The sequence below is a fragment of the Eschrichtius robustus genome, chromosome 8 (genome assembly GCF_028021215.1).
Source record: "Eschrichtius robustus isolate mEscRob2 chromosome 8, mEscRob2.pri, whole genome shotgun sequence".
Classification (NCBI taxonomy): domain Eukaryota; kingdom Metazoa; phylum Chordata; class Mammalia; order Artiodactyla; family Eschrichtiidae; genus Eschrichtius; species Eschrichtius robustus.
Genome location: NC_090831.1, coordinates 70,293,517 through 70,829,108, shown reverse-complemented (window position 1 = coordinate 70,829,108; position 535,592 = coordinate 70,293,517). Strand labels below are relative to the sequence as shown.

Below are 535,592 nucleotides of genomic sequence, written 5' to 3'. Positions count from 1 at the left end.
GTGGTAGATGTATGTTTAACATTTTCCTAAATGCTTATGCATTTCCACCAGAGTTCCAGTTGTTTTCCATTCTTGCCAACAAGTAGTATAGTTAGACTCTGCAATTTTAGTCATTCTGATATGTATATAGCTGTGTCTTATGCTGTTAATTTGTGCTTCCTAATGACTAATGATGTTGAGCATCTTTTCCTGAGAATATTTGCCACCACAAATGTTCTTTGATGAAGTGTCTGATCAAAATCGCCCCCTTTTTTTACTGGATTATATATTTTGTTATTGTTGAGCTTTGAAAGCTTTTAATACATTTTGAATATAAGTCCTTCATCAGATATATAATATACAAATATTTTCTTCCAGTTTGTGGCTTATCTCTTTATTCTTTTAATAGTGTCTTTCAAAGAGCAGAAGTTTGTCACTTTGATCATGTCCAATCTTTCATTTTTAAAACGGGTCATGCTTCTGTGGCATCTCTAAGGAATCTGTTCTAACCTAAAGACACAAGGATTTTTCTCCTAGATATTTTATAGTTTTAGGTTTACATTTAAGTCAGTATCTCTCTGGAGTTAACTTTGGATGTTGTGATTGAAATTTAACTTTTTGCATATGGATATTCAGTCGCACCAGCTCATTTGTTAAAAGACTATCCTCCCTCCATTAAATTGCCTTTGCGCTTTTGTCAAAAATCAGTTGTCTAGATATGTGTGGGTTTATTTCTAAACTCCCTGTCTCATCAGCTGAATTGTCTATTTTTATGCCAAAACCGCACGATCTTGATTACTATAGCTTTATAATAAGTCTTAAAGTCAGATACTGGTTAGTCCTTCAACTGTGTTCTCCTTTTTCAAATTTGTTTTGGCTATGCTAGGACCCTTGCATTTCTGTATGAATTATACTTGTCAATTTTCATTGAAAAGCCTACTGGGATTTTGGTTATGATTGCATTGAATCTACATATATATATCAATTTGGGGAGAATTAAATTTTTTAAAATACTGAATCTTTTGATCTATAAACATGATATATATTTCCATTTATTTGGGTCATCTTTATTTTATCTCAGCAATGTTTTGTAGTTTTTCAGTGTGCAGATCCTGTACATCTTTTATCAAATTTATTCTGAAGTAGTTTGTGCTTTCTTGATGCTGTTGAAATGGTATTTTTAAAAATTTTAATTTCTGATTGTTCATTTCTGGAATATAGAAATACTACTGATTTTTATATGTTGATTTTATACCCTGCAACATTGTTAAATTCACTTATTAGTTCTAGTAGAATTTTTTTTTTGCAGATTCCAGAGGGTTTTCTATGTTGATGATTGTATCATCTGTGAATAAAGACAGTTTGATTTCCTCCTTTCCAATTTGTATGTCCTTTTAATCTTTTTGTGATTCGTTGCACTGACTAGGAACTTATAGCACAATATTAAGTAGTAGTTGTAAATAAGAGTAGAAATCCTAGCCTTCCTCCTGACCTAAGTCCTTTTAATTTTAACTCCTCAATAGCCATTAAATCTTTCATTTTCCTCCATATTTGTGACTACTACCCTATTTCGAGTCACTATATTCCATCATCAGGAACAGTATAAACTAACCTCTTAATGCTTATTCTGCCTCAACTCTGGCCCAGCTCCGATTCCTTCTTTGTGGTGCAGCCAGAGAGCTATCTTCAAAGCTTAAATTTGATCATGTCCTTCTCCCTCCTAAAAACCCATCGGTAGAGTCCTGCTGCATCTCTGATAAAGACCATTGCTGTTAATTTGGTCAACAGGGCCACATGTGATGGGCCTATGCTTAAAATTTCTCAGGCTTCCATCTTGTCCCACTCTGCATTTTGGCCACACTGGTCATCGTTGACGGACCATGAGTCGTCTTAATTCTACCTCAGGTGTATGTTGTTCTTTAATCAGGAACACTTTCCCCAGTCGCTACTTTACTTAGTTAACTTCTATTCATCCTTTCTTAGGGAAGGCTTTCCTAGCTGACAATGACCAGATTAGGTACTCTTTTATGTAAGATTAAAGTGTACTTTTTGTTTTATAGCCTTTTTTGCAGGAAAAAATACTGAAATAGTAATTTTTGTGTGCTCTTATGTCTATAGGGAATTCTCACCCTGTCCCAACCAAACATATGGTCAAGCTTTAGGATTTTTTTTGCTCAAGGACTTTTATGTTGCTGAATTAAAAGAAGTGCTACTAGGCTAGAGAACTTAAGCTTCTTCTTGTCTTATTTTATTTTTTAAAATAGGCTTTATTTTTAAAATTTTTTAGATTCCACATATAAGCTATATCATCTGATATTTCACTTTCTCTGACTTACTTCACTCAGTATGAGGAATCTAAAAAAGAATGATATAAAAATGATACAAATGAACTTATTTACAAAACAGAAATGGACGCACAGACTTAGAGAAGGAATTTATGGTTACTGGTGGGGAAGGGTGGCGGGAAGGGATAGTTAGGGAGTTTGGGATTACATGTACACACTGCTATATTTAAAATGGATAACCAGCAAGGACCTACTGCATAGCACAGGGAACTCTGCTCAGTATTATGAACAACCTAAATAGGAAAAGAGTTTTAAAAAGGATAGATACATGTGTATATATATATATATATATAACTGAATCTCTTTGCTGTACACCTGAAACTAACACAACATTGTTAATCAACTATACTCCAATATAAAATAAAAAGTTAAAAAAATAGGCTTTATTTTTTTTAGAGCAGTTTTATGTTTACAGCAAAATCAAGAGGAAAGTACAGAGATTTCCCATATTTTATTTTTTAAATAACCATTTTATTTTAGAATGTTTTAAGTCTATAGAAGAGTTTTGAAGGCAGTACATAGTCTCCATATACCCCACACTCAGTTTCCCAGTTATTAATATGCTACATTTTTATGGCACATTTGTCACCACTGAACCAATATTGATACATTATTGTTATATTGGTACATTATTATTAACTGAAGTCCAATTAGAAACTAAGATCTGGGCACTAGGTGTGTTCATTGCTATTGGGGTGTCATTACTTCTAGGCTCTCATAGCAGACAGAGAAAAGAAATATATGTGTGTATACTCACATGTATATCTACATATATATATGAATATTTCCAATATGTATCCCTCTGTATCTGTATTACACTAATCATGAGTTTATGTTTATATCTCTAACTCTAATCCTAATTTTCTTCCCTTGCTTATCTGTAACTTCTCACTCCAACAGTGAGAAATCTGCCTCCCACCATCTGTCATCCATTTACTCAGTTGTTTATACGTGTACAGTGGTTTCAGAATTTAAACCTTTATCAACTAGAGTGGAGTTCTTAGGTACTATTCCTTTTGCCTTTAGTCTTACAGACTCTATTTCCAAAGTCACTTAGAGCAGACCTTAGCCTCTACCCTCTTCAGTGAGGTTGTTTCATTACTAATATTAGTAATACAGTTAGATTTCTACATGATATTCTGCACTCCATCCTGGGATTCCTCTGACCTTCTAAATGTTTTTTTAAAATTTGCATACATTAAGATTCATCCTGTGTGCTGTAAAGTTCTGTGGTCTTTGACAAAAGCATTCTGTCATGTATGTACCATTACATACAAAGTAGTTTCATACAAAGAAGTTTCACTGCTCTAAAAAATCCTGTGCTTTACTTTTTCAAGTCTCCCAGCCCCAACCCCCAAATCCCTGGCAATCACTGATCTGTTTACTGTTTCCAAGGTTTTGCCTTTTCCAGATGTCATATAAATAGAATCAGATAGTACGCTGACTTTTCAAACTGACTTCTTTCACTTAGCGATACGCATTTGAGTCATCCATGTGTTTTCATTCATGTCTTAAGAGCTCATTCCTTTTTATTGCTGAATAGTATTTCATCTTATGAATGCACCAGAGTTTGTTTATCTATTCACCTGTTGAAGGACATTTTGTCTGCTTCCAGTTTTTGGCAGTCATCAGTAACGCTGCTATAAACATTTGCAAGCAGGTTTGTGTGTAAACATAGCTTTCAAATCAATTGGTTTATTACCTAGGAGCACGACTGCTGGACACGTGGTAAGTCTATGTTTATCATTGTAAGAAATTGCCATCTGTCTTCCAAATTCCATAAGTGTTCCTATTACTGTACATCTTTGCCAGCATACAGTATTGTCAGTATTCTGGATTTTAGCCATTCTAATAGGTGTACGGTGGTATCTTGTTTTAAATTGCATTCTCCTAAAGACAAATAATGTTGAGTGTCTTTTCATATGCTTGTTTGCCATTTGTCTTTGGTGACGTGTCTATTCAGATTTTTTCCCCATTTTAAAATGTGTTTATTTTCTAATTATTGAGTTTTAAGGGTTTCTTGTATATTTTGAATAAAAGTCCTTTATCAAATATGTGTTTTGCAAACATATTCTCCCAGTCTGTGGCTTGTCTTTTTATTCTTTTAACAATATCTTGTACAGAGCTGAGGTTTTAATTTTAAGAGTTCCATTTTTCAATTTTTTTTTCCTTCATGGATTATGCTTTGGTATATTTTAAAACTCTACCAAACCCAAGACCACCTAGATTTTCTTTTTGTTTTCTTTTAGAAGGTTTACAGTTTTGTGTTTTACATTTAGTTCTGTGATCCACTTTGAATTAATTTTTGTACAAGATGTAAGATATGTCTTAATTTTTTTTTTTCATTAGAATGAATTCTAATCGTTCCAGCATTAATTGTTGAAAAGACTATCCTTTCTCCATGGAATTGCTTTTGCACCTTTGCAAAAATCAGTTAACTGTATTTGTTTGGGACTATTTTGGGGGCTCTCTTGTCTGATCCATTGATATATGTGTCTGTGCTTTCGCCAGTACCACACTATATTGTTTATATTGTAGGTTTAGAGTCCTTAAAGTCTTGAAATCCAGTAATATAAGTCCTTCAACTTTGTTCTTCTTTAATCAATTAATATGATGATATGATTTTTCTTCTTTAGCCTGTTGGTATGGTAGATTATATTGATTGATTTTTCAAATGTTATGCCAGCTTTGCATAACCTGGAGTGTGTCTCACTTGGCTGTGGTGTATAATTCTTTTTATTTGTGATAGAATTCATTTGGTAATATTTTATGGATAAGTTTTGCACTTATGTTCATGAGAGATATTGATCTGTTTTCTTTTCTTACAATGTCTTTATCTGGTTTTGGTTATAGGGCAATATTGCTCTCATAGAATGAATTAGATCGTATTCCCTCTGCTACTATCTGCTGGAAGAGGTTGTTTGACAGTTGATGTTATTTCCTCCTTAAACATTTGGTGGAATGCACTAGTAAAATCATATACACTTGGTGCATTCTTTTTTTGGTAGGTTATTAATTAGCAATTCGATTTCTTTAATGGATATACGGATGGATATCTATTCCTCCTTGTCTGAGTTTTGGTAATTTCTGTCTTTCAAGGAATTGGTCAGTTTCATCTAAGTTAATAAAATTTGTGGGCATGTGTTGTCCCACCTCTTTTTTTTTTTATTTAAGAAATATTTGACTATTCATTGGACTTATGTGGCACTGTACCAGAGTTGGGGAGGCTGGAAACAAGAAACTGAATTTTGTGAGGTAGAAATAGCTGACTCCTTGGACAGATACAGTACAGGTGGCAATTGAGTGACCTAGGGGTTTGTACACAGGAAATTGCCGTGAGATCGCTAGTAAAGATCTCCAGGTTCAAGCTTTGCACTGCAGGCACAGATCTCTTCCATCTCCTCTCTTCCCTTTACAGTAATCAGTCAGGTTTGGAAAGCAGATAAAACAGCAGTTATCTGCATAATCCAAAGGCCAAAGGGCCATAGTTGACTGTTTTGGACTGTGAAAGACTCCTGAATCATTGTACAACCCTGAAGGGAGAGAAACTCATAATGATTTGGGATGGGGGTATGACATAGTATAGGGACTCAAAGCAAGTTAAATTTGACTTGGAAGAATAGAAGAATGTTATATTTCTTGAATTTTTTATGCTGCAAAATTTGTATATACTATACACTGATCCAGGTATAATTATACATTTTTATTTGTTATTTTAAAATTAATCTGTCTTTGCCCACTAGGCTCTAAACCCCATGAAGGTAGAGATCATGCCTGTTTTGATTACCATTGTATCCCCAGAACATAGCTTTGTGTCTGGCACACGACAAACACCTAAGCAATGTTAATTGAATTTATCTATAAATAATGAGTGATTGGTGACTTCAGTGTCTAGTGGACTCGGTTTCATTCACTTGTTCACAAATACTCTAAGCTTTATTGTCTCTTTATTTTCGTTTTACCTGTTGGACAAATTCACAACCATAGATGTATGTAACCCTCCATGTTTTCCCTGCCTGCATGGAAACCAGAAAGCTACAGCCCAGTCAAGGAGTTAAGAAAAGTTTTTTCATTTCTAAAGATTTGTTAAAAGGCCAAGAAAAATAAGTGAAAGAGACCATATGTGGTGCACAAAGCCTAAAATATTTGCTATCTGACCCTTGACAGGAAAAACAAACAAACAGTTTGCTGACCCCTAATCCAGACTCTTGAGTAGGTTACGGGAGAAATCACACAACTAAGCAGGTTAGTCAACGACCTCTCTCCTCTCCCCACTGTACCTAACTATATGTCTCTCATAACTTGTCGTCCTACTCTCTGCAATTATTTTAAAGCTATTTTCTGTCCTCAAACCTCTGATCACTTCATTTTTCCCTTCTCTACAGATAAGCTTTAACAACCAAAACGTGATCTAACTCACATGATTTCCTCTTATTATAATGGAGGACACGTTTTTCCCCCTACCTAGTAGAAATCTCCCCACCTGTGCTCTGACTCATACTTTCCTGCTGTAGTGGACATATGCTTTTGGTTTGCTACCATCCTTTCCTTCGGGGAAACATCTCTACTCATTTTGTGTTATCCTTCTCAGTCTATATGGTTTAAATTGGACCAATTATCACCACACCCCTGTTCCTCTAGCCCCGTGGGTAGGCACATGATTAAGCCTTGGACACTTAGACCATTTCACCCCCATGTTTACATGGGTTGATTCTGAAAAAGGCACCTGACCAAAGGTGGGCCTGGAGACATTCCAAATGTTGTCTTGGAATAAGACCCTTACGTGGAGTTCATTCCAGAGAAACTTCCCCAGTGACGGTCCTGCTGCCTGGTGTCATTCGAACCAATAGAACAAGACTGAATTCTGCTTGTAAGCAGAGGAAAGCTTTATTGTTTGATCAAAGAAAAGAGAGGTGCAAGCTCCCACTCTAGAGCACACACTTTCCGGGACAGGTTGTAGGAGGGGCTGCTTAATAGGGTTCTTCACAGCAGGGGGAGGGGTGGAGTTCTGGCAGGTTGGGCGTGGCTCCACATTGCAGTGCCGGGTGCAGTGTCTTTGCACACAGCCCTTGGCTGCCATCTTGAACTGCGGTGTCGTGTGCAACCTCAGGTGCAAGACCTCTGCACACGGCCCCATGTGAACAAGTGAAACTGGATGAAGCACAAAGGAAAAGAAAAAAAGGTCAGACTTTATTTTATTATCCAGATTCTATTTTTATTTCCCAGGAATTGTTAGTGGGCTTTGCCAGGACGAAACTTGTCATATGGCCCCCGGAAATATTTATTTACATTCCAGAGGGTAAGCGCACAGGATCCTTCCTTTTCTTTCCTGAAGGAGAGTTTGTGTACATTAGGGAACAAAGTTTTTTCTCACTGTCTCACAAAGGGAGGGAGTGGGAGACAGCTGTTCCTCTTCCAGATAAACTCTCAGATTTTGGGGGGGTTCTTCACCTATAGTACAGATCCCAGTAAGTGTAATGTGACGTCTGGCTCTCACTGAATCACCTTAGGAGGGGGAAAGATTGGGGCCAGGGGAGCTGATGCAGTTTTTACTGTAAGTAAGTATAAATAGTTTGTCCCTGCCCCAGAAATCTTGTATCTAACTCTCAGGATAATATGAATAAATAAAGATATTAAAACATATCAATATTTAGAAACCTAATTTCTGTGTTCACAAATAGAGTATAATGTCCTTGAGCACAGGAATCGTTGTGATTCATTATGGTATTCCTAGCGCCTGGCAGCATGTGGTGCTTAAGAAATCTTCGTTGATTACTTGTTGAATAAGTAAGTGAATTGCCTCAATGCCTGAAGAATGGTTAAGTGTCATTCAGTTGAAAGCATGAGCTGGTCTAACAACCCAAGCTTCTGATGGCTCTGCAAGTAGGTAGGGACTTCTGAAAATATTGTCTGAAGTAATACAGGGGCCTGCAGCTGGTGGGTTAGGCTCCTTGTGATGAGGTCAGTGACAGTGGCCCTCTGCCTTGTGGACTAGCTATGGGTTACACATTTGCATGACCTCAGGCATCCCTCTGACTTGTTGCTGTCCTCCCTGAATTTCTCAAAGAAGGACTGTTTCTTCAGAGCAAAGGCTCTGGAGTATAGAGTGCCTGGAATCAAATCCCAGCTCTGTCCCTTGATAGGGGCAACTTACTGGACTGCTTTGTGGCTCAGTTTTCTATCTGTAAAATGGGTAGGGTAATAACACTACAGATGCTGTGAGGATAAAAGAAGTCCATTTATGCAAAAGAGTTAATAATATAAGGGTTGTTGTGAGGGAAAAATGAATTAATTAATGTAAAATCCTTAGAAAAATATCTGTTACATAAAAAATTCTGTAGAATTTTCTTTTTTGCCTACTTAATGTTCAATTTAAAAGGGGTCAGAGAGAGAAGAAAAGTATAGTGAAACCAATTTCTATTCTAATACATGAAATAAATATTTTCTGCCAATGGAAATAATAGCTTAAAAAGATCAAGTCAATATTATAACCAACAGATTATCTGTGGTTAAAAAATTGTTTCTTCAAGCTCAGTGGCAAGTTTTATCCCTAAAATAATTTCCCCCAAATTAGTGCATGGTAAGTAAAATCCTGCCTGGAACTACCTGGACTAGGTAAAAATAAGAATCACATCTGACTCTGAACAGAATGCAGGATATATTTTCAGTTACAAACAAAGAACCATTGTCAGACATTCTAAGAAAAAAAAAAAAAAAAAACGTATTCTACTTTCCAGTATGCCAGGGAACTGTTTTCAAAGGCTTTTTAAAAATCGTGTTTTGTGCTTGCTTTTGTTATCATTTGGAGCTCTGCTTTCACAAGATGAAATATGATATTTAGAAGGGGAAAGAGGCTGCCTGGGGAACAACTGAAGCCTAATTGTTATTTTTATGGTTTAAGTCTCTTTTCATCCATTTGACAAACAATTATTGAGAGTGTGCTTTGGGCAAAGTGCTATGTGTTTGTTTATAATGTGCAGTGAGCTAGCTTCTTCTCCGTATTCTGGAGGTGCAGCCTCATGCAGTGCTCTCAAAGGGACCTAAAAGAGTTAATGGATCTCATTAGCTAACACATGGCGTCACCGTCCACCCAGTTTTTGATTGGACAGCATTACCAAAGAGGTCAAGGTCTGCGTTTGATCCCTTCCTGAACAGGTTTTAGCCTTACTCAGCAGTTTCAGGTCAACAGACCATACTTTGACCTAAAAATCTAATCCCAGCGTCATAATCGGGCAATAGGGCATATTGGAGCAAATTTGTTACTATCATTGATATTGCATGCTCACACTGTATGACTTCATGTCTGAAGAACAGTACTTTATTTTTATTGCTATCCACTTATTTGTATCGGAACTTAATAGAAGGAAGGATCCAGTGTCTAATACTTAAATAACATTATGGATAAAATAGCAAATATCTATATAAATTTTATTATGTGCCAAAGAATGTTATAAATGCTTTACATATATTAACTCACTTGAATTTTCACATTCCTATAAGGAAGGTGCTATAGTATTATCCCCATTTCACAGATCAGAAAACTTAAGCAGAGAAAAGTTATGTAACTTCCCATGGCTATTAAGTGGCAGAGCTGGCATGGAAATATAAGCAGCCTGGCTCCAGAGTTCTACATGTCTGACCAGCATGATACTTGTGTGAAAACCTGCTGTTTTCACTCATCAGTCAACATACCACAGATTCTCTCTTTAATTATTCAAATATTAAATTAATTTCTCATTTAAGAAGATTGTGCTGATTGCTGCACTGTACTTTGTAAATAAACTGACAGTGAGACATATGATCTTAAGATTTTAGTCCACGGAAGTGTTTTGATCCTTTTACTATCCTAGTAAATGGCTCTTTGATGCCCCAGATACCACATCTAGACATTCAGACTATATTCAGTTGAGCGCCAATATACCTTTCCCACCTTCTCCTTGGATAGTTTCTTCATGGTCTTTTCCCCACTTCCCCTAAATTGTCCTCTTTCCACCTAGTCACTTTAGCTTGAAATCACCTTTCCTTCTTTAAATTTCTATAGCAGTTAATGTTAGTGAATATGCCTGGCTATGTATATTAGGAATTATGGCATCTCCTCTACTGTTGACTTGGAACTGTTAGTAAAATCTTTGGTCATGATTTAACTTCTCACACATTTGTGTCTCTTTAACTCTTCAACAGGACTCTAAGCTCCTTGGGGACACAGACCTAGTTTTAAGCCTGAAATAAAAGGTTTAAGTTAGTTTGTATGTATATATTATAGGCATGATCCATCTGGAAATAAACATGGATCCTTCCCAGACTGAGAAGAAATGCTGAGGGCCCTTGATGTTATGATGGGTGGCTTTGGTTTTAGATCAGTAGAATAATCTTCTCAATCAGGAATTATTTCATTGCTTTTCTCTGTTTTCCCAACTCATCAAAAATATATTAATCAAGAAATATTTTTGATGTGTACTATACATGAGACAGGCTTAACATCATGGTTTTCATATAGGTATGTGTAATTCATGGTCCTGGATTGCAGGGAAAACACAATCTAATTGGGTTTCTGGATTTTATACCTCTCTATAACATTTAACTAGCAACCTTAGGAATTACATGCTAAATACTAAAATGGTCCTGACCACGTGAGAGCTTAGAGGAAGAAGTTGGGAGAGAAGGCACTTTGGACTGGGATGGTCAGTCCATGGAGGGGGAATTTGAGTTGGGTTTAGAAGGTTGAGCAGCTTTTAGGAAAAAGGCAGAGAAGAGAAGGGCATTTCAGGCAGGCATATTTACAATGATAAAAAGGAAAATGTTTGTTGCATATTTAGAAGACAATATACTAAACAGTTCAGTAACAGAAGGTATAGGTTGTAAGGTTGATCGTGTAGGTTGGATTGTAGAAAACTATAAATATCAGATTCTTAGGCACTGGGAAGGCAGCAAAAGATTCTGAGCTTGACAGTGATATTATGCAAAGCCTAGTTTGGACTGAAGAGAAATTGGAGGCAGGGTATTCAGTAAAGAATTATTAGAAAATATAGATTCAAAAACTTTATTCATTCATTCATTCATTCATAGATGGACCTAGAGATTATCATACTAAGTGAAGTAAATCAAAGACAAATATCATATGGTATCACTTATATGTGGAATTTAAAAAACGATACAAATGAACTTATTTACAAAACAGAAATAGACTCACAGACTTAGAAAACAAACTTATTGTTACCAAAGGGGAAGGGGGTAGGGATAAATTAGGAGGTTGGGATTAACATATACATACTACTATATATAAAATAGATAATCAACAAGGACTTACTGTATAGCACAGGGAACTCTACTTAATACTCTGTAATAACCTATATGGGAAAAGAACCTGAAAAAGAATAGATGTATGTATGTGTATAACTGAATCACTTTGCTGTACACCTGAAACTAACACAACATTGCAAATCAACTATACTCCAATGTAAAATTAAAATTTAAAAAATAAAGTTCATCACTGTTAATGTATTTTAAAAACTTTATTCATTCATTCATTCATTCAGTTATGTGAGAGTTCATTTTTTCCCTTACAGTTTTATTAAGATATAATTGACATACAGTACTGCATAAGTTTAAGGTGTACAACATAATGATTTGACCTATATACATCATGAAATAATTACCACAATAAGTTTAGTAAACATCCGTCATTTCATATAAATGTAAAATTAAAGAAATAATCTTTTTGCTTGTTATGAGAATAGATTCAAAGAATTTAGAGTTAAAAGTGTCTTCCTTAAGCAACTAGAATTCATTTAGTTATTTCATATAGGTAGAAGAGAAAACTGGGACTCAAATAGGTAAAGAGAATTGCCTAAGAATATGGTATAAGTTTTTCATTTTTGTTTTCAAATTTTTATTTCATTTTCAGGTCACAAAGCTATAATTTCAGACATATTTTGTTATTCTTAAAAGTGAATTTAAAAGAAAAAGACTGGGCTTCCCTGGTGGCGCAGTGGTTGGGGGGGTCTGCCTGCTAATGCGGGGGACGCGGGTTCGGGCCCTGGTCTGGGAGGATCCCGCATGCCGCGGAGCGACTGGGCCCGTGGGCCACAATTGCTGAGCGTGCGCGTCTGGAGCCTGTGCTCCGCAACGGGAGAGGCCGCGATGGTGGGAGGTCCGCGCACCGCGATGAGGAGTGGCCCCCGCTTGCCGCGGCTGGAGAGGGCCCTCGCGCAGAGGCGAGGACCCAACACAGCCATAAATAATAAATAAATAAATAAATAAAAATGTAAAAAAAAAGAAAAAGACTGAGTTAAGGGCAATCCTACCAAATACCGAAGTGTATTTTGGGGGCTAGAAACACATTAAAGGGCATAGTTTTAATGGAATTGATAAACTCAAGACTTTGCCATTTAATAGGCTATTTGTCTTATATGTTAAAGCATCCTTTTACATTTATGGAAAATAATATGCTCATAAATAATTCCTAGCTATATTGCATTATTTGACAACCAGTTCTGTTTTATTTTCATTACATTGAATAATAGCAGTAAATATGAGAATGATGTCATAATTTGCTGATAAACTTTATTATTTCATTGCTGGATTTATCACTAAGACAGTTCACATCATTTTCACATCATTTAATAGATTCAACATGTTTTCAAGGCTACTGACATTTCTGTTGATTTTGAGTGGCTTTTTATGTTTATTTGCACTTCAGTAGGAACTGAAAAATCTCATTAAAAGACAGTTGCTCATTTCCATTAAGATGCCATGAAATATGAATGGTGATATTTTTTCCATCTGAGTCCAAGGTGAACAAGAAGAATACTAATAAAATCTGAAATACCAACCCATTTGCTCAAGAAATTTCGTTAGTTATAACTTTTATCCATTATTTAATTTCTTTTGAAATATGTGATAATTTTTAATGGCCAAAGGCCACCAATGTAGAGCTACTTTAAACAAGATCAGTTGTGATTTTTCTGGCTTGGAAAAATATTCCAGAGTTTCTGCAATGTTGTAAAACTTTCTGAATACCATTTAAAGCATAAAATCTTATAAAATTCAATGTATGTTTAACACAGAGTTCCAATCTGCTTTTAAACGCTGCGATGCTGTTCTAAAGGCAGAGGTTTATTTATGTATTTATTCATGTATCCATCCAGGAAATGTTTATTGAGAGCCTAAGTAACTGTGATACAAGGTAAAAAGTAAAAAAAATCCCCTAAAAGATGTATGGATAGAATGTTAATGGAGATAGAAGCCTACTGCTCTAAGTGTTCATGGTGGAGGGTTGGGGACCTCTTACATAAGCTCCTGTGAAATTATGAAAATTCCTCAATAGTTTCATCAAGACAGACCGAAGTGACCTGGAGATTTCATGCATATTTGCAGTGTTGTTACACATCTAAGTGTAAGTACGGTACCTGAAAGCATAGTAGGAGAATAAAGAAATTATAAGGCCAATGCTTAAGCTACTAGGTCACAATAATCTCTCTTTGCACATGTTATTGTAGTTAAGATCAAATGCTCTTACCATTTCGAGCCAAATTTGAAATTTGGGAGAAATGGTGTAAAGATAGTTTTAATGAAAATTCAGCCCACTTTGTTGAACTTGAAAATCAGTATCCTTTGGGGGTAGACACATTGAGTCGAAAAGATGTACATGTCCATAAATGGAGAATTGTGGGACTTGAAGTCTTGCAGTTTTTGTGGAAATGAGGATGAAGGTTCTGAGCCCAGGGCACATGCTAACCCCCTACCTCCCAAGTTGCTTAATTCAAGGGAACTGTACAGCTAATCCCGTGTGTGTAGGTATGTACGAGTGTGTCCTCGTGGGCTTCCTTTAGACACAGTGCAGTACTTCCCTGACAGAAGAAGAAATGAAGGTAGTCAAAGTGAAGAAGCATGTCATTGCTGAAGGGCTTCAGTATAGGTTCTTCAGGGTCTAATGCCGTAGTTGATGGCATTTTTTTATTTACATATGATTATTCTGACAAGATTTTAGAATTTAGTTATGACAAACTTATTCCACTAATTTTATTTTATTCTAATTGCTTTTCTTTCTTCCCTCCTTCCCTTCTTTTCTTCCTTCCTCCATTCCTTTTTTATTTATTTTTTTGCAAAACTTTGCAATAAGGGCATTACGGAGGTAGGCAGAGAATGTTGTCTAACGATAAAGTAGGATTAAATTAGTAAAGAAAGACTGTGAAGATAGCAAAGATAAAACATGTCACCACTTAATTTAGTACTTCCTATCCTATTTCTACCCTACTATTTATTCAGATATTTAACCTAGAAATTGTTTGGGAACCTAAATTATCTAGGTAATTATTTTGATACTCCAATGTATTTGCTGTGTAAATACAGTCACTAAGTGAGACTCTTAAGTAAATTTACAAAAAAAAAAATGTAGAGAGTACATGCATTGGAAAAACAATTATTGAATTTATTCATGTAGATAAACACACATTGTACTATGTGTTATTGGAGCATAACCAAGAAAGCAAAGGAGAACCAGAAATTTCTGGAATGCTATAAAGTATCTTTTGTTTAAAAATTAAGATTTTAAGGTTTTTTTTTTTTTTAAAGGCTATACCCCATATGTAGCTAAATTAGACTTGGTGTAAAGTGAGGAAAAACTTTACCTCAAATTCTTCTTAGTACTTTCCATTAATTTGAGAAAAGAACTTTAAAAGATTACATCTACCATTATAATAAAAAATATTTATTATAAAAATTGTCACATTTCTCTGTACATAACCTTGACACAAAAACACAGTTTATACATTAATAATTTAAGTGGGCCTGAACATTCAGTTTCCATCCACTAGAATCCTAAAGTTCTTCCACAGATTTCACAAATACCAATGTGGACTATTTCTATTTTATAGAACTCCATTTACACAGTTGATGTTATTGAGATACCAACATTTCTTTTTCTCTTGTGTTTTAAAGATAGTTCACGTGTTTGAGTTAACTATTAATCAACTGCTTTAAATCTTTGGTAAATACAAGAATTTACATGCAAAAATGTTTAAATTTTTGAAAAGTCAAATAACCTATTGCAAATAGTTCTGTGTAATCAATAAATGCATGAGCCAGAGTCTCACCAGCAAGAAAAGTCACTTCCAGGACATCTGATGATAAAATCTGAAATCCACAACAAATAGTTTGAGGCTTCTATGGCCACTACCAGAAGCACCACAACACTAGGCCATAAGAAAATTAAACACAAATGTTAAATTCAACATATAGACAGTGCTGATTATTTTACAAAACTGGAAATGCTAGTTTTTTTCGATATCCCGGTTTAAAACAGCAATTTGACACAGAAGAGTTTATTATCTCATAAAAGCCTGTTATCTTGCAAGAGTGAGAGAACCATTTAAAGAAGCCATACCATTTTGAAAGACACCAGTTCATTCTCTTGCAAATAATTTATCCATGATAATATGGGTCATTTCTTGAAATAATTTGTGGGGAATAAAGCAAGATGCTTGCCTTCAACTTCCCTCTCTCCTTCCTTCCCATCTTTCTTCCCTCCCTTCCTTCCTTCCTACTTTCCTTTGTTTTTTCGTTTCTTCTCTAAAAGGAATGTGCTAGACTGCCCTGTCAACCTGCATATTATACTTGAACTCCCCCAAAGTTCCATATGCATTACAGCTTTCAGGCATTAGCTCTCATTCACAATGATTCACAAATGAAAGCATCAGCATCGATAGCATGATAACCTCTTACTTGCAGGCTATTTGTTAAAAATACTCTAAGAAGTATTTAAATTCTAATGTTCTTGAGCTATTTGTTAATTACAAATTTTTTATCAGACATGTTAATGGTGAAGTGTAGAGAATATAATTCAATATATAAAAAATACATCTCTTTAAACCTAGAAAATAGATGCCTTTGGATTACCACCACTGCAGTGTAGAGAACAGCCCTTCCTACTGAGTTAGGTCCTGAACGCATGATTTCTTTCCCTAACACTGGTTTTTCCAATCTACTTCTGTTTCATTTATAAACAAAGCAAGGTGAGATTTTGCTATCACTTTGGTAATTCTTCTCTCCCTCCAACCGCCAACCTCCTGAATTCAGTGCATATTTTAAAATTCAACCAAGACAAGACACCTGGCAATAAGTGTTCACTTCTTATTTGAGGTGTGAACAGGAAAAGCAGCATAATAAAGGCACTGTATTTATCAGAAGGGGCTTTCTTCTGAGTTTTTACATAGGCCCATGCCTTGGCTGCAACTTTGAATAAAATGTGTTGGCTCATTCCTCCTCATTCAAAGTAAATGTTATTTCAGTCACTGGCTTTTCATCTCTAGAGTGCATAGATATATATGAAATGTATGTTTACATACATTTCTAATCATATAGTATAAAATAAGCCCTAGTCCTTTGAATGACAGGAAAGTACTGGTACGTTGACACTTGATAATCCATAAATACCAATATCTTATAACATCAACCAGTGGCCTAAAATATCAGTCGTTGAAACTGCTAGCCTACATCTTCACTTCTCACTCTTTCCCATTCTTGTTGATAAAGAGATGTAAAACTGAGGCTTATTTCTTCTTCAGGATTTGATATAAACTCATACGTTATTCTAAGTTCAGAGAATAAAGAGCTGGCCAGCCATGAACTCCTGTAGTCCCGCATTGTGCTCACCTGGGTCACAGAAAGGAGCTTTCTTCCTCTTCACATCAGAGCTCTGATCAAGGAGTTTTTGTTGCTGTTGTTTGTTTTTGAGAAAACAAGAGTTCACACGCAAACATTCAGGAAGCAGCACTGGCATAGACCCACTTTGATCCCTTAAAGCGTCCTGAGGGTCCCTTCTCACACAGCCACTTTTTCCTTTGCCAGGTTCTTTGGTTCCTTGCTTGGGATACACCAGTCACCAGCCTCGCTGCTCGTCTGATAATGTTTGAAGGCTGATTTGTTAAAGACTGGGAGTGTTTCTACAGACTCAGAAGATAAAGCCTCAAAGAAGGGGGAGAAAAAATCAAAGAAATTATTCATCTCATAATTTGTACCTGAAGTGATTATTCAAAATAAATTCAGAGGTAAGTATTCAAACATTCAAATACATTCTTTTAATTGATTTAGTAATAAGAGCACACCAGAGTCCATGGTGTGCTAGGCACTGTATAAAATAAAACTGAAAAATAAATATTATCTGCACCCCATAGGGGCTGAAATAATATATAAACAGTTATAAATTAGGTAACAGTATTTGTGTTCAATAGTTACACATGTCCCTTGTTTGGATATTGCTGATGCCATAGAGTTGAATAGCAGTAGGCAAATAGGTTTTCCAGGCAAAACCTTTGTATGTGTGACAAAGTGAGAGTCCTAACCTGATACTATTGATCTATTAAAATCTGATACTATAAATCTATAATATGTTAACCTTTTCCAATACTTTGAAGACATTTTTACTATTTAAGAAATGAATAACTATTTCAGGTGTTCTAAGACCATGCGGCAAATGGTCCCATTTTCCCTTGCACAAAATGGGAGCCTAGAAGCTTAATGTTTTAGTTGTTAATAACTGTGAATATATTTTCATTTGAAATAGTTGGCAAATGATTAACAGCATCAGGACAGTGACCTTAACAAATAAATTGAGGCTTTATCAGAAATGGAAAAAACATGTACCAAATTTTAAAGTTTAAACAGGAAATGCCAGGCACCCCACTGACAGCTTCTGAGCAGTCAGCTTTCCTCTCCCTGGATTTCTAACAAGGTCAGCTTAAGGTCTTGAGTATCTTGATATCAGTTGTTTTCTAGGCTGAAATATTATTAGCATATATGTATTTCCCACAAGTCTAAGTAAAACAAAAGTATAGCTATTCTTACAGATGCCGATAGGATTTGCCTTAAAAAATTCAAATGAGCATCTCCTCACTCAGAAACTAATGCACTTCTTGGGAAACAATTTTGCTTCATTGAGGCAAGTAGCCTGGCCCACTTCCTTTTTGATACGTTACCACATTAAATATTATATAATATATCTACACATACCAAATAGAAAATATAATGACTTGTGGTCATTATTTGCACTAACTCAGTTTGGGTATTCACTGTGGAGCGTAGAACTCAGGGCTGTAAAAGAAGAGTCTTTTCAGAAATATGATTTTTTTTATTGGATTTAAAGGATACCTTTAAGTAGATGACAGCATCCGTTCCATATCCTGGCAAAGAGTAGAGATTTAGATCTCCTTGAAAGTACTTGGCATAGAGACGAGAAATTGGCAAGCCATAACCAAAACCAGCCTAGAAGGGAAAGATCAGTTATTGACAAAGTGGTGAACATGATCATAGGAATACAAAATGCTTTCTCATAACCCCCATGCCCAATTTAACTAAATTGATTAACTTGCCTAAATACTTCCTTGTAATCCTTGCTCTACATTTAGAAGTAGGCGGCTGGGATGAACTTAGCCATATAATTGGTCTTACCAAAGGAGCATTCCGGGAATTATCCATCACAGGCGTAGGTGCAGTAGAGTACGTGTAACTAAAGAGCCGGTCAATGATCCTCAGGGGAACACCACCTCCTCTATCTGAAATCTTAAACAAACAAACCAGTCATCAGAGCTACACATTAAAAACAATACGCATTTGTTTACATTAAAATGTCTTTCCTTCATTTAAAAGTCACCTGGTGTACATGACTTTGATCTATTGTTCAAAGCAGAGAGCTTTATTATTATTGACTCTTTTAAAAATTCTCTTAAGAAAGACTCAAAAGAAAAACAGAGAATGGTTACCTTAATTGTAAGATCTTCTTTTCCCAAGACAACAATCACCTCAATTGGTGTCAGGGAAGGCCAATTTTCCTGGTGTTCAACTGTGGCCCTCATTGCATTCTAAAGAAAACAAAACCGTAAGGAATTCAATGGCAGGAGGATGAGGGACAATAAATAACTGTTTTTTATGTTTAAAATAAAAGCAGCACAGAGGGTAATTCAAAGTTCTTATTTTATTTTTTTATTAGTAAAATAGCTCTGTAAATAGCCATTTATGATTGTGTCATGCAGGACGTATAATGAAAAATATTCATTTACCATGTAATATAGCTACTGGGAGTAATGTCTAATGGAAAAACAATTCTGCTACCTGTCAAGTTCTTATTTGTAAGCTTAATTTAAATGTAGAAATTGGTTTTTATAGTCCATTTCCTGGCTTTCTCTTTTCTGACTTTCCATTACATTTTACATCTAAGCACCAAAGACTATTACATAACAAATAAACAGTGAATCATTGAACCAATTTATTGGCTTTTATAAAATTTGCTGGGAAAAGGTTGTTACTATTTAAAAGGATAGTAAATAATTCTAAATTAAATTTCAATTTGCATTTGATTATCATCTTAACTTTTACCAATGATGGCAAAATAACTGTATGAGTTGGACCATTCAATTTAAAAGTAAATCAAATCAACAAAAAAGCATCTTTTGTCCCTTAACAGAGAAGAAGCTCAAACAAGTTTTCAGATAAGTAGATGAATCTCATACAGATAAAGTTTTGGTTTATTTTACCCATTTTCCTCTCTACCCTTCTTCTGATAGGTTATCTGCTTTCTGGTTTCTATATAATAATGTTAAGCTCTAAGCATTAGCTGAAGAGAAATAAAATAGATCAGAGGTTTGTAGTACAATCAATACCTCATTGCATTAACATTAGAATAAGTTAGGAAACAGTAGGTTCCGGGAAGAGTTACATCAGAATTAGAAGCGGATTTCACTTTTCTTGAAGACTTCCTCCTCTCCAGTCCAGGGGACTCTTAGGAACCATCACAAAGCTTCAAGTGTTTTTCTATCTTTTGGTGCAAGTATAGAGTTTCAGTTTGGGCTTAGAACCCGGCACAGGATTTGATTCTTAGTACCTGGCTGTCCCAGACCAGTAACATCCACATCCTCTAAGAGCTTGTTAGAAATGCAGATTCTCAGGTCAAGAGTGTCAAAATCTCTGGGACAGGCTTAAGCATCTGTGTTTTAAAAGCTCTCTAGGCGATGCAAACGCACACTAACGTCCGAGAAGCCCTACCCTACTGTTTTGCTATGAAAGCGTGGACCATGGATCAGCGGCATCACCTGTTAGCTTATTAGAAGTTCGTAACCTCAGGCCCAATCCCAGACCTACTGAAGCAGAGTCTGACTTTTAACAAAACCCCCAGGTGATTCATATGCACATTAAAGTAGATCACTGAAGGAACTGACTGTCCTTTGAGTATATTCTAGTCATAGGTTGGGACCCTGCCACCTCCAGTAATTCTGGACCTGAACCTCTGGATTTAGAGTTGGACCGGCCTATGGGGATGGAGATAACAAGGCCTCAGTCACTGAAGCATTCACCCCACGACCTTCCTTCATGAATGCATGAATGACTAGTGCTTTGTTGGACACCTGAAAAAATAATGGGAACAGGGAGCATTGAGATATAGTGAATCATATTGTGCATTCTCACATACATGTTGACGCTACAAGGAACTGCATGTACCCTTTCAAACATTAACTGTAGCTTCTTTCTGTTAGGACACAGAAGCATGCCTGGGAGAAGACAGTGAGGCTCCTGTTTAGTAGGGAACGATAAAGGAAATAAAAATGTAACCAGTTAACATTTAAAAAAAACAAAATTGCAATTATTGTGAAGTGTCTTACCTTGAATAGTTCAAAGAGCATATGATGAAGGTGAGACGAAACATACACAATATGAATTGGTTGGCCTGGAAATTTTCCTAGAAAAAATTAAGCTAATTTAGAATCGCTAAACAAATATTTCATTAAAATAAACTTTCATATCTATTTGATTAATATTTTAGATTTAAACAGAATTGGAATACTCCCCATCCTCCTCACTCTAAAATCCTTAGAAGCCTCCCTTTAAACAGTAAACACAACTGGCTTATGTTCAAAATGCTATTACAGTTGCTACCTTGTGCTCTATGATTAATTTTTGCAGTTCTCTACAAATGCATAAAGTCAGATAAATGTAAAACAAGGGTGCTCTAAATTAGATGACATGGATTAGTTATTTCTACTTTCAAAACTTTTGTACTGGACAATTGCAGAGTTAAAATTATATGCATCTTAAAAAAGAAGAAAAATGTAAGTCTACAGTATAACATCAAAATTGATGCTAGCTAGCTATAATTTTCATAATTTTAATGCATGGGAAAACAACACATCTGATTATTCTTTTTTTAAAATTAATTTATTTAATTTTTTGTCTGCATTGGGTCTTTGTTGCTGTGCGCAGGCTTTTCTCTAGCTGTGGAGAGCGGGGGCTACTCTTCGTTGTGGTGCGCGGGCTTCTCATTGAGGTGGCTTCTCTTGTGGAGCACGGGCTCTAGGCACGTGGGCTTCAGTAGTTGTGGTTCACGGGCTCTAGAGCGCAGGCTCAGTAGTTGTGGCACACGGGCTTAGTTGCTCCACGGCATGTGGGATCTTCCTGGACCAGGGCTCGAACCCATGTCCCCTGCATTGGCAGGTGGATTCTTAACCACTGTGCCACCAGGGAAGCCCCATCTGATTATTCTTGATTTTTAGCAACTAAACATAAAATCCCATAGGCTAAATATGCTTAAATTTCACCAAGAGGCTAAAGAAAACAGAAACAAAAACCTCGTAATACTCTGAAAAGAAAAATAAAAGTATTATTCTTTGGTGTTCCAGGCCTTGGCAAAGTTTGAATCAGAAAAACAAGGTCTGGCACAATTCCCTCCTTATTTCATCAAACAGTTCAAGCAGTTTATCTACAAGTATTATGCAACAATGCTGTTAATTCTTAAAAATATTTTTCAATCTTTATTTGTACTCCTACTTTTAGTTTAGCAATCCATTACATTTCCCTATCCCCAATCCATGAGTTAAGCTACTCTTAATTTGAGCAACTTGATTTTAATTCTCACCACCAACAAACATTGTTCCTGTATAACTATTACTTGAAAAAGATGTTTACTTTGAGTTGAAAGGAGGTTATTCCAATTTAAGTGTACTGTCTTGCTTTGAGAAGCAACTATGGGATAAGATAAAAATAGTGCCTTGCATTCATCCTGTAATTACTTCATTCAGTATGGTTAGACCTTATCCTTTTAGGTACCCTAGAGTTGAAGCTATTGAAGTATGCTCTGCTTCCAAAACAGTGATATATACTTATAGTGAAAATTTTAAAAGAAAAATTGGTAAGAACATTTAACATCTACCTTCTTAAATATTTAAGTGTACAATATAGTATTGTTAACTGTAGGAATGGTGTTGTACAGCAGATCTCTAGAACTTATTCATCTTGCATAACTGAAATTTTATACCCACTGAATAGCAACTCCCCATCTCTCTGCTTCCTTCAGCCTCTGGCAACCACCATTCTACTCTCCTCTTCTATGAGCTTGACTATTTTTGATACCTCATATAAGTGCAATCACATAGTATATGTCCTTCTATGACTGGCTTCTTTCTTATAGTGCAATTTAAAGTGTTTTTGTTTTCAGATCTGATAAGTAACCTCTTTAGGAGCGTATCTCCACTACCAAGTGGTTCCTCCTAATCTGACCTCCTTATTCCTGTATTCTGTAGTAAGCAATCTTTCTTTGATCAAAGATATTGGAACTTAGCTGCTACTCTAAATCCTAAATTATCTGTTCAAACCATTCTTCTTATGAATTTTCATTAGCAACTGAATATACTCAATTGCAACTTTCCAGTTGAGATAAAGAGAACCTTGGCTTCAAAAAAAAATGTGTACAAATTCTAGGCAAGTTCAGAAGGCAAAAAATGAACATGGACATTGCTTTGTATTTACAAGAAGTAATCATACTGGGAGAACACTGAATTTTCCATAGATAAAAATATATTTAATTTATAGCTTACCATTCACTTGTGTGAGCTTTAATTCTGGAGATGTTAAATAATACTGATTACAAAGCATCTTGGAACACTCAAAGGCATCTGGAATGGAAGGGTTTTTTTCCATAATGATTAAGTGAATTTATGCCAAGTAAAATTTTCAAGTGATCTTCAGTGTATACACTACCCTTAATCCAAAATATTCATTAGAGTACAGGTTTATGTGTATGGAAAAATAAATTTTTAATATTTTATTGAAGAAAAAAATGAACACAGTGTTTAAGTTATAGCTGTTGCTATAGGAATATGTGCACTTCAGATATCAAATATATGAGAATATGGCACATTAGCTATTGATGTTTGGCTTTTTTATAATATTATAAGTGAATATTTAAACACTTGACTCTCAAAAACAAAGGACCTTCATTACAGTATTTATAAAAACATAAATGGAGCACTCTGAATAGTAATTCAGAGTCACTTCAACAGTAAATATGTCAATCAGATAATGTACATTTTCAATAAGGGAAATGCAGGAACCTAGAAATTACCTTGGACCACTGCTGCCACATCACAGTTTGGATCAATGCTTCCAATGTGGCTTGGGTTTCCTGTCTGTAAGTCACTAAATATAAGGACTGTTGAAAAACAAAAACAAAGAATACTGTTATAAAAATCAGGATAATAATGATTAGAACTACCTCTGAGAAAGAATGTGATCCACCAAGTAGTGAAATATCTACTTAGAGTATGGCTTATATTCTACACCCATCTATATATGTCATGACCATGATGAACGAACTTACTGTGCTGGTTCATCAGCATCCGGGTAGAAATACGGTTCATGTAAAATCGATCCAAGAAATACTGAAGATTTTGATTGGTGGTTGGGTCAACTGTACAGGCATCTTTATACTCTAGGATTCCTTGTGCCATTGTAGGAACTACATTATGGTGTCTATTTCGAACTTTGATGAGAGTATCTACAAAACTAAGCCAAAACACATTTATGGTTAGTAGAAGTTCAAATAAGTTTCATTAATTTATATTTCTTAGATTACTTCAAAGAAGGTAAAGCCTTTCTCAAGTACCCATCCAAACAAATCAAATCATACAATGTTTGGATGAAGCTTTATTAAGACTCTCACTACAGATTCTTTGACTACAGTAGAGGAGATAGCTTCATAAACAGATTTATTTTGCTTTTAGCTTACATGTAAAGTATCAGCTCTGTGACTGGTATGTTCATTCCAGTTGTTCACTAAGCTTTCTCTTTAAAAAAATAATTTAAAAAATAAGTAAATATTAAAGATGGCTCTAGAATGCCATTGTGAAAAAAACTTCAAATTTCTTGTAAGATTTAGAAAAGATTCTTATTTCTCATTCTTATAGCTAGAAACTGTCAATTACTCTGAAAAAAAATGTATACTCTACAATGACACCAACGTGCATTGATATTATGTAACAGTAAATCCTTCTATAAATCTAATCATCATACTAAATTTAGAGTAAAAATAGATTTCCTTTTTTTAAAAAGGCCTCTACACTTTTCATCCTCAGCATCATTTCCAATGCCATAATTCTCTATTGCTTTTAAAAAACCAACAAGCCAAAACTTGTCATTTGTAAGGGAGTAGTTATTTATTATTCAGGATACTATTATAAATTATCCTTTAAGTGAGGTCTTAAAAAAATCTAATGTTTAGAAATAGTCAAAGTTTTAGACATTTATTCTAATGCATAAAACTCACTCTGATAATGTTTTCTGGTCCTTTGGGCTTTTCTCGTGGAATTCCACCAACTCCATCAGGCTCTGGATATACCTGTAAAGCGACAGGTGTGCTTTAAGTTTTAAAATTGAATAGTCACTTACAAGTGGTTGAAAACAGATTGCTTTTTTCCAAATGATTTGAAGAGAGAACGTATTATGTTTAAAATTAAAACTTTCCTCCAAGACATTTGGAAAACATGTCTTAGAAAAAAGAAAGCTACAAATTTAACCCTCAACTTTCTAACTAAAAATTTATGTTTAACTATCCTAGATCACTATTCAGTTTTCTGTTTTGTTTGTCAAATGTCTTTATTTTTATAGCAAAAGCATTTAGAAATGACTTTTACAGAAAGGCTTCATATTTTTTTCCTCCTGTGTTCATTCACAGGTGAATAGAAGTCTTGAAAGCAGCAGTAAATACTATGGATTGAATATGTTTCAGATTGCAATTGTTTAATGGGTGCATAATACATATATTTCTTAAATCAACAAACAAAAAGTTGTACAGTCAGTGGGTTAGGGTGAAGGTCTGGTGCATATCTGCCTCAGTGCATAACCTGGCTCTGTTCTCTGAAAATCTGCTCCTTTGGTTTACCTACCCTCTCTAAGTCAGTATCCTTATATGCAAAAGGAGATAATTACACTGAGTGCTGGCTGTGTGCCTGGTACTGTTCTAAGTGCTTTTAAAATGGATTACCTCATTTAATTACACTCAAATATCCCTTTGAGACATATACTTTATTCTCCTCAATAATAGATGGGGGAATTGAGGCCTAGAGATAAGACACTAGGCAAGGATTCCACAACTAGGAAAAGAGGAAGGCATGATTTGATCCCGGGCCTGCTTTGTTAATTGGTTTGTAAGTAACAAAGATTAGGCCCTCTCTAAATAGTAGTCATTTGTATCTATTTCTAGGGCAGGATTCTTTTTGTAATATCAAACTGTCTTTTATTATTTTAAATACAAACTAATATTGTAACTGTCAATTATTTTTCATATTGTCTTCTAAAATAAAAATTATATTGTGACAGTATCTACTTTTTCAGGGTAAAAATGTCTGTTTATAGCTTTATAACTGCCCTTATGATAACTTACCCTAAATTAATAGAAAATTCTTTACATCTTTCAAAATATTTAAGCTTCAGACCACCTGTTTTCCAATTATGATGTCAATATATTGTAAGAATTCATACTCAGATAACTATCTTAAAACTAGAGATTGTTTCAGAATGTTTCACCACTTACCAGCTTTTAACTAATTGCACTGAAGAGGTATTTACTAATCCATCAGGGAGGATATAAATTTCCTTCAGGATATTGGCTAGCCTCACAGGCAACTCTTGTCTCAAAAACACAAAAGAGGTTCTTTCACATGCGTTTTCTGAACCTGTAATAAACAGCATTTGTTTAGTTTTTGGAAAAAAGTATATCTAAATTATATATTTGAGTAGCATTAACTATCTAATATTGAACACACATATATATATTACAAAATTATATTTCACTCTCAGTTGGGTAACTGCTTGTAGATACTTTAAGAGTAAGCATCTTCTTCTTTATTGTCTTTTGTCTTTCTTTCTTTTTTAAAAAGTGACCAAATATGAGAATTAGTGTTTTCTCTTTTGATGAGGATTCACTTCCAAGAAGTCATAATATCCCAAGGCTCTTAGTATTCATAAAAGAATGCAGGATTTAGTCAAATCACAATGTCAGGGAGACAACATCATTCACAGAGTTCTAGATATGAAACTGTGGTGAGGGGAAAAGGGGTGGGGTGGGAGTCCTGATGTTTCCAGACTAGTGATAAATAATACCACATTTAAATCCTTGAAATTTTCTTTATAAGATTTCTGCAGAAAGTTTGTAAATATTTTCAGCAGTAATGCAAATATATAGATAACGATAAAGCTAAAGAGACAAAGAAATTTGTTAGGAATACAGAGAGATGAACCCTGTGGAGGGGTGGAGGGTGGCTAAAGGATAAAATCTCAGTTAATTCAAAGCTACTTTATAATATTAGGAATGTTCTCCAAGAAGTACTATGCAGTGAAGGAGGGGATGAAGTTTCCACTTCATTGTTAAATGGTGACTGAAAGCAAAAAGTATTTTGACAGAAAACTTTGGACAGAAAAGAAGAGGAAAGATGAGCTCAAACCATCCAGCACCAGCGGGGCTGCAAGTGGCGCTGACCTGCAGGCACAAACTGTCAGGAAGAAGGCAGATCTAAGAAAGGCAAGGTGTGCTGGCTTCGAGGTTCCAGGGTTCAGCAGGAAAGCGGACCCCAGGTGTTTTAAGTAATGAGTCCAGCCCTCCCTACACCGGGTCTGAAAGTTAAGGCAGCTCCCCAGTCCCCGCCCGGGCCCTACGTCCCCGCTCACCGAAATCCAGCAGCTGCTTCATGGACAGCGGGAACGGGCTGTAGCGCGAGAAATGCTCGACCTCGCGGGGTACCACGGAGCCGGCGCTGCGCATCACGAAGCGTGTCGCCTTCATCTTGATGCCCACCGTTCCTGGCACGAGCTGGGGCTGGTGTGTGGGGTGAAGGCTGCGGGGAGCAGGACCTGGGGCCTTAGAAGGGGCGGGGCGCGTTCGGATGGGGAGAGCAGGTGGCTGGCGGGCTCGTGCTCCCCGGCCTGGGCTGAGGTTCGGGGGTGCTTCGCGGTGGAGGAATCGGGTAGTGACGCGATGGAGCAGTAGGTAGCTTGAGACTCAAGTTCGTGTCCAGTCACCACCCGCCGCCTCCCGAGGTTTTATTTGTTTCCCTGCCCCCCGCCCCCCGCATCCCCCGCCCGCGAAGCTCCAACCGGGAGGAGCCACTGGAACTGGGAGAGCTTCCTGAGCTTGGAGCCGCGCCCGTCAGCTCAGATAAAGAACTTTGGGCCCCGCTTCCAGGACGCGGAGGCCTGGCGCCCGAAGCTGTGAGGGGTAAGGGGACAGCAGGAAGCCAAAGCGGCAGTCAGGAGGTTCGTGGGCTCAAGATCAGCCACTTGGGACAGGACCCCCGATAGCGTGGGCTGGGGCCAGCCCAGACTCGACCTTGTTTACAAGTGAGAGGCTGTCTCAATGTCACGCATTCCAAGCCAGAAGCTATTTCCAAGAATCTGGGCTCGGAGATGTCATTGGTCCTTGCTCGGTGCGGGGCTTTTACAGTAGCTAATCAGCTGCGTCCAAAAGTATGGGCTTCTCTGCCATTGGACAGCGAAAAGAATAAACAGCCTAGCGTTCTTACAGCGTTTTCTCCATCGGTGAATAGCGCAAGTCGGGAACTGGAAGTTCCTTTTGCTGGGACTTGAGGAGCAGCCCAAAGTACGTTTACTTTTTCTTGTGGCGATAAAAAGCCATCAATTTGTTTCCTTCCAGTAATACATTCCCTCCATTAGGCTTAACTCTTTTAATTAAAAACAAGATTTAAAAGGGAGTAATTTCTCAGTTTGACTCTTTTTTTTTTTCTCCAGAGAATTTGCTCACTCTGTCCTCTTGTATGAAATGTCCTTTATCCAAATCTTTGCTTAAGACATTATTTTATACCAGTAAATGTCCAGCACAAACTATGTGCTGCAAGATATCTTTCCTGGTTGCCTCTCCCTGCTCTTTCTTCCAAATATGGCTTTTGTCACTTATGACATTATATTGTAGCTATTTATGTTCTTGTTTTGTCCCTTTCTGAACCCTCTCCCCTGAAAGAGATCAGGTTTGGGACCATGTCTGATGCATCTTTCTGATTTCTACTCTGCTTTGTTGCTACTCAAGCTTAGACAGTTGTGGAAACATGGGGAAAGTTCCAAATTGCATCTCCACTTGGAGATAGGTTTTGATACCACTATGATTTATATCTTTGTATTCTGAATCCTTTTTTACATATGTGCATAGCTCCATGAAACAACAACAACAACAAAAATGTTCAAGAAGTCAAAAGACTAAAACTCTCTCTGATGAAGCAATTTAAGGTAAAAACATCCCTTCCTTTTTCTTTAATACATCCTAAGAACAGAAGTAAAAGAAAAGCATTCATTTGCTTTTCTTACCCTGTGTGTGGGATCTGGAATAGGCAAAAATATAGATTACAGAGAATTCTACTCTTTAATCTGCAGAGGAAAGGCAATGGAAATGATGCATTATAAGCAGGTTTAATTTAGGAAAGTCCCATTGATCACTTGACCTGACTTCCCCTGCAGTACTCCCATATGTAGGGTGGGGTGATTAAAGATCAGGTGAAGTCATATGATGTTCACAGAGATGGCTAAGGGCTAAATGTGAACCAAGGTCACCAAACTTTTGTGTGCATGTCATCACATCCAGCAATATTTACCAGGTTATTCTCACAGTACATTACATTCCTCTCTGTCATTTGTCTATGACAGGAACTGTTGTTTTGAATGGCAACAGTTATGGTAACTGGGCTGGGATAGACAGGTCAAGTTCTGTACCCAGTTGGCTAAGGTGCTATGTATTACCGTGATTAGAATGTGACCTGGAAAGAGAGTTGCATTTCTATTCTCAGGCTGACCTCAGAACTTGGAGGTGATCCAGTTGCTATAAAAGTAAAGGAAAGGGAATTATTTAGGAGCAATGGGTATGGACAAATCTGCACATTCATTTGAGTAAAGGGTAGAGCTTCAAGAGTGCAAGTCACACTTTTGCCAAAGGACTGGACATGTCCAATGGAACAAAATGCATCAAGACCCTAAAGAGAAGCCCATTCAACTTTTCCACCTCTAGGAGCATATTCCAAGGAAGCAATTAAAAATATACATAACAGGAACTTCAGAAACCATGATGGAAAGATGAACAGATTTGACTACAGAATATTTAAAGTTAAAAAAATGAACAGCATACTTGGAGAAAATATTTTCAAAGTATATAACAGACAAATGATTTTTTAAGAAATGGCTATTTCAACACAGAACAAAATAGACATGATCTGTTCCCTCATGGAGATTTTAGACTTGTGGGGGAAACAGGCATTACAAAAGCAAATGGACAATGAGGGTTATGAAGAAAATTCATATGAAGAATATAATTGGCTGTAACTACCTTAGATTTGTGGGCAAGGAAGGTCTCTCTGAGAAAGTAACAATGATAAGAGATGGAGCAGCCTTCCATTGGGGCATGAGAAGGGACTACTGGTGAAAGCATGTTGGTGAAGAGATTGAGGAAAGCAAGGCCTAAATCAGTATTTGGTCTCTGATGTTTCTTATAACTGGTGCTTTTAGAGGAGGCTAGGTATCAGGAGTTGGACTGGATGCATTGGGGGCCGCAAAACCATTTTCTCTCAAGTATCTCAGACTAATAATAGTGGGTGATAGAAAACAATGGTCAATTTTTTTTTTTAATTTATGGGACTTTTATTTAATCCCCAGAGCAAAAAAATTACAATCAATGCACTAGAAAACAGTTCATAAAAGAGATTTGATCAGTGTGTCAAGTTGGTGGGGACGTTAGCAGTGCTCAGGCGTGTTTGGAGGAGGAGCTGTGTTGGAGGTCAGGGAATGCTTTCTCTCAGGGCTGGCTTTTGAGACAACCTTAGAAGGATGAGGAAGTTTTTGGCAAATTACTGGTAGACAGTGTGGAAGGATGTCTAAGCCAGAGAAAAAGCACAGATGTACACGCTAGGGATATAGTAGAGAAATAATGACTAGTTTACCAAAGTGGGGAGGAAATGCAAGATTGGGTTATATCATGAAAGCCTTAAATGCTGGTATGAGGACTTTGCTATTCCTGGAGTAGGCAACATGGAACTGTTGAAGTCTTTTAGGCAACAAGCAATGTGCTCCCTGCACAAATTTGTCAGCAGCTAAACAATTCAATGCAAGTAAACTTCACTGACCATCTATTATGTACCAGGCACTATGATAGGTGCTGGGGACGTAAAAATGAGAATGGCATAGTTCCTTTCTTCAAGGATTAGAGAAAGACATGTAAATACAGTAAGTCCCCTACATACGAACAAGTACCGTTCTAAGAGCACGTTCCTAAGTCCAATTTGTTGGTAAGTCCAAAAAAGTTAGCCTAGGTACCCAACTAACACAATCGTCTATATAGTATTGTACTGTAATAGGTTTATAATACTTTTCACACAAATAACATAAACAAACAAACACAAAAAATAAAACAGTTTCAATCTTACAGTACAGTACCTTGAAAAGTACAGTAGTACAGTACAGCAGCTGGCACACAGGGGCTGCCATCGCGTGAACAGGCAAGAAGAGTTACTGACTGGAGGAGGGAGAGGACGTGGGAGATGGTAGAGCTGAAGGATTGTCAGCAATAGGAGACGGAGGGCAAGCTGCGATTTCACTCATGCCTGGCGTGATTGGACATGCGAACGCACATTTGCATCTTTGAAAGTTTGCAACTTGAAGGTTCATATGTAGGGGACTTACTGAATCTAAAGAAAAAATAGCCTGTTGCATATAAAGTATGTGTTGGAGTTGGGGGAAGAGCAAGCAGTCAGCAAAGATTTTCCTAGAAGAGGTGACACATCTGAGTTATAAAGGTAAAATAGAAGTTCACAGGTAAAGAGGAAAGATATTGGGGCAATGGAGAAAGGAAATGAGAAGGGCCATTTTGTTGGTAAAATCTCTAGGCTCTGTCAAATCTGAGAAGGAAGAATGAAAAAAACGTTCTCTGATGTTCTAAGCCTGTGCTACTGGGAGGGGATGATTTCAACAATAGAAGCAAGAAGTCAGAAGGGTCAGGAGGAAAGGATAGGTTGACTGAGGAGAAGGGAACACAAATGATGAATTTGGGAACACTTTGAGTTAACGAGAAACCACTGGGGAAACAGCCGCGGCTGTAATTACTGGCGAAGGGAAGATGAGAACTCAAAGGCTATTAAGCCACTGCAGAGAAGTGAAGGTAGGTGAGTAAGAGCCTCTCCCCACTTTCTTTACACAAGGCTCCCCTCTACTATTAGCCTACAGCCATGTCTCACTTTTTTCTGTGCACAATATTTCCTTCTGGAGCAGTCCTTGGTTTCATTCTTGGCCTCCCTACACTTATCAAGGTCAAAATCCCTCCCTTCACTAAAGCAACACCGAAGCAAAAGCATTCTTCTTCTTCTTTTTTTTTTTTCATCTGTAGCTCCAATGTTATCAGAAAAAAAGCAAGTGAATCCTGAAGCTAACACATCTTGACTTTACACAGGAAAACACGAAGAATTTTGCCTCAGCTCCAAATACAGGCTTAGAGTTCATTTCCCCCCAGAAATTTCTCAGTTGTGTTTAATGTTTGCATTTACAAAAAAATAAGAGAAGGTGAGCAAAGGAAATAAAAATTTAACTAAAGAGAAAAACAAACATGTGGAAACATTCTGAGACTAATGAATGAGTAGGAAAATAAAAAGTAATAAGATGAGACATCATTGTTCTACCATCAGGCTGGCAAATAACAGAAAATGCTGATAACATCTGATGTTGGCAAGTCCTGGGGAACTGAACGCTCTCCTGTGCTATTTGTGGAAGTGTAAAATTGGCAATATTTTTTGGAAGGCAATTGGCAGAATCTATAAAAATTTTAAGGCGAGTTACCTCTGTTTCAGCCATTCCACTTCTAGAAACTTATCCTACAGTTTTACTAACAGAAAGCATAAAGATTAATGTATGAGATTGTTCATTGCAGTTTACCTGTAAGAACAAAAATTTGAAAACAAATCAACTTGTCTACTCATGGGGGAATGGATAAATAAATAACACCCATGAACTAAAATACTTGCTGTTAGTTGCAAGGTGTGCAGTTAGCTGACAGCATTCAGCTGCAGCACCTCTGGGATCCACATAGTATAGGAATCAATGCCACACTTTTCCCCTGTAAGCCCCTGTGATGGATAAGCACCTAGGGCTGGCCATTTCTCCTCAATATGGGACTTTGCTAATGGGAATCCTTTGCTCTGAGGACCTCTCAGGGTTGGCCGAGGTTTTGTCAGACTTGCATCATGGTCTGAGTCTGTCCCTGCTCAGTTCTGCTTCCCATGTCCCCTTTTCTTTCACAAGTGTCATATATGCACCACAATCTAAAAACTTTCCCTACCCAGTACTGCTTCCTCCCCCTTAGCCTTTCACAGGCTACCCATCAGCCAGCCCAGCTGGGGGTGCTGGAGCAAACATTTCCCATTAGAAGAGTCCTAGAGATAGAATAATTTCTCTGGTCCTTGAGTGTATAACTGGGATTTACATACTTGGCAGTTGGCATCTGGAATAATTCCACAGTAAGTCCTTGGCCTATGGGGTTAGAACTATGAAAGTGGGGGAAAGCCAAATATAAGCTTCTGAAACAAATACGAAACAACATGGTATCCTGGTGGGAGTGACAGAGATTACTTCCATTCTTACAAACATCTTAAAGGTGGTGGTTCCATCATATCTCCACTGAATTCATCTGTGGAAACTGGATGGTTCTTTGAGAATGGTTATGGACTACTGTAAACCAATGGAGTAGCATTCCTGATGGAAACTGCTGTGCTGGATGTGGTACTTTTTCTAGAGCAGATTAATATGGTCCCAGGTACACGTTATATAGTCACAGATTTGGTGAGTGTATGTTTTTGTTTCTACAAAAACAAACAGACAAAAAAACCCAAAACCTCTTGCACTCTTGTCCCAGAGGACCTACACTGACATTGTCTATATATTGGAAAATTGTCCTCTATATTGTGCTAATTGTAACAAGCATGTCTCAGGCTAATACGTATACAGTATGGTCCAATTTTTATTTAAGAAAGAAAGAAAAAATAATAAAAACTGAATATTTGAATATGGCTTCTTATATGCATGTAAAGGGTCTGGGAAGGAATAACACCAAACAGTCATGGTATTGGGGGTGTGTGGAAGGAGAAACTCTCACTTCTTCCTTTATACTCCATATTATGTTCTCCACGATGCATGGCTTTGTGCTTTATACACTAAAGTGATAGTTCTTGGCCAGATGAACAGTGTATAAAATGACACCACTCTGGGAAAGATTGTTCCCTGTCACTTGTTAGCCCTTATATTTTTCTTCTCCTACGGGATTTGGGGATGAAGCAAAAGTGGATTGAAGCAGCTAGGAACTAGACCACTGCTATTTCTAACTATGCTACTGCCAATTCCAGTGGTCCTGTGTGACTGTGTTTTGCCTGAGTGCAACAGGTTGGGAGGGTAAGGTGGAGAGGGCATTTATAGAAATAAATGCTGTGCAGTGGGTAGTGATGCTCGGCCCTGAGTATATTGGTCTACTACAACTGAACTGAAAGGTAGACCTGGGGCTCTGGAAAGCAGTATAATCCTAGGCAACTTCAAAAGTCACGTGGATGAATTATCTAACTCTCTGTCCTCATAGTTCCTTGAATTCTTTAATCCCGGTGACCTTGACACCTACTCTATTTCTGTTACTTATTCCCGAGGCCACTTCACATATCTGATTTTTGGTCAGGACTACCTTGCCTCTGAAAACAGGAATGCCCCTGATCCCAACCCACTGTCTCCTCTTTTTCCATTTGGCTTATTCCCTTGCTCTCTCTACTCCTGTCATGGCATTCATGAAGATCTTCAGGTTTTCACCTTCCCTTTTGCTAGCAGTATGTCATTCATCTTCTGTTTTCCATTTCTTCCCTATCCACCCTAGATGCCCTGCATCATTACTTGATTCATTCTCACCTTTATCCCTTCCTTGTTCTTCTGCTGCTTCTGTCTTACTATCTCTTAACTGAAGAAAAGGCATCTTTATTTTATCTGTGAGATTTTCCCCCCTGTCTACCACACCATAGCACTGTAGGAGTTAGTAAGCCCCCAGGCCTTCCCTAAGTCTTGTGTTCCAGGTTATATCCTACTCCCTGAGGCTGTCATAACACATCTCAGTGCAGGAGTGAACCATGACCATCTGGTTCCACGTGGTTAGGCTAAATGAGTCCCTGGACTCTGTGTTGTACTGTTGGACCTCAGAGTCTACCTGCACCAGTTCTGCCATGCCTCAAGTCGTGATTTAACTCAGGTACCACCTGACATCTCTTCCCCTCAGTTCATCCATCTTGGCCTAGTTTCTTCTCCAGATTGTTTTTTTTTGTACCTCCCCGTATGACCTAGTCTGTCACGCTCTTTGCCCTTCTTCCAAATACTTCCATTTTGCCTTCTAGAACTCAGCATTTGTCTACAAACTTCCTATGTCACCTATTTCTTCTCTAAATATTTTTATTTTCTTGCCACAACCTGAGGACATCATGTCTCGTGCAACCTCTTAAGTGTAGGTGGCTTTTTTCCTTAACTCAAAGTCTATTGAAGGTGAGATGAGTGTCCTCCTCTTTCCACACCTTGTTTGTCACCTCTCTGCATTCAAAACATTACTCCTCTACTCTCCTTTAAAATCACAGGACCTTTGAAGACAAGGCATAGGATAATACCACCTACTACTTTTTTATCACTGCCTTTTATGGAGTACATGGCTACTTCCTTGCCAGTGTGATTCCTGTTATTGTTCTTGTTGATTTCAACACTACTGTGAGTGATCCATTTATCCTTTTACCCCTGAATTCATCAGTCTCTTCGCCTTATCAGTATCTATCTATATCCCACCTCAGCTACCCATTCCCATGAATACACCCTAGAACTTATCCTCACAAGTCATACTACCACATGTAAAATATCAAAAACTCCCTGTATACCACTTCCCATACTCCTAGAGTATTTGACTCAGCCATCTTCTCATGTACATTCCCTCAGACTCACTGAGACTCCAGTTTTGCCTTCCTTCCTTCCTCTTACATCATCTCTCCTCCTCTTATCCAGTATGTAGTCCATGGTCCAACACCATAATTATACACTTGGGAAAGCTCTTCTCTCTCTCTCTCTCTGTCTCACTAGGTGAACCAACCCTAGTTAAGCCATTTTAAATATATAGAGTGGGTACAAATTTCAGTCCACAAATGCCAAACGTGCAAGTGTTGAAATTTTCTTTTCTCTAAGTCAGCTTAATGTCAATTACAAGGCTGTCTGGGTTTTTTTTTTTTTTTAATTTTTATTGGAGTATGGTTGCTTTACAATGTTATGTTAGCCTCAACTGCACAACAAAATGAATCAGCCATACACATACAGATATCCCCTCCCTTTTGGACTTCCCTCCCATTTAGGTTACCACAGTGCATTAGGTAGAGTTCCCTGTGCTATACAGTGTGTTCCCATCAGTTGTCTATTTTATACATAGTATCAGTAAGTCTGTTTGGTTAATGGGAGATTTTACCATTCTTTCCCCCAGGGCTGCATCTATGTTCTCAGGAGCTCATATAGGCTGAGGTCTCAGGGCAGGTGGAGATCTAGTGCCTGGTGTCATCTAACCATGCTAGCTTCCAGTGAGATGTTTCTCATTATATCTGGTTCTAGATTGTTGGTTCATGTAAACTGCTACAATATCATCCCTCATTCCCATCTAAAAGACCTATTTGGGTCTGTTTCTCTCTCTCTCTCTTTCTCTCTCTCTCTCTCTGGCCTGTCTTTGCTCTTGGCTACATGGGCAACATTTTATCCTGCTGTTCCTGAAACATACTGGACCCTAGTCTCATACCCCATCTACCTCAGTGCCCCTTTGCTGTGACTGTACAATTTGGGGCTACAGGAAACTCTAGAAGGCTGATTCTTGCCTGGCTGCCTAATATTCCATGCAGCCATTTCTACTCCTGCTATGTTCCTAGGGTCTTGGTGCAGAAAATGAGTTTCAAAGTCCCAGGCCTTGAAGGGATCTAGAGCATAGTGAATATGCAATAAATCACATCAAGGTTCCCACTATTACCTCTCCAACTAGAAGAGATTCTCTGGTTTGGGGAGTACCGAAGAAAATAAAAGTTGAAGGAAACTTGACAACAGCTCAAGTGAACCTTAAGAAGGAGTTAGTAGATGGATCATAGAAACCACACATAGGTTTTTAGGAAAAAAGAAAACATATATCTCAGTTTCTCGGATCTCCCAAACTTGTATTAAGTATTTTTGGCTTCTTCTTTGAGTCATGGTTGAGCTGTCCAAATGAGGGAGGGGGTCATGGGATAATAAGAAATGTAGGTGGAAAATGTAGATGGTTAATATTTTGAATATTATATGCACAAACATATACATAAACATATGTATAAAGAAAATAGTCCAGAAGGTCCATAATGGTTATTTTTGGGTGGTAAAATTATCAGTATTTATGTTTACTTTTTTTGTGCTTTTCCAAATGTTAAACAATGAAACATGTGTTACTTCTTAATTATAAATGTTATTTCAAAAGTTGAAATAAAAACATATGTAGCAAAAGAACAGGCAGAAGAATTTGGCAGAGATCTGTTAAAATAGGCTTTTGACGAAATTGGAAGGCAGGATCAGGACAGGGAATTGGGTTAATCGCTCTCCTGCCTTCTACTAACCCCTTGGGCATACCAAGAGCCTTGGAGACTCCACACCTGAGAAGCCCGAATTCAGCTCTTTCTCTCCCTTATCCTTCCTGCCCTTTGTCACCTGTAGACTGATATTGAGCTACTGTCAGCTGAAATTTTGCTTCTGGTTCTGTGACTTGTTTCTTTTCTCTGATTGCTGATCATTGCCTAAATTTCCTGAGATTATCACCAAACAGGATATTTCTTTTCCCCTCCCCCTCCCCCTAACAGAGTCCAAATAGAAAGAAATCTCTTACTTGGAAAACTACAAGTTTTGCCAAGGTCCAGCCTCGGTTTGTGTAGCACTGACTGGCTGCCTTAGACAACCTTTTAGTGGTGTTCCAGATAATAAAAGGACACAATCAGGCATCAGGTCATCTGGAAGACAAATTTTAGCGGTCACTTCCTTTTGTCATTTCTTTGCTTATCCCAGTGTAGAGGATGGTCAACACTGTATAAACACCCCACTGGATATCCATTTAAAAATGGGAAAATTTTGTCATTTACACAATAATTCCTTACTACCTGATTAATTCAATCAATTCATGTGTACTGGCCTATTAGTATACGCAATGCATTAGTACAGCATTGCAATGCTATGTGCTTAGCAGTAAAAAGACATACCCAGATGTTATACTAAAATTTCCTGTTTGTTTGAAAATACTAACTTAAGCAAGTACATATTGTGCAAGTAGTTAGTCCCTCCCTCTCCAACTGTAGCTGACACCACCAATTATAGATCATAACATTCTTTCCTATTTGGTCTGGTTTGGCCTCAGGATTCTTTCCAACACAGCACTCCGGAGATGAGAGGAGCAGTGAATCAGGTTTGAGAGATACAACCCCTTGTTATTCCTGGGCTAGGGATCCAAACGGCCTCCATGTTTCAGCCTCCCTGCCTCTACCCTTCCCTTCCATTTGGAAGAACTGTCCTTTAGTTAGACTGTCAAAGACAAATATGAAAAACATTCGTTTAATCCAGCACTTTCACTTGCAGAGGAAACACTGAGGCAGAGGGGACATTAAGTCACCTAAGTCACATAGATAGTAGGAAATATGAGTTTTCTAAATCTCAGTTTAAACGGAAATCTTTCCATGCTATTCTGGGGCTTGGCAATTTTAAGATTTTTTTCACATGAGCCTTTCTGACCTTTTAGAACTAAGAATGCCTGTTTGCCCTCTTGGTCCAAACCAGACAACTGTGTGAAACTGAATTTGAGGGAAAAAAAAACCCAAAACATGCTGGAAGCTCAACAGCTTGTTTCTTCAAGGACACTGATTTTTTTTCTGGTGTCCTCTTATATGTAGGGTATAGGTTAGACTTTGCCAGAGCGGAAATTAGACCACGTTTAGCTTTAACAGTAATCACACAGACACATACTCCTTTCCCCTTCAGTCCTTCCCTTTTGAAAATAAACTTGAGGATTTGACAATGCTGAGTTTGAGCAACCTAGTTATGTTTATGTTCTTGGTTGGTGAAGGGCCTCGCTGTGTTTCAGTAGTCAGTGCTGAATCCAAAAAGGACACTTTGCTCTTTCTTTCACCCCTTCCACAGTAGGGTTCTCCCACCTCTGCTTTCAACAGATGGGCACCTCAAAATGTACTGTGTATTGGAGCAAAGGGATCATTTTCCTTTGCTAGGGCATGAATTCATAAATTCATTTCTTGTTTAAAAATAAAGTTACTCTGCCATGCACAGTTTTCATCAACATCGTGTTTGGAGGAAAACACCTAGCCCATCCTACAGAAGCTAAGCCGATGCTGGGCCTCTTGCTGGCAGGCTAACTGGGTGAAAGGTCGGTCCCACACTCACAGCCTGAGCTGCCCTCGCCTGGCAGTGAAGTCAACAAAGGAAGTTTAGTAGGTGAAGGGTCACCGCTGTGGAGCTGCAGTCACTTTCCATGCGTCATCCTCAGGCATCTAGTTTCTGTTCAGGGAAATAAAGCTCAGTAGGGAAAAGGTCACACAGACCGAGGCGGCTCTATAATAACCCACTCCTGCTGTGATGCTGTGTCCAAGGCAAGAGGCCAAGTGGTCAGGCCTCCTGGCCTTTAGGAATTCTGCTGCTCAAGTGGAAAAAGAGAGATTGTAAAGTGCTTTAAAGACCATCCTGTACCAAATGTGGCAAACTGATACACAACCTATTGACTGGCTAATTCATATTATGTAAAATAACTTTATAAGAAGAGATTCTTTTAAAAAGTATACTGCAATAAAGGAACTTATAGGTTTTCTTATTAGCTGCTCTAGACCAGAGCAATGGGTCCTGAGCCTGGCCACACATTAAAATCACCCGGAGAGCTTTTACAAATGACTGATGCTTGGTACCAGTTGAATCAGAATCTCTAGCTGGGGTACCCAGCCATCTTAATTTTTATAGAGTATATCTAATGTGCAGCATTGCTTTAGAATCTTAAAAACATGGCCATTTGAAATGACTCCAGATAAGGAGAGAAGTTCTCCATGTTCTAGAACAGTGCTTTTTAGACTGTGGGTCATGACCAATCAGTGGGTCATGAAATCAGTTTAGTGGGTCATAACCAGCATTAAAATGAAATCGAATAAAGAAAAAAAGCATGCTTGTGATAAGAGAAATGGTGGGGGATGAAACTTTTGCTTCAGATCTATCTGGGTCGTGATATAAGAAGACCAGTATTCTAGAGTCTAGGAATAAAAGCTTTGCTGCCTTGAGCCTCCACAGAATTGTTCTGATTCGAAGAGGTTGTTGGCTTTTTAAATAGTTTTGTTGATTCCACAGGATATTGTGGCTGTGAGTTGGGAAGCCTGCCATGATATTATTTTGAAAAGTGCTGTGCAGTGTTCCTCCCACATGGTTCCCAGAGTTAGTTCAGTGTGAGCATTTCCTCTTGAAACATTGCAAATGTAAAGGGAGGTCATGACCAAGATCTCAAGGTGAATTAATGAGAAATTTGAGTGAGAAAGAAATCGGTTGCTTACAAGTCTGGATGGAACCTTGCCAGTGTGAGCTCCACTCTAAGAAAACTAATCTGGCTAAGACACAGCCATGATAGTCCTTCTGACCCGTGGTATTATGGGGTGGTCACAGGCTGTCACTGACCATGTCTAGAATCTGCCAAATGGTAGGATTCATACTCTGAGAGGAAGGAGTGTCTCCACTGGAGATGATGAGTAATGCAATAGAGGACTGTTAAGTTGCTATTAGAGAGCAAACCCAGAAATTGTATGGAGAAAATAGGAATAGTGATGAGGGGTTCGTTCCAGTTTTGGGGCCTCTTTTTCCCTGTTAATGTCCTTTTTTCTTCTTTCTGATTTTTCTTTTGAGTTTCTTTCAAATGAGTGCTTCTGGTTATGCTACTTCCTTGTCTGCTAGTGGACACTATGTTTCAGGATGGTAGCAGTTAGAGAATCTATACCCTACATCAATTTGAAAGGAAGTGGGAGGCCACAGTGTTACTAGATGTATACATGAAATCTCTGAATGTCTGAGGTGTCCACTTTTTATCTTGATATTTTGACACGATATTTAAGGAAACTCTTACTTTTCTTCTGCTTCTGTATTGAGGAGGAAGAATTAATATACTCTGTCCTTCAGAGAAACCTGTCTAAGTGTTTGATTCACTAGTTTCAATATTTTGATTTATGAAAGAATTGCTGAAAACCAATGACTAGTAGTGTTTGCCCTTCTTTCTTAAGAAAAGATTTGCTATGTTCCTGCAACCAAAGGAATAATTAAAGCTAATTTCTCCATGGACCTTGGAAAAATTGGCAACAAATAATGGATTTGTCCATCAAAAAATGTTTAAAGCAAACATCTTATCAGTCACTGATCAGCTACAAATCCATTTAAGGCAGAACCAGACCAGCCATGGGCGATTTTTCTTATTAAAGTAGTGTTTAAACTGTTGTTTCCAGATGACATAGGAGACGTAACAGACAAACAACACCTGCAAGAAGAACTGGTGAAGTACTGACTTTTCATCAGTCAAAAAGTTTATTAAGCAGATGAAAAGTAATTTGCCTTCACAGTGACATTTTCCTGAAGTCTTGTTTGTAGTCAAAGGCATTGTTCTTCCTTAAACAGTCAAACTTTAATTAATGGAAAAGGTTAGCATCAAAACCAAGAACATGTTGGTAAATTAGAGGTCGCATCAGAAAAATAAATTCAGTTAGGTTTGAATGAATTTTTCATCTGGTCCCCACCTCCCTCCTTAACCTCCTCTCCCTTCCCCACATGATTACACTTTCCTGTGTTCACATTAATTCTGTTAACAACAATGAGTGGATATTTCAACACAACGATATTCTGATCTCAGTAAATTTTACAGTTCTATCACTAACTGAGATGGTTTGGTTGAAAAAGGAGGCAGTATTTTATAACAAAGAAGGGTGGGTTGAAGTCATGGGGATCCTGTGTTCATTTCTTTTGATACTCACTGAGAGCCCCTCAGAAAAGTCATTTGATCTCTCTAGATGAGTTTCCATGTTGGCAAAGGTCAAGAGTTGTTGTAGATGACCTCTAATGTTCATTGCACTCTTGTTTGCCCATTATCACTTTTAAAATTCTTACTGAATGAGTCTGAGTAATTGCCGCCTTTCCCACATTGAGAAAGAATCTTTGGCAAGAGTTCAGTTAGTATAAACTCCTTTTCTAAGCAGAGGCATTCTGACATTGTCTGGGACCAACAACCATCTCATAGCTGCTAGTTCTGTTCTCTGGAATATCTCAAAATAAATCCAGCCAGGGCTAGGCACAGGATTCTGGTCCGGCTCATTGAATCTGTAATGGGGTTTTGAATCTTGAGTGAGGCTGCAGCTGCAAGAACACAGGGGCAGGTGCTGCTTATCCATCATTACTGCTAGGGGCACAGGTGTGAGGACCGGATTTCTTCTGGGTGTAACCCAGGCGGGGCTTCTGGCTGCCCCATCCCAGAGCGCCCTCCATCTTTTCTGAACCTGATCCTCCCATGTCCTGTGGATTTTGTGGACAAATTTCCATTCTGATTAAGATAGTCCTGGTTAGGTACAATCAGAGCTTTTAAAAATAGGTCTAGGGCTTCCCTGGTGGCGCAGTGGTTGAGAATCTCCCTGCAATCAGAGGACACGGGTTCGAGCCCTGGTCTGGGAAGATCCCACATGCTGCGGAGCGACTAGGCCCGTGAGCCACAATTACTGATCCTGCGCGTCTGGAGCCTGTGCTCCGCAACGAGAGGCCGCGATAATGAGAGGCCCACGCACCGCGATGAAGAGTGGCCCCCACTTGCCGCAACTAGAGGAAGCCCTCGCATGGAAACGAAGACCCAACACAGCCATAAATAAATAATAAATAAAAATTAAAAAAAAAAAAAAAGTAGGTCTAGAAGCTGGCAATCAAGATGCTTGAGTGACTTTCCATGAAATTTCTCCCCATATTTGGAGGCAATTACCATTCTGCCTGTGTATTCTTTTCCCCAGAATTTGGACACTCTTCCTTTGAAATTCCTGGTTCTTTCACCATCTTATAGATCTACAGTGGTACTCACCTACAATGGTTCTCTTATTCTTAACACCATTCTCTTAATTGTGTAGACTAAGGTTGAATTAGCATTTGATGACACAACATTATACTTTTGGTTGAGTTTATTGCCAACTAAAACTCCAAAGTCTGCTTCCCTCTGTCCCCCATAAAATATGTATACACTTAATTGATTTTTCAAACTCGACAGTTTTTTTTTTAAATTTCATCAATCTTGCCTATCCAGATCTCAGTGAATTCAAATTCTGTAGTATTGGCTATCTTTAAAAAGAAAACTGGTTTGTGTCATCTGAAAATTTGACAATCCTGTATTTGCCATTTGGCTAAGTTGCTTATAAGGAAGATAGAGGCAAGGACCAAGCTCTTTGGAAGAACCCTAGAAAACTGTTTTTGGAAGAAAATAGAATACCAGTTTTGCAAGATGCAGCTGAAAATAGAGTACCACGCTCAAATACATGTGGAAAATGCTACATACTAAAACACTCTTTTGAGATTTAAAATACATATTGATGATTAAAATCTCCAAGAAACTTCCCTCCAGATTGATATTGATCAATGAATTTAGCATTTCCCAAATTGTGTTCCAGTAGATATTCCTTGATAAAATAAGAAGGGCTGGCATAAATAAATACTTATTTACTCTAGGACTTTCAGAACCATATTTATGGTATTGGTATAATGTGAATCTATAGAATATTAGTCTTTCTACAATTTACTGGACTACAGAGACTTCTTCACAGAGCATCTTTCAAGACTGGTCAGGTAGGACTTCCCTGGTGGCACAGTGGTTAAGAATCCATCTGCCAATGCGGGGGACATGGGTTCGATCCCTGGTTGGGGAAGATCCCACATGCCGCGGAGCAACTAAGCCTGTGTGCCACAACTATTGAGCCTGCTCTCTGGAGCCCACGAGCCACAACTACTGAGGCCGTGTGCCACAGCTACTGAAACCCATGCGCCTAGAGTCCATGCTCCGCAACAAGAAAAGCCACCACAATGAGAAGCCCGTGCATTGCAATGAAGATCCAACGCAGCCATAAATAAATAAATAAATTTATTTTAAAGAAAGACTGGTACGGTAAATTTGGTAAAACCATGTCAGTGAATATTTTGGGGCTATGGTTGTTATGTTGGCTCCATATCTGCCTAGATTTCCAACCACAAACTTTGTGAATTGATCTAATGCATGACATGCCTCCACCAGTGCTATGATCAAACACTAAGATCACTTTTTGAAAGAACCCATTTTAAAAATCAACTTTATTGAGTCAAAGTCAACTTTATTGTTATTCACATACAATAAAATGTGATCCTTTTAAGGGTACATTCTTAGAGTTTTGACCACAACCACGATTAAGATACAGAACATTTCCATCACCCCCAAAATTTCCCTCATGCTCTTTTGCAGTCAGTCTGCTCTGACCCCTGGCCCCAGGCAACCACTAATCTGCTCTTTATTGCTATAGATTAAATTTCCTTTTTTCTAGAATCTCATATAAATGGTATCATACAGCGTGTACTTTTGTGCCTGACTTACTCAGCATGTTTTTCAGAGTCATCCATGTTATTGTATGTATTAGTAGTTCATTTTATTGCTGAGTAGTATTCCACAGTATGGATACAACACAGCTCATTTATCCATTCATCTGTGATGGGCAGTAAGACTGTTCCTAGTTATTAGCTATTTGAAATAAAGCTTTTATGAACATTGTATACAAGTTTGTGTGTACTCCAGCAGTGTATGAGTTCACTTTTCCACATCCTCACCAACAGTTGATATGGTTACTCTTTTTCATCTTAGCTATTCCAGTGGGTGACAAGGAGTATCACATTGTGGTTTTATTTTATTTATTTATTTTTGGCTGCATTGGGTCTTTGTTGCTGCCTGTGGGCTTTCTCTAGTTGCGGCAAGCGGTGGGCAGGCTTCTCATTTCAGTGGCTTCTCTTGTTGCGGAGCACGGGCTCTAGAGCACAGGCTCAGTAGTTGTGGTGCACAGGCTTAGTTGCTTCGTGGCATGTGGGATCTTCCTGGACCAGGGATCGAACCCATGTCCCCTGCATTGGCAGGCGGATTCTTAACCACTGCACCACCAGGGAAGTCCCTTTCATTGTGGTTTTAATTTGTACTTCTCTGATGACTAATGGTGTTGAACATCTTTTCGAGTGCTATTGGCCATTTGTGTATCCTCTTTTGCGAAGTTCCCGTTTAAATCTTTTGTGCATTTAAAATTTGGGTTGTTTGTCGTCTTATTATTGATATTTAAGAGTTCATTATATGCTCTATACGACATGTCCTTTTTCAGATATATATGACATATGATACACACATATGTTCTATATGTTACATTTATATATGCATGCATAACGTGTTTATACACATATATATTGGATATACACACACATAATATTTTTGATATATATTGGATATTTTCTCCCAGTTTGTGGCCTGCTTTTTAATTTCTTAAACGGTGTCTTTCTAAGAACAAAAGCTTCAAATTTTGAAAAAAATCCAACTTTTCAATTTTTTCTTTAATATTCTTGCTTTTTTAGCCATTCTAAGGAATTTCTTGCCTACCCCATGGTTGTAAAGGAAGAAGTGAGTTTTCCCCTTGTATTCTGGTATTGGCTAATTCCAGCCATCGTGTTAAGACATTCCCCCCGTTCCCTTCCTTCCACAGACTCATGATGAGTTGGCTGGAAGAGACAGTAAGCTTCCAGTTGTTGGGAGTCTACATCAGCTAATGTGACAGGAGCATGGTTAGGCCCTATTTAAAAAGAACCCAGAGAACATTTGTAATATGTAAAACTCTTAGACGAGTGCTCTGAAAGGCCTTTCTTAACCACCTTATTAAATAAGTCTTCTCAAGTTACTCTCTATCACATCACTTTGGAAGTATTCTTCAGGGCACAATTATGTTTGGCAATCTTGTTTGTTTGTGTACCTATTTCTCATCTGACTCCCACATTAGACTCTAAGCTTTTCTGTCTTGTTCACATGTGTTGAATGAATGGATGAACCAGTAGAGACTAGGCTGCAATGTGGCTGACAGTATTGACATCAGTTTGAGTTTTGTGGCTCCCACAACTTCAGCCTCCAGAGCCTTCCCTCTGTCACTTTCACCCATTACATTTGTAAATACTCTGTGGGGGTAAGGCCTTTGCATAGAATTGCTAAGCGCATTTCTTTAGGAGGGCAATCTCTCTAATCCTCACTTCAATGAGAATTGAGATTCTCTGAAAATACTTACTATATTCACCCTTTCATGGGTAAGAGATGATTCAGGATGGGGTAATGGGGGAATTATTATGAAGATTGCTTCTTTCTGTAATTTCCTCTCTAGCCTTTTAGATGGGTAATTAACAACAGAATATTGGTTTTCTTAGATTGTTGCCTGGTAGCATAAACTGGGTTAAAGCAGTCCTGCTGGCATTGTAGGGAAGGGTTTCTTTTACTGGTGTTTATCATTCAGCTCCTGAAATTCACACTGGGTGAAACTTGGCATGACAGCTCTCAGCTCAGTTGCAACTTAGAAGAAAACAGATTCTGCTTTGCTTAAATTGTTTTCGATTGACTGAGTAAGAATAAATTAAAGGTTCTCATAGGTAATAGCTTTTGAATTCAATTAAAAATATCATCAGGCAGCTGCTTTCTTTTTTTCTGAAAGTACAGAAATGATTTTGAGCTAGTTAATTGATTTTCTTATGAAGTTTTTTGACTGACAGATTTAGTTTAATTCTTCGTCAACATTTTTCACTTGTAGTAATATAGGAATAGAAAATCGGAATCAGAAAAAAATTCTAATTATCCTGTTATGGTAAGAATCTCAGAGTAATAACATCTTAAAGGTCAGTCAATTCATCTCTTCATTTGTTCATTCATTTGAACATTGATTCATTGATCAAATATTTATCTCTTAATTTGGGCCAGGTTCACTGCACAAGTGTTTAATACTTATCACACTTGGGATTTTTTTTGTTTACAAATGACCCTAGTTTGCTAGTCTGTAAATTTCAAGCAAGCTGGGACCATGTCTGTTTTATTTACTGCTGGATCATAAGTACCAAGAATAATGGGTGGTGTATAGTAGACTTTCAATAAGCATTTGGTGGAAGAAAGAAGAAAGAAAGGAGAGAGGGAGGGAAGGAAGGAAGGACAGGAAGTTAGCAAGGGTAGGAGATTGTGAGATGTTCTGTGTACTGCACTCCTTGGGCAGGAGGAGGCTAGGGACATACTCACCCAGATGCTAAGGTTAGCCAAACTCTTCTCTTCTTTGTTCAGTACAGATCAAGGAAGATTTCACAAGATGTTTTCCCCCTTAGCCATGTTGGAAAATCATGTTTTCTACATTAAAAGGGGAATTTGTTGGGTGTCACAGTATTCCTTAGAGAATCAGGCTGTATTCTTCTCTAGCTGTTGTAAGGGGTTTATACTCAGAGGTAGGAGCCTGGAATCCTATTCTATCTCCACCCACAATTTGCTGTGAGACTATAGGCAACTTACCTCATCTCTATTTTCTCACCTCAAAAAATGAGGATAATGATGACAGGAATACTTGTTTCAGGAATACTTGTTTAGATTCACTGAAATGTGTATCTGTGTGAATGCTTGACAAAAAGTAAAGTTATTTGAAAGTAATTTGTGCCAATATTATGGAAAAGAATTGGGACAATTCTGCTGGCTTCAACCCCCAAAAGACTAATTGACAAAAAGAGGCACTGGGAAAGAGGCTAAACCCTAGGCTGTACATATTATGTGACTCCATTTATCTACTATCAAAGCCAGTTAAAATTAAACTTTAATGCAGGAAGTCAAGGTATAAGGGATGGAATGAGGGGGCATAAGGGGTTTTTGGGGTGCTAGCAGGTTTTATTACTTTACCTGGTTGATGATTACAATGGTAGTTATATGTGATAATTAGTTGACCTATACATTTATGTTTTACACCTTTTCTTTATGCATGTTATGCTTCAATAAAAAGTTTAAAATGTGATACTGAAGATGATTTTTAAAAACCACCCAAAATTCAACCACTCAGGTATAACTGCTGTTAACATTTTGGTCTCTGCTCTTCTAAATTTTTTTCTTTTTATATACAAGTAAACCTACATAGACACCAACCTTCTCCCACCCCCCCAGAAAAAAACCTACAAAAAACATTTATAAATGTAGAAACACACAGTTACACACGTTCTATATTTTTATGTAAAGTGGGATTTTGCTACATATAGTATTGTTTTATAACTCATTTTTTAAATGAATATGAAAAAGGCTTTGATGTTTTTCCTGATTACTAAAAAAGTGCTCAATAAAAATGTAAATAATATAGAATATATGCAAAGAAGAAAGTACAATTCACTTTTGGCCTCATCACTCAGAAAAAAATGATGTCTTATAAATTTCCTAACAGATATGACATCACAAGTTTTTCCCAAAGTACCTTAACAAAATAGAGTATCTGATTCTGTCCTTCAGATCCAATCTTGCAACTTACTGTAATACAAATGTTGTTTTAAAATAATAGGAGGCTCTTTCTCTTAGGCCTAACGGGGTGTCTGCATCTGGGTCAAGTCACTGACAAATGCCTGAACGTGGGTCTTGGCTTTGTAAGCTCACAAAGTTAATATTATAAGTTAACTGTTATCTGAGAGTCAAATTCAAAAGACTAAAACTTAAAAGATGCAGACTCCTATCTAGAATGCCATACATGCTCTCGCCTTTACACCGCCTGGAACTCTCTCCAATTACTTATATGCCTCTCTCTTTATTCAGATCTCTACTTAAATGTCTCATATCCGAGGCCTTTCCTGACTATCCTTTTCAAAATAGTATACCTCACTCCCTGACACTGTGAATCCCCTCTTTTATGTTTCTTCTCGGCACTTACCATTATCTGATATTATATTAAGCATTTAGATTTTAGAATATTAGTCAGGGTTTCTTTGTTTTGTTCACTCATGTCTGGCACACAGTATATGCCACAGTATATGCTCAATCAATTTTTGTAGAATAAATGAAGTGTTCCCCAAACGTGACACAACAAGTTAATTGCACCTTTTGCTCCTTCTCTACCTCTAGAAAAATATCTTTGGGAAATGTGATCAAGAGCAGGAGGTATTATATCACCATGATGGTATCACCATGGAGCATGTATTTACCAGTAAAATACAGTTTTATTCTATTGGTGTGATTTTAGAGACACCTTCATCTATCAGTTACCAATTTGAGGCTCATGAGGTTAGAATGGTTCTTGGAGCTCTTTTTAATATTTCAGAAAGTTTAATAAAACCCATGCAGTTATCCTTAATAAGACTGGGGGGGGGAAATGAAAATAGATAATCCAGAGGTTGCAAAACTTTCTCAGGTCACAGTGATTTTGTAATTTTTGTGATTTTATAATACTATCATAAGCTTTACTGCTAATAAATCATTTGAAATCTGGATTAACATTGACCAAAAAATAGTGATAATATGGGCAGAACAAACTGTTTATTGTTTAATGTATATAAAGCTTATTTGGTAGACAAAATCTTTTAAAGACTCCACTGACACTGGGTAGGAGCAGATGAAATGAATTTAGCCTGATTAGTGAAGCATTTACAAACTTACTTTAGAGAGAGAGGAAGGGTGGAGGTCCTACCTCTGCAGAAGACTGCCTTATTGTATTATGTGATGATTTTGATGAGGAGCACTGTCAAAGGGTGACATTTTTTCTCTCTTCCTCCCAGCCTTTGGATTCCAGACTCCTATACACATAAACCAGCCTCTGCAGTGGGTGCTTGAAGGTCTAGGGATGGTTTGAAGCAATAATTAGTTTCCTATAGTACAAGATCGGGGCTTTGCTTATTTTCATTAATAAGACTGGATTACAAAAAAGATAGCTTGTCATGTCAATCCCAAACTCCCTAAAATGGATAACCAACAAGGACCTACTGTATAGCACAGGGAACTCTGTTCAATATTATGTAACAACCTAAATGGGAAAAGAATTTGAAAAAGAATAGATACATGTATATGTATAACTGAATCATTTTGCTGTATACCTGAAACTAACACAACATTGTTAATCACCTATGCTCCAATATAAAATAAAAAGTTAAAAAAGAAAGAAAGCTTATGCTTTCCTTCTCATTTGGTGATAAAGATTACAGCAGAAATTAATGAAATAGAGAATAGGAAAACAATAGAGAAAAATCAATGAAATAAAAAATTGGTTCTTTGATAAATGAACAAAATTGGCAAAAATTAGCCTCGATTGACCAAGGGAAGGAGAGAGGACTCAACTTATTAAAATCAGAAATGAAAGTTGGGACATCACTACCAACTTTACAGAAACAAAAAAGGATTAAAAGGAAATAATATGGACAATTATATGCCAGTAAATTAGATAAGTTAGATTAAATGGACCAATTCCTACAAAGGCACAAACTACCAAAACTGACTCAGTAAGAAATACAAAATCTTAATAAACCTGTAACAAAAAATAAATAAATAAATAAATTTAGTTGGTAACCAAAAAAACTATACACAAAGAAAAGTCCAGGCCTGGACAGTTTTACTGGTGAATTTAACCAAACATTTAAAGAATTAATGCCAATTCTTTATAAACTCTTCCAAAAATAGAAGAGGAGTGAACAAGTTCAGCTCATTTTATGAGACCACTTTTATGCTGATACCAAATCCAGAAAAAGACATCAGAAGAAAGGAAAACTATGGACTAATATCTCTTTTGAATATAGATGCAAGTCCTCAACAAGATACAGCAAACCAAATCTGACAACATATTAAAAGGATTATGTACCTTGACCAAGTGGGATTAATGCAAAGTTGGTTTTTACATCTGAAAATTAATTAATGTAATATGTAATATTAATAAAGAACAAAGTACCACATGATCATCTTAGTAGATACAGCAAACCCATTTCACATAATCCAATACCCTTTCATGATAAAGGCACTTTAAAAATTAGAAATAGAAGGGAACTTTCTCAATCCAACAAAGGGCATCAGAGAAAAGTCCACAGCTAATATCACACTTATTGATGAAAGACTGAAGACTTTTCCCCTAAAGTCAGGAACAAGACAAAGATGTCTGCTCTCATCACTTCTAGTATACATTGTGCTGGGGATTCTAGCCAGTGCATTTAACCAAGAAAATGAAATGAAAGGCTTCAAGATTGGAAAGGAAGAAGTAAAACTGTTTCTGTTCACAGATGACATGATCTTGTATTTAGAAAATCCTAAGCAATCCACTAAAAACTATTAGAAGTGATAAGTTCAGAAAGATTACAGGTTATAATATTAATATACAAAAGTCAATTGTAGATAGGGGTAGGGGATTAATAGGTACAAACTACTATGTATAAAATAAACTATAAGGATATATTGTACAGCAGAGGGAATATAGCCAATATTTTATAATAACTTTAAATGGAGTATAATCTATGAAAATTTTAAATCACCATGTTGTACACCTGAAACTAATATAACATTATAAATCAACTATACCTCATTTAAAAGGATTAATTGTAATTCTATACACTAGCAATGAATAATCTTAAAATGAAATTAAGAAATTTATTTACAATAGCTTAAAAAAGAATAAAATACAATAAATTTTACAAAAGAAGTGTAAAACTTATACTCTGCTATCTGTAAAGCATTGTTAAAAATAATTAATGAAGACGAAAATAAATGCAAAGACATTTTATGTGCATGTGTCAGAAGACAATGTTGGTAAAATGGCAATACTCCCCCAATTGATCTACAGATTCGATGTAATCCCTATCAACCTTACACTTGGTTTCTTTGCAAAAATTGACAAGCTGATCATAAAATTCATATGGAGATTTGAGAAAACTAGAAGAGTCAAAATAATCTTGGAAAAGAAGAACAAAGTTGTAAGTTGAAGGACTTACACTTCCCAATTTCAAAACTTACTGTAAAGCTACAATAATCAAGACAGTGTGGCAGTGGCATAAGGACAGACATATAGATCAATGGAGTAGAATTAAGAGTCCAGAAATAAACCCTCCATTTATAGTCAATTGACTTTTGACAAAGGTACCAAAAAAAATTAAATGGGGAAAAGAATAGTCTTTTCAATAAATGATACTGGGGCAACTGAATATCTGCATGCAAAAAAAAAAAAAAAATGAAGTTGGACTTATACTTCACATCATATACAAAAATTAAGTAAAAGTGCATCATAGACCTAAATATAAGAGCTAAAAATATAACACTCTTAGAAGAAAATGTGGGCATAGATCTGTAACCTTGGATTTGGCAATGGTTTTTGAAATATAAAAACAAAAGTACAAGGAACAAAAGAAAAAAATAGACTAATTGGACTTTATCAAAACTAAAACTTCTGTGTTGCAAGAAACATAATCAAAAAAGTGAAAAGACAGCCCACTGAATTGGAGAAAATATTTGCAAATCATAAATCTAATAAGGGACTTGCATTTAGAATACATAAAGGACTCTTACAACTCAAAAATAAAAATACAAATAATCTAATTTTAAAAATCACAAAGGGTCTAAATAGACATGTCTCTAAAAAGGATATACAAATGGTAAATCAAAACCATACATAATGGGATACCACTTCATATATATATATATATATATATATATATATATATATAATAAAAATATGAGTAAGTTCTTGCTTGGGAGGCACATATACTAAAGTTGGAATGATACAGAGAAGATTAGCATTGCCCCTGTGCAAGGATGACACAAATTCATGAAGAGTAAGTATTGGAGAGAATGTGGAGAAATTAGAACCCCCATACACTGCTGTTAGGAATGTAAAATTGTACGCTTTGGAAAACAACCTGGAAATTCCTCAAAAGGTAAACATCCAGTCACCCTATGACCCATCAACTCCATTCCTACACCCAAGAAAACATATGTCCACCAAAAAATGTTGTCCATGAAAGATCAGAGCAGCATTCTTCATAATATCCAAAGAATAGAAATAGCCCAAATGCCCATCAACTGATGAATGGATAAATAATAAGTGGTATAGCCACACAATGGAATATTATTTGGCAATAAAAAGGAATAAAGTACTGACACATGCTACAACAGAGATGAATCTTGAAAATATATTAAACGAAAGAAGCCATAAACAAAAGACCACGTATTGTTTGATTGATATGAAATGTCCAGAATAGGCAAATCCATACAGACAGAAGTAAATCAGTGGTTATCTAGGGCTGGGAGTGTTTGGGAAGTGATACCTAAAGAGAACATGGTTTCTTTTGGAGTGATGAAAATATTCTAAAATTTATTGTGCTGATGTTCACACAGCTCTGAGAATATACTAAAAACCATTGAATTGTACACTTTAAATGAGTGAATTGTGTGGTATGTGAATTATATTTTGATAAAACTGCTACAAAAAAAGTTAATAATGTATTAACTGTAGACTACACTCACTGAAGAAGAAATTAATGAATTGAAAGACAGACCTGAGAAAATCACTCTGAATGCAACACAGAAACATCAAAAAACAGAGAACACGAAAGAGATACATTGTTTGAGAATCTCTGTCATATGTCTTAGTGGAGTGCCAGAAAGAGAATATAAAGAATAAAGGAAAAGAAGATATTAAAAAAATTGATCATGGCTAAGTAGTTTCCATGATTTGAGATAGGTCAAAAGCCAGAGTCTGAAAGAGCTCATGGAGAAGGAGCTGTTGCAGAATAGGCAAAAAGAAAACCTTAAATGCTGATCAAGAGAAAAATCATATTGCTTATAAAGGAATGATATTTAGACGGACAAAACAATTCTGTTCAGTATCAGTGGATGCCACAAAACAAAGAAACATCTTTAAAGTGCTGAGAAAAAAATCAGCTTTTCCTAAAACTCTAACTACTTAGCCTACCATTGAAGAATTAAAATAGAAACATCCCAGACATCTAAAAAATAATTTTTACTACACATAGCTCTTTGTTTTTGAACTACTGATTGATCTAATTCAGCAAGAAGGAAATTAAACCTGGAAGAAATCTGTGGAGTCAAGAAGCAATAGTAAACAACAAAACTGTACATATGCTGAATAAAATAAGAATGTCACTGAGCCCCATCCAGCCATCTTATATTTCATATCAAGGTATCAGGCAATATGATCAAACTTGATATTGAACAGATTTGGGGTCTTAGACTATATTGAGAATCTTTTTTTCTGGCTTGAAAAGATTGAATTTTTTAAGATGGAACTGAGATATATTTAAAATGTTCCTCAGGGTTGTGTGTGTGTGTGTGTGTGTGTGTGTGTGTGTGTGTTTCAGGGAGACGCATGTCCAGTTTGCTAACAAGTCTTCCCTGTCTCCACTCAGAGAATTTGTGGTCAGCAGAAGGCCAAATTATTGAAATGCAGGGATCAGAGCTGCCCCCATGGTTCTTCACCCACTCTCTCCCTTCTCCAGGTCTTCTCACTCCCATTCCCTGTTCTCTATCCCTATTGGCGGTGACCCCTTCACTGATTGCTAGACACTGGGTGAGGAGCAAAAAAGCTGTTTAGTATATCCATGTGGTGAGGCCATTTTGGCAATTAGTTACATCTAATCTAGAGTCACTGACAACCATTCAACCTGAATTTTTGCCTCTTTATATACAGCTTGAATATGAGATGAACCGATCACTGTTGGCCAGACTTTGGAGAAGCAGGTCTCCTGTAAATTACACAATGTACCTAGCTCAAAGTCTCGGAGAATACTTGGGTCATTGCTCTTCTAAGATGAATGGGATGCTGCTAAGTGCTTCTTCAGACCATCCACCAATTCCCTTTTGGGAAAACCCACTCTATCAGAGTCCAAGCAGGGTCTCACTGGATGGTAACTGTTGGTACAGTGAAGTATTATTCCTGCCTCAGTGACCTGACGTATTGCCTCAAGCTTCGTTCTCTTATTCAGGTCATATTGTTGACTTTTCCCTTTTATGTTGTGAGGGACTACTGCTTTCACAGCACACCGCATTCTGAGCACTGACGTCAATGATCCAGTGGCTTCCATGCAGTGGCAGAGATCAGCTCACAGTTCTATCGCTCATCCACTTGCACAATCACAGACAGAAAGTCAAGCAGACCCGTTTCCGCACTTGTGCTGTATTTATTCTTAGCACTCCACTGAGACTTGGCAACAACCAGTGCAACTAGGAGATATTTTGTTTGTATTAGGTCAACAGTCATCCTCTGAGAGTTTCATCTATCTTGTTTGTTATGGAACAGTGGTCCCTGTTCCAACATTCCATCCAAATCACAAATGGCTTGGATAAATCCATCTTGATAAATGACACGGAGAGCTGAATCACTGGTATTTATTTACTTTTGAAATTCACATTTAAATCAATCTTTATTAATAAAATGACATTGATGTGTGCCTACCAACGCTATTTTCTTTGTTAAGGAAATATGAATGCAAACTCTCAAAGAATCCCAGTTTCCCTAAACTATCCAGAGATGTGTAAATATGTAGCTGCTTAGAAAGGCCATTCTCACTGCTCTTATAATTTTGATTATTCTGAAGAAGGTGTTATTATTTTTTCAAATATAAAGTTTAGTAGCTTTCTCTTTAAAGGAAGAGAATAGTTAGTGAAATGAGGTATACCCTGTAGAATGAAGTTAGGCTCTTCTTTTTTTTTTTTTTTTTTTTTTTTTCATTTTAACAGTTTTTAATGAAAGTTGTATACAAGATTACTTCATTCCTGCATCTTCTCAATTGTTTCTTCCTTATATTTGCCCTTTTCTTTTCCTACTTGGCGAGATTTGGCTTTACGTTCGAGGATCTTTTTGCGGTCTTTGTCCAGTTTTAGTCTGGTGATAACCACCTTGCTGGGGTGAATGCCCACATGGACAGTTGTGCCATTAGCCTTCTCCCGCTGCACTCGTTCAATGTAGATGACATACTTCTTCCTGTAAACCTGGACTACTTTGCCAATTTGCTGCCCTTTGTAGTGCCCTCGTACAACCTGAACTTCATCATCCTTCCGGATGGGCATGGATCGGACATTGTACTTCTGTCTCAGCTCTTTAGAAAGAGGGGAAGACATAATCTTCCTGCGAATGTGGGAAGGCGCGTTGAAATGCCTTTTCCGGTTCTTGCTTCGGTCAGAGGTCACAAAGGGATTGAACTTCATTTCGGCCGCTAGCGATCCAGCGATGGCCACAAAAAGGAAGAGATCTACACACAGCTTCCGGTTTTGTCTAGGCTCTTCTTATTAAAGTTCCTGTGTAGATCTCTAACCATGCTTCGTATTTTGACTTTCACAAGTGTCTTCTCTTTAAAAATATAGGTTTCCCATATCAGATATCCAGCCTCCTTCATAAGTTCTAGTGTCTTTGCAATATACCTCTCATTCTATCATCACACCACCCACCTCACTTTGTTGTGTAACAGTTAATAATTTTCAACCTCTGGTATCTACTTTAGTCTTCACAACAATCTTGTGAGGTAGGGCCACCAGATATCGTGTGCCTTTCCATTTTACCTCTGGTGTGAAATGTTTTTCTTCTTATAATTAGTGTAATTATAGTAAAATTAATTATGCTTTAAGAATTTTGCAGTGCCCAGTGAAAACCAGGAGAAATGTTAAGGTGTTGTAAAAACAGACTCAGGAATTTCTAACTTAAGAGTCAGAGCCATCCTACCTATACAGTGAAATAAACCTAATTGAAATAAACCAAGCTAATGGGAAAAAGGGTGTCATCTAGTAAATGCCAAAAAAGCCTGGAGCTACACTTAAAACAATGCCCTATTTAGCTTCTTGGCCTCTTCATGTTTTTCATGCATGCCTCTCAGGCCACATGTTGATCTTTAATTACATTTCCTTTCTTCTCCCCCCCACTCCACCCCCTCCCCAGGAATAGTGTGCCTTATTTTTAAAAAGTTTTACCTACATAACAATTTTAAGATATAGGATGTGGAGAACTTTGAGTACTATATAAGTCAGGGCAAGTACCTGCTAGCTGCTTTAACAGTCAAACTTTAAAATCTCATTTACTTAACACAACAAAGAATTATTTCTTACTCTTGTCACAGTCAAGTGCAGGCCAGGAAATTTTCTGTAGTGGTATCTCAGAGATCCAGCTGCTTCCATATTGCAACAACAGGAATGCAAGAATTCACACATGCTCATAACTGCCTTGGACCCAGAGAAGCCTTGGACATCATTTATGCTCATATTTCCATTGGCCAGAACTGGTTATGAGGTCTCAACTCAAGTACAATGCTGAGAAATGTAGAGGAACATATTGAGTATTTGGTGAGTGCTAACTATATTTCCCATGAATGTGCAGAATGATTTCGACTCATAGAAAATTAGAGTGGAAAAAGATTTTAGAGGACATCTAGTTTAATCTATTTCCTTATAGCATCAGAGGTTAGGGAGGTTGAATGACTTGGCCAAATTTGCACAAAGTGGCAGAGAGAGGAGTGATTATAATAAGTAGTGTTTACTAGGCTCTTATTATGTGCCAGGCACTATGTTAACACATCTATGTGCCTTATCTCCCTGAACCTTCACACTGACCCTGTGAGACAGACACTGTTCTTATCTTCATTTTAAAGATGAAAAAATTAAAGCTTAGAGAAGACAGGTAAAACATCTCAGGTCACGCAGTTAATAAACAGCAGAAGGCAGATTCAAACCCAGTCTGCCTATCATCAAAATGCCAACATACAGTCTATCACTTGATGGCCACTATTTTTGTTCTGATTTCCAAATCCTTCTTCTGATCGTACCAACAGAGACTACATGGTTTGGGGGTTAAATATAGAAGTCCTCATTAAAGAATTATGCTACAGGAACTTTAAGACTAAAACTGCTCCAGTATCTCTACTTGTCTAGAAGACAGGTTGAAGTTGTGAGAACAGGGAGAAAGCAATGCCATAAACATAGGCAAATTACACAAGAGTATCATGGTGAAACTTGCCCCTGGCTTTGAATGAGGTTTTTCCATAAAGTACATGAGTATTTTCTGTCATGTGAGAAATAGCCAATACGTAAGAAACATTAACTTACACCTGCAGGGTAGATGAATGGAGAAAACAGATGTTGCAACGTCTGTTTAAGAAGCAAATACTAAATCAGATATCATGGTCATTTCTTGTGGTTCTTGTTCTTCTATATGACAGCAATACTGGAAGTTTTAGTCATAATTGTTCACATCTACCTATTTGATCAGGGAGTACGCATCAGAACCTAGAGTTTTCTTGGAAATGTTAGCTATTGTATCATCAATGCAAAATTCTTCCTTTCTAGTGAATATACAGTAAGCGCTCAATAAATGGAATCTCTTGCTATTCTTCTTCTCACTATTATTATTACTATTATACATCTTAGCCTGTAAGTCACTACAGAACCAGTTTTTCCTCACTTTCAACCTTGACGTTATTGCAAATTTTTTTATACCAGTAGGGAATGAAAATTTCACTGGGGGGTTGGTTCTGACATAGAATCACCCATCCTATTTATTTAACTGAAATGACTGCTTGTTTCATTGACTTCACCATATTGCCAGATTGCTTTAGACCCAGCTTGCAATTGGATGCCACCAATAGGAAGGCATGGACCCACAAAGTTTCTAAAACATATGGACACAGGCCAGGTGAAACATGAGATAATTAACTGAGTATCGTTCCAAACGAGTGTTTTGGAGGAAAAATAATTTTCTGTTATCTAGTCTTGATGAAGTCTCCTGGGGAAGGAAGCATGCTGTCCAGGAAGAATTAGTCTAGTTGCCATCAGAAGAACTGGTAGGAGTCCCAACTCTTTTTTTAAAATTATTTTTTATTAATTAATTAATTTATTTATTTTTGGCTGTGTTGGGTCTTCGTTTCTGTGCGAGGGCTTTCTCTAGTTGCGGCGAGCGGGGGCCACTCTTCATCGCGGTGCGCGGGCCTCTCACTATCGTGGCCTCTCTTGTTGCGGAGCACAGGCTCCAGACGCGCAGGCTCAGTAATTGTGGCTCATGGGCCCAGCTACTCCGCGGCATGTGGGATCTTCCCAGACCAGGGCTCGAACCCGTGTCCCCTGCATTGGCAGGCAGATTCTCAACCACTGCGCCACCAGGGAAGCCCAGGAGTCCCAACTCTTGTTACCAATTTGTTAAGTCCCTTACTTTCTTCAGAAGTGTCTGGTTTTTTTTTTTTTCTTTTCTACTGTTAAATGCGGTAGTTATTTTGAGAGTTTAATAAGATATATAAGGCCTAAAAAAATTCCATATTCATATAAAACCCCACCATAATATGGTAAGTGAGGTCTAAAAATTCAGTTGTGTAAAATATAAAGTCATTTTATTGCATGATTAATGAAATGCAAGAAGTTCCAGGGTCCAAGTGTGCAATCCACACTACCCAGGGCCTGCTGAAGTTTGGGGTTTTAAAGTTTCCTATTTAACTGGCCAGTTTGGGCCAAGAGAATATTTGGGATTCAGAGGTCTATTTTCCTTTCCCAGCTTTTCCCAAATGGTTTGAGATTGTTTACTATTTCCTCTTCTGGTGTCACTCTTTTTTTTCTTCCCACCCAAATAAACTTTAGCTTTTCCTGATTAAGAAAGGGCTGATCAGAGGATGGAAGTCAGTGCCGGTCATGTGTCAAATTCACCTTATGGGGGGATTTTCACTGTATTCCGTTAGATTTAGAGAGGTTAAGTAAGTTACCCATGGTCAATGTGTAATGGAATAGAGAAAAGTTTGTTCTCCTGTTTGTTCTTAGGGAAAGCACTGTGTTTACTTGAGGTAATAATTTGATATGCTGTAATTCATGCTGTGCATAAACTGAGAGGAGGAATTGGCATTGTTACTGAAGGGATGCTGTGGCTTGGGGACAGTGGGGAGGGTGGAGAAAACATAAAAAGGAGAAAGCAAGAAAAGAGAGTAGGAGGAAAGGGCCTGGCAGAACGCTGTGCTCAGAGCTCCTGGTGATCCCTGGATCTTCAGTGTGTGTACAGTATCCAAATATATACTTGAAGTCATTGGTATTCCTGTGGAAACCTGGGAAGGGGCTGAATTCCAAATCTGGGTTTCCACTAGGTTGATATGGGAAGAGCATAGATGAACACAGGCATTTAGGCCCCCTTCTGACATCCGAGCTGTTTGTGAAAGGTCCCAATACTACTTAATAAGATAATTACTCATGTCCACATCATTAAAAATGTACATTAGAATCTCTGTGAAATGGTCTCAATTAACATCAACTTTTGAATCTGGCTCCACATAATCTATAGAAAATCTTAATTTATGTCTTCTGTTTGATCTAATTCTAGAATATGGTTAAGTTTTAAGCCTTAGAGCTGAAAACACCACTTTCCCTTAAATCCTTTTAGATTGGAAACTAAGCCAGAATTCACAACTGTTTCCTTCACTGCACATCAAATAAGCAGGGCTCTGTTGAGTAGCATTTTGAAACCCTTAGAATTCTTTGCATGAAATTGAAACTGCAGAGAATGCCATTTTATGGAAATAAATCCGTCCCATGGCCATTGCATGTAAATTTTCCACTTTGTTCTGAAGCCATAAAAGGAAGATTATTTTCAGCTTTTCATCTACATGTAGTTGATATACAGAAAAAAATCTTACTTTAATAGCATATGAAATATTTATTGTCTAGGTTATTAAAACATTCCCCAAGACCAGTGGTTCCTGCTTTGCCCAAATACCCCCTGAAAGATATCACACATTTTCACTGGTAACTGTGACTTCCCAAGCCAGGATACTCCCTTAGGGATTGGGGCAGGCAGGGGAAGAAATGTGTCCATTTTTAAGAAATATGTGAAGAGCAGATCAGAATTTTCAGGGCTCAGTGTACAATTAGGAAGAGCTCCTTCTACCCATCTTGAGAATCTGACTGTTATGGGTTGAACTGTGTCCTCCTAAATTCATCTGTGGAAGTCCTGACATCCCCATTACTTCAGAATGTGACCTTATTTGGAGATACGGCCTTTAAAGAGGTAATCAAGCTAAAGGGGGTCTTTAGGGTGAATCCTAATCCAATATGACTGGTATCCTTATAAAAAGGAAAAATTAGAAGACAAATAGAAAACAGTGTAAAGATATAGGGAGAAAAACATGTGAACATGAAGATGGCCACCTATAAGCCAAGGAGTGATGTCTGGAATTGAGTCTTCATTCACAGCCCTCAGAAGGAACCAACTCTGCCAATATCTTGATTTTGAACCTCCAGTCTCTCAAACTGTGAGACAATAAATTTCTGTTGTTTAAGTCCCCTAGTCTATGGTGCTTGTTAAGGCAGCCTCAGCAAACTACTACACTGACTTTCCATCACTGAGAAAAACAAGAGGTACAAAGCTTACTATGTTTCAGTAATCATAGCCCTGAGAGTAGGAAACTGCTAGAAGGTAAATCATGAATTTTGTCCTAGGTGACTATGGTCCAGTGGGTAGACTTTACTAGGACTAGAGGTAAGAAAACAATTGACTCTCTTATGCTTTTCTTTTACTCAAACCATTCATTTTTATTGCAAAATAATACAATTGCAATATTCTGTCACTCCAATTCTGGTATTTTTCCTTACAAATTTTTATTTATTGAGAATTTATAAGAGGAAAATCATTCCGAATCCCCCACCTTAATAAATCAGTGCTCCAATTTTTGTGTTTAATCTTTGTTTTGATCTAGATGTGTACTTAATTTCACAAAGATTTAATCATAGCATAGAAGCAATTTTGTAGTTTGATTTTCCCCTTTATCAATAGTTCTCAACCATGAGCACTTTTTCCATACCCTACCCACAGCCTGGGACTTTAGGCAATGTCTAGAGACGTTTTTGGTTGGCAGCTGGGGTGGTGGTGCTACTGACATCTAGTGAGTAGAGGCCAGTGATGCTGCTGAACATCCTACAGGGCACGAAGTAGCCCCCACCCGCAACAACAATGATCTGGCCCAAAATGCCAGTAGCACTGAGGTTGAGAAAACTTGCCTTCTAACAAAATATCATAAATGTTTTCCGTGTTGTTGCTACATGGTCTTCATAATCTTAACGTTTATGGTTGCAAAATATTTCATTGAACTGGTAGATTATAATATATTTAACCAATAAACATGTAATGTTTCTAACGTTTCACTATTATAAATAATGGTGCAAGTATCTTTTTATTTATATAGCTTTTTAGATGGTATTGAAGAAAAATTCCAGAAGTGGAATTTAGATTAAAGGCTATGAATACTCCAAATATCAATTATTTCACTTATTATTTTACTTATTACTGAGAAATGGCTATAAATTTCATATATATGTGTGTGTGTGTGTGTGTATATATATATATATATATATGTATATATAAGCTTTCCTTTCTAGGAAAACACTTTTGTTTTCCTCATTTCTGAGCTGCTTCAAGACTTCCACAGCTATGGTCCAGGATTGGTCTTAACTCTTTTTCACACCTAAAGAAGGAGTAATCTTATAAAAATTTGTGTTTCTTAAGACCATTAATTGCTCATTACTTCATTTTAGAGGTCAGCTTAGCCTACTTTCCATTGATTCAGTCTTGTAATCATCACTTCTTGTTGGCTCAGAGTAGCCTTTCTCAAAATGGAACCACATAACATCTACTGGTTTCCTTCGCTCTTCCTACCTCACTCATCCAAAGTCGAGTCAAATTATCAGAAGATATCACAGACTAATTTCTTAAAGGGGCTTCTCCCTTAGCCTTTGGAATAATGTAAAAGTCATTTTACATTACAAGAGAATAAGAAAACAAGTTATAAAGAGTTAAAACTCTTAAGTGAAATCATATGGTATGTGTCTTTGTCTGACTTATTTCACTTAGCATAATACCCCCTAGCTCAGTCCATGTTGTTACAAGTGACGGTATTTCATTTTTTATGGCTTTTGCATATATATATCTACATCTTCTTTATCCATTCGTCTGTCGATGGACACTTAGGTTGCTTCCATATCTTGGTTATTGTAAATAATGCTGCAATGAACATAGAGATGCATGTATCTTTTTAAATTAGTGTCTTCATTTTCTTTGGATAAATATCCAGGAGTGGAATTACTTGGTTGTATGGTAGATCTATTTTTAATTTTTTAAGAAACCTTCATACTATTTTCCATAGTGGCTACAATGCCCAGGTGATTGGAGAGGAGTCTTTAATAGCATGAGTAAAGGATGAAGGTCTTCATTTGTGGTGACCAGAGGCAGGGGATGGGGGGAGGGGGAACTGGACAAAAGTAGTCAAAAGGTACAAACTTCCAGTTGCAAGATAAATATATACTACCGATGTAATATATAACGTGATAGATATAATTAACACTGCTGTTTGTTACATATGAAAGTTAAGAGAGAAAATCCTGAGTGAGCATCACAAGGAAAAAAATTTTTTTCTTTTATTTTGTATCTATAAGAGATGATGAACCTTCACTAAACTTATTGTGGTCATCATTTCATGCTATAAAGTCAAATCATTATGCTGTACACAAACTTACACAGTGCTATATGTCAATCATATCTCAATAAAAATAAAAGGAAAAAAATTAAGAAAAAAGAGCGAAGATAAAACAAATGGTTAAAGATGATAAAGGGTGATTTTTTTTTTGTGGCCCTGAGAAACAAACCACCACTTCACTCCCTGTCCCCACTGGTGAAAGATTGTGATGGCCAGCTCTCCAAGCAGGTGGTATCAGAACCACATTGAAAAATGTATCCTTCTCAGTGCAGCAGTGGAACGGGAATGGAGACAGCTGCTGAATGATGAACATGAGAATGAACAAAGGTGGAGTGATAAAACAGGTACAAAGAAACTTGCCTTCACTGGCCAGAAAAGAAGGGGCAATATTCTAATATTAAGACTTGGAATGCTACAAATACTAGTTACCTATTTACGTTGCCCTCATCACAACTGACTACTGAGGTATATCATAATTACTTACTTTTGACTCTCCAACTCCCATTTCCATGAACTCCCAGATACCAGGCAGCAACAGCACAGAACAAATCCCAAGTCTTGATTGTCCTGAGGCATCTCAGGACAAGATTATAAGATCATCATAAGATCTTCCTTTCTGATTTAAAGCATGAGGACAGGACATGGATTAACAGCCAGAATTTCCAGGAGGGCAGGGACAGTTCTGGTAAACTTAACATCAGGTTCTATCAAAACAATCTTATATAATCCATAAAAACAAGTGCCAAGTATAAAAATATGTCAACATACTATATAGGAATAAATGTTAAGCCAGATCTAAAGTAAAATTAAAAGAGAAGTAGAAAGTTCTGTTACTTTAAATTGTCAGAGACAAAACCAAGTGCAAATATTTCAAACATCTATAAATTATTTTTAATGCAAATGAAACAAATTAATTTGTGTGTGATTATAAATTAATCCACATGACAATATTTTATGTCAGGCAATGAAGAGGTGTAAAGGACAATTTGTCATACCATATGTTTAAATCCTTTCTGGGTTTCTTGAGGGAGAAACTATAAAAGAAGAATAACAAAATAAATATCAAGTTATTTTATTTATAAAGCTCACTATTGTTTCACTAGTTAAGGTATAGTTTGCTTAGCCTGGTTTTCTCCTCAAAAAATGAGGGCATGTAAGTAGGTAGTTCATTTTGGAAAGTGGTCCCAAGAAATAGGAGCAGAGGGCAATGGAGAATAAAGGAGGAAAGGAGGGAGAGCTAGCATAAGTGTGTGTTCTTGAGTTGGTCACTGCTGTGGGCAAGGGAGACTGACAAGCAGTGTAGACTCTGCCTCAGAGTGGACCACCAAGAGGTTGGAAAAGGGGGGCACTTGGCACTCATCCACTGGCTTGCATTCCCCGCTGGTCAAGAGTTGCCCTATGAGTATTAACTCCCCCTGTGCTTCCAGGCTGCACATGTGAGGGAGTGTGACAGATTCCCAAAGGGTTGTTCAAGGTGGTGGCAGAAAAGCCACCATAGGTGAGAAAGTAAGAGGTAAGTGGTGAAGCTAATATGAGGTGCTATCAGGAAACACCTGTGCACAAAGGCACTGGCTGCAGCAATGTCTGTAGTAAAAGGTGAGCTGAGTGGAAGAAACAGGGCACAGGAGGAATCCATTACATCTCACATGCCAGTTCTGATTCACTCATAGTGGCTGCCGGGAGTCTGATATTGAGAAGAATCTGGAAACTGATTCTGGACTTTCCAGCAAAGAACTCAATGTCTGTGAGGTGGGAGTTAACGGCATTCCTTAAGTTCATCCTCATGTTACGTCACCTGGATGTGGAGAGTCATAACTGTCTCCTTGCTTCCATCTTTGAAAGGAATGAAGGGAAGGAGCGCTTTGGCTAATGGAGCAGCCAGAAACCGACACGATTCAGCTCTGAGTTCTCCCCTTCATAGGGATATCACCACAAGGTGTAAAACAGAACAAGGTTCTTTTGTCAGTGTCCAACAAAACAAGTCTTTCATGAGTTGGATTGGCAGAGGATAACCAATTCCTTTGGATTAGTTTGCTTTTGATTGAAGAATGTAAACCATAAGAAGCATGTCAATGAGTGTTTTCCACATAGGAAAATGAAACAATATTGACTTTTTAAAAGAGAAAAAAGAGATTTGTGTGTTATACATAATTCATAGATCTCTGAGTCTTCCAGTATTCTGGGTACATGTCATATTTCAGCTACATACCCTTGCCATGTAGCTTTGGGAAGTTCAGCTCCTTCTTTAATACTCGTGAGGCTCCTGCGGTGGGAGAAGTGTATATTCTTCTGGTTGCTGGTTGTCATCTGTCCCTCAGCATTCCTTCTTCTGGCCTTGCCTTAGCCACCCATGCATGTTTTGTCACCACTCTTGCTGCCTGATCTCTCCTTTCTTCATCTTTGCTCCAAGTGTGCATAAGCCACCTTCTCCTTCATTCCTCAAGGCAGCTCTACAACACAGCTGCTATTATCACAGGATTTTAATAAAGATTTGGGGATAATAGAAGGATCCCAGCACAGATGAAGAAGCTAACTGAATGGCTGACTTCACTATTCCTAAAGAATTCGGCCAATCCCCACACAGGGGAATATATCAGGGCCATTTTCTCTTTAGCCGCAAGTGCCTCAGGTTGCTGGGGTCTGCAATTTCTCATCTTCCCACTTCCTCATGTTTCCTGGGGTCCCTAATACTTCCTTCCCCTCTAGTTGCCAAGGGCAAGTCAAGAGTCCCTGTAATGTTATAATGCAACACAGTTTAGCTCCTGCATTTTCTCAGTTTCTTTCTTCCAGACTAGCCCACAAGCAGTTTTTTAACAGAATGACAATAAGACCCAGAAACAAGTCTTCCCAAATAAAAGTGGTAAATCCTGCTACTCATTCAGAACACAGCTCCAGTGTGTTTACTTTTTTTAAAAAAGGCAATTTTATTTTCCTCGTATATAAACAAAAGTCCAATTCTTTAAAATAGGCTTGGAGCTAGTTTAACTTTGAAACCCAAGAAGTGTTCCAGAGAAATGTCAGGACTTTGGATGGCCACAGAGGCTGAGCCTGGTGGAGATAGATTTTTTAATGGAAGAATATTTAAACTTATGTCCAAGCCAGACCAAAGGAAGGACATAAGGATTTTCCCCCCAAGGTACTAGAGAGAAAAAAACACCAGAATTTACAATTATGATAACTTTACTTACAAATCTTATGGCTTAGGGGCTTCCCTGGCACAGTGGTTAAGAATCCACCTGCCAATGCAGGGGACATGGGTTCGAGCCCTGGTCCGGGAAGATCCCACATGCTGCGGAGCAGCTAAGCCCGTGCGCCACAACTACTGAGCCTGCACTCTAAAGCCTGTGAGCCACAACTACTGAGCCCGCATGCCACAACTACTGAAGCCCGCACACCTAGAGCCCGTGCTCCACAACAAGAGAAGCCACCACAATGAGAAGCCTGTGCACCACAACCAAGAGTAGCCACTGCTCACCGCAACTAGAGAAAGCCTGTGCACAGCAATGAAGACCCAACGCAGCCATAAATGAATAAATAAATAGATTAATTAATTAATTTTTAAAAAGTCTTGCGGCTTAGAGATGTCATATTTGGTGAAATAAATAGACATTTTAGAATGAATTGAATATTTGGTCAGGTAAAAGAAAGGGTGAATAGAAGAACCACAAAACAGTATTATTAATTAAAAGTTTTGAGTTGTACACTAAGATATTAAACCTTTCACACTGGGATTAGAAAATCTAGTTATTTCCCCAAGAGTTTGCGCCCCACTCTAACTGGAGATGGAATAAACACCCTGGTGTGGGAGGTAGAATTTGAGGGGATTTATTTCAAGTTCGAAGGCATTTGGAAAAAGCAGACCTTTGTTATTAATGCTCAAAAGCATCCAGGTGATTTCTTTTGGGGGGTGGTGGGCAATGCTGATGATTAAGTAAAGCGATTACAAATGGTAGAGGAAAGAACTACCGGTCCTACCAAATGTAAAATCAAAGCACTCTTTGGTGCCCTGAGTAGGGAATCATGTTTAAGCCAAGAAGTAAACTGCTACTCAAACCACAATGAATGTGTTGAAATTAAAGCTCTAGAGTAAACCTAAGCAGCTGCAAGCAAATCATTACCATATTAGAACATTTCTAAGGTCCTCAGTGAGAGGAAACTAGGGAAGAAAAACGATCTTGAAAGTTATTCTGAAATTGGATTAGTTTCCCATTCAAGAGATACAATTGTATTCCCTTCAAAATGATTTTCCAAGTCAACAATACTTACAGAACTCTTCATAGTACCTTGAAATGACACACTCTTTTGTACAGAGTTCTTTCAGGAAACTGATCTTTATTCTTTAAAGACCAAACTTGCATCCAGCATAGCCAGGAACTCAGGGGTGGACATCTTTGTGAATAACATTTTGCTCTGTCTTTCCTAAGAACTAGCAGAGAACTGGCTCAAGCTAAAGAGTGTGGGTTTGGGATTGGGGCATGCCATGGGCCTCAACTCCACTGTGGGCCCTTATTGCCAATTCCTGCCATTCTGAAAATGGGGTGTGCTTGGCTCCTTGCAAATAAAACCCCTTCATCTTTATAACTAGGACTTGTAGACATTTGCACAGTGGTGTCAAACAAATTCTGTGACTTTGATTGTTCCCATCCACATGTTATTTCTCAAGCCCCCACATCCTATAAAATGTCATTTGTAGAAACCTTTACCAGCACAGTTTTTGAAACCAGCTTTCCATCCTAATGCCTAAGACTCTGCCTGGATGGTGTTCTGGTATTCTGGATGGTGTGGCTGGCCAGCATCTAGGTTTTGTCCAGTATGCTGCCACACAGAACTTTTCCCTTTGCTCTACGTACTGTAGCCCCAGGTTAAGCAATGCTCCATCCCCTTGCCAGCATGAATTCCCCAGACATTGTACCCCAGGTCAGCCCAGAGCTCCTGAGCATTCCTTTTGCAGAGGAGAAAATGATTACTTTAGCCTGGATGGAACATTTAAGAAGCCAAAGCCAGCTCTGCATCTGTCAGCTTTACACTGATCTTGTGGCCTCTTGCTTTGAATATGTGATTAATGCTTTGACTTATGCCACAGTTTTTTGACTTATGCTACCGTCTAAGTCCCCATATTATATGACTCTCAGCTACATCTGGATCAGAGTTTTTATTTTGATTACCCATCTGCTACTCAATTTTCTTTGGGACTGACTGGCAGTACTGCTTCTTCCCACCCTTCTTTCCAGTGAATCGACATGTGTCCTCGGGTAGAAGTCTCCATGTCTGAGTCACTAATGCCCACCTCCTCCTTACTCTACCATAGCCAGCCCCATGCAGCTATCTCAGCTCATGCCAATGGCCTGTCACTGTAGTGACTACACCTCCTCCTTGTGCCCAGAGTCTCTCTGGCTCTCTCTCTGTTCTAGCCATCTCTGATTTTGCTTTTTAAAATAACAAATCCACATCCAGTAATAATAATATTATGTAAGCTATGTTGAACACTTCTGAAGTGTCAATACTGGGCTTATTATCTCTAAGTCTCATGATATCCCCAAGGTAGGTCTCATTACCCTATTTTATCAATGAGAAAAATGAGTCTTGGAGAGCATACAACCAGAAGGTGGTGAAGCTGGAATCAGGCTGGGGTCTGGGATCAAAACCAGAGCACCTCCATTTTACCAAGCTGCCTTCCTTTGAGAAGAGCAGTATATTATCTTTAATCATCACCAATATTATTAACTCTGTTTACAGGTGAATATATAGAGACTTAGGCACACCATGAGTGAGGAATCCAATATGTGAGTCAAATTTGACTCTCAAAACTTTGCTCTTTCCACTACAAGATGCTGTCTTTCATAATGGCCCTTACTACCTTATGAGTTATATACTGGCTTTGTAAACACTCAAATTTCAGCCTGCAACCAGTTTAAGTGCCCCTATAATAAAGTTTCTTGTTATTGCATCTGAAACATGGCTTAGACGACCACCTTCTTCCCTTCTGTTTCTCTGCCTCCTTCTCAACTTCCCCCTCCACTTGTCCCTGGAATGATTCATTTTTCCATCTTTTCGACAGGCATAGATTGTCCCTGAGGATGCTTACAGAACTTGAAATATCAGCCAGAATGCCAGCTTTAAATTACAGTGAGGAATGGAGCTATCAAGCTCTCTGGTGACTCATGTTTGTTGATCAGTACCCTCTCTCCCTGTGGGCAAATCTATGTGGGATGTTAAATTTGTAATTGGGATATGGGTTAGCAAAATAAGAATTGGAACAAGAGAAATTAGCTGAGGTGACTGGGTGTGACAGGCTACAATGGTTCAATGCATCCATTTCTGCATTTGGAACTTTGCTGTCACTGGCCTGGGCTGGTTGAATCCTTGGACCAGGGCACTGACTCTCTTGGACGGTGCTACTGTAGAGTGTTGAAAAGTTGTTATTGTTTAAATTCTTAAATTCTTAATCTTAATTTAATTCTTTAAATTCTTAAACAATTTTTAAGAATTGTAAAACTGAGATGTTCCGTAAATACAAAAATATTTATGGAATCTGTGTAAAGTGTAAAGAACAAATACGGTGAAAATCCACTTATCCACTGTCCAGGCAAGAAATAGAACATGACCAAGAATGTTGAAGTTTCTTGTGTGTTCCTTTCTCTTCTGTGTCCCATTTCCTTTCTCAAGTAACGATGACCCAGCATTTTATGTTTATAATTTGATTTCTTTTCATAATAGCATTACCTTTTCCTTGAATTTCTAAACAACAGATTGGCTTTAAATGAATGGAATCATGCAATATGTATTTTTTATCAAATTTTTAAAAAATTCATGTTGTTTTATATAGCAGAAATCCATTAAATTTATAGTCTATAGTAATTCATTGCAATAACACACAACTTATTTATCTATTCTATTGTTGATAGGCATTTGGGTTGCTCAGAGTTTGTTGAAATCGTAAATAGTACTACCAGGTACATTTTAGGGTATTTCTCTTGGCACATATGTGCATGGATTTCCAGGAGTGGAATTCCTGGGTCATGGGGTATGCACATTTTCAATTTTATTAGAATATAAATTGTGTTCAAAAGTGGTTGTAGCAGCTATTGGCACTTCTATCAGCTGTATAAAATCCATCTTTTTCCCACATCCTCACAAGTGTGTAATGTTGCTAGACTTTAATTTCCATTGTGGGTGTGATATTTTATCTCCCTGTAGTTTGAATTTACACTTCGTCATTTCTAATAAAGTTGAGCATCTTTTCCCATGTTTATTTCCATTTATGATTATTAATCTGTGAGTTCTTGTTCAAAATGTTGCCCTTTTTTTTGAATTGTTCTCTTTCTTGTTAACTGATTTGTAAGAGAGGTTTTTTGGTTTACATTTTTAAAAAAATACATATTTTGGTGATTAATCTTTTGTAGGTTTTGTGTGTCAAAAAATCATTTTTCCCAGTTTGCATATTTTCTTTTAATTATTTTTATATCTTTTGAATGAAACAATAGAATTTAAGTTTTCCTTTATGGTTTGTGTGTTTTAAGAAATCCTTCCCCATTTGGAGGTCATAGAAACACTCTCCTCTGTTATTAGCTTTGCCTTTCTCATCTAAGACTAGTTTAATGGAACTGGTTTTTGAATACAGTGTGCGAGAGGGATAGAATTTTATTTTTCCACGTGTGGATACCCAAGTGTGCCAAGATAATTTATTGAAAAGTACATTCTTTCTCTAATGACCTGCTACAAACCTTCTGTCATATATTAAAGATTCATATACTAGTAGACCTGTTTTAAACTTTCTATTCTGTTTCATTTGACTGTTCCATAATAAGACCCTCTGTCTTAATTATCATGGCTTTATAATAATTCTAAGTACCTTTTCTTCTTCTTAGCCCTTTGCTCTTCCCTATAAATTTTAAAATCGACTTGTCAAGTACCACAAAATGCCTGTTGGGATTTTAATGGGAATATCATCAAAATCACCAACCAGTTTGAGAATAATTAGTGTTTCTATGGCATCAAGGCTTTTCATACATGTACATGATGTATATATCTATGTTTACTTAGGTTTTCTTTGTCTTTCAGTAGAGTTTTATAATTTTCTTCATAAAGTTCTTGAACAATTTTGTTATATTTATTACTAGATATTTTATAATTTTGATGTAGATATATTTTAAAATTTTCATTTACGCTTGTTGAAATTTATTTTTGCATATTGAGTTTTAAATTTTGTAACTGTGCTAAATTATCGTATTAATTTTAGTAATTTATCTGTAGTTTCTTTTGTATTTCTAACACACAGATTATATCCACAAATTAAAAATGACAGTTTCGTTTCTTTCTTTCCAATTCTCATACCTTTTATTACTCTTCTTGTCTGATTACTGCCTAAGCACTCCAGTACCATATCATACAAATAATGCTAGCAGATACCCTTGTCTTTTTCTTAAGCTCAAAGGGAATGCTTTAAATATTTCATAATTAAATACGATGCTAGCTGTAGGTTTTCTGTAGCTACCATTTGTCAGTTTAAGGATGTTCTCTTTTATTTCTAATTTATTTTCATTTAATTTGGAAAAGGATGTGGAATTGTATCCATTGCTTTTTCGATTTCTATTGAGATGATTATATTATTTCTCCTCTCATCAGTTAATATGGTGATATACATTAATTTATTTCTTATGTAAAATCAAACTGCGCTCCTGGGATCAACCAACTCATGCATTATCTTAATACCCACACACATACACACATACACACACACACTTCTGGATTGTGTTATTAATATTCTGATTTTTGTATCTGTGCTCATGAGCTGCAATTTTGTTCTCATGCTTCACTGGATTTTGTATCAAAGTTATACTAACCTAATAAAGTGAGCTAGGAATATCCCCAATTTTCTATACACTGAGATAGTTTGTGTGAGATTGAAATTTTTTTCCTTGAATGTTTGCAGACTTATTTCTTCTTTGACTATTTACTGGAAATTGCTGGCCCCACTGACTAGACAAGTTTTTATGTAGGAAGATTTTTAACTTCTGATTCAATTTCCTTTGTGGTTATATGACTGTTTACATTTCCTATTTCTTCCTAAGTAAATTTTGGTAAGTCATACTTTTTCTAGACGTCTATCCATTTTATCTGAGTTTTTAAATGCATCACATAGAATAGGCTCTTAGCCTCTTTAATTTTTTTTTTAATCTTTGAAGCATCATAGATTATTTTATTCCTAATATTGTTTATTAGTGTCTTTTCACCTTTTCAAAAATTTATCTTTAGATATCTTTGCCCATTTTATTTGTTATGTTAAAGAATATTGATATATTTTTTACCCTTGTATTTTTCCAGGCAATTTTTCTAGTCTCTTATAAAATTATTTCCTCTGTCAAGCAATGGCATTCAGGATTTGATATTATACTGGACACTTGAAAAATCACTTTTTCTCTCACAAGTACTTTAAATGCTTCTTAAGTATAAATTTGGATAGAACTCCACTTGGAAAAGTAATTATGAAACCAGTTTAATTGAGGATTTAGGATATTAAATGTTCCCTTGTACAGTCTTAAGTAGGAGACAAATTGGGTGCTCATACAAACCTTTTACTTCTTTACCTCCATAAGCTTTTGCAGACAGGTCTGAACAGGTTGGTTTTCAAATCCTCTAAGCAATCTACCAGTACAAAACACAGCAACCATCAGAAAAGGACAAACAGAACCCTGGCTCCTTCAAACAGGGGGCAAAGATGAGGAGTGGGATTAGGTCTGAAGGTCAGAGAATCTATGTTTCCAAACTTATTTTACACTGCATTCCCTCACTTTCTCCCTGCTGGCTAATCAGAGCCATGTATTGGTATCCAGACAGGACCTGCACTTGTTTGCTTTGCTTCAATCCTCTCCTCTACCTTTTCTCATATCTCTTTCGCCCAAAACATATCTATCCTAAAAATATTTGATGTTCGCCTGTTAGGGTTTCTGCCTAGCCTATGCCCCTCCTTCTTTGAGTTCCTTTCATCCTCTGACCACAGCAGTGGCTCCTGCCGCTTTGCTTGTTGTACACGATGCTTCTACTCTTACCATTGCTAATACGACCAGAACTGACACCTGACCAAAGTTGAGACACTCAGATACCCTCTTCTGGAGTTTGGAACTGGGATTCAGAAGTCTTAGTGAGTCTCCAATGGTCCACCTTGGACCTGGGTGGTGTAGGCTTCATGGTTGAGGATGTCTTTCTGTAGCAACAATGCTCAGAAGTAGAGAAGCCATTCCATAAATAGAAATGAAGATAGATGCACAGAGAAAAGCAAAGATTGTAGACCTTATTGACTGATAGGCTACTTATAGTAACCTCTGTTCTATTTGGCACCAGATTCTTGCTTCCAGTTTCTCATTAGGCTCAGCTGTACTTTCCACACTTAAGTTCTAAGAACTGCCCTTGTATCCTTGTACACTAAAAGCCCCACCCCCCCTTTTTTTTTTTTACTTTGTCAAGTCAGGCAAGATTCTGTTTCTTGCAACCAAAAGAAATTTAACAAAAACATCTCCTCCATGAAGCCATTCTTTATTCCTCTTATTGAAAGAAAAATCTTTCTATAAATGACTACTCAATTTTATTCCTCCACTCACTTACAAAATAGCCTATTTATAAAAAGCACTCCTATACTGCTACTTTCTATTTTTCAATTGTAGACTTACATACTGACTTCCTGATAAGGAAGATGAGGACTTGCTTCTGTTCTTGGCCTCACTTCTTTTTCTTTTCTTTTCTTTTTTTTTTAACATCTTTATTGGAGTATAATTGCTTTACAATGGTGTGTTAGTTTCTGCTTTATAACAAAGTGCATCAGTTATACATATGTTCCCATATCTCGTCCCTCTTGTGTCTCCCTCCCTCCCACCCTCCCTATCCCACCCCTCTAGGTGGTCACAAAGCACCGAGCTGATCTCCCTGTGCTATGCGGCTGCTTCCCACTAGCTATCTATTTTACATTTGGTAGTGTATATATGTCCATGCCACTCTCTCACTTTGTCACTGCTTACCCTTCCCCCTCCCCATATCCTCAAGTCCATTCTCTAGTAGGTCTGTGTCTTTATTCCCGTCTTGCCCCTAGGTTCTTCATGACCTTTTTTTTTTTTTTCTTAGATTCCATATACATGTCTTAGCATACGGTATTTGTTTTTCTCTTTCTGACTTACTTCACTCTGTATGACAGACTCTAGGTCCATCCACCTCACTACAAATAACTCAATTTCGTTTCTTTTTATGGCTGAGTAATATTCCATTGTATATATGTGGCACATCTTCTTTATCCATTCATCTTTTGATGGACACTTAGGTTGCTTCCATGTCCTGGCTATTGTAAATAGAGCTGCAGTGAACATTTTGGTACATGACTCTTTTTGAATTATGGTTTTCTCAGGGTATATGGCCAGTAGTGGGATTGCTGGGTCATATGGTAGTTCTATTTTTAGTTTTTAAAGGAACCTCCATACTGTTCTCCATAGTGGCTGTATCAATTTACATTCCCACCAACAGTGCAGGAGGGTTCCCTTCTCTCCACACCCTCTCCAGCATTTATTGTTTCTAGATTTTTTGATGATGGCCATTCTGACTGGTGTAAGATGATATCTCATTGTAGTTTTGATTTGCATTTCTCTAATGACTAATGACGTTGAGCATTCTTTCATATGTTTGTTGGCAATCTGTGTATCTTCTTTGGAGAAATGTCTATTTAGGTCTCCTGCCCATTTTTGGATTGGGTTCTTTGTTTTTTTGGTATTGAGCTGCATGAGCTGCTTGTAAATCTTGGAGATTAATCCTTTGTCAGTTGCTTCATTTGCAAATATTTTCTCCCATTCTGAGGGTTGTCTTTTGGTCTTGTTTATGGTTTACCTTGCTGTGCAAAAACTTTTATGTTTCATTAGGTCCCATTTGTTTATTTTTGTCTTTATTTCCATTTTTCTAGGAGGTGGGTCAAAAAGGATCTTGCTGTGATTTATGTCATAGAGTGTTCTGCCTATGTTTTCCTCTAAGAGTTTGATAGTGTCTGGCCTTACATTTAGATCTTTAATCCATTTTGAGTTTATTTTTGTGAATGGTGTTAGAAAGGGATCTAATTTCATTCTTTTACATGTAGCTGTCTAGTTTTCCCAGCACCACTTATTGAAGAGGCTGTCTTTTCTCCATTGTATATTCTTGCCTCCTTTATCAAAAATAAGGTGTCCATATATGCGTGGGTTTATCTTTGGGCTTTCTAACCTGTTCCATTGATCTGTATTTCTGTTTTTGTGCCAGTAGCATACTGTCTTGATTACTGTAGCATTGTAGTATAGTCTGAAGTCTGGGAGCCTGATTCCTCCAGCTCCGTTTTTCATTCTCAAGATTGCTTTGGCTATTCGGGGTCTTTTGTGTTTCCATGCGAATTGTGAAATTTTTTGTTCTAGTTCTGTGAAAAATGCCATTGGTAGTTTGATAGGGATTGCATTGAATATGTAGATTGCATTGGGTAGGATAGTCATTTTCACAATGTTGATTCTTCCAATCCAAGAACATGGTATATCTCTCCATCTGTTTGTATCATCTTTAATTTCTTTCATCAGTGTCTTATAATTTTCTGCCTACAGGTCTTTTGTCTCCTTAGGTAGGTTTATTCCTAGGTATTTTATTCTTTTTGTTGCAATGGTAAATGGGAGTCTTTCCTTAATTTCTCTTTCAGATTTTTCATCATTAGTGTGTAGGAATGCAAGAGAATTTCTGTGCATTAATTTTGTATCCTGCTACTTTACCAAATTCACTGATTAGCTTTAGTAGTCTTCTGGTAGCATCTTTAGGATTATCTATCTATAGTGTCATGTCATCTGCAAACAGTGACAGCTTTACTTCTTCTTTTCCAATTTGAATTCCTTTTATTTCTTTTTCTTCTCTGATTGCTGTGGCTAAAACTTCCAAAACTGTGTTGAATAATAGTGGTGAGAGTGGACAACCTTGTCTTGTTCCTGATCTTAGAGGAAATGGGTTCAGTGTTTCACCATTGAAAACGATGTTGGCTGTGGGTTTGTCATATATGGCTTTTATTATGTTGAGGTAAGTTCCCTCTATGCCTACTTTCTGGAGGGTTTTGATCACAAATGGGTGTTGAATTTTGTCAAAAGCTTTCTCTGCATCTATTGAGATGATCATATGGTTTTTATCCTTCAGTTAATATGGTTTATCACATTGATTGATTTGCATATAATGAAGAATCGTTGCATTCCTGGGATAAACCCCACTTGATCATGGTGTATGATCCTTTTAATGTGCTGTTGGATTCTGTTTGCTAGTATTTTGTTGAGGATTTTTGCATCTATGTTCATCAGTGATATAGGCCTGTAGCTTTCTTTTTTTTGTGACATCTTTGCCTGGTTTTGGTATCAGGGTGATGGTGGCCTCGTAGAATGAGTTTGGGAGTGTTCCTCCCTCTGCTATATTTTGGAAAAGTTTGGGAAGGGTGGATGTTAGCTCTTCTTTAAATGTTTGATAGAATTCTCCTGTGAAGCCATCTGGTTCTGGGCTTTTGTTTGCTGGAAGATTTTTAATGACAGTCTCAATTTCAGTGCTTGTGATTTGTCTGTTTATATTTTCTATTTCTTCCTGGTTCAGTCTTGGAAGGTTGTGCTTTTCTAAGAATTTGTCCATTTCTTCCAGGTTGTCCATTTTACTGGCATAAAGTTGCTCGTAGTAATCTCTCCTGATCCTTTGTATTTCTGCAGTGTCAGTTGTTACTTCTCCTGTTTCATTTCTAATTCTATAGATTTGAGTCTTCTCCCTTTTTTTCTTGAGTCTGGCTAATGGTTTATCAATTTTGTTTATCTTCTCAAAGAACCAGCTTTTAGTTTTATTGATCTTTGCTATTGTTTCCTCAATTTCTTTTTCATTTATTTCTGATCTGATCTTTATGATTTCTTTCCTTCTGCTAACTTTGGGGTTTTTTTGTTCTCTCTCAAATTGCTTTAGATGTAAGGTTACGTTGTTTATTTGAGATTTTTCGTGTTTCTTGAGGTAGGATTGTATTGCTGTAAACTTCCCTCTTAGAACTGCTTTTGCTGCAACCCATAGGTTTTGGGTCGTCGTGTTTTCATTGTCATTTGTCTCCAGGTATTTTTTGACTTCCTCTTCGATTTCTTCAGTGATCTCTTGGTTATTTAGTAGTGTATTGTTTAGCCTTCATGTGTTTGTATTTTTACAGCTTTTTTTCCTGTAATTGATATCTAGTCTCATAGAGTTGTGTTCAGAAAAGATATTTGATATGATTTCAGTTTTTTAAAATTTACCAAGCCTTGATTTGTGACCCAAGATATGATCTATCCTGAAGAATATTCCATGAGCACTTGACAAGAAAGTGTATTCTGTTGTTTTTGGATGGAATGTCCTAGAAATATCAATTAAGTCCATATTGTTTAATGTCTCATTTAAAGCTTGTGTTTCCTTATGTTTTTTCATTTTGGATGATCTGTCCATTGGTGAAAGTGGGGTGTTAAAGTCCCCTACTATGATTGTGTTACTGTCGATTTCCCCTTTATGGCTGTTAGCATTTGTCTTATTATTGAGGTGCTCTTATGTTGAGTGCATAAATATTTACAATTGTTATATCTTCTTCTTGGATTGATCCCTTGATCATTATGTAGTGTCCTTCTCTGCGTCTTGTAATAGTCTTTATTTTAAAGTCTATTTTGTGTGATATGAGAATTGCTACTCCAGCTTTCTTTTGATTTCCATTTGCACGGAATATCTTTTTCCATCCTCTCACTTTCAGTCTGTATGTGTCCCTAGGTCTGAAGAGGGTCTCTTGTAGACAGCATATATATGGGTCTTGTTTTTGTATCCATTCATCCAGTCTGTGTCTTTTGGTTGGAGCATTTAATCCATTTACATTTAAGGTGGTTATCGATATCTATGTTCCTATTACCATTTTCTTAATTGTTTTGGGTTTCTTATTGTATGTCTTTTCTTTCTCATGTGTTTCCTGCCTATTGAAGTTTCTTTAGGATTTGTTGTAAAGCTGGTTTGGTGGTGCTGAATTCTCTTAGCTTTGCTTGTCTGTAAAGGTTTTTAATTTCTCCATCGAATCTGAATGAGATCCTTGCTGGGTAGAGTAATCTTGGTTGTAGGTTTTTCCCTTTCATCACTTTAAATATGTCCTGCCACTCCCTTCTGGCTTCCAGGTTTTCTGCTGAAAGATCAGCTGTTAACCTTATGGGGATTCCCTTGTGTGTTATTTGTTGTTTTTCCCTTGCTGCTTTTAATATTTTTTCTTTGTATTTAATTTTTGCCAATTTGATTACTATGTGTCTTGGCGTTTTTCTCCTTGGATTAATCCTGTATGGGACTCTCTGTGCTTCCTGGACTTGATGGACTATTTGCTTTCCCTATATTAGGGAAGTTTTCAACTATAATCTCTTCAAATAGTTTCTCAGTCCCTTTCTTTTTCTCTTCTTCTGGGACCCCTATATTTCGAATGTTGCTGCATTTAATGTTGTCCCAGAGGTCTCTGAGACTGTCCTCAATTCTTTTCATTCTTTTTTCTTTATTCTGCTCTGCAGTAGTTATTTCCACTGTTTTATCTTCCCTGTCACTTATCCATTTTTCTGCCTCAGTTATTCTGCTATTATTTCCTTCTAGAGAATTTTTAATTTCATTTATTGTGTTGTTCATCATTGTTTGTTTGCTCTTTAGTTCTTCTACTCCTTGTTAAACGTTTCTTGTATTTTCTCCATTCCATTTCCAAGATTTTGGACCATCTTTTTTTTTTTTAATTTTTTAATTGTATTTTATTTACTTTTTTATACAGTAGGTTCTTATTAGTAATCAATTTTATACACATCAGTGTATACATGTCAATCCCAATCGCCCAATTCATCACACCACCATCCCCACCCTCCCGCGGCTTTCTGCCCTTTGTATCCATACGTTTGTTCTCTGCATCTGTGTCTCAACTTCTGCCCTGCAAACCGGTTCATCTGTACGATTTTTCTAGGTTCCACATACATGCGTTAATAGATGATATTTGTTTTTCTCTTTCTGACTTACTTCACTCTGTATGACAGGCTCTAGATCCATCCACTTCTCTACAAATGACCCAATTTCGTCCCTTGTTATGGCTGAGTAATATTTCATTGTATATATGTACCACATCTTCTTTATCCATTCGTCTGTCGATGGGCATTTAGGTTGCTTCCATGACCTGGCTATTGTAAATAGTGCTGCAATGAACACTGGACTGCATATGTCTTTTTGAATTATGGTTTTCTCTGGGTATATGCCCAGTACTGGGACTGCTGGGTCATATGGTAGTTCTATAAGGAACCTCCATACTGTTCTCCATAGTGGCTGTATCAATTTACATTCCCACCACCAACAGTGCAAGAGTGTTCCCTCTTCTCCACACCCTCTCCAGCATTTGTTGTGTGTAGGTTTTCTGATGATGACCATTCTAAACAGTGTGAGGTGATACCTCACTGTAGTTTTGATTTGCATTTCTCTAATAATTAGTGACGTTGAGCATCTTTTCATGTGTTTGTTGGCCATCTGTATGTCTTCTTTGGAGAAATGTCTACTTAGGTCTTCTGCCCATTTTTTTGATTGGGTTGTTTGTTTTTTTAATATTGAGCTGCGTGAGATGTTTATATATTTTGGATATTAGTCCTTTGTCCATTGATTCGTTTGCAAATAGTTTCTCCCATTCTGAGGGTTGTCTTTTCATCTTGTTTACAATTTCCTTTACAGCGCAAAAGCTTTTAAGTTTCATTAGGTCCCATTTGTTTGTTTTTGCTTCCATTTTCATTACTCTAGGAGGCGGGTCAAAAAAGATCTTGCTGTGATTTATGTCAAAGAGTGTTCTTCCTATGTTTTCCTCTAAGAGTTTTATAATGTCTGGTCTTACATTTAGGTATCTAATCCATTTTGAGTTTGTTTTTGTGTTTGGTGTTAGGAAGTGTTCTAATTTCATTCTTTTACATGTAGCTGTCCAGTTTTCCCAGCACCACTTATTGAAGAGACTGTTTTTTCTCCATTGTATATCCTTGCCTCCTTTGTTACAGATTAGTTGACCATAGGTGCGTGGGTTTATCTCTGGGCTTTCTATCTTGTTCCATTGATCTATATTTCTGTTTTTGTGCCAGTACCATATTGTCTTGATTACTGTAGCTTTGTAGTATAGTCTGAAGTCAGGGAGTCTGATTCCTCCAGCTCCGTTTTTTTCCCTCAAGACTGCTTTGGCTATTCGGGGTCTTTTGTGTCTCCATACAAATTTTAAGAATTTTTGTTCTAGTTCGTAAAAAATGCCATTGGTAATTTGATAGGGATTGCATTGAATCTGTAGATTGCTTTGGGTAGTATAGTCATTTTCACAGTATTGACTCTTCCAATCCAAGAACATGGTATGTCTCTCCATCTGTTGGTATCATCTTTAATTTCTTTCATCAGTGTCTTATAGTTTTCTGCATACAGTTCTTTTGTCTCCTTAGGTAAGTTTATTCCTAGGTATTTTATTCTTTTTGTTGCAATGGTAAATGGGAGTGTTTACTTAATTTCTCTTTCAGATTTTTGATCATTACTGTATACAAATGCAAGAGATTTCTGTGCATTAATTTTGTATCCTGCAACTTTACCAAATTCATTGATTAGCTCTAGTAGTTTTCCGGTGGCATTTTTAGGGTTCTCTATGTATAGTATCATGTCATCTGCAAACAGGGACAGTTTAACTTCTTCTTTTCCAATTTGTATTCCTTTTATTTCTTTTTCTTCTCTGATTGCCATGGCTAGGACTTCCAAATCTATGTTGAATAATAATGGTGAGAGTGGACATCCTTGTCTTGTTCCCGATCTTAGGGGAAATGCTTTCAGTTTTTCACGATTTAGAATGATGTTTGCTGTGGGTTTGTCGTATATGGCCTTTATTATGTTGAGGTAGGTTCCCTCTATGCCCACTTTCTGGAGAGTTTTTATCATAAGTGGGTGTTGAATTTTTTCAAAAGCTTTTTCTGCATCTATTGAGATGATCATATGGTTTTTATTCTTCAATTTGTTAATATGGTGTATCACATGGATTGATTTGCATATATTGAAGAATCCTTTCATCCCTGGGATAAATCCCACTTGATCGTGGTGTATGATCCTTTTAATGTGTTGTTGGATTCTCTTTGCTAGTATTTTGTTGAGAATTTTTGCATCTATATTCATCAGTGATATTGGTCTGTAATTTTCTTTTTTTGTAGTATCTTTGTCTGGCTTTGGTATCAGGGTGATGGTGGCCTCATAGAATGAGTTTGGGAGTGTTCCTTCCTCTGCAATGTTTTGGAAGAGTTTGAGAAGGATGGGTGTTAGCTCTTCTCTAAATGTTTGATAGAATTCATCTGTGAAGCCTTCTGGTTCTAGACTTTTGTTTGTTGGAAGATTTTTTTTTTTTAATAATGACTCTTAAGTGCTGCCTTTGGGTTAGGTTTTTTTTTTTTTTAAAGGAATCTTGCTTTGTGTGGTCAAAGCTGGCTAAGATTGGACAGATTTATTTATAAGGTTTATTTATTTATTTATTTATTTATTTTGGCTGTGTTGGGTCTTCGTTTCTGTGCGAGGGCTTTCTCTAGTTGTGGCAAGCGAGGGCCACTCTTCATTGCGGTGCGCGGGCCTCTCACTATCGCGGCCTCTCTTGTTGCGGAGCACAGGCTCCAGACACGCAGGCTCAGCAGTTGTGGCTCACGGGCCTAGTTGCTCCGCGGCATGTGGGATCTTCCCAGACCAGGTCTCGAACCCGTGTCCTCTGCATTAGCAGGCAGATTCTCAACCACTGCACCACCAGGGAAGCCCTGTTGGAAGATTTTTAATCACAGTTTCAATTTCATTAATTGTGATTGGTCTGTTCATGTTTTCTATTTCTTCCTTGCTCAGTCTTGGAAGGTTATACCTTTCTAAGAATTTGTCCATTTTATTGGCATAGAGTTGCTTATAATAATCTCTTACGATGCTTTGTACTTCTGTTGTGTCTGTTGTAACTTCTCCCTTTTCATTTCCAATTTTATTGATTTGAGTTCTCTCCCTCTTTTTCTTGATGAGTCTGGCTAAAGGTTTATCCATTTTGTTTATCTTCTCAAAGAACCAGCTTTTAGTTTTATTGATCTTTGATATTGTTTTCTTTGTTTCTATTTCATTTACTTCTGCTCTGATCTTTACGATTTTTTTCCTTCTGCTAACTTTAGGTTTTATTTGTTCTTCTTTCTCTAGTTCCTTTGGGTGCAGGGTTAGATTTTTTATTTGAGATTTTTCTTGTTTCTTGAGGTAGGATTGTATTGCTATAAACTTCCCTCTTAGAACTGCTTTTGCTGCATCCCATAGGTTTTGGATCATCGTGTTTTCATTGTCATTTGTCTCTAGGTATTTTTTGATTTCCTCTTTGATTTCTTCAGTGATCTCTTGGTTATTTAGTAACGTATTGTTTAGCCTCCATGTGGTTTTGTTTTTTACGTTTTTTTCCCCTGTGATTCATTTCTAATCTCATAGCATTGTGGTCAGAAAAGATGCTTGATATGATTTCAATTTTCTTAAATTTACGGAGGCTTGATTTGTGACCCAAGATGTGATCTATCCTGGAGAATGTTCCATGTGCACTTGAGAAGAAGTGTAATCTGCTGTTTTTGGATGGAATGTCCTGTAAATATCAATTAAATCTATCTGGTCTATTGTGTCATTTAAAGCTTCTGTTTCCTTATTTATTTTCATTTTGGATGATCTGTCCATTGGTGTAAGTGAGGTGTTAACGTCCCCCACTATTATTGTGTTACTGCTGATTTCCTCTTTTATAGCTGTTAGCACTTGCCTTATGTATTGAGGTGCTCCTATGTTGGGTGCATATATATTTATAATTGTTATATCTTCTTCTTGGATTGATCCCTTGATCATTATGTAGTGTCCTTCCTTGTTTCTTGTATCATTCTTTATTTTAAAGTCTATTTTATCTGATATGAGTATAGCTACTCCAGCTTTCTTTTGATTTCCATTTGCATGTAATATCTTTTTCCATCCCCTCACTTTCAGTCTGTGTGTGTCCCTAGGTCTGAAGTGGGTCTCTTGTAGACAGCACATATATGGGTCTTGTGTTTCTATCCATTCAGCGAGCCTCTGTCTTTTGGTTGGAACATTTTATCCATTCACGTTTAAGGTAATTATCGATATGTATGTTCCTATGACCATTTTCTTAATTGTTTTGGGTTTGTTTTTTTAGGTCCTTTTCTTCTCTTGTGTTTCCCACTTAGAGAAGTTCCTTTAGCATTTGTTGTAGAGCTGGTAAGGTGGTGTTGAATTCTCTTAGCTTTTGCTTGTCTGTAAAGCTTTTGATTTCTCCATCAAATCTGAATGAGATCCTTGCTGGGTAGAGTAATCTTGGTTGTAGTTTCTTCCCTTTTATCACTTTAAATATATTGTGCCATTCCCTTCTGGCTTGTAGAGTTTCTGCTGAGAAATCAGCTGTTAACCTTATGGGAGTTCCCTTGTATGTTGTCATTTTTCCCTTGTTGCTTTTAATAATTTTTCTTTGTCTTTAATTTTTGTCACTTTGATTACTACATGGCTCAGCATGTTTCTTCTTGGGTTTATTCTGCCTGGGACTCTCTACACTTCCTTGACTTTGTTGGCTATTTGCTTTCCCATGTTAGGGAAGTTTTCAACTAGCATCTCTTCAAATATTTTCTCGGGTCCTTTCTCTCTCTATTCTCCTTCTTGGACCCCTATAATGCAAATGTTGGTATATTTAATGTTGTCCCAGAAGTCTCTTAGGCTGTCTTCATTTCTTTTCATTCTTTTTTCTTTATTCTGTTCTGCGGCAGTGAATTCCACCATTCTGTCTTCTATGTCACTTATCCGTTCCTCTGCCTCATTTATTCTGCTATTGATTCCTTCTAGTATGTTTTTCATTTCAGTTATTGTATTGTTCATCACTGTTTGTTTGTTCTTTAATTCTTCTAGGTGTTTGTTCTTTAATTCTTCTAGGTCTTTGTTAAACATTTCTTGCATCTTCTTGATCTTTGCCTCCATTCTTTTTCCAAGGTCCTGGATCATCTTCGCTATCATTGTTCTGAATTCTTTTTCTGGAAAGTTGCCTATCTGCACTTCATTTAGTTGTTTTTCTGGGGTTTTATCTTGTTCCTTCATCTGGTACATAGCCCTCTGCCTTTTCATCTTGTGTATCTTTCTGTGAATGTGGTTTTCATTCCACAGGCTGCAGGACTGTAGTTCTTCTTGCTTCTACTGTCTGCCCTCTGGTGGATGAGGCTCTCTATGAGGCCTGTGCAAGCTTGCTGATGGGAAGGACTGGTGGTGGGTAGAGCTGGGTGTTGCTCTGGCGGACAGAGCTCAGTAAAACTTTAATCTGCTTGTCTGCTGTTGTGTGGGGCTGAGTTCCCTCCCTGTTGGTTGTTTGGCCTGAGGCAACCCAACACTGCAGCCTACAGGCTCTTTGGTGGGGCTAATGGTGGACTCTGGGAGAGCTCACGCCAAGGAGTACTTCCCAGAACTTCTGCTGCCAGTGTCCTTGTCCCTGTGGTGAGCCACAGCCACCCCTGCCTCTGCAGGAGACCCTCCAACACTAGCTGGTAGGTCTGGTTCAGTCTCTTATGGGGTCACTGCTCCTTCCCCGGGTCCTGATGCACACACTACTTTGTGTGTGCCCTCCAAGAGTAGAGTCTCTGTTTCTCCCAGTGCTGTTGAAGTCTTGCAATCAAATCCCACTAGCCTTCAAAGTCTGATTCTCTGGGAATTCCTCCTCCTGTTGCCAGACCCCCAGGTTGGGAAGCCTGACGTGGGCCTCAGAACCTTCACTCCAGTGGGTGGACTTCTGTGGTATAAGTGTTCTCCAGTTTGTGAGTCACCCACCCAGCAGTTACGGGATTCGATTTTATTGTGATTGCGCCCCTCCTACCATCTCACTGTGGCTTCTCCTTTGTGTTTGGATGTGGGGTATCGTTTTTGGTGAGTTCCAGTGTCTTCATGTCGATGGTTGTTCAGCAGTTAGTTGTGGTGCCGGTGCTCTCGCAGGAGGGAGTGAGCGCACGTCCTTCTACTCCACCACCTTGAACCAATATCCTCTTCTGCCTCTATTTTAAATTAATTTATTTCACCACCACAACAAAGAGGCCCTTTTGTGTCTACATTACTAAATTTCTGTAAATGTGTGTTATGGAGCTGTTATCTTCTGTCTGACCTATAATATTGCAGCATGTGGAACAAGAGTTATTAACCTACTTTGTACTATGGACCCTTTGGCAGTATGAGACAGGCTCCTAAATCAGGAACATATATTTAAAAACATAGAGTAAGATACCTAGGATTACAAAGAAAGCCAACTACATTAAAATACTGCTATTAAAATATTAAAAACCACATTTGTAGTGTAGTAATGTATGTATTTTTAAAATAAATATTTTAAATAGCAAGATCTTGTGACAGTTCTAATAACTTCTGTGGTTTTGAGGTAGAAAAGAATGCAAACAATATTTTAAGATACCTGCCAAAAGTTAATATAATATGAAAATAACTATGATTTCTACTGGTGAAAAAGAAATAGATTTGTTACCTACCTTCAAAATTGATGAAAATGCTAAATTTCAGTTAGAAGTTAATGAAAAGAATAATATAGCTTTTTTCCCATCCAAGTTCACAGACCCCTGAATTACATCCATAGACCCTTGAAGAAGAAAGAGAAATAGGAAGAGAAATTTATTTTGTTACAAATAAGATTCAAGAAAATCTTAACTCATCACTACATTGCTCTGTGTATGTGTGTGTGTGTTTTAGATTGAACTTTGATATTTAGTTCATACTCACAAAGTGGTTTGCACAGCCATAGGAAATACTCAGGCTGCTTTGCTTGATCTCTCTGAAACTGAGATTCTGGGAAAGACATAGTACATATTAATATCCACTAAGATGTTTGGTTTTCTCAACTAATTTGTTACGCCATTTTTGTCAACTAACTAGTTACATCACCCAGTTAAAAATTCAACATCAGCAGTTAAAAGAGATGACTGCAAACCCAGGAAATGATCTCTAAACGTATCTTATATTACTGGTTGAAACACACTTTTCAAATCTGCCAATTTCTTACCTCTTTCCTTTTTTAATGCAAACAACTTCTGCACTAAATAAATATTTATTCATTAACTAGTGCAACACCTAGTGCTGCCTGAGGATTTCATAGTCCAAATTCAAGTTTAAAGTCAAGGTGGCCTTGACTGAGGTAAAGAAAAATGTAATGACGAGGAGGAGCTAGTAGACAAGAAACAAAATAAACAAAAATAAGTTCAAACCTTTTCCCAGTGGCCTTTATGAGCAATACTCAAAAGACACAGAAAATGCTGAAATTTGGAATAGATCATGTTTTCCAGACAAAACCTTAGTTCAAATTGTAATATGCTTACAAACAAGCTGATTAACTGAAGAAATATAATTTTGTTGTATGAGGTCCCTCTGAATTACGTGTTTTATTGAGAATATTTTGAAGGATATCTCTGTAGGGTCAGGATTAGAAGCTGCAAGTGACATTAAGAGGTAAATAAAATTTTGCTTTGTTTTGCTTTTGTTGCCCTTCCTCCCTATGTGCATAAATACAAAATTAATCAATAAAGTACTTTTGAGAATGTGACTTAACAAGACCATTGGGTAGGATTTCATGGCTAAACATATCAACCTCTCCAGTTTGTCCTTTGACCTTTATAATTTCATTCCTTTGGATCCTGAAGTATTTTTAAAAACATTACCATTTTTCAGATTTTTAAGTGTCTCTGGGAAGCATAAGTCTGAACACCTATTGTTAGTTATCATATAACTAGTAGAGGGTTAATTGATAGATAACTGACAGATTCTAGGATCCTGAGATAGCAAAGAAGTATCTGATAGGAAAGATACAGGGTGTGTATTCAGATGACTTGGACCAAGTTCTTGGCTGCACTACTTTCTCTGAGCATTGGTTTACAAGTCTTTGAAAAGGTATTGATTATAAAGTCTGCCCTTCATATGTCATAAGGATATTATATAAAACTGCACTGAAATTAATAAATACTACTTGCTCTTTAGTGCTTTGTGTGGGTCAAAGAGACAGGAAGGCAAATAAACGGTGAGTGAAAAACAATATTAATTTTTGATGATTTTGCCCAAGAAGGTTCGACAGGGCCCATTTGGGGGCTCAAAAGTACAAGAGAAATTTAAAATACAGTTTCTATAGGAAGTTTACACCTGGAATGTATCATCTTTATTTTATCCATCCATCTAAGCAAACTTCAGCAAATATTACCAAGCACCTATCCCATGCCAGGTGTCTAAAGAGCAGAGACTCATAAAAAAAACTGTCATACACCTACCCCTCTAGTCTAGTTGTAGAAGTCCCAGAGTTATGGATTTTATTATCTTCATTCATCGACTTTTCCTCCATTCAACACTTTCAAACCACTGTTTCCCAAAGTGTTCAGGCCCTGAATGAAGAGATCCTTCTCTGTCAAAAAACCTAAGGTTCCCTCAAGCCATGGAAGAGGTAATTTTTGTGAAAGAACCTAGAAAATTATCTGACCAATTGTAAATTCTTAACACATGCATGCAAGTATTTATCATTTATTTATTTGGTGGGAGCGGCATGGAAAGTAGCATGAGTATCTGATATCTGGAGGGATATATGGCAAAGTGGTAGTAGGTATCCAGATTGAGAAATCATTAAAAACAAGCAATTGATCATTTTTTTAAAAAATTAATTAATTTATTTTTTATATTCATTTTTGGCTGTGTTGGGTCTTCGTTTCTGTGCGAGGGCTTTCTCTAGTTGTGGCAAGTGGGGGCCACTCTTCATTGCGGTGCGCGGGCCTCTCACCATCGCGGCCTCTCTTGTTGCGGAGCACAGGCTCCAGACGCGCAGGCTCAGTAGTTGTGGCTCACGGGCCCAGTTGCTCCGCGGCATGTGGAATCTTCCCAGACAGGGCTCGAACCCGTGTCCCCTGCACTGGCAGGTTCTCAACCACTGTGCCACCAGGGAAGCCCCGCAATTGATCATTTTTATTTCAATGTCTCTTAAGGTGCCTACACAAAGGTTACAATAAAATTATCAAAATTAAATTAATTTTAATTACAGGAAAAATATCCAGTCCATACCACACATTGATCTTAGATGACTCTTCAAAACCAAATGTGTGAGCACAATGCATTACAATGTTATGCAGTTTGAAGAACACTATTTTAGCATTTTCTTCTTTGTCTGTCCTTTCACTTCTCATTACCTTCACCTAGTCACAAACTCCATTTGAAAAGGGGACACAAAATGTTAATAAAGCAACATAATCAGTGGAATATTTTTTGTCTGCCTTTTGCATAATCAGAAATAATAGAAAGAGAACTATAGTAGGAATCAGGCAATTTCTGTGAGCTTGAGCAAGTCACTTAACCCCTCTAAATATCTGTAAAAATGACAGTACGTTTAACTTGCTTACCTACCCCATGAGGTTGTTGTAAAAATCAAATAAAATTATTCACAAGAAGGCTCTTTTTTTATCAAAAAGTGCCATACAATTGTTGGATATTATTTTATTGTTAGTTTGATTGGTATCGTCTGTGCTCAGTCTGATATTTTGTTCAATGTGTATCTTCGTCATTGTACCCCTTTTAACAGCTGCTCCATGGAATAGAAGTAGATCTCCTTTTATCGATCGTTATATCTAACTGTCTAGTGGGAATGTAGTGCCATGTATACTGGAGCCACCTCCGTCATGCCTGGGACAGAGTGGTGTAACCTTGTTATAAAGAGTGTCACTGTTCACAGATTACCTGAGGATCCAGCCCTGTCTTCTGTCTGCAGGATGATTTATAGCACCTGCTATAATGGGAGATTATAATGCTGCAATCAGAGAACAGAGCTCCCACTTGCATTACAGAATAGGCCATACATAATTCTGTTCACAGTATGTTCCATCTTCCCTTAATGGTCTGAATAATGTAGTAGCAGAACAACAGAAGAAAGTAATTTGGGAAATAAAACTAACCTGTTAGTAAGTGATGCATAACACTGATAATTTCCAAACTATTCTTTGTTCTCATTACATTTTTATCTTTCTAGGAGAGAAATTAACAGCAGTAATACCTTATGTATGCAAGCTATATTGCACCCTATAAAGAGTTTTTTATGAAATATACTTTAATCCCTAACACCTCTTAATAAAGTGGGAAGAGCATGGTCTCATTTTAATCTTATAGAAAGGGAGATAAGTTTAAAAAATAGGTTAAAAACCTTGCTCAAGATTATATACCTCATTAGTAGTAATGGTGAATCAAACTCAGGCCTTTGATTCTGTGTTTCTGTTTTTATATTTCCCCAGCCGACATGCTCTAAAAGTTTATACAACACTGTGAACATTCTGGATGCTCATTAACTATACATCAGAGAGTTCTGATTTGAAATAGCCTTTCTCCACCAATGGTACAATCCTGAGCAAAGTAAACACAATATCACACAAAAATAAAAACATCACCATAATTATTTTAAAAAATATTCTGTCAAAAGGTAAAATTCCTGATTTTCTAGTTGGATATATATCAGTTCATTGAGTAAAGTATCAAAGTTATCATCTGTTTCAGTTATTGTTTAATTACTACTGTTCTGCAGGTGGTACAAAATGTACTCATTTTATTTTAAGAGGGAGAGTTGCAGAAGATTAGCACTGAGCCCAAAGTACATTCTTCGTTTCCCCAGTGATAAAAAAGCCTCAGCCCTAAGGACAGGTCTGCCAGCTGAAGTAGCCAATTCAGCAAAAGGAGGAGGATTTTGCCTTCCAGTTTAGAGTCTTTATTATAGGTACTACTAAGGCAATCCCATTCATATTTATCTGTGAACTCTGTCCTTCCTTACGTGAGAGGGCAAAGCAGAGACACTGCTTTTATGACATCAGCGAAGTCTTCGCTAATGGCTATGCCCCATGCTTATGTAATATAAAGCAGTGCTAACGCTAGGGACATGGCAGAGAGGGTTGCTTTAAAAATTGTAAAAGAAGTTTATGTGGAAAGGGTATTTTACGCATCAAGATACATTGTCCTTACTTTCACATTATGCTGCATTTACACAGCGTAAGTAAGATGGAGATTTGGCAATTATCTAGCTAATGTGATCAATGTTAATGGATAATCTGGTCAATTTGGCTTTTAAAAGTAGATTCTTAGCAAAAAGAAGTGAAATGCCAAGAGAGCTCTTAAATGAATTTTCTTTAATTTTTAAGGTAAATTGCAGTTCCTGATTTTATTTTCCAGTTACCACATGATGATTTCAATAGTATAGTTGCAATAATAACAGTTTATTCTTAAGGAGTCCCTTGCATTCAATTAGTTCAAAGTAGATTTGGTTATACGTAGGTTATCAGTTTCCATGCAGCCTCATGAAATGAATATGAGCTGCAAACATTGGTAACTCTGATACTTTTATTATCCTTATTCTTCTCTGAATTCTAGTTGTAGTAATTTCTGATTTCTTTGAGAAATTTCATTTACTTGGTATGTATGTGTGTGTGTATGCATATACACTGACAATTCTTCATACATTTAAAAGCATAAAATTTTTAATTCTTCTTACTCTCAGCTAGACTTATCTTCTTTCACTGTTGACTATATTGCTTATTTTTGTCAAAATGTTCACTCACTCATTTAAGTGAATATTTATTAGACACATGCTAATTTTATGCAAAGCCCTGAACTAGGTTTTTGTTTGACTCACATGAAATTGCCAACGTACAACCACTTTGACCTATAAAAACTTCAATCTCATATGGTTCAGTCTGATATATAAGAGATTACATGAGTATTAGGGAAAAAAGGCTAGCGTGAAGAGAGGGAAGTTTTTTTGGACGTAGTGACATTTAGAATTTGGCTTGGCATTATTAGATTTCAAGAGAGGTACAGTAAGGGCTCTGTTCCAGAACATAAATGGGATGTACAAGAGTATAGAAGTAGAAAAGTATACAATGCGTCAGAGACTGGCAAGTTGTTGAGTTGGCCTGATGCCTGTGTAGAGTGAGATACAAGCCTGAAAAGAAAGCCTAGAGGAAGTTCATGTGGGGCTTACACAACAACTGGTTAAAGAGGCTGGGCTTTTTCTATTGAGAAATGTGAACTCATGGAAGGATTCTTATAAAGGGCATTAAATAATGGAGGCAATGCCCAGAATGGACCAGAGGTGGAAGATCACAGAGCGGGAGCCCAGGAGAAAGGTAGTAATGGCTCAGATGAGAGTCGACTAAGTTGGGAGAGGTCAATCCTGTGAAAGAACTGTCAGGCACTGATTACACAGGATGGACAAAAATCAACTGTGACTTTACATATTGAGAATGATGCATGGGAAAATAGTGGTGTTTCACAGATGACTATGGCAGAAGGAGGAACTGGTTCCTGAGAAAAGATTCTGACTTCTTTTCAGAAGAGAAAAGATAGAGGTGCAGGCAGATACATCCACATGGAAAGGGCTAACTCAGAGTGGAAGTCAGGAATGTAACATGGGAGAAGAAAATTCAACCCATACCAATGGATGTCACCAAACCAAGGGAGGAAACATACAAATAGAAAAGAATGCCAAAGACGGAAACCTGGATAATAACAACTTTGCAGGGTGAAAGGAGAGCTAGAGGATACAGAAGACATGAGGGAGACTTCCATTTCTGGGGCTAAGGCAGATCAATTTGTTGGGACTAATACCTCACTGAACTAGTGGTCTATATCAAATATAAAGAACTCCCACAACTGAAAATTCTGGATCCAATAATAATCTTTTAAAATCTTAAAGACATTAAAAGCTGATAATAAAATAAAGAATTATGAGGCTTATGAGGAAAATGGGGGCCCAGAGTTTCAGTGACATTGCCTTCAGGGCCTTTGCCAGTTTCTGCAAACTTGAACTTTGATTTTTGACATCAAGTCCCAGGGCTTGCTCAATGGGGAGAGTCAAATAGGATCCCTCCCCACATTAAGCTGAGATTCCAAAGGGCCAAATCATTGTAGAAACGGTGACAATAGGTAAACTCATATATCATGTCCACCCAAAATAACCCCAGGTGTCTGTGTTGGTGGTACCTACCTGCCAGAGGGGAATAAAATCTTTCCCTTAGAAGTTATGTTTACGAAGTGGTCTTTGTGCCGATTTGCAGTCTGCATTCACATCATTTAAGTAGTTCAAAAAATATCAAGCTGTGAATTTAATTTAATTTTAATCTAAATTGGTCTTAGGCTAGTAATGCCTCTAGGATCCTGACAGAAGTATAAATGAAAATGCTTTCTGAAAGAAGGTACCTTCATTGAAGGCCTCAAAGATTCTCCACAAATAATGTTTCAAAGATAATATGCAGCCCACAGTCTAAAATCACAAAACATATAAGAAAACAAGTTATTATCCATGAGAAAAAGTAAAAAAAATAGCAGAAACAGAAACTTAAGACAGCAAATGAGAATTATTAGCAAATAATTTACAATAATTAGGTTGTGGAAGTTTAAATAAATAAAGGAAAATTTGGCAAATACCTGCAGGGAATAGGAAACTAAAAAATTAGCATAGCAGATTTTTAAGAGAATCAAATATAACTTTTAGAAATAGAAATTGCAATAACAATTATTAACAACTAAATGGACAAACTCTTAAAACTCAACTACAAACAACACAAAAAGATCTGAATAGAAACCTCACCAAAGAAGATATACAAGTGCTAAATAAACATATGAAAAGATGCTCAACACCATATGTTATTAAGGAATTACAAATTAAAACAACAATGAGATACTACTATATACCTATTAGAATGGACAAAATCCCAATCTAACAATACTAAATGCTGGCTGGCTAGGATGTGGAGCAACAGGAACTCTCATATATTGCTGGTGGGAATGCAACATAATACAGCCACTCTGAAGACAGTTTGACAGTTTCTTACAAAGCTAAACATAGTCTTACCATACAGTCCAGCAACTGCACTCCTAGGTATTTCCCTAAATGGGTTGAAAACTTATGTCCACACAAAACCTGTATGCAAATGTTTATAGCAGCTTTATCTATAATTGCCAAAACTTGGAAGTGAACAAGATGTCCTTCAGTAGGTGAACAGATAAAATGTGTACTTCCATACAATGGAATATTATTCAAGGTTAAAAAGAAATGAGCTTTTATGTAGTGAAAAGACATGAAAGAATTTTAAATGCTTATTGCAAAGTGAAGGAAGTAAGTCTGAAATATGATATTTAGGAGAAGGCAAAGCTGTAGAGGCAGTAAAAAAATCAGTGATTGCCAGGGGCTCAAGGGTGGGGGGTGAGGAGGAGGGATAAATAGGTGGAGCATAGGGGATTTGGGGGCAGTGAAACTATTACTATACTACTGTAATGGAAGATACGTGACATTATGCACTTGTCAAAACTCATAGAACTGCAAGACACGAAGGGTGAGTCCTAACATGAACTATGGACATAATCACTCAAAGTTCATAGTTTACATTAGGGTCACTTTCGGTGTGAACCCTAATGTAAACTATGGATTTTTGACAAATGTATAATGACGTGTATTCGCCATTATAGAATCATACAGAGTAGTTTCATTGCCCTAAAATTCTTCTGTGCTATACCTATTCATTCCTCCCTCCCTGCTAACCCCTGGTAACCTCTGATCCTTTCACTGTCTCTATAGTTTTTTCTTTTCCAGAATGTCATATAGTTGGAATTATATAGTACAGAGCCTTTACAGATTGGCTTCTTTCACTTAGTAATATGCAGTTAAGTTTCTTCCATATCTTTTCACAGCATAAAACTCATTTATTTTTGATGCTGAATAATATTCCATTGTCTGAATGTATCAGCATGTATTGATCCATTCACCTACTGAAGGACATCTTAGTTGCTTCCACGTCTTGGCAATTACAAATAGATCTGCTATAAACATTCATGTGCAGGTTTTTGTGTGGACGTAAGTTTTCAATTCATTTAGGTAAATATTAAGAAGCATGATTGCTGGATCATATAGTAAGAGTATGTTTAGTTTTGTAAGAAACTGACAAACTGTCTTCCGAGTGCCTGTCAATTCCCACAAGCAATAAATGAGGTTTCTATTGCTCCACATCCTAGCCAGCATTTTGGGGTTTTTTTTGTGTGTGTTTTGGATTTTGGCCATTCTAATAGGTGTGCAGTAGTATCTCACTGTGGTTTTAATTTGCAATTCTCTCATGACGTAGGCTGTGGAGCATCTTTTTATATATGTATTTGCTATCTGAATATCTTCTTTGGTGAAGTTTCTGTTCAGGTTGTTTGCCCATTTTAAAATCAGGTTGTTTTCTTATTGTTGAATTTTAAGGGTTCTTTATATATTTTGGATAAGTCAGATATGTGTTTTGCAAATATTTTCTCCCAGACTATGGATTGCCTTTTCATTTTCTTGACATTGTCTTTTGCAGAAAAGTGTCTTTTTCATTCATTTTAATGAAGTCCAACTTATCAATTCTCTCTGTCATGGATTCTACCTTTGGCGTTGTATCTAAAAGAACATCACCATACCCAAGGTCATCTAGGTTCTCTCTTCTGTTATCTTCTGCGAGTTTCTAACATCCTTTTTATTGGAGTTTAATTGGGATAGGAAAGAGAGAACAGATTAGAGACAATTTGGGAGTGTGGGGGGGAATGGCTAAGAGTTTTTCAAAAACGAAGGTGGGGAAAAAAGGTACTGGAGGAATAGAACCATTGACTATGCACCCACTAAAAATTACATCTGTGCAGGAATTAGGGGTGGAAAATGAGGAGCTAAATTGTAGAGACTGTTTATCTCTTTTCCTATTGCTTACTGATAATGAAAGAGTTTTAAAGGCTGGTCAGAGATCCATTCACTTTCTTTGAGGGTGTTGAGAGAAACTCCAGGGGAAAGAAAAAGGCAGGTTAATCCAGTCTAATCTCTTTGTCAACTGGACCTCCAGATAAATAGACTAATAATATTTGCTAAAGGGAAAGGTTCTTATCATAGAAAGCCTTAGCACAATGTCCTTGCTAAGGATTACTTAGTAAATAAAACTAGAATCTATAGATCTACGATGCATGGTTGGTTCCCTGAAGAATCTCACATAACGTATACAACTCTCTGGAGTATAAAATGAAGATATTTCATAACTTAAGCACTCCTCATACTGTGTGAGGTAAACCTGCAAAACCTTATCTGAAACTTCATCTATTATTCTGGGTCAGAGAGAACATGTCTGACGTGGGGTAAAAGGACCCATTGATGTCCCAGCCTTCTGTCTGCTTTGTCCCTGCCTCTTGATTGCCCATATCCTGCAGTTATTAGTAAAGTTTGTTACTGCATGAGCATTCTTCAAGTGAGTCTGATTTGACAACGTGATCTTGTGTATTAGCCCACTCATATCAATAAAATCAATAAAAAATCAATAAAAAGAGTTTTAAAATTAAATGCATGGTGCCGTAGAATGCTTTATTCATTGAGCCATGTGAGTAGACTCAGGTGAAATGAAATAGGCAGCAAATTATTAGCCCTTAGAAATTATTTTGCAACGTTCTAGGATCTGTGAATATCTGTGTTAACTCTGTTATAAATCAATATATATGATATAACAACTTAAGAAAATACCCTAGAAAAAGATTGTAAGAACATATGCCAAAATATTATTAGTAGTTATCTATGGGTAGTGCCATATGCTGTAGTACTCACTTTTTTCTTTATTTTCCCAAAATATTTGATAATTGCAAACATATTTCCTGTTATAAATCATAAAAGGTAAACTTTAAAAACTATAATCAATCTTGTATGATGCACATTTATTGCAACTATATTACAAAGATACCCAGCAAAAAGACTGAACAGAAATACAGCATATGTTACCTAAGATTCTCTTGAAATTGTTGGGATTTGAATGATTTGTTCATATTTTTCAGTGTTTCTAAAATTTCTATAATGAGGATGAATTATCTTTGTAATCAAAAAAGCTAATTTTTGATGGGAGTGTGCATTATGAAATAGATTTGAACAGAGTATTTCTCCCTTCGTTCTGCCCCTTTTCAACCCAATTATACCTATAAAATAACAGTTAATGTTTAATAGGCATAGAAAAAGTTCAAAGCTTATAGATTTCAGCATTAATAATGAGTTACCCCAAAGCCACCAATTTCCTTTTGTTCCTATCAGATTCTCTAAAAATGCTGTTGATTCTATAATCCTATATATAGTTATTTAATCCTACATATACATATTTTATTTTGGCTATTTGCAATGATGAAGAAATTAGTCTCAGAATTTAAAAACATATCTTCTTCATCGCCATCTTAACAATTAGCTTTTTATATGTTTTCTTTAACCATTGTGGTCAGTATTGAAGAAATGTGACATTTCTGGTTTCCATCTCTAAAAATATAAGGCAGAGTCTCCTCTCTTTCCTCTTCCATCACGTTCATAGCACTACAGAAACTTCCTGAGAATATTTAGTCCTCTGCTTATTTTTGTTTTCTTGCATAGAAGTTTCAGAGAAATGGCCCAGGAATGAACTAAAATGTTCAGTCTAGTGCCAGAGCAAAAAGCGTAGACTCAAGCACATGGACTCATACAGCTTTGCTCAGTTCCACGGATACAGACTAACCTTAGCTTGTATCTGCTTAAAAAGACAATGGAAGTACATAAATCCATCACTAATCTTTCACTCATTATTAATTCATTTATTCAATCAATAATCAATAATTATTGATTATTCAATCAATAATCCCTAGCAACAAGTATGGGGGCAAGATTCAGGGGCTGGATAACTGTGAGCAAGACCAACACAGCCCCTGATATTACTGAATCTTACATTTTAGTGGGAGAGGGGGAAATTAGATGAAGGTAGTCAAAAGGTACAAACTTCCAGTTATAAGATAAGTAAGTACTAGGGATATAATGTACGACATGATAAACATCATTAGGACTGTTGTACGTTATGCGTGAAAGCTGTTAAGAGAGTAAATCCTAAGAGTTCTCATCACAAGGAAAAAATATTTTTTTCTATTTCTTTAATGTTGTATCTATATGAGATGATGGATGTTCATTAAACCTACTGTGGTCATCATTTCATGATGCACGTAAGACAAATCGTTATGTTGTACACCTTAAACTTATACAGTGATATGTGCCAATTATATCTCAATAAAACTAGAAAAAAAAAGAAAATAATGAAAAAGTAATAATCACAAAATTAAGGATACGTTTATAACCTGTGAGGATGACTACAAAGGGTCTTATGGGAAAACAGTACAGGAGAACCTGATGTAATCTGGAAAGTCCAGAAGGGCTTCTTTGGAAATGACATTTAACTGAGGCTGGCAGTATGAGTAGGAGCAGAGAGAATGTCTGAGTCAGAGGGAAGATGGGAGAAAGCCCTGAGAAAGGAAATGGTGTGGAGTGTTGGAGGGACTGTGGAAGGCCAGAATAGTTGAACCAAGTAAGTAAAGGAGCCTGGAATGGAGGAGAGTCCAAGTGTCCAGGAACTCATAGATGTTGGAATTTTTATCCAAGATCAGTGAAAATTCACTCAAGGATGTTGATCACGGGAATAACCCTCCTGGAGAAATAAATAAAAATGAATGCCATCTTCATGTCCAAAGTAGCCTTATGTCAGGGTTGGAAACACTAGGTTCCATCTCTTTGAGGACATAACTGTATGTGGTCTATACAAACATCAGACATAAAGTTTGAGTCTATGGAATCAAGTACTTTTTATAATATGGTGGTTAAGACTTCAGGCTTTGAAATCAGACTGTCCTGCATCTGCCACTTCCTAAATGCATGAGTCTAGGTGAGCTTCTGAACGTGTACAATGGGAATAATAATTTGTTGTTGTGAGAACTAAGTGAATAATGCATATAAAAGGTGAACACGGTGTCTGGTACATTATAAGTGATCAAAAAAAATAGCTATTATTTCCTGACTCACTGCCATAGGAAAAGAATAAAATCATCACACAGTGGACCTTAATGCTCCTTACATAAGCTAATGCTGGATGCGTTTTTAGGGAGCTAAATTGTACTCAGTGTTTTCAGAGTAATGAGCCAAATACGTTAACTGTTCTGAAAACAGATGAAGCCTGACTATTTTGACTAAATATAGAGATAGAGTCTAGACTCTATCTGTTGATAGGGCTTAGGGAAACATAATGAGAATCATCATGCCATAATAGAATAATACGCAAGGCTAAAACAAATCAAATTTCACAACACTGATGAAAAACAACTAATTCTATTGATGTCAGAAATACATTATTAGTTGAGTCTTCTTACGATCTTATGATGTTTGTTTCATGTTGTAACAGCTTCCTAATAGTGAAATCAATTATGTCTTTCTGTTTTGCTACTGAAGCCTTTTCTTTCCTCCACACATAGTTTAGTAAAATTATCAAGTGTCAGATAAAACTCTTTTTCTGTAGTTTTATAATATGCATTTGAAGCACTCATCCTTTGATGTTGTTGAGTATATAGATGAAAGGTCCTTACAGGTGCTCTTTATTCAAAGCCAGAGAACTATTTTCTGTAGGATAAGTATTGACTATTTTGCCTGGTATCAAGCCCTGACTACAAATTTGCATAGTGTTAATGAAGTAATTCATGTTACCAGGAAAGCGCCAATATTACTGGATAATACACATGTAAATAAATATACAATGCCAGTGTGTGGTATGGAAAGGAGAAAAGGACAAGCTATAAAATATTGGACTCCGTCCAGCCTCAGGACAGAGAACCAGATTAAATGTTAGAGTTGTAGGGCTCCTGTTCATCCCCAGTAGTGTGGGAAGAAGTGATAGGACTTAACCAATGCTAAGACTGTCTTCATTTATACTTCAGTTTTTAGAATCAGGGTGCAGTCCAGGGTCTGGAACACCAGACCAAACTGGAGCAAGTAAAACAAGTGAATCAGGTGAGCTGCATTAGGGCTAAGCTTGCAAACATTAGTATAGGGAGTACAGTGCAGGTTTGCAAATATCACTGATCACTACCCGTCCATGGATAATTTATCACTAGTCTTTGGTAAAATGAGAAAGAGAAAGACAATATAGTGAGTTTTTCATAGGATAAATTCTTTAGGGGAGTTTATTCTAAATTTGTGTCCTTCTGCTCTCTCTTGTATAACATAATGGTAGCAGATGACTTTTTAAAAATTAATGGTCTTTACTAGAGAATGGACTTGAGGATATGGGGAGGGGGAGGGGTAAGATGTGACAGGGTGGGAGAGTGGCATAGACATATATACACTACCAAATGTAAAATAGCTAGCTAGTGGGAAGCAGCTGCATAGCACAGGGAGATCAGCTCGGTGCTTTGTGACCACCTAGAGGGGTGGGATAGGGAGGGTGGGAGGGAGGGAGATGCAAGAGGGAAGAGGTATGGGAACATATGTATATGTATAGCTGAGTCACTTTGTTATAAAGCAGAAACTAACACAGCATTGTAAAGCAATTATACTCCAATAAAGATGTTTAAAAAAAAAAAATTAATGGTCTTTACTTGGCAAAATAAAGAGTGGATAAGATTATATCAGTTTGCAAAATATTTAAACATTGATATTTGTTTATTTAACCTGTCAAATCTAAAACTCTAGGATCCACTAGTATTGAGAACATGTAACAGTAATGGTCAGGAAGATAGGAAGTCAAACAGGCCTGTTAAGCCAAAAATCTGGAACGCCCATAAAGTCTGATTGTTAAGATACATACATTGGAAGCACTAAAGGTTGGAACCTGGAGGCTCTGGTGCAATTCAGGCCTGCAGGCTTAGGCTAGGACAACAAGCCAAACCTTTTATCAACAATACAGCACCATCTTATCAGAGCAGACCCTGGCTCTAGTGCTTGTGTAGGACTCTGGGGCTGCTGTGCCAGGAGCAAATCTATTGCAGAGAGAGATGTGGGTTGCAAGGTGTGGGGAAACTAAAATGGGCCTAAGTGACCAGGGAACTCTGGACACTCAGGACAGTTGCTTTTTACCAACTAGTGTAGAAGTCTCTATATTTTAGCAACTGATATGGCCTTCTAATTGACTGAATATCATCCCTAGGTATTTAGAATGGAGCATTCTCCCTTAAAAACCAGCAGGGAGAATGCCTGAGGGATTTCATGAGCTGGCACTACTATTTAGTATCAGCTCCTTTCCCAGACAGTTTTGTGAACCAGTCCTTAACGTTGAGCCTTACTTGTCTCCAAAGGAAGGTCTAGCTTGCGTTTGAACTAACTCCTGTTCTGGAGGATACCGTAGAAGCCAGTTTGATTCCATGATATCAGCCCTGTTCTTATTAACCTGACCATGGATCTAAACTCCCAGACGAACTCTGCCTTTGTAAATCATGAAGAAGGCCAGCTCAGTTTCCCCATTCTCCTTCCTCTCCAGGTACTAACCATGCTAGGTTTGACCTCATGGTTAATAAATAACAAATAATTTTTTCAATGAATCTTGTTTTTCTTTATTTCTAGAGGAAAAAATGAAGGCACAGGAGAATATGATCTGTCCCAGAGCCATTGGGATATAGCAAGACAATAGACTCCAAGGCCCCCGATTCCCAATGTTTATACTGCCTCCCACCAAGATCATTTTTATATTTAACTCCTCACTTTTCCCAGAACTGTTCCCCCTGTAGGAGTCCTCTTTGAAGTAAACCACTATAATTGTTCAACTCATGTCCTGAGAAAAATACCCTTCTCTGCAGCAATAGGATAACATTCTAGAAATTGTACCTATAATCTTTAAAAAGGGAGTCAATGATACTAAATTTACAATCAAATCTCAAATGGTCCTTTATTGTTCTGTGATTGCTGGGTTGGAAACATTCATGGTCTCTTCAAGGAATTATAATGTAGTTATAATATACTTTAATATCCTCAAATAAAAAGTTTAATATCAATGCATTATAATTAAAATGCATTAGTAGAGAATCTCTATTTGCTTTTGCTATATTTAACATTTTTAATTGGCAACATATTGCTATCTCTAATTGCTCTTTCTCAGAATTACTGTATGAGATGAATGAAAATTATACTTGTGTACATCATCCTTTTTCAATAGGAAAGGAATGGAAATTCAGATGACTTGTTTAGATCACATAAATGAAAGGAAAAAGCTGGGTGTGAGAGACTTCTGCTTCTGCCAATAAGACAACACTAGAAGACCTGAAAAATCCTAGACATGTTGGATAGTTGACTCAAAGAAAGAAATGAAGTCCCTAGGTTCCAGAAATGTAGTGGAAACAGAAGACTAGAGCACTAAGCTGCTGCTGTGAGCTGATGCTGCAGCAGGATGTGGGGTGAGTGAGGACCTTGCTCTTGGTAAACTAGAAGTCTGGCTTTAATATACACAAGAGGACAGTAGACAAAGGATTGGGCCTGTTTCAGGTTGAATGTTTGTGTCCCCCTGAAATTCATATGTTGAAGCCTTATCCCCCAATATGATGGTATTTGGAGATGCGGTATTTGGAGATGGGGTATTTGGAGGTATTTATGGTTAGATGAGGTCAGGAGGGTAGGGCCTTAGTTTGATCAGATTAGTGTCCTTTTAAGAACAGACACCAGAGAGCTAGCTCACTGCCTCTCTCTCTCTCTCTCTCTCTCTCTTTCTCGCTCTCTCTCTCTCTTTCTACTCTGCCATATGAGGACACAGCAAGAAGGTAGCCATCTGTAAGCCAGGAAGGGAACTCTCACCAGAACCTGATCATGCTGACACCCTGATCTTGTACTTCCAATCTCCCTAACTCTGAGAAAATAAACTTCTGCTGTTTAAGCCCCCCAGTCTATGGCAGCCTGAGTAGACTAATACAGGGATCAAATAAGGAAGAAAGTTGGAACTACTTCCCACATAAAGCTGATATACTGAAAAGACTGCATCATAAGTGAAAGGGTGGACTAAGAAATATACTTGTTCCCTAGCAAAGGGAGACAATAGATACATTCATATATGTTTCCACTTTGATTCTGGGTAGAGAAATCAAAACAGAAGCGTTATCTCTGATAATTTAATACCACAAACCTGTGCCTCAAATAGATTTAGGGTTTGAACTTAGCCTACGCAGGAAGGTTAAACTCTCACCCCAGGCTGAGGAATTAATATAAAACTGGCCCTAGGCCAAAAGTACTCCAAGTTCCTGCCCCAAACCAAACACTCTAAAGAAACACTCCCACAATACAGGTCATATGGAGTTCTCATAGGAAAAAATAGTCATGCTAAAGAAGAGAGCTCGTGATAAAAAAATTACAAGCCACACAAGGAAGACATTCACTATGAGTGAGAGTGAGCAAAAACAGCAGAATTATCACCCCAAAACTTGAGATAATAGAATGATAATCTGAAGCAGAATATAAATTATGTTTAAAACAATTAAGACATGAAAGAATTGAAACTCTAAGGAACAAGAAAATATGAAAAAATAGTAGATACATTAGATAAAAGAATAAGAAAGAAAAACATAGATAATTTTATTTAAAACTGATGAGTGAACAGTAGATTAGATGTTTGAAGACTGGTGAACCGGCAGCTCTAACTAGGATCTCAAATAGAATGTAGCACTGGGAAATTATGAGATGGAAAAGGAAACAGATTCAGATTTAAGAAACGTGGAAGGTAGAAATAGAAGGTCCCCATACACCTATTAGGAGTTCCAGAAGGATAGAATAGGAAAAAGGGGGAAGAAGCACTCTTGAAAGGCTGTGAGAATTTTCCAGAAATGAAGAAATACATGAATCCATAGAATCAAGAACCACATGATTTCCAAAAACCATAAAGAAAAAAGAAATCTACACCTAAATACATCACAGTGTAGCTGTAGAACCTAAAATCTTAAAAGCAACAACAAACAAGAGACACTTAACCAACAAAGGCACAAAAATTACACAAAAACAAAAATATGTCAATAGCAAAAATACAGATCAGAAAACAGTGGAATAATACATTCAAAGTGTTAAGGGAAAGTAACTATCAACCTATATTTGTATACTCAGCTAAATTGTTATTTGAGAATCTATTTCAAGCAACGAACTAGAAAATTTTATCACTTAAAGACCTTGCTAAAAAGAACTACTAAATTATATACTTTATAAAGAAATCAATTGAATTCATGCAGAAGGAGTGGGATAAAAGAAACAGTAATGAAAATTACATTCATAAACATGTGGATATATCTAAGCATCAGCAATGACAATAGTGACAAATTTAAGGATATAAAAACAAAGCAAAACAGAAATACTAGAAAACTATAGAATGCAAAAAAAAAAACCCAAGTTTGAAGTTAAAGCATTCTAAGACCCTTTTAATTTTCAGAAGAGAGTAAATATTGACTGAGTTTAGATATTGCTGTGTAAAGAATTCATGTTAATAGTTTAAAGATATCACTAAAGGAAGAGAAATAGAATGTATAATTTTTAAATCAGGGGCAGTGACAAAGAAAACTATCAGTTAAGTAGACTCCTGAAAAGGATAAGAAGAAACAAAAAAATACGCTAAATAGAATGCATATGGTGGAAGAAATCAATCCATGTATATCCATAATCATAATAAATGTAAATAAATTAAATTCACTAGTTAAAAGAAAGAGTGGGTTTTTTAAAAATCAGCTCCACTGCTTATAAGAGATGCACTTAAAATATGACATAAAAAAGCTGAAATTAAGAGGAGGGAAAAGTCATTCTAGGAGAATGCTAACCAAAAGAAAGCTGGTATCACTGTAACATATCTGACAAAATAGTTTTTAAGTAAAATTTAAAATGTACATATTAGGGGAAAAAGCACACTATATAGTGATAAGGAACAAAAACACCAAGAAGATTCAAAAATTCTAAACTTAAAAATAACCCTAAAATATTAAAAATAATTGACAAAATTACAACAAAAAATTGACAAATACATAATCATATTGTAAGACTTTAATACAATTATTTCTGTAATTCATAAATCAAGCAAATAAAAAATTGTAAAGAGTTAGAATGTGTTTCAAGAAATTTAACAAGTTCCATCTAATATACTTATATAGAATTCTATATCCAACAGTTAAAGAACACACATTCTTTTTTTTTAGAATTTTGGAATTTTATTTATTTTTTTATACAGCAGGTTCTTATTAGTCATCCATTTTATACACATCAGTGTGTACATGTCAATCCTAATCGCCCAATTTAGCACACCACCATCCCCACCCCACCGCGGTTTTCCCCCCTTGGTGTCCATACGTTTGTTCTCTACATCTGTGTCTCAATTTCTTCCCTGCAAACCAGTTCATCTGTACCATTTTTCTAGGTTCCACATATATGCGTTAATATACGATATTTGTTTTTCTCTTTCTGACTTACTTCACTCTGTATGACAGTCTCTAGATTCATCCACGTCTCTACAAATGACCCAATTTCGTTCCTTTTTATGGCTGAGTAATATTCCATTGTATATATGTACCACATCTTCTTTATCCATTCGTCTGTAAATGGGCATTTAGGTTGCTTCCGTGACCTGGCTGTTGTAAGTAGTGCCGCAATGAACATTGGGGTGCATGTGTCTTTTTGAATTATGGTTTTCTCTGGGTATATGCCCAGTAGAAGAACACACATTCTTTTTAAACACTTATACATCATTTACAAAAATTGACCACATAATGGTTTCAAAACAAGTCTTAACAAACACCAGTGGATCTAGATTTCTACATCATGCAGATATTATTCTTAAATCTCAGTGCAGTAAAATGAAAAACAAATAGCCAAAATACAGTCATCCTTCTCTGTTTAGAAATTTTAAAACGTACTTCTAAATAATTTATGAGTCAGTGAAGAGACTGTTATATCAAAACTTGTGGGTTGGGGCTAACACAGTCTTTTAACTCATTAATTACATATATTAGGGGGAAAAGACTGAAAATTAAGATTCGTCTGTGTAATTTTAGGAGGTAGGGAAAAAAACACAAGTCAGCAGGCAATACAGGAAAGATGAGCTTTCCATGCTTTGTAAATGTGTGGTAGTGACTTACCCCTAATTGACAACTAAAGGCACTTGACCCATACCTACACTACTCAATGGTTAAACACTCAAGTTAGACTGCCTTCAAATTCTGGTTCTATCATTTATGAGCTATGTGGCTATGGGCACATTGACTTCCATTGGCCTCAGTTTTCTCATTTGTAAAATAGGAATCATAAAACATGGGAAGCTCTCATCATCCTGGTATTTATTATCCAAGATTTTATAGGAAAATAAAATGTGTCGTAATATGAAAGTATTGACTAATGAGTTACCTCTTCAACTGACCTCCCACTCAAGCACTTTGGCCCTTCCCATCAATGTAGGTCAGACTCTCACCGAGTGTACAAAACTTCTGCACTTTCAGATAACGGTAATGACCATTAGGAATCATAATGCAAATGACTGTAAAATCAAAATGCAAATGGTGCAAATGATGCAAGATGTCATGATGTCAATAAAAGTGGGAAAATATTTGAATTACACACAAAGCCACAGACAAATAATTGGCAGAGTTAAAAACATGTTAACACTCCATGGGGGAAAAAAAAAAAAATTTAACCAGAACAATAATATGATAGGTATTTCAAAGAAGAATAATTTTGATATCAAAGTTCTGAGGAAATTCATGAAAAACTAAAATAATTTTGCAAAATCAACCCTCTTTACGATCATGCTGAAAATATAAAGTGAAGAATATTGTATTATGCAATCATGTAGTTTTCTTGGAAAAATATGCCTTTCCCCCAAAAAACCCATTTGAATTATTCTTTCTTTGTTTTAAGAATTAGTGCAAACTTACAGTTATAATATATATGTGTTGTTGACAAAAGATAAACTAAACGTTTGTCATAATGTTAATCATTTTTAAAGATAATATTCTAATCATTTCCCCCCCTGTAATTTACCATGAAATCATAAATTCCACTTCAACTGAGATCTTTTAACTGGTTTTTCCCAGCATCAATTATATTTTGATAAGAATGACCTCATGAACCTACATAGGAGGTTATTGTGAACCTTAATTAAGATAATTTATGTAATTACAATGTGCCTGGCCTATAGTAAGCATTCAATAAATATTAGCAATTAACTATCCTGTGCTAAGTCATCGAAAACTTTAAAAGACCTCTGTGCAGACTCTCAATGTACTTTTTCAACATTGTTGCCCAATATTGTCCTTCATAAACTTCAGATCTTGTCCAGACTAAACTCTTCTCCATCCTCCACACATCAACACAATCTATCTCATACTCTTTCTTTGCCCCGAATATCTTTTCCCAAAATCTGCACATCTAGATTTTTCAAGGTTCAGCTTAAACACAACTTCTTGCAAAAGTTCTTTTCTAGCACTCCACTTGGAAACAATCTCTTCTTCCTTTGTATTATGTATTCTCATAGTAAAATGTATACCTCTGGGATGGCACTTATCACATTTTCTCAAAAGGGGTTATTGATGTCTTGATTCCCTTACTAGATTGCAGTCTCTATTAAGAGCAGGTCCCATGTTTGAGTTATTTTATTATTCTCATAGCACCTTGAACTTTGATTGGCACATTATATCCATTCATCTACCCAGTCATCCACAAACATTTATGGAATGCCAAAAATAGTCAGTTTTTAATTACTGTATATTCATTGAGTGAATGAATTCAAGATAGAGCCGTTTATTAAGTGAGCATAATAGGAAATTTTCTTTTGGCACTTGCCTGCGAGATCTCTTCCCAATCTTTTCTAAACTATGAGAACATACAGTATCCTGGCTATGTATCGTTCCAGAGATGCACTTGAGGGAGTAGCATGTGTATTCATTACATCACATATAACCTTTTCAGGTTTCAAGTCAATCTTGCTTGGAAGCCTCGTGTCATTTAAAAAGTACAGCAGTGTGCTGGAAGGAGAGACGATCTGAGCTGGGTACAGTCTGTGAATCCAAATACCCTATTTAAAGGTCCAAACATGAAGAAAGAGGATGTACTAAACACATAATTTTCCTTCCAAGTGATTGAAAAGGGATGGTACATTGAAGCTTTGTTGGGTTTCGATGCATTGATTTTCTCACTACCTATTTTTCTCAGGTTTGTCAGGTATTTAAGAATCTATTTCACGTCGCTGGTAGACTCCTTTTCCCATGTTTCTTAAAACTATTTATGATTAAATCACCCACATTGCTTCCAAGCTCTAATGATTCTCCTCCTGCTAAACCTGGTTTTTTTCTTTACTTTATTCTGTTTCTCACATCTTTATTTTCCATTACACTGCTTGCTTTCGGTATCCCCATCAATTTTTCTGTTTTTTGAGTCTGTACATTTTCATATTTGTTCATCTATTTGTTTATTCATTTAACATACAGTTACTGGGCACCTTCCAGCATCAAAGAGTGCTCTGGTCAGAGGCAGGGTCCCTACGCTTAGGGAGATTGCAGTCTAAAGTGGTGATGGGAGACTGGGGAACGTAATTTCACATGACATAACGAGGAAGCACAGGGTACCACTGTGCATTTAATTGTGTAGGCATCTCTACCAAAATGCTGAAGAAGTACATTAATTATGGAGTAAATTTGATAGCTAAGAATTCTTAGAAAAATTAGTATTAAACTGGGATTTTAAGTCAACAATTGGTGAAAAGAAGAATTCCAGGTATATCAAGTAGAATAGCAAAGGCAGCAGGGATGTTAATTGCAAAGAGGCTTAGATGGAGAACATTATTTCTCAGTGTTGTCTATGGACCAACTGCATCAGAATCATCTAGAAAGTTTAAAAAATATGTGGACCTTGCCTTTAAATCTATTGACCTGGAGTCTCTGAAAGTAGGTAAAATCTGTCTGTAGCAAGCACCTTGGATTATGTATAGGCATGGCAAAGTTGGAAAGCATTATATAGAGTAAGGGAGCACTTATCTCTATACTACACAATTTAGCTTGGCACTTGACTGCCTAAAGACTATTTTCCCCAGCTTCTCTTGCAGTTCTGTGTGTCCATGACTTTAGGTTCTGAATGATGGATGCTAATGGAAGTGATATGTGTATCTTTGGAGAAATGTTCTAAAAAGGAGACAGTATGCCTTTCTTATTTATTTATTTTTTTTAGATTTTTTTTTAACATCTTTATTGAAGTATAATTGCTTTACAATAGTGTGTTAGTTTCTGCTTTACAACAAAGTGAATCAGCTATACATATACATGTATCCCCATATCTCCTCCCTCTTGCGTCTCCCTCCCACCCTCCCTATCCCACCCCTCTAGGTGGTCACAAAGCACCGAGCTGATCTCCCTGTGCTATGTGGCTGCTTCCCACTAGCTATCGATTTTACATTTGGTAGTGTATATATGTCCATGCCACTCTCTCACTTCGTCCTAGCTTATCCTTCCCCCTCCTCGTGTCCTCAAGTCCATTCTCTACGTCTACATCTTTATTCCTGTCCTGCCCCTCCTTCCTGCTGGTAGAATGTGGATGAAATGGCTGAGACACTGGCAGCTGACATGGACCATGAGATAAATTTGGGAATGGAAACATACATGACGTGAGAACAAGATAGAATGCTCTGGGGAATTGAAACAATGGAAGCCATTCTGGACTGAACTATCCCCAACTTCTTAGACTTGAATGAAAAATATACTTCTGTCTTATTTAAGCCAATGCTATTGGGCGGTTTTAGCATCATAGTCCTAACTAATATTCTACCGCAATCTGCAAATCCTCCTTCCTTCCTAATGGTGTTCAAGTGATTATTTTTTGCTATTCCTCGAGGCATATAACACTGTTGACCACTCCTCTTCTTTCAAATACTCTCTCCTTTGGACTTCCGTGACACCATATCACCTGGGTTTTTATCCAAACTCTCCTCTGCCTCTATTTATTCCTTAAATCATAGCTCTCAACCATGGCTGTATATTGCAATCACCTGGGAAGCTTTGAAAGAATGTTGGTGCCTAGGCCAGAGATTCTGATTTAATTGGTGTGGCGTGGGGTCCTGGCATCACGATTCTTTATAAGCTTCCTAGTGACTCGAGCATGCAGCCATGGTTCACAGACACTGCCTTAAGTACTGCTGGGCCTAAGGCCATTGTAGACTCTAAACTCTTATTTTCTGCTTTGCGCATTCACCCAGACCAATCTCATCTGCTCCTAGTTTCAGTAAGCATCTACATACTGATGACTTTCAAACTGAAATCTTCTAGACCTCTCTCTTGAACTTCAGACCCATATATGTTACAGCCAATTGGACAGCTCCAATAGATATGCCATTGACAACTCGTGATTGTTGTATGCAATTTTTTTTTTTTTGATCCTTATAAAAGACTTCTACAGACAAGTTTATTGACCTAGATGGAACATTTTAGAAAAACATTTTCTAAATGTTTACTGTAATGTATATTTAAATTTCCAAATGATAGTTAACCCAGGATTTTACAACTAAGCCTAGAATTTTGTTACCAAATGTAATAAAAAGCTTTTAAAACCCTTTAACAATCAACGGTATAAGTTTCACATTCTCCTGAATATACAAATTGGTATACTTCACTTCTACTGATAATGTTTGTATTGTTTCTAAGAGACCTTAACTTTTAATTTTCTGGAACATATTATCGTTAAGTCACAAATAGTCTTTTTTTTTTTTTTTGGTGATAAGAATGAATAGCAGGAGCAGCATTTGTTAAACCAAATCTAATATGAAACTGACTCTTTCTTGTGAGTAAATTTGAATTTTGAAACAGTAAAACAATAAGGTTTAATATAAAGCAAAATAAATTTTTTATGTTTATGATCTGCCAATTTCCCAGAAAAAGTTCTGTGGTGACTTTAGTTATATACCAGATATATTAAAATCACCAATGGACAACATATTTTATTCAGGTGCCATCTGAAAGTTTTAAAAATTTGTTGACATAATATCACTGAACTGTCCACTTTAAAATGGTTAAAATGATAAATTTTCTGTTTTGTGTATTTTACCACAATTTTTTAAAAATGTGTTGTTTCAAGATTTTTAGGTTTTATAAAGGTATTGTATTAGCATAACAATGAAAAATTTAAAAGACCATCTCTAATCTCATTATCCTATCAAGCATTGTTTACATTTTTTTTTCACACACACTGTATTTTATTTTTACAAGAGATAAATAGACTGACACCAAGCATGTATGCAATTTTTAATTATTTCTTCACCCTCCCCTAAATATTCTTGTTCCTCTTCCTGTGTTTACTATCTGTGTGAATAGTTATAAGAGTTAGAAATTTCAGCTTCCTCCCCTCTTCCCCTCATTCTCTCAGTGACTCTATATAATCAATTGTTAACACTTAATTTCTACATTTTAATGTCTCTCACCTTCATTCACTTCTCTCCATCTCCACTGCCATTTCCTGGTTAAAGCTACTATTATTTCTTGCCTATACTGGTTTCTCTACAGAGTCTTGCCCCCTTCCAATCCTTCTCTGCAAAGCAGCTGGAGTGAACATTTTAAAACACACACCCAATCATGACACTTCTTTGCTTAGAAGCCTTCAGGGGTTCTAAGGGTTCCATCCCTTTGCTTTGGGATGGAAGCCAAATGTCTTTGCCCGGACCTCCAGATCCTTCATGATATACCCCTGCCTTACCTCTCTGAACTCACGGCTCATTATTCCTTTCCACCCTTATGCTACCGTATAGGTATAGGGAATTGTTGGTAGTTTCCTAAATTCTGTACCCACCCCCCAGTTGTACTAAAACGTCCTGCTTTCTTAGCTGATTGACCAAATAGTTCCTAAACTTCCCTGGATGCAGGGAACTGTGTCTTTATTGCCACTTGTTTATGTAGGCTTTACACAATGTCTGGGGTGTAGTTGACTCTACAACAAATATTATTGCCTACCTTCTATGTTCCAAATGTCATGGAGCTTACATTGTGGTGGACTCAATTAATATTTATGGGATGAAAATAGATTATTATTTTATATATGGGCTCGGAGAGGTTTGATAATTTACCAAGCATCACAGAAAAAAAAAAAATGTGACCAAGGCTATGTTTGAGCCAGGTTTGCTGGCTCCAGATCTCATGCTCTTCCCACACTAACATGTACAACTTCTAAACAAAGATGATTTGTGAAGAGACTATAATAAATATGCCATTTAAAGCAAACCCCTCTAGTACTTTGAAGTATTTTCTAGCTTGTCATGGATTTCCTGTTTTTTCTGATTAGTCTGTGACCACTAACTTGCCTATAAAACAGCATTCTGAGGTTGTGTTCATGTAAAAGCAAAACAGTTGGTCAATTAAACCAATTTGGTAAAAGAGAAATAAATTTCTTGGAGGGATACCAGTTTTCTTTTTAAATAGTTAATTTGGCATCAATGTGGGCATAGCCTTACACTCCAGGAATGTTTTCTCCTCTTTCCATTTGGACTTGGAATTTGAAAGTGTGGCTTTTCTTGTGCTTTGCTTCCTCAAATTACACAAAAGATGAACTATAGGTCACAAGGACAGGCAGCTATAGGAACTAGATAAGTAAAGCAAACAAGTGGAGATGGTTCTGTGTAATAAATACAACAGCATATACATGATGATAAATGTATGTTGTGGTGATTTTGAAAAGAAATGCAAGACAATGTGGTTGGAGGGAAGAGATGAGTGCAGAAATGGTTGACCAAAAAGAAAGAAAGAAAGACCATATTCTGGGGAAGAGAACAGATAAAATAGAAAAATTTCAGTGGATTCTACTTATGCTCATTCAGGATAAAGAGAAAACCTTATCTTGGGGTGGCAAGGTGACTACAGCAACCATCTTGAACTGGAGCCTGGGACTGAGTATATTCACTCTGCACGGAGTTTCCTCTACAGGTTGAGGAGAAGCAAAGGAAAGGGTAGAAAAATCCACTCCTAAGTGGAATGAGTCATGTATGAAGCTCATTCTCAAACTTCCATGCAAGCTGTTTGCCCCAGAGTCACACCATTGATGGTGACCATCAACATCTGGGAAAACAACAACCCCAGATCAAGAAGGCATCATTGTCCCTTAGCACAGGGGCTGAGAGGTAGACCGAACCTAGATGCTTCCCAGAGGTCTCCTTTACCTAGAGGCAAGGCCTCAGAAATCTGAAAGGTAAAATGAAATATCTACATGGACTTATTTTAAAAAATCATTTTTTTCTTTTAGCCAAATGGGTTTGGTTTTCTGATACTTCTCAATCAAAAACGCTAGGGCTTTTTCAGTTGCCTCTAAAACTTATAAAAGATTGTTCAATCTTACTCAAAACAAGAGAAACAAATTGAAATGGAAGGACATGCCATTTTTCACCTATAAGATTAAAAAATCCAAACATTCAATAACATGCTATGTTGGACCTGCTGTGAGGAAGTAGGTACCCTTATACATTACTGATGAAGTATAAGGTGTTTGCAATGTTTACAAAGGGCAATGTGGGACTACTTGTTAAAATTAAAAATGTGTGAACTTTTGCCCCAGCAAATCCACTTCTAGAAATTTATTCTACAAATATATTTTCACATCTGAAAAACATCATATGATGAAGATATTCATTACAGTATTGTTTGTAACAATAAGAGATATGAATCAACCTCTTGAGAAATATGAATAAGCCCATCAAGAGGTTAAATAAAGTATGGTACATCCATATGGTGGAACACTATAAAGATGTTTTTAAAAATTCTAGAATTTTTATTTTGACATGTTATATTTCTAAGATATGTTGTTTTGCCAATCAATTAATTTTATGCTATCACTTCCATAAAAAAGGAAGAAATATATTCATATGTATGTAAATCTCTGGAAGGATATGCATGAAGCTAATGAGTCATTACATATTTGAGAAGCAGGCATGGGAATTTAGCAGATGGGGGACAAGGTTAGAAAGGAGAATTTTCTTTACTGAATATCCCTTTATTCTTTTTATTTTGGAGCCATATAAATATATTACTTATTCAAAACTTCAGTAACTTCCTTTTAAAGAAAATAATAGCATCCTAACTAATTCATCAGAAGAAGGATGTGTGTAGAGATTCTGACACTGAACTGCTGATGACATATATTGTCCTATCAGGCTTCTTCCACTTTCTAGAATTTCTGGTCTATTGCAGTTCTGAAAGATCAGGGCTGCAGTGCCCAAAAGAAATATTCCTTGATTAAGATGGCCCCTACAGGACAGAGAATTTTTTGTTACTTTGTTCCCCCTTTAAAGGGAGAAGAGTTTAGAACATATGCTTGGGGTTTCTCTTGGCTGTTGCCAGAAATAAAAGTTTTGATAATTACTGATGTAAGCATTGCAAACAAAGCCACTTTATAGAGAGCAGATGGAGATGGCAGTGTGCTGAAGAAGAAAATATACCTGGATTCTGATGCTCTCCTTGTCACTCATGCCAAAAGTCCCTAACCTCTTCAAGCCTTAGTTTCCTCACTTGTAGATAATATTACCATCTTTATAAATGTGTTGCTTTTTAAAGCTCGCAGCTACTACAGGTCAGTGATGTCCAACCCCTAAAACAATCTCAGGTCCCCCAAACTCACTCCAGCAGGAACTGAGCTCAACAAAGACCACGTCAAACAAAGAAAAACTTTCTAGAATAAAGAACCAGAATGGCCAGATTATCTCATTAAGGCACTCTAAGACATAATTTGGGTAATATTCTAGTTATCACTATTGTGTTTCCCATTTTCTGCATTTACAATGGAGTTTTTAATCATAATTATATTGTCCTTTCTCTGTCAGTGAATAGTCTGGGTATTTCTTGAGGGTGATTGATGTTAGGATTTACTATAAATTGCTATAATATTTTATGTACAGTAAATATAATTATTTACTATATATAACTATAACGCCTATTCTTGGGAGGAGCCAAGCCTAGATCCAACCAAGAATGCATATTACCTAGATATCCTAGAGTTGAATATTAGGTTGCCTTCCTCTAGAAAGGGGATGAGTGATTTTAGATTTTTCTGTAGATATGAGCATTTCTTAAGATGTATATATGGGAAGAAGGATAAGTAAGGACACGCTGCATACCCATTTCAGTACTCATTCATTTTCCTTTTTGTTGTACAACTCCGGTCTTCCTCAAGAAAGGCATAACCCTAATCTCTGAACCTTAACCCTAAACTTCAGTCCACATAGTGTGAGTAAAGTTGACACTATCTCTGGCTCAAAAAGAAAAATTGACTCAGACCTGGACCATCAGAGCACTGTAATCTTTACACCCAAGAATATGAACATATAATCTAATTCAACTTAATAATAAGAGGATCTGGTCCAGAACTTTTTGTTAAACTTGGAGCTGTGAGGTTATAAGTATGAAACTGCCAGGGGTCACCACATAAAGGAAGCCTGTCTAAGACAGAGAGGAGCTAGGGCGGGGTGGGGCTGGGGGAGAGGGGGAGAGAGAGAGAGAGATCTCGAAATCCTAGAACATCCATGTCCAGTTATGTGAATAACAAATTTCTTCCTTTTGCTTCAGTTTCCATGAGCTGGGATTTCTAACCTTGCAAGTGAAAAACTCCTGACTAAATACACCGGGTCTGCAGTAAATGAAAAGATGCTTAATCTCACTTAAAATGTGGGAAATACAACCACGCAGACATACAAGCTTTCACCTATCAGATTTGCAAATGTCCAATATCTTGATAATTCCCTGTAATTGACCAATTTATGGAGAAACAGGAATTATCATACTTTGTTGGTGGGAGTATTAAGATGATACAATCCATGTGGTAGGTAATTTGGAAATGTTTATCAAAATTACAAATGCATTTACCTTTTAGCTTAACAGTTTCACTTCTAGGATTTATTCTACAACTACACTTGTACATATACAATGAAGAAACATTTATTCACTACAACATGGTTTGTAATAGGAAAACATCAATGTAAATGTCCACCAATAGGGTCTGAATAAATGAAAAAATATGGTACAGCCATACAGGCAAATATATGAAGCTGTAAAAAAGAATGAGGAATTTCTTTTTGGGCTAATACAAACTTATCTTCAACATATGTTAAGAGAAAATTCTTAAGTGCAGATATTTGTGTAATATATATAAACAGGCGGGAGAAAGGAAATGTCTTTTCATATTTGCTTGTATGTGTATGGATGTCTCAGGAAAGATAGAAAAAATACTGAGAGGAGTAGTTATCCGTGGGGAAGGGGCAGTGGAACATGGGATTTAGGAGACAAGATTGGGAGGGAGATTTTATCACTGTATACCTTTTATTTTACCGTATTTAAAAAATTTTGGAACTACATAAACTCTTCACAAATGTTTTCAATGCATATTTTTTAGAAAGAAAGGTACAATAACAACATAGCAGAGTTCCGGAATTCTAAATTATATGTGAGGTGCCAGCGTGAAATGTCAGTCGCATAAATTGAAAGAGCAGGTTTTCTTCCATCTTCTAGAATTTCAGCTTTAAAGAGACCTGTGCTACACAGCTGAAAAGAGATATCCCATGGTAATGGTGGCACCTACAGGACACATCCAGAACCTTTCATTTGTTTTTTTCTTTCTTTTTTTTTATTCTGAGAGTTGGTGGTCGAGCATGAATGGAGGTGGTGATTGATTTTCCCTTGGAGTTCCTGAACAAAAGCAGTTTGCTAATCACTGTATATTTACTGTCAGATACACATGGATACAAATACTGTCCCTATCATTTACTGTCTGCATAGCTTTAGGCAAAGGCACTTACATCTTTTAAAAGCCATAGTTTCTTCACTTGTAAAATGTGGATGATTGTGACCTTATTATATTGTTGCTTACTAATATTTTAAGTAAATTGTGTCACCTAAGGAATATCAGTGCTGCCCTCCAAATGGCCTGTGGTTGCTCAATGCCTAAGGCAACCCCAGGCCTCTGAACCTGCATCAACAGGAGGTTAGATGCTAAATAAATACAGCCCACAGAAGAGGCTATGAGAATGCAGTCCTCGAGCCTCCCTGGCCAGCAAAGGAAGGGAGACTGGAGAGAGGGAGATTGAGAGAGGGGAAGAGTGAGGGAAAGAGAGAGAAAGCAAGTGAGGGCACCGTTTGAATCCTTGTGTCCAGGCATACTGGAAACTCTCAATTTATCCCTGATTTTTCAGTTGTAAAGACAATAAATCCCTTTCTCTAAAGCCAGGTTGAGGGGTTTTTGTTTTTGTTTTGCTTGCAATTGAAAGACCCCTAATCATTTCTAATGCTGCATATTAAAAGTTGCTCAACCTCACTCATAATAAAACTATGAATTTAAAGTGAGATAGCGTTTTCCATCAATTATATTGACAAAAATTAAATTAAAATTGATCACATACTATGTTGGCTGAACTGTGAGGAAATGTTTTATTTTACTAGTGAGAATGTGTTTAATCGTCCCTAAAGAAGGTAAAAATCTATTTGTTAAACTGCAAATACATGTATCTTTGACCCAGTAATTACACTATTGTGTACTCTGTCCCACAGATATATATCCTCGCCTGCAAAATGAGGCATAGACAAGGTTATTCAGTGCAGCATTGTTTGGAAATTCAAACAATAAGAATCAAACTAAATGTTTCTCAAGGGAGAATCAGTTTCATCCACACAGTGGAGGACTCTCTCTTAAAAGGAATAAATTTCTTTAGGAATTGATGATGGAAATCTCTCCATAATATATAGCTATGTAGAAGAAAAGAAAAAAAAAAGGAACAGAAGAATGTGAATAACTGGCATTAAAAAGGGAGGGGAAAGAAATCTATGTTCATAGTTGCATACATATTAACATCTCTAGAAGAATAGACAAAAAAAAAGAATACTATCATAAATGCTATGTAGAGGAAATTGGTGGATAAGAGACAAGGGATAGAGGGAGATTTTTTTCAAATAAGATTTTTATGTACATTTAAATTTTTGAAACCTATAAATGTATAAGCTATTCAAAAATGAACTAAATATAATTTCAGGAGAAGAGAACCCTAACTTATATGTTGGAGCTATAGAACTCTAAACTCGTGAGTGGGGGTCCTTAGACTGAATTGTATGTAGACTGGACTCCATCTTCTAGAATTTCTGATTCTTTCCAGCCTTAAGAGATCAGGCTGCAGGGCCGGAAAGAAATACCCTGTGGTTAGTAGCGGCACCTACAGGAAAAACAGAATATTTCAGTTTGTTTCTTTGTGCTTTCTGGGAGGAGGAGGGGATGGGTGGGAGGGGGCATCAGAATAGTTTAGCAGGGCACAGGGCAGGAATGGTGATTTTTCCCATCAGAGTTGCTAGTTATTGTGAGCATAATTTTTCATATAAGCATATTGAAAGCTTAGACTTAAGAGCTGGTTACAGATAGTGGGTTTGTCACTCACTCTTTGATCCTCCCCGGCTGTATGGCTGTTGGTAAAAGCACTTAACATCTCTGAGCCATAGTGTCTAGTCTTGTAAAACAAGAAATATGCTATATATATATCGCAGGTTAATGCCTCATGGTGTTTTTTAAATTTATTTTATTGAAGTACAGTTGCTTTACAATATTGTGTTAATTTTTTCTATACAGCAAAATGATTCCATTATACATATATATATATTCTTTTTCATATTCTTTTCCATTATGGTTTATTACAGAATATTGTGTATCATCCCCTGTGCTGTACAGTAGGACCTTGTTGTTTATCCATTCTATATGTAATAGTTTGCATCTGCTAATCCCAAACTCCCAATCCTTCCCTCCCCCCTCCCCCTTGGCAACCACAAGTCTGTTCTCTACATCTGTGACTCTATTTCTGTTTTGTAGATAAGTTCATTTGTACCATTATTTTAGATTCCACATATAAGTGATATCATATGGTATTTGTCTTTCTCTTTCTGATTTACTTTGCTTAGTAGGATAATCTCTAGGTCCATCCATGTTTCTACAAATGGCATTATTTCATTCTTTTTTATGGTTGGTAGTATTCCATTGTGTATCTATACCACATCTTCTTTATGCATTCTTCTGTCAATGGACATTTAGGTTGCTTCCATGTCTTGGCTATTGTAAATAGTGCTGCTGTGAACATACGAGTGCATGTATCTTTTCAAATTATAGTTTTTTCCCAATATGTGCCCAGGAGCCTCACAGTGTTTTAGGAGACATATCTTGCTAGAGGAACTCAAAATCTGGCAAACAACAGCCTGTGATTATTTAATCTTTAAGGCAAACCTAAACACCCCAAGCCCATTCCAACAGGAAGAGAGATGCTTATGAGATGTACCCCACAGAAGGGACCTCCTCCTCCATAGTCTCCAACTCACAGGGGCTGTGGAGATACAGGACAAAGGTGATGATTCCAGATAACAGGCCAGAGCAGTCAGGTTGGCTAAGGAGCTCACATTACCTCCAGGCCAGGGACACCTTGCTCTTCCTGTCCTGTGCATCCTGGACCAGAGACCACTTTATGCTGTTTCCCGTTCTCCTCCTTACTAAATGGGCATTTTGTCGTTATTACTCTGTTCTTTCTCTGTCCTTTCATGTGTGCCTTTTGGTTATACAGGAACCACAGGTTGCTGGGCCAGGAGGAGCCACATCAGGACCTGACCAAGAAGACTGCACATCACCCAGAAATCTTGAACTTGGAGCAATAACCACATGAGTTGCTGTGCGGTTTGCCTCTGGGAAGGGGGTGAGTACAGTTTCACAGCATGCAATTACGGCTTCATCACAGTTACAACATGGCTGTTTTTTAAGGGGGGTGTGTGTGTGTGTGTGTGTGAATAGAAGGGTATGTGGATGTTGAGCTGTCAAAGGAGTGGATTACAACACAGATCCGCAGTGTTCACCAGCCAGTGCCTATCCATTCTCCTCCACATAACACCACTTTGACCTTTCACTGGACAGCCAGAATCCCTACCTCTCACTCAGTCCATCTAGCTTGAGGGGATTTGGGCTCTATCACATGACTCAGGCCTGGCCAGTCAGAGCACTGCATCCCTTGTCCAATGCAGATCTGTGAGCATGGGGCAATCAGAGCCTGTTTGAGGAGAGGGTCAAGACAGAAGGAAACTGAAGCAGGAGAGGAAGAGGGAAAGGAAGCAAGTGAGTGAGAGAGAGAGAAAAGAGAGAGTGAGAGAGAGAAATCACAGGCCTCAGTAACATTTATGCCTTTGGATTAAGGCCCACTGGAAATTCTACATCTACTTCCAGACTTTTTAGTCATGAGAAAACAAACATCTTCTTGCCGAGGCCATGGAAGTTGGGCTTCCTATCACTTGCAATCAAAAGGATTCTAACTCATTTAAATTGCTCTTAAACCAAAAGAGGCTCAAACTCACTTATAATAAAAGAAACAAAAAGTAAAACTGAGATACCATTTTTTTCACTCTCAGATTGATTGGCAAAAATCCAAAACACACTGTGTTGGCCAAGCTGTGGGGAAATAGACAATTTCATACATCGCTGGCAGGTGCATAAGCTGGTACAAGCCCTGTGGAGGGCAATTTGGAAATGTCAATAAGCATTGCAAATGCATGTATCCTCAAATACTTTCAGATATATTCACACACATGCAAAATGAACTATATGCAAACCTACTTATTTTAGCATTATTTTTACTGGCAAAAGAATTGACTTACATACTCATCGCTAGAGACCTGAGTGGATAAATTTAGGTGCATCCATACGGTGAAAATACTCTGAAGCTATAAAAAAGAGAGAGAGAGAGAGAAATTTTTATGTGTTGATATAAAAGATTTCCAAGATATAGTGTTAATGGAATAATCAAGATGGAGAGAAAATGTTATAGTGTGCTATCATCCAAAATAAAACAAGGTAGTTTTTTAAAAATATGTTTTCTTGTTTATGAATAAAGCATACTCTGGAAGTACAAAATAAACTAATAACTGGTAACTTTTGGCGTGGACTTGATGAAACGGAAGTTTTTTCCACTATATTCTTTTTACACTTTTGTTTTTGAGCCATTTAAAATATATTACCTGTTCAAAAATTAAATGAATTAAAAATTGAAAAAGTCCTAACTAGAACCCAGGAGCTACATACAAAACAATAAAAACAGGTTATGGATGCTGGCACTGAACTGCATAAATTGGATGCAACTTCTTGAATCCTTCTAGAATGTCTGAGTCTATTGCAGCCCTGAGAGTTGTGCTGCAAAGCTGGAAACAGATGTTCTATGATGAGGGTGGCACCTACAGGACAAACTGAGAATTTTTCCATTTTTCTTCTGTTTTTCATTATTTTCTTCTGACTGACAGAAATTTAGTAGTGCATGGAGGAAGGGCAGTGAGAATGAATTTCCCACTAGAGTTTCTAGATATGAAGGTTTTGCTAATAATGATAGAGATATTGCAAACAAAACTATTTTAATATAAGGTACACAGGGAAGCAGTATGAAATAGAGGGATAAAGGTAGACTCTTCTGGTTACAAATATTGGCTTTGTCACTCCCCAGCTGTATGGCTTTGGGCAAAGCCACTTCACATTTCTGAGCAATAGAATTTACACTTATGAAATGAGAATAATAATACTTACCTTATGGGGTTATTGCCTCCTAACGTTTTAAGAGAGATTCACAGCCAGAAAAACCTTAAACCCAACAAAGAGTAGCCTGCCATTGTTCAGTCTCCGAGGTCATTCCAGGCCCTCGAACCTAATCCTTCAGGAAATGAGATGCTAAACTAATGCAACCCATAGAAGGGGCATCCTTGCCTAAGGTCACCACCTCAAATGGGGCCAAGGAAAATAAGGAGAAGAGAGGACCTTCCAGAGTGGCCATATTATGGCTGACGAGCTCACTTCACTCTAGGGTCAGGGGTCTTAGAAAGTGTTCCAGGTCAGAGACCACTGTGGGCAGTTTCCCACTCTCCTTTTTCAAATGGAAGGTTTTATTTCGATTGTCATTATCTCTCCCTATAAGTGTATAATGGTGAGTTATGGTTTTCATTTAATCACAGTTTGCTGGACTACAAGAAGCCGCATTAGGACCCGACCAAGAAGAATACTCATAACCTAGAGATTCTGGATTAGAGCAATAACTAGATTATTTATGAGTTTGAGGTTGTTTATCTCATCTCCTTCTGGGCTGAGGATGAGCACAGTTTTTACTGTGATTAGTATAGCTGCATTACTGTGATATGGATGTCTTTAAAGATACATGCATGGATAGAAGGGTGTATGGTTCTGTGACTCAGGCCTGGGCAAATGGAGCAGGACATCCCTCTGTCCACAGCGATAGCTCAAGGACAGGTACATAATACAACTGAATTCAGTGAAAGTCAGACATAGGTCTTTGTGCTGAGTTTGGAGCTTGAGGATGAAAGCCTGGTGCTGCCTGGGGCCACTACAAGAGGAGAGACTGGGGCTTCCCTGGTGGCGCAGTGGTCGAGAATCTGCCTGCTAATGCAGGGGACACGGGTTCGTGCCCTGGTCTGGGAAGATCCCACATGCCGCGGAGCAACTAGGCCCGTGAGCCACAACTACTGAGCCTGCGCGTCTGGAGCCTGTGCTCCGCAACAAGAGAGGCCGCGACGGTGAGAGGCCCGCGCACCGCGATGAAGAGTGGCCCCCGCTTGCCGCAACTAGAGAAAGCCCTAGCACAGAAACGAAGACCCAGCATAGCAATCAATCAATCAATAAATCTTTAAAAAAAAAAAAAAATTGCTATACAGAACATCTTTAAAAAAAAAGAGGAGAGACTGTCTGAGAATAGAGCCAAACAAAGGGAAAATGCAGAGAGAGAGAGAGACAGAGACAGAGACAAAGAGACAAAGAGACTGAGAGAGAAAGATACAGAGGGACAGAGACCGAGAGGGCTAGGTCAGGTTTGATGACATCCTTTGAGTCCTTGCATCAAGGCATGTCTCGATATACTCACTGACTTTCATGTGAATCTTATTTCTTCTCTGTTGCTTAAACCAGATTAAGCTGAGTTTTCTACCACTTGAAATTGAATGAGTTCTTATTAACTTATATGAGAAGATGATATATTCATTCATTAAAAAAAGAAATACATAATACAACTACACAGAGACAACACTTTTCGCCTACCGTTGTCAAAAATCCAAACTTTTGATAGCACATGGTTGGACAAGCTGTGTGATAAAAGTCATTCACATGCAGGACTAGAGGGAATGTAAATTGCTACAATCCCTAACTGGTGGGGAGATTAGAAAATCTATAAAAATTACAAATGCCTCTGCCCTTTGACTCAGTAAGTCCACGTCTATGAATTTATTGTAAACATACACTTGTACCAGAGAAAGACCAATGTTCTGGTTATTCTTTGTTTGCTTCTGCACCTCATTTCCATTTTCACTCTTTTTTTTTCAATAGAGGTTGACCTCTATTGAATGCTTCACACAGGTTCTTCTACCCTCTGACTTCTTTCTAGGTTGGATTAATGTATGGGTGGACCATCAGCAAGAGATTGGAAAGGAAAGAAGAGAGAGGTCAAGATATGCATTCCAGTGACTCCTGTTTTGACAAGAGTGATTCTGGAAGAGCTTTTGTTTCTCTGTCACCACAGCTAATATCAGATGGCCTCTTCCATGGCTATGGCCATCACCAGAGTGTGGTGACATCAATTCTTCCTCATTGTCCCTGCAGGCCAAATGCTGATAACAGATTTCTGCTGCAGGTAATGCCTGGGTATTCACCATCTCTTTTCAGTTCCCTTAACTCTACTCATCTGTGATGGTTAATGTTGTGTTTCAACTTGACTGGGCCACAGAATGGCTAGATATTTGGTTAAACATTACACCGGCTGTTTCTGTGAAGGTGTTTTGGAATGAAATTAATGTTTAATCAGTAGACTGAGTAAAGCAGATTCCCTCTATAATGTGGGTGAGCCTTATCCAACCAGCTGAAGGCCTGAATGGAATAAAAGGCTGACCCTGTACCCCAGGTAAGAGAGAATTCTCCTGCCAAAGGTCTTCGAACTAGAAGATCATCTCTTCCTCATTTTACAGAAGCTCCTGACCTTCAGACTCAAACTGGGATATTGGGTCTACAGATTTTGGATTTGCCAGGCTTCATAATCATGTGAGCCAATTCCTTGTAATAAATCTCTCTCTCTCTCTCTCTCATATTTTAAGAGGGATGATGTATTACTTAGGGTTATATATTTGCCCTCTCTCTCTCTCTCTCTCTCTCTCTATATATATATATATATACATTTCTCTTTCTCTGGAGAACCCTAACTAATACATCATCCCTCTTAAAATATTTCCATCATTAAATCCTCTTCAGTTAAACCCCTCAAGTATGCTATTTCTTTCCTGTGGGGGCCTTGACTAATACAGTAATTGGTATCAAAAATGGTTCAAGGATAATTAAAGAAAACTGGAGATACTATTTAGCTCTTTTAGACTAGCAAAGATGAAAAATACTAAATGGCTGTCAGTGATTATCAGCAGAGGTTTGGATTATGAGGGAACTTTCAAATTTCTAAGCTATTCATGTTTGTATTTTTTAATGCTTGAATTTTTTTTTCTTTTCTTTTTTTTAACATCTTTATTGGAGTATAATTGCTTTACACTGTTGTGTTAGTTGCTGCTGTATAACAAAGTGAATCAGCTACACGTATACTTTTATCCCCATATCTCCTCCCTCTTGCGTCTCCCTCCCACCCTCCTTATCCCACCCCTCTAGGTGGTCGCAAAGCACCGAGCTGATCTCCCTGTGCTATGTGGCTGCTTCCCACTAGCTATTTTACATTTGGTAGTGTATATATGTCCATGCCACTCTCTCACTTCGTCCCAGCTTACCCTTCCCCCTCCCGGTGTCCTCAAGTCCATTCTCTACATCTGTGTCTTTGTTCCTGTCCTCCCCCTAGGTTCTTCAGAAGCTTTTTTTTTTTTTTTTTTTAGATTCCATATATATGTGTTAGCATATGGTATTTGCTTTTCTCTTTCGTACTTACTTCACTCTGTATAACAGACTCTAGGTCCATCCACCTCACTACAAATAACTCAATTTCGTTTCTTTTCATGGCTGAGTAATATTCCACTGTATATATGTGCCACATCTTCGTTATCCATTCATCTGTCGATGGACACTTAGGTTGCTTCCACGTCCTGGCTATTGTAAATAGTGCTGCAATGAATAATGCTTGAATTTTAAAAAACAAGAAGGATATATTGTGCAACATAGGGAATATAGCTAATATTTTATAATAACTATAAACAAGTTATAACCTTTAAAAATTGTGAATCGCTTTTGTACACCTGTAACTTATATAATACTGTACGTCAACTATAGTTCAATAAAAAAAAGAATGCATTTTTAAAAAATGGCTCAAGGAAACAAACCCGCAAAATGGGATTCTGAGATTCCATTGCCCATATCTTTGATAAGCTCACAGATATCCTCTCCCAGGGGAAAGTAGGATAATAGTAATCCCTGATATGTAACAATATCATGATTACTCAAGATAGCACTGTTGTAGGATGCAGTACAAGTGGATGGCAAGGCAAGATCAAATGACTAAGGCTCTTAATTGCTCTGGCAATGATGGTGATTATAATTTGTGGCCTGGCTGCTCCTGACTGCCTTGGAGAGCTTACAAAAGGAGGAAAAATCTAAGTCTAAAGACTTTTTTTTTTAATATATAAATTTATTTATTTATTTGACTGAGTTGGGTCTTCGTTGCTCCACGTGGGCTTTCCCTAGTTGTGGCGAGCGGGGGGCTACTCTTTGTTGCAGTGTGTGGGCTTCTCATTGCCATGGCTTCTCTTGTGGAACACAAGCTCTAGGCACGCAGGCTTCAGTAGTTGTGGCATGCAGGCTCAGTAGTTGTGGCTCGTGGGCTCTAGAGCTCAGGCTCAGTAGTTGTGGCACACGGGCTTAGTTGCTCCGCAGCATGTGGGATCTTCCTGGACCAGGGCTCGAACCCATGTCCCCTGCTTTGGCAGGCGGATTCTTAACCACTGTGCCACAGGGAAGTCCCAAGCCTAAAGACTTGAACCTTCAAGTCAAAGAACAAGAAGAAAATCAAAAAGCCTCAATGGTGGCCTTAAAAAGATCATTTTCTACAGGGCACACATAACCAAAAATTAGGTCCAAAAACTAACCTTATGTGTAACACAGAAATAGCACTACTTAAATGTTCAGCCCTTCAGGTTATCCCAAGGCAGTAGTTAATGAGGGTGGGTGGGATTCTGAGACCTAGAATAGGAATATTTGGAAAACTAGACATGAGGCTGAAAATTTAGAACACTGAAATCTCCTTGAATCTTCCTTGTCTGAGTAAGCAGCCCAGCTCTTTCCCAAGGAAGCCTGGCTTTCCTTTCATAAATTTCCTTTGTTGACTTAACTTAGGACAGTCACCTCACAAGGGGAGCCAGCTCTTCCCCCACCCATCCTCACCATCCCTTATTTACTTCCAGATCCATAGTGAGAGTTAAATGCCGGCACAGCCCAAAGAGAGAAGAGTAAGGTCTTCTCCAGGAGGAGATAAAGTATACTTGCCCATTTGTATTAGCAGGAATCTGGGAAACAAACACAGATATTGCTTCTGAGTGTGTTAGATGAAACATAAGGTTGTTTCAGGCCAAATGTTTTGATATGAATCCTCACAAAGGATTTGTGGTTTAGTGTGTTGGCTCAAGCACCTGGCTGTGCTTCTCTGAAGCCTTGGCAATGGGCCTACCATGAGGCTGTGATGCTGGAATTTTTGAGCAAGATGTACAGGGCAGACTTCAAAGCTTAAGCTGATGAGAATGTTGAAGTGGATCTATTGTATTGATACACAGCTTGAAGAGCCACCTCCCGTTCTCAATCATAAGCAGCAAGAGAAGTAGAAGAAGACATTTATTTACTGAAGCATTAAGGAATGCCTTGTTGAAGGGAGCATCAGCATCTTAAAAAGCAATACTGATTTATTGTTTTTAATTGAAGTATAGTTGCTGTATAATATTATATGTTACAGGTGTACAATATAGTGATTCACAATTTTTAAAGGTATACTCCATTTATAGTTATTATAAAATATTGGCTCTATTCTCCATGTTGTACAGTATGTCCTTGTAGCTTATTTTATAGCTAATAGTTTGTACCTCTTAATCCCCTGTATTGCCCCTCCCCCTTCCCTCTCCCCACTAGTAACTACTAGTTTGTCCTCTATATCCAGGAGCCTGCTTCTTTTGTTATATCCACTATATATTCACTGTTGTATTTTCATATTCCACACATGATGTCATACAATATTTGTCTTTCTCAGTCTGACTTATTTCACTTAGCATAACGCCCTCCAAGTCCATCCATGTTGCTGCAAATGGCAAATTTTCATTCTTTTTATGCCGAGTAGTATTCCTTTGTGATATGTACATATACCACATCTTCTTTATCCTTTCACCTGTTGATGTACACTTAGGTTGCTTCCATATCTTGACAATTGTAAATAATGCTCCTATGAACATTGTGGTACATGTATCTTTTTTGAATTAGTGTTTTTGGTGCTTCTTTTGGATATATACCTAGTAAGGAAATTGCTGGGTCACATGGTAGTTCTATTTTTAGTTTTTTGAGAAACATCCATACTGTTTTCCACAGTGGCTGCACCAATTTACATTCTCACCAACAGTGTACAAGGGTTCCCTTTTCTCCACATCCTCGCCAACATTTGTTATTTGTGTTCTTTTTCATGATAACCATTCTGACAGGTGAAAGGTGATATCTCATTGTGGTTTTGATTTGCATTTCCCTGATGATTAGCAATGTTGAGCATCTTTTCATGTGCCTGTTGGCCATCTACATTTCCTCTTTGGAAAAATATCTATTTAGTTCTTCTGCCCATTTTTTAATCAGGTTGTTTATTTTTTTGATGTTGAGTTGTATGAGCTTTTTATATATGTTGGATATTAACCTCTTATTGTTCATATCATTTGCAAATATTTTCTTTCATTCAGTAGGTTGTCTTTTGTTTTGTCATTGGTTTCCTCTGCTGTGCAAAAGCAAAAAGCACTATTTAAAAAGCTAGATTTAGTAGGCATGTTATAATGATGAGATATGCGTCTATAGAATTGGGGCTGATTTCAATGGGAATAAGAAGATTCTGGGATGGTAGATGCCAAGTGGCTCTGCTTGACCATCAGAGATTAAATGGGAGTGATTACTTTAATAAGTCACAGGGTCTGGGTGGTAATCAGAATATTTTGACTCATAGATCCATTAAATTGATATCATGGCTAATTGGAGCTGGTAAACAGGAAGTAGCAAGCACTATAAGTGCCTTAGAAGACACCTGATGCCATACAGTAAAACATATAGTAGGAGATAAACCCCGTGAAAGCACAGAAGCCTGCTCTATGGATGAAGTTTCCAGCAATAACTGGTCTGGGCATCTGTGTGAGATACAAGTTGTTACACTTGGCAACATCACTGCAAATGAATAGGGACAATATATAGTAAGCTTCTTTGGAATTTAGTGCCAAGATACTCCATGTTTGGCTGCATTGCTCCAGACCCCTTTTGTGGGTAACCCATAGACAATCAGTTTTATTGGGGCCTAGAGCAAGAGATGCTCAAGGCCAGTGGCATACTGGTCAGTGTTTAACAACCAGCTCTCCAGAAAAACAAAAAAGCCTGATTTGTAGCATTTGCTACCTTTTCTGGTGTAAATACTCCCATCACGGCTAATTCTGAGCTACCAAAGTAACATCAACTAACTCACAAAATTCCAGAAAATTTACAAGTTGGTTCTCACCAGCCAGTATGAGCTAGATCCAGCACACCATACATCAAGGCTAAGGTGTAACTGCCTTGCTATTGGGACTTACAATCCAGCAGACCCACTAGTACATGACAGTGACAGATAGGGATGCTATATGAATGGTCTGCAAGACCTAACATCACAGGGCAGATCTGGAGGGTTTTGAATGAAAGCCTCTTTGGTCACAACCTATTATCCATTTAAAAAACACTCCTGGCTTGCTACTGGTCCCTGGTTGAAACTGAATTTCTGATCAAAGGACACCAAGACGCTATGTTATCCAATCCCCTGACTCATAACCATTCTCTACTCTTCTATACCCTATTCTCAGCCCAAGCACTTAAGCTTTAAGTGCATCACCAAGGCTTCCTTGCCCTCTGGCTTCCACTTGGAATTGACCAGTGCAAGGACACTGGAAGTCAGGAGGAGAGGGAGGCCAGGGGCTTATCCTTGCCTTCCCCTACTCCTTCCCTGCCTAGCTGTGATTTTGGAAATGCCTGTGTTCCTCTATGGTCACAGCTCCTGGCAAGGAGCCATCTTCCCCAGCTCCAGCTCTTGCCAGCCTCAAGTAACACAGTTTTCTTCCTTTCACTTCAAGTTTAGGGATGGTAAAACAACCTCCTGTGGATTTTAGCTTATATCTGATCTTCACCATCCCTTATAGATTCCCTTAATCTTTCCCATCCCTATGTAAATAATTGCTTCATTACACTCTCAGCAGTTCATTTTGAACATATCCTCTGTTTCCTGCAGGACTCTGGTTGATGCAAGGACTAACAAAGAATTATTCATTATGGCTCCATTTGCAACAGGCAGTAGGGCGAAGTGCTCAGAGGACAGGTTTGGGCACAGAGTGCCTGCATTTGGCTCCTGATTCCATCACTCACAGTTTTGTGACCGAAAACTGTGCAGTTTTGTACTTATCCACTCTGTCTCAGATTATTCATCTGTAAAATGGAAATAACAACTGAACTTAATGGATTGTGGTGAGGATTACGTGAGCTGATATAAATAAAGCACATAGAAAAATGTTGTAAGTGCAAGATGAGTGATAGTGTGGTAAGAAGAAATTCTAAAAGATAGAGAGATTATCTGAGTGGATCTGATCCAATCATATGACTCCTTAAAAGCAGAAAGATTTCTCCTGCTGATAGCAGAAAGGGAAGTCAAAGAGATTCCAAGAGTGAGAAGGACTTGATGCCATGCCCCTGCTGCTTGGAATATGAGGGGCCATGTGAAAGGAATTATGCTACATGTGGGATTGGAGAGTGGCTCCTGGCTGACAGCCCGCAAAGAAACCAGAACCTCAGTCCCACAACCCCTAGAAACTGAATTCTGTCAACAACCCATGTAAGACTAGAAGCGGAGCCTCCAGGTAAAAGCCCCACTGGGCCAACAATTCAGCTTTGTTCTTGTTGGTCCTTGAGCAGAGAACCCCGTCAAATTCACCTGGACTTCTGAGCTACAGAACTGTGGATAATAAATGGAGTTAAGTCACTAAGTTTATGGTAACTTGTTATGGCAGCCTCAAAAAACAAATACAGATTGCTATTTTTATTATTGTTAATAAACGATAATAAACAATAAAACTAGAATCAACCTAAATGCCCATCAATAAATAATTGTACATTTGTGCAGTGAAATACTATGCAGTTGTTTAAAAAGTGTAAAGAAGCTCTTTATGCACTGCTATAGAAAGTTCCTATATATGTGTTTATGTGGGAAAAAAAAACAAAGTACAGAATAGTCTCTATAATAGTCTGTATAATATGCTGCCCTTTGTGTAATAAAAAGAAGCAAGGTTATATATTTATTTATGTGTGTGTGTGTGTGTGTGTGTGTGTGTGTGTGTGTTAAAACTCTCTGGAATGATACAGGAGGCTAATAACTGTGGTTACCTGCTTTGAGGGGTCATGAATAAGAACTGGACAGATGGGGGTGGCAGTGGGAGGGAGATTATTATGTACCTTTTTATACTTTCTGATCTTGGTATCATGTATAATATTCTCTCTTCAAAAAATTAGAAAAGTCTTTTAAAACAAGGAAAAATGCATATTAGAGCTACAGAACTCTAAACACATGGGTGGGCTTACCAATATGAACTATCAGCCACGTAAATTGGCTTCTTCTATCTTCTAGAATTTCTGGTCTATCGCAGCTCTGAGAAATCAGAGCTGACGAGCAAGAAAGAGACATTCTGTGGTTATGGTGGCACCTACAGGACAAACTGAGAATTTTGGTTTGTCGATTTCAGTTTTTCTCTGAGAAAGCTTGGAAGGAATGAATGTTGAGTCCCCAGTGGAAGAGCTAAGCAGAAAAGTTTTAATAAGGACTGATGAAATTATCCCAAAGACATATTTACACAGGTCACACCAGGTAGGAAGTGCAGAGTAGTGAGATAAATACAGGTTGCAGAGCCTCATACACTTGGCTTAATATTTTCTCTGTGTCACCTTAGGTAAATGAACTGCAGCCTCTCTGAGCATTAGTTTCTTCACATATTTAGTTTCTTCATATGTGAAGAAACTGGCCCTTTCTCTAGTTTCTTCATATGTGCAAACCTGGCCCTTTTGCACCATGTAATATTAGAAAGAATACATGTAATGTGCTGAATATGGGGCCCGGCACATAGTTTTCATAGCCAGTAGCCAGTGTATTCTTGTACTTTATGTATCCTTCACTATCATTGCACTCACGAGGCTGACGTCCCTATAAGACTCACCCTGTTTCAACCCACTCCCCACTTTGATGCATATTCAGCTTTTCTCAACTTTCCATAAGCAAGCACATCACACCAAGCACAATTTAGCTTTCTTGAATCTCTTAATATCAAACCTGCATAGCCCCATCTCCCCATTTCTCACTGCACTCATGATTTGGGGTCATTTTTTAAACTCTTGGTGTGTCTGTTTCATTTTTCTGGAAAAATACTACGAATTATGTTTAAACATTTTTTAACCTAACTGACACTAACATGTGTTTATCCACATAATAAAATGACATTTTCTCCTTCGGGACCATAACTAAACTTGAGCCTGACCTTTCCTCACCTTCAGGACATAAAGGTTCTTCTGAATCTCTGTTGGCCTTATGTCTATATGCACAGCACCACATTTTTAGAGTGATATGCTCTCGTATGTGTGTAAGGCTAAAGCAAAATAGAATTTGAGATCAAGAGCTGAGAGAAATTCATTAGTAATTTTATACTATGAATATATTTTAAAGGTTTTGTAATTCAGTAAATAGAATATTTACTAGGGTAACAAACTAGGCAGGAATGATTATTTAAAGAAAATAAATATAGAGTTATGTTTAAGCCTAAAATAGAAGGAGGGTGATTCCATGCTCCCATGATGTTTAGACCAACTAGAGAAGAGAAAACTAGACACTAAAGGATGTGATGATTATGATTGAAGTAGTGCAGGATCCAGAAAGAATTAAGAAAAAACAAGAGTAGAAAAATCATGTTTCCAAACAGATGGTTCTGCATATCATAAATATTGTGATGAAGCTAATGACCCAGGGGTTTCTGGGCTGGTCAAATGATACTCTAATGGGGCATTTCAACAATCCAGATGACAGGAATTACAGAGAGTGACTAGTCATGATTACTGAAAAATCTATGCTGTAGTGGACATAAAATAGGCTCAACCACAGAAAAATGAAAACATAATACAGCAAATATAGTAGTAATATATTATATTGATATTAATGATACAAATTGCTAAAGAATTCAGGCATCAAGTTAGAGAATCATAAACCACGTGGCAATATGTGGATATATGGATATCGTGCACCTTGATATTACTGAAGTTAAAACAAAGTGAGGGTTGACATTCAGGCACCATAAAAGTCACTAGCCAGAGACAGTCATTACTGGAATCGATATTTACAGGATGGAAAATTAGATGACCAACCCCAAACAACAGTTTAAGAGCTAAACTGTGGAAAGATTATAGAAAAGCAAAACAATACTGATGAAACTAGGATAGCCTGGGCATAAAGAATACATGTAAAATAAATTGTTCAGACAAGCAGAGATGAAATGAAGATTAGAACATTTATAAGGCAGGATCTCCCCAGGAAATAATTACAATTATGGGAGCAACTAAAAGTACAGGTGGGGTGTAATGATATCCCAGTTGAGATAGGAAGAGTTAGGACACAGACTACTGAAAGATGTGGAGATTATTGCGTACCAGAGTAGACTTAGAGAAATAGAAGGAAAAAAGCATATAAGAAATCTATTAGAAAAGACAGGACAAGAAAAGAAAAAAAAACAAGAAAAGAAAAGAATAGAAAGACACCCCCCCACACACCCACCGCAGACTTTATTATGGACGTGAAAAGCATTATATCTATCTTACGGACAGGCAACCCCTGAGACAGAATAACAGACCACATAAGGACAAATGGCTGTCATGCAGCCCCAAAACAAAGAGCCTCTGCCATTCCAACAACCAGAGAGAAGGAATGAACTATCACAATCAAAGAGACCAAGGAAAAGCTTAGAACAAGGATAAAGAGCAAACCTAGAGCTCCAAACTAGAGACTTGGCATTGCTTTATCTTCCCATATTAGAAAATGTTTTTCTATTTAACCTATTAAAATGTAATTGAACTAAAAACGTTAAGATTACTAGATACGTGACCACAGGTATCAATAGTTTCAGGAAAAATGGCCAAGTATACATAAAGGAAAAAGAAAGATAAAATTTAAAATGTTTGGAAGAACCACATCAATAGGAGTTTTGGTAAAATGAGATCTAACACCAGCTAGTTGCCTTACTGGAATTTATGAAGTATCCCTTAATACCAAACTCTGAATGAGTCATTGGAACAGACATAATTAAGAAATTACAAGATATTGGAGAAAACAAAATCAATTTAGCAGTATATATAGTTCTATTGGAGAGGCAAAATTGGTACCAATGACATTACTCACATTGAGTTGTGAAATGTCACATTTTTATTCCCTTGAATAAAGTTTATTCTTGTAAGTTTTGTAGAATTTATTCAGTGCTTTTGTTGTGGGAAATTTTTCTAGAAATTTGCCCATTTCATCTAGGTTTTCAAATGCATTGGCATAAAATTTTGTTGTTGAGGTGGCAGTAGTCATGGCATCTCAGTGGTTCCTTTTTGATAAGTTTTTGAAAAAATTATAAACTCACAAAAAGTTGCAAAAATAGTACAAAAAGGTCCTGTATACCCATCACCCAACTTCCCCCAATAGTAACACTGTACAATGTGAAAACTAGGAAACTGATATTGGCACAATACTACTGACTAGATACAGAACTTACTTGGATTGCATCACTCTTTACATGCACTGATTTTTTTCTGTGTGGGTATAGTTCTATGAAGTTTTTTTTTTTTTTTTTTTTGCTTTACCAGACTTTTTTTTTTTAACATCTTTTTTGGAGTATAATTTCTTTACAATGTTATACAGCAGTTCTATGAAATTTTATCACTTGTATAGACTCAGGTAGCTGCCATCACAGTCAAGATATGGAACTGTTCCATCATACAAAGACCCTCCATTGTTCTACACTTTTATAATCATACCCCCTCCCTAACCTCTGACAGTCACTGATCTGTTCTCCATCTCTATAATTTTGTCATTTCAAAATTGTATAAATGGGATCGTGTGGTATGTAACCCTTGGATATTAGCTTTTCATCACTCAGCATGGTTAATGATATTGAACATCTCTTCATATGCTTATGTGCACCCATATTCCCTATTTGGTTAAGTGTCTGTTTCAAACTGGATTTGGTGGTTTTTGTTTTGTTTTTCTAGCTGCACTGTTTGTGTTTTTACTGGTAAACTCACAGAGTTCTTTATATCTTTTGGATCCAAGACCTTTGCCAGATATGTGATTTGCAAATATGTTTTCCCAATTTGTGGCTTATCTTTCTAACCTCTTAACAGGGTTTTTCACAGAACAAAAGTTTTTAATTTTGGTGAAGTCCACTTTATCAATTTTTCTTTTATGGATTGTGCTTTTGATGTTATATCTAAGAACTCTTTGCTTGCCTTAGGTCACAAAGATTTTTTTCTGAAAGTTTCCCTCTAAAAATATTATAGTTTTACTTTTTACACGTAGACTTATGTTCCATTTTGAGTTAATTTTTGCATAAGGTGACAGGTTTGCATCAAAGTTCATTTTTCTTTCTATGAGGGTTCAATTGTTCCAGCACAATGTGTTAAAAATGCTGTCCTTCCTTCATTGCATTGGTTTTGCACCTTCGTCAAAAATCTGTTGGCCATACTCATGTAGGTATATTTCTATGTTCTCTATTCTGGTCTACGATCTATGTGTTTATACTTCTATAAACTTGTCTTGATTACTGCAGCCATACAGTAAGTCTTAAATCAAGGTATTCTGATTTCTCTAACTTTATTCTTCTTTTTCAAAAATATTTTAGCCAACTCCAGTTTATTTGCCATTCCATATGAATTTTTTATTAAGATTGGACTATGTCTACAAAAAGATTGTAAGAATATTTATGTGAATTGCACCAAATCTATAGATAAATTTAGGAATAACTAACATTTTTACTACATTGAGGCTTCCAATTTATGAACATAGTGTTTCTCTTCATTTTATTGGTGCTTCTCTTATATTATCAACGTTTTGTACTTTGTAGCATATAGTCTTGTAACTCTTTTGTTAGACTTGTGCCTGGTATTTCATTTTTTGAGAGATTTTGATTGGTTTTGTTTTCTTAATTTTGGTCTCCAATTTATTCATTACCAATATATAGAAATATGATTGAGTTTTGGGTGTTGACCTTATATCCATTGATCCTGCTAAACTCACTTATTAGTTATAGGGTGTTGTTTTTTTTTTTAAGTGAATTTTTTTAAACATAATCTCCCAAATAGTTTTTTGTTTTTTTTTTTTTTATTTATTTATTTTTGGCTGTGTTGGGTCTTCATTTCTGTGCGAGGGCTTTCTCCAGTTGCGGCAAGTGGGGGCCACTTTTCATCGCGGTGCTCTGGCCTCTCACTATCGTGGCCTCTCTTGTTGCGGAGCACAGGCTCCAGACGCGCAGGCTCAGTAGTTGTGGCTCACGGGCCTAGTTGCTCCGCGGCATGTGGGATCTTCCCAGACCAGGGCTCGAACCCGTGTCCCCTGCATTAGCAGGCAGATTCTCAACCACTGCGCCACCAGGGAAACCCTATAGGGTGTTTTTTTAATGTAGACTAGGTCTCTAAAGACTATACCTGTGTGACAAATTCAGCCCATTGTCTGTTTTTGTAAATAAACTTTCATAAAAACATGCTAATTTATTTATGTTTTGCCTATGGTTGCTTTCATGCTACAATAGCAAAGTTGAAAAGTTGTGACAGAGACCATTATGCCTATTTACAGCTGAAAATATTTACTATCTAGTCCCTTTCAGAAAAAGGTTGCTGACAAGGTTATGACGTGATATAGACAATCGTGTAATATGTAAATAGAGACAATTTTATTTCCTCTTTTATTACCTGTATGCCTTTAATATCCTTTTCTTGCCTAGTTACACTGCTTAGGACTTCCAGCAATGTGTTGAATAAGAGCAGAAAGAGTGAGCATTCTTTCCTCATTCTCAGTTTTAGAGGGAAAGCATTTGGTTTTTCACTGTTAACTATGATGTTAGCTGTAGGGTTTTGTAGATGTTCTTCATGAGGTTGAGGAAATGCCTCTTTATTCCTAGTTTTCTGAGAATTTTGTTGTGAATGGGTGTTGAAAATTTTTTCAATGCTTTTCTGTGCCAGTTTATATAATTGTGTGGGTTTTCTTCTTTACCTATTAATATATTGAATTACTTTGACTTTCAACTATTGAACTAACCTTTTTTTTTTCTGGAATGAATCTTAGTTGTGATACACAATTCTTATACACATAAGCTATAAATAGCTTATATACATATCTTATGTACATAAGATACAAAATTCTTATATATTACTAGATATAATTTGCTAGTTTTTTTTAGGGTTTTTGTGTTTGTAGTTTTCATGTTTTGTACTGTCTGTCTAATTTTGGTATGAGGGTAATACTAGCTTCATAAAATGAGTTGGGAGATGATTTCTCTTTTTTTATTTTCTAGAAAAGATTGTATAGAATTGCTGTTAATTCTTGTTTAAATGTTTGGGAGCAGTGTCCACAGACAACATCTTGGCCTGCAGATTTTTTTTCTGGAGCTTTTTAATTACCAGATTAATTTATTTGATAATTATAGGACTCTTCAAATAGTCTGTTTCATCTTTGGTGAGTTTTTGTAGGTTGTGGTTTTCCAGGAATTGATTCCCTTCATTAAATGGTTGAATTTATGTATGTACAGCCAAAGGTAGGGTTTCCTTAATATCCTTTTAATATCTGCAAGGTTTGTAGTGATATTCCCTTTTTCATGCCTGATATTGGTAATTTGTGTCTTCTCTCTCTTTTTTCTCTGTCAGTCCTGTTAGAGCTTTATCAATTCCATTGATATTTTTAAGCAACCAGATTTTTATTTGATTGATTTTTCTCTACTGTTTTTCTATTTTCAATCCATTGATATCCATTGTCTTAATTATTTTCTTTCTTCTACTTGCTTTAAGTTAATTTTGCTCTTCTGTTCTAGCTTCCTGAAGTGGAAGCTAAAATTATTGATTTGAGACTTTGCTTTCTTTTTTAATATTAGCATTTAGTGCTAACAATTTCCTTCTCAGCACTGTTTAGCTGCATCCCACACATTCATTTGGATATTTTAATTTTTATTTAGTTCAATGTAATTTTTTATTTCCCTTTAGAGTTCTTCTTTAACCCAAGGATGATTTTGCAGCATGTGGTTAAATTTACAAGGGTTTGAAGATATTTCTCTTTTCCTTCTAATAGATTTCTAGTTTGATTTCATTATAGCCACAGAACATATTTTGTATGATTCCAGTTCTTTTAAGTTTGTTGAGACTTGTTTTAAGACCAAGGGTATGGTCTTGGTGACTATTCCATGTGCAATTGAAAAGAATTTGTATTCTGCTGTTGTTGGGTGGAGTATTCTATAAATATCAATTAGATCCCATTGATTGATGGCATTTTTCAGTTCTGCTATATCCTTGCTGATTTTCACTCTACTAGTTATATCAGTTACTGAGAGGAGTGTTGAAGTCTCTACTTGTAAGTTTATCTATTTCTCTTTTATAGTTCTGTCAGTTTTTGCTTCATGTATTTCGCAACTTGGTTGTTTGGTGAAAACACATTGAGAATTGTGATGTCTTTTTGGTGGATTGACCCTCCTTATTGTGTAATGTACCACTTCTTTCTTCTTTGCTCAGAAGTCTACCTTATCTAAAAAGTCTACTTTATCTAATATTAATATAGCCACTCCCATTTTTTTATTAGTATTTGAATGGTATACTTTTTCTATCATTTTACTTTTAACCTAACTATATCATTATATTTAAAATGAATTTCCTGTTAATAGCATATAGCTTAGTTATAGTTTTTATCCAATTTCTTACTGTGTTAAGTAGATATTTACATATTAGACAACATTATAATTTTTCTTTCAACTGTCTAATAATAATTTTAAAGACTCATAAGAAGAATGATATTGTGTTATATTTACCCATTTCATTGTTCTTGCTTTATTACTGATGTTCCAGGTTTTTTCTATTACTATTTTCTTTCTGTTGTAACAACTTCTTTCAGCAATTCTTTTAGATCAGGTCTGCTGACAACAAATTCTTTTATTTTTTTTCGTCTGAGAATGTCTTTATTTCACCTTTTTTTCTTGAAAGGTATTTTTGCTAGATATAAAATTCAGGGTTGATAGTTGTTTCCTTTTAGCAATTAAATATATTTTGCCACTTCCTGCTGACCCCTGTGGGTTTTATTTTTTTAATTGAAGTATAGTTGACTTACATATTTTTAAACTTTATTGAAGTATAATTGATTTATAATGTTATGTTAATTTCTTGTGTACAGCAAAGTGACTCAGTTATACATATAACTGTATATATATATTCTTTTCCATTATGGTTTGTCACAGAATATTGAATATCGTTCCCTGAGCTATACAGTATGACCTTGTTGTTTATCCAGCCTATATATAACAGTTTGCCTCTGCTATAATGGGAGTTTGGGATTAGCAGTGACCCCTATGGTTTCTAATGAGAATTTCTCTGTTACTTGAATTGTCATTTGAAATATGTAGTTTCTCTCTGGATCTTTTAAGATTTTTTTCTTCCTTGTTTTAGTTTTCAGAAGTTTGATCATGATGTGTCTTAAAATGAACTTCTTTGGGTTTATCTTGTTTGTGGTTTACTCAGTTTCTTGAATCCGCAGTTTATGTCTTTCACCAGATTTGGGAAGTTTTTCACTGTTATGGTTAAAAAATTTCTCATCCCCACATGCTTTCCTCCCTTTTACTAGGACTCTGATGATATAAATGTTATACATTACGTTATTGTCCTATAAGTCCCTAAGATTCTGTTCATTTCTTTCAATTGCCTTTTTGTCTCTTTTTCAGATTGTGTGATTCTTATTGATCTATCTTCAAGTTTACTGAAGATTTTTGCATCTGTTCATGAGAGGTATTGGTCTGTAGTTTCCCTTTCTTGTAATGTCTTTGTCTGGTTTTGGTATTAGGAAATATTGTCCTCATAAAATTAGTTAGGAAGTATTCCCTCTGCTGTTATCTTCCGAGAGATTGTATTGGTGTAATTTCTTCCTTAAATGTTTGAAAGAATTCACCAGTGAACCCATCTGTCCCTGGTGCTTTCTTTTTTGGAAGGTGATCACTTGTTGATTAAATAGAAATAGGCCTATTTGTATTGTCTATTCTTGTGTGAGTTTTAGCAGATTGAAGCTTCCAAAGAATTTATCCATTTCATCTAGGTTATCAAATTTGTGGGCATAAAGTAGTTTATAGTATTCCTTTATTATTCTTTTAATATCAATACACTGTGTAGTTATGTCTCCTCTTTCATTTCTGATATTAGTAATTTCTTTCCTTTCTCCTTTTTTCTTAGTAAGCCTGGCCAGAGGCCTATCAGTTTTATTGAACATTTGAAAGAGACAGATTCTGGTATAATTTATTTTCTCTATTAATTTTATGTTTTCAATTGTATTGATTTTTGCTCTAACTGTAATAACTTATTTTCTTCTACTTATTTTAGATTTAATTTTCTCTTCTTTTTCTTAAATATACAGCCATACTTAGAAAACTCTAATTCTGTAATATGGTGGTGTGTTAACCACTTAACTATAGTATAAAGGTTAAAGAAAAAGAGTATTAAGAACAACTATAGCTACTATAATTTGTGACAAATATACAATATAAAAAGAGGTAAGCTGTGATATCAAAAATATAAAAGGGGAGGGAATAAAAGGGTAGTTTTTAATATACAATTGAAGTTAAGTTGCTATCAGGATAAACTGGAATGTTAATCTATAAGGCGTTTTGGGTAAGCATCATGATACCCACAAAGCAAAAACCTGTAGTAGATTCACAAAAGATAAAGAGAAGAGAATTAGAGTGTACCATCATGGAAAATCACCAATTCACAAAGGTAGACAGCAAGAGAGGAAAAAAGGAACACTGAAACTACAAAATGGCCAGAAAGCAATTAATAACATGACATTAGTAAGTCATTACATATTAATAATTACTCTAAATGTAAATGATTGAATTATCTAATTAAAAGGCACAGAGTGGCTGGATGGATTAAAAAACAAGACCCAGCTATATGCTGCCTACAAGATACTCACTTCAGCTTTAAGGACACACATAGGCTCAAAGTGAAGGGATGGAAAAAGATACTCCATGCAACTGTGAACCAAAAGAAAGTGTGGGTAGCTATACTTATATAAGCTGTATAAGCTGTACTTAAAGTTACACTTGAAGCCAAAAATGATAAGAAGAGACAAAGAAGGTCATTATTTAATGATAAAGTGATCAACTCATCAAAAAGATAGAACAATTGTAAATATAGACACAATCAAGATTGGAGCACCAAAATATATTAAGCAAATACTAACAGATCTGAGGGGAGAAAGAGACAACAATACAATAATAGTAGGGATTCAGTGCCCCACTTTCAACATGGATAGATCATCCAGACGGAAAATCAACAGGAAAACACTGGACTTGAACTATACTTTAGACCAAGTTGACCAAATAGATATATAAAGAATATTCCAACCAATAGCAAAGAACACACATTCTTTTCAAGTGCACATGGAATCTTCTCCAGGATAGATCACATGCTAGGCCACAAAACAAGTCTCAGGAAATTTAAGGGGTTAGAAATTATATCAAGCATTTTTTCCAACCACAATGGTATGAAACCAGAAATCAATTACAGAAAGAAAAATGGGAAAAGTGCAAACATATGAGGACTAAACAACATGCTACTAAAAAACCAATGGGTCAATGAAGAAATCAAAGAGGAAATCAGAAAATACCTCAAGACAAATGTAAATGGAAACACAACTTTCCAAAATCTATGGGATGCAGCAAAAGTTCTCAGAGGGAAGCTTATAGTGATACAGGCCTTCCTCAAGAAATAAGAAAAACTCAAATAAACAACTTACCATCTAAAGGGATTAGAAAAAGAAGAACAAATGAAGCCCGAAGGCAGCAGAATTACAAAAATAGTAAAGATCAGAGCTAAGAAGAAGTAAAATAGATACAAAAAAAGGAAAGATCAACGAAAGCAAGAGCTGGTTTTTTGAAAAGATAAACAAAGGTGATAAATCTTTAGCCAGGCTCATCAAGTAGGGAAGAAAGAGAGGGACTTCCCTTGTGGTCCAGTGGTTAAGAATCCACCTTCCAATGCAGGGGACTCAGGTTTGATCCCTGGTCGGGGAACTAAGATCCCACATGCCACAGGGCAATTAAGCCCGCACGCCGCAACTGAGACCCAATGCAGCCAAATAAATTAATTAATTAATTTTTAAAAATGGTTTAAAAAAAGAATCATTTAAAAAAAAGAGAAGAGGACATACATAAACAAAATAAGAAATGAAAGAGGAAAATAACAGTTGATACCACAGAGATACAAAAAAATCATAAGAGACTACTACGACAGTCATATGCCAACAAATTGGATAAACTAGAAGAAGTGGACAAATTTTTAGAAACATACAGCATGCTAAGAATCAGGAAGAAACAGACAATTTGAACAAACTGATCACTAGTAGTGAAAATGAATTTGTAATAAAAATACTCCTAGCAAACAAAAGTCCAGGAACAGATGGCTTCACTGAGGAATTCTACCATACACACAAAAGAAGAACTTAAACCTGTTCTCAAACTATTCCAAAAAAATTAAAAGGAGGGAACACTCCCAAATTCATTCTATAAGGCCACCATTACCCTGGTACCAAAACCTGATAAAGGCAGTAAAAAAAAAGAAAGAAAATTATATGCCAATATCTTTGATGAAGATAGATGCAAAAATTCTCAATTTCAACAAAATATTAGCAAACCAAATCCAACAATTTATAAAAAGGTTCATACACCATAATCAAGTGGGATTACTCCAGGGATGCAAGGATGGTTCAATATTTGAAAATTAATCAGTGTGATACACCACATTAACAAAGAAGGATAAAAAAAAATCACATGATTATCTCAATCAATGCTGAAAAAGCATTTGACAAAATTCAACATCCATTCATGATTAAAAAAAAACTCTCATCAAAGTTGGTAGAGAGGGAATATATCTCAACATGAAAAAGGCCACTTATGACAAATACAAAGCTAACTTCATACTCAACAGTGAAAAGCTAAAAGCCTCTCCTCTAAAGGAACAAGACAGGGATGCCAAAGCAATCTTGAGAAAAAAGAACAAAGCTGGAGGTATCGTGCTCTTTGACTTTAGACTGTACTAAAAAGTTACAGTAATCAAAATAACATGGTACTGGCACCCAAACAGACACATAGATCAATTGAACAGAATAGGGAGTCCAGAAATAAACCCACACACCTATGGTTAATTAATCTATGACAAAGGAGGCAAGAATATGTAATTTTAAAAGGACAGTCTCTTCAATAAATTGTGCTAGGAAAACTGGACAGGTACATGTAAACGAATGAGATTACAACATTTCCTCATGCCATATACAAAAATAAATGAACAATAATTTAAAGACCTAAGTGTAAGACCTGAAACCAGAAAACTCCTAGAAGAGAACATAGGCAGAACACTGACAAATCGTAGCAATATTTTTTTTTGATCTGTCTCTTAAGGCAGAAGAAATAAAAGCAAAGTAAACAAATGGGACCTAATTAAACTTAAAGCTTTTGCGCAGTAAAGAAAACCATGACAAAATGCAAAGACAACCTACTGAATGGGAGGAAATATTTGCAAATGATATGACCTACCTGCGGTTAATATCCAAAATATATAAATAGCTCATATAACTCAATTTCAAAGAAAAACAAACAACCTGATTAAAAATAGGTAGAAGAGCTGAACAGACATTTTCCCAAAGACATACAGATGGCCAACAGTGAAAAGATGCTCAACATCACTAATCATCAGAGAAATGCAAATCAAAACCACAATGAGATATAACCTCACACCTGTCAGAATGACCATCATCAAAAAGAACACAAATAACAAATGTTGGCAAGGATGTAGAGAAAAGGGAACCCTTGTACACTGTTGGTGGGAATGTAAATTGGTGCATCCATATGGAAAACAGGATGGAGGCTCCTCATAAAACTAAAAATAGAAGTACCATTTGACCCAGCAATTCCACACCTGGTAAATATCTGGAAAAAAAAATGAAAATACTAATTTGAAAAGATCGTGCTCCCCAATGTTCATAGTAGCACAATTTACAATAGTCAAGATTTGGAAGCAACCCAAGTGTCCATCAACAGATTAATGAATAAAGAAGATGTAGTATATGCATTCAATGCAATATTACTCTGCCATAAAAAAGAATGAAATTGTGTCATTTGCAACAACATGGATTAACCTGAAGGGTATTTTTTATGCTTAGTGAAATAAGTAAGACAGAGAAGGACAGATACTATATGTTATCACTTATATGTATTGTTTAAAAAGTAAAACAAGTAAATTATATAGCAAAATAGAGACAGACTTACAGATATATAAAACAAACTAGTGGATACCAGTGGGGAGAGGGAAGTGGGAAGGGGCAAGAGAGGGGGTATGGGATTTGGAAATACAAACTACTATCTAAAAAATAGATAAGCAACAAGGATATATGGTACAGCACAGAGAATTACACCCATTATTTTGTAGTAACTTTAAATGGTGTATAATCTATAAAAATGCTGAATCACTATGCAGTGCACCTGAAACAAACATAACATTGTAAATCAACTATACTTTAATTTAAAAATAAAATAAATAAATAAATAGAAAATCTTGTCAGACAAGGATCAAGAAGACTTCAAACTGAATGCAAAGAAGACAATACATAGTTGTCAACATCAATATGACAGCAATGTTGAAACTGTCTGAAAAAAATTTTTTAAAGCCATGATAAAATGCTTCAACAAGCAATCATGAGACTGCTTAAAATAAATTTTAAAAACATATAAAGCTTCAGGAAGGAAATGGATAGTCTCAGCAAAGAAATACAAATTGATAAGAGTAATCAAATTATATTATTAGAACTGAAAAATACAATAACAAATAAAAATTTGGTGGATTTTTATTCATTCAGTGGATGAGCTCAACACCAGAGTGGAGAGGAGAGAGGAAAGATCTGTGAATTGAACAATTGAGATTACTCCAACTGAACAACAGAGAAAAATAGACTTAAAAAGTGAACAGAGTCAGAGGGACCTGTAGGACTATAAAAAAAGAGCTAACATTTGTGCCAGCAGAGTTCTATATAGAGAGAATAAGGAGGGCAGAGTTGAAAAAGTACTTTAAGAAACAATAGCTGAAAAAATCCCGAATTTGGCAATAAACGTAAATCTATAGATTCATGAAGTTCTGTGAACTCCAAACAAGATAAGCCTAAAGAAATTCACACCAATATACATCATAAATAAATTTCTAAAAACTAAAGACAAAGAAAAAATGTTGAAAGCAGTCAGAGAATAATGTCACCATACCTACAGGAGGAGAACATTCAAATGATAGTGGATTTTTCATCAGAAACCATGGAATCACAATGAGGTGGCACCATACATTTCAAGTGCTGAAAGAAAAGAATTGCCAACCCAGAATTTTATACCAAGTGAAAATATCCTTCAAGTGGTGTGGAAATCAAGACATTCTCAGGTGAAAGAACACCAAGAGAATTTGCCAGTAGCAAACCTACCCTAAAAGAATGGCTAAAGGAATCTCTCTAAATAGAAAGGAAATGATAAAAAAAGAACCTTCAAATATTAGGAAAGAGAGACAACAACAAAAAACCATGGTAAACAAATATATGGGTAAATACAATAGGTTTTTCTTCTCCACTGAGTTTTCTAAACTATGTTTGATGGTTGAAGCAAAAATTATAACGCTGTCTGATATGTCCTCTATGTTCAGAAAATATATTTTTAAAATTACATTATACATGGGAGAGGAAAAGGGAACACAAAAGGAGGTAAGGTTTCTATATTTCATTTGAACTGGTAAAATGATGACGCCAGTAGACCATGATGGGTTATATACATATAATGTAATATCTAGAATAACCACTTTAAAAAGTATACCAAAAGAGATGCACTCAAAGACATGATAAATAATTCAAAATAGAATTCTAAAATTTGTTCCATTTATTCACAGGAAGGCAGGAAAAAAAATAGAGAAACAAAACAGAAATAAGGGGAAAAAAAGAGTAAACTGATGATTTTAATCTTAACATACAAATACTTACATTGAAAGTAAATAGTTTAAATATATAATTAAAAGATAAAAATTTACAGAGTGAATTATAAAACATAATCCACTATCGTCTGTCTACAAAAAACTCACTTCAAATATAAAGATACAGACAGGTTGAAAGAATAAACATAAAAGATATATTATGCAAACATTAATCAAAGGAAAATAGGAATGACTCTATAATACCAGATAAGATAGACTTCCTCTGAAAGAACATAACCAGAGACAGAGAGGGGCAGTTATATGGCAATAGAAGGGTCAATCCACTGAAAAGAGATAGTAATCCTAAATGGGTAGGCACCAAACAACAGAGCTGAAAATTATGTGAAACAAAACCTGAAAGAACTCAGAGGAGAACTAGACAAACCCACAATTATAGCTGAAGACTGTTACACACTTCTCTCAACAATTGATAGAACAACTAGACAGAAAATCAGCAAGATATAGAACTCAACAACACCATCAACTAGCAAGATCTAGTGGACATTTAAGGAACAATCCAAGCAACAAAAGAAGAATACACATTCTTTTTAAATGCACATGGAAGACATACAAATGTCCTGGCTCATCAAACAAACCTCATTTATAGCACTAAACGCATACATTAGAAATCAGAAAAGAAAAAACTTAAATCAAATTTAAGCTCACCTCAATAACTCAGAAATAAAGAGAAAAATAAAGAAGCAGAAAAAGGTAAATAATAAAGATAAGAGCAGAAATCAGTAAAATTGGAAACAGAAAAACAATAGAGAAAATGAAACAAAAGTAACACTGCTAATACATAAAACAATTTGGATAAATCTCCAGGGAATTATGCTAAGTGAAAAAAACCTAATCCCAAAAGTTTACATAATGTGTAATTCCATTTATATAACATTCTTGAAATGACAAAATTTTAGAAAAGAAGAAGAGATTAGCTGTTAAAAGGGGCTAAGGAGGGGGTGCAGGCAGGAGGAAGTGAGTGTGGGTATAAAAGGGCAATATAAGGGGTCCTTTTGTTGATGGAAATGTTCTGTATTTTGAGTGTATCAGTGTCAATGTCTTGGTTACTATACTGTATTATACAGTAACATTTTGCAAGATGTTCTAATTGGGAGAAATTAAGTAAAGGACACATAGGAGCTCTATAATTTTTTACAGCTGCATGTGAATCTACAATTAGCTCAAAATAAAAGTTTAACTGCAAAGGAATATATAATTACAACTCTCAAAACTCAATGATAATTGAACCAACTCCCCAATCAAAAATGGTAAAAAGATTTGAACATACATATCCATAAAGATACACAGATGGGAAAAAGGTACATGAAAAGATGTTCAACATCATTAGTCATGAGGGAAGTACACATTAAAAGCACAATGAGATATCACTACATGCATATCAGAACGGCTAACATTTGAAAAATGACCGTGTCAAGTGTTGAGGAGGAGGCACAACAACTTGAACTCTCATCATTGGTGGTGAGAATGCAAAATGCCATAACCGCTCTGGAAAACATTTTAATGGTTTCTTATAAGGTTTAACATCCTTATCACATAACCCAACAGTCCTACCCCTATGTTACACAAAACTTAATCATGAATGTTTATAATATTTATTTATAATCACCCAAAACTGGAAGCAACCCAAATACACTTCAGTTGTGACTGCACAGTCAAACCATGTTACATCCATGCAGCAGGATGCCGTATAGCAATGAAAATGAACAAACTCCCGACAGAATGATGTGGAGGTACCTCTAAGGCGTTAGGCTAAGTGAAAGAAGCTAACTCAGAAACTACAATACTCCATGATTCCATTTATGTGACATTCATGAAAAGACAAAACTGTGGGACAGAAAAATCAGTGGTGGTGGAGGCTGGAGGTAGGGGAGGAGGTTGGACGAGAAAGTGACACAAGGGAATTTGGGGGGTGATGGAGGTGTTCTCCATCTTCATTAAGGTGGTGGTTACAAGAGTGTAGGCATTTATCAAAGTTTATAGAACTACATACTAAAAATAGTGAACTTTACTTCACAGAAATTAAGCCTCCATAAACCTGACTTTTAAAAAAAGTACACACACAAAATCCCCTTGAGAGGCGTTCCTCCCTTCCCCCAACCCAGCCCCAAGTTTGAAAAAGGCAAACTATTTCACTATTTCCATCTGTGGAGTGACTTTGATTTTTCAATTCACCCTTCCAACTGAGGATTTACCCACTGGGGTCCCAGCTTAATGCAGTGGGGGTCCTGTCTGAATTTCCATCTTCGGGAGTCCTGAAGGTTTGCTTCCTGCTCTGATGTCCTGTGAGACCACCAGCCAGAAAGCTGGAGGTCACCATAATTCTGAGATGCCCTTTAAGCGGCCTAGAACCTCTGAATTCCTCACCTCTTTGATTAATTACCCTCTCCACTACTTTTGGCCCTCTGAAATTTTCTGATACTTTTCTGCCTTCACTTAAAATTTTTCAGCTTTCAACTTCAGGAAATTAACTCTCCTGAACTAAATATTTATTTTTAAATATTTTATCTAAATTTTTTAGAGTTTTTTCCTAAGAAGTGATTTTTTTAAATAGAACCATAGTATCCTACAATTTTATTTCATAGCATTTACAAAAATTGCAATTAGTTAAATGCTATTTGAGCGCTTTTTAAAAAATGTCTCTCAAAGACTGTAAGTCCAGGGAGACAAAAATCACACCTCTCTCAGTTTCATTCCCAGTCATGTACATTGACTTTTGCCCATAGTATGTGTTCAAGCTGAATGGCAAATTTACATTGTAAAAAGCACTTGTATATTTTAACAAATAAATTACTGATCAGCAATGCACATCAATATCATCACTTTAATCACGTATTTTATTCTGTCATTTCAGTTTCTGAGATATATTTTCTTTTACATATGAATAAAATCATATTTATAGAAAATTAATTTCACTTGAGTGCATATGGATATATTTACCCTCTCTAAATAATTTCTAAGAAGTGATTTTTTTAAACCATTCTGCCATTTTGCTAGAAATGGGTCTTTCCACATTATTAAGTAGGATGTATTTTGTCCGTGTAGTATAACTGAAACAGCTGGAGATTGAAAACCAGGTTAGCATGCCTGTCTCCAGGTTTTCAGTCTCCAGCTGTTTCACTTATACTAACCTTGGCTCTGCTCTATACTAGCTATGTAACCCCAGACAATTTGCTCTTCTTTCTGTGTCTCTTTTATTCCATTTAGAAATGAAGAAAATGAACTAAATGCTAAGTCCTCTTCACTTAAGAAGTATATACTATTTTGATATTGTAGTATATTAGAAAAACTGCTGTCCTGAAAATCCAGAATCCTGAATCTTAGATTTGGCTCTGCCACTTTCTAGCTTTCTGCTTTTAGACATGTCACTTTACTTCCTGAGTCTTTTGTTTCTTCATTTATGAAATGAAAGTGCCACAACTTTGGCAACTATACTTCAGTACACTGTAAAAAAAAAAATCACAATGTACAATCTAAATATACACAATTTTTATTTGTCAATCATACCTCAATAAGAATAAAATAAAAATAAACTTAAAAATAAATTTAAAAAACCAAATTGAAAGTGGTAATATTTACCTCACAGAATTGTGAAAACCGAATTAGATGTTATTTATAAAAGTGCTTGGCATATAAAAGATAAGTAATAAGTCTTAGGAGTATCCAAGTATATGGAATTAAATGATCTCTAAATTCTTTTTGTGTTCCAAAAAATCTATGATATCAACCAAAGTCAGCTCTTAAAATAAAAAATAAATAATTTTTAAAAAAGGTTTTGCTGCAGTTCTAATATGAGCTCTCTAGAGGTCTCTGTTACCAAACAAATGAGCATATGTTTTACTGTTGGTTGCGGAAGTTCACAAACTGAAGGTTTTTTTACACTTTTGAGGCAACATCATTTGATTTTCTGATCATATCAGTCTTTTCTCATTCATGTTACTGAAGAGGAATCTTCTTCTAATGCTCTCTAGCAACTTTGTACTGGTAATAGGTAAGATGCTATTTATAACCATAGCATGATTTTTTTTTTAAGGTGAATTTAATTCTGTCTCACTCCCTCTATTTCAAAAACCCTTAGCCCTAGATATCACCCTATTTTTTCCAAACTAAGGTTATTAGTCAAAATAAATAATCAAACAAAAAAATGGAGAGGTGGTGGAAGAGGAAAAAAAGAAAGAAAAGCAAAATCCCGAGGCAATGTTTTTTTTAACCACTGTTACCCACAGAAGGCTATATATTTCAGGCTGTGCCCACAGCATACACATGTATTTAACTGAAACGAATGTTTCACAAAACAGTAGTTATCTTTACAGAGGGAGATGCACTTTTATATTTTCTATTCTATCCCATACTTTTTAATGGTGCTCTGACACACTAGTTAATTCCATGAACCACTAAGGGATGCCACCAGAGGTTTAAAAAAAAGCTGCCTCGGGCTTCCGTGGTGGCGCAGTGGTTGAGAATCTGCCTGCCAATGCAGGGGACACGGGTTCGAGCCCTGGTCTGGGAAGACCCCACATGCCGCGGAGCAACTAGGCCCGTGAGCCACAACTACTGAGCCTGCGCGTCTGGAGCCTGTGCTCCGCAACAAGAGAGGCCGCGACAGTGAGAGGCCCGTGCACCGCGATGAAAAGTGGCCCCCACTCGCCACAACTAGGGAAAGCCCTCGCACAGAAACGAAGACCCTAAACAGCTGAAAATAAATAAATTAAAAAAAAAAAATCCACCTTCCTGATGAGGTAGATTAAGCAATGTTTATAAAAAAAAAAAAAAAGCTGCCTCAAGGGGATGCAAAAACTAAAAAAGAAGTGGTTTGGTGTACTGTGCAATATGTACTGACAGACCTCGAAAGACCGAAGTGACAAGTGAAAGTGGCAAACAATATGTACCACGTGATTCCATTTCTACAAAGAATGAATATGCATATATACTTATTTAAAGAGGTTGGGTAGAATGCTGGTCTGGATTATGCCTTCTTTTCCAACCCAGGTTATAGTTGTCCACAAGGGAGCTTATATAAGATTTGGAAGGCAAAAGCAAAACAGCAGCCATTACTGTGAGAAGGTCACCGTGGTCAGATATGGTGATGAACCGTGTGTCAAAGCTCCTTGTTCATCTGGCCTTTCTGATCTCTGGCCCTGATGTCTAATAGCAACTCTGAGCTGTTCAGAAGATGCTTGGCTATGGATCCACAGGGAAGGAGTTACACAGAGGGAATAGCCTCCCATAGTCCCCTCCTGAGCCCACACTGCTGGTTGGACATGGCTGGCTGGCTTCAGAGCTTTCCCTACAAGCTCCAGGGCTTGGCTTCCCCATCCCTGCTCCAGGCACCTGACCTCTGACTCCCCTTCCAGACTTTCACTTCCTCACTTCCAACATTTTTGTAAGGTCTAATTCCTGCAATAAATGTCTTCTTTCCAAAATGTGCATCATGGTTCTGCTCCCATGACTGAACCCTGAATGATACAGATAAATATAAATCAGTTGATAGTAGCTACATCTGAGGAGGGGAATAAAACTGGTAGGAAATATAAAGGAGGATGTAGACTTTTCTTTGTAGATGTCTAAATCATGTAAAGTTTTACAATAAAATTCATTCATTTATTGCTTACATGATCCAAAGAAAGAAGGAGAGAAAAGGAGAAAGATGCTTTTAAGATACTAAAGCACACTCAGACACAGAAAAGTGCGAAGTAGAAAAAACAAAACCACCATTTTCCAAACCTTCTAGAATGGATGTAAGTGAATTTATATTCAGATAAGTGACTATAAAAGTGGTAGTGAAAAAAACAAACAACTGATCTAGACTTTTCAAACATTCACTATCATGGGGGGAAAGTGGGAACACTGTTGGAGAGCAATGCCTCTCAATTCTTAAGGCACGTTCGAATCACCTGGGCATCTGGTTCAAAAGCTGCTTCTGATTAGGTCTGGGCAGGGCCTGATAGTTTGCATTTCAAACTCCTTTCCAGGTGATGTTGATAATACTGACTCATGGATCACGCTTTGAGCAGCAAAGTTCAAGGAAACTAAAATGACATTAAATCCAATGTTATGGTGTGAACCTAGGTTGGATATTGTTTCAAGAGGTCTGGGTGGGGGAGTAATAAAAGTACTTGGAAGACAATTAGGAAAATGAGAATGTGGACTGGGTACTAGAAGATATTATAAAATTGATGTTAATTTTTAGGTGGGCTAGAGTTACTGTGGTTATATGGAAGAATGTTCTTCTTAGGAAAGACATCCTGAAGTATTGAGGGTAATGTGTATGATGTATGCGACTCTCTATGATTTATAGATAAATTTCTCTTGCTGTCAGAGAGAGAGAGGGAGGTACAGATATAGATATTTAATAATTTACTTTTTTCCTAGAAAATACAGATGGGTGAAGAAACAGAGACAGAGAACGGTGAGTAAAGGACCCCAAATTGCCAGCAGTGGAGGTGAGATGTGACTTGCTAGTTTGGAAATGATAACATTGCACTTTACCTGATTCTTGTGCTCCCGGAAAACTGCAGATTAAGAAATCCTCTCATCCTCTCGTGTTCTGGGAAAAGGCTTACTGCAAAGAACACCCTTCCCCATATGACCCCCCACCACCACCTTGTTTACTTAGGACAAAGCCAGACACAAACCCTCGAAATTCCCATTCTTTGTCATAAAAGATTTGCCGAACTGTTTGTCCCCACTGAACAATTTGAACAAAATGCCCACTAACTTACCTCAACCAAACTTTAGTTAGGCTTCTGTCCTTCCCCAGAGCCCTGAAATTTGGCCCCCCGGGGTTACACACTGGAATGTGGAATAATTCCTCCTTAACGACATCACCTGCTTAACTGTCTGACCATGCCACCTGCTCATCTATCTACCCCCTTAGTTCCTGTCCTTTCTGGCCTTGTTTATGCCTCCCCATAAAACAAACACATCTTTCTCCCTGACCACTGAGATGCTTATAGATCTTAGGGTCAGGAGCTCTGTTCTCCCTATTGCAAAGTCTCCCTCTCACTGTTGCACTAGTCTTTTTGAATAAAGTTTCTGTTTCCTGAAGTCCAAATTTGCTTTTTATTTGACAGGAGTGTAAAGTAGGAGAGATACATTGATCTGCACAGGTAAGAAGGGAGAGAAGGACGCAAAGACTGGGAGTTGCTGTGTCAGGGGAAATCTTGGAGCAAGGACACAGGAGTTCCAGAGGCCAAGTGCTACAAGGGAGAAAGGCCCTGGATGGGGTCCTTATCACTGCCCAGGTGATCTGGTTTGTGGCTCTGCAGTATAACCTCAAAACTCTTGTTGTATTTAGTGGGACTGGATTCATTTGGAAGGTAGCGAGGGGGCTGATTTGCAGCAAGCTGGGTATTTGGCTGAAGGAATCAGTCCAGTGGACAGTGGCTATTAACAATACCAGTAGATACTAGTTACTGAACACTTAGAATGTGCCAGGAGCTGAACAATGAACTTTACATACCTATTTCAAATCCATACAACTCTTAAAAATGGGCCTCATTCTCCATATTTTACACCTGAAGGAACCATGTCTCTGAGGCTGTTAAATGGCTTTGCTGAAAGACACAGCTAGTGAGTGGGAAGTGACTTTCCTAGATTCCCTATATAAAAATGCTTTTGTCTGCAGTATTTCCATTGGTACTTATGCAAACTTCTTTGTCTAGCAATTCCGATGAGAAATCCATGATCAGCCGCCTTAAGCCATGCCCCAGGTGTAATGTTCTGCTCAGCCAAGACAAATAATTCGACAAATTCTCAGTCTGTCCTGCAGGTGTCACTTTTGCCAGCAGATAGGTCTTTTGAGCTCTCAGAATTCATCTCTCAGTAGTGCAACTGATCAGAAATTCTTGAAGAAAAAAGACTGATCATGCCCTTTATGCAGCCTAGATTTCAGGGTCACGACTCTCACACATAGGTTAGAGTTCCCCAGCTCCAGTGAATTAGTTGAGTTCTCTCTTTTATATTTTCATTCTTAAGGCATTACCTGCATTTTTGACTAGATAATACATTTACATGGTTCTTAAATTGAACAGTATAAAAATGTATACTGAAAAATCTCTCTTCTACCACTGTCACGCATCTGCCAAGGTGTTATGACCCAAATAGAAAAACTACTATTATTAGCTTCTTGTGTATCTTCCCCAAGCAATTTTACACATATGCAAGCAAGTGTAAGTATATATTACTTTGCCATATTGTTTTACACAGTATTATACAAGCTGTTCTGTAACTTCTCCAGATTAATATATCTTATAAGTCTTGTTCATTTTTAAAAAACTACATGATATTCCATTTTATGGCTCTATTATAATTTATTTAATAAATTCTCTATATTTTAGGTTGAGTTGATCTTTTGCCATCTAATAATAGCAATATTGTTATTATTATTGTTGTTGTTTTTGTTGTCATTATAGCAGACACTTACTCTAGGTCTGGCACTGTTCTCAACACTTTACTTATATTAACCCATTTAAACCAAACCACAGCCCTATAAATTATGTTTTTATTATCATCATTTTATAAATGAAGAAACAGAAGCAAGGAAAGGTCAGATGATTGGCCCACGATTTCCCAGCCAGTAAATGATGGATCTAGGATAGTAAATAGAAGAAAAAGGAGGTTCATAATACTTGGGGGGTTGGAGCCCATTGAGTCTACAGATGAGGGTAAGGCTGGAAAGGGGAAGCAATGAAGTATCTCCCACCAGCTCACAGGAGAGGACAATCTACCTTCCAAAGATGATGTTCCTGTAGGCTGGGGATTTCCAGGACTCAGGACCTAGCCCATTGTATGGACATAGATGTGCACACTTGTATCAAAGAAGAGGTGCAAGTAAGAACTTTTTTTTTTGGGATTCAAAGTAGAAGAACAAGAAACAATATGTGTCAGAGGGCCCAGGGAAGTCTGCCTGACCTCACAGTGCTTCAAAAAGGATATGGATGCTGGTGTAAAATGCATGCCAGGTGCCAGCAGCCAGTCTCAATAAGGACACCACCTTCACAACATCCCTATCTTCTACTCCATGCTAGGGCCTAAATGGTGTCGCTATTTGCCTCAGGTTTCTCTTCATCCATGTCCCACTATCTACCTTAATTACTCTGGTATCTATTTTGATGACCGTCATAGTCTGTTCAGGCTACTAAAACAAAAATACCATAGACTGGTGGTTTAAACAGTAAAGATTTATTTCTCACAGTTCTAGAGGCTAAAAAGTCAAAAACACGGTGCTGACAAATTCGGTGTCTGGTGAGAGCTGGCTTCCTTGTTCACAGACAGCCTTCTTCTTGCCATGTCCTCTCGTGGTGGAAGGAGTGAGAGAGCTTCCTGAGGTCTCTTTTGAAGGGCACTACTTCCACTCATGAAGACTCCATCCTCATAACCTAATCACTTGCCAAAGGCCCCACCTCCTAATACCATCATGTTGAGGGTTAAGATTTCAACATATGAATTTTGGAGTGACACAAACATTCAGTCCGTAACAATGACCCTTCAAGCACCTTGAACCTTTGCCTTCTTGACCCCACCAACCTGCCTTATGCCACCTAAGAGGGACTGCTGCTAGCGTATATAGTGCTTTTGGGTAAATCAGAATCACAGCTGGATATATTATAAACTTGGGACCCAGAAAAAGAAAGCTGTTCCTCTTTCTTCCCTTTGGTCTTCATTTTTATGGAGTGAGCATGAGAACAACTTTGATACTGGCCACTTCTTACATGTGCAGCCTGGCAGCACCTTGCCTCAGGCCTGCCCCTCACACTTAACCATTTCCTGTTCAAGGGCTTTTTATTGATGCTGTGCTGCAGGAAGGTGGTGGGAAACTGCTGGACCTTCATGCATGTATAACTCAAAAGTGACCTTCACTATTTTGAGATGGGAGTCAGTGGATAAGTGTTTCTTTCTTTCCCTAGGCAGATAGTCCTGAGTTGCGTTTTAGGCAGCAAACTATATTCATTTTCTATTGCCGTTGAAACAAATTGCCACAAACTGAATGACTTAAAACAACACAGATTTTTTGTCTTGAGAGTTCTGTAGGTCACAAGTCCAGTTTGGCTTGGTGGGTTTCTCTTTTCTGGGCTCCACGAGACCAAAATCAAGGTATCGGCTAGTTTAGACTCCTCTCTGTATGCTCTGGAGAGAATCTGAATGTAAACTCATCCAAGTTGCTGGAAGAATCCAGTTCCTTGTGGTTGCAGGACTGAGGTTCCCATTTCCTTGCTGTCTGTCAGCTGAAGGATTCTCTTACCTCCTGTGGCCTCTCTCCAGTCTTTGCATAGGGGCCCCTACATCTCAGAAACAGTAACAGCATGTTGAACCCTTCTCACACTTGGAATCTCCCTGATTTGACCTTTCACCACCTCTTTAACCTCTTCCTGTCCATCTCTAGCCAGGGAAAGTTCTCTGCTCCTAAGGGCATGTGTGATTAGATTGGGCCCACCTGGATAATCCAAAATAATCTCCCTATTTTAAAACCAACTGATTGGTCTTAATTACATCTGCAAAGTCCTTTCACAGTGGTACCTAGATTAGTGTTTGGCTGAATAGTCAGAGGGTGGGTGTTTAGAGGAACATCTTTAGGATTCTGACTGCCATGTAACCAGTCACACATTGTGGTGGCCAACTTGATAATCCATCTTTGTGTTAGCTCTCTATCTTTACCTGCTTTGCTCTCGCTATCTCTTACCTTTGCTTCCTGGATCTCACTCCCCAATAAGTATTGGCATTTAAGCTTTGTCTCAGACTCTGTATATTGGGGAACCAGTATGCCACCATGTGGCATGGTGATAACCTCTGGCAGCCAGTGGCATTTTAATTACTAAGGTTCTCATCTGTGATTTAATGGAGTTAGTTACAGGTGGAAAGTAAGATTTGGGGGATTATACTTTGGTTTTAGCACTTGAATGGTAGTGGAATAATGATAATCATATGAATTGTGGAGAGGGCTTTTTTTTTCATGTCTTTAAATTGAGTTTTTTATTTTGAGATCAATGTAGGTTCATATGAAGTTGTAAGAAACACAGAGAAATCCAATGTACACTTTATCCCTCAATAGCAATATCTTATAAAAGAGCCAAAATATTGTCATTGTCACAGTCAAATCTCAGAACATTTCCATTACCACAAGGATACCTCATGTTGCTCTCTTACAGCCATACCCACTTCCCTCTCTCACCCACAGACTCCTTATCTCCTGGCAACCACTAATCTGTTCTCCATTTCTACAATTTTGTCATTTCAAGAATGTTATATCAATGGAATCATAAGTCTATAAAATTTGGAATTGTTTTTTCACTTAGCATAATTATCTAGTGATTTAACCAAGTCATTGTGTGTCAATGGTTTGTTTCTTTTTTTTTTTTTAATTTAATTAATTAATTTAATTTTGGCTGTGTGGGGCCTTCGTTGCTGCATGCGGGCTTTCTCTAGTTGCTGTGAGTGGGTGTTACTCTTCGTTGCAGTGCGTGGGCTTCTCATTGCGGTGGCTTTTCTTGTTGCAGAGCATGGGCTCTAGGCGTGCGGGCTTCAGTAGTTGTGTCACACAGGCTCAGTAGTTGTGGCTCGCAGACTCTAGAGCACGGGCTCAGTAGTTGTGGTGCACAGGCTTAGTTGCTCCGCGGCATGTGGGATCTTCCCGGACCAGGGATCAAACCTGTGTCCCCTGCATCGGCAGGCGGATTCTTTAACCACTGCGCCACCAGGGAAGTCCCTGGTTTGTTTCTTTTCATTGCTAAGTAGTAGTTCAATGCATGGGTGTACTATAGTTTGTTTACCATTCACCCATTGAAGGATATCTGAGTTGTTTCCAGTTTGTTTTTTTTTTTAAAGATGCTCCTAGCACTTTTTAAAAAAAATTATTTATTTATTTATTTTTGGCTGTGTTGGGTCTTCGTTTCTGTGCGAGGGCTTCCTCTAGTTGCGGCAAGCGGGGGCCACTTTTCATCGCGGTGCGCTGGCCTCTCACTATCGCGGCCTCTCTTGTTGCGGAGCACAGGCTCCAGACGCGCAGGCTCAGTAGTTGTGGCTCACGGGCCTAGTTGCTCCGCGGCATGTGGGATCTTCCCAGACCAGGGCTCGAACCCGTGTCCCCTGCATTGGCAGGCAGATTCTCAACTACTGCGCCACCAGGGAAGCCCTTGTTTCCAGTTTTTGTTTTGATTTTTAATTTAATATCATTGTGGCTAGAGGATAAATTCTCTAGTAATTTAACATTTAACTTTTAAATTGAATCAGATTAAAATAAATTTAACGTTTAATATTTTAGGTGATCCCACGGGATTGAGCAACCAGTCACACATAGGAGAGAGCCAACTCAATGATGCATCTCTTTTTCTGGTTCTTCCTGCTTTATTACCATTGTCTCTCATTCTTGCCCCCTGGGGCATACTCTCCAATAAGGTATCGGCACATAAGCCTTTTTCTCAGGATCTGCTTTCTAGTAAAGCCAGGCTGAGACACATGTTATTCAGTGTTAGCCTATTCTGGTTGTTAGCATAATCTCAGAACCTGTTCTGTGTACTAGTGCCCATAGTCAAATAGAAGGTACGTAGAGGCGGGGAACCTGTTAAGGACCTTCAGACATTAGTTTAGATGTTTTTGTCCTTGGTAATTCCTTGGGGCCCAAAGAATACAGAAAATTATTAAAGTTAAACCTGCACTCTAAGAGAAAATGTACAGTATAGGAATTTAAAACAGGGCAACACAATAGGAAATTCGTTTTAGAAAAATCATCCTGAAATAAATGATTTAAGAGATCGTATCTTTAAATTCTTAATTAAAGATAGAAAAATCATGTCTTGAAATCTTCAGATAGAGTTAATCATTGTGGTTTGCATGAACTCTGGAGAAATTAGGATTTGGTAGATATCGTGAACTGAACCAAAGCTTAACCAATAAACTGTACTTTATTTAACAGACTGGCTGGCTGGGATCTTTGGTTTTATACAAGTTTATTGTCAGATACTCATGAATTCAGAGAATAATGAGAAGAGAGAAATCATGTCTGGTAGAATTTTCCAGTCTTGAGAGTGACTCAGGTATTTCCAAGGCCCAGCAACCTTTCATCAGAAGAAGGGGATAGAAACTATGTGAAACTTCTGATGTCCTCAGAAGGACTTCGGAGGAGCAGGGTTGGAACTGATCTTGATAAGGGTTGGAACTGATCTTGATAAAGTTGCTGCTGCAACCTTGTGACGTATGAGGAACCCACTGTTTCTCAACTGGGGATGAGCCCAGAGCCAGGGAAGATTTCTGAGTTCAGAATATTGAGAGCCTCTGGATCCTTCAGCAAGAGAGGTGGGAAGAGGTCTGAGAGCAGCCATTCTGAGCATTTGTGTTACATATTGAATTTTCTCAACCCTAACAATATTTCACATCAATGCCAATTTAGAAGTCTTGAAGTGGTCTCATAATAGCAGTACCCTCAAATAGAGAAAACCAAAGAATTAGCTAGGTTGATCCAGCCAGACAATTATACCTGCTACCTCCTCATAAATTAAAATTCTTAGATGTGAAGAAGTATACGGTAGTCAACTTTTAAGGTTTATATGAATTGCGATACCTTTTATAGTATAGATGTATATCAAACCACTGCAAATGTCCTTACGAGTGCTAAATTGGGCATGAATAGACAGCAATGGATAGCAGCGCAAGAAACTGGACTTTTTGGTCTTATGATTGGTCAAAGGTGAAAAACAGAAATGTAGATGCTCCATTCCACTGCTGGGCTCAAATCCCTGATACTCTCTCTATTGCCATTTGGGATGGGAAAGACTTGCATCCTGAAGACTGTACTATCTATCAGCAGCCATGAATTCAGTAACCTAAAACGTTGACAGTCATCCCAAATGAGAGGGGAAGTCTGGCCAAGAGCCCAGCAAAAAGATTCAAGGTGACAGAAGGTAGTGGAGTCTTCAAGTGGGGAAACAGTAAATCTTCTCTAAAGGCCAGAACCTTACTTCTGGGAGTGGCAGAGATTAACACTAATGAGGATTTTTAGAAGGTATTGGAATGCCTTGTGAATGGGCTGTGGAAAGCACTGGTACTTTCTCAGTAGTATCACCTCAGGGTACTTAGGAAATGCATGGTGATTGTACCTCTGAACTCTGGCTAAACTGAAGAAAAAAGGAATATATACATTACAATTCTGTTATGTAGCTCACAGATTTGACAGGAAAGTTAAAGACCTTGGCTCAGATCATGAGCAGGATTCCAGCAAGACTGGGAAGCAGACAACATATCCAAGGTTGTACCCCAGGGTCGCACTGCAGTGACTGAGCCCATACTGACTCCACCACCGTGGATTATCTCTAACTTTCTATGTCTTCCTGTTTCTTCCTCCACATTCAAAATGCCAGGTAAGGAAGGAAACATCTGGTATTTTTTAGTTTTCATGGCGGGATAAAGTTTCTGTCTCTTACAAACACTCATGTGCTGCGAGTTCTTTTTGTTTTAAACGATATGAATGGGATTTATTTGCTGCACAAAGACCACTGGCAAATACCTATTCCCACCACACCACTGACTGCCCAATATCCCACATGCATTCTTCCTCTCATAATTGCACTTCACTGGAAAAGTTTGTGAAGTATTGGAGTTATTTACTACTTACTTTTCAAAAAATAGAACTTCTTTTCCTATCTGTCAGAGCCTGGAGTTTTCTTTTTGGGAAGGATTTTTATTAATAATTTAGTTTCTTTATCATCAGTCTATATCATAGAAATTATGAATATTTGACTATTATAGATCAATTTAGGTATCTATTTCTTCTGTAAGTTTTGATAAGTGGTATTTTCTAGAAATCTATAGCATCTATATTCTCATATTTATTTGCATAGAATTGTTTATAATATCTTGACATCTTCTTATTTACTGTTAATGCCTTAAAGATCTCTAGTGAGATTCATCCTTTTCAGTCCCGATATTCTTATATGTATGCATTCTCTCTTCTTGATTAGTATTGTTATGTGTTTATCAATTTTCAACAAACTTTTGGTGATTTTTGATATCAGAGGCTTGTTGCCTACTTCATTATTTTCTACCTTATTTTTATTATTTCTTTCCTTGTGCTCCTTTGGGTTTATCTTACAGGTTTTTAATCTTCACTTCTGGAGACTTCTGGTTTTAGCTGTGATGTGTCAAGAGCTTGGAAGTCATCACTCTTGCCCTTACATCAAGAAAAAATATTTAGAAGGCATGGACCATACTAGCAACCAACTTATCCTAATGGGCAATTTATACTACACACCAACCAACAATAGCAAAAGATGCAATATTTTCAAGCGCAGGTAGAATTTACAAAGAAAGTACATCTGCTGGGCCATAAAACAAATCTCAGTACATTTTAAAGGATTGAAATATTTTAGACTATCTTCCATTTTATGGATTATCAAAAAATCTCAGCTTAGCCTTCATCATCCAAAGAGTCTCAAAGTCCAAAACACTACAGTAACTCTTCATCCAGAAAAAAAAAAAGACAAACTCATAAATATATTTCCTAGTTCATGAAAACAATGCTACTAAGAAGCTATTTCTCTAGTTTCCTTTTCAATTTCTTAAAGTTGCACCAGCTTTCCTTTAAACTCTGTTTATGACAAGGGAACAAAATAATAATTTCACTCTCGTATATAACTAAATTAAGAGAAAACTCCAAGAGGTTAAGAGGTTGCCTTTTGCTATAGGACTATATAACACTGAAAATCAAATACCTGGTCATCCAGGAAAAGTGCCAAGATTTCAGGTAGGCATACCTGACTGCTAGGAGAGAGCCCTAATAGTAAACTAATTAGAATCCATGTTAACAAGTAAAGGTTGAAGTGCAGTTTGTTATGTAGAAGCTTCTTACCCCTGCGGGAGCTGCTAGAGAGGGAAAATACCTGGCTTCAGGACACTGACACCAACATCCATAACAGAATTAATACACTCTCAGTGAGGCCAAAGAGGAGCCCCTCTCACCTCTGTGAGGAGAAGTTAGAAGAGGAATGGTATCAAGGAGCAAGATGAGAGTGATGTGGGGACCATGAATGCTCAACCTTGGGTACGGATGGTATAACTATCACCCCAGCAAGAAGAGGAGGCCAGGCCTCTTCCATGGATCTAAATTTCAAGCTGCTAAAATTTAGACTTGTTGGACCTAATCAGTGTGATGCAGAAAAGCACAAAGAAAAAGGTGGCGGACTGTTGGAGATGGGTTGGTGGTTCAGATTCTGAAGCAGAGGACAAAGGACAGCTCCCTGTAAGGGGTAGAAAGAAATCTAGCGAGACCTAATCTGACCTAGGATAAGCTGGGTATGCCTCTGGAGGTCACTCTGCACCCTCTTCCCTAACCTATTCCTAAACCTTGAGTCGGACCTAACGCAGAGGAAGAGAAGGAAACTTTTTTAAAAGCAAAACCATGAACAAGAGTTATGCTAAAATAAAATAAAATAAATTAAATTTAAAAAAAAAAGAGTTACGCTAAGATGAGGTCAATATGGCAGTATAAACTGATTGATTTTTCACATGTACTCCATTTGCAGTACTTCACTCAGCCTCACCTCATCCAGAGTGGATCTGGATGAACCCAAGTGATTGACAGTCTGCTTTGCTAAAGGAACCAGATTCTGAGAAAAGGGGTCAAAAAGGTAAAAATTACAAATTACTGACTGAAGGAGGATAGAAAGAGAGATATTTTCCCCAAGGATTATTAAGGCTTGGGCATATGGGATAGCCCTGTCAGCCTAGATAAAAGATCATAAATATACTAAGTAGCTGTGAGGACAAATAGAAGAGAGTAAAGGAGCCACTTCCAAATTCCTGTACTCCTCTGGATTCATATGGTGTTGGAAGATACAGCTTTAATCTGAAATACAGAATATTTCTATGTGTGTGTTTGACAACCAAGCAGCAAAGCTGTTTAATAATTGACTGTATCACTTCTACTTCCACTATTAAGGAAGTTGTATTGGAATCCAACAGAAGATACAAAACATGCATACCCTTCAGAGTATATGAGATTGTTTATACAACTCCTGTCATCCTACATCTTACACTTGGTATTATTATTTTTTCCAAAACAGTTATTTGATTCTATTTTTGAATATTTAAAAATATGGTTCATAATATCTAGAAATTTACCAAAGTCTAGCTTTAGAAACTAAGGGGATGTGACATAGACAGCTGATTGTCCCCCAAACTCCAATCTCTCTTTTCTATACAATAGAGTTGTGACTGGGCTCCTGTGGGCCCTACTAGAGACAACTTTTTCTGGCTGCTCTTTTAGCTAGGTGAGGTCAGGTGACTGAATTCTTGCCAGTGAAGTGTGTATAGATGTGACCTGTGCTGTTTCAACATCTGAGCCTAAGACAGTGGGCTTGCACGTCACTTTTTCACTTCCTGCAAGCTATAGGTCCCTCACCTGTGACTCAGCTTCCACTCTGCTGATGAAGACCTGCTCTGACAAAGCAATACGGTGCAAGGAACTCGAGTCTCTGAGTAAGCACCTTGACCAGAGCTACCTAGAGCCTCCAGCCTGGAGTGCTCACTGAACAGATATAATGTGAGATTAATATACCTCCATTGTCTTTAAACCAGAGTATTTTGGAACCATTTGGTTCTACTGCCTCAGCCTTTGACCAAGCTTATGACACAGATTTTAGTAAAAAGTAGAGTGACTTGGCAGGTGGGAATTTTACTTTCCTCTGATTTTTTGTTTTGTAAATTAGTAACCTAAATGATTGACTGTATTTTTTTTTCAGTTTAACAAAGACATTGCAATTTTTTTATAGTCAGAAACTGAGAAGAGGTGCTTAGCACCTCTATGAATCTTGAGAACAGCTCTTATCAGATCATAGAACCATCAAATTATATAACCTGGGCAGGATTAAATTAGGAGTTTAGGATTAACAGATACACATTACTATATATAAAACAGAGAAACAACAAGGTCCTACTGTATAGTACAGGGGACTGTATTCAATATCTTGTAATAACCTGTGGTGGAAAAGAATCTGAAAAAGAATATATATATATATATAAAACTGAATCACTTTGCTATGCACCAGAAACTAACACAACATTGTAAATCAACTATACTTCATATTTTTAAAAATTATATAAACTGTCTCTGAAAGTGATAAAAGAAATACAGTGCCTTCAGTGAGGAAGTGACCTAACCAAGATCTCAAAAATTTGCTCAGAAATATGTATCAGAGTGTCATTATCTTTCTACCTGCCCTTACCAAGTGCATGTACATGTTGGGGAGGTGCACACAAACACACACTCTCATGTGGAAAGGAAAGGCCCCCATAGTTAGGAATTTAAAGAGAATGATCAAAACTTTCCATAAAAAGGTCAAAGCTCATCGCACAAATGAAAAAATAAAAACTGAAAAAATAAACGTAGAGTGAAGTTAAAAGTAGCCCTCTGCTAAGAGGCCATTTTTAATGGTTAATTACCACTGCCTCTAGAGAGTCTGAGCACATTCTCCATTGTCTCTGCAATGGTTAATCATTCATAACCAGTCTCGTGCAATTTGAAGATAGGATTGGTATGTTTTTCTTCCTTAACACTCAGTGCTACAAAAGAGTCCATAAACATTGTTTGCAAAGCTGACCATGTTTAGGATTCAGAGTACATCCCATGATTTTGATCACCACCATTGGTAAGAATAACAAACTTCAGCATCGGCGCCTGATTAAAACCTTCAAAGGGCCAGTGTGCAGCAAGGGGTGGATTTAGACGGGCGAGGGAGGGTGACTGCAGGAGGCATATAGATGTGGTAGCCGGAGGTCAGAGACCCAGCTAACCACCGCCCCTAACAGGCTGCCTCAGGGACAGGAGCAGGTGGCAGGGAGGAAATGGCTGGGAGTGAGTGCAGGGGAGGCCTCTGAGAATGCGAGTGTATTATCATATTCTGCTCATTTTACCCGACCCCTCATATTTATTGTCTTGGATTTAGTGTGCTGATTTGTACCACCAACTCCCCAAGTTTTGATTTCTATAGAGACAATTATCAGGACGTGCATGCATGTGTGTGTGTTACTCTAGGGTAGTTTTTAGGAACTCTCCTTCTGACATGGGATATTATTCTTTTTTTTCCCCTTCCTTTTGCTATCTCTTGAAGTAATTATGTTTTCCCATCACCTTTTTGTGCAGCTTTCTTCCTTTAACAGCTCAACAGCTGCTACCGTTTTGTCTTATTCACCATCTCCCAACATCAGAAATAGAGAATTAAAACCAAGCAAGACAAGACAAAAACCAAATATCCATGTAGACATGAAACTCTATAAGAACACAATTCTAAGAACATAATTCGTAATCATAAATAGTTCACAAGATTTAATAATAAAGCTCACTATGTATGCGACATTTTTCTAATGCTAACTCACTTAATTCTCAGGGCTGCCCAGTGAAGTAGGTACTGTTAATATCCTCATTTGACCAATGAAGAAACTGAGGCACAGAGAACGTAAGTAACTTGTCCAAGGTCAAGTGAATATTTATATGATTAGACACCCTGGCCCAAATTCTAATTTTAAGGAGTCTGCGTGCAAAATCCAGTCATAGCAGTCCTGATAAAACCCCAAAGTAAGATACACGGAGGCTATATTGCAAGTGAAGCACTTGGGTTCTTATATCAAACATCCTGATTTAGGGTCCTGCCTTTACTCTTTACATGCTGTGAGAGCTTGAACAAGTTACTTAACCTCACTGAGTCTGGGAATGATGATGATGAAATCTAACACATGGGAAAGAGCCTAGCGCATAGTAGGTGCTTGGAAAATGTTTGTTGAATGTCAGTTGTCATAATAGAACAGCACATAGTGACAAGAGGAGCAAAATTGTGATTTATTAAAGCCAAGCCTGACTGCCTTTTTAGTCTTTCAAAACCGCCTCATTTCTCCAACACTTGAGGTTTATGAATGTATCATATCCATAAAGCATAAAATACACTGATATTGTTTTGATGATTATGTTTCAACCAATAAAAATGGTCTCCCTTTCTCCCTTCTTCTGCCACAAGTAGCATGCTCATTTACAGGATATACAAATGTTTAAAGAATAGGTGGCAATTTATGAATAGTGGTTAAAATACTGATTTCCCCAATTTTTTTCCTGCCTTAAATAATGTTCATCCATAAATGATGCCTGATAGAATATTTGTAGAACAAAAATCTATATCTGATTTGGAGAAAATGGCTCAAAATGTTGGTTCTGATTCTGACCTTAGGCATTGTGGTATGAGATGTCTATGTAGGATTTCACACAGGAAAAAAAAAAAATAAGGAAACCTAAAGAACTGTGAAATTCAAAGGGCCACTGAGGCTATGTATCTAGTAAATTCATGAATAGGACACTTATTTTCGTGAATGTGTCAACTCCAAGTTATTTCTTCACACATGGGTAAAATTCCTGGAATTCCATTGGAAAATGTTTAATGATGAATCTTGATGTTTGAAAATAAAAGCAAACCATAAGCTTCCCAAAGGAGATGGGAATATTTAAAAACTGTTAGTAAGCCAATTAACATCTATCCAGCGTACAAAAGTGTTTGAAATAATAAGTGACCGTGTGCTTTATCTTACACAAGAGCTAATCTCAAAGTTTACTGACTCCCTGTCTCTATTTTTTTTCTTTTGTTTTCTTTACGATTCTTTGGAACTTCTGTCAAATTTCCAGCTTTTCTGGGAAATTTTCTGTCTCTCTTTTTCTCCACTCCACTATAGAAATGAAACATGAAATATATTACTTGTTGGCTTTGTTGAACATTACTTGGATGCCTATTAATTTGTTGACCTGAAATGTTTCAAAAGAGTTTTCTCAAAATACACATATTTATCTGTATTTGTAGTTCTTTGACTGTAAAGAAAAATAGAAAGATTTTCAGACTCTTATTAATGGTGGCTACTCATCCCATTTAGCATGCTCTTGTATGACCTTATTCCTATTTGACAAGTTAGAATGTTATGAAACTATTTGAACAGTTCAGCAATTTATCTCCATCAACCTGAGCCTTTGGTGAGGGGGAAAGTTTGACTTAAAAATGATGATATAATATTAAGAATGTCAAAGTAATGAAAGACATATTATAGCTTTAGGCAGCTTATGATATTTTATCTTCTATCACTTTTAGTCAATATGGTAAGAAAACCTTAACAAGAAAAGATATTTTAAAAGAGACCGTTAAATATAATTTCACTAACAAAAGATTAAAAGGTGAAGTCTAATTTTTAAAATACTCTGAAAAAATTTATTCATTACTGTTGTTAAATAGTTTCATGCAAAGTAAGAAAAGCAAAGCAAAAAGGTGACCCCAAGGCTCAATGACAAATGGACATACAGCTAACTTTTTAAAATATTTATGAATCATCCTTTATCAACCTCGGACTGTTATTCAATATTTGAATACACATACATGTGTGTTTGCAACAATAACGAGTTCGCTTCAAAATGTCAATTTGAAAATCTTTCAAAATATGGTAGATACAACCAAGAGGCAAAGAAATGCTCCAAGCGAACCTTAAGATCTTGTTCTTATAGGAGAATGTTAAAACATTGCAGGCTTTCTAATGTGTTAATTGGTTTTCATGCTAAAAACTTATTAAGTGGAAGATGATCTCTTTCACTATCTTCCCATGAACTAAACTTATATTTTACAGTTAGGCCATGTTTTTAGAAATAGTCTGGCCAATAATGTCAATTGTATTATCCTTTTGTTTCCAAACTGGTCCTCAAACACAGAGCACAAGGAGAGACTAAAGACAGAGGCCACCCCAGATTGGCAGGTGGCAGTTTTAATAAGCAAGGGAACTTACATATGGCATTTGTCTTGGCGGCCACAAGACGAGTAGATCTCCACATCTACCAGGCAGAATCTTAAAAGCTGATATAGAGCCCTTAACTGGATTCAGTCACATATTCAGTCCAGATGGCCTCAACAATACATTGCTCTCTCAAGGCTGTGTCCTTGAAATGGCTCGCACTGTGGGAACAGTGAGAAGAATATGCATTCCAAGGACAAGGGACGGGGTGAGGAACCTACCATTGCCCGATTCCCCGGCTTCAGCTCTTGTGTCAACAGGCAGTCATGTCCTCTCAGTGACCTCCTCCAACATACTCTCTACAAAGGATTTAATCTGAATACTTAGCAAATGTAGGAGAGCAAGGACCTGGAGGTCACAAGGGCACCACTGGCCACATGGCTCTATCCTGTCATCCCTACCACGTGGGACACCTCCCTGGAGGATAGACAAGGGCAGTGTACATTTTCAGTTCCAGAGAAGACTGTAGCATATCATTATAAGATCCCTTGGGAAGGATTCCTTCATGACTCATTGCCTCTCGATGGAACCAGAGCATCACAATAACCACCTAAGTGGTATGTGCCAGAAGTGGTGTGCAGGAAGAGAAGCGTGTGATAGTAGGTATTTATCCGGGAAGTAGGAGGGCACAATCATCTCTATCCATCCTCGCTCCATCCTTATCCTGACTCCTTTTTTAGCACTTCATGTATCCACAGCTTATTGTTTCTAATGTCTGAATTGTATATCATACTCACTGCCAGATGATAAGATTTCAAGTACCTGTAGGGAATTTCAGAAGGAAGAAGGTTATAATATAAACCTCTATTCTTTTAAGTGACTTAATGCTGTTACTGGCCTATCCCTGGTATCTAACAGGCTTGTTGGAACACATAATGCATATTCATCATAGAGTATTTAGAAAGTAAGGATAAATTCCAAAGGAAAAAAGTCCATAATCTTATCATCTAAAATAGCCACTGTTAACATTTTTTGTGTAACCATTCAGTCTTTTTTCTATGCGCATCCACATAATAATAACAATGTCTAACATTAATTTAGTGTTTACTTGGTGCTGATCACTATACCAAGTTCTTTATAAGCATCATCTCATTCAGTTCTTATTAAAATCATAAGAGATGGGCACTATTATGCCCATTTTACAGGTGAAGATGTTGAGGCTTAAAGGGCTTAAGCAATTTGCACAGAATCACACAGCTAGTGAATCATAGGCACTAGTTTTAATGCAGGTATGCCTGACTCCAGAGCCTGTGTTCTTGACTTCAATGTAATATTTCTGATTTATACATGCCTTTAATGCTAGAAAATTGTATTTTATAAGGTGTGTTTTATAATCCCTCTTAAAGTATAACTCTATAATGAAGTAAGCATACGAAGGAAGAGGAGTGAGAAACGTAATATACAAAATTTGTATTCTAAAATACATAAAATATTTAGATTTCCACTTCTCAAATGGTCATGATATTCAGAGTTAGCACATGAGAAATAACAAATAATGAAGCACCATAAAAAATGCTCAGACTTTCTGGTTAAAGGCACATAGTATCAATGTATATTGATACATTGTAATTATTATACATATGTAATTATTTTAAAAAACACAGATGACTTTTTTAAAGCGTTGGGAGAGCTATTAGGATCAATCTTTCCAAGGAGCAATTACAAGAACTATGAAAATATGTTTCTAGGAAATAATCTAGAGATGTAATTTACCAAAATTGTGGTTTAATTTCTTTTGGCAAGGTAGGTTATTTGATTCCTAGAAATAGAAATTTGAAATAACATGTAACGAGGTAGAACACAATGAAGAATGTAGATACTGATTTCACAGCTGGAAAAAATAAAGATTTATATTTAGACACTGATGGAATGTGAATTTAAAATGACATAAATAATTTATGTTTTATAATCATTGGATTTTCCTCCATACATGTAAGTGCTTAAAACGATTTTTTTAAGATCCAAAGACTTCTATTTTTTCTGTATAGATATTTTCATCATTGTATTTAATGATTGATTGTTAAAAACATGCATCATCCTCAAAAGAAAAGCTGATGGAAGGAAATGTAAGGAGGAAGGGGAGGGGCAAAGACACATGGTGGCAAAAGTGAAGGAGGTGGAAGTGTGGGTGATTATAATACAATTATATTACAAATATAGGTAATTATAGTAGAATTGGTGTTGTACTTGGAAGTTATTCAAAAAGCATTTAGAGAAATCTAAAGCTACACAGCAGACACCTCTGAATTCATTCTTCCAAAACTGAAGGCAAATTTTGTGTGTGTGTCTTTATTTATTGCAGGGTTTTTGCACCTACTATATAAAAACATAAGCAATGTCCCTTAATGAAAAGTGTCCAGAAGACAAAAAGCAGGAGTTGCTTTAGACATTGGAATCATTGACTTCCCCATAAGTCACTCTTTAATTTCTAATAAATCTTCAAACACTAATAATGCACCTGTTTCGGGACATCTATTATTGTTTTGATTTGGCACAAACAGACCAACTTCAGTCATATAATAGAAAAATACATAAAATATATCCTACCTGGTATATATCCCATACAAAACTGTGTATGACATTGGGCAGTGCTTTAGTTTCCTCACAGGTTTTTATTTTGAACATGATGTAGAGCACATGTCATCCTAACTAGAGAACATTTTCAAGCATTTTTTCTTCTTTGGGCCCCCTTCATTTTTAATAACTGATTCTGATGGCTCACATTTCTTTTCTGTGTTTTTAGAGCCTTTGGACCACTGAGGTGGATTTTCAGTTTATCTCTTGCAACCAAGATATAATTAACTGAGGAATAACTTCCAGAGGAGATTCTCTGGCAGATGTGAGGGCATCTGGTGTACAAAAGTTCTGTTGGAACCTGTGTGAAGTGGGGCCCTAGGTGAGTAAGTCAGACAAAGGAGCCAGCTGAGGGACCCTGCCTGTATTCAGCACTAATGAATGACAGGTGCACAAAGGCAAAGGCATCTCTGTCTTGAAGGCTAGTAGTGACTCTAAGGTCTGACCTCAAGTCTGGTTATGTCAAGATTGGACACTGAATTTAGAGGGTACAAAGCTCTACTTTTTGTACTTTTCATGCAGGCTGGATTAATTATAGCAAACTATAGCTAAGATTTATTGAGCATTTTTAATTACATGCTAGGGACTGTGTCAAGTGCTTCACATGGATTAACTCATTGAAATATCATAGATGACATGTAGTATTACTGCCCCTTTTTGCCTTCTAGGAGACTTGGGTCTTTGAGGAGTCTAGTAACATGTACCAATATACAAAAGCAGTTAAGTGGTAGACAAGTTCACACCCAGACAGTCTAATTCCAGAACTGGGGAGCTTAGCCACACCACTGTCTCTCTGGAGGCACTAAAGCAACCTCCTAATGGCTATAGCAAGTTAGGAATTTGCCCGTGATGTTCTTTGGTAGCCATTTAATCTGTTCTTGAAGACCTTCTTTCAGACTTTGAAGCAATAGCTACATTAAGAGGTGAAACAGGTTAGTTGCAATGACCAGTTTATAATTTGTCGGGGGTATGTGCGAACTCTCTGTACTTTCTGCACAATTTTTTTGTAAACCTAGAATGCTCTAAAAAATTAAGATCTATCAATAAGCAAGGTCTATACCTCTTTTTGTGCCTGTTTTCTAACCTCATTCTCAAGCGCATATCACCATGTGTCAAAATTTGCATCTAACTAAACACAAACACCCAGAACCTCTTCAACAAGACCTTCCAGATCACAAAAATTCCCAATTGGAATGCATTTTCTCCTTCTCGATCTCTCATGGCAAATGTTTTTAATTGTTCTGCTTTTCTTAGTCTGCTTGGTATTAAAGCCAGTGGTGTCTTTTCTTTAGATTTTGAGTCTCTGGAATATAGACACCATTTATTTCTTATTCATTTCCAGTCCCACACCCAATATCTGTACTATGCCTGAGTACATAATAAAAATAATTACAACTGCTTTTTATTGAGGGTTTAATTTGTGCCAGGCATGTATTTCAAGCTATTCGTGATGAATACGATTGACAAATTTAGACCTTCTTAATCCTGGCCTGGATTCTTACAATGAACTTCGAATTGGTCTCTTCAGCCTTTGCTTGTTCCAGTCCCCTATGCTTAGATACCCTCAGATGACTCTCCTCAAGTGTCATTTCCTGCTCAAATATCTGTCATGGTGGTACTCCATTGTCTGCTCTTCAGCATCCCTTAAGGCCCAAATCTGCTCCCCTATGAGTCTGTTATGCTCCAAAAAGCTAGCTCACTCAACACTTACTAAGTATACATAGTGCTTTCTCTTCTTTGGAGCTTTGTTTATGCCTGAAAATGTTCTCCCTTCTTCATTTCTACTGTTAAAAACCTTACCTACCCATTTCAAATATTATCCATATTCATAATTCTAATTTCCTCCTACAATCTCCTCCACTCATACCAGATGGGCTCTTACTTGAGTTCTCTTAACCCATTGTACGGCTTTGACCATTTCCTTATGGTTTGTCTTTAATTATATGTTGCCTTTATCTCTTTTTTTCCACCTTCAACTGGATTTTAACCTTACTTGTGAAAAGGGATTATATTCTCCTCAATTTTGGACCATCTGAAACTCCTAACATAACACAATGCTTTGCAGGTAGTGGACATTCATCAACCCTCATATTGGAGAGACAGTAATACCAAGTGGGAATGTATAAGCTGTGAAGTCAGGTGGACACGGATTCTGATGTCAGGTGAATCACTCAGGAGCTGTGGAATTCTGGCAAGGTAGTTAACTTCTTTGAGACACAGATTCATTTTCTATAGGCATGGCATTGTATCTGTTACATAGTGTTACTGAAAAATTTAAAAGGAAAATATATGTAGAGTTTGACATATATTAAGTATCTAATACATGGCAGTGGCAAGTATTTGTTTCATAGAATTTTTCTTCTGGAATAGTTTGAATTCCTTCTAACTAAAGACATTTTAACGCTCTCCTTTTTTAGCCATACTTATGCTCGCAATAATTTGTCAGCAAGGCAAAACTGGAACAAGGAAAGCCATTTTATAGATAGGTATGATATTGTATTCACAATCAGATCTATATTTATTTTGAAAATACTGTAGTACTTGTCAATTAAATGAATCCATGAATATTTATTGAGCACCCGTTTATGCATTAAACACTGTTGTAGATATTGGGGATACTGCAGTGAATGAGATATAGTCCTTGCTCTCTACTTTCATTCTAATATGTACAATGACCCCACAGATATCTAAGAAACATGATGAAAGGCTTACCTAAAAATGGTGCCAAACCTGCATCGATTAGAATCCCCCAATCCATTTCTGGGCCTTAAAACTCGGCTGTTACGGCAGCTTTGGGGGAGTCCAAGAATGGTTACCCAGATTTTTATTAAAATTTTTTTTCTTTTTCATATGTGCTGTTTTTTAAAAAAATTGAAGTATAGCTGATATACAATCGTTACTGAATCAAACTTGGGTCTGCTTGCCCGCGCAGAGTAAAGCCAACCTACTAACAGCGGGTTGTGGTGAAGGAAAGAAAGTGCAGCGTTTATTATAAGGCACAATGCGAGGAGTCCGGGAAAGCTAATGCTCAGAAAGCCTGAAATCCCCAATGTGTTTCAGCAAAGTATTTTTAAAGGCAAGGTGAGGGAGGGGAGCCCCAGGGTACCTGATCAGCTCTTGCAAAATTCTCTGATTGGTTAATGGTGAGGTAACAGGGCGGTGTCACAGGGGTTAACTTTAGGTTTAGAGGTTGTCCTTAGGCGCCAATAGGCCAGGGGGCTGCGTGCTCTTGGTCATTGAGTAGTTAACTAGTTAATGTCTTCCACCTGGGGGTTTTAGCGTCTGTAAAACAACTCAGGAAATGTGCATCAGATACTGTTACCTAGGCACTTCACAGAGGAGCTAAAACAGAGGATATGGGGGAGGGGTCTGTCCCTGGGAAGGCCCCATTCGTTTCTGCTTGGTTACACAACATTATATGTTACAGGTGTGCAATATAGTGATTCAATTTTTAAAGGTATACTTTAAAAGGTATATTGATTCAATATAGTGTTCAATATAGTGAACAATTTTTAAAGGTATACTCCATTTACAGTTATAAAATATTGGCTATATTCCCTGTGTTGTACAATATATCCTTGCAGCTTATTTTATACATGATAGTTTGTACCTCTTAATCCCCTACCCCGAAAACGCCCCTCCCCCTTCCCTCTCCCCACTGACCACTAATTTCTTCTCAATATCTGTGCGTCTGCTCCTTTGTTATATTTACTAGTTCCTCGTGTGTTTTAGATTCCATATACAAGTGATATCACACAGTCTTTGTCTTTCTCTGTCTGACTTATTTAACTTAGCATATGGAGGATATTTTGTTACCCAGATTTTTAAAAGCTAGGACTTTAAGAAGCAATGTTGTGGAGACAAGCTGAATATATATTTTTTCCTCTGGGAAAAATTAAGGCTAAATCTATAAGTCTTTGTGCGTGACAGATGGATCTGAGCTTTCTCTATTTCTGTTTAAATAACCTAAAGTAGTTGTCAGGGAGTGAAAGTTGTTCCATGTTGGCATGTCGGCAGGAGCTCTCACAACACTGAAGCTCTTCCGTTTGCAGCCACTTAGGCGAGTCCTACCGGTGGCACAGGGGTAGACGGATAGACCTCCCCAGGTACGCTGCTGCCACCAACCTCTGGGCCGGAGCCACCCGCTCGTCGCGATCCCGGGTGCGGAGGGCCCTCCCGCGGGAGGAGCGCGGGGCGTGGAGGGCGTGGGCCGGGGGCGGGGCGAGCCGCAGACTGGGTGCTCGCAGGGAGCTGTCAGTGTCAGGCTCCGGCGAGGGAGGAAGTGCTGTAGGTGCCGGAGGAGCGTGAGCCGAGCGGCCGGCGCAGCGTGAGACAGCACATCCTGCGCGCGCCGGGCCCGCCGCCCTCGGGAAGCGCACGAGCGCCGCCACCGCCGCCGCCGCCGGGGAGCCGTGGCCGCGCTCTCGAGCCCAGTTGCGCAGCCGCCGCCGACCGCGTCCAGGTAAACGGGAGGGGGGGTCGCGCTCCCCGGGCCGCCGCCTCCGCGCCCCTCCTCAACCCTCCCGCCCCCGGGTTGTCGGCTTTTGGAGCCGCCGGGCAGTAGTGCGGCCGCGGCAGCCGCAGCCGTACCTTGGCCTCGGCCCCCTCCCCGGGCTCCTGCGTGCTCCGCGGCGCCCGAAAGCGGCCAAAGCCCGCCCCCCCCCCGCCAGCTGCAGCCCCTTGCTGCGGCTCTCCCGGCTGAGCCAGGAGGCGAGGGCAGATGAGAACGAGTGAGTAGTGGTGTCATCACCTTGTGGGCTGGGAGGGGCATCCCAGTGCGCCCCGCCTCGGTTTTCTCCTGGGGAGCAGAAGGTTAGCGGCAGTGAAATCCGCACCCCTCAGGGCAACCAGCTGACGGCCCCCGAGGGAGGGGGGAGCTGCAGAGGGAGGGGAATGGGTGCTGTTTGAGTACATTTTCAGCTGTCTGCAAAGCTCTTAAATGCTGTTGCTACCCGCCAAGTCGAAGGAAGCGAAGGTACTTCCAGCAAGGCATTAATTAAACACTCACGCAAGAAGGTGCCCGTTTCTCTCACTGCTGCAAAAAAAAGTGTGGCTGGGGGATGTGTTTTAGTAAACACCTTCGCGGCCGCGTGCCTCTCCTTCCCCCACTCCCACTACCGCATCGCTCTGGCCTTATAAATCCGTGCGTCGTCATCATAAGGTCGGTGACCCTGGCGACACTGATGGGAACTGAGTGTCCGGGAGTCTCATGACTTGTAATAAGGATGAACAGAAACCCAGGATCAGGACAGGAAATTACTTAGGAAATTAGAGGCTCAGCAAAATGCAGCAGATGGAATATATTCGTTATCCTGGACTCTCCCACATCTAGGTAAGGGTCAGAACAAGTAGCCAGCCATTTTCTTGCCGGGAATGCCTTTCAAGTGGGCATTGTAGACTTATTGTAGTTCAGGGTTGTGCAAAATTGCTTGCAAATATTCCAGATTAGCAGAAAACATAACCAACAGTAAGGCATGGTAGCTGCAGAAGACATCATATGGGTAATATTAGCACAGATATGGGTGATTGCCTCTGTATACATTTTCACTGTGGAAATTATAGAGAAAGACGTTGATCAGTATTAGTAAATTTGAAATTTGCACTCAGTGCAAGTTTCGACATGGAAAAAAAGGACCCAAACTCTGCTCTTCTGACTATGTTTCTTAGTAAAATAAAATCATACATTGCTACCACTAAGTCATCAAATGTTCTCTTCATAGGAACCAACTCCCCAATCTTTCTTAAGGTTTGAGGATCCAGTGCTCCAAGAGCCATTTCTTTTAAAAATCTTCTAGCATCATCATTGGTATGTTTAATTAATATAGTTGGGGGCCCAATGCAGGCTTTTTTCAGCCTGCTCAGCTCTGGGCCCCATTCTTGGCCCATAACATCTTCCACATCTCTCTTTTTCTTCCCTGTCTCAGGCACTGATGCACCTGCTTCCTCTCTCTTGGACCTCAGGGTTGCTGAGCTTCTGCACAGTGCCCTGGAGGAGAGGGATGGTTCAGCCCCTCCCCACACCCAGCCTTTCCTCCTCTCCTGCTAGAAATAAGTCCTGAAGCATTTTTGGTGTTACAGGTCTATATCATTATGTATAATCACCACTAGGGATATGGGCAGAGAAGATAAACTCAACCCACAGAAGAGTGGAGCAGAGTTCTCACAAGTGGTGCTCCCTGGTCCCTAGTTTCTAGTGAACTGAGATGGTAAGAAGAAGTCATCAGACATTTCTCATCATGTTTCATGCCTAAGAGGGGGCTCTATGAACTTTGTTCCCACCCCTCCTACTTCCCCAAATATTCCTTCCAGAGTCTGCCTTTAATAAGTGAGCCTTTTCCTTGACTCCAGTGCTGAGTCAAGTAATTCTTGGAGATAAAGCCTGGGTGCTGCTCTGTTCATGCTCAAAACAACGATGCAGACGAGTCTTGTAAAATACATGCCAAGTTTTTAAACCCAGCCACGTCTCTTAGCACAGACAGATGTGTACAGGCTTCATCAACAGTTATATCAGTGGGCCACTCATCCTCCCTGGTCACCTTGTTTCCTTCTGTCACCTAATAGCATCAAATGTAGAGGTCACACACATGCATTGCAAACTTAAGTATATTCTTTCATCACCTTGTTCTCCCTATACTTTGCCCCATCAAATAAAACAAAGGTTGATAATAATATTCCGAGCACTTTAGCAGTGCTCAGTACATTTCCTAAATGTATTGCACTGCCTTTGCTGAATGTATTACATTACCAATACATTTACTAAAATGTACTGAGCACTTGGCCAGGCATTGCACTTTAAACTACTTCTCATGTATTAACTTATTTAATCCTCACAAAAATCTGATGAGGTAGATATTATTTGTAATCCTATTTGACAGGCAAGGAAACTAAGACACAAGGATGTCAAGTAACTTTCTGAAAATTGCTCGGCTAATAAGTTGTAGAGCCAGGATTTGAACCTGGGCAATCTGACTGTACTCTTCTATAGGACAGTTTATACTGGTTAATTTTCATATATTGAATACCAGGCTCTTATGTTATCTCATTTCAATCCCTATATTAATCTTATGAAGTAGACATTATTATCCATATTTTACAGATGATGAAAAACTGAGTTAAGTGATATACTTAATACATAGCAGAGGTAGGATTCAAATCAGGTCTGACTCTAAAACCAGTACTCATCCATTTTAGCTAGCGTCCCTTGTGAGAAGCAAAAAAGCTGAGCTTGTCTGTTTCTTTTGGGTTTGTTGCCCATTTTCCTTGTGAGCCATTGCTATTTCTTTTAAGCCTTAAGTGTAGCCATACTTTTTTGCCAGTTGATTGGTAGGTGTGGATGATATGGCAAAACCAACGTAGGACCATAGCTCTTTTGAAGTCAGATATTGCCTTCGTTCTGTCTCCTTAATGAAACTAGTAATTCTCCATAATACTTTGTGGATCTCAAATACCATGTAAATAGTTGTTCCATTGATTAGGGATCCCTTTTACTAGAAACTGTTGCATCTTCTACATTCCCTAGAAAATGTGAGAAAGTATGTTCTTTTTTTTTTTTTTTTTTTTAATTTTATTTATTTATTTATTTATGGCTGTGTTGGGTCTTCGTTTCTGTGCGAGGGCTTTCTCTAGTTGCGGCAAGCGGGGGCCACTCTTCATCGCGGTGTGCGGGCCTCTCACTATCGTGAAGTCTCCTGTTGCGGAGCACAGGCTCCAGACGCGCAGGCTCAGTAATTGTGGCTCACGGGCCCAGTTGCTCCGCGGCATGTGGGATCTTCCCAGACCAGGGCTTGAACCTGTGTCCCCTGCATTGGCAGGCATATTCTCAACCACTGTGCCACCAGGGAAGCCCAGAAAGTATGTTCTTTTGGGGACTTTGCTGGGACCGTGAACTTCTAGGGTTCACTTCTTTTGAGAATTAACTACAGTTAACTCCACTCTCATTACTCTGAAATTTATAAACCATTGCCCAGGTCCATGTAAAAAATGAGTCCTCTTGACTGGGAGCTCTTCGTTGGTACCCAGGACTTGTTTCCTTTGCTTCTCTGCAGGAAGCCTGGCACCAGACTGTCAGCGTGAAGCTTACATTGTAACATAGACGCCACTACCCAGGTGCCAGCCGAGGAGCCACATGTTTATAGAGCATCTCCTGAGTCTTTGTTTAGAGGAGTCTTCTTAAGCAGGAGTCATAGGCACCATGGAGGGCAGGCATATGAGAGTTTTCAGGTGGTCGTTGAACCCGATATAATTGATGCAAAATTTTATGCATGTGTGCTAAATGCAGTTTTCTAGGGAAAGACTGGGTATTTGTGACTAAAAAGAGATTAAGAACCACTGGTTCAAGTGCACTGTTTAGGAAGGGGGAGGAGCAGCGGCCATTCTGCTGAAATGTGTTGGAAACAAGGCAAACTCTCCTGTTAGAACCAGCCAAGAAAAAATGTTATTTGGACATTGCTGGCATTTCACTACAGAGGCATGCTAGAGTGCCCAGGTCCAAGTACAACATATACTAATGCATGCTGCAACCAAGTGAGGTCTCCAGGACCCCAGGCAGCCCTAGCACTGCTGGCCATTCACTAGGCACTTACCCTTTTCACACTTAGGGTTCATCGACTCTTCCCAACATCCCTGTAAGGCTGACATTTTTATCTGCATTTGACAAACAAGGAATCAGATGATTGGAAACATTAAGCCACTCGGTCAAGGCCACATGAGGCCAGTTAGTAGAAGGGCTGGATTTCAAATGTAGGTTGGCCAGAGTCCAAAGCCTGTTTATTCTCTTCCCAACATATTTCGTTGTTTCTCTATGTGGGACACCAAAAAGTGCTGTTTAGTGTAGCTTTTTATTGTGGCAGGACGGAGAGTTCCTCAGGAACACTCTCACATGCTGATAGGAAAAGCCTAAATGTGTTATCAAAGGGGAACAAGAAAATTAGACATTTCTCAGCGTGGCAGAGGATAAGCAAGCCCTGCTTTCCCTTGAGGTGTGTGCTCATGCCCCACACATTTGATTCTCAGGTGTGCCCAGGTATCTTGCTGAGCAGCAAATGCATAGCAGTCTACAGCCAAGCCCAGAGAGTTGATTGGTTGATTTTGCCGGGGTAGCTGCAAGACTATTCGTTGCAAAAATGAACTTACTTCAAAGCTGAGTTGTGCGGTGTTCTGGGGATTACTTGATATCGTGGCTTTTGGAACACTAACTTGGTACTTAATCCTGGGGGGACCTCTGTTTACCAGATGACCTACATGCCCTTTAGTTTTCAGTTTGTGTCAATCTGGCGATCCTTCCCCATTGTTTCATTTTTGGGTACAGACCTGCTAATGCCATCAGTGTGGCAAACACATAAAGCAGAAATTTATGTTAGAGTCAAGAGCATTCTTTATAATAAAAATGAGTCTCAGGCACTGTAGAGGATGACTGCCTTTGATCAGCAGGTTGGCCTGGGAACAGACACCAGTGTGCTTCATTATGCTTCAACCTTTTTTCTCTCCTATAACCTTTAAAGGTTTTTAAAAAGTTTACTGCTCCCTCACCCCCACACACTTTAGGTTGGCATCTAACATTTTTATTGTAAGTTTAAAGAATCACAATGAATGTAATTTCCAGAATATTGTAAACTTTGACATTTAAAAATAAAACGATGACATCATTCTTTGAATCCAAATTAAAATTTAAGTGCTATACCAACCTCTATTTAAAAAGTACCTGAAGAAGCTCTTCATCAAAAGGGTATTTTTATACCTTGTGGTCAAGCATCACAGTAAGATTTGTGTTTCCTTTTTTTCCCCTGGTAATGGAGGTGGGAAAGGAGGCCCTGAATGATTGTACAACCACAGGTGTGTTCTCTGGTTGGTCAGTTTTTGGAAAGCCTACAGACAGAAGTTCCGGATCTCGAAATTATGATGTTATTAGCTCATAATAACATTCCTGCATGCTCTTTAGAAAGCCTCATGGATGCCAGCGGCACACAATGCCAGTTTGAAGAGCACATATTTATCTAGCACAGGTGCTGTGTGTTACAGGTCACTGCGGGGCCAGTGCCGGGAGTCAGGTCCATGGCCTTCGTCTGTGTGGCTCAAACTCAAGGTGGCAGGGCCAGAAAGAACAGAGCCACTGGTCCCATCTCTTGCCCTCAGGCAGGTGACTGTATGGATAGTTGTCTTTCTGCTATTTAGTGATTTACAGGAAGAGATCTGCCCATTCCAGTGTTTTTAGATCACTGGTTCTCAGCCAGGAGTGATTGTCCTTCCCAGGGGACATTTGGCAATGTCTGGAGACATTTTTGGTTATCACATTTGGGGAGAGAGGGTGGCTGTAGGCATCTGTAGTGGGGAGGATCAGGGTGCCGCTGGACAGCTTACAATGCACAGAACAGCCAACGTTAAGAAGCCCTGCTTTAGATGTTCTGGTTTTCTATTGAAATCTTCTCTGCTGTAGTTTAAGTCCATTTCTTTGGTCTTCTACAAGATAAGAAGAGCATAACATTTAAAAGGCAGCATAAGGGAAAGGAAAGAAAAAGCTTGATATTCCACTGACTGCCTGTGTGAGCCTCAGTTTCTTCATCTGTGAAATGGGGCTAACAATACTTAGCTTGCAAAATTATTGTAAGGATTGAAAATAATGAGAGTACTGGGTCCAGTAAGTGGTACATGCTCAATGCGTGGAAGATACTTTTTATTATTCAACAGCCATGATACCACTCTCTAGCCTTATCTTCTCAGGGACTTGTGTGATCCTGCCCTGCTTTGAACCAAAGGTATGCTTTTAAAAAGTGAATTATGCTATGTACCTGCCTCCTTCCACTTCAAGACATTAGGCTCCCTGAGGCATCCTTTGTATCTTTCAGCAGAGGGTCTACACGTGGTAGATCTCAACGAGCTTTGTTGACCTGAAATATTAGCCAGAATAAATCCTACTTAATTTTCCTTTTATTATAAGATTTAATTCTTTCCCCCTTGGATTATTTTAATGTGTTTAGTAAAACATTCACTTCCTTAAATGTAGCTGCTATTGCACGTCTGGGCCCAATATGAACGTGGGCTTGGTAATGCCTAGAATTCTGGAAGCCTTGCCTTCCTGAATCAGGATCACATTGAACATTTCTGCTGGGGGAACGGCAGTCTTGAGGAAGATAATCTTTCATTCTAGAAGTGATGGGTAGGATGGTTTGAGTCTTGTGTTTTCCTTTATGAGTCCCTTGGTCTAATTCTTTTGATCTGGCTTTGATCTGACACTCTCTGAGCAGGGCAGTACTTGGGTTCCTTTCTGGGAGGGGGAGGGGAAATTTTGATTCATTTGTCAGATTTCTATTTTATGCTAATATCTAGAGTGAAACCAAGAGTAACACATGTATTTTAAATAGCTCTAATGAATAAATGATGACAATATTTTATATCCTTTGCCTACAGTTTCCCTTGTAGGATACGGATTTTCCCGCTCTAACTTGAAATAGTACCCATTTCTTTGTTTGACAAGCTGGAGGTTTTAGTAATTGGAATGAAGTCCTCTCCTTTTGAAAGTAGTTTAGATCCTGTTGTGCACATATGTAAGCCTTTAAAAGTTGATCAAGTTGTTGAATGTTATAGTGGGCCCATGTGGAGAGGATGATCATGGGATTCTGTCTCAGAATCAGCTTGTGGGATTTTAGTAGTTGCTGGGTTTGGGTGGCTGAAAGGGTAGAAGGCCCTGTGGGGAATGTGTGTTTTGACAGTGTCCCCTTTTAAAATGAAGCGTGGCTCTTGTTTCACCATCTCCCCCATTAGTATCAAAATAGCAAGGGGTTGTGGGAATTGGTGTGTATTTTGTGGGAGAAAGAATAACAGAAAACTTCTCTGCTTGTTTCCTTGAAAAGTGTGACTTTGTTCACTTTCAGAAGGTATAGGTTACCACTGGCTCCGAAAGAGGATCCTCTCTCTTTGAATGTTTTCAGGCTCAGAGGAAAGTGAGAGTCTATTTACCTAAGTTAAAATGCCAAACTAAATCTCCCAATGCAAATATGGACCACCCAGGGACTTTGTAAAGGCCAGGTTTGTGGTTTTGAATACAGATTTTCCTGCTTCCTCTTTTAAGCTTTTTAATATTTTTCGAATGCTGTTGAAAAGTAATTGGCATATCACGTAAGGATGAAATCTCATATCTTTTGCCATGAACTTTAAAGGGGGGAATTGTACTCATTTCCTTTGAGAGCCCTTTGTTTTTCAAAATAAAGAAATATGAATTACTAAAATTTGAAGGCCAAGTTGTAGATTTCAGTTTAAAGTAGATAGAAAAGTTGGGTTACAAAACAGTTATAGGAGAGGAGAAGGGTACTCTCTTCAAATGTTCCCTTTCCCAAGTACATTGTGCCTAGACAGAGCCATTTACCTCAGTAAACTGGGTAGAACTTTGCTTTGGGGGATGGGCGAGGGTATTGGAAACATCACCTCAGTTAAAAAACAAAATTCAACTGAGTAAATTTTAAAAATCTTATTGGGTTTTTTTTCAGCAAAATATGAATTGGGTAGCATCCCATCTAGCAGATAGAAAGGAGCTCTGAAGAGCTTTACAAAATGAAAGACCTTTGTAGGCAGAAGGGGGCAAGACAAGGAAGTTAATAGGGAAAGAGTGGATTGTTTGTGGCAAGGTCACCTTCCTTTAGGGGATGGCAGGGTCTACGAGGCAGATTACCTGCCTAGTGCTGATCAGTAATTCCGGATACACCAGTTTAAGTTTCTACTCCCAGGAGAGGTTGAAACTGTAATTAAGTTAGGTATTAAGACTCAGTTTGGTGATGTGGGTTAGCACAAGTGACTCTGTTTGGGGCCTGTTGTCTCTTTCTTTTTTTTTTTTTTTAATAACAATTCCTGCCTTTTGATCAGACTCTTAGCTTTACTGAGAGATGTGATCAAAATTTAAGGCATTAGCACCACTCCCAGCTACCGCTCTGAAGTTCTCATGTTTTTTTTTTTACTCATCCTCTCTGTGGTATTCACAGGTCACAACTTCAAGTTCACACTTTTTACATCGGTCATTTTCTTTGCTTCTTTTCTGAAATTCCAGTCTTAGAGAGATCATTTGCTTGGTGGTTGGCTGCTGTGAACATGCATTTAAAGCTTCTGTGAGAATACATCGTGCCAGGGAGATTACTATGATTGTTATAAACAGGACAATTCCCAATGTCTGGAGTGCACTTCAGAGCCATGGTCCTCAAGACCCAACTGATCAAAATCTATTAAGTCAAAGAAAGACCCCATTGAAGTAGTCACTTTCTTAAGCCAACTGACTTGCTCAGTGATCTTGTATAGCTGAGTTTCAACTTCCCCAGAAGTGTTAATACGGGTACAACAGGTGGTGTTGACCATAGCACGGACACCTAGTTCAGCTAAAAGACAATCAAGGGCTATCCTATTATCAGGAACAACCTTGGCCAGAGAGTCTAAGGATTTTTCTTGGGCAGCTCTTGCTTTAGAAGTGGATTCTGCAATGTTTTCAAGAGTTAAGGAGAGATTCTTGATCATAGCTTCATTTGTACTCACTCTGAACCAGGCAAGTAGGGACCTGCCAACAGAAGCAAATCTGGAATCATGAGCACCTTCTGGTAGGTCTTTTCTAACTCAATGATGTAAATTCAGGGGAGATGACCAATGAGCTGTGTCAGTCTGTGAACAGTTAGGGGCACAGTTAGGTTACCTAAGAGGCATTGCCCAGTTATACGCCAGCCATCCAGGCACTCGTAGGCCCAAGGAGAATAATAACCACTACAGACAAAGGTAAATTCTGAGGGGGCACAAACCGCTCCCGCTAATGTGGCACTCTTGATGAATTCATTCGAAGGGATTGTTGCACTTACCCATTCAAGACAAGGGTCAGTTAGGTTTCCAGTGCATTTGGGAGGTAAATCTCCTAACCTGAAATAAAAAGTTGCTCTAAATTCCTTGCAAAAATGGGTGCTGCTGGTGAGATCTTTTCATGATTGGGGGAAGATCTGATTTAGATAATCATAAGAATGTGAGTGTGCAAATGTACTATAGTTTGTGTAGGTGTTTGTGTCTAATTGGTCAAGTAGAGTTATCAGTGGAGAAAGTTAAAACAAGCACTGGCTATAAAAGTTGGACTCTGTAAGTGCCTTCTAAGGGGAGTCAATTATAGTTTGTGGTGACGTTGGGAATAGAAGAATAATTGGTCACAGGGAGGACTAGGGGGTCTCCAGCATCATGGACAGATCAGATATTTTGATGACAAATGCAACAGTCTGAAAGATTATCCCCCTTCACAATGGCCTGGAAGATAACAGATGATGGCATTATCTTTCCAGGCCAATGCCAGAGTGAAGGAAAGACAGGAAGAAAAAAAGCGTTTATGTTTACTTAAAGTATGAAGTCTTGATCCGGTGTTTGGTAGAAGCAGTGTATCTTGATGTTGGCTACTTCTCTTCCTAGTCAGTTTGATTTGCAGGTCTCCAGTGTTTGTACAGGACCAGATATCAGGTGGAGCCTTCTTAAGCTTTGAGATATGTACCCAGGGTTCAATGCCTTTTAGTTTTGCAGTGGTGTCAGCAGTCAGGAGCACTTGGTAAGGTCCCTTCCAACTGAGTTCAAGAGCTGTCTTCCTCTGATGATGTTTCCAGAATATCCAGTTACCAGGCTCCATACTGTGGCCAACAGGATCCTTTGAATTGGGATCTGGGAGAGCTTTTTTAAATCTGTTGGTGATAAGCTTCAACATAAGACATTAAAGACTTACAATAGCTGGTCATGTTAATGTGAAATAACAAGGGATCAACAGAAAATTTGTACACAGTAGACATTGGTCTGCTGGTGACTATCTCATGTGCAGTAAGTTTATGTTTCCCAAAAGGGCTACTGCGAACAGTCAGCAAAACCAGAGTCAATACCTTAGGCCAAGGGAGTCTAACAATTTGAGCAAGTTTGGAGATTTTGAATTTGAGGATCCATTACTTCTCTCAACCTTGCCTGATGATTGAGCGTTATAGGGACAGTGACGATTTCAAGAAGTTTACAAGGTTTTGTTAAAGCTTATATGATTTGCACAGTGAAGTGGTTACCTCAGTTGCTGACGATTGTGGACGGTACACCTCAAGTGGGAAACACGGTTTCTAACAGTTTCTTTGCCACTGTGAAGGCATCAGGCTTGCAGCAGGGGAAAGCTTCAACCCATGCAGAAAACATGCATACGATAAGAAGAACATATTGATAACTCATGCTAAGTGGCAGTTGAATGAAGTCCAGCTGCAGATGTTCAAAGGGTCCAGAGGGAAGAGGTTTGTGGCCTCTGGGAACAGACATAGTTTTTTCAGGATTATGGACCTGACAGGTCAGACATTGGTGGTAAACTGTTTTTATAATTTTATAGAAGGCCCTCCACCAGTGTTTATTCATGATTTCAGTCATCTTAATTGCACCATGGTGGGTGAAGGAATGCAAAAACCGAAAAATGGGGTTTGCCAGGGAGTCAGGAAGAGCCAGGCACCATCCTGGGTTTCCTGTAGCCCTGACCTGTCATTGAATTTACAACCATTGTTTGCTCATCATGATTTCTCTGACTCAGAAGCAGGCTGTTGCCTGTTGCAAGGACATCGGGGTGGCAAAAGTCTGGAACAAGGGCTCATTTTTTTTTTTTAATTAATTTATTTATTTATTTTGGCTGCATTGCATCTTCGTTGCTGTGCGCAGGCTGTCTCTAGTTGTGGTGAACTGGGGCTACTCTTTGTTGTGGCGTGCGGGCTTCTCATTGTGATGGCTTCTCGTTGACAGGACGTGGTGTCACGAAATGGGATGTTATTACCTCGAGGTCTTGGGGCTCACCTTCTTCAGTCAGGGGTAGTGACGTAGCAGGATTAAGGACCTTATAATGTTTCGATGCAATTTAGGTGGTGAAAGCAGAAGGATCTCATAGGAGTTTAGTCTGTTTGCAGAGCAATGTTGAGGCAATTCAGAATTAAGAAGACCTTGGACAATATGTGGAGTTTGTAAATAAATGTCATTTCCTAGGGTTAAATCTGCTGAGGCTTCTGCTAACTTTGCAGCTACAGCCTTAAGGCAGTTGGGATAGGTACGAGCAACTGCATCAAATTGTGTGCTGTAATAAGCACTAGGCCTATGCTTACCATGTTCTTGTGTGAGCTTGGTTTGGTTATCTCTTTCATGTACAAATAAGGGGAATGGTTTTGACGTTGGGCGGCCCTGGGGCAGGCGGTTCTTGCAGCACTTGTTTTAGTTTGATAAAGGCCTGCTCATGTTTATCTTCCCCAGGAACTGGTTCAGGGACTGAGTTTTTAGTGAGTTCATAGAGCAGGAAAGCCATGAGAGAAAAATTAGGAACCCATAGTCTGCAATAACCAGCCAGGCCTAGGAATCCACAAAGTTGTCGCTTAGGTGTTGGCCTAGGGAATTCTTGGATTAGCTTAATTCTTTTTGGAGACAGCTGGATTCCTTCAGCCCTTAGACTATGACCTAGGTAACGGGTAGTGTCTAGAGATAATTGTAATTTTTCCTTGGAGACTTTATGTCCTTTTTTAGCTAACTGTTGTAGCAAATAAGTGGAATTCTTTATGGATGCCTCTTTGGTAACTTAATATAGCAAAAGGTCATCTATATTCTTACTGTAGAAGGGTCGATTTCCTAGGAACCTGGAGGGTACATAAATCTTGGTGGAGCACTTGGGAAAAATCAGAAGGGGCCTCAGTGAACCCTTGAGGCATGCCTGTCCAGGTATATTGTTGATTGTTCCAAGTAAAGATGCATAGATAGTGGCTGTTGGGGTCCCCAGGGATGCTGAAGAAGACAAAGCTCCACAATGGTGAACCATCTTGAGTCTGATGGAACTTGTGACAAAGGATTTTGGGGAATGGAACAACTGGAAAATGGGGAATCTTGTTAATAGCTCTCAAGTCCTGGACAAATCGCCATCCCCACCCATTAGGTTTTGGGACTGATAAGACCAGGTGTTACAGGGGCTGGTACAGGGAATGGTTAGCCCTGCGTGAATTGGTCTTCTATTATTGGTATGAAGCTTTGTGTGGTCTTAGGTTTTAATGGATATTGAGGCAGTTTAGGAAGAGGTTTAGTTATGTCTCTCCGAATTTTTATAGGCTCTGCACTTCTTATTCTCCCAGTGTCAGTGTTAGAGGTAGCCCACAGATTTTCAGGCACCTCGATTAAATTAGAGGTCTTTTGCTGGAATTCTTCCTCTTCTGTATCAAGGACAGATTGTAAAGAACATAAAAGATCAGGTTCCGGTTGGTCAGGACATTCTAAGGTGAGGTCTCCATTAGAAGCAAAATTTATTAGCTCTTTTAATTTAGAAAGGAGATCGCTACCTAATAGATTGACTACAGCTGTATCACAGAGCAAAAAGGAATGTTTTTCAGTGAAAGGTCCCAGAGTCATTTGTACTGATTGAGATAGAATTTTATTAGATACCCACTGTGGAAACTTCTTTTTCACTCCAAGGCATTTGTTGTCCTCTGGGATTTAAAGTAGAGAGTGTAGCTCTGGTATCTATCACAATTTGGCAAGGTTTCCCATTAAATTTTAATTTCCCCTTGGCTATGTAAAGGAATTACTAGTGGCAATTTACCAGAGAATCTGTCGGAGTCCTGTCAACTCTTGGAGGGGCCCATACGAGGGCCCCCCTTTGGGGGAAGATATGAGAGAATTTAAGTTGATGTTGAAGAATTTTTACAGGATCAATGAGAGCATTCTTTTTTCCAGTACCCCAGTTGATTACAATTGAGACATGGATCCCTAGGCCAATGTTTTGATGATGGACCCTCTTGGAGGGTGCAGTGTGGGAGGCCCAGGTATTATTTTAGGTCTCTGGCCTTGGAACTGTTGTAGTTGTAAAGGCTAATAGTTTGGCAGACTTTTGTTTACGGTCTTATTCCAAAGTCCTTTCAAAGTGCTCAGCAGTGGTCATGGGTTCAGTCAAACCAGTGGCCTCCCGTCCTATTTTCTGCCTTTTTATCAATCTGCTAATCTCAGGAGATAATCCATTTACAAGTTGGGCAACTAGAGCAGGTTGGGTGACATCATTTATGGTATGGAACCCAGGATGCCTTAGGAAGAGAGCTTCCAGTTGGGTTTTAAAGTCGGCCACAGATTCACTTTTTGTTAGCATGTTTGAATAACAGACCAATCATCGCGGGCAAGGAAGACTCTAGGAATGGCTATTAGAAGATCAGCTGCATTGTGCAAGCTTTTTCTGCTCCATAAGGGGACCGTGATGAAGATTGAGGATCTCGAATATCATCAGTAGGGTTACGCCATCCTGCTTCTTGCATACAATTTTGGGCTTCACCAGGTCCTACCAGCATGTGCACGAGCTGATAAGGATCTGGCAGCCCCAGATCATAGGCTCCAATGAGGACTCTAAATACTTCAGAAAACTTTTGGGGATCCTCCGTGGGTTTAGGAAATTCTTTAATTATGGTCCTTGGCTTGGTCTTTGTCCGAGGAGTGCAAGATACCTGGGGAGGATCTCCTGCAGCCTTGGGTGGGTGGTTTATTTTAAAAGGTGACTGTCCAGGGTGGAAAGGCAGTTTAGACAGAGAATTAGAGAGCATGAGTACTCAGGTAAAGGTGGATAGAGGGGAGCAGGAGGAGTTACGTGTCTTACTGTCTTTTATTTTAGGTACCTCTTGCATCTTTGTTAATTTTTAATTAGCCTTTTGCAATGAATTTTTTAATGATGCTGTTTTGGAATCTTGAAGCTTTTTGGAAGCTTCTGCATACCAATTGAAATAGGTATCCCATTCTGTTTGTTGATTTGGGAACTCTTGCTTTCAAATGTACTTCTTAAATGAACAATCAATCTAATTGGAACATTCCCTGTCATGGCCATTGTAATTCTAGGTTGTTTTTAGTAAGATTTTGCAATTTTTGTAGATATATACAGTTTCCAGGACTATAGTTCTTAGAGAAAATGAGCAGGTGTGCCAGAAGGTGGCATGCTCAACTCTGGAACTTAAAGATCCCATTTTTTTTTTTTTTAAGCTAGCTGGGTCTTGGGTCTCTCCGAGCCAAATTAATACCTAAGAGGGATGTGCTGGTAGACCGGGGATTGTGTGGTGTTTTACAGTGTACCCTGTTGGATGAAAATTTTCTTGGGTTTAGTGGGTGACCTAGTGTCAGTCTAGCCATTCTGTGACCAACTTATCTAGCACAGGAGTCTTTTAGAGTTAGGTGGCACTCTAACAGCTTTTAAGTTCTCAATCCAGGCCCACCAGTTTTGCAGCCTTTGGCTTCTGAGATTCCATTAGCAATAGCCTCTATCTGTATAAATGAGACAAACAAACATGTGCACACTAGCACACCAGCAGCATCAAAGACATGTTCCCGTGGACTGACCTTGTGCGTACCACCAGCAATTCTCAGTGTGATACTGGGGACTGGGGAAAGGACTGAATCAGCAGACCCCAACAGATGGTGACTGCGGACTAGGATTCCGAACAAATGAGGAATTGCAGGCTGAATCACCAGCAGTTTCCAACATGGAACTAGGGATTTTAGTCAAATAGGAAAATGTGGATTGAAGCAAGGGTAGGGACTTGGGTTCCAGATGGAACTGTCTGCCAGCTCAAGATGACCCGCTAAGCCCTGGACTGGAAAGTCAGTTAGATTGGGACCTCTGCACAAAGACAGCAGAGCTGAGAACTGAGAGGAGCTTACCCACAGCCCTCAGAGATGATGAGAAACAAGAGAACTCAAAGGATTTGTGGGTACCATGCCTGTGTTTCTCATCATCCCTGAAGCTGTGAAAAGTTTCTTTTGAATCCCACTGCCGCCGCCAAGTCTGTTAAAAAACAAAATTCAACTGAGTAAATTTTAAAGATCTTATCAGCTTTATTCAAGGATTCATGCATCAGGCTGCATCCCATTTACCTCACTAGTGCCGATCAGGTGATTCCAGATTGACTAGTTTAAGATTCTGCTCCTGGGAGGGATTGAAACTTTAAGTTAGGTATCAAGTTTTGGTTTGGTGACATAGACTTAGCACAGGTGACTCAATTTTGGGCTTGTTGTCTCTTTTTTTTTTTTTTAACACCCCTTGACAATGTCAACCCCACCATTGCCTTCCTAAACACTGGGAAGGTAGATCTGGGCAGCACGTGGAAAAGAATATTTTGTAACTCTTTGGGGAAAATTCAGAATGAAAGTTACTTTAACCAGGACACGTGTTCTGACAACCATATGTTTAATAATGACACTTAGTGCTTTACACCTATTAAAGAAAAATTTATTCATAACACTTGTTAAAGAAATGGTAAGGCAGGCTTTATTCAGGGGGACTATGTATCGTGATAGATATCAGGACCACTGCAATGGGGTTTTGCAACGGGGAGAAAGATTGTGCTCAACTCTGAATGCAAGGACAGGTGGGAATTTATAGCCAAGTAGCCGGGTGGGGATCAGTGGATGGAAAATTATTAAGAGGAAACATCAGGGATAAGGGCAGGGATTCAGGCTAAATGAACCTAATAGGATTCTTGATAAAGGCAGGCCAAGGTGATCAGCTGTCACTTGGGAGGTGGTGGGGTGTGAGGAATCCAGTCAGATATCAATTAGGTGCTGGTGTTCAGATATCGCGGGTGGGGGATTCTGGCTAAACTGACTTCTCAGGACTCTTGCTAAAATTGGGCTCTTGAGAACCTGCCCACAGACTGGGCCTAGTTGAAAACCACTCGGAGGAACCTGTCTAGGGTTTGGTCAAGGAGAGAGTCTTTGTGACACCCTTTTCAGAGGGCAGTCCACAGCAGGCTTGGGTGGGGGGTGGTAAAGGAGGGTACTGGAAGCTGCCAACACCAAGTCAAGAAAGGTGAAAAGTAACCAGAATGCTGGATCATTGGAGTGTGTTGGGGCCATGGGAGTGTACTGATAGGGTTAGGCTGCATCATGATTCAATAAAAAACAACTCCCAAACCTGAGCGGAGGAGCACGATGAAAGATTTTTCTCGCTCGTGTTACATGTCTAGTGTGGGTCGGTAAGGGGCCCTGGCGACCATGTTCACTCAGAGACTTATGCTGAGAGAGGTTTCATCTTGATAAGTGTGCCCTAGTCCCTCACATTTCATTAGCCAAAGCAGATCAGATGGCTGTCCTTGACTGCAAAGGGGTTGTTAAGCATGGTCCTGGAGGAGGGGAATAGGAATGTTTGTTAATTAATCCAAATGACTGGAAGGGAGGGGCTTGCCTGAGTTCTGCCTACTCATGCTGCGGACCACATCCCTAGGAAGCTCACTGAGATACAACCACATGTGTAGTGGTTTCAACACCCAACTTCAGTAGCACCTGAAAGAATGCCCATTTAGAATATAAAGTGCATTTGAATGGTTTCAGCATCATGAGTGATAACAGGGTCCTGGAATCAGTGGGCTTACAAGTCTAGATTTTATGATAACGAATAAAATAAATATGTGTATGGGTGAAATTTATCTTCCTTCAGTAGTTTCTCAATTCTAGTCCGGAATATTCTTTAGTACTTAGGGAGTGGCAACCATGAGCCAGACTTGGTGCTTTGTAGGCACATGAAGATGAGCAAGGTATAGACCTAAGGGGCTGATGTCTAATCAGAGAAAAATAGGCAAGTTTAATATCCGTAACACAGGGTTTTATGTTATCACATATATCACATGGTTATTGTATAAGGTAAAATGTGATAAATACCTAATAGAAGTATAACAAAGTGTAATGGAGGTTCAAACAAGGGAAGTTGTTAATAATAAAGTGAATAATCACTTCTTTGAATGTGTAGGCTGACCAGACATCAGTGTTAACCAGGCAAAACCGTTAGTATTAATGTGTTATCTTCATTCTTCCTCTTTTGTTCTTGGGCCTGATTTGATCCCAAACTAATTGTAACAGTGATTAAGAAGTAGTAGGAGAGCGTGACCTCTGGGGCCAAGGTTCAAATCCCGGTGTCACTACTTACTAGCTGCGTGACCTTGACACGTTACTTTGCCTCCCTGTTCCTCATTTCCTTCATCTGTGCAGCAGGACTGATAATAGTGCCCACTTCCTAGTGTTATGGTGAGATTTGAAAGAATAAATCCTACTTAATTTTCCATTTCTTATAGGGTTTAAATATTTCCTCCTGGATCATTTTGGTGTGTTTAGTACAAACACTGACTTCCTGAAATGTGTCACTTGTTGAGTGTCTGGGTCCAGAATGAATGTGTGCTTGATAATTCCTAGGATTCTGGAAGTCTTACCTTCCTGAGTCCGGATCACGTTGAGCATTTCTTTCTGTGCTCAATAGATCAGGGTGAGTACGTTGTAAGGGCCAGATGGTCAGTTAGCATTTTCCTGGCCTGTGAGGCAACCTTAGTCCAGAGACCTGTAGAGTATCAAGTTGGCCTCTCTTCTTCTTTTTTTTTTTTAATCAGTACTTTGTTCTTTTTATTTCTGGATAGTATTCCATTGTATGAACATACCACATTTTGTTTATCCATTCTCCTATTGATGGATATTTGCATTGTTTTCTGTTTGGGGCTACTATGTTCATGTGATTTTTTAATTCATTAGTCTCATGTGCCTATTTTAATTGTCTATTCAAATGAACTTTAACGAAAGTCACTCTCCATGGGTCACAGCATGATGAGAGAGGAAGAGGTACCAGCTGACCTTGACGGTCCTTTCAGCCCTGAGGTCCTCTAACTCAGCCTCTTCTCTAAGAGCTGCTGTCGAGCACCTACTTGCACATGGGTTATGACAGTGTTTTCTCTGAATTGCAGAGCAGAGAGTGGTTATTTCCTCATAAACAGAGACGTGACTCCTGCACCTATGAGTTCACCAACAAAGACAACAGGTCTTATTCAAGTACAAGAAACACACCCATTTCTCTTCACCAGATGACATATATTCACGGAGGAAAGATGCTCTCCTCTTCTACCCACTGGAAGCAGCTTGAGAGAAGTTGACCTCTATTCTGATCCTGGAATTCAGGTCTGCCGAGGACACATTTCCAAACTCCCCCTACCCCATGATTACCTCCACCACTCCAAAGTCATGTTAAATTAAATGCGAATGTGATACAAATCCACTGTGGCTAAATCCTGGAGGCCTTCTGCTTGTTTGGGTCCAGAAAGTTAAAAGGTCCGTGTGCTTGGGGCCAGCACTGCAGGTAAAAGCTTGATGAGCTAGAGGCTGGGTGTGATGGGCGGGAGACCGTGTGGCTCATTTTGACGTGCACACCCTCTCTCTCCTCTGTTCTGGCTCTCCTCTTCCCCCACTACTCCTTGAATACAAAGTGGATGAATTTGAGGTGGTGCTGCTGAGAGCTTCTGGGCTGTAAGCAGGTGAAGGGATGGGCGTGGGGACCCTGTCTTTGGTAAGTAGGTATGAGGACACCTATCTGTTGCAGCCCCAAAGGAGAGTTCATATCAACATAATGGAGAGAACCTTTGATTGATTCAAGCTGTTCAAAAAAGAACTGGGCTGCCTATAAGGCAGTGAGTTCCCAGTGCCCAGGAGAATTCAAGCATGCCACCTCCAGTGCAGATTTTCTGTGAAGGGATAATTGCACCAATGAGAGGTCAGACCAGAGATTCCTCTGGTAAGCTCTACATTATTTTTTCTCCAAATTTAAGAAGCTCTGATTTTGTATACTAGATAGAGCCTTGCATCACTCTCATCTCTGGTCAGGTTCTGCCATTCCCTTGGGGCCTGCATAAATAAGAGGGCAGGTGCCAGACTGGAAAAATAAACATGACAGTCTCTGTCTACTTCCTTTCCCACATAACTGTTCAAATTGTAACATTCGTTCATTCATTCCTTCATTTAACAAATATTCCTTAAACTCCTGCCAGACATTGGGAATGCTATAGCAGTGTCAGGCCAGGTTGAAGAAAATTTAACAGCTTGTGACAACCATTAAAAACAAACAAACGAACAAACAAAAAATGCTTGCACAAACTGGCCACATCATCATGCATTTGAGGGCTCAATCTTTCCAAACTGGCCACATCATCATGCATTTGAGGGCTCAATCTTTCCAAACTGGCCACATCATCATGCATTTGAGGGCTCAGTCTTTCATCTGTTCATTTATTTGTTCTTTCAGAAATGTCTTAATGTACCCCGATGATGTTCCAAGTCTGAGCCATCCTGCCAGCAGAGGCTAGATAAATACATCCATTCAAAGGCATTTGCCAGAATACCCAACTACCATATTCCTTTTGTAGTGTGCAGAACAGACAACTACCAGTTTACTTGGGGAATAGAATTTCCACCCTGAATGCTTATCTTATGCAAAGAATGTATTACAAATGCTAAGGTACCTATTTTGAGTGCTTAATTTCTCACTTTTTCATTATATACAGCAAAGGTGTGATGCACAAGGAAAGTGTTAATTCTCGTTGTTTGCATTACTTAACACATTTGAATAGATTGGATTGGTTTAACATGGAAATGTTTGATTTTTTCGAGACCCTTACATATTTTAAAAATAAATAATTTTTTTCTAAAGTGAGGAAGGACCAAAGGGCAGAAACAGTTGACCTGGGTCAGTTAAGACCTGGGAGTTTTGCACCAAACACACACCTTTCCAGCTTGTTTCCCGTAGCACCCCTGCTGCCTCGGGCCCATTTGACCACACACCACGGTCCAGCTGAACGGTTTGCCGTTCCCCAAACACGGCTGCTGCTTCTTGCCCCTGTCATTTCACTCACGCTCGCTCTCCTTCCACAGGAAATGCTTTCCCGGTTCCCGTCTGACCCACATTTCCATATCCAGCTCTCGCGGCCCCTCCTTCTTGAAGGCCACTGTGTGCTTTGGTTCCTGCAAGCTGTCCTTTGTGCTTTAAACCTTTATCCTGTACTCGCTCCATTCTCCCTTGCGGTGGAGCTAGTGTTTTCAGACCCTACCATATTATAAGCTTTTTGAGACAGACTCTTTTTTCTTTTTTTCAGATAATTTATTCATTCAACAAATATTTATGGATAGGTTGATCATATAATTCATTGTACAAATCATGACCCTGCCCTTTTTTTCTGAAAAGAAATAAAATGGAAAATAGGAAGAAACAGAAGGATGGCTAATGTGTTTAATGGGCGCTTCCTAAGTCTGTTCCAGACACCAGAGATACAGCTGTGACCAAGACAGCCAAAGTCTTGGCTCTCAAGGGACTTTGATTTGGAGTAAAGAGGGACATGTCATAAACAAGCAGTCAAAAAGTTCACCTTTAAAAGCAGATTTTCCTTGCTTATAGAAATTAGACATATTTATTATAGAAAAAATTAAGCTCATAGGCTCTTTCTTTTTGTTGTTGTTTTCTTCTTTTATATGTTAGTATAATGGCAGTTAAGGAAAGTTGACTACTGGTGGTTAAGGAAGTCTAAAACCCAAACTTCCTGGGTTTGAGTCCTGCTTCTTCCAGCTGGAATATTAATAAAACGATTAAATGAGTTAACACATGGAAAAGACTTACAGCAGTGCCCAGCATATAGTAAGAGCTCAATTAGGAATATGTTACTTTTATTATTACCTGACAAGGGCACTACATTAATAAATCCTCTGAGAACCTGGAAATAAGACTGTTTTTACTGTTAACCTGTTGTCTCAAAAGCAAAGGGTAGTTTTCCAGGGCAAAAGGCTGTATTATAACTTTTTGCATAGATTAATATAGCTAAAAAATCAGACGTGCACTTTGTTAGCCCTGAAAGTGTAAAGAAGGGAGAGGTACGTGGTAAATGTTGGTATTACCTATCCAAACACTCCCAGCAGGGAGGGTGTCTTAGCCTGACAACTTAGCCCAGTGTTCCCCTCTGGGATTCTTTTTCCCCAGTTTTATTGAGAAATAATTGACATACATCACTGTATAAGTTTAAGGTGTACAGCGTGATGGTTCGATTTATATACATTGTAAAATGATTACAATAGGTTTAGTTAACATCCGTCATCTCACAGGTGCAATAAAAAGAAAAGAAAAAAAAATTTCTCCTTGTGAGGAGAGCTCTTAGGATCTACTCTCTTAACAACTTTCCTATATAGCAGTGTTAACTGTAGTCTAGTTCTTATTTATCTTATAACTGTGAGTCTGTACCTTTTGGTCACTTTCCTCTTAATCATTTGTGTAAGTCCCACAGCACGCAGAACAGCACTTTGCACTTTATAGGGGCTCAGTAAGTACCCATTAAGTTACATTAACATAAAGATACATTTCGTGGAGCCAACTACTTGGGTTTCCTGGCTCTTAGCAAATTAGAAAATTTGGTTGATTAGTGTGCTTCTCCCTCCTTTACAAATGTATGGGGATCTTGCTCAGATACCCAAGGTATTCTCACATCCCCTTCGATCGGGTGAATCATCCCCCTTCCTTCCCCTCCGCCCCCTACTTCTTTCCTGCAAATGGTCACTATGCAGCATGGACTGCAGCGGTGGGGAGAAGCACGCTCTGATCTGCTGAAGGAACTTGGGGTCAGATGACTGTATGTGCGTATGTGTGGGTGCATGCTCACATGCTGAGAACATGAGCAGGCAACACTCGTGGGCATCAACATTCTTATCTGTAGTCACCTGTCATGTTGCAGCTGTGGGGACAGAGGTGTGATCAGGGCCAGCCAGCAATCAGCTAGACAGACAGAAAGGCAGGATTAAGGTCTGAATGTTAGTTTTGAGGGTATAGATATTAGATTGTTCTTATGTAGCCAAAATTCTCCAGCAACTTAGTGAGGAATTCACACAACCCAATGCAAGTATAGGTTACATGTTAGGCTACAAACATAAATGCCAACCTACTGACTTGCCAGGAGAAGTCCTATAAGCACCGTGCCCTTGCTTATAGGTTGCTTATAGGTTAGTATTCTGCAATCTCCTGAGAACTTGGGTTCTTAGGCCCTTGGACTCAGAGGTCCGAGCTGGGTATGGTTGGGACAGTACTAGCCTGTGGGCATTAAGGGTTATGCTGAAGGCTAAGTCCAGAGGTAATATGGGCATTGAAAAATCAAGCAGATGGTATAATTATGTAATCCATTCAAAAGGACCAGGAAGGGAGGTAGAATCTAGGTGTGGCAATGATACAGCCATTGAGGACACCAGATCACAGCAAAAGGGTTGAGAGGGAGGGTCAGGGAGCAGACATAGGAGAACCTCAAAGCCAGTGGACCCTTGACCCTTTTTATGGAGAACAAGGCTGGGAGGCGAGGAAGGAGCTCACTCAGGCAATTTTTGAAGCCAAATTTGTTCATTCATCCAACAGATATTTGTTATCTACTCTGTACCGGTCACTATTCTAGTATTGGCAACACATTGGTGAGCAATACAGACAAAATCTCTGCCTTCATTGGATCTAGGAGAAGGGGAAAACAATGAAAAATATTTAAATATGTTATAGGATATGTTAGGTGGTAATACACATAAAAAAAATAAGGCAATGGGAAAGACTTGGGGATGTGTGTGCAGGGGGGGAGGGGTTTGCCCTTTTAAATAGAGTGACGAAGTAAGACTTCGATGAGATGAAATTTGAACTAAGTTTTGAAGAAGCAAATCTTTTGGATTTTTAGAGAAAAAAAGTGCATCAGGCAGAAGGAATAGGAGATGCAAAGTCCTTGAGGCAGGAGTGTACTTGATATGTTTGAAGAACAGCAGGGAAGCATGCCTGGATATGAGATCAGAAAACTGATGGGGCTGGATTGGGTAGGGCCACGGAGGCCATGGCAGGACTTGGGCTTCTACTCTGAGATGGGAGCCGTTGGAGAACTTTATGCAGAGAAGTGACATAATTTGACTTGCGTTTTAATGAATTACCATTGCAGCTGAGAATAGACTGTAAAGCAGGGGGGTGGGCCCAGGGGAGAAGCAAGGAGACCGTTTAGGAGGCTTTTGCAATAATATGATGGGAGATGATGGTGGCTGGGATAGGGTGATGGCAGAGGAGGTGGCGAAAAGTAGACAGATTCTGGAAATGCTTGGAAAGGAGAGCCCAGATAATTCGCTACTGAATCGGATGTGGGATTTGACAGAAAGGGAAAACAGGGATGTCTCCAAGATTTTTGGTCTGAGTTAATTGGAAGGCTGGAGTTGCCTTTAACTGGAGTGTGGAAGACCGAAGGTTGGATATACATGGAGCCAGAGCCCGGGGAGCAGTTGTCACAGCTGGTGCTGCAGTGTAGCGGCCTGGCGCCATCGTGGTGACTCTCCTAACAGATGCACGGGAACGATGACGTCAACTGGTCAGAGCATCTGTTTCCCTGGATGCACTAGAGAAAACCTGATAAATTCACACCCCCTTTTCCTGTCATTTAAGACTTCATTCTCCTTTAATTGTAACAGATTTACAGTTGTTCACTGCTAATTTACGTGGTGGTTTTGCATTACCTTTGGTCAGTCCTAGCTTTGATGTTCTGGCACGGTGTGACGTTTTGACTTGGGAGATGTCCTGTCTTTTAAGATAAGGACTAGTTTATTGACATGTACACACTGCTATATTTAAAATGAATAACCAACAAGGACCTCCTGTGTAGCACTGGGAACTCTGCTAAATATTATGTAACAACCTAAATGGGAAAATGTATAACTGAATCACTTTGCTGTACGCCTGAAACTATCACAACATTGTTAATCAACTATACTCCAATATAAAATAAAAAGTTAAAAAAAAAAAGATAAGGTGTAGTTTAACTTTCAGAAAGTGATCATGCTCTAGTCCCATTATTTCCAAATTCTTGGGGACTACCTACCATTATCGTCTCCCACACCCCTAAATGTTGTCACTCAAATCCAGGAAATCAGTTTTATGTTTCCGCTCTGCTACTTCTCAAGGCGATGACTGCGGGGCAGAGGTCTAGTTGCAGTGAAGTTCAGTCAAGGAAGGGTCAGGAATGGGGGCAGCCTAACAGGTAGAAAAGGAGATAGATGTGTTCATGTAAGATTCTCCTTACTTTGGATATTTTGTTACTCCTTAGCATGGTCTCGAAAATGGAGATATAATTCTTCTTCCACTTTAAATTTTTTTGCCAAAATTGGTTTTCTTCAAAAGCTCATATGTACAAGCCTGTCTCCTATTTTCACTCAAAGAGACAGATGGTTGAAACTGACTCTAGCTAAATTAAAAAAAAGAAGTCTTGAATTTAAAAAATGCACATGAGTATCAGAAGGGTTTAAGCCTTTAAGGACTAGTTGAGAAATCTGTTCTGAATACTGCCTCATTCCACTGAGTTATCCATTCATGTGCAGAATGCTATGTGCAGGCCAGGCTGGGGACTCTGCAGCCAAGCTTTTCAGATGGGTATTTGCCTTCTAAAAGGAATATAAAGGTTGTGCTGATGAGACAAATGGCAAACATCCAAATCCTAGGGTCAGTCAGCATTTGTGCTGACATGGCCTGCAGGAAATATGCCAAGGTCCTGCATTCCAGACAGTATTGATTTTCTGCACTCTTATGGGCATACTAGGGTAGCTGGAAAAGCGGGTTAATCTTTGTAAGTACATCCACCTTGATGCATTTGTGCCTTGAAGCACCCGGGAATTTATTTTGTATCTTTTTCACTTTCTTTCTCTGGTAGACTTAAATATTGCTGAGCTTGCTTTGGTCATTCTCTGGAAGTGCTTCCTCACCAGTGCCCTGCAAATGGATTGCAGGTTGCATGTGCACCCAGGTACTAATCTCTTGGCCCTCATGATAGTCAGAGCCCAGGTCAGGCTCCTGTGGTAGTGAACAGCTTTCTCTGTTCACCTCAGCGTACTGTGCAAATATCACCATGATCTGTGGGTGTCATGCCATTGCAAAATGTTGGCTGAGAAAAGACAAAGGTAGAGACAAGTTTATAATTGAAAGTTTATTGATTTTACAATTGATGTAGCCCAATATATTTCAATCTCTTTTAACCCCAATTGACAATAAAAAATACTATGTATATGTCACAGTGAATGTGTGTGTGTCCGAAACCAAGTTCCATGAAACAATAGTTGTCCTTACTATGTGCAGTATGCATTCTAGTAGTTCTAATATGTTAATCACAAACATTGCTCCCTATGACTACTAACGAATTTGATTTTGTAACATACCAGTGGGTTGCAACCCATGTTTAAAAAGGCTGTGTGTATTACATGCTAAGGATAAATGATCTGGTCTTGTACTTGGTTGAATCCTTGGTAATTCCTTGCTGCCTACAGAGAAGTTCAGGCCCCTTTAAAGTATGGCATAGCAGATCTTTGGCTGTAGGGTGATCAGCTTGTCCAGGTTTGCCTGGGGCTTTCCTGGTTGAAGCCCTGAAAGTCCTGCATCCAGGGAACTCCCTTATCTCTGTGCAAACTGGGACGGTTGGTCACTCAGCCTTTGGGATCTCATCTCTGAGAGATGAGATCCACATCCATCCTCATCTTCCTCCATCTTCTTTTGTGCTGAGTGTTCCATTTATATCCAGTTGCTTGTCCCACAGGCTGGCCATTCTCTTTCCTATCTCCCCGCTTTTGTCCATGCTTCCCTCTGCCTGGGATGTACCCCTCACCTTCTGCTGTCCGCAGGTCTGGTTTTCCTCTGGGATGGTTTGTTAAGTCACCAACTCTATGGAGCCTTCTTATTGACTTCTCGTGAGCACAGTAGTGCTACAGACTGTGTTGACTTACAAGATCTTTAGTAGTCCTGTGTTTTTCTCAGCTGTCTTATTCTTTATCACCTGTAGAACAAACATGAGAAGGAAAACTGCTGACATAAAGTGGGTGACAACGGCAGAGAAAGAATACAAGGGAATTAGAATAAACCAGTACAGATGTTAAAGCCAATAGCGTGGGGTGAGGGAAGATGAGAAAAACATAAAGACGTGGGCATAGGCAGTAGTTAAGAGCCACTGGAGACTTTGGTTTGAATCTTGGCTTTTCACATGTCAAGTTGTTTGCTTTGGTGGGAGGATAGAGTGTTACTTAGCAGGTCCTTCTCTATGTGAGTTTCTCCACTCATCATAACTTCAACCAAGATCAGTCGTCCTTAAAATTAGGTAGGCTTAATTACAAATTTGTATTTTGTAGTTAATTTGGGAGGGTATTGAATGAAGTGGTTTGAAGATGTAGAGATATCTTAATAACTTATATTTTTAGAAGATTAAAAACAAATTGACTGTCAATTTGTCAACATTTGTTGACATTTATATTGCGAAAAATCTATTTTGACTTTATTATTTAAGCATTAAAATTTTCCTTCCCTTATTTTTATTAATGTGTCTTTATTTTATTTCCTTTAGTATTATAGTTTAAATTCGTTCTCATTTGTGAGTTGCAAGAACCTCTGGGCAGCTTGAATTTGCCTCTATCCTCTATCAGGATAGAGTGCCCTCAATAGGCAGCCCTATTGGCCAGGGCTGTCTTTTTTTTTTTTTTTTTTTTTAAACAAATATGAATTTTATGAATTTACTACATCCATGAATATTTTAAAAATGATAATATATGTATCTGAAACAAATAGATGTCATTTCATTTTAACAGGTAAAGATATGACTGCACAACCTTTAGGGACAACAACATGCGTGGTGATGAAATTCACCGTGACCTTTTAGTATGTAGGACAAGTGATACCTAAAGTAGTGACCTTTACATGTAGACTAATTTTTTTTTTCTATTTATATAATATATTTTTTAACATCTTTATTGGAGTATAATTGCTTTACAATGGTGTGTTAGTTTCTGCTTTGTAACAAAGTGAATCAGCTACACATATACATATATCCCCATATCTCCTCCCTCTTGCGTCTCCCTCCCACCCTCCCTATCCCACCCCTCTAGGTGGTCACAAAGCACCGAGCTGATCTCCCTGTGCTATGTGGCTGCTTCCCACTAGCTATCTATTTTACATTTGGTAGTGTATATAAGTCCATGCCACTCTCTCACTTCGTCCCAGCTTACCCTTCCCCCTCCCGGTGTCCTCAAGTCCATTCTTTACGTCTGTGTCTTTATTCCTGTCCTGCCCCTAGGTTCATCAGAACCATTTTTTTTTTTAGATTCCATATATATGTGTTAGCATACGGTATTTGTTTTTCTCTTTCTGACTTACTTCACTCTGTATGACAGATTCTAGGTTCATCCACCTCACTACAAATAACTCAATTTTGTTTCTTTTTATGGCTGAGTAATATTCCATTGTATATATGTGCCACATCTTCTTTATCCATTCATCTGTCGATGGACACTTAGGTTGCTTCCATGTCCTGGCTATTGTAAATAGAGCTGCAGTGAACATTTTGGTACATGACTCTTTTTGAATTATGGTTTTCTCAGGGTATATGCCCAGTAGTGGGATTGCTGGGTCGTATGGTAGTTCTATTTTTAGTTTTTTAAGGAACCTCCATACTATTCTCCATAGTGGCTGTATCAATTTACATTCCCACCAACAGTGCAAGAAGGTTCCCTTTTCTCCACACCCTCTCCAGCATTTATTGTTTGTAGATTTTTTGATGATGGCCATTCTGACCGGTGTGAGATGATATCTCATTGTAGTTTTGATTTGCATTTCTCTAATGATTAGTGATGTTGAGCATTCTTTCATGTGTTTGTTGGCAATCTGTATATCTTCTTTGGAGAAATGTCTATTTAGGTCTTCTGCAGCCAGGGCTGTCTTGATTTAACTTTGCTGTGCAGAACATCTGGCCCCTTTATAGGGATGGGAGGCAAGGACTCGGAGTCAAAGCTAAAGTTAGTCATGTCTGAAGATTTGCTTGTTATCAGTTATTTTAAAGATCAGCCACACAGGTTACCCGAGAGTCGTTTATTTTTAGACACGTTCATTTATCATCTTGGCAACTCAGAGAAAACAGCTTCAAGTGCAATGGATGGCTCTGTTCTAAAGCACTGATATTTTGACATCACTTTTAAGGAGAAAGCCCAACTATCAGCATGATGATTTATCCTCAAGGCATTTTGGGCTTCCAGATTGCTGAGTTTTTGGCTGAGATAAACAATGGAGGGTGTCAATTATAAATTGAATGGATTTTGCTAAATAATCCTTTTAGAGTCAAAAAACAGATTAAAAATGTAAGCCAGGCAGGAGGACATTATATCAACGGGTATATGATGTAGTGATGTAGGAAAAGATAGTACAATGGATGAGGCAATGCTAGGATTGTGGGTTTGATGCGCATGTGTCCTAATGCATGAAAAAAATCAATTCCCACCCCCACGCCCTTGGAAATAAAGATTTGTTGCAGAATAAGGAAGAACTTTTCTGAGTTGGATCATTGAAAACCTTAGTGCACTCACCCAATGTACTGATGATTAGAAAAATCCCAATAGTGAAATTGTGGAAAATTTCACTCTTCTGTCTAATGGTAATTTAGCAGTTCAAGGGATATTCTTGAGCACTTGCTGCTGGGCGCTAGAAGTACAGAGATAAATTAGATGTGGCCCCTCCTTTAAAGGAGCTGTTGGTGTAACAGGAGGAGAGCATCGTATGAACAGAACAGAGGCACACATAGGTGGAGCCTGTGGTTCACGTCTCAGCAGGCCAGCTGCAGGTGCTCTAGGGCTGCCAGGGAGAGTGCTCGGCCCAGTCTTGAGACCGCAGGAGGCCTTTCTGGAGGGGATGTGATTGAGCCGAGAGAGAAAGATGAATAGGCATCATCAGGTAATGAATGGTGAGAAGAGTGTTTCTGGAATTTGCAAAGGTACAAAGGAAGGAAACAGCTTGGTACCTGCCAGTAAAATGTGAAATAGGGAGAGGAGGCCTCTGTGGATCGAGAGGTGGGCAATAAGAGCGTCTTATGGGCCGTGATCAGGAGCTGGGACACATTTTGCAATTAAAAGGGAGTCATCCATGTGTTTTAGGCAAGGGAGTGTACTCATCAGATTTGAATGACAGAGAGCTCATTCTGACTCCATGTGGAGGATGGGGAGGGTCATTGGGGAGCAAGGTTTGCACGGAGACAGGGTTGCAGTTGTCAGACGAGTGATGTGAAGCCTGGCATAGGGCAGTGTGGATTGGCATGGATAGGTGAGGGCAGGCTTGGAAATACTAGGTGTAAAATTGGGAGGACTGGTGAAAATTGGCTGGGGGTGTGTGTGGTGAGTTCAAGGATTTCAGGGCTGATCCAGGGAAAAGCAGGATCACGAGGTGGCAGTGTGGCACAACATGGGCAGCACTTGGATAGGACTGCATGAGAGGGGCTTGTCCCTGATAGAAGGAGACCCTCCAGGGACAGCAGCACGGGGCCACCACCCACAAAGGGAAGAGGGAATCAGGCGCTGCTGCTCGGCGCAAGGTGGGGGGCCTGCGGATCAGAGAGCGCCCAAGGGCAGCTAAAGGTGTCTCGTAGCCACAGCGTTGTCCTATCTATGACTGGCAGAGAGTGGGTGCAATTTTGCAGGGTACGCAAAGCAGATCTCTAAGTGGCTAAAAAGGTGCTTGTTTGAGCTATATTGAAAGCGATTGGATGTGTAAGAATTTGTGTTTGATGCTGGTGGGTGCTCAAATCTAGTGGTCCTAGCCTGATAAGAAGTAAACAACATAGGGACCAGTACACAGGGGCCATCTTTAACCCATTTATATAGCAGCAAGTGTTTATTGAAAGTCTACTCTGAGCTCAGTTGGAGGCTGAGGAGCCACTGTGCAAGTGCCGAAGGAAGCTCACATCAGGTCTGTGGAGAAGCTGCCACTTTGCACGTGCTCCCTGAGAGTGCTTGTTTTTATTTGCTTTGAAGTGCTTTCGAACCCCTAGGAGCACAGATACATAACCTCATACAAAGTGTAGTAGTGGTGGTAGCCTTCTTTGTTTGGCTTCTTTACTGGTACCTGGCCTAGGCAGGTGATAACATCTTTCCCATCTATTTCAACCTAAGGTTAGGTGTTTTACAGGATCCTTTGTGTAAGGCCTCACTTCTTTCTTCTCTCTAGTTTTCCTTGTGATATTGTCCAGAAGGCTCCCATCTCCTTTCTTCTGATTCTATTTTCCAGTCCCTTTTCTGCCCTGATTCTTTGGGACCCAATGCCAAAATATTGCTCTTCAAGTGTCCTAACTGTTCCATCTTTAGTTTTATATTCTTTCAAGGATGGTCCTTGAAATGCTCATTTCCTAAGGACTCTTGATATCATCTGAGTGTTTCCCAAGGGAAGATGCTCTAAGAAATGAATGAATGAATCTCTTAATTGAGGAACAATTCCTTTTCCAAAGAGAAGCACGTTGAGTCTTTAAATGGATGGAATGCACTGTAGGGGTCAGAAATACTCAAAATTTTCCAGAACTTTTGGCAAAGCTGACGATGGGTTTTGAGTCCCTTAAAATTTAAGAGCTCTCATCTCTATTCTGTTAACTAGATGAGAGGGCAGATACCCTATGGATTGATTTTTCTCTCTAGCATAATGGGCCTCTGTGCTGAGTGCTGGAGAGGCTCTCCTGTTTAATGCGCTGCAATTGCCAGTGCTCAAGTTACAGCTGAGGCAGTACAATTTGGGTAGCTCAGAATCTTGAAGTGATGAAAGTAGGGCTAGAGACACTATGCAGAGACAATCTTAAATATAGCTCACAAACCCAAGAAGAGACATACTAACAGCTTACTGTGGAAATATTGCCTGATTTCCTAGTCAAGAACCAACCCAATATGAATAAAATTAAGAGGAGCCTCGAAAACTCAACATAAATATTTAACTTTATGTATATACTAAGTTTTTTTCCCTCCAAACTTGTTCTCTTTTAACATAAATAGATCCTTCCTATGTAGATGAAACTCTTGGGGTGCTTGGGACTACCCAGTATTGGCTTGGAGGTGTGGCTGGGAATTTCAGAGGCAAAGTCTTTTCTCCTGTCAGCTCTCCCATGCAATTTACATTTGCTGCCACCAGGTGGTGATAGAGAGTGATTGCAAGTAGACTGATCTGGATCCACCGCAAGTGCCTTTTGTTTAAGAAGAGCTTTCTTGTGACTAAAGGGAGTGAAATCTTGAATAAGTAAACCCTGAAAGGGAAGCATTGTTTAATAAAAAATATTCAAGAAATAAAGAGATTTGGTGTTTCCAGTTCTGACTTGTCCACTTAATCGTTGTACACTTAGATAAATGCAGCTCAGTTTCCCTGTTTATGGGTAAAATACTGGTACTGGATTATGTAATCTTTAAAGTTTCTTATCTTGAAACAAACATGTGTAATTGTAATTGTGAAAGCAGCAAAATTAAAAGAATAAAAAATTTTCATGTAACAGAGAAGCCTTCACTTTATTAACAACCATCTTAGTTCACTCACTTCACAAGACGAAGAAGACCCAGTAATTTGTGTGTGTGTGTGTGTGTTATGGGGGGTGGAGAATGGGGAGTGAGAGAAGGCTTCTTAGTTTGTCTTCCTTACCTATTACTTGGTGTAGGCAAGTGAGGAGTAAGAAATCCTTCACACAAAGTTCTATGGAACCTTTTCTTCAAGGCCTCATCTCCCTAAATCCAGTCTTTCTAACGATGTATCCAGACGTCTTAGATCTTCCTGGTATTTTTAAATCATTATAAATATATTTCAAAATCATTGTAGTTTCTTGACTCTAATCTGAATTTTCTATGCTCAGTGATTTTATTCCTGTTATCTTTTACTTTTTCTTTTCTGCAAAAGAAAGAGCTCGAACCCCCTCTGTGTAGGTTGCCAATATAAACTTTTAGCAAAATTTTGTTAAGTAAATGTCTCTATAGACTTTAGAATCAACTCCATCTTATCAGGAGTAGATTAAGACAAAGTGTGGTTTGAGGATCCCTGTGAACCCCAAGATGTGTTCAGGGGTCTGTAAGGTCAAAACTCTTTTCATAATAATGCTACAATGTTTCTTGTCTTTTTCACTGTATTGACATTTGCAAGGATTGTGTGAAAGTGATGGTAGGTCAAACTGCTAGTACCTTAGCATGAATTGAGACAGGGCACCAAACTCCTAGCAGTGGTGTTGCACCTCACTGCCACACACTTGCAGCTAAAAAGACAAATAGTTTCACTTAAGAGTATCCTTCATGAAGCAGAAAAAAATACTAGTTACATTAAATCTCTAACCTTGAGCACACGTCTTTTCTGTGTGACAAATGGGGGCATATAAGGCACTTCTGCTGCTTACCAAAGTCCAGTGGTTGTCTAGAGAAAAGCATTTGTGCAGTGTTTGAGTTGTGAGCTAAATTAGCTGCCTTTTTTCAAGAAACACTGTTTTTTACTTGAAACTACAATTCATAGACAAGCCATGGTTATTTAGGCTTGGCTATTTGTCAGAAATTTTCTCAAAAATCAATGATGTGAGCTTGCCACTTCAAGAACACAATTGACAATATTTGTTGCTAATGATAAAATTTGAGCTTCAAGCAAAAATTAGAGTTTTGGGAAACTTATATCTGCCACCATGAGTTGTACAGCTTTACCATACCTAAAGACCCTTCTGAAGAGTTTGGTAATGATAGTACCACATGTGATTTTTGGATGTTGTACAATAGAATGTGTCAGTATTTGAGAAGTCTGCATAATTTTCTAAATAACCAATGCATAATGTTATAAAATCATACATGAATAAAAGATTCATTCAAAGTTTAAAACAGACCAGTGGATTTTAATGTAACAAAGTACAAAAAGTTCATTGGTGTGGTTTCATGTTCAGATTGCAACTTAACTTTCGGAAACTACCATTTGTTGATTTTTGGTGTAATATCAAAGAATATCCACAATTACTTCGAGAGGCTATTCAAGTACTCATTGTTTTTCAGAATACACATTCATGTGAGACCAGATTTTCTTTACAACTAAAATAGCACATCACAACAGATTGAATGCACAAACACCTGTAAGAATCCAGTTGACTTCTTTTAAGCTAGATATTAAAAAGAGAAGTGAAAATATAAAAGAAATACCCTCTTCTTATGATTTTTTTTTATCTTGGAAAGTGTGCCTATTTTTTCATAAAAGTTTTATGTTAAGTAAAAGGTTAGTGTTGTTATTATAGAATTAATTATTAGATATTTAAAGTTTTATCAGTTTTAATTTTTAACATGGTTAATGTTAGTAGATGTAACCCACATAAACAAAAGCTCTTTGAGGTCACTAATAATTTTTAAGAGTCTCAAGGGATGCTGAGACCAAACGTTTGAGAACTCATCTACAATATGAGTAGACGAGGCCTGGGCACCCCCCATGAGATGGATTTTATCAAAATGTTTGTTTTCCCAGTATACTGACAGTTGTACAAATTTAGCATATAACCCTCCCACATCTTTCACCAGCCAACTCCCTCTGAGATTTCTCTTACCCTCTTTTTATTGACAGTGTGATATAGCTGTAAAAATGGTGTGGTCCCATTCATCCCTTGGCCTCCCATCCAAGTGGAAGGAGGCAGCTATATTGTATAAGAAGCCAGGCAGGTGGAAGGAGGTTGTGAAAGATCAAATTTCTTACATGTACCTAGTGGCAGATGAGAAGTTCAATAGCTGATAGTGAAGAGCTGACAGGAACAATTGTTTTTAGGCAGGAAAAGATAACTTGTTTCTAGGTAGTTTTTTCAATGCGTCTGGAAACAGCTGGGCAATGACTTAAACCTCCTAGGATTCTGACTTTAGGCTTAAAAATACATTTGCATGTGCCAGCATTAGAAATGGAATCTCAAACTGCTGCCAACTTAGACAACTGAAAGGAAATAGAGATCTAGACGGTTGAAAAGCTAAGCCTCAGGAGGTTCTGTTGCTTGGCAGCTGTGTAAACAGAGCTAAACCCTTTGCTTCTCCTCTGTTAGACGCTTGGTTCTAAACAGGATCAAACCATCCCATGACCATATGTGCAGAAATGGAAATGAAGGTGATGGGTCTCATTGTTGGGTTCAAGAAAAGTCGAGCATTTTCCTTTCTTTACGGATGTGTGTGGAGTAAGAAATGTGAAGGAGATGCGGGGTGAACTGGAAAGAAAAGGGCAGGTGTGAGATGACTTTTGTTTTTACCTTCCTCAGTGTCCATGTTGTTCTCTCATGTTTTCCTCCTTCCTTCCTCTCTCGGTTCTTTCCTCTTTGAGACTTAGGACCGTGAGACATTTTTATGATGGAACAGCAGGAGTGACCCTCCCTATGACTAACTTCTTAACTAGAGAAGAAACCATTTCTCCATGTGCCTCTCCATCCTCTGGGGGAAGTGGGTAAGATAGGGGAGGATGCCTGCCTGGGACAGGTTGATATATAACCCCTATGTTCAACAGAAAAATGGAGAAGAATTTTACTACTATTAAATGACTACATTTAATTGTTTAAAAATATTTTTTTCTTTGAGTCACATCTCTTTAACCACATGCATTCCATTTTATAACCCATTTAGATTGAGAAGCATGCTATACCTTTAATGTATTTCTCACTGTAACTTTTTAATATTTAATTTATTTTTATTATGGTACGATTGACATAAAACATTATATTAGTTTCAGGTGTACAACATAATGATTTGATATTTGTACATATTGTGAAACGATCACAATAAGTCTAGTTTAACATATGTCACCATACATAGTTATATAATTTTTTTCCTTGGGTTGAGAACTTTTAAGATATACTCACTTAACAACTTTCAAATATGCAGTACAGTGTTATTAACTATAGTCACAATGCTGTACGTTACATCCCCATGATTTATTTGTTTTCTCACTGGAAGTTTGTACCTTCGCCCATTTCACTCATCCCCTCACCCCCAGCTCTGAGAACCATCAATATGTTCTCTGTGTCTATGAGCTTGATTTGTTTTGTCTGTTTTTTGTTAAAGTTTTTTTTAGGTTTAGATCCTTTGCAGTGAATTTCAAGTGATGGTTTTGGATATTGAATTAGTGTGGAGTTGGGGGAAAGAGTTCGCCGGGTAAAAAATAATAGTACTAATAATACTAGTAGAAAAAGAGGAGGAGGAGGAAGGGGAAGAGGGGCAGAAAGAGAAGGGGGAAGAGGGGCAGAAAGAGAATGAGGAAGAGGACAAACAACTTTTCTTAGGTGTTTAATATTTGCCAGGCACAGTACTAAGCTCTTGACTTATATTGATTCATTTACTTGGATGATAACGATGGCAGTTTACTGAGCTCAAAGATGGGCTTAAACAAAAGATGTGAGAACTGAAACACTTGGGAGGATGGATGGAGATGAGTCATAGTGAAACAAGGGGATATAAGGTGAACCAGGGGAAAAGAGGGAAATCAGAAGTAGGGAGTTTAAATTTGAAAAAAGTTACAGTTGGGAAGTAGGGTATGGAGTCCAGAGTAAATGGAGTAGTTGTTGAGATTTCTGTTGTCAGGTAGGGGTAATTTGGAGGATGAGAAAAGAAAAAAAGAGAGGTGACATGGGATTGTACTCAGTGATAGCTGGAGAACTTGCAGGAGAGCAAGAGCTGAGATGCAGACATGGGAGGGAATAGGAGCATGAATCGGGCAAGTGCAGGTAGGTTGTGAGAGAATGTGGGCAAAAGGAATGTCACCGCTGGAAAGCAAATTCAGAACATGGGACTCTGCTAGGAAGAGAGCTGGGCAGGCATCATAAACAGTGCATCAACTGACCCCGGCATGGATGGAGCTGGGGCGAGACAGCTGTAAGTGTAAGTGTTCCTAAGCCAGGGTAGAGTTGGGCTGTAGTTGGCTGGTGGGTGGGAGAGTAGGTGGATGATCAGACAGGGAGGCGATGTATACCTAGAGGTGGGTTTGATTCATCTACATGACCCCTTGCCATTTGTAAATGAAAGAGACCAGCTTTTTATGTGTGTGCAGCAAGTGAGCAATAATTAGCAGCAGGTAGCTTTGACTCTTATTTTCTTAAACTGGGAGCACCAAAATTGCCTTTGCAATGACCTACATTAGCCCCAGGAAGCTCTATAACTCATGTCCCCCATTCTTTGCTCCTCGATTTGCTTTGTTTAATGTGCAGGGAGATTTAGTGGGTCAGACTGGCAAGCCCCACCCTGGGAAAGCCTATGGAGTTCAGTGCTGACGCTGCGTTTAGTGCCACTATTTAAGCCATTTCACTGTGTGTAAAGGCCCATTCATTTACTCTAATGTGTACTTTCCAAACCCTTTACAAGGTGTTCTCTTGAGATTTCTTATTCTCCCAGGTGTTGATGCAAAGTGTCTAGTTTGGAATAGATCCAAAAATCAATAAGTGGAAGGTACTCTCTATAGCTGTCTTTTAACGTTGTGCTTCTACTGCCTTTAAAAAGTGAAGTGTTATTTGAAACGTCACTATGTAACATAATTTTTTTAAAGTTCCCTTGGTGTTATTGTTGTTTATTTTTGAAATATTGGCTCTATGGCTGGTAACACCAACTTAAATGACCAACATTGTCAGACACATTTATCAATTTTAAGAAGACCTTTGCCCTTTGCAGAAATGTACTGAGAATACACCTTACTTCCCACTGTTGAATGAAGTGCTTTGCAAGAAAATCACAACAAATACAGGATGTTCTATTACATGGTTTGCTCTTTAACAACCATAATATGTAACTGAAGTCATGCCAGGTACTTTTTTTTTTTTAACATAAGTTTATTTATTTGTTTATTTACTTATTTATGGCTGCACTGGGTCCTCATTGCTGCGCACGGGCTTTCTCTAGTTGTGGCGAGCGGGGGCTACTCTTCGTTGTGGTGCGTGGGTTTCTCATTGTGGTGGCTTCTCTTTGCAGAGCACGGGCTCTAGGCGCGCGGGCTTTAGTAGTTGTGGCACGTGGGCTCTAGGACGCAGGCTCAGTAGTTGTGGTGCATGGGTTTAGTTGCTCTGCAGCATGTGGGATCTTCCTGTACCAGAGCTCAAACCCGTGTCCCCTGCATTGGCAGGCGGCTTCCCAACCACTGCACCACCAGGGAAGCCCCCAAAATTTGTTTTAAAGTTCTCCTGTAGTCATGGAATCAGAAATCTGGATCAAGTAGATAACCAGAAATCCTCTGCTCTGGAGCTTTTCAAACTTCAGTGTGCATAGGAATCACCTGGGCAATCTTTTTTGAAATGCAGCTTCTGATCTGGTAGAACAAACGGTCTTAAATGGCATGGGCTGAGTCAGCATCTGCTGCACTTGTGTCCCTTGATGGTGAGCAAGTAGACGGCCGGAGGTGGCTCGGCGTGCATTGGCTTTACTGTTGACGCCGGTAGGTTGAGTTTTAAAGCAAGTTCTCTCTGGAGGTTTTTATCTGGAAACATGTTGCAGCTAAACAGAGCCTCCAACTCTTCATGCTGTGTGTGTGTGAATGAGGTGTGTTCGTGAGGGCTTCTTCCATTTTGCTGTCATGACTGCCCATTTTCAAGCCCTCTTGATGTGTCTCTCTGGAAATGCAGTTCCTTCAGTGTGTCCATGCCAGATACTTTTGATGGACTGGGAAAGGGAGATAAAAGTTAGGGAATGTGGAGGAGAGGGAAACTTCTTAGAGAATTCTAAAGTTTTTCTAAGAAGTTTCCACTGGCTGCTTTCAACATAGGATGACACAACTGTTGCTTTAACAGTAATTTTTCTGATCAGACATTTCGTTTTTGACAGCAGAAAAATATGGAAAACATAGATCAGATTGGCCCCCATTGGGGAAGAATATATGTAACTTCTCAGATGCCTTCTGGAATTAGGTTCTAGTTTTCTCCTGTCAGGATTTTTGCTGTTGAAAATTACTGGCTAACAGTGTTTTAGTGGTAAACGTTACTTTTATCAGTTCTATGGCTTCTCTTGGGGGAAAAAATCAGATCTAACTGCTTGGGTCCATGTTCTTCCATGTCAACCATCAAATTGGAACCGGATAGAGCTGCTTCCTGCAGGCAGAATGTTTCCTCTCTGGCTGGCCTCAGTCACTGCTTTGTTTCCTCAGTTATCTACCTGGCACCTACTGTAGGACAATGAATTTGTGACTGAGGTTTAAATAGGCCTTGGCAGGAGCCTTCACGCTGCATCCCACAGCCCCAGTCCCCATCCAGCTTCTCATCCCACCTGCGGTGTTGTATCTCTGCGTTCTTTCTGCTCGGAAGTCCTGTTGACACTTAAATTATGACACACTGAAAGTTTTTTATCACTTCCTTATTTGCCTTCTCTTCCCAGTTTCACTGACATCCTCTTGACAGTCTCAAAGTTGAATTGTTACTGAATCTTTCTCATTTGCTTCCACATCTAAAGGCTACCAAGAGTCACGTCTTCCTTCTTGGCTGGGCTCTCTTCAGTCCACATTTCCAGCACATTCTGTCTCTACATTCACCTACCATCCCGGTGCAGGTGCAATCGACCCAGATAGATGTTGGCACCAGCCTCCCTGCAGCTTTCGTATTTCTCGTTTCTGCTCTTATCTGTTTCCCAGGCAGGGACAAGAATAGACTTATGCAAATTTGTATTCTGTTTTTGTTTTCAAAGAGCTGCTGATTTCCCAACCCTCTTTACACCCAATGGAACTCACTTTTCTGTATTTTCAAGTCTTTGCCACTTGCCTCCACAGGTCCATTCTTACCAACTAAAGTTTGTATTTCTTGACTTGGATTCATCTGCGTCTCTTGTACACAGCCTGCTGGTTCTCTCTTCTGCAGGCCTTTGTGTGTCTCTGTCTCCCTTTCCTGTGCTAGTTCCTGAGCTCCTTCCATATCCAGTTCAAATTCCACTTCTTCCTTAAAGCTCACCCTCGCCCACTCCACCAGATCGTGATTATTCTCTTGTTCTGCATCCCCTCTGAACTTGTACATTGGCGATCAGTGGAGTGTAGTAGTGCAGAGCACGGACATGCTTGAATTGAAGTCCTTCCATGTATGGACTATGCAGTCTTAGGTCTTGCTGAGCCTCCTTTATCTGAATTGTGAAAAAAGGCATTCATAATAATAGTGGTCTCCTTGGATTGTTGTAATTAAATGTGATAATAAATGTAAAGTATCTGGCACTCAGTAATCAGTAAGCTGATCTCTCACGGAGCATTTCCAGCCACACCACATGCTCACAAAGTTGAGTTATGCACTCCTTGAAGGAAAGAATCTGGCTCTGCTCATCTTTGTACTCGATACCTTAGAGAATGCCTAGCACAGATTAAATATTCAACACATATTTGTTGAAAAATGAAGAGTGTGATCATGAATAGCAGAGATTGATTATCATGATGATTATTGCTGTTATTTCACAAATCTTTGCCATCACACTATGAGCAAGAATGTGTATGGTAGGACAGTAGGAACACAGTACACTTCCCAACTGTGTGTATTCACCTGAAAGTGTCTTAGGGTGACTGCAGGTTCTTTTTTTTTTTTTTTTTTTAAATTAATTAATTTATTTATTATATTTAGCTGTGTTGGGTCTTCGTTTCTGTGCGAGGGCCTTCTCTAGTTGCGGCAAGCGGGGGCCACTCTTCATCGCGGTGCGCGGGCCTCTCACTGTCGCGGCCTCTCTTATTGCGGAGCACAAGCTCCAGACGCGCAGGCTCAGTAGTTGTGGCTCACGGGCTTAGTTGCTCCGCGGCATGTGGGATCTTCCCAGACCAGGGCTCAAACCTGTGTCCCCTGCGTTGGCAGGCAGATTCTCAACCACTGCGCCACCAGGGAAGCCCAACTGCAGGTTCTTGATTACCTTGTAAAGACAGTGACAGGAAGTTTGAGGATTTTTCATTGCTTTGTATGCTTTTTTTTGCCTTCCCTCGTTTTGTCATCTACTCAGGGACACATTATATATTCATCATAGTTGCATACAAGTAATATGCAAATGAATACTCGTGACATTTATGGTTAGTTTTTGTTTTTTTTTTTTTTTTTTTTTTTTTTTTTTACTTTATTTTAGGAATTTGGGTCAGAGAGGAGTTCTTCATGTCTCAGTGTCTCCATTTTCTTAGTTTCCAGTTGGGAGCAGAAAAGAGACAAATATAATCATTGGTGATTGGTGAGAATCTTCTCCAAACTCATTTTATTTGAAATTTCTGGCACCATTACCACTAGGATCATCATCACCATTAACATTAAAAATCTTGTTCAGATAAATTGTCCCAAGAACTTGCCATGGTGTTGTCTCCTCATTCATGTGTTCACAAATATCTTTTGCTTTGAAAAGGGAAAGTGCCAGGATAAGCAACATTGCATTCAGTATGCAAATGAAAGTTTTATAGAAATAGGTTTGTACTGGAGATGAAATTAATTGTGACAGTTCAGGAGGAGTTTTACAGGAAAAGAAGATTAACATGTTAGGTCTTCAGTGGCTGTCTTCCCTGATGCATATAATATTAGGCAAAATGAAATCTCCATGTGCCCAGTCTCAGTGGAGGAATGTTTGTTGAGCCCATAGAAATTTGAGCAGGGCATGTGTCTAAGAGTTTATGACAGCCTGTTTTCTTTTCTCAGTGTGGGGATGAATTGGTCCATTGTCGTCTAAATTGGAAGTCATGGTGATGGTTCTTTTTTGATTCTCTTATTATTTACTTTTTGTTTACTTGTTAAGAAACTTGTACAGAAAATGTGTTACTTATTCTGAATTAAGTTGCTATTATTCTTCAGACCAGAATAGACTATAACATTGTATTTTTTCAAATATTTATGTGTACATGAAAAGGGAAGATTTTATATAGAGAGAGACCAGATCTAACTTATTTGATTCATCAACAGAGGCTAAGGTATACAATCTGTATTGCCAGAAAGTTCTATTTTCAAGCTTGATTTCCTTTTGAATGATTTTTGCGACGATAATAGAGAGAAGTTATTTGTGTATATTCACTTTTTTTCCTCTTTTGCTCCAAGGAAACCAACATGTCTGACAAAAGTGACTTAAAAGCTGAGCTAGAGCGCAAAAAACAGCGCTTAGCACAGATAAGAGAAGAGAAGAAACGGAAGGAAGAGGAGAGGAAAAAGAAAGAGGTAAGTACTGGGTGCTGGGGTGTTGGGGGGTAGGGGGAAAGGAGAATCACTTGATTCCGAGAGACTGGTCAAACGGATAAAGAGGACCCTGTAAAAGAATGCTTTTACAATACCTGAATAACATGAGCGATGTCTACATACTCAGAGTAGTAAAGTCATTGACATCTTCCATGTAGTGGCCAGGCACCGCATAAATGGTAGATAGCATTTGGTCCAGAGGTCCCAAACCCCTGGTTTACCCCAGACTTGAATAGAACCCTGAAAGTGGTCTGTGATATCGCTATTGTTAGAAATTCCTTAACCTTTCTGTGTCTCAGTTCTCTATGCTTAACATGGGAATAGCAGTGTGTTTATTTTGTCTGATCATGAGGATTAAAAAAGTTAATCTTATAAAGCACTTAGCAATACCTAGGATATAGTTACTACTTAATAAGTGTTAATGTCAAGGGAAGGTTTTAAAAAAACTACTGGCCAGAACATTTTAGGAGAAAAATAGACAATGACGCCAGTGGATTACCATGATTTCTTTTCTTTTTTTTTTTTAAAGTTAAAAGTATTTTCCATCAATTTATTTATTTATTTTTAATAAAAAAAATTTTTTTATTGGAGTATAGTTGTTTTACAATGTTGTGTTAGTTTCTGTTGTACAGCAAAGTGGAGTTCCCTGTGCTATACAGCAGGTTATTAGTTATCTATTTTATATATATTAGTGTATATATGTCAATCCCAATCTCCCAATTCATCCCACTACCATGATTTCTTAAGTGTATATTTTTTTCAGGGTAAATAAGAATCCTAGGTCTGGTAAAGGGAAAACTGCATTTTTCTCCCTTGGTAAGGGGGTGGATAGTATAGTAGACCCTGCTATATGAGATGTTAAATCTAGAAGAGATTTTAGAGCCCTTCCATTAAGGCCCTTCTTTATGCCAACAAAGCAGCAGAAACCCAGAGGTGAGATGTAGCTTCTCTGCCTGCTAGACCCGAATCCAGGACCCTTGATTGCCAATTCAATGCCTTGCTGCCATATCATGTTTTTTTCTACTATCAGAATCCAACAAGTAGTTTATTTTTAATTCTCCAGTTTGTTGTGGTGGTGTAGAAATAGCCCACATCTTGTACAAAAACCAGATGCCACAGATATTTTTGAGTAGTTTTCTAAGAAGGAAACTTCATATAGAGTGATATGCTTGTGTGTATACAAACCAGAGCTGCTTCCCTACTCAGAGTTTTTCTTTAAGCGAAAAGAAGAATGTGTTTTGATGCCTTACAAGCTAAGTGCTACTTCACACTGTAAGGCGGGGAGAACAAGGTAAAAAGGTTTCTTAACAATTATTTTCCAACAAAGTAAAACATAACTGCAGTTGTTCTCTAGCCTTCTGGTATCTTGCTTCTCTTGGTACCATTACACTTTGATGGATGTCATAGTTTATTTGTCCTTGACAGTGAGCGTAATGTTTTTCCTTCACAGATCTTTGCTGTTACATATGCAGTCTTGAGTGAAGTAGAGGTGAGAATTGACAAGGAGTGGCTATTCATTTCCATGCAAAGCCAAAAAAAGCATTAAGTTATTTTGCTCCCTTTCCTTCAAATGTCAACACGTACTGTAGTTTTAAAGCACCTGCTATCCTTTACTAATAACCGGTTTCCTTTTAAACTGACATTCTAATATCCAACTTGAATTCCATAGAATTACCACAAAATGCGAAGTGATATGGGAAATCTGGTTCCAAATTATGCTGTCTGCTTCATCCTTGTCATTTTACACATTTTGGGGGGAAATTACAGGCAAACAAGACTGGTAGAAACAGGCCGCCCTTTTTGTTCCTATACCACGCAGCTTTGATGGGGATTTAGCGTGTTACGCAACAGACAGAGCCCTGCCAGACTGGGGATGGCAGGTGGTGGAGAGTGTGGAACACCTGGACTCTGGGCCTTCCTGGGCCTCTACCTAGTTCTGGAATTAAAGTTTTACATAGTCTTAGTTTCCTCATTTCTAAATTGACAGGGTGGTTGAAGCCTGACTCTGCTCCTTGGAGTCCCATGGCAATATAGAATCCCAGCCTCCCCTCCCCAGAGTCTCTGATTTGAAATATCTAAATAGGACCAGATTTTGGGATCCACTGAACTGCATCATCCTGAAGGTGTGTCCTGGCTTTCAGTCCTGTCCCTCTACAGCCCATGTCCCCGACAAAAGATCTTTTCTTGGGTCAGACTATGATGACTTGGTTTGTTCTGAGAAGCCAGTGTTGTAAGACAGAGGCAGTAGAACTCAGTGGTTATACAGAGGCTTTCAAGTTGAATGTGGCTAGGAAACCTGGCTCTGCCCTTCGCAGAATGGCCTTGAGTGAGTCTGGGACCTCTCTGAACCTGGTTTCCCTTCTGTAAAATGGAGAGAAGAGTGGGTCCTTCCTCATGGAGCTCTGGGAGGATCCAAGGAGATGATGTAGATCAGTGAAAGACGCAGAGGATCTGGTTGGTAAGAAACAGCTGTTACTCTGCTCCTGAGATGGGCCCTAAATGGGGCCCGTAGAACGGCTGCATATATTCGTCAGGATCAATGCTAGGGAGGCCACGATTCAAAAATGCCCCATTATTAGAAGGGCCTTATAATTCAAGGCCCCTAGTTTCCTGGCATGATGGCATTTTGTAGCTGAAAGAAACCTGGAAATAATCTCTTCTGAGCCTTCTTTTTCAAATGCTCTTATGCCCCTGGGGGCTAAGCCTCAGAAGTGGTCCCCCTTTATCTCCAGTCTCAGGAAGGACCCCCTCTTCCAGCCAAGCCAGTTGTCCAAATCAGAAACCTGGGGTCATTCTTTCACCACCCCTTCTCCAGCTTACACTGATCATGGGTCCTAGACAGGCACAACAGCTCTCCCCTTTCTATTCCGTCTCCTTTCTCCCTAAATCCACATTACAGCCAGACTCAGATTCTTACGTTTCACCTTATGGGCCACGCTCTCTGTTGACGGGAAGTTTATGAATGTTCTCTTCCCTTGGCTTTTGCTGTTCTGTTAACCACATGTCTTTTCAGTTCTCATCTCAGATGTCTCTTCCTCTGGAAAGCCTTCTCTAATACCTTTCTCTGCTACCTGACTGAGTTAGTCCTGTACCCTATCCTTGACCATATCAAATTATTTAGCACCATTTGCTTGTTCATTTGTCTTTTTCTCCTAATAGAGCACAAGCTTCTGGGGACAGGGTTGTATTTTTTTCATCACTGAGTCAGTGTCCAGCACAGATCCTGCCACATAGTAGGACTTCAATAAAGGGTTAGAGGGTTAACGGGTGAGTGAATGAATGAGCGCCTAAACTAGTTCGGGCAGGTCTGAGATGCTGGTCACAGGCATTCTTTCCAAGGACCGGAATGTTTTTCTGCAAATTTCCTTGGAAGCTTCAGATCCTGAGTCTGTGGAATGCTCTAGTTAACTGGCCACGGTCATTGACTCCTAAGTTTAAGATTTTCCAGTTTTCGTGTTGTTTGTAGGGAGTCAGAAATAGCCTTAAGCTTATAAGTTTGATATTTTCAAACTTTATTTAGGCTTACATGTTAAATAAAACAAGTTTAGAATAAAAAGGAAGCGAAATGCTCTTTCATGCTCATCTGAGCGACATTTTTTTTGCCGTGACTGAAAACTAGTGTGAGACTTGGGACCACCCAGGTTGGTTGTCTCTACAGAATGCAGAAAACTGTGTTCATGTATAAAGTTACACTCTCTGCGTCTTTGGATGTCAACTGCTTTCTTGGTTGTGGTATTATGGATGAAATCTGATTTTAAAATAAATGTAGTGGTAACCATTTAAGACACAGAGCCAATGTCATGAAAAATTGGCTTTAAGGCAATGAGGTGTGCTTAATGAGGCCACCCTGAAATTTTGTCGTGTCCTTGGCCTTCTGCCAAATTGCTGCAAGGTAAGATGGACAGAGGCTTTCTGACCTTTCCTCACTTGTTCGTCTAACAGCTATGCAGCTGTCTTTGGAAAAATGACTGACAGTTCTCGGCTGACAAATTTTCTTTCTTCACATACCCTCTCTGGGTCTCAGCTGTGATGACTCTTCACAAACAGAAATACCACTTGCTGGGAGAGACACCGAGCATATTTTAAATTACTAGTACGCAAAAACTCCTTGTTGAGTCATTAAAATGTATTAGGACTCTGTAGTATTTACTTGGAAGAAAACAGAGGTTTCACGATTAGGGCTTGGTATAACTGTCTTGGATGAAGTAACACATTGTTTAGTTTAAGGTGCTAGTTGGTAACAGTTAGGAACTGCCTTTATTTCCAATAAGCCCCAGTTACCTAACTTTGCATTTTTCCTGGTCAGCTTTGAGTGTTGATAGCTTTCCTAAGCTTCTGTTACGTCTAGATGGACATTTATCCTTACTAATATTTGTCATTATATTGTCTGTTTCCTTAAGAATTAAAAAAGGCAAGAAGGCAGAGAATGAGTTGTAGAGACACCTTGTATCGTGGGAGTGACACATTGGAGGTGGAGTTCGGGTGTGCTATTTTTGCACAGTGTCTGACCATGCATGTTGACACGCGGTTTATGTCCTAATATGTTTTTTGAATGCTTAATGATTAAAGTTAGGACTTCCCTGGTGGTGCAGTGGTTAAAAATCTGCCTGCCAATGCAGGGGACACAGGTTCGATCCCTGGTCCGAGAAGATCCCACATGCCGCGGAGCAGCTAAGCCCGTGTGCCACAACTACTGAGCCTGCGCTCTAGAGCCCGTGAGCCACACCTACTGAAGCCCACACGCCTAGAGCCCTGCTCCGCAGCAAGAGAAGCCACCGCAATGAGAAGCCGACGCACCGCAACGAAGAGTAGCCACCTCTCGCCGCAACTAGAGAAAGCCTGCGCGCAGCAACGAAGACCCAATGCAGCCAAAAATAAATATAAACAAATAGATAAATTTATTTAAAAAAATGATTAAAGTTAGAATAAATTTTAAAAAAACCCAGATTCTGTGCCTTTCTGCATAGGACATACATGACAGAAGGTTATAGATATTATGCCCTAAGTTTATGCAAAAGGAAAAGATTAGATGGATCTTTTTCTGTTCACTCTATATAAGCTCCATTAGAACCTCTCGCATTCATTACCACCGGCACTCCGTTGTCCTTAAATAAGTTTTTGTTGAAAGGATGAGGAAAAGTGGCTCTGTTATGAGCACTGGGTCACTGGAAACTTAGATGACTCCTTCTCACAGTGGTGTTGTAAAGGGGCTTAGTGAATGGGATATAGCTGGTGGAAACTGCTCTGAATGGTGTGTAATTCTTAGATTCTATAGCTATAGAATAGCAATTACCAAAGGCAGAATATTCATTCATTCAACACGTTTTTTATTGATAATTGTGCATCGACTGTCAAGCCTTGATCTGGATGTGTGGATATAGTGGTGAACAAAATAAACACGTTGTCTGCTCTCAGTGAAGCTGACAGTCCAGTTATGGCTTAGCTCTTCACTGTAAAACCATGCTATTCTGTATTGGCTTCCTGAGATGAATTGTGCTTATCTTCGTTTTTTCATTTGTATTTTAGCAGTAGCAGTGGTAATTCCCTTTTCTTTCATTTCCCCCCTTTCCCTTCAGTCCTTTTTTTAACTTTATGGTATGTGAATACTGAAATAGATTGTCACTCTGCGAGGTCCTTTTTCTTATCTTAGTTCTGTCTTTGCCTCTGTTGTATGCATAAACTTTGGAACTTGCTAGTTTAAATGTTAAAATTGGGAAAGAACGTGAACTTTGATATCTTCCAAGATTAAACTGCCGCTTCAGAATTTTGGGTTACGTGAGAGTGCCTGAATCTTCTAATATCCTCATTAGCCCTTATCCATCCCCATAATGGCAGTTTTCCCTCTGATGACAGGTAGACTTCAAACATATGACTGCATTTTAAGCCTGAGGCGAATAATAACAGAAGCCTTGAGCCTAGCACTATGTGCAAAGATGCATTTTACTTATAATTGGGCTGTAGGTTACCATCTGGGAGTAAGTCAAGTTTGCATGAACTCTTTCTGCTTTAGATGCCACAACAGAAATTATGCTTCACTGCTTTGAAATGTACTTTGCACTCCTGAAAGAGGTAATGTGTCTGTTAGGGAGCCCAGCTTGCCCCTGGGGAGAAAGGTGTGTCTGATAACTGGATAATTGGCTTTTGACAAGCTCTAAGACAACTTCACGCCTGTAAACTCGCAAAGCCTTGTCGTGAGGTAGCTACACATCAAATAGGATGTCATCGTGTTTCAGATGTGGGGCAAATGCCTTGTCTTAAGTAGTTAATTGTGTTATGAAAAAGAAAAGAGACCTGAGAATTCCCCCCAGAATTCCACCACTAACCTTCTTTAACCTGTATTTTGACTTGTCGCTATCCTATAAAAAGGCAAACTGGGCATAGGATCTGACTATAAGAGGCTCAGACAAGATGCGTTTTTAAGATAGAACTTGGGGAAAGAACGTCTCTCTCCTAAATGATTTTTTGTTTTGTATTTTTCTACACGATAATTTTCTCCTTTGAGTTAATATGTATAATGGAAGCCTATGAAAATCAGAATTAAGCAACAATACTTACATCAGTATTATTCACATGCTTTAATAAACATTTTAGCCTGGTTTATTTAAACCATGGTAAACTTAGATTACTGATACAATAGTGTATTGTACAGTTACAGATTTTCATAACTAATTTTACTTTTTAGCCAGATCCCAATAATTCCTTGTTTGCATAATTCCAAACGTGAGCCATGAATATTACAAACACACACTCATCAAGAACTGATAATATGTCTTCCCAGAAGGGGCAAGAGGGTTTAAAAAACCAGACAGAATTTTTTTTTAAATCACATCCCAGTTAGAAATATTTTGCCGTGATGGTTTCTTCCGAAACTGAGTGAGAAAAACTCTCATACCCTGTGATAGAGACAGGAAAAAGCCTTCAACCAAAGGAGAAAGTGCTGGGTTAGTAATTATTAAATGGAGCAGTTACAATGTTTTTTCATCCTTTATACACATGATTATATCTATTTAGGGCTTTTGCCTGGTGTTTGCTGCCATGCATTTACCATTTTCAGTTTCAGCCAGGAAAAGCATGCCTTTAGCTCTGTTTATTCACTTTTCTTACTGGCATCTACTTTTTGTAGGCTGATATGCAGCAGAAGAAAGAACCAGTTCAGGATGACTCTGACCTGGATCGCAAACGCCGAGAGACAGAGGCTTTGCTGCAAAGCATCGGGATATCACCGGAGCCCCCTCTAGGTACTTAAAAGTGCTTTGTGTTACTATTTCCTCAGATTTGACTTGTGTGGGATATACCATGTCCAGCATTTACTATTCTTTTACGTCTGTTTTTGTTTTTATTTTGTAAGAAATGCTTTGGCTTATGGGTCAGATGTATTTATTTTTGGAATTGAGGGGGCTGGAAGGAAATAGGAGGACAGGTTGTAGAGTTGTTAGCAGTTTGCTGCTTATTGGCTGATTCTACGGTCAACCTTCTCCACTGTGTTATTTGTTAAATGAGTTGCCACATGGTAAATACAAGAAATCTCAAAATTAAGAAAAAAAAATTGTTCTTCATTTTCATTGCTGAATCCCTGCCTCTCTCTGCCAACCTGAATACTGTGAATCTGGTTATGAATTTCACAACCACCACAGACATAGTTATTCCATGATGAAAATAGAATGCTCAGTGGGAAATTTGAAGGAAAACTTAGAAGGGTGACAGATTAGCAGCTAGTTAACAAGTTTAAATTTCTTTGACTCTTGTATATCTTGGTTTCACTGCTCATCGGCATTTTTACTGCAGCACCCTTCCTCCAACTCATTCACTCCTAGTTAATTATCCATGACCTCATTTTATCCAGGGTTTGGATATTGAACTATTTGTTTTATTTGTGTTGAAGAAAACTTGTACATAATGTGTTTACTCTGTCACTTAACTATATATCACTCGTGATAAGTTATTTTATTTTTCTTTATCCATTTGCTTTCCATATGTTTTAGAGTAATCCTAGGGTGTCTGTAAAACTACGTGATATCCAATATAGTAAAACAAAAACTTTAAAAGTAATACATATAAATAAATACAGTATCAGGTCTCCTTTTATCAATGGTTTGTCTTCTTTTATTTCCATCATTGGCTTTTATATTAAAATAAATTTTCATGTATTTCCATAATTACTTAAATTAACAATAAAAATTATCCCATGTACAACAAAATGGCAAGTGTTTATATCACTATAAATAAGAAAAAGAGCAATATATCATAAGCATACAAATTATTAAGTATTACTGAATATAATTTAATACATACACACAAAGCTAAAACACCATGAAAAGGCATTTTATACTCAACCTCAGTTTGTAGTAGGTAAAATCATATGTCTAACAATGATATAATAAACCCAAATAAGACGTTGATTATTTTGTTAGCTTCTTTGTGGTATGAAAGAGGTAAACTATGGGATATTTGAGTGATGGACCTTCTTTGAGGAGCTGACAAATTTTTTTATTACTTAGTTGAGAAGTGATATATATTAGACACTTTGCAATTATATTTTTGCCTCAAAATAGACTTTGAAGTTCTGCTGCAATGTGAACAGTGGTTAAACACAATAGTAGAATATCTATTCTCCCCGAACCTGCATAAAGCCAGCAATTAAACCTTAAGAGCAAAACAGTTTAAACATCCCTAAACCATGACCAAATTCTGAACTATCCCTGCATCCCTGCCAAAGGGCCCTTGCAAGGGTGGACTCCATTTTCAATTTTCATCCATCTCTCCGACTGACCCTCTGACTTATTGCAGAGGGTAATCAGTGAATTAATTGTAGAACCACATGAAAATTCCTAGTTACTTGACAGATCTGCCATTGTGTTATAGGATTTGGACGAAATAGTTAAACCCTTTACCTTATTAAATAAATAAAAGGAAATTGCACATGATTGAAACCAAATGGGAATCTACACTATGTACTGAAGTTTCTTTCTGCCCATATGGCTTCTTTGGCATGTGTGATATTGAGAACCCGTTCTCATCTGGCCTGGAGCCACCTTGGCTATTTGGTGCAGCTTCTATCTGAAGGACATTTGGCTTGTACCTGAAGGATAGAGAAAAAAAATACATTTGCACTTCCTTTAGTTTTTTTCTTTTATTATCCCTGCTCTCAGACTTTCAGCCTGCACTGACCTTGATCTTTGAACTTGCTTCTCCTGTCTGCAGAATGGCAGTTTACTTATGTGCACATGGCAGTGCTTTCTAGAGCTGCCAGAAGCAAAGGAACACAATTCACAAACGCAGTAAACATTACAATGGGATGAAACTATTAATTAAGTGTAAAAATAAAGCAGCCTGGCATTTTGCTTTGTTTTGAAAGAGATTTTTAAATTACCAGGTTCAACATTTACCCTTTCTCTATCTGTCACTTAGTCTCTCACAGCAAATGCAGTTTATACTCCATGGACAATAGATTTCCCTCCAAATGCAGACATACAACAGCCTTTTCTGACTCCCCGTGACCATTTAAAATTATTCAGAATCACTTATTTTATAATCTTTTAAAGTTTTATAGACACCTCATTTTATTTTTTAATAGGTCACATCTATACTAACAAAATAAAGTGGAGAATTAGAATTATCTGGATAGTTCATGCCTGAGAGAGATTTGACTTGAATTATCTGGATAACTGTTTTGATTCTCCATTTTACTTTGTTAAGGTGGACATGGCCTTAGAATCCCTAAGTTAATTCTGTCTAAATTCATTTCAAATTTTAATTTCCAAAATATGAAAAATTCACTTGACTTTCTTCCTTTTCTTTTCTTTCCTTTTTTGTTTTTTTTTCCTTATCCCATCTCAATCTCTCCTGGCCATACAACCACTTTAATTTGGGCCCATTTGTTTTGATTTGTCTGACGCTGCTCTTCCCCAGTGCAGTCGCTGCATTTTTTAACATGGGATACCTGTTATTTTCATTATTTAGTCCCAACCCCTATGTCTCCCTCCTCGAAATCAGTGAGCACTCCCAGTGAAGCTGGAAGCCAAGACTCAGGCGACCTGGGACCATTGACAAGGTAAGAATTTTCCCTTTACAAAGGCCATGGTGGGGTGTCAATAATACAAGCCCCACCACCACCACCAAAAAAAAGGCCTGAAAACCACATCATTCTGTTGTACGTTGTTAAATGTGCATGCATCTTCAATGTATCAGTCATTTTATGTTTACATTTATGGTGGCTTGCTATTTTTGGTGGCATAGTGTTGAATTTGAACCCTAGAAATGATAAACATATATTATCCTTCCATGAATGGGCTAATTTAGCACCATGTATCTTGTTTGACAAACACAAACATATCCATTAGCTTAGGCCTAAAAGAAAGCAGGGAAGGACCAAAGACAAATGGAATATATATCCAGCTTCTTCTTATTCAACTTTGGTTTTGGTTTCCATGAGAATCTTTGCGACTAGAACGCTGAGATGTTCTAACCCTAAATTTAATTTTTCAAAAGTCTTGTTTATTTGCTTAATAGAGTTGATTAATTTGAGAACTGGGTCCCCAAAGTGTTTTTATTATCATTACTAATTATTGTAATCATCAGGATTGACTGCTCTGTTTTTGTCAATTGCCAAATTTTTATTACACTAGGTATATTCCAAGATTATGTAATTAGCTTCTCAAAGCGGATATAGACATTCTCTAATTTGACCACTGAGGGGACATCCAAAATGTAAAGATGAAACGAGAGAAAGCAGAAGGCTCATTAATATGCATGGAGTCATGGAAACTTTCTTAATCCAGATGCCTTCAGCAGGATTCCCACATGCGGTTGCCTATAGGCCAGTGATAGAAATGAGGGGGGAGTGGGGGCCCGTGGCAGCTGGTTAGCAAGCACTCCCTTTATAAAGGTCAGATGTCTCCTCACAGCTCAGGCTGGTTGAGCTCAGGTGGGAACATGGACCCAGTTTTTCCACAGCTTTCAATTTTTCATGAGAAGCTAAAAATTCAAGTATTTATGCAACAGTCTCCTAAATGTTAACTGCTAATGACTTTATGTTAAAAGTAGTTGTGGGCTAGATCTTGCTGACAATTTGTGATCTCTCTCTTTGACTCTTAATTTTTTAAAAATCATGAAATATTTTAATAAAATTTCAAATAAAGGAAACAATCATCCACAACACCACCATTCTGAGAAATCAGCCTTTGCCTTGTCAATGTACCTTTCAATCCTTGTCTACCTGTGTACATTTCTTGCTACCATATATGTTCCTGGAGTAGAGGTATACAATTTTGCATTTTTCTCTGTTAACTTAACACATTATCCCAAGCATTATGTTCTGAAAGTCCATTGTTTCCAGAAAAGCGTAGGCAATTTTGGTAGAGAAAACTATGGAAATGAGAATAGTATTAGCCTGTGCTGTAGGCCTGTTTTTTTTTGCTTTCTGAAACCAACGTGTAAGACTGAATTGATCTCACCAATATCTGCCTGTTGGTGTGTTTCAGACTTGAGTGTTTTGTTTTGATCGGGCCTTTTGAAACCAGTGGGCACTGCTTTCAATTTGAGAAAAGTGGAAGTAGAGGCTTTTGTGGGCACCAGGCTGGTTTATGTTAGTAAATCGCCTTTGTGATTTGGGGTAGCACACGTCTTCGCTCATCTTTTGCTTTGAACACTTCAAAAGGTCTTTGAGGGGGGACAAAAGTAGTAATAACACAGCATGTACCATCTAACATTTATACAAGAGCAGGCACAATATAATCACATTCCTTAGGGGGTCGTTGGCCTGTCATTAAGTTAATTTATTTGCCTGTTTCTGTACAACGATGGTGTTGTGTCAGTGATGCTTAGTGTCAAGGGGTGCAGTTGGCAGCATTAAATACTATTACTGACTTCATAGTTGATGAGCCCTTTTGAAAACTTCTAGAGAAAGCTGACCTGTGCTGTTAGCACTCTGGGGACAGCAGCAGTTATTCCTTCTGAGAGAACATCACTTCATTTCTTTCCCCTTCTTACATGATTTTTAAACTTAATCACTTTGGAAGAGGCACTGTCTACTACTCCTACCCCGCACAAACTCCAACTAGCTTCAGTTCTTTATAGGAACATTCTGGCAAGAGTAGGCAACTAGAAGTCAATGAGTATCTCCCTTGCTAAGTGCAGGTTTCATAGAAATGCAAGGAAACTGGCATTGAGGAAATGATGATTTTCAGAAAAACTAAGCATAAAATTGGCTTGAGGAGAAGGCATTAGGAATAGCTTAGTAAATCTTGCCCTTGTTTTTTTTTTTTAATGTCTATTTCTCTTTCCAGTTTTATTTATTTATTTATTTTTAATAGCTACTTTATTTATTTATTTATTTATTATTTTTGGCTGTGTTGGGTCTTCGGTTCGTGCGAGGGCTTTCTCTAGTTGCGGCAAGCGGGGGCCACTCTTCATCGCGGTGCGCGGGCCTTTCACTATCGGGGCCCCTCCCGTTGCGGGGCACACGCTCCAGACGCGCAGGCTCAGTAGTTGTGGCTCACGGGCCCAGCTGCTCCGCGGCATGTGGGATCTTCCCAGACCAGGGCTCGAACCCGTGTCCCCTGCATTAGCAGGCAGACTCTCAACCACTGCGCCACCAGGGAAGCCCTCTTGCCCTTGTTTTGAACTTAGGAACATTCCACTCAAATTTATGTTCTTGCTTCCATGAAATATATATGAGAGTTAAATTTCAGAAGAATTTTATATTTCAGTTTTTAAAATTCCACTTGGAATGTCTTTTTCTGTAGAAGAAACATCTTTTGAAAACAGTTACTATTAACTCTAACACTTCATAAAACATGAGGCTGAGAAAAAACTTGGTAATTCCTAAGAATGTAACTCTATAGTCATAGATTTACATATTTGTGTAGAATTTGGACCTTTTGAAAAATGGAAAATCTTTCAGAAGATAACTTAGGAGTCAGATCAACATATCTGGTCCTACCTAAAGGGGCACATAAATTCTGTCATTCATTTGCCAACATTTCAAACCAAAACTACAATTTTCTTTACAGAGCCAAAATTGGGAAACATTTCTTATATAAGCCGCCCTGTAAGTGGTTAATTTGGAAATGGGCATACTTAATGTACCCTATTATAAAGAAAAGGTTAAAATAGTACTTTAAAAAATCAAGTATAACAAAATTTTCTTTTATTGATTTTTAAGAGCAGTTAAGTAAATTTTCTAAATTGAGTGAATAGAGTAGATATATTTAATAATTTTTCAATTATACTAGTGTGATTTAATTTTTAAACTTACAGTGTCATTATTTGTGTTCCAATTTCTGCTTCTGTTGTTATGGCCTGCTTCTCATTTGCAACTTACATTTGTGGTACTTTTCTCTTTCTCTTAATTAGTTTTTGTAGAACCAATTAATCATTGCTCATTTAAATATACTGGACAAAAGAACAAGCTCTTGGGTTTCAAAAAAATCAATTTATTAATAAAAAATTTGAAAGACTAGTTTTACAAATAAATGTAGATGAAAAAAATCCTAAACATACTATTTGCAACTGGAATCCAACACAATATTAAAAGGATACAATGTTATGCTTGGGATATTGACTCAAAAATTGGGATTGATTAAATAATTCAAGGATATTTTAGTATAGGAAAATATGTTACCATACTTCAGCCTATGAAAAGATCAAAGAGGGAAAAGTAAATATTGCAGTGTATTCTGAAATGGTACTTGCAAAACTTAAACATCTAGTCCCATATTTTAAAACTTAGTAAACTAGGAATAGAAATGTTTTCCTCAATATGATAAAGAATATTAATTTCAAACCAACAGCTTACATCCTTTATACATGAGAGTGAAGCAGTAGCACTTTATAGCTCTCAAACAAGAATGACTTATGGTTAGTTGAATACATATCTCTCTTCCTCAGGGAATGACAGGTCCTTGAGAGCAGGGAGTAAGTGATATTTGCGGTTGTATCCATATAGTAGGTATTCATTAAATGTTTGTTGAATGAATCAAGTATCCTCCTGCTTTTTACAGATCAGGGCACTGAGACACAGAGAGAATAAGTAATTTTCTCAAGCTCATACAGGACATAGCTACAGTGCTAGGTTTGAACCTGGGCAGGTTGATACAAGTTTCCACAATCTATACCTCAACCCTACATCAGCTCTAACGACAGTCGATATAAGTGATACACAACCTACTCCGTAAGGTTACTGTGATTAAACAAATTAATATCTGTCAAGCACTTGGAAAGGAGTCTGGCGTATATTAAGTATATGTGAGTTTTAGCTATTACTGTTATTTTTTTCGTACTTTGATTTAACCCAGCCCTTAGTCCCTAACCTTCAGATATTCAACCAGAAATGAATCTAAGTGATAATCATTCAGCCCACATTTATTCTTATTCACATGGATGGCTCACAAGGGACTTTGCACTAGGGCTCTTCTCATGTTTGGCTGAGATTCCTTAGGTGTCTCAGTGACAAAACTAAATTAGAGGCTGCACTGGCCTGTGGAAACTGGGAGAGTATTGGCATCATAAAGTTTACTGTATACCAGAGTATAGGCTACACACTGTCCCAAAGCTGATTCAAGAGGAAGACTTTCACAATGATTTCAAGGATAAAATATGTCTCATTGTGATAACGTATTGTGCAATCTCTTGTTACAATAACACCCATCCCGTAACATCCTTAAAAAAATAGTCATAGGGAAGATTATTCATGCTTGTCTTTTGTGACAAGTGGCATGGGGTGGACGGATAGTAATACAGTTGATTTCTATCTTCCTTTTGGACCCTCTATAGCCTTGACACCATCACTAATTTCTACTTTCCAATCAATCAAGGACACTCAGGTACCCCCGTATTTTATTTTTAATAATCTCTTATTATTATAGAAACAATATCAGTTCATTTTATACAATTAGAACATATAGACAAGTAAAAATAGAAAAAAATCGTACAGAGAATATGCATTAGCACTCTTAATACCTTAGTGTATATTCTTTCATACAATATATATGTCATCATATATATGATAAATGATATCATACTGTACAAACTGTTGAACTTGCTTTTCTATTCAGGTATCTCTATTTTTCCATTTCAGTACATTTTCATCTTATCTAGTATCTATACCATCTTCAAATTTCCCCAGTTGCTCCCAACATAATCCCATTATATTTAAAATTGATGCCTGTCTTCCCAGCTATCAGCACCTATTAACCAAAACGCTTATATCCATAGATTTTCTCTAGAGAGGTGAAGCCCCTCCCAAGGGGACCTTAGATGCAGCAACAGAAGAAATGTCTTCTGAAACACTTAACAGGAGAACAAAGGTACAGAGTGGATTAGAGGTCTTTCAGGCTTCCAGCTTCATGTGTACTCCAGATCAGAACTGGGAGGGATGTCTGCAGATCCTCTCCTGTTCAGTTGGAACATTAGGTCTCCATATAGTTAATATTAAGTATCATGTTGACAAAATACTTTGGGTAAAATTCAGGTATTTGATAAACTCTGCCTTTCCCCGATCTACTTACTGCCTAGAGAACTCTGAACTCACAAATAAGGAAATTAGAATAATTTATTCATGGTCAACTTGTGCTGGCTGCACCTGGTCACCACTTTTTTCTTGTAATTTGAGGAGAGGAAAATGTGCTCAGGGACCACGTGGGCTTAATGCCCGACAGAAAATCCTCAGGACTTTTAAATTCATCCACAATTGGACTCCATAGGATTCTCTGGCACTACATGAACCTCAAAGGATTTTTAACTCTTTTTGGTGAAAACATCACTATCTTTTAAGGTGCTCTGATGAATCAGAAGCTGAAGGGAAGACTGTAAGGAGGTTTTAGTAAAGGTGAAAAAGTACAATTCAATAATGCAAAACCTTGGGGGATATTTAATGACTATTAAGATTTTGTGCATCCAGAATTCCTTAAATGATCATTATGTAAAGAGAAGTTGACAGGATGCTACCAGCTAATTGGACTTCAGGGAGACTGAAATCACTGATTCGAGGCTGATTAAAAGTCAGTCTCTTTGGAAATTAAAATAAAGTGTACACTATAGGGTTTTCTCTTTGTGTAGCACATAGACTGATTGGTTAAAAATTGTTGATATCCTGTCACTGTGTCTCAGGCAGAGAGTACTGTATATACCCATATGGTTATAGTTATAGGGTAAACATCTATTTTTAGCAAGGGGTTGCTGAGATTTCTTCTAGAGAGACTGCTTCCTTGACAGCAGGTCCTCTGTGTAAGATTTGGGGAAAACACATCCTTGCTCTGTGATGGGAAGTCTTGCATTTCTTTTTGAATCCAGCTCAGATGGACTCCCTGTATGGCTTAGTGTGGCCCGTATCAGAGCTCCATGTTAGGGCTTTAGCCAACAGAGGGAAGATTCTCACACGGTAAATGAAGAAAGAGGCTTTTTAAAAAGAGCCTGGTATAAGTGTGTATTGCACTGTTCCAATTTCACTCCTGACACTGGAAAAAATCTTTATCATTGTCATTGCCAGACCAAAGTAAGGAAATCATTGAGGCTGGGAAGTAAAACATTAACTCATTATTTAAATGTCATTCTTAATTAATTGACATCATGTTAATGATTCTGACAGATTGAGTGATGTGATGGATTTTAAAATGTCCTTATTATTCACTGTATTACTTTTGGAAATGGCTCTTAGAAAAAGAATTTGGGGATGACATTGACTGGAGATTTTCTGTTTGGCACTATGCTCACATCGGCCCAAACTGTTTTCTGTATCTGATTAGTGACTAGTGATTTGTTTGACAGAGAAGACATGTGAACAAGAGTCCAGAAAAACTGTGGGACTCAGAGGAGCTCGGTATTCTGCCCTCGAGAGGTCTCTCCACCTTAAAGAGAAAAGAAGAAGATGAAAATTTGAGCTCCAAGGTGGTTGCTTCAGGGACTAACAAAAGTTGCTAAGTTCAATTGGTAGGGAAGGTAGCTGGACTTCTTTTCATTCTCAGCACAAACTGGCATTATGATCAGCATTCTTTTCAGCTTTATGGAAAAATGATTGACATACATCACTGTTTAAGGTGCACAGCATGATGGTTTGATCTACATGTACTGTGTAATGATAAGCACGATAGGTTCAGCTAACACCCATCTTCTCATATGGATACAATAAAAAGAAAAGAAAGAAAAAAAGAAAAAAGAAAAAGCATTTTCACCTTGCAATGAGAACTCTTAGGATTTACTGTCTTAGCAACTTTCCTGTATATCATACAGCAGTGTTAGCTTTAATCATCACGTTGTATGTTACAGCCCTCGTACTTATTTATCTTATAACTGGAAGTTTGTACCTTTTGACCCCCTTCATCTAATTCCCGCTCCCCCACCCTTTGCCTCTAGTAACTACAAGTGTGATCTCTTTTGCTATGAGTTTGTTTGGTTTTTTTGGATTCCACATATCACTGAGATTATACAGTTTTGTCTTTTTCTGTCTGACTTATTTCAATTACCATAATGTCTTCAAGGTCCAACCATGTTGTCACAAACAGTAGGATTTCCTCATTTTTTATGGTTGAATAATATTTCATTATATATATGTGTGCATACCACAGCTTCTTTATCCATTCATGCATTGAGGTCAGCATTTTCAAGATAGGCTGTCCTTCTTCAGTGGGGAAGTGAGCCTGAAAATTCTCCTGGCACCATGTGGTGACATCATGCCATAGAAGACTGAGTTCTGTGTAAGTGGCTTGGTAGAGATGAAGGGAGTTAGGCAGACATGCCCTGATTTATTCTCTCATTTTTTAATAAAGAAAATAAAAACTATTTCTTTGGGAATCAGCTAGCCCTCACAATTCACACCCATCTGCAGAAAAGGCAGGTAAAGACCATTCATTTGTTCATTCATTCATCACATTCATTCAATAAATAGTTGAGAATTTATTGTACGACACACAATAAATGCTAGACCTACAAGGAATACAAAGATGGAGGAATTCTTCTTACTTCTAAAGATCCCACTTCCAGTAAATTGACATATTTAATTTGAAGCCATCTAAGGAAATGTTTCTATGTAGTTACAGCTCTTAAATATTTGTACTCATAGAGATGAGCAATAATGTCATAAAGCATTATTCCCAGATCATCTATAATTAACTTGTATATTCTTGTGAGACAAGTGCTTTTGATTCATTACTACCCTACCTAGAGTCTTGACACATATTAGGTACTTGGTAAATGTTTATTGATGTGTGTGTTTGTGTGCATGCATGTGCACGCTTGCACAGCTTGCAAAAAACTGAATAGGATGGGTGCAGGATGAGTGGAGAGATAAGGACCCAGGCAATAGCAAGGTAGTTCAAGGTTGCTGGGCTAGTTGCTGGAAGGTGGACTTTACTCAAGGGGAACCATTGGCAGTGGTTAGAGGACTGAGGTACAAGGCAAGGATTTCTCATAGAAACAAGGCAGAAGTCCAATTACTGGGATCAGGGCAAAAAGGTAGGGTAGGACTAACAGTGTGTTTGTCTTCATGCTGAGGCCCCTGGGCTTTGTAACAGTGCTTATTACATCCTTTAGACCATCTTCAGACTTGGCCTTAAAGTGTGATGCAGGGCTACTATTGAGGTCAAGTGGGTTGTAGGTTGGCAAAGAGAACTGAAATAAGAGGTGCAGGCATTTCTCTGTTCTTGTCCCATAGAGAGACAAGTTATTTGTGAATGAGGTTGTTGAGGACAAATATGTTTAGAGAGCAAGGCATTTGAGCTGGGCCTTAAATAGTGCCTATGCTTTGGACAAGTAGAGGTGGGAGAAAGGACATTCCAGATAATGGGAGAGGCAAAAACAAAGGAAAATGGTGGAGGAAGGAAGAGTATGGGGTGTAGAATGCATGTGAAGGAGGCAGTATGAAAAGAGATCAGAGTCTGGGGGGCAAGTATGGCCTTGGAGATAGTTCAGATTCCTGGCTTCCATATCTGGTGGCTATCTATTGAATTTACTTGGCAGCTTATTAAAAACACAGATACCTAGGGCACAGGTCTGAGTTGAGATTTGGGCCACTGCATTTTTATAATGCTTTCAAGATTTGCAGACGAGTTTGGGGGAACCATTGGTCTGATAAAAAGGACCGAAGGTCTGAATGAGGACTGTGGCGATAGAGAAGGAAAGGAAAGACAGATGAGACAAGGAAGGGTGAAATGGCTTTGGTGTTACAGATGGATATGTCCAAAAAGCACGTGAGAAGGTGGGACTTGGAGTTCAAGGGTGATGAGGACATTGGGGTTACTTTTTGCTGAAGATACATGGACATCTTTGGGATCACCTACAGTTAGAGTATAGAGGTGAGGGGAGAAGAAATAACCCTGGTTGGGGAATGTCTGTCTTTACGGGGATGGACAGAATAAGGACCCTTCCAAAGTTACAGTGAGAGAGGAGGAAAAGAAACAAGATTTTTAGGGTCAGGAAAACTAAAAGAAATAACATGCTATGAAGGAGCCAACAGTCACCAGAATCATAGAGGTCAAGGCTGAGAAAGAAGAATTAGCCTTGGGATTTGATAATTTGGAGGTCATTGTTATCATCATCATTTTTGTTATTATTGCTTGTGTTATTTTATTTCCGTAGGCTGAGTTCCTGGAAGTGAAACGAGTCCTGGAGTAATTCTGTGTTTATGATTCTTGCTCCATATTGGCATATTGCTTTCCCAAAGAACTGTACTAATTTAAAATGCCACCAGCAGTATATGAGAGTGCCTCAGCTGCGCTGAATACTAGCATTACAAATGACAATTCTTTACTACTGCCTTCCAAGTATTTATCAGACATCTCTTTCTTATAACCAAAACCAAAAAAAAAGGTAAGAGCAAAGATATTCTTTAAGGGAAGAATATTAAGGCTGTCTATTCTGGAGTCTAAAAAAGATGGGAAGAAGAATGGAAACCACTAACTTGCTGCCGAACAGGAAGAAAGTAACCACTCATCAGAGAACAAGGTTACACAAAACAGACATCATGTCTTTTACTCCTAAGTTATACTTTCAGCAGAGGGCCAGGGATTGTTTTGTTTTGTTTGTTTTGTTTGAATTTTCACTTCCCTCTATCTAATAAACTGAAACTGAGCAAATAAAATTGGGCCAATGTAGGGAGAATTTTATTAAGAAGCTGGATAGTGATGAATTGTTAAAAGGTTTAAAATATAAAGTTCTGTTAGTCTTTTAATAGGTCACTGCGAGTTTGAAGAATTTTGGCATTTTGCTTATTCTTTTTTTTTTTTTAAAGAAATATTGAAAAACAAATTTTCCCCAAATTATAAACTGTTACATGGTAGGCCTTTTTAGATGAGATGCCAGAGCCTACATTGTTTGGCATGTTTAGGATCAAATAGGTGAATGATTATTTTCCATGGTGTGGGAAGCTTCTGTACCTAGAATTTTGAAACAAAGTTAGGAAATGTGACCTTAAACGGTGTGTCCAGAACTGCCGATCCAACCATGGGACCATAGAGCCATGATGATGCCAGATTAGGTAAGGAATTATTGGGTTATTCAGGATCTGTGCAAATTGCAGGTTCCATATGAAAGACATCCTCCGTTGGGCCCTCAGAGAGCTAACCTAAGAAATCAACCTACAATTGATGAGAGCAGACAAGTACAACTCTTAAAAATAAGCAAGCAAAACCAAGATGGTTTCCCAGACAGGAACACTGAACAAAATCTAATTGACAGAATTAAAGAAAGATTACATTCATCAAAACAGGTTCTGTTGGTCATCCCAAGAAATTAGGGAAAATGGAGGCTCTGGCAGCAGTGAGGGAGGTATGTCTAGTCTTGCTGAAAAATGTGGACATGGGCGTAGGACAGGGAGAAGCCGTAATAGTTAAACGTTCGGCTTCACTTGTTCTAATTCTAAGGATGCTGCTAAAGTTGTCTGGCTTCCCAGGAAGCTGGTCTTCAAGGGGAGAAGACTTTGTCAGGCTTGTATAATTGCTCTGCCTGGCAGTTATTGTTCTCATGACAAATTGGTAAATTGGCATCTAAAATACAACTTACTAGATCTAGAAGTCTTATTAGAACTAGTAGACTAACTCAGCTGCCTAAAATAAACAAGGCACTGATGAAAAATGAGTTTATGTCCCAATCCTGCTCCATCTTTCAAAAACCAGGTCGAATGGAATCTCTGATCTTTTCAAGAGGGAAGGTGTCTCCCTGCTCTGGCTTCCAAAGGATAATGAAAGTATAGTCCAGTGCCTGGCTGGCTGGCACAGAATAAACACTCCCTGGAAGGAAATTATAGCTATCATTAGTATTAATCTTTCCTATGGCATTTACTTATTTTTTTCAGCTAACATTGATTGAAACTTTAAACTTTGCCAGGCCCTGGGCAAGTGATTAGAACTACTTTTTTCCTTATATGTATTATCAGTATGCATATCATTAGGTATAAAGATTCACAGGTCTCATTCCTTTACTAAAATGTAAGATTCTTAAGTGCAAGTCCCATGTCCCACAGCATACCTGTGGTGCTTACATGGCTTGTTTTACTTTCTGCCTTGTTCTGCTAAACTGTTTATATGTTTTATCTCCACATAAGAGTTGCAGTTTCCTTAGGGGTTCTTTTAATCCTCTAGCACAGTACTTTACATATTAGGCTCTTAATAGGAATTTATTGAACAGTTAAATGAATATTTTTATAAAAATATTCTGTCCCTGCATGCATTGATTGGTCCATTCCAGAGAGGACTGATAACTAGAACTAATTACTATAGTAAACAGGGTGATTTCTATATGAAAATATTTTGTGATAATATATTAAGTTCACATATATTTACTTACAATTTTACTACTTCTTTCATTTAAAAAATAAACTACCTGGCAAGATTTCAAACTGTCCAAGAAGCTGTGGGGAAACCATCATTGTACTTTCAATGATACACTAAGTTGATGATAAGATGGTTAAAAAGTTAGAACTATGTGAGTTGGTTAAAAGAAAAGTATTCCAGCTGGAGAAGAGAAAGCAGAAAGGCAGTTTAATAGTCATCTGACATTTTAACATATCAGGCAGAAAAGAACCCTAAAGGGCCTCTAGGCCTGCACCCTCCTTTTGCTAAGGACAGCAGACTTTCCTGATGACACACAGTGGAGCTGAGCCCAGAACACAAGCCAAGACCCCTAGGCTGAGGTGAGGCCCTCTCCAAGGTGCTGCTATCTACAGGGAACTTCTTCTGCAAGTTTGCACAGAAGGAATTCAGCAAACGTTTAATACACATTCCTAGGCTACCCTCGGAAACACATTGTTTATTCAGTGTACTGACTTTAAGTTCCTTTTCAAAGAAAAAGTGCGTTCTGTGTAAGTCTGACCACTCCACAGATAATAATGGGAAAAATGAGAAGAAAAAATTAGCACACTTGATAGCACCCTCGGCTTGACTCCTTACCACACCGCTCGTTAATGGCAATGACTATGATTTCTTTTACTGAGTAACACATGTGTGACTGGGGTGGAGGGCAGGACTGTTGTGGGTTAGTGCTATAGACCTCCTTTGTTGTTCTGGCTGAGTAAAATGCAAACTCCGCACTGCTAATCTGTGGACTTCTTAAGTGAGTGATTCTGAGAGAATCATCGTTTTTACTTCTTTAAGGATACAGTGAGTTCAGGTGAGCTGTCGGATAAATAACAGAATAGCTGTGACCACCTGGGAGCTGCCACATTCTTCACCTGCCTAGGAGGAACGAAAAAAGGCCAATAAAAGTTGTCCCATCAGAAGCCTGAGGGCAAAGGAGCTGAACGCATTCCTTATGAGGGAATGCTTCTCACAGTCATCCAGAGCCAGAGGCTGCTCTTCTGTCTATAGCCAAAGAAATATCCATAAAGATAAAAGGTTTGATCCCCAGCGATACGTGAACAGCAAGGATGAATCACTGTAATGGCTTCAGTTACTTCCCCGATTTGAAAGGAGGTGATGGAATCAGCGTGCAGAGCCAGGGAGAGTTGCTTTCCTTGGACAGAGAATGAGTGCAGAGCAGTAGTTTTCACCGCTGGCTGCACGTGAGAATCACCTGGAGAGTTTTAAAAAATCCAGATGCCTGGGTCCCACCTGAGACATTCTGATTTAATTGGTTTGAAAATAGCCTGGGCCTTAGGCCAGTCTTGAGTTAATCACTGGTTTAGGTACTGATGTGTTTGAGGATCAGAGATGCTTTCTGCCTGCTGACTAATGGAAGCAATAGTGTAGCCCCATCATTCTCTAGAGGTGGTTCCAGGGTCAGCTGTTAGCATTACCTGGGAACTTGTTAGAAAAACAAATTCTCAGGCCCCACCCCAGAGCTACTGAAATCAAAATTCCTGGGGTAGAGGATCAGCATCTGTATTTTAACAGTCCCTCCAGGGTATTCTGACCCATGTGAGAATTTGAAAACTACTGATCTAAGTCCAGACCTTGCTACTCGAAGTGTGGTCCACAGACCAGCAGCATCTGCACCCCTTGGAGCTGTTAGAAATGTAGAATCTCAGGCCACCCCAGACCTACTAAATCAGAATCTGCATTTTTAACAATGTTCCCAGATATCTGTGCATTAAAGTTTGAGAAGCACTGGTCTAAGAAACAATGGCCAATTTGTGTTCTCACTTTAGCTGTCATCTTTCAGTGCATTTAGGTAAGAGGACAAGGGCACGACCAGAACTAATAAGGGAAGCTATGAAACTGCATTCCGATACTTCTGCAGGAGGAGCTTAGGTGGGATCTTTACATACGCGGGGCACTGACTCAAAGAAACATTGGGAGTAGTTATAGTGGATGTGGTATAGTAAGAGCAGCTACTGTTTATCAGATAATTACTTTGTATTTTATAGGTATAATTGCATGTAGTCCCTATAGAAATCCAGAGAGAGACAGTCCATCCATCCGTCCATTCATTCAACTAATACTGTATTATATAAACATGCATGCCAGGCATGGGTCTAGGCCTGTATCCCTATAATGTAGAGATATAGCTGCTCCTGTCATTATGAGGCTTAAGTCCAGAGTTAAACAACAAACAGTCATAAATAAACTGATGTATAATAAAATCATAGGTAAAGATACTTTATGAAGAAAGTAAAGCAGGATAAGAGAACGGGATGAAGAGTGACAAGGTAGTGTTGCTTGGGGTAAGGGGGTGAGAGAAGGAAAGCCTCTTTGGGCAGGTGAGATTTGAGCCAAAAGACAGAAACAAGCAAAGGCGTGAGCCACACAGCTCTTTGGGGGAAGAACATCAGGGAAGACACAGGGAGGAGGGGGGCAGCACTTAGAGATAAATTGGGAAGATAGCTGCAAGCCAGGTCATGAATTGTCTCATAAGTCATGGTAAACCCTTACAGACAAGGAAACTCAGCAGGGCTTCTCAAACTTCAAGGTGCCCACAAATCACATCACCTGGGGCCTTATTAAACTGTAGTGTGGAGTCAGTGAGTCCGGGTGAGACCTGAGTCTTGGCATTTCCAACAAACTCCCTGAGGTGCTGATGCTCCTGGTCTGTGGGCCACACTCAGCAAGTAAAAGGGTGCAGGGGTTGCGAACTTAAGCAACATGCCCAGTGTCACACAGCTGGTAAGTCCCAGAGGCACGACTTGAGCCTCAGATGCCTGACCCCAAAGTCCCTACTGTCCATCGGTTGTCCACCAGGTACCTTTATGCCTGAGTCACCTGTAATTACTTAACGTGCAGGGAATTTAAAGGTCCTGCCTGAGAAAGGTCCTTGTGTGCCCTCTGTTCGTGGAAGAGCTACTTATCTCCTTTTATGTGATGGAGAAATAACAAGGGAAATTGATAACTGTTGGTAACCTTGGTAACTACTGATACCTTGTGCTATCTCTTGTGAAATATTTAGAAGGTGTAAGATATCCCTGGCATCTTTAGAGACAAATGATATTATTGCTGGTCACCATCTTGGTGTAATATATAAATAAAAACCAACAAAATACCCATGAGCCTCGAAATCCAATGCGTTGTATTTGCAGTAACTGACCCGAGGAAGCCAGTTATTCTCTTGGTGCTGCGGTCGTGTTCTACCTGGCCAGACTTCCCCAGATGCTCCTGCTGTGGCCCATTCGTACCCTTGCATTTGATTCTCATCATTGCATGGGAGATGCTTGTTGGTCCCAGGTGTGACTGGGCTCTGGGGTATACATGAAGCAGTTTACATGCTGAAATCAATCAGGCTCCAGTGTAGAATGAAACAAAAGCAAAAAGGGTGTGTGTGAGTGGATGAATATTTGAACATTTAGCTCTGGGCTTCCTTCCATGAAAACAGCCATAGCTTCCAGTATCAAACAGTTGTTCAAAGGAGAGGACAGTTCCTCACTTGCTCTTGTCACTTGATATTCACGGGGTCTTCCTGGCTCCTGGGGGTTGCCGGGGTGACAAAGTGGGGAGTTGTTCTGTGTATACATTGTATATGCCATTGCCTTGATGAATGACATGGTTTGGTTTGGTTTGTTTCCCTCCCCTTTTGTTAATTCTCTGTGTTCTTTTTTCCTTTGTGCTGCACGATTAGGACCCTGCAGTGGGACACAGACCCCTCAGTGCTCCAGCTGCAGTCAGACTCAGAACTTGGGTATATGTCTGCTCTTTTGTTACTCCTTTTATTATTTCATTGCTACAGTTGTGTTGAAATGCTGGAGCTGTTGTTGCTCTTGCTTTTTCCCTCTTTGTTGAATTTCCAGTTCGATAAGTTTATTTCCTTCTGCTAGTTTTCCTTATGAAGTTATGCTTTGAAGAAAGTTTCTCAAAGATGGCTTTTGATCTCCCCTTTTAATTCCTATTATTGCAAAATAGCCCTCCCCCAAAACAAAAATTACAAACATATCCCCGCGCCTCTGCTTCAAGGTGGGGCACGCAAGTTCTGTGAAGGCAGAGATTATTAACTTGATCCTAACCATCCTCCCCTTGACTAACACGTTACCTGAAGTTAATCCTTGTCTAAAATCGGTATGAAAATGTTGTATCTTGTTTGTTTCCTTTCCTTTTCACTTTTTCGGGGACTCACAGTTAGCATTTAATTTGAATCAAGTTTGAATGTATAAAGATTCCTGTTAAAGAAAAAGCAGATTTGTTGAATGCCTAAGTATTAAGAAATCTCAAATATTTGATGATGGGTAGTGTCTCCTGCATCCTAAAGATCATTTTTTTTCAAGTGGAAATGTATGTTAAAAGGTAGGTTCAGAATTGAAAAGTCATCCACAAAGAATAAAACACACAGGCATTTCCTAGAAACTTAGTTTATTTCTCTTATAGGGTTGGAGTTAGCTTATATTCACACTTGAGATGTTTCCAGTGGGGTGCTTGTCCTAGCTGTGCGCAAGCTCAGGAGCACCGACTGTGTGCTTCTCTTTCCAGCTTGCTTTGGTGAATTCAGATCCGCTCGAAACCAGCCACGGTGAGGGTATTTACACCACAAAAATTGGCAAATGCTGCAAACCAGGGCTTGCTCCCTTTTCCTCAAGCCAGTTATTGAACATTTACCAACACGCCACTGGGTACCTCAGTATGTGAAAAATTTTATTATGGTATTTTGTGAAGCTATTACTTTTTCTTTCTAAGTACAATCTAATGAATCCCAAAGTGGGTGTTTATTTATTTATTATTTATTTTGAATTTCCGAGATTCCTGGGCATGTATCTGTGGGTTTATATCAATGTCAGTGCCTACTGTAGGCGTTCAAGGTTGAAGGGCTCTCTGTATGTTAGGTGAAATGCCATCTGCCTGTGTCCTTTTGTGTATGCAGAAGTTCTCTGCGGACTCACAACACTGCTAAGCCAAGGAAATATCCTAACACTTCAGGTAACTGATACACTATTTTTTTTAACACTACTAAATTTTTGGCTATTTAGTTATATAGTTCATTGTATGTTTTATTTCCATTTGTATTATTTAAATAACCAAGAAATATGGCTTAAATCAAGCTGAAAAACCCTGAATACATAGTATGTTACTATTCAGGAGAATTTCAGAGTGTAGTTCTTCAATATTTCATTGTGTTTTTTTCTAAAAAAAGGAGGCTATAACTGGCAGAGACTTTACCTTATGCATTTAAATTAACAGATTTTTTAGACAGATTGTGACATTGGTAAATTACACTTGCTGGTGTGGAACAGTTAGGAATTTTCCTATTTATATCTGTTTTCCAGGCAAAAACTCAGTTTTTTTAAGAAGTTTTTTTCTGTGAAGTTTTTTTTTATGAAGTTTACCTCAGGCAACAAGAGTTTTCTAGTGACAGCTTTATTTCCTCTTCTTCCTCTTTGGTATGAGGTTAACTGGCTCTGTCACTTGATATTTTTAACAGCTTTATTGAAGTATGATTAACATTAAAGAAACGACACACATTTAACGTATTCAAATTGATAAATTTTGATGTATACACATTCATGAAATCATCACCACAATCAAGATAATAAGCATATTCATCATCCCCAAAAGTTTTCTCCTGCGCCTTTTTCGTCTTTGCTCCTGCTTCTCTCCACCCCCCAAACAACGGATCTGCCTTCTGTCACTGTCCATTAGTTTACATTTCCTAGAATGTTATATAAATGAAATCATGCAGTAGGTACTCTTTTGACTGACTTCTTTTACTCAGAATAATTATTTCAAGATTCATTCATGTAGGTGTGTATCAGCAGTTCATTCCTTATTTTTGCTGACTAGCTCATTGTATGGACATACCACAGTTTGTTTATCCAGTCCCTTTTTTTTTCTTTTTTTAACATCTTTATTGGAGTATAGCTGCTTTACATTGTTGTGTTAGTTTGCTGCTGTATAACAAAGTGAATCAGCTATATGTATACATATCTCCTCATATCCCCTCCCTCTTGCGTCTCCCTCCCACCCTCCCTATCCCACCCCTCTAGGTAGTCACAAAGCACGAGCTGATCTCCCTTTGCTATGCAGCTGCTTCCCACTAGCTATCTGTTTTACATTTGGTAGGGTATATATGTCCATGCCACTCTCTCACTTCGTCCCAGCTTACCCTTCCCCCCTCCCATGTCCTCAAGTCCATTCTCTATGTCTGCGTCTTTATTCCTGTCCTGCCCCTAGGTTCTTCAGGACCTTTTTTTTTTTTTTAGATTCCATATATATGTGTTACCATACGGTATTTGTTTTTCTCTTTCTGACTTACTTCACTCTGTATGACAGGCTCTAGGTCCATCCAACTCATTACAAATAACTCAATTTTGTTTCTTTTTATGGCTGAGTAATATTCCATTGTATATATGTGCCACATCTTCTTTATCTATTCATCTGTTGATGGACACTTAGGTTGCTTCCATGTCCTGGCTACTGTAAATAGTGCTGCAGTGAACATTGTGGTACATGACTCTTTTAGAATTATGGTTTTCTCAGGGTATATGCCCAGTAGTGGGATTGCTGGGTCATATGGTAGTTCTATTTTTCGTTTTTTAAGGAACCTCCATCCTGTTCTCCATAGTGGCTGTACCAATTTACATTCCCACCAACAGTGCAAGAGGGTTCCCTTTTTTTCACACCCTCTCCAGCATTTATTGTTTGTAGATTTTTTGGTGATGGCCATTCTGACCAGTGTGAGGTGATACCTCATTGTAGTTTTGATTTGCATTTCTCTAATGATTAGTGATGTTGAGTATTCTTTCATGTGTTTGTTGGAAATCTGCATATCTTCTTTGGGGAAATGTCTATTTAGGTCTTCTGCGCATTTTTGGATTGGGTTGTTTGTGTTTTTGATATTGAGCTGCATGAGCTGCTTGTATATTTTGGAGATTAATCCTTTGTCAGTTGCTTCATTTGCAAATATTTTCTCCCATTCTGAGGGTTGTCTTTTCATCTTGTTTATAGTTTCCTTTGCTATGCAAAAGCTTTTAAGTTTCATTAGGTCCCATTTGTTTATTTTTGTTTTTATTTCCGTTACTCTAGGAGGTGGGTGAAAAAGAATCTTGCTGTGATTTATGTCATAGGGTGTTCTGCCTGTGTTTTCCTCTAAGAGTTTTATAGTGTCTGGCCTTACATTTAGGTCCTTAATCCATTTTGAGTTTACTTTTGTGTATGGTGTTAGGGAGTGTTCTAATTTCATTCTTTTACATGTAGCTGTCCAGTTTTCTCAGCACCACTTATTGAAGAGGCTGTCTTTTCTGCATTGTATATTCTTGCCTCCTTTATCAAAGATAAGGTGACCATATGTGTGTGGCTTTATCTCTGGGCTGTCTATCCTGTTCCATTGATCTATATTTCTGTTTTTGTGTCAGTACCATAATGTCTTGATTACTGTAGCTTGGTAGTATAGTCTGAAGTCCGGGAGCCTGATTCTCCAGCTCCGTTTTTGTTTCTCAAGATTGCTTTGGCTATTCGGGGTCTTTTGTGTTTCCATACAAATTGTGAAATTTTTTGTTCTAGTTCTGTGAAAAATGCCAGTGGTAGTTTGATAGGGATTGCATTGAATCTGTAGATTGCTTTGGGTAGTATAGTCATTTTCACAATGTTGATTCTCCCAATCCAAGAACATGGTATATCTCTCCATCTGTTTGTATCATCTTTAATTTCTTTCCTCAGGGTCTTATAGTTTTCTGTGTACAGGTCTTTTGTCTCCTTAGGTAGGTTTATTCCTAGGTATTTTATTCTTTTTGTTGCAGTGGTGAATGGGAGTGTTTCCTTAATTTCTCTTTCAGATTTTTCATTATTAGTGTATAGGAATGCCAGAGATTTCTGTGAATTAATTTTGTATCCTGCTACTTTACCAAATTCATTGATTAGCTCCAGTAGTTTTCTGGTAGCATCTTTAGGATTCTCTATGTATAGTATCATGTCATCCGCAAACGGTGACAGTTTTACTTCTTCTTTTCCAATTTGGATTCCTTTTATTTCTTTTTCATCTCTGACTGCTGTGGCTATAACTTCCAAAACTATGTTGAATAATAGTGGTGAGAGTGGGCAAACTTGTCTTGTTCCTGATCTTAGTGGAAATGGTTTCAGTGTTTCACCATTGAGAACGATGTTGGCTGTGGGTTTGTCGTATATGGCTTTTATTATGTTGAGGTAAGTTCTGTCTATGCCTACTTTCTGTAGAGTTCTTATCATAAATGGGTGTTGAATTTTGTCACAAGCTTTTTCTGCATCTATTGAGATGATCATATGGTTTTTATCCTTCAATTTGTTAATATGGTGTTATCACATTGATTGATTTGCGTATATTGAAGAATCCTTGCATTACTGGGATAAACTCCACTTGATCATGGTGTATGACCCTTTTAATGTGCTGCTGGATTCTGCTTGCTAGTATTTTGTTGAGGATTTTTGCACCTATGTTCATCAGTGATATTGGCCTATAGTTTTCTTTTTTTGTAACATCTTTGTCTGGTTTTGGTATCGGGGTGATGATGACCTTGTAGAATGAGTTTGGGAGTGTTCCTCCCTCTGCTACATTTTGGAAGAGTTTGAGAAGGATAGGTGTTAGCTCTTCTCTAAATGTTTGATAGAATTAACCTGTGAATCCATCTGGTCCTGGGCTTTTGTTTGTTGGAAGATCTGTAATCCTAGTTTCAATTTCAGTGCTTGTGATTGGTCTGTTTATATTTTCTGTTTGTTCCTGGTTCAGTCTTGGGAGGTTGTGTTTTTCTAAGAATTTGTCCATTTCTTCCAGGTTGTCCATTTTCTTGGCATACAGTTGCTTGTAGTAATCTCTCATGATCCTTTGTATTTCTGCAGTGTCAGTTGTTACTTCTCCTTTTTCATTTCTAATTCTGTTGATCTGAGTCTTCTCCCTTTTTTTCTTGATGAGTCTGGCTAATGGTTTATCAATTTTGTTTATCTTCTCAAAGAACCAGCTTTTAGTTTTATGTATCTTTGCTATCATTTCCTACATTTCTTTTTCGTTTATTTCTGATCTGATCTTTATGATTTCTTTCCTTCTGCTAACCTTGGGGTTTTTTTCTTCTTCTTTTTTTAAAATTAATTAATTAATTTATGGCTGTGTTGGGTCTTCGTTTCTGTGCGAGGGCTTTCTCCAGTTGCGGCGAGCGGGGGCCACTCTTCATCGCGGTGCGCGGGCCTCTCACTGTCGCGGCCTCTCCCGTTGCAGAACACAGGCTCCAGACGCGCAGGCTCAGTAGTTGTGGCTCATGGGCTTAGTTGCTCCACGGCATGTGGGATTTTCCCGGACCAGGGCTCGAACCCGTGTCCCCTGCATTGGCAGGCAGATTCTCAACCACTGCGCCACCAGGGAAGCCCTGTTCTTCTTTCTCTAATTGCTTTAGGTGTAAGGTTAGGTTGTTTATTTGAGATTTTTTTCATGCTTCTTGAGGTAGGATTGTATTGCTATAAACGTCCCTCTTAGAACTGCTTTTGCTGCATCCCATAGGTTTTGGGTCGTCGTGTTCTCATTGTCATTTGTTTCTAGGTATTTTTTGATTTCCTCTTTGATTTCTTCAGTGATGTCTTGGTTATTTAGTAGCATATTGTTTAGCCTCCATATGTTTGTATTTTTTACAGTTTTTTTTCCTGTAATTGATATCTATTCTCATAGTGTTGTGGTCGGAAAAGATACTTGATACGATTTCAATTTTCTTTTCTTTTTTTAAAAAATTAATTAATTAATTAATTTTGGCTGTGTTGGGTCTTTGTTGCTGCATGCGAGCTTTCTCTAGTTGTGGAGAGCAGGGGCTACTCTTTGTTGCAGTGTGTGGGCTTCTCACTGCAGTGGCTTCTCTTGTTGCAGGGCATGGGCTCTAGGCGTGCAGGCTTCAGTAGTTGTGGCATGCAGGCTCAGTAGTTGTAGCTCACGGGCTTTGTAGCAGAGGCTCAGTAGTTGTGGCGCACGGACTTAGTTGCTCTGCAGCATGTGGAATCTTCCTGGACCAGGGCTCGAACCCATGTCCCCTGCATTAGCAGGTGGATTCTTAACCATTGTGCCACAAGGGAAGTCTGATTTCAATTTTCTTAAATTTACCAAGGCTTGATTTGTGACCCAAGATATGACCTATCCTGGAGAATGTTCCATGAGCACTTGAGAAGAAAGTGTATTCTGTTGTTTTTGGATGGAATGTCCTATAAATATCAATTAAGTCCATCGTGTTTAATGTATCATTTAAAGTTTGTGTTTCCTTATTTATTTTCATTTTGGTTGATCTGTCCATTGGTGAAAGTGGGGTGTTCAAGTCCCCTACTAAGATTGTATTACTGTCGATTTCCCCTTTTATGGCTGTTAGCATTTGCCTTATGTATTGAGGTGCTCCTATGTTGGGTGCATAAATATTTGCAATTGTTATATCTTCTTCTTGGATTGATCCCTTGATTATTATGTAGTGTCCTTCTTTGTCTCTTGTAATAGTCTTTATTTTAAAGTCTATTTTATCTGATATGAGAATTGCTGCTCCAGCTTTCTTTTGATTTCCATTTGCATGGAATATCTTTTTCCATCCCCTCACTTTCAGTCTGTATGTGTCTCTAGGTCTGAAGTGGGTCTCTTGTAGACAGCATATATATGGGTCTTGTTTTTGTATCCATTCATCCAGTCTGTGTCTTTTGGTTGGAGCATCTAATCCATTTACATTTAAGGTAAGTATTGATATGTATGTTCCTATTACCATTTTCTTAATTGTTTTGGGTTCGTTTTTGTAGGTCTTTTCCTTCTCTTGTGTTTCCTGCCTAGAGAAGTTCCTTTAGCATGTGTTGTAAAGCTGGTTTGGTGGTGCTGAATTCTCTTAGCTTTTGTTTGTCTGTAAAGGTTTTAATTTCTCCATTGAATCTGAATGAGCTCCTTGCTGGGTAGAGTAATCTTGGTTGTAGCTTTTTCCTTTTCATCACTTTAAATATGTCCTGCCACTCCCTTCTGGCTTGCAGAGTTTCTGCTGAAAGATTAGCTGTTAACCTTGTGGGGATTCCCTTGTATGTTATTTGTTGCTTTGCCTTTGCTGCTTTTAATATTTTTCTTTGTATTTAATTTTTGATAGTTTGATTAATATGTGTCTTGGCATGTTTCTCCTTGGATTTATACTGTATGGGACTCTCTGTGCTTCCTGGACTTGACTGACTATTTCCTTTCCCATATTAGGGAAGTTTTCAACTATAATCTCTTCAAATATTTTCTCAGTCCCTTTCTTTTTCTCTTCTTCTTCCAGGACCCCTATAATTCGAATGTTGTTGCATTTAATGTTGCCCCAGAGGTCACTGAGACTGTCCTCAATTCTCTTCATTCTTTTTTCTTTATTCTGCTCGGTGGTAGTTATTTCCACTATTTTATCTTCCAAGTCACTTATCCATTCTTCTTCCTTAGTCATTCTGCTATTGATTCCTTCTAGAGAATTTTTAATTTCATTTATTGTGTTGTTCATCATTGTTTCTTTGCTCTTTAGTTTTTCTAGGTCCTTGTTAAGTGTTTCTTTTATATTCTCCATTCTATTTCCAAGATTTTGAATCATCTTTACTATCATTACTCTGAATTCTTTTTTCAGGTAGACTGCCTATTTCCTCTTCATTTGTTTGGTCTGGTGGGTGTTTACCTTGCTCCTTCATCTGCTGCGTATTTCTCTGTCTTCTCATTTTGCTCAGCTTATTGTGTTTTGGGTCTCCTTTTTGTGGGCTGCAGGTTCATAGTTCCTGTTGCTTTTGGCATCTGCCCCTAGCGGGTAGGGTTGGTTCAGTGGGTTGTGTAGGCTTCCTGGTAGAGAGGACTGGTGCCTGTGTTCTGGTGGATGAGGCTGGATCTTGTCTTTCTGGTGGGCAGGACCACATCTGGTAGTGTGTTTTGGGGTGTCTGTGAACTTAGTACGATTTTAGGCAGTCACTCTGCTAATGGGTGGGGTTGTATTCCTGTCTTGCTAGTTGTCTGGCATGGGGTGTCCAGTACTGGAGCTTGCTGGTCGTTGAGTGGAGCTGGGTGTTAGTGTTGAGACGGAGATCTCTGGGAGAGCTCTCACTGATTGATATTACATGGGGCCAGGAGGTCTCTGGTGGTCCAGTGTCCTGAACTTGGCTCTCCCACCTTAGAGGCTCAGGCCTGACACCCAGCCGGAGCACCAAGACCCTGTCAGCCACACGGCTCTCAACTTGCTACGAGGGATGCTTGCTAGTGAATTAAGGTGCAAAAAAGACACAAGGCATAAATACCTCAATCTTATATTTTAAGTTTTGAATAACTCTGGTGGGTAGAAATCCAGACTCGAATGAGAAACAGCACACACCTTATGTTCCAGGCACTTTGCTCTGCTTTGATTTCCTTGTCCTCAAGGAGCACGCAGTCCACAAAGGTAGTGTGTGTGGTGCCAACTCTCTGGTTCCACCTATCTGGTCACTTTTTGGTGTACTTTTGGGTTGTTTCCAGTTTTCCCCATTGCAAATAAAAATGCTATGAGCATTCATGTAGAAATATTTTTATGCAATATGCTTTCATTTCTTTTCGGTAAATATCACAAAGTATAATGGCTGAATTGTATAGAGAATGTATATTTAACTTAGAATGTCAAACTGTTTTCAAAGTGGTTTTACCATTATATACATTCTCACTAGTAGTGTATGAGAGCCTCAGTTCCTCCACATTCTTGACAACACTTGGTTTGTTGGCATATAACTGTTCATAGTATATCTTACGATTGTTTTGTATCTCTGTGGTTGGTTGTTATTTCACCTCTTTCATTTCTTATTTTGTTTATTTGGGTTCTCTCTCTTTTCTTCTTGATGAGTCTGGCTAAAAGTTTATCAATTTTGTTTATCTTTTCAGAAAACCATCTCTCAGTTTCATTGATTTGCTCTATTGTTTCTTCATCTCTGTTTTATTTATTTCCTGTCTGATCTTTATTGTTTCCTTCCCTCCACTGGCTTTGGGCTTTCTTTGTTCTTTTTCTAAGTCCTTTAGATGGTAAGTTATGTTGTTTATTTGAGATTTTTCTTGTTTCTTGAGGAGGGTCTGTATCACTATAAGCTTTCCTCATAAAAGTGACTTTGCTGCATCCCATAGATTCTGGAACATGTGTTTCCATTTCCATTTGTCTCAAGGTATTTTCTGATTTCCTCTTTGATTTCTTCATTGAGCCATTGTTTTTTTTTAGTAGCATGTTGTTTAGTCCGATGTGTTTGTGTTTTTCCCATTTTCTTTCTGTAATTGATTCCTAGTTTCATACCATTGTGGTCAGAAAAAAAAAATGCTTGAAAAAAAAAAAAGAAAAAAATGTTTGATATAATTATACTCTCTTAAATTTGCTGACACTAGTTTTGTGGCCTAGGATGTGATCTATCCTGGAAAACATTCCATGTGCACTTGAAAAGAATGTGTATTCTGCTGTTATTGGATGGAATGTCCTATAGATTCCATTAAGTTCAACTTGTCTAGTGTGTCATTTAAGACTATGTTTCCCTGTTGATTTTCTGTCTGGAAATCTGTCCGTTTATGTATGTGGGGTGTTAAAGTCTCCTACTATTATTGTATTCCTGGCAATTTCTCCCTTTATGACTGTTAGTATTTGTTTTGTATATTTAGGTGCTCCTATATTGAGGACATACATATATATTTTAAAATTTATTTATTATTTTTGGCTGTGTTGGGTCTTTGTTTCTGTGCACAGGCTTTCTCTAGTTGCAGCGAGTGGGGGGGCTACTCTTCGTCACAGTGCGCGGGCTTCTCATTGCAGTGGCTTCTCTTGTTGTGGAGCATGGGCTGTGGAGCACACGGGCTTCAGTAGATGCAGCACGTTGGCTCAGTAGTTGTGGCTCATGGGCTTAGATGCTCCGCAGCATGTGGGATCTTCCTGGACCAGGGCTTGAGCCCATGTCTCCTGCATTGGCAGGCGGATTCTTAACCACTGCGCCACCAGGGAAGCCCGAGGGCATATATGTTAACAGGTGTAATATCCTTTTTGTATTGATCCCTTTATCATTATATAATGTCCTTCTTTGTCTTTCTTTATGGACTTTGTTTAAAGTCTGTTTTGTCTGGTATGGGTATTGCTACTCCTGCTTTCTTGCCATTTTTCTTTGCATGAAATATCTTTTCAAAGATATTTGAAAAGATATTTGATGGTCCCTTTTCAAAGGGACCATCCTCTCCCTTTCAGTCTGTGTTTGTCTTTAGCTCTGAAGTGAGTCTTTTGTAAGCAGTATATAGATAGGTGTTTTTTTAAATTCAGTCAGCCACCTTTTGTCTTTTGATTAGAGCATTTAGTCCATTAACATTTAAAGTAATTATTAATAGGTATGTACTTATTTCCATTTTATTACTTGTTTTCTGGTTGGTTTTGTAGTTTTTCTGTGCTCTTCTTTTTGTTTCTTCCCTTGAGGTGTGATACTTTTCATTAGTTGTATGCTTGTGTTCCTTTCTCTCTGTTTTTGTGTATCGTAAGTTTTTGATTTGTGATTACTATGGAGTTCATATATGCTGACCTGTATATGTACTTGTTTTAATCTGGTAGTCATTTAAGTTGAAACACATTTTAAAGGGTCTACATTTTTTTTTTTACTCCTCTCTCCCACATTTTGTGTTTTTGATGTCATATTTTACATTTTCATGTTTATCCCTTAACTGTTTATTGTAGTTATACTTAACAATTTTAAAAAATCTTTATCCTAGCTTATTTAAGTGTTTGATCCTTAGCATTTACTATATATTTGCCTTTACTAGTGAGATTTTTTTCTTTCCTATAGATTCTTCTTGTTATAGCCTTTTCTTTACCACTTAGAGAATACCCTTTAACATTTCTTATAGGGTAGGTTTAGTACTGATGAATTCTTTTAGTTTTTACTTGTCTGAGAAGTTCTTTGTCTCTCCTTCAATTCTAAATGATAATTTTTCTGGGTTGAGTATTCTAGATTGCTGGTTTTTCCTTTTCAGGACTTTGAATATATCATGCCCCACTCCCTTTTGGCCTGCAAAATTTCTTCAGAAAAATCATCAGATAGTCTTATGGGGGTTCCCTTGTATATGACTCTTTGTTTTTCTCTTGCTACCTTTAGAATTCCCTTTTTTTTCTTTTACTGTTGCCGTTTTAAATTATGATATGTCTTGGTATGTGTCTGTTTGGGTTCACCTTGTTTGGGACCCTCTGTGCTTCCTGTACCTGGATATTCGTTTCCTTCTTCAGGTTTGAGAAATTTTCAGCCATAATTTCATCAAATACATTTTTGATCCCCTTCTCCCTCTCCTGTACTTCTGGGGCCCCTATAATGTGAATGTTGGTATGCTTCATTTTATCTCAGATCTCTTAAGCTCTTCTCATTTTTAAATTTTAACTTTCTTTTTGCTGTTCTAATTGGGTGATTTCCATTATTCTATCTTCCAGATCACTTGTGCATTCTTCTGTATTGCCTAATTTGCTATTCATTCCTTCTAGTGTGTTTTTCATTTCAGTTATTGTATTCGTCAGTTCTGATCCTTTTTTATACTTTCTAGTTCCTTGTTAAAATTCTCACTGTTTATTCCTTTCCCTAATTCAGTTAGCATTTTTATTACTACTGCTTTGAATTATTTACCTGGTATATTGTTTATTTCTATTTCATTATTTATTTTTTTCAGGGTTTTTCTCTTGCTCTTTCAATTGAGACCAGTTCCTCTGTCTTATCATTTTGCTAAACTTTCTCTGTCTCTATGAAATTAGGTGAAATAGTTACCTATTGTAGTCTTGAAGGGGTGTCCTCATGTGGGTGTGTCCCTATACTGTCTGTGTGTGCCTGGTAGCTTTGGTTGGGAGCTAGGTTTGACGTGAACACAAGTTATGTCTTTTCTCACGGTGTGCTGGCAGGTATCACCTTGGTTGGAGGTGGAGCTGGAGAAAGGGGCTTTGGCTGGGGTCAGGTGTGAGCCAGGGCTTACCATTTGCTCAGTGGTTGTCTCCACCCTATCGGGAGCAGGGTCAGGTCCCAACTTGCTGAAGCAGAAGCTCTGAGGGGTCGGGTCTGTGCTGGTTCTGTTCCCTTTAAGTATGAGCTCTTCCTGCTCCCAGCACCAGGACTTTTGCCCCAGAGGGGAGCAGTGCTGGAACAAGAGGCACCCGTGCAGGCTTTTGGTGTGATGGGGCACAGACTGCAGCTGTGTGGCTCCATGCAGAGGTTGGGGCTGCTTATGATGCTCTGCCTGTGCGGTTGCCAGTAATGGCTGCCTCCACCCTGCTCAGACCCTGCTTTGGGGTCTGAGTCTTCTTTATCCTTCATGTCCATTCTCTTCCCTCAGTCTGTACCACTGCCACCCTGGTGTGATGCTGTGCTGCAGGGCAGGCAGTGCCCGTGTGGGCCCTTCACATGTGTTGCGGCATGGGCTACAGTGGTCTGGCCATGACCAGAGGTCAGGACTGCTTCTGATGCGCTGCCTGTGCGAGTGCCAATAATGGATGCCCCTGCCCTTTTCAGATGCTGCCTCAGGTCTGAGCCACCACTGTGTCTGACGGCTAAACTCTCTCCTCAGCTGTGGCAGCCCTCGCTCCAGTGCGGAGCTGCAGTGTGAAGCAAGTGGGGCTGGAGCATTAGCTTGGCTCAGGCAGGGGCAGGCACCCAGGGTAGTTGCAGTAAACCAGTCAGCTGCCTGCGTGGTTCCAATACGCCTTCTCTACCTTGCTTTGGGAGTAAGCACTCGTGCATGTACTCCTCATGCTTCACTCATCTGTGCTTCCCACAGCCCTCCTGCCGGTCCCACTGGCCCTCCAACCAGCCAAGGGAGCTCATCTTCCCTGTGTTGGACCCCAGGGCTGGGGTGCCCAACATGTGGCTTGAAGAAGTCACTCCCAGGGAGGATCTCCACCCATGTACTCTCACTTGTCCTCTGAGCCCCCTCACAGGGGTACAGGTCCTGACCTGATGGCGTCTCTTCCTTTCCTACCCAATTCCGTCTTTCTTACAGCCTTTGTTGTACAGGAGTCTTTCTGCTAGTGTCCAGTGAGAATTGTTCCACATGTAGATGTGTTTTTGATGTGTATATGGTGTGGGGTGAGTTCCACATCCCTCTACTCCACCATCTTGATCAGCCAATTATCTTTGAAAGGGATTTAAATATTAAGGAAAATATCTTACATATTTACCCACGTAGTCAATACTTTTCTGATGTCCTTCCTTGGTGTAGATCCATATTTCCATCTGACATCATTTTACTTCTGTCTGGTAGATATCCTTTAACACTTCATATAGTTAGGATCTTCTGTTAAGGTGTTCTTTTAGCTTTTTATGTCTTAAACGTCTTTGTTATATCTTTATTTTTGACATATGTTTTAACTGAGTATAGAATTCTAGGTTGACAGTCTTTTTCTTCCAGTACTTCAGAAATGTTGCTTCATTGTCTTCTCACTTGCATTGTTTTTGACCAGAAATATGCTCTCATCCCTTTCTTTATTTCTCTGAGTATGATGTCTTTTTTTTCCTGGATGCTTTTGCAGTGTTCTCTTTTTCATTGATTTTGAGCAATTTGATTATGATATACCTAGATGTAGTTTTCTTCATGCTTCCTATGCTTGGGGTTCATTGAGATTCTTGGATCATTGGGCGTATAGTTTTCAACAAATATGGAAAAATGTGTCCATTATTTTTTCAAATTTTTTTTCTATTTTCTCTTCTTCTGGTAACTCAAATGACATATATATGAGGTAATGAGGTTTTCCCATAGTTAACTTGCTCCATCTACTTTTCCTTTACTACCTGTGTTTTATTTTGGATAGTTTCTCTTGATATATTTTGTGTTCACTAATCTTTTGTTTTGCAATTTCTAATATTCCATGAAGCCTACTCAGTAAATTTATAATTTCATACATTGTAATTTTCATCTCTAAAAGTTCAATTTGTGTCTTTTTAAAAAAAATCTTCCATTGTTTCTACTCAAATTTTTAACACATGAAATACAGTTTTATTAACTAATATCCTCACTTGCTATCCCATCATCTGTATTAGTTTTGGATCAGTTTCAATTGATTGACTTATCTCTTCATTGTAGTTTTCCTTCTTCTTTGCATGTCTGCTGATTTTTGATTGATGTCAGACATTGTGAATATTACTTGGTTAGGTGTTAGATATATTTGAATTCCTATAAATCTTGAGATTTGTTCTGAGATACAGTCAATTCACTTGGAAACACTTTCTTTCAAGTCTTGTTTTTATGATTTGTTAGTTGGGACTGGAGCAGTACTCAGTCTATGGCTAATTAATTCTGGTATTGAGGCAAGACCCTTATGTGTATTCTGTACAATGCCCCATACATCTTGAGGTTTTCCTGCCTGGGAACAGGTGGGTGGGAACAGGCACATTCCTGTTCCTGTGTGAGTGCCCAGAACTGTTACCTCTAATTCCTTCAGGTAGTTCTTCCCTTGGCCTCAGGTAGTTTCCTCACGTACATGTGCTGATCAGTACTAAGCTGAATCCTCAAGGGTATCCTCTGAAGGTGTAGGTTTTCTCTTTGTGATTTTTCTTCTCTCTGTTATTTTGTACTGTAAAGTCTAGCTGCCGTGGTCACCCTGGACTCTTAGCTCTGTCTTCTCAACTTAATGAGTCTGTTGGATTTCACTTGGGTTCTCTCCCTGCATCACACATGGCCTTAAAACTCTCAATGCAGTAAGTATGGGGAATTATAGGACTCATCTTACGTTTCCCTTCTCTCATGTATCCCTTTCCTTCATTGCTTGACCTTTAGTGTCTTGCAGACTGTTGTTTCATTCAAACTGCTGTCCTTTTTTTGGTTGCTTCAGGTGGAGGATAAATCTGGTCTGTGTTACTCCATCTTGGCCAGAAGCACAAATGTTGTGTCACTTTCGTATGCTTTGTATGTTAGCTACGTGATCAGCAAAACAAGTGGCAACATAGAGAAATCAGGGCAAAAAAAATAGCTTCAAGAAAATTGTAAATAAAATGAGAAAATAAGTGTAACTCATCTTATTTTTCACCAGGCAACTGCTTATGAAAGTACCCAAAATACTTTTATTTCTAAGGCTATTATAATAATTGAGTGAATTGAAGATGGTAGAAGTAAAAAATGAAATAATGAGATAAAAAGAGTAAGTTAAAAGATCATGGGATAGAAAGTCTGTATTGCCTGGGAAGTGAATAAATGTCATTGAAATTTGGAGTTGCAATGGGCAAGTTTGAGGGAAGGATTATATTTCAAATGTTTTTTGTTGTCTTATGAAGGGAACGTACGGGCGAATGCCACCATGAGATTGCCGGTCTTTAGGGAGATATGTTGAGTAAGCAAAAGGGGAGTCGGGCAGGGAGACAGAGATTCTCAATGGTGAGCAGACATCAGTGAGTAATGAGAGTGTTTTGTGGCCCTTCACATCAAATTGTTGAGCTCAATAACATATAGGAATATGTAGTGGCTTCCGATTTTATTGAAGCCTCACAACTATATTTCCTCTATGTCTTAGTATATTAAACCCTTAGTAGGGTTTTTGAAATACTTGGAAGCAAAGCGAGAATGAGGAAAAACTGAAGCTGTGAAGGACTTGGCTGTTCCTTCCCTCAAGGAGGAACTTAGAGATTCCTTCAGTCCTTGGGAGACTTTGTTAGAAGGTGGTGGTGACCTCTTCTTCTCTCAGCCTTCTCTTCTGCCTCTTGTTTTGGCTGAAAGAGAGGGTGCGTATTACTCCTGAATCCACCAGGCACCATCCCAAACTGCTGTGGCAGAGCAGAGTGATCACTCTGTTAAGAATAGAAGTTAAACCAACTCTCTAAAGGCACCAGAAAAAACACATATCCTTCAAGATGGTGGTAGGTGTTTGAGAAAATCTCACCTGCCAGTTCTAGAGGTCTTTTCATGTTTTCAAGTTATTTTCATTTGCCTAGCAGAACAGTAATAATCTCATTAGCCTTTGATAAAGTAGTCCTCTTTTGGCTTATTCTCCATGTTTTGTCAAATATTCTTATGCATTATGTTTAGATCTCTGGTTTCAATTAATTTTTAAGGTTTCCCACGTACACAGTGCCTGCAATTTTCTTGAGAATGATGTGGGCTGTATTTTTATCAAACTGACAATCTCTGCCTTTTCAATAACACCTAATCACGCTTTCTACAGAAATTAAAATATGAAACAGCAGTTTGGGGTGTGTGTGTGTGTGTGTGTGTATCAAAAGGTAATGGTAAAATGCATTTCGGAATCTTTAAACATAGAATGAATTCTGACCCATGAAAAAGTTCAATAAATTGGTTTTAACAGATCCAATAAAAATTTTGTCACAAGAGAGGGAGAAAACACTTGGCTTACCTCTTATAATATTCCTTTATCAAGTCCCCAAACATTTCTTGAGAGCTGTCACCTGCCCGACTTTGTTCTCTACCCTCAAGAACCTTGAGTAAGCAATTATGGATATTTTCTGTTCCACACTTGCAACTGGACTTTCATAAAACAGTATTCCTTTTTTTATTCTGTTTCAGAAAAATTAATATGGTCAGTTGGGAGGGATGTATGCTTATAGTTTGGTACCAAGTGACTTAAAGATTTCTGTAATTTTATAGCTTTATAAAGTTAGAAGTTACAACTTCTACAGAAGGTTTTTCATAAATATCAAGTCAATAAAAGGCCAATCTATAAAATTTTTATATCATTGTTGTCCTTTATATGCAACACTGGAGAAAACACACTTCCATACCTTCTGATCTTATAATTCTGAACTTTCAGTTTCCTTTGTAAAGTGGGCACTTGATAGCAGAACTCCCACCAATATTGCCAAGCTCTGTTATAACCATGACTATTTTGATTCTTCTCTCATCCCTGGAGTTTGCAAGATTTACCTGTGTGATGAAGTTTAAGGCAGACCCTTTAACTGTGCCTGTTGACTGAACCAGACTTGACATTTGCTTCTGTTCAGGAAAAATGGTTTAGCTGCCAAAGTAGTATCTCTGCACAGTAAGAAGCAAATATCATCGAAATGAGATAAATACTTCCTCAAATGATTTTTTAAATGTGAACATAGAAAATGGAAACGGATCCTCCTTGAGGTAATTGGAAAAGGTCAACCATCAAGCTGCTTCTTAGGCCTTGGAGAAAAACACCCACTCTGAACATAAGGGATAAATTGTGTGTGAAGGGGCTGCAATGCTAGGCTCACTTCCTCCGTGTGGTACCCCATCTCCACCTTTCCTCCGTGTGGTGTCCCATTCTCAACTCTAGGAGCCAGTCCTCAAGATGTCACACCTTCACACCTAATTACACCAGTTTACAGTGTTGGGAAAACAAGTTGACCTTTAGTCATTTTTAAAAACTTCTTTCATATTTCATGAGTTTCTATGTCCTTAGGTCTCTATATGCTCTTCTTCTGTGGATGCACTATTTTCTCATGTGACTCTAGGTGGGTGGTTGCCAGGACCACATTTTCTGCTTTGTCTTCTTTTCATAGCTTTGGTCTTAAACTTCATACAATTGGAAAACTCCTCACCATAAACTCATCCACTGAGGTACTCATTTTTATCCCAAAGCAGAACTTTCTCGGGATTCCCCAATGTCTTCCAGTTTACACTACTTATTTTCTTCCCATAAGGCATGAAGCCTTGATATGATCTCCAATTTATCCCTTTTCTTTCACCTTCCATACCAAATGAACTGCCTTAATTCTTTTCCAGCGTCACCAAACTACAGCATTTTCTTTCTGTTCCCAGTGGCATCACCACTGAGTGCCTTCTTATCACCCTGGACCACGTTTCCACATTTGCTAGACTGCTGGTTGCAAATCCAGTAGTCATTCCCGCTTTGATTTAGTGCTTTGCCTGGATTCTTTGTTTAGTTACTGAACCCAACCGGCCTCTGTTTGTAGGTCCTTTCTCAGTTCCCCTTTTTCTCCACCTCAGCTTCTAAGGCCCCACGCATAGGCTCTGGTTGCTCATTTGTCAAAGGGGGAGATTTAGACTCCATTCTTCACATAGTTGCTTCACTTTAAATGTCTCTTTGAAGCCGTCAGTTTGTTAGTAACTTTCCGTAATTCCTCATTGTCTACAGCATAAAGTGCATGATCTTTAGCCTGAGATTTAAAGCCCTCTAATCATCTGGCCTTAGTGTACCTCTCTAAATTTATCTTCCACTGCTACTCTGTAAAACTTCTATTCTGAAAACCTGGTCTTTCAGGCATAAAATGTGAATTCAGTCTTTAGATCTTTGCACATGTAGTGCCTTCTCCCTGAGACACCCTCCTCGTTCCTTTCTACGACTGAGTTCTGCCTGTCCTTCAGGACTTACACCAGGCCTTTGGTTCTCAGTGAAACTTGCTTCATTTACCCAAACACATAGTAATCTGCTTATTGTACCCTCCTGTCCCACTGATTATGTGAATTGCTCATGTTGGCTCTTATTACCTTTCATTCTTATTTGCTTTTTGTTGTATATGTTCAATCTCCTCATCCTCTCTTTATTGTAAGGATCTGGCATGGTTCTGTGCTTCAAAAATGGTTTGTGGTTGCTGATAAAGATGTTGGCTGAAGTAGTTCCCGTGCCAGTTGTCAAGGACTTTGTAGGTACCCACATAAAACTTTTGGACAACGAAGAAAGTGGCACCATTATCACTTTCACTGTCTTAAGGGGCTCTTCTTTGAGAAACCTCAAGGAATTTTATAAGCAACACTAGGAGGAAAAAATCACTGGCAGCACCATTAATGTGTGTTGGGGATGAAATACTCACATGCAAATAAGCAGGAATAAAACCCAGCAGGGTTGAGTCTGGAACCAGTGCAGACATTCTTTTATTCCTTGGCCTTGACCTACTTTGGCATCTGGCCAAATAACTCCTTGTCTCTGGGAACATCTGCTCCTGGTGTTATCTGCTTGACTTCCAGGTTCCTTCCCTGCTCCAGAGACTGCCCATTAGTACAATGACCCCTTTTGTTTCCTGGCTTCTGAGTGCCGCACACTGGCTTCTGATCCGAGCTCCTGACTCTGCCACCTTATGGCCCACACTTCTGCCACCAGGTTTAACCAGTGTATCCTCAACATTATAATTTCCAGTCACTGAACACTATGAGACTGCTATTTAGAGACCGTTATTGAGAGTCTTTGTGGTTCACAATTTGTAAAATTGGAAGAGTTTCTTAGATGCTTGGTATATTCTTATTGTGGCTTTTCTTTGTCTTCACATAGGCTCTTGTACTGTGACATTAAAACAAAAATTCTAACATGAGGGTAGTCAACGTCCCAATATTGGTGATATAGCTTTACCTCCCAATATTGGTGATGGGTTAGAAAATGAATCATCCACTCTGATATAAGTGCATCTTTGAGGATCAGCTGATGGCATCTGAAATTTCCACAGCAGCCTCTTGCTTAACACTTTAGTAGTCTGGAGCCAGATCTCCTATATTATTGGGTTCCTTTATGAGTCCAATAGAGATAGTACCGCAATATTAATGCAATTTCCTTCACTTATTTGAGTATGAAATGCAGGAACGTCAAGTTTGCTGTATGTAGTTCACTGTGGTCTGAAATTAGAGCATCAGAATATGAGTTGTATTGTGTCTAACTGATTCAGGAAGAGTTTGATGATGCTAATGCCAGTGATGGATGACATGCTCAGGCGCTCTGAAGGCTTTCATGACCCCTGGGAAGCTCTCAGGTGATGAGGTGCCTCCTCTTGAATCTATCCTCCCACCGTCAGATTTGGCTACTGCTTGGGGCCCATGGGCATCAATAAGGAGCGGTATTCATGACAAAGCCTTTCTCTGCTCCCCTGCTCAATCTTGCCACTGAACATTAAGAAAAATGAAGCATGGTCAACTGGATATCCATATGCAAAAGAATGAAGTTGAACCCCCCTACTTCACATATATGGAACATTAATTCAAAATAGGCCAGAGACCTAAATGTAAGAGCTAAAATTATAAAACTCTTAGGAGAAAACGTAGCTGTAAATCTTTGTGACCTTGGACTGGGCAGTGGTTTCTTAGATATATCACCAAAAGCACAAGCAGCTAATGAAAAAATAGATGAATCAGACTTCATTAAAATTTAAAACTTTTGTACTTCAAAAGGTACCATCAAGAAAGTGAAAAGGCAACCCACAGAATGGGATAAAATATTTGCAAATAATATATCTGATAAGGGTCTAGTATCCAGAATATATAAAAATCTTTTACAACTCAACAATAAAAAGGCAAATAACCAAATTTTAAAATGGGCAAAGAATTTAAATAGGCATTTCTTGAAAAAAGATATATAGATGGCCAATAAGCACATGAAAAGATGCTCAACATCATTAGGCATCAGGGAAGTTCAAATCAAAATCCCAATGAGATACTACTTCACACAAACTAGGATGGCTATAATGCAAAAGACAGATAATGGCTGACAAGGATGTAGAGAAATTGGAATCCTTGTATACTGCTAATGAGAATGTAAAATGGTACAGCCACTTTGGAAAACAGTGTGGCAGTTTCTCAACAAGTTAAACATAGAATTACCATATAACCCAGCAGTTCCACTCTTAGATATATACCAATTCAAAAAGAATTCAATTCCAAGAGAATTGAAACCATACACCCACACAAAAACTTGTACACAAATGTTCATAGCAGCATTGTTCTTAATAGACAGAAATGGAAACAACCCAAGTGTCCACCGACTGATGAGTGGATTAAAAAGAATGTGGTATATCCATACAATGGGATATTATTTATCAATAAAAAAAGGAATGACATTCTGATACATGGTATAAAGTGATGAACCTTAAAACAAACTAAGTGAAAGAAGTGAGACCCAAAAGGTCATATACTGTAATATTCCATTTATATGAAAGTAGACAGAAGTAGATTAGTGGTTTCCAGAGGCTGAAGGAGGGAGAATTGGGGGAGTGACTCCCAATGAGTACAGGATTTCTTTTGGCGGTAACGAAAAGGTTGTGCAATTACATATGTGAGGTTATATGAGTTTGTGTATGTACTAAAAACCACTCAATTGTATACTTTAAAGGGGAGATTTTATAGTATGTAAATTTTATTTCAATAAAAAAAAATTAAGACAGCCTTGATCTTAAGTCTCTGATCAAAGAGCTGTGCTTTTTGATGCTTGCCATCCCAAACCAACCCCCCACCCATATCTTTGTCATGTCAAAATCATTTTCCTATTTAATTCTTAAAGGCAGCTTAACAGTAGTTTCTTTGAAATCTAGTTTTTTTTTTTAAGCACTCCCCATGTAGGCATGAAACAGTGACTCTCTCCATATTTTCAGGTCACAGATGCAGTGACTTCAGAAGCTGAGGTTCTGTTGTTCATGGCTTTCAAAGGAATGTAGGTCTTTTCAAAAATAGGGACAAAACCAGGGTATCCCACTTTGGTAGATAAATCTATGCTTTGCAAGTATTTATTCTCTGTATTATTAAAAATAATGTTTAAATATTAACTGCCTTTTAAAATGTCAGTAAGCTTTCTCTTAAAATTTCCTTCATCTTTGAAATGGGAGAAGAGCCAAAGAGTTTATATTTATTAGAATTCCAACTGCTATGTATATGTTTCTCATCCTTTTATTTGGGAGTAAGTGTGTATAACCCGTAACTTTCTTCCACGTTGGTAGACATCATAGGCCGTGATGAAGTCACATTTTGAGCTTCATCTTCCTTGGATAATGAAACTTTGCAAGCAGTAGGAAAGCCGTATGCTAACCTTATGGTAGGTGGATAGGCAAAGACATTACAAGTAAACCAGAAAGGGGAATGGAGACAGTGATTCATGCAAGGGAGTTTTTTTCTTCTTGTGATGCATAATGTCTAACTGAGGGCAAGTGGACAAACCTGAGTGAATTAGACTATGCTAGTGGTGGGTCATAAATCTCAACACCCTGAGCCCCGGCAAATAACCTTCTCAAACTTCACATACCTTCCATTTTTATTCTTTATCAAGACCTGATTTTTCTTTTCTGAAGAAACAGTTCAGCTTTGGTGCAATATGGCTTTGCTCAGCCAGCTTGCTCAGCCAAGTTGACAGGACCAGTTGGAAGGAAGCCTCCCGGACTTTTAGTGGGGAGTCCAGCCCTAGCCCAGGGAGATGTGGGCCCCATGTCACTTTAGGACCAGGCCAAGTCAGCGAGTAAGGGATCCGTGGTTGCATTGCCCAGTGTCTCTGGGATCCCCTGCCTGACATTTTAGTTTTAGGTCTAGGATAGACCCATGTGCCAGGCCCTTAATATTTTGCACACTGCGGTCTCCTTTGTCTGAAACTCATCCTCTTACCCTCTCATCTTTGTTCACCTTTGCTCCCAGCCTGTCTCATAGAACTTTATAAGCTTGGTCAAGAGATATCATCTCCGCTTTGTGGGACTGAGACCTCATCCTCTAAGCTGCAGGGTGGAGAGGCCCAAGTGAATCTAGAAACAATGAAGCTTCTATGTCTACACTCTAATATTTCTAAATCAGTGGTACTCAGCCTTTAGTGAGCGTCAGAATCACTGGTGGGGGTGGGTAATTAAAGCAACCACAAGTTGCTGGACCCTATAATTTAATAATAATGCCATGGCCGCCATGATGTAGATAATTGAATTCTCAATTTACATTTCTGCATCATGCCTTCTTTCTCCTCCTTGTACTCTTCTCTTCTTCCTTCCCTTTCTTCCTCAAACATTTATTTAGTGCCAACTCTGTACCTGACACAGAACTAAGCCCCAGGGTACAGAGATAACTCAGGGAGAAGTGAGTAAGTTTCAGTCAAGTCAGACATGAGAAGAGGACAGTGACATGTAACAGGGGCTGTAGTGGAAGAGTGTGTGTGTGCGTGCGTGTGTGTGTGTGTGTGTATAGTAGCAAGGGCATGAGCTTTGCAGGAGGGATGGTGGGACAGCGGGAAAGTTATCCCAGAGTCAGAACAGAAGAGCCTGCGTGAAATTTAGAGCCTAATTAGAAGGAAAAGGAATTAGAGTAGCATTAATTCTACAATACAGTGTGGTTTTTTCCCCCCCTCCTTTGCTAAGTAGTTTAATTTGCACCCTTGAATAAAAGAACTATGAGCTGGTAAGACTGAGCAAAAATAAGAAACACAATGCTCAGTGTTTGTACTTTTAAAGAAAATAACTACTATATATTTCCTCTTGTAGACATAGTTATATGATAATTTTGTCAGATGATAAAATTGTAGAAGTATCTTAGGGACACTGAAAGTCTCTATCACAGGGTTGTGTGAACGGATAGATCCTGGATCAGCTGAGACGTGCAGACCCTAAGGCTGGCCTGGGAGAGACCCAGAAGTGGCGACACAGTTGGAGAACACACCTAAGAGGAAGGTCTTTGCCATGGAAGGGCGCCACCTTCTGCCAGACTTTCTGGAACAGCTAGGGCTGGGAACAGTTGTGTAGTACTCACACCACTTTAAGCAAAGTTTTGAAAACTGAGAAGTTAGAGGAAAACCAAATGGACTCTCTCAAGCAGCCAAAACCTACCCATGTGCCATACAAAGAAATTAGGAGTGTGATTCTTATGTTGTACTGTCAGAGATAACTTCAAATCTACTGTTTTAGAAAATCAATTTAGAGCATTCATATATCTGCCTTCTCTGATTTTTTGAAACAAATATAAGCATTATTATAATCAGTCAAAAAGATAAAAGTAGAGCCACCTACTATGTGCCAGACACTAAATTAAGTATTTTACAAGTATTAGCTTCATTTAATCTTCATAACAATTCAATGATATGTACCCATTTTATAGATGACATACATGAGGCTTAGAGGGGTTTGTCACTCGTCCAAAACTTTTACATACCATTCAGCTGGTAAGTGACAAAGAGGGGGTTTGAACCCAGTTTCTGTATGAGCACGTGACTTAACCATTATGCTGTGCTGCCTCACTAGTTGGTTTCAGTTTGCCTTGTGGATTATCAAATTACAGATCAGCTTCCCGTAGTCCAGTGCCTATGGCTGGTCACCCAACAAGCTAGGCCTACAGCTTATGCTTGCATCTTATTAGCAAGATGCGCTGGAATCCCTGGCTGCAGGTATAGGTATTTCTTAATTGGACTGTGGAGATCTTTGGGCCTCACACAGATGCCCATGGAAGTCTAAACTCCAGGGTGATCTCTCCATGCTGGGTGTGACCCCATTTTGAATTGGTGGTGGTACATTACCAGCCCATGTTTCCTTTCCATCTCTTTGCCTAAGATGAAGATGAACCTCTTGGGGCCTCAGAAAGATGCTCCAGGCTATTAAACAGCAGAGGGGGCTTTGTCTCAAGCAGTCCTGGGGTGTCTAGTCATGTTTTATTTTTCAGATGCTTCAAGAAAGACCCATTTCAGGAAGAACAACATACTTCTTTTACCCAAGAAGGACTTAAAATAATACCTGAATTTCTTGCTTTGAAACCTTGAGCCTTTTACCTTGTTTGGTAATTTTGTTTCTAGTATATTTTGTGTGTTTTCCCCTAATTCTGTGTGAGAAGGTTTGGAGGAAGTGCTGGGTCCCCAGCCTGGCCCTCCTGTACGCTCTGTGGTCCAGACATCTGAGTGAGTGAGGCCCACATGGCCCAGGCCTGTGTGGAGCTTGGGCTACAGTCGTGCTTAGTGGGGCTGCAGAGACAGCCAGCTGGGCTTGTTTCTAAACCAGCCTTTGTTTGTTTGTATCTACTCTGTGCTCATCTTAGGTTTTACCTCAATTTTAGTGATTCATAGAAAAGAAGAAATTTTTGTTTTCCTAGAATGCTTAGGAAATTGTACATGGAAATTCCCAGCTGTGGTATGCATTTTCTTTCATTTTATCATTACTACTACTGAAAAAAAATACAATGAGTCTGTGCCATTGCTAGTAATAATTTAAAAAGTAATACGAAAAGGGTATGCTTCTATTGATCCTAGCGAGCTAGGGAATGTGGAATTGTGGCTAAATGGTTATGTTGCCTTTCTCTCTCAGAGAGACACACACATACTCTATTTCCTGGAAATTTTAAAGAAATATAGTAAAATATGTCCGATACTGATACTAAATCTATATACTAAAATAATGTTTCAGAAACTATTTTAAAATATATATGTGTGTAAATTGTGTACATATGTATATATAACATGTACGTAGCATATGCATTATATGTATGTGGTACATAGACATTACCCATACTAATCCTAGTACTAAGAACTAGTAGTATCTCCATTTTACAGATGAGGAAACCGAGGCACAGAGAGATTAGGTAACTTACTCAAGATCACACACATAGCTGGTAAGTGTGGGCTAGTCTTATGTGATTAACGACCAGACTCTACTGCCTCCAGGAGTGGATGTTTCCTGGGTGACGCAGGAGGCACTTCAGATCTGGGGGGTAACTCAGAACTCACCATTAAGAACCTCAGGTAGGAGTTTGACTTGGTGGCAAAAGCACTGCACCAGGACTCAGGCCAACAGAATTTTCTCCCTGGTTCTACCATTTACGAGTTGCGTATACTTGGGAATGTCTCCTACTGAATCTCACTTTCCTCATCCATAAAATGGAGATGGTGATAATCTGCCCAGAAGCTTCATAGCGGTGTCATGAAGACAGTTGACATCATGGATGTGAAAGACATCTGAAAATTCTTGATGTGCTCCATAAATATTCAGAAAGGATTTTTTTTTTTACATGGTCACGGCTCATTTGGGAATTCTAAACTAAAACTTTATCACTCTTAGACCAGTACCCTTTTCACTCAGTTTGTGCTATATCAACGTATCTTTAAACAAATTCGCATGCTGATCTGTATTAGTTTCTTTTCTGGAGAAATGGGAGATGTTATACTCCCCCTTGGAATATCATCCTCTCATTACTATTATAGAGAACAAATTACTCCACTAATCATCTCTTTTTTCTTCAGATTTGAGAAGGTTACTTTTCTTTTGTCCCTCTTGCCTAAGGGACTAGAATCCTGTATTACAAATGAAAATTCCCTTTATAACCTTTAATCAAGAAAAATCAGGGTTGCTCAGAATGGAGGGGTCTCATTTGAAGTGGACAAGACCTGGTTTTGCAGGTAGAAAAGCTGAGGGTCAGCCTGAGGGACCTATCTGACACCACCAAGCAACACAGGGGCAAAGTGGGCCAAAACCCCAAGTGTCCAGACTTGCAGCCCAGGGCCAGTTCAACTTCATGACGCTGCCCCTTGTACTGAGAAGCTGTGGGTATTTGGGGTTTGTTTGTTTTATTCCTGATAGATCTTCTGCAAGGAATGCCTTCCCTCTCTAAGCGTTTGTCCTTTGTTACTTCTAGACGAAGACTGCATAAGCTGGGTGTGTCGAAGGTTACCCAAGTGGATTTCCTGCCCAGGGAGGTAGTGTCCTACTCCAAGGAGACCCAGACTCCTCTGGCTACACATCAGTCCGAAGGTAAACTATGTCTTTTGTTCACTTTCCATATGATCTCTGGAGAAATTGCCAGGGAGTTACATCCTTCTTGTTGATTTCATATCTTACCATAAGACATCTTCACAGGACACAAATATAATGACACACCAAAAGCTTAAGTCTCCTTTGACTCTGGTTTTGGAAACGCTGGAGAGGAAACCCAGTGGTATTCCTCCAAAGGACCCATGAACTTTAAAATGGATAACTTAATGAGGTCACAGTTTGTCAACACTGTGTGAGGAGGGGGAAAATCACCAAAGGATAATGTAATAGAAACTTCTCTGAATTTTATTGATAAGAAGAGTGTGTACATTAAGATTCAACATTTGCAAGAGTCAGCAAACTGTAGCCAACCACCTGTTCCTCAAATTAAAGTGTTTTGGAATACAGCCATATCCAGTCCTGCATGTCTATATGACTGCTTTCTTGCTACGTGGTAGGGTTGAGTACTTATGACTCACATGGCCTGAAATCTTTACTGTAATCTGGTGCTTTTCAGAAAAACTTTGCTGACCCCTGACTTGCTTTGCCAATTCAGATGACAACACGCTATAATTTCTTACCACGATTTAAAAAGACTTTCCATGCGATCTCTGTGTGGGTGAATGGGAATTAACTCCATGCCTCCTTCGTGCATACCCGAAAATATCAAGTGGAAAATGTATGTGCAAATCCCAATAAATCGTGAAAATACACTAATAAGAGAAGTTGAAGCTAATCAATCAAAATGCTTCCTAGAAGTCAAAAATTACACCAAAGCAAAATTACTCCAAAGCAGAAGCAGGAGATGTGTGCACTTAAAATAGGATAAGTGAAGGTTGCATTGTTAGAGAATATAGCACTGTTTTTATAGCTAAGCAAATTCTCTTTTTACTTTGTTATTTTATTGTCTGGTGTGGTGAAGAGGATGTTAGCATTCTGGGTTCATTGTTGTTGTGTAGTAAATACTGAACAAAAGCCATGAAAATGAAAAATGATTCGTGTTCCGTGCTTGGTTTACAGCATATATAAATCAGTGCACTTTGGTTTGTACAAGTTACAGAGCTTTTCAATTTTGGTTTTAAACACATAACATCAAAACACAAGTGAAATCGGATTCCTTGAAGTAGAGCGCTGCCTACAGGCCTTCTGAAAACATTTCTTGGTTAATGCTGTCTGGCGTGGTGATGATTCTTTGGTAGCAGGGCCTCTGTTTTTCACGTGATAAGAAATGAATTTTAGAAGCAAACAAGTAGCACCCTCTGGTGGTGAAATTTTAAACCAACTATTTCAGTGAACTTGAGAACTGTATATTAATGTGGCAGAAAATACAAAGTTAGAAAAGCCTTTGGGAGTTCACCTAGTCTATCCTTGGGCCTCTAGGCAGATCAGGAAGATCATTAAAAATAACCTCGTCACCCAACCAAAACATTTGTTTGAGTTAATTTGCTGCCAGAGGTATTTGCAGAGCTGTAGCCTGAGGTATGTTTATTTAGCCCCAAATTTGACACATAACATAAAGTTATACAACTGAAATAGGAGAAGGAGTGAATTATTTTTTGGAAATGTGTAGACTTTAGATATTGGAAATGGTACAGAAATATTTACAAGGGAAGATAAATTAAGGATGAAAAAGCATCAACTCTAAACTTTTAAACTGGAACACATCAAAAGGAGAAGCCTGGGCATTCCATTTTATTACTGCAGAGAGAGCTTGGGAGCCCTCATTATGCTGTGGTCCAAGCAGCATGAAAGAGGGAATTTATTTCTCAGCTCTTGGCAGAAGTTCTTTCTGTTTTGTTAACAGGACTCACAGAGCTTTTTTATGGTGGTGGGTGTTTTGATGGTTCAAATTCCACAATACAGATTTGAACTCAAAGTGAGCTACCGTATCTCTAGACAGTAAAGCAATCCCCGATGGGTTTAGACAGGAAGAACTTTGGATTTGAGTTCAGCAAATCGTCCTCTCACCACAGATGATTCCTTGACCTCTGGCTGCCCGGTGTCGTCCAGCCCCTGGCTGACGGGGGTGCCCCATGCTTGCCTTTCACCTGCTGAGTGAAGTGGGGAGGCTCTACCACGTGGCAGGTTTGGATTGGCTTCCAGTTTGGGAGCTTGGGCCATGGCAGTGTTTTCATGACGACTGCAGCTGTTCAGGGTCAGGAAACAATGAACTACTGAATTTCATGACACAGTGAGGCTCTTGGATGGATAATACGTAAAGCTGTGGTGCGTATAAGATCTGTTTTAGCTCATTATTGCCCATGGTGTATGAAGGAATGCTGATTATTTTTTTTTTTGTTTTTTTTTTTTTTTTTTAAACATCTTTATTGAAGTATAATTGCCTTACAATGGTGTGTTAGTTTCTGCTTTATAACAAAGTGAATCAGTTATTCATATACATATGTTCCCGTATCTCTTCCCTCTTGCAGCTCCCTCCCTCCCACCCTCCCTATCCCACCCCTCTAGGTGGTCACAAATCACCGAGCTGATCTCCCTGTGCTATGCGGCTGCGTCCCACTAGCTATCTATTTTACATTTGGTAGTGTATATATGTCCATGACACTCTCTCACCCTGTCACATCTCACCCCACCCCCTCCCCATATCCTCAAGTCCATTCTCTAGTAGGTCTGTGTCTTTATTCCCGTCTTGCCACTAGGTTCTTCATGACCTTTTTTTTTTTTTTTCCTTAGATTCCATATATATGTGTTAGCATACTGTATTTGTTTTTCTCTTTCTGACTTACTTCACTCTGTATGACAGACTCTAACTCCATCCACCTCATTACAAATACCTCCATTTCATTTCTTTTTATGGCTGAGTAATATTCCATTGTATATATGTGCCACATCTTCTTTATCCATTCATCCGATGATGGACACTTAGGTTGCTTCCATGTCCTGGCTATTGTAAATAGAGCTGCAATGAACATTTTGGTACATGACTCTTTTTGAATTATGGTTTTCTCAGGGTATATGCCCAGTAGTGGGATTGCTGGGTCATATGGTAGTTCTATTTTTAGTTCTATTTTTAAGGAACCTCCATCCTGTTCTCCATAGTGGCTGTATCAATTTACATTCCCACCAACAGTGCAGGAGGGTTCCCTTCTCTCCACACCCTCTCCAGCATTTATTGTTTCTAGATTTTTTGATGATGGCCATTCTGACCGGTGTGAGATGATACCTCATTATAGTTTTGATTTGCATTTCTCTAATGATTAATGATGTTGAGCATTCTTTCATGTGTCTGTTGGCCATCTGTATATCTTCTTTGGAGGAATGTCTATTTAGGTCTTCTGCCCATTTTTGTATTGGGTTGTTTGTTTTTTTATTATTGAGCTGCATGTAAATCTTGGAGATTAATCCTTTGTCAGTTGCTTCATTTGCAAATATTTTCTCCCATTCTGAGGGTTGTCTTTTGGTCTTGTTTATGGTTTCCTTTGCTGTGCAAAAGCTTTTAAGTTTCATTAGGTCCCATTTGTTTATTTGTGTTTTTATTTCCATTTCTCTAGGGGCTGGGTCAAAAAGGATCTTGCTGTGATTTATGTCATAGTGTTCTGCCTATGTTTTCCTCTAAGAGTTTGATAGTGTCTGGCCTTACACTTAGGTCTTTAATCCATTTTGAGTTTATTTTTGTGCATGGTGTCAGGCAGTGTTCTAATTTCATACTTTTACATGTACCTGTCCAACTTCCCCAGCACCACTTATTGAAGAGGCTGTCTTTTCTCCACTGTATATGCTTGCCTCCTTTATCAAAGATAAGGTGACCATATGTGCGTGGGTTTATCTCTGGGCTTTCTATCCTGTTCCATTGATCTATATTTCTGTTTTTGTGCCAGTACCAAACTGTCTTGATTACTGTAGCTTTGTAATATAGTCTGAAGTCAGGGAGCCTGATTCCTCCAGCTCCATTTTTCGTTCTCAAGATTGCTTTGGCTATTTGGGGTCTTTTGTGTCTCCATACAAATTGTGAAATTTTTTGTTCTAGTTCTGTGAAAAATGCCAGTGGTAGTTTGATAGGGATTGCATTGAATCTGTAGACTGCTTTGGGTAGTAGAGTCATTTTCACAATGTTGATTCTTCCAATCCAAGAACATGGTATATCTCTCCATCTATTTGTATCATCTTTAATTTCTTTCATCAGTGTCCTATAATTTTCTGCATACAGGTCTTTTGTCTCCTTAGGTAGGTTTATTCCTAGATATTTTTTTCTTTTTGTTGCAAGGGTAAACGGGAGTGTTTTCTTAATTTCACTTTCAGATTTTTCATCATTAGTGTATAGGAATGCAAGGGATTTCTGGGCATTAATTTTGTATCCTGCTACTTTACCAAATTCATTGATTAGCTCTAGTAGTTTTCTGGTAGCATCTTTAGGATTCTCTATGTATAGTATCATGTCATCTGCAAACAGTGACAGCTTTACTTCTTCTTTTCCGATTTGGATTCCTTTTATTTCTTTGTCGTCTCTGATTGCTGTGGCTAACACTTCCAAAACTATGTTGAATAATAGTGGTGAGAGTGGGCAACCTTGTCTTGTTCCTGATCTTAGTGGAAATGGTTTCAGTTTTTCACCATTGAGGACAATGTTGGCTGTGGGTTTGTCATATATGGCCTTTATTATGTTGAGGAAAGTTCCCTCTATGCCTACTTTCTGCAGGGCTTTTATCATAAATGGGTGTTGAATTTTGTCGAAAGCTTTCTCTGCATCTATTGAGATGATCATATGGTTTTTCTCCTTCAGTTTGTTAATATGATGTATCACGTTGATTGATTTGCGTATATTGAAGAATCCTTGCATTCCTGGAATAAACCCCACTTGATCATGGTGTATAATCCTTTTAATGTGCTGTTGGATTCTGTTTGCTAGTATTTTGTTGAGGATTTTTGCATCTATGTTCATCAGTGATATTGGCCTGTAGTTTTCTTTCTTTGTGACATCTTTGTCTGGTTTTGGTATCAGGGTGATGGTGGCCTCGTAGAATGAGTTGGGGAGTGTTCCTCCCTCTGCAATATTTTGGAAGAGTTTGAGAAGGATAGGTGTTAGCTCTTCTCTAAATGTTTGATAGAATTCTCCTGTGAAGCCATCTGGTCCTGGGCTTTTGTTTGTTGGAAGATTTTTAATCACAGTTTCGATTTCAGTGCTTGTGATTGGTCTGTTCATATTTTCTATTTCTTCCTGGTTCAGTCTCGGCAGGTTGTGCATTTCTAAGAATCTGTCCATTTCTTCCAGGTTGTCCATTTTATTGTCATAGAGTTGCTTGTAGTAATCTCTCATGATCGTTTGTATTTCTGCAGTGTCAGTGGTTACTTCTCCTTTTTCATTTCTAATTCTATTGATTTGAGTCTTCTCCCTTTTTCTCTTGATGAGTCTGGCTAATGGTTTATCAAATTTTGCTTATCTTCTCGAAGAACCTGCTTTTAGTTTCATTGATTTTTGCTATTGTTTCCTTCATTTCTTTTTCATTTATTTCTGATCTGATCTTTATGATTTCTTTCCTTCTGCTAGCTTTGGGGTTTTTTTGCTCTTCTTTCTCTAATTGCTTTAGGTGCAAGGTTAGGTTGTTTATTCGAGATGTTTCCTGTTTCTTGATGTAGGCTTGTATTGCTATAAACTTCCCTCTTAGAACTGCTTTTGCTGCATCCCATAGGTTTTGGGTCGTCGTGTCTCCATTGTCATTTGTTTCTAGGTATTTTTTGATTTCCCCTTTGATTTCTTCAGTGATCACTTCGTTATTAAGTAGTGTATTGTGTAGCCTCCATGTGTTTGTACTTTTTACAGATTTTTTCCTGTAATTGATATCTAGTCTCATAGCATTGTGGTTGGAAAAGATACTTGATACGATTTCAATTTTCTTAAATTTACCAAGGCTTGATTTGTGACCCAAGATATGATCTAGCCTGGAGAATGTTCCATGAGCACTTGAGAAAAATGTGTATTCTGCTGTTTTTGGGTGGAATGTCCTATAAATATCAATTAAGTCCATTTTGTTTAATGTATCATTTAAAGTTTGTGTTTCCTTATTTATTTTCATTTTGGATGATCTGTCCATTGGTGAAAGTGGGCTGTTAAAGTCCCCTACTATGATTGTGTTACTGTCGATTTCCCCTTTTATGGCTGTTAGTATTTGCCTTACGTATTGAGGTGCTCCTATGTTGGGTGCATAAATATTTACAATTGTTATATCTTCTTCTTGGATTGATCCCTTGATCATTATGTAGTATCCTTCTTTGTCTCTTGTAATAGTCTTTATTTTAAAGTCTATTTTGTCTGATATGAGAATTGCTACTCCAGCTTTCTTTTGATTTCCATTTGCATGGAATATCTTTTTCCATCCCCTCACTTTCAGTCTGTATGTGTCTCTAGGTCTGAAGTGGGTCTCTTGTAGACAGCATATATATGGATCTTGCTTTTGTATCCATTCAGCCAGTCTGTGTCTTTTGGTGGGAGCATTTAATCCATTTACATTTAAGGTAATTATCGATATGTATGTTCCTATTCCCATTTTCTTAAATGTTTTGGGTTTGTTATTGTAGGTGTTTTCCTTCTCTTGTGTTTCTTGCCTAGAGAAGTTCCTTTAGCATTTGTTGTAAAGCTGGTTTGGTGGTGCTGAACTCTCTCAGCTTTTGCTTGTCTGTAAAGGTTTTAATTTCTCCATCAAATCTGAATGAGATCCTTGCTGGGTAGAGTAACCTTGGTTGTAGGTTTTTCTCCTTCATCACTTTAAGTATATCCTGCCACTCCCTTCTGGCTTGCAGAGTTTCTGCTGAAAGATCAGCTGTTAACCTTATGGGGTTTCCCTTGTGTGTTATTTGTTGTTTTTCCCTTGCTGCTTTTAATATGTTTTCTTTATATTTAATTTTTGATAGTTTGATTAATATGTGTCTTGGCGTGTTTCTCCTTGGATTTATCCTGTATGGGACTCTCTGTGCTTCCAGGACTGGATTAACTATTTCCTTTCCCATATTAGGGAAGTTTTCAACTATAATCTCTTCAAATATTTTCTCAGTCCCTTTCTTTTTCTCTTCTTCTTCTGGGACCCCTATAATTCGAATGTTGGTGCGTTTAATGTTGTCCCAGAGGTCTCTGAGACTGTCCTCAGTTCTTTTGATTCTTTTTTCTTTATTCTGCTCTGCAGTAGTTATTTCCACCATTTTATCTTCCAGGTCACTTATCCGGTCTTCTGCCTCAGTTATTCTGCTATTGATCCCGTCTAGAGTATTTTTAATTTCATTTATTGTGTTTTTCATCGTTGCTTGGTTCCTCTTTAGTTCTTCTACGTCCTTGTTAAATGTTTCTTGCATTTTGTCTATTCTATTTCCAAGATTTTGGATCATCCTTACTATCATTATTCTGAATTCTTTTTCAGGTAGACTACCTATTTCCTCTTCATTTGTTAAGTCTGGTGTGTTTTGACCCTGCTCCTTCACCTGCTGTGTGTTTTTTTGTCTTCTCATTTTGCTTATCTTACTGTGTTAGGGGTCTCCTTTTCACAGGCTGCAGGTTCGTAGTTCCCGTTGTTTTTGGTATCTGTCCCCAGTGGCTAAGGTTCGTTCAGTGGGTTGTGTAGGCTTCCTGGTGGAGGGGACTAGTGCCTGTGTTCTGGTGGATGAGGTTGGATCTTGTCTTTGTGGTGGGCACGTTCACGTCTGGTGGTGTGTTTTGGGGTGTCTGTGGCCTTATTATGATTTTAGGCAGCCTCTCTGCTAATGGATGGGGCTGTGTTCCTGTCTTGCTAGTTGTTTGGCATAGGGTGTCCAGCACTGTAGCTTGCTGGTCGTTGAATGAAGCTGGGTCTTGATGTTGAGATGGAGATCTCTGAGAGATTTTCGCCGTTTGGTATTACGTGGAGCTGGAAGGTCTCTTGTGGACCAGTGTTCTGAAGTTGGCTCTCCCACTTCAGAGGTACAGCCCTGATGCCTGGCTGGAGCACCAAGAGCCCTTCATCCACACGGCTCAGAATGAAAGGGAGAAAAAAATAGAAAGAAAAAAAGAGAATAAAATAAAATAAAACTATTATAATAAAAAATAAGAAAAAAAAATTAAGAATAAATTTATTAAGAAAAAAATTTTTTTAATTTTTAAAAATAGATTTATTAATTTTTATAATAAAAAATAAGAAAAAAATTAAGAAAAAATTTATTAAGAAAAAATTTTTTTAATTTTTAAAAATAAAAAATATGAAAAAACTTATTAAAAAATTTTTTTAATTTCTAAAAATAGGAAATAAGGAAAAAATTATTAAGAAAACATTTATTAGGAAAAAAAATTTTTTTAAGTAAAAAAAAAAAGAAAAAAAGAAAAACAAAAAAAAAAACGGACAGACCTAACCCTAGTACTAATGGTGAAAGCAAAGCTATACAGACAAAATCTCACCCAGAAGCATACACATATACACTCACAAAAAAAGGAAAAGGGGAAAAATTAATATATCCTGCTCCCAAAGTCCACCTCCTGAATTTGGGATGATTCGTTGTCTATTCAGGTATTCAACAGATGCAGGCACATCAAGTTGTTTGTGGAGCTTTAATCCGCTGCTTCTGATGCTGCTGGGAGAGATTTCCCTTTCTCTTCTTTGTTCGCACAGCTCCCAGGGTTCAGCTTTGGATTTGGACCCGCCTCTGCATGTAGGTCGCCTGAGGGCGTCTGTTCCCCGCCCAGACAGAACGGGGTTAAAGGAGCAGCTGCTTCGGGGGCTCCGGCTTACTCAGGACGGTGGGAGGGAGGGGTACGGATGTGGGGCGAGCCTGCGGCGGCAGAGGCCGGCGTGACGTTGCAGCAGCCTGAGGCGCGCCGTGCGTACTTCCGGGGAAGTTGTCCCCGGATCACGGGAGCCCGGCAGTGGCGGGCTGCACCGGCTCCCGGGAGGGGCGGTGTGGAGAGTGACCTGTGCTTGCACACAGGCTTCTTGGTGGCGGCAGCAGCAGCCTTAGCGTCTCCTGCCCGTCTCTGGGGTCCGTGCTGATAGCCGCGGCTCGCGCCTGCCTCTGGAGTTCGTTTAGGCGGCGCTCTGAATCCCCTCTCCTTGCGCGCCGCGAAACAAAGAGGCAAGAAAAAGTCTCTTGCCTCTTCAGCAGCTGCATACCTTTTCCCGGACTTCTTCCCGGCTAGCACCGAAGCCGGAGCCTCAGCTCCCAGCCCCCGCCCGCCCTGGCGGGTGAGCAGACAAGCCTCTCGGGCTGGTGAGTGCTACTCGGCACCGATCCTCCGTGGGGGAATCTCTCCGCTTTGCCCTCCGCACCCCTGTGGCTGCGCTCTCCTCCGTGGCTCTGAAGCTCCCCCCTCTGCCACCCGCAGTCTCTGCCCACGAAGGGGCTTCCTAGCGTGTGGAAACCTTTCCTCCTTCACAGCTCCCTCCCACTGGTGCAGGTCCCGTCCCTATTCTTTTGTCTCTGTTATTTCTTTTTTCTTTTGCCCTACCCAAGTACGTCGGGATTTTCTTGCCTTTTGGGAGGTCTGACGTCTTCTGCCAACGTTCAGTGGGTGTTCTGTAGGAGCAGTTCCACGTGTAGATGTATTTCTACTGTATCTGTGGGAAGGAAGGTGATCTCCGCGTCTTACTCTTCCGCCATCTTGCCTCGTCCCCTATTTTTGAAGTCATTATGCGACTATGGAAAATTTAACAATATTCAAACTGTTGATCTCAGAGCATTGATCTGTTCTACATCTAATGGAGTTCTTATGTGTTCGGTTTTTGACATCTTCTCATTTTACTCTTGAAAATGGAAGGGAAGGTACTTTGGACTTGCCCAAGCTTAAGCTTCTCTTCTCCACTATGTACTATAATGAACATTCTCTTAATTTGTGATCGTAATGACCTGTTATGTATGGGAAACAGTCCAGAGAATGATTTAAGCCCTGGAGATTTAGGAATGAGGTCCGCACAAACACTGGTTTTTCAATACAAGTTTAGATCTTCCCTCTTCGCTTAGGTCATTAGTTGCAGAGAAAGAAGGCTGAGAATAGGTAACAGTGATTTGGGGAGCAGGATATCTCTATCTCCAAAACATTTTAAACACGTGCTTCTTATTCCCAGGTCATAAGAAAGGAAAAAAATAATGGTTCCCTTCCAAACTACGTCTGCTTTGTGTTATTAGTATCTCGCTGGACTGACCGTGAGGTCCTGAGGTTCATTAGGAAGCCAATCTTCTGCATCTTTATTATAGCGGGAAAGTGACGGGCCCATACTAGGCTCCCAACAGATGCTGTCGAATGACAAGGATGAGGCCAGACATCTTAGAAACGCCAGGTTCTGCAGTGACCCCTAGGAGAATGAGAACTTCTTAACTTGCTGGAAAAATGTAAGCCAATCTGGAGGGAGGAGGAGGAAACTTACATAACCTGTTGATCATTTGAAGAGTTCTCTGATCTTCCTCTTCTCTTCGTGATATCTTATAAATGCGAACTTAGTGGCCCCGTGTTGGCCACCCCCCTCCCTTGACCTCCCTCTCATGCCTTGTTTCTTATATCCAAGAGAGACCAACCCACTTGCATTTTCCAAGGCACCATGCAGCCTCATGCCTCCACACGCTTGTACTTACTGTCTCCCGCCTGGAATGCCATCTCTCCTGTTTGCCTTCCTTCCAGACCAAAACCAAGGGACAGCTCCTTGGTAATTCCACTATGGTTGACATCTCTCCTCGTACCATGGGCATAGTCCATCTTCCCCTTATGAAGCTATTATTTAATTTATTTAATATATTTAATGATTATTTAAATGTCTTCCTTTTAGATTGGATCTCCTTGAGGGCAAGGTGTGTGTGTGTGTTTTTTTTTTTTAACTTTTATTGGAGTGTAGCTGATTTACAATGTTGTGTTAGTTTCAGGTGTACAGCAAAGGTGAATCTGTTACACATATACATATATCCACTATTTTTTAGATTCTTTTCCCATGTATGCCATTCTCTACTCAATACAGAATATTGAGTAGAGTTCTCTGTGCTATACAGTAGGTCTTTATTAGTTATCTATTTTATATACAGTAGTGTGTATATGTCAATTCCAATCTTCCAATTTATCCCTCCCCCCGTTTTACTTTTATGTTTAAAATATTTTTAGCCATAAGTTTATTTTCTACATCTGTAACTCTATATCTGTTTTGTAGATAAGTTCATTTGTACCCTTTTTTTTCAGATTCCACATATAAGCGATATCATATGATATTTGTCTTTCTTTGTCTGACTTACTTCACTCAATATGACAATCTCTAGGTCCATCCATGTCTCTGCAAATGGCATTATTTTGTTCTTTTTTATGGCTGAGTAATATTCCATCGTATATATGTACCACATCTTCTTTATCCATTCCTCCATCAATGGACATTTAGAAGGTGTGTGTTCTTTACCTCCATGCCCAACACAGTGCCTGGCACAAAGAAAGGGCTCAATAGATATCAGTGGAAGAAATGAAGAATGAAATGATTCTAGACAAATAAGAAAGAAGAGAAAATGATCATTGTATTCTGGGGAGGATGGAATATGATCCATGCATTAAGGCTGCACTGGTTTTATGGGGTTTTTAAGGAAAAGTCACGAGAGTGTGTAAGGAGGGGAGTTCAATGTTTCTGTTTCCACCAGGCCTGTATTTCCGTGCCCAGGCTGGTGCAGGCGTTACTGCCGTGAACATGACACAGTTATGAGAACTGAAGGAGAAAGTCACCGAGGCCACCTGGCTTGGCCCAGGAAAGAGCAAAGCAGTCACCAAGTTTGTACTGTGCAGAGATACTGTTTATAAAGTACTTTGAGTTTGGAACAGGTGTGCAGGAAGGTTGAGGGGAATTCTTGGCTGCTTGAGGGGAATTTCTACCTTGGCTTCCCATCCTCTCTGGCATATATTCAGTATAGATGCTGCAAATATAGAGATAGTTTCCCAGGATAAACTAGTCCAGCACTGCCCAATAAAAACATAATGAGCCATTATTCATTTTAGTAATGTTTTATTTAACCCAGTATGTTTAACAATTATTATTCCAACATATAATCAATATAAAAATTATCAACAAGTTACAGTACATTCTTTTTTTTATATTAAATTTTCAAAATCTGGTTTGTATTTGACACTTACAGCATATCCCAATTCAAACACTAAATTTTCCTTGGAAATACTTGAACTGTAATAAGATTTCTTAAAATTTACGATTGAAAAAGTAAGTTCATATACCACTGTTGTTCCAAACATATTTGAAAGCTGTTCAATAATTGGATCAAATATTTGTTTTTAAGTTTAAACTTAAATTAATTAAAGTTAAATTTTAAAATGCAGTTTTTCGGTTGCATTAGCCACATCTCAAGTGCTCAATAGCCGCAGGGGGTTAGTGGCTCCTGAATTGGACACTCAGGTCTACCATGACCCATCATGATGCAGGTCAGATGCTGAGACCCACAAGCCAGGCTGATCTCCACTTTACCATGGCTGGGCAGAGGGGCTTGGGTGAGGAGACCTCCCTGATGTGTAGAGAACTCCTCTAGGTAAATGATGACTTCGTAGATGCTCCTCCTTTTTGTGAAGTCAGCCATATCCAAGCAAGTGTTAGATGATTGGACAGAATCCAAGTTGTACCCCCAGCAGGATAAGTCCTCCAATAAGCCTCACCCTGTCATATTAGAGGCAGTTGTGAGAACCCCTCTGGGTTCTCCCTTCATGGTCCGTAGTTTAGAGACTAGAATATTCACTCCTTCTGCCCTGTCTTCATGCTGCCCAAAGGACATCTAAAGACCGTGTATGACCTCTTTGTTAGTTATCTACACTTCTGCCGCTCCCCTGTCCTTCTGCATGAAGTGATGAGAGATCAGAATTAAGATTTGAGTTCTAAACTGCAAATAGTTGAATTCTAAGGCCTCCTACACCTTGGTAGTCCCAAGAACATAATTCTTTGATACAAAGTTGCCCAATAAAGACATCTACCATAGGATCTAAGTGGAAATATTTATTTGGAACCTAAAGTTTGAAATCAGACAGTTCTTAGAGATATAATTTCCCAGTGGAAGCCAATCCTGAAACACCTGGAGATGACTTGGGAGAAAACAGGGTATGGTGTCATAACCTTGACTCTCCAACTGGATCTCAGTTTCCTGGACCTTAACACACTTTCTCTGAACTTACTATTTAAAGAGCCACCATGTGTTTTGTGACAATCCATGGTGGCATCTGAATGCAAATTAAAACTCCCTAGTGAAGATGACACACCTAATCTTATTTTTAGCTTCTGTTTTTAAGATAAGAACTGACACTATTCCAGAGAGATAGTGACATCTGCCACATTTTGCTTCCTTAGAATATGCCTGCTATTTCCCTTTTGACACTTGGTTAAAGTGTTAATCCTCTCTCAGAACAAAGTGTAGAGCCTCCAGGCCCATTGTTAACAAGATCAGGGATTGAGAGATCCTCTCCTGGGATATTAGTTTTCTTTAACAATGTTAATCTCGTATCATCTTGGCAAGACTCTTGAAAGACAAAAAAAAAAAAAAAAGGGTGGGGGGCTATCTAAGGAACATAGACATTTCAGACATTACTTTTTAGGTATAATTTATATCAAATAGACAAAATTTTCTAGTTAAAAAAAAATTGTTTTCCCTATTTCTCAACCACCTTTCCAGCTATTGGTCAGGAGAGCTTTCATGGTTTAGTTCTTGATTTATATTAGACACTAAAATAGATATTGGATTAGACTGTAGCTGGTCTTGATATTCCAAAGGAGAAGCCTCATGCTAAAAGTTAATTTATTTTTAAAAAGTACTTAGTGAGAGTGCCAGAGATGGTACAATCAAATCTCAGTCAAATAAGCTCATTTTAGCCAAAATATTCCTTCCAATAAAAAAACAAAAGGGTGCTAAATGACAACTCAAAATGAAACCAGGAATGTAATAAAAAGGTAAAATGCAGAGCAAGACTTGGTGCCGGTGGGCACTGTCTTATTTACTATACCTCTGTAATCTACAGGTCTATAGAGAGGGGAGGGCCATTGAGTAGACTAGCCCTAGAGTATCCTGTGAACTTTAGGCTCAATATAGAGTTATATCTTGGCTACAGTACTGTACTAGAAAACAAACTTATATTTTAGGAATATGGTTTGAGAATTTTGTTTAAACATGAGTGAATCAATTAAACAACATATCACAATCTCTAGGCCATCAAGGGTTAATGCGCTTTGTAAACTCATGGCATTCAGAAGTAAAAGATTTTGCATAAAATAAAAACATTGTCCTTCTAATATTGTTTCGATGACTCCATCCCTTTAGTTTTTCATACAACTGGAAGGTATCTTTAAAAACCTCTTCAGAGCAGCAAGATGAATAAGAAGCTTAACTGAAGCTAAGGACCTGGAAGCTCTTATTAACACAAAAGGGGCTGTGAGATTTTTGTCTGACTTCAAGGCTCACACATTGCAGGTAGATGATCTAAGCACGTTTTACTAAAAAAAGAACTAATATCCAAGTTATAGACCTAATATCAAGTTAATATGTAATCATAGATCACTGATTGCTTCTCCCAAGTTCATTTACATATCCAGTTTCCTTGATCTCCAAGACATCCCTTCTCATAGGTCCTCATCCCTGGTAACAGACACATTGATTCTGTGTATCACTAGTGCCTGCATAGTGCCTAATATTTGTTGTGGGAATGAATGGATGACCTGGCTTAGGTCATAGAGTTGCCTCAACTGTTGGCCTTATGAGCCAGATGATGGAAGAAATGAAAGAGAAGTAGGTCAAAGAGTAAGACATGGGAGGAGGTGCGCCAGAATTTATAGTTTCAGACACTAAAAACTATGGTTAACTTAAGCAGGAAAGAGTTTGAGTAGAAGGATATTATGTAAATCACGGAATCAACCTGAAGATTGAAAAGGCAGGCTCAGAAGACAGGCAGAGAAGCTAATTTTCAAGAAGACAGACAAAACTTACAGTATGTAATATTTTCAGTAAGTCTGTGACCAGTGAACCTAGGAGAAGCATGCCAAGCAGGGGGAAAAAATCCAGAATAAGCAGTTATTCTAGTGAAGACAAGTTGATTCCCCACTACACAATAGAAAAATGTGATCAACCTGGCTGGTTCTTCTTTAGAGATATAGTTCAATATTGGGAGTTTCAGTTGATCTCTGGTTGGGCAAGTAGCCAAGGCATCGTGAGTTGGGGCAACTGTGTCCTTGTATGGCCTAGCTGTACATACTTGTAGCTATAGATAGTTTATGAGTCCACTGAGCAAGTACTTGTGCAGCTGGACACAGGAGAATGACTGGCATTGTAGAATAGAATGTATCAACTCTTCCCCCTGATTATTAGAAGCCTCCTTCACAGTGCATAAATTTAAAAAACAAAATTTTACTGGAGTATAGTTGATTTACAATGTTGTGTTAGTTGTAGGTGTACAGCAAAATGAATCAGTTATACATATACATATATCCACTCTTTTTAAAATTCTTTTCCCATTTAGGCCATTACAGAGTATTGAGTAGCATTCCCTGTGCTATACAGTCGGTCCCTATTAGTTACACAGTGCATAACTTTTGACTGTACATAAATATTCTGTCACTGTAGGTCTGTGTTGAAAGGTCCCACCATATACCTCTTTCCTAAACCTTTTGCCATTGGTAGCCTCTATGTGTGACCTTTCAGTCATTGCTCATGGCTTAGTTTTAGATAGAGTGTTTTCTCAGTCTACTCTTCCAGCTCAAGTGGGCAACGAGATATGCTGATCAAAACTCTTTTCATCCAAGTGGAATTGTAGTGGTTTTTCTTCTCCACTGACCTTTAGGCCTACACCTAAATGGAAGTGTCCTGACAGCCGTCCGCTTCTGGCTTTTGCCAGCCTATCACTTAGAAATTTCCAGAGTCCAGGCTCAAATGTTTTCGCACAGCTCGTCACCCAACACTTCTCTTCAGGCTGCAGGACGAGTGGCAGTGCCGCAGGAGTAAGAACATGAGAGTGAGAGCAGCGGGCTCAGGGAGATTGCTTGTCACAGCTCAGTATACAGCCCTCGCTGATGAGCCAGCTAGCGGTGGATCCACCTGACTTTCTGGCCAGATGGATCAGATAGCGCTCCAGTTCATGATGCATATTTTCCATAGTCACCTGGTATCTCTACTTGGGTCTGCTTGTTGGGCAAACCAACACCTATCCTTCAAAAGGATAGTAACATAGTAAAGAGGCTACACTGTTGCTCCAAAATCTAGGAACCTGTTTTGTGCTTCCCTTTTAGAGCTCTTTGATTTTCCACAGACCCTTTGGGCATCATTGGATCTGCTGGACCAAAATTTCTAGGTAATATAGCCATTTAAAAGTAGAAGCCTTTTGAGTCACTTGGTAAATGGGTTGAATAAGTACATGCAAATGTTGAACATGTTACCTGCAAAAGCCAGAATGGCCCACCAAGCATGACAACTCTTACTATTAGAGAAGCAAGATATTTGCCATGTACTTTGGAGTTTATGATCACTGGACCCATAGCAACTTTCCTGAAGTGGCAAATCTCTATATTTTCAAGTACTTTTCTCCCATCCTCTAGCCTACTTGTGTCTTAACAAGGTATTGAAGGTACCAATCCAGCTTACTCTTCAGGTCTTGCTAGCATGATGCCCTGTGCTGAAGGTGAGATGATCAAGGTCTGTAGGTAAAGCCAGCTCTCTGGCTCAACCCTGATGTAAGATGATGAAGATGCAGAGAGAAATGAGGTGGGTCTTCTTTGGCTGTCAAGCAAGGGTTGGTATAGAGTGTGGCTTGGTGTGTGTGTGTGGGGGTACTTCCAGGCCTCCGTATTCTCCTGTATATTCAATTTTTCATTATTTCCTGATCAGTACTATCACTTTCACATAAGTGACTTGGTAAGGCAGGAAATTCAATGGACTTTATCCAGGCACCCACAGAATTTTAAATTTGCATTTTTATTTTGCAGACATTTATGAAGACATTTATCACAACCAGAGAAATTCCCTGGGTCTATGCCTTGAGCTAAAATATAGAGATTAGAGCTTGTCATCTCTTCTTTAAGCTGTCCAGTCTCATTAGAAGCAGCCACCTCACCCTCGCATCTTTAAATTCTTCATGCCGTTCGCACTCTTCAATGGCAGTGATAATTTGATCCCTTAAATCCTTCTTTTCAGTGGACACTTCATTAAAGATCACCGCAGAAGAAAAACTATCCAGCGATTTGTTACAGCTGACAGCTTCCCATTCCTGAACTCTGAGTTTTCATTTTCTTTAGCCCTTATTAGGGCGAATAACCAACACCAGTTTCCTGAGTGACTGTCTTCTGATACTAATTTCTGATCAGTCTAGGTTCATGGTTGCCGACAATAGAAACTAACTCTGGTTAACTGAAACAGAAAAGGGATTTGTTGGAAAGATATTAGATACTTCATAGAATGGATTTTAAAAGTTAAAAGAATTAGGTCAGAAATAGAAGGCAATCCTAACCCCCAATGTGATTATATTTGGAAATAGGGCTTTTAGGCTAAAATGAGGTCATCATGAAGGCTAAATGAGATCATCAGAGCAGAATCCTAATTTGATAGGATTGGGGCCTTGTAAGAGGAGGAAGGGAGAGAGATCTGTTTCTCTCTCTCCATGTGCACGCACCAAGCAAAGGCCATGTGAGGACACAGTGAGGAGGCCTCTGCAAGCCAGGAAGAGGGCTCTCATGAGAAACTCAGTCGGCTGGTAACTTGATCTTGGACTTCCCAGCCTCCAGAACTGTGAGAAAATAAATTTCTGTTGTTTAAGCCTCTCAGTCTATGGCATTTTGCTGTGGCAGTCCAAACTGACAGAGACAGCAGCTAACACAGCCAGGTGATGCCTCTGAACTTGATCAGCTTGATAAGGCGGCCTGGACCTCCTGGACTTCCTGTCACTGGGCACTGCCATTAGGCTCAGGATTTAAATTCTGTTGTCACTGCTGCCTTGGAAACCCCTACTTCTCCCTACACCTTGACGGTGCTCCCTTGAGCTTTAAAAGGGTCCACTAGGCAGGCCTCGGTTACATGCGCTGAATTAGCTGTGAGGGTCAGGCAGAGGAATAACTGCCCAGCCTGGCTTCCATAGTATTAGGGGAGGCCATGACTTTACTTTGATCTATTTTGGTATACTCTCCTCTAAAAGAGGGTGTTTGGATGCTGGGCAGCCAAAAATATATATTTGAAAAGTGCCCACTCTGGTGAGAAGACAAAAGGGGAGGTAAAGAGAAAAATTTTCTGTATTATGTGCCCAGGACACTCATAAACGTTATTATTGTTCTTGCATTGTTGCTACAGAATTTACTCAAATTACAAATCAGAAGTGCAAAGACAATGCAGCTCCTTTATTTTGTCTTCAGCTGTCTATAATACTATTGGCTATTAGGGGAAAATAGAAAAAAGGTATGAAATAAACCGGAGTGCAGTCTCTTATTGTAAACAGTCTCAGTTGGTATGTTCAGTTAAAGTTGACTGGAAATGCTCCAGCCCTCATAGAACCTCACTCTCACCTGCTTTTCTCTCTGAGATCATGGCCAAACTGGGGGGGAGAGAGATGAGGTTACATGGTCTCATGGCCTTGGTGGAGTAGGGAGGGAGGAGAGGGACTCTGGCCTCGGTCAAGTCCTTGGCAGTATGCTGGCTGACATCTGCTCCTCTCTGCCCTGATCTTTGTCCAGCTGGGCACTGGCACCCAGTGCTAAAGCATGGAGCTGGTGAACTTGTGTCTGTTCTTTTGGCTTGGCAGTGTCTCCAGGAAGCATGGGCCATTTTGCTCTAGATGACTTGGTCTCTTCTCGGCTTTCATTGTTTCTAGAACTTGAGTCAATGCCCTGCCTTCTGTTCAACCCCTGGCCTAGAAGTCCATCTCCAGCCCAGGCCATGTAGTCCTTTTATCCACCACAGCAGACCCTGTGGCAGACTGGCTCTCAGTTGAGTTTCCATGCCTCAGATGATCTGATGGAGGCTTAGGAGCACTCACGGGTTCTCCTCTCTGTTTTAGGCCAACCACTCCCAACGAAGCTGGGTTGTTGCCTTGTGGTGAATGAGACCTGTTGCATAGTGGTCTCCGTAGATTCCCAAATAAGGAATGTGGTTCATTGGTTCCTGTGCTCATCTTTTTTCTTGGTTGATTAACACTCCTCCCTCCCGATGCTTCTCCTCAGAAAGTGGAAATCCAGATGTATCTGAAAACTTATCTCTTCTTCTCCCTAAATGCTCCTTTTCTTGCCACTTATCTAAAAATAAACTCCCATGTTTAACTTCCCCCATAGATTGGGGAAAGAAGTGGACAGAAGGAGTGATCTTTATGGATTTGTTTGTTTGTTTGTTTTTCTTTTTTGATATTCTAAATGGTAAGGAAAAGAAGTTTGGAATGCCTTTTCTCCCTCAATTAATCCTGACTCTCCATCGTACTGTGGGGTTCCAAAATCCAGTTTTTGGAGAAGGGAGCTGAATGTTACCTTAGCCATTTTATTTTCATTCTGCATCAAATTCTAAAGTCTCTACTAGCAAATGAATGCCCTAGGTAGACTAGGCTGGAGATTATTATGTTCAGAAAGAAAAATAGAAAAGCACATTAATACTTTTCAAACATAACTCTCACTGCTCATCAAAATGAACAGGATATTGTTTTTGTTCATCACTCTTGATCAATGATAGAGTCAAGAGATATCAGGATTAAAGAACATTACAGTGTATAACAAGCCTTTTATTCCTTGGAGAAATACAACTGATATGTTGACTAAGTCAAGAAGTATATAAAGTTTCCATTTCCAGCATGGCAACATGGAGAGCTCTGTGGATCTGCTTCCCAGTAAAATTAGTGAAAATCATTAAAAAACAAAAAACACAACACTAAAGTCTCTGGAAATGGTACCAACGGCATACAACAAATGAAAAAGCATTTATTTAAGAAAACTTAACTAAAACTTGGTAAGAACAGGAAGAGTCTGCGGTGTTTGAACCACAGCCTGCTCCTATGCTCCCTCTTCCCAGTTCAGCTTGGAGCAAACTCTTCTTCAGGTGGGTGCAGAAAAGAACACAGAGCTGCCTCTCCTCCCAGCTCCCAGTTGGAGGGCTACTGTATCTTCCTGGGAGGGGCAGGACTTTACAATCTCCATTTCTGCCCCCAGATACCAGTTACAGAGCCTAAGCTTCAAGCAAGTGCAACTGAGAGGTGGATATTCTCTTCTTTAGCCTAGCCCAGACTTGAGAAATAGGGACTTTACCTTGGGGGCAGCATGCTAAAAACACTGGGGCCCTAATCACCAGCTCATGTGTAAAGCAGAGGTTCCATTCAGGGAGAGGCAAGCCAAATAGACCAGAGGCTATGGCAGGACCCCACTCTACCAAGCACCCAGCTCCAAAAGCATAGGTGTCACTCAGAAGTATGCCACTGTCCCCTCCCCCAGCTCCAGAGCATTGGCCCAGAGGAAGAAGTAGGCCATACAACAGAGAGGTTAGAATCTCTTCCCAAAGAAGCTGACTTCATTTGCAATAGACTGTGGGGATATTCAAGCCTAACGACATCCTCAAAACAATGGAGGTTGCGCTATAAAGCAATTCAGAGTCAACTGGTAGATGCATACAAGATATAAGCTAAGTCATAGGCCAGCTAGTTTACTTGCCAGAGCCAGGGAAACAGACAACTAAGAAGAGCCTTCCTGGGATCAGACAAATCTCAAAAACTGAACTCAAAAACTATCTCTGTAAAGGAGCCTGAGTTTAATTGGATCAATCTGTGGAGAAATTTGTGTCCCAGGGCACTGTTGACAACAACAGAGCAACCAGCCAGCAATTAATGGAACTTAACTGCTGGGTGTGGTCAAGGACAGGGACAGTTAAAGGGACTGCAAAAGACTGTCCTCCCAAGATGACTGTGCAGATGCCCAAGGCTGCACCATCTGAGGAGCAATATCAGAGCTTTACACCCTGAGGTGAGAGGAGAGAACATACTTCACCAAAATAATCCAGTCACTAAACAAATAAACAAGCAAATAACAATAACCAACCCCTAGGGAAGGGAAAGGAGATCAACCAGTACCCAGACTCACTACAATGGATTACCTAAAATAGCCAGTTTCACAAGGCAAAAGAAACTGCCTGTGAAAACAGATTAAAAACTTCAGTATTTCATTAAATGGAGAATATCAATAAAGAGGTAGAAATTATTTAAAAAAAACCAAAAACAAATGTAAATTCTGGATTTGGAAAGTACAAAAACTGAAAAGAAAGATTCATTAGAGGGCACAACAGCCAAAAAAGAAAAATGAAGAGATGCTCAGAGAAATGTGGGATACCATTAGATGACTCAGCATACATAATGGGAGTGCTGGAAGGAGACGTGAGAGAGGAAGGAGTAGAAAAAATAGAAAAAATATTCTAAGAAATAATGTTTGAAAATTTCTCAAATTTGATGAAAACTTTAATTCATGAACCCAGGAGTCTCAACAAACTCCAAGTAGGATAAATGTAAAGAGTTCTAAGAAAGACAGATCATAGTATAAGTAGTGAAAGCAGAAAGTGAAAAATGAATTTTCACTTACAAGGAACCCAATAAGATTAACAACTGACTTCTCATCAGAAACCATGGCAGCCAGAAGACAGTGGGATAACATATTTAAAGTTCTCAAAGAAAAAACTGTCAACCAATAAATGTGAACCTAGCAAAGCTTTCTTTCAAAAAATGAAGGTGAAATAAAGACATTCCCAAATAAACAAGCACTGAGAGAATTTGCTGCTAGCAGACCCACCTTATAAGAAACACTAAAGGAAGTTCTTCAGGTTAGGGGCAACTGACCCCAGATAGTAATTCAAATTCACAGGAAAAAACCAAGAGCACAAGTGAAGATAATTATGTAACCATAAAAGACAGTGTAGGCGTATACTTCCTCTTTTTCTTCATTAACTGATGTAAATAGCATTATCTAAAGTACTATACATATAATTATATTGCTGAGCCTATAATATATGGAAATGTAATATATTTGCTAGTAATAACACAAAGGAAGTAGGTTGCAAAGCTGCATTTGGCCTAAGGAAATGACTCCAAATCAAATGGTGATTTGAATCCACAGGAAGAAATGAAGAGAACCAAATACGAAGGTTAAGTAACAAAAGCTCTAAGTATATCATTGCTCTCCCCTCAACTTCTTTAAAATACATAAAGTCATATGAGGTAATAATTATAACAATTCATTGTGGGCTTTATAACATATATAGATATATGTAACAATAAGAGCATTGAAAGGAGAAAGGGAATAGAGTTATATAGGTATAACATTTCTGTATTTCATCAAAATTGTTAGTATAAATCTGAAGCAGACTCTGATAAGGTACGATGTATATGGTAAGCCCTAGAGCAACCACTAAGGAAATAACTTAAAAAAAATTTAGTGGGAAAAATATTAAAAATTAAGGTGTTATATTTGAAAATATTCACTTAATGTAAAAGAAAACTTTAAGAGAATAATAGAACAAAAAACGACATAAGACATACAGAAGACAAAAATAAAATGTCAGCTATAAATCCCACTGTAGTATATTAGTGAGTGGTGGGATGGGGCTGGGCGTGGGCACCTTGATGAAACCAAATCTGCCAGATATGGACCCATAGGGGTCCTGGCTGAGAAGATACAGATACTGGACAAGTGCGGGTGACAGTGGAATGTAGTAGCAGTACAGGCAAGCAAATTATAACCAAAAGAGATAATGCAGTGGCCTGCAAAGAGATGTCCCAGGGTGGATTATAGCACCAGGAGGAAAATGTAGTTTGCAGTAGAAAAAGGTATTGGGAAAGTAGTAGGGGAAAAAAAATGGAGAAAATCCTAAGGTGGCAGAAAATATGGCATGTGAAAGTAGCATAGTGTCAGGAATGTCTGAAGGGAGGTGAAAAGTTCTTTCAAAATGACAGTATGAGGTTATCCAAAATAGAAATATGTTTTATCTTGAGAGTCATCTGAAATCTGTTGGTAGTGACTAAGTGGATTGCTGTGTTGAGAAGGATTCTGAGACTCCATTCTACCTCATCTCAATTAAAGATGTCCTCTGTGGGCGTGAGATGGGAAGTAAGCATGCCTTTTGTTGGCAAACACTGGTTAAAATTATCTTTAAAGAGTGTCAGGACTGGGGCAATGAGAATCTCAGAGTTGTTGTCTTTTACATTTTATTATATATATAGGCTATGGAATAACTCTTTTGAGTACCTTGTTATTTAAAGAAATTCTCCTATGTATTATTTTCCTTCGCTGATTTCCTGTGGTCTTACAGTAACTAGCATTAAAACTCTTGCTTGAAGAGGAGACTTATATTTGGGGGATAGTGAGGAAGGGAAAAACAATTTCAGGGAAGAGGATCTGCAAAAGTAGAGGAAGTGACCAAAAAGTAGAAAGAGAAGCATGGTCAGCTCTTGCGTCATAAAGCAAGAAAGAAAGTTGTAAACAAATAACTTGCCAAGGGCATGGAAATGGGGGCAAGAGAGCTCCATTTGGTCCCCATACATTTTAGACAGGCTGAGGGGTTGAAATCTGGGACATCCAGTTGAAGGCATTAGAAATTCAACCGTATGACCTGGGTTTCATGAGGGAGGAGGTACTGTATGAGAGAAATGCCCACCTTTCCCTTCTTCTGGTTTCCAGGAAGAAAGAGCTTCCCTCAAAACTCTTGATTCTTGTGCCTTTCTTTTCTTCTCCTAATAGAGGTAGAATTATAGGAAGGTTGGTGGACAGTAATTGGCTAACATTTCTTGATTGGATGGAACTAATTTATCAGTGGTCCTTAGGAGGGGAAATTTGACCTCTTCCTACTACTGTCATCCTCACACCAGTTAGAGGTAGTGACATATGTAAAAGTGCTGGCTCTGTCAGATGTGAACTCTCCCAGGGTCTAGAGTCTGGGGGAAAGGTGCAGCAAGTTACACCTAGGTTACAACTGCCAACATATCCTTTATCAGTATTAATGATGATAATTTGGGCTTTATTTGTTTTGTCTCTTGTTTTATCTCTCAATTAATTCAGAACTTGGACAGGAAAGAGTGGTGCTATTAATCTGACCCTTCAAGACCCCAACATCTTGGTACATAGCCTCAAAATCTAATCCAAGCCTCCCACATAAGAGAATTCCATCAACTGAATGCATTTCCTGCCCACATCTGATGTTTCCTTCAATATGAAGCTCAGTTAGTATAATACTCCTGGCCTCTTGCCACCCCTTTACTCACTTCACCCTGCCCGCCCCCCAGCCTCCATCCCCAGAGGAGGTACAGTGACTTGTTTCAAGCCAGCTCCTCTCCCTTTTGGGGGAAACAAGCATACCTGTAAGCATACAAGTTACCTTTTGCTCCTCTGTGCCTTTGGTCATACTCGGGTCACACTCAGCTGGGGAGGCCTGTCAAGTCTGGTCTTACCTGTAAGTGGGTGAATAAATCTGCCTAATTTAGGAAATCAATAAGCAGGTCCATTTGGCTTTCTCAGTAAGCTTTCTCACTCAGTCTTTATCAATGATGAAAGTGTTACTTCGAAATGTATATCTCAGAAATTTAAAAAAAAAAAAAAAAAAAAAAAGAAAGTGTTCCTTTGGCCTTGCTCCATTGTTATCTTTGCCTTATTTCTCATTTGGGTGCAATTTATTCAGTCCTCTCAGAAGCTCAACAAGTATTAGGAAAATCATGGCAAGATATCATTTCTGGAGTGATCAAAGTACTGAAAATAATATTAATGACAGTAGGTAGCGAGACAGAAAAAGAGTAACTGATGTTAAGGGGAGAGGTTTACATTCTAACTACAAGAAAAGAGCTCACTTATGGAAGTGGATCTCAAGGTCAGAGTGGAACCAGTAGTAAAGTCAACTTAATGTTGGCCCCTGAACTCCTTTTAATTCTCCATAAACGTGTGTCAGTGCTGGACCAGTGTGGTAGGACTAACCGTGCAAATTAGAAAGTGGTTTGTGAAGGCAGGAATCCAGGGAGGTTGTTATGCTTGATGACTTGTTAAAAAAAACAAACAACACAAAACCCTGATCATTATTATCACAGAGTCCTAATGTGAAATAAGATTTCCTATAAAATTGTCAGCACAGGATTCCAGTTTTGATAACAAGTCAGATGATTTTGTTGCAGGAAAACATGTATTTGATGGAGAACCTTTCCTCTTCATAAAATAAGGTCATTTTTGGACTGTGGGAGAATAGTTGATCTCATTTAACAGCCCGAAACCTGTGAAATTTGTTTCCTTGTGGTCAATAGCACAAGTGGCTGTTCTCACTGTGAGTTTAGCATACTGAAGGCTCAGGACATTTTTTTTTTTTTTTTTTTCTGGTACTGGGAAGAAGGCTTGAGCTGATGGCTCAAAGAAAGTGAGGGTAACTTTTAATCTGCTCTACTTGATTGTTCTCTAGTGTCATTTGGCAGGTGCTGGCACCCATTCATACTTCCTGATGAAGTAAGCATTTGGGGACAGGCATGTGGTCATGCGTGCATGGTACACTGGATAAAATCAGTTCAAGGCAAGACACAAAATATGATGAAATGTATATGAACATAATGAAAAGTGCACGAGTTTGTAATTAATTAACTGTTCACAGAGGGTAAAATCTGTTTTGTGAGTCACGGATCTTATACTTCCCATTGGTTCCATACATGCTCTGGCTGAGGACACCCACATTAGCACGTGTTTTCCTATCTTCAGGGATACCACTGAAATTTCCTTCTATTCCTGTTTTCTCTATGGTAGCCTCTACTGATAGAACCATCATCCTTCTCTTGAACCACCATTTTGATTTGTTTGGACATCACAAAAGTCATATCTCCTTTCAGCCCTTTCCGTAAAAGGATGTTATGAAGATGAAATGAGAAAATGATTGGACGATGCCTTTCCTTAAACTATTATTTCAGTGATAGAGATTGATTTTGCTGCTGGAGGCCTGAAGGAATATATATGTGATACCAATTTTCCCCTCCTAAAATGGACCAGGGCAGTGTTCTGGCCAATATTGGGGATTTCTGAATAATGATGAGTTTTGGGATGTGCCTGTTTTCCCAAGAAAAAGAGGACAGAGAGAGAGTTTCCCTATTTCTTAAAGCACCTGAGTAGAGAGTTTGAGCAGCTGTTTCCTTCTCTCCTCAGTTCATGCGCAGCGGTAACCTCAGCAGAGTCATCTAGCAGAACTACATAGTGTCCCAGTCATCTTCAGGTGCTCCAGACAAGCAGTGATTTTGGCTGCTGGAGGGCTTCTTGGGTGGGCTGGTGGTGATGCATCTTCCAGTAACCATTACTAGAAGTGTCAGCCTAGGTAAATTCATGTTCATCTGGGTCCATTTTATCTCATTTTGTTTTAATTTAACCCAGATCTTGAGATCCAAGTGTTATGTTGAGCATTAGTTTAGTGAGGTATGGTGAAACTTGAAAAGGAGGGAAAAAATGTTCCTTGCCACTCTTACAGAGACTGAGGAAATGGGACTTTTCCCCTCCCTCTCTATTTTGGTAATCTTTGGCTTGGCATATTTGGGTAAGAAAATGAAAGGTTTGCCTACATAGTTGAAATCTCTCGTCATATTATATCATCTGAAGCCTATTTGTATGTTGGGATCATTTTATTTGGTTTTGGTTAGACATAAAAGTGTTCTGTGGTCTCCTCTTTTTTCAAGGCCTTCTGGCTTTCAGTAAATTGAGTGATTTCATCCCTGTCCGGGTTTCCTAGTGAAATCTTGTATTTTTACTCAAATTACTTGATCAATTAGTTATGTCAGTTGCCCAAAATGTGCCTTTTTATTAATAGCACCTTTTATCAGCTCATTGGAATTAGACATTGCAACCATGGTCTGAAGCTGGCAACATCTTGCAATAATTTATAAATATTACTTTAAAAAATAACATCACAATTGCTCATTCGTGAACTTTCTGGATGTGTCCCTGTGTGAGAAATTGCATTTGTGTTATTATTAGTTCTGACAAACTGGATTAGGTCTTGGCTATTGTTAAGTGGTTCTATCTGCCCTCAAATCTACTGAGAGACATAGCATTTCTAATGAATTTAATTAAAACTGTATGCGGTTTATAGAGTTGCCTGTAGCCAGTATGCCATTCTTCTTGACTGAATGGAGTTTCTGCTAATGTGTAATGATGTTTTATATGAGAGATGTTTGAAACTGCTTCATAGTAGCCCCAAGGTAGTTTCCGTGGAATGACATGGTGATGAAATATTAAAATTTAAAAAAACCCTTTCTACTTAAGTGAGTCATGTTTACACTAACTAATGTATGCATAAGTGTGTTAAATATGTTTGTTGAAGCTGTGAGAGACATGGGTTTTATTTCAACACCAGCAGTATGTTCACAGTGAAAGATTTTTAAGAAATTCAAATCTGGCAACACTTTGGGAGATCTGCTATATGTATTATTCTTTGAAGTATATAAAAAAATATGGGTCATTATGGAATTTCCTCTTAAAATTCAGTTCATTTGGGCAAGTGGTTTCAGTGATTCTCCCCTAACAAACAAGAATTATATATAAAGAAGGTTCTCAGCATCAATTTTACACATAGTGTTGGAAGATTTTCGATGATAGAACTTAATGTCTTTTTTTTATGTATTTAATGTCTTTTTAAAATATAAAGACATCTGCATTTTCTTAATATTTTTAAAGAATGAATTGTTTAATAAAATTTTACGGAGGGCGTCAGTGAAGCCCTGAGATTGAATAGACTCAAATTCTGATTCTGGAAATTGATTTTTGATGGTAATGATAAGAGAAAGGCAGGGAAGAACACTCATCTTGACCCATTGTCCCCCCATGTTTAGTCCTTTAAAATGGTAAAATACTACTGAGGAATGCAGTCTTTTATATCATCTCTATTAAATACATAATAAGATGTCTTGATGATTTTGTAGAACCCAGTAGGGACCGCAGTTAGAAGACTTGGTAAGATTGCAGAGAGGAAGTGGTTCCATGACCATGGGAATCCGGGACTGTGGTTTCTTGAGAAGTCAATGAAATGGACAGTCGGCATGAACAGTGAAGAGAGGTTAAAAGGGTAATAAAGGCAAAAACAGCTTACAGGCTGCGTACACGGCACTGTCCTCTGTTACTTCTCTGAGCCTCAGTTTCTCCAAGTCAAGAAACCTCATAGGGTTGTAGTGAATATCAGATGTAATTCATGTAAAAATAAAATTCCATCCAAAATGCTTGATATACAATACTTATCAGTATTCATAAATCTTAGCTTAAAAATTACCATTTGCACACATCCTAACTAGATGTCTTAATGTTTCCGTGAAATATTTCACACATTTATTCAATATCACCAAATATTCTTTCACTTCTAGAACCCCTTTATTTTCTCCAGACCCGAATGGCATGTTATTTTAGAATTTTTGTTTTGAGACGTACACCTGGTCTTAGCTTCTCAAAACTAGAATCATTTTAGGTAGCCATATCTCTTTCCAAAATCTCGTTGGGTTATAGGAAGAAAGACATTAAAAAATAGTTATTCCTTGCACTTCATTTTTTGTCCCCTAATTTTTATGAAAATAATTTCTCTGTGAGCTTTCAAAAGTCATATTATGAATCCTACTTTTAAGATTTGGGTGGCATTAATTAATAATAGCAGCTACCATTTATTGAGCCCCTATTACTTGCTAAATAAGCATGACATGCTATCCACATCGTTTCTCTACAGTCCTTGCTCCTCTGCCAAACAGATTGCATTATTCTACATTTTATAAAGTAACTAAGATTCAGAGAGCTTAACTTGAGGACAGATAACCAAGCCAGGACTCATACTCTGCACTTCCTGACTTTAAGCTTCTTCCTGTGGTATCACGCTGCCTCAAACCAGATAGCCTCTTTCCTTTTGAAGAAAACACATTTTTTTCAAGGCATTTTCAGGGTTGTCTTATGTTGACTTTAGTGAATTGACCAAAAATGCTGCTTGACTGACTGCACAAACCCTCGCCAAGAAGGCAAAGTAGAAAAAAAGGTTGAGGAAACTCCAGACAATTGAGGCACGATAGGCAAAAAGATACCTCAGTCTCACTGAAGAACATATGGAAGAGAGCAGCAATAGTCACAAAGAACAAGTGGGAAACATGCCCTTTATGAGTGATGGTATTCTGTTTCCATGGAAACTAGACATGGAGGAGAGAGTGCCCATTTCTATTTACTCAGTCTGTATGTGTTGAATGTCTATGACAGGGCAGCTTTCAACAAAACATAATTCAAAAAGACAGCTCTGATCATGCCACCTCCATGCCTAAGAACTTTCCATGACTTCTGGCTATGTGCAGAATGCTATGTGAGCATAGGGGGCCCTCCAGAATATGACACTAACCTACTTAGTCAGTCTCATCTCCCACCCTCCACAACTCAGTCTCCTTGCTCTGGTCCAGTGGTTCCTAACCTTGGCTGCATGTTAGAATCATGTGGGGAGCTTTAAAAATATACACATGTCTGGGCTTCACCCCCAGGAATTCTGATTTAATTGGTCTGGGGTGGGATCTTAAAATCTCTCCAGGTAATTAGAATGCACAGTTGGGATTAAGGATCACTGCTGTAATCAAAGGAGATTCTGAAAACTATTTCAGCCTCCCGACTCTTTTTCCTGAGGTTTTTCCCTTCTCCTGAAATACCTTTTCTCTCTCCTTCCCTTCCACCTCCTCCTCTGACCAACTACATCTTTTAAATTCTTCCCATCCTGTAAGGCCCCTCTCGAATGCCTTGAAGCTTTTCTTACCCCCGTCCCCTTTAGTGGAATGCCATCTCTCATTTAAACTCTTTACAAAATGTGCTTGTGCCCCTATTATAGCATCTATATCTCCTATCAAAACCTCCTACCACCCTTCTTCATGAGCAGAAACTAGTTTTACTGATTTCTTTGCACTGAAGTCTTAATTAAAAATTAAATACATATATTTCAAATATTACAAAAAATCTTTACACAGATCCTTGGAGAAAAGAGTTAATATCATCCTCCCATTTCTGATGATGTCTGTATTGAGTCTGAGACTAGACTCAAGGTCTATCCCATAACAATGAAAGTTTTATTTTAGAGTCTGTGAGCCCCCTGATAGGGTACTTAGAATGGCGTATGGGCCTGGTGTGTTATTCTCAGGAAAGTTTCCGTGGTTTTAATCAGAGTATCAAAGGTACCCATCTATGATCCATTGACTTAAGATTTACTGTTCTAGAGAATAAATCTTCCTAACTCAGCATACAGTGATGACAGTAGCCCCGTTTGCTGTTCACTAATGTTTCATTTCTCTTTCTGCCATGCTAGCATAGCTTTGGAACACCCAACTCTGTTTAGGTTGAATGCCTTCATGAAACTATCATTAGTCTAAAGACTAATAAAGCACAGCATCTGTCATTTGGATGATTAAATACTTTTTAAATAAAAAATAAAATCACATTAAAGGTGCTTTTGTTATTAGTCAGAAAAGTATGAATTTCCAGCTTGACTAGATGATAAAAGAATAGTGGCCTGCCATTGTCCACCAGTAACTCACAGAAGAAAAGTGCTCACATGCATGTATGAGTGAGTGAGTGAGTGTGTGTGTGTGTGTGTGTGTGTGTGTTGTATGAGTGTTTTGCCAAAATACGGTTTTTCTTGGACAAAAATTGCCAAAGACCTGGTTGTCTGCAAAAGGGATAAAATTAATTTCAATGGGCCACCTCTGAGTTTCTTATGTTTCATTATTTGCTGCTGAAATATTTAGGACTAAAGCAACAGCAATCAAAACATGACTTAGTAGCTGTTAGAAGTAATTTTTCTATTCCTGGGCACAACATAGCTAGAAAAGCATCTGTCTTCTCAATTGAACTGATTTGTAATTCTAGAATGTAAGGGGAAAAAACTGGAAGGACCTCCACTTAAATCTGTAATTTTGGTAATTCTGAGGTAATATGATGTAAGGAATTTTGATCGGTGCTCAGTTCAGCATGGGAGATCTCCTTTCAAGGAATGAGAAATGCTTGGGAGCAGTAGTTGGAGGGAGCTACAATTGGAGGTTGACCTGAGTAAATAGGAACAGCACACGAGAGACAGTAACTAGTGAACCTAGTAGAAATTAATAAGCTAAAGATATGGGTTTAGCAATATATATATATTCACATACATGTTTACATATATATATACATACATTTAAAAATAATTGCCAGGAATGAACATTAGACTTAATGAAGTGAAATACTGATGTGCCTTCCTATGAAAAAAAGCTAGCATTAAAATTTCCAAAATCCAAAATTAGCAGGTGATGATTCACATTTTAAAAAAGGATCTTTGCTTTATATAAAAAAACCTACTGCAGTATTCCATTCAAAATACCTCTTATAGTATGTTTAAATTGTCATTTGGTTAATTCCGGTGGTTCTCAAACTTCAGCATGCATCAGAATCACCTGGAGGGTATGTTAAGACCCAGGTTGCTCAGCAACTCTGTTATTAGTCCCTTCAGAATTTCTGATTCAGAGATTTGAGGTGTGTTCCCCAAATTTGCATCTCTAACAAGTTCTCTGGTGAAGTTGATGCTGCTAGGTTGAGAACTTCTTGTTTATTAAAATGCCACCTGAACATAGCTTTAGGAAACAAATCTATAATGTAATAGAAGGTACACCTGCAAAAGATTTTTTTAATGGGTGTTATGGGCTAAATTGTGTCAGCCCCAAAATTCAGATGTTGAAATCACCTAACCTCCAGAACCTCAGAACGTGACTGTATTTGGAGATAGGGTCTTTAAAGAGGCAGTGAAATTAAAATGAGGTCATTGGGGTGACCCTAATTCAATATGACTTAATGTACTTATAAGAAGAAGAAATTTGGACATAGACACACACAGAAGGGAGACCAGGTGAAGATACTGGGAGAAGACAAGGCAAGGAGAGAGGCCTCAGAAAAAACTAACCCTGCTTACACCTTGATCTTGGACTTCTAGTCTCCAGAACTGTGAGGAAATAAATTTCTGTTGTTTAAGCCACTCAGTCTATGGTACTCTGATATGGCATCCCTAGCAAACTAATACAGATGGTGCACTTCAAAAAGGAATAGCTATTTAGAAAGCTTATTTTACCATTTTGTATTTGGTCTAAGGAAAAATCAGAACCAGCAGTAAAGTAAGAGAAGCAAACAGAGAGAAATGTAATCATGAAAGCGCTTGAATTTGTTTCACCCTTTCTTAGTTTCTTAATAATCTTTATATATTTTGGCACAGTGAGTTATGAAAAGGGAGGGTTAAAAAAATAACTTCCTGGTTTTGGCTACTAAACACTAGCATATTTTAGAACTCTCTCATAGCAAGCTAATTTCCAAAGTAACTTACCTTTATTCATCCTTAAGGACTACGATTTTCAGAGAAAAAATTCACCTATTATATGAAGAGAATTGGAGAACTATGTTTAAGGGAGTATATTAATTAGCACTTACAAATGGACTTGTGACACGAGAATGTCTTGTTCATTTCTTGATCTTTTTCCCTGGTTTTATAATAAGAAGGGAAGGATGGGCAGTACATGATGTCTGTTTAGGAGAAATATCAGTGATACTATATGAAAGGGTCCTTTGGGTATCAGACAATTGGGTTTGTAAATGTCTAGTCCTTGAAGAGTTTAAAAATGACACATAAGAAACATCACTCCCAATAACTCCCTTAAAGTTCAGTGTAATAAGAAAAGTTGCCTGGGCTTTAGAGTCTCATAAATTGGCTTAGCTAAGAATATGAGCCTTACTCCTATTTCTGTCCGGCGTCCATCACATCGCTGGCACTCCATGAATGTCAACTTCCAAGCGTACAGATTTAGGTATCAAAGACTGCTGATGGGGCAAAACCTAGAGATCTAGGAAATACCGAAGAATAGCACAGCCAGGCTCAAAAGATTTGTTTCTTTGACCTGCCAAAGCTAGTAATATCAATGGAGAGTATAGTTAATATAGACAGATGTCAAACAAAGCCAAGTGGCAAGAACAGGAAACAAAAATATTACATGAAACAGCAATGTGCTGACTGGGTTGGGACTTGGAGAATTGGGTTTGGAATCTCTTGAAGCAGTCTGCCCTATGAAGGGTTGAAATAAAGGTTTTTGAAGTGAAATGAAAATTTATTTGGTGCCTCTGTGGATAACCATTTGCCAAACAATGTAGAATGTCTGATGAAGCCTGGAGTTTTGTCTTCTGCTGTTGCACGTGAAGAAATTTGCTCACTATTTAACATGTTGTGATTACCTGCCTGTCCCTTATCCATCCAGACCCAGCATCCTTGGAGACCCCAAATTTTTAGCACTACAAGCATAGGGTGTACAAGTATGCCTCTTCTTCTAAGTCTCGTCAGTGACCATTTCTTCAGACATTCTTCTAGGTAATAATGATGTAAGAATCCTATCTTATTCTAGTTAGGACCTGAGGGCTTCATAATGAAATCAGGGCTGTCCGGTGCTGGAGAAGGACTCCAAGTTCAGAGTCAGCTGGAAAGGGAGGCCAGAGGAACCATCTTCTGCACTCTCCCCTTCGTAAGGCAGTGATTTTCAAGAAGAGCCAGCAGAAGGCACTAAGCCTCCACAGTCTATGAAGTCTTGGCTGCTGCGCTAATTATAGCAGAAGCTGGGCCACTGCAGGAAAACTAGGGCTGGCAATAGTTTGCTAACTGCAGAGGGCTGCTTTCTTCGGCAGTTCCAGACACAGCATGTAGGGGATTTAGATGAGACTAGAACAGGAAGACCATTGGCTAAGAATTGCCCGGTGAAGAGCTCTGAGCCCTAAACTAGTGTCATTTTAGCTAAAACGAAGGTCTTCATGGAGAAGTGTTCCAAGTTAGAGAACATCATAAACCTCACAGCAAAATATGAGGCAAAGAGGTAAACTGAACAGGATTGTTAATATCAACATTAATAACAATGTGTGGTAATATCATCGAATGTCATACTTGCTATATGTCAACTCTTATACTTAGTACTTTAAATTCAATGTTTCATTTAATCCTCCCAGCAACCTTATGAGTTAAATACCATTATTATTCCCACTTTCAAATCAGATAGCTGACAAAGAGAAAACAAGAAACTTGCCTGAAGTTACACAGCTGCTAAACACTTGGAACTGGGTTCGCACACAGCTCAGTCTGAATCAGTATCTCATACTTTTTCCACTAAATCATATGGCCTGTAAACAAACACAGGAAAGGCCAGTGAGAGATCAGAAAGCAAGTTGCTTATTATTTCATAATAGGTTGCTACAGGTTGTGGGTACTACCAACGGCCGTAAGTTATTATACCTACCCTCCAGGAACCTAGAACGTCAATCCACGATCTTTCCCATCAATTCTGTTTGTTGTATTAGCCTCGTACAAAAGCTTAAAAGTAAAATTTGCTTTGTTTGTATCCAACTGAAGGTCTTATTTTTAAATTTCTAAAACCTGACATACGTCAAATGTTAGTAAATATTGCTACGTGTACTGACTGTACTGGTATAACATACTGAGAATATTGAAAATTACTTAGCAGTTGGAATTTGAAACACGTGTTTGATGCCATTGCTTCTAACTTGTAAGACCAACATGGAGAATCTGTAACTTTTTCATGTTATTAATGGAGGTGGCTACACCAGGACTTGATCAGTTAAGAAGGGAAGAATATGCCAGAGTCCTTGAAATTTTAGGAAAAAGGGAAGCCTTTAATTGAGTGAAGAAAAGTAGAATTTGAGTTATAACCTCTTCCATGGGCCATTTATGAGTACACAGTCATTAACATCTATCCCCAGGTTCCTAAGCAGGAAGCAGGAAAGGCAACAAACCAGAGAAAGTTCTGAGCCCCCTTTGAACTTTGTAGAAAGGCGCTTTATAAATCCTAGGAAAATGAATTTATGTTATAACTTGTCTAGAGTGACTGAGTTAAAACTCTTTTGAAGATAGAGCCTGTTTGATATACTGTGTAGAAAATCACCTCTCCCCCGCCCCCCCACAAGCTGTATGGACCACTGTGGGTTGACTTGCTTCTTGCTCATGATTTCTTCTCTACATCCTTTCCCTATGACCTAGCTTAAAAGTATTAAGAAATACACTATAAAGAGAAAGGAGACCCAAAGGGCAGGAAAGAAGAATCTAGCCCTTTGTCATGAAATGAAATGAGTACTCATCCCTGAGTGTTGATTAAACAAGATTTTAATTAGCTGTGGACAGTTGTGACTTAATTGGCAGGCAGATCTGCTTTCTGTGCAGAGGAATATATTTGTACGTGTTCATTTTTTTTTTTTAATGCTTTCCAAACCCTTACAGTTATGTTGATTTTTTTCCCCCGTAATAATAATATGCTTTCAGTAGCGTGTCATTTTCTTTACCCTTACAGAGAGATAACGTGCAATTAGGCAGTGATGTCAGCCTCTAACATTTTGGTGTAAAATTTTGGTCACACCAAAATACCAGGCTCCTTAACAAAGCTGGCAGACACGTCTTTTGGCAGCAGCTGCTCGCCATGTGATTTAAAACTTCCTGTCACTATAATTGATGTGTTTTTATTCTTTCCATTTCCTGAAGCCTGATCAGAATTAAAATTGCTGTTGGAATTTCCTGTCAAAGCAACTCATTTATTCGCTGAGCTCTGTACTTTGATTGGACATTGCCTTCAGCAACAGTCAGGTGGAGATTGCTGAGAATTATGCTCTCCATGCAGGTTTGACGGCCATGCACACATCTGCAAATATACACAGATTGTCTATCATGTGGTAAACTTGTCCTAATAAAAACTCCACATACAAAATGTTAGTGATTTGAATGTCAAACATGGCCACCTGCTGGGGGCTCTGGGTTTTGTGTTAATTTAGGATGTCCCACAGAGTTTTCAACTGATGGTCTCACTGTTTAATTTGGATTCTTGTTCCAAGACTCCGTGGTATTTCTGATCTGTCCCTGGTGTAGATAACATGACTAAAATTCTTGAATTTTCCTAAACCCATTTCTCTATCTTTGCTATGCTTCATGATCATGAGCTATTTACATATAACATCTTGGGGTGATTGGGTATGAAGGATGAGTGGTTCTATACTATACCCTAGCAGGCACTTGCTCACAGATCTGTGGACCAAGACAGCTACAAAAATTCAGGGTGTGGGTAAAACAGTAGGCAGTGGGAGGATCTACATTGTGCTTTGTTGTTGTTTTGTTTTATATCTGAAAGAAAAATCCAAAAAAAATCTGCCTTTGCAAAGGAAAGAATCCCTGATTTGCCTCAGTCTGAGATTACACAGAATGAATTATTTATTTACTTCTAATTTGTGAATGTATCTTCTTTTCAAAATGACTACTTTCATATTGAGGCAGGTAAAAGAGAAGAAACTTTCATGGAATTGAAGAGGAGATTGATTAAATTCAATGCCTTGAACAATAAGGACTGTTTCTCTTATCCTGGTGATTAGGGCCTAAGATTTCATCCTGGGAATGGGAATCTCTTTTAAAAAATTATTCCTTATTGGAAACAATCTGGCTACAAATATGCATTTTTTTTTTTTGTCCCCAAGTAAAGGGAGGCTTTTATTTTATTTTATTTTTTTAAAAAATTATTTATTTATTTATTTATTTTTTGGGCTGTGTTGGGTCTTCATTTCTGTGCGAGGGCTTTCTCTAGTTGTGGCAAGCGGGGGCAACTCTTCATCGCGGTGAGCGGGCCTCTCACTATCGCGGCCTCTCGTTGCGGAGCACAGGCTCCAGTCGCGCAGGCTCAGTAGTTGTGGCTCACGGGCTTAGCTGCTCCGCAGCATGTGGGATCTTCCCAGACCAGGGCTCGAACCCCTGTCCCCTGCATTGGCAGGCAGACTCTCAACCACTGCACCACCAGGGAAGCCCATAAAGGGAGGCTTTTAAATTTGTGATTCTCCAAGCACTTTAAAAATATTTTACCTTCCAAGAATGTAAACTCCACAAGTCTGGGACTTCGTTTTGTTCATTGCTTATTTGTATCACTTAGGACAGTGCCTTACAAATTATAGACACTCAATTAACATTCATTAACTAAATGAATGAATTCCTTTCGACTTCTAAAGTGTCAAAGTGATGGAGAAGGTACCATGTTATATCTGGAGGCACAGAGTCCCCAAGCATAGCAACCATTCTCTGAAAAAGGGATCCCAACCCTGCTGGTGCATTAGAATAACCAAGGGAGCTTTAAAAATGAAAACCTGATGCCTGAATCCCTCCTTGGGCTATTAAATCAGAATCTTCTGTTGGTTATTCTTCAGCTAAAATGATATGAATGTCTGATGTAAGCCCCTCCACACACCAGGCACCCTTGAGATTGAATCCTAGGCTTATTACACTCCAGACTGCTGGGTCTGATCTGTTGGTCCCACCAAGCCAGAAATCATTCAGGATGTTTCTAATTTGTAAATTTGAGGCTCTCAAACAATACTTGAAAAATGAAGATGGGAACAGCAATTGGTGGGGAGAGCAAAACTGTTCTCTTAGGCACATTGTGAGATGAAATAACAAAACAATTGAAAAATCACAGGTAAAGTAATGATGGTTTAACATCCACAAATCAGTCAAAGTGATACACCACATTAACAAAATGAAGGATTAAAAATCATATGATCATCTCAATAGATGCAGAAAAAGCACTTGACAGAATTCAATATCCATTTGTGATAAATGCTCTCAACAAAGTGGATATAGGGGCAATGTACCTCAACATAATAAAAGTCATATATGACAAATCTACATTATATGACAAGTCAACATCATACTCACTGGTGAACAGCTGAAAGCTTTTCCTGTAAGATCGGAAGCAAGACAAAGATGTCCACTCTTGCCATTTTTATTCAGTGTAATATTGGAACTTCTAGCCAGAGCAGTTAGGCAAGAAAAAGAAATAAAAGGCATCCAACTGGAAAGGAAGGAGTAAAACTGTCACTGTGTTTCAGATGACACAATATATATAGAAAACCGTAAAGATTCCATTGAAAAAAGACTCCATTAGTTAGAACTAATAAATTAATTCAGTAAAGATGCAGGATACAAAGTCAATACACAAAAACCTGTTGCATTTCTATACACTAATAACAAATTATGAGAAAGAAGAGTTAAGAAAATATTCCCATTTACATTGCATCAAAAAGTATAAAATACCCAGGAATAAATTTACCCAAGGACATGAAAGACCTGTATATTGAACACTATAAGACATTAATGAATCCAAAAAGAAGATAAAACAATTATATATGCACCCAACATAGGAACACCACAATACATAAGGCAAATGCTAACAGCTATAAAAAGGGAAATCGACAGTAACGCAATAATAGTGGGGGACTTTAATACCTCACGCCAATGGACAGATCATCCAGACAGAAAATTAATAAGGAAACACAAGCTTTAAATGACACAATAGACCAGATAGATTTAATCGATATTTATAGGACATTCCATCCAAAAACAGCAGATTACACTTTCTTCTCAAGTGCACATGGAACATTCTCCAGGATAGATCACATCTTGGGTCACCAATCAAGCCTTAGTAAATTTAAGAAAATTGAAATTGTATCAAGCATCTTTTCCAACCACAATGCTATGAGTTTAGAAATCAATTACAGGAAAAAAATTGTAAAAAAACACAAACGCATGGAGGCTAAACAATACGCTACTAACTAACCAAAAGATCACTGAAGAAAACAAATAGGAAGTCAAAAAATACCTAGAGACAAATGACAATGAAAACATGACGACCCCAAACCTATGGGATGCAGCAAAAGCAGTTCTAAGAGGGAAGTTTATAGCAATACAATCCTACCTCAAGAAACAAGAAAAATCTCAAATAAACAATATAACCTTACATCTAAAGGAACTAGAGAAAGAAGAACAAAGAAAACCCAAAGTTAGAAGAAGGAAAGAAATCATAAAGATCAGAGCAGAAATAAATGAAGTAGAAACAAAGAAAACAATAGCAAAGATCAATAAAACTAAAAACTGGTTCTTTGAGAAGATAAACAAAATTGATAAACCTTTAGCCAGACTCATCAAGAAAAAGAGGGAGAGGACTCAAATCAATAAAATTAGAAATAAAAAAGGAGAAGTTACAACGGACACTGCAGAAATACAAAGCATCCCATGAGACTACTACAAGCAACTCTATGCCGATAGAATGGACAACCTGGAAGAGATGGACAAATCCTTAGAAAGGTATAACCTTCCAAGACTGAACCAGGAAGAAATGGAAAATATGAACAGACCAATCACAAGTAATGAAATTGAAACTGTGATTGAAAATCTTCCAACAAACAAAAGTCCAGGACCAGATGGCTTCACAGGTGAGTTCTATCAAACATTTAGAGAAGAGCTAACACCCATCCTTCTCAAAGTCTTCCAAAAAATTGCAGAGGAAGGAACACTCCCAAACTCATTCTATGAGGCCCCCATCTCCCTGATACTAAAACCAGACAAAGATACTGCAAAAAATAAAATCACAGACCAATATCACTGATGAATATAGATACAAAATCAGGGGACACGGGTTCGAGCCCTGGTCTGGGAAGATCCCACATGCCACGGAGCAACTGGGCCCGTGAGCCACAATTACTGAGCCTGCGCGTCTGGAGCCTGTGCTCCGCAACAAGAGAGGCCGCGATGGTGAGAGGCCCGCGCACCGCGATGAAGAGTGGTCCCCACTTGCCGCAACTAGAGAAAGCCCTCGCACAGAAACGAAGACTCAACACAGTCATAAATAAATAAATAAAAGAACGTGAATTTCTTTAAAAAAAAAAAAAAATAACATGTTGTTGCTTTCGATTTAAAAAAAAAAAAAAAAAGATCATACACCATGATCAAGTGGCATTTATCCCAGGCATGCAAGGATTCTTCAATGTACACAAATCAATCAATGTGATACACCATATTAACAAATTGAAGAATAAAAACCATCTGATGATCTCAATAGAAGCAAAAAAAGCTTTTGACAAAATTCAACACCCATTTATGATAAAAACTCTCCAGGAAGTGGGCATAGAGGGAACCTTCCTCAACATAATAAAGGCCATGTGTGACAAACCCACAGCAAACATCATTGTTAATGGTGAAAAACTGAAAGCATTTCCTCTAAGATCAGGAACAAGACAAAGATGTCCACTCTTGCCACTCTTATTCAACATAGTTTTGGAAGTCCTAGCCACAGCAATCAGAGAAGGAAAAGAAATAAAAGGAATACAAATTGGAAAAGAAGAAGTAAAATTGTCACTGTTTGTAGAAGACATAATACTATACATAGAAAATCCTAAAAATGCCACCAGAAAACTACTAGAGCTAATCAGTGAATTTGGAAAAGTTGCAGGATACAAAATTAATGCACAGAAATCTCTTGTATTTGTATACACTAATGATGAAAAATCTGAAAGAGAAATTAAGTAAACACTCCCATTTACCATTGCAACAAAAGGAATAAAATACCTAGGAATAAACTTACCTAGGGAGACAAAAGACCTGTATGCAGAAAACTATAAGACACTGATGAAAGAAATCAAAGAAGACACAAACAGATGGAAAGATATACCATGTTCTTGAATTGGAAGAATAAATATTGTGAAAATGACTGTACTACCCAAAGCAGTCTACAGATTCAATGCAATCCCTATCAAATTACTAATGGCATTTTTCATAGAACTAGAATAAAAACTCTTAAAATTTGTATGGAGACACAGAGGACCCCAAATAGCCAAAGCAATCTTGAGGGGGAAAAAAAAAAAAAAATGGAGCTGAAGATATCAGACTCCCTGACTTCAGACTATACTACAAAGCTACAGTAATCAAGACAATATGGTACTAGCACAAAAACAAATATAGATCAATGGAACATGATAGCCCAGAGATAAACCCACGCACCGATGGTCAACTAATCTATGACAAAAGAGGCAAGGATATACAATGGAGAAAAGACAGTCTCTTCAATAAGTGGTGCTGGGAAAACTGGACAGCTACATGTAAAAGAATGATATTAGAACACTCTCTAAAACCATACACAAAAATAAACTCCAAATGGATTAAAGACCTAAATGTAAGACTGGACACCATAAAACTCTTAGAGGAAAACATAAGAAGAACACTCTTGGACATAAATCACAGCAGGATCCTTTTTGACCCACCTCCTAGAGTAATGGAAATAGAAACAAAAATAAACAAATGGGACCTAATGAAACTTCAAAGCTTTTGCACAGCAAAGGAAAGCATAAACAAGACAAAAAGACAACCCTCAGAATGGGAGAAAATATTTGCAAACAAATCAATGGACAAAGGATTAATCTCCAATATATACAAACAGCTCATGGAGCTCACTATCAAAAAAACAACCCAATCAAAAAATGGGCAGTAACCTAAATAGACATATCTCCAAAGAAGACATACAGGTGGCCAAGAGGCACATGAAAAGATGCTCAACATCACTAATTATTAGAGAAATGCAAATCAAAACTACAATGAGATATCACCTCACACCAGTTAGAATGGGCATCATCAGAAAATCTACAAACAACAAATGCTTGAGAGGGTGTGGAGAAAAGGGAACTCTCTTGCACTGTTGGTGGGGATGTAAATTGATACAGCCACTATGGAGAACAGTATGGAGGTTCCTTAAAAAACTAAAAGTAGAATTACCATATGACCCAGCAATCCTACTACTGGGCATATACCCAGAGAAAACCATAATTCAAAAACACACATGCACCGCAATGTTCATTGCAGCACTATTTACAATAGCCAGGTCATGGAAGCAACCTAAATGTCCATCGACAGATGAATGGATAAAGAAGATGTGGTACATATATACAATGGAATATTACTGAGTCATAAAACAGAACAAAATTGTGTCATTCGCAGAGACATGGATGGACCTAGAGTCTGTCATACAGGGTGAAGTAAGTCAGAGAAAAACAAATATCATATATTAACACATATTTGTGGAATCTAGAAAAATGGTACAGATGAACCAGTTTGCAAGGCAGAAATAAAGACAGAGACATAGAGAACAAACATATGGACACCAAGGTGGGGAGAGGGGGGGAATAATTGGGAAATTGGGACTAACATATATACACTAATATGTGTAAAACTGATAAATAATGAGAACCTGCTGTATAGCACAGGGAACTCTGATTCACTTTGCTGTACAGTAGAAAGAACACAACATTGTAAAACAACTATAACCCAATTTAAAAAAAAAAGACATTAATGAAAGAAATTGAAGACACAAATAAATGGAAAGGTATTCTGTACACATGGATTGGAAGAATCAGTATTGTTATAATGTCCATACTACCCAAAGCAATCTATAGATTCAGTGCAACATTCTTACCAAAATTCCAATGGCATTTTTCACAGAATTAGAACAAATAATCTTAAAGTTTGTATGGAACCACAAAAGGCTCTGAATTGCCAAAGCAATACTGAGAAAGAAGAACAAAGCTGAAAGCATAACACTCCCTGATTTCAAACTATATTACAAATCTATAGTAATCAAAACAGTATGGTATTGGCATAAAAAACAGGCACATAGATCAATGGAACAGAATAGAGAGCTCAGAAATAAACTCACAAATATATGGTCAATTAGAAGAAAATATAGGCACATAGGCAGTAAAGCTCCTTGACATAGGTGTTGGTGATGATTTTTTGAATCTAATACTAAAAGCAAAAGCAACAAAAGCAAAACTAAACAAATGGGACTGCGTCATGCTAAAAATCTTCTGCACAGTAAAAGAAATCATCAACAAAGTGAAAAGGCAACCTACTGAATAGGATAAAATATTTGCAAATCATATATCTGATAAGGGGCTAATATTCAAAATATATAAATAACTCATACAACTCAATAGCAGAAAAGCAATCTGATTTTAAAAAATGGGCAGATCTGAATAGACATTTTTCCAAAGGAGACATACAGATGAGCAACATGTCATGAAAAGATGCTCAACATCACTAATCATCAGGGAAAGGCAAATCAAAACCACAATGAGATATCACCTCACACCTGTTAGGATGGCTATTATCAAAAAGACAAGAAATAACAAATGTTGGCAAGGATGTGAAGAAAAGGGAACCCTTGTGCACTGTTGGTGAGAATGTAAATTGGTGCAGCCACTATGGAGAATAGTACTGAGGTTCCTTGAAAAATTAAAAATAGAACTACCATATGATCCAGCAATTCCAGTGCTGGGTGTTTATCCAAAAAACAAAAACACTAACTTGAAAAGATATATGCCCCCACCCCCATGTTCATTGCAGCATTGTTTACAGTAGTCAAGATACGGAAGTAACCTATGTGTTCATTGATGAATTGATAAAGAAATTGTGATATATAATCACAATTATAAAAATATATATATGAATAATGGAATATTATTCAGCCATAAACAAAGGATGAAATCTTGCCATTCACAACAATATGGATGGACCTTGAGGGCATTATGCTAAATGAAATAAGTCAGACAGAGAAAGACAAATACCATATGACCTCTCTTATATGTGGAATCTATTTAAAAAAAAAAAAAAGGCAAAAAAACCAAGCTCATAGATACAGAGAACAGATTGGTGGTTGCCAAAGGTGGGGGACAGGGGTTTGAGATAAATGGGTGAAGGGGGTCAAAGGTAAGAAGAAAAAAGTATGACTTTCTTTTTTTTTTCTAAAAAATTGATCTCCACCATAAAAATCACTTGATAGTATGCTATCTGGCTAGTGTACAAGTTACATTAAATGTCAACAAGAAAAGCTTGTAACTACATTTTCTATTTTATCCTGCCGTTAAATATTAATCATCTTTAAAAACTGACATCTAATAATTTAAACAAAACTCACTTAAAATTTAAAATAACCTAGCAAAAGAAGAACAAATGGAATTACTTGCTGTAAGTTAGATGACAGTATTACCTGGGATGTGCTCATGGTATCTGTTTCCATTGCTATCGTACTTAAGGCATTTCTTCTCCCTTGATAGTTCACTTCTGTGAGACTAGAACAAAAGCTTATTTTGGCCTGCTTTTTTTCTATTTGTTTTTGTAAAAGTATATCATAAGAAACACACAGGTTATTGTTTAAAATCCAATGTAATATATTTTGATGTCCACTATTAATAAGTATGGAATATAAATTACGCACACGCAAAGGAAAATCACAGGTGAGATAACCTGACGTGCGGAGTGTGTTAGAAACTACCGCTTTCATCTGAGGTCTTCAATGTGTTAGAATATTCAGGGCAGAGGGAAGAAAAACTACATCACTAGTTGTTTTTTTTTTTCCTTAGAGCAAGTTTTGAATATTCTATTTTTTCTATGAATATCCCCCAGATACTTGTAACTCCTCATTATTATCTGACCTCTATTCTACCTCTGTATCTCACTCACTTTCTTATTCCCGAAAGTTCTTGATTTTAGAGCAGCTTGCAGAAATAGCAGGTAAATGATATACTTTTATCATGGTAAGGGCTCATCTGTATTATGTACACAGGATATATCTGTTCCACAGAGCACATGATTTTGCCCTGACAAAGATCTAGAAAGAATGTACGTATGTGTTTCCATTGCCTTCTCTGGACACAAGCTTGGGAAATTCATCTATAGAGCATGCCTGAGGCTACATGGATTGGGAGGGTCATCCTACTTTATTTCTAGTAGTACTCCATAGCCTGTGTTCAGCATACCCACTGGAAAGGAATCGAGTTTGTTTTTCTTCAAATTTCCCTTCCCTTTTAATTCTTGTTTCCTTCTTATGACATTCTGCTGTTCTGTGCCACAAACCATTGCAAAACAACCCATACAAGAATTTTGCCTCCTTTTTGGCTAGGGTAGAAGGCTCTTTGTAAACCACAAAGCCACATCTCCAGGGAACAGTAGCTTTATTAATATAATAATCACCATCATCATGGACCAGTTACAATACACACATTGCTTTAGAAAGCAAAATAAGGACAACCTGGGGTTTGCTGGAGAAGCTGCACTTGAGGTTAGATGTGTACAGTTAAGTTTGGAGTCAAGCTGAGGTCATTGCTAAGGAGATTTGGAATTGGAAATCTGTGTGGAAAATGGTTGCCTCGTGGAAGCTATCCACTCAGCAATAAAACTCATTTTGAATGATATCAGAGCAGGAAAAATACAAGGGTTTTTATCCCAAAACAGACATGGGCTTTTCTTAAAGTCTTGGTTTATTTGGAAAGCAGGTTCTATGGTATTTAATCTTTGCCATCCATCCTCCATTTCTAAAAGAAATCCTAGTAAAAACTGAATGAAAAGTTTTATTCATACCATGTATCTTCCATGGGAATTTCAATGTAAACATATAGGGAATGAGCTGTACATTGTTAAAAGAATATCAGCTTATACTTCACTCTGGGTCCCTCCAGAGAAACTGAGTGTATTATTTTCCCCATTTTAAATTGGTATAAAAACATTAAATATTAAAAGAGTCTTTAATTTCCTCTTTGGTTGTTTCTTGGATGCAGAGGAGGGAGCAAAAGAAATGAAGTGTGACAAACAAACTTGGCATCCTCTCTTTCTAAGCAACCACGTCAGCTTGGATGCAGATGACTGGTGACAAAAGAGCCAGGCTAAGTGTGTTGGAGCCTCCGGGAAAGGCAGACTGCTGACATGGCAGCAACTCCATTTCCAGCTGATTTTAGGCCTAGATAACTATCCCTTTCAACTTAAATGATGCTCTGCAGTAATTGACCAATGCCCAGTCGGGTTGGAGCAGAGTTCTTTTGGAACCTGTTCAGACCAACTTTGACTGCCAGTGGAGTGCTGGGCCAAAATCAGACTAGTTTCCTGGAGCCTGAGGTATTATACAGGCTGTAGTCAAAGGGACAGAGTTCTCTGAATGTTTAATAGAATGTACTGTTGCATCTGTTTGCTGTTTCATTTACCGTACAAAAGAATAATTAATAACAAACAAATGAGAGCTCTACTATATAGTCTTCAGGCTGAAGCAGGATATATACTCAACATCACTTCTAATAGCCTGTAAGTTCAACAGGTCATTTCATTTTACGAATAGTTTATACTTTTTTTCCAGGCAGCCCCCACCCCTCATCAAGCAGTTGCTCTTGAACTGTTTTCATTACATTGCCTTTATATGGACCCCATATCCTCCTTTTAATATGAAGCTGGCTTTAATTGACAAAAGATACCATTTTGAAGATATTTCATTCTCTGCAACAGAGTTGCTTACTGATAGTGCTTATTTTATTTTATTTTTTTAAGTAGGGGGAAGGATTTTTTATTTATTTATTTATTTATTTATTTATTTATGGCTGTGTTGGGTCTTCGTTTCGTGCGAGGGCTTTCTCTAGTTGCGGCAAGCGGGGGCCACTCTTCATCGCGGCGCGCGGGCCTTTCACTGTCGCGGCCTCTCTTGTTGCGGGGCACAGGCTCCAGACGCGCAGGCTCAGTAGCTGTGGCTCACGGGCCTAGTTGCTCTGCGGCACGTGGGATCTTCCCAGACCAGGGCTTGAACCCGTGTCCCCTGCATTGGCAGGCAGATTCTCAACCACTGCGCCACCAGGGAAGCCCTGCTAGTGCTTATTGAGGGAGGCTGTGGAACCTGGAGTACACGAGTGGACGAATGAAGCCTTGCATGGTTAGATGAGGGCCACCATTTGCTTCAGGGTTGGTTAAACACCTGGATGATTTGGGCTAAAAGACCAGTCATTTCTTCATTCTGAATTTATACTAGAAATTACTGCTATATAGATTTGGCCTCAGTGAACAAGGAGAACTGATATCCCTGGTGAGCATTTAGGAGAGTAAGCAGTGAGATTCTAGACTGATCCTCCAGCTCTGGTGGACCAGTGCATAAAATGGCCAACTTCTCTGAATCCACACAAGCTGCCAGGTGGTTTGTTTAGAATAAGCAGTGCAATCTTTGGTTTCTTTAGCTGCTGTCTGCAAATATTGGTATTTAAAAATGGCCCTAAAGTGACCAAAGAAAGTTGGTGAAGTTCAGGTGGCTGCCTTTTACCCTTCCCCCCAAATGATTGTGTTTAGAGCATGAGTCCAGGGGATAATTGCATGCTGGCTTCTTGTTCTCTCACAGAATATGTTTCTGCCATTGAGAAGAACTGACATGGTTAGCATGTAGAAAAATACATGGAATATTAAACTAAAATATGTCTGTCTAGGGATCCATTTAGTTCCCCCCAAATAGCTCCTTTCTTTGTGAAGGCCAGTGTGTTTATATATATTTTAAATGCCCCATTTGCTACACTGGTTTTAGCTCCTTGTTAGGATCACTTCTTGTTAACATGATGTTCTACAGCACAAGGCAGCTGGAGAAATGCAACATGTGTTGAAGAATTTATGCAGTGTCCTTAGTTCCTCTCATTAAGAGAACCAAGACTAATAGGTGCATATTATTATAAGTTTGGTGTGTTAAACAGTATGTTATAGCCATGCTTGACAGGCATCTTGTTTACATTCATATTATATATTGGGGAAACCACTGCATTTTAAGAAACATGGCATTTTTAAAGTAATATTTACACTGTGCCTCCATGCAGGGGAAACTTAGTCTTCTAAAAACATGATATGTTTTAAATCCACTTGTCTCCTCTTCCTGAGGAAATATTCCAGGGGCTTTCTCCCCAAAGTAGGTAGTTCAACATGTTCTTTATTTAGGCTATTAGAATTACTGCCAAGGAAAAACCCAGCTGCATGCCCTCAGTTTATTCAAACAATGGGCCATCTTATTTCAGTTTGGTTGAATTCACATGTGAAAATTTTACCGCACTGTTCCTTCATGGAGAACAGTATGAAAGCTATCTTTCTAGTTGGTTCAGTGTTTTTGTTTATAAAAAAAGCACTGACTATTTCCAGGCTGACTCAGGGACCTTCATTTATGTCGGGAGCATTCTGAAATTGTTAACGGACATGAGATATCCCAGTGGCGCGGTCCCACTTGTGGTGCACAAAATTAAAATATTCCACAGCCATATCTTGGTAACAAGTATTCTTTGCTACCTTTACCCTCACTGAGAAGAAACTTGAAGTGTGGGACAATTTAATTAATAGTGTTTTGGTAGTAAGGCTATTGAAGGTGGGAAAGAAGAACACATCTACCTTGTCCCATTTTCGCATTTTTTTGGGCTTTGTTCAAACTCTGTCTTTCCAAAGTGCTTTGCCCTATTTTACCTTGATGCTTTAAACCTGTATGGAAAAATGTTCATTTTGAAGAGTGAGGCACCTTGTATTTTCGGAAGCATTCTTATCTACCCCCAGCAGAGAGTGGCAAGGCTAGGCATACCTGGTTCTAGCTGAGGAGCAATCCATGCCAAGGGCTGGAACCCAGATGAAGAAAAATAGAGAGCTATGATAAAAGGTGGAACCACAGACAAAGAGGCAGACTAGAGGAGAGACTTAAAAGTTTAGAGTGTTGCAGCCCATGGAAAACTGGCCTTCATGTGAATGTTCTGTCAGAACAAGAAATATCATTTTATTCCCACCACAATTCACAGTTTATTGAGTGCGTCCCTTTTCCAGACCTCGCTAAGTGCTTCGTATCCCTTATTTGATTTTTATCTTTGCAACAACTCTGTGAGGTAAGTCTGATCACTCCTCTTTGACAGATAAGGAACCTGAGGCTTAGTGAGGTTGCCCAGCTTGTCCAAGAGCACAACCAGTAATAGTAGAGACAGAATTTGAATCCTTCTTTGTTTGACTCTGCAGAATGGGAATATGCATTCTCGGCAAGGGGCAGTTAGTTGAATGTCAGAATGCAAGGCAGTAGTGGCACTTCCTGTGGGAGAATTTGGCTTAGGGCAGAAAGCAACGCCCAGATTGCCTAGAGACAAAGGCAGTTGGAGAGTGGCAGCAGCGGCGGGCGTCCTGAGGATGTGTTGACAGATTGGCAACATTTTGTGGCTAGTATGAAAGATTTTGAATCCAGTTTTGCCTTGCTATGCTGGAGACATAGATACTATTTGGCTTATAACTGGGTTTGGTTAGCCCTTTATTTTAAAGTATGTGTAGGACTTAGGCTGCCCCACATCTGGCAACTACCTTATGGTACAGTGTCATAAACATCAGAATCCACACTATATCACTTCCAAAGTCCTGTTAACAAGGACCTGGACTGTAGCCAGACCTTAGGCTCTTGATCCCCAGGTCCTCTTTCCCTGGCCATCTATGGAGGATGGAGCCAGCAGGGTTTAACGGCAACTGCCCAATGGACTGCTGGAAAGAGGAGGAAGTAATGTTTCAAGAATGTACAACAATGAGTCATAAGCGATGTGCTTTGTCTTTGGAGAATTTTGCAAACAGTAGTGACAGATACCCAGCATTGAGAAATTGGTTGGATTATAATAAAAATGGCAGGAGACTGGAAGATGCAAAGATGCATTGTCAGTCAATGACAGGCACCAGACACAACAGAAGAGCATTCTTTTTGGATTTAAAAGTTGATTAAATCTAACTAGATTTAGATTCAGGAATGTACTTTTTGTACATAGAAGCATTCAATGTGATCTTTAATCTTTGGAAAATCATTTTCTTAAAATCCTAAATCCCTGAAAAGACTTTTTTTAGGAATATATGTATACATGTATATACAGTATGTGTGTGTGTGTGTGTGTGTGTGTGTGTGTGTGTGTGTGTATATACATATTCTGAAAAGTATTTCAGCCCAAAGAAGGAGTTATCTGCCTACCCCTTGAATCTTTCCTTTTTAATCCATTGGCATGATACTTCCACACTGATTTCCCCAACACTTCTTTGTCACATCAATGTCCTATTCAAAAACTTTCAGAACTTTGAAATTGCCTGTTGCGTTTGACAAGGCAAAATTTCTTATTGAAATCAACACTTTTCATAAGCTACTTTCAACCTACATTTCAAGGTTCATTTCTACAGTTTCCCTATAAAAGTAAATAGTTTTAAACAAATAGGTCAATTTATTGTTTCTGACCTTTGTTTAAAATGCTATTTTTGCTTATAATGCCTCCACTATTTTCTTTACCTAGTGGATTGACAATGGGAGTGTAAAGTTGATGGCCTCAAGTCATAAACCATGGCAGGCAACAGACAAGGTGTAAGTTGGCTTGGAAAGTGACTGAAGTTGCAAAGCGCAGTTAGCTGGAGAGTGGTTGAAGTAAAGAGGTTCATGTGTTACATGTGCAGAAACACTAGGACAGACCTTGGTCCACTGGGTCAGAAATTGGGATGGAATCAGTCAGTACCTTGGATAGCTCCCAGGACTAAAAATCTGAGTGCTGACAGGGTTCTATAATTTGAGTTGTAGACTTACTCAGCTACAGGCCCATACCCTCTGGGCCCTTTTTCTTAAAGAGGCCACTTTCTTTTTTCTCCCAGGCTTAGCAACCGTAGATCCAGAGATTCGTTCTAGTATTGGCCCTTCTTCTGGTCTGACTTGTGCCTCACTGTCTCACGGGGTTCCTGATCGTATGAAGGATTTATCTTCCACTTCAGTGCTTGAGTCACTCTCTGGGGGCTTTGTCTTTCTTGAGGGCAGATAATCTCACCTTTGCTTCAACCTCTCCACTGACCAGCCCGGTGTAAAAGGAACTCTCCTTTCTCTCAACTAGATCACTTTGTAGTCTCCACCACTCACTTCATCCAATGTTAAGCCCAATCTCACCTTTGCTTCAACCTCTCCACTGACCAGCCCGGTGTAAAAGGAACTCTCCTTTCTCTCAACTAGATCACTTTGTAGTCTCCACCACTCACTTCAGTTATTAATATATAGTCTCTTATAAGCTGTCTTTTAATCTTCCTATGTCTTAATCTGCTTGTTACTTAATCTTCCTCCTTGAGCTGTAGTTTCCACATTTGTAAGTGGGAAAACTGCATATGATAGCCATGAAAATTAAATGAGAGGTAGTTAAAAGGTCTTGATCACTTGCTACAGAGTGAGAAGCTCAATTCTTATGCCTTTTCCTGTTTTTTTTTTTTCACACAGATGTAGCTCTTCTATTTTACTGAAAAGTTTCTGATGATTTTAAAAACACTTCCTTTAGAGGGTTTCCAACATGTGCTCACAGTGGGTCTCTGATCATGGTGAAGGATTTATCTTCTACTTCTACTTATTCCTATGTAAGAAACAGACCTTTAAGCTTTATGCTTATATTTGGGGGGGTGGGGGGTGGGCAGGGTAACATTTATCTTTTTGGGGATTGGGCTGAAATGAATTCGTTCTTGTTTATTTATAGAAAGCCACCTTATTCAGCAACCTGAAAGATCACAGTCTACTAGATCTCCAAGAAAATAAGATGCATGTGCGAAACACAGAACCCTTAAGACACACAGTGGGCAATCCAGTCTTTCCGTAACTTGCAAGGGGCTAATTCTCAGAGACTACTAAGGGGGGTGGGAGGAAGTCTCAGTAGAATAAGGCTGAATATTTATGAAAGAAAACCGAAGCATTTTAGTTGGGCTTCCATCCTCTTAAACAATACCAGTCACAGAAATGTGGTTTCATAGTCATTTAAAATACAGTTTACAGAGGAATTAAGCTAAATCACTTAAGCTCTCCAAGCAGCTGTGCTTCCCAGCTTCCTTACTGAGATCTCCTTGCAGAGCATCTCCTTTGAAATCTGCAGCTCAGTCAGAGACAGGGCTGTTGATCTCTGAGTTACTTGCTTTATCTTGTCCCATTCTTCTCAGGTAATGCAAGAACAGTGGAAAATATTTGGATAAAAGCACATATTCTTGCCCCATGTCTTGGTGTTTTAAGGGACACTATTCTCATGAGGTTATGTAAGTGAGTATCTGATAATGAGTTAAGGTCATGTAATGAGTGCTTTTGTAAGCCATCATGTGATTCCCAGCATGACTCCCTGCATTTTGAGAAGAAATGTCAGGAATTCTGTCGTCCAGGAGAGTGAGCTGGCACTCAGAACCTTCTGCAGTTTTCCTGTCTAACCTCCCCTTAATTCCCACACGTGAGCCCTTGGCTCCAGCTAGTCTGGCCTCTTCACTCAAGTCGGCATACATTCTTTTTCCTGTGCCTGTGGTCTTGCTGTTCCCTACTCTTCAATTGCTTTTCCCTCTGTTGTTTAATTTTCCCCAACTCTAATCATTCCATTGCTCAAAGCCCAAGACCCATATCCTCGCATGGATTTCCTAGTCTTCCCTAGTCCAAGTTCATGTCCCTATTCTCTGGCTTTCACCATGACTGTGTCAGTTTGGTCCTTGTTCTGTGAATTCTTAATTAGAATGTAGTCTACTTGAGGAAAAATGTGTCTTATTTAACTTTTTTGTCCTAGGAAATGTTTTGTATACTCAACACTCAGTAAGTATGGTTTAACAGAATTATCGTGTAGAAAATTAGAAAAGCGTAGGCAAATTGAGTTCAGTTTTTTTAAACAAGATATGCTTAAGATGAAGAGTAAATAAAAAAGGAATGAAAACAGTCTTGAAAAATATGCAAGTAAAAAAATTCAAATAAATGTGATCTGGAGATTTTGGTAATGGTTGAATATTTTTTACTTTCTATAATTTGTATTTTAATAAATACAAAATGGTGTTGGGTCAAGTCAGTTAAACAGTCTGAGTATCGTATTTTATTTTTATTTTTTAACATCTTTATTGGAGTATAATTGCTTTACAATGGTGTGTTAGTTTCTGCTTTATAACAAAGTGAATCAGCTATACATATACATATATCCCCATATCTCTTCCCTCTTGTGTCTCCCTCCCTCCCACTCTCCCTATCCCACCCTGAGTATGTTATTTTTAAGGAAGAAAATAATGAAATGTTCTCCAGCCTTGTTAAAGCAACCACACGCAGGGAGAGCGAGTTTCTGATAACTCTTCTGAAGTTTTAACATGAATGTACACACTTTTGTGTATAGTTTCATAAAACAATAAAAGTATTTGTTTATTGGACTATATCATGGAGAACTCTAGTTCAGCAAGTAAGTTATTTTTCCACATTTCAGCCTAAAAGCAAGCATTTAGCAACCAAATAGTGATCTACAAATAGATTTGGCATCTATCCATATTATAGTATAACCTTAAATATCTAATATTTTAAAAGCATTGGTAGGCACTATCGATGAGAGATAATGAAAAGAGTTTTGGGGAAAATAATGCAGCCTTTTGTGTCAGAAAGCAATAAAAAAATAACTGACCCATGGTGTTTCCACAGAAGGAAGTAATGCACCAAATGGCTAAATATTACTGGTTAAACAACTCTTCAACTCTGATGTTTGTAGCAATTTTCTAACTGATCTGTAGGATTTAGGCCAGTGATCCGGCCTCTTTTAGGGGGTGAAAGGTTTTCTTCCACACCCAGATACAGGAGGGCATCCACAACCCTTGAGGGTTCTTAAGCAGCCCAGGAATCTAGGATTCCTGGATGTGATTCTCCCTGGTATCTGTCTCATAAAGAGTCTGCCAGGGTTAAATACATAGTGAGCAGAGCTTTCTGCAGGGGACTCCCAGTGGAGTAGTACTGGAAAACTAGCATTCTGCATTCTCAAGAGTCACTAGTAAAATGTACCTTGTTAAATGTGACCTTGACTTTTAATAAACCAAAAGACTTCTTTCAAGACAAGACATAAACTGCATTACAAGACAGGGAGTAGGGGTTGAGGGAAGGTCTACGGCACTTCAAGGGCAAAAAATTAAAGGGTAGGACATAGCTCTCCAGACAGTGGGCCGGGGCTGTTACTGGAACAGAAAGAAAAGGGATGATGCAAGGCATGATGAGATACCAAAGAGACTTGGAATAAAACCAATTCTAAGTGAAAGGGAAAGAATGGCAGGACAAAGGTTCATGGGGAGGAGGAGAGGAGTTCAGTAACAGAACAGCAAAGTGAGCACAGCTGAAAACTCTGGGGACATTTGGGGTGGGGGGAGTTGAGCTCTAAAAATATCCACTTTTTTTTTTTCTAGTAGGAATGAGGATGTTTTCTAACCACATCCTTGGCTGTAAGAACCCTCATCATTGCAGATTGCATGTGAGACAAAGATACGTGCAGATTCAGTTTGTCCCTTATTTATTTAATACGTGTTTATTGAGCCTCTTCTACGTGCCTCCCTGTGTGGGAGTTGGGGACACAGGGTGGGTAATACTGACACACTCACATTCTCTGCTGTCCTGGAATGTGAAAGAATTTGGATGCTGAACCACGAACAAGAGAGGAAGGAGAAGGACCAGGAACTGGTAGAAGGAGAGGTGCAGCTGGATTGCTTTGTATAAATATAAATAAATCACAGCACTCTCTTACTTACCACCCCCCCCTTGCCCCCAGCCCATGGCTTCAAGTTGCCCTTGAAATCAAATCTAAGCTCCTTACCATGTCCTTCAAGGCCTGCATTGCCTGATCAGAGCTTTGCTCTCCATCCTTATTTCATCTCTCTCTCTCCCTTGCTCACCATCACCCATCTTCACGGGTTGCTGTTCTGTTCCTCCTGAATGCACCAAGTCCTTTCCCAACTCACAGTCTTTGTCCTGATTCACCCCACCCGACATACCCTTTCTTTAGCTCTCAGAATGGCCCACTGATGTTCATCCTTAGGTCTCATCAGGACAGGTGATCTCACCCAAGTGTTGGGTACAGCTGGAACTCAGCCAACAGCTAGATTTATGGGGGCAGACACAGTATAAAAAGCAGGCACTTCCCTGGTGGCGCAGTGGTTGAGAATCCGCCTGCCAATGCAGGGGACACGGGTTCGAGCCCTGGTCTGGGAAGATCCCACATGCCGCGGAGCAACTAGGCCCGTGAGCCACAGTTACTGAGCCTGCGCGTCTGGAGCCTGTGCTCCGCAACAGGAGAGGCCACGATAGTGAGAGGCCCGCACACCGCGATGAAGAGTGGCCCCCGCTTGCCGCAACTGGAGTAAGCCCTCGCACGGAAACGAAGACCCAACACAGCCATAAATAAATAAATAAAGTCAGCTACTTAGAATTTAAAAAAAAAAGCAGGCAAACAAAACTGGGTAATCCCACAGTTGTCAAAAATTAGGACCGGGCGGGATCTTGAAGCTAGGGAAAGCTCACAGGTTTGGAGGTTTGAACTTGTCAGTGACCAAAGCAAAGTAATCTGAAGCCGTAAGTAAAACAGGAAAGAATACTCTGAAGCAAATTTGGGCGAGCATCAGAATCACCTGGAGGCCTTGTTAGAACCAGATTGCTGGTCCCATCCTTTGACCATCCCATAAGTTGCCAGGTGGAGGTGACGCTGCTGGTCTAGGGACCTCACTTTGAGAACCAATACTCTTAAGAGGGGGCTAAACTACCATTAAGAGAAATGAGAAAATATATATATGGCTAATGTTTCAAGGCCACTGAAACTAGTTATGAATCATCTGTAAGGAAACCTCAGGGGTTTTAAAGGATAGCCCTCATCTCTGGGACAAATTCCATGAACATGTAATCCAGGCTGTTTTTAAGGCTTCTCGTTTTGCACTCATCATTTGAAAATCCTGAGGCTGAGAAAGGAGCGGAGAAGCAGTTTTAGAACGAAGGTGTTACTTTGGTTTGTTCTGTACCCCATAGCATGAAGACGTTTGCCTACAGGTGACACGGAATCCCTCCTGTTCATGGTGTGCCATGCATGTGGCTCAGGTTGGAAAGTGCATCTTGCCTGCCTCTGATTTGCAGTGGTGTAAAGAGTGCATAATAATGAGACTAGTCTTGTTTTCATCTTGTGAAGATTGTTTCACCAGAACGATCTCCCTCAGGCAGCTCTCCAGCAGAAGGAACTGTCCTAACCAGGCACATGATCTTGCCCCTCTCTTTGGACCTGTGTGCAGTGAGGTGCCAGCCAGCTTTGGAGGCAGGAGCAGGAGATACAGCCTTTGTCTATGTCAAGACTCTCATTAGCACCAGCCCTCATCAGGGGCTAACATCCCACAGCTGTTGTCCTTCCTCTGCCTTCGGATCAGCTTCTAAAAAGTGGGAGGATCATCCTGAGGGCAGGAGATCTGTGGGGCACAGACTAAGCTGGATTTCCTGTGTGTTAGTATTGTGGCCATGGGTTGGTTTCATGGATCCTTGGAAATAGCTACTCCCCCATGTTCACGAAATGAGAACAACTTTTGCAAATAGATGGATAGATGGATATTATTTGTGAGTTCTTTTGAAGTTGAACCTTGACCTTTATTCCGTAAACTGACCCTTGCCTCCAAGTAAGGCAGTTATGATGTGAGAACTTGAAAGGGAGGGAATTCAAGTAATGAAAAAGAGCTTCATAAGGGATGCCAAGCATGGCCAAGACACAGAATTAAGGGAACAGTGTCCTAGCCGATCTTTGGGGCGATGAGTTTGACTTTCACTCTATTCACAAATAAAGCGATGGTTTATTAGCTCAGTTGTTTATAGAGCTGTGCTTCCCGCTATTTCTCACATCAAAATTACAATATTTGTGTGGCACACTGGGGTAGAGGGAGGAGGTACCCCCATCTTCATCCCAGGCTGAGGAGGTCAGTAGCTCACAACATGCTTGTGAGTCACACATCAGCCAAGAAGCTCTGATCTTGGGCAGAATCGGATCCACTTTCCAGCCTTTCAGCTTTGACTATGTCATGGCCAAACTATATACTATACACTAGCCCGGGCGGCACCGGGTTGATAGGTAAGAAGCCTGATAGAAGCAGCTGACCTGTCACTCCTGGAAAAAAACAAATCAAAGTACATTTCATCTTACGGCCACCGTGAATCATGTTTTATTTCCTTAACCCACCAGGAAGCTCTGAGCCACTTCTAGCAGTTGGATAGGATGTGGTCGCTGTCCTTGCCCATGGCTTTATTATTTCCTTTCATTAGAACTTCCCTGGTTTTGTAATTTGGTTCTTTTTATAAGCCACTTGAAATCCTTTGTGTGGGTTGTGGATAAAAGAGGGAGCAAATAATTAAAAAAGAAAACTCTAAACACACACCTTGCCAATATTGGGTCAGTCATGTCATTTTTGTATGCAGACAGAATATTTTCACCTATTAACATTGGCAGCCGAATATGATATTAGTCATAATATGAAATGATGTTCCTTTTTAAGTGTGATGATCAGTCTGCAAGATGAGAATGATAATTATCCCTTTGAAAACATCGTATGGTCAAATTAATGTTGGACTAGCATTTCAAAATGAAGATACCTAATAATTTATGAGTGTGTCCACTGGTGTGCAATTTGAGAATGAAGTCTGCCTGTCAGGAATTGGTGTTTGCATTAATTCCTCTTTTCCTTAGATTCCTTATGAGGTCTACTCTGTATTCTCTCCTCTGGGTGCTGGCTGTGCCTGCCTGCGGCATGTGGTTTTGTTCCCGATAGCAGTGTTGTTCAAGCAGCCAGAAGTCTGGTGATCACATCTTAAAAGGGAAACTGAGCAAATAAAATCACCCATGCACTTCTTTTAAAGTGACTCACTTGTTTTCTTTTTCATCAGAATGAGATTTTTGATTCAAGGGAAAATCTTGCAGCGTTTTATTTTCTACTCTTCACCCTCTGAGATACATTGACCCTGAAATGAATGATCTCAGTTATATCCTAAATGAGACAAGTGAATGCACTCTGTTCTGTGTGCTATCATTTCCTTCCGTGTTAGTTAGATGGTTAAGCTCTTCCTAATTCAGAGAGCATGAGATTTTGGTAGAGTCACAAAGAGAGCCAAGGAGAACACACGCATGATCATAATAGATATAGTAAGAGCTACCATTCATTGAGCACTTACGTGCCAGAAGCCTTATACGTGTTATCTCCAATACAAAGATTCTGACAAGTATTTACAGATCAGGCACTGGAGTATCAGAAAGGTTTAACTAACATGCACAGTCACATAGCTAGAAAGAGTTGTAATGCTGGGATTTGAAACTCCATGTATCTCCAAAGCTTTTAATTTTCGATTTAATTTGTATTTTGTTATTAATGAGTATTTATGTTTTATTTCTATACACTTCTGAAAAAGCTACTTTTGAAACAATATATTGGCAATTAAGTGGAGCCACATTCTGAAGGAGCTGGGTTAGACCAAATAATCCTTTTGTGTCCTTACGACTGTAAAATTATATAAACCGACCTGCCTGAGAAACTTTCAAAATATTCAGTGTATGTTCTTGAATGCCTGCTATCTACTGGCCTCTGGCAACTTGCAGTCAAGTAAGGTCAGTGCATTCATAGAATAGAATTCCTTTTTGTCAATGAAATGAAATCAGAAAGTTTCACTTTACAAGCCTATAAAATTATATAAGACAAATCCCCACATTAACGAAATCAGAATATTTTTACTTGTCTGCTTTTCAGTTAGGTTAGAATATTTCTTTGCTTTAAGTTGGCATGTGCCAATAGAAAGGTGACCCCCCCCCCCCATTCAAGCTCACAGGCAGAGAAAAAAACTGTGCTTGGTAGTCTGTTCATTAGTCTGTGTTCAACAACAGAGAACAGTGAACTCACCAAAATGAAAGGAGATTGATTTGCCTTAGAGTAAATAGCCAGTTATCCCCACTGTAAGAATCAGTGGGCTTGGAAGCTTTGGGAATTGATTTTTCTCTGGGACTATATGCTCAATACTATAACATTGTCTCTGAACTGCCTAACAAAGAACATTTAGAAGTCATACCGGTCCCCATATTTTAAATATTTATTTAAAAGAAACAAGCCGCAGATGGAAATGTTTCTAACTAAAAATTATCTTTCTCAAGTATAAAAACATTTCTCAAAATCAAATATTTCCCATATAAAGTCAGTTAGCTGTGGGCTTTGGGACTTTATTTCTATTGCCAATAAAAGCTTCTGATTGCCGAGCTTTTCTTTGCCTTAAATTTGAAACTGGAGTATGTAAGCAGAGCTTAAATATGAGTGGAAAAACTGGCTCAAATTATGTGAATTTCAGAAATATCGCTGTGTGTTTATTTGTACAGTTTCCTCTAAAGGAGAAAATTTTGTTTAATATTTGGATCTGTTTATTTATAAAAACGATAGAATAATCAGTAGACATTTGTATTCTATTAGAAATACGTTGTTATCCATTTTCTTTATGTATTTTCTTTTCTAAGGGTCTAGTTTTCCTGTATCTTATGGTATTTACTTGAACATTCAGAAACAGCTACAATTTCACAGTTAACCTTCAATGTGCAAGTATGGATCATTTTCCAAGACATGTCTGTACTCTTCCCTCGAACACTTTCCTGTGTCTCAGAAACCCACTTTTGCCGCGTTGCCCCGTGTTAGATCCTGCACACTGAAGAAAAACAGCCAGCAGAGGGCGTTGCTGGCTTACTTTTTAAAGAAAACGGCTCACTGCCTGTTTTCAGCACTTTAAAAAACATGTATGGAAATTATTTTTCTTGAGTCAAAGTAATCAAAATGAGAAAACTGTCTTAAATTTGTCAAAATTGTTTCTTCATGTCTTTTGCCATCTCATCTCCCCAAAGGCATCAATAAAAGTGGGCAATTCGTTTTCCTTCACACATCTACAGAGCCCTTAGCTGGCCCACCGTAAGGATGAGTTCAGGGCAACCGGGTGTGATTATCTAATTTTTCCATCAGCTTGAGGTTCTTATGTGAACGTTCTATTCATAGAGAGCCAAAAGAAGGGGAAAATAAGAACCTGTTTACACTTTCACTTGCCAACTAGCCTTGCCAGTTATCCCCTGACCTGGTACAATGATGAGGAAATATCTGTGCCACCTTGGCCATCCAGGGTGTGGACTGGGGAGGGGGTTGGAGGCCTTGGTAGGGAGAGTTCAGTGGGAGGAGGGCATGATCTTGTAGACTCAGAGGCATTCTGTCTTCTGGGGGCGTGCCCTTACGCACAGCGGCCATGCTCAGAAGTGATCTGGGACAGGACTTTTACCTCTCCACCAGCACCTTCATCCTTTGAGATGAACTACTGACAGTCCCTCAGTATTTTATAAACTGCTATGCAAACACAGGTTCAAGTCAAAATTTCTACCCAACTCTCTCCCTAGTCTCCTTCCAAAGAAAACGCTACACCTAAGCTTTTCCGACAAAGAAATCCTAGAACCTCCAACACTTACATAGGTATCTTCTGCAGAACCTCCCCTCACCCCATCCACCCAGGAACTTTCACAAGATGTTTAAGATGTTATGGCGAAATAGAAAATATCGAACTGCCACCGTAGTCGCATCTGCGATTCACCTTTATGGTGGTGTCAGCGAGTGTCAAAACATCCTGATAAAGTTCTTGGTGAACCTGAACTTTGCTTAATGTGGTTTTTCTTTGCCATATGGGCACTGGGACTCTCTGTCCCTCATAGCTGGTAGGTGCCACTTTTGGCTGGCCCTGTAGCTGGCTGCCGTCGACCATCCTTCCACAGGATGAAAAACGTCTTCCATTAGCTAATGGCTGTGTTCTCCGTGAAGCGACCTGCCCCTTGTCCTGGGGCTGCAGGAGAGCATCAATCAGGTCTCTTAGATGAGGCCTCAGACGACCAAGGGAAATTTGTATAATCCTGAACTGTAAACACGGGACCAGTGGTTGAGGTTTTAGATTTGCACAACATTTAAAAACGTCTATTTGAGTATCTAAAGTAAACCTTTATTTTAAAGAGAAGCTGAGGCCCAAGCTGAGGCTCTCTGGGTGGCCTTCAGAAGGTCAACTGACCTTTCTGCCTCTGTTTCCCTTTCTTCAAACCAAAAAAAAAAAAAAAAGGCAGAAAACCTGACTTTTCTGTTTCGTAGGAGAATCAATCTAAATTGATTCCCAGGGAGAGGTCTAAGGTGCTCCCACCCTTCCTGGTGGAGACAGAACAGCTCTGGGTTCATGAGGGAAATTATGAAGGTGTGGATGGAGAAAGGCAGGAGTAGGGGTGTGTGTGTGTGTGTGTGTGTGTGTGTGTGTGTGTGTGTGTGTGTGTGTGTGTGTGTGTGTGTGTGTGTGTGTCTTTTAGCAGTTGGCTTTTTTGTCATGGTTTGCTGCTGTTGGCACCATTAAAAGCAGTCAGGCTGAAAAAATTCCGTAGGAAAAAGAATGAACTAACTTTCTAGAGGTGAACAGAAGGTTTCTGAGGCCTTGGGGGACATTTACGTAGCGCTGATTTTTCTCTATGCTCCTTTGTATTGCTTATTTTAAATTCTTTATTGTTAGGACAAAGCTTTTGTTTGCCGTCTCCCCACTCTCACATTTTTTCCTTTAAACAAATATCATAAATGTTTTCATTTGGGGGACAGCCTAGAGTTCCTTGAGTTCATGCCTTTTCCATCTTAATAGGCAATGTACCAGAATTTAAATCTTGGGAGATCTTGTTAGAAAGGCTGCTCTTAAAACCTTTTTACTCTAGCCTTAAAAGACCAAATGGTGGGACACTGAGAAAGCTGTTACTTCTGCATAGTGCAGGCAACCCAGAAATATTCGTGAAATGAAAATTTAATTACTTCAGGCTGATTTTTTTTCTCAATCGTAAACTCAGAATTTTGATATATATTCTTATATATTTATATAAGGCCATACATTCTTGTTTAATTAGCAATTAATTCTACCAAAATATCTAAATAGTATTTTCTACAAGTTACACTATCCCGGAGAAGTAAAATAAAATCCAGACATGGAATTTGATTATTGACCCAATGTCAGCAACCTAGAGGTTTGTTTCCAAAGAAAGGGAAAAAAGCTAGTTCTGGATTGTCTAGTTAGAAATAGGCCATGTTAATTTCAGCTCTAAATGTCACGTGATTTCCATTCTGTTTTTTACAAATATAGGTTAATTCCACAAACATAGGGTTAATTAGGTTTCATATTTATATGTTTCATATTTGTAAACATTTAAAAATCAGCTTCTTTGCATAGCCAACACTCCACAGGAAAATATGTAAAACAAAATAAAAGAGAAAAAGTTATGACAGTTACAAGAAAAGCTGGAATGGTCCATTGTCTTCATTCTGAGGAATAGTTGGGCTCCAGGCAAGAATCTGATAGTCTACCAACTAAGGAACAAACTCGATGTCCTCTTTTTGTGAGCCATCGATACCAAAGTTAAGAATCTGTGTTTGACATTTAAAACAGTACAAAGGCAACATGAAAATTGGCATGTTCTTCCCATATATAATTTGGGGAAAAATATTAAGTGAGAACAGAGAAGATGTAGTTATATTTTTAAAAAGTAATATTTAGGAGCAACATTTAGGAATGGAAAGAGCTCCCAATGGCCAAAGCTGGAATAACTTGAGCAACAAAATAAATAGTAAATTGTTGGATTGGATTGGATTAGATTCATAACTCAAAGTTGAGTATTGGATTATAACTCAAAGTATAAAATATGTATTCACGAATCCATAACGATATAAATAAATGATGGAATAACTAAATAATTAGGGAGAATAGACAAATCTCCCATTCAAAAGAATCCCAAATAATTTATGTAGATACTACATCTTCAAGGAAGTAGAGAGTAACTCTTCACTCATCGCGGGTTATGCACAGTAACTTTCTTCCAGGGAGTATGGTGTGGAAGGGGAGCGGGTGGTAGTACCCCAGCCAGGTGATCAAGGTCAACACCAAGAGTGATAAATCATATTGACAGCATGTACCCTTACTATGATAACACGGGAATGGCAGTTTATTTCTGTAGGCTTCCTCCCCCAAACACATAATCCCAGTCTAATCATGAAAAAACATCAGACAAATTCCAGGGGCATCCTACAAAATACCAGACCCTACTCCTCGAAACTTTCAGTGTTACTAAAAACATGGAAAGTCTGTGAAACTGTCACAGTCTGGAGGAGCCTAAGGAGACATGATGACTAAATGTAATGCAGTCTCCTGGATGGGATCCTGGGGCAGAAAAAGTCATCGAGTAAAAACTAAGCAAATCTGAATAAAGGGTGGACTTTGGATAATAATAGTGTATCAAGATTAGTTCACTAGTTGTGACAAGTGACATATTGATGTAAGAGTTAACGATAGGGGAGACTAGTTGGGGGTATCCGAGAAGGCTCTCTACTATCTTTACAACTTTTCTGTAAAACTGAAACTATTCTGAAATGTAAAGTTTTCTAAAAAGTAATCCTTATTTTCATATATTAGCCCTACATCTCAACGTAATTATTTTCCTAACTCTTGGTTGATTTTTAAGAGATGACTTTAAATTGGATAAAACATGTTCTCCAAGCTTTACTACTTTATGTACTTATAATTGTTAAAGGTGCCATTTGTGGAGCTATGAATATCATGATTGCCTTTGCTTATAAAAGACTCAATATTCTACTTTATGAGAAGTGTTTATTAGGGACCCAAGGTATGAGAAAGTTTGCTCTCCATAGTTAGGACTACTGTGACCACCCACAGGGGAGGGAACTCTGAGTAACTTAGTGGTGAGGGGCCACTTTAGCATTCAGTCAAGAGTTAGATAATTTTCAGTGGATCGTTTAGAAATAATAATAATCAAACGGTCTCTCTCATTCTCTGTGCACAATCCCTGCTAATACGATAGCTACCTTCAAAAAATCGTTTATATTATAGTCATTATCAAAATTGCACTGTATTTTCTTGCATTAATAAGTACAGTGTTTTAAAAAGAGAGTCAAATATATTCTTTTTGAGATGAAGTAATGAATTTTTCATCCCCACATTGTAACTATTCATAAGAGATGTAAAATTTATCATGGATATTGATAAACCTATTAAAAATTTTGAGGCTTTATTATGTCATAACTATAAATAGCATGCTATCATGACTGCAAAAAGTTCAAATATATTACACATCTCTAAACATGCCATACATCTGTAGGACAAAGAGGCATTTTCTGGGAGAGCTCTTTTGTGTGGTCCAGTGGTCCCATTTCACATCCATTATTTCCTTTGTATTCAGAGTCTACTGCCTTTCACTGTTTCCGTTTTAGTGTTCAGCTGCAGACTGGGACAAGTGTTTCTGCCTACAGTAATAGACACATGGTCTGGGTTTCATCCTTAAAAACCTTTATGGGATCTGGGGGCCTTTGAGCAGCCAGTGGGCTCCCTGGTTGTTTTCTTGTCTTCAAGCACCTTGGTCATCTTCCATAATGAAATCTCGGGGGCAGAATGTGCACCGTGTTTATGAGCGTGTTAAGTGACCAGTGACTCGGGGTTGTCACGAAACAACTGATGACAAATATGTCATTTTCCATGTGTAAAGCAACCCTGTCACGATATGGTTATGAGCATTGTGATCCTACAGTTTCCTTTCCTTTAACCCAGTAAATCCTTGATTTAACTTCGTGTTTTAAACACACACAATAATTTAAATTCTTAACTAGAACACACTTGAATTTTCCCGTTTAATCATTAAAAAGGCAAAACTTAATTTCATCAAGTGCAATCAAAGAATTTTTCGTAGTAGCAATTAAAAAATATGAAATGGGAATTTCAATGACACAAAATGGAACAGCTGCTATGTTATATTTTTAATCTTCATTCAAATCAAATGACAAATCAAATTTTTCTTCAGGATTTTTTTTTCTTTTCTTTTTCAATATCAGTCGGTCAAAAGGTGGTTTCAGTGATTCCAAAAGCTCCTTAAACATGCTCCAGTCTATTTTGAAATGTATTTCAAATGTCCCTCCAAAGTGAGTAACCTTTATATCTCTATAAGACACAGAAGGCAAAACTCTTCGGAGAAGGACTGATCGGTTAGCTTGCTTTGGCGTGAGGGAACTTCCAAGTCTACTGAGCTGTTTAACTAAGGAAACCAAAACCTATCTTGCCTGGCCTGTTGTTCTTACTGCACTCCATGTGTGGCCTTTACAGCAAGAGAAAGTAGGAGCCACACATGAAGTTCAGGCCCTTCTCATTCCTTCCTATTTCCATGCTAGGGGAGAGGGGCTATTTTGGGGATACCCAGACTTCCCCCACATTTTTATGTGTAAGACAGCGAGCTGGGACATATGTAGCAGATAGATATATAATTAACAAGATGGTCTATTTTTCATTCCATGCACAAACACGCTCCCTCCAATTTTCTTCCTTGATTTCTAGGTGTAGAAAAGCAGCACCCAGGCAAGCCGGGGCTCCAGGTTCTGAAAAATGTTTAAATACCTAGAAAAGGTGAAGCTGTTTAATTAATTATTTTATCATTTTAAAAGCCTTCTTCGTTTCCCTGTATGTATTTTTTCCTGACGATAAGACTGCGTTATCGGGTCTTGAGCACTGTTGTGTCTAAAGACTCCCATTTGAGTTGTTTATTTCTTCTCATCAAACCTCTCTCTTGACTCTAATCTCATAGCAGATTTTTCTTAAAGTTTAAGTTAGTCTTTTGACTTCAGAGTTTTAATTTCTTCAGGGGCCTTTTATTTTCACACCTTTTTTCTTGGTTGGGTCGGGGGGAGGGGCGGCGGTTGTTTAGAGGTTTAGCTGTTCCTACACCAGGCAGGTCTATACATAGTGCGACGTAAAGGTAAATCTGTGTTTGGGTCCAGACTTCAGCCCACCATTTTTTTAAAACTTAGAGTCAACTGAATAGTAAGGGAATTGCTTTATTTGAGATTTGAGTAGAATTTATTTGACTAAGATTGAGTAGGACAAGAACTTTGACTTATTCAGCGTGAAAACCAACTGACTACTAGGACATAGCTTATCAAGCAATCTGAAAGATTCATTGATAGTATTTTTTTTTTTTTTGAAAGAGAGATTCCTTACATTGACCTTGTAAATAGTCAGTGTACCCAAAGGAAGTAAAATGTTGGAAGAAAGCCAGTGACAGAGAACTTGTATTGTGTTTATTTTGCCATCTATGCCTCACAAGGTTTCTTGTGACACTTAATGAGACAGTGTAAGCCATGCTTTGTAAACAGAAAAGGACTATCCACTTGTAAATGTTATTATTATTACTAAATTACAGGTTGTGTTATATGGAGGAAGACTGTGCTTGAAGAATCATTTTTGTGGGGTAACAACATTTTATAGCTTATTTGCAAAAGTTCTCTGCACAGTTAAAACAATGGTATGCCATTATGGGGAAGCAATTTAAACTCTCTCATATCTGTTCATCATTTTTTAAATTGCCTTGAACAAGATGCACACATTTGGAAATTGTGTAACTTCACTGTACAAATGACATTTGAGTGAAGGGGGAAATTATAATGAAGTATTACTAATATATTTTTAATTCAGGCTGTGCATGACAGTTACGTATAGGAACTTTTAATGTTGGCATGATGGCTATCAGGAATTGGCACCAGGATGGCATGGAAACAATTTTGTATGTTTCTCACCTTTACATTCTTCACATTGGGCACCACTTTACAGCTGTGTTTGCCAATGAAGAACAAGAGAGGCTCATTGCTTTGCATTTGGGGGCTACTATTGAGAAAAATTTTCCCCATTAGAATACGGTGTTATCAAGCTTGTTAGAAAGTACACATGGGCATTGAATGGATGATTTCCAGAGCATCTCCCGTTTCTTTGCATTGCTGTGTTTATGAAGTGAGCATAGTGGTCATGAGATCGGTCTTCTGTGTTTTGCATCTTGAATTGTCCTTATATTTCTTTGGTGGTCCTGATCCACATTTTAATCTCTAGATCTGTGTTCCTTCTGATACAGTAGCCACTTAGGCACATGGCGCTATTGAACACTTGAAAAGTGGCAAGACCAGATTGAGACGCACTCTAAGTATAAAATACCCACTGGATTTTGACGACTTGGAGTGAGAAGAATGGAAACTATCTCAATAATTTTTACATTGGTTACATACTGAAATTATAACATGGTGAATATATTAGGTTAAATAGATGATATTATTAAAATTGGTTTCATCTTTTGTTTTTAATTAAAATTTTTTTTGTTTTTAATTTTGTTTAAAGTTTTACAAAAAAATATTTAAAATTACATCTGTGGCTCACAGTATATTTCTGTTGGATAGCGCTGGGTCAGAGAGTAACATCATTTTTCTGCTTTTGATGAGAATGGGGAAAGAAGAAACGCGTTAGGTCAGACATTCGAAAAAAATGTTCAGCGTTAATTAAATTTCAGCTCATTTTGATGGAAGGCTTAGATTTAGATCAAGTTCTGTTTTTTCAAAGATAAAACTTAGAGCTAGCTGATGGGGAAAGCTAGTACGGCACAGTGGTTCAGCTTGTAGTGTCTGGAGCCAGGGTATCTGTCCTATCCTGAATTGTGGCAGAATCAGCCCAGATGGCGTGGGCAGGAAGAGGGCCTACATCTTTGACCTGTTCCAAAGCAGGGTCTTCTGAGTCCCTCAGTTGACTCTAATGCAGCCTTAGCCAAACCCGTGTGACCACTGCAGACTCTTATACATCACCAAAGAACAGCCCTTCGATCTCACCGCTAGAGTGCAATTCAGCTTAGACTTTGGCAAATGAAAATCTCAAACCTAATCCCTGATGACTTAAGGTTTCTGTTGGTATTCACAAAAATGCCCTTTGCTTGTCAAATATGGATTGCAATATTTGCTTTAGACTCTGCTCCCCATCCCCTCTTTCTGAACATGTTCATTACCATTAGGATATTCTGGGTGGCTGCTATGGTTCACATAAGTGGGGACAAGAACTTGCCAATTTGTTATCAATGTCTTGAGCTTAAAAATACATGTTTGGATTTTCACCAGAGTGAAAATTGGTGTCTAATCACCCCCTTTCCACCTCCCTTTTGATGAAAATCATCAAAATGTGAGATGAAAGGATCTAATGGGTTGTCTGAATGTTTTTTCCAGCCCCGTTGGAAATGATTGAGGCATTGGTTCTTCAACATTTCCTCTGAGAAAGCAATTCCAAAGGTTGGTGTCAACTTACAGCTTAGTAATGGACTAATACACATTATCCTGTATGCAACTCTAAATTATAGCCTGCCAGCTGTGATTCTGGAAGTTTGGAATAGGTTCCTTCCCAAGATTCTAAACAGAAATGCCTTTGAATGTTGTGGGCATGGGTCTGTCTAACCCTTCTAAAGGCAGCATGAATGCCATAACATTTCTATTGATTTTTAACATTCAGCTCTCTAGAAAATAGAAAATAGCCAAAATTTGACAGGCACTTTACAAGATGATCTATCTTTCGTAGATGCAGAGCAAGAGCTGTATTCACAAGTGACATTTGTGCTTAAACTTGGAACATACCTTCCTTGTTTCTTCTTACGCCTGTTTTATTACGTGGAGTGGAATTGCATTTTTCTAGATTTGAAATATACTTTGAATATTGTTTTATCTTCTTTAGTTTTTCTTTTTATCATTTAAATATTTATGACCCCAAACTCATAAAAGGGTAGTACAAATTTCCAATTAAGTTATTTAATATTTAACTTGATGTATAAATAAAAGAAATCCAAATTTAAACAAGGAGCCACACTGCACATATTTAATTATCAAAGATAATTCCCAAGGATATGGTTGAAGGGGCTCTCTCTGGCATTGCTTCAGAATTTAAAATTGTCACAGTATTGCTGAAAGGCAGCTTGGTAATACTTATCATTATGAGCTTTAAAACAATGTACAAACTGAGCAGTTTCCTTTCTAGGAATTATTCCTATGGGAAGTAATCAAGAATGAGAGAAAAGATTTAACTAAACTACAAGAATTCTCACTGCAGCATTGTTTAAAATATTAATAATAGAGGAATCTGGGGAAAGGGCATATGGGTGTTCTTTGTACTATTTTTATTTTTTAACTTATCTGCTCATTTGAAATCATTTCCCAATAAAAAGATTTTTAAAAAGCCAACTCTCAGATAAGAGGCAACAGAGGATAGCTGTCCTTATTTACTGCCTTCTGAAGACCAGAACTGATGCCAGCTGCTTTTTTTAATTTCCTGATCGCAAAATTAAAAACCTACAAATATCTATTACTTGGGAACTAGTTACATAAATTAAGATGCCTGCATACAATGAAACACTGTTTAGCTTAAAAATGACAGCTTATAATGTACTTCTAAGTGAAGAAAAAAAATAAAACAGGTTACAAAATAAACAGGTTACAAAAATGTATGTGAATGTGATTTGATACTGATAAAGTAATACCTATTTTACACATATGCAGAGGGAAGACTGAAATGATTATGCCAAAGTATTAATGGTAGTTATATCTGGACGTTAGAATTGTGAGGGTTAAAAAAAATCTATTTATTCCTTCTGTTTGAGAAGGTACAACAACTTTGGGTCATAGACAGTTTCCTGAAACTCTTTTTGAGTATATTCAAGTTTTCCTCCTCCCTCTATATGTGGTTAGATGAATAAAAGGTACATAAAATTGTAGTAAGGATAAAACACAGGCGAGGGATATAAGGAATTACCTTGTGATTCAAACCAACTTTTCTGTCTAGTAGTTGCCTTAATAGCTACCTTGTTGACCTTGGTCTTTTATGATCATAATGATCCACCCACCCGCTCCTGACATGCTTTCAGTGTAGATTCTACTTGACGTCATTCCCCTGACATACTATCTTTAATTGACTGCTCAGTGCATAGCCAGATATGGACCGTGCTGTTCAAACTACTTCTTTCATTTGTTATGGTGCTTTGGAATTGTAATCTGTCCTCTCATATGCTCAAAACATGTGACAATACTATGAAATTTTTGTAAAAATATTTCCACAAACCCACCTCACGAACAGACTGTTGTAGTTTAATGGTTCTGTTTAAAGGTTATTATTGTATGTGAATCTTTCTAGGCTAAGAAGCAAAAAGGTATTCATTTTTTTAAATGACGACATGGAAGTCTTAAAACATCTAATACAAATTAATTAACTCTACAGCCATTTATATTAGTATATACACACACATATATACACCTAGCAATTCATCCAATAGATATTTGCCCTGTCTTCAAGAAGCTTACAGTCTAATAGAAGAGGTTAATGGCCATACAGCGCAAGGCAGGACATAATAATAGTCTCTTGAAAAGGAAATCTAAGTGCTAAAGAAGTATCACAAAAGGAGAGAGAAATGTTAGGAATAGGATCATGGCAGAGGTAGCATTTGTGTTGGGCTGGAAGGACATTGCTGGGCTAACTGATAAAATTGCATACCAATACTAGATTAGTTTAAAATATTATATTAATATTAAATTTACTGAATTTGATAACTGTTCTGTGGTATGTGCAAGTATATCTATTTAATTAGGAAATACACAAGTATGTGGCGGGGGTGGAGGTGACAGAGACAGCACAAATGATTAAGTAAATGGGACAAAATATTAACAGTAGATGAATCTGGGTAAAGGGCATATGGATGTTCTTTGTACTATTTTTATTTTTGCAACGTATCTGCTCCTTTGAAATCATTTCCCAATAAAAAGTTTTTCAAAAGCCAGATTTCAGATAAGAGGCAACAGAGGATAGCTGTCCTTATTTACTGCCTTCTGAAGACCAGAACTGATGCCAGCTGCTTTTTTATTTCCCAAAATGTGGTTCATTCTAGTTATTTGTTGACTTCACCAAACCACCGCATAATTTCACACAACCCAGGATGGAGGGCAGCGGCGTCTGTTTTGCGGAACCCGAGGCCTGAAATAGCAGGAGGGCTGTGTCGTGGGGAGCGGTGGAAGCCGTGCCCGCCCAGCCACATTTGGCTGCTCTGAGCAGTTTGCTATCAGACCCTTCCTTGTGGAAAAAACAACCAGGACAAAGAAAATGGAGAGTCTGACTTAGAAAACAAAGCTTTCTGCCTTCTATTTGAGTGTTGCCTTGCGTCCTCCCTCAGGATAGCACACATTTCTTTAAAGACATTTCCCAGATGACACTCCAGACCCTTCCCTGTCATCATTATTAAATTGGAGCTTCAGCAAAAGCATGCCAAGTCCTCATCTCTGGTCTCCAGATAACCTCCTCCAGGTAATTGCTCAGTGTGGCTCAGACCCGAGCTGTTCACATACTTCACCTTTTCAAGCCACCTCTATTCAAGAAACACATTTTCCAGGGTGCTACAAATGTAAAGATCCCTCAGCAGGGTGTGAGGACAGTGAGAGTGAGAACGTTCCTGGGGAGGAAAGCAGTCCCGTCTTAGCTCGAGGAGGATTAAGAGCGGCAGCCGGAAAGAGGTGTGTCCAGTCCCCATCTTTCCCTGCTCCCAACTGGGAGCTCCAGGAAGCAGAAACACTGAAGTTGATTCTCTTGCTCAGGCTGGGAAGCATGGAAAGACAGGATGTGGAGGGAAGGAAATCATCCACAGCCTCTCCCAGTGTCTCCAGGGTGGTCACTTGGTCACTAGAGAAGCTGCAGTCCTGACTGAGGTGGGCTTGCAGCTGTCTTGAGCCTGCCCTGTGCCCCACTGCTGCACAGGCTGTAAGCAGAGAGTTGGTGCCTGACAACCGAGGCTGGTCCCCGTGCGAGGACCTTCACTGAGCAGAGAGACCTCAGGGTTAGACCTGCCAGGTTCCAGTAGTGGCTCTGCTGCTTACTGGCTATATAGCTGCAGGTGGTTAGCGAGCTCACTAAGCCTCAGTTTTGGCATCTACCAAATGGAGATAATGAGAGTCCCCAGCTCGTAGAATTGGTGTGAGAATTAAATGTATCAGACTCTGCATATCCAGCAGGAAGCGTACATGGTGGTTATCACCATTGTTGTTGTGCTTTTCATGAGTATTAATGTTTGCAGCCCGGCTTCTGTCCTTTCTCCTTCCCTTCCTTCCCCAGACTTACTGATGTTGCATAGTTGATTCAGCTGTCTTTAGAGATACTGCTCTTTTGAGGATGAGAGCCTTGCAATTGGACATGAGTAAAGTGCTCCTTGAAAAACTGTGAATTACTCAACGAATACATAAAGATGAGCACCCCGGGCGGCGGGATGATTGTCGTTTTTCTAACACGATGTGTATCCTGCTCTTCCATCATCCTCCCAGGCCCTGAGCTCCAGTGGTACCCACGCCTAGAATGCCCTTGCCCTTTACTCAGTGCTGACTGAGCTCGTCGCTCAAGGTTGGCCCAGTGTCACCTTCTGTGGATGCCCCTCACCTTAAGAGCAGAGGAAATCACTCCTGGAGTGCCGTTCACCTAGCTCTTTAATAGCCCGGGCCATACCAAATAATATGGTTTTGTTTTTTAAATTCATCTCCCCTACTTGACTCTACATTTCTGGAGGATAGAGATTATTATATTTATCCTGGTTGCAGCATATGCTGCTCAATGCCTGTTGTATTGGGATTGTTTGTTGTTCTTATAAATTCTTTGAAAGCAGAATAAGCGTACAGAATAGTGCTCACGTCAAGAGTATACAGCTTGATAGTTTTACAAAGTGAACATACCCAGGCAACCAGCCTCCAGAAGAAGTATTAGGAGTAATATCAGGAGACAATTAGGAGAAATGTAGAAGTTCACCTTTAGTCTCTGCTCTCCCAAGGGTTAACTACTGTCCCGCTTTCTAACATCATAGATTAGTTTTGCCTGAATGAACTTTCTACAAATGTAATCATACAGTATGTACTCTTTCATGGCTAGCTTTTTTGTTTAACACTACGTTTGAGATTCATTCATACTGTTGTGTTTGGTTGTGGTTCATTTTCTTTCATGACTATATAGTATCCCACTGTGTAAACCTGTTTATTTATTCATTCTACTGCTGAAGTTTCACTTGAAAGTTACTGTTTTGTGAATTAATTCGAATACTAATGTCTGCCTCTTAAGAAACATTTCCCAAGGAAGGGATGACAGGACAGAAGGTTAAATTTATGAATGCTAGAAAGGCAGCCCTGATTTCTCACCCTTTGAAAAGAGCAGTGACTAAAGGCTCCTGATTTCCAGAGCTGGCAAGGTCTTTCAGAATCAGGATACCTCGGTTTCCCGGCTCATGAATTCTTTTTTATGCTCTAACAGAGCTGGTTGCAAAATTGGTAAAAATCAGATAGGGTACTTTTGGGCAGGATGGCATTCCTAGGATTCTGTTTTGCTGTTAAATATTGGCATACAAGTATATAGCTAAATGTGTTTTACTAATGATTGTGGTGGCATTAATTGTAATTACTTGTCAATTTAACTTGCTGCTGGTGTCTTAATTTCCAACATGTCTGAAAAGGTTTTTGAAAGGATTTCACTAGCAGTCTTTTATAAGTCATTTGTCAATAAATGATGAAAAGGTTTGGCTGTTTATATTTCAATGTTATCGTTTTAATGGGCAACTGTCTACATGCCACCCACCACGGAAATGCTTTTCCCTCCTTTTTTTTTTTTTTTTCCTGAAGAAAGTGTCTAAGGCGGAGGGAGGTCTCGTTGCTATGGATATCTGAAATTTCATGTTTACATTTTAAGAGGTAAGCTGAAACCTTCACTATTTGGTCTCCACCTGAGTGGCATTCACATTTAGAAATTACAAGATTGTTATTGGCTATCTCGAGCTCAAGGATGTAGCTGAGTACTGGCAGTTAATTAAAATGTGGCTGGCTTTCAATATCAGAATTATGCAGCCTGTTTTTGTAGGATGCCCCTGAAGTCTTCACTCCCCTGCAATGTGTTTTTGATGTAAAAAGAAATATTTGAAAAGGAAACATAACACAGGGCAGCTTGTCCTCATTTACTGCAGAGGTTGGTTGCTCCGTGAGCTCTTTAGAGTGGGATTCTGCCCCAGTGTTCTTTGTCCTTTAGCTCTGCAGGCTCTGGGCTGCCATACTTTAATGTGCCCCAGAGAGATGATAAGAGAACAAAGCCTTGGCAGGAAGATTGCTTCATGGGATGTTTATTGGGAAGATCTTAGAAAAGTTTGTCAAATCAGAGGATTGCTGCTTTAAGTGGCAGGTGAAATAATTTTTATTCTTTTAATTAGTTTTCTTATTCTTTTAAAATGTTTTTAATTATGCAAGTAATTCATGAATACATTCTCAATGTCAAATCAAAATCTAACAATGCAGTTAAGAGAAAAATATCCCCTTGACTACTCCTCATCAGGTCTGGTTTCCTCCCAGTAGATAATCCTTTCATCAGTTAGTATGTATGATGCTAGATCAGGGGTCAGCAAACTATAGCCGAAGGGCCAATTCAGCTCCCTGCCTGTTTTTGTAAATAAAGTTTTATAGGAGCACAGGCACACCCGTTTGTTTACATATTGTCCCTGGTTGCTTTCACACTATAATAGCCGAGTCATGCATCTGCAGCAGAGACCATGTGACCCACAAAGCCTAAAATACTTACTAACTGCCCCTTACAGAAAAAGTTTGCTGACCCCTGTACTAGATATTTTTTCTTTAGCAGTTTTATATACTTAGAGTAATAGGAATTTTATATGCAGTGTTCATATATACGTATAATTTTGTTTATTTTTACATAGATGGTATCACATATCACATTTGTTCTATTCCTCACATTTTTTCATTTAACAATTTGCCTTCATGATCAGTCATCCATATCAAGACATGTTGCTCTATCTCATAATGTTTATTTACCTGTTGCATATTGTCCATAGTAGGACTGAGTTAAACTTATATTATCACCCTCTATTGGTGAACATGCAGCTTACTTTCAGTTTTTTTCTTTGTTTCCAGCTGAAATTAGTCCTTTTATTTATTTATTTATTTATTTAATGTCTTTATTGGAGTATAATTGCTTTACAATGGTGTGTTAGTTTCTGCTTTATAACAAAGTGAATCAGCTATACATATACATATATCCCCATATATTCCCTCTTGCGTCTCCCTCCCTCCCACCCTCCCTATCCCACCCCTCTAGGTGGTCACAAAGCTGATCTCGCTGTGCTATGCGGCTGCTTCCCACTAGCTATCGATTTTACATACATTTGGTAGTGTATATATGTCCATGCCACTCTCTCACTTTGTCCCAGCTTACCCTTCCCCCTCCCCGTGTCCTCAAGTCCACTCTCTAGTAGGTTTGCGTCTTTATTCCCATCCTGCCTCTAGGTTCTTTATAACCATTTATTTATTTTTTAGATTCCATATATATGTGTTAGCATACGGTATTTGTTTTTCTCTTTCTGACTTCCTTCACTCTGTATGACAGACTCTAGGTCCAAGAATGCAGCGATAAAACCTGGCAAAAAAAATCTTTATTTTTCCCAACCCATATTGGAAAATCATACACACAATATGGTAGCACATTTTCACAACAGAGAAGTTGCATGGTAATCATGGCTAATATAAAAGAAAGGGGGGGGGGTGAATTAACTTGATCAGGGACTTAAAACATGACAGTGGGCAGTACTCAGGACAGATGTTTTATGTTTCCCATTGCTAGGCAGTACCTACCCTGGGAAAAGGCTGAGTGGAACTGAACGACATAAGAGGGCATTAGAAGTGTCCTTAGGTAGGGTGTTTGTAAGCTTGCCCTCACTTGAACTGTAGCCTGAGAAAATGTCAAGATTACAGTGTATGTATTAGAAATATGAAACCATTGAACATCAAGCTTCTAGGAACCTCTACAATGATAAAATGAGCCCCTTCAGTTTTAGATGAGGGCACTGAGCCCCACAAAGGTTAAGTGATTTATTCAAGGTCATAGTAGTAGGTTTTGATCATGACTTAGCCTATCCACTGACTCCAACTCCAGTGGCCTAGAATTGAAATACCTGATTTTCAAAACTCAGGAAGAATAAGACTTACAGTAGCACATCATTGGTAAGTTTTATACTTTGTCAAGGTATTTGTATTTGTAGGCTTTTCAAATACATGATTTAAGACTGAAAATTCATGTGAGAGTAGTTTTGTTTCTGATAAAATGTTAGGTGTCATCCCTTCGGCCATCACAACAAAAAAAGAGTCCAAACTGATCCGTGACCTAAGCTGTTTGTAAGTTCTTGTTCCTGACAATGTCAAGCCCTTTGTTCGTGTACGTTAAAGTCTCATTGGAAAAGAAATAGATATCCTCAGCTGAAGTCATTTTAGCACATTGCTGTGACTCAAAGGGTTAATCCAATACAGAAACATAATATTTTCTAGACTTCTAAGGAAATCATTGCCTCTAGTAAAGCAAAAATAAGTTGATGCTCATGTGAATTAATGTTTTTGGCAGCTTAGAAATGACACCAACATTTGGCAAAACCTGCATTTGCACAAAGACATGTCTTTTAAACATGTCACAATTTGTGTTCATAATAGACACACCATTTGAATCTAAACTCTTACAGAGGTGACATGAAACTGCACTAAAGGTAGTGAAATGTTGGGTTTTTGTTTGTTTAATTTTATTTTTTCTTCCAGTTTTATTGAGATATAATTATACAGCATTGTATAAATTTAAGGTGTACAGCATAATGATTTGACTTACATATGTCATGAAATGATGACCACAGTAAGTTTATGAACATCCATCATCTATATAGTTGCAAAGTAAAAGAAAAATTAAAACAATTTTTTTCCTTGTGATGAGAACTGTTAAGATTTCTTCTCTTAACAACTTTACTGTATAACATACAGCAGTGTTAATTATATTTATCATGTTGCTCATTACATCCCTAGTACTTATTTATCTTATAAGTGGAAGTTTGTACCTTTTGACCACCTTCATCCAATTTCCTCCCCCCGCAATCCCCCATCTTTGGTAACCACAAATCTGATCTCCTTTTCTATGAGTTTGTTTGTTTGTTTTGAAGTATAATTGACCTACAACACTGTGTTAGTTCCTGTTACAGAACATAGTGTTTCAATATTTCTACACATTCTGCAATGATCACCACAATAAGTCTAGTTATCATCTGTCACCATACAAAGATGTTACATTATTACTGACTGTGTTTTCCACACTGTACATTTCATACCCATGACTCATATATTTTGTAATTGGAAGTTTGTACCTCTTAATTCCCTTGTCTGTTTCTCTCATCTCCCTCACCCTTCTCCCCTCTGGCAGCCGCCTGTTTGTTCTCTGTATCTATGACTCTGTTTCTGTTTTGTTATGTTTGTTCATTTTGTTTTTTAGATTCCATATATAAGTGAAATCATATAATGTTTGTCTTTCTCTGTCTAATTTTTTCACTTAGCAAACACTTTTTTTTAAAACCTCACATAATAAAATCAGGCAAATATTTAATGTGGATGAGACTCTCACCTTTAAGTTTCTCTTGCTATAGCCTCTCATGGCCTTTTCTCCTTCATTATTCTTAGATTTATTTTGAGCCTGGTGGTAGTAAAAGAAGTAATACGAAATACCCAATACTCAGAACCACCTATTTCTTAATTCATAAGTTAAGTCTAGGGTCGCCATTGGTGCCAATGAAAGATTTGCCTAGAAAACTGTCACAATCTGTATTCTTTACAGTAGAACACAAGAGATTTTTGCCACTGATAATTGTCTTTGTTTAAGTGCCAGTAGTAATTGCCTGGTTGTCTTGGAATAGAGAAAAAGAGGGAAATGACTAGAGCAAACTCTGCTATTCAGTTTCTTGGCCTAGAAACCGTGTGGCGACAGAGAAAACAGACTGAAAACAACCAACTATGTTTAGCCTCAGTGACTGGAAGACGTGAAACAACGTTGGACACTTTGTCAGATTAATAGATGGTCACTAAGTATTTCTAGAGTTCCTGTAAAGTACATTATTAGGTATTAGGGGGTACGTATTAAATTACAGACAAGAGCTTTGTTTCCTAAATTATAGCCCTTACGAGGAAAAGCAAGGCAAACAAACCATAATCAACATCCAAGTAGGAATTTCTTCTTAGTAGGGTGAGGAACAACACTCGTAAGGCTTCATTATTTAAAACTGGCTGAACATACAGAATAAGGAAACAGCTCATTGAAAACCGATCAGTTATAGATCCACAAATAAAATGGTCTGATAAATAGTTCTTTCTTATGAACACAATTATGTTGTTGTTTTGGCTACCTGTAGACAGAGAATGAAGGCAACCATTCATAGAATAAAACCAAAGTTATAGAATAAAATACTGAAGTCATAGAATGAAGAACCCCCAGAACTGGAAGGGACTTTAAGGTCACCGATGCCAATATCATCAAAAATATTGTCCACTTGGTGGATTTTACTTAGAAATTTTTAACATCCCAGCCTGACTTCCCCTTGCCTCTCCTTGAATTTTAAAGCCTTCACCACACACCATCACTTGAGAATACACACCCTTTTTAATATTAGCATAAGAAAAATATAAGAAGGTAAATACACATGAAACTACAATAAAAAAAAACTACACATAGCGTCTCAAAGTTTAAAAAAAACTGAAGTTTTTTTTGTTTGCTTTTTAAAAAAATCTCAGCTGAAGTATACAATATCACAGATAATCTATTCCTCCTCCCCATTAAAGGAGCTAATCAGATGTGACCACATATACTCCAAATTTGCCATGATGCTCTTCTCCAGTTACTAAATAGGCAAGCAAATATTAAAGTCAAGAATGGTGTATGTGCAATAAAAATAGTATAGGGAAGTAGTTATTGTGAAATTAGTGAAGTATATGTGTTTGCTGTATAAAATAAGGATGCTAAAATGATTCAAGTATATACATGGCTGATATGCCGAGAAGGAAAGGGAATTGGTTGGGGCACCAAAATGCCAAAATGGTAGCTAAGTTGTTAGCAAAATTATTTCCCTGGACTTGCCTCAATATTAGTCACAAACAGCTACAAGCTAAACAGTTCTTCTTAAAAATAAGGTACTGGAATGTTCATAGACTCTGGGAAGTTGGCATTAAGATAGTGTCCAGATTTATAGAGACAACCACAGAAGGATGGGTTTTCATCTGTAGCTGGTTTTTTAGGTGAAATGGGGTGTGTTTAAAAAACGTATACCCAAAGCAGAGGCAAAAACAAATAGGAAAAACTAATCTGGAGGAAAAAGATATGCAAGCAACAGAAGAAAATTACCAAAAAAGGGTGCTATAAGTAATAGATTTTGAGCACTAAGAGATAATTCTACCCTCAAAATAAGAACAAGATGATGTGAGAAAAAGCATGGAGAACAAGAAAGAATTTTAGAAATTAAAAATACAGTAGTTCCATGAAGAAAAAATTGGACATAGCCAGAATATGAAACATTCTACAAGAATGGGAGTGTCTACTAAAAGTGACTGTCATTTTAAAAAAGGTATGTGTGGGAGGGGTGGAACAAAGATTGGGGATAGGGTTTTATTAGGTTAAAAGATTCTAAAGAGGCATAACAACCAAATTCAGTGTGTGAACCCTTATTGGATCCTGGTTCCAAAAGAAAGCAGCTATGAAAGATATTTGAGGGACAGCTAAAGATATGTGCATATAGATTGGATATTAGACAATATTGGGATATTATTATTAAATTTTTTGGTGTGGTAATGGTATTATGGTTAATAGGAAAATGTGCTTGTTTTATGAGATGCTTGCTGAAGTAATTTGGAATTAAGAATTAGGAAAGTGTGATGATATCTGAAACATTCTAAAAGGTTCAGCAAAATATTAAAACAAAAATAGGCAAAATTTTCATTACATTTTACTTTTTCTTTGTGACAGCAATCCGTTTTCAATGTAGAACAAGTGGAAAATATGGAAAAACAAAAAAAGAATGTTTACAAACAACCATAAATACAACTCATCCCAGCATTGCTAACACTTTGGTGTTACGTGTATATATAGTTTTTATAGTATGTATTATGTACTAATATAGTTATAACATATATATGTATACATACGTAACACACATACGTATTCTTCTTTTAGTAATATAAATATATTGTCTTTTCACATTAAACATCTTGACCATATAATATCATTTTGATGGTTGAACAGAGCATTGCATTGTATGCATGAACTGTAATTTATTGTTCTCATCTCTAGTGAAAGGAGTTTTACTTGTTATTACTCAGGTACTCCTCTTCTTCCTTGTGCCTGAGGCTTTCCTTAAGTGTGCTTAACTTGGAGTACGTCTGAATTCCCTCTTGGTGAGACATTGGCAGTTTGTTATGTTTTCTTATCATATATACTGTCAATGACATTTTTCTCTCATTTACATTAGCCTAGAAGGGCAAAGAGCATTTTTATCTAGATTGGTAAATCTTACACGTAACAAATTGGCTGCATGTCTTTGCTCACCGATACTTTATTTAGCAGGCTAATCTGATAAATTACCTATTTCTCAAATTATAATAACATTCATGGTGGTGGTGAACTTGATAAAGTTTCTGAGTCTCCAAAGACAGAAGCTGATTGCTTGCGGCTACATTGCAGTTTAGCTAATGCAATAAAGGATTGCTTTTCATAGTGAAAAGATAAAGATTGGGGGTAAAGGGGGTGGTTAGCGTATTAGGGGAAATGTGGAATAATCACATATGGCAATTTATGGCTTTGGGATGTAGAATATTTTTATTGTAATATCCTCATTTTAAATAAGGCCACTTGGCATCAAATAGACTCTGCTTCAAATAATGGCTCTGCTGCTTTTTAACCTTGGCCAAGTTACGATTCTCTCTGCCCAGTTTTCTCATCTGTAATACGAATCTTGAGGTATGTATGGAAATCTCATAGATCTGTTATAAGGATTTAATGAGGTCTATATTAAAAGTTTTTTGTCAACTATAAAGTGCTAGTGATGGTGGGGGAGATGTGGGTTGTAGCAGTAGCAGTAGCAATAGTAGTAGTAGCAAGAATTAGTAGCAATAGCATAAATAGTAATAGTATCAATAGTAGGAGAAATATTAGTAGTGCGTAATCCTACTGAGACATTTATATTTTAAGACAAGTTCCTTGTGGATAAAAGTTGGATCTTAATCAGATGCATTTCTGATAGTGTCCTTTCACTGTAAATAATTTGTATATATTTGGAAGTAGAGGGGGAAAAAAGTATGCTCACAAAATTTTATAATGAAAATTAATGTTATTCTGTATTTTATTATCTGGAAGGGATTTTATTTTATTATAAAATGCAATAGCAGTTTAATAATAAAGTCTTCTAAATAAAGTATTTCTACCAAACTTAAAGCATTTTCAATCTCTACTCAAGATTCCTAATTTTGCAGTAACTATTTCTTCAATTTAAATTCATATTTGTTGTCATTCTTGAGTCTTGATTATAAAGGAGAAATTGTACTCCTTTTAAGTAAGTGTTCTGAAAGAGCCGTATGTAAGACTAGCTGTCTCATATGGTAAACTCACTTCAGAATATCCTTGTTTTTTCTTCATTTTAAAAGATACTTTTGGGAAATAGACACGTTTCCAGAGCATTAAATTGGCACTGTTCTTTTTCTTAACATTAAACGTCGGGTATTTTGTAACCCAAGAGACATATAATACATGAGAAATGAACACGTCTTTTTATAGTGGAGAATTAGTGGAGTAGATGTTTATTTTGTTCTTTTTAGTGAAGAATTAATGGGATGTATGACTCATTCATTCATTCAATAAATATCTAGTAAATGTCTACCCCGGGCCAGGCCCTATTCTAGGTGCTAAGGACACTATAGTGAACATGGCAGGCACAGTCCCTGCCTTCAAGGAACTTACATCTTGGTTGGAGGGAAGGGGAGAAATACAGTAAATAAGTTAAACAAGTAGAGTATGTCAGATGGTGATTGGGTGTTATAGAGTAGAAAAGAACAGAGTAAAAGAGATAGAGATAGAGAAAGCCAGATGGAAGGAGGGTGTTCTTTTGTATACGATAGATAGCAAAAACATCACTCATCTGCTGAAGTTAGAACAGAGGCATGGAGAAAGGAACAGAGACAGCCCTGGATTACTGGAGGGAATGATTCCAAGCAGTGGTGATGCAAAGGCTCTGGTGCAGGTAGCAATCTTAGTGTCTTTGAGGGACAGCCCAAGATAACTGACTTCTCTGAGTTGCAGTTTCCTCTGTGATCAAAATGGAAATAAGAGTACAGTAGTGAAGGATGGTTTATGAGGATTAAATGAAATAGTGTGCGCAAAAAGCCCAGCACACAGTGAGTGCTCTGTCAGTCTTCAGTGCCTTTCTTTTGTAAATGTCTGTTCATGTTGATGTATGTGCTTGTCTGCATTATTATAGTCTCTCTTCCTTGACAGTGATGTGTCTTTTAAACACTAAGGCCAAAGTCATTACCAAATTGGTGCTACAGAAAACACTAAGGCAACCAACTGTGTTATACAGTAAAGATATCCATGAACACCAACTGCATGAAGCATGTCTTCATGCTTCACTTGTCTTTCTCAGGTCCTGCCACTCTTAGTCCACCCCAGAGCCTCCTGCTGCTGAGATCTTCTCCTATAGATGGCAGGTTTGGGGGTGCGCTATGCTCAAGAGAGCTCCAGACCAGCTCCCTTCCATCCATCCCTAGGAAATTCATGCCTCCATAAAGGGGGGTGGGCCAAATTCTCCATTCTGTACTCCTTTAAACCCTGATCTCACTCTCCAGTTTCTTCTTTTCCAGCTTAGGCAGGCACAGGAACTAAGGCAGCTGAAATGCTGTGCATAAAAGAGTAGGAGAAATTTAGGAGCAGAATGGGGGTTTATTCCTGAGAGGGAGAGAAGAGAGAAAAGAATGTAGAAAAACACTTCTCCAAGTATTATGGCAGTGTGGCTTAGAAGTTTTTAAGAATAGAAAAGACCAAAGAGCATTTTCTAAGAACAGAAAAGACCAAAAGTTTACGTTGCTGCGTTATAAATTCTTTTCATCTCCTGAAACCTTCGATAAAGTCTTCTACAAAACAGGTCCTTGTATATGGCTTCGTTTGGGTAGTAGTTAAAGAAAAGGGGTGAGTTCCATTTGAGGGTCAACATCAGGGCAGAAATGAATGAAAAGCCCTGTGATTAATAGTAGGGGGAGAAAGAACTCTGCAGAGGCAGGCAGCAGGAGCCAGAGATGACCATCTCTTCATCCTGGAGAAATTCTCAAAAGTCTCTCAAGGGCATTGAGCGTTTCAAGCCAATAGTATACTGGTGTTCAGGAGGAGGATAACCTCAGTTGACAAGCACATGTGCATGACACCTGCATTGGGCAGCATTCCAACAAAGACTCTGAACTCTTGGGATGGTAACATGAAAGTCAGGCTGAAACTGAAATTCTGAGAGGGCCTTTGGGCGGGCCAGATGATGGATACAACAGACAGGAGACGCCCATATTTGTCAGTGTCCTTGGATGGACCAGTGCTCCTAACATTCAGCATATTCTCAAACTGCATTGCTGAGGTCCCAAGACCACACTCAGAAGTGGCTCAGTGGGAATGGCTTTGTTAACTTCAACAGTTCACTGGCTTGGTCTTGAGTCAACATCTTTGATTCATTACAACAGCAAGGAAGTGAGTTTAGGGTAGCTGCCTTGGACTGTTTGTGTCCAGGGTCATACATCATTTAGCTATAATATTAAAGCCAACATTTATTGAGTATATGGTGTGAGGAAAGGCTTGTGCCAGGCTTTTACCTGCATTAAGTCATCTAGTTCTCACAAGAACTCGTTGAGGTAAGTACTGTTATTGTTGTTCCTGATGAGGAGGCATAATTTGACCCAAGTATAGGTTTTAGGAAACTGGAACACATGGAATAAATAAGAGAACTAAGGCGGAATTTTGTGAGGAGAAGTGGGAGTTGAAGAAGCAGCCAATTCAGCAATTGTTTTCCATTTTTTTTATTGTTGATTTACAATAATAGTTTCAGGTGTATAGCATAGTGACTCAGTATTTTTGCAGACTATACTTAATTATAGGTTATTACAAGATAATGGCTATAATTCCCTGTGCTATACAGTAAATTCTTGTTGCTTATCTATTTTATATATAGTAGTTTGTATCTGTTAATCCCACACTCCTAATTTGTCCCTCCTGCCTCCCCTCTCCCCTTTGGTAACCACAAGTTTGTCTTCTATATCTGTGAATCTGTTTCTGTTTTACATATACATTCATTTGTATTATTTTTTAGATTCCACATATAAACGATAACACAGTTTTTGTCTTTCTCTGTCTGACTTATTTCGCTAAGCATAATATTCTCTAGGTCCATCCATGCTGCTGCAAATGGCAGTATTTCATTCTTTTTTATGGCTGAGTAATATTCCTTTGTAGCTATGTATACACCACATCTTCTTTTTTATTTTTAATTTTTAAAATTTTAAATTTTTTTTTAGTAGATCCTTGTTTGTTATCTATTTTAAATATAGCAGTGTGTACATGTCAACCCCAAACTCCCAATCTATCCTTCCCCCGCATCCTTTGCCCCTGGTAAACATAAGTTCATTCTCTTAAGTTTGTGAGTTTATTTCTCTTTTGTAAATAAGTTCATTTGTATCATTTTTTTTAGATTCCGCATATAAGCGGTATCATATGATACTTGTTTTTGTGACTTACTTCACGTAGTATGATAATCTCCAGGTCCATTCATGTTGCTGCAAATGGGATTATTTCCTTCTTTTTAATGGCTAATATTCCTTTGTATTTGTGTACCACATCTTCTTTATCCATTCCTCTGTCAATGGACATTTAGGTTGCTTCCACGTCTTGGCTATTGTAAACAGCACTGCATTGAACATTGGGGTGCATGTATCCTTTCTAACCATGTTTTTCTCCAGATACATGCCCAGGAGTGGGATTGCTGGGTCATATGGTAGCTCTATTTTTAGTTTCTTAAGGAACCTCCATACTGTTCTCCATAGTGGTTGTACCAATTTACATTCCCACCAACAGTGTAGGGGGATTCCCTTTTCTCCACACCCTTTCCAGCATTTATTGTTTGTAGACTTTTTGATGATGGCCATTCTGACTGGTGTGATGTGAGATCTCATTGTAGTTTTGATTTGTGTTTCTCTTATAATTAGCAATGTTGAGCATCTTTTCATGTGCCTCTTGGCCATCTGTATGTCTTCTTTGGAGAAATGTCTATTTAGGTCTTCTGCCCATTTTTTGATTAGGTTGTTTGTTTTTTTTTGATATTGAGCTGCATGAGCTGTTTGTAAATTTTGGAGATTAATCCCTTGTCGGTGGCATCATTTGCAGATATTCTCTCCCATTCTTTAATAGCAGATAGCTGTTAGCTTTATACAGATGCTAGTGTCTGCGTCAGGCTGATAGGATGATGATGTAATTTCATTTGCATCTGTCTAATGTTTCCTTTTGGACCATAAAGTCTCCCAATTCGTTTCTTCTCAGGTCCTAGGTCTTCCTCTGTCTTTGCAATTCTGCTCTGCATGGGAGGGTATGTAGCCCACTCCAGGCAAGAGTGAGATATGATGATGATGAAAGTTGGGAACAGCTTGGGCTTTGTGGAGAATAAATGAGGTTTGCGTTCGAGTAAAGATCAAATTGAGGTGAACCAAAAAGAGAATGTGGTCAAGGTAAAAGTATTTGTGTTTTAAGCAGGTGTTTGTATTGTACTTAGGCATAAAATGTGGCCCTGGAGATCCATTTCAGGATCTGGTCTTACAGTGTGCATATAACTCTTCTTTGGAGTTTATACGTTCACTTATGCAAGTGCACTAATCCTTAGAACAACTAGCTACCCATTACTGCCCTAGGTGGGGCCGCTGAAGGGTGGGGGAGTGGTGCATACACCTTCTGGAAGCACCATCTTTGGAGAAAGCTAATTTACTGCACAGTTGAATGTTTGGCTTTCAATGGCCATTAACTTAAGCCTGACCCCCAAGAGTGGCTGGCTTTTAATGAGCAACTGCTTTCCTGCAAGAAAAATTCTTAAGATTGTTGGAAAAGGGAAAAGCAAATTCCATGGAATTGTTAGAACTGGTAGATGAGGTCTGTTCACTAGCCTGACTGGATTTCCTTTAAATGCCAAGATGAAAGTCATTTAGCATGGAGCTCTCACCAGTGAGGATTTAAGAGGTTTTCGTTCTTGTTCTAACTACTGCCTGGAACTATAATTAGCAGGCAAGTGTAAGAGATGGAGATGTAGTTTTTTCAGTTGACATAAATACCCTCCTCTTTTAAAAACCCACATCCATCCTAACCAAAGTGGACCTGAATAGTGGAAGTCCAAATGGACAGATGTCTTCTATAAATCCACAAACAGTGCACCTGTTTGTTTTCTTTTGGCCTGAGGATTAATAAAGGGCCTTGGACTGGTTTGCCATTAATCTCTCATCTTTCTTTTCTTTTCTTTTCTTTTTTCACTAATCTTATCTACAAAATACTTTAACTGGCATGTTAGAAATCCTTGATTTTTAGATGTGCTCACTTTGAATTCTTTCCTTTTTCTCCCCCTTGGCAAATGTTTATCACGCTCCTAGGCAACTTGCTATTTCTTTCATAGAAAGAAGTGTCCCATAAAGGAAATGGGGAAAGTGGTTGCTTAGAAAATGTAAGCGTCCAGTGAGACTTTTATATTTCTAAAACGATGCTTATTAAAAGAGCATTAGGGACATATAATGGTAAACACTTGCCATCCTTAGAATATGAAGATGTTACTCCTCACCCTTTTCAGGCATATTTTGAAAGTTTTGTTTTGCTTTGGTTCACTTTGGGGTTTTTTTGGTGTTTGGTTTCATTTGCTTACTTGTTTTTTTCCCATGAACATGAATGGATTTGCATTAACTTATCCACGTCTAATTCTTTTGACCAAAAATATACTTTCATGTGGGAAAATCAATGAAAATGCTTCTTGATGTACCTGTTCAATATGTGCCATTGAGTCTTATATAAATAAGTAGCTTATGTTGCCAGTAAAGAATGATGAACCACGAGTTTCCTTTATTATTGTTCTGTTCTGACATCTGCAACTCTCATAGCAGAGTTTGGCAAAACTGAATTAAGAGTCATGACCAGAGAGTCAACAGGTCAGACTCAGACGAAGAGACAAGTGAAGGATAAAGAAGCAAGGCTTTGGTCAGTTGGGAAGGGTACAAATGCAGCTGTACTCATCAAACAGAAGTGAAAATCAGGACCAGTTCAGCCTAGAAACCAAAACAAAAGCAAACTAAAACAAGGGCCAGCAATAAAGACCATAACAATTAACCCAATATAGAATCATCGTGACACAATAAAGGTTCAAATCACCTCTACCTCAGGGTATGTGAAAAATTCATTACCTGTTGCAAAGCATCACTGTTTCTTCTAGTCTTTCTCTCCCTGAGCCTTGTCTCATAACTCTTCAAAATAAAATGGTCTATGGAGCTAAGAATGAATGGGTTTGAATAAAATAGACCAGTGTTTTTTGGTGACAATGATTATACCTTTTAAAGTTTTCATAACTAGCACTTTACTGTTATCATTATTTTCTGCTCAGTAGACAGCACCAGTTCCAGAAGTTTTGTGATATAATTGAAATCGATTTTTTTTTTGCTAAGCAGCATATTTGATATTTCTTCAGTGAGGCTCCAGCTTTCCCCCCAGAGCCCGCCCCCAAATCTGTGGTGAAGAGAACATGACTTCGCTCCATCTCATCCTTAACATAGCCTTGGCTTTCCTCTTCACAAAACTGTTAAGGCTTTAAAAGTCATGGACAGTATTTACAAAAGCTAAGATGTGCTATGGGAGAGGCAATGATGCTTATATTTTTACAGTTATGATAAAACATGGGGTGGTCCAACTGAGGATCGATATGGGATAGTTTTCTTTGAATTTGGCTTTTGAAAGTTTGCTTGGAACCTGCGAGGTTTTTTGTGGTTTTTTTTTTTTTTCTTTTTCCTTTTCCTCACTACCAGTACTTGGCTTTTACAGTTTTAAACAATGCATCCACTATAACCTTTTTATTAGAGGTTAGGTTTAACATGTCTTTTCTTATGGCACAGTCCTAAGCTCATGCTTTACCCACTTTTCAAATGCCTCCAGCTCACAGAATGAGAAGGAAAATCTTTCCGTGACATGGCAGTATCACCATCTCTTTTCAAGTAGGAGGACTGCACGCCTACACAGCAGATTTGCTCTGTGTTGTGGGTTCATGCAGCAAAGAGTTGCAGTTCTGAAGGGTTCCTTGTGTACGTGCTTTCATGCTTCTCGCCTTGGAGACTACACCAAGCGGAGGTCAGGAAGGACCCCACCCTGATGCTCTTTTTCTGTGTATGTTTCTCTGTGTTTCTCCACGGCCTCATGGATGGAACGTATTCCTTTCAGTTTCCCTCAGAATCATTTATGTTTCATTATTTGAAATTGGAAAAAAAAAAAAGCAAATTGACAAACAGGGAGTTGGAATTGGTCACCTATTTGATTCTGAAATGGTGCTCTGTGCTCCAACTGAGTCACTCTGATAATAGAGGGTAAGAATCTTTCTTACTGTTTCCTCCCTCCTTTTCATCTTTCCTTTCATCTCCCATTTCTCTCTTTCCTTGTCTCCTTTCCTCCTTCCCCATTCTAGCTGTTTTAAGGCCAGTTTGCCCCCAGATCGCCCACTTATGTTCTTTTCCTCATGATGGAATCTTTTCATCCTTCTGACTCTCAGATTTGTTCCCAATTGCTGTAAATGCATTTATCACTTCTGACATAAGGTGGTAGATTTTTTTAGCTTATATTTTCCTCCCCTTTGCAACTCCCTTCCTTCACTAATGGCGGAGAGTGACAACCAGTGATTAGAGGAATCTTGAAAATGCCACTGGGAACTCAGCAACGAGAGGTGCCTCATCAAGACGAAGACGTGCATTCAAGCCCGGATCCCTAGATGTCCCCTCCTCCACTCCTTTTATCCCCACTTTACTAGCAAAACCTGAGTAATCTCTTTCTACGTCCTGACCTGGAGGTTCTAGCTGAAAACCTTCCGCGAGCCCAGGGGTACGCACTACCCCACTGAGTGCTTTTATGCTCCTCTCCCCCAAGCAGCCTGTTTTGAAGCAAACACTATGTTATTTCTCTACCAGGGAAAAGACCTTTTTGTGTAAATGGAGATATAAAATTTGTAGGTGCTACATAATAAGCTTTAAAGAAAAAAACCAACATTTCAGTGTATTTCCACTTTGCAGCCCTATTTCGTCTTTCCCGTCCTTCCTCCTCGGTCCTTCTTTTAGTCATCATGTTGCCCTTTCTTCATTTTTGGCCTTGCTGAGGTGTGTGGCTGAGTTCAGAGCGCAAGCTTACGAAATGATTGATCACATCATACCTTCAGGGTCTGCTCGTCCAGCAGAGCTCAGTTTGAAGCCTGGCCGCAAAACTACTCTGGTCTCCACGGGGCAGAATTGTGCTGGTCAAAGCAGCCAATGGCCTTTGTTAAGCACTATCATGAATTATAGCAGTTGGTCCATGTCTTTACAAGTTCATGCGTTCATTCTGCAAATATTTGCCCTTACCATGTGCCTGGCTATTCTAGCTTTGAGAACACTACAGAGAACAAAGCAGACAAGTGTCCCTTCACACAGATCTTCACATGTTACAATACATTTTCATAATCTCTTGGGCAATGGCAGTTTTTACAAGTGACTCTAACATCTTTTAGAAATAAAATCCCATAAGTTTTAGTGTCTGTGAGCATTTTGTTCAATGTTTTATATCTTTTTTTTTTAAGCAATAAATGCTGCAAAACTAAAGTGAAATACTTCTGTCTCTTTTTATGTTAGTGGAACAGCTTCTTGCAGTATGTGTTTTACTTTCTCTTCTTCCCCCATTGCCTTGCCCCTATCCAAAAAAAAAAAAAAAAAAAAAAAAAGGCAAAAAAAAAAAAAAAGAAAGAAAAAGAAAAAAGAAACATGTTTGGATTTTCACCACCTGGTTATGGTTAGTTCTTTATTTTAAAATCGCTTTCAAAACAGATCAGACATTACACTGTTAAAAACAATTTTCACTGTCGGCATTGAATATCATACTGTGCTTGTAGTAATAACTGATAGATATCTAGAATAATCTTCAATAGGACTGAGACTATAAAGAACTGTCAATCACCGAGTTTAACTTTAAACACAGATGATTTGAATTCACGTTAGCAGCGTGAGGAAGCCAAGAAGATGGAATAGTGCTGGTTGGAGAAAAGATGATAGGATTACCTCTGCAGTTTGCCTTTCTTGCTGGTTGTTTGAGCCACTAAATCAAGGCAAAGTTTATGAAAAGCCTGCGGCTGGGGTCTCCAACTCTTTATTCCTGCTGAGATTTTCCTCTTATAAATCTGCCATCAGAAATAAGTGCTTTACTTGTGACTTAATTCTGTGCAAGCACAAACACCTTGGTTCAACACCTCGGCCAGGCGGCCTTGACTGTCTTGAGAGCAGCAGAGATCCCATTAATTTGAGCTGCTGCAAAGAAAAGGGGTTCACATGCTCTCTGGTCACCATTCACTTCTCTGGCAAGAGGGCAAGAGCGCTGCGGATGCGGAAGGAAAACATGAACTCCAAGGCAGTCATAGGGCCAGAACGTTGAGGGCTAGAAGGGAGCAGCTGATTAGGGAGGAAGGAGTGGTAGGGCTTGTGGTTTCAGTTATCCTTCTAGAAAGAAGCAGTTCCACTCTTTTCATATTTTTCATGCCACCTCTTTTTAAAAATTGGTCATTTAAAAGTCAGCTACACATACACGCTGCCCAGACTGGGAGTCACTAGCTACATGAGGCTGTTTAAACTTAAAATAATTAAATACAGTTTCAAATCCAGTTCCTCCATTTGCAGGAACCTCACTCCAAGTGCCCGATAGCCACATGGGGCTCAGGGCTACTGCATTGGACAGCACGGACAGGACATTTCCGTCACCACAGAAATCTCTCTTGGCCAGTGCTGGTGTAGATAGTGTTGGTAGAATGTCTCTTGGTCTCTAGCCATTCGACACCTTTACATTGATCAGATACTTAAAAGATATAGGCAGTAAGAGCCGGATGCTAAAATTTAAGCATGTTTCCATCTTGCATGTTCTGATTTTGTATCTTCCTGTTAAAGATTCATGGATAATTACTTTCTTTGCTGTCTTAAATGTCTTTGAATATCTATATATCAGTGCCTTGTAAAACGTGCTTCCCAGAGGGTCTAGTCCACAAACCGTTAGTTATCAATCTACAGTGAGGGAGGGAGAGAAACTGAGAATATGCATTTAGACATTTTTGTAAGGATTCAGCATTGCTGCGACATCCAGTCATTCATCTTGGTTGTATTTTGTGAAAAGATCGGTCTGCGACAGAATAGACATTTTTAAAAAAGAAACTGGCCCTTCACCACACAGAGTTAAGAAGCAAAGATGTATGAAAAGTTTCACCTTTGGAAACACAGTTCACCTAAGAATTTCAGACAGGACTAGCTTAAATGAAAGGAGCAAAAAAGCTCAATTCAGAGTAAAAAAATATATTAAATATGTAATTATTTGGCATGACTGTGAACATAGTCTATAGTAGTTTTCTCATTCACTCTTCAATGTGTATTAAGGATGTCAGTGCTGAGTGCTCTTTTCTATAAATCTAGCTCCATTTTTTGTATAACCTTCTCTGTCTCAGGGAGCTTAGACCAGAAGAAGGGGAACGGGTGCCTGTTATCGAGAGTAATGTGGTGCTTGTTTATTACACTTGGCCAAGTTGGGAAGATTTGTGCTTTAGCTGGTAACAGTCACTACTATTTGAAAAGTATTACAGCATTTGAATTGAAAAAGGAGATACATGACTGTATCTCAGCACAAAGCAGACATTTCTCTGTGATGTGAGCTGATACCTTATAACGAGAGGCTCCTCAGCCTTGTCCTAGTTCCATCCCTGAGTACCTGGTCACATTTCAGTGCACTCAGCAGAAAGACCAGAGTCTACATGGCACATGCATGTTGAGTTGCTAAGTAAATAATATGTAGCATTAAGTGCTTATTTGCTAGCTTCTCTGACTGAACCCTGAGTTCTCCAAGGAAAGGAGCTATATTCAGCCACCTTTGTTTTCCTCAACTTGCACAGTGGATGCTCAATAAGAGTACACATTTAATTGGCTGTTGGAACTACAAGATGCTATTATTACACACATATTAATGAGCAGCTCAGTCATTTAGTTCATTCAGTGTGCTACCAAATTACTACCTTGACATGTTCTTCATCTAGTTGTTCTGTAGTCCTGGATGTATTGAGTTTAAGTTCCAGCTAGGTCAATGACTTATTACATAACCAGAAAAACCCTTATTCTGGGTTATTGCTGTTCCTTACCTCTAAAATGATAATATTGGTTTGCATTAGAGATGATATAATGGACAAATGATTGTAAATACTATGAAACAAGGCTAAAAAACAATTACTGCATAAAATGTTACTACCAGCAGTTAGGCAGTATTCATTGGACCTTTTTGTAAAACTTTCTAGTGTCAGAGGAAGTTGGGAGTTGCTGCTTAGATTTTCAGAATTGGTGGCAACTTCCTAAAACCTGGTACTTGGAATGTGAATCTCAGAGCAATCTGTTTGCCTCACCCCCACTCCTTTATTTCTTTGATGCACAAAAGTCCCCCTAAAATCAGTACTCTTTCCCAAAAGAATTAATTGTTCAAGCTGTTTATTGTCTGCTGCTGCTTACTGATTGATTCAGGATTTCAGAGTTATTCATTATCCAGAAGCTCCCACTCTCGGGGGCTCGGGTCTTGTCTGGGAGTTCTTGACTGGGGGCCCTATCACCCCGAGGATGGAGGAAGCTGAAACCCTGCAAACATGTGGGTCTTCTCTCTGCCCACTACCTTGCATGAACCGGAGGTGTCAGGATGGGGAAATGACTCTTGCAGCCTGAAGCTTTCATCTGGTTGCAGCAGTCAGGAGCTGGAGGCTCATTTTGAGCAACAAAATGTTTTGCTAATCATGGAATTTACAGGAAAGGACACATATCGGAGTAGGTGCTGAAAGAAGTGAAGTTCTCCATCCTCAAGATCATAGAACTCATCCTTCTGGCCTTGGTCTCTAAGCCACATTCACACCCACATCAAATATCACCATTCATGAGAGCTTCTACTGGGAGAAAGAAGTATAGTCTGAGTGTTATCCAGTTCATCACAGTTGCAGATGGATATCTTCAAAGAGTGAGTGGATCTGGATACCATAAACCAGAGTTTTTCAGCCTTGACATTACTGGCATTTTGGATTGATTAAGCCTCTGCTGTGGGGGGCTGTCCTATGCATTGTAGGATGTTCAGCAGCATCCCTGGCCTCTGTCTACTAGGTTCCAGTAGCAACTGACCCCAGATGTGATAACAACCAAAAACATCTCCAGACATTGCCAAATGTCTCCTGGGCCGTGGGTGGGTGGGGGGGGGAGGCAGTGGGCAAAAACACCCTGAGTTGAGAACCACTACCATATGGAGACACTCATAGGATTCCAGATGTGCCGCCATTTCTCAGTAAGAATCAGTAACTTTCTTCTAGGAGTCTCTGGGAAAATGATTAAGGAATGTATACATTATGTCATAACCAAAAAGTTTATATTGTATAAGCACTCACTTGTATGAGACACAGTTGAGTTCTAAACAAAGCAATCGAACTCTTTTCTCTAGACATAAATTTTCTAAGCTGAGCAATGACAATTCTTGCCATATAGAGAACCTGAAGATAAATCGTATTAAAAACACATGAGTAGAAATTAATATGGACGCTGTCCTAAAATGTACCCTAAAAAACTTGTCTGTTAATTCAACATGCAGAAATCTTTATTGAGGATTTACTATGTGCCAGGCATTTGAACAAGCATTTGCAATCGGAGACAAATAAAACATGATTACTCTCCTTTAGGAGTTTAGAGCATAATTGAGGCAGACATAAAATCATCAATTACAAATAATACATGGCTAAGTTGCTCTACACAGGGGAGAAGCAGCTACATCAGATATCAGGGGAAGCATTCTAGAGGAGGTGAAGTTGAAGCTATGAAGCTATGTTTTGAAGGATGAATAGGAGTTAACTGGAAGAAGAAGTGAACAAGGACACCCCAGGCAGAAGGAGCGATGTGTATGAAGATTCAGACAGATGAAGCCACACAATATGGAGAACTATGAGAGGCTCTGAATACCTGGGCAAAGGGATCCTGTGGGGCAGGGATGTAAAGTGAAGTGAGAGAGTCCATACCACAACCTGCAGGGCTTTGGGTGCTGAACTGGAAGCCACGGTGGAGATGCGCTGGCAGAATTTTCTCAGGGGCAGGACAGGGCCTTTTGGCAGCTCCTTTCAGCAGCATTGAAGACCTCAGACCAGCAAGAGAGAGCCCAGTTAGGAGGCAGCAGCAGTAATTCAGGAGGAAATGAATAGGGACCAAAATCAAGACACGGTTAAGGGGGAGGAGGGGGGAGGAGATCTTCTAGAGATTAAGAAGATCAAATCTATCAGCTGATTGGAGATAGGAACTTGGCACAGAAGGGACATTTCTGATGGATCTCAGGCTTCTAGCTGAGGTGGGTGAGTGGCTGGTTCTCAATCCCAAAGATAAGAGAATCCAGGAAGAAGATAGGTTTGGGGGAGAGAACAATGAAACAGCATGATGGGGTGGTTCAAACCTTGAGTTCTGAAATTAAATTCGACCTGGTTTATATCCCATTTCTCTTGTTTACCAATTGCATGAACTTGCTTGGACTCAGCTTCTCTAAGCCTTGGCTTCCTCACATATTAAATGAGGGCTGATAACAGTACTTACTTGGTAGGTTATTATAAGGTTGAAATGAGCTGACCAACAGGAAGAACTATGCCTAGCACTTAGTGAGCGTCAATCAATGTTAGCGACAGTGTGAAGGGTGTCCTTCGGGAGTTATGCAACGCAGCAACCCTGAGTCCAGGCAGCCCAACCTCAATTCAGAGCTTGTGCTCCTAACCATTCTAATATACTGCCTCCTGGGGGCAAGTGCACTTAGATTAAACGGTTGGAATATAGCCTGCACGAGGGGAGTGGTGTGATATAAGGACAGCAAACTAGCAAGGGTTAAATCACAGAAGATTGTATATGCCAGGCTAGGGGGTTTGACCTTTATCCTGTGTGGGGAATGAGGAGATACTGGGATTTTAAGCAGGCAGATGATATGTCCCAGTATTCATGTCCCAATAATCACTTCAGCAACAGTCTGGAAGGGCTGAACTAACACGATAGGAAAGGGGTGGTAGAAAAGTTCCCACCGGCCTTCTTTATTCTAGTTTCCCTCTTAAGTGTATTGAAAACTCAGTTTGTCAACTTGATTGGCCTGCTTCGATGTAAACGGGAAGTAAAACAGTGATAGCAACTTGAGGTGTTCCAAGCATATCAGCATGAAATATCCTTTTTCTTAGTTGTTCCCTACAGCTGCAGATAATGTGGGTCCAGAAGGTTTCACTTTGCCTTAAAAAGGCACTGCAAAGGAGGGAAGGACGTGCCTTTGCAAATGGATAGGAGCGGCCAAGCCCGTGGGACCACAGTAGGCTCTGATCCAGCTACTAAACTCTGTTCGGCACCGTCTAGACCTGTTTGAGTGATTTGGTCTAATTAGCCTGCCCCAAAAAGAATCTTCGAATTTTAATGGTGCATAGTTGTGCTAGCAGACTGCCCTCTGCCAGGCATGGGCCCTAGGAGTGAGGGTTGGATGGCCCGCAGTGGCTTGGCCAGAAGTCACAGGGTGCTTTGATGACTTTGCATAATTTAATGACTTCATTCAGAAAGAGAAATTTGGATTAGAGAAATGGAATAAATAAATGAGGTAGTAACCATCTTGACAGGTGAAGCTTGCTGAGGGCATGTCAGATAATCCGCTGCTGAAACACATTTCTCCTTCAAATCTAATTGGAACTGGGGCTTTTCTTTGTCTCTGGGACAGTCTTGCTGCCACAACATGAGGTGTGGGGAGAGCAATGGGGAGAGAGCCAGCAGATCTGTATTCTAATCCAAGCTTGGCCATTAGCTGGCTGTGTGAACTTAGGGAGAATTCAACTATATGGATGGCAATAGCTCATCCATTAGGTGAAAAGACTACACTAGATCATTAGGAGGGAGGAGAAGGAGGAGAAGGAGAAGGAGGGGGAAAAGGAAGAGGAAGAAAAGAAGAAATTTCTACTTACCTGTTTTTTAATCTAATTCTCTGAGCATCGTGCTATGTGGTTTACACACACCGTCCTTAAATCTCACAATACTTCCATAGCTGTCTTTATGGATCTTTTCAGCTGTATGATTTTATGAGTCTGAGTTTTTGTGAAAGCTCTAGGAATAAAACGAAATGGCAGAAGATGGAGACAAACTTTTCCTGTGTAATAGGAGGTGGTATTTTAAAACCTTGAGGCTGCCTCAACAATGACCGAGGACAGGAGTAGGGATTGGCATGTGTGGTGGAAAAATCGATTCACTGGAATACTATGATCGAACTGTGGTGGTCATGGTTTTGGTTCTTTCTCCCTGGTTGGTCCACCTGATGACTGCATTACAGCTAGGGCTGAAGCGGTAGCATGTCCAGTACATGGCTACCATACATTAGTTATTTTAAATTTGTTTCCCTGTTCTCTCTGCTCCATCAAAACTCAAGGCCTTAGCCTAGCTTCCAAGCTATCTATCACATATCTTCCAGCCTTGCCACCATTCTTGTCCCTTGCTCCCTTCTCACATGGTTTTTCTTCCCTTACCCTTGAATGTGTGCTCATTATCTCCTGACTTTACACCCTCCTTCATCATGTACCTAGCCTGATTTAACACACAAGTAAGGAGTCCCTTTATGGGTGAAGCATTAGACAGAGAGCTGGGAGTACAGAGAGAACTTAATTTAATGCTCCCATGTTTATGTACCCTTAAAGATGGAAGTATAGGGTGCAGTGGGAGCCCAGAACACCTAACCTAAGTAATATAGATGCTAACACCCTTTCCCTTGCCCATCATACTCTTACCTGTCCTTTAAAGCCAAGATCATGCCTGCAGTAAGCACCGACTCCACCTAAATGCTTAATGATCCATAGCTTACATGTGCTGTCTGTCTAGTGTCAACAAGACTTAGAGCCTTGGTAACTTGAACCCTTATTTTGTTCTGTTATTTGAACTGTGCTCACTGCTTTACACTCCTCATCCCCCAGTTCCACCACAACCCAACAATAACTGTCTCTGTGGATCTTTCCAGCCCTTTGTTTCTATGATGAGCCCTAACTGGAATGTCTCCCTTCTTTTTTCTGTTTCATAACCTTCTTCCTACCTCGCATATTTTTGTGGCTGGGTGGGCCATTGGACATCGAGAAGCTGTAATTATTACTACAATTACCCTACCTTAATAACTAACACCTAATGGCCCTTTACCACTGACAAAACATCTCTATCTCCATTATATCATTGTTCCACATGACAACTTTGTTATATAAGTAGCACAGAAATGAGCATCCCTGCTTTACAGATGAGAAAATAAATCTTCAAGGAACTAACCTATCTTTCACATATCGTGTAACAAATGGTCATGAATAAGACCATGTTTTCCCTATGCTATCTCTGGGGACAATATGAAGGTAATTTACTTGCTGCAAAATTTCTGATGGGAAAATTGTTCTCTTGAGTCATGACACTGCTAAGTACCCAGGGATCCTTAAAAAGCCTCTTTTGACATGAGTTAAAGCAATGTGAATTCACAATGCTTCTTCTCAACAGAGCTGTGAGAATCAAATAGCAAATGTGTGTGACTCTACTTATCCTGGCATTTATCCTGGTATTTAAGGTTTTTCCATTACTTCCTCTACTGAACTTCCTGCCATTGCGCCCATCTTTCCATTGTTCTGTACTCATACATGCTCTTTCTTCTTCTTGGAATGATACTCTGCATTCCCATCTCTATATCCTTGTGAAGACCTCACCACTCCTCAAGACCCAGCTCAAATTAAACTCCTTTAAAAATCTGCCTCCCTTTCGTCTCTCCCTGCCCATACTCTCCTTTGAGAAGTTGACTTTTACCCCTGTGGAATTCCCAGAGCAGATCTCCAAGCATTCTCTCTTCTGATATAGATATTTACATACAGTGGCCATTTCCCTGCCAAAATGCCAGACCCTTGAGTTCAAGCATCTCTCTTGTTTCATTTCTGTGGCCCCATAAGATGGAGCTTGTGCCTTGCACATGGTAGCTTCTCAAGAACATGTGTCCAATTGTAATGAATAGAAGCATTATTATTAAAGGGGGCAATTTAGGTTGGATGAGGACACCCAGATGAAACTGAAATAGCTGAGAACAGGCAAAAAAATTCAGGACTGCATGTCCTAAACACTAGACTATTTTTCCATTCTGGATAGGACAATAATGGTCATTATTTTTGTTGTCACACTTTCAATCTCACACTCACATTGAGCCTTTGAAGTGAAATCTCTCCTAGTACCACTGAGGTGGTTCTTCTGTTTGAAGGGATATTCAGTAGAAAGTTATGAAGTCTCTGGTGAAGTGCTGCTCAGTTCATTCTCGAGAGATTCAGATTCTTTTGACCAACTTGATGTTTCAACAGCTTGAAAAATGAAGGAATGAACCATGTCTGTCTAGACTGACCAGAAAGTAAAAACAAGGGGCACTTTGAAATCTGTGAATCTGACCACAACTGAGAGTTGTACTTAGTCCAAGTAACTGGAAAAATCAGTTTCTTGGATTAGACAAATGCCTCCCTTAAGACTCTCAAACTGCTAGCTTTCTTCTTTCATAATTAATAGAAAATTATTACATTGACAGACAAGGGACTTCGTATTTGAGCCAATGGGAAAACTTGACGTTGAAACCAGGGGAAATAATTTAGCCTCAAATAGAGTTGTTAATGCCAGGATAAAAGCAAACAAATGTGCTAATGATCTTCCCTGAGAATTGGACTGTGATGAATTTTGATGTATTTCCAGATGGAAAATATATCAGTTCTCTCGGGGGTGGGGGTGGGACACCAGAATGAGAAAATGCTGAAATGGAAGTCAGCAAAGAGCACTCGGAAGATCCCGTTTTCATCTTCTAGAGAATGAAAGTGCTAAGGAGATAGAAAATTCTCATTTCAAGGAACCAGATCTGTGGGGTTGTAAGCATCCACGACAAGGTCAGGGAAGGGGGGGGTCCCTGATTTCCATAACAGGGACTGCCATCACTCTGCGGGCTTAAGGAATTATATGTGTGTTGGTTTCAAGATGCAGTGCTGCCTTGCTGTCCTTTTGTGCATTCAGTCATCTTAGGGTCCAACACATATTTATTGCCACCTACCACCTACCCAGCTATTTTCTAGGTGCTTTGGATAGAGCAAAGAAGAGACACAGTCACTGACATTGTAGAATTTCCATTCTAAGTAGCAGGAGACAGACAATAAATACATACATAAATAAATGTATTAAATCAGATAGTTATGAGCGCTATGAAGTTTTTTAAAACTTAGGATAAGGAGAAAACAAGTGCCGTGTGCCAGTACAGAATGGGCTGAGGCATGTTGCTATGTTATGTAGGTTGCCTAGGAAAGCCCTCACAGTCGATGTGACATTTGAACAGGGACTCTAAGAAAATCATGAGAAAGACATGTGAATATTTGGATAAAGAGTATTGCAGGTAGAGGGGACAGCAAATATAAAAGCTATGAGATACGAGAGTTCTTGGCAAGATCAAGAGAAGCTAGAAAGCTAGCTCAGTTGAAGCAGGGTTGGCAAAGGGCAGAGTAACCCATTTAGTAAGAGATGGAGTAGGGCACATCCTGTAGGCATAGTCTCGTACTGGAGGAAACAAGATTGTTCAAATAGACCTCCCTGCAGTAGGTGGGAACACTTCTGAATCTACACATGGATTGTGAAGCAATCCACTCACTGTGCTAAAACAATACTGAAACTGGGATAGGCAAGAGAAGCTGGGGTCTGTGTGAATGAATATGGGTGGCAACTTTTTTTTTCAACTGTGCTCCAAAACTGCTTTGCCACTTCCACGACCTTTCCTCTCCACTGGCTATGCTTATTCTTACCTCCAAACCCATTGAGACATCTCCATCCTTCACAGCTTAGTCCAAGCAACTGGGACAGTGTGGACACAGTTGAAACAGAATGGAATTTGGTACCTCAAAACCTTGGGTTAAAAAATCTGCCTTTATAATTTAGTAGCTCTCTGACTTTCCGAAACTTACTTAACCTCTTTGAGTCTCAGTTTCCTCATCAATCATAATAAAATGTTCTTTAAGTGTCTTAAGCCATTAAAGAATCACCATTAACCAAGGAGGGCAATTTGTAATCAGTAGATGAGAAAACTGAGGCACAAGGGGTTAAGTAAGTAGTCCAAGGTTACTACTAAATGGTAGGATCAGGATTTGAACTTGAGCAGCATGGCAGCAGGACTCATGCATTTAACCCTATGCTACCTTGCAGGCTAGTGTGCATGCTAAAAGAGATCATGAAGAGAAATAGAGAGTACCTACAAACTAGGTAGTCCGTAGTTACTAGTTCCTGACCATTCATACTTTTTTGGTTGCCAGTGATAGAGAAACCAACCCAAAATTACTTAAGCCGAAAGAATGTTTGTTGGCTCTTAATGAATATAAATCTAGGCCCTAGATTCTAGGGACATGCTGGCATCTATCTATCTATCTATCTATCTATCTATCTATCTATCTATCTATCTATCTGCGCTACATAGCTTGTGGGATCTTAGTTCCCCGACCAGGAATCGAACCCGTGTCGCCTGCAGTGGAAGCACAGAGTCTTAACCACTGGACCGCCAGGGAAGTCCCCATGCTTTATTTACTGATTCTTTTCAAGTTCCATATGGGGAGCCAGGACAGCTTTGGTTCCATTGTTAGGATGACACCCAATCCAACGGAGGAGAGGAATCCACTTCCCTGATGGTTAGAGTAACCACGTGTCCTGTTTTGGCGAGAACAGTCACACAGTGCAGTATAACAGAGGAGTCCACTTCCTTGTGGTAGGGGTGACCACACACCCTGGATTGCCCAGACTGTCCTCATTTATACCTGCCAGTCCTGCTTAAAGAGTAATTGTACCTCCATTCCCTCTGAGAAGTATCCCAATTTGGACAGTAGATGTTATGGTCACTCTACTGATAGTCCAAAGAGAAATACTGAGATTTAGTCTCATTGGTCACTGCCTCAGATACAAAGTGTTCCCCTAAATCTTAAGAAGGATTTGCTTAGCTGAGAGTGGGGAGGGATGGGTCCACCAAAGAAGAATAGAGAGACTGTTAGTCAAAGATGTGACTTGGTGGATTCTGGGTGGTCAAAGCCACAATACGCATTACAGTTCCCTTTTCTTCCTTTATACTGTTTGGTATGATTCAGCAGCAAGTTAAGGAAGTTTGGGAGTTGGAAAACATGAGTTTGAATCTTGACTCTATTCTTCCTCTAGCTCTAACCTTGTTGATCATCTTCTTTTCTAAGCCTCATATATAGAGAGAACTGATTATGTCTGCCTCAGTGAGTTGTTAGGAGTATTCAATAGGCTAATGGAATAAAACCTTTACCACAAAGCTTGGCATATATGATTCAGTGAATTGTTCACTGTTGTTTTTCCATGATGCCTAGAACAGATCTGAGCATACATTAGGTGGTGAGCAAATACCTAGGGACCGGTGATGAGGACACCAAACAAAGTACAGGACCACGAGCCTCACAGTGAGTGTAGGGAGTCTCAGGGTAAGTTTAGAGAAGAGTTGCTGGCAATGATGATGAGACCTAGTGATCAAGGAAAGGAGCCTTAGAATGTGAAATTGAGTGAAGAGATTTGTGATCCAGCTGAAACACTGGAGAAACCACTGAGAAAATGTGCTTTTTAGAACACTGGGGAAATGACGTTATTAACATTTAAGACAGCCAAGAATATTTACTTAACACCCATATTGGGGTAAATAAATATGAATAATTAATGCATCCTAATCCCAAGAAACTCAGAATTTTGGACGGAGAAGAAAGCTCAGAAATGTACAGGGATGTGCTTTGCTTAAAATAAATACATATACATAAAGTAGAGCATGATAAATGTCATACTGTTAAACATGATAGTTCTTTGATTGGATATAGAAAGTGGTTAAGACAGACTCAAGTGCTATGAAGGGTTAAATGAGGAAGAAATCCCTTCCAACAAGGGTGAACAGGAGAGATTTGGGGAGCTGGGGGTTGTTAGAATAAGATCTTGAAGTGTAGATGGATTTTACATGCGGGGAAGATACAAAGGTATTCAAGGCCTTGACTATTCCAGACAAAATCCTGCCCTTGTGCTTTTGTTTCCTCTACCTAGAATGCTTTCTCCAGCTATCCATATAGCTTGATCCCTGAGTTCCTTGAGTCTTTTTTTCAAATGCCACCTCTCAGTAAGGACTTCCCAGCTACCTATGTAAAATTGTGATACCCACCACCTCCCTGTGTTGCTTTTCTCTTTAGCGCTTGCAACTCTCTAACGTACTGTAGACTTTACTGGTTTATCTTGTCAATTTTCTGTCTCCACCACTAGAATGCAAGTGCCATGAAGACAGGAAGTTTTGTCTGTTTTGTTCACTGCTCTAATTCCAGCACCTGGAAGAGTGCTTGACACATATTAGGTGCTCATGTTTTGTAAAAGGAACGGAGGGAAAGAGTCTGCCTGAGGGAGCGACATGAACCAAAGGACAGATAGAATGTGGTAGTTTGAGCAGCAATCACAGTGTCAGTGTCAGTGTCAGCTGACTGGAGTGTGTGTACTGACAGGGGTGAGAGGGGATTAACATGGTAGAGGCAGTTCAGCAGGAAACACATGTTGGAGTCAGACCCTGGAAGACTTGAAGACTAGGCCAAGGAATCCAGCTTTTATTCTTCATGTCATGGGAACTATCAAGGGCTTTCACTGGGAAATTTATATGAGCAGAGTTCTGTTTTAAGAGCATTAATCTGACAGTGTAGATTGTCATACACTGTCAAGGGTAGGCATAGAGAGCAGCTGGAGGTAAGAATGCTAGCTAGGAGACCTGTCAGTAAGCCACATAAACGACCATGGTGCCTTTACCAAAGAGAAGGAGGGAGAAAAATGGAGAGGACAGACGCAGTTGTGCAAGTGAAGGGGATACAAAGAGGTAGAATTAACAAGATTTGATTCTCTTGTTCACAAAAAGAATGCAGAAACAGACTCACATAGAGAAGAGACTTGTGGTTGGGAGGGCGGGAGGGGGAGGGATGGACTGGGAGATTGGGGTTAGTAGATGCGAACTATTACGTATAGAATGATGGACAACGGGGTCCTATTGTGTAGCACAGGGAACCATATTCAATGTCCTGGGATAAACTATGATGGAAAAGAATATGAAAAAGAATGTGTGTGTGTGTGTGTATGTATGTATAACTGAGTCACTTAGAGAACATGTAATAGTGGGATGACCTCTGTGTGCGGTGGTGGATGTGATGACTGCTCTGGCATTAAATGTCAGAGTCGACAGGCTTAACGATGAGAGGTACCATGTTTTCCTTACGAACAATTTCTTTACAAGCAAAATAACGTTTCTAAATGGTTTCTACTTATTTTACTCTGTTTTTACTAGCTAGCATAACACAGTAACCATTTTAGTACCTGGAGTCCTTGAGATTTACTTTTTTCTGGGACATATCTATAGTTGCTGCTGAAAGTTAGGTATGATGACATCTCTGTCCCTGTGACCCCAGTTTTCTTTTTCACAAGCCATGCTCCCACTGAGAGGAAGTGCAAAATTGCACATTTGAAGAAGTGATAGAGGAAACAAAGAGAAGGGTATGGGATTGTCCAAAATCAAAAGTAGGCAGCAAAAGGGACTTAAGTCTGGAAAAGAAAGCTAGGAGTCCCTTGTCCCTTTCCAAGCAGACAAGAATTGCATTTTCTAGTGTTTTGAATTATTGCCCAGAATGTGTGTGTGTGTGTGTATGCAAATATACAAATATACAAATATACAAATAAAGCTAGATATAGAATAGATATAGAGCCTGTGCCCTGTACAAGTCAAGGAGGCCCTATTAACATAGAGTACAATGGGAGCGCTCTTTCTGGAGTTGTGCAATGATGGTTCTGCTTCCAAGGATGCAGAACAGAGGACTGATTTGAGGAGTGGCTTGGCTGTTTTGAAATCTCCCTCCCAGCTCCTGCACCATTAGAGATTAATTTATTGGGGTTACCATTCTCTAATCCATTAGTATGAATTAGTTCATTCAACTGATCACGGCTGAAGGCTCCATGACTTCCTGAGAAAGCTTAGGAGATGGGGAACTGAAAAATATAAAAGAATAAAGAGAGGAAAGATGCGGGGAGTGGTTTCTGGCAACAAACTTGGCCTATTTCATACACAGGTGAGCTAAGGACTGTTCTGCTCTGGGCAATGCTGGAGAATTAATTGAAGTCAGCTAGTGATTGGCCTTAAATGTTGAGATGCTCTAGGAAATAGGGAGCCATTGATGGTTTTTAAGGAGGAAAATTTATGGAAATAGAGATCAATCACATCTTCCCATCCCCAAACATCAAATGCTGAAGTTACCCATGGGCTCCTGCCTGAACATCTCTAGAAGGGCATTCCCTTCCTGGTCTCTGTCCTTCCACGCAAGCTGACTAATCCACATCAACTCAATTCAGCACATATTTACTGCACACACATTATATATCAGCACAGTTACAAGTTTCAGAAACAGCTGCTAAAAAGTACTATTCTCTGGCTTCCTCTCTTGTTTTGAATATTTTCTTTCATTTCCTCCCATTTGCAATGCCTTGTGTGACATTCCATCAGGAAGTAAACTTTCCAAGTACTGTCATGTTAGAGCCTTAGGAGGGAACTGATGTGGCCTAGAGTGTTAACAGGAGTGCTCTGTACGATGAGAAATGTATGTTTTCTTTACTCTGGCCAGATTTTTCTAGACCAGAAAGTGAAGGTTTTTTTAAATATTAGCATGTAGTATATTTAACAAAGTGCTTACTGAAAATCCCACAAAATATGTCTTTGCCGCATATTTTTAAAGTACAGAGGCGCTCACCTTGGTTTGTGTAAGCATTCAGTGGTGCATGCTATACTTTATTTTGGCCGCCGTGATACGTATCGGGAGGGTGCCTCTCTTTGGACTCCTGGTGAAATTGGCAAACTGTACATGAAGCTGGTCCAAGGATAAGGTGACTTGAGTGAGTTCTGAACGGGAGCCCTCACTGTCTGCTGTACAAACACATGTCTACATTCACAGTCCGATTCATCACGCCTACTGGCAACTGAACCATGCTAAGCCAAGTTCTCATCATCTGTTTCTTGGGTTATGGCTGTAGCTTACCTTCTAACTGTCCCCCTCATTCCAGGCTCTCCCACTCCCCTCCAGCCTCCATATTCTTAAACAAAATCAGACCTTGTCTCTTGAATTTTTAAAAGCCTCCAGTTTCTCTGCAGGGCTGGATGGCAGCAATAATTTTCATCAAAGGTCAGACCGCCCCTTAGCTATATTAGAATATACATAAAGAGCTGGCTGGGAAGGAGATAAGTGAGGTTTCAAAAGTCATATTTAGCATCTCCAGTGCCTTGAATTCCTTTTGAAAATTTAAATAATATTTATGGATTAAATGAGATGTATGTTTATTAAAAAGGGGGATACTGATCTCCAGAAAGACGTCCAAACTTGTTCTGTCATTCAAGGTCCTACATGGTGTGGTTCACACTACCTTTCCAGAGCAATCACCCATCTTGCTATTGCTAGTGTTCGTACTTGACGTTGATGATACTAACAATCGTAGGTCTTTGAGGGACTTTTTGTCTGGTTCTGGAGATAAATGCAAAACCTAATTTCAAGTGGTCTTGGCTGTGTTATCATAGAGATAAAACAGGGAACAGTGGAAGGGGTCAATGTGTGGAACAATGGAAGGGGTCAACAAATCTTCTTGGGAGGAAGTGTTAAAGCTCCAGAGATGCATCACAAAGAGTTAGTAATAATCACCTCCTGGACATTGGAGGGAAGACCAAGACAGGCAGAAAAAAATAATGCGCATTGCCTTTGAGGCATGTACCTACTGGGATTTTGGGTGACTGTGCATTGTCCAAAATGCAGACTGAGGTAGAAGAGACAAGAAGTTATGGGGTTTTATACTGAAATTTATAGGAAACTACAGAATTTTTTTTGGTGGAGAGAGGATAAACAGATGTATTTTTTAAATAAAAATGCAACTACTAGAAATACAGAGCAAGACTGGTAGTAGTAGAAAGAACAGTCAAAAGGCTATCGTAATACTCCAGGAGAGAGATGGCAATGGCCTGGGTGAGGGCAGTGCAGAAAAGACAGAGGTGGATTTAAGACAGATTTTGGAGGAGGAATTGAAAGGACTTAGAGACCCCGTACGCTCTGATGGAAAAGATGAATTAAAGGTGGTACTGTGATATCCAACTGTGAACCCGTGTGTAAGGTGGTACCGTTAGGTGGGATGGAGAATGTAGTCAAAGGAGCAGACCTCAGCGGAAGGTGGGAGTTCTGCTTTGAACATGTCGAGTGTGAGGTGCCTGGGGGACATTCATGTTGGAATGTACAATACAGAATCTGGAGCCTAGAAGGGATATCTTGGCAGGAGACATCCATTTGTGGGTGATGATGGAAGACAGATGTAAATGCTATCCAGAGTGGCATTTGATATGAGAAAGATGAAGCCGAAGACAGAACTGCAAAGAATGTCTTCATTAAGGTGAATTATTATTATTATTTTTTTTTTAGAAATAATTGCTACATGCATCTCATGGATTAGAATTGCAGTTTAAAGCTAATCAGAATTGCAGTTAAATATCATCAAAGGGTGACTTGGAGCTTAACTTTCTTTTTTTAAAAATTTATTTATTTTTGGCTGTGTTGGGTCTTCGTTTCTGTGCGAGGGCTTTCTCTAGTTGTGGCAAGCGGGGGCCACTCTTCATCGCGGTGCGCGGGCCTCTCACTATCGCGGCCTCTCTTGCTGCGGAGCACAGGCTCCAGACGCGCAGGCTCAGTAGTTGTGGCTCACGGGCCTAGTTGCTCTGCGGCATGTGGGATCTTCCCGGACCAGGGCTCAAACCTGTGTCCCCCTGCATTGGCAGGCGATTCTCAACCACTGCGCCACCAGGGAAGCCCACGTGAATTATTTTTTAAATCGAAAATAAATTTTAATTTGAGAGATTAACTCTGTTTTTCTATAGAAGAATTTTAAATATGTTATAAAAAGAATCCCTATCTGAAATAGCCATACATAGACTTATATAAAAGTGACTAGGGCATTTGCTCTTAAGTTAAGGGCAATACATCTAAAACACAAAAAACAAAAAAAGAGCTTTTGTTATCTCGCCAAGTCTGTTCACCAACAGTATCACAGTAGTAAGTTTGATTTAGAATTGACTCTGTGTTCTTGCCATCCCTTTTATCTTTTGGAAGCTAGTGTTCTATTCACTTCTAAGCCACTAATTATTTTATCAGTTTCAACATTCACAATTTTTCACATTAGAATTGATGTATGGTATAGTTTAATTAGCAGTAATCAGTTTTCTTAGTGGTACATAAAGTAATTGTGTATCTTACAGTCTTTGGCCTGTTCGATTCGAAGTCATATGGTAATTGCTTTCTTCTTGCCCCTTTCGAGAAGGATGGAGTGAAATGGCCCACTCTGCTCCCTGCTTTCCTTCTCCCCCTGACCTGACTTAGCGGTCCTCCGTGAGGCCACAGGCCCCTTGTGAAAAGCCAGGAGCAGGGTGTCAAGGGCTCAGCCCAGGCACTCAAACCCTCTTATCCCGGGGTTTTGCAGGCCCTGAGAGAGCCGGGGAAAGCAAGAACCCAATGACCTCATAAAGCCCAAGCCCTTCTCTTCACAGAGGGCCGCCCCATGTCACTCGGGATTCTGGTTGCAAGCAGCAGGCACCAAGTCCAATGGGATTTATTGGAAGGAAATCTGGTGCTGACACCACCTCTAGTGAGATTTATTGGAAGGAAATCTGGTACTCACAGAATCAACAGGAGGCAGAAGGAACACGTTTGGAAAAGGGCAAGACCAAGGGAACCCAGACCGTGGAGCTCTGGAGTAGTCTGGCCAGGATGTCAGACACCGCTGCATGTTGCCCCTCGTTAATCCTAGCTGTCCCCTCAGCTTTGCCTCCTGGCTCCAGAGACAAAGCCCCTATTACGAGCAAAGCCCCTGTTAGGACAGTGCCCAGATCCTGCCTGTGTCCTGGTCACCAGGAAATGGAGAGCAGGAAAATGTCTCCCCGGGGCATCAGGAGAATAAAGTAGGGTCCAGCAAGGTGCCAATACAACAGTAGTGCAAGGAGAATCCCGCCCCCCCAGACAGAAAGGGGTTTTGATGTTGTATTGCCAACAGTGACGAACGGTCCCCTGCACTTCCTTTCCAAAGACTCAAATTTGTGAGGCCATCAGAGCAGCCCAACACTCAGAGGACTGTGGCGTATTCAAATTGGTGACATTGACTTCATTCTCATCCACCAACTGCTGGAGGAAACTAACCTTTTGGGAGCTCATATAAGGGGTGAGGCCTTGTGCTAAGTGTGTTATGTGTAATTGCTGCCAAACATGCAATTACTTGTGTTTAGACCTTGAGAAAATCTTAAGGAAGGAAGACAGTGATGAGTAAACTTTTTTCTAACTAGAGAGAAAGAAGGCAACAACGGCAGACGGTAGAATTTGGGTGCTAAATAAAATAATTTCTAAAAGATGCTATTGTTTGAAATTAGCCCCTTGGGCTGACAGGCAATTAACTTCTGCCAGTAGTTTAGTTTCTCTTGTGTACCTGGTACAGGAAACTGTACATGGGTGGTAATTTTTTTCCCCGCCAATCTCAGAGGAAATGTAACCGGGTATAAACTAGTAGCACAACTCATATATCAGTAGTCTGTAGCGGTTCTACATAAATCCTTTTCTTTAAAGTTATTTAACTGTTCTGAAAATGGTTTCAACAGAAGTAATTCCAATTGCACCAGAAAGGAAACCAGAGTCTTAAAGAAAAATATACTCTCTTTGCTGAGCAAGGCAAACATATCAGTATGCAGAGAAACAAACCAGTCTCTTGTGTTTTATTTCCTTAACAAATCCACTGAAACACTCACTTTCTGTCTTTAAAAGGATGATAGACAAAGAATTCTGTGGCCACTAAAAATTAATGCCTACAACTGGTTTGTAACTACTTTAAAAAGGCAGGTACTGTTTTTTAAATTTATTTCTCTTTTATTCACAGTATCTCATTATGGGACTTTGCACATATTATAAGAACTCATTTAAGAACTCATTGAAAACATACTCTCTGGGGAAGTATTTTCTATTTAAAGAATTAGATAACCTGCTATTTCCCCACCTACTTCAAAAAATAAACTAACATACTTCTATCACAATCTAGCCCTTTTTATAGCCAGGCCCTTATAGAATAATATATTTCCTAAAAGCTCTAAGTGGCACTGTCTGTCATGACGTTGCTTTTGATTCTTCCAGGATTTTTTAAAACAAAAATCCTTATAGCTGCGGAAGGTGAGAACTTGATACTATTTAAAGCTGACTAGCCAAAGTCATTTGGTGAAACTGACTTGGTTTTAAGAACTAAAAAATGTGAATGTACAAACTAGGTGGTTCTAGTAAAAGCACAATTGTTTTCCATAGTCAAAGGAGCTGATAATAAAGTAATTTAGACCTTGACCTATTCCACCGTTTGGGTCTATGGAGTGAGATGGAAGAATCTATTTGTTGTTAGTTTTACTTCCCCAAGGTCTTCCCGTGGCTCACGCCTTAACTCCTTGAAGTTTTTGCTCAGTGTGGCCCTTCCTGACCACTCTATTTAAAATTTCACCTCTTCCTCCCCTTATCAGCATGCCAAATGTCCCTTTTCAGCTTTCTCTGTCCCCATCCCACTTACCTGACACAGTGTATGTTTTGTTTATTTATTTGTTTGCAGTTTCTCTCCCCTAACTCGTGGAAGCTCTGTGACATGAGCACAGAATTTATTTTTGGCTGTCTTGTTCCCTGTCCTGTGCCTGGCACCTGGCACATAGTAAGTGCTCAGTAAATATTTTCTGACATACAAGCTAAGGCAACATTTATTTGACGGTTTCTCTGGATGGATGTTTGCAACTCTCCTGGTGGTTTAAAAAGCCATTTCACATCAATACTTTTGTTTATTCTCACAATAAATTTGTGTTTTAAGACAGGGTTATTACCCCAATTCAGCAGATGAGGAAAAAGGCCTCAGAGAGTTTCTATGAACTATGTAAAGTCAGGGGCTGGCAAGTGGTAGACTCCAGCCTTGAACTCAGACCAATTACTTCCCTTGAAATGCTGCTCCCACCCAAGATGCAAATCTGTCTGGCTGAAGGAATACAGCAATGCTTTGTAGTAAATGTTGCGGGTCAGGTCTCAGGAGAGTGTATTCCACAAAGTAAATAAGAATAGAGTGTGGATGTAGCATATATAGTTTTGATAAATAAAGCAACCCATCTGTTTAGCTCTCAAGGGTGTGAAACCTAACTTCTCCTCAGCTGAGTGTTACATGCGCTGACCTCCAGGAATTGGGAGAGCGAACCATGTGATGTCCACCTCTGAGAGCCTCCACACACCCCCTCCTTACCCTGCACCTGAGCAGCGCACCTGCTGTGCTTCAGGCTTTTCTCCACAGCATTTCTATTTCATGACAGCTGCGGGTAGGGACGTAGTGTGCGTAATGGTTAAAGATCAGATCAGATCAAAACATGCAGAACCAGACAAAACTTGAAGCTCAGCATGGTTGGGAGTTTCTTTGTGGGAAATTACTCTGTCTCCTCATCTATAAAATTAGGTTGGTAGTACCAAGTTCGGATAAATAAATTAGATGATACAAGTAAAGCATTCATCACGGCTTTAGTTGTTATTATTGTATATCTCATTATCTCTTCTACTAGATTATAAGGTCATAGAAGGTAAGGCACGCTACTGGCTTTATTAGTTTGCTAGGGCTGCCATAACAATGTCCTATAAACTGGGCAGTTTAAACTGTAGAAATTGAACGTCTCACAGTTCTGGAAGCTAGAATTCCAAGATCAAGATGTTGGCAGGGTTGGTTCCTTCTGAGGGCTATGAGGAAGAATCTGTTCTGTGTCTCTGGTGGTTTACTGGCAAGCTTTGGTACTTCTCAGCTTGTAGAAGCATCCCCCAGTCTTCGCCTTCATCTTCAATGGCATTCTCCCTGCATGTGAATCTGTGTTTAAATCTCCCCTTTTTATAAAGACACTAGTCGTGCTGGACTTGGTGCCCGCACTACTCCAGCATGCCCTCATCTTAACTAACTGTATCTGCAATGACACTATTTCCAAATAAGGTCACATTCTGAGGTACTGGGGGTTAGGATTTCAACATAGAAATTTGGGGAGGGGGACACAGTTCAACCCATAACGTGGGCCTTGGCACCTTTGCATTTGTTGTATTTACTTGTATTTAGTAAGTGCCAAGGAACGGCTGCTGAATCCATTGGATTTAAATACTTGTCTCTAGAAGGTTCAGAGATGGAGCTACTTCCCAGCAGATTAGTGGCCTTTTGAAAATTGCCTCTCCATCCAAGGTTTACCAGAAGAGGAAACTTCCCTCCCGCTAGTGCGTCACTGGGCTTTGTGTTAGGTCTTTGGGTCAGGAAGATATATCATGTCGAGGTGAATATTTTGTTCAGGACCTTCCAAGCTGGTTTTTAATGGGCAGATAGCAGTAATATCTTTATATATAAAGATTTAGATGTGTTATTTATAATTTAACATGTTAAAGGTCTATTTGTCTAAAGATCTGGGTAACAGTGTACTTTTCAAAATTTTAAGTGCACATTTTTGTCTCACAGGTATGTGTTAGTAATAATGTGTTAGTAATAACTGTGTTAATGTGTTAATAATAAATGACAGTTTTCCTCAAAAGTGTTTTACATTCTTTCCAATATGTATTTAGTGTGATTATAAAGTAATGATGTTGGTTCCACAATCTACAAACATGCATATAGATTACTGTATTTCAGTATCTAAACTGCAGTACTATACTTTACATATCCATATTTTTTAAATGGATATTCCTTCTGCAAATCACTTGCTTAATATAATCAAGAACTTTTAGAGTTGCTTTTCAGGCTATACATATATGTTTGGGCATTTAAATGTGCATATATAATGCATTCTCTAAGTGGTTAGAGCTGAAATTTTGAGTTACTATAAATCTCAGGATTTATTGTGATGGAAATGGGACTCTCCATAGAGCTTTGGATCTTATAGAACGTCTGTAAATATCAATATTTGTTGAATGAATGAATATAGGAATGAATGATGGGGGTGGAGGAAGTGAAGTCATTTCTTTTAAACTCCATTTGAGCCAATGAAATCAATATAATACTTGAGTGAAGGTAATATATTTAAAAACCATGGAAGCAAGTTTTAATTTTTTATACTGTTTTATTCCCGTAAGTTGGATTTTCTTGTGACACTTTGTCTTGCCCCTCTATCCTCTACACCGTGACTGATGATTTCAAGCAGTCTGCACTGAAAGGGACCTCCAGGAAAGGCAGTTTGGGAAGAGAGAGAGAGAGTGGGAGCACATTTGTGTAGGGCAGGAAGGGCATTGTAACATCTGGCGGTGGTGGTCGACTGGTACCGTTTGTTAGTGCTCATTAAATTCACATTAATGCATGAACTGCTCTGAATGTGTAAATGCCATTTCAGGTTGGTCGCATTCTCCCAGGCCAATGGCAATGACTTTTGGGGCCCTACCCCAGGTTGTTTACTTGCCAATGGCATTTGACCTGGGGTCAGACCTGTATTTAACCCTTTCCTGTAGGTCAAAACCAAATTAATTTGGTGAGAATGAAATTGGAAATGAGTCATCTGTACAGCAGGTGTCCCCTGTGGAGAATGTGCTACAGGTGGAAACATTTTAAGATCTGTTCCTGGCCCATCTCCGAAGAAGCTTCAGAGGTCAGAGAGGCAATTCCAAGACATCCCATGTGGTGAGGGCCTGGAGATGGATGTAGCAGGTGCCGACTCGGGGCGGTTTTCTCAGAAGCGTTGGGGACTTTCAAAGAGGCCCTTTTTGGAGATAATGTATTCATATATTCATGAAAGTATATCTTGGGCATTCATCGTGGACTGATTTACTTAGAAGCCGCCCTAAATGATTGGAACTTTACCCTCTGCCCCTACCTCCCACCATCAGCCAGACACTTTGATTTGAAGGAAAGAATATAATGCATTTTTCTCTTTCTTTTTTCTAGAGGATGAGGATGATGAGGAAATGGTAGAACCTAAAGTTGGCCAGGATTCAGAACTGGAAAATCAAGACAAAAAACAGGAGGTGAAGGAAGGTATGGTGTGGGAGCTAAATTGAGTCATCATTTTATTGCTGTCTTTTTAACCAACATAAGGGACTATAGAGGTAAGTAAAAATTAAACGTATACCTCCTGCGTGGAAGGTTTTCTGTGACTGATCAGTACATTACATTTAGCAACATAAACTGTAATCCTTTATTTTTTTGACTGACAGAAGCAAATAAAATACGAACCATCCACAAGTCCAGCAACAAGTCCAGTCACATTTCCAGTAAAATTATTACTAAATAGCAGTAAAATAAGACACTTGTTATCAATTGACGTGTTATCTAGTTCACGCCATCATATATTCCCAATGATAACAGTAAAGGAAAGGAGCAGGTATAATTATTATGTCAATAAATTCTGAGGTTTATTCGTGTGATCTACAGAGAAACATTAACCGTGATCATCACTATTAACTATACTATGAAAAGTTTTCCTCCACACTCTGCCCATATCAGAAGGAGCAGCCTTTACATGCTCCAGTGAGAACAATGACTAGTATTTATTAGGGGCTTACTAGGTACTTGGCTCTCTCCTTAACACTCCAGAGATATTATGTACCCTTCGCAACATCCTTTTGAAGCAGATACTATTATTTTCCCTATTTTATAGATAGAGAAAAAGGAAAAGAGAGGTTTAAAAATGTACCCGTGGATACATAATGTGTAAGTACACGATCCAGGATTTGGAGTTGACTCCAAAGCCTATACACTTGCCCACAAAGCCATCCTCCTGTAATAGCACTGGATTTCAAAAAACAAGAAAGCAATAATGAAAAAAGAAAAGAAAGGGGAAGGCAAGAAATACTATAGCTGATGTTTCCCTAAAAATCTAAGTTTGTGTCCCTTTGAGATTTTCAGCCTATGGAGAAGAAGAGAATTTTGAGATTGTCATTCTTATTGAGAAATGGAGTGTCCATGAGAATGGAGTGTAGATTAAAAAGATTCTTTCATATTTCCTACTAAATGTCCCGAGTTTAGAGCAACATAAGTCTAATTAGAATTTCATTTGAGTTTTAAATTTTCAATTTGCCCGTGGCTCTGGCGAAGTGCATGGCACATGGTTGTCCCTGGGGACTTTGTAGGAGTGGGTATGTACTGGTCATAGGGACTCACTTCAACCTGCCCAGGCATTGAGTGAGGTGGGTTACTGTCAAGTTCTAGGGTACGGCTGTAGGCAGGCAGTAGATTCAGCATCTTTAACAGTGGCATCCACAGAAGGCACAAGTTACTCTTTCTGAGAGATTCTAAAAGGATTTGATTGAAGCAAGTTCACATTTAAACCTCCTACTAAGAACATGTATATATTTAAGCTGGTGAATAGAATATCATTAACACAGGTGTAGCAAGAGACAAAATAAGTCAAAGTTTACTAAAATACCCTCACCCTCTTTTTTTTTTTTTTTTGCAAAATATCCTTAAGATGTTTTGGGTGATAAGGAGCCAGGGTGTATTTTGTGTGTCTTGGCACGGATTCCCTCCTGCCCCCCAGCCCCAATCTCCAAATTCTCTTCTCTGGCAAAGCATTGCAACCTCCTTCTTAAGTTCTGAGCAAAAACACCCTCCAGTTTTAACTCTCACTCATGCTTCATGGAATTGATTAAAGTCCTGTTAAAAGTCCAAAAGAAGTTTGAAAGTGCATTTCCTGTTACTGCCGAGCCGTGCATCTTAAGTCTCTATTAATGGCTTTTCTGCAAATTAGCACATAATGGGTTAAAAGCATGTTTATGTTGGCATCAAACTCTCTCTGGCTATTTTTTTTAAAGCAAGACAGTATTTTGCAAACTTTTTAAAGAATCTCTAGCAGATACAATCGTGGCGCCATTCATACAGCTGCATGGTAATCAGGGCTGTGTCAGCACTTCCATAGGAACCCTGAGTTTCAGGGATTTATTACTTAGCCATAAACATTTGCTCTGGGCTGAAATTTGACATACACAGTTTCAAACCAGGGAACACATTTTTGAGAAATCTGGCCTTTTTTGGAGTTAAAAAAAAAAAAAAGTGCTGAGGGGGAGATGGGAAAAAAGTCAGTGCTCACTAGCTTTTGACATTTTTGCCCATGTGACATCAAAAATGCATTAAACAGTAAAGAAATATGGGTTTGATTTATTACTCTTCACACTCTTTTTTCCACAACAGAGTAGGGAAAACAGCAGGTAGCTTTTAGCTTTTAATCAAATTTTAGGAAATTTCTATATGTGAGTGTCCTAGTATTTTCATGTTTAGAGATTTAAAGCAACAGAATCGGAAACGTGACTCTTGTAAATGCACATTAACTCATAAACCTCACATTAACTTCAGAGAAGGACATCATTCTTTATTAGTTTGGTTTGGTTTTCTTGCTCTTGTTTTTGAACTGATTTCACTGTAAAATTCAGTAAGAGCTACTGTCCCTATTTAATCTGATTTAATATTTAAGTTTTGTGGGTTTACTTATTTATTTTTTAATCTTTTTGATATAATCTTGAAAAATATTTAAAAGATGTAATTTTTATATTGAAATTTAAAGCTACATCATTGAAACAAGGCAAGACATTTCTGAAATGGATATTTTAAAAATTACTTTTGACCTAAAAATGAGATTGTAAAATACTCAATATAAATTGTGGATTCCATTACGGATTTTACATTTTTACAGAGAAAAAAAATCCAGGAACTCTAGAAATCAAAAGATACAGTGTCTAGTAAATAGAGTAAATCAAAAAGAAACTGAAAAGGTATACATTCAGGTCAATAAGAAAACTTAAGAAAGCATAACAAATAGGATAGAATCAACATGAGAGACACATAAAAAAGTATTTTCATGTACAATACCAAGACAAATTAACATTTCTATAATAAAAAGAATTAAAAGTAGACCCTAAAATAAAATTCATACTAGATTTTAATTTTGCAGGCCATGAATTCATAGAATTAGGCAGTTCTCTAAACTTTGAGTTTCATGACTCTAGTACATTGTTTTCATACTTCTTATTCAAGCTAAATATAACTGTTCAGGTAAATTTTGGTAAGTTTGAAAATTGTGCTGTCATTGGCTCATATGTAAGTCATATCCATGTGTACTACTTTTCCTGAAGAATCTTTATTTCTTAAAAAGGTCACTTTACATGCATAAAATATTGTTAGCTCTTGGCAGAAATACTCCATGTTGCAAAAACAAACAACAAACCTGCTACAATAGCAATTTCTGCTTAACTCGTAAGAAAAATCAAACATTATCATTGCCCTTGTTTTGCTCTGTTTTGCCTGTTGCTGTTAAATTACTTCCTACCTTTTTATGCAGAGAAGATGTTGAAAATAATTCTTTAGGTTCCAGGGATAGGGAAAAGCTGAAGAAACAGAGATCTTAGGGAGAATTTGGGGTCTATCCTGGAGTAATACAATTCTGATTTTAATTGTTTATGCTTATATTTTAAATTTTGTGGACTCCATTAATCAACTAATTTTTTTTTTTCATGAAATATGATGTCTGGAGAGGTTTTACCTCCAAATACAGATTTTGGTTGTGGTTCCTGGATGCTCAATTATGTTTTCATTACATTGTAATAACACATCAATTTAAAGACTTTTAAATATGAGAGGTTTGGGGTTTTAGCGAAAATAACTATGGCTCTGTTTAACTCCTAAGTTGAATATTGTTTATGACTTTTAAAAAGTACTCATCTGCACATGCATCTTATTATTTTGTGCTAACAAATCATGTCATTTGATCCCTGTTAGACATCAAAGCTTAATATAAAATATGTTCTTTGTTTTGCTTCAGTAGCAATTTAATTTCAAGCCAAATATTGTATTGCCAAGCATAATATCTGGAGACGCTACTGCTTCACTTACCTGAACTTGGCCTCTGCAAATACACTTTGATCAGCCATTTATGTTTCTCTTAGAGAAGAAGTTGTATGTCTTGAAAGCTGAGATCAAAATGACAGTAAGCTACAGGGAAGAAAAAAATTACAGAAAATTACACAGGAACTGTTTTTTATTCAAGGTAATGGACCTGTAAGGAAATATACAGGTGGAATACAAGTAGCTCAAAAAGATAAACAGAGAATAGAATAGATATTTTTAAAATGTAAAAACAGGAATAAAGGGAAAAAATTCCTATTTCTCTGCTTAATTTCAAGTGTGTCTCAAGTCATCCATCAGCAGTGACAAAAGCTGAATGAAGCTTTTAAAATAAGACATTCTTCTTGGCCCTGTAGCATCCTTATTTAGTGAAGTTTATTTATTTATATAACAGTACTGACCAAAACAAAAGGACCCTAGCGTTTTCCCCTTTACCTAGTTACATTTAGTAGTTTTACTGTTTTCTTGAACTTATATCAGGGTGAAAAAATTCAAATGCCTCATTTATGGGTGTTTTAGAAAGTAGACAAATTATATATAACTGCTAATTATTGAATGCTGAACTATTTGCCAGTATATTTAAGTCTTAAACCAGACTTAAAGTTTAGGTGTCATTGCCTCATTTTATGGATAACACTGCGGCTTAGAGAGCTTTCATTGATTAAAAAATCCAGGCTAGCAAATGGCAGAGTAACTCTTGGATTCCAGGCTGGTTTTGTAGAGTTCTTCTTGTTTACAGTTTACACATTGCCCACTTCACCATTTCTCAAACTAGTGTCTGTGCAGCATTGCTCAGCAGATGTGGATGGAGGTTTTTGGAGAGTCCCAATACACATGGGCACATTTAGGGCTCTGGAGACTTCAGCAACAAAGAAATATTTCTGGCTGTATTTAGGGCTGCTAGAAACACCGGGGTGAGCTGTATTTGGAGATAATCTTCTGCTGTAGTGGATGAATCATGTTTTTCCATTTCTCAAGGTGTGAATCAACTACGTCATAATCATTCTAATTTCTTGTACAAATACAGACCCTGGAGTCTTTCCAGACCCCCCTGCCTTTCAGTCTGGGGCAGGGGAGGGGAGGCCAGAAGGGGGGAGACATTATGAACATTAAAAGCTTGAGATCTACTTCCATGGCTCTGCAGGAGGGCTTCTTGACAGTTCAGATTTCTCAGGACAGTGGCTTCAAGATACCATTAATCAAATCAAATAACACTTCCATAAAACATTATGCTATAGGTGGCTGTACCTAAATGAGTCCTCTGACCACGTGGCCAGGTAGAAATTGGTCCTGGTTATGAGGATGGTTGTGGAAGTGTTTGGGAAATCCTGTGGGTGAGTCATTCCACCAGGGACCCCTATGGTTTTAATGCACTGCCCTCCTCTTGTAGCTTAAACTCCAGGAGCTTCTGGTCCTACTGGAAGAGTAATTGATCAAACATTTATTGAAGTCTCTCTGCAGAAAAGTTGAACTGGGGTTCCTGAAGAACCACAAAGGTTCAGCTGACAGTTTCTGCCCTTAGGGATTTCTCATTCTGGGGGAGTTCCTAATCCTTCCTCTATAGTTTTATGTAAACCCTGCTACTGAAGGAACAGTTTATATAACCTAATCGTGACTCTGAGGTGAGCTGACTTTCAGACACTATGACATATTGCTAGTTATTTAATCTCTCTTTGCCTTATTTTGTATCTTCAAATTTAGTCTTATAAGATTAATCATGCTGGAAAAGTAAGGCATAATAACAATTATGAGGTGTCTTATAGCATTTATTTGTTCCATGTGTTTGTTTAAAAGCAGAAGATATCTTGGGTAAAGGTGGGTTTGGAAGGACACGTTTCAGTTTTTGAGGAGAATCTATATAACGATCAATCAGCCTTATCAAGTAACTATCTAAAATAAAATGAATTTATCAGTAGAAAGAGGAAAGGTGCTATCTGGATCATATTATAGATAGTTCTTAATTATTTAGTATGTGCAGCTTTACAATCTAATATACATGGTTTTATAGATTTCTCTATTATGTACTATTTGAGCTGTTTTTCAAGTTCAGTTCTAAAGAAAATAACGTTCAGAACTCATTGTTGAAACACACCAATCATTTTCATTTGTAATATTTTTCAACTCTTCAAAATAGTAATTAGTCCAGACATGAAATCTCTTTGTAAAATTGTCAGTGAAGACATCTGCAAAAACCTTTGGTGTGACTTTAAGAGTAATTTAGAATTAATATTAACAGTGGTTTATTTCACTGTGTCTTATCACTCTTTCGATAAGCAATGTCTTTCAAGAGTTGGATTCCTCTTGAAATGTTTTAATTATCCGTTTTTATTTTTCTTTTCCAACAATCTCTTTTACATAAATAGCTCCTCCAAGGGAGCTGACAGAGGAAGAAAAACAGCAGATCCTTCACTCAGAGGAATTTCTCATCTTTTTTGATCGGACAATACGGGTAATTGAAAGAGCGCTGGCAGAAGACTCCGATATCTTCTTTGACTATAGTGGTCGAGAGTTAGAGGAAAAAGATGGGTTAGTTTCTTGTGTGCATTTAAAAAAATACTGTGATAAGTTATCTGTTGATTCTAAATTCACTTATGTTTTGAGTAGGCAAGTTCCAAGCCTAACAAATCAGAGGAGTATGAAATTCCAGAGCTGATCTTGCTGAACAGCTTTGACTAAGGGCTTTGGTTATGACTTCTGGCTTAGAGTTTCCTTGTAATTATCATGTGCTTCCATGAAATGCTTTTGAACTTGATATCTGGGGAACAGTCCAGGTGATAGAGACTGGCAGAGTCATGTACATTGTCCTCTGAGAAAACATAAGCAGCAAAAGGAGATTTGTGTTATATCCAGTAGATCTATTTTTGATGTCTAAGCAAACAGGAAGCCGAAGAAAATAAACATGAGATATGGGAGACCTTAACTGATGTGGGAGACAGCAAACAGAGACTGGGAACTCTTTCCTCTTTTGATGCCATAAGATGATGTGTATATGCCTTTTAGGAAATACAAGTGCCATTTACTTTTAACTAACCATTAGAAGTAAATGGCCCCAAATGACTTTCCCTGTGACTGCAGCATATGTATTATATTCGGCAGGGGCTGTCAGCCATCTTCATGTGGATAATTGGAGGCACTTTATGAGCTTTGTGAGAGATATAGCTGGTTTTTAGCCACCAATTTCTTTTGGCCAAGAACAATATGAAAAGATGAGATTACCTGCCTTTTTCATTAGACCTGGCATTGTACTACTTCTAAAATTCAAATACATTGTCAAAGGCCAACCTATCATCATTGAAGATGCTCAAGGCAATGTAACAGTGGCTCTGAAAACAGTTTCAAAAGGGAGTTCTAAAAATGTTCTAAACAGTTGACAGCGTCGTTAGACTACATCAAAGAGAATAATATTTTGAATATATGTGTTATATTTGTTTTCTTTTAAAAAGCCATTACTCTATGGCTCAGTTAGTTTTCTGAGTCCTCTTTCCCTCTGGGTGCCTGGCACAGTGTTACACTGGGTTCCTGGCAGATATTTGGGTGCATGTACCTCTTGCCTGTGTTTGCAATGGTGGAGCTGAGGAAAGGTTAGCAGGGGGAAAAAAAAGTCATAATAAGTCAGCTGCTTGGAGCCCAAATACCTAATCTGAGGTCAAGTCACCCAGTCTGAACAAGAACTATATAGGACAAGTGATACAGGGTGCAAGGCAATGGAATGAAGCAAATGAACAGAAAAAAAAGGTGAGTGTGGAAGAATTCCTGAACTGAAGCCCAAGGAGTATAGGCAGCTTTTTATGCAGATCCCATAGCTGCTGACACAGAACAAGTATGACTCAATTTAAACACTCAGTCTTGTGGAGCAAATGCTTGACCAGTGCAGAGTTCTTGAGAGGAGGTTTTGCAGCCAGTTGAATATCAGCCAAGTAAACACTAGCTAAAGTGTAATCCTCCTCCACCCAGATGCTATTTTGGTCTATGTTAGGTATCTAAGGTGTTTGGTGAATCCCTCACTCCCCAGCAGGCCTGTCTCACGGTGGAACTTTTCACTTGCTATTGAGCAAGGAGGCAACTGCCACCTTCAATCAGAAATTACAGGTAAAGAGAAACATGCATATCATTTCTGATCTAAGGCCAGATAAGGTGTTATTGATACCAAAGAATCTCCAAATGTGCTGTGTTTCCTTGAGAGCTGGGAAATCTCTTGTAAACTCTGATTCAAGGCAGAGCTTATTAGGGGGAGGAGAATGCTTTAGAACTGCTCAAGATAGGAAGCTGAAACAAATTTGACATTTCACACCAGGCTTGGAACAACATGTGGAAACCTTTTCTGGGCCAGGTTAGAGAGAGCTTTGCAGAAAGGAGACCACCTTTAGTTCATTTATGATCAGAGTTTGCTGTCTAAATTGATGCTTTGGCTTTAGAGAGTATTGTGTGCCATGCTCTTGCCATTTCATTCTTTCAGTATGAGCACTAGAGATAAAGCCCCATTTTGAAGCATCATATTTGTCTTTGATGTTTAAACCCTCCTAGGGATGTCCAGGCTGGAGCCAACCTTTCTTTCAATCGTCAGTTCTATGATGAGCATTGGTCCAAGCACCGAGTAGTCACTTGTATGGACTGGTCTCTCCAGGTAAGAATTGTTGCTGGGATGGGACAAACTGGACTTGTGTTCTCATGGCATTCGTATTTAAAAAATAATAAGAGAGAATTGCTTCACAATTTTGGATGTGTTCACTAACCTGCAATTTTTTTTCTGTGCCTATTGGTTTTCTTTCTCATTTTACTGAAGTTTCAGTTTAAAATTTGCACTCTATTATTCATACACACTGAGTACTTAACTAGGTACCAGACAAGGAGGCAGGCCATTCTGTCCATGAAACTGCTCTCACTAAGGTCACCAATGATTTCCTACTTGTCAAATCCTGTGGATATTTTTAAGCCTTAATCTGCCCTGACCTCTCTTTGTCATCCAGCTTTGTTGACTTCCCCATACTTCTAAAAATATTATCCTTCCACTGAGTTCCACAACTCGACTCTCTTTCAGTTCTCGAACTCCTCCAAGACTTCTTTTTCCTCTCCTACCCTTGTGGTCCTCGTGGTCATGCCCTCAACCTTTACTCTTCTCAACATGCTCTCTGTGGGAGATCTCTTCCACTGCTATGGATCCAACCATCACGTGGGCAGCCTTTTTCTATCCCCCGCCCAATCTCCCTCCTGAATTCCACTTTACGCACCAGACAGATCCATTCAGGTGTCCCATAGAATCTCAAACTAATCACTAACTCATTATTTCCACACATCTGAAATCCTTTTTTGCCTCCTCTATTCTATGTTAAAGCCATCACAATATACCCAAAGACCTAAAGCAAAACTTTCATCATTAACATTAGAAACTTTCTCTCCCTTATCTCCCAGACCCAGTCTGTCACCAAGACTGTCCGTTTCGCCACTCATATATTCATCATCTTACACCTGTAGTATTGCTAACCTTATGTTCTTTCTACATCCAAACTTGTCCACCTATAGTTTTCCCTCTAGACATCTAGCCAAATAATCTTTCTAAAAATGCAAATCTGATCACTTCACTCCCTGGATTAAAACTCCCTATTGCCTGCAAGAAAAAAAAAAAAAAATCTAAACTCCCTAATGTAGCGTTCATAGTGAAAGCAGGCAGATTTACCAAAAGCCAATTTAATGGCCAACTCAATTAGTGTATAATTTACCCAGCACTGAGTAGTCAAATAATGCACTTAAAGGCACACAGCCTAATTGTGGTGAGGTCAGAATATGAACTCAGGTGGTCTGACTCCTGAGCTCACATTCTTGATGACCACGCTCCGTCCCCTCCTGTAATGACAATGACATAATAGCAATGAGGGAAATAGGAATGATAAGTACTGGGCATTTATACACAGCGCAGTTTCTGTTTTCTTATAGTCTATGCTTTTATTGGGAATAATTATCATGGCTAGCTTTTAATTTGTGTTTCTTACATGCTAAGCACTGTGCCAGCTGCTCTGGAGGCATTGTCTTATTTCACCCTCATAACATCAAGTGAGGCAGCCACTGTTTCTATTTTAATTTTATAGCTGAAGAAATGGAGGCTCAGAGCAACTAAGTATCTTACTAACAGTCACTCAGCTAGGATGTGGTACATCAGGGCTTTGAACTCAAGTCTTTCAGCACTTCCAAGCGTATGCCCTTTACCAGTGCCTCCCACAAAGGGCTTATGAATCTGGAACCAAAAGAGGTTCTAAGTGCTGGGTGACGTAGGGCCGAGAGCAAGTGCTTTCAGGATTCAGTGGAGGTTGCAGTCTGTCTCTGGTTGGACAGGGCATCTTAGAAGACTGGGATTAGACAAAGGGAGGGGAGAAGAGTGAGTTCTAGGCAGAGCAGTGAAGCAGATGATGTGAAGAGCCCCATTTAGTCGTGCTGGGAACAGGAACACTGAAGAGGAATGTAATCCCCTGCAACCAGACTGTCAACAGCCACAAAGTGGGCAAGTGTTCTGTCCCCTTGAATCTCATTTTACGTCCAAACGAGAGAGCACGCAGGGCATGGTGGTGCAGAGGCTGATACAGGCAGGGTGTGCCCAGCCACTTCCCTCCAGCGCGTGGGTGGTCTGTGAGCATGCTCGGGTGTGCGTGCAGAAAGCAGATCCAAGGCTGAGGGAGCGCTTAGCTCGGCTTGTTCACTTGTTCACAGTCTGGAAATCACACAGGAACCTTATCTGACACATTCCTCAAAGGCAGCTCTCACTGATAACTCTCCCTGAGGAGGCAGCGGGGAGGTCACCAGTGGGGCTGGTCCCTGCCTGGCCTCAGCGTGTGCTGGGCCCTATTGCCCGTGGATAGGTTTGTTTCCACACAGGATCTTTCTTGTGTGTCATTTTTGTTGCAGGAAGTGAAACTGGAAAAGGCAGAAACTCCACCGTAGAGAGACTGCATCTGTTTTTCCCCATTTTTGTGTAACCTGCCATCTACACTGTGGGGAAGGGGTTTGCATTTCTGAAAACTGTATTTTCTTTGGAGCATAAGAAACAGGAATTAGAACCCTTAGTTCCTACACCATAACAATTTTGGGGTTCAGAGGACCAGGTTTACATACGTATGGAATGAAGAGACTTTCTGAGTGAATCTACATGCAATCCAATGATATTAAGAAAGAAGAAAAGGGGGCTTCCCTGGTGGCGCAGTGGTTGAGAATCTGCCTGCTAATGCAGAGGACACGGGTTCGAGCCCTGGTCTGGGAGGATCCCACGTGCCGCGGAGCAACTGGGCCCGTGGGCCACAACTGCTGAGCCTGCGCGTCTGGAGCCTGTGCTCCGCAACAAGAGAGGCCACAATGGCGAGAGGTCCGCGCACCGCGATGAGGAGTGGCCCCCACTTGCCGCAACTGCAGAAAGCCCTAGCACAGAAACGAAGACCCAACATAGCAATCAATCAGTCAATCAATAAAGATATCTTTAAAAAAAAAAAAAAAAGAAAGAAGAAAAGGATAGAGGCATAGTCTTAGCGTCTAGTAGAGGCATGTATGCTTAGGATGATTATGAGTGGAACAGAATGGAACAGAGGGGAAAAAAGGAAGAAACTGTAAGATTCCTGCATAGCTTTGCTGTGACCTCTTGTACTTCTTAAACAAGAACACCTTAACTTTGCGATATTTGCAAAATATCCACCAAACATTATTCCCTGGAAGACATTTGGGCGCTTGGGGAATTATGTCAACTTTGCTATTCATTGAATATTGTTTAGCACAGGGGGTCAATAATACTATCCACATATCATATGACAGATTTGGCAGACATATACAAAACCAGACATATGATCTCACTCCCACCATGTATATTCCTCTCATATGTAAGTTGCATCCTCTAACCTTGGAGTCATCCAAGATACAAACCCAAGTAATTTTTTTTTTTTATTGAAGTAAAGTTGATTTACAGTGTTGTGTTAATTTCTGCTGTACAGCAAAGTGATTCAATTATACATATATATACATTCTTTTTATATTCTTTTTCATTATAGTTTATCATAGGATATCGAATATAGTTTCCTGTGCTATACAGTAGAACCTTGGTGTTTATCCATTCTCTATATAATAGCTTACATCTGCTAACCCCAACTTCCTACTCCATTCCTCCCCCACCCTTCTTCAAGTAATTTTTGGTAGCTCATTTAATTGCAAAACCCAATCAAATTTACAGTAGCAAAAAGACCCCCACTGTGACCAATTCAAATCCACTTACATGTGGAGTTGATACCTACTTTATGTCATGCCCTCCACTTTTTGCTTATTATTAGGAAATAGCTTCCTAACTGGTCTCCCTGCCTCAATTCTCTACACTGTTGAGTCATTGTAAGTACTTTTCCAGTTTACTATTTGTAAAGATTACTTATTTGCTCTCGGTGTCACCTTGAGCAAATTACCTGACTTTTCTTGGCTTAAATTTCCTCACTCATAAAGTGATAATCATACCTAGCTCACACGCTTATTGTATTAAATGAGTAAATGTATTTAAAACACTTAGAGTTTTAAAACTGTCTAGTATATAAAAAATACTCAATAAATGTCAAAGTAGTAGTAGAATTAGTAGTATTAGTAGTTGCGGTGTATGACTCCCAGAGTGAAGTCTAAAATCATTAGCCTGTACTCAGTGACTTCCGTGAGGATGCCCTGAGGCATCTGCAGCCCTTTTATCTTTTTCATCTCTTCGCATAACCTGCCTCCCAGCCAGGTGCTATAACCTACTGTCTCCTGAATATGTTTTCCACTTCATTAGTCAAGAAAACTTTACCGCTGGCTACCTTAAGCAAAAAGGGAAATTTATTCGAGAGCTACGAGGGTACTCAGGGAATCCGTGGAAGAGATGAAGAACGGGGACTCAGGAGTATAAATCTGGGCAGCTTGAGAGGCTTCACCAATAAGATGCTGTCATAAGCTGACTCATTTGCCAGCCCATGGTTTCTGTGTCTCAGCCCAAAAGTTACAGTAGCCAAGTTAGAGAATGTGATTGCCCCAGCTGGGTCAGGTAGGAACCCTGCAGTGAATTAATTGTCCCTGGGAAGTTAGACACCTGTGTATTGAGGTAATCTCCAAAGATTGGGAGAATCACTGTGAACCAGGGAGACACCCAAGAGAGATTTCCTGCATCAATATTTGTACCCTCGTCTATACTCTCCTCTCACTTCTCTCCTAATCACCTAGCCATTTAACAGGGCCCAATCAAGTCTCATTTCCTCTCAGAAGTCCTTTCCAGTATCTCTCCCTACCATACCCCATTCCAACTAAAGTAGTTATTTTCTCCTGTGTGCTTTGATAGAACTCCTTTTGTATCTCCATCTTAGCATGTTCTGCTTTTATATTTGTGTTGTAGTTATTCATACATGTGTCTCACCTCCCTCTGCTAAGTGATGAGCTCCTATAAAGCAAAGCATGTTACTGTTGAAATACGTGTGCCACATTTTACCTGGCACCAGTGCCTCTCATATGCATGGCGGGGGGCATGACGCATGCCACAGTGGGCTGGAAGGGACATGGTCTTTGAAACCAAATAGACTTCAAGCAGGGTCTCACTTTATCATTTATTAGCAACTTAACTTGGAACAAGTTCCTTACCCAGGGACCCTTGGCTTCTTTGTAGAAATGGGAAAACCATTGCTTACTTTAGAGAATTGTAAGGATCAAATGAGTGAACATGTTTCCCAGCCCAGTGTCTGGCACATAATGGCACTTAAAACATGTTGGTTCCTTCCTCGCCAATAAATGTCAGATTTTATTTCTTTATAAGAAAAAGCAGCTTGAGAGCAGATCTGGTAATTTCCGGGTAAAATTCTCCTAGGTTAAATATTAGATAATTCAGCCCCGTGAGTAATCACAAACTTCCTAGCAGTTAATATTCCCTTTAAGATCATAATTTTAACCTTTAAAGTTTAAATAATCGTGCAGAGATTTACTACTTTTTATTGGAAAATAAGAAAATATGATTAGTCATGTTCAAACAAACATACTAGAGGAGACTTTGAAATCACAAACACTTTCAAGAGATAAGAGTTAATCAGTATCTTTAGGCCTTTTGATCCTAGTTATAGATATTTCACCAAAAACATTTCACTGGTATTTTACAAAAATTCTCCCTGTTTTCTAAAGGAGTTTTAAACCCAATAATGTAAAATATTTTTTTAATGAAAAAAGAAGAACTGCAAGTGGGAGCCAGCGATGAGACCCAGATGTGAAGCTGTGGGATATTATTCCAGACACATCTGGCTGTCCATTGGCCACTGTGGTAGTGGTGTTGATGTTTATAGAGTTGCCTTTTCACATGTGACATAGTTAAACTTCAGATGGACAGTCTGGAGACTTCTGTGTTTATCTGGATGTTAGTTTCTTTGAATGGGCTTCGAATCAAAGGCCTTTTTCTTAACAGGCCTTTGATTCATCCGCTAAGGAGTGTTTTCTTATAAAGAATGATTACTTTCCCCTGGTGGCCACATACGTGTGTGTTGTTGTAGGCTTATACTTTCTCTGTACCAACTGGCAAGTTGTAACTCTCTGCAGCTTTCTTAAGTTGAGGGAGCTCAAAGAATGAATACAATCACATAGAAGACTTAGGTTTAATTATTTTTGATAGAAAAAAAGTTGATGTTCAAATTTATACAGGCAATCTTATGTTAAATATATGCAGTGTAGTGAAAAAGAAGGAAAAAATTACTTGTGAGCAAAGACTGATACGACCTGCTATAATCCTGATGCTATTTTTAACGGAGCTGCCTTATGGGAATCCCAGGTAAGAATGACATTTTCATGAAATGTACTCTAACTCATAAATACCTGCCATGAGATTCAGCCTCAGTTTATTTATAACACTCAGCATAGAGTTCATGTATGGTGAGTAGGTATTTCTACTCATTGTAGAGTCCTCTTTGTTATTTTACTGCTTGTGTTTCTTTTACTTGAGCTTTTAATTGTTGGTGTTATTTAACAACAAGATTAAAGATAAGGTCTTGCCACTGAGCACAGGGTTACTGACATTAAGAAAGAGCATTTGTAATTCAACAGATTTTGGCACAAGTTTATTGTGCTAGGACTTACTATACTCTGGATTCAGAGGTCAATAAAAACAAGTCCCTATACTCAAAGAGCTTACAATCTAGTAATAGACATAGACCAGGACACACACATAGGGGGACACACATAATGCTAAGGGAGCTGATGAGAGGCAAGGAGGGGTGGTGGATAGTTAGATAGGATTGTCTGGAGGACTTGATGCCTGCATCGAGTCTTAACGAATAAGTTAATGATGTAACCAACACAGAAGAGGCATTCCAATGAGAGTGAGTATCAGACTCATGGTACAGAGGCTGTACCTGTGAACCTCAGAACTAGCCCAATGAGGCTGGGTCATAGGGTGGGGTTGGGAGGAGGGAGGGAAGGTTGTAGGAGATTAAGCAGAGAAAGTAGAAAATAACAGATCATGAAGGATCCTATATGACCTGGATTTTATCTTGAAAGTAATGATGAGCCGTTAAAGTATTTTAAGCAGAGGAGTGACTTAGCCAAATGTATGTTTTGTAAAATCATATTGACAAAGGATGAAGAGTGGAGTAGGTGAGGGTAGAGCATGGCAAGCCTGGAAGCAGGAAGCCATTTAAAAAACTGTTGTCTTCATCCAGACAAGAAATTCATTTAGGAGTCCTCTGATCTTAAGGATAGAAAGAAAACATGCATTTGAATGGTATTGAGGAAGTAGTGAAACACAGTATATGAAGATGAGAAAGAGGGAGGAGTAAAAATGAACGTGGAGTGTCAGGCCTGGACAGCTAGCTAATGTCAGTGCAAAGCACTAAAGGGATGAATGTTGGAAGAGGGAATGTTGAAAGAGCAGTAGGTTTTTGTAGAAGGCAACAAGCTCGCTTTCCTATGCATTGCATCTGACGTGTCTATGGACAGCCTTGAGAAATCCCCAGTAGCTGTAAAATCTGCACCTCAGAGAGAAATCAAGCCTAGAGATAAAGATTTGAACATTGTCAATATATTAATGCTCATTAAAGCTATTGATGAGTTCACCCAGGGACAGTGTGTCGAGAGAGACAAAGAAGGGCAGAAAACAGCCCCCCTTGGAATATAGGTAATAGAAGAAACCGTAGGGACTGAAAAGAATGGTTTGGAAGAAGATCAGGAGAGAAAGATGTCATGGAAGCCAACATAGGAGAAAGGAGGGAGTAGCCCAAATGTCATATAACCCAGAGAGATCCAGCAGTGCATGCAGTTTAGTAGTCACTGGTGACCATGGCAGCGCACGTGGAACGTTTGTTGGGAGTAGAAACCAGATTGCAGTGGGTTGAGACGTGAAGTTGGTATTAAGTATGCCACAACTTACAAAGAAAGTGCCATTTAAAGTATGTAATAGAGCATGTGTCTGTTGGAATAAGAATGTTTTCCTTGTGTTGTCATCTTGGCATAAGCCATCCTTGTGACCTCTTCCATCCAGTACCCCGAGCTGATGGTCGCTTCCTACAACAACAACGAAGATGCTCCCCATGAACCAGATGGAGTGGCCTTGGTTTGGAACATGAAGTTTAAGAAAACCACACCAGAATACGTCTTCCACTGTCAGGTAAGAGTCAGCAGTGTAAAAAAAACTTAACATCTCCTACTAGACCAAATATAGTTCATGCTGCCTCGCATCTATTTTATGTGGAGAAGAAGAACTGAGTTTAAAAATGGAATTGTTGACAATTTTGGAAAATTCCCCCACAGTAACCTAATGTCTGGGGAAAGTGGCAACCCTCTCCAAACAGTTCGGAAGCCTGGTTGGGGACTGTGTGTCATTTTCTTTCCATTTAAAACAGCCCCCATGAGGATGAGTTTATAGAGACCTCGCACTTAGGAAGAAATCTGGGTGTACCACTTCCTCTGCTTAGCAGGAACATATGCTTGCCCACCCTTGTGGACACCCTCAGAGCAGTACCATTTCAAGTTCCCTCCTCTCTCTGAAATGCAGTTCAATGGGATTTCGCCGATTTTAAGTTGACGGGTGCCATCTTGCTTTACAGGTAATAATACTTTTGTAGCCAGTTTAGGGTAAGGTTTATCACTATCTTTCTTGACTTGTTGAGAAATATAGATACTGTTTCCAGTTTGCAACTAGTCTGGGATATTTTACTGCTTGTATCTGCTGACACATTGGTCTTCTCTTCCATTCAACACAATACAGGCTGAAATTATGTCACAGTTGCACACACTCGGCTTTGCCCTGTTGCCATGACTCTGCTGAAATAATAGGCCTTGGTAGTGGCCAGTACACCAACCCCTTTATTAATGCCCCTCTCCTGTGATTACGCACAGGAAAATGCAAACGAACAGTTTAGCTCAAAGTTTCAATTCCTCGAATATTACGATTCAGAGGTACTGAGTGGCAGATTACTCTGAAAACAAATACATTAGTTGAAGAAGGTGGGTAAACCTGTTGATATTTGGAAGCTTAGTGCCATTTTATATCTAAGAGCTGAGTATCTTTTTGAACTAAAATATGTTTAGACTTTAGAACATTATCAGATATAATTTGGGGAACAAGAGCTGCTGGAGTAGAAGTCCCAGCTTCAACCTGATTGAGTAACCTCTAACTCTTACCATGTTTTTCTAATTTGCTATCTTAAAAACAAGAAGTCCTGGTCTGCATAGTAAATAACCTTTATTTTTTGAACCTTTGAAATAAGAACAGTTTTTTCTTTCTTTTTTTTTTTTTAGATTATCAAATTTGTCAGTCTGATACGCTCTTTCTGTAAACATAGAAGCACAAAATCCTAATTTTATTCAGTTTAAAGAGTTTTGCTGAATTACCAAGAAAATACTAAAAGGATTATGGGATAAGCAGAAGCACATTTTTTGAAAAACAGTGCCATTTAAGCTATTTTGATATTGTATGAAGCATATATTGAATTTTTTTAAATTTAAGAAGTGACACTATATTGTTTTGGTCGAAGTACTTAATGTTTATCCTAATTTAAATATTTTATTATATTAACTGTCGAAAGGTAGCCTGTGGTAATAACAATTTGATAGTGTGCTTAATATTCACAACATTGTACAGTAACAGGTCAGTAGGAACTAATAATGCTGAGTGAAGAGGCAAATTGCAGAAGTCTTTGGAATTAACTGGAATTTTCAAGTTATGTTTTATCACTCAGTGGTTAATACCAGTATTGACTGAAAGGAGCATTCTTTCTTTCACCTCCTGGTACCTTTGGGATCATTTACTAAAAGCTTCACCAAAAGGCATTTAACCTTATTTTTAGTTGCCCCCTTAAATGCTCCAATATATGTGTTTTAGAAGATATACCCTTGATTTTTTTTTTTTTTTTAAGTCAGAAGTACTCTGACTATCCTACCAAAAGATGCTGACTAAACTCTCTCTGTATTCCCCAGATTCCTACTATTATCTTCACTTCATCTGGTGACCAGAAGCAGCTGGGGGTTCTAAACTCTACTAGCATTCTTACTGAGAAAGGGGAAAATTTTAATACTTTTAAACTTTGGGGTTAAGTGACATGTGCAAAAGAACAGTCTAGTGATTTAAATGTTAATCACATCTAAATACCTTCACACCAACATTTAGACTTGTATTTGACCAAAAAACTAGGTACTATAGCCTAGCCAAGTTGACACATAAAATTAACCATCATACCTGGATTTCACCTGAGAGCAATCCAGGAAACTAATACCTTTCACAACTCCTAAAGTCCTACTGATTTCAGATCACTTTGGGCTAATAAGCAAATATACCTAGAGTGATCAACTTTGAAATTATTAGACCTTGAGTGGGAGCTTTCCTAAGAGGTGAGAAAAAAACAATAATTTGAGGACATGGGGAATGTCTCTGTGACATTGATCTCTGAAAATAAAAAAGATATTAACATGTTTTAAGAATCTACATTCATCGTGGTAAGCTCCCATTACTCCCCAGATGAGAAACTGTGGCTCAGAGAGGCCATGAACCCAGGCAGGTGCCTGTAAATGGCAAAGCCAGGATTGAAGTCAGCTCATATTTACTCTGAAGCCTGTGTATTGCCTCCTGCTGCACTAGTCAGGAATTCAGCCAGTTAACACCACGCAGGTATGTGGCATGGGGGTCTGGGAAGAAGTGAATAGGGAGAAAAATGGAACAGAGATGTGTTTTCCATCTTACTTGATCATTGCAATCACCTGGGTGACTTTAAGACCTACTACTGATGCCTGCGTTTCATCCAGAGATTCTGATTTAATTAGTCTGGGCCACAGTCTGGTCATTTTTAAAAGCTCCCAAGTGAGTTGAAGATGCAGCAATAGTTGAAAACCACTGGAATGTAGAGGAGAGATGAAGAAAGGTGATAGATAGAGATGAAGATAGGTGATGAAACTATTTGGCTTCTTTATTTGGAAGTATGCCCATCATTCCTTTTTCCCCTTTGGCCCAAACTAGAGTGGCGTTTTTTGCCTTTGTTACTCTGATGCCCTCCCACCTGACCCTATTTGAGAAATTTCCTACCAACTCCCTGCCCCTTCCCACTTCACCTCACCTGGAGGAGGTGGAGACCTCCATGCCCCACCCCTCCTCCCACACACACGTATTTTCTTGAGCTCACTTATTGGTGGGATCTGCTTCTGTGGTGGTCAGAAGATCCGGAGTTGTTTTTCCAGGAGTGGACTCAAGACCATATTGAACACGACACAACGTGCATTGGACAGTGCCATTTCTTTTGGGATAATGACACACCTTGCTGTAGTTGATCTCCGTGAAGTTCGGATCACTGCCAGGTAAACATCAGTGGCTGCCAAAAGAAAACAAAAGTGCCGTGATAGTGAGTATGACTGAGCTGTTGGGAGACCAAAGCAGGGGTAACTTAGGCAGCCAGGGAAGGTGTAGGTGACTTAGTGGATGGAGGTGAGGTGGAGGGAAAAAGTAGTAAGGGCAGTTTGGTTACCATGCACTAACCATGGTAGTGCAGGGGGGAATTTGGAGAGCCCACAGAATTAAAATACACATGAGAAAAACCAAAACCGCCGCTCACTGACCTATCACTTTTCTTCTTATATCCTTTCTGTTCATTGGTAAAGCTTATTTACTACATTTGGTCCTTTCCAGACATTATCTCACTGAAATTGGGTAGAATGAATGTGCTTCCACATTCTCCTATGATGTTCCAATAATTTCAAAATTAGTTTGCTTAGTAAGAAAGAGGACTGGGGCTGAGGAGGAGCTACGGGTGCCTTATGATGATTGTACTTTTATCATTTTGGAATAATCACGTTAGCTAGCCATTTCTTGCTGACCTCTTGATTCTTCATATTTTCGCAAGTGTATAGTTGCAAACAAATCCTGTGGCTCAGAAAAGCATCGTTTCAGGCACTAGAAAACAAATGCACAAGACGCAGATATCAGTTCCGTGTTCCTTTGCAAAGACTGACAGGCTTTTAGCCTAATGGTAAAAAGATTGCAGGAGGAAGGCTCCTTTCTCTCTACTGAGAATAGCAAGGCCAAGTACCTTCCTCTTTCGTGGGCAGTTTTCTGTCTTTACTAAACTGAATGTTTAGTGTGGGCTCTGGTCCTGCATTTTCTATTTTCATTTCAATGAGAGCCATCCGTACTTGGACGACATCGGCAACTCTGCATAGAAATCAGCCACTCAGCCCCACCGCACCATCTGGCAGCGCTCCTGCTGTCTTCTGTAGTGGCTTCCACACACTGTCATTAGATTATGTGTCTGACCACCCTGCATTGCTTACCCTGGTGTGGTCTTTCTCTTTTAAATGCAATGAATAGAATCAGAAATATATATCTTAGAATTATCTGCATTGAGGTAAGTGGAAAAGCTATATTTAGAGGCTTGGCTTGGTCAGAGGTTTTTATTTTTACTTTTATTTTTTTTCCTGATTTGGTTTCTTTGTTCTTGGCATTCTCTTTTTGAGGATTATCTGACAATGACCTGAAACTGACACAGACCTGAAGCTCTCCTGATTTCAGGGGAAAGCAGAATGTGAAGTGGGGTTAATACCAACTAACCTCATTTGTGCCAGTGTTTAAAATCCTCAGCTGACTTTTCCCCCCCATGTGTGGCTGCGCTTCTCATTAAGATTCTATAGAGGTTACAGGTGAGACTGAAGCTACAGCTGTAGCCGTCCAGTGCTCGGTTTTGTGTGAGGTTCCTGCTGACCTCGTCATCCCCACCCTCGCTGTGAGGAGTGATGGGAACACAGGAGAGAATGTGGGCTGCTGCGAGGGGAGTGGACAGAAAGGCAGGACTGGCACCTCTGTTCCTAGCTGACCACACTGCTGAGTGACCCTGGGACAGTTGTTGAGGCATTGTTGTCATGGAGAGAAGACTTCCCCTGGTCTCTAGTGGAACTGTGAGGTTTATTGCAATAAACTTGATTTCTTCTCCCATCAATTTTTGTTCCTCCCCTGGCTCAGACTGTGGGCTGTAATCTAAATGAACAAAACAGCTATGGACACAAAGATATAAATTAAATGAATTTTCCAAGGTATATTATGACCAGAGAAGTGTTTAGAATTTGACTTGAGGATTCTTTTTTAATGAAAGGACAGGTAACTTCCTTATGGCCTGACTGACTTTGTTTTTTTTTTTTTTTTTAAAGTCATTTTCTAAGCTTTTCTCTTCAATGTGGCAAGGAGTGGTTACTCAGTAGAGGTCAGAAAAGAGAAGGGATGAATGAATGGAAAGTTCTTTGACAACTAGGGTTATGTATTCAATATGAGTTCCTGGGATGACAAAGTGAGGGAACAGAATAGGTGCTTAGTAACTGGAGAACAAACTCCACAGGCAAGGACGTGCGCAGTAATGTTAGGACCCAGTTTTCAAAGGCAATGCTGGGTGGACTGCAGGATGGAGAAACCCAAAAGAGGAAACCTCACTGTTGTATAGATTGTGATACACATTTCAAAGTACACAATTATGGATAATTAAGGAATACATGCAACATAAATGTAGAATTAAACTCTTACATAAAAGATGCAGATTATATGGATCAGACAAGAACAGCAGCACAGCAGGGCTATTTTGTGTCTTTAGGAAAAAAGAAAAGGGAGTTTACACGTACATGCTGAAATGAAATGCAGACACTCAGAAACACTTTTTTTTATGCCGATTTGAGTATGACTGGTCCGACGAGCGAGGCTTGAGCTAGACACTGATTCTTATTAAACCAAACAGCAGGAACTTCTTTTTCTGCTTTGGCCCAGGAAGCTGGAAGCAGAGAAACTGCCTTGCCAGCTCTCATTCTTTACCTGCCTGCTTTCTAGAATCTTCTCCAAAAATTAAGAAGAAGCAAAACTGATCATTGGGATACATCTAGGGAGATTAGAGTTAGCAGCAGGATTATAGCCAAGAGATTGTATCAGAGACGAGTCCTCATCTGGAAATAGCAGTGAGGGAGCTGTGTACTTGACACGTGACCAAGTGAGCTGTTAGATGCAGGGGATGCCATGAAGAGTCCACCTTTGAACACATTGTTTTTAAATTCAAGCTGAAGTTTAACATTATTACAAAGCTACCTAAGACTTAAGAGCGTTTGGTCTGCCCCATTAATGTGCAAAGAAGTTGGAGGCACAGAACCCAACACTGAAGATTTTATTCAGTTCCCTAAATGCCCTTCCCTCCTCTTGCCGTGCCCTGTGCTGAAACGGTCTGAACTGGGCTTTCTGTGGTTGTGCTTCATCAAGGAATTGCCCAGTAATTATTGGTGCTGTGCATTGAGCTCCAGACAACAGCAGGAGCGAGGTTTCCGGCCTGTCACTCCCCTTGTCCTCACCACCCTGCTACCTGGCCATTCACTGAGGTCACAAGAGCTTGGTCTAAGGGAAATGGGTGTTTTCAGGGGTCTGGGTTGAATACCAATGGGGTTCTCCTTACCTCTTAGGAGGATTATTGTGAGGATAAAAGAGATAATATAGGTGTATTAGTCTGCTCAGGCTGCCATAACAGAATATCATAGACTGGGTGGCCTAAACAACAGAATATAATTTTCTCACAGTTCTGGAGCTGGTAAGTTCAAGATCAAGGTGCCAGCCATTTTGGTTTCTGGTAAGGACTCTCTCCCTGGCTTACAGACTACTGCCTTTTAGGTATGTCCTCACATGAAGACAGAGAGTGAGCTCTTCTGATGTCTTAATACCATCACAGGGGCTTCACCCTCATGACCTCCTCTAAACCTAATTACCTCCCAAAGGCCCCATCTCCAAATACCATCACATTGGGGGTTGGGGAACATAATTCCGTGCGTAGCAATAGGTGAACATACTTTGAAAAGATAAAAGTATTCTCTTTACATTTGGTTGTTTCCCTAGTACTGCGTTTTAGTCCATCCCATGGAAGGAAGCTTAAACTTTGGTATTCTTATTTTCCTTGCTTGAGTATTTTGCAAAGAAATTTCACCTAACTTAGATTCATTCATTCAACAGACATTTATGGGGTATACCCACTATGGCCAGGTCTTCACAGCAACAGTAAGCTAGAGCTGAGAAGAGGCTGTCCCCTCTCCACAAGAACTCTTCAGTTTGCCCCCATCCCTGCCATGCCCTAGTTGCCATCACCTGGCCAGCTCCTCTCTCATTGGTTAGATCCCTATGTGTGCTTTTTAATACGTAAATGACAAGTGAAGAGGAAACCTGAGGCAATTCCAAAGTTCTATCTTCCCAATCAAACTTTTGTTTCATAACTAAATGATGATGAGATATTTACTGAGTCCTAGGAGGCAGTTAAGCACACAGTGGATAAGAGTGGGCTAGAGGGCCATACAGCCTGGGATTGTAATTTGGGTCCCACCACTTAGAAGCTGTGTAACTTTGGGCAAGTCATACACGAGTGTCAAATAAATGAATACGTATAAAGCATTCGGTGTCAGGCACAGAGTAAGTAACCAGTAATTGTCAGCTACGGTTATCTACTATGCAGACTGTAATTCAAAATATGGAACAATCTGTATGGCATTGTCCAGGCAGCATGGATTAGGGCCCCCTTTGTGTCAGGCATCCCATCTTTAGTGGCTGAATGGGGGAGGTCATGACCGAAGGGTGCAGGAGGGAGGGTGCAGGGTGACCAACAGCCAAGGAGCACTGGGAGGATATGTGGAAAAGCATTTTTCTAACAAGTACAAAATAATCTCAATAGTTTGATAACTGGTACTGTTGTATTGGTACACATGGCTGAAGTAGTATCCTTGCTTTTCTGCTTCCACCGTGTACTGGGTACAGATGCGTTTGCTTCCGTGGCTTAATTACTTACACTGATTGATTGCCTCAGGCACAGGCTTCATAACGGAACCCACTGGTCTCTAACATAGCTCATATGGCTGCACTGAATTCTGTATAGACTCGCTGGCCATTTGCCACGCTGGACTCACTCTGTAGACCCTGAAGCAAGAGTCAGGAAGATGGGGCTGACCAATGTTCTACTTTCAGCTAAGACTAGATTAGCATCTCTGTTAAGAGCTAATCTCTCCTAAAGACTTGGATCCGGGCCCCCCAGGTGGGGCTTCCATCTTCCATCCTCTGAAATCTCAGATTGTGCTTTTCCTTTATCCTACAACATTTTAGGCAGAAGCAGGTTTAAATTATACCAGGTGGTCTAAAAGGAAAGAGAAGTCTCAGAAAGGCAGCCCTGTCCCTCAGAGGTGTGGGTGTGGAGGATCCCATTCCAGGAAAGGAAACAGAAGCCAGGAGTGGACTGTCGTGGTACCCCAGATCATGTTAGCATCTGCCAGGAGTGTTCTAGGATGCGACCACCTCTGAGTGAGTGTCTGTGCATTGCTTTGGCGTCTTTACCTTCTAGGCACAGACTCACTCTGGACTTCAGGCCATCTATTTCTAAAGAATAGACATTTTTCCCCTTTATAAACTTGACCAAAACCTTCTACTTTGTGTCTGTGTCTAATTTATTTCAGACAGTGGCTCAGCAAAAAAGCTGATCTTTCCATTCTTTAACTTTTGAAATTATTTGAAAGCATTATTATCAAAGAGAATTTGTGGAAGGAGAATCATCATCCTTACTTCCGGGGAAAGGTTTTTTAACCTTTGTTGTGACAAGTGGTCCACCCTTTGCTTTTAGCATGCTTACATCTGATTTATAATTTTTTTTTTAAAATAAATTTATTTATTTTGCCTGCATTGGGTCTTCGTTGCTGCGTGCGGGCTTTCTCTAGTTGCAGCGAGCGGGGGCTACTCTTTATTGCGGTGAGTGGGCTTCTCATTGCGGTGGCTTCTCTTGCCGTGGAGCACGGGCTCTAGGCACACAGGCTTCAGTAATTGTGGCACATGAGCTCAGTAGTTGTGGCTCGCAGGCTCTAGAGCGCAGGCTCAGTAGTTGTGGCACATGGGCTTAGTTGCTCCGCGGCATGTGGGATCTTCCCGGACCAGGGCTCGAACCCGTGTCCCCTGCATTGGCAGGCGGATTGTTAACCACTGCACCACCAGGGAAGTCCCTGATTTATAATTTTTAAATGATATGTTCATTAGTAGCCAAAGAATTAAACAAGATGTTGCTTTTCTTAGGCGAAAGATTTAGCTTAGTCAGTTTTTAATTGTAATCTTCTCGTAAATGCATTGAGTTTGTTACATGCTACAAATCATTGTTGCCATAATCATTTTATATTTATACTTTTTGTAGTTGCTGTTCTCTAAAGTTGATAAGTTTTCTCCTTTTGACTTGTTTTAAAAAGTATTTCCAGCATCTATGTACAATAAGGTGTGTTCTTTGCTTCTTGATAACGTTGTCTAGCATTATGTTGAATAGTTGAAGTTAAATTTATTCCTTATACAACAAAAACCTTTATTTCTTTAAAATAAGTTTGTTTTAAATTTGGTCTTCTGAAAAGAGAAAGGGACAAGAGCAAAAAGTGTCTAAACGCACACACCCAAGACTCTAAAATCCTAGTCAAAAGCTATATTTTATAAAAGAGAATTATAGTAATGTTGATGGTTTGCCAAAACCTCAAGCAGTGACAAAATCCACAGAGTGTCCTGGAAGGGATGCCTTTGCAAAACCATGCCTCTCCAGATGGTTTGGATTAGAGATGTTTAAAAACACATGGCAGCATTAGTTTGGTTTAGAATTCATAGTTAATTCAGTAGATAAAATAATGCAAATTTGAAACCCTAGCCTGTGTATCAGAAAAATCATCAAATCTTATGATTGCTCTTAGGGGAGGTTGGTATGTGATGTGTTGATTTTTTAAATGATCTAATTGAAATAATAAAATTAAGAAGGAGTAAAAAAGATTGAAAATACGAGAGTCTAAGTAAAAACTTTTCTACTCTGCAGAATATTTATTCCTTTAAGCTGTCATATCCAATCAATTTGTATGGGATTCGACAGCCAATTGTCATTTCCTGAGATAAACTATGTAAAGAGGTTGTGTTACAGAGGCAGCATGAAAAAAAAAAAAAAATGGAAAAAATAATTCCAGAGCATGATGCAGAGAAAGACCAAAATGTCCTTAGAGTCCACAAAGTGTGGCCAGGATCCCCTCACCTTGCTAAGAATAACAGATAAGCAGCTTATGCAGAGGTTTTCCCTTGGGCTTACTCAGCTTTTCCTCCTGCACGTACTATTTCTAAAGGAAAGTACTCTTGGTCTACATTTTAGTAAAGTATTTTGCTGTGTATGTGGTTTTTAATCTTGGTAAGGGCTCTGTGTGAACAGTGATGTCGCACACTGTGTTCTCTGGCATGAGATGTGTAACAGTTACCCCAGGGCCCCCAAAGGCTCCATCACTAAAAGCCCGGCTCCTACTGTCCCCTTCCTTATGTCTAAAATCAGAAGTATCCCACCCTCTGATCCCACAGCTGGGCAGCCGGCAAACAACTTCTGGAAAAGAACTTCTGGGTGGGAACAAAATTCATTTAATGATGTCTGTTAGCATGTGTGCTACCTGCAGCACAAATAAAAGCATTCAGCTGTGTTAAAATTGGCACTAGAAGAATGTTCATCCAAGAGCCTTTCAGAAAATATAGGATGAAGATTCTACGAAAATAGAGCCAGAAGTTTTCAAACAACAATGGATGGGCTTCTAAGGGCTTGCCCTTAAAGGGGGCACAGTATTTCATTCCCCCAGAAAGGAACACATTTTGGCATTTTCTAGGTATAAAAACTAGAATTGTGGCTTTTAATGTCTGGGAAGAGCTCCACAATCAAAGCAAATGTGCTCCTTTAGCCGCAAAGTACACACACACACACACACACACACACACACACACACACACACACACACACACACACACTACACACACATACAAAGAAAAATGTCGGGGAGAGTGGGCAGGTCCTGTGAACAGAATCTGTGTGGGCTCATGGAGATTTTCACAATTAATTTAACTTTGTTTTAGCAACAGAGACATTGTATTAGCCAATCTTAACTACTGATCCAGAGTTCTGCATCCATACTCACTTAATATTTGGAACCAGAGATTGTATTTTTGTTTCATCTTCTAATAGTTTTTTAAATAGCTGGGGTTTGCCTTTCCATTTCAGTCCAGTTACCATTATAAGATAGGCTAACCGTGTTCTGCTGTATTGGGTGGGGAGGAGATTGGTTTTTGTTTTTCATTTTGTTTTTTGGGTGTTTGTTTCTCACATGAGTTAATAATTTTGTCCATGAGACCTATCAGTATGTAGAATTGTAGAATCTCAGGGTTTGGAGATACCTTCATGGTTTTCTGGACCAGCCACCTATTCATGCCTGAATTCTCTTGAATGATTCCTTCTTCCCCTGCCAAGTCATCATCTTGCCTTGCTTGAACATGGCTCATGCTCCTGACCCAGGGCAGACCACCCCATCCCTGGCCAGTGCTGCAGTTTCCCAGTGAGCTTGCGGCAGAATGACGTTCCTCCCTAAAGGACTGCTCATCACAGACAGGCAAAATCACCTTGGAATGTCAAGGGGAGCAAGTCCGGGAGCAGGGCAGCAGGCTTTGGGTTGCTTTGGGAGTGGAAAAGCACTGAAATATAATACTGCCTGTCCTCCCCCCCGCCCCAACCTTCCTCATGTGTCTCTCCATCTTTGTCCTCACCTGCTTCCTTTCACATCATGTCATCAAAGGCATTGACAACATGTGTCAATCTTATTGCCATTAAAATTCTTGAAAAGACTTCCCTTTGGAGGAAGGTGCTTAGGAAAAGCTCTGCCTGCTCCCCACCAACCTGGTTGTACCTGTGCTCTACCTCCTTCCACCTCCCCCACCTGCCAGGCCACACTTCTGATCATGCCCTATACCTGTTTCATGGCACTTTCTTTAATATGGTCGAATTGTGAGGACTTGCTAAATTTCAGAACTGGATTTCACCTGATTTTCCCCTTTAAATAGTGAAAGCTGCTGCGACAGGCTTAACGCAAACCTCCTGCCTTCAGAACATTACAATATGTTCTCCCCTTTGTAAGAGGGACATTTGAGCCAAGTTCTATAAAACATCGCCAATTCAGACAACTTGGAGAAAGGAGGCCAGTTCTTAAATCAGATATGGTTTGCTAGAGGAGACCTGGATAACTAAATGAATTTTTGAAAAGTCAATAATCATACCCTTCAAACTATCCTTTGTACAAATAGTAATTTTCATATATATTAGGTCCTCTGATATGATATCTGCTGATTTGGGGCATTGTTACTCTTGGTGTTAATATATTTTCATTTCTGTATGTAATAACCTGAACTAGTAAACAAACATTGGGGGCCTGATTGCTTTAATGAACCGTTTAAAAGGTTTTGTTGTTTGTATATGATGGTTTGTAATGGACATATATAAAATGCTTGAGGGACTTAGAAACTGTTTATTACCCCACACTATTCATTTCAGTAGCAAGTAGTATTTTTCATAGACAGTATAAAGGGAAACCAGTTAGCGTCTGTTATCCTGTAATAATTTCACAGCTAGTTAGGTAGTTCTTGTGTTCTAGAAACAATGTCTTCTCAGACCCATATTATTTCAAAACCCTTATGGATATGTTGTCCATATCATGGAAACTTATCCTTAGAGACCCAAGACTGTTGAATCTTGCCTATCAGTGGAATGAATTCAACCCATAAGTATCTTACATTGCTGCTCTCAACTTCAAAACTCCTCTATAGCAAGGAAGGATATAAATGAGCAAGTAAATCGTATATTGCTATTCTACATAGTTCCCACTGAAAACCTTTAATGAGTATAGGTGTGGCTGGTTGATATCAATAATGTTTGGGAGCATAATTCTGAGAAAGCAGAGAGCTGCGAAATATGGTACATTGGGGAGAATGAAAGTGCAGAAATAGGGCAAGTCTTTTTGTTTTTACCTGCAGAATACAATTTGCCACACCCCTCGGTTGATGGCAGGTCAGCCCAAAGAAAAGCACTCTAAGCGTCTGTACAGCATATTTTTTTAAAAGACCAGTGGATTTTTGCTGCCTAGTTCACATGCATCAAGGTAAGAAAGGTGATCCCTTGGAAAACAGGCAATCTCAGTTAAAACAAAGTTTGGTATAAATGCTAAGACCTATATTAGAATTTTTTCTGTCCAAAGCCTGATTACTTGGAGCCTGAATTCTATTCTCTCTCTCTCTGGCAGTGAGCCTGAGGGGCCATAATCCATTTCACTAGTTCAGCTGGTTCAGTTACCACCTGTGTTCCAACAGTGAAGTCAGACTGAGAGGAGAGGCAGCTCGCTGGGCTGCTCAGATCCATATCCACTCAAGCCGCTCTATTTATTATTCCACTAGGGAATGCTCTGCCCTTGAAGGCTGATCCGATGAGGGTGGGATCGCAGGCAGCAGGTATGCCATGAACAACAAACCCATATTTTTAACATATGTTTAATTTGAGTAACTCTCCTCCTTTAAAATACCTCTTGATTTTAAATCCACATCCTGATTTGCCCACTCTTGTTACCATTTTCTGCTGCCTGTTCTGAATTAATCCTTTGAGGTGGTCATTCCCCGGAAAGAAAAAAGGAAAATGAGAACAGAGATGCAAAGTTGGGAATGTGAATGAAAGAGAATGGCAGAGGGAAGGGGATCATTAAGTAGAGTCTGTTTTCATGAGCTAGGTTTTCTTTGAGCTGTGGAAGACAGGAGAGGTAGAGGAAGAAGAGAAATACAAGGAAAAGGCACTCAAAAGGTTATCCGTTAATATCCCTACTGAAGAATGGAAATCATTTTTTGCAATAGAGCTCAATTTACAAAGATTATTTTCATTCTCCGTCGTACTTCATCTCAAAGAATTGATATAATCTAAAAAGTGGTTAAAATTATTAAAATAGTTTCCATAGCAGAAAATTAAATGATTTTACTAACTGTCAAAGTCAGTGTTTAAACTGAGATAATTTGAATTATATTTTATATAGTGATCATGTCACTGGGATGTCTAAACATTCTTTGTAAAAGTAATAATCCCTGATTCTGATTTTTCATCAACAGAAAACTGACTAAAGGTTAGAAATATTAGCCACCAACTGCTGTTATTTGTAAAACCTGCAGAGAAGGCTGCTTTTCTTGAGGAATTCTGAGTTAAAATACATTCTTCACCTGGGAATTATTAACCCTTTAAGGAGCCTTTCTACTTTTTTCTCAGGTATATTTTCAGATCATGAAACTTCTTCAAATACTTGATTTAGATTATATTTTAAAGTGCAATAGCAATATCTTACGCTATTAAATATATTATAAAGTAGCAATATATTCTGTTGCTTGATGTCATCAAATTCATTGTCCCTATTTCTGTGTATTAATTCATCTATCTACCTATCAAATCCCAGGTTTTCCTAAGCCACACCAGACTGGTTAAATGAGGTCTTGTTTATAGTATAAACTGTATTTCTATAATTCTCATCCCATCTGCAATTTGAGATTTCCAGGTTCTTCAAATTCTCTCACTTTTTTTTCTGGAAGCTTCTAGAGGTTGCAAGTATGTGCATGAATAAGGTTCCACGGACTGCCTGTGACGCTGAAGGCAGCTGGCTGGAGCTCCAGCGCCCAGGCCCCACCCCCTTCCCCTGTGCTCTGACCCCATCAGACATCTCAGGGGCGGCCCTCACTCCCTCCAGCGCGAGCTTCACAACCATGTGCTGGTTTCTATTGCTGCAGCAGCATTGTTGCTCCATGCTCCAGGGCCCTGAACAGTCCAGTGACTTCTAGAACTGAAGCCCGTCAGCTCAGGGCATGTTCCATAAAGAAGGAGACAGAATGATTTTCTCCCCTAAGCATGTATTCTTTGTGTCAAGGAAGCCTAAATAAGGCAAGCTGGTACCCCACTCTCTCCAAAGTTCCTCATACATACAGTCTTTATATTTTACCAGTAGCACTCTAATGCCAATAGAGTTCTGGTGAACCTGTCCCCACTAATCTGCTCTTCACAACTGCCCAAATGGTGAACACTGCTTAGGCTGAAACCTGACTACCTGTTTAATTTTATTTCAAGTTTGAAATGCGGTCATCTTTACTTCAGTGATGGGACAGTCTGCTTTTTTATGCAGAAGAATTCAACAGACACTTATCATGCCTAGCACCATGTAATCTGCCTATGAGGAATTTATCCCTCCTCGCCTGGGTCACAAGCAAAAGTGAGTGATCTGAGGTCATTGCAATCTACAAAACTGAAATAATCGGTGCATATTTTACTCAGAACACTCCCACCGTGGTGTCACCCGACTTAAGACTTAGTGTGAAAGGTTGAAAGTGGAGTGGAGATAGGAATGGTTAGGTTAGTTTGTGGAAAAGGCCTTTGGAAATCTGAGCTAGCTCGCCTGAGGAGGGAGGCGACCTCACATGAAGAATACCTACCTCCTACCTCAAGATCCTGCAGATGGTTTGGGGATGGTTGGTGAACCACAGGTATTCCTAAGGCTGGTTCCTATTAGACAGGGAAAGCTAGAAGCCTCGCTTTTCCTCATCCTTGCTGAGGAATGAAACCAATAAAGTCAGTTACTATTTAGACAAGTGAGTGAGTGCTGTTCATTTGGGAGAGAATGTTCCTGGGGTGGGACTGACCAATAGAGGCCACTGAACGGCTTTTGGGGGCAGGGGGAGGGCACAGCTAGAGAGTAGTTCAAGTAATGCAAGAATCAATGGCAACTCTGTTAACATCATTTAAGTTAAATCTACCTAAATCAAAATCATAAGGAAAACCTTGCCTTTGCATATAAATATATATATATATAGCATATATACGTGTGTGTATATGTATATATACACAGTCGTTCCACAAATAAAACGTGTAGTTCAAAATCTGGCACAGTGACTGTCTACACAAGACTGAATTCTATAGAAGAAAAATTCCTAAGAGAAGTTTGTATTGCCAGATGCTTGGTATCATGTAGTCAAAACATTTTGAATGTGTTTTAAAATAGTCTTCCAGATGTGTGACAACTTGTTGCTAGCTATATAGCCCTTGTCTACATTTTGGAAGGGTGTGTGTGTGTGTAAAACTGAGGTAGTTTATTCAAATTATACAGGAAAATGAAACTCTTATTGCCTCTTTGGTCTGATTGCCTTGGAAGAAAGTAGTTTAATTTTTTTTTTTGGCATTTCAACCAATTTCTTCAACTCTGCATTTGACCTGGCAAATGTAGACACAGATAGAACTTTCCACAGTACCTTGTATTTGCCATATGAAAGGTATTATTGCTACCAAGTTGTGACATTTTCGGACTCTAAAGCAGCTATTTAGAAATTCAACTTTATTTTGTGTTTGTCTTGCTTCTTGAGAGTAAATGTGTATCAGTTTCCCCAGTTTCTTTGCATTTTAAAGCTCGTGTTAAAGAATATGGAATTAAATAAGGAAGAAAGAAAATGTATTACAGATTGGTTTACCTTTGAACAAGATTTTCCCATAGAAATTCACATTCTTCAGTGAGAGCTATGTGCTATGTTAAACCCACCTCCGGAGGTTTAAGTGTGCAAACAGTAGGTGCTAAATCTTTTTAAAAATTAATTAATTAATTAATTAATTTTTGGTTGCGTTGGGTCTTCGTTGCTGCGCCAGGGCTTTCTCTAGTTGTGGTGAGCGGTGAGCGGGCTTCTCATTGTGGTGGCTTCTCTGGTTGCGGAGCACGGGCTCTAGGCGCACAGGCTTCAGTAGTTGTGGCTCGCGGGCTCTAGAGTACAGGCTCAGTAGTTGTGGCGCAGGGGCTTAGTTGCTCCGTGGCATGTGGGATCTTCCAGACCAGGGCTCGAACCCGTGTCTCCTGCATTGGCAGGCGGATTGTTAACCACTGTGCCACCAAGGAAGCCCCTGTGCTAAATCTTTAATGACCTACTGGAACTGCAGGAAAAATTGCTCTGGAGAATTTGCATCTTGTGAGTCTTGTACAATTATTTCCTCTAAGCCACAGAGAGACATTCTGTTTGTACTTAAGGTAATCAGTAAGTAAATCTGTGGACTTTGTCTTTGATATAATTTGGTATCTTTGCCAGGTTTAAAAGAAGAGAATGCCTGGGGTATCAAATTCTGAAGTGTTGTTTCACATGTCAATCTAGTTCTCAATACTTATCTTTTTATCAACATGCTTAAGTACAGTGTTTGATTTCCAATTATTCCTGATTACTCTTTAACACCAGTTATATATGATACATTGATAGAACTGGGAATAGGGCAAATACTGAGTTGTCATCCCTTTCTAAATGCTACAATTAACTTAAAGATGACAGGGTTTCTGTAATTGTTTTGATTAAGAACTGGTAGAAGTTTGCCCAAGTGATACAGACTAACAAGCATAAAATGTCAGTTGCTTTAAAACAATTGAAAAACTTCAAAATGAAAATATGTAATTGTCCATCACTCAAGTTCCTTTAGATTACCTGCCAAAATCACCCTGAAACTTGACCTGCGTTGGGGGAGGAGGGTTGGGTGACAGTTGGAGGTAGATTATTGTCATAATTTTAATGCCGTGAGGACAAATCTGAAAAAGTTTTGACAGACGGTGTCTGAATCTTGATATGATGGCTGGTAGCACCTCTAGTGGGAGAGTAGTTCATTGATCGTGACTTAGATTTGAAGGATTCATTTTGGAGGAAGAAGATATGTGACTCAGGGTGTTAATAACGACAGAGCTTGGGTTTTTCCTGGTAGGATTGCAGTATGCTCTGTGCATCTTTACTCCTGCCTGAAGATTACCACCTCCTCTTTTTTGTTGGTTGATCGGTCTGAAATGGTAATTGGAGAAAGGAGTTCAGTGTGAAATGGGATGCAAGGGAAGTGGAAAGGCTATATCTTTGTGTGACAGTGAGCAATTCACGTAACTTGGTTGGGAAAAATCTGTCACAGCAGATTATGTTCTGTCTACCAGGTGAAAGAGAGTTGGATAGAACCACAGCACGTGTTTACAGCCAAAACAGGGTGAAGTGCACATGAACTTGAATGAGTATGAAGGTTGCGTGTCTGGGAGGGATCAGGAATGTCCAGTATACCTGTGACCGCGACTTTGGCTAGTGATGAGCCATGGAAATTAGCTAACCTTATAAATAATTCAAAGTGTTTAGCTTACCATTTTCTCAAAATATTTACAAGTTGATCAAATATTTATTGAACAATGTGGTAGGCAGAATAATGGCCACCTTCTTTTTTTTTTTTTTAATTATTAGCACCTTTAATTATTATTTATTTATTCATTTATTTTTTTGGCTGTGTTGGGTCCTCGTCTCCGTGCGAGGGCTTCCCCCAGTTGCGGCAAGCGGGGGCCACTCTTCACTGCGGTGCGCGGGCCTCTCGCCATCGCGGCCTCTCCCGCTGCGGAGCACAGGCTCCAGACGCGCAGGCCCAGCAGCTGTGGCTCACGGGCCCAGTTGCTCCGCGGCATGTGGGATCTTCCCAGACCAGGGATTGAACCCGTGTCCCCTGCATTAGCAGGCAGATTCTCAACCACTGCGCCACCAAGGGAGCCCTAATGGCCACCTTCTAATACCAGGAAACTGAGTGTGTTACCTCACATGGCAAAAGGGACTTTGCAGATGTGATAAATTAAGCCTTTTAAGAAGGGGAGATTGTCCTGGATTATCTGGATGTGCCCAGTGTAATCACAGGGGTTCTTATAAATGAAAGAGGGAGGCAGGAGAGTCAGACTTAGAAGGAAATGTGATGATGGAAGGAGAATCAAAGTGATGAGATGTGAGCAAGACTCAACCAGCCATTGCTGCTTTGAAGGTGGAAGGTGGCCATGAGCCAAAGAATGAGGCTGCCTCTGGAAGCTGGAAAGATGGCAAGGAGACTGATTCTCTTCTAGAGCCTCCAGAGAGGAGTGCAGCCCTGCCTCCCCCTCGATTTTAGTCCCAACCCCCAGAACTCTAAAATAGTAAATTGGTATTGTTTTAAGCCACTCAATGTGGGATAATTTGTTACAGCAGCAGTAGGAAACAAGTACAAATACCTCCTAGTCCTCAGGAAGTGCCTTGGGCACCAAGTACAACACAGAAAAGAGAAGCACATCCCCTGCCCTTGGGAGTGAAGCTTACAAGTTCAACATGCCCATTTTATTTTGCCCACGAAGAAATGAAGCCTGATAGAATTAACGTGATTTTCACAGAAAATCGTCTTGCTTAGCAGTCCATGGATCTTTACACAACAACATCTGTATCCTATGAATAGGAAAAAAAACAATCCCATCCTGCCCCTCCCACACAAGTTTTGTGTGTTACCCTAAAGCCTGCTGTCCTCTGACCAGCACAACAAACCATTTAACCCCAATCTAATCTCTTTTATTTGTGAAGGATCTTCTATAGAAGAACAGTCCTGCTTTTGCATCCTGAAGAGCTGGGACTCTCTAAAGTCAGGAAATATGGAGGTGGCCTTTTCTCTAGGGCAGTGTTTGCTCACCTAAATGAGGAAACTGCTTCTGAAAGGAGGTGGGTCACACAGCTATAGTCCCAGGCCCTGCTAGAACTTGAGTTTCCTGACCCCTTTTTCAGTCTCTGCCCATTTTCCTTACAGACTCTAGGGTGCCTAGATCCAGCTGCTTTTTCAGAATCTGAACTAGGAATCGAGTCTATTTCACTGACTGACTTCCCAGCACACTGTGTGGATTACAAAAGGAAATTAACACAGAAAAACCATTTGGAAAGGAAAGGAGCTCTTGCTGCAGTGTTTGGAGGGTATCACTGTGGGTGTCATGTTCAAGTGTAATAGACAGCCAACAACTGTGGATCTAATCAGATGGGGCCAGAAGCACATAACTTTTCAGCGTGGAGGAGCTATAAGAAGCATTCTCAAGTTTTGGAGTGGTGCATGTGAAAGGAATCAGGCGAAAAGCATTCAAAGGGAGCTGGAAAATCAGGCTTAGAGATCTTGTTTTTCAGGTCTGTTATAGTCACTTTGTGAAGTACTGCAGACAATTCATTATAATTTATCACACTGATACTCTTAGATTGGATGAAGCCCAAACACAACTGAGTTAGATGCATATTAAATTACCTCTTACTTAAAAGGAGGGTGGTCTCACCAGGGCAGGATGGAGTTCATTAGCAGCCTGAGAAGCTTTTCTTAACTCTTCATTATCTGGTTTCATATTATTCCTGGTTCTCCAGGACCATGGGACACCTTTCCTTTTTCAACTCTTGGAAAAGTACACTGGGTACTGTGTGAATCTTAGAGCCACCGGTTCCCAAGATAAAATACTCATCATCACAAGTCTGTAAACAAAACTCAGATTACTATGAAAACTGCTCCTATTCATTACATAAAATCATTTCTTTTTTTCCTTTTTAGGGAAAAGGAGAAAAAATATTGTCCTTGTGTATTTTTATTTACACACTCCATTGTGATAATTGACTGACACACACGTTGAGTGTACTCTGACATATGTGTTTGAGAAGTATGATCACATTTCTTCTAGCTGACCAGCGCTATCACCCATAGGATTCAGTGAAGGACAAGGTTCAGACAGAATTCTGTTGACAGAAGCCTTTCACTATGCCTCCAGATTCTTTTTCCAGAACTGAGAACTTCAAGCTCCATGTAAATGGCCTTTAATTTGTGCATTCGAAGTCTTGTGAGATAGGATTTTTCCCCTGGAGGACAAAAAGGACAGAAAAATCTCAAGTGCTGTAAATTTAATCATTTGATCCCAAAGGAATTTTTATTCATACATTTTTGTTTGTCTCTGGGTTCGTTTATTATTTGTCCTTCTTTGAAAATCTAGCTCAGGTTCAACAATTGGGAATTGATACCCATTTATCCATTGGTCTTCTAAGTATACATAAATGTTATGTTAAGAGAGGATTTATCTCAGCTTAGAAATGAACCACCAGGACAGATTTCTGTCCCTTTCCACACTCTGCTCACTCTCAGTTGTTGGGTTTCTTGTTAAACATCAAAGAATCTTTAGTGGAAAAAAGCATTGGTGTAGAAATTGGGGGATGGTTGAGCCTTGGGATTGGGTGACAGTCACAAAAATCAGTTTACCCTTGTCTCTTTCATTGATCTTTTAGCAAGCACTTAAACTCAGTTTTTTTCCAGTCCTTTTCAGTACTTCAAAGTAGCAGTTTATCAATAGAACCAGCAAGCTAGACACGGTCCTAAGAGGTCATCTGGTTCATCTCCCTGCCGTAGGCGTAAGCATATCTAAGTAATTCCAGGCAGATAAAAAGAGACAAAGACAGCTTCTGCCTTTGTACAACATTGCTTCTTGGCTGTAGGACCTCACTTTTCATTTGCTTCCCTGAGATCTGTATTCACCGTACAGTTTTAATGTGAGAAAGCACCTCTTCTTGACAAATTCTTTTACCTTCTTAAATTTAGAATAATCCAACTGATTTCATGAACCGTCACAGCTGGCAAAAAAAAACACCACAGTAACTCAAAAAAAAAAAAAAAAAAAAAAACCATGTCAAGAGCCTATACGTAGTGGAACACTTTAGTCTTTTTTTTTTTTTAATGGTCCCCCTGTAATTTTTAACCTAAGTGGCTTGGTAATGATCTAATGTGGGATGTTCCATGACTCCTTGGGTGGATCCTCCAAATGTAGATTTATTTTATCAGCAGGGGGTTGTCGAGTGACATATGAGACTGCATTTTCTTCCTCATTTTTGGACCTCCTCTAGCGCAAAACCTGAATCCTACAAATTCAGAAAGAAATTGCCCACAAAGCAAGAAACGTATCTGTCATGCAGTTGTTTTTAGGCCTTCTTGCCAGTACAGTAATTCTGAATCTGATTAGCCTATTGTTTGTTTGTTTGTAAAAAGAAAGAAAAACCTGGTAACTGAATTCTATTGAATTTTACAGATGAAAGCCATTGTTGACTTCTTTATATAGCCAAGGAAGAATTCATAGACTAAGAAGCTGGCTCTTTTTTTTTTTTTTTTTCATGACTTACTCTATTGAGGAGGGAGTAGGAGGCAGGAAGCAGGGGCGGGGCCGGGGGAGACCCATATTCCTGAATGCTGTGTTTGCCCCCTTCGAAAGGACTTAGTACTTTTTCAAGAGAAAATAAACTTAATTTGTGGCTACACTTTAAGTAAGATGGTTTGATGGTAAAAGTGGAGCAGTCCCAGCCCTGGATTTAGAGAAGTCGTGTGGCTGAATCCCTTAGCATCACTTTCATGTGGTTGGGTGAGCCATTCTCAGAAACCCCAAGCATTTTTGAAGATACTAAACTGGAAACAGTCACAATTCTTCCCTCCCTTTTTGCTATTAATCCTTCATGTTTTAACTAGCACTAAAGCTAATGCTGCCTACACTCTTTCCTGTCAAATTGGAACTCTTTCTTCTCTTTTGAATAATCTGTTCTCTGTAGTTCATACTCATATAAATCAAAGGGGTAGATGTCAACACATGCCATATCCAAATATCAATTTCCTTTTTTTAATTAGGCAGGATTTAGACATTTGATTTGAAGAAAGCTGGTGCTTTTTAACATATAAAACAACCATATATTCATCTCTTCCTATTCTTTTTTTGTCCCTTTTATAAAGCAAAATTTTGCTTTCAGCTTGCACCACACCCCTATTCCAGCTTAGGCATAGCAACCTGGGTTTCGTATTTCCCGAAAAGGAGACCCTAAATGGTTAGTAAATGTTTGGAAGTCTAGACTGAAAAAGCTTCTTTGACCTGAGCATGTTTCATTGAGCATTACTGTCAAAAAATGATGCATATCTCCACCTTGCTTTATTCACAGTAAAGTTTTGAAATAACCTAATTTATAAAAATTGAATGTGGGTGTGTTACAATCCCCTTTCACCAACTGATCTCAAACTCTTGGATTTGTTGTTGTTGTTCAAATGTTCTCTAAGACCTAGAATATCTATGTCTAGGCCTAATTACAAGGAAAAAAAAATCAAACCCAAATTGACGGACATGCTAGGAAATACCTGACTGCCAGTACTCCTCAAAGAGGGTAACATTATCAAAAATAAGAGAAGTCTGAGAAACTGTCCCAGCCTAGAGAAACCTAAGGAGACATGATGTCTAAATGTAATGTGGTGTCCTCGATGGGATTCTGGAAGAAAAGGACATTGGGTAAAAACTAAGAACCTATGGATAAAGTTTGGCTTTCAGTAATATTGTATCAATATTGGTTCATTAGTTGTGACAAATGTACTCATACTAATGTAGCAATAGGGAAGATGTTAACATTAGGGGAAACAGCCTGTGAGGTGCATAGGAACTGTACTATCTTTAGAACTTCTCTGCAAATCTAAAACTGTTATAAAAAGTTTATTAAAAAATTAAGAATGATAATTTTTGTGCTGATTTCTCTACAGAACTCTTACTAGCTGTGAGGATTGACACAGGAGTGAGAAACACTTTTCCTTTTACAAATAAAGTTTCTGTGGGAAACAAACTTCCCTTTAACAAACAAGGAAATAGAAATTTCCTAGTTGTTCGGCAATGTAACACATGGGTCATATCTAGTCTGGCACCTGGCACAAGGAAGGTTTCCAATACCACTGTGTTTGATAGTCTGAAGCAGTTACTTCCTAAGAGTGGCTTGGCATTTTAAAGAACTTGTTACCAAGACTCTCCATCTTGCTGTTGGGTAGTTTTTAGCTGGAATGTACACACACACAAAAATTGTGTGTATAGGTCTCATTTTCACCTTGAATTTTTGGTATGTGTCTTGCTTTTTTTTTTAAATTTTATTGAAGTATAGTTGATTTACAATGTTGAGTTTAATTTCTGCCATACAGCAAAATGACTCAGTTATACATATATATTCTTTGTCATATTCTTTTCCATTATGGTTTATCACAAGATATTCAATATAGTTCACTGTGCTCTGTAGTACGACCTTGTTGTTTATCCATCCCATATGTAATTGTTTGCATCTGTTAATCCCAAACTCCCAGTCTATCCCTCTCCCTCCCCCCTCCCCCTTGACAACCACAAGTCTGTTCTCTCTATCTGTAAGTCTGTTTTCGTTTCATAGATATGTTCGTTTGTGTCGTATTTTAGATTCCACATACAAGTGATATCATCTGGTATTTGTCTTTCTCTTTCTTAGTTCACTTAATATGGTAATCTCTAGGTCCATCCATACTGCTGCAAGTGTCATTACTTCATTCTTTTTAATGGGTGAGTAATACTCCATTGTATATATGTATCACATCTTCTTTATCCATTCCTCTGTCAGTGGACATTTAGGTTGCTTCCATGTCTTGGCTACTGTAAATAGTGCTGCTATGAACATAGGAGTGCATGTATCTTTTCAAATTATAGTTTTGTCAGGATATATGCCCAGGAGTGGGATTGCTGGATCATATGGCAACTCTATTATTTGGTTTTTTTGAAGAACATCCGACTGTTTTCCATAGTGGCTGCACCAATTTATATTCCCACCAACAGTGTAAGAGGGTTCCCTTTTCTCCACACCTTCTCCAGCATTTATTTGTAGACTTTTTAATGATGGCTGTTCTGTATGTGTCTTGCATTGCATGGATCTTTAAGAGACTCTCCAGGTACAGGTGAGGATGGAATACACCTCAAAATTTTCACTGATTGTTGTTTTTGAACTTTTCCCTTAACACAGGCCATCCTTTTCTTTCTCTCATTTTTAATTTTTAAATTTTTTCATTGAATGAAAGATTCTTTAAAATCTGTAGTGCTTTACAGTTTTTAGAAGTTTCACACAGATGATTTCCTATAATCCCATAATAACCCTCTTTTCCCCCTACCTATATATTGCCCTCTCCCCACTGATAACCACTAGTTTGTTCTCTGTATCTGTGAGACTGCTTCTTTTTTTGTTTTATTCACTAGTTTGTTGTATTTTTTAGATTCCACATATGAGTGATATAATACAGTATTTGTCTTTGTCTGTCTGACTTATTTCACTTAGCATAATCCTTATCTTTCATTTCCAAAATGTGACCACTTTATCCAGGAGAATCCCATCTCCTAATGAACCTCTTATTTTAAAAATGTATGTGTATTTCATATTTTTTGAGTTCAGAAGAATTTTCCCTGGGTTCCTGTGTCTGTGTCTCTAAGTAGGAAGTCTCTTTTGTTCGTTAAAGCACATGGGGGCACTCTCCCCTTTTCACAAGAGCTAATAACAGTTCACATAATTATTTAGGGGTATAAACACTCATTTTAAGAAGGTTGTATTGAAATGGCATTTTTGCTTTGGCTGCATAGTGACAAGATGAAAACAAAGCGTTTTCTCCCAAAGCAGTGACAGTAAACGCAGAGCTTATTAGTAGTGACCCAAGTGGTTTCCAGCTGCTAGCTGTTCAGTAGACTCCCATGAAATGATTATTTGGTCTCAATCAGTTCTCAGCAGGAACAACCCACCTCATGGTAGGTATCACCACATTTGGTGCTAATTAATTCTGTTGTCACCTTTCAAAACAGAGTAGGAGTTGTTGAGTCAGGTGATCGATCTCTATACTAACAACAGAAGTCTGGCTGGAAAGGGGTTGGAGACTCCACGCCAAAGCCGCTGTAGTAGACAGAGAGCCCAAAAGCCCTCTCTGCCCTGTAGGGATGCATGAGGTCGTCTGTGATCATGAGTCCCACGTCCCATGGCATGAAGTCAGAAGGGGGAGGATTGTATATCTCAAAGAGAAAGTACACCTGCATTCAGTTCATGCAAGGTTTCACAGTATATTGACTTCTAAATCAGCCAGGCCATAGTTCAGATTTGGGCTTTGCCACTCACTATTCATTTGATCTTACTTGCCTGAGTCTGGGTTTTCTAATCTGAAGAAAAAGAGGCAAAATTACCCACCTAATAGGACTGATAGATGTATACAACGTGCTTGGCACTTAGTAGGTGCTCAAAAATTTGGAATGCCCCCACAAGTAAATAACCATGTAATCTAGTGTGACAGTGATAATGTTCATTAGCCCTCCTGGTAATCAGAAAACTCTCAGGTGTTCAGTGTCAGCTTGGAGCATGATGCTGAAGGGAACTTGGGACCTAAACCTTTACTATCCCTCTCCATGATCTCTTTCTAAGAGCCTAATCATTTAGGAGGGAAGCGGAAGCCAGGAGAGATGTAAAAACTAGCAAGTCAAATGGAAGGAAATTAAGCAATGGCACTTTGGCAGAGGAACTTTTATTGTATCATATGTGTCTCAGTTGGCCAGGTTGTGCACATGGGTGCATGACCCCATGAAGGAAACATCCCAGGCATGGCCTACATTGATGCAAAAGGAGATTCATCTCACAGTGACTTTCAGCCATACTCAACTAATTCATTGTTTGCAGGTCCTCCAAATTTCTCAGTGACACAAAGCACAGACCTCCAAGCCTCTTCAAATTCTGATTCAGTAGATCCAGGCTGGGACCCAGGAATCTGTGTTTTTAATAAACTAAGTACTTATGTTCAGATAAGTTCAAGAACCATTGATTTAAAACAATACTGTTCAGTTGACTGCATGTGGGAGTTTCCTGTGCAATTTTTAAAAATGTTGATGCCTGGGTCCTGCCCCCAGAAATTCTTATTTAATTGGTATGGTTTGTGGCTTGAGTACTGGGGAATTTTAAATAGGTCCTCAGATGATGCTAAAGTACAGGCAGGTTTGGAGTAACAGTGATTTAGAAAATAACTTGAGAGGTCCATGCACCTGCAAATGATGAATAATAATAATCAGATGTAAAGTCACATCACAGATAAGTAAGTCCCAGCTCGACTCAAAGTGTGAAATATGTTAACATAAGAAAAATCCCATTTCAGAAAACTTCCTGGAATTAGCGTGTAGATTATCCCATTGCCCTAGAATTTTGTTGTACTCCAAAGTTCTTACACCGAAGGGACTAAGATTTAGAGCCTAAATTCTCCTAAATTGGCAGTGCTTGCAGTATGAGTATGTCTGAATAATAATGTGGCATGAATCTCATTTTGGCTTTCACTGTAGAGTTATCTCTGGTGCTAACATTTCACAGTTTCCTCTTCTTCCCCTTCCTCATTACCCAAAGTCAGTCAATTGTCAGGACTTAGAATTGCCATCAACAACAGGAGCTATAACCAAGCATGAAGATCTGTTAAACCAGAGAGACTCAGTATCCCAGGAAGGAGCAGAGGGTTATCAAAATAAGGACTCCAAAGAGTTAAAACATGTAACAAAAGGTGCAGTAAAACTTCACGGAGACAGTTTCTCAACCTAGATCATCAAGGCAGGACCTAGCATTACTATCAGAACTACTTAGAAAAGATTTGTTGAGCAAAATGAAAACGTCTCTGGACCTTTGTTTTCTCTGGAAATGTTTCTTCAAATCACAGAAGTCACTTCTAACTCTATATAGGGGCATGCAATGTTGTTTATCGTCTTTAAACTGCATTACTTAATTCAAATCTTGTAATGGCCCGAGGGAAGAGAGGCAAAGAAAATGCTCTGCTTCTAGGCAGGGCAAGAACTCTCATGCTCCTGCCATGAATTGAAAATTCAGGCTTAGAATGGGACCTCACTTCAGTTAGGATGGCTACTATAAAATAAAACAAAACAAACAAAAGCAGAGAATAAGAATCAGCAAGGGTGTGGAGAAATTGGAACCTTTGTGCATTACAGGTAAGAATGTAAAATGGTGCAGCCACTATAGAAAACAGTATGAGAGTCCCTCGAAAATTTAAAAATAGAATATGATCCAGCAATTCTACTCTCAGGTGTATACCCAAAGGAATTGAAAGCAGGGTCTTGAAGAGATAATCTGTATACAATTACAATATTTGTAAATATTGTATATTTACAATAACGTTATTCACAATAGCCAAAATGTGGAAGCAACCCAAGTGTCTATTGGCAGATGAATGGATAAACAAAATGTGGTATATGCATATGATGGAATATTATTCAGACTTAAAAAGGAAAGAAATTCTGATATATGCCACAGCATGCATGCACTAATACTTGTAGTGCTACCTGGGTATAATAACACCTTTATGACATAGGCTAAGTGACACATGACAGATGTCACAAAAGGCACTCTATGATTCCATTCATATGAGGTTCCTAGAGTAGTCAAATTCATAGAGACAGAAAGTAGACTGCTGGTTGCCAAGGGCTGAGAGGAGGGTGGGAATGGGGGATGCGTGTTTAATAGATACGGAGTTTGAGTTCGGGAAGATGAAAATGTTCTAGAGATGGATGGTGGTGATGACTACACAACAGTGTGAATGTACTTAATGCCCCTGAACAGTACACTTAATAATGGTTAATAGTTTTATGTTACATGTATTTCAGCACAATTTTTAAAATAAATAAATAAATAATTTGCAAATGTGCAAAAAAATTAAGGCTTAGAGGATGTATACAACTAGTAGGTATCAGAGCAGGAAGTCAGGTCTTGAGATTCCAAGTGTGTCAACCCTCCCTTTCCACCTCGAGAACCTCTCAAGGGGTAGAAACTGAAGAAGCTATTCGGGGGAAGTAAAGAGAATAATTATTTGAGGAAAGAGTGGTCAAAGTAGTCCAGACGGTTGTCCTGAAGATAAGAAATAAGTTTGTTAAGGTTCATGAGATTAGGACCATGTCAGCACACCGACTTTTTTGTTGTTGTTGGAAGAGTTTTAATTATGGATTGAATTTTTATTCTTTTTAATTTTATTTTTCTTTTTTTTAATTGAAGGATAGTTGATGGACAGTGTTGTGGCAATCTCTGCTGTACAGCAAAGTGACTCGGTTTAACACACATGTACATTCTTTTTTTAATGTTCTTTTCCATTATGGTTTATCCCAGGAGATTGGATATAGTTCCCTGTGCTATACAGCCGGACCTTGTTGTTTATCCATTCTAAATGTAATAGTTTGCATCTGCCAACCCCAAATTCCCAGTCCACCCCTCTCCCTGCCCCCTCCCCCTTGGCAACCACAAGTCTGATCTCTATGTCTGTGAGTCTGTTTCTGTTTTGTAGATAGGTTCATTTGTGCCGTATTTTATTTTATTTATTTTTTATAAATTTATTCATTTATTTATTTTTGGCTGTGTTGGGTCTTCATTGCTGCGCGCGGGCTTTCTCTAGTTGTGGCGAGCGGGGGCTACTCTCTTCATTGTGATGCATGGGCTTCTCATCACGGTGGCTTCTCTTGTTGTGGAGTACGGGCTCTAGGCGCGTAGGCTTCAGTAGTTGTGGCACGTGGGCTCAGTAGTTGTGGCTCGCAGGCTCTAGAGTGCAGGCTCAGTAGTTGTGGCGCACGGGCTTAGTTGCTCCGTGGCATGTGGGATCTTCCCGGACCAGGACTCGAACCCGTGTCCCCCTGCATTGGTAGGTGGATTCTTAACCACTGTGCCACCAAGGAAGTCCCATTTGTGCCATATTTTAGATTCCACATATAAGCAATGTATATATTTTTTTAAAATTTTAATTAAAAGTTTTTAAATTAAAAAAATTTTTTATTTAAAAAAAATCGAGATATAATTCACACATCATAAAATTCACTATTTTTAAGTGTACAGTTCAGTTTTTTGTGTGTATTCAGAGTTGTGTAACCATCACCACTATCTAACTTCAGAACATTTTTATCACCCCAAAAAATAGACCCAGACCCATTAGTCATTCCCCATTCTCCACCAGCCTGCATTCCTGAGCAACCACTAATCTTCCTTCTGCCTCTATGGATTTGTCTATTCTGGACATTTCATATAAATAGAATCATACAATATGTGACCTTCTGTGACTTCTTTCACTTAGCGTCCTTTCAAGGTTCATCCATGTTATACCATGCATCAGTAGTTCCTTCCTTTTTATTGAATAATATTGCATTGTATGGATTCGCCACATTTTGTTTATTCCTCAGTTGATGGACATTTGGGTTGTTTTCACTTTTTGGCTATTATCAACAATGCTGCTATGAACATTTATGTACAATTCGAGTAGTTACATGTTTTCAGTTATCTTGGGTACATACCTAGGAGTGGAATTGCCGGGTCAGATGTTAACTCTATGTTTAATGGTTTCAGGAACTGCCAGACTGTTTTCCAGAGTGGCTGCCTCATTTTACATTCCTACCAGCACCGTATGAGTGTTCCAATTTCTCCGTAGCCTCACCAACAATTATTATTTCCCTTTTCTGTTTGTTTTTTCCCTTAGCTTTACTGAGGTATAATTGACACGTAAACATTTAAAAATTATAGCTATCCTAGAGGGTGTGAAGTGGCACCTCATTGTGGTTTGCGCACTAACTTTTGTGTACTCAGCACACAGCCCAGGTCTAGGGACGCACAATACTGAGAGGCATGAAAATTCCAAGGGATTCGAAGAAAGGTCATTGGAATGAGTGGTTTCTAATCTCCCAGAAATCAGATTTTAGAATCAGCTGCTTTTCATTAATTTTTTTTTAATGCAAACTGAGTCCAGAAGTAGCAAGCAAGCTAATTCAGCTTTTGCTCCTGCACACCCCATTACTAATGGGGTGGTAACTTTCATGGATGGTTACTCTTAGAGTTTAGAAGAGTGACGTGTGTACCCTAGGATAGAGACTGAGGCATAGGAAAAGAGAGCTCTGAAGGAGGAAAGACCCTTTCCCTTCATCTCAATTAAAGTTAAATGCCCAACTCATGACTCATGTCTTGGTTTTTCCACCTTCACAACCTTCTACATTGTCAGATGCCTGGTGCTGCCTGATTGCCTGTAAGAGGTGTTTCGACAGCAGTGTTCTCCAATTACATTTGTTTCCATTAACGAAATATCTTTGAGGGTTTCTTAGGTACTTGCAGAAATATATACTAGCTCACTAGTAGCCAGAAGCATCTGATCTGCCTGCCTCACAACCCTCTGACAGCTAAGCATTAGCTTTTAGGCAAATAAAACGTCAGCCACCATTAAACAGCATATGGCAACAATATGGCCATTCCCTCTCAAGGATTAACTTCTCCCCAGAAGAGATGGCACTTGAAATAAGAGATGCCTTTGAATGCAGGGCCCCTATCCCTCCTGCCCAGGCATGATGGCTGGGGAGCGGGCAGAGTGCTACACACAAAAGGACCCGGGCGACCAGATCAAATGTGAACCTACGGCACCCAGCTGCCCAACCAGCAGTGACCCAAGGCTGTTTGCCCTGGGCATCTGGGTCTGTGGTTAAGGGAAAGTACCATCCTTAAGCTGGCCTGGATTAACTCTATAAAATAGAAAACAGCCCCACAGCCACTTAAAGAGGGCTCGGGGCCGACTGGAATTGAATGCAGTTGGTGTGCAGCGGGAGGAGGGAGACGTGGAGAGTGGAGCCTCCACCCGACTCGTCTCTGTGGAATTCCCTTAGTGAACGGGGTGAAACAAACTGCCTTGTCTCGAAATAGATGATGAGAGCGTGGAACCCTGTTCTAGTGGGTCAGCTCGTGTGCAAGTGGCCATGTGGCAATATGGATAAGGAGGAGGGCTGCCTTTGCACCAGACAGTCTGCACAAGATTAGAAAATAAACAGTTTCCTCAGGAGCCTCTGGGCGCCCACGTCTGCGGAGGACACCAGAAACTGTCAATAGAGAGAACCTGATCCTCCAGACATAGTCTCACCGCCTTGCTTGTCCTGGTTTGGGGGGACTATAGTATGTAAAATAATCAAAATGTCATGCTCGTCCTATTGGAAATAGTGGTTCCTCCTGTAATAATGTCTCTGGGCTACTTGTATTGGAATGTAGACGGTCAGGCTCACCAATTTTACACGAAGCTTTTAACATAGGAGCTTATCATATTTCTGGGGCCTGATTTGACCATCGACATGGCCACGTCAGTGAAATCACTAGCTTTGTTAAAACAGTTCAACTGTAGTCTCGGGAAAACTTACTTTGATTAGACAGTCGGCATTGTCGCAAAATTCTCATCATCTTTATCATCATTTTTCCACTCATGTAAACTACTTGATTTGAATGTTTAAAGGCCATACGTTATTTTCCAAAATAATTTCAAGGCTCTAATATTTTAAAGAATAAAATAAAATAGGTAAAAAGTTAAAACTACAAACTATATAGATATGTATTCTTACAGAGCCAAGAATAACAAGGGTGGGGAAGCTTCTTGTTTCCAATTTGTTTGTCTAAATTGTATTAATCATTTAATGCTTTATTACGACACTGAAAAGCTGAATGAATCCAAAATTTTAAATGCCTAGGAGAGTGATGACATTTTTAAGATAGCATTAGTATTATTAAATGTTTTTCATAGAATATGTCTTCAGAAAATGTACTGTTAAATATGAGGACAACAAAAAGCCACATGTTTTAGTAGTGTCAGTCAATTTTTCTGGAATGCTTTTTTACTCTTTACCTAATAGATACAACTGACAGGATGATATCATCCTTTGCTCTTTATGCAGACAGTCAATAAATTCCATGACAGTTGGCAACAACAACTAGATCAGTAGCTGTACGAACAGTGCAAGGTTGCAGGGATTTTTCTAAGACACTGTACTACTCGTGGTTTGATGCAGACTTTCCAAATTAGAAGAACAGCTGTCTCTGTCAGGACTGTAGTTGGGGGACTGCTCCCATGTGTCTAAAGGAACCTAAACATTTGGATGAAAAATTAAAAATTCAGTCAATCAACCAAGTGTTTGCTACCATTAAATCAAACATCAGGGTACTTTGAAACATCTCAAGAAATGACTAAATTCTAAACTTTACATCTAGATAATTGTGATCATACTGCCTTAGAGTTTCCATATGAATAGTACTATGTCAAATGTGGCATACCCTGGAGATCTATTTTTAACATTTATACATAGTCTATAATACATAGAATATTTACTATAATTAACATACTGAGCTTAAAAAAATAAGTGCAATTGATGAATCACAAGTTCTCCATCATTTCTAATCTTCCAAATATAAAATAAAAAGTATTTCTACTATTTTTTCCTCATGGAGGTATCGTAAAGATTGGTTTGAAGCAAAACAAAGTAGACTCTAATGGCAGAACTCTGATGCTCCAAAGTGGTGTTACTCTTTTTTTTTTTTTTTTAGCACTAATTTGACTTTTTAAAATTAAAGTGTAATTGATTTACAGTGTTGTGTTTGTTTCTGGTGTACAGCAAGTGATTCAGTTATACATGTATATATATTCTTTTTAATATTCTTTTCCATTATGTTTTATTACAGGATATTGAATATAGTTCCCTGTTCTATACAGTAGGACCTTGTTTCTTATCTATATTATATATAGTAGTTTGTATCTGCTAATCCCAAACTTCTAATTTATCCCTCCCGCAGCCTTTTCCCTTTGGTGACCATAAATTTGTTTTCTATGTCTATGAGTCTGTTTCTGTTTCACAATAATTTGACTTTTTATCAAATGTAAAGAGAATTCTGAATTCGAGATGGGGGTGCTTTTCTGACATTTAACGTTTTTTGAAATGATTTAGTTAGTACTTAGCACTGTGTGTTTAATGAATGAATGAAAAGTGGACACACTAATGAATGAAAAAGTAGGAATTAAGTTCTAACCTTGTGGTGTTGGATTCTGGTTGATCACCAACTATGTATTTCTGTTTTGTAGAAATACCTCCACTGTTTGTTTTTCTGTAGTTTAGTCTCTTAACAAACTGTGTAAGGTTTGGAGCAGTATTTGCTGAGATTTAAGTGAAACACAAAAGCAATTAAGTGGTTTAATTCTGGATTTTTCAAATTTAATGACATTCCTTCATATCCATTGGAGCTTTGGTAAATTCAATTGCTGATATCACCTGGATAATTTTAAGTCTTTCTGAAGTTTCAAAGAAAATGTCTCCAACATAGCTCAAGCAGAATAAGAATTTCATCAGTTGAAAGCTCAGAATCGTTTCTGTGAGATGTGTAAAACAAGAAGCTGACCAGCATTATTTTCTTTTTCTTTAATTCAGTACCATTATTGAGAGTTATTCTTGAACTTTATGAAAACCAGATTGGGGCACAAGCATGTTCCCCATTGAATCGTGTGCAAGGAATTGGAATTGAGAATCATTCAGACTAGGAAAACATGACATTGAAAAATAGTCTACATGCTTTATTGTACTTCAGAGAATCTGAGACTGACTAGGAACTAGCCTTAGGCTGATAGTAGATCTGATTTTTTTTTTTTTTTTAATGGACAGTTAGCTTCCCAGTCAGGAAGAGGTCATCATTTCTTTTTCAGTCACTTCTTTGCTTTACTGGCTTATCAGTTACAACCGTTGATCCTGTCTCTCTCTCTCTGTCTGCTCAGAAAGCAGTGATTTCTCGCTATTGCCCACAGAAAACAATCCACACAGTCCCTGCCATTCAAGGTCTTCTCTTGTCTGGCCCGGATGAGCCCTTCAGTCACATTTCCTACTCCCTGCTTCTTCCATGCAAGCTCCTTCTCAGCCAAACCAGACTGTGGCTGTTCACCAGCCTCTGCTCTGGAGCCTCCAGTCTTGTCTTCCCATCATCCCATCTCTCAGGGATCACTGTTTCTTCTCCTGTCCACTTGCTGAACATTCCACATTTACATCAAGGGTGATGCATTCCCTTTCATGAGGTCTTTCTAAGCATCCCACCCTTTCCGCTCCCCTCTTTTTTCCCCTCTCCTAGCTAAACCAAACCTTTCTCACCTCCCCACCACACACACACACACACACACACACACACACACACACACACACACACACACACACACACACACACACACGCTCCTATGATCTAGTCATGGCCCATATCACCTTCAGGGCTGCTGCTTGTGTGTGCAAGTTGTGACCTGCGTAAGCATCTCAAACCCAAGGGACAAGTGAGGACAAAAATCTACTTTCCACTTGCCAGGGCACACGCCCACGTGACTATGTTGTGCAGAGAGGCACCTTTTCTTATTCCATACAAAGGTATGGACTAGGCAGCATGTTCATCGAATGCATGCTTTTTAGTTCTCTTTCCTAGGGCACAGGTTTGTCGAGGGCAATGACTACCTTTGTATTCCCATCCTGCCTGGTACAATGCCTTCCTTACGCATAAGATCACTCGTTGAATTTAATTGAAAGGGTGAAGTGTGTTTATTAAAAACAGTTACTTTCGTGTGTAAATGCAACCATGTAAAGCACAACAGGAATCACAGTGGACTTCTTAGCAAATGTGGAACAGCCAGCTTGTCTGATTTTAAATGGATCATGGCTCTTGCTCAGCTAAGTAATTTCCTATAAAATGTAGTGCCCAGTCGTCTTCTGTGGAATTTTAGAAACCACATTCATGATGCTATGACAGGCCATGGCAGAGTTGGACTGAAATCCATTTCTGACTGTTTGTTAAAATAGGCAAAGAATAACATTGAGAATTGTCTGAAGTGGGCAGGATAAAGGTCAGGAGAATGCCCATGGGAGGCGAGGGAATCTGGGGAGGAACCAGTTGGATCAGTCTGAGATCAGTACACTTCCTAGAAGTCTGCATTAAGCCAAAAAGAAAAAAAAAGTACCCAGTCTCAAAGTCCTCAAAGCCTTGCCAACACTGTACACTGATGCGGACATGCCCTCAAATAAAGAATTGTTTTGTAAAGACTAATGGAGAATTAATATTAATTCTGATGTGATTTTATTGATAAATGGGAAATATCCACAAACCAAGCTTTACAGACCACAAAACAATGATGTACGTAAGACAGGGTTTATGCCTATTTGATGACGTGGCCGAGACTTCAGATTTCAAGTTTCAAGGAGTAAACATCGGCCAGCCTCTCCAGGGAAATTCTGTGTCTGTGTACAAAATGTCCTACACACTGTGCGCTTAACATTTGCTTTGTGTTTTCCAGGATGTGCTGAGTTTATGTGATGAGCAGTTGTTTCTTCAGGAAGAAACAAGCCTCCTCTAACCATTTCACAGGATGCCTTTCTCCTCTTCCCTCCCACAGTCCTCTGTGATGTCCGTCTGCTTTGCTCGTTTCCATCCCAACTTGGTAGTTGGTGGGACTTACTCGGGCCAGATTGTCCTGTGGGATAATCGCAGTCATCGGAGGACGCCAGTCCAGCGGACACCCTTGTCGGCTGCTGCACACACAGTAAGTCAAGGTTTTGTCACATCCCGGTCAGCCATCCAAGCCCTGAAAGAGGGGATAACTGACAGAAGTACGGCTGTTGTTAGTAACTCCAACTTCGAAGTATCTAACTTACAGTGATTGCATCCTGACTGACTAAAGGAAAGCCGAGTGGAAAGTAGATGAAGGAAGCACTGGGTTTAGAGGACTCTCTTAACGATCTACAAGTTTTAACACATAGAAAGGATCTCTTTGGATGTCCCAAAAGCTACCAGGGAGGATAGCTTAAAACTAAAAAATGCCACAGGGAGAAACCTTGGAAGAAGCATCTGTGAAATTGTTTTCCCAAAGAAACTCTTCACATTTACATCATAAGGTGGAAACTCATATTTTCAAATAGACCATAAAGAGTAGGCACTTTCTGTCTAGGGATGGCATATGGGACTTTTGCCAACAGGCCTTTTCCACTTGTGATTTGAGGGAGTGCTGTGACTTTAAATTCTGGAATGCATGGTGTAAGTCTCAACGATAAAGTCTACAGTGACAGTATAATCCCTAGGGTTAAAAGTCAACATCTCAAAACCATTACCCATAATTTAGCAGAAGAGGTTCAGTATAGTGTTCGTAAGACAACTAGTCTGTCATTTCCTTTAAGAGAATGACAGGTGCGTTTAGCAATTGTTAGGAGGAATAAGAAGACAGGCATGTCTCCATCAATCTCTGCTACCCTGACATTCAGGGGAATTGATGTCCTTTCTCTGAAATGCCCAAATTATGCCCAAGGATACAGCTCTGCTATTGTTTCAATTTCCTTAATGTGGTTGCCTCATTTGTTTCATCTGCTGGCCTCAAAACCCATCTAGCTTTGAAAAAGAACTGCTAGCTGCTTTAGCTGAGACCATGAAGGGGAAAATTCTTCCACCCTTGTAAGATCGACGATGGGAAATGACAAATACCAAGTCAGCCTTAATTCTGATTGACTTGGGCCTAACACACATGCAGGTGAAACTAGTTCTTGGGAATCTTGGAAAATTGCTCTTGCCTACCCCATTTCTCCAAACTAATAACAGAAAATTGTGACCCAGGAGGAGACGGGCTTGATGCAGGTGTTTGCTCAAGGAGCACGAAGCCATTTCTTGGCCCTATGTGCATATCTGGTGTGTTTGTGAGCATACCTCCTGAAATGTCAAAAAGTTATAAATCCAGATATTAGAACATTTAGCACAAAGCTTTTGGGGAGAATCCAAATGCAGGAGCTCTTCCAAAGTATTCATCTCTTTTCCAAGCAGCTTAGGATGTGATCTTCACAATGAAAATACTGTTATTGTCAAACAGAGTGACATTATTTCTGTTAGAAAATAAAATAACAGTTTTTTTCTCTTTTGCTGTGTTTTGTTGAATCCACAGCTCAAAGAGCACAGTTAATTTTGTGACTTGTCTTTCAACTTCCACTCATGCCTGGCTGATTGGTACCAGGATCCAAAGTGGTTAAGGAAAAAGAGTCCCACCACAGATTACTAACTAATTTCCTTTCACACCCACCACACATATGCATTTGGGACAACAGGAAATCCTAATTAAAGCAAAAACCTTCTGGCACACAGTAAGTTTATTCCTAAAATAAATAAAAACAATCTGGCTTCTATACTGGAAAAATGAGCGGTACCATTGCTTTTTTCTTTCCATTAAGCAGAGTGATGTGTGTTTGTGTGTGTGTATAAGTAGGCATGCCCACGTGTCTGCTTCTGTTCTGGTTTCTTTACATCTCTCTTTTCTTTTAAACTGAGTTTGATTACTCCTGAAAGCACAGGCCAGTAGTACTGATTAAAGCCAGGGAGGGGCTACCACACACATTCCTTCTCAGGGCATTTGCTCTCTACATCCTTCTAGATGCCTTCTTTCCCTACTACACCCACCCTTAGGAGTCCCGATCCATTAGGGTTTTGGAGATTTGTGTTGATGCTCTGTGGTTAACAAAAGAAACCCTATTGGACTCTTGCTAAAAAGCACTAGGCAGATTTGGGGCTCATAACAATGTTTGGACCTTGCTTTCTCATTCTTCAGTTTACTGAGTCTGCCATTTTCAGGCGAGAATGTGTCTCATCCATTCTTCCAGTTTATTTGCATGAAGAGCTTAGGACGCCACGTGACTCACCCTTGAGTTTGTACGCTGCTGTACGTGCCACATACACCAGAGACTTGGGGAAAAAGCATTGTCCACAGCCCCACGACCAGTCGGTCCTTTTGGTATTTAGAGACCTGATCAGAAGAATATTTTATTTCAGATCTCTGCTGTACTGTCCAGATCTACTAGAGCTGATCCATTTGAAGGTTTCTGCAGGAACGTGGTGTGAAAAAGACATAGGGGCTTTGTTGACTCTCCATCAGCATAGGTAAAAGAGGTGACACAGTTGCCAAAAAAGCAAGTGTAAATCTTAAGATGCATTAATACAGGCATTTTTTTTTTTTTAATCACATGAGAAGTGACAATTCAATGCTCCCTGTATTTCTATATTCAGTTAGTCAGAATGTAGGTAGATGGTTAGGTTTCATTCGCAGAACTTCACTGGAAGGGGAACCCGGACAAAAGATAGCATATTCAAAAGAGAGTGTCCAGGATGGGGAAGGTATTGAAAACCAGGTCCTCAACGCATTTGAAGGAATGGGTGATGATTGGTCAGAGCAAGACAAGACTGGGGGGAGGAGGGGTAATATAAGAACAATCCATATGTATTATTTGACCTGATGTATATGATGTCAGAGGGCACTTCACTAGAAGTATTTCCTTGAGCTTTCTTCATCCCCATGGGTAGAAGGAGGAACTGCCCAAGAATTAGTGCTAAAACTGGCTAAGAAAGGTGTTTGAGCAGAGTTTGGACCACCTCTTGGGAGAGGCAGATGAACAGCTATACTTATGATTATTACAGTTCCTTCTGACCAGGAGTTTATATGATAATAATAGTTTGGGAACCATCCTTTATATAATATCAACTTTCCAATATTAGAGATTGTTTCATTGTTGTTGTGGCTAGGTATTTTGGACAGTAACTCATCAAGAGAGAGACTCAGACTGTCAGCTGTTTGCACAGAGAAGCATCGACTGAGTTGTGGTTTGGCCACTGATGGCTAAGCTGCCTGAAATCTAACCCAAATTACTGCTAGGTTGTGCTTCTGCTAACCTTCCATTTAGTATTTAATGTGCAGCTGCAAATGATTTTAGCCTACCATTTAGGATTCTACAGAGTAGAATAACCTTCTTGCATTATGACAAAAGGTTAGAACATCTTGCTTATGATTCCTGGGATGTTTAAGTGACCTTTCTCAAGGCCCTGGCCAAATCTAAGCCTCCATACTACCCTAAACAATATTTTGAAAAATAAATCTATCATTAATCCTAGGTTTTACAGCAACATAAAAAAACCTAATTTAATCTTACTAGGTTCCTTGTGCCAATAATTTCCACCACCAGTATCTCTCCCTCAAATCAAAGAGGCTGATGAATATTAACCACTTTGTATAAAGCATGTTAACAAATGTTTGGCACGGTGGCTATAAGGCACTAAACTCCAGAGTTAGTAACACTCCTTCCAAAAGGCAATTGTTCTACCCTTTTGAAGACTGTCTTTTTCCGTCACTCGTGGTGAGCTTAGAAGCCAGACTATGTGGCGGAGCCTCATTCAAGTAATACACTTTCACCTCCCTGTGCACCTCTGTCCCATCAGTCCTCATTGGCTCCCGTTTGCTTCAGCTCCATTGTACTGCATCTGACCGAGCAAGGTGAAGCTTTCTGAGTATTTCCACTACGACATGTTGCTGCCAGAGCTTTTAAAAAGAAATCAGGTTCAAATCAAAAGTGGCAAATGACCTGAAGCTTGTATTATTGTGGGATTATGTCACTCCTTAATCCTTGTTTTAGAGTAATGTGTTTGACACTCAGATGTAAGCATTTCCTCTTGGACCGGGGTTTGATCCTCCATGTTTATGTTTCTGCAGCATCCCGTGTACTGTGTAAATGTTGTTGGGACCCAGAATGCTCATAACCTCATCACTGTCTCTACCGACGGTAAAATGTGTTCCTGGAGCCTGGACATGCTCTCCACTCCACAGGTGGGTTTGTTTTCCCCTACGCATAAGAGCATCTTGGTTAAAAGAGATACCTGCCTAATGGAACAGAGTTCCTAAAAGCCAAACCCTCACATCCTATAGGACCTAAAATCAATGTGTGCACTTGAAAGAGTGGGGCCTGTTTTCAGCAGCCTCCTCTTGAAGCCAAAACCCATTTCCTTTACCACAAATCATGTAATTATTGTAATACGTTAATCCTTAGGTCAGTTTCAAGTGAAAATGAAATAATCCATTTTAAAGCATAGTAATTATGGAAGTTGGCTGTGGTAGGAATTGTACTTACCCTGCAGCATTGTTAAACAAATATGAACGGGGTTGGAGCTCAGCAGAGAGATCCCTGATGGGTCCTTGCCTTGGAGAAAAGGTATCCCAGCAAAACAGAAATCCAAGCCCTTGCTTGTATCTGTAGCCTAGACAACCGCCTTGTGTGTTTGAAGAATTTGTCCAACCATCTGTTTTCTCCTCTGGAATGTTTGTTAGGGTGGCTCCTGCCATTCCTTGCTCAACAAACAAGAAGTTGAAAATGAAAAAGTTCCAAGGTTTCCAGACTGCTCCTGATTACAGTAATGGGAGCTAAACAAAGAAGCAGAAGTGGAAGAGACCATTGGGGGAGGCATCTAAATGCAACTTTCAGAATATATGTATGTACACACACACAGAAGGCAACACTTACATCCACAGATAAGTACACACATATCCATACTCTTTCCACATTTCTTGGGGATAAAAGTACTTCACTCTCCTCCAGCTAAAAACAGAGAAGAATTTCCTGTTACAGCCTTTGACAATGTGAGGAGACATCAAGAAAATTGTAAGAGATATCTAGGAGAGACTTCTCAATTTTAACATTCCTATTCCCTTTTCTGGAATAACAATCCTGGAATGTCTCTGTCACAATTTTAGAAGACATTAGAAGTTTCAGTATACGTAAGGAAATGTGGAAACCGAAAAGAACCTCCCATAAGTTTCCACAAAATACAGTTGAAGAGAATACTAAGACTAAAGAAGTTCTTTTTATAATTTTAGTGTGGGGGGAGATCTAATAAGTTCCTTACAATTTAAGTTCCTCTATTTTTGCTGATCTTTAACATTTATACAAGTTGGGAGATGTGTGTGGGTATTTTATAGCTTTGTCTTAAATTTCTCAGCAATATGTTGTTTTCTTTTAAAAGCAAACAGATATGAGTGAACCCTCTAATTAGGAATTTTTAATTGCCCATTTTGCTGATTAAATGTGTGTTTGTTTAGGTTAAAGCCAGTCATACGGGGGCTACATGACCATTTTTATTAGTTTTGGCATGCCCGCAGATGCCTGTCTCTGCACAGAGATGGAGCATTTCGTGGCATGGCTGTGGATGGCAGGCAGACATGGGAACAGACAACAGTTGCCCTATTCCCTCTCTGTCCCACGTGGGTGACCAAGAGACTGTACCTTCCCTCTGCTAATTTTAGCCATGGAGCAGACCACCGGATGGTCCAGTTTTCTGTATTACACTATCATAGCATCCCCTCACTAAAGCACTCGCTGCGTCTGGATCTCACACACTGCAAGCATGTCACATGACCATGTGGCCTGCACTTCCCAGACTGTTAGCATGTGCTTCCGATTTATGGACTCCTTAGCTGCGATGACTAGGTTTATTTGTTTGCATAAAAAAAGACTAAACTTCCAAACAGAATGACATGATCCCCTAGAATGTTTTTTTTAAAGTTACTTTAGGTGCACAAAGCAGGCTATTTGATGTAAATAGCCAGAAATAGTCAAGGATGTTAGTTATACTTAACTATTCTTCACTGTTGGTAAACTTAATTCAGCAGAATGTCTTTTAAAATACACTTGAATTCCCAAGTTTGAAAATCGTTTTAGATAAAATAAAGACTCTCATTTACCATTTTAAAGACTTATTTAAACATTGTTTTTTGCAGGCTTAGAGCCTACACACCCAGTGTCTGCCCTTCATGAAATCTAGTCCCTGTTGAAATCTGGTTTTTATGACCTGAGTGACAACTTTCTGGCTTCAGTCTGTGGAGGACACACACTCCTGCTTTGACAAACGTGCTTAGTACATCTGATATTAATACAAGTGTATTCTCACGAACAATTGATTTTGAAAATGTTTGTAAATATAAGGGTATTGTGTGTTGTATTAAAGCCTGGGGCTGACAAGTGTAACCATTACAGTATTATCTTTAGTTTCTGCACCATTAGTTTCAAAATTCTCACCTGTCATCTCTGCCTGACTTCAGAAGCAGCAGCACACACTGATGAAATACAGCCGGCCTGAAACCAGAGATACACAGAAGCATGAATGTCAGGGGCAGTAAAGCGTGGTTTCTGGCACAGCCGGGGTCTTTTGTAACGCTGTGTGAAAAGCAAACAGACGATTTAGTCAAATGATTTTTCCGTGCTATCTTTGGCATGGCAAGGAGTCGACAGAGGGAATGTAACCACGCCATGTTTTGGTAGGAGAGCATGGAGCTGGTGTACAATAAGTCCAAGCCTGTGGCTGTTACCGGAATGGCTTTCCCAACGGGAGACGTCAATAACTTCGTGGTTGGCAGCGAGGAGGGTACAGTCTACACGGCCTGTCGTCATGGAAGGTGAGTTTCTGTTTTCTTACCAATGACGTGTTCTGCGTTTCCAAAAGTCTGTTATCGCTTTCTGGATTATAACCACCTTGCATTATGAGAAAGGCATTTCTGAAGAAATGCAAATCACAGCCTCCTGTCTTCACTATTTTATAGCATCCTTCTGCTATAAGGATGCCATTTGTAAGCCTTTAGCCATTTGTAAGCCTTTGTAAGGCTTTAGCCATTTGTAAGCCTTTGATGGTTCACATTGCCTGAAGGAAAAAAGTCCAAGCTTCTTAGCATATCCTAGAAGATTCTTGATCACCCTTGACTACCTGCCCCTTCCCAGCCTCAGGCTTCAGGCTCCAGCCACGCACCCATCCCCCAATATGGCTGATCCCACCACACCTCTGTGAGTTTGTACATTCGGTTTCTCCTGCTGGGTCTGGTATTTCTCCCTTCTTGGCCTGGTTAATTCCTCCTCACCCTTCAAGAGCCAGAACAAAGGTCTTTCCACGTTGAAGCCTCTCCTGACTCTCTTGGACAAAGAAATCATTTCCCTCTTTATGTTTCTGTAGCATTTTCATTCCCTTTATTCATTCATTCTTTCAAGGAATGTTTCCTAAGAACCTACCATGTGCCAGGCACCATCATGTCATAAGGATGCAGTAAGGAACAAAACAGACCTGGAGTTCATATTCTGGTTGAGGGTGAATGATAGTAAACTAATAAACAAGTAAATATGTGGTTTAAGGTGATAAGTACTATGGAGAAAATTAAAGTAGAATAAATGGGATAGGACTACAAGCTGTCAGATAGGTTTGTTGTTTTATATATTTTCATATCACTTCTACATTAGCATTCATCACATTTTATTTCAACTATTCAGTCATCTGCCATTTTTCTCTTACTAAACTATTTCCATTTCATCATTGGTTTCCTGCCTGGTGCCCGGCACATAGTAAGTGAGGAGTTAAAAATTTATATGGGGAATAAAGAATGACAATAACCAAATAATATAGAGAAGTGCCTTAGGGCCCTTCCTCTCAATCAGAGGCTGAAATAGTATGAGATACATAAGGCAGAATCAAGATTCCAGGTGATGAGAATTCTGTCTTGATTGAGAGATTGGCAGATGCTCCTGGAAAAATCTCAGGAAAAAGTGGAATTCAATAATCTAGACTGGGTTATAAAATTACATGCAAGACTTAATGAATGGACTCACAGCTTTTGAAAGGTTCACTGTGTTCACCTTGGTGTGTTATTTCTCTTTCACTTTAGTAGTTCTAATTCAATTGATTTTTCATCTCTTGCACTCATCACAGGCTATTTAGATTGAATGAGGAACCAGAAATTGTTCCAAGTTCATACTCTGGTGTATTTGTGATTTGTAGAAATAACAGGCATCCGTGGCTCAGCTATATGATTCTTCCATTCACACAATACAGGCTGTGAAGTTCCTACTGTGCTCTCCACAGAAACAAGCAGTATTTTCCCTGCTCACATGAGTAAAAGATGACTAGGAAGATGTGCCTCATAATTCCATGCCCAGTAGTCCTACTTCATAAGTATTGGCTAAAACCACACATCAGTTTTATGAAAGCATAGGAAGATCTGATAGAGTTGTTCATTCATGGAAACATTCACCGCACAACTACTGTCAGCAAAGTGCATTGCTAGATATTGCCAGGCATGCAGACATCATTTAAACCTGTTCCTATCTTCAAGAAACTGATGATGGTGGGAAAGGTAAGCACACAAATCTGCAAGACAGGTAGAATGTCGTTAGTGGCATGAGAGAGGCACAGAGAGCAGCAGTGGGCCATAACAGAAACTCCCAGGTTTATCTATGTATTTTTTAGAATCGACAGGGCACAGGTTCAGTTGACTTAACCCAAGGCTTTAATTATCTGTGAGGGCTATAGCACATGTTCATTGATAACTTTCAGATTTTAAAAAATTTTCTTTCATGTGAATAACCATTTACATGGTAAATATTTTTGCTCTGTGGCTATTTTCCTTTTCGAGCACACACCACAGAAGATGCACTGTGGTTCAAAAGAAGGGTACCTAAGGTACAAACCACAAATCATTTTACAATGAGCTTGATTTTGCTGTTTACATTGGTCCATCTATCTGAAATATAAAATACAGATCTCAGTAGAGTTGTAAAGTCATAGGCATTGGGCTTCATAGTGATCTTAAGTGGGTCATATAGGGCTACAGGGGAGAGGTGCGAAATTTCTGTGTTTCACCTAACATGGAAAAGGTGCAAATCCACTTCCATAAATTAAATAAGTTCTTCATTTTGCACCCTATAAACCCTTTCAGGATGCTGTTAAGAGCAAATGGAGTCTCACCAGGGGCCACTTCAAAGATCAGTTCCTCATGTTCTCTAGAACAAATGTAAATGATCACGTGTGGAACTGCTGTTAGCAGTTTCACCAGGCATAATTTTTGAGTGCCTGTTACATGGAACATATGCTGCAGCACTTGGCTCGTGATTTCAAATTTTTGCTTAGCACACTGACATTTACTGCTGCTCCAGAAGCCCACATTCTTTAATAACTTAATACATTTTCACTCTTTGTGACATAATATATAGATTCCACAATCCCTCTGTATTTGTCATATGTATAACGTTGTGCACATGAATTTTTAAAATATACCATTTTGGTATATTTTCTAATTGGGTGTGATTGTGTGCAGACTATTGTGGGATAATAGGGGCTGGGAACAATCCCAGCTTAGTTAAATAAATGACATATGTCTGCGGATAACTTTCAAACTGTGTATCGCCATTTCTCAAATGTGCTCCTGTTGGGGAAAAAGGCATAAGCTTGCCTCTTTCTTTGCTGTTTTGTTCAACAAATGTTTATTGAGCACTTACTACATGCTAAACAAGGCACCAGCCCTTACGGAATTTACATTTAGTGGATTTGTAAATTACTCTTCCGCTTTCAGTGAAAACATCATTTTCTCCATATGACATTTAAGTTATTTTGCCTATTATTTTGTGGTGACAAGGGTTTCCGCAAAGTTTTACATTTTCAGGTATGTCAGCTTAGTTTAAGAACTTTTTCTCAAAGGGGTAAATGCAAATATTCAAGGATATATGGAGTTTTATAGCCAATAGGCTCCCCGAAAGGAGTTAAAATGGGAGTTGTGTCAAAGTCACCACAAGAGTAGAATCATCTTATTTTAAATATGAAAGCTCTGAGATTTGAGTGTACAGTCGTCCCCTGGTATCCGAATCCACAGGGAATTGGTTCCAGAAGCCCCTGCAGGTACCAAAATCTGAGGATGCTCAAGTCCCTTCTATAAAACGGCGCAGTACAGTCAGACCTCCATATCGCGGGCTCCATGTCTGTGGTTATAGAGGGCCGGCTGTATGTGTTTTGCATCAAAGCAGCTGCAACGACAGTGATGGGCTTTGAGGCACTCCTGAAAAAGGATTAAATGATAAAAATTTGATATTAAATTCTGAAAATTAAAAAGATGTTATCGCCCCATATTGTTTTTTTAATCACCAAGAGTAGTATAGCATTCATTTCTCTCAGGGTAACTGTGAAAGTGGTTTCATCTCTGATGGTTTATGGCTGTGCTAAATTACGGAGAAGTAATCACGCAGAAACAAGCCTAGTTTTTGTAAAGTAATCAGTGCTTTGCGAAGGTCACTGAAACTCTGCTCTTGTGTGGTCTTTGTGCAGCAAAGCAGGTATTGGGGAAGTCTTCGAAGGCCACCAAGGGCCAGTGACAGGAATTAACTGCCACATGGCAGTGGGCCCAATCGACTTTTCACACCTGTTTGTCACGTCGTCGTTTGACTGGACCGTCAAACTGTGGACCACAAAGGTAAGAAAACCTTGATTTACATTCCCAGGTAATACACAGGGGAAGAGGACAATTTTGTCCCCTGGGAGGAGTTGTAGGGAACCTGAAGTCTCTTCCAGGAGACCTGGCATTAGGAATTTGTACAACCTTCTGGTGAACCTGACCTGCCTCAGAGCTAGTTAAGCCTCACTTTCTCAGTCCATTTTATTTATTTTAACATATATAAGTAATACTGGAGAACACTCTTAATTGTAAAAATTCGAACAATGCAAATAATGATAAAACGGGTCCTCCTTCACCAATACTTAGCCTGCCCATGACATTGCCTTCATTGCCTTCCATCCCAGGTACCCTCTGCTATCAGTTTAGTGTTGAGTGTCCAGAGCATTGCAGTACTTACTCACATACATCTGTACCTATGGAAATACAGGACTTGAGACTTGGGTTTCTTGGTTTTGGGGGTTTGGGTTTTGGGGTTTTTTTGAGTTCTTGATGGTTTTTAAGCTAGTAAATGGCACCATCCTATTTGTGCTTTCACAAGTAATTCTGACCATGTTTGGGAGCAAGAAAAACTAGAAAAAGCCACCTAGAAGGAAGGTGCAGGAGTCCAGGGAAGAAATGACAGTGGCTTAGATCAGTAGTTTGGAATGGAGAGAAGTAGATGGATTTGAGAATCATTTATGAGGTAAAAGCCACAGAAACTGGTGATTGATTTGATACAAGGAAGGTGAGAGAGGGAGTCAGCAGGAAAAACCCAGGTTTAAGACTGGGGCAACTGGAGATCTGTGGTGGCACTCATTGCGGTGGAGAACACCCAAGGAGGCGCATGTTGGTGAGGAGTGATGTACAGGTTGTATTTAAGGTGGCTGGGAGGCACAATTCGCAGTTTGATAATTGGGACAGAAGCAGAGGGAGCGCTTTGGGCTGCTCATACGGACCTAGTTGCAATCAGAACAACGATTATTAAGTCCAAGGAGTGGACTTTAAAAGAAATGCTAAAACACAATGCAGAGAAAGAGAAATATTTAGGAAATAAACAGGAGAAATGGAAGTAGAAAAAAAAGATTAAAAAGTAACAACTCAAGAAATAGGAAAAAATTAGAATTGTTTGCGTATAGGGCTTCCGGGGTATTAATGGAGAGGACTGTGTCAAGATGACAGAATTGGCTCTTAACTGTATGAAAAACAACCACACTTAGAAATTCAAACTCAAACCAAGCTGAGAAACCTCAACTATGAGGTTGACACAAATCCAAAAGATAACATACTCTGTGAGGAGACCGAAAGAAAACAACCATTCTAATACATTGTCATTGGAAATGCAAGCGGTACAATGCTAATGGAGGGGAATTTGGCAATATCTAAAAATAATGAATGCATATTTGCTCACTGACAGAGCAATTCCCGCTTCTAGGATTCTATGCCAAAGATGTACTAGCAATAAATAAGAAAAAGACTTGTGCAGAGGGATATTTCTTCAAAGACTACCTTGAATAGCAAAACATTGGAAAAACCCCAAAAGTCCATCAATAGGACACTGGAAAAATCAAAAGTATGATACATCCACATGAAGGAGTACTATTCAGATGTAGAAAGAAATGAAGATGTCCATATGCTTATTATGAAGTGATCTCTAGAATATAGAGATCACTATATTTTTAAATGAGAAACGTAAATAGTATGTTGTCACCATTTAATATTTACTTATACATTTTTTAAATTTAATTTTTATTTTATAGTTGATTTACAATGTTTTGTTAGTTTCAGGTATACAGCAAAGTGCTTCAGTTCATTTTCAGATTCTTTTCCCATATGGGTTATTACAGAATATTGAGCTGGGCTATACAGTAGGTCCTTGTTGATTATTTTATATAAAGTAGTGTGTACACTTTAATCCCAATCTCCTAATGTATCCCTCCCCCAACCTTTCCCCTTTGGTAACCATAAATTTGTTTTTGAACTCTGTGAATCTGTTTCTGTTTTGTAAATAAGTTCATTTGTATCATTTTTTTAGATTCCACATATAAGTGATATCATATATTTGTATTTCTCTGACTTCACTTAGTATAATAATCTCTAGGTCCACCCATGCTGCTGCAAACGGCATTATTTCATTCTTTTTTGTGGCTAATATTCCATTGTATATATGTACCACATCTTCTTTATCCATTCCTCTGTTGATGGACATTTAGACTGCCTCCATGTCTTCGCTGCTGTAAATAGTGCTGCAGTGAACATTGGGGTGCATGTGTCTATTTGAATTATGGTTTTCTCCAGATATATGCCCATGAGTGGGATTGCTAGATCATATGGTAGTTCTAGTTTTAGATTTTTAAGGAGCCTCCATACTGTACTCCATAATGGTTGTACCAATTTATATTCCCACCAACAGTGTAGGAGGGTTCCCTTTTCTCCACATCCTCTCCAGCATTTATTGTTTGTAGACTTTGATGATGGCCATTCTGACTGGTGTGAGGTGATACCTCATTGTAGTTTTGATTTGCATTTCTCTGATAATTAGCAAAGTTGAGCATCTTTTCATGTGCTTTTTGGGCATCTGTATGTCTTCTTTGGAGAAATGTCTATTTCAACCTTCTGCCCACTTCTTGATTGCGTTGATTGGTTTTTTTTTGTTTGTTTTTGGGTTTTTTTTTTTTTTGATATTGAGCTGCATGAGCTATTTGTATATTTTGGAGATGAATCCCTTGTTGGTCACTTCGTTTACAAATATTTTCTCCCATTCTGTGGGTTGTCTTTTTGTTTTGTTTATGGTTTCCTTTGCTATGCAAAAGCTTTGAAGTTTCATTAGGTCCCATTTGTTTATTTTTGTTTTTATTTTCATTACTCTAGGAGGTGGATCCAGAAAGATATTGCTGAGATTTATGTCAAAGAGTGTTCTGCCTGTGTTTTCCTCTAAGAGTTTTATAGTATCCAGTCTTACATTTAGGTCTTGAATCCATTTTGAGTTTATTTTTGTGTACAGTATTAGGGAGTGTTCTAATTTCATTCTTTTGCATGTAGCTGTCCAGTTTTCCCAGCACCACTTATTGAAGAGACTGTCTTTTCTCCATTGTATATTCTTGCCTCCTTTGTCGTAGATTAATTGACTATAGGTGCATGGGTTTATTTCAGGGCTTTCTATCCTGTTCCACTTATCTGTATATCTGTTTTTGTGCCAGTACCATACTGTTTTGATGGCTGTAGCTTTGTAGTATAATCTGAAGTCAGGGAGCCTGATTCCTCCAGCTCCGTTTTTCTTTCTCAGGATTGCTTTGCCTATTCAGGGTCTTATGGGTTTCCATACAGATTTTAAAAGTTTTGTTCTAGTTTTATGAAAAATGCCATTGGTAATTTAATAGGGATTGCATTGAATCTGTAGATTGCCTTGGATGGTATAGTCATTTTGACAATATTGAGTCTTCCCATCCAAGAACTTGTTATAACTTTCCATCTGTTTGTATCGTCTTCAATTTCTTTCATCAGCCTCTTATAGTTTTCAAAGTACAGGTCTTTTGCCTCCTTAGGTAGGTTTATTCCTAGGTATTTTATTCTTTTTGATGCAGTGGTAAATGGGATTGTTTCCTTAATTTCTCTTTCTGATCTTTTGTTGTTAGTGTATAGAAATGCAAGAGATTTCCGTGTATTAATTTTGTATCCTGCAACTTTACCAAGTTTGTTTATGAGCTCTAGTAGTTCTCTGGTAGCATCTTCAGGATTTTCTGTATATAGTATCATGTCATCTGCAAATGGTGACAGTTTTACTTCTTTTCAAATTTGGATTCCTTTTATTACTTTTTCTTCTCTGATTGCTGTGATTAGAGGACTTCCAAAGCTATGTTGAGTAAAAGTGGTAAGAGTGAACATTCTTGTCTTGTTCCTGATCTTAGAGGAAATGCTTTCAGCTTTTCACCATTGAGTATGATGTTACCTGTGGGTTTGTCATATATGGCCTTTATCATGTTGAGGTAGGTTCCCTCTATGCCCACTTTCTGGAGACTTTTTTATCATAAATGGCTGCCGAATTTTGTCAAAACCATTTTCTGCTTCTATTGAGATGATCATATGGTTTTTATTCTTCAGTTTGTTAATGTGGTGCATCACACTGATTGATTTGCAGATATTGAAAAATCCTTGCACCCCTGGGATAAATCCCACTTGATTATGGTGTATGATCCTTTTAATGTATTGTTGGATTCAGTTTGCTAGTAATATTTTGTTGAGGATTTTTGCATCTATGTTCATTAGTGATATCTACCTATAATTCTCTTTTTTTGTGATATCTTTGTCTGGTTTTGGTATCAGGGTGATACCTCATAGAATGAGTTTGGGAGTGTTCCTTCCCCTGTAATTTTTTGGAATAGTTTCAGAAGTATAGGTGTTAACTCTTCTCTAAATGTTTGATAGAATTCGCCTGTGAAGCCATCTGGTCCTGGAGTTTTGGTTGTTGGGAGTTTTTTAATCACAGTTTCAATTTCAGTGCTTGTGATTGGTCTATTCATATTTTCTATTCCTGGTTCAGTTTGGGAGATTGTACCTTTCTAAGAATTTGCCCATTTCTTCTAGGTTGTACATTTTATTGGCATATAGTTGCTTGTAGTAGTCTTTTATGATCCTTTGTATTTCTGTGACGTCAGCTGTAACTTCTCCTTTTTCATTTCTAATGTTATTGATTTGAGCCCTCTTTTTTTCTTGATGATTCTGGCTAAAGGTTTGTCAATTTTGTTTATCTTTTCAAAGAACCAGCTTTTAGTTTCACTGATCTTTTCTGTTGTTTTCTTCGTCTCTATTTAATTTATTTCTGCTCTGATGTTTATGATTTCTTTCCTTCTACTAACTTTGGGTTTTGCTTATTCTTCTTTTTCTAGTTGCTTTAGGTGTAAGGTTAGATTGTTTATTTGGGATTTTTCTTGTTTCCTGAAGTAAGATTGTATTGCTGTAAACTTCCCTTTTGAGAACTGCTCTTGCCACATCCCATAAGTTTTGGATTGTTGTGTTTGCATTGTCTTTTGTCTCTAGGTATGTTTTTAAATTTCCTCTTTGATTTCTTCAGTGATCCATTGGTTGTTTAGTAGCATATTGTTTAGCCTCCACATGTTTGTGGTTTTTACAGTTTTTTTCTTGTAGTTGATTTCTAATCTCATAGCATTGCAGTCAGAAAAGATGCTTGATATGATTTCAGTTTTCTTAAATTTATTGAGGCTTGCTTTATGGCCCAGCATTTGATCTATCCTAGAGAATATTCCACGTGCACTTGGAAGAATGTGTATTCTGCTGCTTTTGGATGGAATGCTCTATAAATATCAAGTCCATCTGGTCTAATGTGGCATTTAAGGCCTGTGTTTCCTTATTGATTTTGTGTCTGGATGATCTGTCCATTGATGTAAGTGGGGAGTTAAAGTCCCCCAGTATTATTGTCTTACTCTCGATTTTCCCTTTTATGGCTGTTAGCATTTGGCTTATATATTGAGGTGGTCTTATGTTGGGTGCATATGTATTTACAATTTACAATTGTTACATCTTCTTCTTGGATTGACACTTGATCATTATGTAGTATCCTACTTTGTCTCTTGTAACAGTCTTTATTTTAAAGTCTATTTTGTCTAATATGAGTATTGCTACTCCAGCTTTCTTTTGATTTTCATTTGCATGGAATACCTTTTTCCATCCCCTCAATTTCACTCTGTATGTGTCCCTAGATCTGAAGTGGGTCTCTTATAGACAGCATATATATGGGTCTTGTTTTTGTATCCATTCAGCCAGTCTGTGTATTTTGGTTGGAGCACTTATTCGTTTATGTTTAAGGTAATTACCGATATGTATGTTCTTATTGCCATTTTGTTAATTGTTTTGGATTTGTTTTTGTAGGTCTTTTTTCTTCCCTTCCTCTTTTGTTCTCTTTTGTGATTTGATGACTATTGTTGTGTTTGGATTGCTTTTTCTTTTTTTGTGTGTGTGTATCTATTGTAGATTTTTGGTTTGTGGTTACCATGAGGTTTTGATATAGCAGTCTATGTATATACAAGGTTGTTTTAAGTAGCTGGTCTCTTAATTTCAAATGCATTTCCAATATCCCACATTTGTTTTCTCTTCTCATGATTGCTGGTTTTGATATCATATTTGTGTGTGGATTATTTCCTACTTTTACTGTATATTTGCCCTTACTGGTGAGCTTTCCCGTTCATAATTTTCTTGTTTCTAGTTATGGCCTTTTCTTTTCTGCCTAGAGAAGTTCTTTTAGCATTTGTTGCAAAGCTGGTCTGGTTGTGCTGAATTCTGTTAGCTTTTGCTTGTCTGTAAAGCTGTTGATTTCTCTGTTAAATCTGAGTGAGAGCTTTGATGGGTAGAATATTCTTGCTTGTAGGTTTTTCCCTTTCATCACTTTATTTTTTTAAATTTATTTATTTAATTTATTTATTTTTGGCTGCGTTGGGTCTTCGTTGCTGCACGTAGGCTTTCTCTAGTTGCAGCGAGCGGGGGCTACTCTTCATTGTGGTGTGCAGGTTTCTCATTGCAGTGGCTTCTCCTGTTGCAGAGCATGGGCTCTAGGCAAGCAGGCTTGAGTAGTTGTGGCATGCAGGCTCAGTAGTTGTGGCGCACGGGCTTAGTTGCTCCGCGGCATGTTGGGATCTTCCCGGACGAGGGCTCAAACCCATGTCCCCTGCATTAGCAGGCGAATTCTTAACCACTGCACCACCAGGGAAGTTCCCTTTCATCACTTTAAATATATTGTGCCACTCCCTTCTGGCCTGCAGAGTTTCTGCTGAGAAATCAGCTAATAACCTTATGGGAGTTCCCTTGTATGTTATTTGTCGCTTTTCCCTTGTTGCTTTTAATATTTTTTCTTTGTCTTTAATTTTTGTCAGTTTGATTACTATTTGTCTCAGTGTGTTCCTCCTTGTGTTTATCCTGTCTGGGACTCTCTGCACTTTCTGTACTTGGGTGACTGTTTCCTTTTCCATGTTAGGGAAGTTTTCAGCTATTATCTCTTCAAATATTTTCTGAGGTCTTTTCTCTCCTCTCCTTTCGGGCCCCCTATAATGCAAATATTGGTGCATCTAATGTTGCCCCAGAGGTCTCTTAGACTGTCCTCATTTCTTTTAAGTCTTTTTTCTTTATTCTGTTTTGCAGCAGTGATTTCCACCAATCTGTCTTCCAGCTCACTTATTCGTTCTTCTGCCTCATTTATTCTGCTATTGATTCCTTCTAGTGTATTTTTCATTTTGGTTATTGTATTTCTGTTTGTTCTTTAAAAGCTTCCAGCTCTTTATTAAACATTTCTTGTAGCCTCTCGGTCTGTGCCTCCATTCTTTTTTCCAAGATCTTGGATCATCTTTACTATCATTACTCTGAATTCTTTTTCAGGTAGTTGCCTATCTCCACTTCATTAAGTTGTTCTTCTTTATCTTGTTCTTTCATCTGGAACATATTTCTCTGCTGTCTCATTGTGCCTAACTTTTTGTGTTTGTGGTCTCCATTCCTCAGGCTGCAGGGTTGTAGTTCTTCTTGCTTCTGGTGTCTGCCCCCTGGTGGGTGAGATTGGTCTAGGGGCTTGTGCAGGCTTCCTGGTGGGAAGGACTGGTGCCTACTCACTGGTAGGTGGAGCTGGGTCTTGTCACTCTGGTGACAGGGGCAGGGCCATGTCAAGGGGTGTGTTTATAGGTGGCTTTTGGCTCAGGACAACTTTAGGCGGCCTGTCTGCTGATGGATGGAACTGTGTACTCACCCTGTTGGTTGTTTGGCCTGAGGCATCCCCGCACTGGAGCCTGCAGGCTGTTGGGTGGGGCCGGGTCTCGGTGCCAAAATGGTAACCTCCGGGAGAGCTCATGCAGATGAGTATTCCCTGGGGCCTCCACCACCAGTGTCATTGCCCCCCAGTGAGCCACAGCCAACCCCCGCCTCCCCAGTAGACCCTCTAAGACCCATAGGTAGGTCTGGCCCAGGCTCCTATGGAGGCACTGCTTTGTCCTGGGTCCCAGTGCACATGAAACCTAGTGTGTGCCCTCCAAGAGTGGAGTGTCTGTTTCCCCCAGTCCTGTGGAGCTCCTGCACTCAAGCCCTGCTGGCCTTCAAAGCCAAATGCTCTGGGGGCTCCTCCTACCGATGCCAGACCCTCAGGCTGGGGAGCCTGACGTGGAGCTCAGAACTCTCACTCCAGTGGGAGAACCTCTGCCATATAATTATTTTCCAGTTTGTGGATTGCCCACCTGGCAGGTATGGGATTTGATTATACTGTGAAAGCACCCCTCCTAGTGTTTCACTATGGCTTCTTCTTTGGCTTTATGTGTAGAATATCTTTTTGGTAGGTTCAAGTCTTTTTTGTTGATGGCTGTTCAGCAGTCAGCTGTGATTTTGGTGTTTTCGTGAGAGGAGTTGAGCTCAAGTCCTTCTACTCTGCCATCTTGTCTCCTCCCCTAAATTAAATATCTACTTATACATTTTTAAAAGTTGGAAAGATGAACCACACACACACAAAAATTATTACTTAGAGAGAGACTGGAGGCTGAAAGGAACAGCCATACTTCTTTGAATATACCTTGGCAGTTTGGTTTGGGAACTATGTAAATATTTTACATAGTTATAAAACAAAATAAAGTAAGTTTTACAATTGGTTCTTTTTCATTGAAGTAACATGAAATCAACTTTAGTATGGCTCAAATTGGACGCAGAAACTTACAGTGTGGGACAATTCTAAATGACTTCAAAACCCTAATTTTTTTAAAAAATTAATTAATTTATTTATTTATTTTTGGCTGTGTTGGATCTTCGTTTCTGTGCGAGGGCTTTCTACAGTTGCGGCGAGCGGGGGCCACCCTTCATCGCGGTGTGCGGGCCTTTCACTGTCGCGGCCTCTCCCGTTGCGGAGCACAGGCTCCAGACGCGCAGGCTCAGTAGTTGTGGCTCACGGGCCTAGTTGCTCCGCGGCATGTGGGATCTTCCCAGACCAGGGCTCGAACCCGTGTCTCCTGCATTGGCAGGCAGTTTCTTAACCACTGCGCCACCAGGGAAGCCCAAAACCCTGCATTTTTGACTATACATTCCAAAAGAGATATATTTTAAGGATAAAAAGGACTCCCCTCAAAAATCTTTAACTACTTCTAGTACTCATATTGCTGATGATCATATTGTTACTGTCTCTTATACTGTTGCCTTTGTATCGTGATGTTGATGTTTGTGAGAGTTGATGTCATTGAGAATTCATATTAACAGCAGGGTTGAAAGGAGATTCAAATACACAAAGTTAGGTAAAAACTCTGTCATAATCCTAAATTTGAGTTGGACATATCAGTAAGAACTCATGGTGTGTGTTACCTCTAAATCGAAAAGAATACATATTCACAGCTCTATCTACCAAAAAGGTTTAGAAACAAATGCCCAATCCAATAGCAATGACTCTTCTGGGGTCCAGATTGTGCTTTCTAAATACCAGTTCCACTAAAAGAAACCAGAGATCCTGGAAGAAATTACTGGTTCTAGATCTGGAGTAGGAAATGTAGAAAATGAGCTTGAAATATTTCATCATAATAGAAAGCAAGGAAGCTAACAAACGCTATGAATTTCTTGTCAAAGAGTTTGGAAGCCAAGCTGAATAAGCTTTTACTGTCTATAAGTAATAGATTGAGTTCATAATGATACTGAAAAAAGAAAAAAAAAAAACCTCATTGGTCATCTTTGGAGAATATTAGGGAGACCAACTGATTATTTTAAAAACTAATAACTAGGGACTTCCCTGGTGGCGCAGTGGTTGAGAATCCGCCTGCAAATGCAGGGGACACGGGTTCAAGCCCTGGTCCGGGAAGATCCCACATGCCGCGGAGCAACGAAGCCCATGCACCACAACTACTGAGGCTGCGCTCTAGAGCCCGCGAGCCACAACTACTGAGCCCGCGTGCCTAGAGCCCGAGCTCTGCAACAAAAGAAGCCACTGCAATGAGAAGCCCACGCACCACAACGAAGAGTAGCCCCTGCTCACTGCAACTAGAGAAAGCCTGCACGCAGCAACAAAGACCCAACAACGAAGACCCAATGCAGCCAAAAATAAATAAATAAATAATTAAAAAAAAACAAAACACTAATAACTAAAGGAAAGAATCAGTCATTTATTCTGAAAGAGTCAAAGATTTGTTCTGTCTTTTCTGTGATTTGTATTGCAGGGTTACTAAATAGTTGATGGGAGTAGTTTTTCTTTATAGACATATTCCAGCTATTATGGGAAGAAGAAATGATAGGATTTGAATATTATCATTTTGCAACCCCTAATGATCTAAGCAATGGTTATTGCTGATAACGTCTTAAAAATAGAAACCACCTTCATAATTATGGAAGTATACAATACCACCTTTGAAGTAGGCTTGTCCCCCAGATCAAATCTGAATCTTATCAATCTACCAGATCTCTGAATTTAGAGGCAGTAGGAGACACAGATGCGAAATGTTAAATAATACCACTGGGATGCAATCAGCCAAATCCAGACTGGGGAAACCTGTAGGACAACTGATCTCATTTCAGCAACAAAACCAAAAAATTTTTTTTCAAGGAAAAAGAAAGAAATAGAGGTGGAAGCTATATGCCAAAACAAAATAGAACAAAACAAAACTTGAGACATTTCAACCAGTCTCAAAATATGGATCCTGTATAGATCTTGATTCAAGCAAACAGCCCATTAAAAAATTAGAAGGCTATTAGGGAAATGTGAATATTGACTGAATATTTGTTGATAAATATGAATTATTATTTTAGGTGTCATAATGATATTGTGATCATTTTAAGTGGTTTGACCTTTAAGGAGATACACAGAAATATTTACAGAAGAAGTCATATGATGTCAGGGATTTGCTTCACAATAATCTTTTGGGAAGGGGAGAGCTTGTGGTTGTAGATGAATAGGATGGGCGATGTATTGATAAATATTGAAGTTGGATATTCTATTTCTAAATATGTTTGAAATTTTCTATAATAAAAAAACTAAGGAGGCAAAAGAGGAGGGAGTGATCAACAGTAACAAATACTTCAGAGAAGTAGCATCGAGACTGCCACATGTCCCTTGTATTTAGCAACTCCACTGGTGCCCATGGCAAGTACAGTCCCATTGGAGTGTGTTGAGAGTGGAACACAGATTAAGGAGGGTAAGGAGTGAGAGGAAAACAAGAAGTGCTGAAGAAAAATCCAGAAGCTTGGCTACAGGGAGAGGAAGATGGAAAATGGAGAGAGGGTTTTTCTTCTTCTTTCTATTCTTTCCTTTTTTTTAAGACTGTAGAGACTCTTGAGGATGTTGCTGTTGTGGAAGAGCCAGTAAAGAAGAAGAGTAGAAAAAAACCTATAAGCATAAGGCAGAGAGAGGATCCTGAAAATGCTGGAGTGAGTGGGATGCATAGCATAGGCCGGGGGTGAGTTTTACATTTGAGCAGTGACACCTTTTTCTGGTGTAACAGAGGAACAGGAAAGGATGGGGGCAAATATACATAGGTGTGTAGGTTTGGTGAATGAAAGCAGAGAGAACTCTCGATTGATTCTATTTTCTCAGTGAGGTAGGAGATGAAGTATTCTGCTGAGTGGGAAGTGCTGAAGGGAGCAGAAGGGAGGTGCTGAAGGGAGCAGGTTTCAGTTGGTCACAGAAGAGAACAGGAAGGGCTGATTAGGGAAACGAAGATGGACTCGGGCAGTGTGGAGGACCCAACTGGGTTGGAGACCAGGATGTTTTAGTGGCATCAATCTTCAGGGCTGACTTCCTCTGAGAGAACTTGGCAGCACAAATATGGACAGGGATGAGATGGACAGTTAGTTGGACCCTGGGCTGGAGCTTTGCCATAATATGACGGAAGGACAACAGAATATAGGATTTGGAGATGTGGACAAGACAGTGTTTGATGTTAGACTAAGGATTCTAAGCTGGAGCAGGAAGGAAATGAAAAGAGAAAGAGGGCTTCCCTGGTGGCGCAGTGGTTGAGAATCTGCCTGCCAATGCAGGGGACACAGGTTCGAGCCCTGGTCTGGGAGGATCCCACATGCTGCGGAGCAACTAAGCCCGTGAGCCACAACTACTGAGCCTGCGCGTCTGGAGCTTGTGCTCCGCAGCAAGAGAGGCCCGCGCACCACGATGAAGAGTGGCCCCCACTCGCCGCAACTAGAGAAAGCCCTCGCACAGAAACGAAGACCCAACACAGCCCAAAATAAATAAATAAATAATAAAAAAAAAAAGAAAGTAGGACTTCCCTGGTGGCACAGTGGTTAAGAATCCGTCTGCCAATGCAGGAGACATGGGTTCAAGCCCTGGTTCGGGAAGATCCCACATGCCGCGGAGCAACTAAGCCCGTGCGCCACAACTACTGAAGCCCACGTGCCTAGAGCCCGTGCTCCGCAACAAGAGAAGGCACCACAATGAGAAGCCCATGCACCGCAGCGAAGAGTAGCCCCTGCTCGCTGCAACTGAAGAAAGGCCACACACAGCAACAAAGACCCAACACAGCCAAAAATAAATAAATTAAAAAAAAAAAAAGAAAAGAAAGGGAGTAGGCGTTTGGAAGGCCCTATAAGATCAAAGAACATTATGAAGACAGTAATTGGGTAAGAGAATTAGTAAATTTTTAGAAATTGTTAGAATTAGTAAATTGTTAGAAAGTGGGATGTTTGGATTTAGCATTTCACAACTGAAATAATTGCAAGTGATTAAAAAAAAAAAAAAAAGAGTCCAGGATGTGGTCATGTCTGTAGCTGAAGTCCAGTGAAGTTGTAGTTCACTGGAGATGAGGTAGTCACGGAAATAAAAGGTCAGGGTTCTAGTATGCTGTGTGCTTTGAAGTGGGCCAGGATAATAATGGCAAAATAAGAATAGAGAAGAAGATGGTGATCCAGGTGCTAAAGTCTTCAGTGAATTAGGAAGAGAGATCAAAAGAGGTAAAAGGTGGTACAGACAAGTGGCCTGAGCTTAAAAGAAGCAGGACTTTTTCCTGGAGGGCTGAAGAGCCATGAAACAGCCCTGGAGAGCAAGTAAGAAGCTGACTGTCTCACTGTTGTGAAATGGAATACGCCGTGATGAACAGCTTCTACGTGAGGAGACGGCACGGGAGCTGATGGGTTTGAGACAGGCAGTCAAGGGAGTTTTCAATGAGAAGGCTGAGAATGGAGGCACGTGACTTTACTATGGAATGAGACATGGAGGGCCTGGTGGAAACATCTGGAAAAGAAGGGGAGCAGTGAGTGGTTGGTTCAGGTGAAATAAGTACTAATAGAGATTTCTAGAAAATGCTATGAGAGAGACCACCAGAATGAGGAGGAAAGATGAAAAAAAATGAGTTCCAAACAGGATGCTAATTTTGCAAATTCTAGTGAGGATAGCATGAAGGGAGAGAGAATTAAAACACATTACATTGCCCTCCCCCCACCAAGTTTCATCTTTAAACCACAGTCAGGGAAGGCTTCCCACTGAAGCAGAAACTTCATTGGAGTAGTTTACCTGGCAAACCATGGACCAGGTTGCATTCCTGGCAGCTGGATCAACAAATGAGCAGCCATTTTCCCCTAGATGGCTGAAAGCAGGTATCCAGTTAGGAAATGACATGCAGTGAGGCTGGAAAGATCAGCGTATAGTTGATTGTGTAGATTTATTTTTATTTTATAAACAGTGACACGTCATTTTATGAAAGAATCAAAATTTAATTTTAGGGAGTTTTCGACGGAAGATGATTTGGAGGGGTTGGGGAGGAGGGACCAACATTTACTGAGGTCATAGTGTGTGCTAGGCGTTGTGCTAAATGTTACATACAGTGTTACATACATTAGTCCACAAAGTCCTCACAGTAAAGTTATGAGTAGATAGTATTATTCCATTTTATAGAGGAAAAAGGCATAAGAGAGCTTAAATAACTTGCCTGCTGTGCTAAGTGAGAAAGTGGGGAAACTGGGATTCGAACCCAGGTTTGTGTGACCCCCTAACATGTCCTTTTCCACACCAGCATACTAAGCCTAGAGACAGGAAATCCAGTTACAAGGCTAGTTAGATCATCCCAGGGAGAGCCATGATGTTGGCAGCGGCAGAAACAGTGAGCTTGCGCGGGAGAACACAAGTCTGAGAGGAAAATCAAGCACACGTGATGACCAACTGACTGACTTGACAGGGGAGTCAGTGATGATCCTGATGTTTCTGCCCTTTGGCATCTGAGTGAAAGAACGGTGGCGCCAGTGACTGAGACAGGAAATAGAGGAGGGGCAGCAGGCTTCAGTTGGGGTAGAAAATTAGCATTCTGGGGCACACTCCAACTGAGGCGCCTGAAACTTGCTCAAAGGTAATTGCAAAAACAGCAGCTCAGGGGCAAGAGTGGAGTTAAAACTATAGCTATGATAGTGATCAGCATATAGTTAGTCATTTACTCCAAGGGAGAAAATTATGAATAGACTGTGGATGGACGATGACAAGGGTGTAACCTTGGAGCTGATGGCTGCCGCAGGATGAGGAGGAGTACCCAGATCAAAAAGGCAAGAGGAAGGTGGCGTGGAGTTCAGTGAGCAATTTCAGTGGAGCCTTGGGGACAGATTGTAGGTGGCAACAGAGTGAGGAGGGAAGACAGTAGACATGGAAAATATACAGACTGCTCTTCCAGCCATTAGGCTGTGAACTGAAGGAGATCCAGTGGTGGCCAGCAGGGAAGGCCGGGCCGAGGAAGGGTTTGGTTATTATTCTTTTTGAGAGACTTGAGCATGTTTGTGGCCTGAAGAGAAGGAGCCATTGAAATGTATAGATCAACAGTGGATGGTCTGAAAAATCAAGAACGGTGATATCAGGTGCCCATGCAGGGTTGGGGTGTGGAGAAGAGGCAGGGCACCGGCAAGACTGGAGAAAAAAGGTTTATGGATAGATTTAGGTAATGGCAGCAGAGGGGGAAGCAGAGAATGACAGAAGGGTCCCTATTTTCCGGTGAAGTCAGAGACACTTTTACCTCTGATGGGAACTGGGTTGTGGCAGGGAGAGCGGGGAGGTTTGGATCAGGTCCTGTGAGAGATGAGACAGGGCCCTGACTCAAGAGGATGTCTGAACTGCACCAATTTGAGGACCTGCTGGAGCTAAATATCAAAGATGCCTTTCACAGGCGATGTCTAATTTCAGTTTTACAAGAATGCTAGGAATTGTGGAAAATTGTCGTTGATGAATCTCTTAGGTCTTCAAAAACCTCCTGACTCTGACATTCAAACCTGTCCACAACCTGTCCCCAACTTAGCATAGCAGGTTGACAAATTCAGGAGTGGGAGATCTACCACTTGTCTACAGGTCTAAACAAAGGGTTCTCAAAGTGTGGCCCCTTGATCAGCATTACCTGGGACTTAATACAAATGCAAACTCTCTGGGCCTCACTCCAGAACTTTGCATCAAAAACTCTGGGAGTGAGGCCTGGTAATCTGTGTTGTAATTAACCGTCTACGAGATCCTGATGCTGCTAAAATTTGAAGAGCTGTGCTCTAAACCAGTGTGAAGTTCTGTTTCAAATTCTCTATCCTGCAGAGCCGGGGAGGGGGCGTGGTGGGCAGTTCAGTTATTTTCAGGGGTCTCCCCTTTCTCCTCAAGGTTGTGTTAGGGACTAGAGAGCTAGTTCAGGATTCAGGCAGGAGAGCAAAAACCAATGTCCCACTTCCCAGCCAGGTTTCATGATATAATTAGTACCCTACGTGTTCTGACCAGAGGTTTGTACTGTGAATATATTTGAAACCCCAAATTAATCATAACCTTTTGTGGTGATGTACTGGGAACAGTGGTTACACTTGATACTCTTGACAACATTAGGTAGGGTCTTTCTCCTCTTCGTAATCTGAACACACATAAAATTTAAAGGAAATGGAAGCAACACCTCCTAAAATTACTAGTCACTTTTGCAAGACTATGCCTGAGCATAACCTTCTTTATATTAATAAAAAGAGCAAAGTGAAAATATAAATATTGTTTTGAAAATACTGGAAATCAAGGCTTTTGGTTTTTGTTTTTTTAAAATTCTTGTTGACCATGAGAATTTTCAGATAGGTGTAGAGCAGAGAAAGAAATAAGATGGGTAATTATTTTTTAGTTCCTTCTGACAATAATGGTTACCTTGCTAATCTTTATTTTAAACTCATTGGATAACTTAGAGTTCTTTAATCATTTAAACAAAGGTGAAGAAGGTTATGGTGGAGGCTTTCTCGATAATCGAGTTAGTGGTACCCTCACACTTAAGATTGTGTCTTACTCTATTCAGGCCGCTATAACAAAATATCACAGACTGGGTGGCTTATAAACAACAAAAATTTACTTCTCACAGTTTTGGAAGCTTGAAAGCCCAAGATTAAGGGCCAGCACAGTCACATTCTGGTGAGGTCCCCTTCCTGGTTCATAGCAAGCACAGTGTCCTCACTGATGGAGGGGCCTGGGGAGCTCTGTGGAGGTCTCTTTTAGAAGGTCTCTAATCCCATTCACAAGGGCTCCACCCTCACAACATAATCACCTCCCAAAGGCCCCACCTCCTGATACCATCATGTGTGGGGATTAGGATTTCAACATATGAATTTTGGGGGGATACATTCAGACCATAGCAGATTGCAAATTAAATAACATAAGGAAGAATCCTTAAGGCAGATTTTTAAAGTGGCTTCGATATAATACTTTGTGCATAAAAATAAGTACTGTGTAGCTCATAAAGGATACCCCCCAAAAAAAAGGTTTAAAGGAAAACCAAACAACAGGGAAATTTGGCAACACGGACTTGCATTTTGTACATTCTACTGACCAAGAATTTACATTTCTAACACAAAGATAATATTAGCAAAGAAAATCTGTATTCCAGGGGAGAATGTGATGCTGGAATTAGCACCCTGAGTGAAATGAATCTAATCTTGATGCCTGTAGCAAAGTCCATATCAATTCACTTTGCATAAGTAATGTGATTGCCGAAGAGACAATAGCACTTCACACACTTTTAGAAGAAGCTATGATTCTGAAGATCAAGACTAAAAAATAAAATTCCTCTACACAGGATTGTAGAAATATTGTAGTTAAATTAAAAAGTATATTTGGAGGAAAATGCAGTCATTGTCAGCTCTCTTTGTGATTTGAAAAACTAATATTCCCGTTAACTTTATGTATGATTTTATTTAAATTTTGGGGAAAGGCTAAAGAAAGAACATAATATGGCATATTTTTGGAGGTTTGGGCTTCTAAACATTCCCCCAAAGAGTGATTTAGCTCATGAACACCAGATAGCCACATTGCTTATAGAATCTTGAAAAGTTTAAACGATTCTTTCTAGTTTCATTAGTTTAGTTGACTTACTAAGAGAAAATAAGTACAGTTGATCCTTGAACAACATGGGGGTGAGGGCCACCCACCCCTCTCGCAGTTGAAAATCTGAGGACTGCTATCTCTGCCTCAAAACAAAACAAAACAAAACAAAAAAAGGAATTTTTGATAAATGACTCACCCAAGGGCAGAAAGCTGAAAGTTTGGATAGAATCAGGACTCAAACCCTAGTTCTTTTGATTCTACATATTGTGATCTCTAATTGAACACATACTTTTCCCCACACTTAGTTAATTGAAAGATCTGTAAAATGAAAATACAGGTGTGACATGTGTAAATGTACGCACACAGTTCAAACCTGTGTTGTTCAAGGGTCAATTGTAATTGCATGTTAGTGACAGAGGCATTGGACGGTTTTTGGTTTTGGGGGGTTTTTTGGTTAGAAATTTAAGGCAATATAATTAAAGGCACATTTTTTAAAGCATAGGAATGCAACCATTTTTAATAGTGAGAGGAGCTTTGTTTATCATCTTAATTATCAACATATTTTAACCCCTTGTAAGAGAGGTAAAGGAAATAAACTCTATGACCCTTGCCTCAGTGGATAAAGCGTAGAAATATAACCGTGTGTAGTAAATAGTTTTGTTATGGTCGGCTACCATATAGGCAGTGTACGGAAGAGTCCAAATAAATAGTAGAACAAACAATCAGATGTGTCCCAGCCAGGATGTGGGACAGGGCTTGGAAGATACAGAGTGTAGGTCCTCTACCTCTCCATGTGGAGGCCTCCCATGGGAGATCTTCCCATGTGAATTCCCACAGTTAGCATCGTGTCCCTTTTCTCTATATGCCTGACGTCTCCTTCCCTCCAACTTATTGGGGGAAAAAAAGCAGAACACAGATACCCACCTTTGACCATGTTGCCCCTTTCCAATCCTGTTTATCGTCTGCCTTTTTTTTTTCCTACCAAACTGCAGTTTTACCTCCTACACTGTCTTTATGCCCATGGTCACCACCAAACCTGCTCCTTCAAATTGCCCTGACATCTTTGCCTGTTCCAAGGTCATTTTGCCATTTTCATTTCCTTTCATGACTTCACTGTTTCAATAATGTTGATTAGTACCTTGGAAAATTCTTCTTTAAATATATCAATGAAGCTGTTTTTAAGAGAACAGTAAAAAACTGTATACTTAAGTCTATCCTTGATGATCCTTTTAAACAATAAAAAAACAAAGCATTGCCTGAATAAATTCTGTTGACTATCAACTCTTCCCTTTTATTGTATCTTAGCGCATTAAATTTCCCATCCATCAAGAAATGCTGGAATTGATGCTTAGAAATAAAGTATGAACTCTTGGCTGGTTTAAAACATTCATTATTCCACTCAGCTTTTCTGTTTGCTGAGGTTTAGGATAATTTTTTTCCTGTACTGTAGTTTAGTGGCTGGACAAGTTATGAGTCTTTGGACTTTTTATCATTGCATCCAGTTTGGAAAGTTTCAGTGGATTCCAATTAAACATTGGGTTAATATTTATTTTGGTCCTGGCACAGCTTCACAAGGATTTGGGTTCTTGATACTATTCGTGTATTTGCCAGGTCATTCCCTTCCTTTAGACCTCAAAGGGCTCGTTTCTTCCACTTGCGTTGATAATATTCTCTAAATCCTTCCTGCACTAGAACTTTTGGTCTCTAAAATGCAATTCCTTTATGTTGACTGGTCAGGTGTACGGCCTGACTTAACCCATGTGTCAGTATGTCGGTATTTGATGTGGATCCTGGACATCACCCTGGGGTGCAATCATCCAAGAACCTTTCAGGACACACATTTGATTGATGGAAATCACTGACTTCCCCCGAGTGTATCTTGACATTGTATAATCTGTCCTAGCAGTTTACATACGTCTCAGTCCTCTAAGCTTTTAACAAAGCAGTGACTCTGAGAACAAAATTTTCTAAGTGACTGAAGGGTGATGAGTTTGCACAAATTTGAAAGATAATCTTCAATTTTCAAGCAATACTGTGAAATCAGTAAATATCACCTATTTCACGTTTACATCCTCTGCCAGGGTTAAAATATAAGATGACTATCTTAGCTGGGTTTTTTTCCCCCTCTGAACTAAGAGGAATGATCATTTCAATTTTTCATGAGTAAAAGAAATTGGAAAAATTTTGTTTCTAAGGAAAAACATTGGTTATTACCTTTAAAATGGATTCGTTAAAAATGATTAGGTGTTATAATGTTAAATGTGGCTATATTGTAGATAATGCAACAATAAAAACAGCTTTGTCTTGCTCACTGAGTCCCATTTAGTATGCATAGAATTTCTACCCTTTCTCTGTAAGACCGTGAGCTCCTCGAGAGTAGACCCATGTTATTCCATCTGTATCCCCATACTGCTTGGCACCTGCTAAGGCACTTAATAAAATATTGAATTAATACATGGATGAATAATCCCTGGATCTTTTAAAGATGTACATTAAAGACATACTGGGGCTTCCCTGGTGGCGCAGTGGTTGAGAATCTGCCTGCCAATGCAGGGGACACGGGTTCGAGCCCTGGTCTGGGAGGATCCCACATGCTGCGGAGCAACTGGGCCCGTGAGCCACAATTACTGAGCCTGTGCGTCTGGAGCCTGTGCTCCACAGCAAGAGAGGCCGCGATAGTGAGAGGCCTGCGCACCGTGATGAGGAGTGGCCCCCGCTTGCCACAGCTAGAGAAAGCCCTCGCACAGAAACGAAGACCCAACACAGCCATAAATAAAAATTAATTAATTAATTAATTAAAAAAAAAAGACATACTGGAGCAAATATTTAGTTAGCAGTGGGTTTTTTTTTTTAATATTTTAATTAATTAATTAATTTATTTATTTATTTTTGGCTGTGTTGGGTCTTCGTTTCTGTGCGAGGGCTTTTTCTAGTTGCAGCAAGCGGGGGCCACTCACTATCGCGGCCTCTCCTGTTGCGGAGCACAGGCTCCAGACGCGCAGGCTCAGTAGTTGTGGCTCACGGGCCTAGTTGCTCCGTGGCACGTGGGATCTTCCCAGACCAGGGCTTGAACCCGTGTCCCCTGCATTAGCAGGCAGATTCTCAACCACTGCGCCACCAGGGAAGCCCTAGCAGTGGTTTTGAGCAGTAAAATTCATAACCATAATTTATAAATATAATAATTAGAAAACTGAGGTTAAGCTCTAAAAATCCTATTAGGAAATATTTAAGAAACTATAATTTGGGGGAAAAAATCTAAGGCAACCATCTAGGGGTAGAGTGGCCTCCTAATATTTTTCTTACAGAGTAGGTGATTAGAATTCCAATTAGTTTGTAAGAATGATCCAAAGAGAGGGGCAACCAGAGTGTCTGTCCTTACCCACCCCTTTCACTCAAGGTGGTGAGTATTTCTTCAAGTGATCAAGGGAAGAGGTTCCCGAGCAAGCCTGACTGTCGTCCCTTGGTTCACTGTTACATGCAGGAACACTCTTTCTAAAGATACCTCTGGGAAAGTCCGTCTCTTGTGGGAAGTGATTCTTTCCAAATGAAGGGGGCTCAACTCTTCTCTAAATCATAGTTTACAAGAGAAATTCCTAACTCAAACTAAAGCAGTGGGGAGGGGATAGAGAAGGAAATGCACTAAAGAAGCTTCTCAAAGTAAGTGACATCCAAGGTGAGGTTTGAAGGACTTAGGTAAAGGGAGAAAGGGAAGGGAATTCAAGCAAAAGGAACAGAGTGTTCAAAATCAGAGGCATGGAATAGTTGACACTCTAGCTGTGTGACTTTAGGAAAGTTACTTAACCTCTCTGTGCTGCAGTTTATTCATCTATACAATGGGGATTAAAATACTACCTATCTCATAGGGTACTTGTGAAGATTAAATGAGTTAGTGTACATAAAGCTCTAAGAACAGTGCCAGGCACAGGGTAAACACTATGAAAGAAGTAGCAGTACTATCATTACTATTAAATAGTGTTATTGTTGCTATTGTTGTTATTTGGATATTAAAGTGCAGTTGAACTGGAGCAGTGGGTTCAAGGTGACTGGAAGGGAATAACGAAAGGGTAGCAATTGAGGCAAAAAGCCGGGGATGAAAGGCGGTCTGTGGTGCCATGCGATAGAGTGTAGACTTTCTTCTGGAAATGACAAGGGCAATGGCTTACGATAAAGTGGGGCCTCATTGCCTCTTGCTTGTTGTCATACTGAATGAGACTGGGCAGTAAAGACATCTCACCTTCCCCTCAGGATTTTGAACCACAGGGTCAACCTCATGTTCTACATCTGCTACTGCTTCATCAGATTACCAGCAATATTTGTGTTCTACATTAACCCCTGGATTCAGCCCATAGATCTCTCTTATCTCAACATTAGTTAGTTGAATTATTAATATACACTCTCACAATTCTACCACATTCAATAGTAGCATCTCGAGTGACCAGAATGTTTACTTTTACAACCCTTCATGGGACTCCCCTCCCAATTCACTACTAACCTGAAATATTCAGATGAAGACAAATCATGATGATAAAGACTATAATGGTAGTAATCATCGTAATAATAGAAGTTGCATTCAACTGCATACTTCCGTGTGACTGGCATTGTACCAGTGATATCAGGTAATGCTAAGTATATTTTTGTAAACATACTGCCACTTGACCCCTTAATTGTCTCATCTGACCTTTCTGCTAGCTTGATGTTTACTTGTTCCTCTGTGGTATCTTCAACTGGACTTTTCTTTTTATCAACTTATTATTGTTTTTAAATTTTTGAGCCAAGTATATATTCTCGTCCTTGTCCTTCTTAGCTGCAAACTGCCCTGTCACCACAGTCTTTTCACACCTGTCCCCTGCTTCCCACTGAGTCCTGACCTCTCAAAGGGGATTTAAATATGGCAAGCTAAAGAAAGCACATGTGAGGATTTTTCTTAGTATATTCTGATATCAGTTACTTTTACAATTTCTAGGTTATTTCTTTAACTCGTCTGTTTAGTATGTATTGATACACTCTTTCTCAGAGAAGGATATTTCTTTGGTCATCCTTATCCTGTGTCTCATATATGTTAGTTTGCCAGTATTACACACAATATAGGATGAGTAGAATTTGACCATTAGGACAAATTACTACTGTATCAACTTGGGACAATACAAATTGGGAGATTGTTCTCATTCTTCTAGTACTTTGTAAAGAATAAATTAAAGTTTTGTAGAGGAAAAATAAATATAATTAATCTTTGAAAACTCTCATTTTTCCTTCCAAAGCAGAGTAACAGGCCCTCTCATAAATTCTGGGGAAACAGACCTCAGTGTTTACTACTGGAAGCTCACCAGTGCTGTGGACGTTTCTGGAGAGGAATGTTGTGGAATTGGCGGTAGAGTGAAATAGTTTTCTCTCCTGTCCTCTGTTCATTGGCTTGAACTAAACCCAAGTCAAAAGTAAGAAGCCTCTTATAAGTTGTCATTTTCCTTCTCACTTAGGACCTTCCTTAATGATTAAAAACGTAACTTTTAAACCAGATTTCCCCTTTACCACTCTGCCAGGCCCAGCTGCTTAAGAGCTGTAATGGGTCCCCAATCAAGGAGTCTCATACCTGAGACTCTTGGCTTCCACCCACCTATGGAACCTAATTTATGCCTGATTGGCTTGGTTTTTCTCTCTCTCAGTTGCACTCCTTTAACAAAATTTAGTAAATGAACTGAGGTTTGCTAGTCTTTTGCTGTTAAGACCGTTTGTTCAGTATTGCAATCCATGGACTGCCAGCATGAAAGGTGTGTGTCTTTATATGTCTGTCAGTGTGTGTGTGTGACCTTGTTTCTTCTTTTTACAGTATTTTGTGTGTATCTAGATCTGTAATAAATTAGAACAGGCATGCTCTCCTTTAAGAATGCCCTCCCCAGTCCCCCAGAGGAGTCTATTTGAAAAAATAGTTCCTTGAGAGCAGAGAATGACCATGTCTTCTTTATCGAGTTTATGACAAAGTTTTTACCTATTTCTCTGAGGTTGGTCTCTCCCCATGCTCGTTCTTCCTACATAATCCTCTTTGATAATCTTCCTAAAATAAAACACACCTTTCATTATGCCATCTCCTACAATACATAACAGTGTTTGTATTCTGTGGAATCTTAACAGGCATTTTTTTTAAAGGCAGGAGAAGAGATTCCATGATTTAAAAGCAATACAGCAAGAGTTAAAGTGAACAAGTATCTTTATCAGAGAGGCCTTTTTAACTTATTCTTCAGGAATGGGCTGATTTTTGCCATGCAAAGGTCCCCAAACTCATCTGGGTATGGGACTCATTTTTACCCAGGCACAGTGGGAGAACAGTATTCCTTGGAACATACCTTTGGAAACTCTGACGGACACCGCTCTCCTTGCTCTCCTAATCATTTCAAACACCTCAACCTGCATTTCATGGTTTTCCACTTGCTCGGACAAGCATCTACCCATTAGTCCCACAAGTTCTAAATGCACTCTTTCCAATTTGCATTTTCCAGTAATAATGTCAAACAAGTAAACAAAAATATCAGTAAGTATAGAGATGATTAATGAACTTGAATTTCTAGAGAGGGAAGAGAGAAAGAGGCTGAAAAGAAGGAAGAATTAAATGTCCAGAAATAGTATTTAGAGATGGAGGCGTGACAGGCTCTGAAAGCTGTGCAAGGAGCTTTCCATGAAGACAGGTACGATGCCAGCACCTCTTGGAATAATGATTAAATAAATATACCACTTATTTTCTTATAAACAGTCTTTATGTTCTTTATAGAACCAAAGTCCATGGGCGGGAAACAAGAAAGGAGAGCAACAAGAAAATATGGCTTAAGTCATAGAAATCAGACCTGAGGAATACTTTACAGACCCCCTATTTAATTCCCTAATATTACAGAGAAGAAAACCAGTGTGTAGAGAGAAGTGATTTAGATATTCTTCTAGTTGCATACTTTTTCCACCTCACATTGATTGTAATTGAGTCAGAAATAAGTGCGTTTAAAAAAAAATGATTTTAACATTTTGAACTGTGCACCTATTTTTTTTTACACACACACTGTATTTTATTTTTACAAGAGATAAATAAACTGACACCAAGCATTGTACATGGATGACCACAACAAAAGCAACAATGATTGCAATTACCAAACACGAAACACACTCATACTGTGTCATAATATTGACATTCAGTCCAGTAATCCTCCACTGTAACAGCTCCTTTACTTTGCAGTGAAAATTCATTTGTATATTTTTTTGCCTCTGAGCCCGTGTGGGATTTTTTTTTTTTTAAATCAAACAAAGTCACAAAAATTATAATCATCCTCATCAGTTCACTCAGTCCCATGTAATTAACTTTTTTTTATCTTGATCTTTTGTTAGCACTTTTATGAATTCATCAGTTTTCCATTAGAGTTCTGAAAATGCTTATTCATTCAGTTCAGCAGTATAGTCAGTTACCAGAAACCTGTACTTGTCAGAGTCTTTTCCATGAATTCCTTGAAGATGAAACCCTTTTATAGGAACATTTTTGCAAAAGCATCAGAGTACACCCAGAACTGTCTGTAAATGACAAAAGACTTAAAAATGACCACGGTTAAAGATTTGATGAAAGTTCATAATAATGCAATTGACAAGGAAATTTAGTTATTTCTGAGAAATACATTTTAAAGTAATAACTAGAATTATGACTTATAACATTATACCAGAACATACAAGATTTTTAGAAATTTCATGTAATGTCTGAAACATTTATATTAACATATCTCCATACAAATAACCCAAAGAAAGTTTAGTATTAGTTTTTGTTTGTTTGTTTGTTTTTTTATACTGCAGGTTCTTATTAGTCATCAATTTTATACACATCAGTGTATACATGTCAATCCCAATCGCCCAATTCAGCACACCACCATCCCCATCCCACCGCAGTTTTCCCCTCTTGGTGTCCATACGTTTGTTCTCTACATCTGTGTCTCAACTTCTGCCCTGCAAACCGGTTCACCTGTACCATTTTTCTAGGTTCCACATACATGCGTTAACATACGATATTTGTTTTTCTCTTTCTGACTTACTTCACTCTGTATGACAGTCTCTAGATCCATCCACGTCTCAACAAATAACTCAATTTTGTTCCTTTTTTATGGCTGAGTAATATTCCATTGTATATATGTACCACATCTTCTTCATCCATTCGTCTGTCGATGGGAATTTAGGTTGCTTCCATGACCTGGCTATTGTAAATAGTGCTGCAATGAACATTGGGGTGCATGTGTCTTTTTGACTTATGATTTTCTCTGGGTATATGCCCAGTAATGGGATTGCTGGATCATATGGTAATTCTATTTTGAGGTTTATAAGGAATCTCCATACCATTTTCCATAGTGGCTGTATCAATTTACATTCCCACCAACAGTGCAAGAGGGTTCCCTTTTCTCCACACCCTCTCCAGCATTTGTTGTTTGTAGATTTTCTGATGATGCCCATTCTAACAGGTGTGAGGTGATACCTCATTGTAGTTTTGATTTGCATTTTTTTAATGATTAGTGATGTTGAGCAGCTTTTCATGTGCTTCTTGGCCATCTATCTGTATGTCTTCTTTGGAGAAATGTCTATTTAGGTTTTCTGCCCATTTTTGGATTGGGTTGTTTGTTTCTTTAATATTGAGCTGCATGAGCTGTTTATATATTTTGGAGATTAATCCTTTGTCCACTGATTCGTTTGCAAATATTTTCTCCCATTCTGAGTGTTGTCTTTTCGTCTTGTTTATGGTTTCCTTTGCTGTGCAAAAGCTTTGAAGTTTCATTAGGTCCCATTTGTTTACTTTTGTTTTTATTTCCATTACCCTAGGAGGTGGATCAAAAAAGATCTTGCTGTGATTTATGTCAAAGAGTGTTCTTCCTATGTTTTCCTCTAAGAGTTTTATAGTGTCCAGTCTTACATTTAGGTCTTGAATCCATTTTGAGTTTATTTTTGTGTATGGTGTTCGGGAGTGTTCTAACTTCATTCTTTTACATGTAGCTGTCCAATTTTCCCAGCACCACTTATTGAAGAGACTGTCTTTTCTCCATTGTATATCTTTGCCTCCTTTGTCATAGATTAGTTGACCATAGGTGTGTGGGTTTATCTCTGGGCTTTCTATCTTGTTCCATTGATCTATGTTTCTGTTTTTGTGCCAGTACCATATTGTCTTGATTACTGTAGCTTTGTAGTATAGTCTGAAGTCAGGGAGTCTGATTCCTCCAGCTCCGTTTTTTTCCCTCAAGATTGCTTGGGCTATTCGGGGTCTTTTGTGTCTCCATACAAATTTTAAGGTGATTTGTTCTAGTTCCGTAAAAAATGCCATTGGTAATTTGATAGGGATTACATTGAATCTGTAGATTGCTTTGGGTAGTATAGACATTTTCACAATATTGATTCTTCCAATCCAAGAACATGGTATATCTCTCCATCTGTTGGTATCATCTTTAATTTCTTTCATCAGTGTCTTATAGTTTTCTGTATACAGGTCTTTTGTCTCCCTAGGTAGGTTTATTCCTGGGTATTTTATTCTTGTTGCAGTGGAAAATGGGAGTGTTTCCTTAATTTCTCTTTCAGATTTTTCATCATTAGTGTGTAGGAATGCAAGAGATTTCTGTGCATTAATTTTGTATCCTGCAACTTTACCATATTCATTAATTAGTTCTAGCAGTTTTCTGGTGGCAGTTTTAGGATTCTCTATGTATAGTATCATGTCATCTGCAAACAGTGACAGTTTTACTTCTTCTTTTCTAATTTGCATTCCTTTTATTTCTTTTTCTTCTGTGATTGCCGTGGCTAGGACTTCCAAAACTATGTAGAATAATAGTGGTGAGAGTGGACATCCTTGTCTCCTTCCTGATCTTAGAGTGAATGCTTTCAGTTTTTCACCATTGAGAATGATGTTTGCTGTGGGTTTGTCATATATAGCCTTTATTATGTTGAGGTAGGTTCCCTCTACGCCCACTTTCTGGAGAGTTTTTATCATAAATGGATGTTGAATTTTGTCAAAAGCTTTTTCTGCATCTATTGAGATGATCATATGGTTTTTATTCTTCAGTTTGTTAATAGGGTGTATCACATTGACTGATTTGCGTATATTGAAGAATCCTTGCATCCCTGGGATAAATCCCACTTGATCATGGTATATGATCCTTTTAATGTGTGTTGGATTCTGTTTGCTAGTGTTTTATTGAGGATTTTAGCGTCTATATTCATCAGTGATATTGGTCTGTAATTTTCTTTTTTTGTAGTATCTTTGTCTGGTTTTGGTATCAGGGTGATGGTGGCCTCATAGAATGAGTTTGGGAGTGTTCCTTCCTCTGCAATATTTTGGAAGAGTTTGAGAAGGATGGGTGTTAGCTCTTCTCTAAATGTTTGATAGACTTCACCTGTGAAGCCATCTGGTCCTGGACTTTTGTTTGTTGGAGGATTTTTAATCACAGTTTCAATTTCATTACTTGTGATTGGTCTGTTCATATTTTCTGTTTCTTCCTGGTTTAGTCTTGGAAGGTTATACCTTTCTAAGAATTTGTCCATTTCCTCCAGGTTGTCCATTTTATTGGCATAGAGTTGCTTGTAGTAGTCTCTTAGGATGCTTTGTATTTCTGCGGTGTCTGTTGTAACTTCTCCTTTTTCATTTCTAATTTTATTGATTTGAGTCCTCTCCCTCTTTTTCTTGATGAGTCTGGCTAATGGTTTATCAATTTTGTTTTTCTTCTCAAAGAACCAGCTTTTAGTTTTATTGATCTTTGCTATTGTTTTCTTTGTTTCTATTTCATTTATTTCTGCTCTGATCTTTATGATTTCTTTCCTTCTGCTAACTTTGGGTTTTGTTTGTTCTTCTTTCTCTAGTTCCTTTAGGTGTAAGGTTAGATTGTTTACTTGAGATTTTTCTTGTTTCTTGAGGTAGGCTTGTATAGCTATAAACTTTCCTCTTAGAACTGCTTTTGCTGCATCCCATAGGTTTAGGATCGTCGTGTTTTCATTGTCATTTGTCTCTAGGTATTTTTTGATTTCCTCTTTGATTTCTTCAGTGATCTCTTGGTTATTTAGTAACGTATTGTTTAGCTTCCATGTGTTTGTGTTTTTTACGTTTTTTTCCCTGTAATTGATTTCTAATCTCATAGTGTTGTGGTCAGAAAAGATGCTTGATATGATTTCAATTTTCTTAAATTTACCGAGGCTTGATTTGTGACCCACGATGTGATCTATCCTGGAGAATGTTCCGTGCACACTTGAGAAGAAAGTGTAATCTGCTGTTTTTGGATGGAATGTCCTATAAATATCAATTAAATCTATCTGGTCTATTGTGTCATTTAAAGCTTCTGTTTCCTTATTTATTTTTATTTTGGATGATCTGTCCATTGGTGTAAGTGAGGTGTTAAAGTCCCCCACTATTATTGTGTTACTGTCGATCTCCTCTTTTATAGCTGTTAGCAGTTGCCTTATGTATTGAGGTGCTCCTATGTTGGGTGCATATATATTTATAATTGTTATATCTTCTTCTTGGATTGATCCCTTGATCATTATGTAGTGTCCTTCCTTGTCTCTTGTAACATTCTTTATTTTAAAGTCTATTTTATCTGATATGAGTATAGCTACTCCAGCTTTCTTTTGATTTCTATGTGCATGGAATATCTTTTTCCATCCCCTCACTTTCAGTCTGTATGTGTCCCTAGGTCTAAAGTGGGTCTCTTGTAGACAGCATATATATGGGTCTTGTTTTTGTATCCATTCAGCAAGCCTGTGTCTTTTGGTTGGGGCATTTAATCCATTCACGTTTAAGGTAATTATCGATATGTATGTTCCTATGACCATTTTCTTAATTGTTTTGGGTTTGTTTTTGTAGGTCCTTTTGTTCTCTTGTGTTTCCCACTTAGAGAAGTTCCTTTAGCCTTTGTTGTAGAGCTGGTTTGGTGGTGCTGAATTCTCTTAGCTTTTGCTTGTCTGTAAAGCTTTTGATTTCTCATCAAATCTAAATGAGATCCTTGTGGGATAGAGTAATCTTGGTTGTAGATTCTCCCCTTTCATCACTTTAAGTATATCATGCCACTCCCTTCTGGCTTGTAGAGTTTCTGCTGAGAAATCAGCTGTTAACCTTATGGGAGTTCCCTTGTATGTTATTTGTCGTTTTTCCCTTGCTGCTTTCAATAATTTTTCTTTGTCTTTAATTTTTGCCAGTTTGATTACTATGTGTCTCGGTGTGTTTCTCCTTGGGTTTATCCTGTATGGGACTCTCTGCACTTCCTGGACTTGGATGGCTATTTCCTTTCCCATGTTAGGGAAGTTTTCGACTATAATCTCTTCAAATATTTTCTCTGGTCCTTTCTCTCTCTCTTCTCATTCTGGGACCCCTATAATGAGAATGTCATTGTGTTTATCGTTGTCCCAGAGGTCTCTTAGGCTGTCTTCATTTCTTTTCATTCTTTTTTCTTTAATCTGTTCCGCAGCAGTGAATTCCACCATTCTGTCTTCCAGGTCACTTATCCGTTCTTCTGCCTCAGTTATTCTGCTGTTGATTCCTTCCAGTGTATTTTTCATTTCAGTTATTGTATTGTTCATCTCTGTTTGTTTGTTCTTTAATTCTTCTAGGTCTTTGTTAAACATTTCTTGCATCTTCTCCATCTTTGCCTCCATTCTTTTTCCGAGGTCCTGGATCATCTTCACTATCATTATTCTGAATTCTCTTTCTGGAAGATTGCCTGTCTCCATTTCATTTAGTTGTTTTTCTCAGGTTTTATCTTTTTCCTTCATCCGGTACGTAGCCCTCTGCCTTTTCATCTTGTCTGTCTTTCTGTGAACGTGGTTTTTGTTCCACAGGCTGCAGGATTATAGTTCTTCTTGCTTCTGCTCTCTGCCCTCTGGTGGATGAGGCTATCTAAGAGGCTTGATGGGAGGGACTGGTGATGGGTAGAGCTGACTGTTGCTCTGGTGGGCAGAGCTCAGTAAAACTTTAATCCACTTGACTGTTGATGGGTGGGGCTGGGTTCCCTCCCTGTTGGTTGTTTGGCCTGAGGCAACCCAACACTGGAGCCTACCGGGGCTCTTTGGTGGGGCTAATGATAGACTCTGGGAGGGCTCACACCAAGGAGCACTTCCCAGAACTTCTGCTGCCAGTGTCCTTGTCCGCACGGTGAAACAGAGCCACCCCCCACCTCTGCAGGAGTCCCTCCAACACTAGCAGGTAGGTCTGGTTCAGTCTCCCCCCGGGGTCACTGCTTCTTCCCCTGTGTCCCGACGTGCACACTACTTTGTGTGTGTCCTCCAAGGGTGGAATCTCTGTTTCCCCCAGTCCTGTTGAAGTCCTGCAATCAGTTCCCACTAGGCTTCAAAGTCTGATTCTCTAGGAATTCCTCCTCCCGTTGCCGGACCCCAAGGTTGGGAAGCCTGACGTGGGGCTCAGAACCTTCACTCCAGTGGGTGGACTTCTGTGGTGTAAGTGTTCGCCAGTCTGTTAGTCACCCACCCACCAGTTATGGGATTTGATTTTACTGTGATTGCGCCCCTCCTACCGTCTCATTGTGGCTTCTCCTTTGTCTTTGGATGTGGGGTATCTTTTTTGGTGAGTTCCAGTGTCTTCCTGTCGATGATTGTCCAGCAGCTAGTTGTGATTCTGGTGTTCTCGCAAGAGGGAGTGAGAACATGTCCTTCTACTCCGCCATCTTGGTTCCTCCTCCTGTGCACCTATTTTTATTTGCCATTTAGTAGCGAACTCAAATGCTAGAATATCTTGCAATTTTCTCTTGCTTAATGATGCCTCACTGTATTGTCATAAAGCTATTCTTAAAATAATTTTAATCGGCTGCAAGAAACCCAGCACTTTAATATAATGTAAATGTCTTTTAATGTATTTGTCTGTTGTTTCTCTCTTTTTGTTGAGCCATGAGCTTCTTGAGGTCAGTGGCCATAGTTCACATCTATTCTATATTCCCCACAGCTTTCAGTCAGAGTAGTAAATAGTTAATATACAATACAGGCTGATTATCTTATTGACCAATTACATATAAATTAAATTAAGCCACTAGCAGTAATGTTGCTGATTAATGATAGGATAAAGTCTGAAGTTTTATAGTTACTGCAAATTTATTTTAATCCTCATTCAGGCACCCCAGTGACTGAAACATAACTGCACCCCAAACACAAATGGACCTGCAAAGACACCTCTGTCCATTTTAATTGATATTTTTGACAATCGCATTCTCTGCTTATCACCTTTTTTCTACTCCATTGATTTTTGCCCCTTCTGTGCAATCAGTTGTACAAACATGAACACATGAATGTTTACATATCAACCTACATGTCATCATTGCAAAACATGCAAGAATGTAATAACAGTCTAGAATTTTTTTTTCATATTCCCCCAAAGTCCATAGTTTAAGGTTCATTCTTAGTGTTGTACATCGTATGGGTCTGTACAAGTATAACATACAACCATAATTATAACATCATACAGAGTATTTCACTGCCCTAAAAATCCTCTGTGCTCTGCTTATTCATCCCTCCCTCCCCGCAACTCCTGGCAACCACTGATCTCTTACTGTCGCCATAGTTTTGCCTTTTCCAGAGTGTCCTATACTGGGAATCATATAATATGTAGCCTTTCCAGATTAGCTTCTTTGACTTGGTAAAAATGCATTTAAGGTTCCTCTGAGTCTTCATGGCTTGATAGCTCATTTCTTCTTATCACTGAATAACATTGCCTTGATATTCTACAGTTTATCAGTTCATCAGGACATCTTTGTTGCTTCCAGGTTTTGGCAATTATGAATAAAACTGCTATAAGCATTCATATGCAGATTTTTATGTGGGCCTTAGTTTTCAATTCCTTTGGGTAAATACCAATGAGTATCATTGCTGGATTGTATGCTAAGAGTATGTTCAGTTTTGTAAGAAACTGCCAAACTGTCTTCCAAAGTGGCTGTACTATCTTGCATTCCCACCAGCAGTGAATGAGAACCCCTAGGAGTCCCCCATCCCTCCCCACCAAGAATTAAATCTGCAGCCCTCCAGGACTGTTTGCCCAAACTTGCTCTAACAGAAAATGTTTAGGGCAGTGAAACTACTCTGCTACTACAGTGGTGGGTACATGTCATCATACATTGGTCACAGCCCATAGAATGTGCAACACCAAGAGTGAACACTAAGATAAACTATAGACTTTGGGTGATAATGATGCGTCAGTGTAGGGTCATCGATTGTAACGAATGTCCTGCTCTGTGGGGAATGTTAATAATGGAGGAGGCTGTGGGGCAGGAGTATACGGGAACTCTCTCCACCTGCCTCTCAATTTTGCCATGAACCTAAAACTGCTCTAATAGCTAAAATTAAAAACACAAATACAAAAAACCATCCTATATGTGGAAAACCAAACACTTCAGGAATGAAGTAAAGGTATATTTTTAAAATTAATTTTTATTAGAGTATAGTTGACTTACAATGTTGTGTTAGTTTCAGGTGTACAGCAAAGTGAATCAGTTATACATATACATACATCCACTCTTTTTTAGATTCTTTTCCCATATAGGTCATTACAGAGTATTGAGTGGAGTTCCCTGTGCTATATAGTAGGTCCTTATTAGTTATCCATTTTATATATAGTAGTGTGTATATGTCAGTCCCAACCTCCCAATTTATCCCTACTCCCTTCCTTTCACCCTTGGTAACCATAAGTTTGTTTTCTACATCTGTGACTCTATTTCTGTTTTGTAAATAGGTTCATATGTACCACATTTTTAGATTCCACATATAAGTGATATCATATGATATTTGTCTTTCTCTGTCTGACTTACTTCACTCAGTATGACAGTCTCTAGGTCCATCCATGTTGCTGAAATGGCATTATTTCATTCTTTTTTATGGCTGGGTAATATTCCATTGTATATATGTACGACATCTTCTCTATCCATTCCTCTGTTGATGGACATTTAGGTTGCTTCCATTTCCTGGCTATTATAAATAGTGCTGCAGTGAACATTGTGGTGCCTGTATCTTTTTGAATTATGGCTTTCTCTGGATATATGCCCAGGAGTGGGATTGCTGGATCATATGGTAGCTCTATTTTTAGTTTTTTGAGTAACCTCCATACTGTTCTCCATAGTGGCTGTATCAATTTACATTCCCACCAACAGTGCAAGAGGGTTCCCTTTTCTCCACACTCTCTCCAGCATTTATTGTTTGTAGACTTTTTGATGATGGCCATTCTGACCGGTGTGAGGTGATACCTCTTTGTAGTTTTGATTTACATTTCTCTAATAATTAGTGATGTTGAGCATCACGTCATGTGCCTCTTGGCCATCTGTATGTCTTCTTTAGAGAAATGTCTGTTTAGATCTTCCACCCATTTTTTTATTGTGTTGCTTGTTTTTTTTGATATTGAGCTGCATGAGCTGTTTGTATATTTTGGAGGTTAATCCCTTGTTGGTCGTTCTTTCTCCAGTGATAGAAAGCAGCAGCGTGAGTAAAGGCTTGAAGGACAGAAGGGTTCCAGTGTGCAGCGGGGATTATGAACCCAGCCGACTGGCTGGAGCAGAGGGTTTTGATTAGGGGACGAGGGGGAAAGCACATTTGGAACGCGTGGTCCTGCCATTTCAGCACTGATCTGCCCCAGTGGGATCAGATGGTTGTATTCATAGCCCCGGACTGTCTTGTTAGAGCCCTGGCTCTGGGATCTGTGGCGTGGAGGTACTTTCTCGATGTAGCTATTTGTACTGAGCCTGTCACTAGCTCAGCAGGAGGTAAAAATTACTTGACAGTCTCTCCTGGCTCTCACCCATCCAAAGCGTGAGGGAGAGTAGGGGTGTCAGAGAGGGTGGGCATTGGGGAGAGAGAGTCCTTAAGAGCTGAAGCGTTCAGTGAGGGAGAGTGAAGGGCATTGAGAGGCTTACCCACATTCTGGGGCACCCGTGCCAGGCAAGCAGCCCCACCCCACCGTGGGGTCCCTGTGCCCTCCACCCCCCCCATAGTTGACCTTTAATCCAAAGTGTTTGGTTCCATATGGAAATCTCTCTCTCCTCTCTCTCTCTCTTTCAATTTCTCTCTATCTCATTTTTTGCACACACACACACAATTATTATCAAAAAACACTTTGGAATTTAAACTCTCAGCTAAGGATCCTTTTCCTAAACAAAAAGCTACAATTTAATACATTTCTATTGGTTCCCTATTACATAGCAAACGGGAACCACTCGCCGTATGCAGTACAATCGTTTAAGCCCATTTGACTTCTAAAGGCGAGGGCGATAACATTTTGGATTTCATTTTTGTTTGTCCTATAAGAGTATTGAGTTTTGGCCAAAACCCCAGGCCCTGGATGAATGTGCTTCAGACCTCACTTTTTGTCAGGAGGCCAAGTGGACTTGGGAGAGAGGGTGGAGCTGTCTGTTCAGACATGATTTTTAGTTTTACCCTTTGCCTCTGGAGCCAGGGCCCTGGCCCGCATCCAGCGCACGAAGAGAAGATTATGGTATTTTCTAGGTAATTTTAAGGAGCACAAACCCAAAGTAAAGTCAGGTGTTTTCAAGTCTGCACTGAATTTTTCATGTTAAGGATTTGTCCTGATTCGGGTTTTCAGCAGAGCTGTATTTTAAATGATGAAGGGAACTGTATTCTTCTGGAGACAGGCATGTTTTGGTTGTTTGCTAATGACCTCTGGTTTTGCTTATGGGGAATTTTGTTAACAAATGGAAATGTAGTAAAATAAAACACTCTCTTTCGTACTTTCTTTTTTGGCTTCCTTTTCCTTCTTTCTTAAACAATGGGAACGCTTGCAATAAGCTGTCAAAACCAGGCTATAGATATTAGTTATTGTAGCATCATTAATACTGTGTAAAAATAAATTAGTCACTTTGGCAATCAAACACATTCTTGTGATCTCCTGTCGGTGCTTTTAAACAGAGCCTTCCCCTGCTGTTTGATAGATCCTATTGTTAAGAGAAGGGGCTGTAGAGATGTATTCAAAAATTCTTTGAAATTTCTCCAGCCTCAGGAACCCATTCAGCAGGAATTAGCCTTTAAGGAGGCTGATAAGGAGAGCTCGGCAGGGGCCTGCCTGCTCTGGAGGTGAAAGGTTGACCCCAGGCCCTGGGTAAGAGGGCTCCGCTTTTGGACCCATGTCGTGCTCAGCTACCCTGCCTGCTTGCCTCGCCTTTACCTGCCCTCTCACCCCATCCCCACCTCACCCTCCAGCTACCTTTTCTAAAAGAAAGGGACTTCAAGACGGAGCCTGCAGAGGGTGACAAAATTAAACCAAAATAAACTCTCATCTGAAGCACGGCAGACTTTGTTTCAGGGGAGAAAACAGCTCTCTGTCCAGGCAAAAGTGACTGACTGAATCAGACAGAATTGTCATTTCTGGTTCACGTTCAGTTGGGTCCCTGCAATGGTTGGGCGCGTTGGTATCGAGGCAGCATTGAGTTTTCCACTCTGTGTCCTCACTTGTCCCAGTTGTCTCAGCAACATTGCAGAACTAGAGGTGTGAAGTAAAGTGAAGTTGAAAATTAAAAAGAGGCTCTGCTGCCTCCAGAGAGGCTTTATATTCACCACAGGCCCTTTCCAGTGGAAGACACAGTAAACGCAGGGTGAGCTGCCATCATTGACTGCAAAGAAAACAGCATTCTGCCTTGCACTCTTGGGGGCAATTCCACAAATGCAGAATCATAGGGTAAATGTGCCCATGTGGGTGTGCATTAGAAGCCAAGGAAAAAAAGAGAGCCTTCCTTCTCTTTTCCTTTGAGAGCTATATTAGTTTGCTAGGGCTGCCATAACAAAGTATCATAGATGGGGTGGTTTCAACAACAGAAATTTATTTCCTCACCGTTCTGGAGACTAGAAGTCCAAGATCAAGGTATTGACAGGGTTGATTTCTTCTGAGGCTTCTCTCCTTGGCTTGCAGATGGCCGTGTTCTCCCGATGTTTTCCCTCTGTGCATATTTGTATCCGAATCTCCTCTTCTTAAAAGGACACCAGTCATATTGGATTAGAGTCCACCCATATGACCTCATTTAACCTGAATAACCTCTTTAAGGAGGCTATATCAAAATAGTCACATTCTGATGTACTGGGGGTTAGAACTTCAACGTATGACTTTTGGGGCCAACACAATTCAGCCTATAACAAAAACTAAGGTTATTTCATTATCACAGTTGACCCTTGGTTATGGACAAACAAATTAACGATAATGAGCTTTTCTTGAAGTTCTTTCACACATACCCCACCCCTAGTGCCTGAAGGGCTCCAGTCCCTCCAAGGCTGGCTCCCAGGGGCAGCAAAGCCCTGAAGGACCCGTGGATGTTGAGGGAAAGTTGCAGGAACAGTTGATGCATTATGGTTAATGTGAGAAGTAAGTTTGTTTGTTTGTTTTTGGTTTTTTTGGTTTTTTTTTTTTTTTTTTTTGGTTCCTACAGGACTTTAATACATTTAATTTCCAATTGCTGGCATTTGTGAATGTGATTTTTGCATGAAAATCATGGACTTACATTAATAGATTCATCTTAAATGCCTGGATTTATAGCATAGAAACTTCTTCCACAGTTCAGAAGTAACATCAGAAGTAGTTATCTCTGCAGTTTTTTAAAATTAATTTTTATTGGAGTATAGTTGATTTACAATGTTGTGTTAGTTTTTGCTGTACAGCAAAGTGAATAAGTTATACATATATCCACTCTTTTTTAGATTCTCTTCCCATATGGTCATTACAGAGTATTGAGTAGAGTTCCCTGTGCTATACAGTAGGTCCTTATTAGTTATCTATTTTATATATAGTAGTGTGTATATGTCAATCCCAATCTCCCAGTTTATCCCTAGCCCCCCCCCCCCGTTTTCCCCCTTGGTAACCCTAAGTTTGTTTGCTACATCTATGACTCTATTTCTGTTTTTTAAATAAGTTCATTTGTACCCCTTTTTTAGATTCCACATATAAGTGATATCATATGATATTTGTCTTTCTCTGTCTGACTGACTTCACTCAGTATGACAATCTCTAGGTCCATCCATGTTGCTGAAATGGCATTATTCCGTTCTTTTTTATGGCTGAGTAATATTCCGTTGTATTCCATTGTATATATGTACCACATCTTCTTTATCCATTCCTCTGTCAGTGGACATTTAGGTTGCTTCCATGTCTTGACTATTGTAAATAGTGCTGCAGTGAACATTGGGGTGCATGTATCCTTTCGAATTATGGTTTTCTCTGGATATATGCCCAGGAGTGGGATTGCTGGATCATATGGTAGCTCTATAGAGAAGTAAGTTTGTTGATGCTGAATCCAAAGACCTATTTCATCATTATCACCATGTTCAGAATACGTTTATTAACTGGTGCAGGATATCTAGTCGCTGTGTGGTGCTGATTTGGATTCAGGCTTCCTTATGGTCAGTACAGCATTCTCTTGTTTTCAGGCATCACTCTTCTTCTCCAGACAAATAAACATGTAAGAATATTCCATGAAAAAGTATGTTGATCTCCTTCTCAAATCAATATCTCTCTCTTTCTCTTCCTCTTTTCCTCTCTCTCTCTCTCTCACACACACACACACACACACACACACACACACACACACAAACACAAACACACACACCAATTGAAATGTATGTGTTAAAAAGAATCTCAGGTACATACTAATATTTTACATCCCGGGATAAGTTTTTTTTGTTTTTAATGAGATAAAATTCATCAGACATTCAATTCCCAATACCCTGTTCTTGTAATACACAGGAAGGCCTGACTAGATTTCCTACTGTCCAAGCCTAATTTTTTATTACTCTTTTTCATATCACCTTCCTCCACAAAAACAGTCCCCTATGTCTGGTTCGTTGCCCATGGTTTACAAACATGCTGAAACCTTTGCCATGACTGGGTAGTCTTCATCAGAGATTACATTTAAGGTAGCAGACTGGGGGGAAAGGTTCAAACCAAGGTAGCATGCTAGACTCAGAGATAGCCTAAGCAGGATGCTGAATCAAAAACCCATCAGGAAAAGTGGAGGTTCAGCCCTGGGGAGACTAAGAAAGAAACATAAGCCCAAAGAATCAGGGGAAAGTTCAAGGCTCTGCTCAGAGGTGTCAGGCAGAGATGGGACTGCACCCAGATGCTACCTGCTTCAGCATCCACTTTCAATGCACCTTGTCTGCCTCAAGATGCAGTGTTTGCCAGGCTCAATGCCAAGTGTGAGATATAAAGCCACATAAGAGATTGTCCAAAATGTCAAGGATGTTACATCAAAATGACAAGTGGGTGGTCTTAAGAAATAAAGAAGGCAGACCTAGATACAAACACCAGTAATATTAGGATCCTCTTAGAGATTTGTGGTTTGTGATTGGATGGGTTGGCTTAAAGTATCACAGGCATGTCCGAAAATTTTTCTTTTTAAAAATAATTAATTAATTTAAATTTGGCTGCGTTGGGTCTGCATTGCTGTGTGCAGGCTTTCTCTAGTTGCAGCGAGCGGGGGCTACTCTTCGTTGTAGTGCGCGGGCTTCTCACTTAGGTGGATTCTCTTCTTGCAGAGCACGGGTTCTAGGTGCATGGGCTTCAGTAGTTGTGGCTCACGGGCTCAGTAGTTGTGGCGTGCAGGCTCAGTAGTTGTGGCGCACAGGCTTAGTTGCTCCACGGCACGTGGGATCTTCCTGGACCAGGGCTCGAACCTGTGTCCCCTGCATTGGCAGGTGGATTCTTAACCACTCTGCCACCAGGGAAGTCCCGGCATGTCCGAAAATTTGGATTAGCTGGCCAAACCACTTGAAGAGCCAACATGCGTCCAGACCAACCACTGCCATATTTCCCAGCCACTCCTCAACCTACCCTCTTAGCCTTTTGACACTTCTCTCTCCAAGACCATTGGTGAACCCCTAATTCCAAGTGTGCTGGCTTCTTTTTAGTACTCATCTTGTATCATACTGTCTGCTACTTATTCTTGCAGCACTCTCTCCTCTCTCTCAGCACCTCTCGTGAATGATTCTTTGGCACAGGCTTCAAGCTTGCCCCTCTTTCAATTCCAGACCTACATTTCGACTGCTGGCTTAACCTGAGTGTCATCTCCAGAGACTCAAATGTACCATGTTTAAAATACAAATCAGATCTTCCTCCCCTACTCTGCTGCTGCTTCTATTTTCTATCATAGAAAAGCTGAAAACCCTTGCATGAATGTTAGACATCTCTGAACCTGTGTAGCACATAGCACAATGCTCTGCACATTTATCAGTACATATTTAATAAATGAGTAGCTTATTGCATTAAAAAGTCTTAACTCTATACTCAAGACCATTCATAACATGTCCTTACCTCCGACTCTATCCAAACCAAAATTATTTCCTATTATTCCTTAGGACAAATCCTCAGAGTCCGCTGGGCTGTCCCCACTTCTCACCTTCCACCTGGGAATTCCATGCTGATGTACACAGCCAGGTCTTTGTATGCTTTGCTTCTCCCCCACCCCTCCCCACCGACTGGCTTCCTTACCATCTGTCAAAGTCTATGCATCTTTCAAGGCCGGTCCCATCACCTGTCCTAGATAATACCTTCCTTGACCACATCAGACTAAGGTAACCACCAACATGCCATCCCCCCAGTCTCCGAATTCCTCTGGCACCTAACATCTGTACCACAGAATTTAACACCTGGCTACCTACTTGTTCGCTTTCTTTGGTATAAACAAACCAGAAAGCCAGTCTCTTTTCCAGGGATTCACAGACATGGTAAATTTCTCCTTGAGTTTTTCCCAAGAATGTGTCTTTGAGGAGGAATTTATATTCTTTCTTTCTTCATATGGGGAAATCTGCATACCTCCTTGGGACACGATGTGTTTTCCCCTTTGTCTTAGTTATCAGGAAATTTAGAGCTGATTTATTACCAGATTGTAATCATCAGGATCCTAGTATTAGCTGTCTATTCTATCTGCCTCTGTTGTGTGTTTATTCTTAATTTTGCAGTATATTTAACTTGTAAGACAACATCAGTCCTTTTGGAACAAAACGAGAAAATAGGCTCCCAAGCAAACAATTTCTTCTTTTATTATTTCATAATTTTCATTCTCCTACCTGGATTTCAAGTCCTTATGAACAGTCAGATCTTGTATTTCTATTGATTTCCCAAAGTAGGAAGCATATGGTAGGTCCTCAATAAATCATTGTTGATGAATCAATACTTTGGGATATCCTAAGTGAAATAATGTACTTTGTTAAGGTAGGGTAGATTATTTTAAACTGTGTTGGAAGCACGTCCTAAAAATTACGTAATTCTAACCAAGGGCCCTGAGTATATCTATTTCTGCTAGCATTTTGTTAAATATTTAAAATATCAGAAGAAGGTAAGAAAACACAATAAAAATCAAAAGTTAAAGATTTGGCTATTACAGTATCTAAGCATAACACTTAACACAAGCAAGAAGATTAACGAAATCAATAGTTTACTGCCATTAACACTGACCGATGACAGAGTGCATTTTTTCCCACAAGCCCAAAGCCCTGCTAGCTGCCTCTGGTAAACAAGACATTCAGGTGGTGTCTGACTTATTTTTTCTTCCCTTATCCTCATTTTCACTCCCCCTTCCTGACATAAGGTAGCAAACATTAAAATCGGCTTTCAATAAAACTACCTGTGCCAGTCATCAGATTCTTTTCTTTCCTTTTTTTTTTTTTTTTTTTTGGCGGGGGCTGTGGGGGAAGAAGGGAGAATACTTTAACTTTGAAAGAAACCACAAGAATGTAATCATCAAGTCACAGCCAGACTTAGCCTGTGTTCATACTTCCTGTCCTTTTACCCCTGCCCCAACCTGAGCCGCCCCCGCCACCTGCTACCCCGCCAAACATTCACCCACCAACACATAACTATAGCTGTTAAATATTCATACAGCCATGTGTGAATAATCCATATAAGTGCAAAAGCTTTTGAGACTTAAAATTCACCCAGCTGACTGGGCTTCATTGTTGTGCGAGAAGGGCTTGCTGAATCCTTTCTTTTGCTCTTTTAACCAGAGCGGAAATGTTTGCCTTTTCATTTCACGGATATGCTGCGTGAGTTGCCTTCCCCAGCCTTCTCCTTCTAAGCACTAATGTTTGAAGAGAGAATGAGAATAACAAATAACAGATACAACTGTCTACACAGTTATGAGATTCAAAGATACCTCCACCCCCGCCTCCTGATCTAACCCGCATGTCATGTCTGATGTTGGAAGATAAATTAAAACTCATCTCTATTCCCCAAAGTAGCTGTGTTTGGATCAGACCAATGTAGGTCCATCTTGGGCAGCCTCATATGACCTCTTAGCCTTGCAAATCGTCCAGGGTTCATAATTAATACTAGGTTATTTTCCCATGCCCATCTTTAGTATCCTGAATCACCTTACCTCATGCTTAGCTGGTGTTTCCATTTTGAATAGAAGTTAATTTCAATTTGGTTTAGGCAAAATAAAATAAGGTAAGCAAATCTGTTGCAAAGCAGGAAGCATATCAAATGTATTCCACGTCTGAACTGAATGTTTTGAACTTCTGCTATGTGGGATTCTCTGTGCCAGTTCTCTCCACCGTTAAAATAAACACAACTGTCAGCTATCCTACTCCTGAATATTATATAAAAGATACATTGCATTTAACACCAGGAGACACAGGGGTGCAGACCCACAAAAAACTTGCCTTGACCCTTTGAAAATGTGCCCTTCACATGTATGTAGGACACATATATAACAATTGAATGTATACGATATACATTCAATTGTTGAGCAAGTAGAATGAAATATTTAATTACTTAGACAATTTTACCATTAGATTTTAAACCTGGGTATTTGGGTATGTGACTTCTTGAAAAGAAATGAAATTTGTACAGCAGGTTATCCATTATATTAGTTATCCATTTTATACATATTAGTGTATATAAAATTCAAAAATTCAAAAAAGAAATGAAATTTGTCTAAATGTTATATTTACTAAATGTAGTGCGACCACTAATGTCAGATTAGCTCTGAGAACTGGCAAGTGTTTACCCGGGGAATTTAGACATAAGTTATGAAGGGAGAATCAAGGTGTAATCCATGGATCTAGGTTTATAACTTTCTTTTTAAATTTTTAAGAATTATGTTTGTAAATTTATATATTTACATATATATGTATGTATATAATTTATAAATATATATTAAATATAAATTTATTTACAATGGGGAGAGAGTTTATAAGCCAGATGCTAGAGTGGATGGAGGTGGACAGTTTAAGGACCAGAGTGGAAATATTCTGCCACTTAATCTACCCACAAATAAAATGCAGTTGTGCAGTTTAACCCGCAATAGGAACAAATGAATAAACAAAGCTGCTTAAGCCTGCAAAATATGTCTATACTGGCTCCGCCTTCTAACTTTTCAAGGCACGGCTACAACCATACTTCTAGCTGCTTCTAGGTCCAGCCCTAGGGCATCCCTCTACACCGGCTAATCCTTCACACCAGTCTCCATCCCTTCCCGCCTGCCTCCTAATACACGCTCTCATCCACCTGAACATTATCTTCGCATCGAATGTTTCTTTCTCTAACTAACGTCATGTTGCACATGAAACCACTCGGCCATGGTAGGAGTAGAATTGGGGCAGCAGTAACCAAAGAGGGGCTCTTCTGAACTTGCTTGCTTCCTTCTACAGCCACAGAGTCTGTCAGAGAGAGACGGTCAGTCCAGAGGATGGCCACCCACATGGTACCAATGAGCCAACCGTTGAGTGACCATCTCTGCCCTGCCTCGATTCAAATAAGCCCAGAGGCAGAACTTACCAAAAGAGCCCTAGCAGCTGAGGTGAATGCAAACAGCTCATTTCAGAAGAGCACCCCTGCTTGCTGAGTGTCTTCACAAGGATTCTGTACAGATTTGTTTCACTAAAATGCCTGTTTTAAAGGAGAACCTTTAGGTGGAGCTGATATGCATAAAACTCGTGCCAGTGTGGGGAAATACTCCTTTTATGAATGAGGGAGGCAAAGCTGGTAGCTTTTTCCGTGGCTTTAAACACTCAAATACTAGTCAGAACCTGTGAATATGTATACATTCTTTTATATGGATAATTATCCTCTTTATTGGTGGCGCCTCCTGGATTAGAAGGATTCTTCCATGCAAATAAGCCGTAGAGGAAGGTAGTGCAGCAAAGAACACCTTTTATGTGGCTTCAGTACTTATTTAGCAAAACTTCTACATTTATAGAGAGGCAAATGCTAAATTCCTGGATTTCTATAACCTTCTTTGTAATTCTTTTAACTAATTCAAGTTAAAGTCCTTAAATGTATTTTTGGTTAATGCACACAAACAACAAACAGACCCACTGTACATCTTCTGTTAAGAATAGCTCACCCAAAGTGTTTATGCCTGATTTTGAATTTCTGACCATGGTAGAAGCAGGTAAAGATATGATTCGGGTATCATGAGTACTGTTACAATATTAGCCACAGAAATTAAGATAAATACAGGATACTTTGTGCTTTAGAAAGACACTACATTAAGTTGCAAATAATGTTTTCCAGCCATAGTACCAAATTCGCAACGCTTCTTTTGGGCCAAGCAAGTTGGTGGTTTGGTTTGGTTTGGTTTGTGAGTTTGGGTTTGTTTGTTTGTTTAAGCACTTTCTTTTTATGGTAGAAGCATCCATTTTTGTGTGAGCTTGAAGTTTGGGGGTCCTTTGGTGGTTTTTTAAAAAGTGATATTGTGGTCTCACATTTTAATGTTTCCTGGAAGAACTAGCTGGCTATTTATTTTAATTACTTCACAGGAACCCACATGACAATTTTTGAAGGACATTTTCTTATTACTCATTGTTTAGTATTTTGGTCATCATTTTTTCCCCAACAAGATATAGTTTTTAAGGTAAGATTCCATTTGTTTTCCTTTTATTTCAGAATAAAAATATAGAAATTCTACTGTTAGTCGTCCACCCTGACCTGACCTACCCATGTAACACCCCCTTCCCCACTCCCTCCTCACCAAAAGAAAGGTTCATGGTTTGGGTAGACATTTCTAAGTTGGCTTTGAGAGCTAATCATTTACAGGCAAATGCAACCTCAAGAACCACAGTGTTTGGAGGTATCAGGAGGCATTTTAACACAAATCTTCCTATTCACCAACCTTCAAAAAACTAAAGCCCATTAGGATGCCTTGAGCTGCCTGATAGGAGGAAAATAAATCATATAGAGGAAAATAAAACAAACACTATATTCCCTGGATGTGACTTTGGTACATTTCTAACGTCAGAAATAGAAATTCACCTCTCATGAAATCATTTTACAGTTAACTGATTGGAAAAATACGCAGCTCTATTCATTGTCAGAAGTATACTTGTAAAATCAAAGCTCAGTCCAGAGATCGTCTTTATTGTAAAACGCTGATGGATGTTGTAACTGTTCATTTTTGAACAGAGTTCACTACCTGCCTCTCTTATGTAAATTTAATATTCTTCATCCCTTCTCTGGTCAAATAGGAGGTCTTTTGTTACTTTTATTATTTCAATTTTTCTCACTGAAAACTACCCTCGTACATCTTTGTGTATTTTGGTGAAATACAAAGTAAAAAAGAGTCACTATGATATGAATTCCACAGAACATCAAGGAAGATGGCTTTAATTATAATACTTAGTTTTGAATAACTCTTTGTTAAACTTTCACATGCTTTATTCCACTCAGCCCTTACCACAGAACAGAGTCATAGAATCACAAAGCCAGTGGGAACCCTTGAGGTCAATTGCTCTAGCTTTCCATCTTACAGATGAAAAATAAACTGCAGATCCAAGAATGTTAAGTTAAATTTCCCAAGGTCTGTAGTTTTTCCACTTTCTCCTACTTCCTTTCCTATTCCATACTCCCTGTGTTATCCCCATCTATCAGATGAGTCCCTCACCCAAAGTCGTATAGACATTCAGTGAACTTGAACCCGGATCTTTGCCTCTTAGCATCATTTTATTCTGCTCTCTAATGCATGGCCTGCTTTAATCTCTGCTGGCTAAAGGCCTATTTCCATCCTGTTTCCTGGTTTTCAGGAGAGAAAGACTTCTGTTAGTGTCACAAGGTGCTAAGGATGCCTGGAATTGTATGGGTAACATCTTCAGGATTATTAATAACCGATTCAGGAAACGAAACACTATGCATGTGATATTTTTGAACTCTTTCTACAAGTTACGCAGTGTGTGCTTAGTAAGTATTGGTTGAATTGACGGGGACAGCAAAGTGGAGAGGTAACAGATCTTTTGCTCTTTCTGTAAAGACCGAAGACCTTCACTGTGTTTCATAGAGGACCACACGGTTCCAGCATATAGAGGATGTGCTTAACAGCTAGAAAAACCAGAGAACCAAATCCAACACCACCACTTACAACCTTCGTGGCCTTGGGAAAGTTACTAACTTTCCTGAACTATAATTTTCTCTTCTGTAAATACCGTCTACCTTACAGAGATTTTATGCGGATTAAATTAGACAATGTGTGTATAGAGTCAGGCACACGCAAGCACCCAATAATGTACCCTTTCCTGCCCTTCAAGTCTGTCTGGGAGGTGACTGGTAGCCTGATTCTCCGCTCTGTCTGAGAATCAGGGCATTAAAATCACACTGGTCGGTGTCTGGATATTTTAACATTTTGGCACAGTTCTGGAAACCCGTCTAAAGCACAGGGCGTCACAGCTTTATTTCATTGGCATGTGTCACACATGCCGTAGGCTGCGTTACAAGGCAGTTTTCCTTTTTGTTCTCTAACAGGTCTCTGATACCAATCAGGGCATCAGAAAAGAGAACACGCAAGTGAAGGGGTTTGTGTCTAGTGAAGTTTGATTGTCTTAAAAAACGCTTTCTACAGTAACACATAGTGGAATGATATTTAATTTACTAAATGGCCTTGAGTATTTTGTAGGGTTAATATTTAAAATCACCAAGCTTCTGTATCTTTAATATATATAAATGATATTATAGTATCCTCCTCAAAAATCATTGGTCACATTTGCCCCTACACTCTCCACCTTTTCAAAACTTGTAGTGTTCTAAAATCGGTGACAGTGCAATAGCAAGCTATAACAACTTTGTAGATACAAACATATGTTTCAAAATTCAAAAACAGAATCTTTAGACCCTAATGCTTTTGATATATTTTGTTAATATTTCATGATATATATGTAAATTATGAAATGTTTTATATTAAGTGTTTGAGACAAATTTTCAATGAGGTTTTCAGCTTACCCTTTGAGTCCCAAATAAGATAGGATGGAAGACTCCTCTATTGAAAAAACTGCACTTAATATTCGGAATAGCACTGCTTACTATTGTAAGAGTGGCATTAGCCTATGCCCATAGCATGTGCCGTTCTAAACGTGGGAACTGTTGGTTCATAGATGTCGGTCCCCTTGGCACCCTAAAAATGCCTTCAATCTCGACCAAGACTTCTTCATCCTGTGAATTTATCAAAGTTAGAACAAAGCCTTTGAAAATATAAATCCTTCTCCCTGCCCCAAACATGCACAATCTGTAGCTTAGAATTACTTGCACAGTGACTTCAGTCTTGGAGGTGGGAGGTGATAAGGAAGCTGAAGAAAACCTAGGGAATAATATCATTTCAATACAATACTGTTAAACACAAGAAAATTGGTTTTTGGTGAGATGAACAAAGCAGTTATTTCCAGATGTTTAAAAAGTAAAATCTCCAGGATATACTAGAGTTTTGACCAAGTTTCTTCAAAAGGAAGACACCAAAAGAAAAAAAGAAACAACACTAGAGATTAGCAGCAGAATTTGAGAGAATTAACATATCGAATAATATCAACTCCTTAGAAGATGACTGTTTAAAGCTAGATGGTTTTCTAATTGATCAAAGCAAGGACTGAAGATGAGTTATGTGTTTATTGAATGTATGTGTGCATCTATGTCTAGACCTCTGTATACTCAGTTATACTATCAGCTGGGTTATTAAGAGAAGATACTGAGAACTGACTTTTTAAAGCATGTGTAAGTCTTTTCTACTCTTTGATTTTAAGAAAAATGTGTTACTCATATTCTCTAACAAATAGTGACTAGCTAATTACAAAAAAATAGAAATAGTGACTAGCTAGCTAAATAGTCACAAATAGTGACTAGCTAGCTAAATAGTCACAAATAGTGACTAGCTAGCTAAAAAAATCAAGAATTTGGGGCAGGAATAATCTTCTACGAAGACTTAGAATTTAATATTCACAAGTAGTCAGTGAAGGAGCAGCTACTCCACCCTGCCTTTTTTTTATATTAATAAGAAAAAAAGATGATATAATCATATTAATTTAAGGTCATTGGGTATTCAGATTTGCTGAAGAAGTTAGTTTGAATCACCTCATCCAAACAGTGAGAGGAAGAAAAAAAGCTACATAAATAGCAAATAGGCAGATAATCTTAGCTCCAAATTACAGTGCACATAGGGGATATAATAAACTTTTTGGCATAAAAGAGGTATAGGGTATTAAAATACAAAACTATAAGGCTAAATGTCCATTTAATTCTTTTTGAGATCTCAATGTCACATGTTCTTTTTAGGTACTAAAATTAAAAATAAGAGCACACACACCACCCGCCCCACACATACAATGTCCCATCTAAAATCTTCCGTTGCTTTAATAGTCTTAGAGTTGTGTTCACGTCTCAGCAACGCCAAAGCAAGATAATTCCTGGAAAGAGAAATCACGGATAGTCACTACCTTAACAAATTTTTGCATTAGGTTTAGGCTGTGGGAGTTTTATTGTCTTCCCATGATTTTTCTCACCTTGATTTCAGCACACGCATTTTGTGAATTTTATTTGCACTCACAGTGCATTTGGGGAGTTTGCTCCAATATTTGGAGCTGATTCCCCACAGATACATTCTTTGAACATTTTCTGCAGAAAGTATTTGATTGTTCATATTGTATGTTACTGTTTTTTGATCTTATTACTCTGGCCTGTACAGGCATTCAGCTGAACCCATGAAAGGAGTACAGACAGCTGACTGGATGAAGAAGACATTGGGGGAAAAAACTCCCATTGTTTAGATTTCTGTCAGAGGATATAAGAATGCTTAATTTCTTTTATCTCTAGGGCTTTCATTATCATTTAAATTTCATTTTACATTAATTGATCAGGGATTAGTAAAGCCATTATGCAGAAATTAGAATAAGACACGCCAGATGGAATGAATAATTCATAAAGTCCAATTACGTTTTATTTCTGGTGTACTTTCAAACTTGCTTCTGACTTCTGTGCTAGTTTGATGTGACAATATTCACAGGAAATCAAGAGTGCCATTTTAATTTATTGTATCCCTCCGAAGGGGAAGAATTTGTATGCAGTAGGGGTATGCTAGTGCATTTTCCCCCAGAACACCGATTTCAGGGCTCTTAGAAATACAGGGTAATCTAGAAAACGTGGTTCGCCTCCTACGAAGGTTCAGGGGCATTGCATTGAGCCTCGCCAGTCCACCTGATTTGGGTGAACTGACCCTGGAGAGAGAGACCAGAGACTCAGAACCGCGAGATTTTTCACCTCCCAGAAGAGCTACAAATCCCTTTAAAATATGTATCCCCATCCCCGCCGCAGAGGAGCCATTAAAGTAGAAATTTGGCCTCGAGTTGGATTGGAAGCAGAGTTGCAGCTACAGAAAATGACCGCGAGGTGGCAGGCGTTGCCTTCAATGCGAAGGGTTCTGGGTCGCCGGGACCGCCGGGGCTTCCAGAGCCTTCCCCGCGGGTCTGATCCCGGCAGGCAGAGCACGCCTGGGTTCGGGCCCTGAGCGACTCGCAGAGCGTAGCCCGGCGAGAACTCCGAGCTCCTGGGCAGCCCCGGCCACCTGTCTGGAATGTCTCGCACGACTGTGTCTGAAACCGCCTCCCCCCGCCCGTCCCAGCCCCCAGCCCCTAGCCCCTTAAGAGTCCCTCCCCGCCTCCCCCGCCCCCCTCCCCCCACCGTATTTACTTATGCCAGTGGACAGTTCTAGTAACATTAAAGCTGCGGTCCACCTTCTCGAGGACTTTCATCTCGGGAAGTTTTATGACACTTTGTGAATGTGCAAAGTTTTTAATTAGGCTCGCTAGACAGCCCGAGGCAGCCGCAGCGCCACAAAGTCTTCACGGTCTCTCTGCTTTACAGCACAACAAGCCGCTCTACTCCTTTGAAGACAATGCAGACTATGTGTACGATGTCATGTGGTCCCCCGTGCATCCCGCGCTCTTTGCCTGCGTGGACGGGATGGGGCGCTTGGACCTCTGGAACCTCAACAATGACACCGAGGTGAGCGGCGGCGCAGGCGCCGGGCCGGGCTGGGAGGGGGGCGCCGTCGGCCTCTCTCCGTCTCCCCCTCTCTCTGAAATGGCCTTTTTTGGACAGACCCTCCAATTGCAGCTGGGCTGCCGACCCCCCATTATCCGCTGCCGTGCAGGGTATTGGCAGATGCGTTGGCCCCAAATCATTTAATCTCACTTCATCCCTAAACCGTGGCGGAATCTTGGACAATTGACGACCCTTCTCTGCAAAGAGCAAAACCATACGTGTTCACGCCTTTTACTGCGGGAAAGGACACTCGGGCATATTTCAGGGTGTTGAAATAACTCTATTGGCAAACACTTGGAAAAGTAAGCTTTTGTGGACTTTGACTTGAGATTGGGCTTTTTAAAAGGGCTATTTGCCAGTGTTTGCTACTTGCACAATTTCTGTTTTAAATCCATAAAAGATGATTCTCTTGACTGTTTATGTTTAGATCTATTCTCCATTTGAAATTTACAAGGTGAATAATCCTTGTCTAAGATACCGAACTCACAGATAGACTTTTATAAGTTTCTAACTCTGAACATGTATGTTAAACTCAGTATATATTTTTTTTAATGAGATTTTAACATGTCACATTTAGAGTCCTTCACAAGTGAAAAATTTTTTCAAAAAGCAATTAACAATAAGGAAATAGTCTTTTTAAAAATTTTGCTATATATATTAATGTTTTAAAAATTATGCCACGTATATTTTTCCTTTTTTACACTTTCTCAAAATTATTGAGGTGCTAATTCAGGTAGCAGAGTTTTTGGTTGGGTCTTTTAAAAAAAACGTGAATATTAAATGTCCTTCAGTTTAATACAATAAAATGGTCTCGTCGTCATCTCCTGGTCTGTGATTCAGGGCAGCTCTCCATCAATAAGAATGGACAGGTAAGAAGAACAAGTGCTGAAAACTACATGTCAAGTGGAGAACGAGAGAGAGGTCTTTTGAAGTGTTCTGAGCAGGAAACAGCTCGGCCTTTTTAATTAGGAAGCCTACAGCTGGAGGATATGAGGAGGGACAGGCTCCCCTAGTATTTTTTTCTGGGAGGGGGCAGGGAAATATCCTTCAGGTGTTATTATTGAGTCACTGTACCTTGCAAGATTATATACACCTAAAACCACTGCCAAATAGTTGTCTTTTTAAAAAACTTTCCATTTACGTCTGTTTTTTCCTTTTGGCTACCAGAAGTGTATGACAAGGACAAGAGTTATGTAATGAAGCATCTTTGGAAATAAAGGGCACGAATACGTGCAGTGCCCATCATTTCAGATGTTGAAATGTTTATAACATTATTGCTTTTATAGAAAGGTGTTATTACTCGACGATGTAATGGTTTCCCAAAGTCTTTCATCACCGTTGATTAAAATCATATTGTTTCTATCTGCTAGAATAAACTCAATTCACTCTAAACAACCAAAAACACATTTTCCAGATTGATTTAGGAGACCCAGTCAGAAATCAGATTTAGTAGAAGTGAGTTCAGGTGATACTCAACTATGATGTAATGGAGTGTTCTACCAACTACAGTGTTCTACAGTAATTCCTCTGTAACTCTTCTCGTTTAGTTTTGTGTTTTAATCAGCTTTTTAGGTAAAACAAAATTAATATCTCAGCATTGCCAAACGTGATTTTTTTCCCTTCCCTCGCTCTAGGTATCAAGAGACAACCACATAAGTGTTTTATTGCTAACCATTTAAAAAAATTGTTACTTGGCATGCAGATCATTTAGTTTTGCGGTGATCGTAGTTCTGCTTTCACAATAATAGTAGATACATTGAGTCTGATTCAAATCCAGTAATGAACTGAACACTTTTTAAAACCCTCATTTTTGCCTTCTATCAAGTTGAATAAGATTTTTCAAATATTTGTCCGATTAGGAATTAGATTTGTTTAAAAAAAAAAAAACAACCTGAAGTCTCAGTGTTTCTTTGTCCTTGTTCAAAATACTGTGCTTTTAAACCAAGTTATTCCGACTGCTCCTATGCAAGGATAGTTCATATTCACCTATTTCAGTGTCGCTGACCTCTACACAATGTAGTAAATTATGTGTATACATCCTGTCTTTGCAATTAAAATGATTGAATCTTTAAAAAAATATGAAAATATATATGAAACTGAGATACAAGAGTAAGAAAGCCAGAGACAATATATGGATTATTTTAATTATAGATTCATCAAATTCTGAAAGCTCATTACTAGTCAAACTAATAAAATATATTTTTGTCATTTTCTTCATGCATTTGATGATTCTTTTAGCACATGTTATAGGCTGTGATAGCCTTTTTCTTTTTTAACCACTTACAGTATCTATGAAAAGAAGATATTTTTAAATAGTTAAAATATTAATTATTCCAGTTTGCTACTTAATTCCAAATAAAATTCTTTAAAATGTTTTAGGCATAATTTAAAATGTATCAAAAAAATCACTTTCTTTTGAGTGATTATTTATTATATTTATATTAAGATTAATTACTTTTTATTCAATTTTTGAGATTCTTCACAGATAAAATCTGATATTAACTAGCGTTAGAGAAAGTAGGATCCTGTGTGATCTCTCTAAATTATGGAGTTAAAAGTTAACTCTGAAACTCTATAGCTGAATCGCAGATTTCTTTGCTGAGTAGCACACTAATAATAAAGTGCATTGACAGAATTATGGCCCAAACTAAATTCACATTGTTTTGGCCTTTAAAAAGTTTGGTTAAAAATTCAGTCTCCAGCACTGCACAGCAGGTCCCTTTATTGTAGAAATTGTGTATTAAAAAAAATAAATAAATGAGCTGGGGACTTTTACATTTTTGCTCTCAATTGACATACAGTGATTTAAGCAGGTAAAAGAATTTTTATTGATTTCAAGATTAAGTTTAAACATAGATTCTTACATATGATGGAGTTTTTATTGCTATTTTAAAGATAGGTATTGGGTCAGTAATGTCATATAAACAGATGGTTTCAATTCCCTGAATAGCAGAATGCCAGGGGAGCTAAGGCACAGTACATGTGGTGTTTCCATCCTAATAGGACATGTTTATTAGACACAGGTCTTAAAACAGTGGCATAAGATGATGTTGGTGGCCCTCTTTTCACTATTTATTTTTTTCTTTTTCTGTTTTAACATTTACCTTTTCTCGTTTTTCATGGGCTGTTGGCATTTCCTATTCAACTTTCTTGTAGAAGGCTTGGAGATCTGATCTTTCTATCAGTTATAAACTTCCAACCTTCAAGATGAGTGTTTACACAACTGATGATGAAAAGAGGGGTAGACCCACTAGAATTCTTTTTCCAAATATTAAGGTTCTTGTAACAAATACTGCAGGTTCCATTTCAGCACCTCTGGTTCACTTTAATAATGATTAATATTGTAATTACCAACATTGTCAGATTTCAGGTGTTTATTAAAGGAGATGTAAGGTCTTTTCTACAAGTAAGTGCTACATTCTATCAGGATATCACCCTGACGACATTTTCAGAGTTATGGAGAACTTCCTACACCTTGGTATTGCTAGGAGGAAGACAAAAGGTTGGGGGGGTGGGGGAGAAAAGAAAAAAGAAAGGAGAACTTGCAGTTTTGAAGTTTTTCACCTGCTTACTTTTTCTTCTTCTGAGGATCCCCTCTCTGATAAGGTTTTGAGGGGTCAATACATTTCTTTCCCCTGAAGACCCTTAATATGACGTTTATTCCACCATATACCCCATTCCCCCTTCTATAGTATCCTTAATCTTGGGAAATCCTGAAATCTCCCCCTCCATTGATCCATAAATCATGACCTGATCAAGAAGTATCCCATTTAGCTGCTGTGTTTGTATGTTGTTTGTGCACCCTGCATAATCCGAAGAAATATTTGTCACTCACTGCCCACTGACTGTGGAAAAAGACTTTCCCTCTTTTCCTTTTTTGTTGAAGTGTCTCTTCTCTCTACTCTTTAATTCAGTGGAGCATATGATTTAAGAACAATGAATCCTTTTCACCCCTGCACAAGGGATATATAGTACTTAATGCACACGCAGGCAGTGGTGACTCATCCAGTTAAACGTATCGTTGTGAATTCGTATATTTAAATTCATATTCAGAGATTCTTTGTTGTAACCCCTTTGGCAGGTTCCAACAGCAAGTGTGGCCATTGAGGGGGCATCCGCCCTAAACCGTGTTCGTTGGGCTCAAGGTGGCAAAGAAGTTGCCGTTGGGGACTCAGAAGGCCGTATTTGGATCTATGACGTCGGAGAGGTACATGTTATTTGGTTTGGGTGTTTTGATTTTGTTTTTGTTGTTCAGTTTTTTTTGTTTTGTTTGTGCTTGTATATCTGGCTTGAAGACCTAGTGAAATTACTGACAGCACCTTGTGGGCCCTGAGAGCCCTCTCGAGTGCGTTTGCAAATTTCCATTGACTTCAGTGGGAGTTTAGTGAGACTTCCTCAGGGCCTAATTTGGTCTTCCGTCTCCACGCACAGGACCCTGCGTTAGATAATGATCGGGCTTCTTTCAGAGTGCTGTAGAATTCCCAGCTATCCTGTGATGAAGCGTGGCACTTCCCCCCAGTTTCATGAAAATGAAAAGTTTGCCAAATTCATCATGCAAACATTGAATTTGGAATTTGTTGTTTACTTTGAAAAGTCAAGCTTTAGTTGGTGTGTTCAATTAAAAGGTATATACTATTACTCTTTAATTAAAAGTAGCCAATTAAAAGAGCTGAGGCGAATCAGAACTTCGTATCGTTTTCATGATATTCAAAGTTATTATATGCAGTGTATACTTCTCTGGTTTATCCTGTTATATGACATGTAAAGTCATTCTGAATATCATGGCACATATCAAAAAAAACTACATCTTTTTTTTCATATAAATCTCCTTGAATATTCATACTATACTTAATGTTACATTATCAGTCAATTTTACAGAAGCATATCTGTTTGTTTTTACTCTATGAGAAAGTATTGACGAAAACCTTCATTTCTGATGAGGTTAAAGAGTTTTTTTTCTTAAAGACAAAGAAAATATTGAACTTCCAAGCAAAACAAAATAAGAGTGTTGTGTGAATTGTTTTCGTGTAATGTGAATCTAACATTTGCATTCTGGGGGAAAATATACTGCATTTGTATATATAATGTCCTAGACCTAGGGAGTGATCTTTGAGTGCCTGGTGGATGGGCATAGCTGATCACACTGAGAAGGGTTCTTTATGGTTTCATCAATGAGCTTTCTGTAATTGTGGCAATCCTAGATGGTTTGCTCTACGATGGATCTTTTGATGATGATGTATGGTAGAGTTGGTTGTGTTGAAACAAGCTGGTTGGTGTGTGTGTGTGTGTATGTATGTGTTTTAATTCGGCCAGAGACAGGAACTAAATGACTTCAGAGATGGGAGTTTTCTGTTTGGGGATGTACAACTCTAAGGAGAACAGCTAGAAGAATCTCTTGTTTTCACTGCATGCTGTCTATTTCATTAGACGCCACTCCCCCCCCCCCCCACTGCCCCTCAACTACTCCTGATGTCATAAGCTGAGTCATTCTTACAGTGACAAAGACTCTGTTAATATTCATCCCCAGTGGTGAAGATGCAAATGGTCCAGTGACTATTGACGTAGTTTGGAGTCTTTGAGAAAGAGAATACCCTCTGAATTAAAAATATTGCCAATATTTTTAAAGCAATATTTTCTTCAATGAATATTTAAAATCAGTGCATCTTTTTCATGGTCTTCATCATCATAAAACCAAGCAACAAAAACACGTATTCTACATTGGTTCATTTATTAAAAAAATTTAAAAGGTAGCAGAGAAGGAGAATATAAAGAAACAAAAGGTTTCTCTCCTCCTTTCCTTTGTTTAGAATAAGTACAATGGTAGGAGAGAAAATAGGTGTGGAGACATGCTCAGAGACGAAATGGTAGAAAATAGATGAAATTTAAAAACTCTTTTCTCCACTTCCCTTGCTTATACATAACATCCCTTAATTCTCTTAAGATTATATGCAACGTTAATTGTTTTATCCAAGAGGGCTGAAAAGCAGAATAGTCTAACAATCTGGTTTATTTAAAGTAAGGCATTTTGAAAAATCTGTATGTTGACCACAAATAATTTGTGGTCATATATTCATATATATGTAATATACATTCACACACACCACCTCTAGGCAGTAAGAAAATACAACATAACATATATGCAGAATTTTCTGCAATAAAGTGATTTTATAGCCATTGGACAACATTACTTGAATATGACTCATATTTGGGGAGTATGTATGATTTTGTAAAAGTTGCTTTGGCTGATATATGGCTGCTGAAACTTCTTCCTAGGTTGTTGTCATCATTTCTAAGTTGTAAAGTGTTGTCATACTCATATTTCTCCTATCGTACCAGCAGATCAGGCTGGTTTTCATTTTTGTATTATTACCCTTACTTTTCTAAGGGACATTACAGACTATGGAAATGTCTGCAACTCTAGGCCAGTCTCACCTATTGTCTGGAGTCTAGACAGGCTATAGAAAAAATCTCTGTGACATATAATAGGCCAAACAATTTGTAGGGTTGTTTATCCCTACAAATTCACTACCAGGAAAAAAAAGGGGGGGATATACTCTTTTATTAAGAGTAGGTAATATTATAATCTTCTAGCCCTTTTCTGAACGACCAAAAATCAGGATAAGCTATACATTTGAACAGTTCTTTCTGTATTGTTTGATCCTAAAAAGTAACCTATAGCTCAGAAAGACTCAGACTTTACAAGATAATTTTGTTGTAAGTATAGTTTTTCTCTTAAATTTGTAAATACCTTACAAAAATACTTACATGTATTTTTGGGGGAGAAATAAAGGGGTGCTTTTCTGTTTCTCTTTGCTTGCCTCTATAGCCTGTTCTAAGTCTCTGAAGACCAACTCTGTAGAGGTTCCACGTCCCAAAAGGAAAGACAACTCCTCCAGCTGAGTTTAGCTGAAGCCCACTTTGGAGAGATGGTAGCTCATAGGCAAAAGCTGCCATAACCGTAATTACTATTGTCTCGTTCACCAACTTAGACCTGACAGAGCACAGCTGTCCTTAGAGGAGAAGGGCACCCCGTAAACAGTGCTTCCCCAGCCTTCCTAATCACCTGCACTGCAGAAAGCCAGGCAGAGCGCCTTCACGGCAACCTGGCCCATCTAGAATTTGAGGTCAAATCCAACACTGGTGCACGGCTGACGAGAGCGAAGGGGTTTAAGCAGGAAGTGATTTTAAAAGGAAAAAATACAGAGAAAGAGAAAAAATATGTCACTGAGGATCAGATTGCCAGGAGACAGTGCTACCATTATCTGTATTCAAAATTGGTCCTCCACTCCCCATTAAAACAGAGCCCATCACCAGGGTCACGCTGGCCTTTGGATAGAAAACCTCGCTTTGCGGAACCCTCTAGGAAGAAGATGGAACACTTTTAGATAAGCCGTACAATACAATCTGTATAAGGAAGTAAATGGTAGTTTTTAGAGGACACTTTGTGGCTCCATTTTCCTTGGGACCTCAGTACACAGAACTGGTGTCTGTCTACCGGAGGACATCTCACGTTCATGCTCCCATGGTTTACTTGACCGAGACCTCTGTTTGGCTGAGGAGAAGGGAGGAGGGGGCAGCAGGCTATCTTTCATAAGATCCTGTTTCAGAGCGAGGCTGGCTTCGTGGTTGTGCCACCTGTGCCGTCTCGCAGGGCCCCGTGCACAGGAGCCCTGAGCTTGGTTTAATGCTCTGTTGTCATTGTCTTCCAGTTGTTAAGACATTTTTCAACAAGGTGCTCCGTGTTTCCATTTTGCACTGGGCCCCTCAAATTCTGTATCCCCTCCTGTCCACAAGAGTACTGCTTTCAATACCACTCACAATGCAGATCAGAAATTAAAAATTTTGGCCTTGACCTAGACCATTAGGAAGAAGGAGAAATCTTTATAGAGATAGGGTTAAATGTAGTACATGCCATATGATATTATTATTACCTATTCCTTAAGACTATTTAAAAATGTTGGACGAGAATAGCAATGACATTATATTCTAAATATCATGATATTTGGATATTTGGTGGATATTCTAATGTACCTCCCCACAACCCTCTTTTGATCACATCATAATTTTAACTGAAAGTATATTACACTTTAGAGTTTTGGGAAAGATCTCTATGATGCCTACTTTAGGTGGAGTCGAGAGGGGCAGCCTTTCTCTGTCCACCTCGTGGTCAAGAACCTCCTGATAAGGTTCTGTGACTTCTGTGACTGCCAATGGAGAGAGCTCCATTCAAGTCCAGGTAGACGCGCCTTCCTGGGAGACCTCACGCTCAGCCAGAAGGGCGCTGCAGCAAGGGACTCTGGTGTCACAGTCGTTAACAATCGTCTGCCTCATCTCCTGTCCCAGCTGAGGCTGCAGCTGCTGCAGGGGGTCCCAGCACAGTGCCATGCCCTCCTCTCTTACGTACAGTTGTCCTCCATGACTTTTAAGATGATGGCAGAGAGCAGTGGCTCAAATCCAGATTTACTGATGCAATTTATTATGAACTTCTGAAGGGGTAAACAGAGGATTGTGTATGAGCTCACTGAAATCACCAGATTGAGTTTGTCCATCCTTTTTTTTTTCTTTCTGGTACATTTAAATAGCAAAGGCATGAGTAATATCTCAAGGTCTACGACTAAGGAGGTAAAATATAAAACAGAAGTGTTTTCAGGTAGGCCACATGATGCTTTGTTTATATAGCATACGTTTTTGGTTGTTTGATTTGAGCATTGTATCTGGAAAATATACTGTACACGTTTATTTTCACAGATAGGGGTCTATTTTCTTTGCAGAGCAGGTGCTTAACTCCCATTAGCATAAATGGAAGTTATGTGAATTCAGTGAAAGAGAAGACCCCTTTTATTATTTGGCTATCATTTTTATTCTATTCATGCATCTTAACAGTTACTTAAGTAGACAGTGGTTGCATGCACCATTTAAATTTTCTAAGATCTAAATTTAAAAACAAGCCTAGCTCTTGAATAAGTTTCCAGGATTTTGCTCCCCAAACTGTGGGATGCAATCTGTTTGTTTTGGAGCTGTATGATCCCATTAAATTAATTGAAAGATGGGTAAGATAACAAGTCATAAATTAACTACAAATATAACCTGAAAATGTTGAGTGTATTCTTCTTCAGAATACACTCACAGAGACCTGTTAATCATTGTTGGATTTTTTAAAATGATGTGTGAACACACATATTCTTAAGAATTAAAAATAAAAATTACTCACCGCTGTGGCTCTTTACCGAATAGCAAGCTTTTCTATATATATATATATACATACGGAGCTGATTTTAACAGCACATGGGCCAGTGAGGATAGAATTATTCACGTGTCCTGAGGACTGATAGTCAGCCTAGCTACCTGTCTGTCTTTCTTGCAGATGTGTTTTATAGAAAGCCCGTTGCCATTGTTAATGCGTCATTGCTGTCACACAGATGCAGCTGTCATAAATATCGCCTAACAACTATGTTTGCTGCTTATCTGAATTAGTTAGAATGCTGTTTGCAGCACCAGTTGTGAAAGAAGCAGTTTATCTTCCACCTCCTATTATTTCTTTTTCCATTAACCTCTTCTAGAGAAGATTGTTTTCAGTTGTGATAAATACTCACAAGTTTCAAATCCCTGATTATGTTTCTACAGTAGTCAAATGATGAAATTCCAAAATCGTTTCAGCTTAAAGTAGAATCTGAAAAATAAAATGGCAACTTAAAAACTAATTTGGGAGATGAATAAATCTTTTCGTCCCAGCTTTATTTGCTTGGTATCCCATTCACTAATTACCTAAGGAAATGTGTATTAATCTTTAAAGTTTAACCCTGAGCTTTGGCAACATTTCCTATAGCTTGTTTGATATGACTCTTTGGGGCCAAAAGAATGGCAGTCATTTTATTACAAATTTTAATAAATACAATAAATTTGACATTTGTCAATGTGTTAAAAAGGCCTTGAAAAATTTTTAGAAAGGAAAAAGGCAGGAGAATATGAGAGATCAAATGCAACTGCTAAAACCGTAAGCATGAATTTAAATGTTCATTCTTTTAAAAGATTTATTTATTTATTTATTTTTGGCTGCATCGGATCTTAGTTGCTAAATGTTTATTTGAATATATTTTACGGCTGAAATTAAAAATTAGAATGAAAAGTTTACTTGGATTCCCAATAGGAAAAATGACTTATGCAATATACTTTGGAATGATGGTCAAGGTATAATGTACGAGGACTATTAAAATGTGCCTCAAACCATTCTCATAGCCAGCTAGAATAAGAATAAAAGGAAAGAGATTCCATGAGCCATTTTCCTTGCAGCTTAAATAGCAGTTCTACACAGGAGCACCTGATAAACTGGAAGTACTGGGAGTCAAAAAGGGTTTGAGCAACACAAAATAAATAACAATACATGTATGGTTTTTAAGCGGATTACACTTGAGGCAATAATTGTTCGTTTTGTGGAACGATTTCATATTTTCCAGTAGGACAGTGCCTACATCAGTTTTCCACAGGAGTTTGTGCCCTGAATGTAAATAATCCCCCTCCGTGGGGAAGAGGGGAATGCAGAACACAAAATAAGAAGTTAAACTGAAATTTGGGGGTTGATTCAAATAAGAGTTCCTTAATGAAAAAGAACTGCACTCGAAATCAGTCGATTTAATTATTGTGCTCTACGAAAGCCATTATCCCCTGCTGATGACGAGCCTGATAGCATAGCTAAGCTCTGGCAGCCTCCAGAAGAGAAGGGCAGAGCTAGGCTCAGCTTACCAGAGTCCAGTCATAATCACCCAAAACACTTGTGTTTCTCATTAAGTGAGTGTGGCCGTAAGTTGCTAGACTCTTGAAGGTCTTTTAAGTACTAGCTTATTCTTCAGTGGATAAACGATATTTTTATCTTTTGCTGATACTAAACACTTCTTTTGGTTTTTCCCTCCATGGAAAAGACTTTGGCATAAACTATTCTGTGATGCCAAAATCCAGATAAAAACTGAAAATCCAGATACTTAGTTCTGCCAGTAATATCTAGATATTTGATGACATAGAAGCAAAACATTTGGGATTTTTCAACTGGACTTTTCAGTTTTTAACCTGAATTTTTATTATCATAGCCACAAACCTGTGCAGTTAAGTCAAAAGCACAAAGGCATATATTTGTATGGGCAGATTTGGGGTGCTAATAAATATAATTATATAAAATAAGCTAGTTTGAAATAATATATTCATTTCCTTGTCATAATAAATTATATGTATTTGAAATAAAATAATCTGATTAAAATAGACGATTATAATTTTAGTATTAACTTGATTTCTTCTAGGAAAAGTGTTGTAAAAAGAAAAGGAAAAGTGCTATTCCAATTAATGTTATAATTATTTATCTTATAGTGAATGTAGTCACAGTGGCTTTTATTTTGATAATTACATATGTAAAAGACCATGATTAAACTAATTATTATATAAATAGTGTGCTTATTCAGGTAGCATTCGTGTATAAAAATGGATTTAAATATATTTTCAAGCCACTTTTTTTCTGAATTGATAATACTTAATGACTTTTGTGTATTATGGAGTAGTTGATTAAATGAAAACACTAATAATATCTAATTTTAAAAAAACCAAATTAACGTGTGCAGAGTAATCTGCAATATTCAATGAAAGTAATATATTCCCATTTTGGTGATAAATGGTCTTTGAATATAAACCTTCTGAAACAAGTATCAGTTTGTATAATTAATCATCTTTATGATTCTTTTGTGGTTTCAAACTGTCATCTTCAATAGCAGTTTGGATTTTGAAGCAGTCATTAATTATAGTGTTAATTTTCTTTTTAATGTCTAACAAAATTGTGTTTAGTTTTAGAATTTCAAAACTGCTAAATTTTATCTTGAAAAATTACTGCTTGGAACAGTAGCCTCAAATCACAGCTTAGACCAGCCGAGCATGAAGCTGCTTCAGCCATATGTGAGTCTAGATTAACACTGGCCTCTGTAGAAATGAAGAGTTGTTTGTTTCTTCTGCGAGTATGTGTGTTACTATTGGTATATCTAAAATAGAATATGAAATCAAATATCTGCCTATACATGTTGATGTATAAATATTTATATGCCATATAGGCTGGACTTGCAAAGGGAGGAAGTGAATGAATTATTATATTCTACTTTCAAGGAAGGTTTGCATGAATTTTTGAGAATGTCAGCTATCAGAACATCTTTTCCATTTTAAAACATGAATTATTTATCAATCATTTAGGGAATATCAAAGCTTAACATTGTAGAAGAAAGTTTGCACTCTTACTTTTTAGGCTGGCAGATAAAACTGATCAGTGGTCCATTCCCTAAGATCTTTGTCCTCATGGCCAGCCAATACTTTCTCAACATTTTGACTGGATCTTCTATTTTTATTTGTCGTGGCATTAAGGACCCTTAGGTTAAAAAGTGAACATCTTCTAGTATCCTAAAAACTAGGCACCCTTTGACTTAGGGGAAAAAATCAGTTTGGCAGCCCTCCTTTGGCTAATCACATTCCTCAGTAGAGTTTTTCTGATCTTTAGAGTGCCACATCCACAGAAACATAGGTACCTGCCAGTCGTCTATTGGAACAGGATAACCTGGCCTAGCACAGTGCCTGGCACATAACAGGCACTCAGTAAATAATTCGGTGAATGAATGTTTCACATGTGAAAGTTGAAGGTTAAGGAAAAGCTTCATGGTGTGAAGTGTTCAGAGGGCAGCCTCCACTGTGGCTATAGATGAATGGACAGGAAAAATAATCGTTTAACTATATTTGCGTGGTAAAAGATACATAGAAAATATATTTAGAAAAGGGTGCTTGTCCTTCCTCTCCGGTCTCTATCCCAGTCACTCTCCCCTCCTTTGCTTTTTTTTTTTTTAAAAACATCTTTATTGAAGTATAATTGCCTTACAATGGTGTGTTAGCTTCTGCTTTATAACAAAGTGAATCAGTTATACATATACAATATGTTCCCATTTCTCTTCCCTCTTGCATCTCCCTCCCTCCCACCCTCCCCATCCCACCCCTCTAGGTGGTCACAAAGCACCGAGCTGATCTCCCTTGTGCTATGCGGCTGCTTCCCACTAGTTATCTATTTTACATTTGGTAGTGTATATATGTCCATGACACTCTCTTACCCTGTCACATCTCACCCCACCCCCTCCCCATATCCTCAAGTCCATTCTCTAGTAGGTCTGTGTCTTTATTCCCGTCTTGCCACTAGGTTCTTCATGGCCTTTTTTTTTTTTTTTCCCTTAGATTCCGTATATATGTGTTAGCATACTGTATTTGTTTTTCTCTTTCTGACTTACTTCACTCTGTATGACAGACTCTAACTCCATCCACCTCATTACAAATACCTCCATTTCATTTCTTTTTATGGCTGAGTAATATTCCATTGTATATATGTGCCACATCTTCTTTATCCATTCATCTGTCGATGGACATTTAGGTTGCTTCCATGTCCTGGCTATTGTAAATAGAGCTGCAATGAACATTTTGGTACATGACTCTTTTTGACCTATGGTTTTCTCAGCGTATATGCCCAGTAGTGGGATTGCTGGGTCGTATGGTAGTTCTATTTGTAGTTTTTTAAGGAACCTCCATACTGTTCTCCATAGTGGCTGTATCAATTTACATTCCCCCCAACAGTGCAAGAGTGTTCCCTTTCCTCCACACCCTCTCCAGCATTTATTGTTTCTAGATTTTTTTGATGATGGCCATTCTGACCGGTGTGAGATGATATCTCATTGTAGTTTTGATTTGCATTTCTCTAATGATTAATGATGTTGAGCGTTCTTTCATGTGTCTGTAGGCCATCTGTATATCTTCTTTGGAGAAATGTCTATTTAGGTCTTCTGCCCATTTTTGGATTGGGTTGTTCGTTTTTTTGTTATTGAGCTGCATGAGCTGCTTGTAAATCTTGGAGATTAATCCTTTGTCAGTTGCTTCATTTGCAAATATTTTCTCCCATTCTGAGGGTTGTCTTTTCGTCTTGTTTAAGGTTTCCTTTGCTGTGCAAAAGCTTTTAAGTTTCATTAGGTCCCATTTGTTTATTTGTGTTCTTATTTCCATTTCTCTGGGAGCTGGGTCAAAAAGAATCTTGCTGTGATGTATGTCATAGAGTGTTCTGCCTATGTTTTCCTCTAAGAGTTTGATAGTGTCTGCCCTTACACTTAGGTCTTTAATCCATTTTGAGTTTATTTTTGTGCATGGTGTCAGGGAGTGTTCTCCTTTGCTTTTAAAAGTGAGCAGTTGGTCACTAGAGGTAACAAAAGAGGAACAGTTTATTCAAATAGTTGTCAAACCACTGGAAAAATGCTTCTTTTTCATTGTGCTTTTTTTGGACACTATAAATATGGTAAATCATGAACTACATTATAAAAATACCTCTTTTATGCCCAAACATTCAGTAGGAGGGAATGACATTTCTTTTATTACCTTGGTAACTGTTTTTAAGATGTTTAGCAATAAGCTTTCTTTTTGTCAAAACTGCTTTGATGCAGTGGTTGCTAGAAATTTACTAGAAAACCTATAGTTAATATCAGAAAGAGAAAGGATATATGTTTAGTCAGCTGGTATGAGAGATCAGTTTGTGTAGCATATGCTTTTTCATTTCCCTGTCAGTTTCTTGATCTTTTGCGTTATGGACAAAGAATGGTAGTGAAGTTTAAAACGTTTATGTTCCATTGTTGCCCATCAGCCAATGTTTTTAGCAATTTTTTCCATCTTTTGGACAGAAATAGATTGTTCTAAATAATAGAAAAATAATGCTTAAGACATTTCTAAAGAAAAGAGAGTGACAAGATTTTAATACAGATGTGAACAAGGTCATCTTTAAGCCATAGTGAATTAACTCTTTTTCAGCTGTGTGGTTTTTTTCCCCCCTCGGGTAAAAACTTCAGAATTTTGTCATGCTTCCCATGATGCTAAATTTTAACATGAGGAATAGTTCTAATGTTCACTTTTTAAGAATAATGTTTAAAATTATTTCCTTCAGTGTTTGCTGGCTTATTGAAATTGATATAGACTCATATTTGTTAGTTTACTTTTGACTTGTATGTCCTCACTTTATTTTTTTCCTTAATTGGGTGGTAATGGATTTTTTAAAAGTATTGTTCTAACAAACATGCTATAAAAGTCAACCACTCATTTAAAGATATTAGGAAGAGAACTTTAGCAGAAAGATCTCAAGCTTCATGGGTGGATAGAGGGTTCCCTTAGATGGGATTTTCAGATAAAAGAAATTCTTTCTTAACCAAAAAATAATCATATCATCAGACTACCATAGGTTAGCATGATGCTAAATATCACAGAAATTTTGACCTACTGACTGGTAACAGCAGATGCTACAGAATGGAGACTAATGTAACTTCTACTTTCTGGACTTCTCTAAAACTGCTCTAAACACTAAGTTACCACACAGTATATCTTTTCGTGTTGGAGCACTGTAGTATACTTAATGCGCCCTGTCCACTGCATTCTGGCTTGGAATTTTGGTTCGTGGTTTCATCCATTGTTACCAGTGATGCTAGACTCTCCTAAGAGTTAAATACAGTGGAGCTTGGTCTCGTTCTGTTCTGGCGGCTGTTTCATTGCTTATTACCTCCCGCTTTGCTTCCCTCTGTGTATGTGGCAAAAGGAAGTGTCCTAAAAAATATAGGCTTCCTCTGAACACAAATGTGTGTTTGTACACCAGTAAGTTCGCAATCTCCTGAATTGGGGTGCCATTAACAGTTGTACTTTTTAAAAAGCTTTTAGAGCTTAGAAGGGTTTAGCAGTTGTTCTGTGGAAACCCATATGTTCACGTCCACGGTTTCTTTAAATGCATTAGCAACAAGAACAACAAAATCGGTGTGCATTAAAGTGAAAAGGTAATTCGTAAGATATCGTTTTAAAGAAAACTTTCGTTTTTAGGTTAATACAGGAGCTGAATTGCGTATCTCTTTGGAATCCATGGTTAACATAATTGTCTCAGACTTTTTTTTTTTTAATGACTCCATTTAATTGAAAGATTACAAAGATGCTGCTGAACCGCACATCCTGGAACATTCATCCTGAAACCTGGAGTCCTACTCATTTTAATTTGTTTGGTTTTTTCAGATACGTTAAGCATGGCACACTGAAATTACAGAATGCTTTTCTGTCTTAATTATCCAAGATATTTTTAAAAAGTAACCTGCTTTTATACTAGGCAATGCCTGAGACAGATACTTTTAACATAAAAAATACAGCATTGGGCTGGTAGGAGTTACTGCAGATAATGCAGCTATTTAAAATCAGCTGCTAGGTACTATAAACCCTTTAAAATTACTAACAAATGAGGGAGGCTTGACTGAGGACTGTTTAGAATGGTTAGCCATGTGCTTATAAAAAGGGACACATGAATGATATTTGTGTGCTTAACCCTGGTTATAAAAAGTCATTTGATTTTTATAACAGCACGTTCAGTGGTTACAAGGCCTTACAACTTGAGCTAAAAATGTAGACTCCCACCATAGAAAGTGCCATAAAAAGGAAATAGCTTGGGCTTCCCTGGTGGTGCAGTGGTTAAGAATCCACCTGCCAATGCAGGGGACACGGGTCTGAGCCCTGGTCTGGGAAGATCCCACATGCCGCGGAGCAGCTAAGCCTGTGCACCACAACTACTGAGCCTGCACCCTAGAGCCTAGAGCCTGCAAGCCACAACTACTGAGCCCGCATGCCACAATTACTGAAGCCCGTGCACCTACAGTCCATGCTTCACAACAAGAGAAGCCAACACAACGAGAAGCCTGTGCACCACGACGAAGTGTAGCCCCCGCTGGCTACAACTAGAGAAAGCCCATACGCAGCAATGAAGACCCAACGCAGCCGTAAATAAATAAATGTATTAAAAAAAAATATTTTTTTTTAAAGAAATAGCTTGATAAAGCTGTATTGGTCATATTTGAAAAGTGAAGACGATGCATGTGTATGTGTATATTTACAAGGAGTAATTATACTTGAAATTTGATTTTTAAATTAACAAAACGTCCTCTGACAGGATTTTTCTTGTGATCTGAAAGAACCCTTTCCCCACACCCAGTTCATGAAACTTTTAGTCATACATTTAATAATAGTTATCTAGGAAGTGATTTGTATGGGTTTTTAAGAAAGCAAATATGATCAAACCTAAGGTGTACTTCTAAAAAATGCAGTGCTCTATGTAGGTGAAAAGAAGAAAATGGAAGAAAGAAAAGAGGGAAGGAAGCAAAAAAAGGAAAAAAATTGGAGAGGGAATTAACATTAAGAAGGAAAAATATAGGGCAAACAACATCATTTATCTGGGGTTTATAATGTGCCAAAAACCACTGAGCTTAAGCTTTTTATATTTGGGGGGAGATCTTGTTTAATATTCACAATGGTCCTAGGAGTTAGTGGCAAAATTCCTTTTTCTCACAAATGAAGTGAAGATCTGAGATGTTAAAACATACATTTCCTAAGGACACCCAGGAAATTATTGGCAGAGCTGTGAAAGAGACCATATCTGGGTGCTGTCTGAGGTGGAAAAAAGTCAGCCCTGGCTCCATTCTCAAAATCTAGCTATCATGCAATCTGTGCCTCCCTTTAGGTACACAAGAAGCCCAGGCAGGACACCCAGTGGTGAGCCTAATTAGTTATTTGGGGATGGGGTAGGGCAGGATCTAGGGGCATCCTCCATTCCATTCAGGCGGAGGGAGGGGGGCAGACCCATGACACAGCCTCAGAACTAGGGGGATGAAAATGATCAATTTTCATGAATTTTTCCACAACTTTTGCACTTTTGCTTTTTATTTCTGACCTTTACATCTTCCAGGAATCTTAGAAGATTAAAAATGTTTAGAATCTTTTAGCAGGTGACTCAAAACACATTACCTGCCTGCCATTGTGCCGTGGTGCGCTGGTGTTTCCTAAAGGGGTGAGGCTCCTGGTTGCCCACACTGACATGTGGTAAGTTACATGGTCCTGAGCAAATCATTCAGCTCCCTGTCCTCCTGTTTCGTGCCTGTCAAAGAGAGGTCTGCTCCTTAATGTCCTCACATAGCAAAATTAGAATTAATTCTTAAAGAAAGCAAAACCACAGAAATGATGCAGAATTGATATGTATGCCACTCACATATGTGATTTTTAGGAACACGTTCAATCTGAGTGTTCAAAGAACAAGAATGCATGACTATTCTGTGTTGAACTCATAGTACTTTCTTCACTTAGATTACCTTTCTCATCCTCTCCACATCTCTTTTGATAAATGGGTCAGACAACCATCATCCCCATTTTACAATTGAGGCAGTGAGAGGTTAAGTGCCTGACCATGGCCAGTAACCAAGATGAAAGCAGGACTTAAGTTTCCTGTCCAAATCTAAGGTTCATTTTACCTCCTCCTCAGGGCCAAATTACTGCTTCAGAAACTACCTTTGGCCTTAGTTCCCCCGGCTGTAAATATATGGTCATATCACATCTATAAGAGGCACTTACTTCAGAAGAATCCGTGCGCCGGCAAGCCAGTCTCCTCCCTGAGAAGCACGCTTCACGCTCCGTTCTCCCTCCGGCACCTTTATCTCTCTCAGTTAAGGCCTGGAGCTGTGCTCTGGACTAAGATTCGCAGTGTAGGGGGCAAACGTCCCGGTGTCGTTGTTGTTGTTTAGGTTCTAATACGTCCCCTCTCCAGTCCCGGTTACTGTACTCAGTAGATTTAGATGGCATGGACAGAAAAGGCACATACTCTTAGAGCTAAGATTTTGTTATCTCAGGAATCAGCTCCCTGAGTGCTTTTGGCACAAAAATGCTTTATACATTTAGCAAAAAGTTAGAAAACAGTCATCCAATTGCGAAGGTGGGTGGTAAACTGGCGAGTGGTGAACCCTGGATGAAGCAGTAGAAGAATCTGAGTCATCTCTGACCTAGGATGTGGACGTTGGTGGATGAATCTGAAGGCAGAAAATGTTTCCAGATCCACTTTGATTCAGGACAATACTGGTCAAATTTTTCGGGCCCTTTTTTATGGTAGTCCCTTGATATAACTATGGGCTATTTCCTTCAGAGTGCTTCTCAAATATGTTTTTTAATTAATTGAAATTATTCATCACCATTAGAAACTTGTGATTATTCTTCCTATCAGAAATGTAAATTGTTTGAAAATTATTCTAAACTTATTTTCAGGGGGAAAAAATCCATAGTGATGCTCTAGATTTAGCCTTAATGCCTTGATAGAAACCTGAAGAGATGCTGAAGCCATGTCATTAACATGCCATTTGCTTCCCTGCTACTCGCTTGACACACAACACATACCAGGAAATGTTGCAGTTATCACTGTACAAAGGTAAATTTTAGGTTACTCACTTTCTGAATATCAGTAAAGTTTAAAAAAAAAAAAAAACTATGCCAGTTCCACACATTTTGACCTAAGAAAACACAATAATATTTATAGTCATCATATGCCAAAACGATTCATCACTGTATCTTTAGTCCTACCATAGTGCCTGCCATATAGTTGGTACTCAGTCCATAATGACTAAATCAGTATTGAATAGATATATATATATGCTAGTTAGAAGGGCATGACAGCAGTCTTTTTCTTAGTCAAAGAAACATGAGCAGAGTTTTTTTATCCTACTTACTGATTAAGGTAAGATTGGATTAAAAGTCTCCTAGAGAAAGTTTCAGATGCACTTATGCTCATGAACTTCTTTTCTAGACATTTCTAATCAGAGAGAACCAGGTGAGAAGGGTCAGGAACTGCCAAGGGTAAGAAGGACACAGTTCTGTCGAAACAGATGCTGTTTACAGCCAAAGATGTAAAATGAAAAGAGTGGTGGTCTTGTTTGTTAGGACACCTGTTTGGTCTTACCTACAAGTAATTCAGATGCCAAAAGTATTACTTTGGGTGTGGAAACAGCCTGTGAATACACATTCACACATTCAAGCTAAGATTATACTTAAAGTGCTTCCTGATGGTGATATTTAACTCTAAAAATGGGGCAGTGTGTACCTCACCTTCTAACATTACGATCTTGGATTGTTTTTATAGTCAGCTAGATGAAAAAGTGTGATAGGATGAGGTAGATAAATTTAAGTTTCTAGAAGCAATTGTGTTCTCATCCTGTTCTAATCAAGAATTTTGTGTGTGTGAACCAAAGCAAACTAACTTTTCTGTGAAGTTTATGGTATTCTAGAGAGGAAAATGCTTGGCAGAGCAGTTAAAAAAAAAACAACAAACTTCTAATATTTTCCCAACCTAAATGAAACTTTCACAGATCAAAAAGACAAGATATGTTAGAATACTGTGAAACATTTTGTGACGGTGAATCTGTATTTTTAAGGACAAATACAGTCCTATTATTTCCATCACCATGGAAAAGGTCAAATGTATTGCAGTAGTTCCACAATAGGGTGTATTTTTATCAGAAACTTTTAAATTTGATAAAATTCATTCTTAGATTAATATACAGAAATCTGTTGTATTTCTTTACACTAACAATGAAATATCAGAAGGAGAAAGTAAAAATCCCATTTAAAATAGCATCAAAAATATAAAATACCTACCAGGAATTCCCTGGTGGTCCAGTGGTTAGGACTCTGTGCTTTCACTGCTGAGGGCCTGGGTTCAGTCCCTGGTCAGGGAACTAAGGTCCTGCAAACTGTGGGTGTGGCCAAAAAAAAAGTATATATATGTATATATATATATTATATATATATAAATATATATTTATATAATATAAATATATATATTAAAATACCTAGGGATAAACTTAACCAAAGAGGTGAAACACGTATATGCTGAAACCTATAAAACACTGATAAAGGAAACTGAAGATGATTCAAAGAAATGGAAAGATATCCATGCTCTTGGATTAGAATTAATAGATAAAATGGCCATACTATCCAAAGCAATCTACAGCTTTAATGAAAGCCCTATCAAAATACCCATGACATTTTTCACAGAACTAGAACAAATCCTAAAATTTACATGGAACCACAAAAGACCCAGAATTGCCAAAGCAATCCTGAGGAAAAAGAACAAAGCAGGAGACGTAACCCTTCCCGACTTCAGACTGTACTACATAGCAATAGTAATCAAAACAGCATGGTATTGGCCAAAAAACAGGCATAGATTAATGGAACAGAATAGAGAGCCTAGAAATAAACTCACACACCTACGATCAATTAATCTATAACAAAGGAGCCAAGAATATACAATGGAGAAAAGACAGTCTCTTCAACAAGTGGGGCTGAGAAAGCTGGACAACATGTAAATCAATGAAATTACAATATCCCTCATACCATATACAAAAATAAACTCAAAATGGTTTAAAGAACTAAATATAAGACATGACACCATAAAACTCCTAGAAGAGAGCATAGGCAAAACATTCTCTGACATAAATCACAGCAATATTTTCTTAGATCAGTCCCCCAAGGCAAAAGAAATAAAAGCAAAAATAAACAAATGGGACCTAATCAGACCTAAACTTCTATAACAGCAAAGGAAACCATAAACAAAATGAAAACACAGCCTATGGAATGGGAGAAAATATTTACAAATGCTGCAACTGACGGGGTTAATCAAAAACATACAAACGGCTCATACAACTCAGTATCAAAAAAACCAATCCATATAATCCTGGGTATATATCTGGAAAAGATGAAAACTCTAATTGGAAAAGATACACGTACCCCAATGTTCACTGCAGCACTATTTACAATAGCCAAGACATGGAAGCAACCTAAATGCCCACTGACAAATGAGTGGATAAAGAAAATGTGGTATAGATACACAGTGGAATATTACTCAGCCATAAAAAATAATGAAATAATGCCATTTGCAGCAATATGGACAGACCTAGACATTATTATACTAAGTGGAGTAAGCCAAAGAAAGATAAATATCATATAATATCACTTATATGTGGAATCTAAAAAATGATACAAACAGATGTAGATACAAAACAGAAACAGACTGGCATAGAAAACAAACGTACAGTTACCAAAAGGGAAGATGGGGGTGGGAAGAGATACATTAGGAGTATGGGATTAACAGACAGAAACTACTATATGTAAACTAGATAAGCAACAAAGATTTACTGAATAGCACAGGGAACTATATTCAATACTTTGTAGTAATATAAAATGTAAAATAATCTGAAATATATATAATTGAATCACTTTGCTGCACACCTGAAACTAACAATTTTTAACTCAACTATACTTCAATTTTTTTTAAAAAAAAACCTCAAAGATTTTACTTAAAAACCCTTTAAATTTAATGTTTTATTCATGGAAAATATTAAAATTACTACTTTGATTTCTTTAACAAATAAAGGAATGAGACTTCCAAAAAATTTGTCTTTGAAAAGTTAGATGTGCAACTTTATATATGTCATCAGTGATACTCAATTCTGTCCCAGACTGTATCTGGACACATATTCAACCCTTAATGTTTCATAATCTTTATTAGAGTTGTTTCTTAAGTCTTGCCATTACCACTACATGAAACTATGTAAACACATGGACCTGTTTTCTTGTTTTAGTATATAGTTTCTATACATTGCTATCAATAAAACATTACATATGGTATCATATAGTAACTTAAATTTGTGCCATTTTAACCAATAAGTATAGTGTTACGTTTAGAAGCCAAACCCCTAGAGTATATCACTTTTACTAGTGAGACCTGCTTTTTTCCAATATTTAATGTTACATGAAGTTATGAGGCATTTTAGATTTAACTTGATTCTCACCTTATATGAGAAAAAGTTATAAATATGTTATCATGATTCGCTTTTGTATCTTCTTGGGCTTTTTGTTTTGTTTTTGTGGTTCTTTCTGCGAGGGCTTGGTCAGGAGCTGGAGAAAAGACAAGAAAGAGTGGACCTATTCTTTCATATAAATATGTTGCCAACCTTTTCCTGCTCATACTTTTTGTTAGCTCTTTGTATAATTTATTTTGAGGACTTCATTTCCCCAGTGCAGTATTTTGTAAAGTTGAAGAGAAAAATGAAGAATAGTGGAACATAGGAAAAGAACTCAAAGTAGAGAAAATGAACTGAGCAGAGGGGTAACAGTGCCATTCAAGACTGTTGTGAACTTGTGTCACTGTCTAAAAAGGAATTTGGATTCATTTCAATAACTAGGGAAGTATTTAACCATTCAGAACTCACTCGTATGACTAAATGAGAGTTCCTGTTAGTACTCCGTTTGTCCAAATAAGAAATAACAAAGAAGTACCAAAAAAAGTTGTTAAAAGAAAAAAAAAACTTACCTCTCCCATCTGTATATCATTTCCAGAATTAAATCCTTGAAACATTTAACCTCAGGACAGAACACTAATTAAAGGACGGTACTTTGGAGGATGATGATGCCACCCTCCAATAAGTTGTCTTGGATAGATCGTATCTGAGAATATCATCAACTGTAATAAAAATGTAAAGTTCTAGGGGCTTACCTGGTGGCACAGTGGTTGGGAATCCACCTGTCAATGCAGGGAACACGGGTTCGAGCCCTGGCCCAGAAGGATCCCACATGCAGTGGAGCAACTAAGCCCGTGCGCCTCAACTACTGAGCCTGCGCTCTAGAGCCTGCGAGCCGTAACTACTGAGCCCGTGCCACTGCTGAGGCCCACGTGCCTGGGGCCCATGCTCCGCAATGGGAGAAGCCACTGCAACGAGAAGCCCGCGCACCACATAAAGAGTAGCCCCCGCTCACCACAACTAGAGAAAGCCCGCACACAGCAGCAAAGACCCAATGAAGCCAAAAATAAATAAAATTAAATTTTAAAAAGTCCTAAATGTCTGGCTTGATACAGTAAGAAACTTCTCAGCTGTAAAAGTGATCTCAAAGTTTAGATTTATTTGCTGCTTTTTTATTTTGGAAAATGTATATTGACTGGGATGATTGTGTGTTATTAATGTTTATGGAATATATGGATAGCATGTGTAGCACTAGTATCTGTAGATGGATTACATCATCTTACAGGGTAATCTTCCAAGAAAATGGCTCTACAGTCGAAACAAATTTTATTATATGAAAACCATTCAGACTTGTACTTGATCCTGCTTCTCATCTTCAAATAATTCTCTTTTTTATTCCAAACACTTGCATGATACCTTTAAACAATTTATTTTTAGATGCCATGTAGAGAAATCATTATCCTTTAAATCACCTAAAAAAAATTCATACATGCAATTTGTGTCAGGTGGGGTTAATTTTCTTCTTACTGAATTGTGGACAGGAGAAGATATTTCCCAAAGGGGAAATTTTATAATCCCTCTTTTTGGTGATTCAGTATAGCATACTGGCTAAGCATGTAATTACTGGAACCAGATGACATTGGCACTGATATTGGCTGGCTATGCAACCTTGGCAAGATGAGTTAATCTTTCTGTGCCTCAGTTTCTCCTTTTGTAACATGGAAATGCTGATATTATCCTACATAGGATTGCTGTGAGGAATAAGTAGAATACATGTAAAGTACTTAGAGCAGAACTCTTGGTAAATCTTAGTTACTATTATTCATTGGCATCATCATATACAATTTTGCTGGAAAAGCCAAAATGTCATATTACAGTAGTAAGATTTCTTTGAATATGTAAGTTATACTCTTGTCATATATATAGGCACGTTAGCAACACTTTTTAAAAAGGGATCAATAGCATTGACTTAGGAAGACAATACCACCGTTATTTCAAATTCCTAGTAATGCAGTTTTTATTTGTTGTGTTTGCTGTAATTCTGGTCTTCTTACTGCAAGTGCTTTAACTTGGATACTGTATGAACTGTATAGTTTACATAAGTTTTTAATGTTTTATAAATCCCACGTGCGATTTTGCTTTTGAGAGTAACATTATTCTCTTAAATTATCAGCTTAAGAGCAACACTTCAGAGATCTGATTCAAGGAAGACTATCTGATTTCCTTTGCATTCCAAGGGAATCATCTGTTTCAAGAGGAACAGTCATGCAGGCTTCAAGGCTTTCAGCATGAAAGATATCTTGTTCATCATTTTCCGTTAATTTGTTTTGCAGCTTGCAGTTCCCCACAATGATGAGTGGACCCGATTTGCCAGGACCCTCGTGGAGATTCGTGCGAACAGAGCTGACAGCGAGGAGGAAGGCACCGTTGAGTTATCCGCCTAGTGGAAATGAGCCGTCCCCACCTTGACCTTCTAGAGCTCAGCATCTGCAGTCATCAAGTCCGCTTGTATTCAGTGTCCATTAAGTATCAGTATTGCCGTGACCGTTTGGGTGCCATGTTGTGCCAGCTTTGCTCCAAGTATTCCAAATGGATACTGTCCACTGACCTGAAATTCACCAGAGCGTTTCTGTCTTTATATTTCTGTCTCAAAAATGGGGGTGGGGAGGTGGGAGCTTTTTTGGGTTGAGTTGTTGCCTTTTAACTACTTAGTAGCTGTATTTAATAGCTGGAAACCTCTGGTTAAATTTGTGCTTACACGCACTTCTGGCATAGTCCTATTAAATCCATATGAAGCCAGATATGATTAGGTGCAGATGTGGTGTCATGCTATGATACAGGGCCAAAGACTTGAGATGTGGCGTTTTACACGGTGACTCACATTATGAATGGATTTACTAGAAGAACATTGCTGCTCCTTATTTATTGTGGTGTGCTGCATGGAACATATTTATTTGAAAGCATTAAAATAAACGATCCTAGAGCATGTGCATAATGAGAGGACTGCATTGTCTCTCTCTCTGTTGCTGTTGAGGTTACATTAAGTTCCAAATAACAATTACAGTATGCCGGTTCCACTGAGGACATGAAATCTTTAGAGGTTTGTTGCAGTGAATGGAATGAATTTTAATGCCTATTATTTCTAGGTACTTTAACAATATTTCAAATATAGTTGATCATTGATACTTGTCATTCAAGCTAACCCAGTCTGACAAAAGTCTGTGGTTCCTAAATATGACACCAGTATTGCCAATAAAATGTTCCAAACCAGGTCTGCTCCAGTGTGGATAAATCCTTTGCTTGGGAACTGCCTGATTAAAATTCTGCTATGGCAGGGGGTAGGGGAGATACATTAGGGCCATGTTAAAGATTGACAATGAATTTATAGGCAGCCAACCTGGCTGGACTTAAACCAAGACTCTGGTTTTATTTTTATGAAGGAACGTGTGTGCTATTTCTGGAAAGCGCTTTCTTGTCTCCTTCGCCAGAGCCACTCTTACCCAAAGACTATTTCAAGTGTTGGGAGTAGGAAGAACAGGTTAAGATGAACAAATACCAACTGTTCCACACATTTCATTATTTTTTCATTTATACCAGAAAATTATGTTTATTACTGTTGGACTAGGAAATACGTCTAAACAACTTTATAGGATTTTGTTTTTTCAAAAGGTCATTTCATGCCTAGAGAGAATGAAAATAAATAGTGGCTGAGTCATGAAAAACATTTGAAGACAGTCTTTGGCTTTTTAGGAAGAGAATTTCCATGGTGCTTTGTTGGTAGGGATTCCTTGAACTGTGAGATTTCTTTTAATTTTGAAATAATGATATGCTTTTCTCTAAGTGCTATACAGTGTGTTAATATTGAAACTCTTTAAAAACATATTAAATTTTTAAAGCTAAAATATGAGTATCTAAAATAGGTTTAAAAGCAACCCAATGAGACAAAAGACCTGTACTCTGAAAACTATAAGACACTGATTAAAGAAATCGAAGAAGACACAAACAGATGCAGAGATATACCATGTTCTTGGATTGAAAGAATCAGTATTGTCAAAATGACTATGCTGCCCAAGGCAATCTACAGATTCAGTGCAACCCCTATCAAATTACCAATGGCATTTTTCACAGAAATAGAACAAAAAATTTTTTAATTTGTATGGAGACACAAAGGACCCCCAATAGCCAAAATAATCTTGAGAAAGAAAAACAGAGCTGGAGGAATCAGGGTCCCTGACTTCACACTATACTACAAAGCTACAGTCATCAAAACAGTATGGTACTGGCACAAAAACAGAAATATAGATCAGTGGAACAGTATAAAAGCCAAGAAATAAACCCATGCACCTATGGTCAATTAATATACAACAAAAGAGGCAAGAACATACAATGGAGAAAAGACAGTCTCTTCAATAAGCAGTGCTGGGAAAACTGGACAGCTACATGTAAAAAGAATGAAATTAGAACATTCTCTAACAGCATACACAAAAATAAAGTCAAAGTGGATCAAAGACCTAAATGTGAGGCCAGACACTGTAAAACTCTCAGAGGAAAACATAGGCAGAACACTCTTTGACATAAATTGCAGCAACATCCTTTTGGATGCACCTCCTAAAGTAATGAAAACCAAAAATAAACAAATAGGACCTAATTAAACTTAAAAGCTTCTGCACAGCAAAGGAAACCATAAACCAAATGAAAAGACAGCCTACAGACTAGGAGAAAATATTTGCAAATGACGTGACTGACAAGGAATTAGTCTCCAGAATTTACAAACAGCTCATGCAGCTCTATGTCAAAAGAACAACCCAATCAAAAAATGGGCAGAAGATCTAAATAGACATTTCTCCAAAGAAGACATACAGATGGTCTAAAAACACATGAGGGACTTCCCTGGTGGTCCAGTGGTAAAGAATCCACCTTCCAATGCAGGGGATGTGGGTTCGATCCCTGCTCGGGTAACTAAGATCCCACATGCTGTGGGGCAACTAAGCCTGCACACCGCAACTACTGAGCCTGTGCGCTCTAGAGCCCGTGCACCACAACTAGAGAGCACACGTGCTGCAACTACTGAGCCCATGCTCTGGCACCTGCATGCCACGACTAGAGAGAAGCCCAGACACCACAACAAAGAGCCTGCCCGCCTCAATGAAAGATCCCACATGCCACAATGAAGATCCCGCGTGCTGCAACTGAGACCCAATGCAGCCAAAAAAAAAAAAAAAAAAAACCCAAACAAATGGCTAATCTTAAAAAAATAAAAGCAAGTGAAAAATGCTCAACATTAATTATTAGAGAAATGCAAATCAAAACTACAATGAAGTATCACCTCACAGCAGTCAGAATGGCCATCATCAAAAAGTCTACAAGCAATAAATTCTGGAAAAGGTGTTGAGAAAAGGGAACCCTCCTACACTGTTGGTGGGAATGTAAACTGGTACAACCATTATGGAGTACAGTATGAAGGTTCTTTAAAAAACTAAAAATAGAGCTACCATATGATCCAGCAATCCCACACCTGGGCATATATCCAGAGAAAAACATGGTTCGAAAAGATACATGCACCCCGATGTTCGTTGCAGCACTATTTACAATAGCCAGGATATGGAAGCAACCTAAATGTCCAGCAACAGAGAAATAGATAAAGAAGATGTACATATATAGAGTGGAATATTGCTCAGCCATTAAAAAGAATGAAATAATTGCCATTTGCAGCAACATGGATGGACCTAGAGATTGTCATACTGAGTGAAGTAGGTCAGACAGAGAAAGACAAATATCATATCGCTTTTATAGTGGAATCTAAAAAAAAGGGATAAATGAACCTATTTACAAAACAGAAATAGAGTCACAGATGTAGAAAACAAACTTATGGTTACCAGGGGGTAAGATGGCGGGAGAGATAGATTGAGATTGACATATACACACAACTGTATAAAACAGATAACTAATAAGGACCTACTGTATAGCACAGGGAACTCTACTCAATACTCTATAATGACCTATATGGAAATAGAATCTAAAAAAGAGTGGATATATGTATAAGTGATTCACTTTGCTGTACACCTGAAACTAACAACATTGTAAATCAACTATACTCCAATAAAAAAAAAAAAAAAGAGCTACCATATGATCCTGCAATCCCCTCCTGGGCATAACTCCAGAGAAAACCATAATCCAAAAAGGTACATGCACCTCAATGTTCATTGCAGCACTATTTACAATAGCCAAGACATGGAAACAGCCTAAATGCCCATCGACAGAGGAATGGATAAAGAAGATGTGGTACATATATACAATGGAATATTACTCAGCCACAAAAAAGAATGAAATAATGCCATTTGCAGCAACATGGATGGACCTAGAGATTATCATATTAAGTGAAGTAAGTCAAACAAAGACAACTATATTGTATCTCTCATACGTGGAATCTAACTTTTTAAAAAAATGACACAAATGAATTTATTTACAAAACGGAAACAGACTTATGGTTATTAAAGGGGAAACGTGGTGGGGAAGGGATAAATCAGGAGCGTGGGATGAACATACATACACACACTACTACATATAAGATAGATAACCAACAAGGACCTACTGTACAGCACAGGGAACTCTACTCAATATTCTGTGATAACGTATATGAGAAAAGAATCTAAAAAAGAATGAATATATGTATATGTATAACTGAATCACTTTGCTGTACAGCAGAAGCTAATACAACATTGTAAATCAACTATACTCCAATAAAATTTTTTTAAAAAGCAATCCAATGAAAAGTACTGGGGAAAAAATTTTCTCAAACATATGCTAAAGAACCTTAGAACAAATCAATAAGCCATGAGCTGTTATAGACCAAAGTCTGAATGATTCAATGAGTGAGGACTATGAAAAGTGCTAAGGCCAGTCGCTTGTAGTAGGCACATGAAGAATTATAAGAGCTTGTATATGGGTATATCCCACCATGGTAGCTAGTCTTCAAGATAGTCTCCCACTTCTTGTGTGGTGTTTTCCCATCATGAATCTGGGATGACCTTGTGTAATGATAGAATATGGGGGAAGTGATGCTATGTGGGGTTCCGGACAAGGTTATATGAAGACATAGCTTCCTTCTGGGTCTCTTGGCACACTCACTCTTAATTCCCCAAGCTATTGTGTAAGAAGGGCAACTACCCTAAGACCTCTAGGCTGTACAAAGGCCTAAGCTCATCACAGAGTGGCCATGTGGATATAGAGAAAGATATCCAGCCAGCCCACAGCCATTCAAGTTCTCCCAGCTGATGTCCCAGATGGAATGTGGTAGCCATGACAATTTGCCTCTAAGATCTCTTGTTGCCAAGAACATAATTGACTGACAGCTCCAGCTGCTTTGCTCTAAAATCCACCAGCACGTTTGACCAATGTCATGCTTCTCAGCCAAGCCTGAGCATACCAGGGATAGTAAGGCAGGCCTGTTCCTGGGAGATGTAAAAGTTCTCTGAGGAGAACTCAAGGAGTTCTCAAGGACTCCCTGCCAGCATTGCTGAAACTTTCTCGGAACTGTACTTCAGTCTAAGACTAATCTTTCCTTTCCTTTCCCTTCCCTTCCTTTCCTTTCCTCCCTCCCTTCTTTCCCTCTCTCCTTCTTAGGGTCAGATTGACATCGCTCTCTGATGGCTCTCCCAGCATAACCTGGCTGGGGACATGTGACCTGATTAGGGAGTAAAGAGACTATACACCAAAAGAGTTACAAGAATTAGCATGTGCCATTAGGGGCCAGGGGAGTAGCACTGGGGTTGGATTTTTTTTTTTTTTTTTTTTTTAATTTTTATTTAGTTTTTTTTATTTTTGGCTGCGTTGGGTCTTCGTTGCTGTGCGCAGGCTTTCTCTAGTTGCGGTGAGTGGGCTTCTCATTGCGGTGGCTTCTCTTGTTGCAGAGCACGGGCTCTAGGTGTGTGGGCTTCAGTAGTTGCAGCACATGGGCTCAGTAGTCGTGGCACACGGGCTTAGTTGCTCCGCGGCATGTGGGATCTTCCCGGACCAGGGCTCGAACCCGTGTCCCCTGCATTGGCAGGCAGGTTCTTAACCACTGCGCCACCAGGGAAGCCCTGGGGTTGGATTTTGAGGAGTTTGATTAAGGGGGTCAGAATGTAAGACCAGATAGGTAAGAATTTATTGACTTTGAGACACTCTTTTGGAATATGTGATTTTATACTCTGGCAAGGACCCCAAGGCATAGGATGGCTGTTACAGTGGCTCTTAGAAGTCTGAAAAAGCTGTAGCCTACACTTAATGAAATGAAAGTGTTTGAATTGCCCTGATTGATAGTACAGATCGGAATAAAGAGGTTGAGGAAAGTGGAGAGATTAGAATGGATATATTATATATAAGGCTAGAAGACACATCCAAGAGTTAGGGTGCCTAAGAACACCCAGAGTACACGCCCTTTCCCAAAGCCATTAGCAAGGAGCTAGCGAGAGTGGCATAAGCATCTCTAGGAATTTTAGTGGTGGCCAGGCCAGAGCTGATAGTAGGAGAGACAGTCACAGAGCAGGGCTTTTTAACATTTGTAGGAATGATGAGACCTCGAAGTAACAGTGGCTAGGTGGTGTCAGTTAACCACAGTAGCCAGAAAGTCACATTTACCTTAATGGTCTGTCTAGGGACCCACTACTCCATTTCACTGAGTTTGTCCTTATATAATACCACATTGTCTTGATTGCTATAGCTTTTACTGAGTCTTGAAATCAGGTAGTGTATGTCCTCCAGCTTTGTTATTCATTGTGAAAGATTGTTTTAGCTTTTCTAGGCCTTTTGTGTTTCCACATGAATTTTAGAATCAAATTCTTAAAAGAAAACCATACTGCTTGGATTTCTGTTGGGGTTTCATTAATCTATATATCAACTTGAGAGAGTGGACATCTTAACAATTTTGAATCTTCTAATATGTGAACAAAGTGTATCTTCCTATTTATTGAGCCTTCTTTAATCTACCTAATATTTTCAGTGTATAGGTTGTTTATCTCTTTTTGTAGATTCCTAGATATTTCAATTTTTCATTGTATTATAAATGTTATTTTTAAATTTTAGTTTTCAAATGATTTTTGCTAGTTTTCAGAATTAAAATTTATTTTTGTATATTGACCTCATATTTTGCAACCTTGATAAATATACTTATTACTTCTAGTAGATTTTGTAATCGATTGGTGATTACGTACATAGTCATGCTATATGAGAATAATGAAGACTTTACTTCTTTCTTTCCAATCTTTATTTTTAATTTTTTCTCCTACAGCACTAGCTCAGAGTGTCAGCTCAGTGTTGTACTGAAGAAATAAGAACAGACATCTTTACCTCTTTCCTAATATTAGTATCAAAAAGTTTCAATGTTTCACTTTTGTCAGATGAAGGAAATTCCATTTTATTGTTAGATTGTTAAGAAGCTTTATCATGAACAGGTACTGAATTTTTTCATATGCTTCTGTTCTACATCCATCGATATGGTCTTTTTTTTTTTTTTTTTTTTTTCATTTAAAGGATTTTCCCATAATTATTCCTTAGAGATACTGGTCTGTAATTTTCTGTTCTTGTAATGTCTTTGTCAGGTTTTTGGAACATGATTATGCTCATATGATGAGTTGAGAAGTGTTCCAAGCTCCTCTCTTTTGTGAAAGAGTATAATATTTTAATGTTTGGTAGAATTCACTAGTGAAACCATCTAGCCCCAGAGTTTTATTTGTGGGAAGGTTTTTGGTAACAAATGTATTTATTGAATAGAATAGGGCTATTTAGATTTTCTGCTTTTTTGGTTCTATTTTGGTAAGTTGTATTTTTCAAGAAATGTGTCCATTTCATCTAATTTCTCAGATGTATTAACATAAAGTTGTTCATACTATCCCTCTTATTAGCTTTCCATGAATATAGAATCATGGTGATGTCCCCTTTTTACTTCTTGATATATTGGTAATTTGTCTTTTTTAAAACAGTCTTGCCAGTTATCAGTATTATTCATTGTTCAAAGAACCAGCTTTTGGAGTTGCTGATTTTCTCTAGTGTCTGTCCACTTTTTCTTCTTTCTATTTTGGATTGAATTTGATCTTCTTTTTTCTTATTTCCTAAAGTAGAAGCTTAGATCATGGTTGTAAAACACTTCATTTCTTCTAATTTAGGCCTTTAAAGTTATAAAAATCCCTCTAAGTCCTGCCTTTACTGTGTTCCAGAAACTTTGATATGTTATGTTTTCGTTATCATTCTGTTCAAAATATTTTCTAATTTCCATTGTGGTATTATTTGACTCATGAGTTATTTTTTTAGAAGTGTGTTTAATTTCCAAATATTTGGAAAACTTTCCAGATATCTTTGTTTTCATTTCTAGTTTGATTCTGCTTGGTAAGAAAACATACAGAGTAAGAAATACTCTGTATTTCAAATCCTTTGAAATTTATTAAGATTTATGTTATGGCCTAGGATATGGTCGAACTTGGTCAATGTTCCATGTACACCAAAAAAAAATGTGAATTCTTTGTATGTTGGGTATGTGGTTCTAAAAATGTCAAATAGATTAAACTGGCTGAGAGTATTGTTTCAATCTTCTATAATCTTACTGTTTTCTATGTGTTCTATCAGTGACCAAGAAGGAGATATTAAAATATCCACTTATGGTTTTGAATTTGTCTACTTGTTCTTTAGTTCTCTCCATTTTTATTTTTGCATTTTGAAGCTCTGTTACTAGGTACATACATATTAAGTTTATTATATCTTCTTAATAAACTGACCCTTTTATTATTATGAAATTTCCCTCTAGTGTTTCATTTCAGCCCGAAGGGCACCCTTTAGCATTTGTTGTAGGGCAGATCTGCTAGGACAAACTTTCAGCTTTTGCTTATCTGGGAAAGTCTTAATTTCTCCTTTATCTCTGAAGAATAATTTTGTCAGAAGTTGAATTTTTCATTGACAATTTTTTTTTTTTTTTTCTCAGCAGTTTGAGTATCTCATCCCACTGCCTTTTGGTCTCTATGTTTCCAGATACAGTGAGTTGCTTCTTTCTTGTAACTTTTAAGAGTCCTTCATCAGCTTCGGATTTTGACAGTTTGATTATGATGTGTTTAGGTGTGGATCTCTAAGTTTTTCCTACTTGGATTTCATGGAACTTCTTGAATGGATAGATTAATGTTTTTCATCAAATTTGGGAAAATTTTAGCCATTATTTCTTCAAGCATTCTTTTTACTCTTTCTCTATCTCCTCCTTCTAGAACTCCCATTGTGTGTATGTTGGCATGCATGATGGTGTCCCACAGGTCTCTTAAATTTTCTGTCTTTTTTCTTTTTGTTCTTTGGACTGCATACTTTCAATTGGTTTTTCATGTTTTCTTCTGCCTTCTTCTGCCTATTCAAATCTGCTATTGAGCTCCCTAGTGAAATTTTCATTTCAGTTATTGTGCTTTTTGACTCCAAAATGTCTACATGGCTTCTTTTTATAATATCTATCTATTGATATCTTCTATTTTGTGAGACATCATTTTCATACTTTCCTTTCATTCTTTTTTTTAATTTTTAAAAAAAAATTTAATTTTTTATTATTATTATTTTTTAAATATTTATTTATTTGGCATCGGGTCTTAGTTGTGGCACACAGGATCTTCATTGCGGCATGCGGGATCTTTCGTTGTGGTGCACGGGCTTCTCTCTAGTTGTGGCGCACAGGCTCCAGAGCACGCGGGCTCAGTAGTTGCAGCATGTAGGCTTAGTTGCCCCACAGCATGTGGGATCTTAGTTCCCCAACCAGGGATCGAACCCACATCCCCTGCGTTGGAAAGCGGATTCTTAACCACTGGACAACCAGGGAAGTCCCCTCCTTTCGTTCTTTAGACATGGTTTCCTTTAATTCATTGAGTATATTTATAATAGCTGATTTAAAGTCTTTGTCTAGAAAAATCCAGTATCTGGGCTTTCTCAGGCAGTTTCTATTGACTTTTTTCCATTGTATACGCCATACTTCGTTATTTTTTTGCATGTGTACTTTTTTGTTGTTGAAAACTTAATATTGTATATATATTGTATACAATATATAATATTGTGTGTGTGTGTATATATATATATATATATATATATATATAGTATATATCCAGTAATTATAATACTGTAATGTGCAACTCTGGAAATCAGTTTTTTTCCCTCCCCAGGATTTGTTGTTGTTGCTGTTTATTGTAATTGTTGTTTATTTACCAAACTTTCTGAACTAATTCTGTGCAGTCTGTATTCTGTGTTATGTGCAGCCCCTGAAGTCTCTGTTAATTTAATGTTTAGCTAATGATTGGCTCCTTACATGCCTGGAGCCAAAAAACTCTTCTAGTCTATGGCAAAGGACTCTATATGTCTCTCTGTGTTGAGGTGCATCTTCACCTATCAGCCAGGCGGTTTACAATTCTGCATTGGCCTTCACTTCCTGTTTCTACAGAGCCTCAATGTCAACAGGAGGTGAGATCTTAGGGCCTTCTCAGGACTTTCCTGAGCATGTGCACAGTTCTGAGTATGTGTGTGTGTGTTTGTCCAGATTCCCAGGGGTATGTCAGAGTTATTCATAGCCCTCAAAGATCTCACTCCCTAGCCTGTCCTCTCAAGTTTTTTGTTAGTTTATTGTTTGTCTTAACTGTTATTTATTACCTCAGCCAGCAGCAACTAGGATATTAGCCTGTGAATGTTTTTGACAAATACCCCCGCACCAGGAAGCAGCCTTAGTACTACACCAGTTCCAAGTTAGGTGCAATAAAGACACGTATTTTGTCTACCAGGGAGGAACCAGACAGGTCAGAACAAATAATTAGAATCCTTTGTGAATGAAGTACTTTCTGCTTCCTGTAGTACTGGGAATGTGAGCTGTTATTTTCAGAGCTGCTGCTGGACTACAGAGGGGGGATGGGACTAGAGTTAAGTTAAAATGACACAAAGTTCATGATTCTTTCAGAGAATCCGCATTGTTCTTCAGTCAGTGTTCCCTTAGTTGATCCAAGTCTTCGGTTAATTTCCAGAGTTCAAGAACAAGAGTTGATTTTGAGTTTCAGCCCGTTTTTTATTACTTTTATGGAAGGGCAGAATTTGGAGTTTTTTACTTTGCCATTTTGGCTGATGTCATTCCCACCCTTTTACTTTTAATCTGTTTAAGTCTTTATATTTCAAGTGTGTTTCTTGTAAACAGCTTAAAGTTGGGTCCTTCTTCTTTTTTTTTTTTTTTTTAATTTTTTTATTTATTTGTTTATTTATTTATGGCTTGTGTTGGGTCTTCGTTTCTGTGCGAGGGCTTTCTCTAGTTGTGGCGAGCGGGGGCCACTCTTCATCGCGGTGCGCGGACCTCTCACTGTCGTGGCCTCTCTTGTTGCGGAGCACAGGCTCCAGACGCGCAGGCTCAGTAATTGTGGCTCACGGGCCTAGCTGCTCCGCGGCATGTGGGATCTTCCCAGACCAGGGCTCGAACCCGTGTCCCCTGCATTGGCAGGCAGATTCCCAACCACTGCGCCACCAGGGAAGCCCTAGTCTCTGCCTTTTAATTAGGGGATTTAGTCCATGTATAATTGATGTAATTTTTGGCATGGTTGATTTTTTATTTTGTATTAGTAATTGTTTTTTTATTGATCCCATTCATTCTTTGTTCTTCTATTCTTCCCCTCTGTCTTCTTTTTGATGGTCCAAATAATTCTTAGTATTGCATTACAGTTCATCTATTGACCTTTATTTTTTTTAGTGATTTCACAAGAATGCAGTATGCATGTTTAACTAATAACAGACTACCTTCAAATGATGTAACAGAATAATCCATTTACCTTCTCTCTGTCCTTTGTTCCTGTGTTGTCATGTATTTTACTTCTGTATTTACTATAAATCCCACAATACACTATTATTTTTGCTTCAGTGAATAGTCTTTTATGAATTAAAAGTATTCATAAAATAAAGATAATTCTAAAAGGTTTTAAAAACTACTTACTTTCACATTTTTCTTTTCTGGTTCTCTTCATTTCTTTCTGGAGATCTGGGCTTTCCATTTCGTGTCATCTCTCTTCAGACAATGAAATTCTTTTGGCATATCCAGTAGTAAGATTCTGCAAGAGAATAATTTCAGTTTTTGTGTGTCTAAATATGTCTTTATTTTGCCTTTATTTATGAAGGTTTTTTTTTTTTTTGGATATAGAATTCCTATTTGACAGTGCTTTCTTCATTAAGAATGTTTTCTAAAATCTTGACTCATCTAAAATATTTTTGCCTAATCCAAGGTCATAAAGATTTTCTCTCATGTTTTCTTATGAAATATTTTAGTTTTAACTCATATTTATGTGTATAATGCATCTTTAATTAATTTTGTGTATGGTGTGGTTGTGGGCTAAGGTTAATTTTTATGTATATGCATAATTAATTTTCCAGCAACATTTGTAGAAAAAAGACTATTATTTCCCCATTTTTTTAATATTTAAAATGTTATTTTCAGATACTGTTGGTAGTATATAGAAATATAGTGGATTTTTTTATACTGACTTTGTATCTTGTGGTGTTGCTAAATTCATTTACTAGTTCTAATAAATGTTTTGTAGATTTCTTAAAATGTTCTTCATATGCAGTTGAATACTGTTCTACTTCTTTTTCCCCAGTGTATTTTTTAATTTATTTTTTTCTTATCGTGTTGCACTGGCTAGGGCATTGAATCATTCACATAAAGTATCATATTAGCTATAGCTTTTTTTTTTTTTTTTTTTTTTTGTAGATGCCCTTTATCAGATTACATTTCTTTTTATTTCTGGCTTGTGAGTTTTTTTTTTTTTAAATGGGTGTTGAATTTTGCCAAATTCTTTTTCTGAATCTAATTTAAATAATCATGATTTTTCTTTTTAATCAGTATAGTACATTATTTTTGAGTGTTATACCTAACTTACATCCTGGTGATGAACCCTATTTGGTCATAAGGGATTGTCCCTTTTATGTGCATCTAGGCTTGGATTTTTCTTTGGGACAAGATTTTTTAACTAAGGATTTGATTACTGAAATAGAGGTAGTAACAAAATCTCTTTTTCAGTGACTTTGCTAGTATATATCTTTCAAGAAATCTAGTTCATCTATGTAGTTTAATTTATTGGCATAAATTTGTTCATAGCATTCCCTTTTTATCACATTAGTTGTTATTTTTGTTGTTGTTATTTTGTTTTGTTTTGTTTTTTCTGATCAGTCTGACTAGTGGTTTCTAAATTTTGGGATTTTTTTAAAGAAACATATTTTCGTCTTACTGTTCTTTTCTATTGTTTTCCTGTCTTCTATCTCATTGATTTCTGCTTTTTATTATCTTCTGCATCTTTGGGATTTAATTTGCTCTTCTTTTTCTTGTTTTAAGGTAGAAAATGAGATAATTGTTTGAGACCTCTCATCTTTTCTAATGTAAGCATTTAATAGTATATAATTCCCTCTAAGCACTGTTTTAAATGCATTGTAAAATTTTTGATATGTTGTTCTTTTTTTCATTTAGTTTAAAATATTTCCTAATTATCCTTGTGATTTCTTCTTAGACTCAAGTGTTGTTAGGAACTATATGATTTATTTTTCAGATATATGGGGAATTTCCAAGTATCTTTTTTTAAAAATTAATTAATTAATTAATTAATTTTTATTTTGGCTGTGATGGGTCTTCGTTGCTGTGTGTGGGCTCTTCTCTAGTTGCAGCAAGCGGGGGCTACTCTTCATTGTGGTGCACAGGCTTCTCATTGCAGTGGCTTCTCTTGTTGCAGAGCACAGGCTCTAGGCATGTGGGCTTCAGTAGTTGTGGCTCGTGGGCTCTAGAGCACAGGCTCAGTAGTTGTGGTGCACGGGCTTAGTTGCTCCGCGACATGTGGGATCTTCCTGGACCAGGGATCAAACACGTGTCCCCTGCATTGGCAAGTGGATTCTTAACCACTGCACCAGCAGGGAAGCCCCTCCAAGTATCTTTTAGTTATTCATTTCCAATTTGATTCTGTCATGGCCAGAGAATGTAATGTGTGTGATTTCAATCCTCTTAAGTTTATTGAAACTTGTTTTATGGCCCAGATTATAGTTAATCTTGGTAAAATATATCATGTACTTAAGAAGAATGTGTATTCTGCTGATGTTGAGTGGAGTGTTCTATAAATATGAATAAGGTCAATTATTTGATAAATTTGTTCAGGTCTTCTATATACTGTAGATTTTCTACCTGTTATATCAAGAGAAGTGTGTTGAAATTTGGAAGTATAATTGTGTATTTCTTCTATTCTTTAATTTTGTTAGTTTTTATTTCATGTATCTGAAGCACTGTTATTAGGTACATATACATTTAGGATTTTGTGTCTCTGTGATAAATTGACATCTTTATCAGTATGAAATGTTCTTCTTTATCCCTACTACTAGTTCTCTTTCTAAAATATACTTTGGCTGATATCAACATAGCCTACTCTAGCTTTTTTGAAATTTGTGATTACATGGCATATCTTTTTCTGTCAAGTTACTTTCCATCTATCTGTGTTTTTAAAGTGAGTTTCTTTAGATAGCATATAGTTGGGCCTTGCTTTTTTTTTTTTCCCTCAAATCTGATCTCTACCTTTTAATTGGAGTGTTTAGGCCATTTGCATTTAATGTAATTATGAATATGGTTAGGTTTAAATCTACCATCTTGCTCTTTTTTATTTACTCCATCTGTTTTTTTATTTCTTTTTTCTTCTTTTCCTGTCTTCTTTTGGATTTTTCTTTTTTTAAGGTTTCCACTAATGTCTTATTAACTAAATCTGTTTGGTTTTCATTTTCTAGTGTGCTCTGGGGTTTACAACATACATCTTTTACTTACTACATTTTACCTTCAGATAATAGTATACTACTTCATGTATAGTAGTAGTAGAACTTTTTGACAGTGTTTTTTCATTTTCCTTTCTTCTTTTTTGTGCTGTTATTGTACATTTTACTGCTATGTATGCTATAAACCTCACAATACATCATTATTGATTTTGCTTTAAAGACTCAAGTATCTTTTAAAAAAATTAAAAATAAGAAAAAAAGTTAATTATCCATTTATTATCAATTCTGGGACTCTTCATTTATTTGTATAGATCTAAATTTCCATCTGATATCACTTTTGTTCTGCCTGATGACCTATCATTAACATCTCCTTTAGTGCAATTCTAGCTGCCCTGTGAATTCTCTTACTTGTTGTCTACCTTATTTTGCCTTTGTTTTCAAAAGATATTTTCACTGGGTGTAGATTTCTTGGTTGGCCTTGTTTTTTTAAATACCTTAAAGATGTTACTCTGTGGCTTTCTGCCTTAAATAGTTTCCAAGTAGAAATCTTCTCTTATTATCATCCTTCCTTGTAAGTTATGGGATGTTTTCCTCTGGCAACTTTTAAGATTTTCTATTTATCATTTGTTTTCACCATCTTCATCATGATATACATTTCTGTTGGTTGATTTTTTCACTTTTTTATGGTTTATATTTTCCTTATTATGATGGGTGATTTTTAAATTAAATTTGTTATAGTGGGTTGTGGGCTTTTTTTGTTATATTGTTTGAAATAGTATCAAATTGTGTTCTGACAAGCAGTTAAATTACTTGGAATCAGATCTTTGTGAGGTCTGCTTTTAAGCTTTGTTAAGGGCAAAGCCACCTTCATCGTAGTTCTTATTTAGCGCTATTCATAATATGACATTTTTCTGAGGATTCTACCTGATGTTCTATGTATTATGGAGGAATTTCTACTCCTGCTGGTGGGAACACAAACTCTTTCTCCTCTGTGAACTCCAGAATTTTTCTGCTTCTTCCTTTCCAGTGGTTCTTTCCCAAGTTTGGTATCGTTTCCTCCCACAAATGCACAGATCAGTACTCAAAGACTGGGGAACTCTCTACAAAACTCCAGAGCTCTCAGAGCAGCTCCCTCCTGTTTGGTAGTTTGTCTTAAAATTCTAGCTATCTTGGCCCCCTGATTTCTGAGCTCCAGCTTTTCAATTCGGGGAGATGGCTGGGCCCTGTCTGGGTTCCCCTTCTCTGCACAGTGGCTGGAACCTGCCCTCAGGCAGTAAGCTGGTGCAATGATAGGTCTCACCTTGTTTGTTTCCTTTCCCGCCTCAGAGTTCACAGTCCTATTTTGCCTAATATTTAATGTTTTAAAACTACTGTGTCATATGTTTCACCCAGTTTTCTAGTTTTCCCTACTATTCCATCATGGCCAGAAGCAGAAATCTCCCAAACGTATAATTTTTAAGGTAGAAAAAAGTAAACTAGAGTTTACTGTCTATAGAGGTTAAAGCATTTAATAATTACTTCAGGGTCCTGAAAATAATGATTATTTTGAAATTTATTGTTAGACAGCTTTGATAAAAGATAGTAGTTATCCTTTATAACCAACTCATGTCAAATGCCATTATAATTTGTAATAACTTAGCCAGATATGTGTGGTGTTAGAAGGGTTAGTTATTAAGCCAATCAAGACACTTTCTAAATGGAGTAAAAGGAAAAAAATGCCACACTTAATTTCAAGTCCCAGAAAAGGACAGAAATGATGGTTTCTCTACTTTCACTCTCAGACAGGCAAACTATTTAAAAAAAGAAAGAAGTCACTTACTTTATAAGTAGTGGTCACAGGTAACTTCAAGTTCTAGGTCAAGTGTGAACTGCTTCTTTAGTTCAGAAGGTGATACATACACTGCACAGTGAGGCTGGACAAAGGCTGAGACCGAAAGTGTGGAGAAATCTCTGCTTTCACTGTAATAAAATTCAACAAACATTGGCAATCGCTTCACTTCTGTTTTCAGAAGAAAAAAGAATGCCTGTTTCAATTTCCGTCATCCCTGATCTTTCTTATTTCTGATGTTACTCTAACAGAGTGTAAGCTTTTTATAACACTGGAGCTGGCCCAAATGAAGAGGTCATCAGAAAAAGCAGCCTCTTACATGGAGTGGCTAATTCTCCATAAATTCTCAAACTGATAAAGCATATCTGTATAGTTAGAACTTACACAGGTAAATTCAGCTTCAAAACAGAAATTCACATTTTGAAATATATCACTCTTTTGAAAAAGGAATATGACATTTTAATACACATATACATAGATACACATATATGTATTTATATATGTGTTTATATGCATATGTATTTATATATGTGTGTGTGTATATATATATATATGTATGTATTTTTATCCCTTTTGCCGAGGAAAAAAAAGCTATAAATTTTTGGTGTGGGTTAGTCAGTAATATGCTTTCATTTATTTAAGAATGGGTGAGGGGGCAGCAAAACGCAGTGGTAGATATCCGCCTTTAACTTTAGGGATAACAGGTAACTTGTTGGGAATAGAGTAAGACTTTTCCACCATTAGGCGTGATGGAGATTTTATGTCCAAAAGTAATTCCAGCAAATCCCACATTCTGTAAACTGTCTCCATTCCCTCCAGACACACTTTGAGGCCAAGTACCCATAGATATTTACTTTTAAGTTGGTTTTCCATTATTTCTAACTTTTGTTGAAGAACGGCATTTTCTAATTATAGTAGAGATTTTTAAGATGGTCCAATTCAGTTCACGTCATATCATATTGCACTGTAACAGTTTGTAAATTTATCTCTGCTTTTTCCACATTACCTTCCAATTTTAAACCCGTGGGGCAAATGCTTCAAGTTTACCTTAATTCTCTCTTTACTGACTTTAATAGGCTGTAAAATAGTTTAAGATGCACCTCAAAAGGCTTGTCAGGATTCACCAGGTCCTCAGGCTCTGGAATTCTCTGAGATAGCAAATGCACTTACTATGGGAGATAATCTGAGATCACCCTTCCCTTCTCCTCTAAGCTAGGAATGGTACATCTGATACTGAGAACCAGGGGACAATAAGAAATTCTAGGCATAGACTATCATAAAAACTTCCTGTACTGAGTTTTGTTGAGAAATCCTCATATGGAACAGGGCTTGGGGGGCCATCAGACCTGGATTCAAATCTTAGCATCCTTATTTGCTAGCTGAGACCATGAGCAAGATACTTAACCTCTCTTGAGCCTTGGTTTCCTCATTTGTGACACAGGGAAAAGAACAGTACCTACTTCAAGGGACGTGTGAAGGATTTAATGAGAGCATGCCTGGCATGTAATACTCATATTTAGTGAGTTCTTCCTGGCCAAAGAACTCCAGGGGTGGGGCAGGATTACTTGTTCCCCTCTCATTTGAAAGCAGCCCAATAAGACACCAGAGCAAGAGCTTGGCTAAGTAGCAAAGGATGGAGGAGGGGGTGATGGGAGGTAAGGAGCACGTTATAATCAGTCTTCTTTCATTTAAGTTGTGTTTCCCTTTCTCCATTCTGTAGGACAGACGGATACCATATACAGCGTGCTTGCCCAAGTCTGCTCCGAGAGCTTAGCCCATTTTTAAATCCCCTTAAGAAATGCTCACAGCAAAATCAAGCATCTTCCAAAGGGGCAGGAGCCCCGTCCAATGGAATCAACTCAGCGGTGGGCACCGGAGCCCTGGTGGCCAGACCAGTGTGCAAGGGATGTGTCTGGGCCCTCGAAGGAGCAAACCTCAGACAGACACAATTAGTGTGTCTTCTTAACTCTCCTTCTAAAGTTATTCGAGGGGACGGTGGTTTTGCCTTGAGCAAAACCCCCTTAACAGCCGGGAATCTAAAAACAAACAACATTATTTTATTAGGTTGCCCCAGCAGATGAAAGCAGAGTGTTCCATTTGGACTCTTTTTCGAGTCAATTAATGCATTAGCTAAAAACACACCCTTCTGAAAGAGAGTTCCCGTTGTCCTCGGCAGCTCCTAAAGGAAAGCTCACCCCCGTGCTCCTAAGGACACAAACGTCAAGACAGCGAAGAACAGAGAATGAGTTCTAAATAATTAACACTTATTGATAAAAACTGTTTTTTAATGATATAGCTCAACCCTAATGTAACACTAATCTCAAAGGATATGATGTTTTAACTCTTTATTTTTAACCATGACCAGGAAATTTAAATATCATATAGTTCATATGAAAGTTCCTGACTCAAAGTAACCAACTAATTAAAATCAGTTTAAATAAATAGCTGTAGTTGCTTTAATAAAAGAAGTACTTACGACTTCTAAAGTAACTGAACAATTCATAAGACTATGATTGTTTTCAGTTATGGTTTTAACTCCAGCCATTAAAACCACTACTGAAAAGGCCTATAAAATAGGAAAATAATAGAGATTACTCATAGGCAAAAAAAAACCATTTCTCAAAAATCCATCCATCCATCCATCCACCCATCCATCCAAATAATAAGAGT

At 38.8% G+C, this 535,592-nt stretch overlaps 3 protein-coding genes, 1 long non-coding RNA gene and 1 pseudogene across 4 annotated transcripts; 2 read left to right on the top strand and 3 right to left on the bottom strand.

Moving 5' to 3' along the window:
- Nucleotides 1-15,053: 15,053 nt before the first annotated feature.
- Nucleotides 15,054-27,641, bottom strand: PDK4 (pyruvate dehydrogenase kinase 4). The gene is made up of 11 exons (XM_068550622.1): nt 27,309-27,641; nt 26,176-26,317; nt 24,910-24,981; nt 23,965-24,149; nt 23,710-23,796; nt 23,183-23,260; nt 20,975-21,051; nt 19,082-19,180; nt 18,771-18,881; nt 18,471-18,584; nt 15,054-17,288 (listed from the first exon to the last, which is right to left on the bottom strand). The coding sequence occupies exons 1-11, from the start codon at nt 27,421-27,423 to the stop codon at nt 17,145-17,147; spliced, it is 1,224 nt and encodes a 407-aa protein (XP_068406723.1). The 5' UTR covers nt 27,424-27,641; the 3' UTR covers nt 15,054-17,144.
- Nucleotides 27,642-52,458: 24,817 nt separating this feature from the next.
- Nucleotides 52,459-52,559, top strand: LOC137768987 (U6 spliceosomal RNA; annotated as a pseudogene).
- A 2,893-nt stretch (nt 52,560-55,452) lies between these two features.
- On the bottom strand, nt 55,453-55,996 carry LOC137768896 (large ribosomal subunit protein uL24). Its single transcript, XM_068550621.1, has one exon. The coding sequence runs from the start codon at nt 55,939-55,941 to the stop codon at nt 55,504-55,506; it is 438 nt and encodes a 145-aa protein (XP_068406722.1). The 5' UTR covers nt 55,942-55,996; the 3' UTR covers nt 55,453-55,503.
- A 117,465-nt stretch (nt 55,997-173,461) lies between these two features.
- DYNC1I1 (dynein cytoplasmic 1 intermediate chain 1) lies at nt 173,462-517,470 on the top strand. Its single transcript, XM_068549982.1, has 16 exons — nt 173,462-173,494; nt 214,614-214,730; nt 221,872-221,986; nt 224,709-224,799; nt 266,769-266,884; nt 379,394-379,483; nt 385,705-385,867; nt 387,866-387,965; nt 395,826-395,951; nt 431,536-431,682; nt 435,652-435,765; nt 438,251-438,384; nt 442,065-442,209; nt 491,496-491,636; nt 495,757-495,882; nt 516,676-517,470. Exons 2-16 carry the CDS (start codon nt 214,623-214,625, stop codon nt 516,784-516,786), a joined length of 1,827 nt encoding a protein of 608 aa, XP_068406083.1. The 5' UTR covers nt 173,462-173,494; nt 214,614-214,622; the 3' UTR covers nt 516,787-517,470.
- Nucleotides 505,818-510,330, bottom strand: LOC137768283 (uncharacterized). Its single transcript, XR_011074744.1, has 3 exons — nt 510,132-510,330; nt 509,532-509,661; nt 505,818-505,917 (listed from the first exon to the last, which is right to left on the bottom strand). It is a non-coding gene; the product is annotated as an uncharacterized lncRNA (long non-coding RNA).
- Nucleotides 517,471-535,592: the final 18,122 nt, after the last annotated feature.

Bases quoted from the DNA above. Each gene is read 5' to 3' on its own strand.
- DYNC1I1 (XM_068549982.1), top strand. From the start codon at position 214,623: ATGTCTGACAAAAGTGACTTAAAAGCTGAGCTAGAGCGCAAAAAACAG. The intron at 385,868-387,865 runs GTTAGTTTCTTG...AAACCCTCCTAG, and splicing joins GAGTTAGAGGAAAAAGATGG to GGATGTCCAGGCTGGAGCCA. The intron at 438,385-442,064 runs GTGAGTTTCTGT...GTCTTTGTGCAG, and splicing joins ACGGCCTGTCGTCATGGAAG to CAAAGCAGGTATTGGGGAAG.
- PDK4 (XM_068550622.1), bottom strand. From the start codon at position 27,423: ATGAAGGCGACACGCTTCGTGATGCGCAGCGCCGGCTCCGTGGTACCC. The intron at 24,982-26,175 runs GTAAGTGGTGAA...GTCGCTTTACAG, and splicing joins GTGCAATTAGTTAAAAGCTG to GTATATCCAGAGCCTGATGG. The intron at 23,797-23,964 runs GTAAGTTCGTTC...GTTTTTCAACAG, and splicing joins GATGCTGATGAACCAGCACA to TCCTTATATTTAGTGACTTA.
- LOC137768896 (XM_068550621.1), bottom strand. From the start codon at position 55,941: ATGAAGTTCAATCCCTTTGTGACCTCTGACCGAAGCAAGAACCGGAAA.